Source organism: Tursiops truncatus, chromosome 6 (assembly GCF_011762595.2).
Source record: "Tursiops truncatus isolate mTurTru1 chromosome 6, mTurTru1.mat.Y, whole genome shotgun sequence".
Taxonomy (NCBI): Eukaryota; Metazoa; Chordata; class Mammalia; order Artiodactyla; family Delphinidae; genus Tursiops; species Tursiops truncatus.
This window is the reverse complement of record NC_047039.1, coordinates 2,815,856-3,392,571: the sequence shown is the minus strand read 5'-3', so window position 1 is coordinate 3,392,571 and position 576,716 is coordinate 2,815,856. Positions and strand designations below refer to the sequence as shown.

The 576,716-nt window shown below is 42.7% G+C and overlaps 4 protein-coding genes, 3 long non-coding RNA genes, 1 other non-coding gene and 1 pseudogene across 49 annotated transcripts in view; 5 read left to right on the top strand and 4 right to left on the bottom strand.

Moving 5' to 3' along the window:
- MFAP3L (microfibril associated protein 3 like) overlaps positions 1–69,332 on the top strand; it is a 79,553-nt gene extending 10,221 nt beyond the window's left edge. For 4 of the 11 annotated variants that reach the window (XM_073805737.1, XM_033857538.2, XM_033857537.2 and 1 more), the window contains 2 exons: positions 8,101–8,525; positions 27,814–33,501. In XM_073805737.1, coding sequence (XP_073661838.1) covers positions 8,234–8,525; positions 27,814–28,742 — 1,221 coding nt within the window. In that variant the 5' untranslated portion in view covers positions 8,101–8,233 and the 3' untranslated portion in view covers positions 28,743–33,501. Of the gene's footprint in view, positions 1–8,100; positions 11,829–27,813; positions 33,502–34,272; positions 34,319–34,415; positions 40,175–58,136 lie in introns of those variants that run through there. The other 7 variants (XM_073805739.1, XM_033857541.2, XR_004526860.2 and 4 more) reach the window with 6 other exon arrangements.
- LOC109549528 (uncharacterized) lies at positions 39,315–41,501 on the bottom strand. Its single transcript, XR_002175831.2, has 2 exons — positions 41,221–41,501; positions 39,315–39,596 (listed from the first exon to the last, which is right to left on the bottom strand). It is a non-coding gene; the product is annotated as an uncharacterized lncRNA (long non-coding RNA).
- Positions 69,333–120,037: 50,705 nt separating the features above from the next.
- LOC117312764 (uncharacterized) lies at positions 120,038–209,300 on the top strand. The gene is made up of 6 exons (XR_004527219.2): positions 120,038–120,663; positions 158,239–158,318; positions 158,908–159,076; positions 159,382–161,593; positions 164,476–164,619; positions 206,114–209,300. It is a non-coding gene; the product is annotated as an uncharacterized lncRNA (long non-coding RNA).
- Positions 154,886–156,257, bottom strand: LOC141278915 (bcl-2-like protein 13; annotated as a pseudogene).
- A 1,502-nt stretch (positions 209,301–210,802) lies between the features above and the next one.
- On the top strand, positions 210,803–210,905 carry LOC117312895 (U6 spliceosomal RNA). Its single transcript, XR_004527297.1, has one exon. It is a non-coding gene; the product is annotated as a U6 spliceosomal RNA (small nuclear RNA).
- Positions 210,906–225,736: 14,831 nt separating this feature from the next.
- On the top strand, positions 225,737–248,825 carry HPF1 (histone PARylation factor 1). Of its 2 annotated transcripts, XM_073805734.1 has the most exons (9): positions 225,802–225,864; positions 226,310–226,447; positions 228,895–229,054; positions 230,744–230,933; positions 232,039–232,137; positions 239,291–239,441; positions 243,695–243,782; positions 246,766–246,938; positions 248,583–248,825. In XM_073805734.1, the coding sequence occupies exons 1-9, from the start codon at positions 225,817–225,819 to the stop codon at positions 248,712–248,714; spliced, it is 1,179 nt and encodes a 392-aa protein (XP_073661835.1). In that variant the 5' UTR covers positions 225,802–225,816; the 3' UTR covers positions 248,715–248,825. The 2 variants fall into 2 exon arrangements, with proteins under 2 accessions (XP_033713423.1, XP_073661835.1); XM_033857532.2 differs by lacking the exon at positions 226,310–226,447 and having other exon boundaries at positions 225,737–225,864.
- Positions 227,340–230,748, bottom strand: LOC141278933 (uncharacterized). Its single transcript, XR_012332333.1, has 2 exons — positions 230,323–230,748; positions 227,340–230,199 (listed from the first exon to the last, which is right to left on the bottom strand). It is a non-coding gene; the product is annotated as an uncharacterized lncRNA (long non-coding RNA).
- A 4,102-nt stretch (positions 248,826–252,927) lies between the features above and the next one.
- CLCN3 (chloride voltage-gated channel 3) lies at positions 252,928–336,099 on the bottom strand. Of its 8 annotated transcripts, none has more exons than XM_019932345.3 (14): positions 335,686–336,098; positions 323,944–324,119; positions 284,736–284,893; positions 279,074–279,173; positions 277,589–277,776; positions 276,487–276,609; positions 275,117–275,323; positions 272,927–273,007; positions 271,449–271,994; positions 269,087–269,273; positions 266,207–266,605; positions 261,353–261,569; positions 257,184–257,259; positions 252,928–255,688 (listed from the first exon to the last, which is right to left on the bottom strand). In XM_019932345.3, the coding sequence occupies exons 2-14, from the start codon at positions 324,101–324,103 to the stop codon at positions 255,530–255,532; spliced, it is 2,601 nt and encodes an 866-aa protein (XP_019787904.1). In that variant the 5' UTR covers positions 324,104–324,119; positions 335,686–336,098; the 3' UTR covers positions 252,928–255,529. The 8 variants fall into 8 exon arrangements, with proteins under 8 accessions (XP_019787904.1, XP_019787905.1, XP_019787906.1 ...); XM_019932346.3 differs by having other exon boundaries at positions 335,900–336,098; XM_019932347.3 differs by lacking the exon at positions 335,686–336,098 and adding an exon at positions 320,634–320,739 and having other exon boundaries at positions 323,944–324,102.
- A 366-nt stretch (positions 336,100–336,465) lies between these two features.
- Positions 336,466–566,454, top strand: NEK1 (NIMA related kinase 1). 24 transcript variants are annotated; one of them, XM_033857519.2, is made up of 35 exons: positions 355,560–355,970; positions 372,501–372,649; positions 373,330–373,426; positions 379,138–379,235; positions 398,562–398,645; positions 401,079–401,146; positions 401,272–401,358; positions 403,337–403,391; positions 405,499–405,699; positions 410,202–410,262; positions 413,248–413,399; positions 425,418–425,477; positions 425,716–425,775; positions 425,870–425,917; positions 426,405–426,479; positions 431,999–432,162; positions 445,312–445,414; positions 482,408–482,491; positions 482,919–483,002; positions 483,420–483,497; positions 484,074–484,169; positions 500,292–500,423; positions 502,283–502,348; positions 502,432–502,660; positions 508,804–508,956; positions 526,127–526,195; positions 528,327–528,503; positions 530,703–530,823; positions 536,721–536,809; positions 537,905–538,137; positions 545,055–545,206; positions 548,139–548,347; positions 549,357–549,487; positions 549,661–549,793; positions 565,210–566,454. In XM_033857519.2, exons 2-35 carry the CDS (start codon positions 372,533–372,535, stop codon positions 565,221–565,223), a joined length of 3,780 nt encoding a protein of 1,259 aa, XP_033713410.1. In that variant the 5' UTR covers positions 355,560–355,970; positions 372,501–372,532; the 3' UTR covers positions 565,224–566,454. The 24 variants fall into 24 exon arrangements, 23 of the variants coding, with proteins under 23 accessions (XP_073661826.1, XP_073661832.1, XP_073661828.1 ...); XM_073805715.1 differs by lacking the exons at positions 355,560–355,970; positions 482,408–482,491; XM_073805716.1 differs by lacking the exons at positions 355,560–355,970; positions 484,074–484,169.
- The last annotated feature ends 10,262 nt before the right edge of the window (positions 566,455–576,716 follow it).

Genomic DNA, 576,716 nt, shown 5'->3' with positions numbered 1-576,716 from the left:
GTCCCTCCCCGCAGCCCCCAGCCACCCCATCCCGCCTGCGCATACAGGCGCCGCTAGGGACCTGAGCTGCTTCCCCTCTGTGTTGAGGTGAGGCATCTGGAGGGTGTGGATGGAGGTCTAAAGGCTTCAGGAGCTGGCGCCCTGTTGTACAGGATGGTGGGAACACTCAGGAAGGTGCATCCCCGGCAAAGGACAAGTCCCCACGTGCTGTGTGGTACCCAGGCCACTTCCTGGCCATCCACTAAGTCCTGGACAGCTGGCAACCTGGTGCTCTGCCCTGACTGTTCCCTGCAGGGGGACCTTGGTCTGGACACAGACACCTCCCTGTTCCTTCCCTCCACAGCTCAGCCACACCCCTGCTCGTTGCGGTACAGGATGGTGGATTTGGAGGAGAAATAATCAATCATCCCTTAGGGATGGCTTCTGTGGAAAAGGGCCCCCCTCAGTGCACACAGTGCCTCACCCTTGGCAGTTGGGAGGTGGTCTGTGTACAGGCAGGTGGGGTTGAGAAAGGGGCTTTCACTGCCACGGCCTTAAGTGTTTACGGCGTGTGCCAGAATCCGCGAGAAAATCTAAACTCGCAATCGCGTCGGGCCTAAACATCATATTTAGGAAGCAGGTTAAGAATATTGGTCTCTGATTTTGGCAGTCGGGGTGGGGGGGGCGCATTGCCCCTCTGTCCAGGCAGAACGCTGGCCTTGCGAGCAGGCAGCCGGGGGTCAGCGTGTCCATCCAACATCGCCCCAAGACGTCGAATCCTCTGGCCACTTTTCCAGGCCAGCCTGTTGATACGTCCAGGCTCCCATACGCCCACCAGCTCCTGTCTGGCTTCGCTCTGGACAGAGGAGCTTATGCATGAACTACATCAAGAGCGTCTCGGGAAACGGGCTTGCAATGAAATTACAACAAGAATTGAAGGTTGGCTGAAGTTGTGCTGTAGGTTAGCCCGTAAGAGAAATTAACTGCACTAGGGTGAAAATATGTATCTCGCTATATACACGTTCCAAAGAGTAGGGAGGATGTTTGGAAAGGACAGTTTTTTTAAGTGGAGTTGGGAGATGCTGGACAACCTATCTAGTGGTAGAGGCGGGCAGAGAAAGACAAGCAGCCCCAGGTGCTTGTGGACCAGCTTCAGGGCCCGTATAGGATCTGATCATCAGAGTTTCAAGGTAAGAGAAAAATGCCAACACAGCATCCTCACCTTTTATCTGCATCGTGATGTGTTTCAGGAACAGGTTTGGTAGCACAAAGGCACCGTCCACCAGTGTATGTGTCCCATCTGTATTCAGTTCCCAGGTTTGGCTTACTCCTTGGACCGTCAGATTCCTGAGGAAGTATCTCTCTGATCAATTAAGAATTTACATTAATTGGGCCCTAAAGTGTTTTAGCCTATTCATTTAGAATGACAATTAGAAGACGTTAACTACACCCTAAAACATCAATAAGCTCTTCTAAAAGATACGCTTGTGATTAGAATAGTCCTCTGTGCCTGTCTCAACTGCTAGAACAACGAAAAATCGCCTTTACGGAATGAGAGGTTTTAACGTGATATCAGGCCTGACATGGGCGTGACGTTGTATCCTGGTTTGAAGCCAATAAATTGTGTGACCTTAGGCCAGTTGCTTACCTTCTTTGGTCTCCCTTTCTCATCTTGTGTAAAAAAAAACGCCTTTGAGAAGAGATACCCAGGTTCTTCCAGATCTACTCCTCTTGTTCTGTGAACAAACCCATGTGATGGGACCATTTTTATCTCACCTGACAATAGTCATTGTCTGTAGAGGGAAGCCTTTAATACTCTTCTTTTTCTCTTTCTCCTTTTCTAACCATTATATTTATGAGAGCTTTATCTTACATGATTCTTACTTTTAACCAGAAAAACGTACCCTGTGGAAAAACTGTTGAAGCTCTAAGAAGGGTTTCTTCACACGATGCACCCATAGAAAATAACCTATTACTCAGATGGCATCTCTGGGCCTGTCATTCATTGTTAGGTCTGAAAGACAGTGATTTAAAACAGATCCGTTTTTGAAAAGTAGGTGCCTTTTGTGTATCGGAAAAATAGAGGCCTGAACATCAGTGTAGTTGGTAAAGTAGGAATGAGACCTTTTGTTCTCGCTCCTTCTGAATTGTGCAGTGAGCTTGCCGACCTTGTCTGGAGGTCACTCCCCCCGTTACCTGTGGGCGCGCCCCATCCTTGGTGTTACAGGCCCCCCCTTGTTATCCGGGCGCTCTGCCTTTCCAGCCCCCCGCCTTATGCACGTCACCAGTGATGCCTAATGCACACCTTTCCGCGAGTGTGTTGGGTCCTCTCTAATCACCGTTTCCTCTTATAGGGTCAGCTTCTGGCCCCGGCCCCCTTGGTGGACTCCTTTGTAATTAAACCGCTGGGTCACTTCTTGGAAGAAAGGTCTTCCTGGGCTCTCTGCCGCTTGGGTCTCCTGTCCTGTACCATGTGGATCCTTGACCCCTCTCTGATGGGGCGGTTGCCACACTGTCCTGTAATTATTGGTTGACTTTGTCCTCCTCCTTGACTCTTGGGTGACAGGGGTGAGGACCGTGTCTTCCCTGGGTGTTCCACACCCCGGCAGTGTGCCTCGCACAGGGAATCTTCTCAGTTACAGTGTAGTGGTTTGGATTGGTGCTCGGTGCTTCTGAACGTCACCTAAACAGGATGCTCTTCATGCTTTCATGTAACTATCACCATCTGAGTCAAGAGTTACCTTTGTGTGGTTAGAGACATCAGGAGTCCCTGCCCAGACAGATTCTAGGACACATGTCGGGAAGAAAGAAGGCCCAGATGAACCTCTTTCTGTAGCGCAACTTTGGACATTGAGATAGAACTTAGCTGATTTAGAGCTTAAATGATGTGATGCTGGGCTACAGTCACCGTGGCAGGAACGTGCTTCTTCCACAAAGCTCTTCATCTTTGACTTTGGATTCCCGTAGTCCATGTTCAGACATCACCTTAACTACCTAAAAACTCAAGTTAGGGGAGAAAGAATGGCCTGGTAGAATTTTGTCATTTTTCTTTAACATTGCCAAAGAAAATCTTTTTTAAACCATGTTTGTAAAACAGGTTAGCATAGGTAGTTTTCATTGATTATGATGCATGGGAAAGGAAGTTGCAGAAAGATATCTGTAAGTAGGGTGGCCGCAGCTGGCTACCCCTTTTGAACGTTAGCATCTACGATGTAATGAGCACATCAGGCCCTGTCCATTCCACCGGAAGTTGAGATTTCCCACCTCGCCTGATGAGTAGGGACCTATCAAGATTGTGTCTTATCTAAAAGGTGGCGCCTGTGCCCGTCACATCATTTACGCACAAATGAAAAATGGTGATAGCTCTTCGTAGATTTTGTGACAAAACCCCATTCTGTGAAGTATAAAATTATTCATCACAGTTGATGGGGAAATGCCAGCACGAATACTGCCAAGAAAAAACAATCCTGTACGTTCATGTAGTTCAAAACACCCTGAAACAAGAGGCCCTTTTCCTTCCAACTCCAGAAATTCATGGTCAGTAGTCATGTTTTATTATAGGTGCAGAGATAGCAAATAAGCCTCCACAAAGCATTTTATTAAAATGCTTTTAGATAAGATGCAATTGTTGGAAAGTAAGAAAGGGGTCAAGTTAAAGAAAGGACATTTGATGCTTGCTAAGCGTTTTCTCTTTTGTTTCATTCGTTTAAAAAAAAAAAAAAAAAAGTCAAGTATTCTGTGAACGTTTTCCCAAAGGCCCTGAGCAAACATGTGAACCTTAACAATTTGTCCATTGTGGCTGTCCCTAAACCCCGGTTTGGGAATCTGTGGCCTTCGTTGTTGTATTTTGAAGGACTGCGTTTTAAGCCGCCGGATTACAGTCCTCGTGGTTAATTCTACAGTGGCTGAAATGTCTTTCCCAGCGTGACAGTCTTATCAACTGAACTTGTCACGGTGCTGTCTGCAGAGTCCGACAGGCTGAACAAAGTACGTTTGTTTCCCCAGCGTTCAGAGGGACGCGATGTCTTTATGTCCTTCTTGCACCTCCCTCCCCTTGAGCAGGTGCCGGTGGATCCCACCCCAGCGTGGCCACAGGGCAGGTATGGGAGGGAAGCAGGACCGTGGGCGGCCGAGATGGAGGAAACTCTGCAGAACTGCGCCGAGTCCCTGCCCTCCACGCGTTCTCCTTGTTACCGAGCGGATGTTTCCCCAGCACGGAACTGGGAAAAGGCAAGGGCCTGGGTGGGAGGGGTGTCAGGAGGCTGGCACAAGCTGCATCTGCCCCGGGATGGGCGGTGGGACTCCTGGAGGTGGGGAGGGGAGCTGGGCTGGGCCTGGATGCGGCCAACAGCCACTCCCGGTCTCCCAGCACCTGCACAGTGCATTGAATTTACCTGTCTCTCTCCACAAGGGATTGTAAGCGGACACGGCCTGTGGCTTGTTGGGTTCCTAGCGCCCCCAACGCCCCCTGCCGCCCCCAAGCGCCTGGCGGTGTGCCCAACACATAATAAATACTTTTTTGAGAATCTGAACTGAAAGGACACGGCGTGAGACACGGTGAATTCTTTACCAAAGCCTGTTAATTCGTTAGTGCGCCTTTTCAAAAATGAGTGCTTTCTTTTCAAAAATGAGCGTTCACAGAGAGTTTTAGAGTACAAACGCTTGGCTTCCAAACAGCGCATAGGCGACGTGTTCTGCTTTCGAAGCACCCCAGTGACTTTTCAGATGGAAAAGGAGGGGAGGGATGAGTCAGCTCTCCAACGTGCCCTCAGCAGAGGGGAAGCCTCTCCCCTCACCTGGTCAGGCCTCTAAGCGAGCTCGTGCCATTTCAGAGCAGTCACTGTGTGTCCAGCCCAGAACACCCACTGACGTGATTAAAAGATGACAGCACAGCCGTCTCCCCTTCCCTTTGTCCTGGCTGGCACCGTGTGTTGGAAAGGAGAAACCATGTGGCCAGCCTTTGTTTGAAAGCAGCTCTGATTTACACACCTTAAAACCCACTGTGGGGCTTCCCTGGTGGCGCAGTGGTTGAGGGTCCGCCTGCCGATGCGGGGGGCACGGGTTCGTGCCCCAGTCTGGGAGGATCCCGCGTGCCGCGGAGCGGCTGGGCCCGTGAGCCGTGGCCGCTGGGCCTGCGCGTCCGGAGCCTGTGCTCCGCAGTGGGAGAGGCCACAGCAGTGAGAGGCCCGCGAACTGCAAAAAAAAAAAAAAAAAAAAAAAAAAACCCACTGTGATCTCCCATTTGCTGCATTCTCCCTAGTTGTGGGAAAAAAGGTCACAGTGTATTTACTGCACATATTTATGAGAACCTGTCTCGCTCACCGACTTGTTTCTGATCCTCCCTGAGGTCCTTGGTCGGGCGTCTGCCCCGGCCTCATGCCAGGGAGTGAGTGTCCCCAGGCGCTCTCTGCCCACAGAGCTCATGCTTCTCAGACCTGAGTCTCACCAAAGGAACCAGTGCCAGGAACCATTTGTCATGACTTCTGGTGGTGGGATGGTAGTCATAATGTATTCAGCAAAACCAAAAACAAGGTGTGATAACAACCTGAAATAAGAATAAACTCGAGAAGCGTAGTTTCAGTAAAGGACGCTTTATATGCTGTATTAGTAATTTTTATTTTTCAAGCTGAGCAATGCATGCTTGATGTATATTTGATCATGAATCCTTGTTAACAGTCCTTACGTGGTAAGTCCTGGGCCGGAAACACCCAGGCCGTCGGGGTGGTTGGATCCGGGTGGGATCCCAGTCGCTCTCAAACCTGAGGCCATGCTCTTAAGCGTTCTGTATGGCGCAGGTCAGCTTTCCTGCTAAAAGGAAACCACAAGATGAGCCCAAGTATAGAAAACCATTGACAGAGCCACGGCAGGGTGTCTGTCATGCTCCTCGGCCCTACAATTCCTACTGGGAAGTCATGTGTGTTGTGGGCCGCCTTGGACAGGAAGGCACCCGGCCCCGTGGGGTGTATGTGTGGAAGGCTGTAGCTCTAAGAAAACCCGTGTCTTTCCGACTGAAGAAGTCTGTGGTCTGAGGCTGCTTTATCACCCCTGGTACTTCTTCAGTGTTACTGTCCACACGATTGAAGTGATAATTTCTGCTTTTGCAGACAGATTCATTCGTTCAGCAATCCGTTGGGCATGTAAAGTGTCAGGGACAATTTCAGACTCTGTAGATACCAAGAAAGTTGAGGCAGACAGTACGGTCAGGGTGACATCGGACTCGGGGCAGGCATTGGCACTAGTGGGACAGCAGGAAGAGTTTAGTGATAGAGTCACTGTGTTTGAGACACAGTCCGCTGAGAGAGGATGGTCTTTTCTACAGGTGGTGCAGAAATGGCTGGATGTCCGTGTGGGGAGATCCCTCCCTCACGCCGTACACAGAAGTAACTGGAATGGGTCCGTGGCAAAACTGAAACTGGGAAGGGACACAAGGGAACTTTGGGTCGTGATGGAAACATTCTATATCTTGTTTATCGTGGTGGTTATATGAGTGTATAAATCTGTCAAAGCCTATTAAAATGCATACGTAAAATGGGCACTTTTTTAATTTGTAAATTATGCCACAGTAAAGTTGATCTTAAGAAAGACAAATCATATCCTGTCCCTTCCCTGCTTAACATTTTTCAATGAACGTCAGCTAAAATCCAGATTCCTTACTCTGTCCTCCAAAGCCCTAGGTGATCTGGGCCCATCTCGTAGCGCCCCGTTTCCTTTGGTTGTCGGCTCTTCCTGGAATGCTCTTCTCCGGGGTCTAGGCATGGTTGATTCCCAAAGAGCCCTCAGCTCTGGGGCCACCTCCTCAGTGAAGTTCTCCTGGATTGCCAGCTGTCACAGAGGACCTGGCTGGGGCTGGCGACCGTCCTCTTATTCTTGTGGTCACGTCATGGGTGTAGGATGCCCACCCAGTCCTGCTCCGGTCTCCAAGGAGTAGGAGCTGGGACGGCAAGCGATGGGTGGATCGCGGCTGGGCGCTGGCAGAGGGATTGTGGCGGGAGAGTGAGAGCTGAGGGTGCAGGGGGTGCAGTCCGTGTGCCCGGGTGTGGGCAGGGGGCGGAAAGGAAGTGAGCCAGCTGGGTGAGAGGGAGGACCTGAGGAGAGTAGGACGGCCAGGAAGCCCAGTGAGGGGACTGAGAAGGTGGGGTGCAGGGAAAGACGGGTATTGAGAACTTCAGAATGAACTGGAACTTCAGAATTTAGACTTTGGAGAGAAGAAGGGTCCTGGGTGTGGCCATGTGATTAGTGGATGAAATGGAGAGTAGAGGTGTAGGTGAAGGTTAGATCCTTGGGTGAAGAAGTGCAGCCACCCGTCATGTCACCCCCTGCATCCAGGGAGGCAGGTGAAGATGGAAAGCAAGGCATTCAGCGAGGGATGAGGGCAGGTGGCGCGGGTCGCCCGGAAGCTCCAGGAGCCGGGGCAGTTGCCTGAAAGGGGAAGGGGGTGTCTTGGTGGGGGTGAGGGGGACACCGCCCTGGTTCTGGGGGGCCCTTCCGATGTGGCAGAGCCCAGGTGCTCACTGCAGGAGCTGGAATTCATTTCGGCCAGCAGAGAGGTTAGGAGGGCCCAGGTGCACCACCAGTGTCCACGACAGGGACAGGTGAGGGATGGGAGGAGGCCTCGAGGTGCGGGATGAAAGAAGCAGGGGTCAGCTTTTTTTTTTTTTTTTTTTTTTGCGGTACGCGGGCCTCTCACTGTTGTGGCCTCTCTCGTTGTGGAGCGCAGGCTCCGGACACACAGGCTCAGCGGCCATGGCTCACGGGCCCAGCCGCTCCGCGGCACATGGAATCTTCCCAGACCGGGGCACGAACCCATGTCCCCTGCATCGGCAGGCTGACTCTCAACCACTGTGCCACCAGGGAAGCCCGGAGTCAGGTTTTGAGCCCCAGGAAGTCGTGTGGTACAAAGTTAACATGTTCCTGCTAAGAGTCATATGTTTCAGTAGCAAAAATAACAGACGTGTATCATCACGATTTCCATGAATATTTGGAACATCTTCTGAATTTGTGTGCTATTTAAAAATTACACAGATGTGTACTTTAGCTGGGTTTCTAACATTTTATAAATAATCCTTTTAAAGTATGGGCGCTAACATTTCCGTGGTTTTTTTTTGTTTGTTTTCTTTACAGAGGTTCTTAATCCAGAGCCAACTCCATGGACCCAGGCCGGGTTTGGCCCTTGGCCTGCTGTGAGCAGGGTGTTGTCTGCTAGAAGACTCCCCTGGCCCACCTGCTCTGGTGCCTTGCAGAGCAAGCGAAGAGGATGGACGGAGTGACGCGCCCTCTGCCTGTGTGCCTGCTGCCTTCTGCGTCCTTGTTAATCCTAGTGTCCACTCTGGCGACTGCTAAGAGTGTGGCCAACAGCACTTTAAATGGCACTGACACGGTCGTGGGCTCAGTGCCCGTGGTCATTGCCAGAACCGACCATATCATCGTCAAGGAAGGGAACAGTGCCTTGATCAACTGTAGCGTGTATGGCCTCCCTGAGCCCCAGCTCAAGTGGTATAACTCCGTGGGCAAGCTGCTGCATGAGGACAGCAAGGACCGAGGGGCAGGTAGGCTGTTCAGTCCCGTGTCAGAAACTACGGGGAGGGACTTGGGGGCCGGCACCCTCAGTGTCCGTTGTTCTTCTGCAGATCGTTTCAACATCTCCTTTTGTCTTATTCTTCTAAGGCAAGAGAGAGATATCCAAGAAGTAGATATCCTTAAGGGTTCAAAGCAGTAATGAATTCATTCTTCCACTCTTGACTCAGAAGACAAAACGCAAACAGCTTCTCCCCTCTAATGAAAGTATCACAGTAACGAAAATATTGTATGTATTGTTTGAGTCTTTTAAAAGGCCTCTTGGAATGTTGCAGTATAACGCGTACAGGATGTTGTAGGGGTGGATGTAAAGTGGATTTTCCTTAAGTATATGTTCTGTGTATATGGGAGTTTTAATTTGTCTCAAGGAACATAGCAGTTGTCTATCATTAAAGGTCAGTTTAATGCGTGCACTGTGGGTTTAAAGGTCACATCTTTTGAGAGCAGTCTCTGTGCAGCTTCTCACCAGCAGCCAGAGATCATGTGTGCTCCTGGGGACCCGGCTGAAGTTTCTAGACTGTTGGCCAGGGGGGGAGAAATAACCCGTGGCATAGGGGCAGTGCTTGGCTTCTCGTGAATGAGTTTCTGGCCAAAAGGTGCACATCCCCTTCCCACGTACCAGATCACTTCAGGAAGGACTGTGGCCGGAGCGGGGCACTGTGGGCCCTCAGCAGTCTACATGCTTCCTATCTCAGGTGTGAGAACCAAGCCTGATTGATTGACCTGAAGGCCCGGGATGTACTTTCTGAGCCTCTCCAGTAATGACCTGGCAGGTGGGGGTGAGGGTGAAAGGACCCGGATCTGACCTAGCAGCTGCTCCGTTTCTGCCGCCCTTTCCCTCGTGTACCTCCCAGCCCACAGCCCTCTAACCCCCAGAAGAGTCTCTGCCCCAGGAAGGCCTGCATTGCTAATCTCTTTTCCTCATTTTATCTTAATCGCTCTGAAAAAGAGCAGAGGCTGGGACTTCCCTGGCGGTCCAGCGGTTAAGACTTCGCCTTCCAATGCAGGGGGTGCGGGTTCGATCCCTGGTCGGGGAGCTTAGATCCCACATCCTGTGCGGCCAAAAAGTAAAAACGCAGAGCAGAAGCAATATTGTAACAAATTCAATAAAGGCTTTGAAAATGGTCCACATCAAAAAAATCTTAACAGAAAAAAAAGAAAGCCCAGAGGCTAACACTGCGTCTCCTTAGGTGCCAGGTGATGGGGTGTCTGACACGTCCAGGCTTCGGCTCCCAGTCATGCCCCGACATTCACTGCCTGTGCTGCTCCTTACACGGCCGTTCAAGGCCAGGCAGCATCATGCAGCTTCTCCCCTCTAGTGCAAGTATCATGGTCACGAAAATACCATGTGTACGTTTGCATGCTTCACCTGGCAGAGGGGAACTCCCTCCCCACCAAGTAAAACGATGGGACCGCAGAACTTTCCCATTAGAAGGGACCCTGGAGACAGTGCAGTCCCAACCCCTCTTTTATGTGACGTTTCCCCGGTCCTGTGGTCATTAAGTGGCTGTGACTGGACCGTCCGTGCTGACAGTGGGCAGATGGGACGGCGCAGCCCCTTCCTCCTACTGCAGGACAGGAGGAAGTGATGTCACACCTGTGCAGGGGCAGTGACCATGGCAACGTGTACACACTCAGGTCCCTGGACCCCACCGGGTCTTTCTGCTGGGCTGGCCTCGGGGAGGATTCTCGGGGGACCAGGGACTCCAGACCGAGCCTGCGGCTCCCGTGGGCCCGGAGCAGAGGTGGTCCCGGGTATAAAGAGCCAGGGTGGGGCTCTGAGCCCTGTATCCGGGAGAGGAGGGAAGCGTGGGAACAGAGTGGGGCTGGGGCCTGGACCTCAACCGTGGCTTTGTGAGGGCTGCCTTGGAGTCGTAGTGGCCCCGCCAGGGAGATTGCGCGAAGTCTTGATGGTAGGGGTCCAGCCTTGGCAAGCGGCCCCCGTATGTCGTTTCTCTCATTGGGAGGTTGGCAGAGCCGGGGTCCCCTGGGCTCACTTCTCTTCCGTCCTTGGGCGCCGGGAGAGGAAGGGGCAGACACCAGTGCCTCGGAGACAGAGCCTGGGTGCAGGGCGGGGCATCAGAAGCCTCTGGGCATGCTTGTGGCCAGTGGCTGTGCTGAGAAATCCGTTGGCTGTTCTCAAACCTCGTAAGGAAGACACACTGTGGAGTTTGTAAAAGAACTGGTGATCCTGGCCTTTGATGTTCCAGCTCAGCTTTGGTAGTCACCGTACATCGTAACAGGCATTTCAGGACACAAGTAACACGGAGCAATATTCAGAACAACCAGGCAAAACAGGGGAAACGGCAGAACGTTTATCCTCATCATAAAATACATGCATGGTGGTGCCACTCGAGGACCCGTGGTCTCTAAGTCTCCGTCTCTGACAGGAAGATGCCCGCGTGCTAACCAGGATGTAGATTTCCGTTTCTGGGCTGATTGGCTAGGAGTTTGAATGCAGCAGTGTTAGTAACAAGGAGGTGATTGATACAGCGTGGAAAATGGTGCTCCTACGTAGGAATGTTACCTGTGTACACAGTAGACCACTGCTGAAAGCAAACAAAATGAGTGTAATTCCCGTTAGCAACCACTCCCGTTGACTAAGCCCTCGTACCACGTTGCACACCTTGTTTCTGGTCCTTCCAGTGAGTGTGAGAGTTTGGTGGCCTTGGTGCTCACACATCCAGATGAGAAGCGGGTGCGTGGTGCCCACTGTGCCCAGCAGCACCTGCTCGTCCTCCCGATCTTGGAAGGCAAGGGGTGGTGAAAGCCTCTGACCAGACGGAGTGGATGAGAGGCTGATGGTCGCTGCACCAGCCCCGTCACCGTCACAAAGAAGCAGGGTTAGGACCCTGCCATGATCTGCGTACGAGGCGTGCACACACCCAGGTGTGTTCAGAGCCGTCTGGCGAGTTGCCCACCACGGGTGCTCTGTGATTCCAGGAGGAGTTTCGTTTCTTGTTGGTACTGAGAAAGTGAGACGGCTGTTCCCGGCGCCAGCCCCGCGGGCCCTAGAAGGGACGGGCTCTTTCCTGTCCCTGGCAGGGGCAGCAGCTGCTTTGCTTTGTGTCCCTCGTGTTGTCACTTCATTCCCACAGATGAGGAGAGGCTAATGTGTGAGCTATTTCCGGAGGAAGACTTTTTTTGGAGTTCACCGAAGGACACGTTTGGGGTGGTCCACCAACCATGTTACAGAAATAACCCACAAGTCCAATAACATGAGGAACCACAAATGGCCACAGAATGTCCTGTTTTCAGTTTTCCTTTTGCTGGAGGTAAGTAGGAATATATAGGTGCCAGAAAGTGGTTCCCTGTTATTTCAGGTACCAGTTACCCAGTGTATTTTTGCTGTAGCTCCGTACTCTGACTTTAAACCATTGAAACGCACGTTGGCACCTTTATCAGATGATAAATAAACATTTCAAGAAAGTCAGCTTTACAGAAATAGAGACACAGATATACAGGACAAACTTATGGTTACCAAGGGGGGAGGGGAGGGTGGGATGAACTGGGTGATTGGAATGGACATATACACACTACTACGTATAAAATAGGTAACTAATGAGAACCTGCTGTTTAGCACAAGGAACTCTCCTCAGTGCTCTGCGGTGACCTAAATGGGAAGGAAATCTAAAAAAGGGGATGTATGTATACATAAAGCTGATTCACTTTCCTGTACAGCAGAAACTAACACAACATTGCAAAGCAACTATACTCCAATAAAAATTTTTAAAAAATAAAAAAGTCAGCTTTGGAAAAGGCACAGGCCTTTGTAAACATGCCTGGTTCGTTAGCAATTAACTTGGAAATTCTTCCTTCAGGAGAGGTTTTAGACTTTTCCTGTGGATTTGTTTTCCATTCCCCTGTAGCATTCTGCCACCAAAAATAACTAAGAATTATCTCTGCAAATAAACATGCACAGCGTAAGGAAGCCGAGCCGAACTGTACAAAGTTCACAGTTGTCTCACAGCTACTCGACCTTTGTGGAATTTATTGTTATACATTTTGCTTTCGTTTACATGGCTCTAGTGTTTTTATCCTCTGCTTTGCAAATGTTTTTAGTAGCCCGTGAGATGCTTTCAACTCCTTCTGTCAGGGGGCCTCAACAAACTGTGCCAGCCACGTCTTGAGACCTGAGTGTATCACCCCCTGCAACATATCCAGGAGGGGGTCAGCGCCCACAGCACTAAGTGTACAGCATCCTTTGCCTCTCAGATGAAGCGTGGAGTAGTGCATTAACCTAGGGAAGTGTTATACCGAATTTCTCTTAAATATGTTCAGTATTTGAGATTTAAAAAATCAACTCCTCAAAAGGCATGAGACAAAATTTATGTAACTATAAATATATTACTGCAAATTCAGCAGAACAGCACAATGGCATCTCTTTGAGCAAGTTCCTCAACTTTTCGGAGCCAGTTTTCCTATCTGTAAAGCGGAGATAATCCTCTTTTACCGCCAGGCAGGGCTGTGCAATTTGTGTCGTGTATGAAATGTCAGTCCAGCACGTGGAACACACCAAGCCATCAGTAGACGGCAGCTGCCACCGTCATCGGTCACATCACCAGTGTCCTGTGTTGTCACAGGCAGGATCCCAAGTGCGTCTGTCTCTGCTTCGTAGTACGGTGTGTTTTGTAAAGAAAGGAAATAGTTTTCTGGGCAGTTTCTTATTCGCTCTCTCAAGTTCTCAACCTTTTAAAAAAACATTCAGTAAAGACCAAAAACATTTATATCCCTTAAGTGTTGTTTAGAAGCTCGAGTTAACGCTGGGACGGATGTGATGGCGAGAGTGGCGCCCCCCCCTCCACCAGCAACATCCCCCACCCCCCGACACATACCCTCCGCATGCAAGGGGCCCGCTGCTCTCCAACGCGCCCAAGCCTCGGAGCAGCGAGTGTGGATGTTACGGAGTATGGTATGCACAGGATGAACTTTCCCTTTGCCTAACCCACTGGTTCTCTCACCCAGAGGACGCCGGCCAAGTCTGGAGGTGTTTTTGGTTGTCATAGCCGGGGCAGGAGGGAAAGGACCGGGGAGATGTACTGCTGGCATCTAGAGGGTGGAAGCCAGGGATGCCCTCAGTATCCTGCAATGCACAGACAGACCCCTCCCAAGAATTATCTGATGCAAAATGCCAGCCCAAGAGAAGAAACCCTGGTCTCAACTAAAGAAGCAACCTCAGCCCGCTAAAGAATCATTCCAAAGTCGGTTAAGTCACTTGCGTGAACCCATAATGTATTTTTCCATAAAAGTGGTACTTCGGTTCATTTGCCAGATTGAGTCACGTCGAGGGCCAGCCTGGTAATGAGCCACCATTTATAGCGTTGTTTTTTAATGGGTTGTGCTCCCCCTTTGGGGTGTGAGCCCAGACTGCTTTAGTCTTAGCAGTGGGAAGACCCTTCCCCATCCCCCTCGGATGAGGATGTGAGGGCTGAGATGCTATTTCCATCCACCCAGTGCAGGGTGCTCTCAGAAGACCACCTACGCCCACTCTCAGAAGAGACTCCTGCCAGCCTGCACGGACTGACGTGCTTGGCACATTTTTAAAAATGGAGATTATCAGGCCAAATGAGCCGGAGGGTCAGATGTTTCCTTTGCCAGGAAATGAAAAGACGGGTTCTTTTCAGATATTATTTATGCCTTGAAGCAAAGCACAACTGCAGGCTTTGAACAGCCCGGGCCTCCCCCCAACCTTCCTGAGCTGAGAGCCGAGCTAATCCCTGATGATCCCAGGCCACCTCTGTCCCACGTGATGTAGGAAGCAGCTTGGTAGAGCTGCCCCAGGACCATGCGAAGAGCCCGCTTGGGAAGCTGGGGGTGGTGTCGCAGGAGCCCTTGCAGCTTGCAGTGTTTATAACATGGGCCTCTGCAGTGGCTTGGGGGAGCTATCATCTCCTGCAGAAGCCCCGTAACAGGTGCAGCCATGCGGGGCTCCATTTGTTCTCAGTTCTGTTTTGTAAAAAGGCTTGGATCCTTTCCCCTCATAGCTTCTATTTCACGTGTTAGAAAATAGACCCCATGCTTACAGACACATGCGCGTGTTTGGTTCTTATTTGAAGAGTGTGGATTCAGTGCGGCATCGCTCAAGTGAGTGTTGCACTTGCTTTCTGTTTGCATAAACGTTATTGGAACTCTCACCACCCAAAGAGTTTTAAGTTGGTTTCAGGAAGATAACCTCCTTGTTTTAGCAGACTGAACTCTCCTCCTTGAAAAGTTTAAGAGCTTCCGTGTCTAAATGGCATTGTGAACAGAGGCTTAATGTTCTCCTACCACCTATCGGGAATGCAGACGAACCACACATCAGCTTGTTGACACTTTCACAGAAAGACATCTTCAAGGAAAAAGAGAAATCCTTTTCTTCTCATAAATAATTTGAGGGAAATTCTAAGAGCTTTTCAGTGGGGCATGGTGTTAATTTTTAATGCTGAGCCATCCTCAGGACGGCTGGAAAGATTGGGGATTTCGGCAGACATGGGTTTGGAGGGAAGTTGTAGTTACAGCATCTTTGTGATTGTGCTGTCACCTTTCTCATGATGCTCGGGTTCCGGGAAGAGTTGGTGCTGCTGTTTCTGTCCAGCGGTCATTTGGTCGGAAGGTGTTGGCACCGGCATTCGTCCTGATCTGTCATGTCGAGTCACAGTAACCCGTGTGCCGTGGCCTTTCCTGGTGGCACGAGTTTTTTTGTTTTGGTTTGGTTTTTTTTGCGGTACGCAGGCCTCTCACTCTTGTGGCCTCTCCCGTTGCGGAGCACAGGCTCCGGACGCGCAGGCTCAGTGGCCGTGGCTCGCGGGCCCAGCCGCTCCGCGGCATGTGGGATCTTCCCAGACTGGGGCACGAACCCACGTCCCCTGCATCGGCAGGCGGGGAGTCTCAACCACTGCGCCACCAGGGAAGCCCGGTGGCACGGGTTTTAACTGTCACCACGCGACACCGCTGACCTGCTTCTCTAGTTGCTGGATGGTCCCCTGACCCAGTTCTGTCGACATGACCTCGTGCCATCCTCAGTGCCTCCCCCTCCCCGTGCCTGGGCCCCACAGTGACACAGTGATACGAGGTCAGCCGCCTTCCTGGCCTGCGACCCCGGTGACGGCTTCACCCAGAGGATGTAGGCCGTGAGGAAGGCTCTAGAACTGTGTCCCTGGGGAGAAAGATGCTGACAAGGAGATTTTTTTCACTACCTTGATTTTCTTACACTCGTTGATATTTTCCCAGTCAATCTAGGCCTGCCTGATTTGAAGCGTTTCAAGAATTCTAGAAGTGGGTCACAGGCTCCATTCATCTTGCACTTTGGTCGATGCGAAAACCCAGCCTTGCAGTGTGCCTTCCCATCCTCCCAGCAACACACTGTATAATCAGGGCCCCCTTCCCCTGGCGCTCTGCAAGGTGGAAAAGTCATCTGTTTTAAAAAATTACTTCAATCTATTTAAATTTAATTATGATTTAACCACAAGTGATTTTGTGCACTTTGACACTACTTGCATTCCTTTTTTCTGTGACTTCTCTGTCCGTCTCCTTTCCCTTTTTTTTTTCCTTTTGGGTTCTTTGTCTTGATTTATAGGAGTTCTTTATGTTTCATAGTTATTAAGCATTTGTCTGTCAAATATTCCAGAATTTTCTCCCACTCTTTCATTTGCTCTCAACTTTAGTGTAACAGATGTTACAGTGTAAAACGTTGAATTTGGGAGAAATCCGATCCCATCAGGGTTCTCTGTTAGAGTTTCTGGGATTCTTGAAATGTTGGAAAAGGCTTTCTGGTCCCAAGGTTAGAAAAATGTTTTCATATCTTTTATTAACTTTATAGTTTTAATTTTATGTTTAGAGTACTTGGAATTTATTTTTAGGTATCACATAAACTAGGAATTTAACTTCATTTTCTTTCAGATGAGTAGTCAGTGATCCCAGTATTCTTCCCCCCGATTTGAAATGACCTTTTCCTTCATTTAAAATTCCCACGCTTGCCAGCATCTTCATCTGGACTTTGAGGTTTCCTCTGCTGAGTGAACCAGGGGTCAGAGCAGGGGACGTGCAGGTGGCGCATCCCCTCTTGGTCTGTACAACGTCTGTCAGCTGCAGCAGTGCACACGGGCTCCCCTCTTTTGCTCACCTGCCCCCTCTGGCCTTGGAAGTGCTTCCTCTCCCTCCTACTCCTCTGCCTGCACCCCCGTGCCGCTCGGGACCACACCCCCGCCGAGCAGCATCCTTACCGTCCCCGCTACGCGCACAGGGCACGCGCCACGCGCCCCAGGTTGGCTGCGAGTCTGCAGCCCTCTCGGGGCCCGCTGGTTTCTGCAGCCGGGGGTCATGTCTTACTCATCTTTGTAGCTGCATCTTCTGGCAGGGAGCCTGGTGACAGACAATGTGTTCCGTAATGTTTGTTGACCGAATGCATGAACAAGATAAAAAATACCACTGTCCTTCTAACTTCATCACACAGCGCAGCACTCAGTGTGCTTCAGCTACAAGCGAACCTCTGTTAGCATTTGTCTTTGCAAAGGCGATGCCCCAGTTCACATGGGCCTCTCATGCCTGGAGTATCCGGGGAGACCGTGAAGGATTCCCGAGAGCCGCACGGCCCATCTCCTGGGGTGTCAGCCTCCAGCCGTGCATCAGGATCAGGACAGAGCGGGAGTATGGGATGGGGAAGGCCATCCCGAGGGGCAGCGGGGGAGCTCCCATCCGAGCACAGGACCGGAACTGGGGACTGCCCTCTCGAGTGTCAAGGAGGCGGTTTCTTGTTGTTGTTTTAAATTTTTATTTATTTATTTATTGGCTGTGTTGGGTCTTCGTTTCTGTGCGAGGGCTTTCTCTAGTTGCGGCGAGCGGGGGCCACTCTTCATCGCAGTGCACGGGCTTCTTACTGTCGTGGCCTCTCTTGATGCGGAGCACAGGCTCCAGACGCGCAGGCTCAGTAGTTGTGGCTCACAGGCCCAGTTGCTCCGCGGCATGTGGGATCCTCCCAGACCAGGGCTCGAACCCGTGTCCCCTGCATTAGCAGGAGGATTCTCAACCACTGCGCCACCAGGGAAGCCCTGTTGTTGTTTTTTTTAATTTTCTTTTTTATACAGCAGGTTCTTATTAGTTATCTATTTTAAACATATTAATGTATATATGTCAATCCCAATCTCCCAATTCATCCCACCACCACCACCCTCCCCCTGCCTTCCTCCCTTGGTGTCCATACATTTGTTCTCTACATCTGTGTCTATTTCTGCCTTGCAAACCAGTTCATCTGTACCATTTTTCGAGATTCCACATATATGCGTTAATATACAATATTTGTTTTTCTCTTTCTACTTATTTCACTTTGTATGACAGCCTCTAGGTCCATCCACAGCGCTACAAATGACCCAATTTCGTTCCTCTCTATGGCTGAGTAATATTCCGTTGTATATATATGTGCCACATCTTCTTTATCCATTCATCTGTCGAGGGACACTTAGGTTGCTTCCATGTCCTGTATTGTAAATAGTGCTGCAGTGAACACTGTGGTACATGAGTCTTTTTGAATTATGGTTTTCTCAGGATATATGCCCTGTAGTGGGATTGCTGGGTCGTATGGTAGTTCTATTTTTAGTTTTTTAAGGAACCTCCATACTGTTCTCCATAGTGGCTGTATCAATTTACATTCCCACCAACAGTGCAAGAGGTTTCCCTTTTCTCCACACCCTTTCCAGCATTTGTTGTTTGTAGATTTTCAGATGATGCCCATTCTAACCAGTGTGAGGTGATACCTCATTGTAGTTTTGATCTGCATTTCTCTAATAATTAGTGATGTTGAGCAGCTTTTCATGTGCTTCTTGGCCATCTGTATGTCTTTGGAGAAATCTCTATTTAGGTCTTCTGCCCATTTTTTGATTGGGTTGTTTGTTTTTTTAATATTGAGCTGCATGAGCTGTTTATATAGTTTGGAGATTAATCCTTTGTTGATTCGTTTGCAAATATTTTCTCCCATTCTGAGGGTTGTTTTTTCATCTTGTTTATGGTTTCCTTTGCTGTGCAAAGGCTTAATTTTAAGTTTCATTTGGTCCCATTTGTTTACTTTTGTTTTTATTTCCATTACTCTAGGAGGTGGGTCAAAAAAGATCTTGCTGTGATTTATGTCAAAGAGTGTTCTTCCTATGTTTTTCTCTAAGAGTTTTATAGTGTCCAGTCTTACATTTAGGTCTTTAATCCATTTTGAGTTTATTTTTGTGTGAGTGTTCTAAATATATTCTTCTACGTGTAGCTGTCCAATTTTCCCAGCCACTTATTGAAGGGACTGTCATTTCTCCATTGTATAGTCTTGCCTCCTTTATCAAAGATAAGGTGACCATAGGTGCATGGGGTTATCTCTGGGCTTTCTATTCTGTTCCATTGATCTGTATTTCTGTTTTTGTGCCAGTACCATACTGTCTTGATGACTGTAGCTTGTAGTATAGTGTGAAGTCCGGGAGCCTGATTCCTCCAGCTCCATTTTTTTCCCTCAAGATTGCTTTGGCTATTCGGGGACTTTTGTGTCTCCATACAAATTTTAAGATTTTTTGTTCTACTTATGTAAAAAATGCCATTGGTAATTTGATAGGGATTCCATTGAATCTGTAGATTGCTTTGGGTAGTATAGTTATTTTCACAATATTGATTCTTCTAATCCAAGAACATGGTATATCTCTCCATATGTTTTCTGTCATCTTTGATTTGTTTCTTCAGTGTCTTATAGTTTTCTGAGTACAGGTCTTTTACCTCCTTAGGTAGGTTTATTCCTAGGTTTTTTATTCTTTTTGTTGGAGTGGTGAAGGGGATTGTTTCCTTAATTTCCCTTTCTGATCTTTCATTGTTAGTGTATAGGAATGCAAGAGATTTCTGTGCATTAATTTTCTATCCTGCAACTTTACCAAGTTCATTTATTAGTTCTAGGAGTTTTCTGGTGGCATCTTTAAGATTCTCTGTGTATAATATGTCATCTACAAACAGTGACACTTTTACTTCTTCTTTTCCAATTTGTATTCCTTCTATTTCTTTTTCTTCTCTGATTGCCATGGCTAGGATTTCTAAACTATGTTGAATAATAGTGATGAAAGTGGACATCCTTGTCTTTTCTTGATCTTAGAGGAAATGCTTTCAGTTTTTCACCATTGAAATGATGTTGGCTGTGGATTTGTCCTATATGGCCTTTATTATGTTGAGGTAGGTGCCCTCTATGCCCACTTTCTGGAGAGGTTTTATCATAACTGGGTGTTAAATTTTGTTACAAGCTTGTTCTGCGTCTATTGAGATGGTCATATCGTTTTTCTTCTTCAATTTGTTAATATGGTGTATCACATTGATTGATTTACTCTGCTAATATTTTGTTGAGGATTTTTGCATCTATATTCCTCAGTGATATTGGTCTGTAATTTTCTTTTTTTGTAGTATCTTTGCCTAGTTTTGGTATCAGGGTGATGGTGGCCTCATAGAATGAGTTTGGGAGTGTTCTTTCCTCCCCAGTTTTTTGGAAGAGTTTGAGAAGAATGGGTGTTAGCTCTTCTCTAAATGTTTGATAGAATTCACCTGCAAAGCCATCTGGTCCTGGACTTTTGTTTGTTTTTTGATTTTTAATCACTTTCATTACTTGTGATTGGTCTGTTCATATTTTCTGTTTCTTCCTGGTTCAGTCTTGGAAGGTTATACCTTTCTAAGAATTTGTCCATTTCTTCCAGGTTGTCCATTTTATTGGCATAGAGTTGCCAATAAAATGGTGTCTGTTGTAACTTCTCCTTTTTCATTTCTAATTTTATTGATTTGAGTCCTCTCCCTCTTCTTCTTCATGAGTCTGGCTAATGGTTTATCAATTTTGTTTATCTTCTCAACGAACCAGCTTTTAGTTTTATTGCTCTTTGCTATTGTTTTCTTTGTTTCTGTTTCATTCATTTCTGCTCTGATCTTTATGATTTCTTTCCTTCTGCTAACTTTGGGTTTTGTTTGTTCTTCTTTCTCCATTTCCTTTAGGTGTAAGTTAGATTGTTTATTTGAGATGTTTGTTGTTTGTTGAGGTAGGCCTGTATAGCTATAAACTTCCCTCTTAGAACTGCTTTTGTGGCATCCCATACGTTTTGGGTTGTCGTGTCTCCATTGTCATTTGTTTCTAGGTATTTTTTGATTTCCTCTTTGATTTCTTCAGTGATCTCTTGGTTATCTAGTAATGTATTGTTTAGCCTCCATGTGTTTGTGTTTTTTACATTTTTTTTGACTGTAATTGATATCTAGTCTCATAGCATTGTGGTCAGAAAAGATGCTTGATATGATTTCAATTTTCTTAAAATTACTGAGGCTTGATTTGTGACCCAAGATGTGATCTGTCCTGGAGAATGTTCCATGCACACTTGAGAAGAAAGTGTAATCTGCTGTTTTTGGATGGAATGTCCTATAAATATCAATTAAATCTATTGGGTCTATTGTGTCATTTAAAGCTTGTGTTTCCTTATTAATTTTCTGTCTGGATAATCTGTCCTTCGGTGTAAGTGAGGTGTTAAAGTCCCCCACTATTATTGTATTACTGTTGATTTCCTCTTTTATAGCTGTTAGCAGTTGCTTTATGTATTAAGATGCTCATGTGTTGGGTGCATATATATTTATAATTGTTATGTCTTCTTGGATTGATCCCTTGATGATTATGTAGTGTGCTTCCTGTCACTTGTAACATTCTTTATTTTAAAGTCTATTTTGTCTGATATCAGTATTGCTACTCCAGCTTTCTTTTGATTCCCACTTGCATGGAATATCTTTTTCCTTCCTCTCACTTTCAGTCTGTATGTGTCCCTAGGTCTGAAGGGCGTCTTTTGTAGGCAGCATATATATGGGTCTTGTTTTTGTATCCATTCAGCAAGCCTGTGTCTTTTGGTTGGAGCATTTAATCCATTCATATTTAAGGTAATTATCAACATGTATTACCAAAACTATCGATATGTATGTTCTTATTACCATTCTCTTAATTGTTTTGGGTTTGTTTTTGTAGTTCCTTTTCTTCTCTTGTGTTTCCCACTTAGAGAAGTTCCTTTAGCATTTGTTGTAGAGCTGGTTTGGTGGTGCTGAATTCTCTTAGCTCTTGTTTGTCTGTAAAGCTTTTGATTTCTCCGTTTTATCTGAATGAGATGCTTGCTGGGTAGAGTAATCTTGGTTGTAGGTTCTTCCCTTTCATAACTTTAAATATATCATGCCCCTCCCTTCTGGCTTGTAGAGTTTCTGCTGAAATCAGCTGTTCACTGTATGGGAGTTCCCTTGTATGTTTTTTGTCGTTTTTCCCTTGTTGCTTTCAATAATTTTTCTTTGTCTTTAATTTTTGCCAATTTGATTACTGTGTGTCTTGGCGTGTTTCTCCTTGGGTTTATCCTGCATGGGGACTCTCTGCGCTTCCTGGACTTGGGTGACTATTTCCTTTCCCATGTTAGGGAAGTTTTCAACTATAATCTCTTCAAATACTTTCTTGGGTCCTCTCTCTCTCTTCTCCTTCTGGGACCCCTATAATGCGAATGTTGGTGCATTTAATGTTGTCCCAGAGGTCTCTTAACCTGTCGTCATTTCTTTTCATTCTTTTTTCTTTATTATGTTCCACGGCAGTGAATTCCACCATTATGTCTTCCAGGTCACTTATCCGTTCTTCTGCCTCAGTTATTCTGCTATTGATTCCTTCTAGTGTATTTTTCATTTCAGTTATTGTACTGTTCATCTCTACTTGTTTGTTCTCTAATTCTTCTAGGTCTTTGTTAAACATTTCTGGCATCTTCTCAATCTTTGCCTCCATTCTTTTTCGAGGTCCTGTATCATCTTCACTATCATTTTTCTGAATTCTTATTTTGGAAGGTTGCCTATCTCCACTTCATTTAGTTGTTTTTCTAGGGTTTGTCTCGTTCCTTCATCTGGTACATAGCCCTCTGCCTTTTCATCTTGTCTGACTTTCTGTGAATGTGGTTTTCATTCCACAGGCTGCAGGGTTGTAGTTCTTGCTTCTGCTGTCTGCCCTCTGGTGGTGAGGCTATCTGAGAGGCTTGTGCAAGTTTCCTGATGGGAGGAACTGGTGGTGGGTAGAGCTGGGTGTTGCTCTGGTGGGCACAGCTCAGTAAAACTTTAATCTGCTTGTCTGCTGTTGCGTGGGGCTGGGTTCCCTCCCTGTTGGTTGTTTGGCCCGTGGCAACCCAACACTGGAGCCTTTCCGGGCTCTTTGGTGGGGCTAATGGCAGACTCCGGGAGGGCTCACGCCAAGGAGTACTTCCCAGAACTTCTGCTGCCAGTGTCCTTGTCCCCACGGTGAGCCACAGCCACCCCCTGCCTCTGCAGGTGACCCTCCAACACTGGCAGGTAGGTCTGGTTTAGTCTCCTATGGGGCCACTCCTCCTTCCCCTGGGTCCCAGTGCGTACACTTTGTGTGTGCCCTCCAAGAGTGGAGTCTCTGTTTCTCCCAGTCCTGTCAGAGTCCTGCAATCAAATCCCACTAGCCGGGCTTCCCTGGTGGCGCAGTGGTTGAGAGTCCGCCTGCTGATGCAGGGGACGCGGGTTCGTGCCCCGGTCTGGGAAGATCCCACATGCCACGGAGCAGCTGGGCCCGTGAGCCATGGCTGCTGAGGCTGCGCGTCCGGAGCCTGTGCTCCGCAACGGGAGAGGCCACAACAGTGAGAGGCCCGTGTACCGCAAAAAAAAAAAAAAAAAAGAAAATCCCACTAGCCTTCAAAGTCTGATTCTCTAGGAATTCCTCCTCCCGTTCCTGGACCCCCAGCTTGGGAAGCCTGACGTGGGGCTCAGAACCTTCACTCCAGTGGGTGGACTTCTGTGGTATAAGTGTTCTCCAGTCTCTGAGTCACCCACCCAGCAGTTATGGGATTTGATTTTACTGTCATTGCACTCCTCCTACCGTCTCACTGTGGCTTCTCCTTTGTCTTTGGATGGTGGGTATCTTTCTTGGTGAGTTCCAGTGTCTTCCTGTCGATGATTGTTCCGCAGTTAGTTGTGATTCCGGTGCTCTCGCAAGAGGGAGTGAGATCACGTCCTTCTAGTCGGCCATCTTGAACCAGTCTGTCAGGGAAACGTTTGACACAGAATCTTTGGTATTAGAATCAGAAAGTGATGGCTCAACATCTGCCTTTAAAAAAAACAAAAAAATATCTGGTTAACTTATTTGGCTGCGCCGGGTCTTAGTTGTGGCATTGAGGTCTTCGCTGGGACATGCAGGATCTCTTACTTGCGGCATGCAGGATCTTTTAGTTGTGCATTTCCTCCAAAGTCATTTCCTCCAAAGTCATTGCCTGTTGAAGTGACTCAGCGTCAGCGGCTCACATTTTAGGTGTTTACTTTTGCTGAAATGATGCAGCTTAGTGAGAATTCAGCACATGGTTGTGACATCCCTGCTCAACTCCAGTTTAAAATCATCCCTGGAGCTGCAGCACCAAGCTTCCCCGCCCCAGGTGGCTGGGTCTTCGGGTCCCTGTGACAGTCACTGGGGCCCTTTTTATTCCCTCGACCTCCTGATGGCTGAAGTCAGACCTTCCAGGCTGGGTCTCAGGACAAGGTATTTACAGACTAAGGAGAAAGGCAACATGTGGCCCAGGAATGTTCTCGAAACGATCCTAGTGGGGCGGCTGCCTGTGATTCTCCATGAGCCTGGGCCCCTGCTGATGTGGTAGGACCCCCAGGGTGGGGTTCATAGTGTTCGGGGCTGCATACAGCAGGAGAACATGCAGAAATCTTTATTTCTCACTAATCGAAGGTCATGCTGAGGCTGAGAGGAAGTATTTAGAGTCTTAGTTCCTGGGAAGGAAGGAATGTATCAGCCTTTAGACAGGACATGATACAGACATACATCACCTTTGAGGCCAGAATCGTCTTTCATCGTGTGTGTGTGTGTGTGTGTGTGTGTGTGTGTGTGTGTGTGTTGGCTTCCCAAGACTCGCTTTGAGATCTGGCAAAACAAGGTTTAGTCCAGGTCACGCGTTCCCTTTACCTCGTCGTACCTGAGAAGCCTAAGCAGCATTACTATGACCTTAATCCATAAAGTAAATGTGACATGTGGTTTGTTTCGAGAGAAATACAGTGAAGGACTGAACCCTGAAGAGAGGGATGTCTTGGTGTCCTTGTCGTGGACTCGAAACAGGGACTTGCTGGCAGAGAGATGGGTCTCAGTTATTTAACTGTAGTGTCACAGCTCCTATTAGGGGTGATACCTGCCTGTTTCAGGATAATCATATGTGATTCATTGTTGTGGTTTATCGTTAGGCAAATATAGTCACTTCGCAGATTCATGGCTGGGCTTCGGGCTTCCGGAACAAACGAGGTTAATTACTGGATAAGGTATATGATAGATGTTCGTCCAAGGACCCACGGCCCTGGGCTGAGAAGCAGAATACGTGCCAAACTAATAAGTTATGCACTGTACATCTCACCGGTTTCCCCAGAACGAACTACAAGTGTCACCTAATTGTGTTTGATTCCAGACTGTGCCTGTTTTGACCGTCCGACAGGGAACTTCTGGAGTGTCTGAGTCGGTATCTGCTTTGAATCGCTTAGGTCCAGGATAGATAAATATACATCAATAGACGATTAAAAACATGCCTAGGGCTTCCCTGGTGGCGCAGTGGTTGAGAGTCCGCCTGCCGATGCAGGGGATGCAGGTTCGTGCCCCGGCCCGGGAAGATCCCACATGCCGCGGAGCGGCTGGGCCCGTGAGCCATGGCCGGTGAGCCTGCGCGTCCGGAGCCTGTGCTCCGCAACGGGAGAGGCCGCAACAGTGAGAGGCCCACGTACCACCAAAAAAAAAAAACATGCCTAAAGATAACTGTAAAATCCAAGTTCAGAAACCCTTTGAATAGTGAGTAGAGGAAATTGTTGGCATCTTGTAACTGGCCTGCATTTTTACACTTCACTTTTCTATCACAATTAGGTGCAGTTATCGCTGAGCGCCTTGCTTAGGTGTGGGGAGAGAGCTGTTTCTGTTCCCGTCAGGTGCCTGCCTTCTGAGTTCAGCACTCCTTTCTGCTCTTCCTCCACACCCCGGTTCCCCCTACCCTGTCCTTGAATTTGTAGATAATTCCTCTGTGTCCTTGAATTTGTAGATAATAATTCCTCCCCAGAGGGAGCGAGGGTGGGAGGTTAGGAGGTGGACAAATTGATCCTAACTGTTCCTCATACAAAGAACCTCACCTTCTCACCTGCTCCCTTCCTATTTCCTGTTGTTCTCCAACAATCAGTATGAGAAACTCCTATAGGTAGAGTCTGTAATTCTCTGGCACCCAGTACCTTCCACATCTATCATAAGCTTTCAGGCAACCGGAGTTGTTATTTTTTTCTGTGCCTGCCGTAGTGTGGTTTGATGAAACATGCCCATTTGAAGAACACAAACGGATCATTTCCCTTGCTCAGATTATTCTCTGTTTGGATAAATCTGCCACTGAAGTATCAAGTTTCATGTTCGGGAACGAACGGACAGGGTGGGAGGCTTGCCTCTGCCCATCTGGACGAGAGAAGGTTTCACAGGCCGGGCGCTAGGGTGGTCTGTTCATATACGTTCACAAGAGACGGAAATGCGCTAGATTTCCCAAACCAGTGTTTCCTACTCTCGGGAAAGTACACTGGCTGCATTATTAGAAGCAGGGTACTTGGGGACACCAGGACCCACTCTTCTCAGATGTTCCTTCAGGAAGCAGAGGAATGTGGCAGCATCTACAAGAGGCTTCCTGCCAGGCTCCCCAGACCAGCGGGAGGAGGGGCTGCAGGTCCCCGACGGCCCCCACGGCTCCGGCCAGCCTCCCGAAGGATGGTCCTTGGAGCAGAGGACCTGGAATAACGGGGGCCTCTGCTGTCTCATCCCACAGTCCCTGGAGACCCTGGTCGCTTTGGTGCTCACAAATTTCTTCTTTTTTTAAAAAATACAAAGTGATATGGGCTTCCCTGGTGGCGCAGTGGTTGAGAGTCCGCCTGCCGATGCAGGAGACGCGGGTTCGTGCCCCGGTCCGGGAGGATCCCACATGCCGCGGAGCGGCTGGGCCCGTGAGCCATGGCTGCTGAGCCTGCGCGTCCGGAGCCTGTGCTCCGCAACGGGAGAGGCCACAGCAGTGAGAGGCCCGCGTACCGCAAAAAATAAATAAATAAATAAATACAAATCGATAATACACCCTTAAAAGGAAACCACGCGCTAAGTTGCCGCATCTCTCAGTAGAGGCCTCTGGCTTGCTTGGGGACGCAAGTGCTTTTATGCAGAAAGATCTTCCTGCTACTCAGAACTCCCCCGAGGCCGGGCCGGGACCCTTCTCTCTCTACAGGACAGTCTAGGGAGGTGGAGGGTTTTCAGAAAGGCTCAGACCCAAGACCTGGAAGGCCAAGCTAGGATCACGTTTCCTGGGGTCCTCTGACCGCGGGTACACAGGCAGACTAAGGAGTAATCCCTAGCAAAGATTAATTCAGGTTAAGAACCTCATTCCCAGGGCAACGATCCTTTCCAGGCCAGAGGGGGGTAGAATTCTTATCTATTACAACGCTTTTCAGTGTGCGTTCTCCATTGTGTGAGGCCTGGTTTCAACCTGATGGGTCTGTGATTTATTTGCAAAGCGAAACCAAATTGTTGCTTATTCACACCCAGCCTCTGAATATCCACAGCATTAGCTTGTAACTTTAAGTGACGTAGTTCATTGTAGCTTCTCAAAATTAATTATTTATGTTTCCATCAACGGAGGTCATACCAGGACTACTTCAATCTCAAATATGAGAAACCCAGGTGAACAATTACAATTCAACTGATTTACTCCAGTTTTTATGTTGATCCTAAAGTACTTTATCTTCTGAAAAGTATTAAAACTCTCCAGTGAACATATATATTCTGTAGAGCCACGCTCACAGGCAGGCTAGAAAATCAGATGCTACATGAAGGAATTCTCTAGTAAGAGCAAGCATTTTCCATACTGTTTATTTTTCTAATTTTGCTCTAGGATGTGGAATCACACAGTATGATTTGGTATTAAGAGTACAGCCTCTTGGGCTCGAGTTCACGTCTAGCTCAACTGCTTCCAAACTGGCGCCCTGGGGAGGTGGCTTAGTGGACCTGTGCCTCAGTTTCCCCATCCTGTAAAATGGGCCAGTGCTGGTAGCTCCTCCCTGAGTTGTGAGGATTAGGCGAGCTAACACCGTCACCGTCTGGCGAGGTCGGCGTTCGCCGTGGGCGCTGTCGGCAGTGGCAGACATGGTGGTGGGAGATGTGCTCAGCGACGTGCGGGGCAGTGGCTGCAGGGAGTGGAGGGCCCGGCTGACTCTGTCCTCTTCCTCCTGCAGGAAAGTGGCAGATGCACGACGGCCTCCTGAACATCACCAAGGTGTCCTTCACGGACCGAGGTCGATACACATGTGTGGCAGCCAACGTCCACGGCACCGTGAACAACACGGTGACGCTGAGGGTGGTCTTCACGTCGGGGGACATGGGCGTGTACTACATGGTGGTGTGCCTGGTGGCCTTCACCGTGGTGCTGGCCCTCAACATCACCCGCCTCTGCATGATGAGTAGCCACCTGAAGAAGACCGAGAAGGCCATCAACGAGTTCTTCCGTACAGAGGGCGCCGAGAAGCTGCAGAAGGCCTTCGAGATCGCCAAGCGCATCCCCATCATCACGTCGGCCAAGACGTTGGAGCTGGCCAAGGTCACACAGTTCAAGACCATGGAGTTCGCCCGCTACATCGAAGAGCTGGCCCGCAGCGTGCCGCTGCCCCCGCTCATCATGAACTGCAGGACCATCGTGGAGGAGCTCATGGAGGTGGTAGGGCTGGAGGAGCAGGGCCAGAACTTCGTGCGCCACGCGCCTGAGGGCCAGGAGGCCACCAGCGGGGACGAGGTCTACACCATCCCCGACGCCCTGCAGCGGAGCGAGTCCCCCACCGCTGACTCAGACGCCTCGTCGCTGCACGAGCAGCCCCAGCAGATTGCCATCGAGGTGTCCGTGCACCCCCAGGCCCGGAGGGAGCCCACGGATGACCGGGACGGGGGGCCCCTCGAGGCCAGAGACGAGGAGGACACCGAGCCCTCGGCCGAGCACTCCCCCGAGTCCGCGGCGCCTTCCACCGAGGTCACGTCCGCGGCGCTGACCTCCGAGGAGCCCACGCCTGTCGAGGTACCGGACCGTGTCCTGCCCCCAGGTCTCCTGGAAGCCACAGAGCCGGCCGGGGCGTGCGACAGCAACGCCCGCGTCGTCTATGAAAGCCATGTCTAACAACGCCCCCCCGAGAAGCTATGCACACCCCGAGAATCAGGGCCGCCCCCCCCACCCCCAGGGCCAGACGCAGTCCGCCCTCGCCGCTAAGCCTTACCGGAGACGCCTGTCCCGTAGGTAGGAGCCAGGCCCCTTCAGAAGGGAGCGCCTGCGTGCATGCTGTGTGCCCGGACCGCGCCCCGCGAAGGAGGATGCAAGCAGCGGCAGGGTGCAGAGCCGGCGACCTGGGGCAGGTGTCTGTGCGCGCGGCATGAATCTCAGAGGCTCTTCTCTGCCGGATACCTTAATCACTGATGCCCTTTTGGTGTGAGAGACTCTGAGGTCAAGAGCCCTGTCCAATGCACACTGCAGCGCTTTTCCTTTAAAAAGTTATAGGTCTGCTACGAGAGCAACTGCACGTCCGTGGGTCTCTTGCACTTTCTTCTCAGTTTTAACCCCCCTTCACCGGTCCCCTATAACCGAGTCGTTGTGATACGGATGCTAATCGTTCCTTCTGGTTTCGTCCCCTTTGCCACTTTGTCCTTATTTCTCTCCCCCCACCCCCTCGAACCCCCCGCCAAGCTTTTACCTCAGAGGCTTTGGTGTCAGGGCTGATACCCACAAGTCATCTGTGATGTTCCAAAGCAGTTACCAGCCTCGTGATTTTTGTCATTTCCCAGGCCTGTCTCCATCCATTGCTTTGTTTGTTTGTTTGTTTCCAATGAAGCTACTGTTGTGAAACTGAGAAAGAAAAAAAAAAAAAAAACCTTGCCCAGGATAGCACTTTAATAGCCACATAAAAATGTGTTGCCTGTCCGATTCTGAGAGCCTCTAGGTGAGCTCAGCTGAGGTGGCAGGGAGACTGTAAACTTGAATTTACCCAAACTGTCCATGAAAGATGCTGTTTTTGCGTGTAAGTGACGTCATCCTCCAAACACGGCTGCTGCTTGATCTGGAACGCATGGTGCGTCCAGAGACAGAGGCATCTGAGGAATCCCTGTAGGTGTAGAATGTGGGCCGCCAGGGGCCGTCCGGTGACCCAAACACTTGGTTTGGGGCAGCAAGTGTGAGGGTCCGTGGGATCGCCTAGCCAGGCCCACTTCCCTGAACTGCAGGGCTAACTTGTCCGTCCTTGAAGGGGAGAGTGAAAGGTTCGGGTGATGGCCTCAAATTTCACGCCAGAATTCTTGAATTCATTTTGTCCCACAAGAAAGCAGTTGTATGTGCGGCAGAATGATGTTATTAGAAACGACAAAACTAGTCACCCAAAGGCTAGCGTCTCGTCTGATGGTGCCAGTAAGCACCGCAGGCTTTGGGCAGGTGGGGCCTCCGTTCCTTCCCTGGCAGAGGGACAGACCAGACGGGCTCGAGCTCCATCTAGATGGTCCCCTCTCCCACAGAATCACCTGGCCCTCCTCCACAATTACTCGAAAGATTTTTCACTTTCCTCTCTGGTTCCTCTAATCTTCTTTATGGTGAAAGTTAGTATTGATGCAAATCAAGAGGTTCGGTTTCAAAAACCAAAATCATTAGGGCAGCGTCTGCAGTTTAGACGTCATCGTGGAAGAATGAGAGGTATTAGTTCCTTTCCATTTATGAGCAGGGGAGCCATAACCTTGAAGTCGTCTTGAGGGTCGCGGCCACATCATGGTTTCCCTGGAGGTTCGCTGGGCCACACGGATCGTGAGGGCAGACCTGATGTTTAGTCCTCACTCTCGCTATCTGGATAAGTGACCTTCGACACCCCCCTGGGTTTAATCTTTCTCATCTGACAAACACGGAGGTGGGACTTGATGGGTCCCCAGATCCCATCCGGCTCAGACATTTTAGAGTTTTAGGGAAAGTTTGTGATGGCCCCCCTTGCAGGAGACAAGCGGTCTTGGGAGCAAACATGGGCACGTGAGGTTAGATACTCTTGCCGCCAACCTTCACGGCAAAAGCATCTGAATCTGTAGCTGAGGGCAGAGGGTTTGGCTTCAGGGGTTTCTCTATGTATAGATAACTGGTGTGACAGGTGGTCTGACAAGACTCAGTTGGATCAGAGTCCTCTTGGCCTCAAATGACCCATTGCCATCAGGTAGGAGTGTCTTGGGTGGTCACATAAAAAATGAGTCGTGAACGGTCCAGAGAAACCTTGACCTCCCACTTGCACTCTCTGGAGAAGGGTTTTCTGTATTGGGGTTGCAGAAGAGTTTTATCTCCACCTCTTAGAATTTTCCACTTGTCATGGAGGTCAGCGGATTCTTACCATGGATCTGTACGCCCAAAGCAACAGCAGGGAGCCACACTCATTTTGTGACACTGCGTGAACTTTTTCCCATTCTGTCCAGTTCTCCCTCCACCGAAACCCATGTGCACATTTCCATGTGGAAATTACAGGAAAAGGCATCTATCTCTCCCATCTAGGCACTGATTAGGGATAGAAAGTTAAAAACGGGCAGATTTTTTTATGGAGCAGGAGCAGAAACGTGTGACCAAAGAATGTTTTCAGGTTGGTTTTAGCTTCTTTAGACTGGCGAGATTATATAGATTTTTCAAAACCTTTCCCCTCTTTAAGGCATCAGAAAGCTCTTGATAGAGTAACAGCCAACCAAAGAGGAGGCTGGCTTACGACGAAGATTTCTCTGTCCAGAAAGGCTACACTCTTCCTGTTCGTCCTGTAGCTTCTTTACAGAATAGGAAAGCTCTCCTGCTAGAATATGGAACAGAGGTGATCTCGTGACTTTGGGCTGATTTTTCAAAGATAAACCGTTGAGCTTCATAGAAATCCATAAAAGTATGGCTGCTTGTGAGCGTGTGTGTGTGTGTGTGTGTGTGTGTGTGTGTGTGTATGCACACATGCATACGTCAGACTCATTTGGGCAGTTTTAACAGCTTAGCACTAAATCCCAAGCCATGTCCTTTGGGTCTTAGGTCATTATTCTCAAAAGTAAGCAGTTTCTGGTTTCTGAGTCATCTGGTCATATCTCTAGCGATTTTTTTTTCTTGAAGTTCTGAAAATGATTCAGATATGTGTGCATATTTAATTCACTTAGATGATCTGTAAACTTGGATGGTATTTATTCTAAATGGGAAAAAATTTTATACTGCAAATCTATGTAATTTATAATGGTTTTGTTTTATATATTATATTTTCATATTTTTAGGGCACATCTATTCTCATCTTTTTGTATATCATGCTTGACAAAAAGAACTAGTAATACTTGACTAAATCTCTAGGAACCAAATGTGACATCTATAATGTATAGAAATCGCTCGGAAAGTAACTGAATGTCCTTACCCATCCTGAGCACTATTGTGCTGTGTCATTACACCCGGAATGATGGCTGGTGAGCGTTTCTTTTTTCAAAACCAAGCCAAAAGGCCTGGCCTCCCACACAGTGGAGTCTGGAATCCTTCCCTTCTTTATCTTTTTCGTTGTGTGTTTCATTTTTAATTGTAGACATCCCGTGTTGTTCAGACTTCCTTTGAAGGGCAAATGTGAGATAAGAAAGCAACTTGATTGAAAGACTTGGCTGGAAGGATGGCTGTGTAACTTATTCACTGGGCTGGTAACATTTCTCATCTAATGGTTGGATTGTTCTTTATTGGTGATCTCAGAGCTGTTCAGCTGTTTAGCTCGTGAAGAAAATGTTAGGCAGACAGAATGTTTGCAAGATTTGGACAGACAGCCTCTAAATGTAGTGCAGCCAACACAGACCAGCTGAGCCTTAGAAACCCCGGTCCCAGCCAGTGGACGAGCCGTTTCAGAAGGCGGATCAGACTCCTGTGTGTGCAGGTTGAATTTCAGTGTTGTACCAGTGCTAAAACTCTTCAAGGGCAGCCCCTGTGGTTCTGTGAACAGGGGTTTCCTCCCAGTGTTTCACTGGGTAAGAAAACGGAGCATTTCCTTTATCTTTCAGATACTCTAATTTATACTCAGCGCAGTTCAGCGACTACTTCCCTGTACCTGTCTTCACGTACCCTTTTGGCAGTCCTTTTAGATCATAATCCTGGTTTCTGTTCTTGCTTTTTAAGCTAATTCATTGGTACTCTTTACATAGCCAGCAGATCTCATTGTATATTCACACACGTGTTTTGAGCACCTGTTACCTTCACGGTGTTAGTCGTTTTTACATTCACCTATTGATTTAAAAATCTTTTAGTAGATAACAGAGTTCATCTTCCTAATGACCCTTAGGGTTAAACCAGTGATTAACAAGGTTTGAATTAAACAAATCAGTGGTGGGGAAAAAATAGAAAAAAACAATTGCTTCTTATGCTTTCTGAAGGACTGAGTGTCTGTTAGACAAGAAAATGTTGTATGAGGGTGATAATGATCTTTCACTGAGATATTTTAGAAATGTCATTTTTAAGGGGACTAATGCTTAGAATACCACAGTCGAAACTGAAGCTCATAGAGAATGTAAAAACAGAAAGCAAATAGTTCTAAGAATATTCTGGCATAAATTATTTTTATTTAACGAGGAATTGAAACCTTCATTGTATCTCTCAGACACCCCAGCACCGCTCACAGAAGGTGCTGGCACTCAACGTTTGATGTGCTATTCCTCTGGTTCTGGAATTTCTTTGTTAAAGCCAGGAAATAAGATGGAAAAATGTATCTGCGTGGAAATGTCAAACTGTTGATTTGTGAGCTATAAATGTTCACCTTTTAAGAATAATTTAAAGGTGTAAACAAATGACTAATATTTAAATTGATACAGAAGCAAAAAAGCAAAAAAACATGTGAGCCATCCTGTATTTTGGTTGTTGCTTTAATAAAGGATTTGCACAGGTGTGCCGAGCGTGTCGTGTCCCAGCTCAAGGCTGTGTGAGTGTGGCCTGATTTACTCTTTCCAGTGGTAAGAAATCTGTAGTCAATCCTCACCCCTACCTTTTGCATCTGTGGCACATCTTGGGGAAAAGGGAAAAACGAAGTAATTGTTACGTGAATCTACAAACTTTATCCAAATTCAAAAATCCTAACTCTGGCCTGACAAACAGGATAGCCATTTATTTTTTATAAATGGCTATCTATACGAAGAAATAATTTTTAACATGTAACATCAAGCTTATTGTAGAAAATCCACAAAGACCAGGAAACTCCCCTACCCAGAACATTCCACGGGAGAAGGCATTAGTCATAGATCCAACACGAAACACCTAGACAGAACCCAGTCCAGACCAAATCCAAGAATATGCTAAGGAGGTGCCCTTTGAAAGCTTTGAAAGCTGGATTCCTCTCAGATAGATAGGATGAGGTCATGTAAACAAAACAAGAAAGGACAACACCAAATGGGAAAGAAAATCAGTGTTTTGCTGTAGATCTGGAGAGGGCAACAAAATTATTGAATGGGTTACCGGATAAACTGTGCATATAACTGAGATCCAGAGGTTCTGTCAAGCAAAAAAAAAGGTTTAAGAGAACTATGGTGGCATTCATGGAAAAATGAACAATTGTGCCACCAGGGAAGAGAAGATAGGAAAGTTTTGTCCTAACTGCGTAATTTTGACCGGTACCTATCTTCAGACCCAGAACAAACAGCTGCCATTTTTTTTTTTTTTACAGGTTTTGGAATAGTGCATTCTCATGGGCCTTAATCACAGGAGCCTAGGTAAGGCTTAATATTAATCTGAGTGATTTTCAAAGCGTGTAGTCACAGAGCTGGAAAACAAGTGTCAGGTTTTCTGATTTCCCTGTCTTTTCGGCAGAGTCCCTAACACGCAGGGGTTCCGCTCTGCTTGAACATCTCTGGTGTAGCAGAGCCCATGACCACGTTGAGGACATGCTCCGGTGTTGGTAGGTTTTAAGCGCTGAGTCAGAAATCTTAAAAGTGGTTCCACACTGGTCCTTGTTGAGCATCTGGAGCTGAAAGCGTGAGTTTGTCCTGCCACGATAAAATGTTCCTTTACTGTCAACCCCAGATGAAACTTATAAGTGTATTCACGTCAAAGAGACGATTACCAAAAAACGTGGGTGCTCCTGGCACCCACGACATGAATTACACGCCATGTGGCACAGACCCTTTTGAGTTGAAATGGTTTCTGCCAACGGTGTTGGAGGCAGAAGTAGGCGAATCAGGTGCTCCGCCAACCCCGGGGATGCCCTGATGCTACAGCTCATTAAGTAAAGGATGGTTCAACTGCCAGAAAAATGAAAGAACCAGGAAATTAAGTGCCTCAGTAGATTAGTATGTTTTGGCAGGACCATTAGAGATGACACACTGAAAGAAGTGTATGTGTGTGTTAAGTGGCTTATTGAGGTATTTTTCAATAATAGGTGAATCAGAGCCAGCACCAATTGCATTTAACTGTTGGGTAAAATAAAGACGCCAAGGGTAAAATAAGAATTTTCCTAAGATATTAACTCATATTAAATAAACTAAAAACTACAAATGAAGATTGATGCATAGCAGTATGAATTTTTCAAGAAGCGAATTTCTCACTGCCAATGGCGTAGGTTTTCTTATAAGGGACTCATGTTTTAAAGCTCATTATGGAATGGGAATTCACAGGAATCATGCAAAAAAAAATTACCTGGGCATAGAACTCTAGCTAGATTGAGGGTCTTTCTGTTGTTCAGTTTTCATGCTGTACAGCATCTGTTTCCTGAAAGTTTTCATGATTCGTAGGAAGCTCACATGCATTGGAGACCCTGACGGGATCGGCGTCTCTGATTTTTAGGTCTGACGGATTATTTCTTCTACTGTGGCATACTTCTTCCACCCAGCCGTTTGATGAGGTGAATAAAGTTGTCCCAAAACTTTAAAAATATTCCTAGTTCTAAACCTCAAGGTTTTTACATGAAGTAGGAAAGAAAGGACAAGTCTGTCTGAAGAAAAGAGGTAAACTTCTTCCATACCAGCTGTGCAGATAGCCCTCACTGTCAGATGATGTCTCCTGTCTTTCCTGCTAGCATTACCTCACCTGTTGGGCCAGTGGACCAAGCTATTATGCATGAAGTAAGATGCTTGATTACAGTTAGAGACTGAGAAAACTCATCCACCAGGTAGCAGACACTTGAACAGACAAGAGGTACATTTTAATATTGGCTCCACTTGAGATGATTCTAAAGCTGAAACATTACAGAAATTAAGACCTGGCACCATATTTGTAGAAATGTCTTCATCTCATGAAGAAGAAATTTTGAAAGTGTTAAGACCTCAGAAATTATAGAAAATTTAAATACATTTGTAGGAAAAAGAAAGATGACAGCTCATATGGGAAGTCTGGGATCCGTTTTTTTGTGTGTTCAGAATACAACTTCCTAACTTTTTGTCATTATAGTAGTTATTGAGATACATTAGTGATATTTCTGAAACCCTGCCAGATCCTGAAAAAAAAAAAAATTAACCCAAGTTTTTTTTAAAATATATGCAGATAAATAGTTAGATATCATCTAACTATTTTATGTTACCTTCTCTCATCCCATAATGGATTTGAGGTGACTGAGTTAAATATATTTTACTCTCTGTGCATCCTCTGACAATAGTAATTGCTGTGTTTCATACAAGTTCACTAACTCAATAACCAGACTACTTTATTAATCGGACATTTTATTCCCAATCATTTTGAACCCATGAGAGATTTTCAGTATGACTCTAAAAGAAGAACAGCTGGATGATCTAGAAATGCTTTTCTTTATCTGTAGCTAAAAATGGAAGGTTTTCTGCTGTAACACAAGAATAAGATGATTATGCCGTACTCACAAACAGACTGAATGTGTCCCCTCAAAAACTGTACATCGAAATCCTAAACCCCAATGTGATGGTATTGGGTGGTGGGGCCTCTGGAAGGTGATGGGGTCATGAGGGTGGAGCCCTTATGAACAGGGTTAGTGTCCTTATAAAAGAGGCCCAGAGCACTCCGAAGACACAGCGGGAAGATAGCCATCTCTGAACCAGGAAGCCGGCCTCACCAGGCCTTGAATCTTCCAGAGCCTTGATTATGGACTTCCCAGCCTCCAGAACTGTGAGAAATAAATGCTTTTTTTAAGATGCCAGTCTATGGTAATTAGACCTTTCATTTTGAGAGTTCTAGATTCCCACATGGTTGTAAGAAATACTACAGAGAGATCCCACGTACACTTAACCAGTTCCCCCGGTGATTATCTCTCACAAAAGCATTGCACACCATCGCAGCAGGGCATCAATACTGATAGAGTTCTCCAGTCTTAACCAGGTCACCCCAGTTTTCCACGCACTCATTTGTGTGTGAGCATTTAGTTCTGTGAAATGTTACCACACATGTAGGTCTGTGCATCCACCCCCACCAGCAAGGTGCAGAACATTCCATGAGTACAAAGACCCCTGAGTTGCCCTTTCACAAGCACACCTCCCTCCCTGCCACCCCAGAACATATATATATGTTTTTTTACATCGGTAAACTTAACTAGATAACGTAAGCTTCTCTGGAACCAACTGTAATAAGTATGTTTTACCAATAGAAATATATGGGAATTTGTCACTTTCTTGATGTCTGAATTCCTGTTGCTTTAAAAGGACTTGTACAATGAAGACAGACAGGTGTGGTTTCTGAAACACAAAGGGAAGACAGCCAGACATTTGAAATCCTTGAAAACCCTTCAGAAGGAGGAACGTGAGGCAGGTGTCTTGGAGGAGGAACTCTGGGATGCCCAGTTCACGCCTTGCACTCTGGAGCAGCCGGAAGATGCAGAGCACGGAACAAGGGCGTGGTTGCTCCATGCCTTGAAAAGTCTCCAAGAGAAAGTACTCCCTCCCAAATGTACAACGTCTAGGGACAGTCCAGAAGTTCCAAAACTAAGGCGCAGAGGGGTAAAGGCTCAGACAAGCTCTGTGATGCTGGGGATCTCGATAGCCTTGTTTTCCGCTCCCTTGGGTAAGACGGGAGGGGCAGGTTAGTGCCAGCCCCTAGGCCGCCATGAGGTACCTGTCACTTCTGACGTTATATTAAGAAAGCATCTCAAGTGTTGAACTTAAGACAGCCGGCCACAGTGGTGAGGAAAAGATCCTCTGCCCGACGCAGGAAGGCACAGGAGGCAGATTCCAGAACAGGGGCATCTGAGGAGTCTCGAAGAGTCCTCATTCGGAGCCGCTGGAAAGGCACCGTGAAAGAATCCTTCCAAGTAATATTGTTCTCTTACTGTGCAGATGCCCTGGACTCGTAATCACATTTGGCTTCCATCAGGCATTATGGGTACAGAGCGTGGGTTGGTTTGCTCCTATGACTCTAACAACCAGCTGAAATCTGAGTGCCCAGGACCCAGGAGTGTTGAGGAGGGTATGGGACTTCCAGGAGGCCAGCCCTGGCCGGAGGTCCTGAGCAGCCTGAAGCTGGACGCTGACCTCTTGGAAGCAGGAGAAAACTGAAAAACAACTCTCCTTCACGCTGTTAGCCAGGGGCAGCTGTGCCCAGATAAAAGTGAATTTTTAAAATATGGAAAATGGTAAATGCATTAGCTTGTGTGAATCAGTCATAAAAATTACAGAAAATTGGGCTTCCCTGGTGGCGCGGTGGTTGAGAGTCCGCCTGCCGATGCAGGGGACACGGGTTCGTGCCCCGGTCCGGGAGGATCCCACATGCCGCGGAGCGGCTGGGCCTGTGAGCCATGGCCGCTGAGCCTGCGCGTCCGGAGCCTGTGCTCCGCAACGGGAGAGGCCACAACAGTGAGAGGCCCGCGTACAGCAAAAAAAAAAAAAAAAAAATTACAGAAAATTATACTCATTACCTAATGTCCAGCCAAGAAACCCCTCCAGTTTTGGTCCTGGTTGTCTCCTCAGTGACACGAACCTCAACGACTGAAGCATTTTGTGCTAAGCTAATCAGTAGGGTCCTGTTACAAAACTCAGGTTATTAAACCATTACTAAGAAATGATTCCCAGTGATAGTGGAGGGCAGACTTTCCGTTAAGCAGCAACATTGAAGCCTCTTTCAAATATTTATTTTGAGTGTGCTACATTAGGATACTTTGTCTCCATCAAGTTCAAAAATGTGTCTCCATCAAGTTCAAGAATGTTTTTGTCATAATTGCCACGTCAGTAAAGTTGCTGTTCTGCATTTCCCACTCGAAACTCAGGACTAAGCCCGAGATGTGCACACCATGCTCTGACCATGAGGTTCAGGTTTATTCTGTACCAGCTAAGTTTTGCTCTGTTTCCTCTGCATAAGCAGTATTTCACAGCCTTACAAAATTGTATGTGCTCATTCATCAGCAGTGGGATGTAACATTTCCTGTCATTTTTCATATCAAAGAGTATTTAGGTAAAGCTGGGTAAACCCTTAAGTCTTTTTGTCGTTGTTGTTGAATTGTAATAGTTCTTTATTATATTCTAGATACAAGTCCCCTATCAGATATATGATTGCATAAACCCTTAAGTCTTTTCTTTGGTTTCCCCTTCATAACAAGACGCACCCTTCTTCTTCCCTGTCTTACCGGCAGGGTAACCTAACAGATGATCCCATGTTCTAAACAAAAAAGTCATTTTCCCAAGAGCATAAGAGAATCTACAGCTACCAGACCATGAGCTCTGTGCAGACAGCAATCATGTCTGTATCCCCACAATGCTTCCTACAGAAGCGTAAAGATTACTAGCCTTTAGTAAACGTTCATTAAATGAAAACAAATCTGTCTTCTAGCTAATTAGGATTTATTGATATTGGATTAAATGTCTTCATTCATAGGGCCCAGTGAAGGGTAAAAAGTACACTTTGAAGAATCTCTTGGCACCTAAAACCATACTTGAACAGACTTCCCCCGTCACAGGATGGGGTAGGTTTCTTTTTCAAGGAGTAGATTATAACTCTTCTCTTTTTGTCGAACTTTAACTTAATATATTTTTTTAAAGAGCCGTTTAAAAGTCTTCCGTCCACTCTGGTGGTGTCTTGGTGAGACAGCTTTCCACAATTAGAAACCTGCAGTGGATTCAACAGAAAGGAATAGTGACACTGGAATCACCTCTATGTCATTTCATGTCGTATTCTCTGAGGGCACTTTTCAGACCCTGGAGGGTCGAGCAGAATAAGAACCGCATCCTTTCTGCAGCTCAGATGCTGGTGAGGACGGTCCATGCATCCCAGGGACAGGTCAGTGCTTAACCACCCAGGCTGCCCTGGCCCCCTTCTAAGTTTCTTTTACCTCAAAAGAAACAACAAAGTTCTAGTGGAGAATCCCCTTCCTCGAGCCCAAGCTGCCCCTCTCCTTAAATCTTCACCAGGGCAGACCAGCCCCAGTGGAAAATGAACCCACACACAGCTGATGGGTTTAACTGTTCCTGAACAACCAGGGGTGTGTACCCCCCTGAATTGCTTTCAGGGCACAGCAGGGCAGCACTGCCCACGGGCCTCATTGTAGGAGCGGGAAAACCGGGCTCGTTAAGTGAGGGAATTATTTCAGGATTGAGGAGAGACAGGATGTGACATCATAGGCATGCCACCCCGACTCACGCGTGTGCTGCCGCTGAGCTGCGTGCTGTGGCGTTGCCCACGAGGGCTTCTTGGTGCAGCCGGTGCCCGGGGTTTGTGAAGGGCCGCCGCTCACCACCCTCCTGGGGAGATGAAGGGCCTCTGCAGCTGCAGCCTCGTCTCAAGGGGTCACCATCATTTCCTCCCCAGCTTCCCCTCCATCTTGGTCTTGTCGTGGGGCCTCAGCCCCCGGCAGGCAGGGACCACCTGTGTTTTCCTCCCGTCTTGAAGTCAGGTGCTTCCTGGGGAGGGGCTGGGCTCAGGCTCCCACAGAAGGCCCCAGCATGCAGCCCAGGAGGTGGAGGCTTCCACCGGCGCTCGTGTTTCCATCTTGGGGACCTCTGGTCCCCTTCAGCCACTCTTGGTCACCATATGCCACTACTAAGGCACATAGACACGTCCAAACAGCGACTGCTTTCAGTGCTGTGAGTTACCTCCCCCCGCCCCGGTGCTCACCAGGCTCTTTGAAAGATCAGCCTGCCTACTTGCTCAATTCCACCTTTCCTTCCAAACGTCACAGGGGAGCAGGCCAAGCTGCCCTCCACTAGGGCTGATTCCTCCTTACTCTCCTAGGCTGGGCCGCACAAACCCAGCCTCCCCTCTTCCCCAGCCTCCCTCCACTGACCAGCCCCAGCCCTGGCCCCGGCCCCGGCACCACCATCAGAGCATCATCGTCACTGTTCACCCTTGACCTCGGGAACTGTGCAGACCCTTCTGAGAGGCCTCGAGCTGTTGGGCCATGAACTGCTTCCCTGTATAACAAACTACTGAGGTGCCATGAGCCCGACTTTCCCATCACGCCGCACACGTGCACACACACACACACAAACACACGCGCCCCAGCACCCCCTGCAACCGGAGGCAGGCAAGGAGGAAGAAGAGCTTCTTCCAGGGCTGTGATCCCTCCTGGTCCCTCTCAGAAACAGTAACTATGGAAAATCAAGGGGATGCTCTTCCAATAGCAGAACCACATCAACACGTGGTACACACGCGGTCTTGCCATGGGGCGACTGAGATCTGAGCTATAAGAACCCCTGTCACCCCCTCCATGGCATCCACCTGGACAGAAACGCACCTGCCACCAGGTCATCCAGGTCTCTGTCTTGGTCCTAACGCCACCCTCCCATCCGAACGTTGAGTAACCATCCAGAGGCAGTAACGGGGGAACATTTCCACTGGGGTCCACGGAGGCCACTCTGTCCCACACCCCTGTGGAGCCTGGTTCCGTAATCGCTGCTGCTCAGACCGGAGAAGGGCCCAGACCCAGAGCTCCATCCACTGCCCCGGCATCCGGCAGGGTGACTGGGCGCCTACTTGCTTATGTAACATCAGCCGTGCCCAACCTCGCTGTAAATCCTCTTTCCTGGCATCTGCAGTCACAAGAGGCTAGACTCTAGGTATTAATTATAGGGTAGAAATCCTTCTGAACCCTTTGTGACTCACTTCTGTCTACTTTGCTTTGTGTCTCAGCTGCCCCTGATTTCTTTATCTCCACCCGATAAAGGACCTGTTCCATCCTGATATGGGTTAAAGGTGGGTCCAGTTGGTTTTTACTTTTGTACGAATATTGTGCAAATAAAATCTTAATTGCTCCTGTTAAATACGCAGGAATTCAGTTTTACCAGTGATCAAGTGTTTACTCCGTCACCTGTCCTTAAAGTGAGTCAGAACAAATCCTACTATGGTATCTAGTTACATCATCTTCTTACCCAACAAGCAGTAAGTTCATGGACATGAATAGGGTTTATTTACTCGACAGTTTTCCTGATCTGATAACCTCTGGGTCTACTTCTGTTTTACACTGTGTATTAAATTTAATCTAAATAGTAGGGGGAAAAAATAAGCATAAGAAAACGTGGAGGGTAAGCCTAGATGTGTCTCAGAATTCCCCCAGCATGAGTCTGTGGTGCGTTTCTTTTCTGCAGATTAGCTGAGTACAGGTTCCTGGGGTCCAGCAGGAAGTCCTGGTGTTAACTGCCCACTAGGTAACACGCACCTCATCGTCTCGTGGTGCCTACACATGAACAGTAGGACATCGCCTTGATCAGTAGAGAAGTCTGCCCAGCGAAGACATAGGCATTGGCTTGTTGAAAAGCATCCTTCATATTGATATTGGTACACATAATCTTTTGACTCGTTGAAAAGTGGTGTTTTTCAGTAAAGCAAAACAGTCCTTTTTTGTAAAGTTCAAGTGATAATCTTCAGATGAAAGGCCAAAAAGTGCTTATAAATTTGGGGGAATAATCCTGAAGCATGTATGTTATTCAAACTCTTTCAGATTAATATGAATCTTTCTGAAATAGAAAACAAAGGTATCTATCCTGTTTTGCAGTTAATATGATTCTGCATTCATCAACCCTTAACGGATTCTCCCTCATACAGTCGATTAGTGACCAGCTGAACCAAATAATGTCCCTTTATTTTTTTTGCAAAATTTTATTTCATTTTAATTAATCAGATGATGATAAGGTTTGGACACACAAAACAGGATTCAACAGAAAGCCAGTCCCTCTTTAGTAATTCAACTTTCTTTTAGTTTACAGAGCACACTCTCAAGTCCTGCCCTGTGAGCAATTCCAAGGTCAAGCAGGCACTTCCTAACTGCAGAGGTACCGAGAGAAAGCAGTTCTGTCAAACTGTGTGTTTACAGACAGGTATCTTTATTGGATGTTTGTAAGGGCCAAGGAAACACTAGACTCCAAGAGCATAAAAATGAACAAGACCTGGTTCCTGTCCTTAAAACTTTTTAGAAAGTACTTAAGGTATGTAGTAAATATCTACAGTAGATGATTTTTCCAAAAGTAATAAATGTTGGAGAAAAGGTGGCACACCCTCAGAGATTTTAGGGATTGAAAAGAGTAGCTCAAGATTAGATTGCAACATCATTGTGAAACACATGCCTCAGATGTTTGTCTTCTGCTACTGGTGATCATGGAGTGTGAAACTCCAGAGCAGCACGGATCTCATTACAAGAGGAAGAACTACCAACACCCCGTTCTTGGTAAAAACACTTACTTAATGTTAAAGAGAGGCCAGAATGAAGACAGGGTTTTTGCTCTGTGGATAAAACTGATTATGTACTGTGAAGCATAAATCCACTTAATCCAGCTCTCAAGAAATGCCTAGAACTGTGGTCAGGCATCTGAGATACCATTCCTTGTGCCTATAAGGACACACTACACCTGTGGGGAAGCAAGAATTTTATTATATTTTATTTGATCAGAATATTATAACTTGCAGAAAAAAAATCTAGTTGGTTCAGGTTTATGTTGTATTTTGAAAGTCTGTTCTTGTTCAAACAGACATAGCTCTATAGAAGCATCAGCTCTTGTATAAAATGCTCCAATTTGCACCTCTCTATCAAATCCATTAAAAGTGAATCTTGGGGCTTCCCTGGTGGCACAGTGGTTGTGAGTCCGCCTGCCGATGCAGGGGACACGGGTTCGTGCCCTGGTCTGGGAAGATCCCACATGCCGTGGAGTGGCTGGGCCCGTGAGCCATGACCGCTGAGCCTGTGCGTCCGGAGCCTGTGCTCCGCAACGGGAGAGGCCACAACAGTGAGAGTCCCACGTACCGCAAAAAAAAAAAAAGTAATAAATGCCCTCATGGATAGAGAACTGAAATCCTAGTAAAAGTCAAGGGAGGAATGCCATACTTTTGACTGGGAGAAATCAGGAGAACTCTGAATAAAAAAGTAATTTCAGGGGATCTCCCTGGTGGCGCAGTGGTTAAGAATCCACCTGCCAATGCAGGGGACACGGGTTCAAGCCCTAGTCGGGGAAGACCCCACACGCCGCGGAGCAACTAAGCCCGAGCTCCACAACTACTGAGCCTGCACTCTAGAGCCCATGAGCCACAACTACTGAGCCCACGTGCCGCAACTACTGAAGCCTGTGCGCCTAGAGCCCGTGCTCTGCAACAAGAGAAGCCACCGCAATGAGAAGCCCACGCACCACAACGAAGAGTAGCCCCCGCTTGCTGCAACTAGAGAAAAAGCCCGCACGCAGCAACAAAGGCCCAATGCAACCAAAACTAAATAAATAAAAATTAAATAGAAAAAAAATAGTAATTTCAGATCATCTGTGACGGGTAGTTGGGATTTCGGCAGATGGAGACGGACTGGATGTGAGGTGAAGGGTGACGGCAATAAAGGGCCCAGAGGGCCGTCTGTTGGGCTGGAGTGGGGAACGCGGGGCGCAGGGGAGAAGTGGGTTGAGGTCTCCTAAAGGCCAGTGTGCAGAGTGGACAGGACAGACCTCTGCTTTGGAAAGATGCTCGGGAGAGAGTGAAGCCCCTCGTGGGGGTTTCAGAGGCTCTTGATGAGGGTCTGAACCCAGTGAGTGGCAGGAACGGCAGGGTGATCTGCCTGGACCTGAGAGATGTTTCTGAGGGCCTCGTCGGGGGCTTGGGCCACAGTAGTTTCTGGAGTAAGAGGGTAGGAGAAGCAGAAATAAATTGGAGGTTTTAAGCCTGGATGGCTAAGAGAATCACATTGCCATCAGAGAAGCGGGGAGGAGAACGTAAGAAAAATCGAACACTTGGAACAGTTACACCCATTACTGCTGTGATGTTTGCAAGTCCTTTCCGGCTGCTTGAGATTGACAGATACGTGTCTATAAACACGTAGATGGACCACTGCTTTCTCTCGGTACCTCTGCAGTTAGGAAGTGCCTGCTTGTTCTTGGACCTGCGCACAGGGCAGGACTTGAGAGTGTGCAGTGGCGCTTTGTAAACTGAAAATACGATACAAACAACACTGAACAATAGAATCAGTGATTTGTCTTCTGTTGGAGGTGGAGACTCATCTATTTGACATATTGACGTATTCGTTACTAGAAAATCCTACTGTTGTTCCAAAGTCCCCAAGCCAGGGGTTTATAAAGACATGTTGAGCAAACAGCAGAGTCACATGGCTTAGTTAGGGTGCCTTGGGCTGCCAGGAAGGTAGAAAACACAATTCAAAGTGACTGAAGCAACGTTAGGATTTTTTTTTTTTTTTTTTTTTTTTTTGTACTCTCACATGATAAGAGCTCTGGCGGTGGAGGGTTTCTCAGGGTGATTAAATCATCAGCATAATTAAGTACTGAGGTTTTATCCAGCCTCCAACAGTTCCATTTCCCCTGGACCTTCACTGGCTTCCCTCATGGTCTCCAGGTGGAAAAGCAAGTACAGGCATCACCCTTCACACTCGGCATTCGGAAACAGAAAATACAAAAGGGCCATTTCTTCTTATTCTTGTTTGTTCGTTTTGTTTGTTTTAAGGAAGGGAAGTCTTTCTCAGAAGTACACCCAGCTGAGCTGGTCAGACATCTCTTTTTTTCCCTGGACTGAGTGAAATGCCTGTCCCTAAATCAGTCCCTGGCTTATATCAACCATGATGAACCCCCCGTGGACGGGGCCAGTCTCGCCTGAAATCTAACCACGTCAGCTATGAAGAGGGGTGAGGAGGCCTGAGCAAAACCAGGGTTATATTAGAAAGGAGGGCAGTAGAGGCCGATGGAGGCTGGGAGGCCTCAGTGGCATTCGCTGTAATGCCAGTGGTAGGAGGTGGAGAGGGAGAGGATGAACAGCTAGAGGGTGGATTTTCTTTTAACATTTTACATCAATGTATTGAGAAATTGAGAGCAACCTGCCCTTATTTTCTGCCACTCAGGGAAGTCTCGTAGCCATAGAAACGAGGACCACTTGGAATCAAGTTCTCCAGCCACAGCCATGGTTTGTCAGGGAATTCTACACCCTCAGGGAGCTGGCGCTCTTCTTAGGAGGATGTGGGACTCGGGCTGCCAGGCTGGCTGGGACGGGCAGCTCTGCAACAAGCACAGTCACCCAGCGCAGGGAAAGGGGTTCAGGTTCTAAATGCTCTCTTGGGAACAGAGAGAAGGCAGCCCGTGGGAACAGCGGACAGGCAGGCTTTGTCAGAAAAGTGGAGTCGTTGATTCTGTCACGAATGCCTAAATGGTCATTATGCTGTGGTTCAGAATAGAAGTGCCGCAGCCTCTGATGTTCTGTTTACACTCCCTTGATACAAGCATCGCGACACATCAGACTGTCTCGGGTTTGTTTAAACCCATCGTCCTCAAATTCATGAGAGTATTTGCACGTGAATCCAGCTTCCCTTTCTGTTTGTCGTGCCTCCGGGACTTTTCTTACCTGATGAGGGGGTGGCTGATACATGTGTGAGGTGTGGGTAGCATGAAGATTGCGTGCAGAACTGAACTCTTGGCGTCTTCATGTCAATCTGAAGATGTGTGCATTGGCCATCACCGGGCAGTATGAAAGCCTGAAAAATGCATGCCCAACTGTCCAAATCCAACTGCCTGGACACCTATTCTTAGGAGCAGGGTAATAGACCACCCTGTCTACACTCGCTGGGTCATAGAGAAACTACCACTACCAGGTTATCCAGGACACCCTGGCCCACTTGCTGGCTGGACTGTTCTCCATTCCTCTCTAGCCACGTTCTCATAAATCAACGTGAAGAATATATATCAATATACCGATATCAGAATACGATACTGCAGCACATAACAACGATGGTCATGATGACCACTGTTGTTCATTTAACAGATGTGGTTACTTGCCTACTCATATGTCTGCCATATTCTGGGTGTTGGAAACCAGCAGTGAACAGGCAGGGTCCCCACCCTTAGTTTTTTTTTTTTTTTTCAGATATATACCGAGGAGTGGAATTCCTGGGTCATACGGTAGTTCTATTTTTAATATTTCGAGAAACCTCCATACTGTTTTCCACAGTGGCTGCGCCAATTTACATTCCCTCCAAGAGTGTAGGGGGGTTCCCTGTTCTCCACATCCTTAACAACATTTGTTTATTTGTGTTCCTTTTGTTGATGGCCATTCTGACAGGTATGTGATGATACCTTGATGTGCATTTCCCTCATGATTAGCGATGTTGAGCATCTTTTCAGGTGCCTGTTGGCCATCTGTCTGTCTTCTTTGGAAAAATGTCTGTTCAGGTCTTCTGCCCATTTTTGGATTGGGTTGTTTTTTTTTTTTTTGATGTTGAGTTGTGTGAGCTGTTTATATATGTTGGATACTAACCCCTTATCAGTCATATCATTTGCAAATATTTTCTCCCACACGGTAGGTCTTTTCATTTTGTCGATAATTTCCTTTGCTGTGTAAAAGCTTTTAAGTTTCATGAGGTCCCCTTTGTTTATTTTTGCTTTTATTTCCTTTGCTTTAGGAGACAGATCCAAAAAAATATTGCTACGAGGTATGTCAAAGAGTTTTATGGTTTCCAGTCTTACGTTTAGGTCTAATTTTTTTAGTGTAGAGAGAGGGAATTTAATAAATAATGGCAGAGGGAGTATTTAGTAAGTGATGGTACCTTCCTTATACACTGACACTCTGCTGGAGTACATGGGGTGTTTATAACATTTCACTGACTTTCTACTGTACTTTATTTCCCCTTCAGTTTTATTGAGATATACTTGACATATAACAGTGTATTAGTTTAAGGTATGCAACATAAGTATTTTGTGTATGTATACATTGCAAAATGACCACCGCAGTAAGTTAATATCCATCACCTCGCCTAGTTACAAAGTTTTTTTGAGCGTGTGAGGGAACTTTTAAGATTTGTTCTCCTAGCAACTTTCATGTATGCAGTACAGTGTTAACTATAGTCACTGTGCTGTGCGTGACATCCCCAGGACTTATTTATTTTACAACTGGGAGTTTGTACACTTTGACCCCCTTCACCCATTTCTCTCACCCTCCACCCCCGCCTCTGGCAACCACCAATCTGTTCTGTTTCCATGAGTTTGTTTGTTTTAGATTCCACATATAAATGAGATCATACCATGTTCGTCTTTCTCTGTCTGACTTACTTCATTTAGCATAATCCCCTCAAGTTCCATCCACATTGTCACAAATGGCAAGATTTCCATCTTTCTTACGGCTGAACAATATTCTATTACACATACACACATATATGTGTGTGTGTATATATGTATAGTGATATAGGTACAGTATGTATATATGTATTACATATATATTTGTAGATAGAGATGTATAGATTGCTTTATCCATTCGTCAGTGGACACTTAGGTTGTTTCTATGTCTTGGCTACTGTGAATACCGCTGCAGTGAGTATGAGGGTACAGATATTTCTTCATGATAGTGATTTCATTTCCTTTGAATAAATACCCAGAAGTAGGATTGCTGGATCATATGGTAGTTTTATTTCAAAAGTTTTGAGGAGCCTCCGTACCATTTTCCATCGTTGTTGCACCAATTTATGTTCCCACCAGCGATGCACAAGGGATCCCTTTTCTTCACATCCTCACCAGCACTTGTTATTTTTAGTCATTTTGATAATGGCCATTCTGACAGGTATGAAGCAATATCTCAGTGTGGTTTTGATTTGCATTTCCCTGTTGATTAGTAATGTGGAGCATCTTTTTATGTGCCTGTTGGCCATTTGTATGTCTTTTTTCGGAAGGATGTCTATTCAGGTCCTTTGCCTATTTTTAAGCCAGATTTTTTTTCTATTGAGTCTTATGAATTCTTAAAATATTTTTTGATATTAACCCCTTATCCGATATATGATTTGCATATATTTTCTCCCATTCCATAGTTGCCTTTTCATTTTGTTGATGGTTTTCTTTGCTGTGCAGAAGATTTTTAGTTTGAAACAGTTCCACTTGTTTATGTTTTCCTTTTGTTGTCTTTGCTTTTGGTGTCAGATTCAAAAAATCATTGCCAAGACCAGCGTCTAGGAGCTTACTGCCTGTGTTTTCTAGGAGTTTTATGGTTTCAGGTCTTACATTCAAGTGTTTACTCCATTTTGAGTTGATTTTTGTGTGTGGCCTAAGACAGGGGTCCAGTTTCATTCTTTTGCATGTAGCTGTCCAGTTTTCCCACCGTTTTATATTCTTGGCTCTTTTGTTGTAAATTAATTGACCATATAGACATGGAAAAGACTTGAATTCTCTAAATCTAAAACTTTCCTATAACTGTTGTCATCCCTAAAATCGGCTCATAGACTTTGTAAACATAGAAGCTTGGGTCTGTACAAATTATATTCTTTTTTTTTCTTTCCTCTGATCTGCCATCTTGCTGCTCAAGAGAAAAACATTCCCAGATGTCCCAGCCAGATTTGAAAGCTCCATCCATCTTCAGTGTGTCAGCACACTGAGTTGAGCAAGCCACCTCCCTAGAGCTGTCAACAGACAATTCTTTTTCAGACTGGTAGGTCTTAGGACACTGAAACTGGTCATCAGTTGAAACAACAGAAAAAAGGGGCGGGGGGGAAGGAAATTAAGAATACATGCTGTAGAGTTTGACTGTTCTTAAAATCTGAAAGTTGAAGTTATCATATACAAAGGGCAACATTTTGTAGGGAGGCTCTGGTTTTTGAATCCCATCTATCTATAGATGTATTATTTATGAATAGCTTTCCACTGAGATGGCCCAAGTTTTGTCTGGAAATAGCATCTTGCCATTACCTTTTACTTCTCAGCTGTCTTAAGGATCAGTGAGCAAATATAACTGTCAAACATACAAGCTCCCCAGAGTATTGAGGTACATAATATTATCAGCCATGATTTTGGCCATTAACATAAAATTCTGGGGAACATGCTTTTTGTTTGTTTGTTTCTTTGTGTGTTTGTTTCCCAATGGCGTATAAAAATGAAATATCAGGGTAAAAATGTACTGATTCACCAGGTTGAAATCTCTCAGAAGATGAGACGTATTTCCAATGGTTTCCCACATAACTATTTTAGACCAAAATATTTCTCCAGATTGGACTTGTGCCTAATCATACAATCACATTGCTTCAACCACCCAGATGCTTATGGGCAAAAAATAATAACTCCACATTAAGTTATTATTAGCTTCTTCTGTCTGAATCATGGCTAAGTTCTCTTTGTCTTCAGAAGTGATATTGGCATAATCAAATTACAATCCATTTGAATATTTTCTTCCCAGCTTGTGCCCCTCTTAGCAGCTCTCAGTTAGAAAGCCTCTCATAAATGAACGAAGCATCCTTTCGTAAGCTTAGTCAGTTCACCCATAAAACTTGAAACTTTCAGGAAGTCTGACCTACTGTATATGTTATGGTAACAAGCTTTTTACTTAAAAAACATTGGTATTGGATATAGCTACTATTATTTTAGGTCTAGGGTTGTAACACTGAAGCTAGTCACCCTGGAGGATGAGAGATTCTGAAACAGTGAGAATTACCTGTTACACAAGGTATCTCAGTCAGGATGGTCAAGTCATTTGTGTACGTTGGCAGTGCCCTTTATCTTTAGAGCATGACGTACAGGGACCACCGTATAAAGGTGGAGTGTGTGTGCATATTTAATTGGAGTGATCATTTGGGACGTTTTCTTTCACTTGGTTTTAAATAAGCTTCCAGTCTTGAGGTAACAATTCTAAGCCACATAAAATCCTCTCTATTAGTGGACAGAACACAGATACGTTAATTTGAAATATAGTTTTTTCATTATTCAGAAGGTATGAATCGGGTCTTACTTTTAAAGGCAGAATTTGTGTTTTTCCAGACTAGCAGTTCAGGTTTAACATGAGTTACTGGCCTAATTAACTCTTTTGTGAAGTAGCTCTTTGAGGAAATTGGGCCAAATTAAACCCAATTAAACTGGGATCTTTGTTTTGTCAGTTTCCCTTCTTCCCAGAGTCCCCCCTACCCACCCCCCTTCCTGATGCCCCTGCTTTCAAGAGTCCTGTCTCAGCCCACACTTCTTCCAGGCCTTATGTCCATCCAGCTATTCAGTGAATCTCCAAGTTGAAGTTTGAATCTGATAACTGTTTAAACAACATCAAAGAAATATCACCAGTGGTGGGATTTCAGGCAGATGATAGGCAGTTGGACCCAGGCGGTGTGCTGGGAAAGAATCTGAAATGAGGTTTATGAATCCACCTGCCACCTCTTAGGTTCTAAGTGTCAGAGATGAAGGATGTTGAGGACACCCCATCACTCCTGTGTCTGCCTGCCACAAACTTTTCCAGACCAACCCCCAACCAATGCCCTTAAAATAGAAAGGCCAGAACTATTGGCTCACTCTGACCTAGCATTCTTGTGTCAATAAAATATTAACAACTATAAATAACTTAAAAGGCTGTGACTGGGAAAAATGGCAAAGCACAAGTTCATTCTTCAGTGACAGAGAAGAGTAACATTTTAAATCAGATTGAAGCACTGACAGTATTTAATAAAATGTTTCTAAGCAACAAGGTAGAAGAATCAAAGAGCTTCAATAGACCTAACATTCATAGAATAAAAAGGAATCCAAAAATAGTCTCACTTTCTTGTAAGCAATTCAGTCTGGAAGGTAAAACAAACTCGTTCCCAAAACTCAGCCTATTGAATAATCTTCTCTTTCTAAACATCCCATGTATGGTTTCAGCATGGAATAACCATGTTAGTAGCCAAGTTTTAATATGCATGAAAACCTTGGAGAGTAAATACTGGGGAACAGCAATGATTTAAATGCCCTGGGCATGAGATACACCCTCTTCAACCCTTGTTATCAAGATAACTTACAAATAAAAAGGGACACTCAGTACTCTCTCTTATGTGGACTTTAGGCCCATCTAAGTGGAAGTTTTGATATTCTGTTGCTAATGACACCCTCGCTTTGTCAGCAAGAAAGACTTTCTAAAGAAAATTTTCAATGTCTATAATAGACCCAAATAAGTACTTAGTAGATTCAAGTCTAGAAGAGAATATGACATCTTTTCATGTCATCTTAATGCCACAAAAGCAAGAATGCTTTAATACTTGTAGAGCCATTTTCCCACAACTGTGTCTTTGAAATGACAGCTTAGAAATCCACGTATCTTCTCATAGCTTCCCCAAGAGACGGCTACAGTGTGTGTGAATGTCTAGTCTGTGCAGAAGGCTTGTGGCATACAAATGGGTATTCTTGGCTCACTTTTACTCTGCACCAGAAAACATGTATAATGGGCTCAAGAAAGAGAAAAAGGAGGCTGCTTTTCTGGCTGTTGGTCTGGTTGACAAACTAACACTAGATGCTTTGATGTCTCTGTTTCTGCTGCCACTGGAGTTTGGTACAGGAAGTCAGGTAGGGGACCACGCAGGTCATTTCACTAGAGAGAAAGGCATTTAGTGAAATCCATCCATCCATCCTTCCATCCATCCATCCCTCCATCCATGCAGGAAGCATAGTTTTTAGAGTCATTTATTTAATTAACCACTTTTTAGAAAACTCGCCAAAAATATGTGTTTGGGGTTTTTTTATTTTGTTTTGTTTTTTCCTTTTGTGATTGGTTTATTTCACTTAGCCTATGTCTTCAAGTTTCATCCATGTTGCAGCATGTATCAGAATTTTCTTCCTTTCTAAGGCTGAATAATTGTGTAGACTTTTTTTTATTGAAGTATAATTGATTTACAATGTTTCAAATGTACAGCAAAGTGATTCAGTTATATATATTTATTCTTTTACAGATCCTTTTCCATTATAGGTTATTACGAGATATTGAACATAGTTCCTTGTGCTATGCAGTAGGTCCTTGTTGTTTATCTATTTTATATATAGTAGTGTGTATCTGTTAAACCCAAATTCCCAATTTATCCCCCCCTTCCCCTTTGGTAACCATAAGTTTGTTTTCCAAGTCTGTGAGTCTGTTTCTGTTTTATAAATAATTCATTCGTATTATTTTATAGATTCCACATGTAAGCAATACCATATATTTGTCTTTCTCTGTCTGACTTACTTCACTTAGTATGATAATCTCTAGGTTCATCCATGTTGCTGCAAATGGCATCATTTCATTCTTTTTTATGGCTGAGTAGTATTCCATTGTGTATGTATGTACCACATCTTCTTTATCCATTCATCTGTCAATGGACATTTAGGTTGTTTCCATGTCTTGGCTATTGTAAATAGTGCTGCTGTGAACCTTGGGGTGCATGTGTCTTTTTGAATTAGGGTTTTCTCTGGATACATGTCCAGCAGTGGGATTCTTGGATCATATGGTAGCTCTATTTTTAGTTTTTTAAGGAACCTCCATACTGTTCTCCATAGTGGCTGCACCAATTTACATTCCCACCAACAGTGCAAGAGGGTTCCCTTTTCTCCACACCCTCTCCAGCATTTATTGCTTGTAGACTTTTTGATGATGGCCATTCTGACTGGTGTGAGGTGGTACCTCATCGTAGTTTTGATCTGCATTTCTCTAATGATGAGTGATGTGGAGCATCTTTTCATGTGCCTCTTGGCCATCTGTATGTCTTCTTTGGAGAAATGGCTATTTAGACCTTCTGACCATTTTCTGATTGTGTTGTTTGTTTGTTTGTTTTGATATTGAGGTGTATAAGCCATTTGTGTATTTTACAAATTAATCCCTTGTCGGTCTCATCATTTGCAAATATTTTCTCCCAGTGTATAGGTGTCTTTTCATTTTGTTTATGGTTTCCTTTGCTGTGCAGCAAAACTACATATGCTGTGTGTCCACTGAAGCTCACCAGAGGTGACTCATGAGACTGAGGGCACACAGCTCTGGTCCCAGCCTCGTGATCACACACCTCCTGTCAAAACAAGCCTGACTTCCCTCCCAGGTCATGCCTTTAGACTCTGTACACAAATTCTAGAACTGTTGATTTGATCCTTTAAACTACCTTCAATTTCAAAATGATCCACTTCACCTGCCCTGGTCTTTTTGCATGAGGCTGTTTGGAGGACGTTTTTGTGCCAAGGGCTTGATATTATGGTTTTTGTTGTTTTTATTATTCCTACCACTTCCTAATATATCTCAGTGAACGTGGAAAGTCATCACAAAGTAAACGGTCTAAATTTTTTATAGAAGATGATGAGATTAGCACAATGTCCATTTAAAAGCGCTTCCCCAGAACCCGGAATTGAGCTGCCAGCTGCTCCCACCGTTTTCCTGGGTCACAGTGTACCTCCACCACTTTCTTAAGCATTGTGCATCTTAGGTTCTATACTAAGTACCTGAGGGATGATAACATCGTGGTGTTTTCATTCAGACCTTCTGCCCATGCGATGCTGTCTGTCCTGATGTCAGCATGTGCATCTAAATGGTACCACACGGCACAGCAAAGCATTAGGTCAACCACAGCTCAGGGCGGTAAAAACAGTGCTGAGTTGATGGGGAAATTAAACTGCCGTAATATATGGCATTTTATCTTTGCGAGTCAAACCACAGAATATGCTTGGCCTTGTTCTAGATTAGCCTTAAAACGTCCCATGTAGGTTAGGACCTCGCCTGGGAGACCCTGCCCCTGACCCCATGGGGTAGCCCCATTGCTGGTTTCTTCCAGAGTCTAGACTCTTACGTCGTCATTGGAGAGATCAGAAGAGGTGCTGGACCAGAAGGTGCTCTCTTCGGGCACGCGAGAGGGAACAGTGAAGAACGCTGAATAGGGAAGCAAGAGACTTGTCTATCTGGACCAGCCCAGAACCAGCCGTGTGAGCTGTGTGCGCACAGTTTAGATCACATTCCTTGCCGTTTCAGGTGGCCCTAAAGGGCTTCTGGTCTCCACACAGATCAGTCTCCCGGGGTGGCCTTCAGTTTCAGCCTCTGTTCTGCCCCCGCTGTCTGAGGGGTGGCCCCGTGCAGGGGTCAGGTGTCCAGACTCTGTGGTCAGGCTACCTGCTTTGAATCCTAGGTGTGCCCCTGGCCAGCTGAGCAGGTAACCCCACCTCTCTGGACCTCAGCTTCCCCATCTGTCAGCGAGGTAGTAACAGGAGTCGCCTTGTAGGGTGGTGGTTAGGATTGAGTGAGTGGAAACGGCCCTGTCCTTGGTGCCCACAGGGAGTACGTGCTAGATGTTTGCTAAAGAACAGCTGTCCCTTCACTTTCAAGCCTGACTTTAAACCCACGTGCTCCACGGCACTTTCCCGAGGCGATGCACCTGGTTTAAGGATCAGTGAGCAATGGTTGGGTTGAGTTAGCAGTTCCGACGCTTGATGTATCCAGAGAATGGGAGAGCAGTGAGACTGATTTTCCTCTGATGCTTGATCTGTTCGTGGTCCCCCGCTTGGATTCCTCCTTCTACCTCTGTGTCCCCATGGGTGTGTGAGCCTGGGATGCTGTTCTTGACACCCTCACCACTTCTCCTGGCAAACTTCCACTCCTCAGGATGCAGCCCAAACGTCACCTCTTCCATGAAGCCTTCCCTGACTCCCCAGCTAGGAAGGTGCTCTCTTCACAGCAGTTTTTTTTTGTTTGTTTTGTTTTTGCGGTACGCGGGCCTCTCACCGCCGCGGCCTCTCCCGTTGCGGGGCACAGGCTCCGGACGCGCAGGCTCAGCGGCCATGGCTCACGGGCCCAGCCGCTCCACGGCACGTGGGATCTTCCCGGACCGGGGCACGAACCCGTGTCCCCTGCATCGGCAGGCGGACTCTCAACCACTGCGCCACCAGGGAAGCCCCACAGCAGTTTTTATAAATGGCCACAGAATTCTTCGACATTCCCCGCACTGAGAGTTTGGGTCCACGTCCGTCCTCTTGCTTCTGGGCAGGCTTCATCCAACAGAGTCTGTGGCAGGAGAGACACTGGTGTCTTATGAGGCTGGGCCCTGAAAGACAATGTGGCTTCCACCCTGTTGGCTGGAACTCATCCCCTTGGAGCTGTGAGGAAGCCTAGCTCTTTGCAGAGGCCATGTGTACACACCCGGTGGGCAGACCTGGTCGTCCTGTTTCCAGGTGGGGCCCCTCCTCCATGCTCCGTGCCTCTCCAAATCCCTAACCCACCGAATCCGTGAGAATAATACGATGGTTGCCTTATGCCACTAAGTCCTGGGCTAATTTATTATCATCCAGCAAAAGGGACTGGAGCAACTTTCTGTGAGTCCCAAAGGCTTTGTATATTCCAATGTTACAGCACTCAACAGCCCTGCAGAACCCTCGTCACTGGATTGCAGGCTCCCCAAAGACTGGAACCCTGCTTTACTCATCTTTCTGTTCCTGGCACCAAGCACGGTGCCTGGAACTTGGGAGATACTCAAGATGCATGTTGAATAAACTGTTCCTTAGAGGGTACAGACGTCAAAAAAAGTTACATTAATTTGTAATCAAATTATTATATATAACTTATATTTATAATCACTGGAAGGTTTTACCTAGTGCCTGAAACTCTGAGTTCTCAAAAGCACACACACCGCATGCAGAGCTGTGTCTGCGCATCCGTGACACATGTGAACGTCACACACATCGTGAGTGTTGGTTCCCCTGGACTCCCCCCACCCCTGCCTTGCCAGCACCTGGGTATTTACTGGGCTTTTCTCTAACCTAGACCAGCTTAGAGAAACGCTTCCTCCTTCCTGCCTGAGCTCAAAGCCCTCCTTGAAGCCGTCACACTGAACTAGCCCAGAACACGGCCGAGAGCTGGCCGTGGCGTCTGACGTCACGTTCTCAGCAGACTCCTCCACGGTGGGCTGAGTACACACCCCTCCCGTAGCAGGGCTCACACAGCGTTCCGTCTTTCTGTGCAGTTTAGTAAGCCAAGAAAGTACAGAGCTTCTGTTGTCACTGCCACCTTCAGCTGACTATTTATAGACGCGTGTTCTGTGCTCTCATAGAAACGTAGAACATCCATGTATATTCACACCAAGTTTTTGTCGGGTTAGCAGCTGAGCTGGTTCGACTCTGCAGCTTAGAACTCCCGGTGCTGCGTCGGGAGCCGCTGTTCACTTGCTCCTCCGTGCTGTGCCCGGGAGGAATCCCTGCCAGCCCCGCTCAGTGCCAAGCAGGAGACTCGTGCCGGCTTCATTAATTTTGTTGGATTTGAGGTACATCTTTGATGCAGCATCTACTTGCAAACCAAGTTTGCCACTTCTCCAGTGTCTAATCCTGTGACTAGAATTGCAAGAAGCCAGGTGAGTCAACAAGCCTGTAAAGTGCTGAGATTAGACTGTGCGTGAAATTTACCCCAGACTGACAGCACTGACTCTGAGAAGGGGGCTGATGGGGGCAGGCCAGCCTGTGAGCCATGAAGAGTGCACGGTGGGGTTTTCTGGCGTGGGCGGCACCTGCGACAGCACAGATGGAAAGTGGTGGCCTCGGAGAGAGGACATAATGGCCTGTGGGCTCCGGCCTGAAAAGCGTCCGTATTCAAGGACCTGGTAAATTACATAAAGGAAAACCAAAGAGGGGTCAGGCATTTCCTGAGCACTGGTGAACTGTGTGCCAGGAAGATTTCCAGGTACTGTACTTGCTGGTCCATGTACTTTACACCATGCTGGTGACAAGTCACGTGATGCCTCTGAAGCTGATCCCTCCTCTGTGGCCATCCCGTCCCCTCCCCCCGCAAGGCTATTCCACCCACTCCCACCCCTCACTTTCCACAATCTACCCCCTTCACTGGGATCAGGGCTGTCTGTTGTGAACTCACTCCGCCTCCAAAGTTCTCATTATCAGTTTGTTGTTTTTCTTTACTGATTTCAGAAAAACTTTCCAAGACTCCATCTTTGATCCCAATTTTCCTCTCTCATACCTTCCAGTATTACCTCTGATTTGGCCCATTTCCTTCAGCCCGTAAATGTTCCTAAATCTCGGGCTATCTCCTGACTGCTCCCTCCTCCAGTGGTGGCCTTCCCTGTCCACTTTGAGAAGTGTTGACCGCTGACTGTGATGTTCAAGTCCCTCATGACCACATTCAGGTCCCTTTCAATGTGGTTGAAAGGATCTTCCACTCCGCTCCATTCGCACCAGAGATTCTAGATCTATCCGGTTACTCGTTGTTCTCTGCCCTCTTCCCCAATCCACCTGCATGTTCCCATATCTGTCTCTTTGGATATAAACATACACCCTGCCTGCTTCCTTCTCTGTCCCCTGAAATCCTACTTACACCTCCAAGGAAACCTGACATCGCACCCGCTCCGAGAATACTTACTCAATATCCGCCAGTAAAACGAAATTCTTCTCTTCCAGGGTATTAATCTCTTTCTGTGCGGTAGCAAACAACCCCCAAATCTCTGGCTTACAGTAAAGGCGTCTTACTCTTGTCACATTGCAGACTGTGCGTTCTCCCATTCTGGGACCTGGGCAGACTGGTGAAATCTCACAGTGACTCTGCACCTTCTGCTTGGAGGTGATACACAACTGGTTCTTGCACATGCCGTTGACCAAAGCACATTACGTGGCCAAGTCCAAAGTCTGAGGCGGTGGGGATATCTGGTCCTCTTCCAGGGACAGATGTAAGTAACTGCAGATGTTGTCTCTTGGTGCTGGGCTGGTACCTTTAAGATGACGTGAGGAGCCATATGCCTTGTATCCCTCTCACTTGGGGTAAGAACTAAGCTTTTTTCACATTTCTTATTTATTTTCTTTTAAACCAATTTTTTTAAAACAGCTTTATTATTGAATAAGCTTTTTTCTTTCTTTCTTTCTTAGCCATGCAGCATGTGGGATCTTAGTTACCTGACCAGGGATCAAACCCATGCCCTCTGCACTGGCAGCTCAGGTTCTTAACCACTGGACCACCAGGGAAGTCCCCACATTTTTTAAAATTCAGTTATAATTGACAGGTAGAACATTCGGGTATAATTCAGGTAGAACATTGTGTTAGTTTCAGGTGTACAGCCTAATGATTCGCTATTCATATACAGCGTGAAATGGTGGCCGCAGTTAAGTGTAGCTAACATCCATCATCTCACAGTTACAGAATTTGTTTCTTGTGATGAGAACCTTTAAGGTGTACTCTCTCAGCAACTTTCAAATATGCAGCACAGTTTATTAACTGTAGACACCATGCTGTGTATTACATCCCAGGACTTAGTTACTTTATAACTGGAAGTTTGTACCTTTTGACCCCCTCCACCCATTTCACCTACCCCTGCCTCTGGAGACCACCAGTCTCATTAAGAACTAGGTTTTCGGGCTTCTCTGGTGGTGCAGTGGTTAAGAATCCACCTGCCAATGCAGGGGGCATGGGTTCGATCCCTGGTCCGGGAAGATCCCACATACTGCAGAGTGACTAAGTCCATGTGCCACAACTACTGAGCCCACATGCCACAACTACTGAAGCCCACGCTCTTACAGCCCGTGTTCCACAACAAGAGAAGCCACCACAGGTATGATGAACTGGGAGATTGGGATTGACAAATACACACTAATATCTATAAAATGGATAACTAATCAGAACCTGCTGTATAAAAGATTAAAATTAAATTAAAAAAAAAAGAGAAGCCACTGCAATGAGAAGCCTGTGCACCACGACGAAGTGTAGCCCCTGCTCACCACAACTAAAGCCCACATGCAGCAACAAGGACCCAACACAGCCAAAAATAAAATTAAAATAAATAAAAAATAAATAAATTTATTTTTTAAAAAAGAAGTAGGTTTTCATCATCTGGTATCCTCCATGTGTGTCTTATATTTTGAGAAACTGGAGTATTTAGAGATTTTAAAATACTGTAAGTTGCTTAATGTAGGACATATTAGTTAATCTTTCAATGAAGCCCTTTCATGTTGGACAAGCAGTGCGTTTAATAAACGTTTATTATGTGTCAAGGAAAACCTCCTATTTCCCCAAGGAGAGCCCAAAGCAGCCACGTAGAGTCCAGCTCAGTAGCCTGACTGAGTCCTTAGTGAGGTTTTAACAGCCGCAGTCCAGGTTTTCAAGCAGAATGGGATTTCATACAGGATACTGGGCACCTCCAAAATCACAGCCAAGTGCAGGAGTAGCTGGAGAGCTGCTACCAGACTTACCTCCATAGGTGAGATTCAGAGACCAGAGGCTGATCCTGCTGTCACCTCCACTCCCAGCACAGACGCCTCCCATCCTCACTGGACTGAGGGCTACACACTGGGATGCTGAGTCCAGCCGTAAACCCCCGCGCCTCCCTGACCCAGCGCGGCAGCTGTCTCAGCAGCACAGAGAGGACCTCTGCTCCTCTTCACCTTCCACGATGGGTCTCACGCTGCAGTGTGTTCACATCCAGAACCCTAGCTGCAAGGGAGTCGGGAAAATTCTGGTTCTGGCTTTCCGGCTTTCTGGGGTTTAGAAAGGTGAACGCCAGGATGAGAGCACATGCTGAGGGCCTTCTACCAGGGGCAGCCCACTCACAAGGCTACCTGAGCCCTCTAGCCCAGCAGTTGTGGAACCTTCCATATGCCACCTGCACTCTACTATGGGGGATAGTGGCTCAAGATTTCATCATAGACATGGAGATGAACTCACAACATTGCTGTATGAAATCCATGGTTGTACTGAGACATAACATAGGTGGTAATCGATGTCGTTTATTAAATTGCAGTACTGCTAGGGCTGTGTAGGAACTCAGACTAATTTTTTTTTTTTTTTTTGCGGTACGCGGGCCTCTCATTGTTGTGGCCTCTCCCATTGCGGAGCACAGGCTCCGGACGTACAGGCTTAGCGGCCATGGCTCATGGGCCCAGCTGCTCTGCGGCATGTGGGATCTTCCCGGACCGGGGCACGAACCTGCGTCCCCTGCATCGTCAGGTGGACTCTCTACCACTGCGCCACCAGGGAAGCCCTCGGACTAATTTTTTTTTTTTTAAGAAGATGTTGAGGGTAGGAGTTTATTAATTTTTTTTTTTTTTTTTTTTTTTTTTTGCTGTGTTGGGTCTTCATTTCTGTGCGAGGGCTTTCTCTAGTTGTGGCAAGTGGGGGCCACTCTTCATCGCGGTGCGCAGGCCTCTCACTGTTGTGGCCTCTCCCGTTGCAGAGCACAGGCTCCAGATGCGCAGGCTCAGTAGTTGTGGCTCACGGGCCTAGTTGCTCCGCAGCATGTGGGATCCTCCCAGACCAGGGCTCGAACCCGTGTCCCCTGCATTAGCAGGCAGATTCTCAACCACTGTGCCACCAGGGAAGCCCCCTCGGACTAATTTTTGAGGCTAAAATAGGACTCTGAAAATAGCCTTGCTTTACTGTCATGCATCAGGGCTGAAGTGATGGTGGCAGACAAGTAGGTAAAGGGGGGCAGGAAGGCGAGAGATTGGGCGTCAACTGAGAAACATGAGAAGCTCCATCTGCTCCCAGAAGGGGTGAGGCTGAGTCTCGTTCGGCTGTGAGGGCACAGAATTCTATGCGGGAAGGTACTGGATTTCTCACACTTCTCTGAGGGATGCTACCCAGGTGAGAACTGGAGTTTGCAAGCTGACCAACGTCAGCAGGAAGCAGAATGGCAGGCCTTTCCTTTGGAACGTGCGTCCATAATTGCAGTTCACTTTAAAGATATTTTCATGCTGAAATACTAAGCCAATGTTGAAGGAACTTCTGCATCTCAAACGACTCATCCTGAGCACACAACCACCTTCACTGTTCCGTGTTCTCCTTGGGTCTTCAGTCCTGGGCTTCTGCCATGATCAGGCATGGTGCAGGGTTCTAGGACATAGGGGTGAGTGGGAAAGACACAGAACTTAGAACAGATTCTAGTGGCAGAGTGAGACCGTGAACAAGCAGTGAACAAATAAGAATCGGTGTGTCCAGGTGCTCTCAAGAAACAAAAGGGGGCAGAGGACCCCTTTATACTGGAAGGACTGGGATGGCCTCTCTGAGGGCAATTACAGCCCCAAGGTGTATATATGATTAACTATTGGGAATCCAAGTTTTCCACATTGAATTAAAAAATGCTCTGCATATTGCTTAGATTTATTTTTTTCCTTAAAATAGTATTAATAAAATATCCTCATTGCTTATGACTTTGGGCCTAAATCCAATTTCAGGTAACAGGCCAGGAACGATATCAATATATTTATACAATACTCTATTACAATTTGTCATACATTGAATTAACTCTTATTTTTATCTACTTAAAATAGGCATAGTTCAATGTAGGATTCATGTTATAAAAATAAAAACGTATGCAAAATAAGGTAACACTGTATACCACAAGATTTTCCTGGAAGGACATGATAGCTTTAGTGCAAAACCCCATGCCTGTCAGACCATGATAAAATACACTGTGCACTACAGTTCAACCATTAGAACATAGCAATTAGCACTCTTACTTTCCCCCATCTTTGACCCCTGTTGTGCTCCAGGTTTCTGTGGCTGCATGCCAACATGTACTGTCTTAATGGATAAACAAAATGTGGTATATCCATTCAAGGGCATACGCTTGCTGGGTTTCCTCCCTTCCTAGGGTTTAGCAGGGTTGGGTCTGCAGGAAGGCACTCAAGGTCACCACCCACCCCAGTGTGAGTGTACCCAAGGGTAACACTCCTGACAGCTCCCAATGTTTGGAATTGTCTTAACTCCAAGAGCCATTCATTGGTTCAACAAATATTTATTGAGAAATGACTGTGAACCAGGCCCCCTGAAAGATATTGCAGGTAGGATAACTAATAAGACAGAGGAGTGGTGGACACGAACGAGAAGGTTAATCCTATAGAAGGTGGTGCTGGGTTCATGTCCCATAACAGAGATTGAAGCCAGGATGAAGGAGGCTTCCTAGAGGTGCTATCAGCCTGTGAACTGATTCCTAAAGGGTGAGTTGGGATGAGCCAGGTGGAGAGGGAGGTGTAGACAAGGAGGCTGGAGGGTTACCCTGGGACCCGATAATGAAGGTGCTGAATTATCCTGCTAAGGGATTTGTTCTGTAACACACGTAATGTGAATCCCTGTGCCCAGCACAAATAATAAGTTCCTGGTAAATCTTATCCTTTATTATTTATTCTATGGGCCATAGGAAGTCAGTGAAGGATTTTAAATGGTGTGTGTATGTCCGGGTAGGGGCTACTGACATAATGAGATTTGCATTTTGCAAGGTCCCTTTGGCTACAAGGAAGAAAACAGATTGTAGAGGATCGATACTAGAAGTAGTGAGGCAGTGCAGGAGCCTGAGGGGGTGAACTGACCAAATGTGTTGGTAGCTGGGGTGGGAGAGTGGCCATAGTGAAGGGAGAAAAGTGGTCCAGTGTTACAGATGGGATGGGATGGGGTGAAGAAAAGGACATGTCAGGGATGACACTGGGTTTCCTAGTTGAGCAAAGCGTCTGTGTGGGTGCCCTTCCCCCACATAGGAAACATCGGGGAAGGGGAGGGAGAGAAAGGATGCTTTCCGTGTGTGAAATGTCCAGCTTTAGTGCCTGTGGGACGTGTGGGCTCCTGGGCTGAAACTAATGAGAAAATCTGTGCTGGAAATACACCTTTGGGAAGTTGGCAGCCTTTCGAGAGTAATTAAATCCACAGGAGGCGATGCAATGGCCCTGAGAGGAGGGAAGAGGGGCAGGCCTAAGGAGGAACCCTGAGGAGGAAGAGATCAGGGCTTCAGGGAAGCAGGAGAGGGTGTCTTACAGGAGCCAAGGGAGGGGGTATTTCATGGAGAGGGAACTTCACGTTTTGCTGGAAATTCAAATGAGATTAAGAATTAAGAATCAAAATTCTCTTTACATCATTCCCCTAGTCATTGAGCCTACTACTTGCCTTCCTGGGAATCTCTTGCCCTTTCTACTCTCTGTTCTTACCATTTTCTACTTGCTCTTGACCTCATTTGCCTCCTGAGGTGGCTTAAATCCCATAACCAGCCGTTTTAATAATGGCCCAACCACTGTTGGCCGACAGTTCTAAATCAGTGCGTGTTCACCTACACTGACCCTGTGTGCTGATCAAGATCCTTTGCTCTCCTTTTTCTCACTTCTGATCAACCTTGATGACATTCAGCACAGCACCTGTTTCAGATACTTTCTCCTTTCCTCAAAACATGAATCCCCACTCAACTCTCAGACCCAGTAAATAGCCTCACCTCCTGTCGGCCAGGAAGATGGAGGCCCACCACATGAGCTTTCTTGGAAACATCCCCCTTTACACTTTAAAACTTCTTTTATCTTCTCCAATTCCTTCCCTCTTCCTATAGATTCAAAAGAAAAGAAGTCCTCCTCTCCAAATCTAACTTATGTGGACCTTGGCCCCTGTCCACCAGTCACCCCTGGTCTGTCTCTAAAGATGGATTTTCGCTCTACACTGGCCACTGCCTTCCAGCCTAGAAGCAAATGCAAGTCTTTTGTGGCAGGGACAGTCCCTGGAATCCCCACCTCCTGGTGTTCAGGACCTTGTGTGCAGGTGTGACCTGTGACTTGCTTTGTAACAACTAGAATGCGGCAAAGGCGACAGGATGTACGTGATTGTGTGGCTGTGATTAAGGGACATTGTGCCTGTCTTGGGAGCACTCTCTCTCTTTCGGGCCTTGAGCCGCCACATTGGGAAGTCTGGGGTCGCAAGGAGCTCACAGTGGCCTCCAGCCAGTGGCCTTCAAAACTGTGCTCCTGGGGCTTCCCTGGTGGCGCTGTGGTTGAGAGTCCGCCTGCCGATGCAGGGGACACGGGTTCGTGCCCCGGTCCGGGAAGATCCCACATGCCGCGGAGCGGCTGGGCCCGTGAGCCATGGCCGCTGAGCCTGCGCGTCCGGAGCCTGTGCTCCGCAATGGGAGAGGCCACGGCAGTGAGAGGCCCGCGTACCCCCCAAAAAAACAAAACAAAAAAAACCTGTGCTCCTTGGTCCAACAGTCCACAAGGAATCAAAAGCTGCTCAAAGCCACAAAATCCTGGAAATAGATCCTCTCCCCCGCCCCGCCCCTCTGGAGCATCAGATGAGACCGCAGCCCCAACTGATACTTTGACCACAGCTCTGTGAGGCCGTGACGCAGAGCACCCAGCTCGGCCGAGCCTGGACTCTCGATCCGCAGAAACTGTGAGGTAACAAATGTCACTGTTGTAAGCTGTACATATGTGGTAATGCTGGTGACCAGCACTCCATGAGATGAGTAACCTGTACCCTACAAAGGCCCTTCCCTAAAACCTCTGGGCTCTGAAACAACCGCCCTTCACTGCAATAGCTCTTGAAAGGTAAGTAACCCACATTCCCAGCACCCACCCTCTGGGTGGTTTAAAACGGCCTCAAATCTTGGTCGTTCCTCCCCAGGGGAGGTGGAGTGTATTTCCCCATCCCCTTGAATCTGGGTCTGACGTGTGTCTTGCTTTTACTAACACAATATTGTTGAAATGATGTGTAACTTCAGAGATTTAAGAGATGTACAGCTTTGACTTTATGTACTTGGGACCCATCTTCCCGGAATCCTGCTGCCCCATGAGAAGCCCAGGTCTTGTGGAGAAACTACCTATGGGGAGGAAAACCAGGGTCCTAGGTCACCAGCCCCAGCTGAGCGCCCGCCAGCAGCCAGCACTAAGTGCCAGGGTGAGAGGGGCCATGTGGGAAAGTTCCTGCCCCATCGAGCCTCTCAGGGCCCCAGCCCCAGCCGACACACGCATGCAGCTGGAGAACCACCAGCGAGCGGGGCCTCATCAACCTACAGAAACGCAACGATGATGCTAATTTTTAAAACGCTGTAAGGTTGTTTGTTAATTAGCAGCAGATAACTGAAACACTCCCAATGCTAATCTTCACTCCTCTGGTGAAGCAGTTCCTTTAAGGATCAACAGTGACCTCAGCTGAAAATTCGGGGGCCTCCTCTTCGTCTTTTTCTTTCTGGACGGCTCCAAGGCATGTGGCGCTCCTGAAACTCCTGCTCTTGGTGCTTCCGTCTCCTTTCATTTCCATGGCCTCCCCTAGGGCTCAGCCTCTTCCCCTCATCCCCTGAATGTGGAGGTTCCCAAGGTGATGTGCTTGGACATTCTCTATAAACTCTCTTCTCAGTGGTTTCCTCCAATCTCATTGCTTTAAATGTCACCTGTGGGGCTTCCCTGGTGGCACAGTGGTTAAGAGTCCGCCTGCCAATGCAGGGGACACAGGTTCGAGCCCTGGTCCGGGAAGATCCCACATGCCACGGAGCAACTAAGCCCATGTGCCCCAACTACTGAACCTGCGCTCTAGGGCCCACGTGCCACAACTACTGAAGCCCGCGCACCTAGAGCCTGTGCTCTGGAACAAGAGAAGCCACCGCAATGAGAAGCCTGCGCACCACAATGAAGAGTAGCCCCCGCTCGCCGCAACTAGAGAAAGCCGGTGCGCAGCAACGAAGACCCAACGCAGCCAAAAATAAATAAAAATAAATTTAAAAAATAAAAATAAACGTCACCTCCATACAGATAATGTCCAAATCCTGGGAGAGGTATAATGATTAGAGTCTCCAAGTCTGGAAATGGGCCAGACAGGCCTTTAATCCTGCATCTGCCGGCGACATTGACGCCAACCATGAAAGTGGTTTAACCCCTCTAAACCTCCATTTTCTCCTGTCTTCAATCTGGATAATAATAGCATCTTGCTCATGGGGACATCACTCTAGCCTGCCCCAGCATGAGTACTCGGTAAAGCAGAGCTTTCCCATGCTTTACAGCTTTTCATTCCACTGCTTACGTAAGAAAAAATATTTGTACGCAAGCCAGGGTAAGTGGAGGTGACTGAGGTCAGAAAGAATTGGCCGCAGGGCTCTGGCCTCTCCAGCCCCTGCCCAGCCCCACCCTAGGGGCTGACGACTCTTCAGGCCCTCACCCCACTGCTGGCAAGCCAGTGGGAAGCGGGGCAGTAAATGGTAACAGTTTTTATCCTCATCTCTGGTCCTGACCTCTCTCCAGGGCTCCAGCGCCACCGTCACAATGCTGCCGGGTTCCACCCACGTCCTCTACCCCAAAGACCAGAGGGTGATTCTCAAAGCGAGGTCCCTGGTCAGCAGCCTCAGCCTTACTGGAGAACCTGTTAGACCTGCAAATTCTCAAGCCCCGGCTCAAACCTACCGAATCAGCACCTCTGGGGATGGGCCAGCGCTCGATCGGTATGTTAATGACCCCCCACCAGGTGATTCTGAGAACCAGCGACCAGTAGTGATTTTAGCTGAGTAGCTCTGCCTGCTCCGCCACCCCGCCCCTAGGTGTGTTCATTAGTCCCACTACCTCCCGGCTACCTGGGCTCAAAACCTCAGATCCATCCTTGATGCCTGCACCTACCAGCCGGCCCTGTCTAACCAGTCATCAGCCCGGACTTGCCCTCGTCACTCAAATCCTTCTCCTCTCTGTCCCCACCGCCATGCCGCCCGAGGAGGAGCTGGCCAGCCTCTGCCAAACCGAGTCACTCGAAATCCAATTTGACTGCAACCAATTTCACCAACAGCCAGTTAGGTTAAAGCAAGTTTAATTTAAAAATTAAATTAATTAAAATTGGATTCACATTTAAACAAATATTAATTAAACTGTAACTAAAATTTAATTCTGTAATTAAAGTGAATTTAAATTTATAATTTTAAAATATTAATGAAATAGAAATTTAATTTCATTTAAAAATTAATTTCATAGTCAAATCTGCCCATTATTTTCCTTGTGACCTGTACCACTTCTAAATTCACTCTGTCCTTACTCCCCCAGATGGTTGATAAATATCTAATTGTATTCTTCTAGTTGCTCTACCCTTTAATTTTCTTACATTCAACTTCCTAATTGTCTGGAGTTTGCTGTGATTCTTGGTGTAAAGTGAAGTTCACATCACCTGCGGGAGGGAAAAGGACTCCTCATTACGATGCTAAGTTCTGGGTCTCGTTCCCCCACAGGCCTCGCGTAAAGATCGAAGGCGATAACCAGGCATCTGGGTGGTTGTCCCACTTTCTACGTGGGATGGACTTTCTCTAGAGCTTCTCAGTAGTAGCTTGAAATGGGCTTATTTGCTAGAAACTGAGGCATACGTGTTCTTGGACAGGTTCCCCTGGAAATCCTTAAACGCTCAAGACTGCGTGCTGGGAAATACACCTTCTGGGTCCTTCCAGGGAGGGAGGAGATGGACAAATGTCACTCTAGACCGGAGATGGTAGGCCCGCCCTCTGCCTGGACAGATGCCTGGGGAGCAGGGTCTGGGGAGACACACGAGGGTCGGAAATCAGGGGCTGCCCCTCCCACTGCTGGTCCTGAGGGGAAGCATCACAGAGACAAGGAAGCCGGAGCCAGGAGGGACGTACGGGGCGGGTCCAGAACACACGGGCTGCGGCAGCCGCGGCAGGAGGCAGGGCCGCCTACTGAGAGCTCCGCTCCTGTGCAAGGAGGTAGGGTGCCCTCGTGCACCGGGAGAGCAAGGGCACCGAGGACAGAGCACTGGGCTGAGCCGGGGGCTGCCGTGGTGCCGGCGAAGAGGACCTGCTGAAGGGGCTTCTCAGGCTTGATGGAGTTGCAGCTAAGACCCAGAGCCGCCTCCGCTGTGCTCCAGGACCCTGGGGGCCGGGTCGGCAGGGGTACCCCCAGCAGCTGATGCACCAAGAGGAACCGGAAGTCCTCCCACTCCCAGCTTCATGGCAGCCGGCGGCCCTGGGGCCGGGCAAGACCAGAGGGCTAAGGAGGACAGCAAGAGGGGCCGGACTAGACACACCTCCCTCTGTGGACCCACGCCACACCCCAGATGCCACGCCCGGAGGACTAGGGGCAGGAGGGGGCAGCTGAGAGACTGACACTTCCCAAAGAGAAGGAGTCGCCTGGAAAAGACCCCTGAAATCTGTAGACACAGAGGACCCCCGACCGCCCAGCAGCACCCAGAGGGTCTGGGTGGACGAGGGGCAGGAAAAGAACTGCACATCTTTGCACATCTGAGCAGTGGACGCGTGTAAATCAGCAGCCCCGCTACCTGATCAAAGTAGAAGAGACATCTAGAAGCTTGTAGAAATGCAGAAAGGTCTGGAAATCTCCTACCATAAATGAACTGTTCGTTTTCCCCCATAAAATAGTGCCAACTGGCCTAAATTAATTTTCAACTTATTAAATAATGAATAAATAAAAATGCAAAGTATGACTAATGTATGAAAAATACTGGTTCAACAAAACCCATCTGTCCATAGGCCCATTTATAATAAAGGACACACTCTCGCCCTGCTGGCCCTCCCACCACCACCCCCAGCCCCGCCCACTTGATCCCCCCAGAGGGACCACTCTCCTGGGTTCTGCCCCATCATTCCCTCGTTTTTCTTAACAGTTTTACCACGTGTTTGTTTCTCTAAACAATATACATAGTTCAGCTTTGTAGGGCTTTCTTTTTTGTTTGTTTGTTTGTTTTTTTGCTGTACGCGGACCTCTCACTGCTGTGGCCTCTCCCGTTGTGGAGCACAGGCTCCGGATGTGCAGGCTCAGCGGCCATGGCTCACGGGCCCAGCCGCTCCGCGGCATGTAGGGATCTTCCCGGACCGGGGCACGAACCCGTGTCTCCTGCATCAGCAGGCGGACCCCCAACCACTACGCCACCAGGGAAGCCCTGTAGGGCTTTCTTAACTTGCTATAGGTAGCCTTTGCTGTATGTATTCTTTGGGGACATTTTTTTAATTGAAGTATAGCTGATTTACAATGTTGTGTTAGTTTCTGGTGTACAACAAAGTGATTCAGTTATACATACATAACATATATATATATATATATATATAAAACATATATATATTCTTTTTCAGATTCTTTTCCATTATAGGTTGATATTGAATATAGTTCCATATGCTATACAGTAGGTCCTTGTTTATCTGTTTTATATAGAGTAATGTGTATATGTTAATCCCAAACTCCTAGTTTATTCCCCCCCGCACCCCGCTATCCCCTTTGGTAACCATAAGTTTGTTTTCTGAGTCTGTTTCTCTTTTGTAAATAAGTTCATTTGTATCCTTGTTTTAGATTCCGCCTATAAGTGATATCATATGATCTATTTGTCTTTCTGAGTGAAGTTTGAGTCACTTTACTCAGTATGACAGTCTCTAGGTCCATCCACCTCATTACAAATAACTCAATTTCATTTCTTATTATGGCTGAGTAATATTCCATTGTATATAGGTACCACATCTTCTTTATCCATTCATCTGTTGATGGACACTTAGGTTGCTTCCATGTCCGGGCTATTGTAAATAGAGCTGCAATGAACATTGTGGTACATGACTCTTTCTGAATTATGGTTTTCTCAGGGTATATGCCCAGGCGTGGGATTGCTGGGTTGTATGGTAGTTCTATTTTTAGTTTTTTAAGGAACCTACATACTGTTCTCCATAGTGGCTGTATCAATTTACATTCCCACCAACAGTGTAGTTCCTTTAGGGACTTTTTTTCAGTAAGTATTTTGTTTCTCAGGTGCTTCAATGTGGTTATAAGTGTAGAGGAGAAAAGAGTTTTCCTCCACTGTCTCAGGGCCCCTGTCTGGGTCTGAAAATTACACCAACAAAGAGAGATTAGTAGGAGAAAAGCATGCAGATTTATTTAATATAAGTTTCACATGGGACTTCCATGGTGGTGCAGTGGTAAAGAATCCACCTGCCAATGCAGGGGACACGGGTTCGAGCCCTGGTCTGGGAAGATCCCACATGCCACACAGCAACTAAGCCCAAACGCCACAACTACTGAACCTGTGCTCTAGAGCCCGCAAGCCACACTACTGAGCCCACGAGCCACAACTACTGAGCCCATGAACCATAACTACTGAGCCCATGTGCCACAACTACTGAGCCCATGAACCACAACTACTGTGCCCATGAACCACAACTGCTGAGCCTGCATGCCACACCTACTGAGCCCACAAGCCAAGACTACTGAGCCCGTGAGGCACAACTACTGAGCCCATGAGCCATGACTACGGAGCCCACAAGCCACAACTACTGAGCCCACGAGCCACAACTACTGAGCCCATGCACCACGACTACTGAGCCCATGTGCCACGACTACTGAAGCTCGCGTGCCTAGAGCCCGTGCTCTGCAACAAGAGAAGCCACCACAGTGAGAAGCCTGCACACCGCAACAAAGACCCAACACAGCCAAAAATAAATAAATAAACAAAAAAATTTCACGTGACATGGGCGCCTCCATAAGGACACGAGAACCCAAAGAAACAGACCTGAGCACGTGATGCTGGGTGTGGTGCAGAGCGGGCAGTCGTGGAGGACGGCGGGGCTCGGGGAGGATGAGTGATGTAGTAACTGGGGGGGGTCAGCAAGGCCTGCTTGTCGGGACTCTTCTTGGTTCCCTCCGTGTGTGGAGATGCAGACATTCTTTTCCTCTGGGTGTGCAGAGGGCACCTCTCACCTGAGGGCTTTGTGACCCGCTTCAGGGGAGAGAGGTGGGGGAAGCTCAGAGGGACCTTCATGCTTCTGCCATTTTCTCAAACTCTAGTAGCTTAAAATATTCAATAGGCCGAGACACCGTGTTTGTGGTATCATGTCCCGAACCCCATCCCAGGTAACCGATTCATCCCTTGGCCTTTCAGGGCATGTCTGTGCCCCCAACTCACCCGCCCACATCTGAGCTGTTGCCACCCATGCTCCCCCGAGCATCCCTGTGTGGATCCCGGGGCCCACATCCCGGGGCTCCTCTAAGGTGTGCGCCTGGGAATGGGCATGGAAACTGGGTGGTCACACAGGGGCCCATTGCCTACGAGGACCTGCACTGCCTCAAAGCTCTGCTGTCTCCATCTGGCATTCTTCGTTTCTGCGAAGGGGCTCTGCATTTTCTTTTGCACCGGCTCCACTAAAATAGAGCTGGTCCTAGAGCTTGAGTGGGCGCTCTGGTCCCAGCATAAGCTTCCATGGACTGTCGTGCTATTGGCAGGAGGACAGCGAGAGGGTCCAGACACATGGATGTCCAGACCCACCCGAGGGTGAAAGTTCACGCTGCTCCACAGCCCTGCCCACACTTTTTGTCCAGCTTCTTACATTTTGTCACTCTGGTAGGTATGAAATGCCGTTCGTGCATTATTTTTTAATTACCCTTTTTATTTTGTGATCATTGTAGATTCACGTGCAGCTGTTAGAAACAACACAGAGAGACACCCTAAGCCCACCACCCAGTGCCCCCAATGGCAGTACCTGCAAAACGTCAGTGCAGTGTCACAGCCTGGACACGGGCACAGACACACCCACTGACGCCGCTGAGGTCACCTGTTCTCGGCTGTATGTATGTGCACTTCGTTCTGTGCGGTTTTATCACGCGTTGCTTTGTGTATCCACCACCACAGAAAGGATCCAGAACACTCCCCCACCATCACAGGGATCCCCTGTGTTGCCGAAAACAACCACACCCACTGATCTCCCACCGCATCCCTCACTCCTGACAGCCGAGCATCTATTATCCATTTCTACAATTCGTCTCATTTCACGAAGGCTGCAGATGGAATCATCCAATGTGCAACCCTTTGGGATTTCCTTTTTTCATTCAGCACAACACCCCTGAGATCCACCCTGGTTCTCTCATGGGTCACAGGTCATCCGTTTTATGGCTAAAAGAAGCAGTTCAAGGTCTGGATGGACCCGTTTCTTGGACCATTCACCAGTTTTAGGAGAATCTGGGTTGTGTCCAGTTTGGGGCTATTACAAATTCAGTTGCTATTGTATTGAGGTACAAACTTTTGTGTTAACTCTCATTGTACTTTTAAGATTAATTTCCCTGAAAACTCAAGTGAAACATTCTTCTCGTTTGTTTACAGGCAACTTAGGTTTTCTCTTCTCCGAAATGTCTTTTGACCATGGCTCTTTCTAGTTATTTATCTTTCTCGTTTTGACTCGTGGGAATTCTTTATAGATTCTGAATACTAATCTTTTGTCCATAATATATGTTATCAATATCTCCCCGTCTCCAGTTTGCCTTTTCCCTCTCAGGTGTCCTTAGATGAACATAAATTTTTAATCTTAATGTGGTCAGACTTATCGCTGTCACCCTTTTGTTTGTGCTTTTGTGTTCTGTTTAAGAAGTTATTCCTTACCCCGGGATCACAAAGAGAACCAGCACGGTCTCCTAAAGTTGTAGGGTTTTGCCTTTCACATTTAAATCCTTCATCCTCCTGGAGTTGGGTTAGTGTGAGAGATTTAGGCAGGGGTCCAATGGCGGTGTTTGAACACGAATGCCCAGTTGTCCTAAGACCATTTATTGAAAAGTCTGTTCTTTCCCCAGTGATCTGCAAAGCCACCTCTTTTGTGTATTGTGTCTATATATTCTCGAGTCTGTTTTTGGGTTCTCTCTACTCAGTAGCAGAAAACGAGCAAGTTCCGCTTGCGGGGAGTGGGGGAGATGGGGCAGGTTTATCCCTGGGACCCATGTGCCTTTTCAGGTCCTAGCCTGTGCCGGTGGTCAGTGTCTCTTTTGAGAAGCCCTGCCCTTCGAGGGCCTGGGCTTTGTCTGGTCTTTGATCCCTCAGGGGGCTCCGGAAGGTCCGCAAATGCCAGCTTCGGGGGATCCACCCCCCGCTCGGGCACCTGGCCACTCATTAGTCGGCCTTCTTGCCAGTTTAAGTTCTTATCAATTTTTTCCCTTCTTTACTGGGTGTTTTCACGGGGGCGTCACTCGGAGTATCTCGTGCGGCCAGGAAGGGAAACACAGGGGATTCACATCTCAGCCAAACTGGCAGCTCAGCTGACTCCAGGAGAACTGGAGTTGGGGCAAACGGGCTTCCAGCCCTTCTTCACTGCTTTGTGGCGCCCACTTCGGGTAGTTCGAAAGCCTCCAAACTCATCTCCCAGCTCGAATCTCTCACCAGCGCAACCCACGTCCCCCATGACTGCCAGAGTCACCCCTTCGGAGCAGATCCCTGACCAGGACACAGCGCCCTCCTCCACCCTGTCCTCCTTCGTGGCTGTTTGGCTCGAAAGGGTCTCGTCCGCCGCCTCTGAAAGCAGGGCCGAGGCCCCCAGCCCCGCCCTGGAACTCAGACTGCCCCGCCCCCGCACCACGTGCCCACTCTGAGCCGCGCCACGTGCCCACTCTGAGCCCCGCCCTGTGCACGTGTCACGTGCCACGGCAAGCAGGACTTTGCAGCTGTGATTGGAGGAACAAGCCTTTAATTAGGGAGAGTCTCCGGCATTATCAGGTGGGCCTTAATTACGCACATGCGCCTTTAAGAGCGGAGGACGTCCTTGAGCTGGAGGCGAGAGCAGAGAGGGAGAGCCGCGAAGTGTGAGAAGGGCGGGCCTGGAAGGTGAGGCCCAGGGCCCGAGGAGAGCGGGCAACCCCGGAGGCTGGGAGTGACCCTCGGCTGACAGCAGCGGCCGGGAAGCAGGGACCTCGGTCACAGGGACACCCGGACCTGAATTCTGCCCACGAAGGAGCCTGGAAGCAGGTCTCCTCAGAGCTCCCAGCAGAGCCCTGCCCGCCCCGCCTTGATTTTGGCCTTGGGAGACCCGGAGCTGAAAACCAGGCAAGGCCCCCAGACTTCCCACCTGAAAAACGGAGGTAAGAAATTTGCGTTGTTTATTTCAATAAAGCGTGTGGTGATTTGTGAGAATGGCAGTGGGAATGAATACATGCACCTCTGAGCGGGAAGGGCGCTGCGTCCCGTGCGTTCACATCACCTGTCTCAGGTACGGCTACCCAGCCTCTCCCAGCCTTTGTTCTGTTTTTCATTGGAAAGGAGTGTAGATCCCCGAGTGGCTTCCCTCACAGGCTTTCTGGGGTGATGCAGTATGATAAGTTCCACAAAATGCCCGCCTGTGCTAATGAACAGAGGTCCCCTCTTCGCACGTACCGCCCTCTCCCGCGGTCATACCTTCCTCTGGCCTCTGATGCTCTAACCTCTTCACACCGACCTGCTGCCTGTTCTCCAAGGCCCAGGTGGGCTGTCGCCTCTCACACACAAAGCGGGGATCCCCCTTCTACAAGTAAAGCCCTTCTCCTAAGAATTCGTGCAGTTTGCCATCTTTACTCCTACATCAGAACAAGATTACAGCGCAGGCCTCTTCTTTCCGTGGAATCTCAGGAAATAGCAGAAAGGAGATGCAGGACTTTTAAAAGCTCCCACCACCTCTCCTTTGTTTCATCATGGGGTTCAGGGAGCAGGTGTCAGGTGCCTCAGAGCAAGGCCTCTACCAGGTCTCTGAATCCCACCCACTGCCCCTCCGGACCAACTGTATATCAGGACTGTGAAGTGAGATGGACTGAACTGTGTTCCCCCAAATCCAAATGTTGAAGCCCTAACCTCCAGGACCTCAGAATGTGCCTGTATTTGAAGATAGGGCCTTTGAAGTGGTGATTAACTAAAATGGGGCCATTAGGTGGGCCCTGATCCAACCCGTGTCCTTATAAAAAAAAAAAAAGGGAAATTTGGAGACACAGAGAGATATGAGGGGTGGGAGCACCGAGGAAGGACCATGTCCTCACAGTGAGAGGGCAGCCATGGCCTCGGGAGGAACCAAACCTGCCGACACCTGGATCTTGGACTTGTAGCCTCCAGAACTGTGAGAGATAAAATTCTGTTGTTTAAGCCGCCCAGCCTGTGTTACGGCAGCCTTAGCAAACACATACAGGAAGAATAAAACCATGAGGAGACGCCTGATAGTAGTTGATTGTTCAGTAATCCACAAGGTGTACCTGGCTGTGTTCAGAGTTGACTTCAAGTTTAAAATTTTACTTTTTTGATTATAACAGTATATTATGAAAACAGATCTTCAAGGGCCACCGTAACATAATTTTAGGGCAATGCTCCGGGATAAAACAAGAATCAGCATAACCAGGGAGTGTTGGAATCTACGTCTCTTTACGGAAGTAACGACTATTGAATTCTGGTCCAAGGTGCAAGGGAGAGGACCAGCTTAAGGCCAGGTTATTCCATGATTGTCTAAGAAATCTCTGTCAGAACCAGATCACTGATCATTCAGTGATTCTCCTGTGACTGGCCATGTCTCGGAGGAGGCAGTGACTGCTCCTGTGTGAAAGACTCTGTTCTTCCAATAATGAAAGTTGCTGAGTAGCTGCTCTCTACCTATGCAGCTGGTGGGTCAAGAGCTCCCACCTGGTACCGGCCTCTGCCACGATGACAGTCATGCTTGCCGGTTCCATCCCAATTGCAGGCATTGCTGCCAGACATACGTTGATCATGCCTTGTTCATAGCTTGTGTATTTTTACACAGCTGTGATTAAACTGACAGAAATGTGTAAAGGCAGGAGGGAGAAAAAGAAGGAGCAGGGGCTCCACGTGGGACCACAGCTACGCTGTGGTTGTTTCGTCACAGGCACCGTGTTACTGAACTTGGGTTCAGCTGCTCTTGGCTCAAGAATCCAGTACTGAGAGTTCCTTGGGTAAAAGGAAAGGTAGTTGTGTTGAGGAAGCCGGCAGTCGTGGGGAGAGGGTGGACTCGTCCCAAAGAACCAACTCCCCCTTGCCGATCAAGAGCAAGAGCTCTTAAACAGGAGTTTCAGGGGTGCACATGCGGGGTGAGGGCTACGTGCAGAGCAGTACAGTCAGCTCTGACAGTCATCTTGAAATTGGTCATCGGTGGTCTGATCAGTATCATCTTGATTGTTTTAAGTACAGTTAATCTTCAGCTCCAGGGTCGGTGGGTTTGTTCCCATTTCCTTGAGGCCAGTTCTTGGACTTGTGTAAGATGGAGCATCTTATATCATGGCTACATTCTGGTCATCATGTAGTTAACTTCTTCCACCTGTTGGGGATTTCAGTATCTGCAAAACAGCTCAAAGAATAGGCTCAGACTAGTATCTTTAGTCCTTGAAGAGGAACTAAAGGTCCTTGACTTCGTTTAATGGCTAAACTATTATTATATGGTCTGTTTGACTCTTTTCCCTTGCTTTTTCATTTTCTCAATTCTCTGACTAAATTTGTTCTTTGGCTAAAGTTTTTCTACTGACAAGAGGCAGGTGAGGACATGGGGTGGGGGGAGGGGTCTGTCCCAGGAAGGCCCCATAGGGTTCTGCTCAGTTTCAACCTCACTGTCCTTTTATTTTTTTCCAGTTATGTGGTTCCTGATCATGTGGGCCTTCTATATCTGTATTGGTTTTTTTAATTGAAGTATAGTTCCTGGACAATATTGTGTAAGTTACAGGTGTACAATATAGTGATTTACAATTTTTAAAGGTTATACTCCATTTCTAGTTATTATAAAATATTGGCTGTATTCCCTGTGCTGTACAACATATCTTGGTGCTCATTTATTTTATACTTAATAGTTTGTACACCTCTCCTATCTTTTCCCTCCCCCATCCCATCCCCCACCCCACTGGTGACCACTGGTTTGTTCTGTGTGTCTTACCTCCCTGTCCTTCCCAAAACACTGTGGTACAGCCTCACATACATCCTGTGAGTAGCATCTTCTTTCTCTGTATCTTCCCACATCGCTAGCATCAAAGCATTTGCCTGAAATATGCAGTTTTTAAATTACACTTAGATCATTATTTTGAATGTATCCACGTACTGTTTACCTCCTTGGAGAGATTACAAGCTCCTGGGCACAGGAACTGGGATCTCTTCTTGGTACCAGCACAGTGCCTGGTACCAGGGAGGCAGGTAATAACTATTTAGTTAACAAATGAAACCCAGTTCCCAAGAAAAATACCACCAGAGCCTTAGGGAAGGAATGCCTTAATAAATCACCTTCCATCCCACTTATCTGTCTCCGAATTCTTTTAGACTCTAAATATTTGAGCGTTCTAAAATGCATGGTTTTAGCAGAATCTAATCAGTCTCTTTGGGGCTTTATCAGGGCAAAATCTGGCCACAGCCAATGCGTGTCCACCTCCCCCCACCCCCCGCCATCACCTTTTCTCTCCTTTATGCCCCTTCCTCCGCCTGCAAGCCCTTCCCCTCGTGTCCCTTTCCAGAGTCTCTGCTTCCTTCTTTGGCAAAGCTTAGCCCAAGGCTTGTGTTTCACACCGGTCTTGCCCTCTTTAAATCCCGTTGCATTATCGGCATCTAATTCCCGTGGTGTGGGTTCGTGTCACACCCACCCACGGGCCACGCAGCGTGACTGTGTGTCTTCGGCGGCCCCTGACCCATGTGCCTGCTCACCTCTGTGTCCTGGGAGAGGGAGACATGCTCACTCTCTGCCACCCGCCTTCTCGCTTCTTCCCGGGAGGCAGAGATGCCCCAGCACTTGGTCTCATGGCAGAACATCGTGGGACCCACGTTTGCTTTGGGGAGGATGACTTAAAAGTCACTTACTTATTCAGCCACTGTTTATCGAGAACACGTTGAACTAGATTTACAGACACTGCTTCACAGACACTGCTTGGGTCCCTGGAGACGTGGCCGTGAAGTGGCGTGGGGCGCCATCGCAGAGGGGGTGACAAGGACATCGACACACACATGAGAGCGTTTTAGATGAAAGAACGCTAAGGATGAGACAGAACAGAGTAGTGGGGCTACAGTGGGAAGGTGGCTTATTCAGTTTAAGGTGTCCGGAAAGGGCCCTCCAAGGAGGTAACAGTTTAGCCTAAAGACAGGGTTCAAGACAGGGAACCTGTTATGCAGAAAGCTGGAGATGAGGCCGGAGAGAGTGGGGGGTAGGTGGGGGGTGGTCAAGAGTGGGTGCAGGAAGCGGGGGAAGTGGAGAGCTGCCAGGCCCTGGGGGCCCCGGGGGTGGCTTGGCCTGGAGGTGGGCGTTTTATTCCAGACGCAGTGGGAGCCACTGGGGGATCGTGCTCAGGAGAGGAGGTGGACTGATGGGCATTTGGGCTTCGGTGCCGGATGGTGGTGCTGAGGCAGGGATGCAGCAGGGCCGTCGCTAGGACCGTGTCGCAGTGGCCCCTGCAGGAGGCAGGGGAGGGCTGGACTAAGGTCGTAGCCGTGAAAACAGCGGGAAGTGTGCAGCTTCCGAGGAGATTTTGGCGGTAAAAGCAACAGGACTCGCTGCTGGGTCAGACATTGTGGGTGGGAGGGAGGAAAAGGGAGGAATTTAGTGACTCATCGATTTTTGGCCCTAGCAACTGGTGCTGTTAACTGAGATGGGAAAGACGCAGGCTTAGAATGGGGGCTGGGTGCAGACCCCAGTCTTCAGCAGGTTAAGGTAACTCTTAGACATTCAGTCAAGCCCAGGAAGAAGGGTCACTTAAGGCCCCAGGACTCGGCTTGGGACCGGCCTTCACTCCTTTCCTTTTGCGTGGCTCCCTGAGCTGGCCGATCGGTGTCTCCCTGACGCGTGGAACGTTTCTGTGCCGTATCGCTATGCAGAGGTGGAGCGTGTGGGATTTCAGCTTTCAGGGTCATGGGGAAGTGAAAGCTCCACACTGGCCTCTGGCCTAAGCCCCATGCTTCTTCTTAGGAAGGTGGGCATCACATAATAAGGAATAGTGCTTCGATGAGGACCAAAAGAAGATGAGCCCAGGGTCCAGGTTTTCACCCTCCTGCCTCGGCTGTTTACCGTATAGTTTATTCTTTGTTTTGCACCCCTACCTGAATGTAACACACTATACAGAGAAGCTGGGAGATAGCCACTGGTCACACGATTCTCTCCTGAGGCTTGTCTTAATATTTTCTTGCTCTCTGAGCTAAGGACCCTGGCAGCTGCCGGTACTAAACTATTTCTGTGATTAGAATCTCTGAAGTTACCTGAATCCTTTGTACACATTGCTAGGAAACGTTTCCATTGGGTGAAACTATTCACGTTGGGGGGGGAATGGGTGGTATCACGCTTAGATCAGGCTCTAAACGTTTTTGCAAAAGTAAATAAATACACTCTTTCTTATTTATCGTTCCTGTGTGTGTGAATAGCTCCCATGAGAACCTCATAAGAGGAGGCATCCTCTGTCTAATTACCATCAAATAATATCCAGTTCCTAACGTCATCCTAGAAAAGAGCTGATACTACTTTCGTATAAAGATTGCACTGTATTCATTAACATACATCACAGCTAAACGCCAGCAGGAAACAAGGTATTAGAGCACGTGTATTCTGGAACTATTTGCCGAATAACCTTAAAGGAGCTTTATGGTTTATAAAAGGACCTAGCAGTTAATCTAGGTTGTGGAAAATGGGCACAAGCATAATTGTACTTGTGAGCTATCCTGACAGCCCTTTGTAAGGACGTCAACCACTAAGTCACTGAGGCTGTGGACAGAGACTGGAAAAGTCAAAAAAAAAAAAAAGGGCTTCCCTGGTAGCGCAGTGGTTGAGAGTCCGCCTGCCGAAGCAGGGGACACAGGTTCGTGCCCCGGTCCAGGAAGATCCCACATGCCGCGGAGCGCCCGGGCCCATGAGCCATGGCCGCTGAGCCTGCGCGTCCGGAGCCTGTGCTCCGCAACGGGAGAGGCCACAGCAGTGAGAGGCCCGCGTATCGAAAAAAGAAAGAAAAGTCAGACCAAGCCCGTGCAGTGGTTTCCCGGCCGTTGATGGGCATTACGTGTTGGCCCACAGTCTCACAGGCCCTATACATGTGTATCCCTAAGTACGCAGCCCATCACCATTTTGAATACCCACTCCAAGCAAAAGACCGTATTTAAAACACGTTGAAATTCTCTTCCTTTGTCTTTCCCTAGGCTCTAGGAGCTAAGGCCATATTTGAGGCAAAGCTACCAAATGATTTAATGCGATATTACCCAGAAAAAAAAATTAAACAAGGATCCCCATGTCCCTGTCATGGGAAATGGATCAAGAGGGAAGTCTTCCCCGAAGGAGATCCAGTCCTCCCTTGGCAAGAAGATTCCTGATCTTGTCCTCACATCAGAGGCTGTGCCTCAACTCTGCACTGGAGCTCAAGACACTGGAGATTTTTCTATTTAAAGCCCAGAGGGAAATCGAGTTGGCATGAATCCCTCCAGGAATAAGAAGCTGTCTTTCTGCTCAGTCCATCTTATCCAGGCCCCTTCCTGAGATCCCTCATAACACAAGGCAGCCCTTGTCTTAGGGCCGCTGGGCTGATACTCCAACCTGGTCCCCAGAGGCCCCACAAAGACCTGAGGGCTTTGCAAGCCTGGTCTCAGCAGCTTAACATCAAACCAGCGTGGTTTTGAACTGACTCTCCCCCTTCATGGGGATTTTTCTCCTTTCTCTGTTATCAGTCACTGGTCCAAGTGTTTTATTACTTACGGTGCGTTATTTCTCACTGAACAGGGCGTTTTCCCCTCAGTATTTAGATTACGGAGGACTTCACTCAACAGTGTCCAAGTTTAAGGTCACTGAAATGCTTCTCTCTGCAACTAACTTAATTTTTTAAAGAGAGAATTTCTTAGATCTCGTGCGACTTTCAAACTAAAGCCTGATTCAATGAAAGGAAGAGAGCTCAGAGCTTCCCCATGTTTGTGGTTTTAACGTTTACAACTCTGCTGAGCAGCATGGAAGGGTGGGTGTAACACAGAAAGCCAGCCTCGTGGCCCCTATTTCTCTCGGGCAGGAGGCTGTTTCAGGCGCTGTGTCTTCCACTCTCTTCTTTTCCACTATCTCAACTAAAAGTAACCCCTCGCAAGCTGGCCTCATCTTCAGGTGTTGCACAGTGTTGTCTTAGTGGGGTTTGTGTAGAAGGGTAATGATGCCTCGGCCATCAGCAGTGCTTCACGGCCGTTCATCATAACCCAGAATTTGCCAGTGATGATTTGCCACTCCAGACATAGGGACTTTCTATTTCCATCAAGAAAAAGAGTTTTTGAAAGTTCGCCCCTGACTTTGATGAAGCAGAGGTCTAAATGCCATCATAACAGAAATGCAGGCCGCATTTTTTAAAGCTACCCCAAGGGAAATAAAACAAACACACAGCAGCCACTATAAAATATCTCTGAGCGTTTAGGCTATAAATATTAATAGTATCTTCAACTTGCGAAAGCAGTTTACGGTTACAAAGAGGTTTGTCATTTATTCCCCACAACACCCAGGCGATAAAGGAAAAAAGCTATTATTATTTTTTTTCTATTTTCCAAATGGCACAACCAGGGTTCAGAGCCCCAAGGTCATAGGGCTGGTGAGTGGCCTGAGCTTGAAGCTGGGTCCAGCACATTCTCACCATATTGTCAATAACGTGCTCTTCTTCAAACATGAGGCCAAGGTCTTTGTGTTGCTTTTTCCAGTAATTGTGACGGGCAGACGTGCCATAAACCTTCTGTAGCCCAGTCAGCTTACGTCTAGGGATGCACATTGCTTAAAAGGCCAGTCCCAGCTGGGGGCTCCGGCTATCAATGTGGACTAGACTGTTTAATTTATTTGGCCTTTGTGAAGATCAAGATTGTGATTACGCTGGCGCCATGCTTTACCCGGAATATGTTTTCCAATTGCTAAAAAAAGAGCTGTACAGGTATACAATATCCACGCTCCTGCTATGACGCAGATTTTTAACAGAAACAAAAATATGAGCTGTGACCAGAATGGAGACACATGGCACTTCACAGATCACCGTACTTGTTGAACATTTGTGATGTTCTGGTGAGACTTGGGCCCTCGTGGCACTACACTCTCTTGTCACCAACCACAGTAGCCAAAGAAGTATTTGACAGCCACTCTGCCCATCCGAATAATCCACAGGGGAGGATGCAGTCATTGGAGCTGCTCTTCAAAGGATGGTGATTCAGGGAGTGGGGATGAGCTGTGCTCACCCAGATGACGAGGCAGGAATCACCTCCTGGACGGTGCTTCTACCGTCTTGCTGTGCGCTTGCATTCAGCAGACGGGACAAGCAGTTACCATCTGCACTGCATCTAACCTTCCCCTGTGGAATGTGGGGTCTACGTCATTTGGGTTTTCTTCCGCACTAGGGCTGTCCGTGAGGAGGAAATCTGTGGGTCCAAATGATATCCTTGATTCTCAGGTGTTCCTGGGTCCACCCTGCACACTCCCACAGCTCGTGACGGAGGTTCTAGTTCACAAGATGCCTGGAAAAGGAGACGGGAAGATTACTGGACATAACCCCTGAGTCTGGAACGAAGGCAGATTTCTCCCGTCTATTTTGATAACGACTCAATTTTTACAGTAGTGAGGATGGTAGGACCCAAGGTAGGGTGGAGTGGGGGGAGGGATGTTTCCACAGGGAGAGAAAGTTTACTTTTAGAAGACCTTGTCAAAATATATTCCTCTGAACTGGGCATGGGCTTCACACTGTCCCTCCCATGATGCCGGTGGACATCAGGAGGCCGGTCAGTGTTTCCACAGCCCCACACGTGAGGGTGTCCCTTCACTGTTTCCCCTAGAGCTCACAGAGCAAGGTGAGAGATTCCAGGGGTGGACACGCAGTTCCATCTTCCTGACGGCGCTGTAGTGGGAAGAAGAGAAGAGAGAATCGTGGAGGATGGGAGCATGTGGGGAAACGCTGAAAGCGTCGGGAGTGTTCTGAAGCAACTCAAAACCAAGGTCACACCTCCTGGTTCTGAATGTGGAAACAGGGATGAAACCATCACACCACAGCTGTCACCTTTCTCTCTTTTCCTTTTTTTTTTTTTTTTTGATTGGAGTATAGTTGCTTTACAATGTTGTGTTAGTTTCTGCTGTATAACCAAGTGAATCAGCTCTATGTAGACATATATCCCCTCCCTCTGGGACCTCCCTCCCATCCCCCCACCATCCACCCATCTAGGTCATCCCAGAGCACCGAGCTGAGCCCCTTGTGCTTTATAGCAGGTTCCCACTCGCTGTTTTACACATGGTAGTGTGTATATGTCAATCCTAGTCTCCCAGTTTATCCCGCCCTCCCCTTCCCCCTCTGCGTCCACACGTCCGATCTCTACGTCTGCGTCTCTATTCCTGCACTGCAAATATGTTCATCTGTATCATTTTTCTAGGTTCCACATACATGCATTAATTGATGACACTTGTTTTTTTCTTTCTGGCTTACGTCCTTCTGTGCTGATGCACTGAGCTGTCACTGTGTCCCCGCAAAGCACTGTGCATGAATCACTTCACTTCATCTGCACAAGATGCCTGCTAGGTGCCAGTGTATCCTCGCTTTCCCAAAGAGGGAAGTGTGTATAAGGAGGCTGAGGAACTCACCCAGGGTATTCTCTAGAAGGTTCAACAGACCAGTCTCCGTCCTGTACCTTCATGATTCTGGGTCTGCACGGCCCCCAGAGGATGTTTTGTGTGAGACCCTCCTGCTCTGTGGGGCTCCCGTAATTTGCCCAAAATACTGAGGCAGCTCCCCAGGTCTCAGCTCTTCTCAGGGACTCTGATGAAGGGCAGCCGGTGTCACAGAAAGAGGCCAAACTAAGGGTCAAAATCTTCTTTTCCATCACAGACACTTGGAAGACACAGGAGCCTGAGCTCATCTTTTGGCCTCAGATACAAACTGGGGATAGGTTTTCTCTTGCAACCTCAGGTGATTGTTGGAAAATGGGAAGGAGAGAATATCGTGTATGTGACCAAATCTGAACACTGTGAAGTACTAGCAAATGTACTGTTAGCGTGAGAATAGGAGTGGGCTTGGGGGGCTTAATCTACCTGGATCATCTTCCCCGTGACCCCTGTTGGGTGGCTGGTTTCTAGGTGTTTCAAGAGGTTTACAGGAAAGGTTGAGCAGGGAGCAAGCACACTTAGGTCGCTAGTGTACCCAACTCACTCATCCTCCTTCCTGTCCCTAATCTCTCCGGAATGAAATGGATTGAACATAGAAGTGCTGGCTGTGACAGCTTCCCACTTACCTCTCTGCTGATTTCTTTATCTGCCAAATAAGTGTGATCTGTGCTGTCTAGTACATGGCGCTGGCCAGAAGCTGCTGCTTCATCCTTCGGAGTGTCAGGCATTTAGGCATTTCAAGCAGTTGCACTGAAGAAAAAAGTATATGCATTAGCTTCTATTCCATTTTTAAATGCTGACACAAACATCTCCCAGGCATTAATAACTGAAAAAAACACACACAAAAACATCTCCTAGGACTCCAAGACCAAAAGTCAAAGTTTAAAGTTTTGCAAGACCGTTTTATCAGGTTTTTTCTCTGACAATCCGCCAAGACTTGAGAATGTCTAACTCCCCCTTGTCCCGCCCTCCTTTCTCTCTCTCCCTCATTCCTTCTGCCTCTTTTATTTTCTTTCTTTGTCTTTTTCTTTATGTTTTTTCTTTCTTCCTCCCTCCCTCCCTCCTTCCTTCTCTCTCTCTATTTTTTCATCTTAAAGCGCACTAGGTGTATTTATCTATTGCCCCTGCATCCAGAGTTGTCAAAAATTATTCTGGGTGCAATAACCCCACATTAGGAAGAATCTGGAAAACTGGAGAAAATGACAGCAAGGGGGGCCGCCTGTACCTCCACTGCTCCTGCCCAGTGGCCATCAGCACTCCCATCTAGCGCCCCCGAAGGTTTCTTACATAAATACTGGTTTCATTTTTACTATATTGGTATAATTATACTACATATGCAAATGTACTCCTTTTGTAGGAATAACATTTCTTTTCTTTTTTTTTGGCTGCGTTGGGTCTTCGTTGCGGTGCGCGGGCTTCTCATTGCAGTGGCTTCTCGTTGTGGAGCACGGGCTCTAGGTTCACGGGCTTCAGTAGTTGTGGCACGTGGGCTCAGTAGTTGTGGCTCGTGGCTCAGTAGTTGCGGCTCGCGGGCTCTAGAGCACAGGCTCAGTAGTTGTGGCACACAGGCCTTAGTTGCTCTGCAGCATGTGGGATCTTCCGAGACCAGGGTTCGAACCCGTGTCCCCTGCACTGGCAGGCAGATTCTTAACCACTGCGCCACCAAGGAAGTCCCAAGAATAACATGTCTATTTTTCACATTGACCAATATAAAATTAGTGCTTTAAATAGAGCACTTTTTCTTTTTTGGCTGCGCTGCGCGGCATGGGGGATCTTAGTTCCCCGACCAGGGATCGAACTCGCACCCCCTTCAGTGGAAGAGCAGAGTCTTAACCAGTGGACCGCCAGGGAAGCCCTAGAGCACTTATTTTTCACTCATTCTTTCTAAAAGCAGCCCTGCTGGGTGGGGGAGGAAAGAGGAAGCAGTGTCCCCTTTAAAGTGACATTAAGCCAGATGAGCTTGGTCAGAGAGTCTAAGGATGCCACGCCCTCAGATGAGCTTCTGCTGGGCCCAAGAAAGAAAGAGGAAAGTCTTAGGGAACTTGGGAGTGGTCAAGAGAAAGCCCACCCAGCTGCAAGAAAACACGAGGTGGGTCATAGACGAGGTAATGTTTATTCAGATTTCCGCCGGGTTAGTCTCAGCCCACAACTTTCTAACGCACATGTGGCCTACAATTCAATTTTAAGAATCGTTACATCTTTCCATGGATTTAACTTCCAGTCGAAAAGAGGGTAGTCCACTTCCCTGCCCCAAAGCACTTAAATAATTAAAGTTCTTTGGGTTGCAAATAACAGAACCCACTTCTGCTTAGCTTAAGGGGAAAAAAACAAACAAACCCAAGTGGGAGTTCTTGGGAAGATGCAGTAGCCCACAGAACCCTAGAAGTTCAAGTCCACGCCCCTCCTCTTAGAAAGCTGGCTCCACACGGCTCAGCCCTGAAAGCCCCCAGACTCCAGGCCACTCGGGCGCAAGCTTCAAATTTCCAGGTGAGAAATGAAGACAGTTCGCTTGGGGCCAAGCCTGTAGCTTCTGCCAGCCGGCTTAGGGCAGAAGCACGTGGGGCCACCAGGGATGCTGGACGGTCCCCAGGGTGAGCCCAAGGGATCAATGACTCTCCTTTCGGGGAAAGCACTCCGTCTTATCTTGAGCAGCACATTTTATTCTGGGAGCTTTTTACTAGACCTTTCTGGGAGGCTACCTATAAACGTGTTGGTAGGGGGATGGGTCCTGCTTTAATAGTACTGGGTGCAGATGCTGTTGGGGAAGAGGTTCGCGGAAGCCCCCCGAGTTCCAGAGGGAGAAGCCCCTCCTGTCACTCAGACTCGAATGCCAGCTGCCTCGCATTTGGCCGGTCAACAGCCATCCTTTCCCAAAGGCCACTGTAGTGAGAGCAGCATCAGCTTCTAGATAGTGCGGGGCTTGGCCAGCTGACAGCGTGAGGATGTCGGCTGCATCCTCAACGGTGCAGAGCTGAGGTTCGGCAGGCCTTGCCCCACAGAGTTCAAAGGCCCCCCATCAGTGCCATCTTCCCCAGGCATGTCCGCCCTCCAGACCCTGTCGGGTGGCTGCCCTGGGCTCCGACTACCGTGAAGTGGTCTTTGAATCTGATGCCCCCCAGTTATTGCCATGAAGACACATCAGTGCTAGGTCTCACCCATCTGTTTTCTGCTACTTTCAAACGTGTCGTTGTGATCAAGAAAATCATTCAAGATATCGCAACAGCTGTATATAAGTATATATAGTTCCTCAGTCAACAGACAATTCAAGTAATTGTTGCAGGTGGGGTTTCCCCCAAGTGTTTGCTGTTGGTGTGAAATAACAGGGAAAAGGAGGAGGGTCAGCAAAGGCCACAGCACCAGCTGGACAAGGGGACAGAGACCCACGCTGGGCCGTGGCGGAGGGTTCCCTTAGCAGCCCCCCGGCTCTGGCTTTAGTGAGGGGTCGTTTGAAGCCAACTCCAGAATTATTCTTTGTGTTCATTTCACCTTGTGACATATGACATTATGTCACATGAAAGCTATGTTCAAATTTGTGGTTTATTAAATATATATACATATATATTTACATAGGTAGTTTAACTTTATTAATTAAAATTCATTAGTATCTTAATAAATTTAATAAAGTTAAACTCAACAGGGGAAAAAAAGAGTGACCCATGCTCAAAAAAGTCAGGAATTCCTTTAGTCTGTCCCATTCCTGCGACAAACATCACCTCAGTGGTCCTTGTCATTTGCATAAGTTTTCTCTCTTTTTATTCTCTGTTACAGTCTCCCTTTGTTTCTCTGGTAGGAAGTGCTCAGTTGGTACTTGTTTCTGGGAGTTTAGATCTCCCTGGGGCAAAATGAGATTGTTAGTGGGAACCACTGCAGAAATGGTTCTGCCTTCCCAGGCTCTGCCGGGCCCTGCTTTGGGACCGTGCCTCCGAGCTGCTCTGCGCCAGCCACGCCCTGCTTACCATCCCACCAGACCCACTGGGAAACCTGGCTTCCTCCCCCGTCTCACAAGAGGAACTTAATTCTTCCAGTCTAGGACTAATAAAACAGTGCTTCTCCAAATCCAGCTGCGGGAAACATTTAAACCAGTAACTCATCTCTGTTTATAAAAAGTTCATCTGTAAGGAGATGTAGAGAACAAACGTATGGACACCAAAGGAGGAAAGCGGGAGGGGGCGGCGGTGGTGGTGGGATGAACTGGGAGATGGGGATTGACATGTATACACTGATCTATATAAAATTGTAACTAATAAGAACCTGCTGTATTAAAAAAAAAATAAAATGAAATTCAAAAAAATTTTTTTAACCTGTAAGGAAAGAAAAATCTAATAAGCCAAGACCTTCTGCTAACCACTTAACTTCAGATTTACCCAGACGCAAAGGAGATCATTAAATCTCCAATGAATTAGAGGTTCACCTGGTCTAAGGCACAGTGTTTAGCTCTGCAGGTCAATTTCAGCTTCGCCTTGCCTTCTGCTGAATGGGTGGTTTTCCTTGTAGTGAATGATGCTGACTTGAACTTTGATTTTGCCGCGTCATATTTTTTTCTAGCACATCTCCTGATGGCCAGGTCCTGATGGCCAGGTTCACATTTTACTTAAGTGCCCCAGTTGCTGAACCAAAAAGCTGGTACAGTTCTAAAAAAAATTTTTTTTTCCCAAATAAATGACTATGCAGAGTGATATTTACTTGGCACTGTGTGGAGCCTGGGGGGCAGGAGCAAGAGCCTGAGGCCAAGGTGGGAGCTTTGCCAACCGAGATACCAGCACCTCGACTGTGCTGTCCCGCAGCACAGGGATGTCAGGATTACATTTCAGGGACGGCTCCAGGCTCCAACAGCTGCAGGAGCACCTCGCTTCCTGTTTCCTAACTCCCGGCCTCGCTGTTAACGCCCTCATTTTCTTTTGTGCTCCAAGAGAGAGGCTGTAGCCTGGTGTGGGCATGGTGATCACCGGGCCAAAGTGGGACTGTGGGACAGACCGGTGGAGCTGTAGGTTCTGATTCCAGACAGTGAGTTCACTTCCCTTTCTTCTTCCCTTGCCATCACGCTGCACTCTCTGCAACTTCTCTCTCTCCTTCCTCCACCCTCATCTCCATCCCTGCCTCCACCCCTACCCCTATTCCCATCCCCGCCCCCTCCTAATGCAGTTCACACCAACAGGACTGCAGGACCTCAGGCTCCTTGGACCTCGAGAATGAGAATCGGAGTGAATAGCTAAGAGAGCCTTGAAGTACCACTCAGAGTAGGCAGATCTCTGTATGCAGCACCACCATTTCCCCACCAAAGAGAAGACAGAACAAATTCAAGAACATTCAGAAGGAAAATTAAGGGATTTTTGCTTTTTTTTTTTTTCCCCTTGGGTTGTGAATAGCGTCTTTAAATCACAACCTTCTTAGAGGCCTGATAGTTTAGGTCTAAACATCTTGCCTGTCCATTTGAAATATTAAGTCACCACACCAAAGACAATATAATTAGGACACATTGCGATAAATAATAATGATGATAACAATTAAGTTTCCCCATGTATTCATAGTACACGTAGTGTGTACTGTACAGGGTCCTCCCTGACCCTCTAGCACATCTGCTGTTTCTCCTGCTGCCTGGAGAGCAGACAAACGCTCTCCATCCTGTAACAAGGTTATGTGTGTTGGGGGAGGGGGATGAGAGATGGGGAGAAGTATACAGGGAAAAAGAAAGGGGCTGAGAAGCAGAGAGCTGTGTGCGTGCAAACATAAGCTGAGCTTCAGGAGGAAGAGCGAGACCACCTAGCCAGGTTCCCCCAACACCCTCTCTGGGGTGCCCCGGCGGACATACAGCTCCAAATGGTCTTGAATCGTGTCACTTCAGGGGTTCCCAGATTGTCCTCGTTCATCCAGAAAGGAAGAAAAGCCGACCAAAGAGTGAGAGAGGTCAGTGAGTGTCCTTCCAAGGAAGCTGAAAGAATACACTTCCATCCTGGCCTTCTTAACAGCGGGCTCAGGCAGGGCAGGTGGCGAGGACCTGACCAGAGTCACGGTGAGAGGCTGAGGGGGGGGCACATGACAACGGGGGTCCTCCAGACAGCACCTTGGTAACCAGTACGCCCTGCGGTTGCGTTTGTACCAAGTGTGAGCTTCAGGATCCAGATGCATGCTTTTAGTTCAAACTTCGGCACATCCTCAGCTTAGGAACCTGAGCAGTACATGATAGGAGGCATTTCTTTCCCCCATGGTTACTTTCTAGTCAGGGAACAGACTGACTGTTGGGTCATGACAGCTGTCCTCTACATTCCTGCGCCATTTGCATTAAATACACCCAAGCAGGAAGAAGTGCATCTTTGCATTTGCTGTTAAGTGTAATCAGAGACTCTCTTTCTGACCTTTCTGATTGCTATCATCAGCACAGTGATTACCTTAGAGGCTGTAATCACACGTGTGTGAAGTATAGACACGCGGGGGGTCAGAAGTAGGAGGGCAAGAAGTGCCTGCGAACACTTTACAGAAGCTGTAATGAACGTTGAAAATTAACTGATTTCTATAAGGGAACAACTTCGTAGACAATATCCTTCGCTCGATGGGTTCTGCAAAGAAGAAGTGTTAGAAAGTAAAAAGCCGTACCCACGACCTTGATGCTTGAAGTTCCACCATTAGAAATAATCTACATTATGTGGACTGAAGACTCATCTCCAGTCAAATTATAAATACCTTTGGATGAGGATGTGCCTGGAACCCTGGATTCAGTTACTGTGGAAGTAGCTCTGTGTGCATTTCTACCGGAAAACAGAGATGCTATGTTGCAATGTGGTTTTCTTCCTTTCTCTTCCTCATTTTCTTACATATGGCATTTCCCCCTTCAACCAGAAGATTCCATCTGCCTGCAGGAGAAGTAGAATTGTTACTGTGGAAATGCGAAGAGAAAGAAAGCTTTGGGCTTCCAGAATAGAATTTTTTTTTTTAATTTATTTATTTATTTATTTTTGGGTGTGTTGGGTCTTCGTTTCTGTGCGAGGGCTTTCTCTAGTTGCGGCAAGCGGGGGCCACCCACAGAAACACAATGGTCTTGAAAGCCGAACCGCAGGAGAGAGAAAAGGAATGTCAGCCTGGAGCACTTCCTTTACATCTCACAAATAAAGCTTGACGACTGACCATCAATTCACTCTAAGCCATTGGCAGGAAGCGCTTAGGGTGTGCTAAAGAAAGTTCCAGCTGGCAGGAAAAGTTTGCACTTCTGTCTTGTTTTACGATTGTGAGTTTATGAGGTAGGAGAGGCCTGAGGATGAATGACATGGCGTGCCGAGCACTGAGTACAGCTCCAGCAGGTGATAGGGACACTCACATGTTGGTAATAGACATTATTGCACCCACCATGTTACCGGCCACCCGTCCATCACCTTTCTTCCTGTCTGCTGCCCTCCTGCCGGGCTGTACATGGATTGAGGCCCGGATGCTGTTTTAGTTGTCATTGCATCCTCAGCTTCTGTCACAGAGCTTGATGCTTGAACACCTGCTGAGTGAATGAGCTTCTCGGCTTCTCGTAACAAAGAAGGAGGGCAATAAGAGGGGGCAGGTGCGACACCATCACGCAAGCACCGTCTGCGGTTATTTGTGGGAAAGGAACTGCAAATCTAAATTAATCATCTGAGCCTGAGATTAGATAGGGATGCAGATTTTTTTACTCTCAGGGTGATAAAGTAATCATAGGGGCCACCAAAAAAACGTGGAGACCTCTGTATCTCTAGTGAGCTCTTTGAGATGCGAAAACACCTGCCTGGATGGTTTAGACATCCCTTTGCCTGAAGACACAGGGCTGGGCCAGGTCATCTCTTCCTGTGCCTTCAGCTCTACTATCCTACGATTCTATTAACCAGTTACTATTTTCCTGTAATTTGCTCTTAGCACCTGACTGATAACATTACCGTTTCTTCCATATGTTGCAATGATGTGACATTAATCTAATAGCGCGTAACAGCTCTGCCTGCCCCCCACCCCCCAGCGTCACTTGCTCTGCGACCCTCAAGAATTATTCAAGGATACCTTCCCTCTTTCCTTTTCTCCAGCTAAACAAAGACCATCCTCAGGGCTTTAAAGTAGTACCTGTCGGAAGGGGGAAGGGTAAGCTGTGACAAGGTGAGAGAGTGGCATGGACATATACACACTACCAAACGTAAAATAGCTAGCTAGTGGGAAGCAGCTGCATAGCACAGGGAGATCAGCTCAGTGCTTTGTGCCCACCTAGAGGGGTGGGATAGGGAGGGTGGGAGGGAGGGAGATGCAAGAGGGAAGAGATGTGGGGATATATGTATACGTATAGCTGATTCACTTTGTTATAAAGCAGAAACTAACACACCACTGTAAAGCAATTATACTCCAATAAAGACGTTAAAAAGATAAATAAATAAATTAATTAAAATTTTAAAAAAAGTAGTACCTGTCATATCCTCAGTACTTCCTAGAAACCCACCTGGAATTTCAGGTCTTTCATTCGCCAGGGTTTACATTCCTCTTTCCTTCTTTTGTGCCATCCAAATTATGTTCTTTTTTTATGGTTATTATTATTATTATTATTATTTTGCGGTACGTGAGCCTCTCACTGTCGTGGCCCCTCCCATTGCGGAGCACAGGCTCCGGACGTGCAGGCTCAGCGGCCATGGCTCATGGGCCCAGCTGCACCGCAGCATGTGGGATCCTCCCGGACCGGGGCACGAACCCATGTCCCCTGCATCGGCAGGCGGACTCTCAACCACTGCGCCACCAGGGAAGCCCGGTTATTATTTTTTTTAATTTTTATTTTATTGGAGTATAGTTGATTTACAATGTTGTGTTAATTTCAGGTGTACAGCAAAGTGATTCGGTTATACATATACATATATTCACTCTTTTTCGGATTCTTTTCCCATATAGGTTATTACGGAATATTGAGTAGAGTTCCCTGTGCTATACAGTAGGTCCTTGTTGATTATGTATTTCATATATGGTAGTGTGTATATGTTAACACCAAACTCCTCATTTATCCTTCCTCCCTCCTTTCCCCCTGGTAACCATAAGTTTGTTCTCTAAGTCTGTGAGTCTGTTTCTGTTTTGTAAATAAGTTCATTTGTATCAGTTTTTTTGGTTCCACATATAAATGATATCATATGGTATTTGTCTTCCTCTCATCGACTTCACCCAGTGTGATAATCTCTAGGTCCATCCATGTTGCTGCAAATGGCATTATTTCATTCTTTTTTGTGGCTAAGTAATATTCCATTGTATATATATATACCACATCTTCTTTATCCATTCATCCATCAGTGGACATTTAGATTGCTTCTATGTCTTGGCTATTGTAAATAGTGCTGCAATAAACATTGGGGTGCATGTATCTTTTCAAATTAGAGTTTTCTCCAGATATGGGCCCAGGAGTGGGACTGCTGGATCATATGGCAGTTCTATTTTTAGTTTTTTAGGGAACCTCCATACTGCTCTTTCTGCCGTGAAGCTCTAAATCAGTTGCTAACCAGAGGACTGGATTGAGAATTTGAGCGTCGTCACATTCCGAATGTCTGAAGATGCCCAAACCTGGCTGTAAGCCTGGGTCCCTCTTTCCTCGGTGGAACAGGCCAGTGTCACCAGCCCCCAGGGACATACCAGAGAAGAGAACCTGCCGGGTCAGAGGATCCGGGTGGCTTGGTGTCTCCATCCCTCTCTGCCCCCCCCCCCCCAGTCTCATGTGACATAAAAGAGAGATTAGAACTGATTATTTAAAGGAAATTTACTGAGACGATAAATGTTACAGCTTCACAAAACAGCTGACTTGTCCCCGAGGAGAATTAAAATCCACGTGGCTCTTTGAAGCTTGAGCCAAAGGTAGCTCTTTCCCTGCCAACAGCTCACACAGCGTGCCACCGAGCCTCTGCCGGGCTTGCTTCTCTACACTTTAAGAATCGAGTACATGGGATTCAGTGACAGCATGTGCAGGGTGCCGTCTGTACCAGGCCCCCGAACCTGGAGTCGTCCCCGGCACCTGCAATGCTGCAGTTCAGCCGTCACACCAACACACAGTTCAATCCTGATAACCGCCTGGGGAGTATTCTCATCCCATTTACAGGTGATGAAACAGACTCATCAAGGAACAAAGAGTCACAGAGGATCAAGAACAGAGCTGGGTTTGAGACTTGGGTCTGGTACCAAAGGCCTCACCGCTGTTAGCGGCTCTGCTGCATGCTCTGGGGTCCAAAAGACCTGGTCTTTCAGGGTTCTGAAATGCAGTTAGAGAAAAGACAGATTCGTGTAAAATTAAATAGCAGTGTAATAATGGTTCAAGTGAAAAGAGAAAACGTGTCACGAGGCAGAGCATGATAAACTGCTAAATGAACCGTCAGGCCGTAATTGGTACCACCGTTTAGAGGTAAGGGACATCTATACATACTTACGAACTTTGGCAAACATACTCCACGTATTGGGACTTTCTAAATAAGTCCCTAACTGGGGGCAGGACAAAGGCAGAAAATAAGAGAAAACTAGGACCTGGTTTCTCCTGCAAAAAGGCCTTGTGGAAGAAAAGTTGGAAGACACACTTTAGGGAAGGAAAAAGGTAAAGGGTTCGTGGCAAAAATGTCAGGACTCTGTGAGAAGGATTTGATGCCATTAGGTTTCCTTTTTTCTTTTTTTTTTTTTACTGAAGTATAGCTAATTTACAAGGTTGTGTTAATTTCTGCTGTACAGCACAGTGACTCAGTTATACACGTATATACAATATTTTTAAAATATTCTTTCCCAGGACATTGAATATAGTTCCCTGCGCTGTACAGTAGCTATGCTGTACCTTCTTGTCCATCCATTCTATATATAATAGTTTGCATCCACTAACCCCAAATTCCCAGTCCATCCCTCTCCCACCTCCATAGAGAATTGGTTTCTTTTGAAAGTTTTCATTTCAGATTTAGCTTAAGGCCTGGGGAGCTCAGTATTTTAAAAGTGTGAAAGATATTATTTAAAGTGAAAATATGGTATATGCTTTGGGTTTTATTTTGTAACTTAATATAAAATTAGCTTAAAGAGCTGTGGTTTTTAAAAAGGACTTGAAGGAGTTTTTAAAGTTTAAGACTGATAAAAAAGAGTTGCACCAGCAAAATCTAAATAGTAGCTTCCAATTTAATTCGAAAACTGCTGGGCATGACAAAGCATTCTTTTTTTTAAATTAATTTTTATTGGAGTCTAGTTGCTTTACAATGTTGTGTTAGTTTCTGCTGTACCACAAAGTGAATCAGCCGTATGCGTACATACATCCCCTCTTTTTTAGATTTCCTGCCACAGCATTGAGTTCCCTGTGCTATACAGTAGGTTCTCATTGGTTATCTATTTTATATATAGTAGTGTGTATGTGTCAATCCCAATCTCCCAATTCATCCCACCCTCCCCTTCCCCGCTTGGTGACCATAAGTTTGTTTTCTACATCTGTGACTATTTCTGCATTGCAAAGAAGTTCATCTGTACCATTCAGTTAAAGCATTCTGTTCTTCCACTTTCCAGCGGGTGGGTAAAGGAGATCTAATTGCTACTGCAGTTTTCTCTTTTAAAGCACAGGCAGGTAGTAGCTGTGTGCACTTTGGACTAAGATCAAGTAAACTTAGGTTTAGAAGAAGCCTAGACACAGAATGCCACATTTAGACCTGGGCTCGGATTCCTTCCTAAGCCAGAACGGTGCTGCTGGCTTTGAACAGTTCCCCAAGTGGGTTATGAAGAAAAGCATGTTACAGTAAGTAGTAGCCAGAGCTATGAGAGCAGAAAAAGTATGCCCCTACACAGTAATATGACTAAAGAAGGACTAATGTTTTATAGAGCTTAGTATGCAAGCATTTTCATATGCATTTAATCTTCAAAACCACCTCTGGGATAAATATGACTATTAGCTCCAATTTATAGGTGAGAAATTAGCTCATAGAAGTTAAATGATTTATCTGGTAAATTGCAAACTCACCCAAACTCATGTGTCCTAATTCTTACGTCAAGAGCTGGCAACAAAGCATTGACAGTGACTCCCCCTGTCAGGAAGATACACACCCCTTCGTTTTTGTTGACTGCTGGGGGAAACATTGAACCCTTCTAAGCCATTGTGACTTCATTCTTCCAGACATGAAGGGTTCCAAATGGGACTGGATTCCGATGCACAGAAAGAGTCGAAAGGAACGAAATTAGGGACAAGCCAATAGCGGATAAAAGCACTGGTTTTGGAGTCAGAAGACAGCTGACCTTGACCTCCACCTGTCACTAGCAATGTGACCTTCAGGAAGTCGTTCAACCCCTCTGGGCCTCAATTTCCTCATTTGTGAAATAAGGGTAACAGGACCTAGGACGTAGCGTAGCTGTGATCATTAAAGGAGATACTGTACAGTAAGAGCATAGTTAATGTCTGGAGAATATAATATGTGCTCAATAAATGGAAAGTCTGCTGCCATCATTTATTCAAAAAATATTGAGTATGTTTCAGATGATGGGAATAAGGAAGGAGAGAATGTGGCTCCTGCCTTCCTATCTGCAAAAGAGTGAGCAATTAAGATCCCGCTGGATTATATCGCACACCCCTTGGAATGTACACAGTCCACCTTGGAGACATTGTTCAGCCCTAGAGTCAAACTTTTCTGTAAAGGGCCAGATAGTCAGAATTTAAGGTTTTGCAAACTCTGTTGCATGGTTGGTTTTGTTTTGTTTTGTTTTTGCTTTAAAAAGAAATGTAGACAACGCTTTAAAGATGTAAAGCAATTTTTAGGTCCAGAGCCATACAAGAACAGGGTTGGGACTGTAGTTTACCCATTTTGCTTTAGAACATAGACTGTTCTAGAATAGATGATTCCAGGCAATGAACGACTCAATAAACAAATACTGTAGTAGGTGCTATGAATGAAGTGAACTGTGGAATGCAGTAGGGGGAAAGGAGAAGAGGCCAGCTTTAGCTGAGATGGTCAGAGAGGGCGGCACTTCAGCTGAGACCTGTCAGGTAGGAAGGACAGAAGAAAACCTTTTTGGCGAAGGGAGGAACCTGTAGGTCCAAGGCCTGAGGTGGGAAGAGCTTGTGTTCCCGGACGGAATGGCAGTCGGAGGGGGCCTGGGGGTCAGGCGGGAGGCAGCCTGGAGACGTCTGAGGGTGATCTCCACACAGTGAAGCGTGGAAGGCAGAGTGGACTTAGAGAAGGTAGAATGAGCAGTGACATGTCTCTGGAATGTAGACAAAGTGAAATACTAACCAGAAGACTGTGGATCAAGGATTGGCTCCTAGGGCAAAACTAAAAGTTAAGGAGTAGACTGCTTCAATTATGTCCTTGAGCTGTTTAAGGCAATCATTAAACTCGTGAGTTCTTTACTGCTCTTTGAACCTGAAATAAAGCCATCTCTGAGGTTATGGTGTTCTGACTCTGATTAACGAAAATAACCAAGCTTAGAACAAAACCCTTAGAGTCCCACATACTCATTTTGTTTTTTTGTTTTTTTTCTGTTTATTCTTTTCAAATTAAAATTGTGTTAAAATGCCTTCCTTGGAAGACCACCTAAGAAGTAGACAACCCTGTTGCCCCAGAGAGGGAAAGTGGCGTCTGTAGCATGCTGCGGGGGGGGGGGGGTGGGGGGGGGGATATACCAGGTAACTTACTGGACCCCCCCCCCAGCATTTGAACCATGGGACTCTAGTGCCTATTCAAAAAGCAAATAAATAGAATTAAATTCAAATTAAAAAATTTAATCTGCACTAGTTGTGTACAGTCCCAGAAAAATGAAACAGTCCTCTAAAAATTCATTTGACTGGGAGAAACAGGCAACTTTGCCACTGCAGTGTTTTCAAGACATGACTGAGGTGACAGCTCTGCAAAGCGTATACATGTAACAACAACATGATACCTGGAAACGTACAAATTAAAAACATTTAGTCTAAGAGAGAAGGGAAGCACAGTATAGGTTGTGTTTTTAAAGCTAGATTGTACTTTGGAAAACAATTTGGCAGTTCTTCAGAAAGTTAAAGTTACCATACGAACCAGCAATTCTACACCTAGGTATCAACCCAAGAGAAATGAAAACCTACGTCCACATGAAAATGTGTACACGAGTGTTTATAGAAGCATTATTCATAAGAGCCAAAGAGTGGAAACAACCCAGTTGTCCCTCAATTAGATGTCCACCCATAGGTGAATGAAACGTGAAATATTCATGCCATGGAATATTCTTAGTCGATAGAATGAAGTACTGAGAAATGCTACAACGTGGATAAACCTTGAAAATATTTTGCTGAGTGAAAAAAGCTAGTGACGACAGACCACGTATTGTGTGGTGCCATTTATATGAAATGTCCAGAATAGGCAAATTCATAGAAACAGATAGTAGATGAGTGATGGCCACGGGCTGATGGAAGGATGGGGACTGAATGCAGTGAGTATTGAATTTCTTTTTTTTTTTTTTAAAGAAGATGTTGGGGGTAGGAGTTTATTAATTAATTAATTTATTTTTGTTGTGTTGGGTCTTCGTTTCTGTGCGAGGGCTTTCTCTAGTTGTGGCAAGCGGGGGCCACTCTTCCTCGCGGTGCGCGGGCCTCTCACTATCGCGGCCTCTCTTGTTGCGGAGCTCAGGCTCAGTAGTTGTGGCTCACGGGCCTAGTTGCTCCGCGGCATGTGGGATCCTCCCAGACCAGGGCTCGAACCCGTGTCCCCTGCACTAGCAGGCAGACTCTCAACCACTGCGCCACCAGGGAAGCCCCTGAATTTCTTTTAGAGCTAAAAATGTTCTAAAATTAAATTATGGTAATGGTTAAATAACCCTGTCAATATACTGAAAAAGATAGAATTTCACACCTTAAGTGGGTAAATTGTATGCTGTGGGAATCTCTATCTAAATAAAGCTGTTTTTCCAAGTCAACTTATAAAGGGCTACTCAACCACCATATTAAAACTAAAGGGGCAGGCTAACTGCCAATTAGAACTAACGAGGCCCACATATGAACACGTGGATTTATAAAAATGGAAACCAACAAGGCATTTTTTTGTTGCAAAAGTTTGGTTTGGATTTCTTACTTGTGCCAAAAGTAGGACCTCTATAGAGTGAGTGATTCTGGAACACAGCAAGTTGCCTGCAGCCACCTCTCTCCCCTAACTGCCCTTGGTTGCACAAGGCAGCCGGCTAAAGAGGTGAAAACATTACAAAACTATAAATAGGCCCGAAATCAATGAGAGTGGCCTTCAGAAAGCACTTTGATACACAGATACTCAACCTGTGTGCCAGGATTACGATTCCCTTCCGCCCACGAGAGAAAGAAACAGATCGTGAAACTGCAGAAAACCTGCAAATAGATGATGACCTGCTTGGGGAAAGCAGAGTTGGCAGTTACCATACGAACCAGCAGTTTTTAGCTGCCCTCCATTCCTGACAGACCTACTGACGAACGTGAGCAGTAGATTCCTTTGTGTTGTAAAAGAGTCCTGCTATTTCACTTTGGTCTTGTTTTTGCCACTTTTGTAAACTCCAGAACCGATATTAGAGAAGTTCAAATGGTAACTGGTAACAGCATACACTGATCATCGTGACCCTTATTCTTGCCATAAAAAAATAACTCCAGATGAGTGATCGCATATGGTCAGATTCAAATTCCCTCTGAGAAAATTCGGCGGCTACCAGGGCGCCATCTCTTCTCTCTGCTCTTCTAAAGATAAATTTTTAAAAACTGGACTCAGTCATAATGTCATAATTTTTTAAGAGCAGATGTTTTCAATCATAATTTGTTCAAAGTATTTTGCAAGCTTTTCAGAGGCAGAACTGCAAGCGAAAACAAATGCATGCGTTCAGTTCATATGAAGAGGTAGAGAAGTGTGAAATGGGGAGGAACTTGTTACAAATGTTGGGTGGAAATCACATGTTTACTAACATCACAAGCCTTTAAAAGGCCAGTGATGGTTTGCAGTAGGTCTCATAAAACGTGTCATTTATATGTTGAGTCTGGGCCTCTTTCCTGCACTCCAGACCCCCGTCTCCAATGCCTGTGTGACATCTGCACGTGAGGTCTGATCAACAGCTCACCTGCACGTTTCCGAAGCACAGCTCCTCACCTTTGCCCCCAGCCCCGCTCCTCCTGAAGTCTCCCCACCCCAGTTAAGGAAAACTCAGTTCTTCCAGTTGCTTAGGACAAAAGCCTTGGTGGCCATCTTCTCTCACACCCCACATCCAGTCTGTAGCAAATCCTTTCAGCTCTACTTTCAAAATACATACGGAATTGGACCACAAAATTTTCCCCATTTCTACTGCCACCTTCCTAATCCCAGCCACCAGCAAGACTTCCCCGATGTCTGCAGTAGTCTCCAACAGGCTTGCTTCTTGCTGGTAGGGCCACCACTGGCCCAGGCAGTGCCTTGGTGCAAATTAGAGAAAGACGCCCCTCTCCATACACTGATTTCCTTCTGCCAGAATGATGTAGAAATAAATGTGTAAAGCCACAGTGAGTGCTGTGTCACTGCCCACCCTTAGACGCGGAACACTGCAGTGCACAACCTGCATAACTGTACGAGATTCCTTGCTTCTTGGGCGATGATATTCTTATTTAACCTTGTTTATTGTCTGTTCCCTCTACAAATTCAGTCTTCATGACGGCAGGGAGTTTTGTATCTTGTTCCCCATGGTATTCCAGCACCTAAACAATGCCTGACACATGAGAACTAACCAATGACTGTTTAGCAAAAATATTCAGAGAACAAAAGGATCACAGCCCCAAAGCCCTGGGAGTGAGCTGCCAGCAGGACGACGAAAACGTCCTCCAGAAATCATTTGATTGAATGCACATTGCCAAGCACTGCTTATGAGAGAAGACTCTTGGAAAATTGGATTTCTTTGAGTTGTTAGTTCCTTGTAACAAACATTGCCATGAATAAATTCTTTATGCTTTTAGTCATTTGTAGGCCGCAATTGTAGGAAGCAAAGTATAATGGAAACAGATCTTGGCTGGGAGCTGGACAAATGGGCCTCATTATTTTGGGGGAAGTGTTGAATAAATGCTTTTAAATAGAAGTAGAGTTGATTTACAGTGTTGTGTTAGTTTCAGATATATGGCAAAGTGATTCAGTTATACAATATATTTTTTTCAGATTCTTTTCCATTATAGGTTCTTACAAGATATTGAATATTGTTCCCTGTGCTATACAATAAATCCTGTTGCTTATATATTTTATGTATAGAATTATGTGACTGTTAATCCCAAACTCCTAATTTATCCCTCCCCCCTGCCCCTGCTTTCCTCTTTGGTAACCATACGTTTCCTATGTCTGTGAGTCTCTTTCTGTCTTGTAAATAGATTCACTTGTATTATTTTTTTAGATTCCATATAAGTGATATCATATAATATTTGTCTTTTTCTGTCTGACTTACTTCACCTAGTATGATAATCTCTAAGTCCATCCATGTTGCTGCAAATGGCATTATTTCATTCTTTTTTATGGCTTAGTATTCTGTTGTGTATCTGTACCACATCTTCTTTATCCATGCATCAGTTGATGGGCACTTGGGTTGATTCCATGTCTTGGCTATTGTGAATAGTGCTGCAGTGAACGTTGGGGAGCATGTATCTTTTCAAATTAGAGTTTCACCTTTTCTGGATAAATACCCAGGAATGGAATTGCTGGATCATATGGTAGTTCTGTTTTTAGTTTTTTAAGGAACCTCCATGCTGTTTTCCATAGTGGCTGCACCAATTTACATTCCCACCAACAGTGTAGGAGGGTTCCCTTTTCTCCACACCCTCTCCAGCATTTATTCTTTGTAGACTTTTTTTTTGGCTGTGTTGGGTCTTCGTTGCTGCGCGTGGGCTTTCTCTAGTTGCGGTGAGCAGGGGCTACTCTTTGTTGCGGTGTGCAGGCTTCTCATTGCAGTGGCTTCTCTTGTTGCACAGCACGGGCTCTAGGCACAGGGGCTTCAGCAGTTGCAGCATGCGGGCTCAGCAGTTGTGGCTCACGGGTTCTAGAGCGCAGGCTCGGTAGTTGTGGCACATGGGCTTAGTTGCTCCGAGGCACATGGAATCTTCCCGGACCAGGGATTGAACCCGTGTTCCCTGCATTGGCAGACAGAATCTCAGCCATTGAGCCACCTGGGAAGCCCTGTAGACTTTTTAATGATGGCCATTCTAACCTGCGTGAGGTGGTACTGCATTGTACTTTTGATTTGCACTTCTCTAACAATTAGCGATGTTGAGCATCTTTCCATGTGCCTATTGGCCATCTGTATGTCTTCTTTGAAAAAGTGTCTATTTAGGTCTTCTGCCCATTTTTTGACTGGGTTGTTTGTTTTTTTGATATTGAGTTGTATGAGCTCTTTGTATATTCTGGAAATTAATCCCTTGTTGGTTCCATTGTTTGCAAACATTTTCTCCCATTCTGTAGGTTGTCTTTTCATTTTGTTTATGGTTTCCTTTGCTGTACAAAAGCATGTAAGTTTGATTAGGTCCCATTTGTTTATTTTTGCTTTTATTTTTATTGTCTTGGGAGACTGACCTAAGAAAAGATTGGTACAATTTATGTCAGAGAATGTTTGCTTCTGTTCTTTTCTAGGAAATTTATGGTGTCATGCCTTATATTTAAGTTTTTAAGTCATTTTGAGTTTATTTTTGTGCATGGTGTGAGGGTGTGTTCTAACTTCATTGATTTACATGTGGCTGTCCAACTTTTCCAACACCACTTGCTGCTGAAGAGACTGTCTTTTCTCCATTGTGTATTCTTGCCTCCTTTGTCAAAGATTAATTGACCATAGGTGTGTACGTTTATTTCTGGTCTCTCTATTCTGTTCCATTGATCCATATGTTCGCTTTTGTGCCAATACCATGCTGTTTTGATTACTGTAGCTTTGTGGTATTGTCTGAAGTCTGGGAGAGTTATGCCTCCATCTTTGTTCTTTTCCCTAAGGATTGCTGTGGCAATTCTGGGTCTTTGATGGTTCCATATAAATTTTAGGATTATTTGTTCTAGTTCTGTGAAAAATGTCATAGGTAATTTGATAGGGATCACATTAAATCTGTAGATTGCTTTGGGTAGTATGGCCATTTTAACAATATTACTTCCAATCCAAGAGTATGGGATATCTTTCCATTTCTTTGAATCATCTTCAGTTTCCTTTATCAGTGTTTTATAGTTCTCAGTATATAGGTCTTTTACCTCCTTGGTTAAGTTTATTCCTAGGTACTTTTTATGTGATTTTAAATCAGTTTTTTCTTTTTTACTTTCTCTTTCTGTTAGTGTAAAGATATGCAATAGATTTCTGTATATTAAGCTTGTATCCTACTACCTTGCTGAATTAATTTATTAATTCAAATAGTTTTTGTTTGAAGTCTTTAGAGTTTTCTATACAGAGTATCATGTCATCTGCATATAATGACAGTTTTACCTCTTCCCTTCCGATTTAGATACCTTTTACTTCTTTTTCTTGTCTGATTGGTGTGGCTAGGACTTCCAATACTGTGTTAAATAGAAGTGTTGAGAGTGGGCATCCTTGTCTTGTTCCAGAATTTCACGAGAAAGCTTTCAGCTTTTCACCATTGAATATTATGTTGGCTGTGGGTTTGTCATAAATGGCTTTTATTGTGTTGAGATATGTTCCCTCTATACCCACTTTGGTGAGAGTTTTTATAATGAATGGTTGTTGCATTTTATGAAATGCTTTTTTTGTATCTATTGAGATGACCATGTGGTTTTTGTCTTTTGTTGATGTGGTGTATCACATTGATTGATTTGCATATGTTGAACTGTCCTTACAATCCTGGAATGAATTCAGCTTGATCATGGTATATGATCCTTTTTATGTATCATTGGATTCAGTTTGCTAAAATTTTGTTGAGGATTTTTACATCTATATTCATCAAAGATATTGGCCTGCCATTTTCTTTTTTTGTAGTGTCTCTATCTGGTTTTGGTATCAGGGTGTTGGTGGCTTCATAGAATGATCTTGGGAGTCTTCCCTCCTCTTCAATCTTTTGGATTAGTTTGAGAAGGCTAGGAATAAGCTTTTCTTTGTATGTTTGGTATAATTCCCCAGTGAAGTCATCTGGTCCTGGACTTTTGTTTGCAGGGAGGTTTTATTATTATTATTATTATTATAGATTCTATTTCACTTCTATTGGTCAGTGTGTTCAAATTATCTGTTTCTTCTTGATTCTTCAGTTTTGGTGGGCTGTATGATTCTAGAAACTTGTTCATTCCTTCTAGATTGTACAATTTTTTTTAAACTTTATTCACAGATAATGTGTTAAAGAATGACATTCATTTTTAATTTTTTTTTATTTTTGGCTGCGTTGGGTTCTTGTTGCGTGTGGGCTTTCTTTTTAGTTGCAGTGAGCGGGGGCTACTCTTCATTGCCGTGCACAGGCCTCTCATTGCGGTGGCCTCTCTCGTCTTGGAGCACCGGCTCTAGGCGCGCGGGCTGTAGAGCGCAGGCTCAGCAGTTGTGGCACAGGGGCCCAGCTGCTCCGCAGCATGTGGGATCCTCCCGAACCAGGGCTTGAACCTGTGTCCCCTGAATTGGCAGGCGGATTCCCAAACACTGCGCCACCAGGGAAGCCCCCTAGATTGTACAATTTTTGACATATAACTGTTCAAATTATTTTCTGATGATTTTGTGTATTTCTGCAGTATTGGTTGATATTTCTCCTCTTTTATTTCTTATTTTGTTTATTTGGGTCCTCTCTCTTTTCTTCTTGGTGACCCTGGCTAGAGGTTTGTTGATTTCATTTATCCTTTCAAAGCTCTTGGTTTTATTGATCTTTTCTATTTTTCTTAATCTCTATTTATTTCCTCTCTGATCTTTATTATTTCCTTCCTTCTGCTGACTTTGGGTTTTATTTGTTCTTCTTTTTCCAGTTCTTTTAAGTGGTAGGTTAGGTTGTCTGTTTGAAATTTTTCTTGTTTCTTGAGAAAGGCCTGCATCACTATGAACTTCCCTCTTAGAACCACTTTTGCTGCATCCTGTAGATTTTGTATGGTTGTGTTTTCATTGTCGTTTTCTCACGGTATTTTCTGATGCCCTCTTGATTTTATCATTGACTATTGGTTTTTTAGTAGTATGTTGTTTAGTTTCCATGTAATTGTTTTTTCTCATTTTTCTTTCTGTGGTTGATTTCTGGTTTCATACTGTTATGATCAGAAAAGATGCTTGAAATAATTTCTATCCTTTTAAATTTGTTGAGACTTGCTTTGTGTCCTGGTATGTGGTCTATTGTATTTTGGGTTGTTTTGTTTTGTTTTGTTCTGTTGAATGTAGTGTCCTGAAGATATCAGTTAAGTCTAACTGTTCTATTGTGTCATTTAGGGTCTCTGTTGCCTTACTGATTTTCTGTCTGAAGGTCTGTCCATTGATGTAAGTGGGGTGTTAAAGTCTCCTACTATTATTGTATTCTTGCCAGTTTCTCCTTTTATATCTGTTAGTATTTGTTTTATATATTTAGGTGCTCCTATATTGGGTACATATATGTTAACAAGTGTAATGTCCTCTTCTTGTATTGATCCCTTTATCATTATGTCGTGTCTTTCTTTATGGACTTTGTTTTAAAGTCTATTTTGTGTGATATGAGTATTGCTACCCCTGCTATCTTGTCATTTTTATTTACATGAAATATCTTTTTCCATCCTCTCACTTTCAATCTATGTCTGTCTTTCACCGTAAGATGAGTCTCTTATAGGCAGCATATAGAAGTTTCTTGGTTTTTATCCAATCTGCCACTCTATGTCTTTTGATCAGAGCATTTAGTTCATTGACATTTGAAGTAATTATATATAAGCATGTATTTATTGCCATTTTAAACCTTATATTCCAGCTGATTTTGTGTTCCTTCTTCTTTTTGTTTTTCCTTTTGTGATTTGATAGTTTCTTTTGTATTATGCTTGAGTCTTTCTTTTTGGGTTTTATGAATCTATTGCATGTTTTTGATTTGTGGTTACCCTGTTTTTCAAGTCTGTTAACCCATAACTATATCTACTTGCTTTAGACTGATAGTCATATAAAAGTTCAAACACATTCTAAAAGATATGCTTTTTTTTACTTCCCTTCCCCACGTTTTGTGATTTTGATGTCCTGTTTAACATCTTCGTGTTTATCCTTTGCTGTTAATTATAGTTATAATTTCTTTTATAAAGTTTTTTTAATCTATGTACTGGCTTAAGTGATTTTCAATCCATTTATGTATTTACGCTTCCTATTGTGTTTTTCCCTTTGCTATAGATTCTTGCTTCTTTTCTATTCAGAGAAGACCGTTCAGTATTTCTTTTAGGACAGGTTAAGTATTGCTGTATTCTTTTAGTTTTCGCTTATCTGAGAAGTTCTTAGTCTCTCCTTCTATTCCAAATGATAATCTTGCTGGGTAGAGTATCCTAGGTTGCACATTTTCCCCTTTCAGGATTTTGAATATATGTTGCCACTCCCTTCTGGCCTACAAATTTTCTGTAGAGAAATCATATGATAGCCTTATGGGGTCCCCTTGTAACTGACTTTTTGTTTCTCTCTTTCTGCCTTTCGAATCCTCTCTTTAACTTTTGCCATTTTAATTATAATATGTCTTCTTTTGGGTCTGTTTGGCTTCATCTTGTTTGGGACTCTTTGTGCTTCCTGTACTTGGATATCTGTTTCCTTCTTTAGGCTTGGGAACTTTTCAGCCATAATTTCTTCAGACGCATTTTTGATCCCCTTTTCTCTTTCTTTTCCTTCTAGAATCCCTATTATGTATAGGTTGGCATACTTTATATTATCCCATAGATCTTGTATGTTGCTTTCATGTTTTTTCATTTGTCTTTCTGTCTGCTGTCTTTCTGTCTGATTGGGTGATTTCCATTATTCCATCTTCCAGGTCCGTAATTTGTTCTTCTGAATTATTTAGTCTGCTTTCAGTGCTTTTAGCTTGGTTTTTACCTCAGCAACTGAGCTGTCTAATTTTGATTGGGTCTTCTTTATACCTTCTAGTTCCTTGTTACAGTGATCTGCATTTCTATCAATAATCTTTCTTAATTTCTTTAGCATTTTTCGTACCTCCTTTTTAAACTCAGGGTCTGGTAGACTGGTGAGGTCTGTTTCATTGTTTGTTCTTTCAGGGGATTTCTCTTCTTATAACTGGGAGTAGTTCCTCTGCTTTTTCATTTTGCTTAAATTTCCCTGTCTCTAAATTTTGGAGAAACAATTCTGTGTCGTGGTCTCACAGGGCTGTTTTTATGTGGGAGTGTCCCTTTGTAAACTGTGTGAGTCCAGTATTTTCGGTGTGACGGCTGTATTTAGTCTGGATGCCAGCCACATCTTTTCTCAGAGTGTTCTGGTTGTTATCCCCTTGATAGGGGGTGTGATTGGTGTTGTGGTGACCAGAGCCTGCGCTGGATGTTGGGTGGGTCTTCCTTTTTGCTCTGTGGCTGTCACAGCCCTGTTAAGGGTGGGGTCTGCTCCCCAGTTGTTGGAGTAGAAGCCCTGAGGGTTAGGTTTGCTAAGGCTCTGTTGCCCCTAAGTGTGTGCTCTGTCCCCAAGGAGGTGAGTTCTGAAGCAAGTGAGGCAGCTGTGGTCACAGCAGACCTATGCACAGCCGATGTATGCATCCACGGTTCTGCCCAGAAGCAGCCCAAGTGATGCCCCTTTCTCCATTGTGTTCGTCTGAGGCCTAGAGCTAGGCTGGCACTGGAGGCCGGGGCATTGTGGCTGCAGGAATAAAGGTGGTTGTGCTGCTGCATGAGACCTGGGCTGCCTCTGTGGGAGGGCTCTCCCAGGACCTGTCCACCCCAGATCCCACTCCAAGCTGCAGTGTGATGTGGGCAGGACTGGAGTGCTCCCACTGGGAAAAGAACAGCTGTGAACCCCTCCCCAGGGGCAGTCTGCCAGGCATGTGCGATGCTGTGACACCGCCTGACACACGGTGTGCACACCCACAAAGTCAGGGCCCCGTTACTAGTCAGAGTTCTCCAAAGAAACAACCAAGAGGATGTGTGTATGGAGAGAGATTTATTTTAAGCAACTGATGGTCGGAGTGGACAAGTAGGAAATTTGCAGAGTAGGTCAGAAGACAGAGACTCGAGGAAGCGTTGGTATTGCAGCTCCAGTCTGAAGGCACTATCCCTCTTCCTCAGAAGACCTGAGTCTTTTCTCTTAAGGCCTTCAACTGATTAGACAAAGCCCACCCATGTTATGGAGGATAATCTGCTTTATTCAAAGTCTACTGATTTAGATGTTAATTCATTTTAAAAAATACCTTCACAGTGACATCCAGACTGCCATTTGACCAAATATCTGGGTACTGTGACCTAGTCAAGTTGGCACATAAAATTTACCTCATAGCCTCCAAGTCTGGCATGAGGAAAAGCATGGAGGCCTGAAAGAACGTGCTGAGTTGGATGGAAATCCCATGTGCCATATGGAGAGGAGAAGGGAAAGAGGAGGGTACACAGATGGGGCCTTTGCCACCTCTTCTCTGACCTTGAGAAGGGTCATTGTGCCAAACTACGGCCCTTAATAAAACATTACTGAAAGTTTGGAAATTAAGGAAGAAAACAAGTGTAATAAACAGATTTATTTAGCACTGCTAAGAGAAAGGATTGATCTTAGAGCCCAGAAGCCCAACCCAACCCTTAAATCCCTACTGAGTTCTCAGGCTAGTTCACCCTCCACCAGAGGAATACTCCCAAGCCCCACATAGCAGGCAAGGTCCAACTCTGTGAGCACCCCCAAATATAAAATTTTTCTCTAGCAATTCAAATGCCTATGTTTGGATTATCTCCCCAGAACAATTGACAGGAGAAAGAGTCAACCCCTCCGAATAGAACCCCACCTTTTATTCTCAAAAGTGTGTAATAAGATGGATCAAATAAGACTCAAAACGTGTCCACAGGATACTTCTTAATATCCGAGTGATTGTTTTTTAAGTACCACCAACGTAGGACACCAGCATCCCATCCAAGCTGCACTGTACTTTTCGAGTCCTGCCTCCAAAGTGGCTTAAACAGATTAAAGCAGTATATTTCTCCAGCTGTGATCAAGCTGCAGGTGTCACCTCTCATGTACAAACACTTAGGAAAAGAATCCATCGGATACCCAGACTGGTGGAGGGAAGGGTGTCTTGAACTCTGCAGGGGCCCTGCCCTGATCATGTAACAGAGAACGTACCATAGAACGTAGTGCTTACAAGTGTGGGCTTCGGAGTTATTCCACTTGGACTGAAATCCCAGTTACGTGACCTTGGGCACATTATTGAGCCTCTCTGTGTCTCTATTTCATCAATAGTAAGGGACTGTAAGAGAGTTATGAGTATTAAATCAATTAATGAAAAAAGCTTAGAAGAGTATCTGGCGCACAGGAGTTGGCTCAGTCAATTTTAGTTATTAAGTATTACATTATTAAATAGGCCATTTAACAGCTCACTCTGCAGCATTTTCTCTTGGGGTGTCTCATCAGTGTCATCCACAAGAATAATATTGAAGTCCTCATTACTTCTCCTGTTACTTCTGCATAACTAAAGGTCACTGTCATAATGGTCTCTCCAAACAAAGGGGATTTCCCAAAGATAAACTCCAGTCTCTATTCCTAGAAAATGGAAACAAGCAAACAAACAAAAAACACCACACGACAGAAGCTGCTGGTAACCCTCCCAGTTAACACTTCCCAAATTCAAGCAAAGTGTTAAAGACCGGTCCTCACTGAGCACCTCATTGAGGAAACTGGACGTCAGTCTGATGGCGATGAGGGAGCCGGTGCGGAGTTTTCAGTGCCGTGTGAGTCGATCCAGCTCGTGTTTGTGAGGATCACTCCGGCAGAATGTGGAAGACAGAGGGGAGGGCTGTTGAGAAAGAGGTCCAAGCACAAGGCCGTGGCAATGACCAGACAGGAAATAAGAACAAACCCAGGGCAATGGCCGTTGCAGTCGTGCCAAAAGACCTTCAACGGCCATCACACCTCCACAATACTACATTCAATAGTTATCTGCTTTTTAGTTTACTCTCATGACGTTTGAGTTGTATCGAGTCAGGAAGGGGTGTTCATTGCATGGGCTTAAACTCTTGGCTTCCAGATCTCGAAAAGGATGAGCAAACGTCGTCTATTAATTTATCTTGTGTTTCGTGCTCCTGAATTGCCTTGACTTTCCACAGTGAGGATTGCCCCAGAATGCGGTTTACCGTTTAAACTTGAAAACTATTACGTCATGGCACCTTCCTTTGTCTGAAAACACCCAGGACCTGGGCCTGAGGTTCTGCCTGAGGCCAAAAACCTCCATCAAAAAGAACTGTCGTTGCTGGGTCCGCGGACACCCATCTTTTTCTTCTGGGGGCACCAGCCATCTGCCTACAGCTGTCTTATATTGCAAAACAGAATCCAATTGCCAAGTCTTTCTTTTATCCTTCTTTCCCGAAAACAGGTACAAAATCAAAGAATTCTCTTTTTCGGTAATTTGCTGCATTAGCGTCATTTCTTTTGGGGGCCGTTTAAATGATTTTTAATGCATAACTTCATTAGCTATAATCTTATTCCTATAGAACAAATTACAGGAGAAGAGCAGTGGCTTCTCACCCAAAGTCACGGGCCAGTCAGCCTCCAGCCCGCCCTTCTACAAACCAACAGCCCAGCAGTGAGAAATAAGTAAAAGAAGTAAAAATTATAATCATAAATGCCTGAAAAACACTATACTTTTATGCTCAGACACTTTTAGCAAATACTGTTCTCGTTGATGTTTCATAAACCATGAAACTCCATATACAATATTTCTCTAGTTTCATGAAATTTTGTAGCTCAGTTATTTCTAAAGCAGTGTTTTCTACAGCAAGCCTGCCCCTCTTTCCCTTGTTTCTCCCAAGACCATATCTCCAAGCTCTTCTTTTAATTTCTTATGATAAAACAAAGTAGTAATTCTTGTGACTAATGTTCCAAGATATAAACTCTCAAATAAACAAACACAAACAATGCAACACTGCATGATAGAAAACCTTTTTCAGGAACAAAATATTAATCTTACCTGGCACATCCTCGTGTGTTTGGGGCCATCAATTTTGCTTTATTCATCCGTTAGCTTTTCTTTGTGAGTCTCTTTTTTTTTTAAACAGACACATGGTACTTTAAATAAATAAACCAGGTCTCCACGACCACGATTCCAAGGATTGTCTGTCTCTTTAGAAAAAGTACACTAAGATTGATCTGGTTCTTTCTATTCTTAGCTTGCTTTCTTTTACAGTTCCCAGCTGTCACCATCCTCCAGCACAACCAAGAATCAAATAAAGCAGAAATAAGTACGTGTTTCAAGGACATTTACCAGGGAAGGGTCTGTTCTCAGAAGGACAGAGTGGACCACAGATCCAGCATCCCCAGGGCCAACTAGAGAGGAGCACACAAGCACACTCACTCACGTGTTCTCACCAAACACGAAACAAAAGAAAGCAAGGCCAAACGTCTCCCCTCCCCTGGGAAAGAGACCATGTGTTATTTTTAAGAAAAACTGAAGCTTGTGGCTTTTTCTCCTTTGAGCTTTTCCCTAAGACTGGCCTTTCCATCCTACTTGTAAATAGGAACTTCACCTTGCCCCGCACTCCTGGCTCAAGACAAGTCACAGAACAGGATTTCATCTAGAAAACCCCTCAGGGCACTTAGATAGCAAAGCGCAGATTATTTGAAATTCCAGCCATCATCTTGGGGGCCTGTGCTGTGTGCCAGGCGCTGTGCTTGGGGCTAGCGTTTGCTGTACCCTCACCACAGTCTCTTGAGGAAGGTGTGACCCACACGGTTTACGGGAGACAAAAAAGGCCCCGCCGGGGTTAAGTCATCTGCCAGAGAGAACGTGGCCCATCGGAAGCCAGGCCTGGATGCAGGCCGTGCCCGTGTCACAGACATTTGATGAGAGGCGGGCGTGAGTCACGCCCCGTCCTGGGCCCCGGGCATAGGAAGGAGATAGCAGACAATCAAGTGTGTGTGTGCCTGTGTAGACAGGTGGGTGTCAACGGAGACGTGTAGTCGGAGAGCGAGGACATCACAAAGGAAGTAAAGAGACGAGACGGAGAGGACAGAGTGACAGGGGAAGGGCTGCGGCTCCGAGGAGGGGCCACCACCCCCAGAGCAGGCAGCCTGCCCAGGACCTGCTCCTCGACGGTCCTGGGACCAAACTGCCTGGCCTGTCGCCCAGACCGAAGCCCTACAGCTGCGGGTGCGTCACTGCCGCCCCTCCCCCCCGCACCGTGACAGGGTGAGCCTGTGTCCCCTCTGCTGAGGGCGGCTCCCTGTGTCCTCCCCGTATGGTGACAAGGACGAGCACGGGCGGCCCCAGCCCCAGGCGCCCATTCCTCCGCTAATGTGACATCCCCACACACTCTGCACCTTGATGGTTGTGCCGTGGAGGGAGATTAATCCAGATTCCCAGCCCAGCCACTTGTCCAGGATGCAGGGCCAACGGCAGCCCCTCTTCTGCTCCAGAGGCTTCCAGGAGCTCGGCCAGCAGCCAAGCAGGTGAAGTCCCCACGTCTGAGCTTCAGACTGTGACTTGGTTCAGGGACTGTCCATCAGGAGGGCGTCACAACATTTTGTTTATTCCTAAATATTATGTAACTTGAGGGCGTGTTTTGTGTTCACCCGGAGAAAATAGGCTTTAAAAGGCTGAAAACAGTGGAATAGAGGTCGTCAGCAAGACCTGCGGGAGTGCTGGGTAAAGTGAAGTAGTGACTCTAAGAGGGGGTCCCAGATGATGAGACGGGGTGTCATCACGCCTGTCTGCAGAGGACACAAGGGCAGCAGTGTCCACACACCGCGCCCCTCCCACCTCCCCCCCCCCCCACCCCGCCGCTGTGGGATCACAGGGCAGCCTGGCTCCCCCAGCCCGTGGTCCCTCTGCTGCCTCCCTGACACCATGGTTACATCTCTGTTCCGCAGGTACTGCCCGGGCCAGGACCGCTGGATGCTCCCATGAGGTTACATTCAGCCTCTTCTCTTTACTAAGAACTAATGCTAAGGGCAACACAGTCTAGACCCCTGGCCTTTATAGTCGTCCTTCAGACTACACAGCACAGTGCAGGCCTCAGGGGTACGGGCCCCTTCATCTCCTCACCTGTGCGCCTGTGTGTGTGATATGTGACGCACATATGTAACATACCAGTCACATGTGTGTGTTAGGTATATGCAAATATCTACATCAGTGTATCTTATATTCAGCAGCTACTCATATTTCCATCAGCATAAGACTTTTTTTCATTACAGCTAAAATCCCGTCATCTTTTTTTTTTCTTTTTAATTACTTTTATTTATTTACTTTTGGCTGCGTTGGGTATTCGTTGCTGCGTGTAGGCTTCCTCTAGTTGTGGCGAGCGGGGGCTACTCATTGTTGCGGTGCACAGGCTTCTCATTGCGGTGGCTTCTCTTGTTGCGGAGCACAGGCTCTAGGCACGCAGGCTTCAGTAATTGTGGCTCACGGGCTCTGGAGCAGAGGCTCAGTAGTTGTGGCACGTGGGCTCAGTAGTTGTGGCTCGTGGGCTCTAGAGCCCAGGCTCAGTAGTTGTGGCGCATAGGCTTAGTTGCACCGCGGCATGTGGGATCTTCCCGGACAAGGGCTCGAACCTGCGTCCCCTGCATCGGCAGGCGGACCCTCAACCACTGTACCACCAGGGAAGCCCTTCCTGTCATCTTCTGACATGGTCATTATCCCCACAGATTTTGTGCCTTGATTTTTTTCATCGTGGAGCAAGATTGATTCAGATTTGCGGCCCCAGCCAAGCCTTCTGGGACAAAGGATAGTGAAAGGGCAGTTCCTAGGCCACTGTCTCTCTAGGGTGGCAGGGTGTCTTCGGGACATTGACCCCCCACTTTTTTGTTAAGTAGAAAAGGATAGCTTTATTGCTGTGCCAGGCAAAGGGGGTCACAGCAGGCTCCTGCCTCAAAAAACTGTGTCCCAACTCAGAAGGATTTGATGAGGAGTTTTATAAAAATGGTTCAAGGGGGCTTCCCTGGTGGTGCAGTGGTTGAGAGTCTGCCTGCTGATGCAGGGGACACGGGTTCGTGCCCTGGTCCGGGAAGATCCCACGTGCCGCAGAGCGGCTGGGCCCGTGAGCCATGGCCGCTGAGCCTGCGCGTCCGGAGCCTGTGCTCCGCAGTGGGAGAGGCCACAACAGTGAGAGGCCTGCGTACCGCAAAAAAACAAAAAACAAAAAAGGTTCAAGGGTGGGGCTGCTGATGAGATTAGGGTGCAGTGCAGGGTCTCAGGTGGTCTCCTAATCTTGACGGGCTTCTCTGGGCCCTGTAATCTCGCCTCAGGCGGTTTCTGGGCTGCCGCTCCCTTGATTAGCAACTGTTCGAATCCTCCCTCCCTCCAGGGAAGGTCATGGAGGCTGGAGTCTTGCCTGGCGCTTGGAGAGACTTGTTGTAGCCAGTTGTTTTCAAACTATCGATACTGAAAGCTCAGCTTCTCTGTATACCGGTTCCGAATCAAACCTCAGAGACAGAGTTTTGGGTGAAGTAGAAAAGGAATAGCTTTATGACTTTGCCAGGCAAAGGGGGAACACAGTAGGCTAGCGCCTCAAGAACTGTGCCCCCCTCCCTGGGGCGCAGGGAGAGGTCTTAGGTTGGGGGCTCGTGGTCAGGGGCATCCGGTAAGGATCTAGGCGGGAACAGTCTTGCATTCTTCTGATGGGTTGGTGGTGAGGTAAGTGGGAGTCGGCATCATAAACGTTCAGGTCCAACTGGTCTGGGGTCTGCGTGTTTGTGAGCAGCATGCCATCGTTAATACTTAACTTCTCCCACCTGGAAGGGGGTTTCGACCTCTGCAAAATAGCTCAAAGATATTGTTGTAGGTATTGTTGATGGGGAAACGGGACCTTGCCCCAAGGCTGCTCTTGACTGTTTCTCCCTGGTCTCCCTTCCCTAATTAACAGCTGCTTGGATCTGCCCATAGGAACTCAGGGAAGGTCATGGAGGCTGAATGAAGGCTGTTTCCTGTAATTAAAGAAATGGGGGACACGGAAAGGCTTTGTGCCTTTAAACGGGGACGTTTTTACCCTTCAGCTGTTGGGTGTGAAACAGATACACACACTCCCCCCTCTCCCAGAACAGGTGAAGGCATTTCACCGGCAAGGTCCAGGCAGCTTTGGCTGAGTCTCCCAGCCCTTCTACATTCCTCCTCCTCTTCTTCCTCCTGGCAGGGAATTCCTAGCCGGGATTGTTCTCCACACGCACGCCTACACATACGTATCGAGGGACCCACCATGTCCCCGTGCTTCCTGCCCTGTGCCCATCAAGGGCATTTACCAAAGGTGTGGTCCCAGACTCGGAATTGCTTGCCTTCTTGGTGGAAAACAAAAGCGAAAAAGAAACAAACACAGCATCTGCAGTAGTGACACAAAGGCGTCCAAAAGTGGGTTGGAAGACTTTGTGGAAGGTAGAGACCCAGGCTGACCAGGGACAGCAGATGTGTCTGAGTGCAGGTGTGGCTTGGAGACCATCCCCAAGGAGGCAAGCATTGAGGGGTCAGGGAACAGGAGTCTGAGGGCATCAGAGGTCACAGCACCCGCAGCCGTGGGTGCATCTGTCCAATTGCTAATGACTGAATATTATTTTCCACGCCCCTTGATCAAGAGCAGATCGATGGTAGAACATAACGCAGAATAACTCATAGCCTCTCAGGGAGGAGCTGGAATAATGTAACAGAGGGAGAGATCTCAGGCCAGTCCTGTCATTCTCCCAAAGGAAAAACCCAGAAACTCCTCCAAGTGAGAGACGGATGGCACCAGAAGGATTTTTTTTTGGGGGGGGGGGCTACGCGGGCCTCTCACTGTTGTGGCCTCTCCCGTTGCGGAGCACAGGCTCCGGACACGCAGGCTCAGCGGCCATGGCTCACGGGCCCAGCCGCTCCGCGGCATGTGGGATCCTCCCGGACCGGGGCACGAACCCTTGTCCCCTGCATCGGCAGGCGGACTCTCAGCCACTGCGCCACCAGGGAAGCCCCAGAAGGATGTTTTGACTGGCTTCTCCCCGTCCAGTCCGTGCTTGTGCGAGTCCCTCGTGCACAAGAGGAAGTTCTCTAGATGCTGCTCCGTGTTCCTCTCCCCGCGGTACCGACCTTCCCTGGAGAGCATGTTCGCTCTGAGCCTGCTCCTGCTCTCTGCCTTTCCGTACCTACTATTCCTGAAACGTTTCCATGAGCACAGGTAAACTCCGAATCCCAAGGCTAAAAACGAGCCTCACTGCAAGAGCCTGGCTGTCCCGGGGGGATTCGCAGCCAGGACACGCGGGCTGAGCCCGAGGACTCTGCGGTCTTGCCCAAAACCTACATCTTCTCCCCCCACAACGACCTGCTGTGCTTCTCTGGGCTCCATGACTCACGGCCCCTGCACACGTATAGATGGAATTTGTTCATCTGTAAGGGATATTTGGGGACAGGGGAGAGATCTGGAAGCCCCAGACCATAAAGAACCTCTAAAGTGGTTCAGTTATCTGGTGGAGAGAGCAGTTGCCCCTCAGATATTTGATTCTAGGTTTGGCTGATGGCCGCACCACCCTGACTTTAGCCCCTTTGCTTTGCTGGTAAATGATGCTGGATCAGCCTGGCTGGTGGCCTCCCTCGCTGGCTTGGCCGAGAGCGAAGGAATTATGCTTGACAGGTAATTAAGAAAACTGATAGGAAATAGCATCTGGGCTCTTTGAAGGTGAACTGCAGTTTGTAAGAGATAATCTAAATCTAATTTCCGGAAACCCCAGATGGCAAAGCTCTGGGCAGCATTGCCTCCGTACGAGGCTTGTATTAAATTAATCTTTCTTTACATCTTACCGTTCTTTACATTTTAACTTTAACGTGCAAGGGAGGGCTGAAAACTTTGCATGGCCTGAAAGTGAGATTCCGCAGTTCCCAGGCCACTGCTGAACGTAAGAGGGGAAACGCTGATGGGGGATCAGAGCTCCGGGCTGGAGTGGAACCCAGACTGACCAGCGCCCAGGAACGAGTGTGGCCTCGTGGTGCTGAGGAGGGAAGGGGGTGTTTTATGCATCCAGTGCTGTCGGGCAGAGGCAAGGTACCGCATTCTCCTGCGTGTGGAGAGAGACCCTTCTGCAAGGTTTGGGCTCTGTATGAGTACAGGGACCATCGGGCTCAGATCTGCTGGAAAGGCATCGACTTCACATCTCCCCCTGGGTCCAGGCTACGGTGGGGGAAGGACACTCACTGGTAACCAGCCTCCCCCTCTCCCAGGCACAACCCAGATCTCCTTCCTGTGACACCTACTCTCCATCCATAGCAATGGCTTTTTGCCTCAAGCAGTGGCCGGGAGAGACTCATAGTTGAGGCTCTTGGGCACCCAGGACAGAGGTCCGTTGTGCTCTGCCTTCCTAGGTGCAGGTCTGCAAAGCCAGGAGAGGAGAATTACCTCTCCCGTTCTTCCCAAGACCTTTGGATGCTATTTCCTAGCAAATAAGGAAGAACAAAAAAATTAACCCCTCATCCTTTCTTCTGTCCATTCCAGGAATTTCATGCTAAGACCAATAAATCAACATTGTGCGCCTAACCTAGGAAAAATTGCCTTTTGTAGCCAAGAGGACAGTTGCACGTTACAAAGGGCATGCGTTACGAAATCAAATTTTTCTTCCTTGTGACAGCCTTGGGGGAGAGCCAGCTGTCAGCAGGATTGTGGAGGTGGCCTTGCAAATTGCCACGTGAGCCTCAGTCTTTGGGAGCAGCACGTAGGGCCGTGGGTCTCCACTGTAATGCTCCTGGCACTGGGGGTCATCCACTGTCATTTCCTTAAGAAGATAAAGGAGTCGGGGTGCTGTGCTCAGGCCAGGCCCATCGCACAGCCATGCTCAGGTGCCTCCAGGGACTACCCGCCCAATTCCTAGGTCCTCACAGACAAGCAAGTAGGTCTGCAGGGACCAGATGCACTTCCTCTCTCTCCCCACCTCCCGCCTCATGGAAGGTCTGCACCAACTTCCCTGCACTTCTGACGGCCGCGCCCAGATGCTCCTTATAAACAGGGAGTATGTGGGGTCTCCTTACCCCAGAACGTGACGGCACATCACCTGTGGTTGCACCATCCAAGCAGCCTTTCTTTGAGTAGAGGAGCTCCTCGGGGTTTTTTGAAGTATAGTTGATTTTACAATGTTGTGTTACTTTCTGCTGTACAACAAAGTGATTCAGTTATACACCTATTTTTTTTAACACCTTTATTGGAGTGTAATTGCTTTACAATGTTGTGTTAGTTTCTGCTGTATAACAGAGTGAATCAGCTCTGCAGATACATATATCCCCATATCCCCTCCCTTTTGCGTCTCATATATGTACATTTTTTATATTCTTTTCCATTATGGTTTGTCACAAGGTATTGAATAGAGTTCCCTGTGCTCTACAGTAGGACCTTGTTGTTTATCCATCCTATGTATACTAGTTTGCATCTGCTAACCCCAGACCCCCAGTCCATCCCTCCCCCATCCCCCAACCCCCTCCCCCTTGGCAACCACCAGTCTGTTCTCTATGGAGGAGCCCCTAGTTTTAGAGCCTCCGTTAGAACTCAGAGCCCCAGGAATGGTGGCGTCTTAAATTATTATCAGCTATTACATTACATGGCAGTTACTACATCAGCAGGGAAGGAAAATCAGCAGAGAGTAAGGGACTAGACAATGGGGAAGGTGTTGAGAGAGAAGAAAGGGACTTGGGGGAGAGGGAGGCTCCTGGAAGAAGGCAGAGGCCCTGACGCAGGGCGTGAGACACTTGTCTTACAGAATCCTTGTGAAGAAAGAACGGGACATTTAAGCAGTTTGAATTGCACAGTGCTGTATTTGTATTGCTTTAATGATGTCTGATTCTGAGACTGGCCCTTGCTGTGACTCTTAGAATTATCTTACCTGTCCTGGGTTGTCAGCCTTTAACTCTTTGGAGGAAAGATGCCGTGTAAATCGAAGGATTTGTGGTTTATACAAATATATCATTATAGTACACAATCTTTTTTTAAATAAATTTATTTATTTATTTATTTTTGGCTGCATTGGGTCTTCGTTGCTGCGTGCGGGCTTTCTCTAGTTGCAGCGAGCAGGGGCTACTCTTCGTTGCGGTGCGCGGGCTTCTCATTGCAGTGGCTTCTCTTGTGGTGCACGGGCTCTAGGAGCGCGGGCTTTAGTAGCTGTGGCACGTGGGCTTCAGTAGTTGTGGCTCACGGGCTTAGTTGCTCCATGGCATGTGGGATCTTCCCGGACCAGGGCTCGAACCTGCGTCCCCTGCATTGGCAGACGGATTCCCAGCCAGTGCGCCACCAGGGAAGTCCCAGTACACAATCTTTCAGACTAAATTTTAATCTAACTTATTAACAAGGGATATGTGATATGAAACATTTTACTTTTTCTCATCTAGATATTATCTTTTTCTAAATGAATGGCTGCAAAAGTGGCAGATTGTCGTATTTAGGGTATTTTCACCAACCATTAGTAAGGTGTCTGGACCACCCCAGTCCAGTGGATGGTGACTTTCTTCCTGCACAGTCATGCATCTGCATGGTGGTGGTGGATCCCTGGCTTCTGATCGTAGGCAATGGCCCTCAGCCTGATTTCTGTACCCGGAGGCTGGCTGCTGCAAACCGCCTCTCCGCACCGCACGCTGGGTCTGCTTGTGTGATTCTGATTTTCCCATCAGCCATCAGTGACTCCAGACACCACAAACATTTCCCCTTCCCTGGCATTTCTCCCCAAGTCTCTCCTTTATGAAACTCTTTCTCCGTATTGCTTTTATAACTAAGAGAGCAGGAGCTTTTGATTCGGACAAAACTGGGTTTGAATCCCAGCGGATTCACAGGTTACGTCTATGACTTCAGGCGAATCACTTGACTCCTCTGAGTCTCGGTGTTTTCATCTCTACAAGGGGTTGCTGAGACGAGATAAGAAAAAGAACAAGCTCGGCCCCGGGTAACGTGTCTGGTCAACGGAAGACACCCCATCCACTTCCATCCTCCCGTTTCCTCTGCTGCAGCCAGGAACGTTCCCGGTTGCCCCCGTGTTCAGGGCTCCCACCTGCCTCTTCAAGTCCATTCCAAGCAGGTGGAGGGAAAAGAAATACGTCTGTGTTTCTTCAGGACTCCACGTGGTGTCTTACGTGTGGTGAAGGACCAACAACTGGCCTTTGTTCTTCTTAATGATGACAAGTCACACCCTGGCCTTTCTGTCCATGCTTCTCTAAAAGTAGTCTCTTCCTCCCTATCTGTTCCCCAGAAACACCACACAGAGTGAGAGCTGGACCAGTGAGAGGCATGGCACAGAACGGAGTTCAACTCAGGTCTGAGAAATGACGGCGCTTTAACAAAGGACCACCTTTAGGGGTGTGGGCAGCGAAGGGGGCACCAGCAGGGCGTCTTGGGGGGGGGATGGGTCACAGCAGGAAGCCCCTGCCACCCCCTGCCTGGGGCTGAGAGGATGGGGCGAGTGGGGAGCGGGGGCTGTGATCGTGGGGGGAACGTGGCCGCTGCCGCAGCCTGGAGGCTAACGCACAGCGGTGAGGGTTCCGGGGGCTACATCCCCCCGCACCTCTCTCCTCCCTGCTTTGATCTTTTGTCGGCGTCTCCCATTGGCTGAATCTGTTCAGAGGCCGAGACAGAGGAGGCCGGTGATGGTGCCAGGGGTCCACCCCCAGGGTCTGAAACAAACCTAGGATGGAACAGACAGAGAGTAGCCAGTACACGGCCACCCTCCATTTGTGAGTCCCAGGGTCTCGAAGTTGTCATTTTGCCTCATGTCACAAAATAGAAGGTAGGATTTCAGAAGCCGGTCAGGTTGACATCCAGCATTGGGACAAACCAGCGCCAGGTACCTCTTGGCAGGCTGCACCTTCTGTGAAATTCCACCGAAAACCATCACCAAGCCTGAGCAAACCCCACCTGAGGGCCGTCCACAAAGTATTCCTCAAGGTTGTTAAGGTCGTGAGGGACAGAGTGACAGCGGAACTGCTCCAGATGAAAGAGACTAAGACATGAAATCCAAATGCCGTGCCATCCTGCATGGACCCGGGTCAGAACTTCTGTTCCTTTTACTCGAAAGGACATTAGTCAGACTCTTGACAAAATTCGAGTAAGATCTGTAGATGAGGTATGTATCATGGTTAATTTTCCTGGTGTTGAAAATTGTTCTGATTATGTAAGAAAGAGTCCTTTTCTTGTTTGAAGGAAATATGATGCTACAGTATTTCATGGTAAAAGGCACATCTTCCACATACTCGCAAATGGTTCAGAAAAAAAGTCTGGTGTGTGTGTGTGTACATGTGTGTGTACTTGTAGAGAGATGGAGGGAATGAGTGAGCAAGAAAATAGGGGAAAATGTAAAAAAAAATGGAAGGTTTTGTTAAAGGGTGTTCAGAAGTTCTGTTCTGTCAACTTTTCTGTAAGTGCAGTTACCTTTTAAGAGAGAGAAGAGCCAGCCAGTGTCCGAGGACGAGGACGGTGCAAACGGGAACTGCTCATTTGCATGGTGGGGACGGGGCCCCCAGGGTTTCACCAGGGCCTCCTTGGATGCAGGCGCCCCCCGTTCTTCCTGGATACCCAGCGACTTCTCCTCTAGTGAGAGAACTCCTGTAGGGATTTCTAGTCCATTCATTAGAATTTGTTCTGTTTTTATTTTTAATGACCTGGTCTCACTGTTTCAACATTGGAAGCTGCCTCTAATTCTTCTTGGAAGTGTACATTACAACTTCAAAACAGGAAGAAGCCAAGTACATCAGAAAGTCACGCTGTGTCTGTGTTAGAGGGCTTGGCATGGAATCACAGAATTTTCTGCCACTGATGTGAGGAAGTGAGTGATGAGCGTAATACTTATGCCAGCCTTGAAATTGGATTCTTTTTCTCCTCCACACTAGAACTGCTAATATAACATTGGCTTTCTGGGGGAATGGCAGCAGTTGGCTTATTTCCCCACTGCCCCATCCCATCCCCCGAGCAACTGTTTGAAAAGACTCTGATTACATATACGGTCCGCACATACTTCTTGGATGTCTTAGAGAAAACCGATAACTACAGTGGCTTCGGTGTGGGAAATGCACAGATACACCATTACAACTTCAAGGAAAGTTAGAAAAGTATTCCAGCTTTTAAAAAATTCTGTTAGTAATTAGGGTGATTGGTTTGTTTTGCTGGTCATTATTTTTTGTTTGGGGAGTTTGGGCTGTTGGGGAAATGCCCATATTCCGCCTGCTATCTGCTTTAGCCCAACTGATGTTACTGCAGGACTCAAGAAAAATGAACAAATTCTGTGATGTCACAACATAGGATTAAAAAAGGACATAGTAGTACCAAGTATCAACATGATTGATTTTAAGATTTAGACCACCAGGCAAGTACTATTAGCTGAAATGTCTTTTTTTTTTTTTTTTTTTTTACAGTGCCAGAATTTCAGTGTGTCTTTTTTGTTTGTTTGGGTTTTTTTTGGCTGTGTTGGGTCTTCATTGCTGCGTGCAGGCTTTTTCTCTAGTTGCGGCGAGCGGGGGCTACTCTTCGTTGCGGTGCGCGGGCTTCTCATTGCGGTGGCTTCTCTTGTTGCGGGGCATGGGCTCTAGGCACGTGGGCTTTAGTAGTTGTGACACGTGGGCTCAGTAGTTATGGCTCGCGGGCTCTAGAGTGCAGGCTCAGTAGTTGTGGCCCATGGGTTTAGTTGCCCCGTGGCATCTTCCCAGACCAGGGATCGGACCTGTGTCCCCTGCATTGACGGGAGGATTCTTAACCACTGCACCACCAGGGAAGCCCCTCAGTGTGTCATTAATTCAACAAGTGTGTCTTAAGTATGTGCTTTGTGTCTAGCATGAGGGGGAAACACAGTCAAATAAGACAGACTCTGACTTAATGTTGCCTCATGGTCCATGACTTCCTTTGCCAACAAAATTGATGGGCAATGTAAATACAAGACTATATGTCGGCAGGTGTAAGTTTCTAGAAAACTAGAACTTAATCCGAGAACTATACTTAAAAAAATTTTTCAGGACACTCACTGGGCAGGTGGCTGGGGTAGGGCTGGGGAGTGCATTCAAAGCCCAAAGAGCTAAAATCTCTGAATCAACAGTGTTCATCCCACATACAGTTCCTTCTTATGACAGCTTATTTTTGCAAAGAAATATCATTTTGTTAAGCTGCAGTTGAGTGCCAAAAGCTCATTTTTGACTGTACATCTGGTTTGGTATCACAAACTGAACAGAAGAAGAACAAGAATAAATCCAATGAATGTTCTCCGTGCTAACATAGCTGCCTCATACCACCTTCGAGTTTACTGAAAATAAAATGCTGCAAGACTCTGACGGTAATCTCAAAAGAAGTGTCCCAGGCATGTTTGTGACAACAGCCCAGCATCATCAGCATAAGGTCATAGGTTCCCAAGGTGAGCACTTGAATGATCAGCACTGGTCTGGATGGATGGATAAAACCTGATGTCACTTTTTAAAATAACAACCTCATTGGGAATGTAAACTGGTACAGCCACTGTGGAGAACAGTATGGAGGTTCCTCAAAAAACTAAAAATAGAACTACTATATGATCCAGCCGTCCCACTCATGGGCACATATCTGGAGAAAACACTAATTCAAAAAGATACATGCACCCCTATGTTCATTGCAGCACTATTTACAGTAGCCAAGACATGGACGCAACCTAATTGTCCATCAACGGATGAATGGATAAAGAAGATGTGGTCCATATATATAATGGAATATTACTCAGCCATTAAAAGAATAAAATAATGCCATTTGCAGCAACATGGGTGGACTTGGCGATTTTCCTGATAATCTCTTACTTCACCTAAATGCAGCACAGAAAGAGAAAGACAAATATCATATGACATCACTTATTTGTGGAATCTAAAATATGATACAAATGAACTTATGTACAAAATAGAAACAGATTCACAGACATAGAGAACAGACTTGTGGTTGCCAAGGGGGGGTGGTGGAAGAGGGATGGATTGGGAGTTTGGGGTTCACAGATGCAAACTATTATATGTAGGATGGATAAACAAGGTCCTACTGTAGAGCACAGGGAACTATATTCAATATCCTGGGGTAAACCATAATGGAAAAGAATATAAAAAAGAATGTATGTGTGTATATATATGTGTGTGTGTGTGTGTGTGTGTGTGTGTGTAATGGAATCACTTCGCTATATAGCAGAAATTTAACACAACACTGTAAATCAGCTATACTTCAATAAAAAATGTAAAATAGCCTCATAACTTTATAATGTCCCTTTGTACATGGATTTGAAGGCCTATAGCAGTAGAATGCAATTAACTGTTACTATTACTAATACAGTAATTTGATGGATGAAATTAATAAATTCAGTTTTATTAATTCATTGAAATACTGTCATAGGAAATAGTTTATAACATGGTAAAATGCTTGTGATAGAGTGTTATACAGGGGAGAGTCTCCGACATGGGCCTGATGTTTCCTACCTCCTGCAAGTATTCATCCTCTCGTAGGGTCGTCTCTCACACTGTACCAGCGCTAGCCTTACGGCCAGTAGAATACAGCACAAACGATGGTATGGCACTCCCAAGATTAGGTCCTAAAAGACTGCAGCTTCTGTCTTGGCTCTCCCTCCCTCCCTCCTCTGTCTCTGTCTCTGTTTCTCTCTCTTCTCCTCCCTCCCTCCATCTCTCCTCTGTCTCTGTCTCTGTCTCTCTCTCCCCCTCCCTCCCTCCCTCCTCTGTCTCTGTCTCTCTGTCTCCCTCCTTCCCTCCCTCCTCTGTCTCTGTCTCTCTGTCTCCCTCTCTCCCTCCCTCCCTCCTGTCTCTGTCTCTGTCTCCCCCTCCCTCCCTCCTTCCTCTGTCTCTGTCTCTCTCCCTCCCTCCCTCTCTCCTCTGTCTCTGTCTCTGTCTCTGTCTCTCCTTCCCTCCCTCCTCTGTCTCTGTCTCTCTGTCTCCCTCCCTCCTGTCTCTGTCTCTGTCTCTCTCTCCCCCTCCCTCCCTCCTTCCTCTGTCTCTCTCCCTCTCCCTCCCTCCCTCCCTCCCTCCTCTGTTTCAGTCTCTCCTCCCCCACTCCCTCGGGAAGCCAGTTTCCTCACAATGTGAGCAGCTCTGTGCCTCTGGGGACAGCTGGTGAGGAACTGAAGCCTCCTGGCAACAGCTCCGGGAATGAGGTTGAAGCCCCTTACCCAACCCCGTCAGGTGGCTGCAGCTTGGCCACAACCCCCTAATAACTCTGATCCAGACCCACTCATCCCAGAGTCTTGACCCTCAGACATTGTGTGAGATGGTGAGTGTTTATTGTTTTAGACAGTTGAGTTTCAGGTTAACTTGTTACATACAAAAGACAATTAATACTGCCAAATGAAAACCAAAAATATATGATAGGAAATATGCCAAAATGTTAATAGCCATGATCACCGACTGATTAGTTACGAGTAATTTTCATTTTTTATTAGACTTTCTGTATCTTTTCTTGATTTTCAGTATTTATTATATATTACTTTTCTTAAAGCAGAAAAAAAAAACCAAAAAGGGAATGTTTTTTAATTTGGGATTTTTTTAAAAAATATTTATTTATTTATCTTTGGCTGCATCGGGTCTTAGTTGTGGCGCGCTGGATCTTTCGTTGCAGTGCGTGGCCTTCTCTCTAGTTGTGGCAGGCGGGCTCCAGAGCACATGGGCTCTGTAGTTGCAGCGCACGCAGGCTTCGTTGCCCCGCCGGCATGTGGGATCTTAGTTCCCCGACCAGGGATCAAACCTGCCGCCCCTGCATTGGAAGGCGGATTCTTAACCACTGGACCTCCAGGGAAGTCCCTGTGCTTTGTTTTAATACAAAGCACAATTTTAAACAAATTTTCTTTCATTTCACTACCATGTGTGGGCCACAGGATTGCAGGAATGATGACTAGCACAGATACAGAAAGAGGGATGGCAATGCCAGGCAGTATAATTTGACCAAGAGTTTGAATAAAGTACCAAACGGAGATTAACAACCCAGCTGATTCTGGCCAGTAAAGCCGCATGCTACCATACCAGTCAGTACTTTGAAAAAGCCTTTTAATTTTGACAGAATTTCATACTGAGGGAAAAGCTGCAGAAATAATACGAAAATATCTGTATAACATCATCCCTAGATACCAGCATTCTCTAATTATGAACATTGTGTCAGATGTGCTTTATTAGTATTCATAAGTAGATGAGAGACAGAGAAAGATAGATAGATAGATGATAGATGGATAGACAGATAGATGATAAGGTGATAGACACTGTGTGAATCTCCTCTTCGTAGCACTTACCACTGTTGTAATTACATTTATTTGTATAATTATTTGATTAATTTTTGTCTTTCCAAGTAGAATATAATTCCCATGATTTTTTTCTTCATTATCTTTTTAAATTGCAGTCTAGTTGATTTACAGTGTTATGCCCCAATCTCTGCTTTATAGCAGAGTGACTCAGTTATACACATATATACATTCTTTTTTTATATTCTTTTCCATATGGTTTATCCCAGGAGATTGGATATAGTTCCCTGTGCCGTACAGTAGGACCTTGTAGTTTATTCATTCTACATATAATAGTTTGCATCTACCAGCCCCAAACTCCCAGTCCATCCCTCTCCCTCCCCCTCCCAATGAGTTTTTTATTTGCCATTTTATGCTGGTGGTTAACACTGGCTCATAGAAATGCTCAACGTTTTGTTTTAGAAATGAAGAAATGAATAAATGAGAGGGATGACAGATAAGGAGATAGACCTGGCCTCAAATCTTAGTTCTAATAAAAGTTGTATGTATTTTATTTGAGCCCATCAGCGGGGTAAGGCAGTAAGATTCAAGATGGAATGCAGAAGTAAAGTCCACCAGTTGTTTGAGGGCCGTAAGAAACAGGGCAGAGGGTTGAGCCCAGACATAGCAGCAAAGCAAGAGATGCAGCAACGCTCCCCCGCTTGGAGCAGGTCACTTAAATTCTACATATCCGTCAGAATGGGCTGGGTTTTGCTGCACTGACAGACTGTCCCAAATCTCAGTGTCTTAGACAAGAAAGATGTATTTCCAGTTCCCAGTTCCTGATCAACACACGATTCTTGGGTCTCAGCTGGGTACTCCACACCACCCTCATCCCAGGACCCTGGCACCCACGATCAGAATTGCTGGTAATCACTCCAGAAGGAAAGGGAGCTCTGGAGGGCGTTTCACCTCACTGATAAAATGCTCTGGCTGAACCGTGACATGGGTCATTGTCATTTCTGCTCACAACTGATTGTCCACAAGTAGTCACATAGGTCCACACCGTCACAAGGGCGCCAGGAAGTAGGATTCGACCACATGCCCAGAGAACAAGAACTGGGAATATTGGGGGAATAGCACGAATGACTGCTAACTTTGATGCAGCTCCGACATTTCCTGCCCACCCAGCAATCTCTGCGACAAATGGGTTTTATGCAGTGGACTGATGACAACTGATGAGAATTTTACAGAAACTCAGCCTAAAGTCATTGCCTCTATTTATCCAAAAGCACAAGAGTTTTCCTCTCTTCCTTCAGTTTCTTCAGCGACATTCCTAGTCATTCCAGAAAGCTTTAAGAACAAAAAACTAGAGCGTAACTAATAATTTGTTTGAATCCTTTTTAGTATTTAGTTATATTCACCCATACATGTGTTCAACATTTATAGCACTCCTGTTGTGTACTAACAGAATAACTCATTCTCATTGCAAAACAGGAGTCATAACAGCTTGTCATTTCAACTCTGGTCCTTTAAGCAAGGTAAAGGTGCGGTAAAGCAAAAACGGCAATGTGGGAATCCAGGTTTCTAGTCTTAACCACATGTTCCAGATAAAAGAGCTGAAGAAAATGGCCTAAATATTAATATCAGATTTCCGCGTGTAACTTGCATTGCCAAAGTCTGATTATGTTGGTCAAACCAAATCATTTGAAACTAAATCTCTAACAAAAACAGATCTGTTTACAATACAATCTTGATATTTATTGAATCATATTTGAAGAAACAACAAAAGCAACATTCAGTACTCTTTGGCAGTGACTAGGCAGTAAACAGAAATAAGAATTGGATCATATTTCAGATAATTTAAATGATGTGAAACAGAGGGTAGGAGTGACCGAATACACCAGACATTTCGTGAACTTTACTAAATCAAGTGCATAATTAAGCTCTCCCGCATGCCAGAATTCCCTTAACCTCTGGGTATTAATTTGCCCTCTTGCAAGTATGTGAGTGTGTGCGGTGTGTGTGTGGTGTATGTGTGTGTGCTGTGTGCATGTGTGGTGTGTGCGTGGTGTATGTGTGTGCGGTGTGTGTGTGGTGTGTGTACGTGCTGTGTGTATGCGTGTGGTGTGTGTGTGTGGTATATGCGTGTGTGTGCGGTGTGCGTGTGTGGTGTGTGTGTGAGTGGTGTGTGTGTGGTGTGTTATGTGTGGTATAGATGGTGTGTGTGGTGTGTGTGGTGTGTGGTGTGTGTGTGTGGTGTGTGTGTGTGTGTGGTGTGTGAGTGTGGTGTGTGTGTGTGGTGTATAGTGTGAGTGTATGTGTGTTGTGTGTGGTGTGTGAGTGGTGTGTGGTGTGTGAGTGTGGTGTGTAGTGTGTGTGGTGTGTGGTGTGTAGTGTGTGTGTGGTGTGTGTGATGTGTGTGTGGTGTGTGTGTGTGGTGTAGTGTGTGTGTGCTGTTTGGTGTGTAGTGTGTGTGGTGTGTAGTATGTGTGTGCTGTGTTTGGTGTGTAGTGTGTGTGGTGTGTGTGGTTTGTAGTGTGTGGTGTGTAGTGTATGTGTGGTGTGCGTGCGTGGTGTGTATGTGTGTAGTGTGTGTGTGTTTTGTGTGTGGTGTGTAGTGTGTGTCTGTGTGGTGTGTTGGAGGCAGTTTTAGGGAGCTGGAAAATTAAATAGAGGAAAGAGAATTGATAATTGGAACATCTTTTGGAAATACTGGAAAGAGGAAAAGCAGCTTTTGCTGTTTCATATTTTTCTCCATTCACTCAGCTCCTCCTACATGCTGGGCACTGTTAAACAGTCAAAGACATGCAATGAATAGGGACTTCCCTGGTGGTCCAGTGGGTAAGTCTCTGCACTCCCAATGCACGGGGCCCAGGTTCCATCCCTGGTGGGGGAACTAAATCCCACATGCACTCAGCAACTAAGAAGTCCGCATGCCGCAACTAAGATCCTGCATGCAGCAACTAAGACCCAGTGCAGCCTAAATAAATCTTAAAAATATTGTTTTTAAAAAGAAATAATGAATAAAATGGGAAGGGTCTCTGCCCTCATGGAGTTTATAGGCTGGTGAAAAGGGGAAAGCAATCAGCACCATATAAATAAATACGGGCATATCAGAGGAGGATAAACACTTTGAAGAAAGTACAACAGGATCGCTTCTTCACATCCCTCAAGTTTGCTTTCAAGATGATATCAGCTTTATCTTAAGGCTGGCTCGTGGAGTACGTGTGTTTTGCCCACATCCTTTCAAGATAGTGAGCTTGGATTGTTTTTGGGAGAGCAAGGGAGCTTTTCAGATGTTCTCCCAAACAGTTCTTTGTGTCCCATAGGTCCTAACCAAGCTCTGTGTCCATCCATTAAAACTATGTTGTGAACATGGAAGCAACCCAAGTGCCCATTAACAGATGATTGGATTAAGAAGATGTGGTATATATACACAGTGGAATATTAGTAAAAACTAGTGAATGAAATTCTGCCATTTGCAGCAACGTGGATGGACCTAGAGAATATTATGCTTAGTAAAAGAGGTCAGACAGACAAATACTGTGTGATATCACTTATATGTGCAATCCAAAAGAGAAAAAAAAAAGATTGTATATGCAAAACAAACAGACGCACAGATATAGAACACAAACTTGTGGTTACCAAAGGGGAGTGGGGAGTGGGGAGAGACAAATTAGGGGTATGGGATTAACAGGTACAAACTACTGTGTACAAAATAAATAAACAACAAGGACATACTGTATAGCACGGGGAATTATAGCCATTATCATAAAATAACTTAAAATGGAATTATATAATGCAAGAATACTGAATCACTATGCTATACACCTAAAAGTAAAATAATATTGTAAATCCACTTTACTTGAATTAAAAAAAAATGTGAAGAGGAAATACAACAGGATCAAGAATGTGGTCAAGGGACTTCCCTGGTGGTGCAGTGGTTAAGAGTCCGCCTGCCAGTGCAGGGGACACGTGTTCGAGTCCTGGTCCGGGAACATCCCACATGCTGCAGAGCAACTAAGCCCGTGAGCCACGACTACTGAGCCTGCGCTCTAGAGCCCACGAGCCACAACTACTGAAGCCCGCATGCCTAGAGCCCATGCTCCACAACAAGAGAAGCCCACGCACCGCAATGAAGAGTAGCCCCCGCTCTCCACAGCTAGAGAAATCCCGCATGCAGCAACGAAGACCCAACACAGCCAATAAATAAATAAATAAAATTTTAAAAAAGCAAAAAAAAAAGAATGTGATCAAGATTGCCTAGGGTTAACAGGACTCAAGATGGCAGATTGGGAAGACCCTGAGCTCACCTTCTCCAATGGACACACCACAATCATGACCACACATGGAACAACTCCCCCTGAGAACGACCTGAAGACGGGCAGCACAGCTCTTCTACCATCAAGGATGTAAAGGAAAAACCACACGCAGACGGGTAGGCGGGGCAGAGACGTGATCGATTCAGGACCCACACCCCCTGTGGGTGACCCACAGTGAGAGGGGACATCACAACTTGGATTCCTCCTTAAGGAGTGAGGGGTTTGAGCCCCACGTGGGCACGCCAGCCCAGGGGACCTGCACTGGGAAAATAAACCCTCATAACAGGCTTAGAAAACCAAATATGTGTCAGTTAAAGGCCTATGTTAAACATGCAAAGTCAGCTATGTTTATAGGATATGCCTAAAGCAAATGAGACAGACATATTAATGTAGGGGAACAGATTAAAGTATACCAAACCAACGCGAGGAGAAAACAAAACCGACAGCGTCAATATCAAAGTGGACTTCAAGAAAAAATTAATTAGATTAAAGGATGGTTATTGGTAAGAGTTTACAACCAACCCACAAAGTAACATATCCTAAACACATTTGCACCAAGTGACAATTGCACTGAACGGAAAAGCTGGTGGGATGCTAAATGTGACATATCCACCATCATATTTGGAGATTTTAACACGCCTCTCTTAGAATTTGAATGAGCATTCAGAAAAGAAACAAACACACAATAAGGAAACAATGATACGAACAATTTAGCTGTCATTTTTTACCTCAAACTGTACATGAAAATTTTCATCAGCAAACATACTTTTTCTCAATTAATTATGTAACATAAAAATTAACTTTATATTAAGCCACGAAGGTAATCACAAAATTATAAAAGAAAAATAATATCATACCATAAGGAAATGAAGTAGAAATAAACATAGGATCATGAGCCACTAGAAAATGTAGATATTAAAATGTATTATAAATCTAGGGAGTGTAAAAGTGTTTGGTATTTGCAATGACCCTAAAGATTGATAGACCAGAAAGTCGAGACATAGATCAAAATAAAAATGGGAAGAAAAAGTAGTATTTCAAATCAGTTGAGGTAAAAAGATTCGTTAAATCATGTTTTACATATTGTTGTAGCCATCTCAGGGAAATAACTGGATTTCTTTCTCATCCTTCAAAATAAATTCCAAACAGACCATCAAGTCAAACATCAAAAAATGAAATGATAAAAGAGGAAAAATATGGGGGTTTTAAAAATAATCAGAATGAAGGAGTCCTTCCTAAGCAAAACATAAAACACAGAAGAGATAAAATAGATTGATAAAATTGATTTAAAATTGTAAATTTCCATAGAACAAAAGCAATAAACAAATCAAGGTAAAATTTAAAACTGGGGGAAATATTTGTAACACTTATAATGAAGACTTAATTTCATTAATATGTGAAAAGTTCTTAAAAATCTATGACTATGATGACCAAACTAACGAAAAATGTTAGATTAAGGACGAAATCAGCTCACAAAGAAATAAATACTATTGCAAAGATGCTCACAATCACCTACAATTATAAACCAAAAAGAGCAGAATCTAAAATAGACCAACAGAACAGACAATCCTTAATAATTCTGACCTTCTAAAACACAAATTCGTAACAGAAAAGTTTTTTTTTAATTTTCCAATTGTCTTTATGATCTCAATACCAAAATCTGACAGATGGCTCAAAAAAAAAAAAAAAACAAAGCACATATCAGTCTCACTTATGAGTATAAATATAAGAATACTAACAAAATCAGAAGTATACTTTTAAAAACACACTAACACCAATTAGGATTCATTTCAGAAATGAAATAATGGTTTCATGTTAGGAAATCCACAAAGTTCATGATAAAAGTCACAATCCAAGCGTATATACTGAAAAGAGATTTGATATGATTTAAAAATATATTCATTACTAATTTAAAAAAATTCTTAATAATTTAAGAGTGAGAGGCACCCTATCTTGGTCAGTGGAGCAAATGTCATAACGAATAGTGAGACACAAAAATGATTTTCTTCCAAAGCAGGAGCAAAACAAGGAGGTTCTTTGTCAGCCTCTGCCTGTTAATTCTGTTATCTGGAGTCTTTGTAAGTTTGTTTCTGTTGTTGATTGTTTCTGTGGGTTCTTGTTCATGGAGTGTTATCACTTGGGGGCCTTTTCCTGATGGTATGCTGGCTCTTTTACTTGAAAAACTATTTGTAGAAATTGAGACCAAAATGATGTGATCTTCTTCCAAAGAGAATTTTTAAAGAATTGCTTTTGCCAAGCACCTGGGGTGCCAGCAGTCTGGGTCACCTCAACCCACATAAGGGCTTAGAATTTTGCTGGCCACCAAGATGGCTGGAATCTGGGTCAGAATCCACGCGAGGACAGGATTCTGCCAGATTGTCTTTACAGGCCGGTGTTTGGAAGAGCCAGCCAGGCCCCAGTGAAGGCTGGTTTGCTAGGCCCACACCCTTGGCAGGGCCTGGATTACAACCTCTGCCCCAGGGGGGCTGGGAACACAGCTCAGCTCTTCCTGTCTCTTCCTGATCTCCAAACGCTCCCAGAGCAAAAGTGGACCCGAACACTTGGCTCCGACTCTGGGTTCTTTTCCTCTAAGGCCTTGCCATCTTCTAAGCAGTTTGAAGAGATTAGGAAAAATGTTCTTACGTTTTGCACAGTTTGGGGGGGGTGGGGTGGGGTGGCGTCCAGAAAGAGGGTCAGTCTAAAACATCTAGAAGCAGAAGTCTTTTTCTGGGGGGGAGGGGTGTGGGTATTATTCTAAGGCCAGAGCTTTTTCTGAACTAAAGTAATCAATATATCTAATAGTGTTGCCCCTTGGGTCATTCTATTAGGAATAGTGGTTAGTAGTCATTTTTTTCCAGTTTTATTGAGATACAACTGAGATACAGCCCTGTGTAAGTTTAAGATGTACAGCATAATAGCTTAGATATTGTGAAATGATTACCCGAGTAAGTTTAGCTAACACCTGTCATCTCATATAGATACCAAAAAAAAAAAGTTTTTTCCTTTGTGATAAGAACTCTTAAGATCTATTCTCTTAACAAATATACCTCCACGGCAGTGTTAACTAGAGTCATCGTGCTGTACATTACATCCCCAGGACATATTTATCTTATGACTGGAAGTCTGTATCTTTTGACCACCTTCCTCCAATCCAGCCCCCGCCCCAACACCAGCCTGCCAACACACACACCCTCCACCTCTGGTAACCACAAATCTGATCCCCTTTTCTATGAGTTTGGGTTTGTTGTTTGTTTGGTACGCGGGCCTCTCACTGTTGTGGCCCCTCCCGTTGCGGAGCACAGGCTCCGGACACACAGGCTCAGCGGCCATGGCTCACGGGCCCAGCCGCTCCGCGGCATGTGGGATCTTCCCGGACCGGGGCACGAACCCGCGTCCCCTGGATCGGCAGGCGGACTCAACCACTGCGCCACCAGGGAAGCGCATGTTGTTTGTTTTTTAGATCCCACACATAAGTGAGTTCATAGAGTATTTGACTTTCTCTGACTTCTTCACTTAGCATCATGCCCTCAAGGTCCATAGAAGCAAAAGTCTTACATCCTTTAAGATTTTTCTGGAAGTTCTGACCAATAAAATAAGACAACAAAAGACTGTAGAAAATGAAAATATTATTCGTGTTTGAAAAACAAAACAAAAAATCTATTAAGCATAACAAAAGCACAGAGGTACAAGATACAAGAAAAATATTTTTTAGGGACTTTCCTGGTGATGCAGTGGTTAAGAATCCATCTGCCAATTCAGGGGACACAGTTTCGATCCCTGGTCTGGGAAGATCCCACATGCTGCGGAGCAACTAAGCCCGTGCGCCACAACTACTGAGCCTGTGCTCTAGAGTCCGGGAGCCACAACTACTGAGCCTGTGCTCTAGAGCCCGCGAGCCACAACTACTGAGCCCTTGTGCCACAACTACTGAAGCCTGCTCACCTAGAGCCCACGCTCCTTAACAAGAGAAGCCACTGCAATGAGAAGCCTGCACACCACAACGAAGAGTAGCCCCCGCTCGCCACAACTAGAGAAAAGCCTGTGCATAGCAATGAAGACCCAACACAGCCATAAATAAATAAATAAATAAATTTTTTTAAAAAAAGAAAACTTTTTTAAATCACTCATTTGTCTATTGAAAATCAATGGACAGAAAATAAGATGAAAACTCTGGAACAAAAAAATCACTAATACAAATGCTATGGTGTTTTTTGTGTCAGCTTGGCTAAATTAATATCCCCAGTATTGAAGCAAATACTAATCTAGGTGTTACTTTGAAGGCATTTTGTAAACATAACTAAAATCCATACTCAGTTGACTTTTAAATAAGGGAGATTATTTTAGGTAATCTGGGTGGGCCTCATTCACTCTGTTTAAGTCCTTAAGAGCAGCACTGAGGTTTCCCAGAAGGAGGAGGAGAAATTCCAGCTGCGTCCCAGCTGTGGACAGCCGTTTCATGCCCAAGGTCTTCTGCCTACCCTTCTCGATGGCCTTACAGATTTGGACTGGCCTCCACAATCCTGTTAACCAATTTTTTACAACAAATCTTTTAACATATACCTCCTACTGGGGTCTTTCTGAAGAAAAATGTCAAATATGGCTGAAGGACATACAAGTAGAAAAGAGACTTCTGTGCTGAAAATTCAAAATACTCCAAGAAATGAATGCAATTAACAATAAAATCCTAGCAAGACTTTTTTTTTTTTGGTGCATTCAACAAGTTTCTGCTAAATAAAAAAGAAGAATCAGGGTGATGGGAGAGAAATTAACCTATCAAATAGTAAAGCATGCCATAAAGCTACAATAAGTTTAAAAGTGTGAAGCTACCAGAAGAAGGAGCAAGGAGGCCAAAGAAACAGAATAAGGAGCTCAGAAACAGACACATGTGTAAATGGGAATTCAGCACACGAAAAGTGTGATATTCAAATCAGTATAGGGAAGAAGGGTACACCAGTTACCTTTTATTGAGAAACACACCATCCAAAAATGCAGTAAATTAAAAGAAGAACCATTTATTTATTTCATGGTTTGGTGGTTTGGCAGTTTGGGCTGGAGTGAGCTGGGTAATTCTTGGGTCTGGGTGCTCCGGGGTGTGCGGTCAGCTGGTGGCTTGACTGGAGCTGAAGGCTTTAATGGTCTCGCTCAGATAACTCAGGAGTCACTGGGAGGAACAGGGGGACTGGGCCACACATCTCACTATCCAACAAGCTCCCTGGGCCTGTTTATGCAGCACAGAGTTCCAGGAGCAGCAGGGGGTGAGCCTCAATTCCCAGGCACTTTTCAACTCTCTGCTCGCATCATGTTTGCTACCAACCCATTGGACAAAGCAAGTCAGATGCCCAAGCAGAGTCAGCAGAGGAGGACATTTGCAAAGAGCTTGGATGCAGGGAGCAGGGAGCTCGTTGGGGCCATTACTGCAGTCGATCCACCATGATGAATTATTCAATAAACGAAGCTGGGGAAACTAAACCATCTGGAGGGAAAGTAGGCTAGATTTTCCTATATGACATCAAGATAAATTCCAGATATGTTAAAAATTAAATGTAAAAATTGCCATAATTTAATAACAATGTTAACAAATGGCAATGTGGAGAAAATATTTGCAACATCTATGGCAATGATTTAAGATCCATAATATACAAAGAGATCTTAGAAATAAATAAGAAAAATGTAAACACCTCCATTAAAGCAGTGGAGAAAAATATAGACAATTCATAGAAGAACTACAAATGGACATTACTCAAAAGAACATACACCCAACATTGGTAATAATCAAAGAAATACAAATGAAAACAAAACTGAGGTATCAATTTTTGCCATTTGGAAAAAATTTAATGGTTAATTAAATTGCTAAAGAGTGTGTGGGAATAGATATCCTTACATAATGTTAGTTAGAATAAAAATTGGCACAGAATTTCTAGAGGGTTGGTTAGCACTACATAGCAAACTTGTTAATTTGCATAGCATTTGATCCATAAATTCAATTTCTGGGAATTTATCCAAAGGATAAGGGCAAAAGAAGTAGATAAAATATATGTATATAAATTAATATTGATGACACCCTTTTTGAAAAAAGCCGAAAATTAGAAACAACCAACTTTTCTGTCAATAGGAATAAATCATGATGTGTACATGCAGTGGAATACTATGCAGAATTCAAATGCATAAAATAGATCTTTATTGCTACAGAAAGATGTCTGTGACAGATTATTGAAAAAATATATGTAAATTAAAGAAAATATGACCCCATTTATGTGTACGATTTTGTCATTTGCATAAAAAATTATAGAAGAATATCAGATGTCAGGGTTGGGTTTTTTTTTTTTTTCACTTTCTCCATTCTGCACACAATTTTTTTACAGTAATAAGCTGGCAACCAAATTTTCTTTTCTTTTGCAATGAAATTAGTAATATTCTGCTTTAAAAATATCACCTCAAAGGATTCTTAGACAAGAAATGTTTTTATGCTACAGCATTCTGGTGAGTTTAAACATTGTAGTTGGGACTTCCCTGGTGGCACAGTAGTTGGGAATCTGCCTGCCAATGCAGGGGACACGAGTTCAAGCCCTGGTCTGGGAAGATCCCACGTGCTACAGAGCAACTAAGCCCGTGCGCCACAACTACTGAGCCCGTGTGCCACAACTACTGAAGCCCGTGCACCTAGAGCCCGTGATCCACAACAAGAGAAGCCACTGCAATGAGAAGCTCGTGCACCGCAACGAAGAGTAGTTCCCGCTCACCGCAACTAGAGAAAGCCTGTGCACAGCAAGGAAGACCCAACGCAGGAATAAATAAATTTATTTTTAAAAAAAAACATTGTAGTTAAAAGTTTGTGAGCTCTGAAGATACAAAATACAATCATGGATTAATGCAACATGCTGCTGCTGGTAATACGGAAGAAGATGAATGTTTTGTTTGCAGGTCTCAAAGAAGAGACATCCTTAAAAGAAAGAAATGTAACGCCGTGTATGAGCTGAAGTCCCATTAGAGATCTTTGGCCCCTACAGTGGGAGTCATAAGAGGGCCTGAAATGAAACGGAAAAGGTTAAGATTAAGGGAGCGAGGAAGGGACCTCAGAAACCCGTCTTCCAGTGAATCTATGTTCTGTAAATCTCTGTGTCATCTTTGAGCCTCAGATGTCTCTCCATCTCTGTATAATTTAAGCCAATGAAGAGGTACACACGTGAGCTAAGCAAAAATCTATGGTCCTAACTAATTCCTCAGAGCCATTCTGCCCTTGCATTAACACCAGCGCTGACTTGAGCATTCGATTTGGTGGAACAACTCTCTCTCTCCAGGAACTCACAGGCCGGTGAGGGTTTTAGCAAGAACCACATTTCTCTAATTGCTCAGCCACAGACCCATGCTGACTGGATTGTTAATTCATCACTTTGGAGATAACTGTCACGAGGAAATAAAAACCTCATAAGTCAAGTTAACAAAGGGCCAAACACAAGGACATTTATTAAATATGAGAAGGATTTAGACATGAGGAGAGTGTGCTGCTTGGCAGACAGAATGAGCTGATCATGACCCAAATTGGCCGTTTCAGTTTTGAAAATGGGTTTGAATTCCTGCGCTCCTGTCTCACCATTTATCAAGTGAGGACGCCGCTCATCGAAGCACTACCCCCCTTTGCGGCTTTCACAGAGGAGATGTGTCATGCGAAAAGCACAGCCGTGGGAATCTGAGTCCGCATCCCAATATCCTCTTCTGAAACGCAGGCAGAGTATTATTCACTTGATAGGATGACGTGAGGACCTAGTGAGACAATGCATGGATGGAGTCTGGAATGTTATAAATACCTGGTCACTGTGTTCCTTTCCTTTCCTTTTCCTCTGTCCATTCTCACTGACTTGCTAGGTGTTCCAGGGTCTTCCCTAGCTGTTCTGTCCTCCCCATCCTGCAAAGCCCTGCACCAAGTGGCTTTTCCTTTTCAATGAACGTCTGCTCCACGTGAGTCACGTGCATGCGTGGAGGATGCATGCTCTTAACAAGTATGTGGTGAGCTCCTGCACTGCTGCAGGCGTGGCCTTCTCTCTTCGGCCGGATCAGCAGTTTCCCGTGCTCTGGGGCATTACCCTAAACTTCTCTGTCGCCCTACAGCACCTAGCATTCAGTAACGTCTAATAAGGAAGTATGAATGGGATTGCATTGCTTGACTGACTCAGATTTTATATAAGGTACCCAAAATGTTTGGGTAAATATTTGAAAAGTGATTCGGCACATCAGTGATGCCAGTGTCAATCACAAGCACCAGGGCTACATGGACGGTTTGTGAAAGAAGGAAGAAGCCAGTTTTCAATCTGGTCTCATGAAATGATACCCATTTCATGATCTTCCAACGCTCTCTTTTTTTTCCCAGTGTAATTAAATGTTTCTCAAAAAAAATCTCCTTTGTGTTTCTGAGGTTTGAAATCCAGTTCCTTGAGGTTTACACAAAAGCACCATATAGTAATTCTTCTTTCAGGTGAAGTGTTGGATAAATGTTTTTGTGTAATTGAAGAACCAGTATATCTGGTTTTGAACATATATTGTGAACTTTGATGCAAAATAATATATAAATGGTTGACTTAATGGTTGAATATATTTTATAAACTTTAACCTAAAAAGTAAATGTGAGTTTTAAAATCTATTGGTTGGCTAAAAAGTTTGGGTTTTTCCGTAACATCTTACAGAAAAACCCGAACAAAATTTTTGGCCAACCCAATATTTTCAGGTGTTATGATTTTGCAAATTTTGTTTATTAACCGAAAAGCTTTGTGTTTTCCACTAACCTGATGAAAAAGGCAAAAAAGCAATCCTGGCATTGTACTAACATTTAATAATCATTATATAACAGGTATATTTCATGGAGAAACAGGTCTTGTCCCTTGGCAATTTTTAAATTTACTCTTCAATCCCTAGATATTTAATTTCCAGTTTTCCATGTTCTGTTCACACATGAATGATTAAGAATGAACACCACCAAAGGCCACTTCAGAACATTTAATGGTGCCTAGCCCTTAGGTAGCAGGATACAGAGGGATGAGCTTCCAGCCAACCCAAATAAGTAATCGAGTGACTTTCTGTGAAGTGAGGGGAATGATTTCTGAAAGCAAGATCTGGGGAGATGGACACCAGCAAATCCCTGTTGGGGAACAAAGAGCTGAGACCAAGTTGGAGAGGAAGAATAACTAGGAAAAGTAGTGCAGTGATTCAAACCCAGGTGCCATTAGTCATTTCAGTTTTTTTTTTTTTTCGGTACGCGGGCCTTTCACTGTTGTGGCCTCTCCCGTTGCGGAGCACAGGCTCACGGGCCCAGCCGCTCCGCGGCATGTGGGATCTTCCCGGACCGGGGCACGAACCCGTGTCCCCTGCCTCGGCAGGTGGGCTCTCAACCACCGTGCCACCAGGGAAGCCCCCATTTCAGTATTTTTAAAGTTTATTTATTTTACTGAAGTATGGTTGATTTACAATGTTGTGTTAATTTCTGCTGTACAGCAAAATGACTCAGTTCTATATATTCCTTTTTGTATTCTTTTCCATTATGGCTTATCCCAGGATAGTGAATATAGTTCCCTGTGCTACCATTCTATATATACTAGTTTGCATCTGCTAACCCCAAACTCCCAGCCCACCCCTTCCCCCGCCCCCCTTCTCCTTGACAACCACAAGTCTGTTTTCTATGTTTGTGAGTCTGTTTCTGTTTCATAGGTAAGTTAATTTGTGTCATATTTTAGATTCCACATATAAGTGATATCACATGGTATTTGTCTTTGTCTTTCTGACTTACTTCACTCAGTATGATCATCTCTAGGTCCATCCGTGTTGCTGTAAATGGCATCATTACATTCTTTTTTACGGCTGAGTAGTATTCCATTGTATATATGGACCACATCTTCTTTATCCATTCCTCTGTCGATGAACACTTAGGTTGCATCCATGTCTTGGCTATTGTGAATTGTGCTGCTATGCATATAGGGGTGTGTGTATCATTGAATTATAGTTTTATCTGGATATATGCCCAGTAGTGGGATTGCTGGATCATAAGGCCACTCTATTTTTAGTTTTTTGAGGAACCTCCATACTGTTCTCCATAGTGGCTGCACCAGTTTACATTCTCACCAACAGTGTAGGAGGGTTCCCTTTTCTCTACACCCCCTCCAACATTTGTTAGTTGTAGACTTTTTAAGGATGGCCATTCTGACCGGTGTGAGGTAGTACCTCATTGCAGTTTGGGGTTTTTTAAAATAAATTTATTTATTTATTTATTTACTTATTTTTGACTGCGTTGGGTCTTCATCGCTGCACGCAGGCTTTCTCTAGTTGCGGTGAGCAGGGGCTACTCTTCGTTGCAGTGCGTGGGCTTCTCATTGTGGTGGCTTCTCTTGTTGCGGAGCACGGGCTCTAGGCATACAGGCTTCAGTAGTTGTGGCACATGGGCTCAGTAGTTGTGGCTCATGGGCTCTAGAGCGCAGGCTCAGTAGTTGTGGCACACAAGCTTAGTTGCTCTGCGGCATGTAGGATCTTCCCGGACCGGGGCTTGAACCTGTGTGCCCTGCATCGGCAGGCGATTCTTAACCACTGCGCCACCAGGCAAGTCCCCCTCATTGTAGTTTTAATTTGCCTTTCTCTAATGATTCGCAATGTTGAGCATCTTTTCCTGTGCCTGTTGGCCATCTGTATGTCTTCTTTGGAGAAATGTCTTCTTAGGTCTTCTGCCCATTTTTTGATTAGATTGTTTTTGTTGTTGTTCTTAAGTTTTATGAGCTGTGTGTTTATTTTGAAAATTAAGCGCTTGTCACTTGCATTATTTGCAAATATTTTCTCCCATTCTGTAGGTTGTCTTTTAATTTTGTTTATGGTTTCCTTTGCTGTGCAAAAGTTTGTAAGTTTGATTAAGTCTCATTTGTTTATTTTTGCTTTTATTTTTTTATTTTTGATATGTACAACACTGCTATATTTAAAATAGATAACCAACAAGGACCTACTGTGTAGCATGAGGAGCTCTGCTCAGTACTCTGTAATAACCTGAATGGGAAAAGAATTTGAAAAAGAAGATACATGTATATGTATAACTGAATCACTTTGCTGTATACCTGAAACTAACACAACATTGTTAATCACCTCTACTCCAATATAAAATAAAAATTAAAAAAATAATATGTACAGTCAAGCCCCATTAATATTAATACAAATATCTTAGCATACATTTGTATTCTTATTATATATAATATTTGAATGAATGCATGGAAATTTTTCAAAATATATTTGTTATTGACGTATAAGTGAGATATAACATTGTGCTAGTTTAAGGTATACAATTTGTTGATTTGATACTTTTATATGTTGCAACATGATTACCACCATAGCTTTAGCTAACACCTCTACCACGTCACATCACTTCTTTTTTGTGGTGAGAACATTTAAGGTCTACTCTCTTGGCAACTTTGAAAGTATATATGCAGTGTTGTTGACTATAATCACAAGACTGAGCATTAGATCTCCAGAACTTACTCATCTTTCAATTGCGAGTTTATAACCTTTGACCAACATCTCTCCAATTCCTCTACCCCCAGCTCCTGGTATCTACCATTCTACTCTGTTTCTACAAGTTCACCTTTTTTAGATTCTCACATATAAGTGAGATTATACAGTGTTTTTCTTTCTCTCTCTGACTTATTTCACTTAGCATAATACCCTCAAGGTCTGTCCATGTTGTTGCAAATGGCAGGATTTCCTTCTTTTTCGTGGCTGAATAATATTCCATCCCTATATATATATCACGGTATCATTGTCCATTCATCAATTGAGGGTCATTTGGGTTGCTTCCATGTCTTGGCTATTGTGGATAATGCTGCAATAAACATGGGAGCGCAGATATCTTTTTTTTCTTCTTCTTTGGTCGAGCTGTGCAGCTTGCAGGGTCTCAGTTCTCTGACTGTGTATGAAACCCAGGCCATGGCAGTGAAAGCCTGGAATTCTAACCACTAGGCCACCAGGGAACTCCCAGATACCTTTTTTTTTTAACAGCAGGTTCTTATTAGTTATCTATTTTATACATATTACTGTATATATGTCAATCCCAATCTCCCAATTCATCCCACCACCACCACCCCGCCATGTTTCCCCCTTGATGTCAATATTTTAGTCCTCCACTTTTCTGTTTCCTGCCTTGCAAACCAGTTCATCTGTACCATTTTTCTAGGTTCCACATATATGCGTTAACATACGATATTTGTTTTTCTCTTTCTGACTTGCTTCACTCTGTATGACAGTCTCTAGATCCGTCCATGTCTCTACAAATGACCTAATTTCATTCCTTTTTATGGCTGAGTAATATTCCGTTGTATATATGTACCACATTTTCTTCATCCATTCGTCCGTCAATGGGCATTTAGGTTGCTTCCATGTCCTGGCTATTGTAAATAGTGCTGCAATGAACATTGGCGTGAATGTGTCTTTTTGAATTATGATTTTCTCTGGGTATATGCCCAGTAGTGGGATTGCTGGATCATATGGTCATTCTATTTTTAGTTTTATAAGGAACGTCCATAGTGTTCTCCATAGTGGGTGTATCAATTTACATTCCCACCAACAGTGCGAGAAGGTTCCCTTTTCTCCACACCCTCTCCAGCATTTGTTGTTTGTAGATTTTCTGATGATGCCCATTCTAACTGGTGTGAGATGATACCTCATTGTAGTTTTGATTTGCATTTCTCTAATAATTAGTGATGTTGAGCATCCTTTCATGTGCCTCTTGACCATCTGTATGTCTTCTTTGGAGAAATGTCTATGTAGGTCTTCTGCCCATTTTGGGATTGGGTTGTTTGTTTGTTTTTTTAATATTGAGCTGCATGAGCTGTTTATATATTTTGAGATTAATTCTTTGTCCGTTGATTCGTTTGCAGATATTTTCTCCCCTTCTGAGGGTTGCCTTTTCATCTTGTTTGTAGTTTCCTTTGCTGTGCAAAAGATTTTAAGTTTCATTAGGTCCCATTTGTTTATTGTTGTTTTTATTTCCATTTCTCTAGGAGATGGATCAAAAAAGATCTTGCTGTGATTTATGTCAAAGAGTATTCTTCCTATGTTTTCCTCTAAGAGTTTTATAGTGTCCAGTCTTACATTTAGTTTTCTAATCTATTTTGAGTTTATTTTTGTGTATGGTTTTAGGGAGTGTTCTAATTTCATTCTTTTACATGTAGCTGTCCAGTTTTCCCAGCACCACTTATTGAAGAGGCTGTCTTTTATCTATTGTATATTCTTGCATCTGTTGTCATAGATTAGTTGACCATCGGTGCATGGGCTTATCCCTGGGCTTTCTATCCTGTTCCATTGAGCTATATTTCTGTTTTTGTGCCAGTACCATACTGTCTTGATTACTGTAGCTTTGTAGTATAGTCTGAAGCCAGGGAGTTGGATTCCTCCAGCTCCGTTTTTTTCTCTCAAGACCGCTTTGGCTATTCGGGGTCTATTGTGTCTCCATACAAATTTTAAGATTTTTTGTTCGAGTCCTGTATAAATGCCATTGGTAATTTTATAGGGATTGCATTGAATCTGTAGATTGCTTTGGATAGTATAGTCATTTTCACAATATTGATTCTTCCAATCCGAGGACATGGTATATCTCTCCATCTGTTTGTATCATCTTTAATTTCCTTCATCGGTGTCATATAGTTTTCTGCATACAGGTCTTTTGTCTCCCTAGGTAGTTTTATTCCTAGGTATTTTATTCTTTTTCTTGCAGTGGTAAATGGGAGTGTTTCTTTAATTTCTCTTCCAGATTTCTCATCATTATTGTATAGGAATACAAGAGATTTCTGTGCATTAATTTTATATCCTGCAACTTTACCAAATTCATTGATTAGCTCTAGTAGTTTTCTGGTGGCATCTTTAGGATTCTCTATGTATAGTATCATGTCATCTGCAAACAGTGACAGTTTTACTGCTTCTTTTCCAATTTGTATTCCTTTTATTTCTTTTTCTATTCTGATTGTTGTGGCTAGGACTTCCAAAACTATGTTGAAAAATAGTGGCGAGAGTGGACATCCTTGTATTGTTCCTGATCTTAGAGGAAATGCTTTCAGTTTTTCACCATCAAGAATGATGTTTGCTGTGGGTTTGTCGTATATGGCCTTCATTATGTTGAGGCAGGTTCCCTCTATGCCCCCTTTCTGGAGAGTTTTTATCATAAATGGGTGTTGAATTTTGTCAAAAGCTATTTCTGCGTCTATTGAGATGATCATATGGTTTTTATTCTTTAATTTGTTAATATGGTGTATCACATTGATTGATTTGCGTATATTGAAGAATCCTTGTGTCCCTGGGATAAATCCCACTTGATCATGGTATATGATCCTTTAAATGTGTTGTTGGATTCTGTTTGCTAGTATTTTCTTGAGAATTTTTGCATCTATATTCATCAGTGATACTGGTCTGTAGTTTTCTTTTTTTGTAGTATCTTTTTCTGGTTTTGGTATTAGGGTGATGGTAGCATCACAGAATGAGTTTGGGTGTGTTCCTTCCTCTGCAATTTTTTGGAAGAGTTTGAGAAGGATGGGTATTAGCTCTTCTCTAAATGTTTGATAGAATTCACCTGTGAAGCCATCTGTTCCTGGACTTTTGTTTGTTGGAATATTTTTAATCACTTTCATTACTTATGATTGGTCTGTTCATATTTTCTATTTCTTCCTGGTTCAGTCTTGGAAGGTTATAGCTTTCTAAGAATTTGTCCATTTCTTCCAGGTTGTTCATTTTATTGGCATAGAGTTGCTTGTAGTAGTCTCTTAGGATGCTTTGTATTTCTGTGGTGTCTGTTGTAACTTCTCCTTTTTCATTTCTAATTTTATTGATTTGAGTCTTCTCCCTCTTTTTCTTGATGAGTCTGGCTAATGGTTTATCAATTTTATTTATCTTCTCAAAGAACCAGCTTTTAGTTTTATTGATCTTTGCTATTGTTTTCTTTGTTTTTGTTTCATTTATTTCTGCTCTGATCTTTATGATTTCTTTCCTTTTACGAACTTTCGGTTTTGTTTGTTCTTCTTTCTCTCTTTCCTTTAGGTGTAAGGTTAGATTGTTTATTTGAGATGTTTCTTGTTTCTTGAGGTAGTTTGTATTGCTATAACCTTCCCTCTTAGAACTGTTTTTGCAGCATCCCGTAGGTTTTGGATCGTCGTGTTTTCATTGTCATTTGTCTCTAGGTATTTTTTGATTTCCTCTTTGATTTCTTCAGTGATCTCTTGGTTATTTAGTAACGTATTGTTTAGCTTCTGTGTGTTTGTGTTTTTTACATTTTTTCCCTGTAAATGATACCTAATCTCAGCGTCGTGGTCCGAAAAGATGCTTGATATGATTTCAATTTTCTTAAATTTACTGAGGCTTGATTTGTGACCGAAGATGTGATCTGTCCTGGAGAATGTTCCGTGCGCACTTGAGAAGAAAGTGTAATCTGCTGTTTTTGGATGGAATGTCCTATAAATATCAATTAAACCTATCTGGTCTGTTGTGTTATTTAAAGCTTGTGTTTCCTTTTTAATTTTCTGTCTGGATAATCTGTCTATTGGTGAAAGTGAGGTGTTAAAGTCCCTCACTATTATTGTGTTACTGTCAGTTTCCTCTTTTATAGCTGTTAACAATTGCTTTATGTATTAAGGTGCTCCTATGTTGGGTGCATATATGTTTATAATTGTTATATCTTCTTGGATTGATCCCTTGATCACTATTTAGTGTCCTTCCTTGTCACTTGTAGCATTCTTTATTTTAAAGTCTATTTTATCTGATATGAGTATTGCTACTCCAGCTTTCTTTGGATTTCCATTTCCATGGAATATCTTTTTCCATCCCCTAACTTTCAGTCTATATGTGTCCCTAGGTCTGAAGTGGGTCTTTTGTAGACAGCATATATATGGGTCTTGTTTTTGTATCCATTCAGCGAGCCTGTGTCTTTTGGTTGTAGCGTTTAATCCATTCACGTTTAAGGTAATTATCGATAAGTATGTTCCTATTACCATTTTATTATTGTTTTGGGTTTGTTTTTGTAGGTCCTTTTCTTCTCTTGTGTTTCCCACTTAGAGAAGTTCCTTTAGCATTTGTTTTAGAGCTGGTTTGGTGGTGCTGAATCCTCTTAGCTTTTGCTTGTCTGTAAAGCTTTTGATTTCTCCATCGAATCTGAATGAGATCCTTGCCGGGTAGAGTAATGTTGGCTGTAGGTTCTTCTTTTTCATCACTTTAAGTATGTCATGCCACTCCCTTCTGGCTTGTAGAGTTTCAGCTGAGAAATCAGCTCTTAACCTTATGGGAGTTCCCTTGTATATTATTTGTCATTTTTCACTCGCTGCTTTCAATAATTCTTCTTTGTCTTTAATTTTTGCCAATTTGATTACTGTGTGTCTCAGCATGTTTCTCCTTGGGTTTATCCTGCCTGGGACTCTGTGGCTTGGGTGGCTATTTCCTTTCCCATGTTAGGGACGTTTTCAACTATAATCTCTTCAAATATTTTCTCTGGTCCTTTCTCTCTCTCTTCTCCTTCTGGGACCCCTATAATGCGAATTTTGGTGTATTTAATGTTGTCCCAGAGGTCTCTTAGGCTGTCTTCATTTCTTTTCATTGTTTTTTCTTTATTCTGTTCCATAGCAGTGAATTCCACCATTCTGTCTTCCAGGTCACGTGTCCGTTCTTCTGCCCCAGTTATTCTGCTATTGATTCCTTCTAGTGTATTTTTCATTTTAGTTATTGTATTGTTCATCTCTATTTGTTTGTTCTTTAATTCTTCTAGATGTTTGTTAAACATTTCTGGCATCTTCTCAATCTTTGCCTCCATTCTTTTTCCGAGGTCCTGCCTCATCTTCACTGTCATTATTCTGAATTCCTTTTCTGGAAGGTTGCCTATCTCCGCTCATTTAGTTGTTTTTCTGGGATTTTATCTTGTTCCTTCATCTGGTACATAGCCCTCTGCCTTTTCATCTTGTCTGTCTTCCTGTGAATGTGGTTTTTGTTCCACAGGCTGTAGGACTGTAGTTCTTCTTGCCTCTGCTGTCTGCCCTCTGGTGGATGAGGCTATCTAGGAGGCTTGTGCAAGCTTCCTGGTGGGTGGGACTGGTGGTAGGTAGAGGTGGGTGTTGCTCTGGTGGGCAGAGCTCAGTAAAACTTTAATCCACTTGTCTGCTGATGGGTGGGGCTGGGTTCCCTCCCTGTTGGTTGTTTGGCCTGAGGCGACCCAACACTGGAGCCTACCTGGGCTCTTTGGTGGGGCTAATGGCAGACTCTGGGAGGGCTCTGGCCAAGGAGTACTTCCCAGAACTTCTGCTGCCAGTGTCCTTGTCCTCACAGTGAGACACAGCCACCACCACCCCCTCCCTCTGCAGGAGACCCTCCAACACTAGCAGGGATGTCTGGTTCAGTCTCCTTTGGGGTCACTGGTCCTTCCCCTGGGTCCTGATGTGCACACTACTTTGTGTGTGCCCTCCAAGAGTGGAGTCTCTGTTTCCCCCAGTCCTGTCAAAGTCCTGCAGTCAGATCCCACTAGACTTCAAAGTCTGTTTCTCTAGGAATTCCTCCTCCCGTTGCCGGGCCTCCAGGTTGGGAAGCCTGACATGGGGCTCAGAACCTTCACTCCAGTGGGTGGACTTCTGTGGTATAAGTGTTCTCCAGTCTGTGAGTCACCCAGGCAGCAGTTATGGGGTTTGATTCTATTGTGATTGTGCCCCTCCTCCCCTCTCAGTGTGGCTTCTCCTTTGTCTCTGGATGTGGGGTATCCTCCTTGGTGAGTGCCAGTGTCTTCCTGTCGATGACGGCTAAGCAGTTAGTTGTAATTCCAGTGCTCTTGCAAGAGGGAGTGAGAGCACGTCCTTCTACTCCGCCATCTTGAACCAGTCTCCTCAGTGTGATGCCAGTGTGGTGTGGTAGATTTAAAAGGGTTTAGCTGCAATCTATTTTTATTTTTTGATGGCCAATTCATTACCATCCTCAGGACAAATAAAATAAGGAGTTTTCCCTTAAGTTTGGGGAGTTTTTTGGATTTTGTTTGTGCTATGAGGAAAGGCCAAATATTGAATAATTGGTTGCAAACTAAAAATCTACTATGTAGGGCTTCCCTGGTGGTGCAGTGGTTGAGAGTCCGCCTGCCGATGCAGGCAACGCGGGTTCGTGCCCCGGTCCGGGAAGATCCCACATGCCGCGGAGCGGCTGGGCCCGTGAGCCATGGCCGCTGAGCCTGCGCGTCCGGAGCCTGTGCTCCGCAACGGGAGAGGCCACAACAGTGAGAGGCCAGCGTACTGCAGAAAAAAAAACAAAAAAATCTACTATGTAGACGTAGAGAATAAATGGCTCTATATCCCACAAAATCTTGAATCTGGGAGACACGCACACGTATGTGTGTGTGCATATATGTGTGTACAAAGAGCACAGAACGTGTGCTGTAAAAATCTGCAGTCTTGTACCATGGGCAGGTCTCGATTCCACAGTTAAAAAACTAATGTAAAAGTTTGTGATACAGCATTGTAAAGCAATTATACTCCAGTAAAGATGTTTATAAAAAAAGAAAAATTTGTGAGAATTCGAGCAGATCCAACAGAAACAAACCTCAAATTGCTCAATAAACCGAAAGCATTTGAGTTTCCCACATAAAAAAGAAACCTATCTAAAAATGGGCCAAACATTAAAAAAATCACAAACCTCACACAGAAGCAGTCTGCTGTAAGGAAGAGTCCGCATATGAGACCATGTGAAAACTGACACCTCCAGAAGCCAACCCCTTAGAGCAGCCAGAGAGGCTGTGCAATTAGTATGTCTAAAGTTCCTGAAGGACCGTAACAGTTAACGTTTATTTAATGCTTGATTTGTAAAAGTATAATTGCCGACATCAATGGAGAGCTTAAATGACTCAGATAGACTTACAGAAATTAACGAGAATTCAGCACAAAACAATGAAGTTATAAAAGGTATGAAAAAGTTTAATAGAGTATGGAACTTAAAAGATATATATATATACATGTACATGGAGAGAGAGAGAGAGAGCTCTTTTTAATTTTGAGTTTCAGAAGAAAAAGGTCTCCAAATTGAGGAAAGACATAAGTCCTCAGATATAAAGGGCTCTCTGAGTACAATGTAAGTAAATAAAAGACAAATGGAAGTGAAACTACAGCACATCATGGATCAAGAGAAAACCTTAAAAGTAACAAAACAAAGCAAAAAACCAGATCACCTGCAAAGGTGTGACAGTTGCCATCAGCAACATGCATGATATCTCCAAAGTCCTAATGCTCTGGACCCAGATAAGACATCATTCAAGCGTCAGAGTGCGTAATAAACCTTTTCAGAGAAACAAAGTCAAAGAACAACAGATCCTTACAGAAAGAATTGAAAGACAAAGAAAACCGAACCAAGAAGGAAGGAATGAGGGGAAGGGAAGTGAGTGAGGAAGGTGGTGAACATAAAGTAAATGAGGGTAAGGATTTTCTTTAAAAAAAAAAAATGGAAAGGACAGTTAAAAGGAGATGCACCTAAAATGCTGGGCACGAAAAATGTGAAAAACAGCACAGGGAAAGTAGAATTAAAACTTCATAAGTTTTCAAGAATGGTAGAGACATCACTTTGGACTTTGATATGTCAATTATGCATGTTAAAAATGTAAAGGATACCATAAAAAATAGAATGTACAAAATCAGAACTTAATAGGGAAAAGAAAGAATAAAGAGAAGTCAGGAAAGAAGCAGGAAGAAGCTGCCCAAAAGAAAAAGGAGTGGCAAAATGAAAACACAGTAGTAGCACAACTAAAACCAGATGCAGCAGTGTCGTATATGGACATGATGGATAAATGAAGCAGTCCGAAGTCAGAACTTTTTATATGGATTTTTTTAATCAGCTATATGCTAAAAGACACAAGTTAGAAACATATGAGCCCAGAATGGTCAAGGACAAACTGATGGAGAAAGATACACTAGGCTTCTCCACGAAATCAGCCAAGCTAAAGGCTGCAGGTACCGCTGGTGCTCAGGACAGACAGAGCACAAGGACAGGGGCAGGGACTGTCTTGGACACCCAGGCTGGGTCATCTGATCAAGGACGTGATGATCAAGTTCCCGGAGGAGATCCCTCTCGTTTCCTTCCTTGACTTCTTCTGGGCCCATTTCTTGAGGATGAGGCACTAAGGGTCGCACTCTTCCAGAGAAATGAAAGAGGTGACCAAAAACGACCTCTGAGTTACCCTGGGCTGCTGGGAACCAGATGGCACGTTGGTCAAGATTTGAACGCTCACAGGAAGTGGCAACTGCCGTTCCTGTGTCATCACCTGGGCCAGACATCCCTGACCTCTTGGAGGCAAGACTGCTGGGGAAGCAGCCCTCTCCCTCCTGGCAAGGGGGTTGGGCGCCGCGCCTCTGTGCCTGTGCCTCCCACCCCTCCCCCGGAGCGCAGGGTCCCCATCCCTCTGCTCAGCTGTTCAGTGGTATGCTGCCCACCTGGGTGCCTCGGCTGAAGCTGCCTGATGCCATCTCCAAAGCACTGCTCTCTCGCTCTGACTCAGTGTCCCCACTGGGAATCTCCTGATCCTTCAAGGTCCACATCTGATCTCACTGCAGAGCACTCAGGACTCTGCTGTGGCCACCACAGTGGTTTCATACCAGCAAAAACAAAGTGAATTAAACCTAAGGAGAAAAAACTAGCTATACCAAGCAAATGTTAAACAACATAGACTTTTAGACTAAAAAAAAAAATTAGTAGAAAAGAAGAGATTAATAACCTAATGATTAGAAAGGAAAAGTTCACCAGGAAGATGGAATCCTGGACCTGTGTACCTCTAAGACGTAGGTTCAAATTTTTCAAAGCAAAGATTGACAGGTTTACAAAGAGAAACTGACAAATCCATAGTCGCATAGAAATTTTATACAGCCCTCTCAGCAACAGATAACATAAGCGATCAGTAAAGTATCTGACAGATAAGAACCGCAAAACATTCCGCTAACAACTCCCAAATAATCCCCTGTGGAGAGCAGACTACGTTCTGCCTTACGAAGAGGTTTCCTGGGAGAAAACTAAAAAACCACGGGATTCCACAGGGACCAGCCAATGAGGCCAGTTTCCCTTGTGCCTGAGAAAAAGGCAGGACTAGAAACAACCTAGGGGCTTAGGAAACTACGGTGGAGGGAGAGCCCAGAGCCCAGGCTGATGCTGTGAAGAACAGCGACCACAGCACTTCCGAAGGGGGCTATCGAGAGGGTGGCCCAGACTTCAGGGAACGAAGCCTCCAGACCCTCAGTGGAGCACACAGCTCAGGGGAAGGCAGTGGGCCTCCAGCTGCCCGGTCATGTCTGCTATAAGTTTGATTAGAAAGGCTATACTGGGTGATCCGGACGGTCGGGCCAAGCTCTGCTTGGTCATCTGGGCAGAGCAACCTTTGCAGATCGGACTGAAGGTTCTTCCTGGGAACGAGAGACTTGTACCAGGTGGCGATTTGAGTTCTCAGCACACACTGGCCTCCCTCTTTCCTTTCACCCCCAGCCAAACCCCTCGAATGCCTCCCTTTATAACCAGGAAGTGGCTGATAGGCTGTAGAACGGGCTCTAAAGAGATGCTGAAATAATTAACTCAGCTGGGTTCACTCTGCAGTTAAGCATCCCCAGGCCGCAGGGAGGTACATACCGCAGGATTTCAGAGGGAAGGTAGGGAGGACTGCGGTTTGGAGGCCCTCCCCCTCTACACACGCACTGTGTGTCTCCAAAGTCGGGTTGCAGGAAATGAGGGCAGAGAGATTAAACAACTGGTTTGGCCAGGGAACTGCACAGTGGAGATGAGAACTCCAGGCTCCCCAAGCCACTGCCGCTGTGTCACGCTGCTGCCTTACTTCCTGTTTTTCCACTCAAGCTAATCATGGCATGAGATATTTGAAAACCAGTTACCGGGCTGAAGACTGCAGTATTCAGGTGGTGAAGGGCGTTATTTACAAAGAGCCAGGAGAACGCGGTCTATCCGTGAAACATCCATCCCCTGCATGTAAAAGAGATGCGAACTACAGCTATCGGGGTGAATATCCTACTTTGTGTTGCGTTTGGCTGACAGTTTGATCACAGCTAGACCTGTTTGGAGTGAGGGATGCTAAAGCTCTCTTTGTTTCTTGGTGTTAACTTTTCAACAAAACTCACCACTTAAAATAGCAAGAAATGAATCAATCCATCAGTCAACCAATCCAGAACCTATATGTTTTTGCCCCCGTCTTAAAATATGTATTTATTTATAATTTGAACAGCCTGCAGTGGAAATAAGGTGCTTTCTAAGAACTAAAGCATTTTATTCTTCTTGTAAATAGCTAAGCTAGAAACATTCGTTACAGCAAATGGCTTGTCCTGCCATGTACTCATTCGTCATGTGTTCTTTTGTGATGTTGGTTCATTTTTTTTTTATGCTCTACAGCAGGGATTGGTAAACTTTCTCTGTCAAGGGCCAGAGAGAACATACTTTCAGCTTTATGATCCAGGCTCTCCCTGTGCGATGACTCACCTCTGCCTCTATAACAAGAGGGCAGCCCTGGGAGGGAGGTAAGCAAGGGAGAGCAGCTGGACTTGGCCCCAGGCTGCAGGTGCTAGGTCCCTGCTGGGCAGCGAAAACCGTGCTGTGTGGCCAGCAGAGTTTGCGGGCGAAATGTCCAGCCTATACTTGGTGCAACTAAACATCCTTCATCTGTGCTCTTCATAACCTAACGTACTTGGATGCCTGTCTCACCAAGGAGAGGATAAGCCTGTTGGATGACGGGACAGTACCTCATGATCGGATATTCTCCCGAACTTCACACCAGAAAACATGTCCCAGAGGAAAGAGCGTGGGTTTGACTTTATCCCTTCCCCCATGCCCACCCCTTTGGTAACCACAAGTTTGTTTTCTTTGTCTGTGAGTCTGTTTCTGTTTTGTAAATAAGTTCACTTGTATCATTTTTTTTTACATTCCACGGATAAGTGATAACATATGATGTTGGCTTTCTCTGTCTGACTTACTTCACTCAGTATGATCATCTCTAGGTCAATCCATGTTGCTGCAAATGGCATTCTTTCATCCTTTTTTATGGCTGAGCAATATTCCATTGTATATATGTACCACATCTTCTTCATCCATTCCTCTGTCGATGGACATTTATGTTGATTTACATTCACGTTGTTGTATTGAATACAACAGATCTTTAGAATGTTTTCATCTGGCAAGACTAAAACCCTGCCACCATTAAACAATACCCCCTTACCCTCCTCCAGCACCATTCTTCCTGTCCTTATGAATTTGACTTACCTAGGTAAGTGGACTCATACAGTATTTGTTTTATTGTGGCTGGCTTATTTCAATTTGCATGATGTCCACAAGGTTCATCCTTTTTGCAGCATGTGACAAGGTTTCTTTCTTTTTTAAGGCCAGATAATATTCCTTTGTATGTAGAGACCACGTTTTGTTTATCCATTCTTCTATCCCATTCATCCATCCACGGACACTTAGGTTGCTTTCACCTTTTGGCCATTGTAAATGATGCTGCTATAAACACGGGTGTACAAATATCTCTTCAAGACTGTGCTTTCAATTCTTTTGGGTATATACTCAGAAGCAGAACTGCTGAATTATATGATCATTCTGGTTTTTTTTGTTGTTGTTGTTTTTTGGTGATCGGGATAGGTAAAGTAATTTTATTACAAATTTCAGGGTTTAAAAAGTAACCTGTTACATTTACTAGGATAATCTGAGATGACCTGTCTCAAGCACATGTGTCCCGTCAGTGACACTGACCTCAGGCATGAAGAGATGCCCTCCCCCGTGAGGCATGCGGTCAGTGGATGAGGCTACGCTGAGTCTCCACGGGCACATGCTGACCGTGATCATCATGGTTTGTCACTCTGGCATTTGGGCTGTGATGAGCTCAGTGTAAGCTTCGGTTATGGAATTCTGAAAGCCAAGCTAGAGAACCTCAAGGGCAGCCTCTCTTTCCTGCTTTTTACTTCAATGATGTTTAGGAGGCTTCGTGTACTGAATGAGAGATGATTCACTGGCCTGTAAGCCCACGTGTGGAAACCGTTATCACCTGGCAAGAGACCGCCGAGGAGCGGCCTGACTGGGAAGAAGGCTGAGGCCAGAACCTGCGAATCACCCTAGTCCAGGTCACGGACAGCGATGCCCAGCAAGAGAGACGCTGCCGGCTGGCGAGTCCCCGTCGGCTCAAGGGTGCCCACAGACAAAAGGGCTGCGAGCAACCTCGATAGGCCAGCTAAGCCACCCTCCAGCTTCCAAACGCGGAGACAAACTTGCCCCGCGGTCACGGGCAGGGGCCCCGGGTCTCTTCCGTCTTGTACGTTTAAAGACTAAAGGCAGCATCTTTACAAGGGGAACTGCGGGAAGCATTGGGAGAGCCCTCTCCACAGGGCCTCGGGGCACCCTGGGGCGAGGCGGCTGAGACCCGGCAGAGCACCTGGGCTGCGGGACTGAGGGTGGGAAGAACAGAGGAGCTGAGAGACCCCAGGCAGGAGCGCGCCAGCAGCCGAGGGGCCCACAGCCACGCCCTCCTGCCTGGGGTCTGCCCCCCAGGCCCCCCCACGGGGACCCTCTCGCTCTGAGACTGTGGCTCTCACGGGACGACGTTGTCCCCGGGGGACGTTTGGCAACACGGGGAGACACGTGGGGTGGGACTGTCACCACTGGGGAAGGCGCTACGGGGCTGGTGGGCGGAGGCTGTGCACCCTACAGGGCACAGGCGCCCAGGCCCGGGGCCTCCAATCAGACCACCGCGCGCAGCCTCCAGCTCAAGCCCTAACACGTGGGTCGGCCCCCTGCCCTGCGGACCCAAGTCCTCCTGACCCCGGAGTGTCCAAGGGATGTCCAGCCAGCTCCTGGTCGCTCCAGTCCGGTCGACACGACTAAAACCTTACGCCTTTTTGTCTTCTCTCTCCGAAAAATCTACTTCCTTCTCAGAGCCAGTGCCACCCCAACTGCCACCTCCAGGATGGCAACGGCAGCTGCCCCTCCGCCGAGCGGGAGGGACTTGCCCTCGGGCGGCGGGCCAGCTTTGTCGTGGCCACCGGACAGGGTCCCGCCCGCGGGCCACCTGCTCTCCGCCCGCCCGGCGGGGCTGCTGGGGGCTCCACCGGGGGCTCTGCTCCCGTTCGGCAGCTTCGGACGCGGCCTCTTCTGCCTCTTTTTCAGCAAGTTCCGTGGACAGAGATGTCGTGGGGCCGGCTGTCTGGCCGGCCGACCCCTCGGGGCCAGTCTTCCCGGCCGCCGCCTCCGCGCCCTCAGGAACCCCTGCTTCTCCACGTGCGCGAGGTCCAAGGTGGAGGATTTGCTCGCTCTTCTCTCCGGTCCCGTTGCTGTCCAAGCTCTCGATTTCTTCGGGTCCACTGCGACCTGCTGCCAGGACTCGGGATCCGGGGATGCCCACCGGTGGGCTCTAGGTGCGCCAGCTCTGGCTGCTGGACGGCGACACGGGGAAGCCCTCGGCCCGCCAGGGCGCCCTCGCGGGCGTCGGAGCCTCAGCGGGGCTGGCGAACGTGGAGCCGCCCCTGGGCTGGACGTGGATGTCGTTGCTGTCCCCCGTGGCGCCGCGGGGCACTGCTCGTCTTCCTCCGCGGACTCCAGGTTAAAGGAGATTAAAGGCAGTGCCCTAGCCACCCTGCTGCCTGATGCACTCGGCGGCGTGGTCCTCCGGGAGAGTTGCACCAAACTGCAGCGATGCGCTGCAAGGCTCCTGAGCTCACCTTGTCAACCCCGAGAGTATTGATCGTAGCAAAACCGGAGGCACCAACGTCTTATTCCGGCCGCTGGCGTGAACTGCGGTCTCCAGTGTACATTCCCGACGTGCCTGGTACGCCCCTGGCCTGTGTGCTCCCTGCAGCTCTGCTTGCCTGCAGCGGTCCCTTCACTTCCTTTCCTGAACTGTCTGCCGCGGCTGTGCGCCGCGGAGTCCTCACGGGGGTCTGTCTACCAGGCTGAAGAGCTTTAGCATCCGGCGGAGGGGCGTCTGCAAGGCCCCGCGCAGAGGCGCCCTCGGCTCCTGCGACACCTTCTGCCCAGGTGGGCCAAGCGGTCCTCTGCGGAACTGTCGGGGTTTGTGGGGCTGAACACGGGCTAAGAGTGCCGGGTGAAGCCTGTGCTGGCGAAGGCTTCAGAAATTTCTTCGTCCAGGGATTTTAGCTCTTCAATTTCAGTTTTACCTTTTAATAAAATGTCTTGATCCAGAGATTGTGAAGCCATATCTTGTCGAACCCGTTGGCGTGAGGAAAGATGTTGCTCCCGCAGCTCCTCCTGAGAGAGGACTCCCACGTAGCTGAGGACGACACACCTTGTTTCCTAGTGAGCCCTCAGAGGCACATGGGAGAGGACGCCATGAGGTCGGCTGGCAGAGCTCCGGAACGGTCTGCTTGCAGATGTGTAAAACCTGGCCCGGGCCCCTGCCCCCGAAGAGGTGAAAGGCGCAGCGGCGGCAGATGACTCTTTTTAATTTCTTTTTAAGGCGCCACCCTGCTGTTTTCCACAGCAGCTGCACCGCTTCGTACTCCTACCAGCAGCGTGCGGTGGTGCCTGTGTCGCCACATCCTCCCCAGCACTTGCTGTTTTCTGGGCGTTTGTTTTGTTTTTGTTTTTTGACAGCACCTTCCTAGTGGGTATGGGGTGGTATCCCACTGTGGTTTTGATTTGCATTTTCCTAATGAATAGTGATGTTGAGCATCTTTCCATGTTCTTGTTGGGAGTAGCACAGATCCTATTTAAGCTCGTTTGTTTGATTATAACCTTTTAACTATTTGGACATTCAGCACATGGGCCTCCAACTGAAATCTTGCCTTGAACCCTGCAAACGTTAGGGGCAGACCTGAGTCCAACCCATCCCAAAGCCTTTTACCACCTAGTTAGGTATGGATTGACCCTTTAAAATATTGAGGACAGCAGCATTAGACAGAGACCACTGATTCTATTAAAGAATTTTGTTTTAGCTGAAGAAGAGAAAACTAAGAAGGGTCTGCCTTATCCAGCACCTTGTGTAAGGCGTGCAGGTCCCACACCTCCAAGCGCAGTGCCTAAACCAGCAGGTCAGCATCCCCTAGGGAGTGGTAGACACACAGATGCTCTAGCCCCACTCCAGGTAGACTAACCGTGAGCTGTCCGAGCTTTGACGTTTGAGACGCACTGCTCTGTGTGTGTTCATGAGGGTACCAGGAAGACTAGAAACAAACAACTTGAGCAACACCATCAGTGACCTTACTGAGCACTCACTGTGCACCAAGAACTGCACGATGCTTTTCATGTATTATCATAACAGGTAAACACTTTACAGAAAACTGAGGCTTAGAAATGTTACTTGCCCCACGTCGTGGCTAGTAAGCAGTGGAGCCAGGATTTAAACCCAGGCAGTCTGAAAATAGAATCTGATGAACTTCACATACCATTTCATCTCGTAAAGGAACCAGAGGATTAAAGGGAACAGATAAATAATGACGGAATAAATAAATGAACCGTCATAAATGGAAATCTTAAGTTCAGGAGTTAATCGCTGCGGGCTGGCGTGGCTTTTTCCCCAGTTCTGAAGCTTCCTCCTAAGTGGAGAACAGAGGGGACCCCTGGTCTGTGGTGGAGCCCAGGCACTTCCGAGGCCCTGGACCTCCAGCGCCCACCCCCCTCCAGAGAGCTCGGGCTCAGCAGCGCCCCCTGCAGGAAGGTTCGGAGGCAGGTCAGGCTGCCTGGCCGGTCTGTCCCTGTGGGTTCGGGGTTCCGAAGCCCACTCTTCACAGACAGACCAGCTGATGTTTGGAGCTCCCGCCTGCCTTACTCTTCCTCACATTCCTCTGTCGTTTCAGGACTTGGTCTGAGAAGGGAGGGTGCATTTTTTCAGGCTCCCTCACACTTCAGCATGCACCATTTAAATCATTTGTTTATTTTAAATAATATTTTTTATTTGTTGGTATCTGCTTCTGCTCATTTTCAAAAAGGACTTCCCCAACAGAAAAAAGAATTTAAGTTTTGCAGCAAATATAGGTACATATAATATTTATGTTAATATTTATTTTTAATACATGTTTAAATAATATTGATCCTGTAATATTTTATTTTAAATAATAGTTCAAATAAGTCAATGTTTAATGTAACATAAATACTTACGTAATATAATCTAAAGAGTTTCACGAAATTTCAAAATATTAAAGCTCGCTAAACCAGTGACTCAACTGTGTTTCTCCACAAGGCTCTTCCAAGGACGATGCTCAAGAAAGGATACCAGCGTCCGGTCACAGGGCCAGGTCCCCCGGCTCCCTTCAGCTTAAGGTAAGTTGCCACACGTGATGGTAACTCATATCTACTCCCATCCACACGAGAGATTTGGGTGCTTTTGAAGATGATGTAACAGGTACCGCCTGTCATTTTTGTGTGTAAATTACCTATGGGACATGGGCTTGAAGGGCTGATACAAACTTAAAACCAGTTTATTTGTGCTGTACCTGCTTAGCAATCCAGTGATGGGGGAGGCTTGTTCCATGGTCATGACTGCAGCTCTCAGGGTGTCTCAAGTGTATGGAACCAGAGGTTCCAGCCCCAGCGTTTGACGGTGGGAAGCAAGCAAGCAGTGATGAAGACAGCATTCCAGGCTTTCTTTGTTTGCTTACTGACCATTGAGATGAAAGGGCATGACGGAGCTAGTATTTCTTCCAACTGAAGTGAGCACAAGCCAGGTGCCTTTCAATACCTGAAGCGCTGGGAGGGTGTCAGTTTGGTTGGAACAATGGTCATCAAACCCTGAGGGTCCCAGAGCCGAGAGCAGAGGTCACACTGCCAAGAAGGTAACGTTGAAAGGAAGGCGTTGAAAGGATCGGTGAGAACACCCTGCATGGCTTTATTTTTCTCCCGGGTGTTACAGAGGCGAGAAAGTTGGGTCTGAGAGAACGGAACGTCCTGGTGCCCATGGAGGCTGCGATGTGCTGTGTAGCATCAGAGACACAATCTCACTGCAGTCTTGAGATGTCAGGGGAGAAACTTCATTTGATCCTGCTAAGCTTACAGAGTACAGATGGAGAGAAAGACTCAAAGTAAGCAATGAACAGGAAGGGGGAAAGCCTCCGAAGGATCCTTCCTTATAGATAATCAAGTTGGGGGAGCGGGGGATACCTCCCACTGTAGCTGAATTCCCTGGACACACTTAGTCCCAGACCACTCAGAATGCTCTGGGCCACAGTCCCTTTCAGACAAGCCATTTCTCACAATGGCTGAGAAAGACAGACTAATCCCCATATTCGCCGGGGTGGAGGTAACGAGCAAGGTCAGTCGGCCTGAGGGAGGATACATCAAATGCAAATGGTTTTCGGAATAGCCGTGCCCTGTTCCCTTTGTCCAGCTTCAGGCTGACAGCGTCCAGTCGACTTCCAGTCATTGTTCCATCTGCGAGCGTTGCTTCTGGCAGAGACCTGTTCCCCGGCAACAGTGCTTCCTGCTTACCGAGCACCCTGGCACTTCTCGCCACCTTGTTTCAGCTTCATCACACTCTGCAAGGTAGGTTTTGTGTCCATTCAAGAAATGAAGGCAGTGAGCCCCTGAGAGCTTTGGAAAGTGACGGCAGACACAGGAGAAGAGCCCAGGTCGAAGCCCAAGGCTGTTGATGCCAAAGCTCGTGCACCTTCACCTCCTGCTCTGCTGTCTGTCACAGGGCGAGGCGGACCTCGGACAGGACGTGTGACCCAGGTGAGTGCCTATCAGCTACCCATGAATCCTTCAAAAGAGAATTTCAGTCTCAAATTATGAAAATTGTGTGAGGAACACCTGAGTAGACGGCGTCTGTGAAATGTATATAACTTGGGGAGAACAAAGACGAAGGAACGGGTTTTCTCGTCTTGAGCAGAATCAGGCCAATAACTTGATTTCCTTCCCAGAGGGTTTCCATCACTTCCCTCGCCCAGAGCAGAGCCATCTCCCACCCTCTGGCCGCAGAAGGGTCCCCAGCTCAGGTCAGCCAGCTGCCTTGATAGAACCTGCTCTACTGAGTTTCTGCTGGTCCTCAGTTTCCCCAGAATTTCCATTCCTAAAGGGCTTTGGGGCAGCAGTCTTATCTGAAAGAGGCCGCTGAAACTCCAGTGTTACAGCATTTTGCATAAAATGGAGGAAGCGTGATCGTCTACATCAAAGGAGGGTGGGAGCCCCAGACCTCCCCACTGGAGGCCTCTGCTGTCACCTCTGCTCCCCTTCCTCTGCCCACTGCTCTGTGTCCTCCCTGGGGGCCCCTGTTCCTCTTGTCCAGCTGTTTACGCTCTCAGACTTAAGAAGTCAAAGGAAAATGAGGTCAGAGTTCACGAGCACCTCCAGGGTCCACCGCGGCCCCAGCTCTGTTTTTTTTTTCTGGAAAACAGATGGCTCAGCCGGTGGTGATGGACAAAACCTCAAAGAAGGGGTCTGCGTTGCCTGTGCGTCTCCACCCACTCTGCAGGGGGGTCTTAAGTTTCAATCATTGCTGATCTACATGATTTTATTATCAGGTTGTCGTGGACACAGGCTAAGGGCACTCAGACTGTGCTCCCGGCTCCCCCCGGCGGCCGCCTCCTGTCCCCTTTGGCTCGTGCAGGAGGAGGGGAGAGGCTGGTCCAGAACCCCCTGCACCACCGCCACTGTGACAGGGCTGAGCCGCCACCTCCTAGCAGCCCTGCAGCCTCGGACAAGCACTGAGCCTCCAGGCCTCGGTGACCCTGGCGTCAGGGGGGGCATTCATCTCAGAGATGGGAGTTGTGAGGAATCCTGCAAGGTGCTCAGCTCAGCACGGGCTCCATCTGTGACCGTCTCCTGTTTCTCCCAAACGGCCATGTTCGAATGTCTCTGCTGCCAAGAGGCCTGAGAGTCATGGTGTCCGGATTTAATACACGCTGACACCATCTGGGAAAGGGTTAAAGCCTGAGCTTGTTTCCGCAGCTGACCTCTGCCGGGACCCCGCAGAGATGCAGGCTCCTGGGGGCCAGCCTCACGCAGATGAACATCTTCAGTTCCATCCGCATCATTCAGTTCCATCCGCATCATCCAGCCCCATGCAGGCCCTTCTCCCACCTGCTTGACCCTGACGTCCCTCTGTGCGAGGGCGAAGTTCTTCATCCTTTAATTGGAGATCATGCTTCAATCGTAAAGTTTCCCTCTCTGCGCCCCCCCTCTGCCCTCTGCCCTCTGCCCCAGCACTGCGAACCCAGATGGCCATTTCCTTTTTCCTAAAACGAGCCTCATGCCCACTGTTGTAAGTGCGGGGCAGGTAGAAGGCTCGGGGTGGGGCTGTGTGCTGAGCATCCTTATCTCAGTGTTTAGACACAGCTGGCAGATCCCTGTTCCCTGTTGCCCCTTCTAAGAGAGAGCAGGGGAGGGTCCTTCTCTCGCCTTGGCCCAGGTAACCCCACTGGCACATGAGCAATGAGCATGACCCCACAGGAACAGAAGCAAGGGGACCAGCCATGCCTGGTCCTACGAGGAAGCTCGGAAGAGAGGCTGACAATTGTGTACAGGCGGTACAAGGACGAAAATGCTGTCTCCGTGGAAGGTCCCAGATTTTCTCCAGGCCAAGCCTGAAGGTCTCTTTGTTAGTGAGTCCATAGTGATCAAAGCAGAGATTAAAGGCAGAAGGACCCTGAGGCTGGCTCCACGGAGTGAGCAGGGGGCCCCAGGCCGGGGAGGGTGGGGACACAGCACTGGGCTCCAGTCAGAGGGGCAGACACGCCCATTCCCGGTGAGCGCAGCAATCTGCGCGGGTTCCAGGCCCCTCCTCTCTCTGAACCTCTAGCAGGTCGCCTTGGTAGGGTGCGAAGAATCTCGGTTTCCCCCGCAAAAGCCAGGGGAGTTGGGGATGGAGGTGAGCAGTTTAAAGACATTCAGGAACCAGAACAACCGGGGGAATATTATGTATTTTTCTGGACAGCTTTTAAAGAGGGTTTCACCTCGTGGTAAAACTGCAGACGCCATCTGGACAGGCAATGAGCCTGAAACGCAGTGGAGGGGATTTGGTTCTGCACCTTCACACGGGGCAGAGCTCCTTGTGTCCACTTTTTTTTTGGGCGGGGGGCGGCGGGAGGGCTGTGAAGAAATGCATGCTGCACAGATAAAGGAATGTCCGGCATTAAATAACAGGAGAAAGTGATGATTCTGGAGCCCTTGCAGGTACAGTACAAATTTGATCACCAGGCCCTGGGGCAGAGCGGCCTCTAATTTTAGCCGCTGCCACTTGTTCCTTCTCTGCCCCCACCCCACGACCCCTGCCCCAACTTTCCCCACAGTGAAGATTGCAAGGAACAGCTGTTTTGGGTTTAGAAACCCTCTATCCTGCTTATCAGATCTACTTTGCCATTGGTTAAGACTAATACATGCGATGTCAAGGTTTATCTTTTAATAAAAAGTACAGTTAAATTCATTTTTTCTTCCAATTTTAATAAGATCCTTTGAGATGACTTTTGTTTGGTAAAACCACATTGGGAATCACTGACAGAGTGTGTGTTTGTTGACTTCTTTTCTAAGTTTCTTCTTCTGGAGAAAGTTTGTTTCAGAGGATCATGGATATAGTTCTGCAATCCCTCATCCACAATTGGAAAACCCAAACAGCTCTGAAAACAGGAAGTGTTTGGTAACACAGTTGGCAGCAAAGCCTGACCTGACCTGAATGCTTTCAAAGTCAAAACCTGACCTGAGTTGCATGAGCCTGTTTTAGTTTATCCCACAAGTGGTGTAAATGCAAAGACGCTTTTCTGGAGAAACATTAAGGTGCTTTATTCCACAGTGTTGCCCTAGACCCCGTTTTTACATGCTATATGGTATATTACTGTCCTAAAATCTGAAAGAAATCTGAATTCTGAAACACGGCTGGCCTCACGAGTTTCAGATTAGGAATTGTGGTTCCGTAGACATTTGTTAAATAAATGACCGAGCGTCCTAAGGGCTTCACGAGGGCATGTTTATTCTGCTCACCCAGGCCAGCTCTGCAGCGATGGCTCTAGCCTTTCTGTCACCTCATCAGACCTGCTTCTGTGGGCCTGAGGTGCCCACAGCTTCCTCTGTTTCCTTTGTGGTGTGAGGGGATGAGTGGAGGTTTCACCACATCACCTGCTCGACCACTTGCCCCTCCCTTCAACCACCAAGTATGTGTTGAGTGTCGCCAGCATGCGCTGTGTGAGCACAGAAAGGCAAAGAAGAGTGAGACTCAGGCTCTGACCTCTCACAACTCCTGTTCGTACAGAGAACAGATCGGTGGTTGCCAGAGGTTGGGAGGGGCATGGGCAGTGCAGAAGGGGGTGAAGGGGGTCAAAAGGGACGCACTTGCAGTTATACAATAACTAAGTCCTGGGAAGTACAGCATGTGACTACTGTTAATAATACTGTGTTGCATATTTGAGAGTTGCTGAGAGTAGACTGTAAAGGTTCTCATCACAAGAAAAAAAATATTATAACTGTGGATGCTGATGGATGATAACTTACTGTGGTGACCGTGTAGCAATATATACAAATAGCAAATCACTGTGTCATACACCTGAAACTAATATAATGTTATATGTCCATTATACCTCAATAAAAATAAAATTTTAAAAGAAAGTAAAAACCATGAATAAAATAAAAATAACTCCTATTTGTAATTTAATGTGATGAAAGCAGAATGTTAGAAATCTAAACTATCTTCTCTTGTATAAAATGGTCATTCCTTCGTTCCAGCACATTTATTAAATTCTCCACTCGGCCAGGCACAAGAAGAGGACAGACCTCGTTGGGGCACTAAGTCTAGTGGGAGCCTGATGCCCGAGGAGCGTTTACCCCTCGGCAGCCATCCTCACGCAGTGGGGAGAAAATGCCCGTCTCTGGCCAGAGAGCTTCGCCAAAGGCGGTGCTCTCTGAGCAGACAGGGTGCTTACTTAGGAGAGAACCAGGGCGAGGATATCTAAGGAGAAGGCAGAACCCGTGCAAAGGCACTCAGACTGGACATCATTGGCGCGTGGGGCAAGAGTCCATTGGGAACGTCTGCAGGTCAAGATGCACGTGGAGAAAAAGAACATTTTAAAAGTTTTAAAATGGTACAGATGAACCGGTTTGCAGGGCAGATATAGAGACACAGGTGTAGAGAACAAACGTATGGACACCAAGGGGGGAAAGCGGGGGGAGGGTGGTGGTGGTGGGATGAATTGGGAGATTGGGATTGACATATATACACCAATATGTATAAAACGGATAACTAATAAGAACCTGCTGTATAAAAAATAAATAAAATTAAATTAAAAAAAAAAAAGTCGAGGAGGGTCAGGTCGTGAAAGGGCCGTGCTCCCAGCCCGGAGCACAGGCCGCTGCCTCCAGGCAATGAAGGATAGCTGACTGGCCAATGGACCATGATCCCTCCTCATGTGTAAATAGTTTGGAGGAGAACAAGGTGCGGAATTTGTTTCCAACAAGATGCCCTTTGAATCTGCAAATAAGGAACAAGTGTGTCCTGCAGGGCCGGCCCTATGCGAAAGCGTGAAGGAAGCCCCATGGACGGTCACCACCCTCCTGCCGCTAAACTCCCCACATCGCACCCCCCGTGGAGACCCTCGCGACACTGCGATGCCCAGACTGGCCACGGCTGCACTGAGAAAAACCGGTACACGTTTCTTTTAAATAGAAGGATGATGTCGTAGTCATTTCCTCTTAAAGTATTTGTTGCCACAGGGGAAGAATAGGTAACTTGTGCAACAGAAGCACCATTTTCTCCTTCCTTTTGCCTGAGTACCTGTGCTACATTTCACCTACTCTGAAAGGAAAGGGGCATCCCAAGAACAGCAGTTACTATGGGCTGTTCACATGCAGCCCCTGGGGCCGGCATGATGTGGCGGACATTTTTTGTGAATTCTGGTTTAATTAGTAAAATCTAAAGGCAGTAAGGCCATGATTCTAACAATTGCCTGCCCATTCCTTTATATAAACATGGAACAAATGAGTGTTTGCTAATTCTTAATTTTATTTGGGGGGATTTCTTTAATTGAAATATAGTTGATGTACAATATTATACAAGTTTCAGGTGTACAATATAGTGATTCACAATTTTTAAAGATTATACTCCATTTACAGTTATTATAAAATATTGGCTATAGTCCCTGGACTGTACAATATATCCTCGTAGCTTATTTATTTATTTATTTATTATTATTAATTTTTTTTGCGGTACACGGGCCTCTCACTATTGGGGCCTCTCCCGTCGCGGAGCACAGGCTCCGGACGCGCAGGCTCAGCGGCCATGGCTCAGCGGCCAAGGCTCATGGGCCCAGCCGCTCCGTGGCATGTGGGACCTTCCCGGACCGGGGCACAAACCCGTGTCCCCTGCATCGGCAGGCGGACTCTCAACCACTGCGCCACCAGGGAAGCCCGCTTATTTATTTTATACATAATAGTTTGTGTCTGTTAATCCCCTAACACCAGCTTGCCCCTCCCCGCTTCCCTCTCCCCACTGGTAATCACTAGTTTTCTATATCTGCGTCTGTTTCTTTTTTGTTATATTGACTAGTTTGTTGTATTTTTTAGATTCCACATATAAGTGATGTCACACAGTATTTGTTTTTCTCTGACTTATTTCACTTAGCATAATGCCCTCCAAGTCCATTCATGTTGTTGAAAATGGCAAAATTTCACACTTTTTAATGGCTGAGCGATATTCTATTGTTTATATACACCATATCTTCTTTATCCATTTGTCTGTTGATGGGCACTTGGGTTGCTTTCATATCTTGGCAATTACAAATAACGCTGCTGTGAACATTGGGGTCCATGTATCTTTTCGCTTAAGTGTTTCTGGTTTTTTTCAGACGTATACCCAGGAATGGAATTGCTGGGTCATATGGTAGTTCGATTTTTAGTTTTTTGAGGAAACTCCATACTGTTTTCCACAGTGGCTGCACCAATGTATACTCCCACCAACAGTGCAGGAGGGTTCCCTTTTTTCCACACCCTCTCCGACCTTTGTTACTTGTGTTCTTTTTGATAATAGTCATTCTGACAGGTGTGAGGTGAGATCTCACTGTGGTTTTAATTTGCATTTCTCTGATGACTGACGATGTTGAACATATTTTCGTGTGCGAGTATTTAACTCTTGAGTAAAGCTTGGAAGCACTGAGGGGAAGGAGATGTATATTTACATCCTTTGACTGGACAGGATTTTAAATGAGATTAAGAAATAATCTTACTCCTTGGCCTGAAAACTCTCTCTAGCCTGTTATCGGCTTCAAAAGTTGGGATGTGATTGACAGAACCCTTCACATCGCTCGGTGTGGCTATGGTCACATGGGCATCATAATAAACGAGGTGAGGGTACTGACATGACTTGATCTGAGATGCTCTTATGAACTCCTTCATCTGTGTGCCGTTTGGCTCCACTGAAAATTGAGTTATAATGTTGCCTTCTTCAGGTGTCCTCTTGAAATGTAGATACCTTGGAATGAGTCCTACGTGAAGCCTCATCCAGAGAGGTTAAGTAAGTGGCTCAGAGTCACACAGCTAGCTTGGAAAAACCCAGAATCTAAACCTTGATTTCTGATTGGTCATTCATCTGCACACTTGCTGTTGCCTGATTACCATCTCATCTCTCTGTCTGCCTTCACGCACAGTTGAGATCATATGGCTCACAACCAAAAAATTGACTCTCTGGTCCTCTATAGAAAAGGTTTGCCAACCTCTGGTTTAGATGATTGTTGTACATGTGCAGGAATTTGAAATATAGCACATATATTTTATATCTGGTACAGAAATAGACCTAGGTTGGGACCCATCCTGCCAGAGGAAGGGACGCCTGGACCACTAGCCTTGGATTCACCAGGTGGTGTGGTGGACATGGAGAAACACACCAGGTCATCACTCACACCCGTGAGCCTCTGCCTTTCACCACGTATACCTGGTGAGTCTCCAGAGCAGCCAGGAGGCACTAGGAAGGCATCAAGTGTAAATAAATAAATGGGAATTTAAAAGTAATCTCAAAGGACAGCCTCCTCAGTAAGCGGTGCTGGGAAAACCGGACAGCTACATGGAAAAGCATGAAATTAAACACTCCCGAACACCATACACAAAAATAAACTCAAAATGGATTAGAAACCTAAAGGTAAGGCCAGACACTATCAAACTCTTAGAGGAAAACATAGACAGAACACTCTATGACATAAATCACAGCAAGATCCTTTTGACCCACCTCTTAGAGAAATGGAAATAAAAACAAAAATAAACAAATGGGACCTAATGAAACTTCAAAGCTTTTGCACAGCAAAGGAAACCATAAACAAGATGAAAAGACAACCCTCCGAATGGGAGAAAATATTTTCAAATGAAGCAACTGACAAAGGATTAATCTCCAAAATTTATAAGCAGCTCATGCAGCTTAATAACAAAAAACCAAACAACCCAATCCAAAAACGGGCAGAAGACCTAAATAGACATTTCTCCAAAGAAGACATACAGATTGCCAACAAACACATGAAAGGATGCTCAACACTACTCATCATTAGAGAAATGCAAATCAAAACTACAATGAGGTGTCACCTCACACCGGTCAGAATGGGCATCATCAGAAAATCTACAAACAATAAATGCTGGAGAGGGTATGGAGAAAAGGGAACTCTCTTGCACTGTTCGTGGGAATGTAAATTGATACAGTCACTATGGAGAACAGTATGGAGGTTCCTTAAAAATACTACAAATAGAACTACCATATGACCCAGCAATCCCGCTACTGGGCATATACCCTGAGAAAACCATAATTCAAAAAGTGTCATGTACCACAATGTTTATTGCAGCTCTATTTACAATAGCCAGGACATGGAAGTAACGTACGTGTCCATCGACAGATGACTGGATAAAGAAGATGTGGCACATATATACAATGGAATATTACTCAGCCATAAAAAGAAATGAAATTGAGTTATTTGTAGTGAGGTGGAGGGACCTAGAGTCTGTCATACAGAGGGAAGTAAGTCAGAAAGAGAACAACAAATACCGTATGGTAACACATATATATGGAATCGGAAAAAAAAAATGGTTCTGAAGAACCTAGGGGCAGGACAGGAATAAAGACGCAGACGTAGAGAATGGACTTGAGGACACGGGGAGGGGGCAAGGGGAAGCTGGGATGAAGTGAGAGTGTAGCACTGACATTATATACACTACCAAGTGTAAAATAGGTAGCAAGTGGGAAGCAGCCGCATAGCACAGGGAGATCAGCTCGGTGCTTTGTGACCACCTAGAGGGGTTGGTTAGGGAGGGTGGGAGGGAGACGCAAGAAGGAGGGGATATGGGGATATACGTATATGTATAGCTGATGCACTTTGTTATAAGTCAGAAACTAACACACCATTATAAAGCAATTATACTCCAATAAAGATGTTAAAAAAATAATTTTTAAAAATCTCAGTGGAGAGATAAATTAGGAGTTTGGGATTAACATATACAGACTACAATACATACAACGGATAAACAACAAGGACCTACTGTATAGCACAGGGAACTATATTCAATATCTTGTAATAGCCTATGATTGACTCTGCAAACGAGTACATATATATACATATATGTTTATATATATGTATATTCACTTTGCTATACACCTGAGACTAACACAGCATTGTAAATTAACTACAATTTTACAAAATCATTAAAAATTAAAAAAAATTTTTTAAATAAAAGTAAACTTGGAAACAGTAAGCTGTTACAGATCTGACAGGGTGTTTCCCACAACAGGCTGTGTGGCCTGTGAGAATTAAGGGGCCGACGGGGCAGATGCAAAGAACGTGCAGCTAAGTTGTTTGCACTGTTAAGTCCTCTGTGTGATCCACGTTCAGAGAGATGCTTTCTTTTAAAATAGACATATAATCAAGTGCACAGCTTTTAAGTAGGCACATCAGTGAATTTTTATCATGTGTATGGCTGAGTAACCAGTACCGAGATCAAGGTGTCAAACTTCCCTGCACCCAGAGGCCCCCCTCTGAGCTCCGATTCAGTCGGTGACCCCCTAAAGAGACCAAATATTCTGATGTCTGTCATCATAAATTAGTCATGCCTGGTTCTGGAGCATCAGATGAGCGGAATCGAACAGTGTATGCCCTTGGTGTGGGGCTCCTCTGGCTACGGACAGACCACACGAGTTCAGGATGGGCCGTTCCTGCCCTGGGCTGCAACAACCCAAGGACAGAATAGACGCTGAGGCAACCGCCCCACGCTGCCTACCTAGCCTGGCACGTGGGTACAGGTGGGATCTCACCAGTGCTCTCGAGCCCCTGCAAAAACCAGGTGCGTCTGTTTTCAAAAGGCAAATATTGTTTGCTCCCTAATCGCTGAAGGCCATAGGGGAGAGCCCCTCCCTGAAATCAACACCGGCCTCAGCCTTGCCCGCTTAGCATAAACACTGCACCCTCCTCGCTCTGCCCTCTGGGACCCCTCAGATTTGCTGAAGGCCAACACCTCAGCTTCAGCCCTAGGGAGCCACCTCTGCCTCTAGAGAAACAGGGTCACAGTTTAGAAGCAGCTCCCTGCCTGTGGACAGAGCAGACAGAGAGCGTCTGCACTTGGCACAGAATCCCCAGCACTGATGGCACTGCCACGCCAGACACCACACCCCACGTGGTGGCTTGCCCTGGCTCATGTCATGAGGCTCGGGCCACTGGCGCAGAGATGCTCGGGACTCCCCTCCACGATGAGTCCTGATCCAATTGGGAAACAAGACAAAAGAGTCAGTAAGACACAATCTCTCAGGTCTTACTGATCAAGCCTCGGCTGGTGGACAGATTACATCTGCAGCAAATGGACGTCCTAGGACCAAACCCTAGAAGGAATCAGGCGGCCCTGCACCCGAGGCTTGTCCTGACGGCGTGGAGCAGCTGAGGGGACCGTTGGCTGTCCCCGAAGCAGGCAAGTGGAGGGAGGGGTTACAGGTGCCCAGCGTCTCTGCCTAAGCGCACTAAACAGATTAAATCCTTCTCTCCCGGGGAGAGTGAACGAGAGGCTGCGGAGAAGCCAGTTCTATACTGAGTGGATCTTTCTCCACGTCGAAGGGAACATCAGAAAACAGAAATAAGTGTTCCTTCAACAGAATATAGACTGTGGAACTATCAGTGACTGTTTGTTAAAAATATTAAACCACACTTAAAACATGGAGTAAATATTCACCAGAATATTTTATTAACTAATTGAAAACCCCTTTCACTGACCGTAAAAGATAAGAAGATTGTAATTTTTGCAAGTGCCTTTCAATGTCAGAACAAGAAAATGGCTTACAAATAGGGTATCTGTATTTTATTTTTTTATTGAAGTATGGTTGATTTTACAGTGTTGTGCTAATCTCTGCTGTACAGCAAAGTGACTCAGTTATACACATAGATACATTCTCTTTTAGATTCTTTTCTATTATGGTTTATCCCAGGATATTGAATATAGTCTCCTGTGCTCTGCAGCAGGACCTTGTTGTTTATCCATCCTGTATATAATAGTTTTGCAACTACTAACCCCAAATACCCAGTCCTTCCCTCTCCTTCCCTTCCCCCTCCTTGGCAACCACAAGTCTGTTCTCTGTGTCTTTGAGTCCATTTCTGTTTTGTAAGTCCATTTGTGCCATATTTTAGATTCCACACTATATGTGATATCACATGGTATTCATCTTTCTCTGTCTGGCTTACTTCACTTAGTAGGATAATCTCTAGGTCCATCCATGTTGCTGCAAATGGCAATATTTCGTTCTTTTTTATGGCTGTGTAATATTCCATTGTATATATGGACCACATCTTTATCCATTCATCTGTTGATGCACATTTAGGTTGTTTCCATGTCTTGGCTATTGTAAATAGTGCTGCTGTGAACACTGGGGTGCATGTATCTTTTTGAATTACAGTTTTGTCCGGGTATAAGCGCATCTATATTTTAAACAGGATATACCCATATTCTGGGTCCACTTTAAAAATAAGACGTTTCCTTATAAGAACTACTACGAAACACGAGGTAGAGACCTCATCACAGCTAGGATCCAGAGACTCAAACTTTACTATTTAAATCTTTTCATTACCAACTATTGTCTTACATTTGGATATTTTCATGATCAGTTATCCTGGGCCAGAAATAAAGCAGCTCTGTGCGATCACATAGCCTTGGGAGCAGCGCTGCTGCAGGAAGCCTGCGCTCCCTGTCAGGGGCTCACCTGAACACGCGTAATTACCTGGTCCCCAAGACATGACATCACATCTGTGATGCTCTCGATTCAAATGATGTTTATAAGCATGAATTACCTCCATTCAGGAGCAGTCTCAAAAAGCGGCCTTTAAGAACACAGAAGGGGGAAAAAGCACCAAAGTATCTAAATGATGGATGAAATATACTGTTTTTCAGGACTGAAAACTGGAAAATTGCTTTCCACATGTGAGCTACGACATAAAACAATGATATAATGATCATATTTTAAGCTTCACAGCTGGGTTAGCAAAGTCAACCAAATCTTGCACATTATAAAATGCACTTTCTCAACTAAGAACAAAGATACAAATAGCCGTTTTGATGATGTTTCGTTCCTCCACGGTGGTCCTAGAATCATAATACGTGGTAAAGCCCATCACCAGTAAAGAAACAGAGGCGGCTCTCCCCTCTGCTTAGTAAACCCTGGAAGCTTCCCCGGGGCCAACATGTTTCTCACCTGCCGTCAGTTCTATGGAAACGCTCGAAGTCAGCGAGCCGCCCCTCTAGCTGGCTAAGGACTTAAATCTGGATCCTGGGAGAGTGACCAAATAACCGTGACGCCTTTCTTGTGCTCTACCCACTGTTGTCTCTAGAGTGCCCTTGGTTTAATTCACAGAAACGTTCTTGAGGGGGGGGGGGGGGTAGACAGTACAGTGGTTCAGAATCTAAGAACTCTAAAGCCAATTTATCCAGGTTCATACCTGGCTTTACTCACAATATGTCTCAGAAGGTTATTAATAACTGATCTTTGCTGCAGTTGTTTTTTTGTTTTTTTGTTTTTAATCTGTAGCGGGCAGGTGATACCAACTGCATTAGAGCTCTTGTAAGAATTAAGTAGGATACACATTAATTGCACAGAATGGCATCAAGCCCATAGCAATTGCCAGTGATCGTTCCTATAAAAGGCATCCATGCATCCTCACCCATGAAGGCAGTTTCAATGTATTCACTCTAGAGAATTCCAAGTCCTGGTTATGATTTCAGACTTTGTTAATGGTAACTCTGCAGTGTAGAATTTTAATCATAATTCAGTCATCCCTCAATTACTCTCATTAATGGACAGGAGCATTGGTCTAAACACACATGTACTCTCAGACACACACACACTCACACTCACACACACAGACTCATGCACGCCCTTCTTCATCATGGGAGTGCCATAGCCTGAATGTTTGTCTCCTCAAAATCCATATGTGGGGGCTTCCCTGGTGGCGCAGCGGTTGAGAGTCCGCCTGCCGATGCAGGGGACACGGGTTCGTGCCCCGGTCCGGGAAGATCCCACATGCCGCGGAGCGGCTGGGGCCGTGAGCCATGGCCGCTGAGCCTGCACGTCCGGAGCCTGTGCTCCGCAACGGGAGAGGCCACGACAGTGAGAGGCCCGCACAGTGGAAAAAAAAAAAAAAAAATCCATGTGTGGAAGCCTAATCCCTAATGTGGCGGCATTTGTCAGTGGAGCCTTTCGGGGGCCGTGAGTGGCGCGCTCATGGATGGGATCAGCAGTCACAGGAAGGCTGGTACAAATCTGCTGGCACCTCGGCCTTGCACTTCCAGCCTCCAGACTGAGCAATAGACTCCTGTTGTTTCTAAGCCACCCTGTCTGTGGTGGGCTGTTACAGCAGCCCGAACAGACTAAGGCAGGGAGGGAGTGAGAGAAACCTGAGGTTACTCTCTGCTTTACTCAGATAACCCCTCACTGGCTCATGCAATCACTGAAAACACTGTAGAAACAGGGCAAATTTCTCCCTTCAGGGTCTTTAAACATCAGACTGGAACCTTCAGTCTGAGATGGGGTAGGTGCAGTCAGTCCTGCATGACGTCAGGGACGTGCAATAGATTTCCTAACCCTACACTTGCTTCCCTTCTTCTGGTTCACTTTAGCTCTACTGTTAATTTTTTTTTTTTTCGGAAGTGCTGACTTTTAATTTTTTATTTTTATACCATTTTTAAAGGTAACTTTATATTTACAGTTATTACAAAATATTCCCTGTGTTGTATAATATATCCTTGAGCCCATCTTACACCCAATAGTCTATACTCTTAATTCCCTCCCCTACATTGCCCTTCTCCCTTTCCTTCTCTCCACTGGTAACTGCTAGTTCATTCTCTATATCTGTGAGTCTGGTTTTTTTTTGTTATATTCACCAGTTTGTTGTATTTTTAGATTCCACATATAAGTGATATCATACAGTATTTATCTTTGTCTGACTTACTTCACTTAACGTAATCCCCTCCAGGCCCATCCATGTTGCTGCAAATGGCATTATTTCATTCTTCTTTATTTATGGCTGAGTAATATTTCATTGCTGCCATGTCTTGGCTGCTGTGATCATTGGGGTGCACGTGTCTTTTTGAGTTAGTGTTTTTGTCTTTTTTGGATGTATACCCAGGAGTGGAATTGTAGGATTCTATGGTAGCTCAGGTTTTTGTGGGGTTTTTTTGAGCGACCTCCATGCTGTTCTCCGCAGTGACTGCACCAGTTTCCATTCCCACCAGCAGTGCACTAGGATTTCTTCCTACACCCTCTCCAGCCCTTATTTATAGACGTTTTGGTGACACCTGCTGTTACTTACAACACATTTATGTTACTCTTACTGCTCTTTCTCTTTAATGTTTCAAAAAATAAAATAAACCTGTTCTTGGCCCAAGTTGAAGAGATAAAATGAATTTTCTGTAGTAGCTACAATTTCCAAAATACTGTTGAGCATATAATAAGGAACAATTAAATTACCATAAATGCCTGAGCAAAAAACATTTTCCCAAGATCAATTTAAGTATCTAATGCAGTGGAAATTAAGAGGTTTGCTAACTGTCCAAGTTATTGGTTGGTTGCTCAGTTCAAATGCCATCTTTTTTTCTTAAATCAGGAGAAGCCTTTTATTTGTAACATTGTCTCTTTGATCAGTATTTCTTGTCCTTTCCCTTGTTTTCATCTTGTAAATTACTCTTGCCAGCATCATTCAGTCTGTTTTCAGGCCACAGATTATATAATAGCGAAAAATATATTTCAGATAAGAATCTATTAATATTGCATCTGAGAGCAAGAACCAGTTTTTTCTCTGTACCTCTTTTGAATTGCCCAGAATTGCTGAAGACTGTCTATCAAACCTAAATGTTTGACATCTCTGCTCCTTAGAATTATTCTTAAAATGAGCCTTAAGTCTGCAGGCTTCAAAAACATTTCTTTATGTGTCTTCCTTCCAAGGCTGTTGGAATCATAAGACCTCCCATTCTTAAGTGGGAGGTTGGCAGCAGGCTTACTGGAGTAGCTTTATCTTGGTTTATCTGACAAATGCAGCATTTTGCTGCTCTCAAGGATCTGACAACTCAAGAAAATGGAGCACCCGAACACCTGGATATGTGACAATCATCTAGGAAAAGAAAATGGAACGGTCAATGTGCTGTTTATAAGACGCTGACTTTGAATACTGTATTTTTTTTTTTTTTTTTGGCGGTACGCGGGCCTCTCACTGTTGTGGCCTCTCCCGTTGCGGAGCACAGGCTCCGGACACGCAGGCTCAGCGGCCATGGCTCATGGGCCCAGCCGCTCCGCGGCATGTGGGATCTTCCCAGACCGGGGCATGAACCCGTGTCCCCTGCATCGGCAGGCGGACTCTCAACCACTGCGCCATCAGGGAAGCCCCCGAATACTGTATTTTTAACTATCGTCCCATAAAGATAAAGCTTTAACACTAAAGATTTAACTCTCCATTTACAGACTGCCTCTCTCCCCAGCCATGTCAGACGAGTGAAATATTCATTTAATCCACTGAACAGTATGTGAGGGCTTCCTGTGTGCCCGGCAGTGCGCCGAGCCCTAAAGCGGTAGCCGTGAGCCAGATTGTCAGAGTGCCCCGTGCACCTGGGAGGACGCCGCATTCAATAAGCCACAGCTGTGATGCCGCTGTGCACAGCCGGGAGGACGCAGGAGCCTAATCCCAGGTCTGCCAGCCGCCACCTGTCCCCTGCACTTGCTAAAGCAACATGTTAACCTTTCTCCGCAGCATCCCCATTACCACTGCTGCCTGAAGAACTGCCCTTGTCATTCCTCGCGATTGGATCCTCTCAAATCCATCCTCCAGCTGTGCTAGAGAGAGATTTCTGAAATGCACATATGCTGTGACTCCCTTGCTGCTCGTACGTCAGGAAACAAAGTAGGGGGTGTTTTCCCACGTCATTTCTTGGACCTGCACTTCCACTTCCTTAGCTCCGACCCCGTTCAATTCTAGGAGGCATGAAAGTCCATGGTCAGGAGGCTGCCACACACCAGCTGTGTGTGCCTGAGGGCCGTGTCCCCGTCTCTCTGGCCCCAGGGTCCTCATCCGTGGCACAAAGTCATACGATTAAGCCACCTTCAAATCCCTTCAGCTTTGCGACTTGTCGGGCAGAACCACTGAGGCAGAGTGAGGAGGGCCTGACCTTGCCGAGAGTTCTGGCTCTGCCGCCTAACTAGCTGTTCGGCCTTGTGCTGGTTACTGAACCTCTCTGTGCTGTAGGTTTCATCACGAATGATCCGGTGGCTTCATAGACGCATATGGTACAAAACGTGGAGCCGTGTAACAGAGGTCTGCACGTGTAGGATGTGGCCACGTGACAGCGCCATCCCAGCTGGGTTCTGTGGAAGGTGAAGTCAGTGAGATGGTCATCATTATGGACACTCTGATTGCTCGTGTGGGTCCTAAGATCGATTTTCTGCTCTGTGAATTATCTGAGGAATTCAGGGCGTTTATGTTCCTACCGCACGATTAAGCATCCATCACCGACGGAAATACTAAGTTAGTAACCTAGTGTGGAAAACAGGAAATTCTGTGAAAACGTTTAGACTTATTTGGGGGGCCTCTCACTCATTTCCTAAATCTGATAAAATCATTCTTGAATTACCTGTTATTTGAGGTTCTCCATGCCTTTATCCCTTTATTTTGTTGTAAGCAATTAAATGTTTTCTTAATTTCTTTATATTGGACTATAGTGGATTTACAATGTTGTGTTAGTTTCAGGTGTACAGCAAAGTGATTTAGTTATACATACACATGTATCCTTTTTCAGATTCTTTTCCCATATAAGTTATCACAGAGTGTTGAGTAGAGTTCCCTGTGCTGTACAGTAGGTCCTTGTTGATTATCTGTTTTATATGTAGTAGTGTGTATATGTTAATCCCAAACTCCTAACTTATCCCTCACCTCCCCCCACTTTGGTAACCATAAGTTTGTTTTCTAAGTCTGTGAGTCCGTTTCTGTTTTATAAATAAGTTCATTTGTATCATTGTCTTAGATTCCACATATAAGTGCTATCATACGATATTTGTGTTTCTCTGTCTGACTTGCTTCACTTAGCACGATCATCTCTAGGTCCCCCCATGTTGCTGCAAATGGCATTATTTCATTCTTTTCTGTGGCTGAGTAGTATTCCATTGTATATATGAACCACATCTTCTTTACCCATTCCTCTGTTGGTGGACAGATTGTTGTCTGTCCATGTCAGACAGATGATAGGTTGCTTCCATGTCTTGGCTATTGTAAATAGTGCTGCCGTGAACATTGGGGTGCGTGTATCTTTTCGAATGTAAGCAATTAAATGTTGACAGTCTTGTCTAGTTAGCAAAGTGACATATTAGGAATGATTCATTCTTCAAGCATTTCTTGTGGGAGCCATGCCAGACACTGGGCTTATAAAACAAATGAAACCATACCACCCTGAAAGAGTTCACAGCCTGGAATGCTGGTGGTTCTGGCCTATAATTATGAAAAGCAAAATTCTTTCTTTCAAAGACTTGAAAACAGTATTAAAAATGGACAGCACAGGGCTTCCCTGGTGGCACAGTGGTTGGGGGTCCACCTGCCGATGCAGGGGACGCGGGTTTGTGCCCCGGTCCGGGAAGATCCCACATGCCGCGGAGCGGCTGGGCCCGTGAGCCATGGCCGCTGAGCCTGCGCGTCCCGAGCCTGTGCTCCGCAGCAGGAGAGGCCCCAGCAGTGAGAGGCCCGCGTACCGCCAAAAAATAATAATAATAATAATAATTGACAGCACAATTTTTTTTAATCTATGAGAGAGATGCACAAAGTAGCTTGAACTACATGGTATCAAATCCCTTCCGACTCTAAATTCTAATTTTGTGATCCACCCTACCGACCAAAGGCCGAAAAATAACCTCAAAACCTGGAGCAGGATAAACTGATCTTAAAAGCTTCTCACAGGCTTTCCTGAAAGAAAAGGGGGAGAAATACATTTCATTAGCGCTTCTGAGAGAAGAGGGAGAGAAAGAGATGATAAACGTACAACAGGCCTCCAAGTGGAAACGGCCTTCATTTGGAGGGTTCCGTTGATTGACCGACATTTGAGGGATTAAAGGGGTCCCTCAACCCCTTTCTCCTTGATCTGTTTGTGAGTCACAGTTGGCAGGGTCTTCTTGAATAGCAAGCTTGTTGGTTCTTCTTAAAACTCCCAGGGTCAACACTCTAAGAGGAGGTCATTTTTTTTTTAATGTGAGTTCTGTAAATTTACCCTATTATTACCAGTTAGCATCAATTAAATAAGGCTGTTAAGGACTCTGCTTCATGCTAGAAAGGTAACCCAAAAGGAACTAACCATTCTTCTGAGCATCAATTAAATAAGGCTGTTAAGGACTCTGCTTCATGCTAGAAAGGTAACCCAAAAGGAACTAACCATTCTTCTGAGCATCAATTAAATAAGGCTGTTAAGGACTCTGCTTCATGCTAGAAAGGTAACCCAGAAGGAACTAACCATTCTTCTGAGCATCAATTAAATAAGGCTGTTAAGGACTCTGCTTCATGCTAGAAAGGTAACCCAGAAGGAACTAACCATTCTTCTGAGCATCAATTAAATAAGGCTGTTAAGGACTCTGCTTCATGCTAGAAAGGTAACCCAGAAGGAACTAACCATTCTTCTGAGCAATAATATATATGTATTTATAGCTATACTTGCATATATTCTTTGCTATCATTATATGCTGTTTACTCATAAATTACACATAGAAGTTCTACAAATATCAGCTGGGCTTGAATTCTATAAATGTTCCTGAAACACTCTAGCAGCCTGTATATTTATTACGATTGCATAGGTTAGAAAACTGAGGGCTGAAAGGCTGGGAGGCTTGTGCAAGGTCACCCATCGTAGAGAGACACGTCTCAAAACACAGGTCTGCCTTTTCCACACTACCCACCTGCCCCTCCCATGGAGGTACAGATGGCAAAATGTCTCTTTCCTTCCATCAGCCTAAAGAGCCAGGCCCTAGTACAAAGGTCATGCTCAGAGTGGGCAGATCATTCATTCCTTCATTCATTCATTTATTGAACAAATAGTTTTGATGAGCTCCCACCATGAGTCAGGCACTACTCCAGGCTCTGGGTATAAACGGTGAATGACAGAGAACTCACCCTCTGGAGCTCACAATTCAGTGGGGATTGTTAGGCATAAAACAAATAAATGGGGGACTTCCTTGGTGGTCCAGCGGTTAAGACTTCGCCTTCCAATGCAGGGGGTGTGGGTTCGATCCCTGGTTGGGGAGCTGAGATCCCACATGCCTCGCAGCCAAAAAACCAAAACATAAAACAGAAACAGTATTGTAACAAATTCAATAAAGACTTTAAAAATGGTCCACATCAACAACAACAAAATCTTTAAAAAAGAAAAAACAAATAAATGAACACATGATTTCAATTCGTGGTAAATATCTTGAAGAAAACAAAGAAAGATATGATTGGAATTACTTAGGTTGGTCAGGAAAGGCCTTTCTGAGCAGGCACCATTTGAGCCAAGACCTAAGTAATAAGAATCAGACCTAAATCATAATATGCAAACACTTGAAGATGTGAGGGAGGGAAACGGCCAGTATAGAAACCCCAGACTGGACATGGCCTGGTGTGACCCACGAGGCAGGAGAGCCAGAGGGGGCAGAGGCAGGAGATGCAGTTGCAGAGGCGGGCAGGGCTGCCGTGACTCCCCCAGGCCACCATGGTCAGGAGAGCTTTAAGTAGCAGAGGGAGGGCCACGGTCTGACTTACACTTTTAAAAGATCTCTCCACTCCGTAGAGCTCTGTAGAAGCTGCGTTGCAGGGACAAGAGTGAAAACATGGCAGCAGTTCATAGTTGGGTGCAAACACCTAAGCAGTTGCTAATAGCCGTACAGATGTGAGATATATTTTGAAAGTAGAACTCATAGAACTTGATGCTGGATTGATTGCGGGGAGTGAGGGAAGGAAGGAAACCAAGGATCCCTCCCTGGTTTGGGGCTGGAGTAATTGGCTGAACGGCAGTGCCATCTGCTGAAATGGGATGGGCTGGGGGAAATCGGAGATTCTGTGGGGAGTTTGAAAGGCATGTGCCTTATCCAAGTGGACGTGTTAAGTAGACAGCTGGGTATCCTTGTCTAAAGCCCAGTGAAAAAGTTTATGTCAACAGGTATTAGTTTGGGAGTCATTGGAATATTAACTATTAAGGGGTTTTAAACCCACAAGCTTTGGGGGAAGTGTGTATGTAGAGAAGAGATGAGAAGCCCAGCCCGGAGATCCCCACTTTGTAGGTCTACCAGCTGCCTTGAGGCATGGCCTCTTCATTCCTGATTTATAAGCTGCACTTCACCTCTGACAGCCACGGAGCGGGCCATTTGTCATTTGATATAGAGGCATGTTTTCCGCATCTCAATCCAATACTGTACAACATATAATTTATTACAGTTGCGATGCTTCTGTGTTTCCAGCATTTCCCGTTCTTTAAAAATTCTATAATGTCATATTAGTTGAGGAGAAGACGCATAGCGAAGTTGATTTCTCTTCGTTTGCTCTTTTCAAGTCTGTCAGTTTATCATGTTTTACTAGATGCGGTAGTTCTATGTTGTGACCAAGTCTCCTGGCCAGGTGCCAGCCCTTCTCACCTCTTTCCCCACATTCAGATGCAGTCGTGAAAAAGCGTGTTGTTATTGGGGCAATGAAATAAATTAGACTTATAATGACGACAGCATTTTCTTGGAAAGGCAGTTGTAGTCCATAGGAAACAGAAGGTACATTCACCACATGCCGAGAATTTTGAAATTCTCGACAGGAGCAGGCAGAGGATTTTATACCCTGGACCACTCTGTCTGCCAGAGGTCACCTCCTTGATCCTGCCCTTCCGGGTGCGGGTTAGCGGGCGCTAATCAGGGAGGGGCATTGGCACCTGGAGGAGGTGTTCCCGGCACAGGATGCAGCGTGTGCAAAGACCCGGCGGTGAGAGCACCAGGGTGGCTGAGAGATCTGAGATCTGCCCCATTTCACTGCCTGGGCAGCCAGATGGCAACACAAAGCGAGGCTCTGGAAGTATCAGGGGCTGGATGGTGAAGGGCCTTGCGGGCCGCGCTGAGGAGTTTGGGTTTCATTCTGAGGCTTCAGTAAGATTCTGAACCACGGAAGGAACTTAACCGTATCGTGTGGTAGAAAGATGCCTCTGGCAGCAGATTGGGGGATAGCAGAAGGGGAGCGAGGATGACGAGTAGCGGTGAGTTCAAAGGGGACGTGGCTGAGTTAAGCAGAGGAGATGACAGACGGCCTACCTGTCTCCACGTGGCTGCTTGGGGAGAGGGGTTCACAGGGCTCCGAGCTCAGCCAAAAGGGTGTACGTGTGGTACTGTTCGGGGTGGAAGGGATACGTGAGCTCCCAACTGGGAATGCGGGTTTCTAGATGCAGGTGTCCAGTAAGAAGTAGTGCACAGGATCGTGGAGTTGAGGAGATAGTCTGTCCTAAAAAAATACAGTACGTGTGGGAGCCATTGTCACGTGGAAGGGAGCTGATAGGTCACCAAGAGCACAGTGTTAAGTCTGGGCTCAGCAAACTTGGACTCTCGGATCAAATCTCGCCCACTGCCCGTTTTTCTGAATAAAGTTGTACGGGGACCAGCCACGCCCGTTGTTTACATAGCGTCTGCCGCGGCTGCTTTCACACGACAGCAGCAAGGTTGAATTGTTACAGTAGAGACCGTATGTCCACAAAGCCTAAAATATTTACCATCTGGCTGTTTACAGAAACAATTGCCAACCTTTAGTGTGGAGTAATAAAAAAAAAAGGACTAAAGTCTATACCTGGGAAAACATCCACAGTTAAATGGGAGTCAGGGAAAGAAGAATCTTCGAAGGATGCCGAGAATTGGAGGGTTAAACAGGGACTTCCCTGGCGGTCCAGTCGTTAAGACTCTGCGCTTCCACTGCAGGGGTTAAGGGTTCGATCCCTGGTGTGGGAACTGAGATCCCATATGCCGCGTGGCACGGCCAAAAAAAAAAAAAAAAAGAAAACGGAAAAGAGTGGATTCAAGAGAGAATGAAGATAGAGTCAGCATGTCCAGTATTGTCAGAGGTTTTTAAATAACGTCTGTGGAGTTTAACCAAAAAGAGGACTGTATACCCTTTTACCGCGTGTACCCCGCTACCACTGCCAGCACCACCTTTGTTGCGAACTCCAGCCTAGACCCTGCTGATATCTTTGACTCACTTACACCATCAGCTGTTCCCTTTCGTCCTTTCTCTTTTTATAAACAGCCGTGAATTCACTCCGTCTATCCCTTCTCCATTCCTACGCCACTGCTCTATTCCACTCCAGTTACCCAGTCCTCTGGATCCCGCATCTGCACCATTTTACTGCCTTCCTTGGTTTTTTCCTCTAGTCCCTCTTACTTATTTTTAAATGACTTTATGTTACTCTGTCCTTTACGTCTTTTTGAGTTTCCTCAAAAAAGATGATTATCCCTCAAGAGGCTTTAGTAATCATCTTGCCGGTGGGGTCCTCCTCGATTAGTTGGGGCAGGCTAATCACTGTTTAAACAAATCCACCCCGAGTTCTCAAGGCTCAGCACAAGAGAGGTTTGTTTTTCAGTCATACCAGCTGTCCAAGGCGGATGTCCTTCGGGTGCCCTTTCTTCTGCTCCCCACAGACACACAAATCCTCCCAAAACACGACTTCCCTGACCCAGTGCCGCCTCGCTTCCTGTTCCTGAATGTGCCAGCACATCTTGCCCAGGGCCTTTGTGCTGGCTGGTCCCTCAGCCTGGAAAGTCCTTCCCCTGGAGCACACGGTGTGCTCCTTCCAAAGGTAAGGGAAGCTTCAAGTCCTCACCCAAATATCATCTTCTCAGGGAAGACTCCCCAGTCGCTGCATTTAACACTGTAAAGCTCTCCCTTCACCTCCCACCACGCTTTGTGGCTTTCTTTTCTCACGGCTCCGTCTCTGCCTAAAGTGCTGCGTGTTCGTTTCACTGTGGCTTCCCCTCTGTGTCCATGAGAACCTAAGGCCCATGAAGCAGGGGTTTTTGCCGCTCTGTCTGCTGCTCTTTTCCCAGATCCTAGAACAGTACAGGGCACATAACAAGCAGTAAAAATCTGTTGCTGAAGGAAAGAATCTCAATACACCAAGGGGTGTAAACTTGCAAAGGCTGATGTCAGCTTAAATCAGAAGTAGGGCCATGGGAAAAGAATAGGCGAGAACCACCCAAGAAGGGCAGCTGTGAGAGCAACCAGGGGGTCAGTTCCGCGGAGAGGGGAAGAGTCCTGCAGAGCCTGGACAGAAGGAGAGCCGGGAGGTGGGACCTCGTCCCTCACAGAGGGCAGAGCCCAGCTTTACCCAAAGCTTGGATCAGCTCAACCGAAACCCCCTAACAGTCAAAGATGACTGAGACAAAACAGAATGTGACCTCTCACTTTATTTGCTTTTAATTTAAAAAAAATTTTTACTTTATATTGGCCTGTAGTTGACTTACAATGTTGTGTTAGTTTCAGGCATACAGCAAAGTGATTCAGGTGTACATATACATATATCTATTCTTTTTCAGATTCTTTTCCCATTTAGGATATTACAGAATATCCTCAATAATATCCTAATAATAGTAGAGTTCCCTGTGCTCTACAGTAGGTCCTTGTTGATTATCTATTTTATATATTGTAGTGTGTACATGTCAATCCCAGACTCCTAACTTATCCCTTACCCACCCCCGCCTTTCCCTTTGGCAACCATAAGTTTGTTTTTGAAGTCTGTGAGTCTGTTTCTGTTTTGTAAATAAATTCACTTGTATCCTTTTTTAAAATTCCACATATAAGGGGTATCATGTGATATTTATCTTTCTCTGTCTGACTTACTTCACTTAGTATGATAATCTCTAGGTCCATCCATGTTGCTGCAAATAGCATTATTTCATTCTTTTTTATGGCTGAGTAATATCCCATTGTGTGTGTGTGTGTGTGTGTGTGTGTGTGTATGTGTGTGTGTGTGTGTGTGTATACCACATCTTCTTTATCCATTCATCTGTCGATGGACACTTAGGTTGCTTCCATGTCTTGGTTATTGTGAATAGTGCTGCAGTGAACATTGGGGTGCATGTATCTTTTCAAATTAGGTTTTCTCCAGATATATGCCCAGGAGTGGGATTGCTGGATCATATGGTAACTCTGTTTTTAGTTTTTTAAGGAACCTCCATACTATTTTCCATAGTGGCTGCACCACTTTACATTCCCACCAGCAGTCTTAGAGGGTTCCTTTTTCTCCACACCTGTTATTTGTAGACTTTTTAATGCTGACCATCCTGACTGGTGTGAGGTGATACCTCATTGTAGTTTTGACCTGCATTTCTCTAATAATTAGTGATGTTGAGCATCTTTTCATGTGCCTCTTGGCCATCTATATATCTTCTTTGGAGAAATGTCTATTTAGGTCTTCTGCCCATTTTTTGATTGGGTTGTTTGTTGTTTTTTCTTGAGCTGCAGGAGCTGTTTGTATATTTTGGAGATTAATCCCTTGTCGGTTGCTTTGTTTGCAAATATTTTCTCCCATTCTGTGGGTTGTCTTTTTGTTTTGTTTATGGTTTCCTGTGCTGTGCAAAAGATTTTAAGTTTAATTAGGTCCTTTTTGTTTATTTGTTTATTTTTGTTTTTATTTTCATCACTCTAGGAGGTGGACCCAAAAAGATATTGCTGTGATTTATGTCACAGAGTGTCTGCCTATGTTTTCCTCCAAGAGTTTTATAGTATCCGGTCTTATATTTAGGTCTTTAATCCATTTTTAGTTTATTTTTGGGTATGGTGTTAGATAATGTTCTAATTTCATTCTTTTACATGTAACTGTCCAGTTTTCCCAGCGCCACTTACTGAAGAGACTGTCTTTTCTCCATTGTATATTCTTGCCTCCTTTGTCATAGATTAATTGACCATAGGTGTGTGGATTTATCTCTGGATTTTCTAACCTGTTGCATTGATCTATGTCTATCTTTGTGCCAGACTGTTCTGATTACAGCATCGGGGATGAAGACATTTTCCTCTAGGTTCTTCTGCAAATTAAGTTGACATGAGACAGACAAACAGGAGAAAATCACACAAAAGTTTAATAACATGTATACATGGGAGAGACCCAGGAAAACTGAGTCACTCGTCAAAATGGCCCAAGCCCTCACTTAAATACCATCTTTAGCTAAAGACAAAAAAGGATGCTGGGGGTGGTGGTTTGGACCACAAAGGGGAGGAAGGCAATTCACATGGAGACAGAAAAGCAAATGTTTGGTAAACAAATGTCTGCTGGGCCAGACAGCGACAGCAAGACAGAGAGGATTCTTATCTCTGGGCCCTGCAGAGCCCACGTTCTTTGCAGATATTTCTGGTGATGGTTCTATTCCAGAAACAGGCCCTGTAGCTAAATTCTTTTAGGCCATTCAGAGGGAGGTAAGAAGAAAAACTTCCCGAGTCTTCTATTTCTTGAAACTAATCAGCCTAATTCAATCCTCATGCCAAAGATCATTTTGGGGTGGCAAATTCTGCTCCCCTGCATGGAGAAATTCTCACAACATAAAATTATAAATTTAAAAACTAGCTTCCTGGTTAAGAATCTGGGTTTTGGAGCAAAACCAACATGGATTTAAAATCTTCTTTCTGCAGCACACAGGCTGTGTGACCTTAGGCAAGTCACTTAACCTCTAAGGCTCAGTTTCCTCATCTGTAAACCTAGGATAATAATACTGATTCTCAAGATGATTGTAAATATAAAGAAGATTGTGATTGTAAAGCACTTAACACAGTATTTGACACATAGAAAGGCACTTAATCATAGCACCTGTTATTGTAAGAAAATATTACTTGCTTTTCTTTACTTCTTTGCACTTAGTACGTTTAAGTATTTCTCCAGTTTTCTACCTGGAAGGGCCTGTATTCTTTTTATGAGAAAAAAAAACCCATTATTTCAGAAGACAGTAAATATTTTTGCTCAAGTCTGTGGAGGTAATAGAGATTTTACTAAGACTCTAGGAACCTCTTAAGAATTTCATTTTGTGTGTAGTCTACTATTGGGGCTCAGGGCAGGCGGCCCCAAAATTTGCATCAATGATATATTGATTATTTTGAATTAAGGTTACTTAAGAAACAGTCAACACAAGAGGGATGCTCTGAGCCTCCTGTCCATCTCCCTGAAAGCAGGAAATAAACCTCCCCTGTGAAAGGTGTACCCCTGCATCTGGAGGTAGAAGGATGCCCTTATTGCCAGGGATAAGGGATTTGGGGCAAGAAGCCTGTATCAAAAAACCCTGTGAATTCTTTAATTGGCTACCCCCATCCTAAAATCTGTTTAGATTCTTCACGAATTGAGCTTCCAAAACCTAGGTTGCTTTCTTCTGTCGTGTCATTTCCTCACAAATGTGTTTCTTTGCTTAAAAGCACTAAAGCTGCCTGCTTTGGCCACTTCTTAGGTCCCATTTCTATGGGACCTCCATGCACACGAATTAAAATTTGTTTCTTTTTCTCCTGTTAATCTTTGTGCCAGTTTTACTGTTAGTTCAGCCACAAGAACTCAGGAGAGGTGCGGGGGAAATTTCCATTCCAGTCAAGTGGATTTCAGCTGTTTAACAGTCCTTGTTAAATCATGATCTAGAAGGGTGACGCCCCTAGGTTTACCCCAATATGGAGCCAATTTTAGATAATCAACAATCAGTAGATAAGGGAGATAAAAACGTTGTCTTTAAGATACCCAAGAAAGATTTACAAGAAATCCTTGGAAAACAAGAGAGACAGGAGTGCAGTACAAAGCCCCTCACCTCATCTCATTCTTTCATAATCTCACCAGTCCAGGAGAGAAACAGGAAGGACTTGATGTGAATAGAAAATAATCACTTGCCACCCGTTAAACATACATCCTAACAGGGGTGGAGAATGGAGTCAGAGCTGGCTAACGATGAAATATTCTGTGATGCTGACATCTGAGGTTAAGACAGAAATAAACCTCCCAGAGTGATCCCGGATTCTATCATTCCGTATTTCCAAGTTACATCTGTATTTAGTGAGAAAACTTTAACTCAAGTCGGAACGACGTTCCCCAGGACAGGGGCGATAGGTAAGCAGTCCTCCCTTTCCTTGACAGAAACACGTGTCCAGACAGCCATAAATATATGCCAAGCACTTGAAGGACCCAGCCGAGCTTGGAAACAAGGAAAGGAAAGTAGGAATCACAGCTCTGGACTTGGGCACGCAGGGTTTGAATAGGTGTGAGTAAGGAGCAACTAGAGCTGACCAGCTTTGGCAAGGACGTACATGGCTCTCAGAAGTTTGGGAGTTGGACGTGCCTTCTCTCTTGATGTTTCAGCTGGTGGCCACCTGTCCTGGTCCACCTGAGTTTAGAACGTGTATTTTCCTCCAAGCTGGTTCCTCTACCAGCATCCTCTGGTTGTCCTTGAACAAAAGCCTGATGTTGTCACAAGTTCTGGGTAGATGTACAGAGAACTCAGTTTTCTCTTCATCTTAGAGATGGGATCACTCAGGCTATTTCCCCAGAAGCTATTTATCCAATAGCTCTGAGCAGTAGCAAAGCCAAACCAAAGGTTTATATGCCTTGTAAGGCAGGCTTAATGGGGAAAAAGGGGTCAGATCTAGTCAGGAATATGTGGATTTCCCCAGACACTCCAAAGGGAAAGTTAGATTGGTTTTTTGAGCAGTTATTGCTAAAATAGTTTTTTCCGTTGCATTCGCTTACATGTCAAACATTAGTGGTTAATAGTGACCCAGTGAACTTTACTTTCTGCTGCTAAAACTCTTTCAATTCTACAGACTTCCAGCACTTAGACTGGGAATTAAATATGTTTCAGTGAAACCAAATAATATCCACAAAATTTAAGCCAATTTAAAAAAAATAAATTTATTTATTTATTTTTGGCTTCGTTGGGTCTTCATTGCTGGGCGCAGGCTTCTCATTATGGTGGCTTCTTTTTTTGTGGAGCACAGGCTCTAGGCATGCATGCTTCAGTAGCTGTGGCACGCGGGCTCAGTAGTTGTGGCTCGTGCTGTCTAGAGCACAGGCTCAGTCGTTGTGGCGTACCAGCTCAGTTGCTCCATGGCACACGGGATCTTCCCAGACCAGGGCTTGAACCCGTGTCCCCTGCATTGGCTGGCGGATTCCTAACCACTGCACCACCAGGGAAGTCCCTAAACCAATTTAATTCGAAGTGTGACCCAGAGAAAAGAGTGCTCTAGTATTCCCTAAGGTCTGATACAGATATGGATAAAAAATCATTTCAAGAACCTCCTTTTCTATAAAGCAGCCACACTCAAACCCAGATACCATGAGCAGAAGTGTTAAATAAAATCTGGGCCGTGAGAGAGAAATAAAATGTGGCAATCCTGTGAAATCCGAGGTAACTAGAGTCTAGCAAATACATGGATCTAGTTATCAATTGATTCATTTCTACCTTGAACTGAATTGTCCCAAAATACAGTATTTGCCAGAGTATGGGAGGTGGTTTCTTTTTAATTTTTTTAAATATTGCAAAACATGTAAAATAAAAGTCACTATCTTAACCATATTTCAGTGTTCAGTGGTGCTAACTGTAGTCACATTGTTGTACTGCAGACCTCCAGAACTTTTCCCTCTTGCAAAACTGAAACTCTGTACCCGTTAAACAGCAACTCCCCACGCCGCTCCCACTATCCCTGGCAACCTCCATCCTGCCTTCTGTTTCTTTGAGATTGACCACATTAAATCCCTCATATAAGTGGAATCATACAGCACTTGTCTTTTTGGAACTGGTTTATTGCACTTAGCATCATGTCCTCAAGGTTCATCCACAGTGTAGCACATGTCAGAATTTCCTGTTTTATAAGGCTGAATAATATTCAGTTGTGTGTGTAAATACCACATTTTCTTTTTTTAATAATTTTTAAAAATTATTTCTTTCTTTGGCTGTGCCAGGACTTAGTTGCGGCACACGGGATCTTCGTTGCCACATGCAGGATCTTTAGTTGTGGCTTGCAGGCTCTTAGTTGCATCATGCGGGCTCTTAGTTGTGGCATGCAGGATCTAGTTCCCTGACCAGGGGTCGAACCCAGGCCCCCTGCATTGGGAGCACGGAGTCCTGGCCACTGGACTACCAGGGAAGTTCCCACATTTTCTTTATTCGTTCATCCTTGATGGACATTTAAGTTGTTTTCATAGCTTGGCTATTGTAAATAAGGCTGCAAGGAACATGGGAGTGCTAAGATCCCTTCAGAATTCTGCTTTCAATTCTTTTGGATAAATACCCAAAAGTAGGATTGATGGATCATATGGTAGTTTTATTTTTAATCTTCTGAGGAACCTCAGACTCCAAACCCATAGGGCATGGGTTTTTCAACACACTTTTCCTCAATAACCCCTCTGAAAAGTTTAGATACTACAACTTACTTTCCATTCAGTGAAAGAGATAGACAGGAGGAATTAGACCCAATACTGAAAGGAAACATGGTAAAGGAACCAAGAAGTTATTCCGGGACTGTGACCTTCAGATTCCTAGACCCACTCCCAGACACTCTGATTCATAATATTTATGATTCTGGTCAGAGCCAGGTTTGGGAGCCATTGATTTAGGGCAAAACTAGGGTAGCAGGGCTTCCCTGGTGGCACAGTGGTTGAGAGTCTGCCTGCCGATGCAGGGGACACGGGTTCGTGCCCCGGTCCGGAAAGATCCCATATGCCGTGGAGCGGCTGGGCCCGTGAGCCATGGCCGCTGGGCCTGCGCGTCCAGAGCCTGTGCTCCGCAACGGGAGAGGCCACAACAGTGAGAGGCCCGCGTACCGCAAAAAAACCCAAAAAACAAAAAAAACTAGGATAGCTGTCACAGTGGACGGTGTCCCAGATCCAACAGGCACAGGTCAGACAGGGCAGAGGTTAGGCCAGGCCAGGTCAGCCTCGGTCAGACCAGGCCAACAGGACAGAACTTGGTTCAGGCAGTAGGCATTGCCTCCTTTCTGACTAATTGTCGAGCGCTGGGCAAGCAGGGCAGCAAAAGGACTACGGAGGTTCAGGTCTACAGGATCAGCACCCTGGACAGCTCCCTGCTGGCAAAACTCATCCAAGCAATCCCGAATGTCTTTCACTCTCCAAGACCCGAGTTTCTTAAGCAGGTCCACCCACAGGAGGCTGGTTTTTGGTAAGAGTCTCACACCTGTGCCAGATATAGGTCCTGTAGTGTGCGAGAACCATGCTTACTCCCTCCACCACCTTTGCCCAACTTTTGGTCTCTCTCTCAAATGGGAAGGACTCAGGATTCCAGAGGGCAGCCATGGCCCTGGGGATGACACAGTTTGGTCTCAGCGGCAAAGTACACGGGAAATTTATCTTCCTAGGCCTGGATCTTTCCCAGGTGAACGCCAGGTCCTGCCAGATTTTTCCGCCAATGACTTTCACACTGTCGTTAATACCAAAACACAGCTGTTAAATGAAGGATCATTATGGATAAATTGACACCTGGACACTTTGAGGATAGCAGTTGATCATGTCCAGTGACAACTTCATTTCAAGGCAGGCGTCCAACTAAATGAAAGAGATCCTGGTATTGAAAAGACTCAATGAAACGCAAAGGCTATTTTCACCATCTTTCCACCAAAAAAAGTTACTGTTCTACAGGGGCATTGATAGAGAAGTCCAAAAGATTAGCAAAGATTTTCTAAACAAATGTGTTATCTCCGAATCCAAAGCCTCAAATGCAAGTGTATTACAGAGCAGAGATATTCCCAATGACAATCCAAACATGTCCTTTATGTCATTCATGTTCTTCTAACAGACTCTAACCCAACCTGCAGACAGCAGGCTCTGTAATGCAGATTGTATGCTGAGTCCTGGAATAGGATCGTTAGTACTCAGCACTGACAAAGCCGGGAGCTCTTGAGAAATCTCTCAGGCATTAATTGCTGCGTGGAATTTAGCTCAGAGACCGTGAATTGATCTCTTTAAGGATGCTTAATTTAAATCGGGTGGTAATTTGCCCAGATGGCTACAATGTAAAAAGTTCTCACAAATGCATGAGAGAAAATGCATTTCTGGCACCTCTAACAAAACACGTAATGAAGAAGCAGACCTTCAGAAGCAGATGGTCCCTTGGTCTGTGCTTCACATTGTAACCCCTTTGAAACAAAACCCCGGAAAGTCCAATCAGCCTTGGGTTTTGCCCCACATGGAACAAACTTAAAGGGCGAAAACAGTAATCTTTTGCTTCTGGGTGTTTTTCTCTTCACAGTGATTCTGAGTCACTGTCACCTGGTGTGAAATTCGGTGAAATTGGGTAATCACACTAGAAGATGTATAAAACCACCGCCACCCTGCCCCCAAAAGATGTATGTGCCAGAAGTGACAGGAAACACGAAACTGACAGATGCCCAGGAGAACTGTGTACAGCTCTGCTACTCATGCTGTTGGGGGTTAGGGGAGGAAAGGACTTGGGTTTTCTGTAAAGGATTAATTTGGAAACATCAGCCTTTTGTCATCATAACTGACACCTTCTATTATATGCATCGACATTGGTTTACTTTGAACCACATCAGGCCCCTTGGCTTGTTTATTGTTCAGATGCAGAATTCTAGCCCAATTTTATAATGAATAACTTTCCAATTATTTCCACGTCTTAATGACTACTTGATTATAAGGGGTTTCTTTTTTAGCTTTTGTTAAGGTTGCAAGCCTGTTTCCAAGGTAGCTAGTTGAATCTGATCACCATGTCCAAATCGCTTCCACAAATGCACTTGTTATAACTTTGGGCTGGTTTTACGTGCAGCTCAACTCACAGCAGCGCTTCTCGAAGACTATCCTCGAACACCTGCATCACGTCACCCAGGATGCACATTACACGTGCAGACTCCTGGCCGCTGCCCCAAATGTATGACATCAGTGTTTCTGAGAGTGGAGTCAGGGAAGCTGCTTGTTCGGGAAGCTCCCGAGGTAACCCTGTGCACAGGGAGATTTGAGACCCATGGATTCGCAGGCTGGAATCAATCTGTACCCCTTCCCATTTCACCACTCGACTCATTCGATAGTCAGCTTATGGTTGCCTTGGATTTTCAATTATTTGCTCAACAAATGTTCATTGCACAAGTGTTATGAACAAGGCACTTGACTGGGCATCGGAGAAACACAAGAACACAAGCCAGAAATGTTCCCTGGAAGCACAGGGGCCAATTCCATCAGAGAAGACAATCAACAAATAATTTCATAAGTAATTGTTCAACTACAATTTTGACAGGTGCTACTAAGGGGAAATGGAAGATGTTTATACCAAGAGGGAGTTCAGGGAGGGCGCCTCTGGGAATGGATGCTCAGACAGGGATCGGAGACCTAGGTGGGGAAGAAGGGTCCAGAGAGAGCATTCCAGGCAGAGGGAGCTTGAGCCGAGGCTCTAAGGAAGGAAAACCATGGCGAAGCAGTAGGAGGGTAGCTGCCAGAGTGTGCAAGGGCCAGACCATGCCGGCCTTTTCAGTCCTGTTGAGGATTCTGGATTTTATCCTGAGCACAGAAAGGATCCGCTCAAGAATTTTAAATACACCTGCTTGTCAGTGAGCTCTGCAGCGGTGTAGATGAAGGGGTGAAAGCAAGGGCAGCCAGAACACAGTGAAAGCTTGGGGAGAGCTCTGCCCAGTGACAGTGGGGCAGAGATAGGAACTGTGCATTAGAAATACGGGGCTGGCCAAAAAAGTTCGTTCGGGATTTTCCGTAAGATGTTACGGAAAAACCGGAATGAACTTTTTGGCCAACCCAGTAAAACTTACAAGGGAAGATGTTAAATTGCATCTAATCAAGGCAGTGCCCTGGAACATTTAAGGATGTTAAAATCTTGACAATCTACTTTTATTGATTTAAAAAATAGCCCTCACAACATATAATTTCCTTTTATCCTCAGTGACAGTCATTCATGAGAACAAAAATAAAAACGTCAGTGGACCCCAATGCCACCGGACATTATGTGGTTTGTGGCTGCAGACTCGTGGCTCTCAGAGAACTTGGATTTGGTTGGTGCCCTCTCTCTGGCGGGAAGCACCACCCCTGTAAACATGCAGGCTGCGATCATGGTGGCTTTGAGGAACACGGCACTCAGATCCTGGAGCCTGTTATTCTACAAAGTAAACACAGGTTTAAGTCAAAAGGCAATGTGTATAGTATCATGTCATCTGCAAACAGTGACAGCTTGACTTCTTCTTTTCCGATTTGGATTCCTTTTATTTCCTTTTCTTCTCTGATTGCTGTGGATAAAACTTCCAAAACTATGTTGAATAAGAGTGGTGAGAGTGGGCAACCTTGTCTTGTTCCTGATCTTAGTGGAAATGCTTTCAGTTTTTCACCATTGAGGACAATGTTGCTGTGGGTTTGTCATATATGGCCTTTATTATGTTGAGGAATGTTCCCTCTATGCCTACTTTCTGCAGAGTTTTTATCATAAATGGTGTTGAATTTTGTCGAAAGCTTTCTCTGCATCTATTGAGATGATCATATGATTTTTCTCCTTCAATTTTTTAATATGGTGTATCACGTTGATTTGCGTATATTGAAGAATCCTTGCATTCCTGGAATAAACCTCACTTGATCATAGTGTATGATCCTTTTAATGTGCTGTTGGATTCTGTTTGCTAGTATTTTGTTGAGGATTTTTGCATCTATGTTCATCAGTGATATTGGCCTGTAGTTTTCTTTCTTTGTGACATCCTTGTCTGGATTTGGTATCAGGGTGATGGTGGCCTCGTAGAATGAGTTTGGGAGTGTTCCTCCCTCTGCTATATTTTGGAAGACTTTGAGAAGGATAGGTGTTAGCTCTTCTCTAAATGTTTGATAGAATTCGCCTGTGAAGCCATCTGGTCCTGGGCTTTTGTTTGTTGGAAGATTTTTAATCACAGTTTCAATTTCAGTGCTTGTGATTGGTCTGTTCATATTTTCTATTTCTTCCTGATTCAGTCTTGGAAGGTTGTGCTTTTCTAAGAATTTGCCCATTTCTTCCAGGTTGTCCATTTTATTGGCATAGAGTTGCTTGTAGTAATCTCTCATGATCTTTTGTATTTCTGCAGTGTCAGTTGTTACTTCTCCTTTTTCATTTCTAATTCTATTGATTTGAGTCTTCTCCCTTTTTTTATTGATGAGTCTGGCTAATGGTTTATCAATTTTGTTTATCTTCTCAAAGAACCAGCTTTTAGTTTTATTGATCTTTGCTATCGTTTCCTTCATTTCTTTTTCATTTATTTCTGATCTGATCTTTATGATTTCTTTCCTTCTGCTAACTTTGGGGGTTTTTTGTTCTTCTTTCTCTAATTGCTTTAGGTGCAAGGTTAGGTTGTTTATTTGAGATGTTTCCTGTTTCTTAAGGTAGGATTGTATTGCTCTAAACTTCCCTGTTAGAACTGCGTTTGCTGCATCCCATGGGTTTTGGGTCGTCGTGTCTCCATTGTCATGCTACCAGAAAACTACTAGAGCTAATCAATGAATTTGGTAAAGTAGCAGGATACAAAATTAATGCACAGAAATCTCTGGCATTCCTATACACTAATGATGAAAAATCTGAAAGTGAAATGAAGAAAACACTCCCATTTACCATTGCAACAAAAAGAATAAAGTATCTAGGAATAAACCTACCTAAGGAGACAAAAGACCTGTATGCAGAAAATTATAGGACACTGATGAAAGAAATTAAAGATGATACAAATAGATGGAGAGATATACCATGTTCTTGGATTGGAAGAATCAACATTGTGAAAATGACTCTACTACCCAAAGCAATCTACAGATTCAGTGCAATCCCTACAAACTACCACTGGTATTTTTCAGAGAACTAGAACAAAAAATTTCACAATTTGTATGGAAACACAAAAGACCCCGAATAGCCAAAGCAATCTTGAGAACGAAAAACGGAGCTGGAGGAATCAGGCTCCCTGACTTAAGACTATACTACAAAGCTACAGTAATCAAGACAGTATGGTACTGGCACAAAAACAGAAAGATAGATCAATGGAACAGGATAGAAACCCCAGAGATAAACCCATGCACATATGGTCACCTTATCTTTGATAAAGGAGGCAAGAATGTACAGTGGAGAAAGGACAGCCTCTTCAATAAGTGGTACCGGGAAAACTGGACAGGTACATGTAAAAGTATGAGATTAGAACACTCCCTAACACCATACACAAAAATAAGCTCAAAATGGATTAAATACCTAAATGTAAGGCCAGAAACTCTCAAACTCTTAGAGGAAAACATAGGCAGAACACTCTATGACATAAATCACAGCAAGATCCTTTTTGGCCCACCTCCTAGAGAAATGGAAATAAAAACAAAAATAAACAAATGGGACCTAATGAAGCTTCAAAGCTTTTGCACAGCAAAGGAAACCATAAACAAGACCAAAAGACAACCCTCCGAATGGGAGAAAATATTTGCAAATGAAGCAACTGACAAAGGATTAATCTCCAAAATTTACAAGCAGCTCATGCAGCTCAATAACAAAATAAACAGATAACCCAATCCAATAATGGGCAGAAGACCTAAATAGACATTTCTCCAAAGAAGATATACAGACTGCCAACAAACACATGAAAGAATGCTCAACATCATTAATCATTAGAGAAATGCAAATCAAAACTACAATGAGATATCATCTCACACCAGTCAGAATGGCCATCATCAAAAAATCTAGACACAGTAAATGCTGGAGAGGGTGTGGAGAAAAGGGAACACTCTTGCACTGCTGATGGGAATGTGAATTGGTACAGCTACTATGGAGAACAGTATGGAGATTCCTTAAAAAAACTACAAATAGAACTACCATACAACCCAGCAATCCCACTACTGGTCATATACCCTGAGAAAACCATAATTCAAAAAGAGTCATGTACGAAAATGTTCATTGCAGCTCTATTTACAATAGCCAGGACATGGAAGCAACCTAAGCGTCCATCATCGGATGAATGGGTAAAGAAGATGTGACACATATATACAATGGAATATTACTCAGCCATAAAAAGAAATGAAATTGAGTTATTTGTAGTGAAGTGGATGGACCTAGAGTCTGTCAATACAGAGTGAAGTAAGTCAGAAAGAGAAAGACAAATACTGTATGCTAGCACATATATATGGAATCTAAGAAAAAAAATGTCATGAAGAACCTAGGGGTAAGACGGGAATAAAGACACAGACCTACTAGAGAATGGACTTGAGGATATGGGGAGGGGGAAGGGTAAGCTGGGACAAAGCGAGAGCGTGGCATGGGCATATATACACTACCAAACATAAGGTAGATAGCTAGTGGGAAGCAGCCGCATAGCACAGGGAGATCAGCTCGGTGCTCTGTGACCACCTAGAGGGGTAGTATAGGGAGGGTGGGAGGGAGGGAGACGCAAGACAGAAGAGATATGGGAACATATGTATATGTATAACTGATTCACTTTGTTATAAAGCAGAAACTAACACACCATTGTAAAGCAATTATATTCCAGTAAAGATGTAAAAAAAAAAAAGGCAATGTGTTATTTTAATGCCAACCGCTATTTTAGTCAAAGACACAGAGTGAAGTTAGGGTAACTGGAAAGAGGCTTCAAAGGAAAAAGAAGGAAATCATTTTGGAACTTCTCCTCTGTAACAGGGTCAGCCCCCCTTCTGATCCTGAGCTGCAATGAACAGCAAAGCCCTTTACTCCCGTCCTCCACGCACTGATAACGTGGGTTGAACCTTTGATTTGGAGTATATGCTGCAGTAGCTATACTTTGAAAACATGGCCAGCTATTACAGAGATCCTCTACTGAGAGAAAAGTATTTATAACAACCAGACTTCACAAACAAACTTCATTTAAGTCACCACTAAGTCAAAATCTATGAGATCCAATCTGATCTGAGATTTACATTTAACATGATTATAATCAAAAAGATTATTATGCAAATTTCTAACATAAACAAGATTGGAAGAAGAATTTGTAAAAAAAAAATCTTTAAATATAAAAAAAACCAATATACTCTCATAGGTGTCATCTGTTTAATACATGAGGGCCAGCGCAATCTTTAATAAAGTTCCCAAACATTTGAGAATGTATAGCAAGTTTTTTTCTGATAGCCATAGTTAGATCATTAATTCTGATTAAATATATATTAAATAATATATAATTATATAGTGCTATATAATTATTTGTACATTAATTTTTACATGCAGACTTGCCATATGTACTACAAAGAATTTACCAGTTCTTGAAAAATTGGATAACTAAAAATATTATTTCCAGAAAACTGAACATAATTAACCTGCTTTTTCATATTTATTTATGTTTTCAATGTACCTACAGTAAAATGTCTCACGTCCAGTTCTCTGAGCTATGTAACTTACGCAGAGATTCTTCTAACCACCACAGGCAGGAAACAGCATGACTCCATCACCCCAAGGAATTCCTTCATGTTGACCCTTTGACGTCAGACCCTCTCCCCACCCCAAGCCCTGGGGACCACTGGTCTGGTCTCTACCTCTGCTGTCCTGGCTTTTTCAGAATGTCATGTAAATGGGTTCACACAGTGTGTCATCTTTTGACTCCGGCTTCCGTCACTTAGCACACTTCCTGTGAGATGCATCCGCGTTGCTGCCTGTCTTCTTCTGATGATTCTCTAAGTAGTGCTTTACAGCCCTCATACCACCGATACAACAATATTCATGTAGAAAGTGCAGCCGTAAAAGAAGAAGGAAATAATGCCATTTACAGCAATACGGATGGTCCTAGAGATGATCATACTAAGTGAAGCCAGTCAAAGACAAATACCATATCACTTATATCACTTACATGTGGAATCTAAGAAAATGATACAAATGAACTGATTTATAAAACAGAAACAGACTCACAGACGTAGAAAACAAATTTATGGTCACCAAAGGGGAAAGGGGTAGGAATAAAATAGGAGTTTGGGATTAACATATACACACTACTCCATATAAAATAGATGAACAAGGTCCTACTGCATAGCACAGAGAACTATATTCAATTTATTGATTGATTGATTGGCGGCTCAGCTTGCGGGATCTTAGTTCCCCGGCCAGGGATCAAACCAGTGCCCCTGCAATGGAAGCGCAAACAGGACCGCCAGAGAAGTCCCTTCAATATCGTATAATAATCTATCATGGAAAAGAATCTGAAAAAGAATACATATATATATATATATGTATGTATGTATAACGGAGTCACTTTGCTGTACACCTGAAATGGATACAACATTATAAATCAACTATACTTCAATTTTTTAAATTTTTAAAATAAAAATTAAAAAATAAATGAAAGTGCAGGAGATACGGTGCCGCCAGTTCAGCAGCACAGCTGAGGGATCCTCGGTGTGAACACGATCTCTGGGGCAACCAGCAGGTTTGCAGTTTGTTTCTTTCTAACAAAAGTGCCCGGTAGGAAAACCACAGTCGTTATTTGACCTATGGCTCCTCTGCCGAGCCATGGTCAAGGCTTCCCCGTTGCCCATCGACTGACACCCAAACTCCTCCTCAAACAGAATTCTCTCATTTTCTCGGTCTTATGTCCACCAGTTCCCTAAAATAATCTACTTTTCAGCCAAACTGGGCTGTTCATTCTTCCCTGATTCTTCTACACTTCTCAGCCTTGGAACATCCTGCCTCTTCATGCTTCAAGGACCAATTTCAGTGCCTTTTTTTACACACCATCTTTCCTAATTCCTCCCTTTCTTCCCTCAAGGCTGCCCCAAAGTGGACTTAATCTCCAGTTCACGTGGCATGTTTGGAACCTCTCTCAGGGCACTGTTCACACCCGGTCCCACCCCCTCCTCCCCTCCCCCTCTGCTGCTCTCCTGCCCCTACTGGGTCATCTGCTCCATCAGGGAAAGCTGTGTCTTTCTCATCTCTGGGAAACAGCACCCAGCATGGCATCGTCGACTATTATTAAGGTGACACTGAAGGGTCCTATTACAAAATAACTGCTTGGCCGTGGAAGACAGGAGAGAGAAAAGGGCAGACATCTGAAAATTGTCAGGAAAAGAAAAACTGAGAATTGTGACTCTAATGCCACTGGAAAAAATACTTTGCAGCATGTTCCTGGTAAAAGCATTATGACAGCAATTTCTGGATGAAAATTTTAAACTGGTAAAAAAGTGTAGGCCACTGGTGTTTTGTGTTTGTTTGTTTGTTTGGGGTTTTTTTGCGGTACACAGGCCTCTCACTGTTGTGGCCTCTCCCATTGTGGAGCACAGGCTCCGGACGCGCAGGCTCAGCGGCCATGGCTCACGGGCCCAGCCGCTCCGTGGCATGTGGGATCTTCCCGGACCGGGGCACGAACCCGCGTCCCCTGCATCGGCAGGCGGACTCTCAACTGCTGCGCCACCAGGGAAGCCCAGGCCACTGGTGTTTTATCTTCTATTAAATAGGAGGCTATATGTTTAAGACTCCTGGTCTCCTTAGGAGCCACACATGCCCGCCTCGTGAGACAAAAGAGTGTTCCTCACTGGAGGGACTCACAGAAGCTGGTTCTCCCAAGGATCAGAAAAGTGGGCTACACTTTCGCTTCTAAAACACCAAGTGAGCTGGTTGCCTATAACAGAGCGAGTCATGGCTCTCCCTCAGGTGGTTTATAAATACTAGATGGGCAGGAATCACATCTTAGGCTTTTTGTAACCTTGTATGGTGGCCACTGAAACGCTCCCGGTCCCAAGGTCCTCCTGGACGCCCATCCCCCATGGGTGCACACTCATACACGCCGCACACCCTGACTCCTAAAATGTTTGGGCATTTGAAGTGCAGTCCCAACCATTTCCACTTCCTGGGGTGACACCCAGCTCCTCGGGGCTGTGTCCTCCCTCCCTTCCGACAGGTGCAAGTGCTTAGCGGATATCAGCTGGCACCTGTGAGAATGGCAACAGTCATCTTACAAAATCGACGGCAGCCAGGGAGACGAGGGGACAGGGTCCTAGCTCCAGATCCGTCACTACCCGGACCCACGGCCTTGTGGAAGTCACCAGCCTGCCCGGGGCTCTGGTTTCCTTGCCTGTAAACTGACAGATGGTGTCAGGTGTGTTAGATCCATGCCTTATCCTGGCTCTCACCTTGGGGCTCTCTCAGGGTCTGAGGGGCAGGTGCTTTCATGTTTGGGCTTGACCTTCATCCCCGTCTTGCTTCCTCTCTAGACAAAGCGGAGCCCAAACATGAGGTGCTCGGCTGTCTTTTCCCCTCTCTGGCCTTTCCTGGAAATAGGAGCGCAGGAGGGCTCCAGTCTGACCGCCCCGCCGAGCCATCTTTAGAGTAAATGATAGATGGAAAGAAGAGTCTGTTTCTTTTTGTCCTGTTTTCAGTGACTTCCAAGTTAGAAAAATTGATGATAGGATGAGAGCCTCATCCATATTGAAGACACATAGCGCTCAGGAGCTGCAGATTCCAGTGTTCACAGACCCTCAGTATCTCAGCTGTTAATAGATAATAAAAATGGTCAGAGCTTGAATTTATATTCAGCAGTCCCTCTGACATGTCTGGGGCTCTACATGGATCACCATTCCCCCTTGTCCTCAAGTCTGTCCTTGGGGGTGAATGAGCCTGCTGGGAGGAGCCATTAACTCCCGAAGGTGCCTCTGGGGATCGCTGAGCCAGCTGCCGTGCTCCTGCCCCCTCCCCCCATCACCTGGGAGTCCGGGAGAGCTTTCTAGAGAGTGGGGTGGCAGGGGGCACACTGGGATGTGACCAGTCAGTGGCCCATAGACGGCCAGGGGCTACCCTGCACGCCCCACAAGCTCTCAAGCCACCACCCAAGGACTGGGTACCACTTTCCCATGTACCACTGAGTGGCTGAACTAAGCCAACACTTACTGTCCCTGGACTCAGAATCCCTGAGAAGTGTATAAGCTTAACCAGATGCATATATAGTCATCCACACACGAGAGATCTACCCTCAGTGGTTACAGGACAAAGGCTGTGTCTTCAGACCTCTAGGATCCTTTAAAAGAGAGGAAAGATAGGGTTCTGATGACATAGAAACCTTCACAAAAGAAGTTTAAATGTTTTGGTGCCAAGTGCTTTCAACACACTATCTTGTCTAGTTCTCTTAACAGTGACCTCAGTACTTCAAGGAGTTGGTCCTGTCCACGTTTTCGACCATCTCTAAAAGTCATAGGAATAATAACAGCTAACATTTGTTGAGTAGCACCTCGATTACTAAGTGCTTTGATGCATTAGTTCGTTTCATCCTGACAACAGAACTCTGAGGTCGGGGATTCTATTATTGGCCCCATTTTACAGATAGGAAAACTAAGCACAGAGAAGCCAAGTAGTTTGCTGAAGTCCACACAGCTGGCAAGGCATCCCAGCGCTCTGGTTCCAGGGCCTGTCCTCAACCACGAAGCTCCAGGATCAGTGAGAGGCAGGGAGAAGGGCTGCCAGACTTGGCAAATGCACGCACAAGACACCCAGTTCAATGTGAATTTCAGACGAACAACGAATTATTGTAAGTGCAAGTATCTCCCTTGTAATACTTGGGATATACTTTTATGAAAAGAATTATTTGTTGTTTATCCAAAATTCAAATTGGATTGAACAGCCTCTATTTTTTTTTTTTAATTTTTTTGGCTGTGCCACATGGCATGTGGGATCTTAGTTCCCCCACCAGGGATCGAACCTGCGTCCCCTGCATTGGAAGCACAGAGTCTTACCCAATGGACCGCCAGGGAAGTCCTGAACAGCCTATGCTTAAACGGGCGACCCTGTGGGGAAGGGATACCTGAGGGTTGAGCCTCAGCCTGTCTAATTCCAGAGAACCTTTTCAAATATGCTGCCATATTTGAATACATGCTTCTAAGGGCAGAATCATGTCCCAGTCCTGATGCTGGACTTTGGTCAACCGCTGGAACGAAAAGGCAAGCGGGCTTGACCCTGCATTAACAACAGAAGACAGGCATCCCAAGGCACTGTGATTGTCAGTCCTTCTTAAAATTCATTCAAACTCTGTGCCTGGTTCATAAAAACTTGAGTAAAGATGTGAGGAGACGTTTTAAAAAAAGAAAGGATAAGAAATGGGTCATTTATTTTTATATTCAGGAATGCCATTTTCTCCTAGGTACTCTGATAAGAAAAGCCAGCAATGTTCTCCAAGTACTTAAAGGAGGCCAGCTAGGAGTAGGGTTGAGAGCAGGGTCAGGAGAAAATGCAGGCAGACAGTAGACAGTAGCAAGAGGTCTTTCCCCCTCCCTCACCACCATTCCCACCCCGAGCCAGGAAGATGATCTTTCTGTGTCTGCTCGCAGCACATGTCTGAGTGTTTACTCAGAACACATGCTCAGGCTCTAGACAACTACAGGAAAAGTGTAGGAATTTTTAAAAGTCATGTGCTTAGAGCATTTTCGATGACCTCTCTCGAACATGAAATGGTGTGTGTTCATCATGATTCAGATGAATTTGTCTGTGTTCCCACAAGGCTTGACATCACCCAGGTGAGTCAGCAGAAAACCAGCATCTTTACCACATTTACTATTTGCTGACAATCACCCCAGAAATAGCTGCCCTTGAGACACTATAAAAGCTTTCCTCTCTCCCTCTTAGGGCAAAACATTTTAGGGGAAGAAGAGAATCCTGGCCAAATCCTGGTGTTCTCAATAGGGTAACAATGGACATTCTTGGCCCGTTATAAGGAAGAAGCACATTACCCAGGGCCCAGTGATCTTAACCACACTCAGACTGGCCAGTTGAATAGAATTCCATTCAAGGGCCTCCCCCTGGAGGGGGTTTCAAATCGTGGCTCCCTGACTCAATACAATACAAGACACTCGGGCTTTCTCTCTGAGCCTCAGTTTTCCCATCCCCAAACTGAAACATAACCGTGGCTTCCACACGTCGCTTCCACACGTGCAGGACAGACGGGCTGGCCCATGTGAAGTTCCCAGCACAGAGCCTGGACCGCATGACACTCCCCATGTGTTATCCGCACGGGTCATTTGACTGCATCAAAGCCCCCGCGTGCCCTCTCACTGGCTTCTCAGAAAAGCCTCCTTCTGCCGCTGGGTCAGGCCCTTTCAGCTCAACCATGTCCTCGGGGTGACGGGAGGGCTGGCAGGCGGAGCTACTATAAATTAACTCGTGGTAGGTAAACACATCTGCGATTAGACTCAGTGTCCTTAATGAATTCTCAAGCCATAGGCTCTACATTTCTTTTAAAAATCTGATGATTGGCACCGATATTTAGATATTTGAAATCTTATAGGCTAATTAGTGAAAGAAACAGTAACTTTTTTTAATGAAGTTGATTTACAATGTTGTGTTAGTTTCAGGTGTACAGCAAAGTGATTCAGTTATACATACATACACATTCTTTTTCATATTCTTTCCCATTATGGTTTACCCCAGGGTATTGAATAGAGTTCCCTGTGCTCTACAGTAGGACCTTGTTGTTTATCCATCCTATATATACTAGTTTGCATCTGCTAACCCCAAACTCCCACTCCATCCCTCCCCCAACCCCCTCCCCCTTGGCAACCACAAGTCTGTTCTCTATGTCTGTGAGTCTGTCTCGAAACAGTAACTTTTTAAAGGAAGCTTACTTCGTCCCTGAGGCTGTTTTAGAGAAAAAGGATTTAGAAAAAAAAGATTCATTTCAAAAGGAATTTTCATCTCTTTGTCCGTTCGCTGAATACTTACACTTCCTCGCACTAGTTAAATTAGACTTAGATTTTAAGGGAAAAACAATTCTCTGCCTTTCATAACACTATTTAAAATGCAAATTACTTTGCAGACAAAAAGAATTGGAATTTTTGTAGCTTAAAAAATACTTGGAATTCCGGAGTCAACATCATATAAATAGGTGTCCATCTGGCCAACCTTATGATTGCCAATTTCTTCTCTTTCAATTTTTTTCTTTCTGTTTAACAGGAATTTAAACAGCTCCCTCTTGTGGCCTAAAAAGCCATTGTCAACTCAGAGTTTGGTCAGCTTCGTAGGTCATTTTATTCACTGCACGTTTTCTTAATAAATTATATATTTGCTACAGTGGTGGGCAGGCAGCCAGGGGCTGGGATGGGTGTTGTTGCCTGTGGCTGCAGCGTGTGTGGATGGAATCAGCGTTCCAGTTCCAGGCTGGGACTCCGGCATCGCGTTCTCGCTGCTTCTAATTCAGGGGCTGTGCTTCTCGAGAATGCTTTGGGCAGAGCAGCTCACGAAGGGGATTGTTGCCTTCAGGCACCGACTGAGCTGCACGGTGCTCAGAATTCCTGATGCCCAATCTACCCATTTTCAGCTGCAAAGCTTCAGATCATAAAGGTTTAAAGGGAAGTCCCCTGAGTACATTTTCTGGTACACGCTGTGATGTCCCTGAAACTTTAATCAGTTGTTCATTCCAAAAATATTTGGGGTTGGGGGCGCGGGCTGCCTGCCGGGCACTGTACCAGATGCTGAGATGCAGTAAGCAAACCAGACACGGCCCAGTGATGCCACAGCCTAGTGAGACGACGAATCGTTGTTTAACGTGGGGCATGGCCATCACTGTCCATGTAAACGACCTATTCAGTGTAGACGGGGCGTCAGGGAAGGCGGTGTCTCTGAGAAATGGCTGAGTAGGAATCTGCCAGATGAAGAAGGAAAAATAACAGGTGCCCACGTGGAGAAGCGGGTGGAGCTTGGCTCCTGAGAGACTGGGAGCGCGTGATGGGGGGGCAGTATCAGGCCGAAGCCAGGTGCTTTGTGACCATGGGTGGACACATTCTCAGCTGAGAATGATTCCCAGAGGGACTTGCAGGAGGCTGAGAGTGGCCAGCACTCCTGGGGGCGAGGGGGGAGATGGGGCAGCATCCTGATGTACTGTGGTCTCTTTGAAAGGCCATGCTGGCTGCCTGAGCAGACAGGACAGGAGGGGAGTGGGGATGGAAGTGAGGACACTCCCCAAGGACCATGCAACATCCAGGCAGGATGGCCGGGGCCTGGGTGGTGTGTGCGGAGAGGGCAGGGGGCGCAGGTTTTAGATCTACTTGAAGATCACATCGATAGGATTTGATGATGAAACCAAAGAAGGTGCGGAGGGGAGGTTTAAAATGACCCACACACAGCAAAGACAGGGAATCACCCACAACTATGCACCACAGAAATAGGGATGAACCTCACACCCAAGGTTGAATGAAAGAGCCCGAAGACAAGCAGACACAGAAGACACCTCCAGGCAGCTCCCACCTCCTCCTGTCTCTGAAGCTGCTGGGTGCCCTGCACCACCTGTCTGGTGGCATCTTACAACCCTAAGGTCATCTGCCTTCCAAAATCACACCCAGGAGAACCCACATGGAAAAATCAAAGCCCAAGGTTTGAACAGTAAGAGACGACAGACCCGTGAAGAGATTTCTGTGGAACTCCTTGGAGGTTCCAGGAGCTATTCAGATCAGGACACAAATGGAACATCCTTTCTGAGCATTATATTCAATGCAGCATAATCTGAACGTTCTGACTACAGATTGAGGGAAGTGAAAACCAGAATTCATACATTCTTCTGTAAAGATTGACATGCTCGGTGTGAATATAAGATAGGAGACCCTCCGTGTGCCATGCAAACGGCGAGAAATATTACTTTAAATTTGCTGCTTGTTCTATGCCCTTTGTATCACACATCTTTTAGCTGCTGGTATTGGAATCAAAATAGATTTTCTGGCCCCAAAGTAGAAAGTTTCTCCTAGTCAGGAAAACAAGTGCCAGCCTTTTGGATTGCCTGAAAGCTAGAATTAGTTTGAATAAGGAGCCTAAGTCTTTCAGCTGAGGAAGCGTCTTTGAATGTGGGAGGTCGTCTGAGGACAGCATCCGAGAATTTCCTCTACAAGTATCTGGCAAGAAGCTGGGAGAAAACCAACAGGAAACAAAGTCTGACCCAGGGAGCTGGTGTGCACTGTGGTGGCTAAATTTGGTGATTCCCTTTGTCGACGAAAAATCAAATAACAATCAAGCTAAGAAGAAAGAAAAGAGAATTTTATTCGAGCCAAACTGAGGATTATAACCTGGGAAACAGATTCTCAGAAGCTCTGAGAACTGCTCCATTGATCAGGAATTAAAGATGCAGTTTTATACATTTTTGAGACAAAGAAATTATGTATCATGTTGACAGGTTAGCATTGTATCCATAGTTCAATCAACAAAGGTTTTTTTTCCTTTTTTTCAATTATGCATGTACAGACAAGCCTTTGGTCAATGCCGCCCCTGGTACCCTTGTATGAGATGAAAAAGAAACACAGTAATCATAGAATTACAATATTACAGTGCTGGCCGCTGAAGAAAGGGGCCAACTTTTCCCCACAGGTCGATTTCATCCTCCTGCTTTGAGGAGGTCTGGTTAATGTATAATGGAGATGCACATCGCAGTTTGGGAAAAGCCTGCCCACAGGGGGCATGTCAATTGTCTTCTTTTTTCTTCTTTCTGTCTTAGTTTGATTGTCCTGCCACAGAATATCAATGGTTTTCCTCATCACCTTCGAAGGTAAACGAGAGGGTAGTGTTTAAGCAGAATTGTTTTATTTGTTCTGACAGTTCCCACGCTGAGTCATGAACTTTATCACCTCAGTCCCACAAAGGCGAAAAACGATCTTTGTTAGGGCAGGAGAGCAATGGTCCTCCGTCTGCCTTAGATGCGGTGTCACATTGACCATTTTCAGATTTTGATGCCTTTGTTTCATTCTTCAATATTTATTCTCAGGGAAAAGAGAAAAGCAAGACTGTAAATCCTCAAAGAGCAGACCGGAAGACTTCACAAGTCGGAGAGAGAAAACCATGCCATGACCCCATTTTACTACAGAGCATGAACCACCACGGGCTTGAAACTGCACCTGCTGGCTTTACAGCGGGAAGCAGCAAAGTGGATTGGAGAAGCAGTGGACACTGGCGGCCACCGTAATCCCCCCGCCTGCGGCTGAAGCCACCTGCACTCCCCTCCCCCATCTCCCCCCCCAGGAGTGCTGGCCACTCTCAGCCTCCTGCAAGTCCTTCTGGGAATCATTCTCAGCTGAGAAAGGCCAGCTCACTCGCTCCCTGAGGTCAGCCTGCGCCGAGACTGGTCAAGGTGGGGTGTAAAAGTTCACACGCACACGCACACAGACACACCCCGCGAAATTCGGGAAACTTTAAAAGGCGTCCGTGTCAGTGCTCCTGACGGGGTCAGCCGACGCCTTCGGCAAGACTTCGCTAGAGTCCCCCTTCACCTTTGCTCGATCATGCTTCCCTTCCTTCTGCAGACAGGCGTAAACCCGGATGAAGGTTCTACCGGCTGAACACCGCCTGCAACGTCGCAGCGACCGACCCGGCATGTTAATTCGTTTCTTTGTTTTCCTAGATCTAGGGGTGAAGGTTGGGGGTTCTGGGGTCTGACTCCTAATCATCTTTCATCTTTTTTTTTCCCTGGGGAATTTGAAGGGCTGTCAGGACAAGAGGTTCCATTTCGGAAAACATTCAGAATCCACTTCATGTGACTACGAACCAAGGCAGTCCTCAGTGTACCGATTAATCTCTGTAGCCACAAGCAATTGAGGCGTAAGATACCGCCCGCCCCCTGGAGCTCTCTCTTCCTCTCAGGACAAGAAATTTCTAGCTCTCCTCCTTCCCCCATGATTGGCCAACCCCTTTATTCTCCTTTATTAAAGAAGAGTATGTGGGACTTCCCGGGTGGCGCAGTGGTTAAGAATCCGCCTGCCGATGCAGGGGACACAGGTTTGAGCCCTGGTCCGGGATGATCCCATATGCCTCAGAGCAACTAAGCCCGTGCACCACAACTACTGAGCCTGAACACCTAGAGGCCAAGCTCTGCAACAAGAGAAGCCACCGCAACGAGAAGCCCGCGCACCGCCACGAAGAGCAGCCCCTGCTCGCTGCAACTAGAGAAAGCCCGCATGCAGCAACGAAGACCCAACGCAGCCAAAAATAAATAAAAAATTTTATAAATAAATAAATAAAACTAAAAAATGAAGAGTACGCTACCCAAAGGTATGCAGACATCAGTGAAAACATCGGGATACAGAGCTGTTCACACTTCTCCTTCTTCAGCATTTTCACAATGATAAGAATAAAAGATCTGTGGAAAGCATTTCCTTAATTAACAGCCATACATTGAACACCTCCTGTGCACTCCTGTGGTTTAGAGTTCGGGAAAGAAAAGAGACAGTCTGTCCCTCAGGAGTTTAACATCTGGTGCAGAGAATCTCAACCCTATCAAACCCAGCACTCCTTCTTAAAACAAATATTTTGTAATGCCACCATCACGATTCTGATACAAAATCCATAAGTAGTTTACCTACAGATTCAAAAACCCATTATAATGCCCTAATTGTAAAGTATAACATACATTTATAATATAAATTATAAACTATGTATTTTAGTTATAAACAAAAAGAAAGTTGTAATCTTCTTAATGTAGTTCAGTGTGTAGCTACTACAGAAATACGCAGTTGCTGTGCCTTAAAATAGCACCTGCCAATCATTGTGATAATCAGGACTTCCAGAAATTTTCTAAAATGCTACCAAGAGCTGTTCTGGCTTCCCTAAAAATCACTAATCATTTAAGAGCAGAAAAGGAAACTGTTTGCTACATATTTAAAAGGTGGTATCTACTTCTAATATTTCAAGAATCATGCTTGAGCTTATGTATTTTTATTCTAATTAGAACAAGACTAGACAAGAACAGCATTTTCAGGTAACACCCTGTTAAGGGCTCAGTGTGTCCCCACAAAATCCGTATGTTGATGCCTTAACTGCTGTAGCTCAGAATGTGACTGTGTTTGGAGACGGTGCCTTTAAAGAGGTAATTAAGTTAAAGTGAGGTCATATTACAGCTAGTGTCCTTACAAGAAGAAGATTAGGGCACAGAAAACATGGCAGAAGGACAGCCATGTGCGGACACGGTGAGAAGGCAGCCGTCTGCAAGCCAAGGAGAGAGGCTTCCAAAGAAACTCAACTGCCGACAGCTTGGTCTTGGACTTCAGCCTCCAGAATTGGAGACAGTACATTTCCGTCATTTAAGCCACTCAGCCTGGGGGATTTTGTTATGGCAGCCCTAGCAAACAAATCCACACCCCTAGGTGGGACTTGGGAGGGGACAGCAGCCCTGGGTGCCCTGCCCAGAACTGGTACAAGGAAGCAGGAAGAAAAGGAGGATGAAGAGGGAGCCCTTGAGCAGAAGCAACAGAGCAGCAGGGCTGAATAGCTTTTGTGTTGAAAGAACTGCATTGCCTGCTCGCTTAATTTAGCATTGTGTGCAGCATTTGGGAGAAGAGAGACGCGATCCTCACAGAGAAGTCTGTTAACAATCATCTCTCTGTCAACGCAGTGAAAGAGAGCAGTTGTGAGCAAAAACCCAATTCTCAATTGCATTCTCAAAATGTGGTGTATGCAGAAATGCATAAGGGCAGTTGTGCAAGTAAGTGTCTCATATGTGCATGGGTAGCAAAAGTTTGCTCCAACAAAATGGGGACAAAATGACTCTTGTTGAATAAATTAATGAGGATCCATCTGTAAAGACCTGTTTCTCATTTCTGCGTTCTGTTCTACCACACGTTCATCTCCATGCGCATGTCTGATGGTACTCAGACCCACTAGATTGCCGCTGCATCCTGTGTCTGTTCACCGTCCCTGCCGAGTCACAACAGAGCTGAGTTTACAAATGAAAAGAATTTTTTTCTTACAGTCAGCTTTCCTGTGAATCCTCACGCCTTGTTTTAGTATTACTGACACGGCAGCAATGTCTTGCCTGATGTGTAGAAAGTCCACACCAGCCACCTTGCAAGAGAAGGTGTGGAGAAGTAAGGGGAACGAAGCGGATGGGACACATCCCTCCTCATGGGGGAAATAGGACACAAACAGGAAGAGCGTGGATGCCACGTGAGCTGTACAGAGGAAATGTCTTCTCCCTGGCACTAATTTGTTTATATTTAGTAAGGCTTTACTATGTTGTGGACTTTGCTAAAATACTGCAGAAATACCAAAGAATTGTACAAGGACTCTTGTCCCCAAGAAATGATCATCTACCTGGAAAGACAGCACGAGCATAGAAAGCAGTCATCTAGAGGGCGGTTAGGGGCTGAAGTCTGAGACCCTGAGCGGGACCTGCCCTGCCTGGGGCACCCGAGGTCAGTCCTCAAGCCCGAGCCAGCTCCTTCTTTCAGTAAGAACACAGGACAGGAGCACACCCAGGTCCCTTCGTACCTACAGAGCATTGAGGTGACGCCTGTCAGAGTAAATTACATCATCAGCCAGCACAGAGCATCACTATTGCTCCGGTATTATCTCGGCCTCGTTAACGGTATTTGTGTCTGTGTATTTTATTAATTGTCTTTTATTAATGAGTAATATTGTAGGGGGGGCCAGTGGGAAGATTGAGGCAGCTTCCACGGGAAAGACCCCCCAAGCCGTGAGTAGAGGCAATGGGTAAATAGCTTCCCAGCCTGGTTTCCGGTTCCCATAGACACGACCAAAACTATGTTTAAAACGCAAATGTTTAGGGGAAAACGGCATGGTTTAGGAAGGAGGGGAAGCTAAGAAAGCAAGAAAAGAGGAGTCTCCAAGAGTCGATCGATTTCACGAGATCTCTTCTACTGGGGTAACTGGAGCCTCCCAAGGGCTGCCAGCCGTGCATCTGTATGGGCCATACAAGTTACAGATCAGGGTGAACTGCTCCCAGCCTGCTCTTGTAAGCCGTGTGCCTCCGCGTGCAGCCCTCCATTCACACTCCGCGGCCCTCGCCGGCAGCATCGGGGCTGCGCCCTCGTGGAGTCTGCACTGTCTCCCAAGGAGGGAACCCTGGGGCCTTTACAGCTTGGGGTCTGCACTGCACCACAGTAAGTCGCGTTGCTCCAGGTAACAGGCAGACAGATCTTTTCCCTCTCTGGGTCACACTTTTTCGGCTGAGGATAAACACAGGGCTGCCGTGCCCCGGTGTCGCGCCGTCCTCTCTCTGCCAGCTCGGCAGGCGTCCAGCACGCAGGGCTGGAGAGACACAGCCACATTAACAGCTGGCACAGCACGTGATCCCTGCCACACTCTGCTTGAAGTGGGCTACACAGGTCAACTTAAACCCCCCCTGAGAGGCATGCAACTGCCAACACCCCCAGTGGTAAAAGGAGGTGGAGCGGCTTGTCTGAGACTGGCACCAGCCACTAGGCAGTAGAGCTGGGGGACCTGACCCCAGGCAGGTCCTCTGGCCGCAGAATCTGCACCTGATCCATCAAGCTGCCCTCATCCTTCCATCCTTCCCTGAGGCTCCGCAGACACCACTCTCCTCCAGACATATCCCCGATGAGAATACACTTCTTGGGAGTTGGCTCAAGCTGGGGCCCCTGCCGCACTAGCATCTTGCAAAGTTTCTTTCTCCCATCACAGTTTAAAAGCAGGTCTCCTGTGCGCGCTTCAGCAACACTTATACTAAAATGGAGATGATACAGAGAAGATTAGCATGGCCCTTGCGCAAAGATGACGCACAGATTTATGGAGCATGGCATATTTTTGTTCTGACGTTTTCTTAGGTCAGTCTCCCAAGGCAATAGAAATAAAAACAAAAAATAAACAAATGGGACCTAATCAAACTTACAAGCTTTTGCACAGGAAAGGAAACCATAAAAAAAAAATGAAAAGACAACCTACGGAATGGGAGAAAGTATTTGCAAAAGATGCGACCAACAAGGGCTTAATCTCCAAAATATACAAACAGTTCGTACAACTCAACAGCAAAAAAAACAAAGAGCCCTATCCAAAAATGGGCAGAAGACCTTAATAGACATTTCTCCAAAGAAAACGTACAGATGGCCAGTAGGCACATGAAAAGATGCTCAGCAACACTGATTATTAGAGAAATTCAAATCAAAACTACAATGAGGTATCACCTCACACCAGTCAGAATGGTCATCAGTAGAGAGTCTACAAATAACAGAATGCTGGAGGGGGTCTAGAGAAAAGGGAACCCTCCTGCAGTGTTGGTGGGAATGTAAGTTGGTGCAGCCACTATGGAGAACAGTATGGAGGTTCCTTAAAAAACTCAAACTAGAACTCCCATATGAGCCAGCAATCCCACTCCTGGGCATATACCAGGGGAAAACTATAATTCAAGAAGATACATCACCCCTATGTTCATAGCTGCACTATTTACAATAGTGAAGACGCGGAAGCAACATCAGTGTCTATCAGCAGATGAGTGGGTAAAGAAGATGGCGATATATATATATAGAGAGAGAGAGAGAGAGAGAGAGAGCGAGAGAGAGAGAGAGATACACTCATACAATGCAGTATTACTCAGCCATAAAAAAGAATGAAATCATTCCATTTGCAGCACCATGGATGAAACTAGAGGTTATCATACTAAGTGAAGTAAGTCAGAAAGAGAAAGACAAATGCCATATATCATTTGTATGTGGAGTCTAAAATATGGCACAAATGAACCTATCTACAAAACAGAAACAGACTCACAGGCATAGAGAACAGACTTGTGGTTGCCAAGAGGGAGGGGGGAGGGGGAGGGATGGACTGGGAGTTTGGGGTTAGTAGATGCAAACTATTACATTTAGAGTGGATAAACCACAAGGTCCTAATGTAGAACACGGAACTATAGTCAGTATCCTATGATAAACCATGATGGAAATAGAACTACAGTCAATATCCTATGATAAACCATAAAGGAGAATATGAAAAAAAGAACATATATATGTGTATAACTGAGTCACTTTGCTGTACAGCAGAGATAGCATTGTAAATCAACTATACTGCAATTAAAAAAAGAGAGAGAGGGGCTTCCCTGGTGGCGCAGTGGTTAAGAATCCACCTGCCAATGCAGGGGACACGGGTTTGAGCCCTGGTCTGGGAAGATCCCACGCGCCACAGAGCAACTAAGCCCGTGCACCACAGCTACTGAGCCTGCATTCTAGAGCCCACGAACCACAACTACGGAGCCCGTGTGCCACAACTACTGAAGCCCGCACGCCTAGAGCCCCTGCTCCACAACAAGAGAAGCCACCACAATGAGAGGCCCACACACCGCAACCAAGAGTAGTCCCGGCTCGCCGCAACTAGAGAAAGGTCGTGCACAACAACGAAGACCCAACACAGCCAAAAAAAAAGAATCCGCCTGCCATTGCAGAGGACACGGTTTCGAGCCCTGGTCTGGGAAGATCCCACATGCCGCGGAGCAACTAAGCCTGTGCACCACAACTACTGAAGCCTGCACGCCTAGAGCCCGTGAGCCACAACAAGAGAAGCCACCACTTGCCACAGCTAGAGAAAACCCACGCGCAGCAACCAAGACCCGACGCAGCCAAAAATGAATAAATAAATTTTTATAAAAAGAGAGAGAGAGAAAAAAAAAACAGGTCTCTCAAGCTCCAGTGCCGTGCATTCAGCCATTAGCTCCCACTAATAGCTTCAGCTTGCTTTATATGTCGTACTTTCAGCTGTTCTCTTAGCAGTGATAAATTATCACTGAAGGACAGGAGAGTCTGGAAAGGGGGACACTACTCAGAAGTTACAAATTCAGGGCTCTAAAGTGGGAAGTCATGGGTGACAGTGTGGACTGGAGAGGCAATGACAAGGCAGAGATGAGAAAGAAGCTCAGGACTTCCCTGGCGGTCCAGTGGTTAGGCCTCCGCACTTTCACTGCAGAGGGCCTGGGTTCAATCCCTGTTCGGGGAACTAAGATCCTACAAGCCAAGTGGTACAGCCAAAACAAAAAAGAAAAGGAAGCTGGACAAATAACAAATGTTAATGAGGATATGAGGAAAAGGGAACCCTCCTGCACTGTTGGGGGGGAATGTAAGTTGGTGCAGCCACTGTGGAGAACAGTATGGAGGTTTCTCAAAAAACTAAAAATAGAACGATGACCCAGCAATTCATTCCTGAGGATATATCCAAAAAAAACAAAAACACTGATCCAAAAAGATACATGCACCCCAATGTTCATAGCAGAATTTACAATAGCCAAGACATGGAAGCAACCTAAATGTTCACTGACAGATGAATGGATAAAGAAGATATGGTACATTTATATGGTGGAATATTACTCAGCCATGAAAAAGAATGAAATTTTGCCCTTTTGCAGCAACATGGATGGACTTGGAAGGCGTTATGCTATGTGAAATAAGTCAGACAGAGAAAGACAAACATTGTATATCATTTATATGTGGAATGTAAAAAAAAATACAACAAACTAATGAATATAACAAAAAGACGTACTCACAGATATTGAGAACAAACTAGTGGTTACCACTGAGGAGAGAGAAGCGGGGAGGGGCAACATAGGGGTACGAGACTAAGAGGTGCTAACTATTTGGTATAAAATAAGCTACAAGGACATAATTGTACAGCCCAGGGACTATAGCCAATATTTTATAATAACTATAAATGGAGTATAACCTATAAAAATTGTTAATCACTATATTGTACACCTGTAACATATTCAGTATAATATTGTACATCAACTATACTTCAATAAAAAAAAAAAGAAATGGAAGCTGGAGAGATGACAAAACAACCATCCTCAACTTAGTTTCTACCTTTGGCCACTGAACTAGTGTTTGCTATGATGCTCCAGTGAAACCTGGGTTCTGTAATTATTACTCCAAATCCCTAGGCATTAAAGGAAAACAGTCTGCCTAGTTCCTATCTCTGCCAGCCCTCAAAATGTACCTTTTCCTCCCCAAGCCAATATCAACGGCACCTAATTGAGAGTTCACAATTTCACGTGGAATAATTTGTGAGTGCTGGGTCTCAAGTGGATATCAGGTGCAGCTAACACGCATAATAAAATCTCAAGGGCTTGCCAACTAGAGGTGTAACCTATAAACTGGTTCTAATAGCAGTTCATTCTGTGACAGACACTGCATGATGAAAGCATCCCACAGAATAAAAGAGCTTCTGTTTGCACAGAATACCATGGCAACTGGCAATTGCATCCCGATAGAAACATTAGGGTAAAAGCAATCTAACAGAGATTTGGAAGAATCAGAACTTCCCTGAGAGCCTGGTCAGTTGGAGGGTTTGCTCCTGGCTTGACCTGTGAGGCCCAAGAAGCAAAAGCTGGGCAGTGACTTGGGGAGGGAGCTCACGGGAGATGGCAGGAGGTTGTCACCTGGGGGAGAGAAAAGTAAAAGCCCAGGGTCTCGGAAACCACCACGTCCTCTGCAGCAGTCAAGGCAGCTGGAGAGATGGAGGTGGTAATAGCCGTGAGACCGTGGGTAAGGGGATGGTCTTCCCTCTCATTCCCCGCCCTGCAAACGCTTCTATCTCTCGCTGCTGTTCCATTGGCCAAGGCCACACTGAGTCAGCTCGTGAACCTGGTACCTTGCAGCAGGCCTCCTGGTGTGAAACCCCACCTGACCATTCAGATCCACTCTCTGGGCAGGCTCTTCCTCTTGCATTTGGACAAAAATTCTTACAGTCACCCTCAGATATCCAAAAGCCTCCAGCAATGTTAAGTCATTAAAAATTTGTTTCGATTCAGTGACGACTATATCCAGTCCGGTGCAATGAGTTAAAATTTCAATCTTCGTTCAGAGTTAACGTCTTCTCTCTCAGCTAAGGTCTGACACGGCCAAGTGAACCTGGGGCTTCTCTCTCCTTGGCCTCTCATTCCCACACCTGGGCACCCACGCACTCAGGTGCCTCTGAGTCCCCAGGAGCTGAATCCCAGCCCCAGTTGTCCAGATCTGTGAGTAATGGATTAAGATCGCTACTGGTTTCTGACCACCTACACCTTGGATTGACTCGACAAATTCATTAAAATATCCATTTGACTTTTTGACTTAATAAAAATTGACAGGATAACACTGTGCTAGATACTGCATAAGACACTCCCTGCCCTCCGGAAACTTTGCCTCTAGTTCTGATGAGAAAACACGTACACAGATAACTAGACCGCAAGGCCGCGTAGACTATGGCCCTATTGGTCATGAGCACGGTAAGTGCTACAAGAAATTAGCAAAGGAAACTATCCTTTCCAACATGGCTCATCGGAGAAGACTTTGTGAGGGGGTGGGATGTGAATTTGAGATGTGAATGCTGTGTAATAATAATAGCTCAATATGGTGTTTTGCATGGATATTACCCCTTAATCCCTTCAACAACCTTGTGAAGGGGGTACTATTATTATCTGTAGTTACCGCTGAGAAAATTAAAGCCTGGTGATATCAAGTAATTTGTCTAAGTTCTCATAGCTGGGAAGTGAAGGATCAGAGATTCGAACCAACATTGTCCATTTCTGAAGCCTGGAGAGAACTTTCCAAAATGGGAGATGGAGGTGGAATAACAGACAAAGGAACAAAGTGAGGAAAGGAGAACGATGGCTCAGGTGTGGCTAATCTGATACTTGACCAAAGGAGTCACCTCAGCAGGAGCGACGAAGATAGTCTCGGGGTTAAACAGGGCAGTGGACTCCACCATCTCCACTCTAAGAGCAGCCTTTAAGAACCCTAGGGCTTCCCTGGTGGTGCAGTGGTTAAGAATCTGCCTGCCAACGCAGGCGACACGGGTTCGATTCCAGGTCCGGGAAGATCCCACATGCCATGGAGCAACTAAGCCCATGCACCACAACTACTGAACCTGCAAGCCACAACTACTGAAGCCCGTGTGCCTAGAGCCCATGCTCTGCAACAAGAGAAGCCACCGCAATGAGAAGCCCGCACACCACAACGAAAAGTATCCCCCGCTTGCAGCAACTAGAGAAAGCCCGCTCTCAGCAAGGAAGACCCAACGCAGCCATAAATAAGTATAAGTAAATTTTTTTCAAACTGTATTAAAAAAAAAACACCTCTAACTGAAGAGCGTGTCTGGAAGATATGTGTCCCATTTGCGAGCTCCCAGCGCCCCTGGTGCTGGCTACATGACAGGTTTTTCCTGAGCTCCTGCCTGGGTTTACTTCTTTATTTCCTATGGCAGCAGGATTTGATCTGACAGCCCTGTACAGCAGGGTCTGTATCTGCACAGTCCTGTGTTCATGCACCTGGGCAGCTCATGCTGGTTCCTCTCCTTTTCCTCAACCCAGATAAATAAAAATGCCAATCAGAAGTGTCCAGTAGGGGCTTCCCTGGTGGCGCAGCGGTTGAGAGTCTGCCTGCCGATGCAGGGGACACGGGTTCGTGCCCCGGTCCGGGAAGATCCCACATGCCGCGGAGCGGCTGGGCCCGTGAGCCATGGCCGCTGAGCCCGTGCGTCCGGAGCCTGTGCTCCGCAACGGAAGAGGCCACAACAGTGAGAGGCCCGCATACCGTAAAAAAAAAAAAAAAGTGTCCAGTAGGGCAGGCTGCTTTGGTTTAATCTTCTGGTGTGTTTAGAGGGTAGGTTCGGGGTGGGGAGACATGAGCGATACAGGAAAGAGACTCAGACTAGGGAATTCAACAGCAGGATGATCTAGAGGGTGGATCCGTCAAAACTAAGAAAAATCAATTCATCTGCCCAAAGGCAGTCACGATTTTCAGTGAGTTCTCAGTAGCCACAAAATGCCTTTTTAATTTTTTTTAAAAAAAGTATGTATTACCTATTGTTATGTTTGGTGATTATAGAGTTATTTCATTGTGAAATGATGAGACTAGTGATTTTTCTTTCAAAATCAGCAGCTCACACGCTGCTCCTTCATCCCCTACGGGACCATCTCTCCCCTGGTCTGGGCTCATGTGCTTTAATCCACAAACACAGTCACATTTGTCACCAAGAGTTTGCATTTACCAGACTCCCTAGCTACTACTTTTTTCACCAAATTAAAAAGAGACAAATAAAATGGTAAGTGCAGCCCTTGAGAGCTACAGGAGAGTGAGCTAGAACTTCAAAACTGGGGGTGTCCCGGTTACTGCTGGGTCTGCCCCTGTGTTGTAATGCCTATAAGGGTTCCTGTCAATGAGGTCCAGGAGGAAATTCCAAAAGCATCAGGCAATACAATAATTTATACTTTCCATGTGGTTTTCCCCGTTTCTCAGAAGAGGTATGGTCTCAGGTTTTGGATTCTCTTTTCTGGCATGTTTTTTTGATATAGTAACGTTTGAAACCTTGCTTTTCATCTCCAAGAAGAGCAGCAAATGTGCATAAAATGCCTCTCTAGGAGTTGCAGAGTGGTGTGCTGATAAGCTCTGTAGTAAAGAATTGCACTCAATTTTGTTCCTCCTGGAGGTCCCGATAATTTTCTTCTGGTAATAGCTATTGTCATCTTGTAGAACATGCTAGGAAGCACTGTGAAAGTGAAGGTATGCAGCATCTGGACCATCAGACTGGATTATAATAAAAGTCTTTTCATTGGACAGGAAGAAAAGTAATGGATAGTGCATAACAATAAGTGTTTTTCTCATGCGACACCTGTAAATGAACTGCATATCCTGTTGCTATGAATTTTAAGATGCCTGAGATAAAAATAAAATAAACCAGAGCTTATCAATTCAAGTCTCATTTTCATGCTATTTCCCACAGAAATACACTCTAGGCTTCCAGAAGAATCTCTGGACTTTTCAAATGAACATTCTGAATGTAGCCGAGCTCCATGCCCTGGCTCCTTATTTCACCTGTATAAATAGGTATGACCCACTGAAAACTGCAGAGATGCAGTTATGTGCCAGGAAAGTACAATTGCAGACGTTTTTTTCCCTGGAAACTGGGATGGAGCCCTCCAGTGGCTAATTTAATCAAGCAATGATTCCTACCTAAGCAGAAAAGCGTGCAAAGAAGCAGCTGCACTGCAGCTGTAGTCATGACAAGGTGCTCTGAGTCTAAGAGACCTACGAATAAACAGCCCTGTGACAAGTACGCATTTCCCTGGGAAGAGGACATAAAGCCTGAGGACAGAAGGAACAGAGTTTACCTCCTTCTTTGTGGGTGGCCTCTGAAGCCATTCTCGTCAATTTCATGGTGGTGATTTACAAAAGGGAAAGGCCTGGAGTTCGGTGCCGCGTCAACAGTGAGAGAATATTTGTGGCTAAAAAGAGGAAAACCACCTATTTCCGTGACTCAGATGTCCCAAATGTTAAGCGAAAAAGAATTTTCCATTTATCCAGAAATAATTTATCTGGCAGGTGCTATAGGTTGACGGATTATGTGCCCACAAATTCATATGTTAAAAATCTAACACCCATTGTGATGCTGTGAGGAGGTGGAGCCTTTGGGAGGTCATGAGGTCATGAGGGCAGAGCCCTTAGGAGGGAATTAGTGCCCTTATGAAAGCGACCCCACAGAGCTCCCTCGCCCCTACTGCCGATGCGAGTACAGGTACAGTGAAAAGACAGCCGTCAGCTAGGAGGAAGGTCCTCAGCAGACACGGAATCTACCAGTGCCGTGATCTCGGGCTCACAGCCTCCAGAACTACAGGAATAAATGTCTGTTGTGTATAAACCACCAGTTCGTGGGCTTTTGTTATAGCAGCCCTAACCGACTAAGGCAGACGGTTGGTACCGAGAGTAGGATGCCGCTGTACCAAATCCATAAGAATGTGGAAGACGCTTGGGAATGGGGTAATGGTGAGAGGCTGGAAAAGCTTTGAGGTTCCTGCTGGAAGAAGCCCAGTTGCCATGAACAGACCACGAAGGGCGATTCTGGTCAGAGACCAGAAAGAAAGGAATAGACTTCTAGAGAAGGCCTCAGTTTTTTAGAGAATAAGGAATCCTGAACAGAGTTTTGGTGGGAATATGGACAAGGAAGCCCATTCTGATGAGATCACAGATAGAAATGACAGATGACTGAGGGATGGAGGAGAGGCCAACCTTGTTACAAAGTAGCAACGAGCTTAGAGGAATTATGCTCACCTAGGAGGCTTTTGTGGAAGGTACGGCTTTCGAGGGGTGAAACTGGATATTTGGCTGAGAAAATTTCAAAGTGTCAGAGAAATTGCCCCATGCCTCTTGACTGCTTATAATAAAATGCAAGGAGAGGGCTTCCCTGGTGGCGCAGTGGTTGAGAGTCCGCCTGCCGATGCAGGGGACACGGGTTCGTGCCCCGGTCCGGGAAGATCCCACATGCTGCGGAGCGCCTGGGCCTGTGAGCCATGGCCACTGAGCCTGCGCGTCCGGAGCCTGTGCTCCGCAACGGGAGAGGCCGCAACAGTGAGAGGCCCGCGTACCGCAAAAAAAAAAAAAAAAAAAAAAAAAAAAAAAAGCAAGGGGAGAGACATGCCAAAGATGGAATTGTTGATCAATTATTGTGAGAATCAGGCCTGCCCCTCCCATCACAGGCCCTGAGAGCAAGGGCCTGGGGTCCACCGATTTCCAAGGAGGGGCTCTGCCCCACCCCCTGCACTCCATCGCCCCCCTGGTGGAGCAAAGCTATGGGGACATAGCTGCCTCCTCCCAGACTTCAAAGGATGCCTCCAAGAGCCTCAGGTCCAGGCAGAGAACCGAGGGGGGAGTGGGGCTGCTGCTGAGAGCCCCCGCTAGGGCCACACCAGCAGGACAGCAGAGGGGAGCCAGTGGACTCAGCTGTGGTGTGGTGAGTTCCCGTGGAGAGAGCCGCATGCCTGGGCTCCCACCCAGCAAAGTCCCCGGGGCAGGCCCTGTAGAGCCCTGCAAAGGCGGGCTCCAGAATCCCTGTGTCTGGAAGGCAGAACCTCGTGAGATGGGCCAGAGGCCAGAACACTGAGCCCAAGGTTATCCCTGAACCTTGAGGTGTGACCCACCCTTGCCCTGTTGCATTTTGGAGGTGCTGGGCGCTCTGTCTTTCCTATGTCTGTACTATGCCTGCCTCACCACTGTGGTTTGGAACCAGAGATTCACAGCTGGAGAGGAATTGGAGTCTCCCCCACATCTGCTTTCGATGGTATTTAGAGGAGACTTTGGACTGAGACTTTTGAGTTGATGACATACCAGAAGGACATGAACTTGCTGAGGGGATAAAGGCAAAACAAACCAAGACAGCGGGCCTCGGTTTATCCAAGATACAGCTCAAAACCAGAAAGTAGTAACAGGAAAAAAAATACTGTTCTGAACTTGACCTGTTGAACGCCACTCCTCATCAAGGAACAGAAAGGGCCCTCGCTGTCCTGCCTGCCAAGAAGCGCCGGAGGGTCTGCTCACGCATCCGCGGCAGAACGCGAAGACCACTTCCCGCCTGACTTTTCATATTCCCCCATCTTGGCTCTTCCCAAGGATGCTTTCTCTTCTCTCTGGTCTCAGAGCGTCCATGGATCACCCTGATAACCAATACGTTCCTGGTTCAATCCAGTCTGTGGACCCTCTTCCCCAAAACTGTCCTTGGGGGCAGTGGCTGTCCACACTCCCTAAACGTGTGTGAGCTGCACAACCTTGAAATCTCACCTCCTTCCCTAACGGAAGTGCTCCTGATAAGTCTGTGTGGGGTGGACTGCCCCCGGCTCTAAGTAGGATGGTACCCAGCGCCTAGGTCATTTGGGGGTCATCTGGATGTACTTAGGAAATCACAGAAACCAATTCTCAGTGTCTTACACATGAGTGACCCCTAATATTTGTTAAATGATGGCCTGGATGGATAGATGAATGGTTGAAAGTGTGGTTGTGTGAGACATCAATTCCATTCCTAATTTTTAGGTAATGCATTTTTCATGTTCATTGTGACACATATATATGGCTTCTACAGTTAAAATGAAAGAAAAGGAGCACTTGGTGTCCTCTCTGTGTGATCGTCTTTTATGTGGATACCTATGTTGGGGAGGATAAAGCTAGCTACTGTAACAAGTGACTACCAACGTTTCCATGAGTTAATGTAATAAACGTTTATTTCTTGCTCATGAAACAGTCCAGTCAATTCAGCTGTGCTTAGCTGGCAGTGGCTTTCCTCCCATGATGACTGAGGCATCCAGGTTCTTCTACCTTGCGGCTCTGCCATCCCCTGGGGCCACAGGGCCCTCTTCAGCCACCCAGAAGGGGAACAGTAAGTGGAGAAGGCACACATGCTTCCTGAGAAAACCTGGCCTGGACGTGACACGCATCTCTCCTGCCCACAGTGCATCAGTAACACTGCGTCACTGGACACACTGGGATGCAGGGTGGACTGGGAAATAGTCCCTGGCTGGACCACCGCCTCCCTCCTAGTACAAACTCACGCTAAGAAAAGGTGAGAGGGCTTCCTTGGTGGAGCAGTGGTTAAGAATCCGCCTGCCAGTGCAGGGGACACGGGTTCGAGCCCTGGTCCGGGAAGATCCCACATGCCGCGGAGCAACTAAGCCCGTGCGCCACAACTGCTGAGCCCGTGTGCCACAGCTACTGAAGCCTGTGCGCCTAGAGCCTATGCTCCGCAACAAGAGAAGCCACTGCAGTGAGAAGCCTGCACACCGTAACCAAGAGTAGCCCCTGCTCACCACAACTAGAGAAAGCCCGCGTGCAGTAACGAAGACCCAACACAGCCAAAAATAAATAAATTTATGTTTAAAAAAAAGCACAAACTTTTAGTCAATAGCTAGCATCTTTGCTGTTTAACTTCAAAAGAAATACGAAACAATTAGCAAAATTTTTGTTTGTTTGTTTTTGTTTTGCGGTACACGGGCCTCTCACTGTTGTGGCCTCTCCCGTTGCGGAGCACAGACGCGGAGGCTCAGCGGCCATGGCTCACGGGCCCAGCCGCTCCGCGGCATGTGGGATCTTCGCGGACCGGGGCACGAACCCACGTCCCCTGCATCGGCAGGCGGACTCCCAACCGCGGCGCCACCAGGGAAGCCCAGCAAAGATTATTTTTAACGAGAATTCCCAATGCTGTTTTGAAAAGAGCACTGTGACACACTACTTCTAAATGACAAAACGTTTTTTGCTCTAATTTCAAACTGCTTTATTTAGAAAGCAATTTGCAGTATGTGTTATGACTCTAAGTTTTTCACGTCTTGGGATCTAGCGATCCTTCTGAGGATCCACATTAAGGTAACCTTCCAAAATGTAAGATGTTGAACGTAGAGTTATGCATAGCAACAAAACGTTAGGAAAAATAGTGAAAACTTATTACTAAGAGAAAAGTTCATTATCTTATTAAACATTTGTCCAATGGCATATCTGTGTAGCCATTGAAATATTTATGAAGTATTCATGTTTTTTATGAAGCTTTATTTTTTTAGAGCAAGTTATAAAATTTTAAGAGCAGTATTATCTCAATTATTTAAAAAAAGAAACAAATAAGGAAGTACTGACTATACTAAATGTTTAGCTGAGGCTCCTTCTAGGTGGTGGGATATGATCATTTCTGTATTTTTCCATACTCTTCAGACTTTCTAAAATTAATGTATATTACAACTTTATATTCAGAAATTAAAAAATAAAATTGGAGGGTAAGGAGAATGACCTCATCCAAGACAGATATTACTCAGCAGAATTTGGTTGCATCCTTCCAGTAACTGCTCCCCGAGCTCCCATCTCCTGTCTGCTTGGCTGTTTTCCTCATTCTTGGTCTTGGCTACTGCCTACCCCACCCCCACCCCCAGAACATCACCAGGTGAAGTCCTTGTTTCAGCTGAGCTTGGTCCCCTAATCAAGTACTAATCAATACTGCCCTTTGCTGCTGTGTCATTTGTCATTTCCTGGTAATAACACTACTTGCTCAGAATTCTAGGTCTGATCAACTCTGTGATCCTCTAAGAATAAAATGATTAGAGCAGTTCTTTGAAGGAGGCTGATCTGGAGCAAGACATCTGGAAGACTGGAGTGTGATAAAGACGACCTGATGCTTCTACCTCTTTACGTGGATACAGGATTTTCCATGTCTCCAGGACTCGTCAGTGGCCTGTGAGCTCCTGGAACACACCACCTGCATCGTCTTGGCTTTTCCAGTGCCTAACACAGTTCTGATCCATAACCGGCACTGAATAAATGTTTCGAATGAGTAAATGACTAAACAGATGGAAGGAAGGGTAACTGTTCAATGGTGGTCATGGCTGTTTGCTAATGGAGATCTGCCAGTCAATTAATATTTATCGAGAGCCCATGATGTGCCACTTGGTACTTGGAGCTAGATTCCATGAAATTGTAGTAGAAAAAAAGTGGATTGGTGCATCAGCTGGACCTGTAATCCAGTGTAAATGTGAAGGCTCAGGCATCTGTGAAGCCTTTTAAAGAGGCGTTTGGATCATCCTCCTAGTGCTAACTAAAGGATAAATGGTCCCGGGGCTACTGATCTGGAATAAGCATAGCTGGACAGACCAGGCAGAGTTTAGTCACTGTTCAGTTGGTAGTCTGCCAGGGTGCAGTGGTCACAGGGTCAGACCAGGCTGAGTTTAGTCACTGTTCATTTGGTAGTTTGCCAGGGTCCAGTGGTCACAGACAGGGTCAGCATGCAGTATCAAAGATTAACTCAAGGACTTCCCTGGTGGTCCAGCGGTTAAGAATCCACCTGCCAATGCAGGGGGCACAGGTTCGAGCCCTGGTCTGGGAAGATCCCACATGCCGCGGGGCAACTAAGCCCGTGCGCCCCAACTACTGAGTCTGTGTGCCTGGAGCCCGTGCTCCGCAACAAGAGAAGCCACTGCAATGAGAAGCCCACGCACCACAACCAAGAGTAGCCCCTGCTCACCGTAACTAGAGAAAGCCCACACGCAGCAACGAAGACCCAGCGCAGCCAAAAACAAAACAAAACACACACACACAACAACAACAACAACAAACTGAAGTGGATTGCATCAAGGATTTTACATTAAAAAAAAGATGAGGGGGCTTCCGTGGTGGCGCAGTGGTTGGGAGTCCGCCTGCCGATGCAGGGGACACAGGTTCGTGCCCCGGTCCGGGAAGATCCCACATGCCGCGGAGCGGCTGGGCCCGTGAGCCATGGCCGCTGAGCCTGCGCATCCGGAGCCTGTGCTCTGCAACGGGAGAGGCCACAACAGTGAGAAGCCCGCGTACCGCAAAAGAAAAAAAAAAAGAGATGAATTCGACAGCTCATCTGCAGTCCATCAGTGTAGCAACCACCTGGGACCAGCTCTGTCTGAAGCTGCCTCTGACTTTTGATCTGGCAACTTAGACAAAAATGGACCCCTCCCACCTCTCCCTGTCCTCTGGGTTTAACACAATCACCTGGGTTTCCCTAATTAGGTCCCTCACGATCAACAGTCCCTACAAGAAGTCCTTTCTGCCAGGACAGGCTAGGAACCTGAATGCCCTAGGGGCTCTGGGCCTTATCAATGCCAGTGCTACCCTCCAGGGGTGGGCAGTGCCTTGTCAGGGGCGCATTCCTGATTGGTAGTGTTAATGGTTCCCACATCCAGAGCCTCATACTGCTTCAGTACGAGTCTGGTTTCACCCGAGGACCTGGAATTCCAAGTGCATCCAGTCTTGTCTTTTATTTGCAGCAGCTCTCATAACAAATGCAGAAAGAGGTGTTTATTCCAGAGGCCAGATGTGACATCTATTGTCTTGAAAGCATTAAAAAGATTGGAAATAAATATTCCTTTTAAAATCTTATCTTGGATCAGGAGCTTAAAGTTAGCTGAATCCTAGAATCAATCACTCTTAAGGAATACAGAGGAATTCTGATTCCATTTTCATTGTCTTTTATTAATCCATGTTTCACTAACAGTCTAACCCTAAATAGTAATCCCAGTGACTTTTAGCTCTAAAAAACATATTCGTTTGGTAGCTACTATTTTTGCAGCGTGTGTTTTCTCAGTCTGTACTGTGATTAGCATCCTTTTCAATTTTAGCATTTTATTGGGTCTGAGAGCCTTCAACTATGCGATCTTAAACATTTCACTGATTTTACTTGTCAATTCCCGTTTTCATACAGAGAATTTTCCTTCAAAAGTCCACCAGCACCATCACCAACAAAAATATCTGTTTTAAAGTATGTTGGTGATAATTGTGTTAACCCAAATTTGGCAAAAAAAAAAAAAAAATCCAAACAATTACTATCTTTTCCCCCAGCAAGGTCAACAATCTTATACAAATCTATGGACACACTGTAGCTTAATTCTAGGCAGACTTCAGTTTGTCTTACTGATAAACTTTTATTAACAAAAAAGAATACCTTTCAAAGATACAGATCTCAAGAGGATCTTATTTAAGACCGACTCAGTTAAGTAAAACAAAAGCGTGGGTGGACAGAAATTGTGTGATTTCAAACCACTGAAGATGAATCAGGGCTGGGCAAGAAAAACGCGGTAGGGGAGGGACAGACAGAGGAATCTTTTAAACGAATGCAGACGAAGGAGCACCGGCCTTGCCCCAGTGAAGGCCTGGGGAGGAAGAAGACCTCCGCAGTGTCCGAGTCTGGGCCGGGGTCCATCTGCCCCCGGAGAAGCTCAGGTGGGTCAGCTCGCGGGACGCGCACGCGCGTACAAAGGGCAACCTGCCCAGCTGGCCGGGTGGGCGGGGCCTCGGCCGCGCGCTCGCTTGTGGGGGCGGGGCCTTCCCTATATTTGTGTGCGCCGCGGCGCGGAGAGGTGATTGGTCGCCCTTGAACCGGAAGCAGTCGGCGGCGTACGAGTTCTCGGCGGGACGGGCTTCATCCTGCAGCGGCTACAGGATGGTGGGCGGCGGCGGGAAGCGCAGGCCCGGCGGGGAAGGGCCGCAGGTACCGCGCTGAGGTCCAAGGGCGGCCGCGGGTCCGAGGGTGGCGCGGCGCGTTTGACCCCAGCCGCAGCGGAGAGCGGCGCCTCGCGTCCCTGCGTCCCCCGGGGGCGGGCCCGGGGCGGGTTACAGCCCGGGGTTCCCCCGGGGCCGGGTTGGCGCAGTCAGAGGCCCTCCCCCGGGGAGCGGGTTGACTCAGCCCGGTCCCCCCACAGCACGCTCCCCCAACCCTCTGGTCCGGCCGGCCCCGCCGAGTGTAGAAAGAGCTGCTGACGCCCCGGAAGGAGGGCGTCCCCGAAGGCGGGAAATGCGGCGGAGGGGTGGCCGGGCGCAGCGCCGAGCTCGGCCGCGGGGAGGCCGGGGTGGGGACGGGGGGGCGCTGACCACGGAGGGGCGTCGGCTCAGGCTTTCCTGCGGCCTCACACGTTCTGTCACCACTGCAAGAGCAGCAGGGAGTCAAGCAGGAAAGAAGTAGAGGTTTCCAAAACTCCCTCTGGCTGCGCTGTCAGCTGGATGGGGTGAGACGGTGCAGGAGGGCCGCGTTCTGGGCGTTCATTACTCCGGTCCCGCTCTCCAGGAACAGAAGGGTAAAGGATAAGGGCAGCCCCTGAAGGGCACAGCCGTCCTAAACTCGAGTTATTAGGGATTTGGGGATGCAGCCAGCGTGTGAGCTCAGGCAGAGCTGAAAACACCCTTTTCTCCCTTTGAAAGGGCAGTGAACTTCTTTGACAGAGTGTTAGTCTTAGAAATAAAGCATCAAAAATTACGATTCGTCTACAGAGACTATGGCCAACGGTAATAGCCAGCATTTATGTATTCTGTGCTAGCACTGTTTGTGTATTTTTACAAATAATTTATTCCTTTTAACAACCCTGTGATAGAGGTACTACATAGCCCTTTTTTTGTAGATGAGAGAACGGCACAGAGAGGTTAGGTAACTTGCCCAGGGTGACAGAGCTGGAAATGGGGAAAAGTCAGGAATCAACCAGGGCAGCCTAACCATTATGCAACACTGCCTTTCAGCGAGGTAGATTTAAGGCTCTTCTTTCTAACATCTTAAGTTTGAGCCAGTCTTTGGAAGTCTCAGCAAAGGCGGGCATACACACAGAGGGGAGGCTGGGTCAGGACTTGACATGTTTCTGCTGTTGTGTGTTTGCAGTTGAAGAGACAGCTTGAAGTGGTTGGATCTGCTGGGGGCCGGCCCACCTGGGGTTAAATGCCTGTTCTCCCACTTTCTAGTTAGGGACTCGGGGAAGTCACCTAACGTCAGTTTCCTTGTCTGTAGAATGTGGATAACAGAATCTAGCTCATAAGGAATTTCTGAGGACTAAATGAGTTAATCCATAGAAGGAGTTTAGCACAGTGGCTGGGCACCATAGTAAGTGCATAACAGGTAGTTATTACTGACTGTTTTTACTGTTACATTTCTTACTGTTTGCTATTATCACCATCAATTTTTGGATCCCTATTTGAACAGCCTTCTTGTTCAGTTTAATTTTTTATGACCTCATATAGACATGTTATAATCCTTGGCGTGATACACTGTTATTCTTGGTCATGGTCCTGTTTTACCTTATTCGTTTAATAATACAACAAACACCTGTGAGGCCGTTGCCCAGGCCAAGCACTGAAAGGCTGACCATCTTCATGTTGCTCACCTGTCCTGTCTGCCTAACTCCTTCCTGTCGACCCCATTCGGTGTAGCTGCGATCCTGGACTGTTTGTTTTCCTCTGTCTTCTTTTTATGGCTTTATCACCCATGAGTTGATGCCTGAACAGTATTTTTTGAACTTCATAAAAAGGCTATCATGCTGCATATAATCTTCAGGGACGTTTTTCTTTATTCAGCATTATATTATCAAGATTGATCCATGCTGTGTGTGGCTCTCTTTCCTTTTCACTAAGCGTAATATTCCATTGTTTGAAAGTCCTGTAACCATTCTCCTGTCAATAGGCATTTTCATTTGTCCTGTCTTCCACTCGTAAAACAATGCCATCAAGAACATTCTTGTATATGTCATCTGGTACATAAATACACTTTGCAGACTCTGAAGGATACCCAAAATAACATCAGTAAACTTGAGCCTGCTGGAAGAATGTGAATATGAGAAACATGAGGTTAGAATTTCTCGGTCGTGACCCCTGTGGACGTCTGGGCCAGATAGGTGTTTGTTAAGGGGCCTCTCCTATGCACTGGAGGATGTTTAGTAGCATCCCTGGCCTCTACCCACTGAACGCCAGCAGCACACACACCCCCCCCAAGTTTGTACAACCGAAAAGGTCTCCAGATACTGCTAAACGTGTCCCCTTGGGGGCAGAATACCTCGGGGTTGGGCAGCACTGATGTACTGATCGCTGGAAAGGAAGGACAGGAAGGAAAGGATCCAGGTTCCCAGAAAGAACAACACGCACGGCTGCTCCCAAGACTGAAGATGCGTACCCTCCAACCAAGCATTTTATTTTTGTGGGAATAGGTCACAGGTGTAATAAGCGTTCTAAAGCCTAGCATACTTACAGAATGAACCTATACTGCGGAGCTGCTGGAGCTGAGTTTTATAACCTAGTCTGGCCTTAAACGACCTTTTCTGAAATCATTGTTTTAACTGGTAAATCCCTTGCATCCAGTTATTTCTGGCAATTTGTTTCTGGTGTGGTCACTGAGTCTGTTTAAATGAAAGGCACGATGACACCCTGTTTACCAGAACAGGGCAAAACCTGCCATTTTCTTATTCCTCTTTTTCCTGCTGTTTACCTTTTATACTTTTTGGTTTTTTGTTTTCTGAATTTCCATTATCTTAGGGAAATATGTTTAAAAAGTTGCTGTGTGTGTCCCTCTTGACATCTATATATTATAAACTGTTCTTTCCTTTTTTTCCTCACCCAAAAGAATCCCCAGATTTTACTCAAATACCATTTATAGAGTTTTAAAGGAAACTCATAGAGTTGGGGTGAACAAAAATGAGCAATATTATTAAGCAGTCCAAGTTGCTGAAATTACTTTGGGAGAAACAAAGTTGTGTGTGCGGATTTTCAGTGTGAAAAAGCAGTCGCCGTGAAGAAGGGTAAATGCTGTGAAGCTGACGTGCCCAGTGACCTTCGAAAAGAAGTAGAAAGTCATTACAGGCTTTCTCTGCCTGAAGATTTCTATCACTTCTGGAGGTTCTGTGAAGGACTTGATCCTGAACAGCCAGCTGGTGAGTTGCTCCAGAATCTTCCTCTGGCTTCTGCCAGTGGAAAAGACAGTAGGAAACTGGACCCAGGATCTAAACAGTTCATGGAAAAGGAACTTTTCCAAAGATGTTTCAAATGAGAGAAATAAAATGTCATACTAGCAAAGGTACATCATTCCACAACATGCTTTGATGAGAGTTTGCAAGAAAACAAGCACATACTTCTGTGTGTTCCAGGACTTTTAGTATGACTTAGCAGTGCTGCCCCTAGGGACTTGTCTTAAGGGTTAGGTGAACCCAAACTATGTTAAATGATACTGAAACAAAAAGCAGAAAATGCCTTAAATGCTCATCACTTACCCATCTTTCAGTGGACATACATAGTTTTAAAAGAATCAGGCAGATTTTTAAGCGATGATAAACTATCATGCCTGGAATATTTCAAAAGAAAAAAGAGTAGCATATGCTGCCGTTAGTATTTTTAGGTCAAGAATACACACACACACACACACACACACACACATCCCTACATACTTCCTATGTGCGTATACTATCTCTGAAAAGGTACACTAAAAACTGATAATGTAACAGTTACTTTGCATTGTTACCCTTTGGTACTGTTTAAATGTCTTCACATGAGGTGGGGGGAAGCAGTCCCAGAGACTGCTGACGAAAATGTATACTGGGAGATAACTGAATTTTGGCAGTGTATCAAAACACTGCAATCATGCAGCACCTTCTCAAAAAGTACTCATGGATGTGTACAAACATGTGTTAGCAAAGATATTCACTGAAGCATTGTTTAGAATAAAAAAGAAACAGTAAATGCCTAGCAATGGTAGACATATTAAAGAAACATTTAATAGTATAAGAAACTATTCAGAAGATTTAAATGAGGACAGGATGACGAACAAAAAAACACTACAAAACAGCATGATCTCCATTTAAAACATGTATATATTTATATCTGTTCGTAGAGGGGGGGAAATTAAACTGTCCCCATGCTTTTTTTTCACATTGTTACCTCTTCCAAGAATTTCCTTCCTCTCTCCATCCTCACCTCCTTGCATATCCAGGTCCTGCCTGAAGTGCTTGCCTCGCTCTTAGAGAAGCACGAAGGCCCATCTGATGCTGTAAACGTGTACATTTGAACAGACTTGATGGCTGATCTGTGGATGGAAAAAGAAGGTGGGCTCATCCAGGATTAGGGTGAGCCAGATGGATGGTCAAGGAGGCAATGAGTCGAGAGTGATAATTAGCTGAGGTGGAGGGAAGGGGAAGGAAATACTTACATTAAACACATTTTTAGTTAAATTATTCGTCCTCATGTGCTGTCTGTTGCCTCTCCCTTGGTCTGGATGTGCTACAAGTATTTGAGACCGACAGCAACACAGTAATGAGACAAGGTAAAGGTTTGCAGTGCATAGGAACACAAAGCAGTCTTGTTTTGGCCAAAATAAGAAACAGCAGGAATGTTTGAAATGTCATCAGTGGTAAAGTTAAGAGGAAATCCTAGCCACATCTTCATTGCTCTGATTTCTTTTCCATTGAGTATTTACAACTAACATCTTCACATGTAACTAAAGACTTTTTTCTTTTCCTTTAGAAGCTCTTTTTTAAGACAACTGCTTAGAAATATTTTCTGAATGAAAGGCAGTATTTCCTGTCTGCCTCCAGAAAGGCACTGTCTAAATAAACATATTTAATTTATAGATTCACTTTCTGCAAGCCTTGGACTTCGATTAGTGGGTCCTTATGATATCCTTGCCGGAAGACATAAAATGAAGAAAAAGTCAGCAAGCCTGAACTTTAACCTTCACTGGAGATTTTACTATGATCCTCCTGAGTTCCAGACCATTATTATTGGAGATCGTAAAACTGAGTTCCACATGGGCTATTTCAGGTAAAGGGGCTTTTCTTCTCCTAAAATACAGCTACTGTCCCTGTAATGAGCGTAAGCAGATGTTCACTGGCCTCACCCAAGGTGAAGGACATGTACCCTCTCCTGGTGGGTACACAGGCTGTCTGCCGTTCTAACCTACTAACCTACCCTGGGACGGGTGAGCTCGTTAGGCTGAACCTCTCCAGCTTTTCCTCTGTAGTTATAAACTTTTTTTTTCCTTTTGAGTTCAGAAAAGCTCTTTTAGCCTAGGAAAGGTAATTTAGAGCAGCTGCTGTGACTTAAGCTGGCCCTGTGCTTCCAGGGGCCATAGAATTAAGAACGCGGTTTGGAGGCAGGCTGGTCCTCCTACTTACTACCTGGCTCACCCTGTGCCAGTGACTTGCTGTGACTCAGTTTCCTGTCCTGTGATCATCAGACACGCCCAACGGGAATGCTCGGAGGGTTAAATGATACATGCGGGAAGCTTAGACTCTTAGAAGTCGCGCTGTGGGTGGGGGGTGGCTCCTCCACTTGGAGTGGCGCTGGCGCTGACAGCGAGGCGGGGAGAAGAGGACGTGGAGAAGGTGTGCAGGGGTGCCAGGGAGCCGTGGGCGCGCGGGGCTGGGAGCTGGGGCGCCGGGGTCTGCTGGCTTCCTGCTGCCTCACCAGGACCTCGGCCGAGTCGCTTCGTCTCCATCGGTTCCCTCAGGCGTAGAGTAAAGGGATTTGGTTATAGATGTGAACCGGCTCCTTACGCTGCCAATGTTTTATGATCCTTTCTGTCCTGTTTCTTTTGGTTTTTCCACCTTTCTTTTTTTCACGGACTGTTAAACTGGGGTAGAGATGATTGTGTATAATTTCACCTCCTTTTAACAAGCTTTATTCTTTCCTTCTTTGTACTCACGTATAAAAGTAACTAGGTCCTAAGAATCTTAATTTTAGGTTCTGTTATATAAATAAGATTTGTTATAGATATTCGTAAGAAAACTAGAGCTTAAACCTGGCAAATTCATTGGCAGTTTTTGAAACATGCAGATATAATTTGTTGTTTATAGACCTAAAATTCTACTTTGCTGATAATACAAATTATGGGCAGCTAAATTTGTAATATCTTTTGCTTAAACAGGGATTCTCCTGATGAACTTCCTGTATTTGTCGCTACAAATGAAGCAAAGAAAAATTGTATAATTGTTCAAAATGGAGATAATGTGTTTGCTGCAGTCAAGTAAGAAAATGTTTTATTTCAGTATGTCTCCTATTTATATTGGTTTACAATTTTTGTACTGTATCAGTCCATCTCTGAGGGGAAATGAGGTAACCAAAAATTTTTAGATACCTGGAGATCATTTACATGACTTTTGCAGGCATCTTATCCACACTTCAACTTTTCGCCAAACAACAGACCTCTTTTATAACTAATCATTTAATGAAAATATTACTTAATCTTGACCTTGTTTGTCCCGTGGCAAACTCAAAAGATTTTTTAGGCATCTTAGGTCAAACAGTCTTGAAGAGTTCGTTCCGAGAACCTGTGGTATGTGGTTGAGACGGAAGGTTGAGTGCAGTGAAGCCACTGTCAGGGCACATCGCAGGGAGCCGGAGCGCCAGCTGCGGCCACACGAGTGCTCCGGGACCGCGTGGTCTGGCAGAACCTGCGCCGGTGAGAGTGGGCCCCTGCCCGCCTCCCCTCCACCCGGGAGGCTAAGACCTCTGCGTGCAGGTAGGGCCGGAGCTGGACCTCCACCCCCCGAGGTCAGGGCCCCGCGTCTGCAGCCGGGTGGGGCATCAGCCCTGTCCGGAACGCGAGCTGAAGCGCAGGGCAGGTGGTGCGGCAGCGCCGGGGTGGCTCAGAGCCCAGCCAGGGAGCCGCCCACGGTGCACAGACACAGACACCATCCGGAGCTGCCACAGCAGGTGGGCCGTGGACACTCTAATAAAATGAAGAAAGCACCTTCACCACCTTGAGCAAAATAAGTAGACCATGTTTTGTGTGATCTCTTTACCCTACTTCTTCTTTTTTTTAATTACTTGATTTATTTATTTGTTTTTGGCTGCGTTGGGTCTTCTTGCTGCACGCAGGCTTTCTCTAGTTGTGTCAAGCGGGGGCTACTCTTCACTGCGGTGGCTTCTCTTGTTGTGGAGCACGGGCTCTAGGTGTGCAGGCTCAGTAGTTGTGGCATGCAGGCTCAGTAGTTGTGGCTCGCGGGCTCTAGAGCGCAGGCTCAGTAGTTGTGGCATGTGGACTTTAGTAGTTGTGCCATGCGGGCTTCAGTAGTTGTGGCTCACAGACTCTAGAGCACAGGTTCAGTAGTTGTGGCACACGGGCTCTAGAGTGCAGGCTCATTAGTTGTGGCGTGTGGGATTCAGTAGTTGTGGTGTGTGGGCTTCAGTAGTTGTGGCTCACAGACTCTAGAGCACAGGTTCAGTAGTTGTGGCACACGGGCTCTAGAGCGCAGGCTCATTAGTTGTGGCCTGTGGGATTCAGTAGTTGTGACATGTGGGCTTCAGTAGTTGTGGCACGTGGGCTTCAGTAGTTGTGGCATGCGGGCTTACGTAGTTGTGGCTTGTGGGCTCTACAGCACAGGCTCAGTAGTTGTGGCGTGCAGCCTTCAGTAGTTGTGGCTCGTGGGCTCTAGAGTGCCGGCTCAGTAGTTGTGGCGTGTGGACTTTAGTAGTTGTGGCACGCGGGCTCAGTAGTTGTGGTATGTGGGCTTCAGTAGTTGTGGCACACGGGCTTCAGTAGTTGTGGCGCATGGGCTCTAGAGCTCAGGCTCATTAGTTGTGGCGTGTGGACTTTAGTAGTTGTGGCACGCGGGCTCAGTAGTTGTGGTATGTGGGCTTCAGTAGTTGTGGCACACGGGCTTCAGTAGTTGTGGCGCATGGGCTCTAGAGCTCAGGCTCATTAGTTGTGGCATGTGGGCTTCAGTAGTTGTGGCACATGGGCTTCAGTAGTTGTGGCACGCAGGCTTAAGTAGTTGTGGCATGCGGGCTTAAGTAGTTGTGGCGTGCGGGCTTCAGTAGTTGTGGCTCATGGGCTTTAGAGTGCAAGCTCAGTAGTTGTGGCATGCAGGCTTCAGTAGTTGCAGCCCGCGGGCTCTGGAGCACAGGCTCAGTAGTTGCGGCGTGCGGGCTTCAGTAGTTGTGGCTCTTGGGCACTAGAGCGCCGGCTCAGTAGTTTTGGCGTGTGAACTTCAGTAGTTGTGGCATGCGGGCTTCAGTAGTTGTGGCTCTCAGGCTCTACAGCGCAGGCTCAGTAGTTGTGGCTCATGGGCTTAGTTGCTCCACGGCGTGTGGGATCTTCCCGGACCAGGGCTTGAACCCGTGTCCCCTGCACTGGCAGGTGGATTCTTAACCACTGTGCCACCAGGGAAGTCCCTACCCTACTTTTTAAAAGACTTTCATTCCCTGTGATTTAATAGCACAAATTTGCAGTAAACAGAAAACTAGGTCGATCAGTGCACCTGCTGGGCTGCTGTGTGCATACTGGTGTATCTAAAGGGCATGGGAGATGTCCCAGAAAGGCTCTTTTTTCTTTTCTGATAACTCTGAAATTTATAGAAGACGTTGCTTGCTGTTTATAGTTCTCTACACCCTTCAGATTTATTGTTGAATTTAAATTGGTCCTGTCTTTATTGGAAACAACTGTAGTTATTTCCTTATTGTCTGTCTCTTGCACTAACGTGTAAGTTCATGAGGGCAGAGGCTTTTTCTTGTGCACAGCACTTGCTTTGTAGATGCTCGGTGAATCATTCCACAAACACTCTGACAGCAAAAACAACTAAGTTTTCATTAATCCTAGTGGTCTTACAAAAAAAAAGAAGAAAGATACAGTTGTTATCGAAAATAATGCAAGATCATTCTGGTATTTTTTTAGCTTACTGGAGAACACAGAAAAGGAAATAGAAAACAAAAATACATTGGTGATAGATTTATAACTTAGGTGAAGACCAGCAAGTGAGTATATTTGAGTACCTAATGCTATTTCACACAAAAAATGTTTTGCACCTTCAATAATTTATCTCAAATATAAAGGTAAAAAGGTTATTATACTTTTCAAGTGTTACAGTATATATAGTATTCTTTTTTGAGACTTTACTTAAATCAGCTAATCAAAACAATTTCTATATCAGCCTCAGTAATGTCTTTTAAGGTAGACCGTTTGTTATACACAAATTATTTTTATGCCCAGGGAAACTAGTTCTCTTTGTGTAATATTTAATAGTAGCCAAAGAAATGCAAATTCAGCTAACAAAGATGAGTAAAGATTAAAGAATGGTAATACCCAAGGATGGTTAGGGTATAAGAAACCTTTCTGACATGTGTTAATTGGTAAGACGTTTGTGGAAAGCAGTTGGAATAAGGTTGTTTAAATATTTTTTCAAAGATTACTTAACAGATAATGAACATTGCCAGCTAATATGCTATACCTTAAATCGGTGATTCCATTTTTAGCTATTTATCTGAAGAAATTTTGGATGGGTGCACATAAATATCTGTGTATATTTCAGATTATTTATAAAAAGGAAAAATTAGAAAAAACATACATATCCAGCAGTTAGAGAAAATTAGGTAACTAAATAGAAAATGTCCACAAAGTGTAACACCAGGATATTGATCTGTTGTTTTGGGAAGGAGCTGATACATTATGTGAAGAGGTCAAATAACAGAACAGTGTGGAACGGTTCCCTTTTCACAGCTTCTAATGCACACGGAGAGAAATCTAGATAGATTGAAAGTTTTAAAATACTTATCTTTGGACAACAAAATTAGGAATGATTTTCTTTTTATTCTGTTCTTTTCCCTAAAATAATTGTAGCAATAGTTTGGACCTCATATACCTCCTAAAAGGTCAGGGGTCCCTGGGGTCCACAGACCACTATTTGACCACTGCTGTTTAGTTAATGGTTTCAAACCTGACTACACACGGATGCCTCCCGGGCTTGTGGTTAAGAGCTTCACCTCAGCTTCATTCACTTCAGCATGTCTAGAGCAGGACTCGGGAACGTTCTTTAAAAATACATGTTCCAGGGGCTTCCCTGGTGGTACAGTGGTTGAGAGTCCGCCTGCCGATGCAGGGGACACGGGTTTGTGCCCCGGTCCGGGAAGATCCTACATGCCGTGGAGTGGCTGGGCCCGTGAGCCATGGCCGCTGAGCCTGCGCGTCTGGAACCTGTGCTCCGCAATGGGAGAGGCCACAACAGTGAGAGGCCCGCGTACCGGGGAAAAAAAAAAAAAAAAAAGTTCCAGGTGTATCTAAGTGTAGATATACTTAGAGATCTTAAACCTGTATGTCTATAATTTTAATTCTTAAGTTTAAAAAATTCATTTCAAGTGAATGTTTTAAGTGAATGAACATTCATTTTAACGAACATTTAATGAACGCTTCCTTTGTACGGGCCTATAGACCATTTAAAACACTTGGTGCGTAGTACAAGAGTACGTGTAGGCAAGGTATCAGCTCTTGGGTCGAGACGTGCTGCTAAATAGGCTCTTTTCCTCTTGTCTGCACCCCCAGTATTCTCTGCCACCCTACGTTGCTGTACTGGGTGCTTTCAACCAGGAACCCAGGAGGTTCTGACGTGTAGTCACGTTTAAAACCATTAACTTAACAGCAGCTATCAAACAGTGGGGTGTGGCCCCCAGGGGTGCCTGCCCACTTCCCAGGAGGCCTGTGAGCTGCAAACTCTGGGTGATGACAGGGTGTCGTTCTCACACCAACAGCACAAAGGTGGAGGCGGGTAAGCCCTGCTGGAGCCTCAACGGGGTCGGGGCAGTGGACCTGGTGGGCAGCGGACCGTGGGTTATCACGGCTGGGATGTGACGCGGGTGTCCCTACGGAGGTCCGTGATGACACAGTAAAGGCGGATCAGATCCCTGCCGCTGGGCACGTGTCTTCTTAACGTCCTGCGTGACGGGAGGCACTTCGGCACACTTAGGTGTTAGGGTTTGTCTCGAGGAAAAAGGTCTTGTGAGGCTGAGTTGTGAGCTCAGCTTTTTTCACTTTGCTGAAGAGAGGGACTGGCAGACACTGGTTACTCTGACATGAGTGTTTGGCCGGCGTTGTCTCAAACGAACCGATGAAAACAACGGACTGTGTTTGTCGCCAGTGTTAAAACTTAAGATTTCAAAAGCAAACATTAGAATTGGGGAGAGTTGTAACCACCCTCGTGAGCTTGACAGCTTCTCACTTCCTGAAGACTTCGCTAACGAGGTTGGTAGTACTATTAATGAATGTGGTTTTTTCATATTGTGATAGAATGGAGTAAATCAAATACAGTGAAAAGGGTCACTCTTTGGGAGATCTGCATAACTTAGTGAACCAGTGTTTTCTGCATGACCACTGCAGGACTCACTCAAGGTTCACAGTCTCCCATTAGGTTTAATGGGACAGCACAGAAAGTTCTGGCTGTTTCCATGTGCACATTGCAGCAGAGTATTGCAGCAGAGTATTAGGTTTGAAGCTGAGAGACAAAAGCTTAATAAACTGGAATGGAAGTGGTCCTATAATGTGATAAGGATGAGAAGACCAGTACTGAGGGCCGTCAGGAGAGGTGGACGTCCTCTGAGAGGGTGTTTCCCGTGGGCCTGATGAAGGCGAGAGCCTCCCGGGAGGAAGGGTGCTGTGGACAGAGAACAGCAGCCCCGGGGCCCTGGCGTCGCTGGTGTGCTTTGTATGGTTGTTGTAGATAGAGCCTCTTGATACGCGGCTGGTGAAGTTGAAGGTGAGATTTACTGTGATGCTGTGCTGTAATCATGAGACCGTGATTTTGGTGGTCTTGGCTTCTGTGGCACTTTAATCCACGCACACTAATTCTGTCAGCTTGGGTAAGTTGATTATCCTCTGTGCCTTAGTTTCCTGATCTGTAAAATGGGGATCAGAATAGCACCCGCAGCGCCCATCCCATAGCAAACTGCTGGATGTTAGTGGTGGGCAGGAGCGGGTTTCCTCCTGGGAGCCTGGTAGTGGCTGCAGGAAGGGGACCAACTGTGTCCAGCTGGGCACTGTTTCCAGCTCTTCCTTTCACTCTTGCTCTGATGGCAAAAGTCTTTTTTTTTTTTTTAATTTTTATTGGAGTATAGTTGATTTACAATGTTGTGTTAGTTTCAGGTGTACAGCAAAGCGAATCAGTTATACATATATCCCCTCCTTTTCAGATTCTTTTCCCATATAGGCCATTACAGAGTACAGAGTAGAGTTCCCTGTGCTGTACAGTAGGGCCTTATTAGTTATCTATTTTGTATATGGTAGTGTGTGTATATGCCAGTCCAAATTTCCCAATTTATCCCTCCCTCTTACCCCCTGGTAACCGTAAGTTTGTTTTCTACATCTGTAACTATTTCTGTTTTGTAGATAGGTTCATTTGTACCCTTTTTTTTAGATTCCACATATAAGTGATATCATATGATATTTGTCTTTCTCTATCTGACTTAGTTCACTCAGTATGACAATCTCTAGGTCCATCCATGTGCTGCAAATGGCATTATTTTGTTCTTTTATAGCTGAGTAATATTCTTTATCCATTCCTGTGTCAGTGGACGTTTAGGTTGCTTCCATGTCCTGGCTATTGTAAATAGTGCTGCAGTGAACATAAGGGTGCATGTATCTTTTTGAATTAGGGTTTTCTCCAGACATATGCCCAGGAGTGGGATCTGGTAAACCTAATTTTAGTTTTTAAAGGAACCTCCATGCTGTTTAACATAGTGGCTGTACCAGTTTGCATTCCCACCAGCAGTGTAAGAGGGTTCCCTTTTCTCCACACCCTCTGCAGCATTCTTAACATAAAATTATTTCCGTAACTGGCAATAATATATTGTACTATTCACATACCTTTAAAAAATATTTTGAATTGTGCTTTCGTATCAGCTTATAGAATAGTTTTGCTTTCCTTTTATATTTTTTAAATTTATCTTAATGCAGATTTGAACGTAACATTGAAAAGAATCTCTGATGCTTAAGTATTCTAAACGTCCTCTGGCTCTTTAAGAGTAGAAAATCCTTTTTGGTGTCTCCACACTCTTCTCTCCTGTTACGTCGGCCTTCTCTAAGGCGGTACGCCGCCGATCTCAGCATCAAGCGACGCGACGGGAACTTGGCTTAACCTCATTCTGCTAATACCCTGTGTCTTTGTTGTAGACATTACAGAGATAATACAGACAAATCTTGTTTGCTGTTTCTGTGACTGGCAGCTGTTTATTAATAGTGCTTTTCTCTTGCTTGAAGAACCTGTTCGGGATTCTGGGGGGCTCTGGTGGTGGTTCTGCAGTCTTTCCCTTGCATGGAGTTTGATGTCTGTAACTCGGCTCCCCGTAACTTCCCAAGGTCTGTGTGCTTAGCACAATGGCCTGCATACTAATGAGGGCTTTTACTTCTTTTTCAGATTATTTTTGATGAAAAAACTTAAAGAAGTAACAGATAAAAAGAAAACTAGTCTCTTGAAAACCATAGATGAGAAACTCACAGAAGCAGCCAGAGAACTGGGGTTCTCACTGGAACAGAGAACCGTGAAGATGAAACAGAGAGATAAGAAAGTATGGTTTACGTCTGTTAGTCTCTGACTCTCCTGCTGTTTTAATAGGGGGTTTCCTCTCTTGATTGCTTGCCACCTGCACCTTCTCTCCATCCCTCGCTGCCCTGTCCTGGGGAGAGCTGGACGCTGCCCTCGCGGGGCTCCCTCGGAGGCTGTCCAGGGTCTGGCCTGGGAGGTCCTGCAGGTTGTTGGCCAGGCTGGGTCGCGTGACGCAGTGCCCTTGCGGCGGGTGCAGAACTCAGCCAGGCCTTCTCACTCGTTAATCTTGATTTACCAGTTTCCTGTAGAAGAGTGAAAGCGGCTTTGTACATAATATTTGCTTAAATTTCTTTCTTTAATGGCTAAGGTCTGTTGATTTCGTGCCAAGAGTTTTGGGGGTAGATGTGTAAAGGTCTGCCTTACAGTGCCTTATAGTTATAGCCCCTCAGGCAGTGGGCGTTTGAGAGCGGTGTGTACTGAGGTGTGTAAATCTCTAGGAAATGGTGCATGAGGAGGCCCCTCTCCTTTGCCTATGGAGCCCACCAACCAACGCTTCCCTTGGCACCTGCAGTGTGAGTGGTTTTGTAAACAGCAAATACTTCTTGGGTTTTGGATCCTTTGGGTTTTTCACTTACAGTTGTCAGAGTGAGTTAACAGAGAAGCCAGAAGAATTCTTGCCTGGGGTAAATGAGAATTGTGTAGGACTCTGTCCTAATCACCCTGAGGAAGGAGGGCGTTCATCACTGGAGTCAGGGCAGCCAGCCTCTCAGCAGTGTCTCCTGTGTGTGGCTGCTTCATCTGCGTGTTCTATGCCAAATAAAGTACTCGTTAACCCAGAATAAACTAGTGCTGGCTTACTTAGTTATTGAAAATCCTACTTCAGTGCTTTTTCTGACCTTGACACGGCTGCAGGGGTGATGTTCTGATAAGTTATAGTCACTGAATCGCAGTCTTATCAACTCTTTCTTTAGTCCTTGAGGTCGGAAGCAGTTTCTAAAAATGTTCATTTGAATGAAACTCCTTGCAATGGGGCATTTTTCAGTTGCTCTAAGATTTCATATTGCCATTTCACCTTTCTAGTTTTCATAGGGAGCCTCTCGCACCTTACAGGGTAGGAAGGGGAGCATTTCTCACCCCGTTGTGACGTATCCTAATTTGTCTTGACTAACGACTAAGCTGCTGCGAGCAGACAGCTGCCAGCAGCACATTCTGTCATCAGCAGTAATTTCAGATGAGATTTCATTCATTCTTCCCCATAACTATAAATTAGATAGGAGTCTAATGTAATCTGAGTCTTAATCTAAATTTATTAGATTAAGTTTCATAGGAATGTTTGTCCTGGCCCCCTTCCCCCATGAGGTTTCTTTTTAGTATTTCTTCTTACAAAGATAGCTGGTAAACACAAATTCAAAGAAAAAAAGAACTTCTAAGACAACCATGATTTTATCTTCCCAAAGACAACATGTGGTGATAATGCTTCCAGATCCTTTTCTATTATAAGTTTATTCTTTTATTGTTACTGTGAGATCTTCATGGAATAAATATTTTTCTAGTCCACTAGCATGTGAGTTGGTGACTCGGGCCTTCTGTGTGGAGGTAGCACGTGCATCCCAGGGTAATGGAGCACTCCATGGCACGCTAGCAATCTGTGTTTATACCAGCCGTGCCTTGTAGTGCTTTGGCCGGAGGTCCTTGTGAGCTGCTCATTCCACCCCTACCACCGACAGGCAAGCACAGTAGGTTTGCAGAGGCTGTGCTCCTTGTGCAGAATTTTACATGACAGATCTGAGACCTAAACTCACATCTTTCATAGCTAGCATTCCTTTCACCCTATCTGACTAACTGGCTGTGTGCCACTTTACCTCTTCCAGTACCTAGATGTCACTTCTAAAATCGACATTGAGTTAATGTCGCTGTAAAATGAGGGTCCGTCATTCTGTCCACCTCTAGTTCTGATGCCTCACAACATCACCCACCCTTGTGCAGGGTTTTCCTAAACTGGTAATCTGATTCTTCGTAATAAAATCAGGATTTTGATGCTTTACTAGTAACTGATACCTCTTTATGGACAATTAGTACAGTTTCTCATCAGTGAAAATACGTACATAGTGTGGCTTTTTGTTGGGTGTCAGCCTGAGTCGGGCAGAAGACAGTCGTGCCATCACTGTGGCCTTTTGCGTTCAGCGTCAGCACTGCTTTGTGAACACACTGTGGTCGTCACTCCATGTGCTGCACGGCACGTCTGCCACACAAGGGCGCTGCGCTTATGTTCAGAGTTTAGGGTGCTGAAAACTCCACTCATGCAGACAGCCTGCCATAAATAACGGTTCGCACCTTTACTTGCACACTTACCTGATTATTTCCTTAGAAGAAATTCCTAGATGTAGTATTGCCGGGTCCAAAGTGGTTTTTAAAAAAAATTAATACAGGTATAAAAAAAATTAAGTGTGTGTGTGTTTTCTCTGTTTGCAGAACTCCCCCCCCCCCAGGAGTTGGACTCCTTTGCACCCCACCTGCAGGGGCTGTGCGCCCCTCTCCCTGGGTCCTCGCCGGTGCTGGTCTTACCAATCCCTTTGGTCTTTCCGTCCTGAAAAGTACAAAATGATCTACCATTGTTTCCATCAGCATTTCTTTGATTGTAAAGGACATTAAATCGTTTTCATTTCTCCACTGGCCATTTATATTTCTTCTGTGAACTGCTTGAACTTTGCCCGTTTTTCCATCAGGTTAGAATTACTTGTGTTTTCATTTGGGTGTTAAGTCTTTTCCATTATTTGTAAGACTTGCTTTATAAAGACATTCATCTTTATTAACTTTATTGTTATATGTATATATTGCAGATGTTTTTCATCATTTGTGTTAATTTTGTTCTTGGTTTTTACTTGATTTGTTAATTTTTTTAATCTTTGGCTGCATTGGGTCTTTGTTGCTGTGCACGGGCTTTCTCTAGTTGTGGCGAACAGGGGCTACTCTTCGTTGTGGTGTGCGGGCTTCTCGTTGTGGTGGCTTCTCTTGTTGCGGAGCACAGGCTCTAGGCACGCGGGCTTCAGTAGTTGCAGCACGTGAGCTCAGGAGTTGTGGCTCACGGGCTCTAGAGCGCAGGCTCAGTAGTTGTGGTGCACAGGCTTAGTTGCTCTGCGGCATGTGGGATCTTCCCAGACCAGGGCTTGAACCCGTGTCCCCTGCATTGGGAGGTGGATTCTTAACCACTGCACCACCAGGGAAGTCTAATTTTTTTTTTTTAATGTAGTCAAGTCTATAAGTCTTTTCCTTCTCCAACCCAAAATCATATAAAATGTTTGCCTTTTCTTCTAGTAGTTTTATGGGTTTTACATTTAATTCTAAAATCCAACTGCAAGTTATTTTGGTATCAGGAGTAAGATACAACGTAACTGTGACTTCATTTGTTTTTTCCCAAGGGGTGAGCAGTTGTCTTGGGACTTGTTTGGAATAACCTGTCCCCTGGGTTGCTTAATGAAGGACAGTGAAAGCAGCGAGAGGGTGGAGAGCTGGTACAGAGACTTGGGGGCGAGGACCTTAAAACTGAGAGCGTCCTTCCCTCAGGAATGTCACTGGACTGCACAGAGATACTGGAAGCAGATGTTTTGTTCAGCAAAGACCTAAGAATGCCACTAGTGTAAGAGAAATATGCAGACTGGAAGGGTTATGATGGGGGTTGTGTTTGGACCCCTGTTTGTCTTTGAAAATTAACACTTAAGAAAAGCTCACCGGTTTATGTTATTTGCCTCCACGAAGGGCACCACAACACTAGAAACTGCCCTACTTTGGGGAAGTTTGCTGACGAGCCTGAATTTTCCAGGTAGAAATGGGGGACCTGAATTTAACAAGATGGAAAGGAGTTCTGCCTTCCACGTCTTCCTGCGACAAAAACCATTCCTTCTCCTTCAGGGCCCAGTCCCTCAGGCTTTCTGCCTAGAGGATCCCATGGCCGTGGATGGAACTGACACCGCGCCCTGCTTCCTGTAGTGGGACGCACGGCGCAGACTTCAGACAGCTGACACAGTTAATGAAAGCCGGCTGTTTCACTGTCGTACTTACTTCAAGTGCTTGACTTCTAGCTAATTTTAAAGGAAAGAAATATTAAACTTGTGCCCTGGGGTCCAAATTTACTGAAATAAAAGGGCCATTCAATGTTGCGTTTTGGCAGAAGTCTTGCGGGTTTGTGAGTGTGCTTTGTTTTGGGGTTTTTTTCCCCCCTGTTGTTTTCGTCTATTTACAGTGACTAAATTTTGTTTTTTTTTTCCTTTTTTTTAGGTCGTGACAAAGACCTTTCATGGGGCAGGCTTGGTTGTCCCAGTAGATAAAAATGATGTGGGATACAGAGAGCTCCCTGAAACGGATGGTAACGTATTTCTCACATGAACATGTGTATGTGCGTTAATGTATATGGAGAAAGGTTTCCTTATGTTGAGAAGTAGGTCAGGACATGTGCCATTTGGGGAACAGTCACCTCCCCTTAGTGAAGAAGGGCTCAGGCTCTGTGGTCAGTGAAGCCTGAACTGAAGCTGGGTTTGCCGCTGTGTAGCCTTAGCCAAGTTATTGAACTACCCTGAACCGTGGTCTTCTTCATCCGCCATACGGGTAGTAGTGGTGAATACCATCCGTAGGGGTGTTTGGGGTGTAACCGAGCACGTAAGTGCTTAGCACACTGCTTGCCTGATAGCGCTCAGAACAGTATTTTTACAAGTTTAAAGAATGTGAACCTCTGGTCTAGGTGACTTTTTCTGAACTATTTCAGAGCCTTTGACATTGTAGCCATCAACGTACAATATAGTAATTAGTGGGACAGCACGCGTTTGTTTAGTGCTTTGTGACCAGTCTTGCATCTGTATGTAAGTCTGATTAGCTTTTAGAAGCCAGTGCTGAGTTACTTCATCTGTAAGTATAAAAACGACACAAAATCTAATTATTGCCATGTTGAAAACAGAGGATGAAAATCGCTTCCCAGCTCCCCCTGCCCAACCCCCTTTACTTGAGCACCCCCGAGGGCACCACCTTCTCGTCACCCTGCTCCCTTGGGGGCAGCGGGGCGAGGGGCACTCAGAGAGAGGGAATTAGAGGCGCCCCTGCGCAGCACGTAAAATGCAGGCCCTCGCTTGTTCAGAACAGAGCTGTGGCCTCAGCTGCCCTCCGCCTGGAGGACTCCCAGGGAAAAGCACTGCATGTGGGCCCCGCGGTGGAGGGGCTGAACTTGTGGTCTGGTTTGGTGTTAACTCACTTCCATGTAAAAACTGCAGCAGCGTTAAGTTTTTCCTACATTGACCATGTGTAGAAATGATGCTGTTTCGGATATGTTGGGCTAAATTAGATAGCTTAAAATTACTTTCACATTTCTGTTTTGGTATGATGCCAAGGTGGGTTACACGCGCAGCCTGCTGCACACGCGCTGCACACGCGGGACCTTCCTGGACCTCCTCCCTGAGGCCGGAGGGGAGAGGGGCTGTGTCCCGGGGGCGGGGGTCAAACCCTGGTCTTCGCCGCCTCCCTGTGAGCCAGTCCACCCCGAGCTTTAGCAGCAGCTTTACTGTCCTGTTGGGGAGACTGAGGGCATTTGTTACAGCGATCGCGCTGGGTGTTCAATTGCGGGGCCCTGGAGTAAACCGTTACCTCCCCTGGTTGGGGTTCTGGGTTTTATGTCCAGGGTCACTTTTATCTACTTGTACTTTTTTCTAACGTTCTAGCATTAGATCCTTCCGTGGTTTATTTATTTTTGAATGAGAAGTGGTAGCAGACATAGTTAAGGATCTAGTGTCTCGCTGTTTTGTTTGCCAGGAGGTGTAAGTGGCTGGCGGTCTGTGGACGGGTGACAGCGCTCAGCGGGTCACAGTGAAGTCTGCTCCTGACCAGTTTCCCCCGAGGCTCTCGACACATAACGCTGTAACGTGGCCCGGGGGATACCATTTATTGAGCACTGGATCGTGTCGTGGTTGACGCTGTCGGGGGATGTGTACGCAGTGTTAACTCAGTCCTCACCCAGGCCTTTACGCGGCTCTTATTCTCACGTCCGGGAGGTGGGGACCTGAGACGTGGCTCTGAGTGTCGCGTGATCGCCGAGCTGGCGGCCTGACTTCCCTGCGCTGCAGCCTGTGGCTCCGCGCCATGAGCGGGGGGGCGGTGGCAGCGGGGAGCAGAGCAGCAGCAGGCACTGGAGCGTGGTGACAGTGGAGGCTGCTCGCACAGTCTCGCAGTTTGGGTTCCGTGAGGCGACGCGCTGCAGAATGTTGCCGGTGGAAGAACATGTCTGTCCTCCAGTAAACGTGTCACTGCTGTCTGTCCACTGCAGTACTGCCTGCCACGGGGCGGGGGCAGAACGCAGCCCGTGCCGGGTGTGTGCCGGGGGCGCGCGTTCCGAGGTCAAGCCCTGGCAGACGCTCACCGCTGTCGTCAGCCTGGGTTTGTGGTTAGTGTCAGTAGAGTGTGTAACATCAGCCCCCCGTGCGTGAGACGCAACACCGTGAGTTCCAGGTGTGACTGTTCATGTCGTGGCCGAACCTCGTCCCTGCCAGCGCGGCAGCCCCGTGTCCAGGAACATGTCTGTTGCTCCGAGTGAGTGGCAGCTCGTCCGCGTTATCGGATTTTCCCAGTTTGTCAGAAAGGAAGTCTAACTAGGCATCGTTCGGTGCCTTTCTTCTCACGTGCCTCGTGGGAGCTCACGCACCCTGGCCTCCGAAAGCAGGGAGAAAAACGTTGAAAGTCCAGGTAGAAATGTTAAACCACTCGTTTTTATTTAGATAAATGTTAGTTTTCTCTGTTCTCACCTCAGATTACACTTTGGCCGTAGCTGCACTTCCCCCACTTTGGTAAAAGTACTGGTAAAGGTTTAATTCTACAATGATTTCTTGTCTCTCGTATGTCTTTTTCTGGGTTTTTTTTTTTTTTTTTTTTAAAGTAAGGTAGGAGGGGGCAAAAAGAGCAGACTTTACTGTCTGTCTGGATTTTTTTTAATCCCTCGGTCTCCATATAGTTTTTGTTTTTTCCAACCATTTAAAAATGGAAGAACACTCTTAGCTTGAGGGCAGTTAAAAACAGGTGGGTCAGGTTTGGCCATAGTCTGTGGAACCTGGAGTAGCCCAGGGAAAATCTCTGGAAGCTGGTGTGATTCCTGATTACAGCTAGGTCCCACTGTGCTAATACAAGAAGTCTTTTTCGTTAAGTAAGCCATTTTTATGCTTAATCTTAAGTAGAAAAACCATAAAATGGCCGTTGTAAAATACAGTGCCAACCAAAGAGGCATCCATTGCACTAGGACAGAGTCATGAGGAAACATCCAGGTTACCGTCTGCACCGTGGTGGTTACAGGTAACCTTGTGTCCTTGATCTTTCAGCCAGTCTCAGGAGAATCTGCAAGACGATTGTGGAGGCCCCCAGTGATGCTGAGAGACTCAAAGCTTTTGCTCCTGTTCAGGAAATGATGACTTACGTGCAGTTTGCTAATGATGAGTGCGATTATGGCATGGGGCTGGAGCTGGGGATGGACCTCTTCTGCCACGGTTCCCACGTGAGTGAGCACACCCTGCCCTCCCTCCCCACCCTGCATCCCCTCCACCCCCCCCCACACACACACACTCCGGCTCATTGCTGTCCGCAAGTCCAGCACGCAGGGTATGGATTCAGCTTGAATTTCAAAATGAACATTTTGAAATGATTTTTAAGCAGATAAAGTGAGCATATTTTTTATTTGAAGTTCACCTTGTACTCTGGCCGAGGTGAATGACCCGGATGTTGTGCCCAAGTGACTTCCTAGCTACTTACTAGTACGGCTGTGCCCTTCGCTAGGGTGTGGACACACCTTCCCGGCTCCGCCTCATTTTCCGTGGGGGGTTTGTTCTTGTGCTTGAATTCCGGGATGAAGAGTAAATGCTGTCTGTAAATATGCTGGAAATTCTTTACCATAGAGGAGGTGCTGTTTTACCATGAACTCCCTGCTCATCACGTAGGAGAAACGTACAAGGCAGCTGCAGGAGGCCGCTGAGCCACGGCTGGGGGTCGGGCAGGCGGGAGGAGTGGTGGCCCCGGCCTGAGTCCCGTCTCCCCGGGAGTAGCCGTGTGAGCGTGGGCCGTACTCCCTGCACCTCCGCGCCACCTGGGGCCCTCCCAGGCCATCTGCCCGCTGTGGAGACCACCTAATTCTCCCTTCACCTACCATGTCACCTGTGGCACAGAAAGAGCCCCAGGTGCTCAGGGCCACACAGGCAGGCAGCTCCCGCGTCAGCCTCTACCCCAGAAGGTGACTGCGCAGGCTGTGAAGTGCAGGGTCACCTGGGGACGCCGCGGGGCTGGAGCGTCAGGGTGCCCCGGGGGCTTGTTCCGCACAGGCTGGCGCGCCCCCGACCCCCCAGTCCCCCTGGGCCTCACCGAGTTCCCTTCCCGCTGGGGCCTGAGCATTGGCGTTTCTGATCGACAGTTACTGGGTCAGGCTGACGCCACTGTGGGGGAGTCTGTTTTGGGGACTCCGTCTTTCTCGTGTAGGGCTGTTTGTTAGCAGTAAAAATAATCAGAGTGGTTAACAGCCAGAGAGGGTCAGTGACCGATCAGAATAGCGCTTGAGCAGCTTCACAGAAACTCGGTTGTCTTGAGAATCCAGCAGCATCGGAGAAGGGACGGTGAAGCAGGCAGCAGGCGCCAACGGTGGCTGCCCTCCCTTGTCCTCGGAGCGCGTCTGGGCCCTTGACAGAGGCAGCGACTTCAGGGGTGGAGGCTGACATGGGGCGAGAAAGAACTGAAGACACGAGGGAGCCTTCAGTGCGATGTGAAAACTCACGTTCGGCTCCTTGTTCCGACGGCGCCAGCTAACGGAAATGATGATTGAAGTCTTATGTGGTGGGGACACGCCGACGAGAAGGAAAAGGCATTTGAGCGTACTGGGGGCAAAAGGGGGTGAATAAACCGTATCTGAGGGAATAAGGACGCTTACAGTTTTTACTTGGTTTTCTTCTGAGTTTCCTTCAAGAAGTGCCCTTCGTCCTGAAGAGCTGCACGACTGCCCCAGGGACGTCGCCAGGCGCTGTGTCAGAACTCACTGTTGTCATGCAGACGCTGGCTGAAACCCAGCGTGCGGGGAGTGGGCTTCGTTAACAACTGCTTTTTCCACTGTATTACCTGCTGCGTCCTCTGGCTAATGTCATCTTCTTTTGTTTTTCAGTATTTTCATAAAGTCGCTGGCCAGCTTTTACCTCTTGCGTATAATCTGTTGAAGAGGAATCTCTTTGCAGAAATTATTGAAGCTCACCTGGCGAACAGAAGCAGAGAGGACGTGGACCAGCTTGCAGCATGAGTGGGAGGTGCCTCTCGGGCATACAGTATTTCAGAGCTTCAGTATGAAACAAGATGTTTGTTTTTAAGGAGTACAGAAAATAAATGGACGGAAACATTTGCTAAAAACTTTTCTGAAGCTCTCGTGGCTGGTTTTTTCTTTCACGTGCAGTCAGATCGTCTGCATGGTGATGCCCTCATCACGTGTGAAGAGGGGATGCACCTGCCGTGGTCCTCGCCGATGTCGTCATAGGATGTCACGCCTGACACCTGTGGACGAGCACGCGGTCCTCCCCTCCCAGGAGTGAGTCCTGCTTCAGCGTTTAACACGTAGGCAGCGAGGAATGTGTTTCTGGGACTTGAGTTGACGAGAGCGGCAGCTGTAAGCACTGGGCTTCTGGGCAGCAGGGAGGGCACAGGGGAGCAGACTCAGGACCCACCCCGGATCCTCCACAGCTGCATCTGAACAGCAGCTGCAGGCACTCCGGGCCTCGCCCCACGAGCGTCCACTCGCTCCGTTAGGTCCATTCCTTGTAGCAGCGCTCCTCGGGCTGTCTGTACCTGCCAATCGACACAGCATTAGGGTGTCGACACAGTATGCAGTCAGTGTACCATTCAAGTTTTCCATTGGGTTTCCAGTACAGTCTGGGTAGTTGTGTTTGACCAGCTTCAGATCCTTCTTCAACCTGACAGAACGTCCTTCACCTTAAAACCTCAGAGCTCACAGTGAAACACAAAATAATAGCAAACTGTGGATTGGGCCAAAGGGCCCCTTAGTGAGGTTTCCCTCGTGAGGTTCAAGGTGGGAAAGCCCGCAGATCACCTGGCTCACCCCCCATCTTGCAGGACTGACTGGACCTGCCCACAGAACTCTCCAAAGTTAACTGGGTCAGCCGCCTCCTTAGAACCCACCTGAGACCCGGACTCTTTGTGGCAGAAGGGTGAGGAGACGGGCAGGAGTTTGACGGGGGCAGGACTCCCTCCCTGGTGAGGCTGTGGGCTTTCAGGTCCCTCAGTAGCGCCAACCCTTGAACATAAGCGTATCTGTTAACCACCGTGGCCCACACTCAGCGCCAGGGGAACCCACGCTAGCACGGTCTGGGGAACTGCTTGGTGAGATGCCCAGAAGTTGGGAAGCCCTCTGCTGCAGCCCACGTGCGGCAGCCGTCCTCCTCCCCATGGCCGTGCTGCCGCTGTGCGCAGTTAAGACTCAGCTGATGGCGCCTCTCCCTCCCTTTCAGTCCCTTTCAGGAACGTCCTCATCCTGACAGCAGGTCTCCCGTTCTAAGAACGGACAGAGTTCCGTTACGTGAGGCCCTGCCTGCAGCTACCTGGGCCCATCTGAACACTGAGCTGCTGTATGTTAAAACGTGACAGTAACAATTAGCTCACACGTACTTTGATTCGGAAAAAAACAGATCACGTTTGGTCTTAAATAACCTTTTAAGAAGCTCTTGAGCTTTTTCCCACAGATTTCTTTACTTTCTAGGGTGCCTGTCAGTACTGTGGCAGTATTTAAAAATAGTTAACACATTTATCTAAAATACTGATTATGAAACTCAAGCGTCTTTCATTAAAACCGTTTGCTCAGCTAGAAATCCTAGGTTCCCTTAATTTTGCTATTTGTTGATCCAACAATCCCAAATGTGAGTTTTTTAAATTTGCCTTCTTGTGATCAGTAATGAGGATTTCAACAGGATTTCCTACCAAGGAATAAATGAAAGGGGACAGAAAAATTCAGCTTCTCATCCACACCTTACACAAACCTGAGTGCAAATCTTCAGAAAGCTGGGTATACTGGAGCCAAGACAGGATTTGGACAGGAGTGCCAAGAACGTGGCAGTTACAATTTGGATGCTGTAGCTGTGAGCAGAGCTTCCTGAGGACAAGAGTCTTGTGAAATAGAGACATTTCCAGTCTCAAAGCCCAGCGGTTGTGTCCGAGGGCTGGCAGCGCGTTTCAGGAGGGACTGGCCTTCCAAGGACCGAGCCTTGGCCATTCAAGAACAAGCTCCTCCCGCCAGCCCGACACCAAGCACTCCTTTCTTACCTTTTTCCTGCACTAAAGGCACAGTCCTTTGAAACCTCGTTTACTAGATATTTTTATCTCCTCTTCATTGGCTATTGTGGCCTCCAAATGCCACCTGCCTTCCTGTTCATTTTAAGTACCTGGGCTCTTTCACGAGTAAAGCACCTTGACCCAATCAGAATTTAACAAAATCATTACCTAGCTCAAATTTAGCTAAGCTCACACCTGGAGCGTGAAAATTTTTTTCTGTGTAACCTCTAACACGTAGAATGATTCACCCAAGAAAATAAGCGGAAGCAGTAAACCTCACCAGAGACCGTGATCTCAACTGTCTCCACAAGGGCACATCCCCCCGCACCAGCTCAAAGCACCCGCTCAAGGCCGCCTGTCCAACCTGCTCCCCGTCCCCTGGAGTCCCTCCTGCTACTCAAGCCCCCCCTCCCCTCTCAGAACAGTGAGTCTCCCTCAAACATCCCCATTGCTTAAAAGAAGCAAAATCCAACTGAGTAAACGCCGAAGACCTTGCTGGCTGTGTTCAGCGATTCATCCCATCCAGCGAGCAGGAGGGGGTCCGAGGGGCTGTGCAAAACGGGCGGCCCTCCTGGGCCCAAGGGGAGACGGTGCCCTGTTGGAGCTCAGGTGACCTACCTGCGGGGGACAGAGGAGCCCGTGGCGGATGACCTCACTGGTGCTGACCAGGCACCTCCAGGCTGCCGGGGACTGGACCTGCCCTTAGCTGAGGGACTGAGCCGTGGTTTGGTGACGTGGGCTTGGTACAGGGCCTCCGTCGGGGCCCGCGGTGTCCTTATAACACCACGAACAACAGCACAAGCCATAGTATCCCGCAGCTTACAACACAGCACCGTCCATCACACACCGCTCTTCCGAAAGCGGTCCCGGATGCCTTCAGCGCCTTCCCATCTCTGCAGACCTCCCTCCAGTCACACTGCGGCCGCCCGATCCCGCTGAACCTGCCCCGGCCAAAGTCATCAGTGATGTCCGCGGGGCCGACTCGTCCTCACTGACTTCACCTGTCGGCGACCGTGACTCACGCGCCCGGGCGGCCCACCTCTCCCACGAGGGGCCTCTGCACCCGGCCTCATGCTGCCCTGACCGCTCGACCCCACGGTGGCCTCCCACAAGGAGGCTCAGGTCAGGCCTGCGTTGCGAACAGAACACGGACCTCAGACACACAACCGCCCACCGGACGCCCTCGCCCAACCCAGCCGGTGCTCCGAGCTCCCTGGCCCAAAGCCCGGGAGACCTGACGGCCGGCACCCCGCTCCAGCCCTGCACGTCCCGAGGGTCCGCACGCCCCGACCCGCAGGCCGAGCCTCAGGAGCGGACCCCCCCCTCGCCCCGCCCCGCCCCGCCCCATGGTCTGGACCCAACGCCTGCCCCGCCCACCCTGCTGCTCCCGCCCCGCCCCGCCCCCAGCCCCGTCCCACACCTCTGGACGCGTGCTCAGCGTGGCTCCTCCCCCAGGGGGGAACTGCGTCAGCCTGCCGCCCCCACGGCGCGCTCACGAGCAACCCTGCCCCTCGGACACGACCAGCATCCCCGCCCCCCGTGGCTCGTGTCCCCCCGACCCTCCGAGCCGGGGGATTTCTGCCCGAGTCACTGGCCGGGACAGCGCGCGGTCTCCGGATCGCGTAAACACACGTGCTCAGCAACCACCACAGCGCACCCTGACACGTGTCAGCATCTGACACCCGCGTGCCCGGAGGCCTCGGGAGCAGGGAGCAGCGCTGAGCACACAGTCGGTGCTTAACACGTGTCGAGTGAACAGCACGCGAGAGCGATGACACAAGGCCCACCGGGCGCGTGGGGACCGGGCTCCTCCCGCCGGACACCTCGGAGGCCTTTCCACAGCGCACCTGTCACCACCTCTTCGCAGGCAGCTCTGTCAGCAAACCTCCACACTCTTTCTTAAAAGCACACGGTGCCGCTGACTCACGCGTCTCCTTTCAGGGGTGTGACAGCAAACCGAGCCATCTCTCTGCAGGCCCGCAGACGCCGCCGACCCCATCGCTGGTACGTCCACCCGCTGTTACCCCAGCGTCTGTCCCCCTGTCGCTCCTGCTTGCAAAGGACAGCACCGGCCCTGTAACGCGAGAGACGCGGGACGACCCTCCCCCACCTTCGAGGCTGCACCACGGCTGTGACCGCGGGGGACGGTGACAGAGGGAATCAAAGGCCAAACCACACACTGTCATACAGATTTTAATAGAGTTTCTGATTGACTCATCACAGTAACCATTTTTACTGTAATGATATGCAGCTTTACTACGTAAGTATAAATAAAAACAGATAAATACAGCTCTAGGCAACATCACAGATTAACAAACTAAGCATTCTTCATGAGCCAAAACTGAAAACAATGCTGAATAAGAAGAGATGCTGACACCCTTGCCCATTCTCATCATACCTTCTCTAAAAGGGTACTCAAATGAGGCGCTCCACCCACATCGGTCAATCTGTTCGCCAATGAGCCAGGCACATCCATCTCATGGTCTCCAGTGTTCCCTCCTTTGGCTGAAAAGCAGACACACCCCAACGTACCAAAAGGAAAAGTGCAACAGAGTGACGCAGACAACCAAGAGCACACTGGAGACACCCCACCCACCCACCCCCGGTCTCAGCAGGGCGGACACACCGAGAAGAAAATCAACATCCACCCGAGATGTCAGTCTCTGAAGCAGGACCTGAAATCGGAAAGGAAACGTGGGAGACAAAATCCACGCCACGTGTGACTTCGCGAGGCCGCGCCTCTCGGGGGCAAATGCACGGATGACAGGTCGAGGGGAGACGCACAGGACCATCATTCAGGAAGGACTGCCCTCCAGACACCAGGAAGAAAGCCTGGAGGCGGCCAAGGGGGGAGGAACGGGGACAAAACACTAACTGCAGGCAGACAGCAAAACTCAGAAGGTCTCACGAAATTCCTAACATTTTGCTCAACTCTCAACTGTCACTCTAATCTGGCCTCATGATCTTATAAACCTTGCAGACCGTAAAGATCTTCCGTGATCTCACAGATCTTACAGATATATTAAGAACCAGGAAGTGAAGAACCACTGCTAAAATGTAAAAACAGCTCATTGCCAGTTATGTTTCAGAAAATGTGCCCGTAAAAATTCATTTTTGCCTCCAAATATACATAATCCAGAATTTTTAGGCCAGTGCTTCAAGTAAACTGCCTTTGCCAATAGTGAATTAAGACCACGATTAAGTCAGATAGTTCCAAAACCCACAATTCCAAACACATCCCAGTATATTTTCAACTCATCCTGCAAAAAAGTGCAGTGTGGATTCAAAACGTCACTGGACACCTGGACGCGACCTATGCAAAGATTCACAGGTTCTGTTCAGATTAACGTTTTAACTGCCACCTCTGCAATTCTACTGTTTTCATTTCATTTTTCTTTTAAAGGTTAACAGTGTTTAACTTTTGGTTTTAATCTGCAAAATAATATGTAGTGTTTCAGCTTCCAGTTAATGAGTCAAAATGGACAGGTCAGAAGACAACCCAGGGGATGGCAGTGAAAGATCAGAAAAGGTTTCCGTACACATCTCATCGCAGAGAAATAACCATAACCACATCTTAAACCCTTGTTCCCACTGTAAACTTTGTTCGTATCTCCATATTTCTAAGTCTGAATTAGTCTACAAAAATCACATTAAAAAGGTAAAATTACTTAAGTGCGATATTAACTGATCTGTATTTTATAAATTTGAATCCATAAAAATATAAATAAGAATGGTAAATTTTTAAGAAAGAAATATACATTTAGTGCAAGTTATGAATTACATTTCTTCTTCAGCGTCAGCAGTAAAACACCTTGAGGAAAGAAAAGAAAAAGACTGATCTAATTTCAAGAAAAAGAAAATTCCAGTGTTTAAACATGCAACTCATACCAGGTGCAGCTAAACAGAATTCTTCCTTCTCGTCACTGTCAAAGAAGCAGCATCTTGTCTCCTTACGCTCAACAGTACTTGTGTATTATAGGAGTTTTAGAAACAAAATCTGCATACGACCAGGTCACATTATCCATAAAGTCAGAGAGGGGCGGAAAAAAAAGCAAAAAAGAAAACGGTTTACCCTCACAAGTCAAGTTCACCGTTGTTGGTTCTGAACCACACGGGACCCGAGCGAGAGCTCATTTCTCCTCCGTGGAGGTCCTCCCGGTGCCATGGGCCCCTGTCGGCGCACACGTGACTGCACCCAGCATCTCGTGATGGGGCAAACTACAGGGTTAAGGGCACAAGAAACACTCCCTTCTTCTGTGTGAAACCTCAGTACAACCTCAGTACATCTCAATATGAGAAAGGACTGCTTCCAAAGGGCACACCAACTTACAAAGGCTTTGTTAGAGCGCGAGAGAGAAGGGGCGGTGGGGAGAGGGAGAAGCTCGTCCGGAATGTAGAAAGGTGATGCTTTAACTGTACACTTCATGAGTTAAACAGAAAAGTTTTGATTAAAAAAGGGCAAGACCTTGCAGTCTTAGAGATGGCTCGATTCAGAGGGATCCCTCCCGAAACAGGCACGTCTCTGCGGTGCTGGAGAGCAGGCTGGGGGCCGGGGTCAGGCTCGGCCGCCCTCCCCGTGGAGGGAGGCCCACGCCACACCCTGGGCTGAGCGCATCCAGCGCAGACAGCACACCACGTGGCCCCCTGGTGGGATGGGAGATACTCACTCGCCTCCTTCTCTCTCTCCTTTCCCTCCCCAAACAACTCCTCCATTCCACCAGCAGTACTGCAAACCATGTTGCAGCAGCCCAGCTTTTCTACTTCCTTTTTTGAAGGGGGTTAAAGCGTGGTGCTGCTCAGCAGGCGGGCCTCCTCCCCGGCCTCCTCTCCCTCTGACGTCACGGGGCTCAGTTGAACATTATGGACGCGGGGTCTTGGTTTGCCGTCTGGGCCATATGACGGAGGATATCTTTTTTTGTGATGATACCAAGGAGGCGTCTGAAAAGGATAAACAGAAGGTTGCCGTTAAAATTAAAAGGAAAAGAAAAGAGGAGCTAAATCCATAGCTAAACCCTTTTTGTTGACAGGAGTAGAGCAAAAGCAAGCAGCCTGATTCTGTATTTTCTAAAAGCATTTTACTGGTAAAGATAATTAAATACCCAGCACCCATCCTTGGATATAGCGAGTACGACGTCACTAACAGCTCGGTGTCCTTTCCCCGAGACTGAGGACTGGGCCCCCCTGAAGCACAGCCACTCTGAGTAACGTGTGCCAGCGAGAAAGGGACAAAGACGGGAGGATGTAGGACAGGAAAGGATGCTGACCCCACCTGAGAAGGAAAATTTGTTCCCACCGCATCAAGAAAGAAGTGTCTGGTGACCAAATCCCCTCAATGTTCCGCTTTTTTTAAAGCCAAAATGAACTAACTTTAAAAAAATAACTTAAGGATTGCCCAGTTGTATGCAGAATCTACACGAAAGCACATACAATTGAGATAAAATGCATATAAAATGGCCAACACAGAATTTCAATCCCGAACTTCAGAATCCCAAGAATCAATCTCTGAGACAACCCGAATTTCTAGTACGGTCGTCAATGTCTTCCTTTTTTGATTTTGGTCAAAAAAGTTAAGATACAGTGCTTTTATGAAAGTCTGAGTTGTTAATGCTTACACTGAAAGATAGGTGAAAACGTCAAGAAGGAGTCCTAAAAGATGATTACAGATGAAGCAGAAAGCAGAACGGATGGGTAGCTACTTACTATTCTGGTTAGTAGCTTTTTTTAAAAAGGATGCATGAAACACTTGTGAAGGGTTAGCGCACAACAGGGGTGCCTGATCGGTGCTGGACTGGGACAGGCCTCACGGAGGGATGGCAACTGCAGGGCGAGGCAGTTCCAGGCAGTAACTGCCAAAGCCAGGCCACTTACAGATGATTCAAAATCATCTCCAGTCATGACCCCACTGGGACAGAGAGCCAGTTAGAACCACCGCACATGGCTCTCAAAGCTGCTGACAGCGTTCTAGAAACAGCCTGCGAAGGGCACCGGGGCCCACGCCCCAGGATTCTGCGGGTACGGCAGAGAACGGAGGCCCGTGACAACCACGTCTGAGCCAGAGTCCCCACAAGACGGCCAAAGACCAGGGAACAAGACAGAGACGGGGTGGGGCTGGGGGACACTGTAAGCAGAGCGGGCTGTCCTCAAGGGCACGTATTTGCCGCAAGAACGTCCAAGAGGGTTCACTCGTCCGCCGACCACACTGCCTACGGCCCCAAATCAAGGAAAGACCCTGACGGGAGGCGGGACCCGCTCGCCTTCCCTATGGTGGGGCCTGGACACGCCCCCAGCCTCGCGGACAGACCGCGGGCGTGCGGGGGCGGGAGGGTCACAGGCCCCAGGTTCCCGCCTCGGCCCCGGCGGTCTGGCGGCGTGTGCCCGGTCACGTCACAGCACGCCCCCCACCCCCAGGTCTGGGGAGCAGCCGCGTGATCACCAGGGGCTCGGCGCGCCGCGTCAGCTCCTCCAGGTGCGCTACCATGTTCTTCTTGGTGATGATCCCCAAGACGCTCCTGCAACAGACCACGTGATGCTAATGACTGCGGGAGAACTTGGGCGGGAGGAGCTTCCAATCATGACAGAGAATGCGAGAAAAAATTAAAACATGAACCGTAAGAATGCTTTCATGAGCTTTAGGAAAACAAACACAAAAATGATCTGAAATCCCAGGTCCCACGGCATGAATTCTACTGACTTTCCAAAGTGACAAGATCCTATTTGAAACACTGGTGGGTGGTTATCCTTTTTAAATTAAAAATCAAAAGCACACAATGACGATGACTACAAAAAAGTACAAAGAAACAACATCTATCACAGCCACGAAACTCTGAAATGGAGTTGCATTTGCAGCGTTCTTCCCACAGAGGAGAGTGCTTCTCTCATTTCTGCAATGTCGCCCGCGGCCCTCCTCGCTGGGCCCACCCCGCCGGGGAAAAGGCAGAGGCGGCCCGGGCTCCTCAGGCTCTGGCCTCCTTAAGAAACCCCGTGACTATTACTTGGAATTAAAATGAAAGAAAACGCACACTAAACAAAGCTGACTAATACATGCGCTCCCCGATTTTCAGGACCTGCCGAATTCTGCTTCTTAAAATAAGCTTAATAAAAATGATTTTTTGATTTTATACATTTTTCTCTAAATAATGATTATTTCTCGGTTAATATCATTATTATAACATCAAGCAAGATGATGAACAAATTCTCATGAGGGTACTTGAAAATAATTCAACTGCTTTTTAGTCATTAAAACAAAATTCTGGTAACTGGCTTTAAAATGGAAGTGAATGACTTCAACCACCATGTATGGCAATACAGACAGCGAATGTCAAGAACCCTAAAACGCTTTAATCTTTGAATTCTGAAAGCCCAACCAGCGTGCCCTTCAGGGTGACTGGACGTCCCTGTGCTCCGGTTAAGTCAGCTCTGTATGGCGCTGCCTCAGACCGTCCTGACTTCCTGGAGAAGTCACAGGGGACCTCGTTCCGTCAAAGGCTCTGGTCCCCCACCGACGTCAGTTATAAAGCAGTCACTAGGGGGTGCTGGGGCGGGGCGGCAAACGGAGGGTAGGGAATGGGAAAGCCAGAAACAGGTTCTTTGCTAATTTTTCTCATTATGTTTTAAAATAACGTACTTTTCCTTAAGAACAAAGACAAACTAACTGAAAAACTAACAAACTAACTCAGAGAGCATGGGAGCCAGTTTCCCTCCAAAAGGCTCAAAAAATGCACTACATAAAATAAACACTGACTCAGTAGATGTTCTTCTCTGACTAAATGTCTGAGGTAAAACAGACAAAAACCATCACTTCACTTGCATTTATAGCTGGAATCAAGACATGTGAGCATCCTGACAATTCAGTAAAAGAATCGCAGTTTAGTTCTTACTCATTCTTTTCTACCCAGTTACATGCAATGATTAATTTCAGTTACTGTGTGAGTAACCTCTGCCAAACCGCAAGGTACACAGGGAGGACAGTCACGAGTTTATTAAAGACACAATGGCAAATTTATAGACGTCTAAAGTAATCTTCGTATTTACCAAGTAACAGCCCTAAAAAGGAGGAAATACACATATTTTCTTTCTTTAGTTACTGGAGAAAAGAGATTTGAGAGTAATAAGGGCAAATTCAGTGCTGCTTTATTACTTTCAGAAGTGCAAGGAAAATCAATGCAAAATGTGATTCACGTAGGAAACAATTTTCTGTTCCCTGGAGGTGGTGGTGGGAGGCGAACAATGACGTCAGAGTAAACAGGGCATGACCCAGCATCTTCCCAAAGTATCTATACTGGTTTCCAAGAAACACGAGTTCCAGGAGTTCCTCTGCTCCCGTTTTCCTCCCCTAAAGGGTGCATGTTTGGAAAACCAAGTTTGCTGTTCACCCCCCTCTGAGAAGCCCCACAGTAAAGAACCTCAACTGTATTTAATCCAACACTTTACAAACGCATATGGTCACGGACCTCTTTTTTGAGCCATTCATCCTGCTGGTTCCACCAAGACTAAAAGATTTTGAGAAATTCTGCTAATCAGAATACAAAACGTGGGGAATCTTCAACGCTGACAGACACCCGCCTAGTCTCACTTTCTCCTTGCATCTCAGGGTCTAGGTTCCTCAGGTCTTCTTCCCCCCAAAATACGTAGTTATTTTCCTCCTCGAAGGACCCAGTATGAACTGTAACATACTGACCGTTAGACTCTCCACTAAAATGCAGAAGAGATGAGCTCTCTTCTTCTTTTATCTACCAATCTATTTTCCTTGAAGGACAGAAGTAAGGAAAATATAATCAAGGCCAATAAACATAAAAAGCCACCTCCCACCCCACGCTTTCTTACAAACAGGCAGGATCAGGTAAGATCTTCATCAGCTGTCCCCCCACCCCTTCACTCCTTTCCAGCATCTGTGCTGCTGAGAACCTGAACTCCGTCAGCAGAGTGCACGACGGGCATGAACCCACACAGCCTGTGACATGCTCCACCGGGACTGGAGAAGGACATCCACACTTGTTATGACACAGGAGGACAAGCCACGCCAGGCACAGAGAGCAACACAGAGCAGGTCAACGTTTAATAAGCCAACTCACTCAGCTAGGCTTCCAAGTGAGCCATTCGTTACCAAAAGGACCCCAAACCTTCATGATAAGGTACTCCATTTAGCTTTTTAAACAATGAAGTCTGGTACCATTACTCTTTAAATCAAACATTAAACAGAAGAAAGTAGTTATTTTACAACATACATCTCTTCTCCCATCAGTATCTGTGGCATTTGATCGTCAGCCTCCCTGCCCTTGATCAAGAGCTGCATCCCTCAAATGATTTATTTCCTCTTACCTAGACTTAATCTTAGCTGGTCGGCACAGTGGAAACACCAATCATGGATCGAGTTCTCTAGCTTTCTGTTTCTATTCCTAACCCAATACAGGCTAATATACTGTCCAAGAAAACAGTAGTTTAAGAAATCACAAAGAAAGAAGACAGACTCTATGGGTCAACCACCACGTAAAGCAGCAAGAGGCTGGGCTTCCGAGCTGGAAGGCTACCTGACCCCTGAGCTACGCCGTGCTGACCACGTGCCTGGACACACCTCCCCAGCCTTGACGACCACCTCTGTGCAGGGGGCCACAGAGGTCAACGAGAAACTCGAAGGAGGTGTCCCATCGGGAGGTGTTCGCTTTCCCTCCTTTCTCTACAGAGGGGTGGTGTGTTTTGTCCCTACGGGATCGTTTGTTAAACCGCTGGGTCCTCTAAGTGTGCGGTGTTTCCAGGAGCCTCACGCGGCGCAGGGGAATCATCCCATCTACACACAGTCCAGCCTTGCTGTCATCAGCCTGCAGGTAAAACACTGTGCCTGAGGATTCCAAGTGGGAAGAGCCACACGGTAGGGATCAAGGGGCCCGGAGAGAAAGGGCAGGAGGCAGATGCCAGCCCAGGAGCAGGGGAGCAACGCCGGGCTGAGGCCGGTGCGCTGAGGCGGGCCCGCAGTGCGTCTCCACGCTGCCTGACACCCGCCAGGCCATACCTCCCCACACTCCTACCGTGGGGAAACACGGCCAGTCTACGTGCAAAGGACAGAGAAATCAATTTATACATTTTAAGTGCACTGGTGTTGATCGGCCAGCACCTTATTCAAAAGATTTGTGGATGGAAACCACAGAAAAGCAGAGACAAAGCGTCTGCAAAAGGTTTTCACCTAATTCACAAACCTCGTTTAATTATATATGATTTCCCTCATTACACGATAAAGCAAAGAGTAAACAGCAAAACATTTAGAAAGCTATTATTGTACTGGAGATGAATACTCTAACCATGGCATACTTACAAAAAGAGAACAGAGTGCCGCGGTGCTGCAGGCCGCGGGCTCCGCCGCCCTCTAAGACGGGAAACACCCTCAGCTGGGCCCCGCCCACCCCGCACCATGACGCCCCGGCTCCCTGCAGCTCCGAAGTACTCCTGAGAAATGTCACTTCCTGTTTTGGCAAAGACCTGGCACTTGACACTCTGCTCGCCGTTGCTAAGTGGGACTCCGAGGACCCCCTCCCGGGGAGGGCGATGGGGCTGACCGGGCTCCCCCAGAGCGTCCCGCAGGCTGGCGGCGGCCGGGCCGAGCACACTCACCCGTTGTGCGTGACCAGGCACTGCCGCAGGCCCAGCTTCCGGAAGATGTCCACCACGATCTCCATGGGCGTGTGGTCCGTGACCGTGAATGGGCTCATGTCAAGGATGCTGCGGAGCTTCAGTGGCCGGGGACTCTCTGCTGGGAGGGACGGGGTGTGCTGTGCGAAGCACACGCGGGAACTGCCCACTATCCCTTCCTGTTTTTTTCTGGCACTCTCTGAAGAGACAGAGAAGACCAAAAATTAAAAATTGATACGTTTTCTTTTGTTTGTTTTGTTTTCAGGACAACCTGCTTATTCAGAGATTTAAAACAGTAAGTATACGTATCCTTTCGGTCCCCTCTTTCTTTTACCATCTTCCTCACCAAGAAAAAAATGGACTGCAAAGCCATTTAGCAATTTCTTAAATTAGACAGAATTAGGATCCACCAATAACAAATCATCTTCATGCAAATAAAATGCTTGTGGTATAATTATATCATGGTATAATTTTCTTTGCTGTGGTCTAACTTTGGGGGACAAGGAAGCATACTGGGAATACGGGCTTTTAAAGGCACACAAGTAACGAGAGCACCACTGACTACAGGAACGCACCCCCAAGAGGCCTGCCTGTGCCGTGGGCCACTCCTCCTGCCTTGGAGGCGGGACCACAGAGAATCTCCTCCTTGCCTGGACGGTGTTGTCTATCCTACCCCTGTGAACCAGCTAGTTCTTCCTCTTTTCTGATGTTCAAGCTTAATTTTCTAGGTGCGTCATGAGGTGGGTTGAAAGTACAGTTACACACGTAACGGACACCGACCGACTTTCGAGGTTTATCTGCACAGGCTCCGTTCATTCCCGCTCTCCGGGGCTCCGCCTCAAGTGCTTCTGTCCTTTGCCTACTTCCTCTCTGCCACCTCTCAAACTGTGAGACAACAGGTGGCCAGGACGCAGAAAACGGCAGAGGAGAGACCGTGGGGAGGAGAAGGAAACCCGCGAAAGGGAGAGAACACACAAGCAAAATGAAAGAGCTTACGCTCCTCGTTAGTATGAATCCAAAGCTGTGTGTACAAATATCCTATTTGTCATACTGAACACATTCTGAACATGAGTTTTGCCACAAAAATATGTAAGCCAAAATAACAAGCACCAGCCCTACACGAGCAGTGAGCCCAGCTCATAAACACACAGCGCAACGCCTTCTCCTTCCGCCCAGCAAGGCCCTGCTTCACTGTGCTGTCACGGTCAGTGACGTTCTAGCGCTAGGAAGCACCTCGGAAGCATGAGAAGGGCACGGAGAAGAAGAAAGCCCACCAGCAACTGACAGAAATGACTTCTGAAAAACGCTCGTTAAGCTGCTTTCAGGCTAATGGCTTGTGAATGGAGGAACGGAGGTGCTGTTAGCATGGAGGACAGTTGCTCTGTGAAACCTGGGAGTGACAGGTTCCAAAAACATCCCTCAGGGATCTTTCACTTGTATTAATTTCATTTGTATTAATTTCATAAACCAAAAGAGTCTCTATACTCATAAAATGGTGTTTCAACTACCTGAGCAGGTACAAAGCTAATTTTAACTCCTACAAAGAGATAAACAAAAGGCTGGTCCATGTACTGCAGTTCGGATTATTGAGTAAACGCTGTTTCACAGTCTAAGGCTGATGATAATACTGCCATGGGGCAAACCTTCAGCAGATCCTCTCTCCCAGGTGCACAAGCTAAAGCTTTACTCTGAACAGAAGCTCCTGAGGGGGCAGGAGAAAAGTACAACGAGGGGAGCAGCCTAACTGTCACTGCGCCATGTACCTTTCTAATCGTGTTCAATATGTCAATGGTATTCGAGTTCTCATGCATTAAGAATCTCCCTGTAAAACTCACAGCTCCTAGCACATCATCAGAAAGGAGCAAGTACGCTTTTATACCTTAAGGTGGAAAACAGGAAAGATGATTCAATTCACACTATAAATGTAGTATTAAATATATGCTTCATTGTAAACAAATCTATAAAAAAGCATTCAGCCTCACTTTTACATCTGGACAAAAAAAATGCAGGAGGAATGTCTCTCCATTTGGACTAAACTTTAACACAGTAAACTGTCATCTACTCCTGGTGAGAGTCCATGGCAGAACCACGACTTCGTGCAATCTGAAAATACCTTACAAAATTACAAATGCACTACTCTCTGGTCCAGCGATTCCATTTCTAGTACTTCCCTACATCTGCATAGGCAAAACGTCAAGTACACAAGGTTATCAGATATGTGAGGTGGCAATTTTTATCACAGCAAGGCTGAAAACATCTTAAATGTCCATCAGCGGGAAGCGGATTTAAAAAATGATGATGTATTCCACAGTACATCCACTCAGTGGAGTACTGTGTAGCTGTTAAAAATAAAATGATTTGGAAAGATGTCCAAGAAAACATTGTTTAGTGAAAAAAACAAGACACAGAACAGCACGTATTGGGTAGCATGTTATGACTTGTTTTATAAAAAAGGAGAAAACGTATACACTTACTTACACAGGCAGAGAATGATACCTACAGAAAACGTAAGAAGCCAAGGAGACAGTTGCCTACGGAGCTAAACTGGGGATTACGAGGTCATGGGTGAGAGATTTTTCATTATATACCTTTTTTCTTCTTTCTCTGTATGGCAATTCATCACTATAAACTTTTAATCTTCTCAAATTTGAACTATGTGAATGTACTATCTACATACAAACTAAAAAAAGGGACTTCCTTGGTGGCGCAGTGGTTAAGAACCCGCCTGCCGATGCAGGGGACACGGGTTCGAGCCCTGGTCCGGGAAGATCCCACATGCCGCAGAGCAACTAAGCCCGTGCGCCACAACTACTGAGCCTGTGCTCTAGAGCCTGTGAGCCACAACTACTGAGCCTGTGTGCCACAACTATGGAGCCCGCACGCCCTAGAGCCCGTGCTCTGCAACAAGAGAAGCCACTGCAATGAGAAGCCCCCGCTCACCGCAACTAGAGAAAGCCCATGCACAGCAACAGAGACCCAACGCAGCCAAAAATAAAATAAAAAAAGATTTTTAACGATATAACATAAAATTTAATGCCGAGTTTATAAATAAATTTGGAGAAAACTGCTCTTTTAAAATCTTGAGTTTTCCACCCCCAGACATAGTATATAGTTCACAATTTATTCAAGCATTCCTTTCGGTCCTTTGATAAACTATTTTATATAAATATCTATAAACTACATATTATATACAAAACTCTAGTGTATAGGTCTATTTCTCCCATTCAAAAACTAAAATTTACCAAAATATATGTTGGCAAATATTTAAGCTGTGTTAAAGAAAATCATGCTGTGACTAACCCTTCTGATGACATGAGTTGCTATTTCACACATCTAAAGTACCCCTATTTCCCTTAAACTGACATTATCTGCTATCCCCAATGTTCTATTTCTCAAGACAGTTATAAAATCAACTTTTAAAAATATGTCCACAGAATCAATGGGAATATAAATAATTCTTAACTTTACCACTTTATCTTTTAAAAACCTGGGCTTTTTTTCCTTTAAATTTCTACATAAATTCCAAAATTCTGACCCTTTTCTTTTTTGCTTACTATTACAACGTAATGAACAAAATGTGGACAGCGAAACTCTTCTCCGACTGTAGGTCGGCGGTGGAGATGGCTCAGAGGCTAAAACACTTGAACACCGCCACATCTAACACACACTCCGCCCATTCGGACAACTACCAGTCTATTAGCTCAGGGGAATGCTAGGCTTTGAGCAAGTCTCCCAAAGCTGCAGCCTTTTCCTTAGCTGAACTGGATATTCTGCATAGGCTCTTTTCTTTTCTTTCTTTCTTCTTTTTGCTTGAATAGCTCTTGTAAACTGAGAGCTTCCAGTTTGCCTTGAGATATGCTGCCCATCTACACCATCTAGGCTTCCTTCTTCAAATGGCTCAAGAACTGAAATATTTTACAACCCTTTGGCCACAGAGGTAAGTTGGAGGGAGGTGACGGGCTCACAGGAATGACCTTTGGGGACAGGCTGAACGCTCTACATTTTCAGCTCCGAGTCCTCTACTGAACACCAGGAGTATCAAGGCAATGGCTGGACAAAAATACCCTCTATCACAGGGGTCCCCAACCCCTGGGCCACGGACCGGTACCGGCGCGTGGCCTGTTAGCAACCAAGCCGCGCGGCAGGAGGTGAGCGATGGGCGAGCCAGCGAAGCTTCATCGGCCACTCCCCATTGCTCGCATCACTGCCTGAGCCATCCTCCACCCCTACCCACCCGCCCCGTCCATGGAGGAACCGTCTTCCATGAAACCGGTCCCTGGTGCCAAAAAGGTGGGGACCGTTGCTTTAAACTATATATTACAAGTTAATACTGTAAATCTACATACAAAAATTGAAAAAGCAAAACCCTATGGATCTGACATGAGACAGACCAAAGATGATGGAGTTTTCAGTAACTTGCATTCAAACAAGCCAACTTTATTAACTACAAGAAGGTATTTAGCTGTATGCCTCGGCAGTTACTAAGGCCTTACATAACATGCTATTATGAATACTGTCAAGTTAACAAGACTTATCTGAGTGAGAAAAGAAAGAGCCGGACTCCAGTCCCTGATAACAATGCCAAATCAAAAGATAAAACAGTATTTAGCTGGAAAACATCCCACGGAAGGGTAAATTCCTTTCCTAAAGAACCTAAGATATTACGAGACATAAAATACACTGCTTGTCCCCACAAACCCAACCAATTAAATTTTATAGCTTTCCTTTCTTTCAGAAATCTATTACATATTTATACTCGTCCACCTAGGTATCTAGATACCAACAGACAGAGCCGTAGATAGACGTATATGTGTGTGTAGTTCTTTAAAAGGGTACCTATTGCAATTGTCAGGTCTCTTCTGAGGGCAAATCCCACTAATCTCTGAGACTCTTTGGACATTATGACAGGAAAGCCGTTGTAGCTGGTCTCGTTAATCATGTTTTCTATGTCATCCACGGTCATGTTGTCCTGGGTCAGGACGGCCAGTGGAGGGTCACTCCTCCGAGGTCTCATGACATCGGCAGCCAGGGTGGTATGAGTGAATTCTTCTTTTGCATCCAAGAAAGGGTATCCATTTAGCCGGATGTGAGCTTCATAAATGCCTTCCCTCCCAAAGGCATCTCCAACCCATTTACTGGTCATTACTGCGGCCATCAGGGGAACAATATACTCCAAGCCTCCAGTGAGCTCAAAAACAATGACCACCAGGGACACAGTCATCCTTGTCACACCACCTGAAAAAATAAGACCACAGGTCAGGAAGGGCAGGGTCCTCATCAATCCACGGTGGTAGAATTTTTGCACTAGGCAGGCGGTCACAAATTGTAAACAGAACTTAGTGAAAAGGATCATCGCTATTTCAATAAGATCTAGAGAAACCAATCTTCTTTGTTCATAACACAGAAGACTATTAAAATAACATTTTAAAACTGGTTTACTTCAGACAAAAAAATCACAGCTGACCAACTAATACAGTTTGCCATTTTGGTTTACTGCTATCACAAAGACATAATTTCACCGCGATAAAAGCTTACAAATAATTCTTAAAGAACTTGGTGAAGCACATCATAGCTAATTTGCTTACTACCAATTTACAAATTAAACTCGTGGGTAGAATATTAAATTAATACATTTCTCCCCTCTAAATCTCTTCAAAATGAATAAAACACTCTGACGCCTTGCGGTTTCTGTTAACAGTGTAATGCCCCCGCTTAGAAAACTCACCTGAACTATTCCGGGTACCTACCAGATCACCACTGTGAACTCTGCTCTCTGCTGAGGCCTCCCTGACCCAGGCCCCTCCACCCACGCTGTGTCTGTCGCATGTCTCTGGCTACCCACACCTTATCTTCCGGCTACGCTGGTCTCATTTCCAACTGTGAAGACTCTGGGGGACCCACTGTCGCAGAAACCACCACACACTCAAAGCCAAACCCCTCTTCTCCCCCAGAGAGTTCCCATCCCGGCCCCCAACTCCAAGACCAGACAACACACTCCTCCTGACAACCCAGTGGCCACTCTCGGTTCATCCCTTTACTCTATCCCAACATCTAGACTCTCACCTAGTCCTAGCTGATGTGCTCTGCAAACATCTGTCTAGGAGCCCCTTTCTCAGTATTCTATTACCCACTTAGACCCTCAAGTCTCGGCTCCTGAATGTGAGCACTGTTTCATCTAACCTCCCTGACTGCGGGCCCCATTACCTTCCATCCACATTATAAGCCACGTCCCCAGGTTAATCTTCCCTAAGTGCTACTTTCACCATGTTGCTCCTTTGCTCAAAAACCTACCAGGGCATGTCAGTTGATACTGTGCGAAGCTAAAGCTCTTCCTTTTTGTGTTTTAACCTAACAATAGAAGGGAGAAAGAACCTACTATATATTAGGTATCTACACCATGCCAGGCATGCCCTAGGTGGTTTACAGAGGCTTTTATTTTTTTAACCAAGCACGTATTTTACCAGGCACTGTGCAAACAGCTTTATATGCATTTTATTTTACATAATCCTCAAATACAACTGTAGGAAATAAGTAGTTATTATTTCCATTTTAAAGATAAGAAAGATAAAAATCAAGCCGTAAAGGAATTTTCCCAACATCATCCCACTAAAAATGGCAAAGCCACAACCCTGCCACGGACCTGACCGATTCCAAATAGAAATTCATCCTGACATAAGTCACTGCCTCCTTCTCACCAATCCACCTTTCTTTCCCAAGGTGCCCAAAATGCACTCTCTACTCCAACACTGCCAGGCTCTCCAAAGGCCCCCGCGTGCCGAGTTCACCCGTCCCGACCCCGCTGCCTGCACACCACTCTCCTCTTCAACAAAGGCAGCTCCTTCCAACCCTGCTCCTCTTCCAGAGCCCCTGCCGCCACCCTCCCTCTGGATCCCCGCAGGGCCCATGACGACGCTCCTGCGCTGGGGCCCATCGCCCCGTGCGGTGCTCCTCCGTTTAACCAGCGCAGGCCTTGTCCCCCGACCCGCGTCTCGCGAGGGGAGGGCCCACGCTCACATTTCTTTCTGTACCGCTCGCCGCGCGGCGCTCATCACAAAGTGGATGCCTGCTTGCTGCTCTGCAGAAAACGATTCTTTCATTTAATATTACACTTTGGAAGATCAATAACTACACAATTCTGGCTCACTGAACAAAACTGAGTCAAAATACCAATTATAATTAAATATTATAACCAAAGTTTAGTGAAATTTTAAATATAAAATAAAATAATGATTTTTCATGTCCAAGAGGACAACTCTTAAGAATGTAATGCAGACATTTTGTTTTTCTTTGCCTTAGAACACTAGTTAGCTTTCTCCTTCGGCTGTAAATGCATCTTAAAGGACCTTCTACTAAGGCTGACGGGGAACCTCTGCAGAGGCGGAGTAAAGGTACCCCGAAGCTCTGCTGAGTGCTAACCCAGGAACCACGCTAGAGGGGCTGCAGGTAAGGCAAGCACCCTGACAACGAAAAAACAAACACCTCCTTGGCCAGGATTCAAATCAAGCCTCTGTTGTAATGAGATGTTTTCTGCCCTACAGCATCACGCGATATTAAAAAGATGTTAACTGCTCCTACGGCTTTGCATTAACAAGTGTGCAGGGGCTGGCGAGATGAAAACCAGTGCCGCACAGGCCACGTGCCTCCCCGTGCCCTCCTCCCCCACCCCGCTCCTCTCTCAGCCACAGACACACGCGCGCACGCGCGGGGCCCCGTTACCTAAGCACGCGGCCGCGCCGACCATGGCGTAAAGGCCGGGGGTGATGCAGTCGGCCCCGACCTCACACCACTCCTTGAAGATGAACCAGTCGTGGTGATAGTAGGCCAGCTGCTCCACTGCGATGCCCACGATGCGGCCGGCGATCGCGCCGATGGCCATGCTGGGGATGAACAAGCCGGACGGGACCTGCAACGGGGCAAGCGCTCGGTGAGGCACGTCCTCCGCGCGCCTGCTCCAGACCTACGGTCTAAGCCTTGAGGCACAACGCAAAATCCTGGTGCAAAGGGAACTACAGCAAACCCTTGTTCTAACTGTAAGGGCAACAATCCCACCAGCTCAGTTACAAAGTAACAACCCACACTCCCCAGCCCAAAGAGAAGGTGACCCAAGAGTTATTTCTCCTTTAGCTCAGGGGTCTCTTCATGCCAGTCCCTTACATACACACATACGTGAAATGATTAAAAGGCGCACAGTTTTCTGGATTCAATTTAGTGAGGAAACCAGGAACAGTACAGACCAACTATTTAACCAATATTAAAAGACCAACAGCTCCAACCTGCCGGGCACGAAACGAGCCCAGCACAGAGCAATACGTGTTGACGACTGTGTCAGGTCATGAAAAGAATATGCACGTAGAAGGGATCAAAACAGACGTTTCACTCTCCCACCAGGTATGCCCTCAGCCAGAGTGGAGGGCAACGTGGGCCCTGGCGGCCTGCCCGCTGCCTCTGGCTTCCGCGGGAGAAAGCTGGATTTACAGAGCAAACTCCCTGCAGAAGTGGGGGCTTTAGTGGCTCTTCTAACTTGATTCACCATGAAAAAAGGGGAAACTTCAGGGCTTTTCTATCACTTAACCCTTACGCCCAGCGGACTAAGGCAGAGCACAACAGAAGAGAGAGACGGTGGTTCAAAGGCTGCTGCCGCTGCAGTCTGCTGAGCTGCAGCTGTCCTCCCGTGGCTCACAGTGCTGTGTCACTAGTGAATGGTAGCAGCTGCATCAGCCGCAGGGGCCGGCCTTTAAAGAACAAGGGTCCGAAGGACAGACATCTGATTCCCACACACATCACTGATGATCATAAGAATTACATCTCTGGCAAATGACTAACTGATGAATGTTATTCTCACTTTCATAAATTCAAAAGAAGCAATGTCCCAGGGCACAAGGCCTAGCTGCCTGAAACCCCGGGTGGAAAGCCCTGGTGCCCCCAGGCCTAGTGACTGAGCTCTGAGCCCACAGGGCCCTCTCCAGCCAACATCCCACAGCGATACAGGAGGCAGAGCCAGGGCTCCCCACAAACACCCACACCCTAATTCCTGGGAATTGTCTGCTGCAGGGTTGTTTAATCAGCTGACCTGAAAACAGGAGATTACCCCGAAGATATGGGTGGGCCTGAAGTAATCACAAAGGCTTTTTAAATGTGAAAGAAGGCTTTAGAAGAGTTCAGAATGCTGAGATAAAGCAAAAACTCGACCAGCCGTGGCTCTGAGGATGAAGGAAGGGGGCCAGGAACCAAGGCACGTGGAGGCTGGAAAAGGCAAGAAGACAGACTCTCCCCCAGAACCTCCGTAAATCCCTGTTTGCACCTTCACTTTAGCCCAGGGAGATCCAATTTGGATTTCTGAAGTCCAGAACTGTAATAAATGTACGTGATTTAGTGGTAATTTGTCACAGCAGCAACAGGAAGCTACTAAAAATGGTTTTAAAACATGATGATCAATTCTCTGACACCCCTTCCCACTCTGAGGTACAGTGTGTGTGCCCTCCCTGAACCCGGGGCCTCTGTGACCGCACAGAGAAACAGGACTTAACAGGAGGTGTGCTGCAGGACATCCTTGCCTAGGTTAGAAACGGTCCTCTTGGAACCATGCTCTGGGGACCCTGAACTGCCACCATGTGAGGAATCTACCCACCCTGAGGCTGCCACGAGGGAAAAACCAGAGACAGACAGGCAGTGCAGGAGGCCAGCTGTCTGAACCTGCTCAGCCCAGGTACCTGACACACGAATGGCTTTGAAATGACCAGCCGAGCCGTGTCTTGATGACAACCGTGGAACTGACCACGAACACAATATGCCCAGCTGAGACCTTCCCATCCTACTGACCCAACATCAAGGGCACAGTAAGCGGTTCTCTTAAGCTGCTGGGTTTGGGGTAAGTTGTTAACCCAGCAAGAGATACCACGCTCAACAATATCTCCTAAAAAACTCTTCTTTTCGTTACTAAAAATTGAACCCAAAAGATAACTCTTTCAGCCTACATTTACGAAGCAACCATCTTCAGATAAAACTTTCACTTCTCATTCCACATACAAGTGCTGAACACGCCAAGACTACTTACATATCACCTCACAGGAGCACCTACCTTGATACCAAAAGTGAACACTGTCATTATGATTTTAAATATGAGTGCCAAGCATAACTGCCATATAGCTGAATATACTCCAAGGCCTGCTGGACGATCAGGAATGTCATCAACGATTTTACTGGCGTTCATGTCATTTCTGTAGTCACAGAGAGAAGAGGATTCCAGGGGGCCGCAGTCTGTGAAGAGCTCTTTAATCAGTTCGCTGGTGTTGAGCCTCGTGTAGGGATTAGGGAAGGCTGCCACGGCAGTGATGGCTGCAACAATGATGACCTCGAGAACAGGATACTTTCCAAACTTGGTGGATTTGCGTCGGCGGCACCAGGCAATATTTGCCCTAATGAAGAAGGCTCCCCATAGCCCTCCAAATACCCCGAGGAGAATAAAAGGAAACAGTTCGAAAAGGTACCACGGTGTATGATACTCCACATAAAAAAGGACCAGACGGCTATTACCAAACGGATTGATGGATCTCAAAACAAATGCAGCCACTAAAGCAGCAAAAAATGATCTCCATAAAGTTTTTAGAGGAAAATAATAGCTAACCTAAAAAAAAAGGAAAAGAAAAATTAATGCTGTAATTTTATAAGATAGTTCTGATATGTTATAACTTGAACGGTAAATATCAACACTCTAAATTTTGCTGCAGCTAGAATGTACATATAATGGATTTTACCGTGATAAGAAAAATACCACTATTTAGTAACGTTGGCTATCACATCATTACTAATTCACAGTATCAACTGATTATAAATGTCTACTAATTATTTAAGATACCTAGCCTTGTGTTATTTTTAAAATGAGCTTCAATGCCAATTCAATCATGGTAGTTAAGAATAAATGTACCACCACCAACTCCTGTTAGTTCATAAAGAAGTATTTAATTTCCCTCTTAGATATTAAAGCAAAAAGAAGAACATAAACAACTGGGAGAGAAAAGTAAATTTTAAACATTTCTAAGTCACATTTTTGTGTCAATGTGTAAAAACTCTTAAGCACCAGTGAGAACACAAAAACAAAATATTCCACTGAAGCGACTAGGATTATTTCCTTAAACATCAATAACTGCCACAGAAATAATCACACAAGAAAAACTTAAAAAGATGACTTAGAAACTGATTAAAAACCTTTAAATAAAAACAAATTATAGAATTTAGCCAAGAAGGATGGTTTCCAATATTTTCTATTTGTGCTTACTCTTAATTATGTTCAACAAAGTTAAATTTTAAATAATCACTAACATTTTATATATGAATAATATTTTGAAAGACTTTTCTCAATAAAGAACATACATATTACTTTTCATGACTTTTTAATGTAAGAAAGAGTGAAAAATAACTATGAAAATAAATTTGAAAACTTAAAAGCAAATTCTGTATCTATTACACTAGCTATAAAACTGAAAAGTGTGCCAAAATACATGTGCAATGGTAATTAAACATAATTTTAATTGCTGGTGGTGGTTGTTTTTAACCTACCTCTTCCAGGCTGAAAAGAACTCCTCCGATTGGTGCACCAAAAGCTACAGAAACACCTGCAGCTGAGGCAGCTGATAGCACCTACAAAGAGGATGCGGGTTATTTCACATGTTCTTATAAACTCAAATATACCAAACACAAATTCTTCATGTTACTCAAATTTTCGAAATGCCCTTCTGAATTTAACTCGCATGTCTCCCTCTCTCCAAGCAAAGACAAACATTTCTTCTAAAAAGATTTTCTTCTCTTCTGCTTTAATTGAAAGGTCACTCTTATATTCAATATCCAGTCAAAACACATTTGTATGAGATACACCAACGTAATAAGCAGGATGTAAAGAAAAGGCAATGACCACAGACAACCTTCGAGATGTGTGCTTGAGGACACGAGTGGAGAGACCAGTGGAGACAGTTGTTTGTTTGTTTTTAAACAGGATATTATTTCTTCAGATTTTGGAGCTCACTGCTGCATCATTAATAATTACTCTAGCCCACATCCTAGTGAAATGTCCAGGGAACTTAAAACCTATCGAGCTCCCTACAGGTTCAGTTCCCTAAGTCCTCTGAAGAGTCCGCTACTGCCCCCTTGGGAGTCTCAGGTGAGGGTACAAACCATGGCCACCCGAGGGCGCACGCCCAGCACAGGTCACAGCAAGGAGGAAACAGCACTCACGGTCCTCCCTCCAGTCCCCAGGCGGCCACTGAACGCTGCCCACCTCCCACCAGGGCGAAGCCAAACACACATATCAAGTCACTGGGCATCTACTGGTAATCAAGTACTTTTCTAAGTCTTTATTCCTTTTACTACTTTACTCCAGTAAATATCTGAGGCTACCAAAGCATTTCCTCAAATGGTGAATTCTGACATCTCTGAAAGAGAAATTTGAAATAATAAAAATTAAATTGTAAGTGTTAAGAGCACGAACTCCATAGTCAGGCTCCACAGTCAGTAGTTGGTAAATTAAAAATGAACAAATTCTTGTTTTAATTAAATTGTACCCGGCTTTAGAAGGCAGACTGCTTATTTGGGGGAGGAGGGAGAGCAAATCTAACTTACTATTTTGTGTTTTTTTCCACCAACAGGATTGCAGACAACAGACTTAACTGAATTCTCTGATTCTCTGTTTAATATAATAGAATTTTACAATCAAGCTAGCACCCACATACTTAAAAGTCACAGATGTTTTCGTCTGTTTCATAAATATCTAAGAATCACTTAATTTAAACATGTCAAGGAAGTGGTCAAGGGAAGAAGAACAAAATACGAAGCCTAAATGCTTTCAACTAACGTGTGAACTCTAGTCATTTACGCGCCAAGGTGTCAGAATCAAGTTAATGTCATAAACATTACTAATCTTCACAGTGTGCACATTAAAATCTGGGTGAATTTAATTTCTATAGTATTTTCTAATAAATAAATTTTTGTACTTATAATGAATAAATAAAAATTAAAATCGTACTCCACAAATGTCAAGGTACAATAGCAAGTAAAGGAACTGCACTGGGTAGACAAATGCAGTTGAGACTGGGGAAACAGGAAGGGACTGGGCTCCCAAAGTCTAGAGCTAATAAGAAGGTCCCAGGAGCCCACTTTTCTTCTAGAAAATATCCACACCAACCTAGAAACCTCAGGGGAACTCTATGATATATCAAGTTTAAAGGTCTCCTAGAAGATCTCAGGCAAGACGAAGTCCTGTATCCCCTTAACGTGAATCTCTGATGTAACCTCAGGAGGTTAAAGACCCTTCGAGCTTCCCTAAGGTGCCAGAGAGCTCTGTGAGATGACACACCTCTCCCACTGGGCATCAGAAACCTCCTCCAGAGGAAAACAGCTGGTGAGATGGCCCACCCCAGGAGAAACACTGATCCGGAGAAACAGGAGTAAAACAATGTTACATTTGGGAAACACTCCGGAGGAGGAGAGGTGTCAGGCAAAGCAAAAACAAATGCAAATCTTTGTGAAATGCAGCTGAAACCAACGACACCAGGCCATCTAAACCTCCCTGAAATACAGGAGTGAGCCGCACTGGGGATGGACTCCAGACAGATTCTGGAGATCATTCAGAACACATTAAAATTGTAATCTGAATACAGAATGTATCCAATGTGATCCTTACACTAGGAGATTCTTCACTGATTAAGTCTATGGAACAGATGTTCGTCTGTCAAATAAACAACAGAAGACGCTTACCTCTCTTTTCTTGGCTTCATTTGTGCTGTACTTGGGAAAGAGGTAGGAAAAGATATTTCCACAGCAACAGGCAACGTGTACCAAGGGCCCTTCTTTCCCTAAACTCAAACCTGATGCCACAGCCAGTACTAATGTGATGGTTTTAATCATTAAAGTCCATTTTCCCAAGTAGCCTCTGATGATGAATCCACTCAAAATAGTTTTAATCTACAAAGGAAAGATCAAGGCAGCTTAATTTCCTGTAAGAAACATGAGACCTTAACTAATAGATTACTCTCTTGTTTTACTCACCCTGCAAATTTTGGTGGACAATGGAAAGATTCACAATTCATTTTCTGAAAGCTTGAACTGTTACGCTCTATGTAATAAATCTGTAACGTATTCTAATTCTCTTCCCCAGCAAGGATAGAAGGCAACCCTATCTCATGAACAAAACTAAAATACCAGGCCATGTTAAGGGGCTACAGACTTCAATGCAAGGGGTATAATTACATAACCAGCAAATGGTAAAGTGGGATATTTCTGTTACAGACATATAATAAAGTTAGATACATTTCAGACATTCTGTGTCAGAAATAAAGATATCTTGCCTTTAAAGATATTGTGCCTTCTCAGAGTACTGTAATAATGTGTAATATTTTCCTATATATTAAGAAGGATGAGTGACAACTGCTGAATACTACACAGCATTGCTCCTTATTAAAGATATTCTTAATTAATACAGCTTTAAAATCACTAAAATTGTTTTTAAAAGCAATGCACTAGAAAGAGCTAGTAACTTATTTGAGACAGAAAAATAAAAAGGGAAAAGAAAAGAAATAAGTTCACATCATGTTCAATCCTAAGTATATTCTTCTTTAAGTCACTGTTGATAAAAAATAAAACCCAGAAGTCTGTACTATGGACCCACTATGATCAAATATTTATTTTAAAGTACAAAAGGGTTATAAATGTTAACTGCCAAATTCAAGGATTATTAACTTATCTAATTAAAAGATAGTTATAAAAAGAAAATGAACGTAATCAAATCCAGTTCATATGAGCAAAACATCAACTAAGTCACCAAAGAACTTGAGGCTGCAAGATACTTTCCAGGTTCTTGATGTTTAGCTCAGGGCTGATATTCGTTTAGTCATGTGCGAAATTAGTGGTGAGGAAAAAAAATCAACCTCCACAGCAAACAATGAAATGAGTATGGGGAAGAATTTCTTTCAACGATGTCTACTATCAGCTGACATTTAAAAAATTTTCTTTTTCATATTACAGACAAACCACTTCCCCAGAAAAACCACTACTTTTCCCCCCTACAGGCAAAAAGATAAGTATCACAACTGCAAAATGTTGATGACACTAAACACTGCATGGCTTACCTCTGGAATCCCAGAGCCACAGGCATACGGAGCAAACACCTTCACCAGGGAAACGGCAAGAAAGGCGAAACTCAAGGCCCAGAAGATGTACATTATGTAGTTCATGATGTACGAACCAGGACCCTAAGAAACAAACAGTTCAATAGCATGAACTTAATTTACGGGCGTCACTAATTCAAGTGCTTGCCACCTAAGCAGCTTGGGTAAAACTTGTAGAAGGCTCCTGGTTTGCTGCCACAATAATAAAAGCTGTACATGAACGAAATATTTAAGTAGAGTCTAAAAACATATTTGTATACGTACCAAGGAGACCATCTATTTAATATTTTTCCTAGCTTCATCCTGATCCTCAAAGTCTTGTTGCCAAGAATCTCGGCTGCACTTCAATCTCCGCCAACCCACAAACCACTTTTTGGAAACAGTTGGTGAAGACAAAACTACCTTCACACTCAGATTTCATTTTGCTGCGATTCTCCTGAAGATTAAGTGAGGAACAGCATACTGCCCATCTCACCAGCAGATATATTATTTTTAGTGCTAAAATTCAGCTATGACAAAATTTAAAAAACATATCCATATCTTACCATGTAACCATGTATATATATATAAAATATAATATTCTAACTTCTGAAATGTTCTTTATAGAACATCAACAATAGTAAAATACTCATTTAAAAACTGTCATGCCACAAAGAAAAATCTCGGCATTTTTGCAAGATCTCTCCAGTTAGAAGGCTTATTTTCACTAACATTTTTCATAATTCATACTTCCCAAACCATTGTGATGTACTATGTTAATCGGCACTTTGTGGTTACACAGCTCCTACTGCACTTCTTTTCTACAATAAGAAATACATTTTACGTCATAACCCAGCAGATTTGTATGTGGCTATGCAGTTAATAGAAGAGCCTCTTGAAACAGTACCTACATTTTACTCACGGCAACGTATTCTCATATTTTCCATTCTATCCTATTACATTTCTTTATTTTCCTTTAATGCAGCTGCAGTCATCTAACGTGATTAATTCTATAATTAAATGAATTGGAGACTCATTTCACGGTATCAATTATTAATTCACTTTGAGACAAAGCAAGACTCACCTCCGCTTGCCCTATGATTAATTCCGCCCAGGTTTTCCACTGTGGACATTTATCCCTCTCCTCAAATGTGGTTTCATTAGACCCCCAGCAACACTGTTCATGGTTGTACCACAGTGCACTAAGGCAGATGCCCTCTTTGAGGTCAGTCATCCAGTCGGCGGCGATGTCTATTAAACCAGCCAATGCCCCTGGAAAAAATGTTGGAGGTGGTGAAAACAGGCAGTCCATTTCTGGGGAGCCCAGAACTATCAGGTTAAAAGGGTCAAGGAAAGCTGGGGACTCCCTACAAATAAAGGGTCATAAAGAGAATACTACACAAATTTAAGATTTCAAATCGTATTAGAAATAAGTTTCTATTACTTTTTAAAAAGTGTAAATAGCTATTCTTTAAAATAAAACTGTTATTCTTTGCTTGAAATTAAAACTACTTACATCATTAAAATTCACTGTGATTTTTAAAATGTGTTGGAATCTTCCAAAGACAACCACCTGGCAGGAGGGGCTCATCTCAGGTTGTGAAGTCATAGTTTTTACTAGTGTCTTTTAATCTGAAACCTAATCCATAGATTTACAAAGGATCTCAAGCTCATTAAAATGGAATATCCGTTAGAATTAGTGAAACTCATGGCATTAATGAATTACTGTGACAGACTATCAGGTTTGTTTCTTTTTTTCTTTTAAGAGAAAATCAAATATACCAAGATCATCTTACTGACAGAGTACAGAGAATACACAAACTTATGGTCAAAATCTAGGTCCTTCTCATATAAAAAGATCAATGGGTCACATAAACAGTGGGCAGCCAATAAGGGGTATCAGATTGCCTCTACTCTCTACACAAATTTTAACTTTCCCTTGTGTTCTTGGGGACAGAATCTTCCACAGTGGAAGCTGAAAGTAAAACAGCCCTTCGTGTTTGTTTTCACATCTTCAACTGCTATTAAAGTCTCACCCAGAGGGCCTCTGGGCGCGGTGCAGCCCACACGGAGCTTAAGTGTGGGCTCTGACTGTGCCCTGCCGACTCTCTAGCTACATGACCTCGGTCAACTCGCTTAAGCTCTCTGTGCTTAGTCCCCTCAGCTGTTAAGACTCAGACCATAGGACTGCCATGAGGTTTACACACACGTAAAGCTTTTGGAACAGTGTATGACACACAGGAAGCACTCAATAAATATTAGCTATTTACTGTGATGTTAACATTAAAATATACTTCACTGATCATCTGGTCCAAACCATGTGTTTTACAGATAAAGAAACAGAGCGAGAAAGGTCACCCCAATTGGATAGACACATACGCTGACAGAGCCAAGGCTAGAACTCTGCGCCTCCTGCCTCCTAGTCTTATATTTAAGAAGATTTTTGGGAAGGAAAGAAACAAATGCTTCTAAAAATCGAAAAGTACCTGAGAAAAAACTGCAAGAAGGAGGGGAGAACTGTTTATTATCCTGTTAACCAAAAAAGGGTTACATTAAAAATTTTCTTTACCTGATGCCAATCCTGTTAGTGTTACTACTAGCCATCCTGACCACGCATCATACAAACTTTTTGTCATTTCCCATGCTGATTCTTTCTTTTTGCTGTTGATCTGAAATTAGAAATGTTTATGCTTCATTTTTCAAACTACGAGCAGAAGCCAGAGTTCTAGAATCTAACAATTTTCTCAGTTACTATACATGGAACAGTACTTTCTAAACTAAATAATGGGATAAGTGAGTTTGGGGCAGAATCAGGAGGTCAGACACCTGTGACCCAGATGACAAGCATTTACCCAGAAATCTGTATTTTTAACAAGAACCACAGGATGAGAGCAAAGGGGTCCACAAACCACATAAAGTCTGACACAGACTGTGTTAAACTGAATCAATCTTAGCTGGTATACATCTTTTATATTAACAGAAACAAGACATTATAGCTTGAAATGTCTGCCATTCCCTGCTCGTTCTCTGCTTCTAGCAGTTAGGTGGAACATAATGGTCTTTAAAAGGTAAGGTCAGTGAGTAACAGTACTATGCCCATAAATGCAGTACAAAGCAGTCACGTGAATCAAGGGGCTGCCAAAATGTGCAGGCCTGTAATATGCGAGAAAGGAGCACTCCAATCCCAGGGGAAGGGCCCCGTCACTGTGGAAGGCAGAAACGTCCTCTACCAATACAGAGCAGGAGGTAAGAGTCGCGGGACGGCAACAGATTTGACTTCCAGATCTCACTCTAAGACACAAGAGGGCAAGTCTCTCCTCTCTTCCCAAGAAACGATCCCTAACTTGCCCAAACCTCTTCTGTCCTACTATCACGGCTGCTTTACAAAGCCACATTCTCGGGCCAGGACTTCAGTGCTCCTTCATCCCACGGGAGGGCTACAGCCGGAATTCAATGATCTGGCCTATTTCAAACATTTGCTCTATTTCAAGCCACAAGGCTCCATTCAAAAGACTCAGTAAGTTCTAAATTGAATGCGGCAATTTTATTCCTTCTATATTATAAGCAACCAATCACAGATATTAACCATTCTTTAGAATTGAAGGTAGGTCATTCCTTTCAAAAACAATAAACCTCATGTTGCTTCTTCCTCTAAGTAAGAATAACTGTAATGTTTAATGAGATATAACATTAAGTAAACATTTGAAAATCATCTAAATGTTCATCAATATAGTACTGGTTAAATAAACTGCAGTACATCTATGTCATGAAAAACTCTGTAGCCATTAAAAAAGAATGAGATAAATGCAGTATCATTTGGGGGAGAAAAGCAAGGTATAAGTGTGTATAGGATGCTACCATTTATCTAAGAAAAATAAATAAATATATATGCTTGCATTTTAAAAAATAAAGGGACAAAACATAACATTGAAAGTGTGAATCATTACCTGTAAGAGGAGGAAGGCAATAAGTTGGGAGGCGCAGGGACTATAAAAGAAAGTAATTTGTATGTGGAACCCTAGTGGGTTAAACACTAAGGACAAAAAGTATCGTAAAAAAAGAAAACACTAAAACTCTTCAGTAAGCATGTTGCTGGCGAGAGTGTTGGTAGCGTTATTCTGAAATAACACATCTGCTGTGTGTGTGTTGTGAGGAGAAACAATGCATGTGACGCTGAGATTCTAGGCTTGGCTGAAAGGAGATACAGGCTTAAGGACTACAAGTCAAATGAAAGCCCTACAGCATTTAATTTAAATTAGAAGGTTCCTCTAAACTTAAGAGGCTAGAAACAATGGCCAGCCTGCAAGCAGTAAGAGCCTCCAGCGCTCAGGATGCCTGTGTACCATTTTCCTTCAAAGGAACCAGAGCTCCTTGGAGAGGTCCAGGTTCGGTGCAGGAAACGTGTAACATGAGCCAGGATTAACTTGTCTTCCCAGAATACATCAAAGTCTACTAAGCACGGGCCAAAGGACTCACACACCAACCTAAATAGGCTGCCACTGGTCAGAAATGGAATAACATGGGCATCAATAAGGATAATAATTGTGATGATTAAAACACATCAAATATGTTTAGGCCCATGAAGATACAGAAACAGCAACCAAACAAGCAAACCAAAACCTCACTGGTCAACTCTGAGGATGCTAGGGAGCCATGAGGTGTCAAACCTCCTCCCTTCTCTGAACAACCCGAACTTGAGGGAATCCAGGTAACTGGTGTGGGAAGGTTCTCTTTATAGAAAAAGTCAAGCTAATAAATAAAAACGGAATGAGAATTAGATTGCTACCATCCTGCGAAATACTGACATAAATATTTGAAATGATATAATGCTGAATTTGCTTCAAAATAAGCTGGGGGCGGGGGCAGCTTCCCTAGTGGTGCAGTGGTTGAGAGTCTGCCTGCCGATGCAGGGGACACGGGTTCGTGCTCCCGTACGGGAAGATCCCACATGCCACAGAGCGGCTGGGCCCATGAGCCGTGGCCGCTGAGCCTGCGCGTCCAGAGCCCGTGCTCCGCAACGGAGTGGCCACAACAGTCAGAGGCCCGTGTACCGCAAAAAAATAAAAATAAGCTGGGGTAGGAGGGCTACAAGGATAATTAAAAGTTTAGGGGAAAAAGGAATTAGATAGCTATACGCACTAATATAGAAACTTTTTTTTTTTAATTTGATGCTTTAAGAACAACAGTAAGAACATCTACATGTGGAACTTCCCAGCTTTAACAGAGTTTTATGCTTATATAAGCATATATTAAAGCACTGAAAATGATATTTGACTTACTTAGAAAGAGATGATTGATGTGAATAGCTAGGACACTCACTGACTACTTCACTTATTGTTATATTATTTGAAATGTTTTCAAGGACCATGGACTACTTTCATAACCAGAGAAAAAAAGGGATGTGTTGTGGTTTTAGTTTCAGTTTTCTCTATAATTTTATAAACACGGTATCTATGGACCCTTTCCTACCCCTCACTTGAGAACACACTTAAACCCTCCCTGAATATGTCAGTGACTCTGTAAAGTAATATAATTCCAAGTATAACTGTGTTTACCTAACAATCACACAAGGTATGGAATTTATAGTGTGTGTGATTTAGGCACACTGGATTAAAACAGTGGTTCTCGGGGGCTTCCCTGGTGGTGCAGTAGTTAAGAATCCACCTGCCAATGCAAGGGACATGGGTTCGAGCCCTGGCCAGGGAAGATCCCATGTGCCGCGGAGCAACTAAGCCCGTGCACCACAACTACTGAGCCTGTGCTCTAGAGCCTGTGAGCCACAACTACTGAGCCCACGTGCCACAACTACTGAAGCCTGAGCACCTAGAGCCCATGCTCCGCAACAAGAGAAGCCACCGCAATGAGAAGCCCGCGCACCTCAACGAAGAGTAGCCCCCGCTCACCGCAACTAGAGAAAGCCTGCGCGCAGCAACAAAGACCCAGCACAGCCAAAAATTAAAATTAAAATTAAAAAAAAATTTAAAAAAAATTAAAAAAAAAAAAAACAGTGGTTCTCATGGTGTGGCCCAGACACCCTGTGTGTCCCTGAGACCTTTTCTCAGGGGTCTTCATGGTCAAAGCTATTTTCATAGTAATATTAAAACACGATGTGCCTTTTTCACCATGTTGATGCTTTCACTGACAACGCAAAAACGATAACATAACTGCTGGGTCCTCAGCAGAGTCAAGGCGGTGGCATCCAAACACCCTGGCAGTCATCACATTCTTCACTGCCACTTAGAGCTAAAAGGTAAGTTAAGTGCCAGTTTCACTTTGAAATGTCTTTGAGGAAGCAGTAAAAAGTATTGCGCCCAGTCTACTGAGGCTTCCTAACATTGCGTGTGATGACTGAAGTATACACACAGCACTTCCGATGCACACTGAAGCCAGAGGCGAGGCCTTGAGGAAAAGCACCTGTGCGATCTACTTGAGCTGCAAAACAAACCACTTCCATGGAACACCCATATTACTTGAAAGAAAACCACCAAGCCATGGTTTTTCAGACTTGGAAATTTGACAGGTATTTTTCTCAAAAATGAACCAAGTAAGCCTGTCATTTCAAGTAAAATGTGTATTCGTTTCCAGTGATAGAATTTGAGCTTTCAAGTAAAAATGAATGTTAGAAAACTTGTAGCCATCACTATAAGAATGACAGATCCCAGTCCTTAAAGACGTTTCTGAGGAGATCAGGGTTGATATTAACAAATGTGCCTTTTTTGATATTGTATAATGATATGGTGTAATGAAAGTGTCAACTATTGAAAGAACTGCATGAATCAATGATTCACTATTTTTCTCTTTCTTTCTTATTTTTTTTTTTACTATTTTTCAAAGGATCATGGCATAATATTACAAAATCATCCATTCGAAGTTCAACAGGAACCAAGAGATTTTAATGTAATAGGAGACAAAAAGTTCATTGATACAGTTTCAGATTACACAGTGCATCTAACCTTTAAGAAACTACCACTTGTCACTGTCACTGTCATGCAGTATCAAAGAATATCCACAATGATCTGAAAAGGTTATTAAAATACTCCTGGCTTTTCCAACTACACATCTGTGTGAGGCTGGATTTTCTTCACGTACTTCAATCAAAACATATCACAACAGATTGCAGCAGCAGATATGAGAAACCAGCAGTTTTCAGTAAACCAGACAACAATGAATGAATGATTTATAAAGATGTAATACAATGTCACTCTCTCATTAAATATTTTTTATTTTGGAAAATAGTTATTTTTCATAAAAATATGTTTTTTATGTTAACATGTAATGGGTTTGTTATTGTTACTTTTAAATGAATTAATATTTTTGAAATTTCTCAGTTTTAGTATCTAATACGGTATTACCTCTTATTTTCAGTTACACTCCATTTATAATGTTCCCAGAAAAGGTAAATATTGACTGATGAATCTCAGAAGCAGTACTTTTCATAAACAATATAATCTAAGTCCAACTTTAGGTTTAATACACATATATACATTATTATGAAAGGTAATACCTAATTTGTACAAGCCATTATTTCATTTACAAGTAACTTTCAGAGCTCAAATTTGCAAACGGCCTTTTAGAATTTGGAATTTTATTTTCAAGAGATTTTTTTTTCTCTTTTAAAATTATTTTTGGATTACACTGTATCAGTAAGGCACAATTGACAACAAAAAAGTTAACATAAGTTGTAGTTTTTAGCAAAAGCCATTCTTTTTTTGATTAGTGATTCATTACAACGTTCAATATGCCCTATACTGGACTCAATTTGAGAAACATCTCAGAATTTAAAACCAGGAAAGGAGATAAAAGAAAACAGCAAAACCCCGGGAAACTATCTCCCCAGTAAGCTGCTTCTTTTTCCAACAACTGAAATTATGTAATACGTCTCCTCTTTTGCCGTAGCTGCTGTGCTGCTCAAAGTCAGATATCATGCTGACTGCTACATCTTGAACTTGGCTTCATCCTCCCTCAATTCACATGCCGCGTTTTCCCTTTCCTTCCTGCTTTGTCTTACTATACTTCTTTGATTTTAAGCTACTTCAAATCCTTTCCAGAAAGACATGGGATATAAATAAACGTTTAAAAAGTTACATAGAGAAAAAACATATTACTTATAAAATGTAGGCATTTACTTGAATGTACTTTTAATGTATAACATATTTTGGCAGGCCAAGATCACATATTAGTAAATGATCTGATTGTGCACTGTCATTTTAAAGATTACTGAAAACACTCACCCGTCTATGCCTTTCCCTGTCTTTACATCTCTCCCGCACCCAATCGATGGTGTGGAAATCGTCATAGGTACCCACACCGGGGATGGGTTCATCCAGAAGGTCCAGCAGGTGGGTGGAACTGCTGATGCTGCCTCCGTTTGTCATTGTGTAATGAGTTCCTACAAAGCAAAAAGGGGACAATGAGTGCGTTCTGTGAGACACAATGGTGAACTATGCTGCCTCCTCAGCAGTTCATTAGGGATTCATAAAGAAATAGTTATCACTCGAAATAATTACACTAAAACAGAGGCAGGAAAGCATTAGAAAAATTCATCTGAGACTTGGAAATAGGCAAAAAGACTATGGCATGTCCTTTCCAACTCACACACGATCCCCTAAACCAGCTTTGTCATCAAGCTGGTTCCCTCATTAGAGTTAAATAAATACTTGACAAGTGTCCACTATGTAACAGACTTGAAGGTACAAGGAAGGAGACAAAGACAATTCACAAAAAATAAAAACTGGCTATTAAATTTGAAAAGAAGTTCAATCTAACACAGAAAAAGAAATGCAGATAAAACCTACAATAGCATTTTCCTCTATCAGATTGGTAAAGATTAAAAAAGCTGGCTAACGCACTGAGTTGGCAAAGTTATGGGGAAAAGAGGTCCTGCCACAAAAGCATTAGTTTCAGTATAAACTTGTATAACCTCTTTGGGCAGGCAAAGCTACACAGACAATCTCCAACCCAGCGGCCATATATCTAGGAATTCTTCCTGCACTTATCCTTGTACAAGTCCATAAATCATGCAAAGTGTGGGGAGAACATCTTACTAGTGCTCCAGAAAGTAGGCAAAAACAAATGCCAGATGCTTATGATCTAAAAGAGGGGTCAGCAAAAGAGCCAGAGAGTATATCTTTTAGGCTTTGGAGGCCGTATAGTCAGAACTACTCAACTTTGCCACGGTAGCACAAAAGAAGGCATAGACAATATATAAATGAATGAATATGGCTGTGTTTCAATAATAGTTTATTTACAGGTGAAGAGCGAGATCTGACCCCTGACCCTATTTTCAAGTGCAGATCAGCATGTTTAATTTGAAAATCATTTAGTAAAATTTATTTTGGTTTAAAAGTTACGCTTACATGTATATTTAAATACAGAGAAAACAGTATGAAAAGATATGAAACAACATGTTAATAATGGTTACCTCTGACAAGTAGATTTGTTAGAAAAAGCAGAGAATGAACTTTGTCTGCATAACCCTTGTAGGTATATAAATATACCTATCAATATCAATGAAAATTACTTTTCTAAATAAACACACACACGATTAATAGGGATGTGAACGGGACTGAGAATAAAGGAATCCTAATGGATCTAACAATTAGGTAAGTGAAAAGAGCAACAAACTGCTACCAAAAGGCCCAGATGCTAGCCTCAGACAGCTAAGTCACTCTGGACAACTCATCTTCAAATATTAAGCATCTAAATGATATATGTTATATATCATTTTGTTATACCTTATAACAAAGACGTATAAGCAAAGAAGCATTTGGAATTTTTCTAAAGCCCTAAAAATTTAGAAAAGCTGGTACATAATTTCAAACAGGTGATCTTAGCATAAGTGATTACAGATTACATCTTCAAATTATGTAGCAGTAATATAGATTTTATGCCAAAAATAATCATCTAAAAGTGTATCATTTTAATAAAAATGTACTAACTGATATAGAATAAGGAGTGGCACTATACTAATGTTTAAACAAACACTATAAAAAGAAACCCAAGAAAGCAGTTTATTTTATTCTGTGGCTTTTAAGGAATGGAGCAAAATTTCCAGACCACTCTTGCAGTCTGATGGTTTAAACTGACTTGTTCTCTTTCGTTTACAAAGAAACTATCATAAATGTTAAGTCATTCACCAAAGGATCACGTGGCAAAGCCAGAATCTGAACTTCCCCCTCGCTATAAACAACGCCTAGTTTAGAGCACGAGGGGGTCTTGAAGCAGTGGGGCGGTGGGAGGGAGAGACACACACAGCCACCATGCTGAGACAGAGACTCATTTTGTTACTGTTCAGACAGAAACCGAACGGACGTCACTGTGGGTTGCAAGCTCTGTTTCTTGATCATTCAAAGAGGCAGTATTAGGAACAAGCATTAAGACAAAAAGGGTTAGTATTTCAAACAATGTAATAAGTACTTAATATTGTGCTAATAAACTTAATGTCTCTTTACTTCTACCAGATAGAACAGAGTTCTCTCTTACCTCCCCATTTAATACATTTGTGCTTGCCTTGGAAAGGTGTAAAACTTCTAAAAGGAGAGGAGTGTACTGATTTCAGTGTTTTGGCAGAAGCCCTCCGGGAATAAATAATTCACCGTTTTGGCTGAGGGTTTAAAGGCCCAAGTCCTGCAATGGCCCATGCTTGCTTACATAAAACATCTGCTCTAAACCTTCCTCTTCAGCCTTTACATACACACTAGCTCTTTCTTCCTCCCTCTATCCTGACTTTATTTACTAATTTCCACTTTGTGAAAGCTGACTGAAAGGCCACAAATTTTCTTAAGAAAAAGCGACAGGAGAGTAAAAATAATAAGAGCATGTATAATATCTTGATGAATTTCAGAAATCTGACTCCGCTTTCTGTACGATAATACTAAAATTGGTCACTGTGAGGATGGATTTTGGAGGGAAGCACCAAAGCCTGTACACCATTTAGGAAGACTTCTGGGGGGCTCTGCCCAAAACGCATAATCAGCACTACAAATCCAAGCTGAGGGAAATTCTGCAAGATAAATGGTTTGCATTCTTCAACAATGTCAAAGTCACGAAAGACAAAGCATGACTGAGGAGCGGCTCTAGATTAAAGGAGACCAAAGAGACAGCCACAGAACATGACCTGTGCGCTGGACGAGCACAGCAGGTCTGGGACAGACATGTTTGCGCTTCTGTATTAAAGGACACAGGGCAACAAGCAGCATATCTGAAAACAGCCTGTAGCTCTAATAACAGTACTGTATCAATGTCAATTTTCTGAGTTTGAAAACTGTACTTAGCTATACATAAGCTATATACCCTTCCATAAGGAAATACACACTGAAGTATTTAGAGGTTAAAGCGTATCACGTCTGCATCTTACCCTTATAGAGTTCAGGAAAAAATTACATGGTAATTATATGCACCACATACATATAAATAGCCGTATAGATTATGGATTACACAAAAAACAGTAGATATAACAGCAAGAGAAAGAACAAGACACAGGATGAACAAATGTGGTAAAATGTTAACATTTCAGGAACCTGGGTGAAGGGTATATGGGATTCTCCGCACTATTTTTCAACATCTCTAAGTGTGAAATTAAAAGAAAAAAAATTTTTAAGTCTACTGTGATATATTTTGCAAACTTGAAACTTTTCCCCTATTTGCCCTTATCTGGGTAGAGTTGAAGAGACATGAACTACTGATCTTTATTATTATCTTCTATGAAAAATCAAAAGCAAAATTTCTATAGCACCTAACAAGCATGCACACAATATGTCACCAGCCCCAGGATGAGAATTCCCAACCGTCTGCACCATGCGGGTACTAAGCAAACACAGAGTGTATCCCTCCAACAGGCTTCTGAGCTAGGGAGGGGCAGGGAGAGACCACTATGCCTAATGTCGGAGGCAGCACCACACACACATCCACAGAAGCCCTGTGTCTTGCCTCAGTGACTTTCAAATCATTAGTCTGGAGGAACTACCCTGACATCTAACTTACATAACTACACAGTAATTCAAAAGTCCTGAAAGTCAGATATAAAGCATTCAACTTTTTAAACCAGAGGACCCTGTGCACCAATGATCTATGTTTTGGGACTTTTATGTGTGTCCCTTGGAATTTCTGGGGCTGCCACTGCACATTTTAGGGTAGGAATTAGCCAGAGCAGTTTGTGTCCCCAACAGACTATTTGAAGTCAGTCTGTCCTCTCATGCCTATTTGCTTCTACCTGACACAGCAATGCTGTTTGAAAAAAGTGGAGTATGGGAGAAATGCTGATTGGTCTTGGTTTTGGGGGAGCCCAAAGAAACAGAGATTCACTGTTTCGCCTCTAAATTATTCCGAAAAGAGGTTTGAGTCCTTCTTGTGACTCTTGCTATCAAATCGGCTTAGAAAGTAACCAAGATGGATTTTGCTAAGAAAGTAAAATAACACCTTTTTGCTAGTTGATTACAATATTTCTCTGGCTCTGATAAATATAATTAAAAGGAATCTCCCAGAAGAAAAAGGCAGACATTTCTTTTTTTTCTTTTTTTGGCTGTGCCATGTGGCATGCGGGTTCTTAGTTTCCCCACCAGGGATAGAACCCATGCCCCCTGCAGTGGAAGCACGGAATCTTAAACACTGGACCACCAGGGAAGTCCAAAAACGCAGACATTTCAATCTGGCTTTAACCTCTCTCCTTTCATCCTGTTTCTTACTGGGTTATTATTAACAAATGAAAGATATATCATATTGAATGCAAAATCAATTAACATATTTTTTATGTTTAAAGTCTGCTTTGGACTTCTCTGGTGGCGCAGGGTTAAGAATCCGCCTGCCAAAGCAGGGGACACAGGTTCGAGCCCTGGTCCGGGAGGATCCCACATGCCGCGGAGCAACTAAGCCCGTGCACCACAACTACAGAGCCTGTGCTCTAGAACCCACGAGCCACAACTACTGAGCCCACATGCCACAACTACTGCAGCCCGCACGCCTAGAGCCCGTGCTCCGCAACAAGAGAAGCCACTGCAATGAGAAGCCCACGCATCACAACGAAGAGTAGCCCCTGCTCGCCGCAACTAGAGAAAGCCCGCGCGCAGCAAAGAAGACCCAACGCAGCCAAAAATAAATACATAAATAAATTTATTTTTTTAAAAAGTCTGCTTTACTATTGCTAAATAAAATTCAAGAATCAGCTGACTATTAAAAAAAAGGATTCACACTTTTACGTTAGTATGTGTGTGACATCGTTACATGCATTTTCTTTTATAGTTTGTTCTGCCAAACGTGGAAATCTGAATAGTACAAAGAAGGAGAAAAGGAAAGACTTTCTGTCCTATTCTAAACTGGGTAGGGAACATTCATTTCTAACAGGATCACAGAAATGCCTATATATCCCACAGTACGAGTAATTTTAAAGGTATTATGTTTCCTAACAATAACAATGGTTTTTAAATGTTCCTAATTATCATTTCTTTGTGTATAGTTCACTGCAACCTAGATTCGTTTAAAGTTTAACTTTCATATGATAAAATGAGATGAACACAAATAAATTATATTTGTGTGTTAATAAAATTCTTAGAAGCAACTGTGTAAGTTATCCAGCTTCCCCTCTCCACTTCACCTTATGCATGAATGTAGCACATACCTTGCAGGTAATGCCACAAGCACAAATTAAAGTTCTCTCATATGTGGGACTTCCCTGGTGGTCCAGCAGTTAAGACTCCGTGCTCCCGGACTTCCCTGGTGGTGCAGTGGTTGAGAATCCGCCTGCCAATGCAGGGGACACGGGTTCGACCCCTGCTCCTGGAGGATCCCACATGCCGCAGAGCAGCTAAGCCCGTGCTCCACAACTACTGAGCCTGTGCTCTAGAGCCCGCGAGCCACAACTACTGAGCCCATGTGCCACAAGTACTGAAGCCCGGGTGCCTAGAGCCCGTGCTCCACAACAAGAGAAGCCACTGCAATGAGAAGCCTGTGCACCACAACAAAGAGTAGCCCCCACTCGCCGCAACTAGAGAAAGCCCATGCGCAGCAGTGAAAACCCAATGCAGCCAAAAATAAATAAAATAAAATAATATATTAAAAAAAAATTAAAAAACTCCGTGCTCCCAATGCAGGGGGCCTGGGTTCGATCCCTGCTCATGGAACTAAGATCCCACATGCCACAACTACTGAGCCTGCACGCCGCAACGAAGAGCCCACGTGCTGCAATGAAGATCCAGTGCGGCCACAATAAATAAATAAATAATAAATTTTAAAGTTCTCTCATATGTTAAGCGCATCTCTCTTTCTTTCCTAAAATATTATTTTAAGGGTTGGCTAATTAGGAAATTATAACATGACTTTCCTAAAGCTGTTCTCTGTCCAGAAGACAAAGAGGTCGACAGGATGAAATAAAGGGGTGAGGCCGCACTTCCCCGACAAGGCCTCTCTTTGCCTCAGTGAAAACTCTTGTTATAGGTGCATGAACACAAAATGACATGATTTACTTGGACCTCCCATTTCTCAAAGCATGTGCAGCTCTCACTGATCTATCTGTGGAGACAGTAGCAGAGACGTACCAGGACACCTTTTGGAAATACTACTCATCAGGTTCCTTATCCGACACGATCTCCTCGTCCTCTCCACAGGTGTTCCCCACCAATTCAGGAAACACCCACCACCACAGGGAAAGAAACACACAGCAGAACACAGAAAACAACATTCAGCACTGTGGCTTCTTTCACTGTGGGAAAAAAAGTTAAGAACAAGAAAAAGATTAAAAATTTAAAAATTAATTGGAAAAGAGGATGACTAGGTACATGTATGTTCATTGTATATACTGTTTTTAATGCAAACTAACCTAAATGATACAGTACATCACAACAGTTATAGTAGTCTGAAGTCCTTTGAAAATGATATGCATATGCGTTTAATGACATGAGATGGTTTTTAGAAAGTATGTTGAGTAATGAAAATATGCTAAAAGCTTATAAATAAATGTGGCTAACTAGATCTTATCTTTTTTTCTTGTATAAAATGTTAAAAGCTGAAACCAGTTGCCAGTTTAACTATTTTAAACTCTCTTGTTTACTCAATTCCCTCTCCTTGCTTCTCCCACAAACCTTATGTAACTGTGTAGAATTGCTTCTTCATCTGTTCTTTTTTCAACCCAAGGCTTATTGCAGAAACTCTCTTTTTTACTTAAAACATTTTGAAACCCAGAAACCCACTGCTTACAACTCAAAGGTATTGGCTTTTAAGACTTTGCCTTTTACGTGGGTTTCAAAAGCCTGAGTTGGAAACTCAGCCCCTGCTCGCTGCAACTCGAGAGAGCCCACACACAGCAACGAAGACCCAGTGCAGCCAATAAATAAATAAATAAGTAAATATATTAAAAAAGGAAATACCATTAAAAAATAAAATAAAATGTATGCCCAATGACCAACCTTTCCATAAAATGGACTTCATATAATTTAAATATCACCAACAATATTTCATAGTTCAAATATCACTAACACTAAAATATCAATACCTCAGCAAGTAGGAAAATTTATCCAATCAATGAGCTGTAACTGGTTTGCAGCTTTCTTGCAAAAATAACTTTATTAATAAGAGGACTTTTTGCCTTGTTTATTTTTTCCCCAGACACAAAAGCATACCTATGTAAACACAACTTTATTATTTATTAACATCTATAATCTAAACAAAGAGTTTTTAAATTATCTGTCGGAAAATTTTAATTTATGTTATTTATTTTGTTTTGGTTTTGGGTTTTGTATTGAAGTATAGTTGATTTACAATGTTACATTAGTTTCAGGTGTACAGCAAAGTGATTCAGTTATACATATATATCTATTCTTTTTCAGATTCTTTTCCCTTATAGGTTATTACAAAATATTGAGTAGACTTCTCTGTGCTATACAGTAGGTCCTTGTTGGTTATCTATTTTATATATAGTAGTGTGTATATGTTAATCCCAAACTCCTCATTTATTCCCCCTGCTTTCCCCCCTTTGGTAACCATAAGTTTGTTTTCTGTGTCTGTGGGTATATTTCTATTTTGTATATAAGTTCATTTGTATCACATTTTTTTTTAGATTCCACATATAAGCAATATCATGTATTTGTCTTTGTCCAGTATGCTTCACTTAATATGATAATCTCTAGATCCATCCATGTTGCTGAAAATGGCATTATTTCATTTTTTATGGCTGAGTAATATTCCATTGTATATATATACCACATCTTCATTATCCATTCATCCGTCAATGGACATTTAGGTTGCTTCCATGTCTTGGCTATTGTAAATAGTGCTGCTATGAACACTGGGGTGCATGTATCTTTTCAAATTATGGTTTTCTCCAAATATATGTCCAGGAATGGGATTGCAGGATCATATGGTAGCTCTATTTTTAGTTTTTTAAGGACCCTCCATACTGTTCTCCATAGTGGCTGCACCAATTTACATTCCCACCAACAGTGTAGGAGGGTTCCTTTTTCTCCACACCCTCTCCGGAATTTATTATTTGTAGATGTTTTAATGATGGCCATTCTGAGCATTGTGAGGTGATACGTCACCGTAGATTTGATTTGCATTTCTTTAATAATTAGCGATACAGAGCATCTTTTCATGTGCTTTTTGTCTATCTGTATGTCTTCCTTGGAGAAATGTCTGCCTATTTTCTGAATAGGTTGTGGGTTTTTTTGATATTGAACTGTATTAGCTGTTTGTATATTTTGGAGATTAATCCCTTGTCAGTCACATTGTTTGCAAATATTTTCTCCCATTCTGTAGGTTTCCTTTTCATTTTGTTTATGGTTTCCTTGGCTGTGCTAAAGCTTTTAAGTTTAATTAGGTCCCATTTGTTTATTTTTATTTCCATTGCTCTAGGAGACGGATCCAAAAAGATACTGTTATGATGTATGTCAGAGTGTTCTGCCTAAGTTTTCCTCTAGAAGTTTTAGAGTATTTGGTCTTACATTTAGGTCTTTAATCCATTTTGAGTTTACTTTTGTGTATGGTGTTACAGAATGTTCTAATTTCATTTTTTTACATGTAGCTGTCCAGTTTTCCCAGCACAACTTACTGAAGAGACTGTCTTTTCTCCACTGTATATTCTTGCATCCTTTGTTGTTGATTAATTGACCATAAGTGCATGGGTTTATTTCTGGGCTTTCCATCCTGTTCCACTGATCTATATGTCTGTTTTTCTACCAGGACCATACTGTTCTGATTACTGTAGCTTTGTAGTATGGTTTGAACTCAGGGAGCCTGATTCCTCCAGCTCCATCTTTCTTTCTAAAGATTGCTTTGGCTATTCGGGGGTCTTCTGTACTTCCATACAAATTTTAACATTGGTAATTTGATAGGGATTGCACTGAATCTGTAGATTACCTTGGGTAGTATAGTCATTTTGACAATACTGATTCATCCAGTCCAAGAACATGGTGTATTTTTCCATCTGTTTATGTTGTCTTCAGTTTCTTTCACCAGCCTCTTACAGTTTTCAGAGCACAGGTCTTTTGCCTCCCTAGATAAGTTTACTCCGAGGTATTTTATTCTTTTTGATGCGATGGTAAATGGGACTGTTTCCTTAATTTCTCTTTCTGATCTTTTGTTGTTAGTGTACAGAAATGCAACAGATTTCTGCGTATTAATTTTACATCCTGCAACTTTACCGAATTCTTTAATGAGCTCTAGTAGTTTTCTGGTTATATTATTATTTAAAGAAATATTTTCATCAATGGGAAAAGAATAGTCTCTTCAACAAACGATGCTGGGACAATGGGCTAGCTATATGTAAAAGAATGAAGTTGGACCCTACCTACCTCACACCATACATGAAAATTAACTCAAAATGGATCACAGACCCAAATGTAAGGGCTAAAATTATTAAACTCTTAAAAGGAAACAGAGGAGTAAATCCTTTTGACCTTGGGTGAGGCAATGGTTTTGCAGATAAAACACCAAAGCACAGGTGGCAAAAGAAAAAACAGATAAACCAGACTACATCAGAATTAAGATAATCGCTCCCACCTAGAGGCCAGACATTGTGTGTAATACTAACAATAAAAGAACTAACATGTATTGAGTGCTTACTGTGTGCTAGACATTGTTCTCAGCACTTTACATATATTAGCTCATTTAATCCTCACAACCACCCCAGGAGATAGGTATTACGATCTCCATTTTACAAATTAGAAAAGGCAGGCACAGAGAGTTAAGAGATATGCCCAGGGCCACATAGTAAGTAGTGGAACATGGATTCAAACTCAAGTAGTTTGATTCCAAAGGCATTTCTTACCACTCTGAGTACTGCCTAAAAATAGCTTCACGGTTTGTTTGCTTGTTGCTCTGCAAGTAGGTTAAGACTGTTGATGCTGCCTTCTCCCAAAACACCTACACACATGCACTGAGCGCTCATACAATTAACACAACTCGACCCTTCACCATCACCAGCCCTTTCTGCCTTTGGCCCCAGACCACAAGTCTGCTGCACAAGTTGTCACTGGCACTGCTTTGGTACCAGCACTCACATCCCTGTGCTTCAGCAGAGGTCAGTGACAATTACACATCCCATTCTCATCCTCAGGTTGTTCCAAACTCATCTCAGGCGCAGGAAGCAGAGCCAACTGCCCCTCCAGGGGTTTACTTAGAAACTGGTTTTCAAACTTTTTTTAACGGTGGCCCACAGCAAGAAATATTTCTCACTGACACAGTATACACATATGCACCTAAGTAAAACCAAAGTCTAGCATATTTACTATTTGGCATATACTCTGGTATTTTTACTTTCTGTTTCCTTCCTTCCTCTTTTTTTTCTTTTTTTAAATATTCGTCACAACCCAACATGCTGAAACCTGTAATTTGACAAACAATGAACTAGAGAAATACAGACATTAATGAAATTGTCTGCTTTCCCACAAATAAAAACCTTTATATTCCCACCCACTAGTCCTCAATATATATTTGCTGAACTGAGCTACAAAAAAATAGTACTTAATTGTTACACCTTAGAGTGAACTAATTTATTAGTAAATTTCACCATCACACTTCTTCCGCAGTCTAAGTCTTTTCTCAAAGGGGAATATCCAAATAATAGCTCTACATGCAAAAGTAGGTATATATTTGTTTACTAAGACTATTGCTTATTACCGCTGGGGTCAATCTCAAAAGATTTGAGAGCAGTGATCCCTGCCATTTAAGCTCATAGGCAGATTACTGTGCTATCACACACACATAAAACATATATGCCTTTATTTTAAATTATGGAATAAGGCAGGCAGAAATCTAAAATTCTGCATATTCCCTGACAGCCCAGTTTCAGCTGTGTATTACGAGCAGGAAGTCTAGTCCCCAGTGGATTTTCTCCTCCCTCTGTGACCCTATTGATAAGAAATGGTCACCCTGGTGAGGGAGGGGAAAGTGAGTGTTGTAAGTTGATAGTGGAAGTCCCAGAATGTCAGCAGATTTCCAAATGGAAGATTAAAAGTGTAACAGCACAGTGCTGGTACTTAGGAGGTGGTCAACGGGACATCTGCTGGATAAATTAATATGATAAATAAAGTATTTACTCTTTAAATTTGTTCTGCCATTCACAGTCATACTTAACTGCCACCTATTTAAACGGCAAAGCCTTGCAAATTAAAACCAAATGGCAAAGAAGCTGACAGAAGATACAGGACCAGTAAGTAGCAATGCTAAATTACCCAATTCACTGTTTCCTTCTCTGTTCTATTGACAGCCCAAAATAAAAAGCCACATTCTTAGGTAGGGATGATAAAGTGGGTATTAAGACATCTGTATAACTGGAAACAAGTACCATGTTCATTTATTATCTCTGCACATAAGATGATCTGTAGATTACATGAAAAAAAAGATTCATGGAATTTGCTCTCTTAAACGGGTGGAGGGAATAAATTGACAAACTAAAGCAAATCCATCTTTGATCTAGTTAAGGTTGTAAAGAACTACCAAAAACTATGAATTAAACATCTGTTTATTAAAAAACAAAAACAAAACTCTAAAATACAATTTAAGCCACCAGTCTCCTGTGGCCTCGTGTCAGCACGAAACAGAGACCTCAATGCTGGGAAAACAGCCAAAATCACAAACCTAATCTACGTGGCAAGAGACCTGCTCACGTTTTGATATCTTGAAACACAAAGCATTTTTAACTTACAACAAGCCATGAGATGGTATAAAATTAACCATACTAAAAGTGTCAGCTAATTTTAGAAAACAGAGCTAGAGGTAGTAATATGAAACACATTTAACTGAAGATTTTAAATTCATATACTGTGGGCAAAATAAATCTAAAGATAGGCTTTGTTTTATAGTATTATTTTAGAATACAAAGACTTTTTGACATCAGATGAATTAATTTGTAAGAAGAGATTTAATTTTCTAGTTGGCTAGAAGATTAAAGGTAAGAGAAGTACAATAACGACTCGAATCCTAAAATAATTTTACAAAGAATCTACAGAATGCCCCTGTGGCAATAAGAATCTAACACCTGGATTTTCAAATAACGTGCAAAAAATGCTAACTACTGATACTTTCAGGAGGGAATAAAAATGAACAAATTCATCTATTATAATAGGAAGAAAAAAGCTTTACTTAAATATATGTCTGAGCTAATGGATGTCAACAAATGATTTCAGGTAGAAGCTTTAAAAAACAAAACAAAAAAACCCTTGGGAATTCCCTGGTGGTCCAGTGGTTAGGACTCAGCGCTTTCACTGCTCTGGGCCCGGGTTCATTCCCTGGTCAGAGAACTAAGAACCCGCAAGCTGCTCGGCGCAGCAAAAAAATTTTTTAAATAAATTTAAAAAAAAAAACACCTCAAACTTTATTTCAGAAGGAAAGCCACACCTCTTGTGGTCTAAGACCAGTGTTAGTCTAGCATTCAAGTTCCTCTGGGATCTGGCACTCTTCTACCTTCCTAAAGGACCCCTTTAGCCGACCCAGTGACACAACAAAACTAATCAGGGAAAAACATACTAGGCACTTGGTCCCATCAGAGCACTTACTAGCCTATCCTCCCCACCAGGAACGCGTATCAAATCCCCTGTGGACGTGGAAACTCGGCCGACTTTGATAACACTTCTCAAAAGAAGACTGGTCTCCACCCCCCCCACCCCCCCAAAACAGACTCACAGAACATGCAGTCTGTACCATTCACGAGAAATTAGCTTCCTTGGGGTTTTGTTTGTTTGTCTGTAAACCTGGGAAGCCTTCTTACGCTCCTACCAGACTGCACATACCAAGTTATCACAGGGACATACACAGTGCAAAGCAGTGTGGCTCCACGATCAGACTATGAGTCTCATCATCTGCACCGAATCCTGACTTTTCTTGAACATTTCTTTTTTTTTTTTTTTTTTGCGGTACGCGGGCCTCTCACTGCTGTGGCCTCTCCCGTTGCGGAGCACAGGCTCCGGACGCGCAGGCTCAGCGGCCATGGCTCACGGGCCCAGCCGCTCCGCGGCATGTGGGATCCTCCCAGACCGGGGCACAAACCCGTATCCCCTGCATTGGCAGGCGGACCCCCAACCACTGCGCCACCAGGGAAGCCCCTTGAACATTTCTTTACCTCAGTTTTGTCAACAGGAAAATGGAGATTATAACCGTTCCTACTTCACAGTCTGTGACAGGGGTTAAAATAATTTGTTACACATCAATGAGCTGACACACGTAAAGCACTTATTAGAACAGTGTATAGGTATTAGCTTTTATTAATATCACCATTACTACTCCCACCAGTTCTCCACAGCACCTGAGAGTGCCTTACACACACAAGAGAGCTCAACACAAACTTCAAAGGAAACAATATTCAAATAATGCTAAAAGTCCCAAAGATCAAATGCACTATAAGGGCCTGTTAGGATAAAAAAGAATTCAACCTCCAAACTACCTAAACTTCATGAACAAATAAGGAAAAAAGTTAAAGTATAAAACTAATAATGCAAATAAACCAAAGGTTTTCTTCCCCCCACCCCCCGATGAAAATGGAAGAGATATTTTATGAAAGAACTTAATAGTGTCTGACAGGAAATTTACTCCCAAAGATAACTATTCTAAAATGACATATTAATTTCTAATCCATCAACAATATATTAACTAATTCTATTTTTTTTAATAAATTTACTTATTTTATTTATTTATTTTTGGCTGTACTGGGTCTCCATTGCTGCGTGCAGGCTTTCTCTAGTTGCGGTGAGCAGAGGCTGCTCTTCGTTGCGGTGCACGGGCTTCTCATTGTGGTGGCTTCTCTTGTTGTGCAGCACGGACTCTAGGCATGCGGGCTTCAGCAGTTGTGGCTTGCGGGCTCTAGAGCGCAGGCTCAGTAATTGTGGCACACGGGCTTAGTTGCTCCATGGCATGTGGGATCTTCCCGGACCAGGGTTCGAACCCGTGTCCCCTGCATTGGCAGGTGGATTCTTAACCATTGTGCCACCAGGGAAGCCTTAATTCTCTTTTTAATCTACATCCATTTCTAGTCTCTGTATTACTCACTTAAGTGGGAACTGTCATATTTACCGTCTTGCCTGGACAAGGAGCATTAAATCTAATTTATCCACAAAGGTAATTCCTAACCCTAGCACTCAGGGATTCAGTAAACAGTCTATTTCCTTCACTGATATGCTTTACAATTTTATACTTGGGTTATCTGCCTCTTCGCTCTTTTCCAGCCCCAAGAGATATTTCTAGTCATTGCAATTGTGTCCTTACAGGGAAGCTGATTCTTTTTCTTGATTCATGTTAACTGCTTGTCTCCACATCTCCAGTTCCTTTGTTTTGACCCATGGCCAGAAAAGGTCATAAATTATGGAAAACAAATAACCTCTTACCCACAGATGCTAGGATGCTACAGAACGGTCAAGTGAGCCTAATAACCAACTGACCTGTACTACAAAGACAAAACGGCTTAGGTTGGCTGAGGACGGTCTTGTCAAGGGATAAGGAACCCGTCTGAGCTGCCAAGAGTGGGACTGACTTAGACCTTCAGCAAGGTTCCTAAAGGACTATTTGTGAAAATATAATAGAAGCCAAAAGCTTCTAGTTTAGTAATAATCATACCAGGAACCATGCCTACTCGCACATAAGCTTTGGCTTACTTCTTATTACTTGCACACCTTATACAGAGGTGGGGTCCATATGCCAAGTCATGTAAAAGATTGCCACGTCTAACACTGGGAATTTCAATTTCCCAACCCCAGGTCTTCTGGTTTGTTATAAATCAACAAACGGAGGTCGAAACAGCTCAAAGAAAACACAGTTTAATTACTGATTAGCAAATACTGTGACATCTGAACAGTCACCATTCATTCAGGTTGCTTCCTGTTTAAAGAAATCCCTACCAGAAAAGGCATGATGGGAACACAGAAAAAAAGGAAAGCACAGGAACACATTAGAGCTGGAAAAACAAACAAACCCAACAATTCTAGGTGTTAAGATTATGAGAAAATTTAATTTTCTTCTTCCCCAAATGTTCTAAAATAATTTATATATACATATATATGTATATTTTACTAAAAAGGTAATTAAGAGAAAGCACAATATATAACATAATCTTCATATAGTTTTTCTCAAAATCTGAAAAGCACGCTTTTGCCAACAACAGAATACTATGGGATATATAATGTTACAACTGTTCAGAGCCTAAAATATTGTCTAGAAGACACAAGTCAACCGATAAGTATTTGTTGAATATATTACCATTTTTCATCCTAATGGAACTTAATACTAAAGAAAGCTGTTATCAGAATACAAACTACGTTTTAAATAAGAGGCTAAATATGCTCAGGAAAATCATGACTTCGCTGCTTACAAAAGGAGTTCATAATATCATGCAGGAAATTCAAACTAATGTGGCTCGTAAATGAAGTCATCTAGCTAAGAGATTTTTCTTGAGGTTCAGTTTTTTTTTCTAGAACTGCCAGTCTATTTTCAGAATAATCAGTTTAAGAAAAATGAAAAAAGGGCAGTTCAATTAACATGTAACCATTTCTGGCAGTGCCTGCCGAAAGACTTACATGAATGCTGGGCGCTTTTCTGGCTTTTACAAACTACTGACTCTTATTTTTTCTGATGTGTAAAAATGATCCCATATGTTTTTATCATATAAATTTTTACCAGATACCTGTGGAAGACAATGTAGTTAATCAGCTGAATGCATGCTAAATAAAAATATTCATATAAAACAGTGTTCCTCTCTACTGCCATTTGAAAGTGTTCTAAAAGGCAGGTAAGAGCTTCTCCTAGGAATTGACGTTAGGGTGCAGGGGCTCCACGGTAACCGGCAGCAGCTGAAATCCAATGGCACGGGGACACGCGCCGGATTTCGCGGTGTGAAGTAAGGTGGAGAAGCGCCACTACCCGCGCCACCCAGCAGGACTGGGGCGCGCTGTGACGGCGGCCGCGATGCGCACGCAGGGAACAGCCGGACCGGGACCCTCCAAGGCCCTCGAACCCTCGGCCCGGGAGCAGCCCCGCCGCCCGCCCGCATTACCTCGCCTGTGCAGCTCCCGCAGGGGGATGCAGTCTCCTCCCCCGTCGTAGGGCAGGTAGGGGTCGGAGGCGGCGTCCATGGCCGAGGTCCGCAGGAAACAGCGGAGGGAAAGCTCGCGAGCTCACCGCCCGCGCGCGCCCCGCAGCCCCGCCGCAGCAGGCTGGGCAGCCGCCATGCCCGACCGGTCGGCGCGCGCAGCCCCGCGGGCTGACGTCACCAAGGTGCCACGGTTGCTAGAGCGACGGGCTCGCCTCCCCATCAAGCAGGCCCTGCTACGTGTGACGGTGACTAAGCCCGGGGGTGACAGACCAAACAGCTTCCACAGCAAGGGGGCAACCACAGGACGGCGACAGAAACCGTACTTCTCGGTTTCCAACACAGAGCTGTAAACGGAAATTCTGCGTGTCCAAAACGCATGAACCTTTTCACTCCTAATGGAGATACATGCGAGCGACACTAATAAGGCCGTGTGATTTTACAGTAAAAATACACTAATTTGTAGGTGGTAACGTCACGTGAATCATAAAGACCTAGAACATACCTAAGGCTTCAGGAAACTTAGGTTTAAAAGCCTATTCCTAATTATCTAAAATGTGCTACTGTGGATTCAAAATTTCAGTAACTGGATCGGTACTAATCCCCTTCAGCAGCCTCTTATTTCCTTCCTTCAAGGAACTGGCTAGTAAGGCATTCCAGGTTTGAGGAGAAAGAAACGTAACATCCTAAGTAAATAACTTGGCTAGTTGTGAAACTGCAAAAAGAGATGTATGTACTGGGTGGGAGATTTCCTTTCTCCTGACTTCTTTTCCTACCTCACAAAGATTTTTGTTGTGCTAAAAAATAAATAAAATAAAAAGGCTTTTAGTGAAATATGTCTCAAAGTGCACTCTGTCTCTTTGCTAGACATTTTATGAAATTCAGAAATAAAGGAACTCTTTGTTTCAAACTGTCATTCCAACCAAAAGAAAAAAAAAAGCTGATGCTCATTTAAGCTGAGTTCAAACTTTTACAGCTGGCTCTCAGGTGATTACACTAGGAGATTCTCCTTCTGAAATAGCTATGGCAGGACGATGCCACTAATCAAAAATATGCTATTCATTAGAAGCAGTTCCACAGGACTCAGAGGCTTTGTAAAATTTGTTTTCCTAAGTACTGAATGAGCCAACCCTAAGGTCTACTCCAATTCAATGATTTTATATGAGAATTGGGGGCGAGAGAAGGAAGAGAGGACTCAGATGCAGTAAAGAGAGAAATTCTATTTGTGTAGTACATCTTAGTTATTTGGGAACTTTTTAAAACTTAGATTAAACAAAGTTTTTATATTTCAAAAAGTTTGAACCTCAGAAAGACATACTTTCTTATAAAATCCCACCTGGGATTTGGGAGAAAAGGTTCTGGGAAAGGAATATAGACTAGTTACTGCCATAGGACAATTCCATCTAATTCTGATTCTGGCTATTAACATTTATGAAATGACCATGGGTGGCTTTCCCCTTCTATTTTCTGTATTTTTCCAATTTTCTTGGAAATGATTTTTTTCCTTTTTCTGCATGGAGAAAGGCGTCAGAGCCCAGCAACTCCACCCTCCCCGCCATCCCCCCCGCCCTGGCACGACCCTGTCCCATCCGAGCCCCCAACCACCCGAAATGATTTTTTGTTGTTGTTGTTGTTGTTGGTACGCGGGCCTCTCACTGCTGAGGCCTCTCCCGCTGCGGAGCACAGGCTCTGGACTTGCAGGCTCAGCGGCCATGGCTCACGGGGCCCAGCCGCTCCGCAGCATGTGGGATCTTCCCGGACCGGGGCTCGAACCCGTGTTCCCTGCATCGGCAGGCGGACTCCCAACCACTGCGCCACCAGGGAAACCCCGAAATGATTTTTTTAAACAAGGAAAGCGAACTTTTAAACAAAGAGCTAACTTTGCTAAATTAACTAAGTATAAATTTGGTCCTTTTTGGTACTTTGGTGTGTTAAGTTCTACTAGTATAAGACTTTTAAAAAATATATGCTATATGGCATTTATAAATAATTTAGTTTTTATACTACTTACATCCTACCATGCCTTTTTTTTTTTTTTTTTTTTTGCGGTACGTGGGCCTCTCACTGTTGTGGCCTCTCCCGTTGCAGAGCACAGGCTCCGGACGCGCAGGCTCAGTGGCCATGGCTCACGGGCCCAGCCGATCCGCAGCATGTGCAAACTTCCCGGACCGGGGCACGAACCCGTGTCCCCTGCATCGGCAGGCGGACTCTCAACCACTGCGCCACCAGGCAAGCCCTCTACCGTGCCTTTTTATAAAATGAAAAGCTATCTACAAGTTTTCTTGGTAATTTGTAGGCACTCTCTTAACCTGTTTTTCCTGATTTACAACTTGGTCATACAGGAAAAATGAAAATGATAGCTAGCTAACACTAACTAGAAGGGGAAGAATACCTCCCCTATAAAATACATTGACAGTGTTGCATAGATAAAAGTTTTGTAGCATAAGTAAAAAGTTTTGAATATTTTTAAAGAACAAAACATTTGTATATGTATGCATGTATATATAATATGTTGTGTATCTGTATAGAGTTAAGTTTCAAATGAGATATACCAAACTTAACAATTATCACTGAGGAAGGAATGAGGTGGAAGTGGGGAGGATGATGGTACATTCAGTTTTCACTTTATATAAAGTTCTACATTGTTTAAAAATTTTAAACAATTACTTAATTTTGAAATAAATGATTACTTTTGTAATGATAAATCTGAAAATTAAAAAAATTGCAGAAATGAACACATTTCTCATGCTTATGGGGTCCATGGCTGCCACTTTCTCCTAAAGTAAAAGAATTATTATTCAGGCTAAGGTGCTTTCCAATTACACTTTAGAAAGGGAAGAGGTAAACTGGAAGGTGTGGCCGAAGAGGACTTCGACACAGATTAAGTATTATCAGACTAAGAAGCTGAATTACATTTAAAGAGAGCAGAAGACACATTCAAGAACTCCTAGGCACGGCTGTGGTGCAGGGCAGGGGAATGCTCATGTCACCTACAAATTGGCACTTGCCATCTACCTCTACAAGGATCAAATCCTGAGCCGCTGTGGCTGCTGACCTTCCGCACCCCCTGAGAGGAGTTCAGGGTGGAGAGCACGAAGGAGGCAGGCACTCTGGACTCTGGGGAAAACAGGCAGAACAGGTCTTCAGATAGATATTTTTAGGAAAAGATTTTATGAGCCCAATTCTTGCATCTCCTCGTATCTAGAAAAGCACTAAAATCTTTCTTGGTGACGTCTGCTCCTCGTGACTAGCAGAAACCTTCTGCAAAATATACATGCTTGACTGCATGTACTCCCCGTTCGCCACAATCACATATATACTGACCTTAACCCCAGCCTCTTTGGAGCACTTTCTCAGAGCTCTCTGAAATGCTGTCTCCCGGGCTATAGTCCTCATTTTGCCCCAAATAAAACTTAACTCACAACTCTCACACTGCGGTTTTTTTTTTTTTTTTTTAGTCCACACATGGGACAGAACCTCTGCATAAAAAAGGACTTAGAATTTCAAAAGGGGGAGGTACTTCTACTTCCAAATACACCCTCCATTCTAACCTCAAACTGATGTGGGATTCTGGAGGTGTGACAATCAGGGAGGCACAGGGCATGATTATATGATTACAACCATGCACTATAACTACACATACATAACTATAGGTAATGTTCAACCTTCAAGTCCCTCTGAACCCACATGATCCAAGAAATCTACAACATTAGAAGTGCTTAAAAAATAAAAAACAAAAATGTTTTTTATCTTTAGATCTAACTACCAATTTACAGGAAATACAGGAAACAGAGAAACATGTTATATGACAGCTCAGGAACACAATCAGGAAAACTCAAAATGGGAAACAAATGACCTGATTTGTTCGTTTCTTCAACAAATACACAGTAAGAAAAAAAAAAAAGGGAAGGGGAGCCCTATAGAATTTTTTTTAAGGATTTAAAAGATATATCAACCAGTTTCAATGTACAATTTTTTATGAAACAATTGGGGAAATGTGAAATAGACAAGATCATTGATTACAAGGAATTATTTATTTTTTAGATGTAATAGCCTTTAAAAGAATTATTATCTTTTAGACATACATAATGCAATATATATAGAAAAACAGCAACCCAGAGCTGAAGAGTAGTTAAAACAGACCCCAATGCAGAACTTGGCTCAATGTTCTTTGGGTTAGGATTTGCATGCTTTTTTTTTTTTTTTTTTTTTTTAATTCCTTTAAAAAAAAGACTTGCAGGGCTTCCCTGGTGGCGTAGTGGTTGAGAGTCCGCCTGCCGATGCAGGGGACACAGGTTCATGCCCGGGTCTGGGAAGATCCCACATGCTGTGGAGCGGCTGGGCCCGTGAGCCATGGCCACTGAGCCTGCGCTCCGCAATGGGAGACGTCACAACAGTGAGAGGCCCGCGAACCGCAGGAAAAAAAAAAAAAAAAAAAAACAGGAACTAACACAATACTGTAAATCAACTATACCTCAATTTAAAAACAAAACAAAACCCCAACAGGAGTTTCTGTGACAAACTCAGCTAAAATTTACATGGAAATGAAAAGGCCCAGGAATAATTAAGACACTCTTAAAGATAAGGTGAGAGGACTTGCTTTACCAGACACTGAGACTGTTTATAAAGGTAGAGTGATTAAAACAGAGTGCTTTTGACATAAAGCTAGAAAAATAACCAACAGTACAGAATAGGGAGTCTAGAAATAGACCCTCCTTTACATATGACCCTTGATATATATCAGAGGTGGCTCTATAAAAGAGTGGGTAAGAAAATGGTTTTTTTAGTAAGTAGCATTGGTACCACAGGCTACCTCCATGAAAAAAAAAAAATTAAATACACCCTTATCCATACACACCCACAAAAATCACTCAGATGGTTATAGACTTGAATGTGAGAGGCAAATAAAGCTCTTACAAAATAATAGGGAAAAGTATCTTCATGACCTCAGGGTAGGGAAATTTTTCTAATGACAAAAAGTATTAGCCGTAACACAAAAGATTATGATACAGGACCACATTACAATTAAGAACATCTGTTCATGTCTGTCCATTAGGAGAATGTTATAGACTGAATGTTTGTATCCCACAAAAATTTATTTATTTTTTGCGGTACACGGGCCTCTCACTGCTGTGGCCTCTCCTGTTGCGGAGCACAGGCTCTGGACGCGCGGGCTCAGCGGCCATGGCTCACGGGCCCAGCTGCTCCGCGGCATGTGGGATCTTCCCTGACCGGGGCACGAACCCGTGTCCCCTGCATCGGCAGGTGGACTTTCAACAAATGCGCCACCAGGGAAGCCCCCACCAAAATTTATATATTGAAAACTAAAAATTTTATATATTGAATCCCCAATGTAGTGGTATTTGGAGGTGACTGGATCATGAGGGTGGAGCCCTCGTGAATAGGGTTAGTGCCCTTATAACAGAAACCCCAAAGAGCTCCCTAGAGGACAAAGAAAAAGATAGCAGACTATGAACCAGAAGCAGCTCCTTCTCACCAGACATGGAGTCAGCCAGTGCCTCAATCTTAGACTCCCGGCCTCTAGAACTGTGAGAAATCAATGTCTGTTGTTGAAGCTACCCAGTCTGTGGTATTTTTGTTATAGCAGCCCAAACAGACCAAGACAGACAGTGAAATACCACCCACAGAATAAAAGATATTTATAACACATTTAACAAAAAGCTTGTTTATAGGAAATAAATAACTTTTACATACCTCTAAGACAGATATGGCAATAGAAAAATCAACAAATGACTTGAATAGGTACTTCAAAAATTTTTTCAAATGGCTCATCAGCATGACAAGATGCTGAATCTCTTTGGCTACCAAGGAAATGCAAATTAAAACCACAATCAGAATCCATAACCTAGCCAGCAGATGGACAAACTTAAAAGTTGGACATCAAGTGATCGGTGAATGTGGAGCCAGGGAAGCTCTCATACATGCTTACCTGAGTGTAAAGTAGAACACCACCACGGAGAACATAGCCTACAACCCAACAAGTTCACACCCAGACCAATGAAATTTGTGCACATACCCACTAGGATACATGGATAGTATTCAAAATAGCACTGTCTGTACCCACCAAAAGCTGTTAAGAACTCAAAGATCCATCAGTAGTAAAATGAGTAGGTATACTGTGGTGTATTTATAAAAAAGAATGATATAGTCTAGAGCAACATCATAAACGCTACTACTTGCAGCAAAGAAGATTCTTCAAAATCATGCTGCATAAAAGCAAGAAACAGGGCTTCCCTGGTGGCGCAGTGGTTAAGAATGTGCCTGCCAATGCAGGGGACATGGGTTCGAGCCCTGGTCCAGGAAGATCCCACATGCCGCAGAGCAACTAAGCCCATACACCACAACTACTGAGCCTGCGCTCTAGAGCCTACGAGCCACGACTACTGAGCCCATGTGCCGCAACTACTGAAGTCCACACGCCTAGAGCACCGCAATGAGAAGCCCGCACACCGCAACGAAGAGTAGTCCCCACTCGCCGCAACTAGAGAAAGCCCGAGCGCAGCAACGAAGATCCAACACAGCCAAAAATAAATAAATTAATTTTTTAAAAAAAGCAAGGAAAAAAAAATTTACTGTATGATTCCATTTATTTAACCCTCAAAAACAGGGCAAAGCTAAATTATAATCCAATTGATGCATACTTAGATGCTCAAACCATAAAGTAAAGTTAAAAAAAGTGACTAGACAAAGAGAAAACAGTATTTATCTCTAGGGAAAGGGAAGGGGTTGTCATCAGCAAGCTTCTGGAGTACAGTAATCCTTTATTTTCTTAACCTGAGTGGGTTGCAAAGGTGCTTGCCTTGTAATAATTCATTAAGCTGCAGAAGTATGCTTTACGCATTTTTCTGATGTGTGTTATACCTCACAATTCAAAAGTCTGAAAAGTTAGAAATTTATCCTAAATATCTCTAATTCTACTAACATTTAGTGTGGATTTATTATTCTTTTTTTCTTCCCTATCCTAAACCCCTCTAGTCAAATCTTATTTACAGTGTCAATCAGTTACAGATAACAGGTTCGTAAGTATCTACACTGACTTTCACTTGTTCTAAGCACAGATTCTTCCAAAGAACTTCCTCTAAATGATAGTGGTTTAGAACTGTTTAAACAGGTCCACAGACTCCCTATGATTTTATGTATTTACTTCAGCTGATGATTTTATAGACTTAGTTCATAACTCCTGAAGCCTTTTTCAACTGAAATTTTTAACTGGAACCACAACACAAAACGGGATTTAACCGACTATTTTCTCAATTCTCCCAAGAACAGTTCATAAGTAATGCTCTACGTGCACAGGAACAAAGTCAATTCATTACATCATGACATTAGGGTAAGAGGGGTAGAGTGCATGTACCAAACAATTATTCATTGACCGAGTAATTTTAGTTACCTTTCTATGGACTTCTTTTTGTGGAGCAAGACAACCATTACAGGTGACATTTGAGGTACAAATCCTCAGGCTCTATATATGAAAATCAAAACTAAGCTCACTTCTTTCCAATGACATTCCTTAGGATATCCAACCAGTATTTGATCAGCTTTCCATTGGTATTTTCGGCTAATTTCACCAAGACACCACTTTACAATACCAAGTTCTTTTTCCTAGTTCATTAGTAACATCTTGAATTACAGCACTTCATAAACTTAGTATGGGTCAGTTCTCCCTAAATGTGTGACCTAAACCTTATCCAAGCACACAAATTTGCAAAGTCCCCTACTCCACACGTATTAAGTAGGAAATACAGGTGCAGAAAATGTTTACAAGGTAGTTGTCAACAGAATGTGAAGGGTGTCATATGTATTAAGAACATTGCTCAGAATAAGTATCAGATGAACCCTAGAATTATTTGCTCATTTCTAAAAATAATTCTGAGTAGACTGTTTGAAAGAGTTTTGACCTTCTGCTGACAGATAACCATTAAATGGTAGTGGCAGTGTTTAATTAATTTGATTTTAAGAATTTCTAAAAAACCCTTTACTGAGGATTCACGATGTAACCATTTCATGTTTTTTAAAGGGTTGAATTTATGTTGCCAAATTCAACTTTAGGGCCAAATGCCTCACTCACTAGAACCATGCCACCAATGTCATAGGTAGATGCCCGATGAAACTAAAATCAACTTGTCACCTACTGATGACATCATGAACAAACGTAACCTCTGAAGACCTGTAGCAAAGTCAGATTATCCTAACTCAGAATCCATTTCTTGTATTTCTGAGCTATACCACAACTTTACACTATCAGTAATTTGGTTTTGCTTACAAATCTCCATGCAAGGAACTGAGCTCACTAAAAGATTCCTCTTGGCTTACTTTATTAATGTTTTCTACCTGCAGCTGACATCAAAGAACTTCATTATTCTTATTCACAGGAAGCGACCAGCTCCAACTGTCTTAGCAGCATTTAGAGTCTTTAGCAACAATCCTACCATCCGTTTGCAAACCACTGTATTCACTACACATAAACAGATATTAATAAATGCCTTCCTCCCAGTAATTTTTGCTAGGAATTTAGAATACATTCATGTATTCAAATATTATGCAACCATTAAAAATTATTAAGGTAAGCTTTTGTACATAAGGCAATGCTTTTAATATTAACTGAGAAAGGTCCCGCCTCATACATGGCATTACCAGCTTCATGCGCTAGGAATACAGAACACTTAACTCTCCTTTCACCCCCAAAACCACATCCAAACAATCAGCATGTCTGCCTGATTTCACCTCAGAAGCTATACTGAATCCGTCTGCTCTGCATCTGTCACTCTGCCCGTCAGAGAACCATCACCTCCCTTTGACCTACCACACTTACCTCCCTGCTCTCACTACCTTCCAACCCACCTGCTCACACGGCAGCCGAATAATCTTCTAAAATTACTAACATATTACTCCCCCATCACTCTTTAGGAAAAAGTGCCCAAACCTTAAAATGCAGGATTTCAACCTCGCTTAACTACCTCTTCAGCCTCAGCCCCTCCCGCCTCTAGCTCCTAACTCCTTCCTCCCTGAGGGTCCCCCGCCTGTACCTGCACCTGTACCTGAACTCCCAGGGCCCCCACTCCACCCTCCCTCACCTGCCCAACCCCTCATTTTTCAGTTCTCGACTCCAATGGTGCATCTTAGATTCCCCCCACACACATGTCCTCACGCCCGTACTGCTTCTTTACAGCATTTCCCACAACACCACCGTAACTGGTTCTTGTGGGATTATCATTTATTTTAACGCCGCTCGCTCTCTCTCAGTAGAGCACAGACTCCATGAGAGAGACGTCATTCTTGTTTGCTGCTCTATCCCGAGCTCCTGGCATGGTGCCTGGCCCATAAAGGAGGCTAAGAATTATTTGCTGAATGGATTATACATAGAATTAAGTCTAGAGAAAAGATACGAAAACAATCAGCTATCCATGGGTAGTAGGGTTACAAGTGATCTCAATTTACTACCTTTTCTCATTCACATCTTCTGCAATAAGCACATTTGCTTTTATTATTTACAAGTTAATTCTTTCCTACACATATTTTACAATAAACGTTACTTTGGACTCATTTTAGATTTATAAAAAAAAGTTGCAAAGATTGCACAAAGAGGTCCCGAATCCCTCTCGCTCAGTTTCCCAGGCTGTTAACATCTTATGTGTCCAGGGCACATTTTGCTCAGCTAAGCAACTGACATTGGTACATTACCACTAAGTCAAGCCCAGACATCCTCTGGCTCACCAGCTTCTCTGTTACTGTCCTGTCTCTATTCCAGGGTCCCATCCAGGGCACCACATTGCATTTAGTCAATGCATCTCCCTCCACTCCTCTGGTCTTGACAGTTTCTCAGTCTTTCCTTGTTTTTCATAACCCTGTCCTGCAAAACATGCCCTCAGTCTAGCTTTGTCTATTGTTTCTCTTGTGCTTAGACTGGGGTTATGGGTCTTTCGAAAGAATATCACAAAGGCAAGTGCCCTTCTCGTCACGTACTGGGAGTATGTGACATCCATATGGCCTCAGTGCTGGTGGGAACATCCAGTACTCGGTTATCATTTTCCCCTCCTCCATTCTTTGGAAGTAAGTCACTAAGTCTAGCCCATCCTCAAAGGAGGAGGTAGGAGTTAAGCTCCTCCTCCATGAGGGTAGAATAGCTACATAAATTATTTGTAATTCTACATGGGAGACTTGTCTTTTCCCCCCCATTTATTTATTTGTATATGTATTCATTTATATTTATCTTACACTTTGGTTATAATCCAATTCTACCTTATTGGTTTTTGCTCAAATGGTTCCAGGTTTGGTCACTAGGTACTCTCTCAGGTTGGTTCCAGTGTTCCTTTGACACGCCTTCATCTTTCTGTTTTTGAGCACTTCCTTCCTCTGGTACTACACATACCCTGGGCTCATCTTGTATTTTCCCTGCCCCAGGTCTAGAATCAGCATTTCTCCAAGGCAAGCCAAGTCATCACTAAGCCCTGAAGTTAACCATATAAGATTATTGTGAACCCAGGATAATCTATGTGAATGTCATGATGTAATCTGTTTAATGGCTACACTAAGTATAAGTAAGTTTAACCTTTGAGCACTCAAACCAAAATTGCCACAAAGGACTCTCAGGTATAACAGCAACATTTGCACCATTTCTTTTACTATATTCTTCTATTTTGTTTTCAAAACTAATCTGAGTTGGGTGGGTAGAATAGATTTGATATTTTGTCTTCATTTTTCAGATAAGAAAAATGAGAAACAGAAGTGATGACAGTGACGACCATCAGGGAGCTAGATGTAACACAGACAGTATATTCCATCCTGTGCCTTTTCCCTCCTGGATGACGATGACACTGCCACTTTGGGCCCCTGTGCAATACAGCTGTAACAACATGGGTGAATAACAGTTCCTACCACTCCACTGAATATCCTACTGGCTTCATAGATGTCCAGTTAAACCAAAACTTTTCTCAATACACCAATATTCGTTCAATAAATAAAAAGGAAAACAGACTCCTAAACACTATAAAATAAGACTAGCTAATATGTTAAACAGATGAATATTTTATAAAGTAGCAAACTTTTAACAAGCTTCTACTGGATGTATGCCAATATATCAAACACGGTAAGAAGGGAGGATGAAATAAACAACATCCGTGGCTGTCCACAGTTCACTAATATCCCAGCCCCACAAAATTCAGAAATAAGGAAAATAAGATTGCTCATCAAGGGTTCAGATATGTCATCAGTACGTAATGGATCGGCTCTAAACAGAACAATGCAGACAGAAAAATTAATGGCTTATAGGCCAACACAAATTAGTAGGATAATTAGACAGAAAGATAGTGGGCTTAGTCTAGGAGGAAGGCAAGCTACAACCAAAACAAATAAGAAAAGTCAGGAAAGCAAACCTACAACAGAAGCAACACAGTTCACAACACAGGAGAGGCCCCTAAGCCAAACCTGAGAAGTCAGGGAAGGCCTTCTAGGGGCGTGAGGTGTAACCTGAGAAGCAAAGCACAGTACTAACTGCTATTACAGGCAGAGGAAACATGTTCAAAGACCTGGAGATATGCCGGCCAGGCACAAGCCCCAACCTGACATTTACAACGCCCAGCACAAGAGAACCAAAGAAGGCCCATTTGCCACATGGCTAAATTTTAAGTTATAAAGCAAGTTAAACTATTCATGAAATATGTTCTATCTTCCTACATTGACAAATACACCTTATAGTGAGTTGGAACTTCTGGCTCAGTTTTATAAATCTGAAGACAAATTGGTGACAATCTGGAAAACACTGCAAAGCATTTAAAAAAAAAAAAATCCACCACCCAGGGGAAAAAATCATTATTTTGGTGTATCTCCCTCCAAATTTGTGCGGGGTATGTGTGTGTATATAGTATTTTAAGAGAACTGGGATCACATTATACAAACAGATTTTACCCTTTTTATATAAGCCCTTCCATTCTTATAGCTTATAATACAACACAGCAAGTCACCTTATTCAGTCACCCAATGTGCATTTTGCAGCGGGCTTATCTTAAGTCAGAATTCTCACAGTATGGTCACGTGTGCCCCACAGACCCCCCCCCCCCGGAGATGCCCAGGATCTTTTGCAGGGGGTCTGTGGGGTTAAAACATTTTCATAATAACACATTTGTGTATGACTGAAATGATACATTTGCACCAGTTTCCTATCGCTACTGTAACAGACTGCCACAAACTGAGTGGTCTGAAACAATACAAACGTGCTCTCTTCCACATGCTGAGGTCAGGCGTGTACAATCAAGGTGTCTGCCGGGATGCGCTCCTTCTGGAGGCTCCGGGGGAGACTTCTCCCCTTGCCCTTTTCAGCTTCCTTCTCCAGTTGGGCCGCGGCCCCCTTCCTCTTAGTACCCCAGCCTCGGGTCTCGGACTCAGCCTCCTGCCTCCGCCTTGCAAGGAGCTAGCCAGATAATCCAAGAGAAATCGCTCCATCTCAAGACTCCTCACTTACTCAAAACTGCAAAGTCCTTCTGCCATGTAAAGTAACCTGATGACAGGCCCCAGGGATCTCGGAGTGGGGGTGGGAGGGTTAGTGAGCCTCCACAACAGCATCTGTCTTTTTCACTCTACAGTATTTATGGTACATGAGTAATAGCAGGTACACGGCTGGCACCTAGCACAAAGCCAAGCAGGGGCACCGAGATGGACGAGCAGGCACTGTACTCTGTGCCACCACATCACCACCAGAGAACAAAGGCCTGTTTCCCTTCCACATGTCCTTCATAAAACAGTAAAGGTTATTCGCTTTACGAAATAGCAACTCTTGAGTATACACCCTTTTAATGGGAAGAATACACAAAGTCTTTTTTGTGTATACCGTGGAACAATGGCTCCTTCTTGAGGAAAAGCAAAAATTAAAGTTTGGAAAACTTGTATTCACCAGTGTGAGCCTGACAGCTGCCCAGCACTTAAAGACTTCTGATGGGATTGTGGGATTGGTGGCAACAAAATGTGACTTGTTGGTTTTCTGTAATAAAATGTGTGAACATTAGCAAGATCTGCATAAATCTGAATTATGGGCTGAACCGTGTCCTGCCAAACGCATATGATAAAAGCCCTCGCCGCCAGCACCTCAGAATGTGACCAGACTTGGAGGTAAGGCCTTTAAAAAGGTAACTGAGGCTCAGTAAGGTCACTGGGGCAAGGCCTCATGCAGTAGGACTAGTACCCTCAAGGAAGAAGCAATCAGGACACAGATATACACAGACCATGTGAGGACGCAGGGAGAAGACTGCCATTTACAAGCGAAGGAGAGAGGCCTCAGAAGAAACGAACAACCAAAACCTCCATCTTGGACCTTCAGCCTCCAGAACTGTGAGGAAATTAATTTCGGTCGTTTAAGCCACCCAGTCTGTGGTACTTTGCTACCGCAACCCTAGCAAACTGATAAATCACTGCCTCAATTTCCAAATGACTAATGCATATTATAAAAGCATGCATGGGTAATAGATCCATTCAAAAGCACAAGATAGGCCAATGGATTTTAATGTAATGCAACACAGAAAGTTCATTAGTATGGGTTCACTTACCACACTGCAATTAACCTTTAAGAAATTACCCTCTGCCGAGTTTGGGTGTAGTATCAAAGAAGGATATCCACAATGATCTGCAAAGGCTATGAAATTATTTCTTCTTTAATATATATTTGTATAAGGCCAAATTTTCTTACATATTTCTCATAGGTTTCAACTGAACAACACATTACACGAAGTTGAATGAGGAAGCAGATCTAAGAATCTAGATGTTTCCTATTAAGCTAGACATTTGAGATAGTTACAAAAACGTGAAACGTTGCTCTTCTCACTCAATTTATTTTTACTTTGGAAAACAGTTATTTTTTTCATAAAAAGTGTTATTAATGTTATAACTAGTTGTTATTTTTAAGTGAATTAATAAAGGATTGAAATTTAATTTTTAATACGGTAAATATGGATAGCTATAACCTACATTTAAAAAAAAAAACAAGCTTGTTAGGGTCCTCAATAATCTTTTAAGAATAGAAAGGGATCTTGAGAACAAAAAGGTCTGAGAACTATTGCCTTAAAAGGTATACTTAAATATTAGTTAAAACCAGGCATTTTGTGAATACATTTTTTTTTTAATGTCTGTGGTAGCTACTCCCTTTAAAATCTATCATAGCTGCAATCATCATGATCTTGTCACATGGAACATAAGTTTTGGACCTTCTGTTAATCATTTACCTATGACTTCCAGTAGGAACAAAATTATTTTCAAAACAAAGACCCCCAACCCTGCCCACTCTTCATTAAGAGGCCTTCTAGCGGCTTCTATTCAGTCTTAGGTTTTGTTAGGCTTTTCAACTTCTTAAGGAAAACGAGCTGAATGTAAGTAAATAGCTCCGTTATAATTCCGAAATATAATTCTAAAATCACTGCTATCTAATATATATCAAACCTTCAGCAAAAAAAAAATCGATAATAATATACCTTGATGACTTCTGAAACTCTTCATACTGTCCATCTATTCCAAGATACTCTAAGATACACCTATGGATCCTGCCAGATCATCATAAATAATCAATGCCTGTACCATATAATACAGTACCCTTGTGGAATTAGGTCTTGTGATTCAAGTCAGCAATACTGATGGATGTTATCACAAAAGCCCTGTGAAAATCACTGCTGTTTACTCCAAGCAAAGTCTTGAAAACTCAGTCTAGTACATAGATAGGAACCACTTCATAATGTTTAACTAAACAGGTTCCCTCATTTCACTTGCTGCTACAAAGCTTAGAGCCAAATTCCTAGTCTCCCCTCAGAAAGTAAGTAGTATATCGCTAATGTTTTCATTGGCCTCATTCATCTCTACATTTTATGTCATTTCAACCTGTTTTCCTTTTGCTTCAGGCTTCTCAAATACTTATGTTAATTACTGAATTTTGTGTACCTTTATACGCTGCTTTACGTCCTTTCTTTCAAATGAAGTAAAGCATTAGTATATTACTCACTGTAAATACATTCGCACTTTTACCTAACAAGATGTAAGATCCTGGTTAATATGAATCCACTTCTAAGAAACAGCTCAGTTTCCTGGGGCTGACACCATGCTTCTGTGTCTAGCAGGACAAAGGACTGGACCCTGCACTGGCAGGTTTGGCCAAATCCTAAGAGGTATCCTGTAGATGGTCAGCCAGCTTCTGGCATGGTCCCTCTGCATCCACTTCGCCAGGCCTTTCCTGCTGAAATTTCTAGTAGAGACACTTCTGACAAACACACCACCCAGAGGGTATGTGACAAATAAAATCACAACATTTTGAATAAAGCTAAATCTAACAGTAGATATGCAAATGAAAATGCTGGAATCTCTTGTAACAGCTCAGAAGGTTAAGTTAAGTGTTTTTTTTTTGTTTGTTTTGTTTTTTGCAGTACGCGGGGCTCTCACCGTTGTGGCCTCTCCCGTTGTGGAGCACAGGCTCCGGACGTGCAGGCTCAGCGGCCATGGCTCACGGGCCCAGCCGCTCCGCGGCACGTGGGATCTTCCCTGACCGGGGCACGAACCCGTGTCCCCTGCATCGGCAGGCGGACTCTCAACCACTGCGCCACCAGGGAAGCCCCCAGGTAAGTTAAGTTTGAGCAGAGGTGGAAGGGTCACAAGACCTAGAACAGAACGACCCACCTCTCAGCCCATGCAGCTCTACGTGGTTTCTGAGTTCTGAGGCTCAGGATGTGATACATATGTGAAACAGAATACAACCATCTGTGTGATGTCTCTGCATTCCATTCCCAGTGATTATATGTCCCAAGGTCTTGGAAATAAAAATAACACCTGACATTTGAATTTAGTATTTCCGAGTTGGTTTAAGGTTCTCTATAGACAGGAAACAGAAGCAATCAGGAGCAAGCCCTCTGGATGCTACCGTTCCTTGCCCACTTCCTCTCTCGGTTTGTGACACTACCATCCACACACAATCTAGAGAGCTGGGAGTGACTCCTGATACAGCAAGTAAGCCATACTATTCACAATTCACGCGTGACGAAGCGGGATAGAAGAATCTAAATGTTAAACTCATTACCGTCATTAACACGAATTAACCGTTGAGAGTTAATTTGCTGAACAGTGGCCGACTCTAGTTTTTACCCCGTCAGCCAGTTCTCTTACTCCCAGTGAGAGCCGTACATTTAAGAATAACACTTCAGTTGTACAGAGGAACGCGCGTGTGTTTCATCTTCAGTGACGCAAGAACCTTATGGTTCTCTTTAATGAATACAACTCTGACAACAACACCTTGGCACTCTCTTCCTGCTACTTGTAATGAAAAATTTTGCATTTTCCAAAGAATCTGAATTTTAGACTAAAGTGACTCACTCAATATACTTAATATAAATACATATCAAGTGTAATTTTTCAGCTTTTCACTAGCTTAGATTTTCGACACTACTAATTAGTCATCATTACTAAGGATAACTTCTATTTTTTAGTCACAGTGTGTTCTGGATTATTTAGGATTCACTCTGAGCAGACAAGGCTGATTTCATTTTTGAGATTTGGGTCCATCTCTTTGCTTTCAAAACAAGGGCTAGCTATGTAACAAATAAGTAACTCAATTATCCAGTGGAGTCAGGGGAGTCCAAAGTGGTTTATCTCTACAACCTAAATCCTAATCCAGAGTCGTATTTTAGTTTTAGAACTATATCTCTTTTTAATACTACCAGCAATGTTCCTGACATCTCACTTGAACGCTAAATTAAAAGAAAATTGTTCAAGTTGGGGGAACAAAGTCTAATACACCTAAAGGGGAAGGAACACAGGAGAAAAGAGTACCACTGCTAGTTACAGAGGAAAAAACTCAGGCAAAGTGACTTGCAAGGGTTACAGAGCGAGTAACTGGCAGAGCCAAGATGTAAGTTCAGGTCTACAACTTGAAAGTCAATGAACATAAGATTTCTACTCAACACATATGCCAAACACTACCAGTTCTTTCCAGTGATTAATTATTCTTTGGTATTCTAGAGAGATATTGAGTCAAAAGAATATTTAAGACTCAACTGGGGCTTCCCTGGTGGCACAGTGGTTGAGAGTCCGCCTGCCGATGCAGGGGACACGAGTTCGTGCCCCGGTCCGGGAAGATCCCACATGCCGCGGAGCAGCTGGGCCCGTGAGCCATGGCCGCTGAGCCTGTGCATCCGGAGCCTGTGCTCTGCAATGGGAGAGGCCACAACAGTGAGGGACCCGCATAATATATACACACACACACACACACACACAAAGACTCAACTGCTTGTCCATTGTCTATTTCCATGCTCCACACACAGAGCAGACACAGAGATGAGCTCTCTTCTTGGGCACCTGCCTTGACCCGGGCAGGGAGGTCTCGCTGAGGCCCGCACTTCTACCGCAGGACTGTCGTCTCCCAGCTACTGTAAACAGAACCACTTCGGCTCTGCTGAAAGAAAGGGTATCACCATCCTACCAAGGACATTCGCTGTCTCACAACCTAATATCTTTTCCTACCGCTGGGCCTTCATGCATTATCTCCCTTTCCAGAACACTCCACAATTCTAAACAGGTATTGAAATAATATCCTCTTTTCGAGATGTAAAATTTATAATCTGTACCACCCAATTGGACACTTAGATAGTTGTCGTCAACCACTGTTCCACAACTTGTACCTTCAACCAGGCTAACTCAGAGGACAGACTCTGTATGAGAAACATTAATGGTTGCTTACCCTATGGTCATTCCAACTTCTCCCTTGTTAACAGAACCTTAATTTTGTTTGGTTGGTAATGTGCCTAACTGCAAGGAACAAATCATGATTGTTCTAACCAGTCAAAAAGCCTCCTAGTCAGTGATCAGTCTAGGTGTGGTCATGTAACCCACTTCTGGCCAGTGACGTACGAGTGTGTTCTGTGTTCTAGAAAATTGTCCTCCCTGATAGAGAAAAAAAAAAAAAGAACAAAAAAAGACCCTTTCTTCCCCCCTTGCCCCTTCCTTCCTACGTGACACTGTGTCCTATGGAAAACCATGAGTGAAGACATCACCAACACTGGACGGCAGTGTGGAAAGATAGAAAGAGCGAGGTCCTCCTGTGTCTTTCTACTGCCCTGCATTACTTCTCTGTTTCACACACAGGGCCAAGGAGCTACTTAAACACAGAAAAGTGGGTATGCTGTTAAATTTCACCTGATTTTTCAAATTATGAATACATGTGTTTAGCTGGTTTATAACTTGTAATTAAAATTAGGAAAAACTCCATCAATGATGAGGTGAGCCAATGATTAATAACAGCAAAATACTGCTGCTGCTGTTTTTAAATCAAAGAACATTTAACAAAATAGCCGGAGAAGATACAAGGCGTGAGAACCTGAAGTGCCAACACTGAGAGAAGAAGTGAAACAGGTAAACCTAACAGCCTTGGTCACTGTTTGCCCTGAGTCGCTTCCTGGTTCAGAGCAGCACCGTGACTGAGAGGCCCAGCTGGGAGCTTTCGCCAGTCTCACGGGGCCACGGAGACAAAACCACCAAGGCAAGTGGACTTGAACGGGCCAATATCCTGGAGAAAAGAGAACAGTTCATGCTATGATGCTTTTCCCTAAAAATATCTACAATTCCTAAACTTCGTGAGCAGGAGGTTGAGAAACCAAGCACACGGCAGTGGTTAAGAGACTAAAATGATAAGCACAGCTGTCATCAGTTTCAAAATGCCAGAGAGACAGAAACTGAATTTAAGGGCCCAAAAAAGAGAAAGTCTTCGTAAACACACTTTAGTAGGCTTTCTACTAAAATCCTCAAGGGGCTGTGCCCTAAAAATAAAGTCAGCCCAAAATAGACTAACCCTCATAAAGTCTGAAACCAGGCTGAAAATTCTCTCCATCTTTGATGGGATCATTGTAATTGGATCCTAGACTACCTGCCTGCCAAAAAAAACTAAATACACTACGGTGAAGATATCATCCAGAGCACCTATAATTATTTGTACACAATGTCCAGCAGTCTGTAAAAAAATTACAAAGCCCATCCAGCCACAGTCAGGGCCAAAAGACTGAAAACCAAGAGGAAAAAGGGGCAAAAGATACAGACCCACAGGTGATCCATACATTAGAAGACACAGACTTTAAACAAGTGATTAATAGGGAAAAACACACACACACACAAACACTGAATTTCTCCCAGAATACAGAAGTCTACTTAAAAATAATCAAATGGAGGGACTTCCTTGGTGGTCCAGCGTCAAAGAATCTGCCTTCCAATGCAGGGGCCACGGGTTCAATCCCTGGCCAGGGAGCTAAGATCCCACATGCCATGGGGCAACTAAGCCCACGTGCCACAACTACTGAGCTTGCATGCCTCAACAAGAGAGCCTGTGTGCCGCAAACTACAGAACCCACGCACCCTGGAGCCTGCGCGCCACAACGAGAGAGAAGCCTGCGCACCACAGCTAGAGAGAAGCCCATGCGCCACAACGAAGAGCCCGCACCACAACGAAAGATCCTGCGTGCCTCAACGAAGACCCTGCGTGCCGCAACTAAGACCCGATGCAGCCAAAAAAATAAAGAAAAAAAATAATCAAATGGAAATTTTATGACTGATAAATAACTGAAATTCAAAACTTGATAGAAAACAATGAGATAGCACTACACACCTGTTGCAACAAATCCAGAGCACTGAGAACACCAAATGCGGACAAGGATGTGGAGCACTGGAACGCTCATTCGTTGCCGGGGGGAATGCAAAATGGCACGGCCACTCTGGAAGACAGTTTGGCAGCTTCTCACAAAACTAAACATAGTATTTGATCGAGCTATCATGTTCCTTGGTATTTACCCTAATGAGTTGGAATATCCAAATGAAAAAAGGAAAATACAGAAAAGAGCATAAGAGACACAAGGATCTCAGTGAAAAGATGTAACACATGTGAATGGAGTCCTAAAAGAGGGGTCGGGCAGAGGTGGGGAGCAGGGGAGAGGGCAGAAACAGTATTTGAGGACACACTGGTCAAAATTATCCAAAGATGAAATAAAAAATAAATAAATAAATCAAGTCACAATTCAGGAGTTCTAGTAACCCCAGCCAGAATAAATACAAAGAAAACCAGTTAGGCACACTATGGTTAAGCTTCTGAAAAACCAAAGACAAGGAAAAAAGCCTTAAAAGAAGCCAGAGTAGGGGAAAATACCACTGATAGCTGACTTTTCAGCAGAAGGCAAATGACACCAAAATTACATCTTTAAAGTGTTCAAAGAAGATAACTGTAGATCTGGAATACAGCTGCAAAAATACCCTTCAAAAACAAAGGTGAAACAAAGGCTTGTAACTGTGTGAATTTATTGCTAGTAGATTATAATTAAAAGAAATACTAATGAGAGTTCTTCAGGCGGAAAGATAACTATCCCAGACAGAAACATGAAAATGCAGGACAGAATGAAGAGCAATGGAAAAAGTAAAGCCACAAAATCTAAATAGGCATTGACACAAGATGACAATAATAATGTCTCATGCAGTTTAAAATATATAAAGAATTAACAGAGAGGACAACAATGGCACAAAAAGCAGGAGGGGGGATAAAAAGAGGTAAAGTATTGTAAGGCCCTTACATTTCCCATAAAGTGGTAAAAGTAGTAATTTATAGTAGAACTAATAAGAGTGCATGTTATAATCTCTAGAGTAACCCACCAAACAGAATAAAAGAGAATGCATAACTAACAAGGTACTGGGGGGAAGAGAAAGAAAGAAAAGAAAAAAAGACAGCTGTGACAAATAGAACATAAATATAGTAGATTTGAACTTAAATATATCAGTGGTTACCTTAAATGTAAATGGACTACATTTACATAAAACCAATGTGAAAAACAAAAACTCATATATATGCTGGGTTTTGGTACAAAGATAGCCAAGTATTTCAATGTAACCGAGTAAAAAGTCAAGAAACAGACCTACAGAAATACATCCACTTGACAGATGACAAAGATGCCAGTGCAGTACTCTGGAGAATGGAAGGTTTTTTCAATATATGAGCCAACTAGTTATCCATATGGGAAAAAAATGAACCTGAACACTTAACTCACATCACATATAAAAATTAATTGCAGGTAGATTATAAATCTAAATGTGAAAGACAAAAAATAAAACTTCTAGGAGAAAACGAGAGAATATCTTCTTGACCTTGAGGTATGGGAAGCTATCTTAAACAGAACACAAAAAGTATAAAAAATAAAGGAAAAGATTAACTGCTTTTCATTAAAATTGACGACACCTTCATCAAAAGATTCCATTAAGAGTGAGAAGGGGGCTCCCCTGGTGGTTGAGAGTGGTTGAGAGTCCACCTGCCGATGCAGGGGACACGGGTTCATGCCCCGGTCCGGCAAGATCCCACATGCTGCCAAGCGGCTAAAAAAAGAGTGAAAAGGCATACCACAGAGCAAGAGAAGACATTTGCAATACATAAACCTAAGGAAGGACTCAATCGGAATGCATAAAGAACTCTTATAAAATAGGTAAAAAGATTGAACAGGCACTTCAAAAGAGGCTATCTAAAAAGCCAATCAACATACCACAGGCATTTAAACTCACAGGTCATTAGGCAAATGTAAATTAAAACCAAAATATGAGATTACTGCACCCACAATTAGAATAGCTAAAATTTTAAAAACTGATAACATCAAGTATTGGTGAAGGTGTGAAGCAACCAAAACTCACACACAGCTGACAGAATGTACAGGTTACAACCTGAGATGAGATTCTGAGGTATAAATCCTACAGAATTGTGTAAATGATATGCACTAAAATATATGTATATGAAAATTCTCAGCACCATTATTATTAATAGCCAAAATCTAAAAAATATATATTTTAATTAAAAAACCTAAATACCCTTTAAAAATATATGATGGGTAGAACAGATAAACTGCAGCATATTTACACAATGGCATACTACATGGCAATGAAAATAAATTTAACTACTGCTATATAAAGAAAACAGATGAATCAAGACATAAGTAAATGACACCAGACTCAAAAGAATATATATAGTATAAATCCATTTATATAAAGTTTAAATACCTGCAAAAGTAGTCTGTGGTGATAGAAATCAAAATAATAGTTACCTTTGAAACTGGAAGGGGGAACAAGGGAGGATTCTGGGGGAACCAGTCATGTTTTATTTCTTGATTGAGGTATATAAGTGGGTTCACTTTGTAGAAATTCATTACTTTCCACGCTTGTGATATGATGATTGTTGTGATGGTTAATTTTATGTGTCAACTTGACTGGACTTCAGGATGCCCAGATAGCTGGCAGAACATCATTTCTGGGTGTGTCCGTGAGGGTCTTTCCAGAAGAGATAAGCAGTTGAATCGGTAGACTAAAAACTTTGCTCTCTGCTTGATTTGGGATATCTTTCTTCTGCCCTGGGGCATCAGCACTCCTGTGTCTGGGCCTTCGCACTCAGACTGGGATTACGCCACTGGCTGCCCTGGTTCTCAGGCCTTTGGGTCTGGACTGGAACTACACCACCAGCTCTCCCGGGTCCCCAGTTTGCAGATGGCAGACGGTGGGACTTAGCCTTCACAATCACATGAGCCAATCTTTCATAATAAATCTCTTTCTACATGCCTCTCTCTCTCTGTGTATCCCATCAGTTCTGTTCTTCTGACAGCTCCAATTACAGCTGTATACCTCTCTGTACTACGTATACTAAAATTTTAAAGTGTACCTATATACAAGGCTTTCTTTTGGGGTAATGAAAACTAGACACAAATGGTAGTTGCATAACACTGTAAAGGTACTAAATGCCACTGAACTGTACACTCTTAAAATGGTTAAGTTTATGTTACATGAAATACCACAGTGAAAAAGAAAAATAACCCCAAAACTTGACCTCAATAAAACAATGTATATATTTATTAGCAGACATTCATGACTATAAATACTAAGAGTTGTAATGCCAAACTTACCAACTGCTGTGTCACCATCTAACAAGTTGTCATCTTCAGAAGTCTGAAAGTCCATAATCACACCTGCTCCGTCTAAAAGCTCCTCGTCACTACTCGCACTTGTTATACTGTTGTAGCTGTTTCTATAGTAGCCTCTATGAAACAGCTGCTCAGACTCCATTTAGCTGTCTGCTTATCTGAAAAAACAAAGGGGGAAAAATGGCTTTAACATTTTCCCAACATATAATAAAAATCATCTACTTAGGGCTCCCCTGGTGGCGCAGTGGTTGAGAGTCCACCTGCCGATGCAGGGGACACGGGTTTGTGCCCGGGTCCGGTAAGATCCCACATGCCGCGGAGCAGCTGGGCCCGTGAGCTATGGCCGCTGAGCCTGCGCGTCCGGAGCCTGTGCTCCGCAACGGGAGAAGCCACAACAGCGAGAGGCTCGCATACCGAAAAAAAAAAAAAAACATCTACTTTAATAAGTCGAAGGAAACTTCTGATCTCTGTATTAAAAATATATATATACTAACTTGATTCACTGTAACAATAGCTAACTCTATTGTGTTAAGTCTTTGGGGATCATTTAATAATTCTATTCTCACCAAGAAGCTGTAAAAAGGAATGAAGAATTTCTTCAGGTAGTGGTATAAAACAATCTCCAAGATCAATCGTTAAGTTAAAAGACAAAGTACAGAGAAGGGTTTATAGTACACTACAATATATGTGGGGGGTCCCCCGAAAAAGGGGGGCTGTGGTAGAGGATGAAATACAGTACACAACTGGTTGTGTATGTACAGTCCATCTCCGGAGGGAGTTCCAAGAAAGCTCCCCACAGGGAAAAGGAACAGTGACTGAAGTACCAGGTCTGAGAGGGAAACTGTATGCCCCTTTTGAATACCTTACCAGATGCAAATACTAATTTTAAAATACTGTCATTTACACATTTTTAAAATTTCATTCTCCTTTCATCATTTTAAAATTTATTTATTTATTTATTTATTTTTGGCTGCGTTGGGTCTTAGTTGCTGCACACAGGCTTTCTCTCGTTGTGGTGAACGGGGGCTACTCTTCATTGCAGTGCACGGGCTTCTCATTGCCGTGGCTTCTCTTGTTGCGGAGCACGGGCTCTAAGCGCACAGGCTTCAGTAGTTGTGGCGCACGGGCTCCGTAGTTGTGGTGCATGGGCTTAGTTGCACCGCGGCATGTGGGATCCTTCCGGACCAGGGCTCGAACCCGTGTCCCCTGCGTTGGCAGGCAGATTCATTACCACTGCGCCACCAGGGAAGTCCCCATTTAAAATTTAAACCTTCAGAGCCCATGGTCAAATATCAGCCATGAAAAGTATAATAGGTCACGATTTCTATTTTTTCCCAGCAGATAACAAGTAAGCACACGTTTCACTGTTCTTACTCCATACTTTAAAAACAATGTAACTCCTAAATAGTTTGATGTTTTAAATGCATCCACCTACTTGCTCAACACCCAAATGACAGTTCAACATTAGTGAGCTAGACACCAGCAACAGGCTTGAGAGGTTCGTGTGTGGGACTTGAAAGGTGAAGCCGTAGGAGCGGTCCACCCAGTAAGCCTAGTAAAGCAAGACTTCTTAGCTTTGTCATGATGAGTACACATAGAAAGTAAAGGATGAATGGAGTGACGCGCACTCCAATTCGAGTGCTGAATTCTAGCACTGAAGATTTGAAGGGGTTTAAGATAATCTCTTGTCCTCAGTAAATGTTCCTTCGGCACATGGAAAAACAACCTCAAAGAGCTGCAACGATTAAAAATTATTTGTAGTTAAAAAAAATTTATTTGTAAAGCTTTTACACTTTTTAGAAAAATAAAATACTGATAACTACTTTTAAAAGGTATACTATATAAATTCCCTAACTTAAAGACCACCTGAGAGAAGGTGAAGCTTGAGAGCTCTAGTCTCAGCATCTGGCACAGTGACTGGAACATAATATACAGATAATAGTGGTCAAAATGCCAGACTGTTTTCTCAATCAACCAGGTGAAAAAAGAGAAATGAATTCAGTCTTCAATAAACAAATCCTCTCTACAACAGTGTTAATCTGGTCTTGGGAGAATAACCAAAACCTAGCACCTAAGTTACAAAGAAAACATTAAGTATTTACCACTTTGCAATTTTATTAATGTTTTATGATTACCTCCACCAAAGACAGCCTATTATACTGAGACTTGTTAGAATATACTAATTAAAACAAGAGTTTTGGGCTTCCCTGGTGGCGCAGTGGTTGAGAGTCCACCTGCCAATGCAGGGGACACAGGTTCGTGCCCTGGTCCGGGAGGATCCCACATGCTGCAGAGCGGCTGGGCCCGTGGGCCATGGCCACTGGGCCTGCACGTCCGGAGCCTGTGTTCTGCAACGGGAGAGGCCTCAACAGTGAGAGGCCCGCGTACCGCAAAAAAAAAAAAAAAAAAGTTTTATTTTAAGGTAAATGTTAAAATAGAATAGTATGAAAATAACTGTTTATGCTAAGAACTCTGCAGTATCCATAGAGGTGATCAAATTCAATATTGTGCCTCTTGACTAAATAACTAAAAGGCTTTTAAAAGAAAATAAGGATTAATAGTTCAAGAGTCATTTTAATTTTGATTAGCAAAGCACATATGCTAAGATTTTGCAAAGGACACAAACATTCTATTCTTCACTTCTTTACACGACGGTCACACTAGAAGCGCTATACATGTGATAACATACGTCAATGAGCGTTAATTCGCTAGAGGCTATAGAACACTGAGAAATCGCTCTAAAATAAAACTGTCTGTGTCCTAGGCCCTCAATCAGCAAGTTCCAACATAGCTCCTACATTTTATCCCTGAAAGTCCTCAAAAACCACTAGTGATGACTGCTAACTTAACCCTTTCAAAATGTCTAAAAACTTCATATCACGAACACCTCTGAGACATCTAGACTCCATACCTTTCCTTATAACAAGAGCAACCAACTCTGTTCCAAAGGTTTATTAAACTCAGGCCTGCATGGGTTCCTATTTCTATAAATTCAATAACTTAAAAAGAACTATTCTTATTAACCCAGAAACCTGTAGAGCTGACCTGTGTGATCAGCAGCCACTAGTCCTGAAACACGGCTCTAAGGAGAAATACCTACTGCACTTGTAGGACTTCATGACAAAAAAGAATGTCAAGTATTTCATTAAAAATTTCATATTGATTCCATGCTGAAATAACACTTTAGATATACTGGGTTTAATAAAATATATTATTAAAATTAATCTCACCATTTCCTTTTTACCTTTTTAATGTGTATACTAAGAAATTGAAAATTTCACGTCTCTTGAATTTGCAGCACAACTGTTTTTATTGCACAGCACTGCTATAAAATAGTCAAGATTCTACGGTAGCATAAAAGAAATACACAGAAGGAATCTGGACACCAGTGTTAAATCACTCTAGGTTTCAAACTCGATTCCCAGGCTTGACTACAAAAGGCTATTTAAACCATAATACAGCAGCTGAAATTTGGCATATAAAAAATGAAAACAATACTACAAAGTCATTTTTTTCCTTTTAAATTGTCAAAAATATACTTAAAACCATTACAAAACATTATAATAGACACAGCGGCTTGCAAATACATTCTTGCAGAGCTAGGAAAAGTAGAGCTAACCCATGAAAATCTCTAGGGAGAAGGCCTGGTGCACTGCAGTGCACCCAAATGATCTATGTACAGTCACCCTGACCTCTGTCATCTGATCACACCACAGCCAGCATGGTCTTTTCTAAAAGCAGGTCTGATGGGTCATCTCTGCACATGCCATGGATTTAGGTCTTAATCACTTCTCACCATGCTTAGCAGACAAACTCTTCCACACAGCGCACAAAGCCCATGCAGCCTGGCCTCTGCTGCCTCTCCCGGGGCGAACATCTCCCTCTCAGCCCCACCAGGCCGGCCCCAGCCCCTGCCCTAGGCTTAGCTGCTCCCTGAGCCGGGAACAGACCCTCACCTCCTCATCTAGGTAATGCTCCGAGGCATTCTTCAGCTCTCACCTCAAGCATCCCTTTATTCAGTTAACAAACTCTCAAGCAAGGACTTCCCTGGTGGTGCAGTGGTTAAGAATCCACCTGCCAATGCAGGGGACACGGGTCCGTGCCCTGGTCCAGGAAGATCCCACATGCCACAGAGCAACTAAGCCTGTGAGCCACAGCTACCGAGCCTGCGCTCTAGAGCCCACATGCCACAACTACTGAAGCCTGCGCACCTAGACCCTGTGCTCCGCAACAAGAGAAGCCACCGCAATGAGAAGCCCGTGCACCACAACCAAGAGTAGCCCCTGCTCGCCACAACTAGAGAAAGGCCGCGTGCAGCAACGAAGACCCAACGCAGCCAAAAATAAAAATTAATTAATTAATTTAAAGAAACCCTCTCAAGCAGAGTTTACTATATGTCAGGCACCATCCTAGGCACATTACAAGTTAACTCATTTAAGATTGGTACTAAATACAACCAAAACCCTAAATCTTAGGTGCTGTTATCATCCTCATTTAACAGATGAGGAAACTGAGGCACAAAGAGTTGCAGTAACTGGCCCAAAGTCATGCAGCTGTAAGGAAAGCCTTCCTAACCTACCTCCTACCTGGGCCAGGCTTCCCTGACCAGGTCAAATTCTCACTGTGAGTTCTCACACCTCTCCTTGACAGCACTTAGCCCAGGTGTAACGTCACCCCGATTCACGTGATAAGTCCTCCCTCCGGAGGGTGGCATGAGGCCTGGCTGTGCCCATCTGTACTCAACTCTGCAATGCTTAGCACAGTACCACACACCTACGAGGGGTTCACCTTTTTAAATTAAACTTTTTATTTCGAGATATTGTGATTTCACATGTGGTTGTAAATAATACAGAGAGCTCCTATATACCCTTTACTCAGTTTCTTCCAATGGTAACTTCTTGCACAATCATGATATTGACACTGACTGACACAGAACCTTCCATCACAAGGACCCCTCGTGCTGCCCTTTACAGCCTCACCCACTCTCTTCCAGTCCCCCACCCCTTCCTTAACCCCTGGCAACCCATAATCTGCTTTCTATTTCTAAAACTCTTCCACTTCAACAACGTTGTATAAATGGAATCGTACAGTTGACCATTTCGGGGATTAGCTCTCTGCACTCAGCAAGACTCTCTGGAGAGCCATCCAGGGGTTGTGTGTCAACAGTTCTTCCCTCTTCGTTGCTAAATAGTGCTCCACGATATGGACACACCACATGTTTGTTTAACCATTCACCCGTGGAAGAATTATCTGCCTCTTTTCTAGGTTTGGGCTATTATAAACAAAGCTGCTATAAATATTCACGTACAGATTTTTTGTGAACTTAAGGCTTCATTTCTCTGGGATAAAAGCCAAGGAGTGCAACAGCTGGGCTATATGGTAACTGCATGGCTGGCTTTTAAAGAAACTGCCAGTTTAACATCCCAACTTTACAGCCCTACCAACAATGTATGGGTGAGCCTGTTTCTCCACATCCTTACCAGCACTTGGTGGTGTCGGTTTTTTTCTTTCTTTCTTTTTTTTAGCCATTCCGATAGGTGTGTAGTGGTATCTCACTGTTCTTTTCATTTGTATTTCCCTAATGGCTGATGACGTTGAACATATTCTTATGTGCTTACTTGCTACCTGCATGTCCTCCTCAGTGAAATGAGTGTTCATATCTTTTGCCGATCTTCTAACTGGATTGTTTTACTGCCCAGTTTCATATTTTAGAATATATATTCTAGATACTAGTCCTTTGTCAGATATGTTGCTTGCAAATATTTTCTCCCACTCTTTAGCTTGGTTTTCTTCCTTTTGATAGGGTCTATCACAGAGCAAAAGTAATTCTGATGAAGTTCAACTTGTCAGTATTTCCCTTAAGGAGCGTGCTTTTGGCGTCAACTCTAGGAAATTTACCTACCAAAGATTTCCTCCTAAATTTTTTCCTAAAATTTTTATAGCCTTACATATTACATTTATGTCTGTGGTCCATGTTGAGTGAATCTTTGTATAAGTTGTAAGACACAGGTTGAAGTTTGTTTTTGTTTTTGGACGTATGGATATCCAACTGCTCCAATGCCATTTGCCAAAAAAGTTATCTTCCTGGGCTTCCCTGGTGGCGCAGTGGTTGAGAGTCCACCTGCCAATGCAGGGGACACGGGTTCGTGCCCTGGTCCAGGAAGATCCCACATGCCACAGAGCGGCTGGGCCCGTGAGCCATGGCTGCTGAGCCTGCGCGTCCGGAGCCTGTGCTCCGCAGCAGGAGAGGCCACAATAGTGAGAGTCCTGTGTACCACCAAAAAAAAAAAAAGTTATCTTCCTTCCACTGAATTGTTTGGGGGTCTCTGTCAAAAATTAGTGGGGCATATTTGTGTGAGTCTATTTCAGACTTCTCTGTTCTGTTTCATTGATCTGTGTGTCTATACCTAGAGCAGTAAGGACAGTATTGACTACTGGAGCTCTTGAAATTGGATAGATTGATTTCTCACACTTGGTTCTTATTTTTCAAAATTGTTTTGGTTATTCTAGTTCCTTTGCCTTTCCATATAAATTTTGGAATAGCCTGGTCTATATCTACAGAACCTTGCTGGATCAATTAATGTCTATAGTATGAATGAATAGCAAATGCCTAACGGATGACGGATACATCTGTACTTGGACGTTGCATGGGAACTTGAATTCAACAAGACCTAAGCCAAATACTTATTTGCCCCAAACTTGCTCGTCCTCCCCCTCTCCCTATCTCAGTTTACAGGATCACCATCTACCTAGTAGCCAAAGTCAGTTTGGAGAGTCACTGATTAATGCATTTAACAACCATCTGCTGAGCGCCCAGCATGTGCTGGGGTGATGAGTAAGAAATGGTCCCTATTCCCAAGGCAGTGAACGTGAAAGACAGACAAACAATGACATATGGTGTGAGAAGCGCCAGAGGAGAAGTATGCTCAAGGTACATGATGACACTGAGCAGGAACAAGCTGCTGCCTGGGAAAGTCTGCAAACACTGAAAGAGGAAATGAGTACTGAAGGATTAGGACGCATCAACTAGGCCAACTATGAGGTGCCAAATCAATAAAGGAAAAGAAAAAAGTACATGCAAAAACACAGCAGCATAATAAGACCTGCTCGGGTAGCTTATGGAAGAGGCAGGGGCTGGAGAGTAGCCGAGGAGGTGGACGGACGCCAGAGAAAGGCAGGCGCTCCTAGGTCCTGCTGAGGAACTTACTCGTGACAACACGTGAGAAACCATTAAGAGGTTTAAAAGAGAAATCACCTGATCAGATACAAACTTTAACAAGCAACAGCAGCAGCAGCGTGGAAGGCAGAGGAGAAGGGCAAGAGTGACCCGGGGAGGACTCCAGGAGACCTTGAAGAGCCCTGGACACAGCACAGTGAGGTCACCACCGAACTGAGTCATGGCCACATGAAGAAGTAGGAACGGCTGCGAGGGACATTTAAGAGGCCACGGTAGCTAACAAAACGCGAGGAACGTGAAGGAGAAATCTAAGGTATCTGCTCGGTTTCTGACTTGATTGATTCAAAACAGCTGGAAGAAACAAAGTGCAATCTCCAGCAGCTTGTAGGACTCAGAACCAGAGCGTTCTTTCCAACAGCAGGATTACACACCCAGGCTTTAGTCCTATTCCAGGCCAGACTGCAGTGAGGGGATGGCGACCCTGAGCGCACCAGTCTAGCCCCTGAACTGCAGACACTGAGCGGTTCAGCACCAGAACTGGGGGGTGGGGAGCAGAACGAGGGAGACCTGGAACCCAGAGCCTGAGGGAGGCACGCTGCTTCTTCATAGCTTCCAACAAGGTTTTGCCCTCTCATCAAGGGGACTGGGTAGGCCTGAGGACCATGGCTAAGTTGCAAAGGTGTGTCAGTCAGCTATCTGACAGAACAGCAGGCACAATCAACCCCAGAGAAAGAAGAAAAGAAAATCCCAAATGTCAGCAGCCAGAGATGAACAAAAGTCTCAAGAGCAGGGCTTCCCTGGTGGCACAGTGGTTAGGAATCTGCCTGCCAATGCAGGGGACACGGGTTCGAGCCCTGGTCCGGGAAGATCCCACATGCCGCAGAGCAACTAAGCCCGTGAACCACAACTACTGAGCCTGTGCTCTAGAACCCGTGAGCAACAACTACTGAGCCCACGTGCCACAACTACTGAAGCCCAAGTGCCTAGAGCCCATGCTCCGCAACAAGAGAAGCCACCGCAATAAGAAGCCCGCGTGTTGCAACGAAGACCCAACACAGCCAAAAATTTAAAAACAAACAAACAAAGTCTCAACAGCAATAACCGCAGGGAGGTGGAACTCTGACTGATATAGCCACTTGGAAGTAAGGAGCTTCCTCACGTAAATATTTCAAGAACTAGGTGTGCGAAAGACTTGTCAAAGATTAAAACGTGACAATGAATTTCAACACAATCATTTACACATTTACTAAAGTTTGTAAAATGGCCACTCGTGTACCAGAAACTGTAAAAAAAAATACAGACAAAATTTTTATTTATTAATGGCATCATATCTGTACAGGCCTTACAGCTTTCAATAAACTTCAGCATAAATTACATAATATACTGTCCTCAAAAGGGATATAGTAATTTTTTCCTATAAATTACTATATATCCATATAATGACAGGCAACGCATGACAGATGTCACAGAAGACACTGAAATTGTTACAAGAGCTCGGGGAAAAGACTGCATCCATCTGTAATTGATGATGCGAAGACTTCTTTGGAAGAGACACACTTGAATTGGACCTTAAAAGGTAAGTGGGAGGGATTCTTTAGCAGTCCAGTGGTTAGGACTCGTGCTTTCACTGCCAGGGGTCCAGGCTCAAACTCTGGGAGGAGAATTAAGATCCTGCAAGCACGTGGTGTGGCCAAAAAAAAGGTAAGTGGGATTTTATGGGGCAGAGGTGGGAGAAGAGGTTAGTTCATTGAAGCAACAGTGAAGCATTGGCGTGAATCAAGCCATGGAGCCAAGAAGGTGACAAAGACATTTGGCGATGAGTGAGTGTGTGCAGAGAACAGAAGTCCAATGCAAGGTTTCGTGGTCAGATAAGTCTGGGTAATAAAACATACCCTGTGTAGAATTGTAATGGTTAACAGAATAAGAAAGGTTCTTGAGAAAACCTGTAGTAAACATTAACTTCATAAACAAAATTTATTAAAAGTTTCTCAAATTTATTTTACCAGGGAATGACCCCTCTACCCATTATAACATCATGAAACTTAGATCAGAACATCACCATATTAAAAAAGAATTTACCCTAATACAAATTGTCAGTACTTACAAGACATGACAGTAATGAAACGCATTTCTCCCCAAAGTAATATTTCCTGGTATTTTATCCTACTGTCCATTAAGTTAGCTGCATGTCCAAATCACTGCACCTTAGATATTTCTCTTCAAAAAAGTATTAAATGGATAACCTGCTAAAGAAAGTGGCTTTCTATTCTGAAGAAAATTTCCCAGATTCATAAATATTTTTAGATCCAGTCAAAAGATAACTGCTAGATGATTTTAAAAGGAAAAACACACACACAAATATAAAAGTCAGACTATAACAAGTAAAAAGGTAAACAATCCAACAAAAAGATGCTGTGGAGGACTTAGACTTTGAAAACTAAATAATTTCCATGACTTTACAAGACAGAAACTGTTCAACTACTTCCCATGAGGGCAAGAAATGTATTTACCTGACATGGTTCCAATCAAAGTTGCAGATCAAATCTCTCTATATTTCAGCAATGCAAATGGGCATTTTCCCCACGTGGGTTCATCTTTTATTTTATATTTAACCTTATACTTAACCGAAGAACACTGATCTTTAAGAATCAAAATGTATCATAGCTACAATGTTTATATACACATGTGAAAGTGCATAATTAAAAAACACAAGAAGAGTTTATTAGAGTAGTGGCATGAGGATTAAAAAAAAAGATTTTCCAGAGTTTCTGTAATTTTACATTATTTTTATAACTGAAGAATAAATGGACCTGTGCTGCCATCTCTCTCACCCCATCTTTTCTTCCAGCATTTTGTTGAGTCTCGCTCTCAATGAAGTGCAGCCAGTGAGAGCAAGAGCTCTGAAATCACATTGCCAGGCTTCAGTCTCAGTTCTGACACTGACTGTGACCTTGGGCAAATTAATTAAATCCTCTATGCCTCAGTTTCCACAGCTCTATAACGGGAAAAATCAAAGTACCTACTTCAAGGGGTTGGAGAATTGAGATAATCCACAAAACCACTTAGGAAAGATCCTGAACCATAGAATTCACTCAATAAATATTAACACATCATATTTTAGATCCCTGCTGAAAGGTATGACTGGAAACTAAGATGAAAGCTCTACAAAGCAGTGATAGTGGCCAAACCTCACAGGATACTGCTTTGATATCTGACCCACCACAGAGATCAAATCTGGCTTCCTGAGCCATCTGAAAATTATTACCAACATGTCACAACAGGAAATGGAAAGCCTATCACCAACATGACCTGGAAAACAGCCAATTCACTGACATAAAATCCTAACCTCAGCAAATCCTTCCCCTAAACTGTATATATCCAAAACCAGGTTAAATATTGGCATTCCTAATGAGCTATGTATGATTGAAAACACATGCTAAAACACAAGTTCCAACTAAAGTTGTAGGTACTATACATTCATATTGATCTCTTAAAATAATGTGACCTGTTTTTCAAACAAAGATTCAGTCTTTGAAGAGTGTGGGGAGTTAGGTGTGGGAGAGCTGCAATCGGCCTTGGGTTCTTCCAACAGTGGCTGTTCCTATTAACCAGAGGTCATAAAAGCTGGCTTAACCTGAGTAAATAACTGCAGGGCACACACCTGGTTTTTAAGCCACAGTCTGTAACAAGAAAATCAGCAACAGCACCTTTTAGGATGAAATCAACAACCTATACACGAGCATTTTAACTTCTCTGTGTACTCCCGTGCTACACAGACAGTATTTTGCAGTGACTCACAGAAGCAAGTAAAATTGACTGACATCAGTTAAATTATTTCCATGCCGACCTCATCAAGAAAAGATTCTTCTAAATTAACTCTTGAGAGATGAAAAGTAAAGCATTTCTGGAAAGATTCAACAAAGACAAACCACAGTGATGCTGCTGTAACTGAACTGCATGCTGTAAACTCAAAAAAGTTTATAGTTTGCAGAACTGAACTTTTGAATTACCAAAGAGAAAAAATGGTACCAGTCACTGTTGATTCATTTCTTATTAAAAAAAAAAAAGAATTTTCTTCCAAAGGAAACACAAATCTTGGTCTCTAATATGCATAACGTATGTGTAATTATCTTCTAGGTGCTCCGGTTTTGAAATGCTATACAAATAAAGCACATTATATACAATATCGATTTCTGAGTCTAAGGTGGTTTCCGGTCCAAGTAAGTCTAAGAACAAAACACAAATGTTACATATACACACAAACTATGTCTTGATATACACATAAATCTAAAGAAAGAGACACTGAACTTTATAGTTGGGCAAATTTCGCAAAAGTAAAACCCACAATTAATCTCTTCCTGGCACCTACGTCCATTCTGCTCACAGGTCTTTCGGCGGTTCCCGAAGGAAGCAGGTGAAAGCTCAGAGAACGGCCGCGGGCCACACCTGCTGCTGGCGGGGTCAGCGTCCCAGGACGGAGAGGCTAGCGGCCCGCCCTGCCCCGCGGAAGCCACGGCCCCGGACCCCCTGCCGCCGCCGCAACTCACCTCGCCGCTCAGAGGCAGACAGCAGCCCCGGGGCCGCGTCCTGCGCCGCCGGCGGGCTCCGCATCTGAGGGCGGCCGGCGCGGCCAGCCCCACCGCGACCGCAACCCACGGGCTCAGCCGGGAGGGAGCCGCATCAAGTAGCAGCCGCCGGCTCCGGGGCCCTGGACTCGACCCGCTGCTGCCCCGAATCAAACACGACCGCCTCCGAGCTCACCTCCCTCTGGAGGGACCGCAGCTGCAGCCATGCTCCAACTCGGGGAGGAACTGGAGCGGCCGGCCACCAGCACCCCTCCTCGGCGCTCGGCCCGACTCCGGCCGCCGGCGACGGGCCCGCAGGAAGGACTGCGGCTCGGGACCGTCCCGCCCGACCCACCGACCCCAGGAAGCCGACAGGAGCGGCGCTAGCAGGGCCGACAGGTGCGTCGGCGCCTGACGTCACCGCGTAGCCGTGAACGGCCGGTCGGAGCCGCGTAGACGCCCATTGGGCCGTGTGGGAACAGGGGGCGGGACGCGTGGAGGCAGTAGGCGGGACCTTTTGGAGCAGGGGCGGGGCTTGTGGAGGATGGGGAGGGACTTGTGGCGGCAGGGGGCGGGCCGCGTAGGAGCGGTAGGCGGGCCGTGTGTGGGTAGTGGGAGGGCCGTGCGATGCAGTGGGCGGGGCCGTGGCTCCTTGGGGCGGGGCCGACTAGGGGCGCGACCTTTCCCAGCTGGTGGGTCACGCCCCTCGCGCTGTGGGGGGGGGGGGGTCCTCGTCTTGGTGACCTCGCGAGAGGACTGAGGTGGCACCGGGCCGCTCTCCCCGAAGGGCACTGCGCGCAGTCCGGCGGATCTCAGGTTCGCGTTCGGCGCCGGCGGGACCTCGGCGTCCAGCAGCGCGGAGACTGGGCTACCGTGGCGGGAGCGTTGATTCCGTGGGCAGCCGGTCTGTCTGAGCTTACGCGCGGACCCGGCTCCGCGCCGGCACCCGGTTAGCCTTTATGAATTGTCAAAAATAATGCTTGTTAATTGACTATTTTGGAGAAAACGTGTAACCTGAGGACTCGAATGGCAGAGCTGAGTTGATTTCCTTTTGGCAGACAGCTGTGGAACTCCTCAGGCGCGCCAGTGCGGAATCCCAGAGCAGGGAGGGCCGCACAAGGACAGTCCAGGACGCGGCTCTGCGGCGTGGGGACGTCCTGAATCCCACAGGTGACCTCTGACCTGGGGGGGGGCGGGGAGGAGATGTCCAACAGCACCTGGTGGCAAGGAAAGGAAGAAGTGTAAAGGCGAATGGTGCCCTGCTGTTACTGGAATGTAGGTGGAAGGGGGATGAGGAGGTGGGTTGTTGATGCAGTTGTATGGAAGAGTTTGTGTTTTATCCCAGATAACTGGGAGTTGTTGAAACGGTTGTGGTTGTTGTTGTTTGAGTAGTTTTTCCTGCACAATTTTTATTATGAAAATTTTCAAACCCAAAATACCTGAGAGTATGAAATGAGTTTATTGCATACTCAAATATGGTTTTTCATTTCTTTAAGGTATATGATAAACACTCTAAAATTTTCGGTCTTAAAAGTCTAAAGTCGGGCTTCCCTGGTGGCACAGTGGTTAAGAACCCGCCTGCCAATGCAGGGGACACGGGTTCGAGCCCTGGTCTGGGAAGATCCCACATGCCGCGGAGCAACTAAGCCCGTGTGCCACAACTACTGAGCCCATGTGCCACAACTACTGAGTCCGCGTGCCTAGAGCCCGTGCTCCGGAACAAGAGAAGCCACCACAACGAAGAGTAGCCCCCGCTCACCGCAAATAGAGAAAGCCCACGCACAGCAATGAAGACCCAATGCAGCCAAAGATAAATAAATGAATAAGATTTTTTTTTTAAGTCTAACATCAACTTACAGTAGCTGCATGTAACATGGAAGTGTTTTAATCATGGGCATGACGGGATCAGTCATCTAGATGCAAAAATCCTGCTGTATTAGCTTCATCTGTATTCGGGTGTAATTTTTTACCCTGAAACTTGTGACAGTCGGAGGCAGACATTATGAAACTCTCCCCAAAGATACTTCAACATGCATCTCAAGAATAACACCTCTCCAACACGATCAAATATCACAGCTAGGAAGTTAACAATAAATCCCTCATATCGTCTGATAACCAGGCTATATTTAAATTTTGCCAGTTGTCAACAACAACGAAACATCTTTTGCAGACTTTTTTTTCAAACCAGGATCCAGACAAGTGTCTTTTTTTTTTTTTTTTTTTGGCGGTACGCGGGCCTTTCACTGTTGCGGCCTCTCCCATTGCGGAGCATAGGCTCCAGACGCGCAGGCTCAGCGGCCATGGCTCATGGGCCCAGCCGCTCCGCGGCATGTGGGATCTTCCCGGACCAGGGCACGAACCCGTATCCTCTGCATTGGCAGGCAGACTCTCAACCACTGCGCCACCAAGGAAGCCCCAGACAAGTTTTAAACGTTGCATTTTGGTTATGTTTCTTACATCTCTTTTATTCTTCAACAGCCCCTCCAATTTTTCATAGCACTGATGTTTTAAAGAGACAAGTTGCCTTGTAGAGTGTTGCACGTTGAACCGTTGTCTTTTAATCGTAAGAGTAATCATGGCTTGTGTAGATTGACTGTGTCCCCAAAGAACCCCCTCCCTCCCCTACCCCATGCTTTATTTGGAAGTAGGGTCTTACAGATGTGACCAAGGAAAGTTATTAGGATGGGCCCTAATTCAACAGGACTGGTGTCCTCAGAAGAGAAGAGACACAAAGACAGACATACAGGAAGATGGCATGTGAAAATGGAGGCAGAGACTGGAATGATGCTGTTCAGAGCTAAGGAGTGCCGGGGGCACCAGAAGCTGGAAGAAGTAAGGAAGGATTCTCCCCGAGAGCCCTTCAGGAGAGCAGAACCCTGTTGACACCTTGATTTCAGACTTCTGGCCTCCAGAACTGTGTGAGAATAAATTTCTATTGTTTTAAGACCACCAGTTTGTGGTACTTTGTATGAAAATATGAAATGCAAGTTGATGTCATCCTGTACAACCTGACCAACCTTAGTGCCGCTCGCCACAAAAAGATACTATTAAGTATGTCTTGGATATCTTTCCAGGGACTTTTTAGGCATGTACAAACATATTACGTACGTAAAATGATGGAGGAAACTTTATTCACCAGTAGCCCTGTTAAGAGCCTGGCTTGGCTTGGCCAAACCTTCTGGTAAGTGTTTAGGGTAGGAGACCCTAGATAGGTCTCAGCTGGTTCCTAGAGTCCAGGGAAGCACGTGGAGGGAGAGGAGGCTGTTTTCCTTTGGAGAGGGGAAAGGAGCCCTGTCGACCGGGAGAAGGTGGGGTAAGTGCTGAAGGAGAGTTTGCTGTCGAGTGTTGCACAGCAGGGTGTGCAAGAGAAGCTTCTTTGCCTCCCTACCAAATTGTATCAAACTCTGTATCACACACTAATGCCTTTGATTATGTACACTTTGGGGGCCCTCCAGTAAAACACAAGAGAGTAATGAATATCTGATCTAAATATGTATTTTTTGTATCTTTGAGGCACATAGCACTCTATAAGCATTAATATCAACATTCTAGATTCAACTCATCCTTTTTGATAGCTGCATACAACATATCACATAAAAGGTCTTTAAGTAGGGTCCGGTGACATGATTCTACTTGTTGTTGTAGGACTGAGGCCGCTGTTTTGTTGCTTTCTTGCCAGCTGTTAACTGGAGATCACTCTAAGCTCCCAGAGGTCGGTCTCAAGTCCCAACCAAATGGCTCTCACAACGTAGTGACTTACCTCTTCAAAGCCAGCAGAATTTCTCTTCCTTTCCCTTGAATTAGACTTCTTTGAAGGGCAGGAGGGGTTATGTAATTAGGTCAAGCCCACCCATCATAATTTCATTTTTTTATGAACTCAAGGTCAGTTGACTAATAACGTTATCATGGAAGTGAAATCCACCGTATTTACAGACCAGCCCACACTCAAGGAGCAGCAGTTACACCAGGCACGTACACCAGGGCCTGGGAATCTCGGGGCCACATCAGAATTCTGCCCGCAGCAGCCCCCGCTCCAGCCCCTAATGATTCACAGGTAAAGTGCATTCAGTCCTTCCCAACGTTCGCAAGGGCCTCGTGCCAGTACAGCATCTGCGTGAAGTCCAGGGTCTCATCTAAATCTAAATCTCATCTGTTCAGTGTCCAAAAGCTCTTCCAAGTCAGGTGAAGATGGGGCCCCTGGGTGTAATCCACGAATTCCTCTTCGTCTGTGGACCAGTGACACTAAAGAACCAAGTTACCTGCTCCCAACACTCTCGAAATACAGGGCTGGGACAGGCAGAGGAGCAGTGGCCGGCCTTCCAGCCCCCAGGGAGAGGAAGGAAGATGGGGGCCTGTTCTCAACACACAGCCGCCTTCCACGGTGGCGAGGGTGCCCCTCTCTGCCCTGAGTGCAGTAGCTGGATTTGGGGTGGTTTTGTGTTTTTGAGAAAAGGAAAACCCCTTTGTGTTGCCCTCAGCCAAGAGGATTTTGCGCCTTAATAGGCTAGAGCATCAGCTTTTCCAGATCCTGTATCTGCCTCACGGGCTGACAGCCTCTTCACTTCCTGACTCAGCACCGGCACCAGCTCACAAAGCAGGTTTTTCTCACTGTGACTTTATTTCATAACCGTTACCTTTGCCCTTCCCTGTCGCTAGGCCTCGCATAAAATTATAGGAGTTTACACAGCAGATTTCCTTAACTCCAAATCTCAGGCTAGGCCATTTAAACAAACAGGCAGAACACACCCAAAGTTCTTGCTATCTAAGCCCAGAACCATGAGGCCTAGTTACCCAACGCGTGTGGTAGTCAGAGGGCCACTCAGGTGACCTTTGTAGGATCAAGAAATTCAGCTTCTTGCAATTAAAATAAGCTGTGCCCCAGAATATTACAAAAATTGTGTGTCTGGTTTATTTGGAAAGCCTAAAGATTCAAAAGTCTTCTAAGGACATATCTTAGGACCTGCCAAAATTAGGGATCCTTTCCCTTGTTACCAGGAAAGTGTCCTCTCCCTTGTATACTTCTGAGTGCAAAGAGTTGAAAATTGTAGGACATCAGGCAAAAGACTTTTCACTCCTTTTAAATTATTTTTAATATACAGGGCCGAGTAATACCCAGAGATTACTCCTTTTTCACTCCTTTTAAATTATTTCACTCCTTTTAAATTATTTTTAATATACAGGGCCGAGTAATACCCAGAGATTACCTGCTTGATGTTGTGTGGGAGGTTACCTCCGTGCAATGGTACCCTCCAAATACACGAGCAGACAAGTTTTCCCAGAGGTCAGGGAAAGAAAGCCAACACACCTTGAGAAGCCAGGGAGAAAGAAAGTCAACACAGTTAGATAGGGTGCAAGGCGGGTGGAAAGATTAAAACCTGTGGTCATGCAATGTACATACGTCCTGCCTCTTTTTGGTACGTCAGCCTCCTGTGGATGGTGGGGTAAGTAGAACCAGAGGTGAGGTTTGAGCGAGGGTGCAGAAATGGAAGGTGCCTAAGCCAACGACACACTCTGGCTCTGTCAGAGAGATGTAGAGCGAGAGGGCCTGGCCACAGCCCCAGGTTGCCTGTTAACCTGCTGAGCACTTTTTGGGCAGGACACGTAGGACACAGTAAGAGCGTCACCTCTGGGTGGCAGGATTAAGACCCATGAACGTTGGGTGTCTCGCGGACATTTAGTGTGCCGTGAAGATACGGTGCTTGATGCACATTCGATGCCTCTTGTATGTTGAGTGCCTCACGAACATGTGGCGTCTCTTGGGCTTTCCAGCCTTTTCAATCTCTGTTCACAAGTATCAGTATATGCCCTACTGACCTCATCTGTCCACCATGTCTCACAGCTGAGTAACTTACTTCTCTGTGCTTAACACATGAGCTTTTTCTATCCTATTTATTTCTTTTCTCCCAGGACAGAATTCAGTTTTCTCAGACAACACAGTCCTGGGCTTCAGAGCGGGTACGGTGCCCAGCTGGTGATGGGGGTGCCCACAATGCAGTCAGACTTCTCGGGACTCTTTCATTGCTGGTATCATGGTAGAATTCACGGAACCATGCTCATACCCAAGCCCAGTTTTCTCTTATTTTACTTGGGACCCTGTTGGACAAGTTTCTTAGGTTCTTTCTTAGAAAAATGTTGAAAAGGAAGTGAAAACTTTTCTAAACTAAGTGGAATTTTTCACAAGAGATTTACAGACATTCTCTGTTTTCTTCTCTCGCTGAAGATATGTAGCCTAAATTGGGGGAGAGGTGCCTAGCTTTGAGAACAGACAATAGTCGCAGTCACAGTATTGTGCTATAACGTCCAACATGAGGAACTGTAGTTAACACTAGAGTTAACTGTGTGGTATATTTGAAAATTGTTCAGAGACCAGGTACGAAGAGTTCTCATCACAAGGGGAAGAAACATGTTTTTCCGTTTTTTGGTATCTACATGAGGTGATGGATGTTAACTAAGCATTGTGGTCATTGTTTCACCATATATGTGAGTCAAATCATGATGCTGTACCCCTTGAACGTATGCAGTGCTGTACATCAACTGTATTTCAATAAAACTGGAAAAACCCAAACCAAACCAATGACTAAAAATAAATAAAAAGCTGTCAGCACACAGGAAGTAGTTGGAGGCACAGCAAACTATGTAATGTGAATAAAGACAGGCTCCTGTACTTTAAGTCATAGTTTCTGGTTGGAACTGAGCTGAAGCACTAATAACAACAACTCTACCAGGACTCGTACTAGCTTTACTCCTCCTCCAGCAACCAGCCAACAAAACCTTGAAACTCTCAAGGAAAGTGAAAAAGAAGAATAACGCACAGTGCTAAGAGTGTGCTTATTCCAACCATTTCTGGTTCCCCGGGAGATCCAGAGAACAGATGGTAGACATCGCCAGTGAGTGCATGTGGTGGCACTCATTCCTTTCTGCCAGCATTTCTGTCTCTCTGGAAGTGGCAGCTTGTAATGTGCTATTTTATAGACTTAGCAAAAGGAGTGAAAAAGAGCACTTTTTCACAGAAATCTGGAATCAGATTTCAGTTTCTCCTAGATTCTTGTTCTCTGGCCTCAGTCAAGTTGCTCTAAGTTTTCCCTGAAATAGAAAAACCTGGAGATATGATTATTTCCCATAACAACTTTAGAAATACGTTAAAAAACAGGTCCGCAGGGCTTCCCTGGTGGCACAGTGGTTGAGGGTCCGCCTGCCGATGCAGGGGACACGGGTTCGTGCCCCGGTCCGGGAAGATCCCACATGCCACGGAGCGGCTGGGCACGTGAGCCATGGCCGCTGAGCCTGTGCGTCCCGGAGCCTGTGCTCCTCAGCAGCAGAGGCCACAACAGTGAGAGGCCCGCATACTGCAAAAAAACAAACAAACAAACAAAAAAAACAGGTCCGCAGAAAATCAGAGATATGAACAAAGCCACGGAGATCTGCTTCATGTATTTGTGAGCTGTTTCAGAAAAAGAACGTTGATTCTATCACTTAGTTTCATGCACACTGTCAAGAGGAAGGGAAAGGGATTGAGAAGTTCTATTAGGAAAATAGGGATGCGGTTCTAGTCTAGAATTTCTTCCTGATTTCACCAGCATCAGGGAAGTAGTTGAAAATGACCTTTTCTTGTCCTTTGCCTTTTTCCTTAAGGGAGAACACGAAATTATATTGAATAGATTTGCAGTCTTGATAATATTTTTTAAACATCTTTATTGCAGTATAGTTGCTTTACAATATTGTGTTAGTTTCTGCTTTATAACAAAGTGAATCAGCTATACGTATACATATATCCCCATATCTCCTTCCTCTTGCATCTGCCTGCCACCCTCCCTATCCCACCCCTCTAGGTGGTCACAAAGCACCCAGCTGATCTCCCTGTGCTATGGGGCTGTTTCCCCCTAGCTATCTATTTTACATTTGGTAGTGTATATATGTCCATGCTGCTCTCTCATTTTGTCACAGCTTCCCCTTCCCCTTCCCCATGTCCTCAAGTCCATTCTCTACGTCTGCGTCTTTATTGCTATCCTGCCACTAGGTTCTTCAGAACCTTTTTTTTTTTTTTTAGATTCCAAATATAGGTGTTAGCATACAGTATTTCTTTTTCTCTTTCTGACTTACTTCACTCTGTATGACAGACTCTAGGTCCATCCACCTCACTACAAATAACTCGATTTCATTTCTTTTTACGGCTGAATAATATTCCATTGTATACATGTGCCACATCTTCTTTATCCATTCATCCGATGATGGACGCTTAGGTTGCTTCCATCTCCTGGCTATTGTAAATAGAGCTGCAATGAACATTGTGGCACATGACTCTTTTTGAATTATGGTTTTCTCAGGGTATATGACCAGTAGTGGGATGGCTGGGTCGTATGGTAGTTATATTTCTAGTTTTTTAGGAACTTCCATGCTGTTCTCCATAGTGGCTGTTTCAATTTACATTCCCACCGACAGTGCAAGAGGGTTCCCTTTTCTCCACACCCTCTCCAGCATTTATTGTTTGTAGATTTTTTGATGATGGCCGTTCTGACTGGTGTGAGGTAATACTTCATTGTAGTTTCGATTTGCATTTCTCTAATGATTAGCGATGTTGAGCATCCTTTCATGTGTTTGTTGGCAATGTGCATATCTTCTTTGGAGAAATGTCTATTTAGGTCTTCTGCCCATTTTTGGATTGGGTTGTTTGTTTATTTGATATTGAGCTGCATGAGCTACTTGTATATTTTGGAGATTAATCCTTTGTCAGTTGCTTCGTTTGCAAATATTTTCTCCCATTCTGAGGGTAATCTTTTCGTCTTGTTTATGGTTTCCTTTGCTGTGCAAAAGCCTTTAAGTTTCATTAGGTCCCATTTGTTTATTTTTGTTTTTATTTCCATTTCTCTAGATGGTGGGTCAAAAAGGATCTTACTGTGATTTATGTCTTAGAGTGCTCTGCCTGTGTTTTCCTCTAAGAGTTTCATAGTGTCTGACCTTACATTTAGCTCTTTAATTCATTTTGAGTTTATTTTTGTGTATGGTGTTAGGGAGTGTTCTAAATGCATTCTTTTACATGTAGCTGTCCAATATTCCCAGCACCACTTATTGAGGGCTGTCTTTTCTCCATTGTATATTCTTGCCTCCTTTATCAAAGATAAGGTGACCATATGTGTGTGGGTTTATCTCTGGGCTTTCTATCCTGTTCCATTGATCTATGTTTCTGTTTTTGTGCCAGTACCATACTGTCTTGATTCCTGTAGCTTTGTAGTATAGTCTGAAGTCAGGGAGCCTGATTCCTCCAGCTCCGTTTTTCTTTCTCAATATTGCTTTGGCTATTCGGGGTCTTTTGTGTTTCCATACAAATTGTGAAATTTTTTGTTCTACTTCTGTGAAAAACGCCATTGGTAGTTTGATAGAGATTGCACTGAATCTGTAGATTGCTTTGGGTAGTATAGTCATTTTCACAATGTTGACTCTTCCAATCCAAGAACATGGTATATCTCTCCATCTGTTTGTATCATCTTTAATTTTTTTCATCAGTGTCTTATAGTTTTCTGCATACAGGTCTTTTGTCTTCTTAGGTAGGTTTATTCCTAGGTATTTTATTCTTTTTGTAGCAAAGGTAAATAGAAGTGTTTCCTTAATTTCTCTTTCAGATTTTTCATCATTAATGTATGGGAATTCAAGAGATTTCTGTGCATTAATTTTGTATCCTGCTACTTTAACTCATTGATCAGCCCTAGCAGTTTTCTGGTAGCATCTTTAGGATTCTCTACATATAGTATCATGTCATCTGCAAACAGTGACAGCTTTACTTCTTTTTTTTTGATTTGGATTCTTTTTATTTCTTTTTCTTCTCTGATTGCTGTGGCTAAAACTTCCAAAACTATGTTGAATAAGAGTGGTGAGAGTGGGCAACCTTGTCTTGTTCCCTATATTAGAGGAAATGGCTTCAGTTTTTCACCACTGAGAATGATGTCGGCTGTGGGTTTGTTATATATGGCCTTTATTATGTTGAAGTAAGTTCCCTCTGTGCCTACTTTCTGCAGGGTTTTTATCATAAATGGGTACTGAATTTTATCAAAAGCTTTTTCTGCATCTATTGAGATGATCATATGGTTTTTATCCTTCAGTTTGTTAATATGGTGTATCACATTGATTGATTTGCATATATTGAAGAATCATTGCATTCCTGGGATGAACCCCACTTGATCATTGTGTATGACACTTTTAATATGCTGTTGGCTTCTGTTTGCTAGGATTTTGTTGAAGATTTTTGCATCTATGTTCATCAGTGATATTGGCCTGTAGCTTTCCTTTTTTGTGACATCTTTGTTTGGTTTTGGAATCAGGGTGATGGTGGCCTCGTAGAATGAGTTTGGGAGTATTCTTCCCTCTGCTATATTTTGGAAGAGTTTGAGAAGGATAGGTGTTTGCTCTTCTCTAAATTTTATAGAATTCACCTGTGAAGCCATTTGGTCCTGGGCTTTTGTTTGTTGGAAGATTTTTAATCACAGTTTCAATTTCAGTGCTTGTGATTGGTCTGTTTATATTTTCTATGTCTTCCTGGTTCAGTCTCAGAAAGTTGTGCTTTTCTAAGAATTTGTCCATTTCTTCCAGGTTGTCCATTTTATTGGCATAAAGTTGCTTGTAGTAATCGCTAATGATCCTTTGTATTTCTGCATTGTCAGTTGTTTCTTCACATTATTCATTTCTAATTCTGTTGATTTGAGTCTTTTCCCTTTTTTTCTTGATGAGTCTGTCTAATAGTTTATCAATTTTATCTTCTCAAAGAACCAGTTTTATTGATCTTTGCTATTGATTCCTTCATTTCTTTTTCATTTTTTTCTAATCTGATCTTTCTGATTTCTTTTCTTGTGCTAACTTTGGGGTTTTTTGTTCTTCTTTCTCTCATTGCTTTAGGTGTAAGGTTAGGTTGTGTATTTGTGTTTTCTTGTTTTCTTGTTTCTTATTGTATTGCTATAAACTTCCCTTTTGGAACTGCTTTTGCTGCATCCCATAGGTTTTGGGTCATCATGTTTTCATTGTGATTTGTTTCTAGGTACTTTTTGATTTCCTCTTTGATTTCTTCAGTGATTTCTTGGTTATTTAGTAGTATATTGTTTGGCCTCCATGTGTTAGTATTTTTTTTACAGTTTTTTCCCTGTAATTGATATCTCGTCTCATAGTGTTGTGGTCAGAAAAGATACTTGATACAATTTCAATTTTCTTAAATTTATCAAAGCTTGATTTGTGACCCAAGATATGATCTATCCTGGAGAATGTTCCATGAGCACTTGAGAAGAAAGTGTATTCTGTTGTTTTTGGATGGACTGTCCTGTAAATATCAATTAAGTCCATCTTTTTTAATGTGTCATTTATTTATTTTCATTTTGGATGATCTGTCCATTGGTGAAAGTGGGTGTTAAAATCCCCTACTGTGATTGTGTTACTGTTGATTTCTCCTTTTATGGCTGTTAACATTTGCCTTATGTATTGAGGTGCTTCTATGTTGGATGTATAAATAGTTACAATTGTTATATCTTCTTCTTGGATTGATCCCTTGATCATTATGTAGTGTCCTTCTTTGTCTCTTGTAATAGTCTTTATTTTAAGGTCTATTTTGTCTGATGTGAGAATTGCTACTCCAGCTTCCTTTCAATTTCCATTTGCATAGAATATCTTATTCCATCCCCTCACTTTTAGTCTGTATGTGTCCCTGGGTCTGAAGTGGGTCTCTTGTAGACAGCATATATATGGGTATTGTTTTTGTATCCATTCAGCAAGCCTGTGTCTTTTGGTTGGAGCATCTAATCCATTCATGTTTAAGGTAATTATCGATATGTATGTTCCTATGACCATTTTCTTAATTGTTTTGGGTTTGTTATTGTAGGTCTTTTCCTTCTCTTGTGTCTCCTGCCTAGAGAAGTTCTTTTTGCATTTGTTGTAATGCTAGTGTGGTGGTGCTGAATTCTCTTAGCTTTTGCTTGTTTGTAAAGGTTTTAATTTCTCTGTCGAATCTGAATGAGATCCTTGCTGGGTAGAGTAATCTTGGTTGTAGGTTTTTCCCTTTCATCACTTTACATATATCCTGCCAGTCCCTTCTGGCTTGCAGAGTTTCTGCTGAAAGATCAGCTGTTAACCTTATGGGGATTCCCTTGTATGTTATTTCCTGCTTTTAATATTTTTTCTTTGTATTTAATTTTTGATAGTTTGGCATGTTTGTCCTTGGATTTATCCTGTATGGGACTTTGTATGCTTCCTGGACTTGATTGACTCTTTCCTTTCCCATATTAGGGAAGTTTTCAACTGTAATCTCTTTAAATATTTTCTCAGTCCCTTTCTTTTTCTCTTCTTCTTCTGGGACCCCTATCATTCAAATGTTGGTGTGTTTAATATTGTCCCAGAGGTCTCTGAGACTGTCCTCAATTCTTTTCATTCTTTTTCTTTATTCTGCCCTGTGGTAGTTATTTCCACTATTTTATCTTCCAGGTCACTTATCGGTTCTTCTGCCTCAGTTATTCTGCTATTGATTCCTTTTAGAGAATTTTTCATTTCATTTATTGTGGTGTTCATCTTTGTTTGTTTGCTCTTTAGTTCTTCTATGTCCTTGTTAAATGTTTCTTGTATTTTCTCCATTCTATTTCCAACATTTTGGATCCTCTTTTTTGTCATTACTCTGAATTATTTTTCAGGTAGACTGCCTATTTCCTCTTCATTTGTTTGGTCTGGGGTGTTTTTACTTTGCTCCTTCATCTGCTGCATATTTCTCTGTCTTCTCATTTTGCTTAACTTTCTGTGTTTGGGGTCTCTTTTTTGCAGGCTGCATGTTCGTAGTTCCCTTTGTTTTTGGTGTTTGCCCCCAGTGGGTAAGGTTGATTCAGTGGGTTGTTTAGGCTTCCTGGTAGAGGGGACTAGTGCCTGTGTTCTGGTGGATGAGGCTGGATCTTGTCTTTTTGGTGGGCAGGACTGCATCTGGTGGTGTGTTTTGGGGTGTCTGTGAACTTATTATGATTTTAGGCAGCTTCTCTGCTAATGGGTGGCGTTGTGTTCCTGTCTTGCTAGTTGTTTGGCATGGGGTATCCAGCACTGGAGCTTGTTGGTCATTGAGTGGAGCTGCGTGTTAGCATTGAGACGCAGATCTCTGGGAGAGCTCTCCCTGATTGATAATACCTGGGGCCAAGGGGTCTCTGGTGGTATAGGAGTATCCATAGACCTCAACCATCATGCCAATCTTTCCACTTGGATTCCACTCCAGGGGCACAACGCGAATGAACCAGATTCCCACAGAGTGCAGTAACTTGTGGTGGCATTCATGTTTCCTGCAAAGGTTCATCTCAGTAACGGCTCCACCATGTGAAGATTCCCTCAAGATAGTCAGTCTCGGTCAGACAGGCTAGAACCTCCTTGATTACATTTTGAAGGCTTTGACAGCGCTGAGAATCTTCCAGTTTCATGATTCTCTCCTATAGATTCCCTATCTAAGCCTCCCTGGAATTTGATATACTCTGAGCTATTCATCCAAGCCCGTCCCCAGTTCAGTCTCATGGTGAGACTCCTGTGTCAGGCTCTACCCAGCTCAGGGCTCAGTGTTTTGCTTTATTCTTCCTGGAAATAAATTGTGATCTTCCTCCTCCGACAGAGCTCCTCCTTCTCATGTGAGCTCTTATGGTGACCCAGCCCAGAAAGCCTGAAATTTAAGACCTGACTAGATAATGTTTTATCTTTGCATATCAAGCTAGACCTACCAGATTAAGATCCAGAAATGCACCAGGCTGCTGCAGTTTCCATCCAAGCTCCCTGCAGCTACTGGTTAGTTTAAACTGTACATCTAGCATAAGGCCAGAGTAGGCTTTCAGGAGTGTGGCTTAAAACTAAAAGATCTCCTCTTAGAATATAAAAAGATGGAGTGCACAGACACTGAGTTGTTTTCCTCTTGCATTTGAATATTACATATTTTCAAGAGGTCTGGATTTTAGAGCATGTGTTTCCTCCTATTTAAGGTCTTAGGTCTTTCTCTTCCCCAATCACAAAAGATGACTTGTGTGTCAGGATAGTTTGATCACATACATAAAGCTACACAAACACATGGCCTTTTTATAACTTCACAGAGGGAAAACACTCAGTGTAAGTGGACTGCCAACCACCTGCTCTAATTTGTTATCCTCCAGTTTGTCTCATTGCTGCCTGCTTTCTGGAAAGAACAAACCACAATACCCAGCCCTGAATATGTCTGTTCCCATCACCCAGCATGGCACTCAATTTACTGTGAATGAATGACAGGGTATATTTCTGAAAAACCTCAGTAGAAGAGCACTTTAGTAATAGTCCCTTTCTGCTTGCCATGTTATACACTGCTATGAATAAAGGTTTAAGGAATTTTCTTTTTTTTTTCCTACCAGAAAAGAGGTCCACAAGTATAATTTTATAACCATATTTAGGATAGAAGTCTGTTTAATTATCATAATTTAAAAAATTAATTTAGGAATTCCCTGGCAGTCCAGAGGATAGGACTCGCTCGGTGTGTCCACTTGCTGTGGCCCCAGTTCAGTGCCTGGTCGGGGAACTAAGATCTCACAAGCTATGCAGTGAGGCCTGAAAAAAAAATTATTTTAGTGTTGGCATTTCTTTTTTCTTTCAAATGGAAATATGGTTGAAACCAAGCAGGGTCCTGTGGGGTCTTCCCTGGGGACAGACCCCTCTCTCCCCGCCATGTCCCCTGCCTGTTGTTTTTAGAAAAGCTTTAGCCTCTTAGGCCTTCTCCAGGTTCCAAAGAGCAAATTTAATCAGAAAATTGAGAAAATACATAAACAAAGGAAAATTATCAAGCAAGATGGAATAATAAGAGTGTAGCCATAAAACAAATTCAAGGACATTTATTTCCTCCTCAAGGGCTGTAGATAATATCCTGAGCCATATCCTTGAGTTGTTCTGCAGATACTGAAGCCCCCACCAGGTGGAAGAAGTTAACTGCATGCTGACCACCAGCACATAGACCCCAGACTGCTTGGAGCCAGAAAACTGGTAATTGAGTTTCCTGGAATATCACCCTGTCAGCTCATCATCAACCAATCAGAGAATTGTACACTAGCTGATCATGCACTCTGTGACCCTCTCCTTCCCCAGTCTTTCAAAACCCTTCTGTGAAAGTCATCAGGGAATTCGGGTGTTTTGAGCATGAGCTGCCCATTCTCCTTGCTTGGTACCTTGTAATGAACACTGCACTTTCCTTCCTCACAACCTGCTGTCAGTAGATTGGCTTTACTGAGCAAGGGAGAGTGGACCCAAGTTTGGTTTGGTAACATTGTTTACAGAATTTCTTGATTACTAAAACAAACTTATTCTTTAAAAAAATATATATATATACATATATATGTACATATATATGTATATATATACGTATATATATATACATATATATGTACATATATATGTATATATATATATACACACACACACATATATTTATTTATTTAGCTGCACTGCATCTTAGTTGTGGCACACGGGATCTTCATTGCCCTGTGCAGGATCTTTATTTGCGACACGTGGGATCTTTTAGTTGCAGCATGTGAACTCTTAGTTGCAGCATGTGAACTCTTAGTTGTGGCATGTGGGATCTAGTTCCCTGACCAGGGATCAAACTGGGGCCCCCTGCATTGGAAGGGTGGAGTCTTAGCCACTGGGCCACCAGGGAAGTCCCAAAACAAACTTATTCTTTTTAAAATGGACACATTGAGTAAGAAACTAATAGGTAAATGGAAGAGAAATCCATAAATAGACACAGGTATAAATAGGAAATGTAGTGTATGGTAAAGTTTACATTTCAAATCAGTCGAAAAGGAAATCACATTTAACAAATGATTTTGGCATAACTAGCTTTCCTCCAAAAGAAAACCAAGTTATTCTCCCTATGTTACTTATATATAAAAATAAATTTCAGGTGCATTTAATTCATTAGACAATTAAAATCCAAGAACATTGAGATTATTTAGATAATTCTGGGGTGAAGGAACATTTGCTTGGCAAGATGAGGAACCTAAGTGACAAAGAAAAAGACCGATAAATTTGACCACAAACAAATTGACAAATTTCTGTATGGTCAAAGATGCCATAAAACATATCAGCAACTCTAGCCAGGGCCACAGGGAGCAAAAGCACCACCCAGCAGACCCCTGCTTGACTTCCTGGCCTCAGAAGTGTGAGAAATAATAAATCGTTGTTGTTTTAGGCCACTAAGTTTTAGGGTGGTTTGTTACACAGAAATATATAACCAAAGCACAGGAGTACCTATTCAAGTGAAAAAAGAAAAAAAAAAAAGCATGCTTTTTGACCCAGCAAACCCTCTTTTCAGAATCTATCTTTCAGAAATAATAATACCAGTGGAGACCATCTCTATGTCTGTTGAGTGGGATCTAATGAAATAGATTTCAGTACATTTATCTCATGGAGTATTGATTAATTGATCTCTGCAGAAATGTTCATGATTTACTCTTAAAAAAAATTCAGGTGGCAAAATAATGTATATACTATAATCTCATTTTAAAAGATTAAAACTAATATATATGAATATAAGCTCATGTATGTTTTTATGAGCTTAGAGAAAAATGTATATTATATATGTGAAACTGTTAACAGTGGTTTCCTGGGGGAGTGAGCACAGGGTGAGCTCTGGAAACAGACTGCATACAGACCTTATGTATGCATGTTTGTGTTATTGGGTTTTTGCAAGGAACAGACTTCTGTTTGAAAGAAAAATCCAATAAAATACTTAAATAAAAAGAATCAAAGGAACCTAAGCACACTCTTGTTGTAAAAAGAAAAAATATTACCAAAGTATATAAACTAGAAAGAGAAATAATCAGGTAATCCTTTTAACTCAGGTTGTGAAACTGAGTCCCCTGAAAACCAAGTTCCCTTACCGAGTTTATGATTCATCTCTCCATCCAAAATTTTATTCCTTTTCTTGTCCCCTCTGACCTCAATCCTATGCTCACTGAACACTCATCAACCAGAATCAGATGACTAAAATTGTTGTTAACATTGTTAAAGTACTAAAATTGCTATTATAGATATTATTAACACATAAATGCAGGTTGTTTCTCCAGGGCAAGATGAGCTCACAGACCCCCCAGCCATGGAACACCTGGCCAGATAATCATAATCCAGAGACATCTTGACTCCTGATTTTCGATTAAGAAATGTGACAAGACAATGATTAACCCCAGCTTCTGTTTTTCCCCTTTAAAACAAACAAACAAACAAACACACACACACAACTCATAGACCAAGGGGGAGTGGATCTGCGGATTGTCTCCCACCCCCTTGCTTGGATCTCTGCAATAAACCCTTACTTTGCTGCAAACTCCTTCTATCGCTGTGGGAGTTTGGCTTTCTATGCCTTGGGCACTGGCCCTTTGCTCTGTTACAGTTAAGAGTAAACTGCATTATTTACTCAACAGTATGTCAGGGGCATCTTTCTGTGTCAGTACCAATAGATCCCAATAACCCTTTTTAATGTTTTCAGAATACTTCATTGTTTGGACATATTGGAATGTATTCAGTCAATTCCTTATTGTTAGACATTTACATTGTTTTTAGTTTTTCTGATTATAAACAATGATGGTTACCTTGTGTGTGTGTGTGTGTGTGTATATATATATATATATATATATATATATATATATATTTGCCCTCTTGTCTTAGAAGTGAACTTGCTGTCAAGGATATGCATATAGCTGGCATGCCTTCTGCAAAGACTAGAGCAGTTTATGTTCCCACCAACAGTTTATGACAGGAGCCTAAAGAAGGATCTGACTAATCATTCTTCATGAAAGCAGCAAAGAGTTTACTTAGATTAGCAATTGGCAATGTTTTCATGTTGCTTTGCTGTACAAAGGGATGTGGGTAGAACTGGCGTTCTTGTGCATTCAGACACCAAAATTCCTACTGACTGGGGGTGGGAGGGGTCACAGAAGGTTAGCCTAGGAGTCGGGAAATGAGGAAACAAATCTTTTGCTTGGAGATTGAAGAGAGGAGATATACCAAAGCAGACTGCCCCAGCTTGCCAGGTTGGATGACTTGCAGTGCCATCTTCTGGCAAAGAAGCCAAAAACGTTCAATTTCCACGCCAGCAATAAAGTACTTCTTATAAAGCAGGACTAAACCAGACTGGCAGGAGAACCCGAGAGGTTTTAGGCGCTGGTGTGTTTGGGAGGGCATGAGGGGGAAGGAAGCAGACTTCTTTGAAGCCAAGGTCTGAATCATTTACATCTGAGGCCTCTGGCAGAATCTGTGGTGTCTCTGCCCTGCTACACACAACACATACAAACAGGTACTACAACCTGGGGAGGAACTAAGGTGGCTAGACCACTGTCCTCCTTCAGCTTCAAGTTTGGATTCTCCAGTATCTCGGCTTTACTCTAGGGAAGGCAATTTAGCTGAAGGACTACACCGCACCTGATCCCTTATTACACAAAGTCCGTCTCTATCTGCAGCCTGCAAGCCTGCAATGAAGAAAGGTACTCAGACCACTAACCCTTTCAATATACCAGCGAGTAATGCGTACACCCGTTAGATGTAAAGGTGTAGAACCATATTTTGTTTATTTGTTTTGTTTTTGTTTTAATTTTTTCTCTTTAAACCAAGTTATACTAAAAAAAAATTTCAAGACTTAAAAATACTTTCTTGCTTTAATCATCCAGAATATACTAGGAATAGGCTTGCTTTTAAAAAACATTCTGTTTATTTATTTATTTATTTATTGAGGTGCAGTCAATGTACAATATTACTTAAGTTTCAGGTGTACAACACAGTGATTCAATATTTTTACAGGTTATACTTCATTTACAGTTATTACAAAATAATGGCTATATTTCCCTGTGCTGTATAATATATCCTTTATCATTTATTTTATACATAGTAGTTGTACCTCAATCCCATACCCCCATCGTGCTCCTCCCTCCTTCCCTCTCCCCACTGGTAACTACTAGTTTGCTTTCTGTATCTGTGAGTCTGTTTCCTTTTTGCTGTTTTTTGTTTGTTTGTTTCGTTTTTTAAAGTATTTCTTAGAGGGCTTCCCTGTTGGGCAGTGGTTGAGGATCCACTTGCCAATGCAGGGGACACAGGTTCGAGCCCTGGTCCGGGAAGATCCCACATGCTGCGGAGCAACTAAGCCCGTGCGCCACAACTACTGAGCCTATGCTGTAGAGCCCGCGAGCCACAACTACTGAGCCTGTGCTCTAGAGCCTGCAAGCCACAACTACTGAGCCCGTGTGTCACAACTGCTGAGCCCTTGTGTCACAACTGCGGAGGCCCATGCACCACAACGAGAGGGGTCAACACAATGAGAAGCCCCGTGCACTGCAATGAAGAGTACCTCCTGCTCGCCACAATTTGAGAAAGCCTGCGTGCAGCAATGAAGACCCAACGCAGCCGAAAATAATAAATTTATAAAGGAAGAAAAAAAATATTTGTTGGATTATAGCTGACTTTTTGTTACATTCACTAGTTTATACTATTTTTTAGATTCCACATGTAAGTGATATCATACAGTATTTGACTTATTTCACTTGTCTTGATTTTTAAAGCAAATTTAGTTTAAAAATATGGCATCCCTAAGAAATGGCCCTCAAGTTTTAAAACAAAATCCCTTTTGCGGTATGTGCGGGACGAATTTATCACAGGCTTTACTCCACACCAGCTTCAGCGGGTTCTGTCGGCCGCCGGGCCTCGCTCCTGTGAGTGAGGGACGCTCTGGTCTCCCTTTCCTCCTCTCTTCTCCTCCCGCACCTAGAGAACCCGCCTCCGCCCCCGCCCCTGCCCTTCCCGGCCACCCCCGCTCCGCGCCGGCTTCGGCGCGCTGACGTCACACGCCCGCGCCAGGGACGCCCCACCCTCTGCCCTGGCTCCGGCATTTGGGGCGCCGCTTGTGGAGTCCTGAGCCTGAACCCGGAGCGCATCTCCGCGTTGCCGGGTAGCCAGCGCCCGCGTGGCGAGGCTGGGGGACGAACCGGCAGGGAGCACCCAGCCCCAATGCGCCCGGCCCGCGAGGCCGCCGGCAGCCGCCTCTGAGAAGTTGGGGGGCGGCGCCCGGGGAACACCCCACGCCGCCGCAGCCGTTGCAGGGGGCTCGGAAACCGGTTTGTTTCGTCCGGTGGCGCAGACCCGTGTCCCGGGGCGTTGGCCGGAGTGGCGCGGGCTGCGGCCCAATGCCCTTTCTGGACCGCGGGGGGGTGCCTCGGGCTAGCTGAGCCCCGCGGGAAGGCGGCGACCCCCGGACGGTGCCCGCCCACGGCCTGGGTCCTGAGGTGAGCTGCACTCGGGGCGGCGTGACGTGCGCGATGGTGGGGTCGCTCGGGAAACGGGAGAGCTTGCCTCGACTTCCGATGTAGAGGCTGCGGGGTCCTCCCTGAAGTGCGCGGAAAATAGCACCAGTAGCCGCACCTCGTCAAGATGGGAGTTCTCCAAGGAACCGTGTGTGTTACTCAGTACCCTTTGGACATTATTTAAAAAGCGATAGTGATCATGGAATTAAAATAAGAATAGAAGCGTTGGTATGAGTAAGAAGTCATTTACGTTGCTTATATCTTGTCTGCGATCTTTACGTATACCTTTTAACTAGAAAATGAGTAGCAGTTAACTGGCTGGCCCATAATCTTATATTTCAGTTTCCATAGTTTGATTCAACAATTTCTTCATGGAAGGCATTGAAAGTTCTAGGACTTGTAGAGTTCATCACAACTCTTTTTTTTTTTGGGCAGCCCTGATTTTTGTTCTCTAATGTAAGATCCGCCCCCCCAGAAGCAGAAATTTTTGTATTGCCAGGGTAAGTTACATCAGAAATAATTATGAAGGATTAAAAGTAATATCCAGTATATGCTAATAATGGCCTTTTCTTATGATGCAGCAGTATTGCAGAGATGATGGAGGGAAGCCAGATAAGGAGAGAAGTAGTTCTTTGTTTCTGCTTTAGATTTGTCTGAAATTAGAGCATCTGCAGATCTGTTTTAACGTTGCCCGCTTGTTTTTGGTGAGAGGTAAGGAGCCTGTTTTGTGGGAAAACAGGTTTTTGCACGTTAAGAGTCACCACTGGGAGTTTAGTAAAGGTTATGGAACTTGGCCACAGGAGTTCTTTTGAGGTCATTTTAATAATGCATTGACGTTGTACTCCAAGTATATTTTCCTCTGTCTGGCTTGAATATATCCATTTCATGGATGTAAACTCTTTATTTACATGTTGGTACTTTCACTAGGGAAGCTGTTAATTGTTGTCTGAAGAGTCTTACAGAGAGGAATAGACTTGCAGAGAAGAACAACAAATATTTTGAAAAAACTCTGTATTAGGAATCCCGCTTTTGCTTTCTCCTTTTTTGAATTATGCGAAGTAAGACAGGGCCTTTCCTCATTGAGGAGTTAAACCGAGCCTCTCCCATAACCCAAAATGGTATTCATTATTTGGGGAGAACTATATGTGTAGATCCTGGTTGCAGACAGTACCCTGAGGGCTTCCTGAAATCTGTTGACACTTCTTTACCAGTGTTTCCCTTCAGGACAACTTGCTTGTGCATCAAATAGCTGAAGCAGCTGCAGAGGCTTAATGTTCCAGATTGGTGGGAATACAGCTTTTCATTCATATACCCTGACATTTTTCTCATTCGGTGCACAAAATTTTATTATGTCAAACATTTATTTGTGGCTTAAAGGTGTTCTTAGTAAAAAGTGAGGAAAGATGTCTAACTTGACTAGAGGCTAAGATATTTTTTCTGGAGCATAGTTGACATACTTGAAAAGAGTGATGCCGTATAGAGAAATTTGATGGACATTTACGTATTTTATCGTCTGAAATTTGTGTTGGTGTAAAGCAAAGAAAATGGATTTAATTTTTTTCCATATGGCTACCTAGTTGTCTAAAAACTATTTTATTTCAAAATCCATCTTTTCCTTACTGATTTAAAATGTCACGATGGTCATCTACCAAATTAAAAAAATTTTTTTTGTATATTTCTGGACTTTCTATGATTTACCTGTCTAGTTCGTAATTATTACTGCTTTATAATGTGTCTTGATAGCAAGTAGAACAACTCTTCCTTCATTGCTTTTTTTTTTCAGTATCTCTGGCTATTCTTTCTTCTTTTTTTCACATTAACTTTAAAAATCAGCTCGTCTGATCACCCTCACCCCCAGAGTTTGTGTTTTTACTAGGGAAGCATTAAATTTAGAGATTAAGAATTAAAATCTTTCGAATATTGAAACTTCCTTTCCTTTTCTTCCTTCCTTCCTTCTGGGCATGTCTTTTTGTTTTTTCTTCATTTTTTCTCTCTGTTCTTTTGTTGAATATATTCTGCTGGTTTATTTTCCAGATTACTAATCCTGCTGTATGCTGCCTGCTGTAAAACCCATGCAATGAGTTCTTAATTCCAGATATTTTATATTTTAGTTCTAGAAGTTCATTTGGTTTTTAAAAATAAATTTCAGTTCTTTGTTGAAGTTCTCCATCTTTTAAAAAATCACTTTTGTCCATCGTTTCCTCTTATTTTCTTGAACTTATTAATCAAGGTTATTTGAAGTCCCCTGCTGATAGCTCCGTATTTGAGTCGTTAGTGAGTCTGTTTCTGTCGTTAGGACTAGTCTGATTTAGTCTTGCCCTGTATCTGCACAATTTAGGAGTGGGCTGACTGACAGGAGAGGAATTTACGTGCACATTTTTGGCCTCCTGTTCCTTCTCCTCCTCCCCAGGATTTTGGCAGCCCTAAACTCTGACCTCTCTATCCTCAGCCCATAAGACTGCTGCTTTCTACTCAAGCTCCATTCTGCTGTGCCACAGTTTGGAAAATGTCTTCAGGGAAAAGGCTGGGGTAATGTGGGACTCACTAGGATATTCCCACCTCTCAGTGAATTTCTTTCTGTTCTTTTATATATTTTACTCACGGTTCGTGATTGTTTTTGGAGGCAGGGTGGTCTGGTACAAGCGCACCATCATGGTCTGGAACAGTCTCACCGTTCATCATGTCAGCTTTCATTCAGTCTCCCAGACGGTATTTCCATTCTCAGCTGTGATGGGTGTTCCTAATCTGGAGACATCTCTCGCCTGCTGCCAAGATGGGAGGGGTGGTCGCCTGACTGGGAGAGGGGATGGAGGAGCTGTGTGTCTGACAGCTTCTTACAAAGTCTCCGCCAGTTATTGAGCTAGTCTGTAGTGGAAGTGACTTCCTCCCCACTCGTGGCTGAGAACACAGCTTTCTCTAGTTTCCTGAGTCAGTTGCTGCTTGCTCTTGTGTTTGTCAGCTTCCAGAATTTTATTGCCATTGCTGTCTCTCCTCTTCTGCCTTTCTGATCCTTTCAAGCTGTGTTAGCTGGGTTTAGGGAAGAAGCAGAGGTAAATATGTACGTTCAGTCTGGTATCTTAAATTGTAAGTTGCAGTTTATTTTTTGACTTTTTAAAGATTTAGGCTAAAGATTTGGGGCATCTTTTGATTTTTCTGAACGAAAGGCTTTGGCCATCTCTCTGCCATTCCTACTCTCTGTGGCTAATAGTGCAATTTTAAATTGTTGAAGTTTTCTACTTTCTGACCTACTTTAAAATTTTTTTCTCCTTGAGTCACAGACTTAGAATTCGTAGGGCTCTTAAGATAGTATTATATTTAAATCTTTAGTGTTTTTAGATGAAGAAACTAAGACCCAGGGAAGTTGGGTGGTTTGCTTTTGGTCACGTAACTTTTCTCTTCTGAATCCATTGCTTTGTTTGTTATATCACAAGACTCTTGGAAATCTTAAATATCAAAAAAAATCTCTAATTTTATACTTTGAATATCTTCAGTATCACATATGTATTACAGGGATTAAATTGATGTAATTGTTAGAGACCTTAAGATACTGTCAAGTTGGTATGCGATTTCCCTCTTACTTTGGAAGCTGAAGCATAGAAAGGACAAATATTTATTTATAATTTGGGTTAATTACAGTAATGAAATTAGAACAGGATCCGTGTGCTTCTTCAGTTACATGATACGACTATTTTGGATGAGTACATTTTGTTGTTACCTTTTATTTCCTTTGGTTTAAAAATCTTCTAGAGTTGTTATTCAGCTGAGAAGTCTCCTGACCAGGAAGTAAGTACCCCAGTTACATATGCTTTAAGACGCTGAAATTACCTATCTTGCCGTGTTTTCCCCTTCACTTCGTCTGGCGTCCGATACTAGCCAAGTGTAGACTCTGCAGAATAGGAGGGGTTGTTGGTTGCTCTGAAACTCACCTACCATGCCTTTCATTGTCCAGAAAGCTGTCTGCACTGGACGTTATTTGGTGGCAGTGAGAGCCGTCTTTCTTCATTTCCGGGGCAGCAGATCTCCTCCACCTTCCTGAGGTGCTAGAACACACTGTAGTCCTGTGGTGGGCAGCGGACTGCAGTGCTAGGACCCTCGGAGCCTCCATCTTGTTAGTGCGGTCCCGCGAAAGGAATTGGCAACTCCATTTTGGGGGAGGGCCAAATGGACTAACTGTGGTTTTTTTCTTGGCAAAAGTCACAGAGTAATGATGGTTGTGAAGTAGTCTCATTGTACGCTTACTATTTAATGTAATTTTTTTTTTTTTTTTTTTGTGGTACGCGGACCTCTCACTGCTGCGGCCTCTCCCATTGCGGAGCGCAGGCTCAGCGGCCATGGCTCACGGGCCCAGCCGCTCCGTGGCATGTGGGATCCCCCCAGACCGGGGCACGAACCCATGTCCCCTGCATCAGCAGGCGGACTCTCAACCACTGCGCCGCCAGGGAAGCCCTATTTAATGTAATTTGATTTATGAAATTTAGTTTTCTAAGGTGAGTTTATATTTTTTCTAAGCAGCATAGTAATGTGATATCATGTCCTGGAGAAATCATTAAATTCTGGCTGGTGCTCAGAGAGCTATTATATTATGCCGGTTGACCAAACTTGGACTTGAAAATATATTTGGAGTGACTTTTCTTCTTTAACTCACTAGCGATGCTGTAGTGCTGTCATAATAGTTAATTTCTTGTTTCTCTTACAGCTGCTAAAAAACATGTCATTTCTTACAGAAAGTTTGAAGTAGAAAAGTTTCCTGAGGTAGAAGAAGGCTCTTTCCCACAAATTTCTATTAAGCATGATTATTCCATTGATTTACCACAGGCAAAGTTGTGGCCTTTGAGTCTTAGAAGCCCAGGGTACGAATTTTGTCATTTAAGGAGACTGGATCAATATATTAGAGGCAAAATAAAATTAAATTTAGTATTAATAGGTGAAATGAGAACATGAATTTGTTCACTTACAATGAGAGATATGGTAAACTGTCATAGAAATGGTAATATAGTCTTCATGACAAGCTCATTTTCTCCTAGAAGGGAATCATACATAGAAAGCCTGCTTGCTATGGAGGAATGGAAATAGAAAAGAGCAAGTTATGTGAATCACTATTTTTCAAATTATTTATTTATACTTTATTTTTTATCGAAGTATAGTTGACTTACAATATTATATTAGTTTCAGGTGTGCAATATAAAGATTCAATTTTTTTATACATTACAAAGTGGTCACCATAAGTCTAGTTACAATCTGTCACCATATAAAGTTATTACAGTGCTATTGACTGTATTCCCTATGTTGTACATTACATCTTCATGACTTATTTGTTTTGTAACTGGAAGTTTGTACCTCTTAGTCTCCCTAACCTATTTCACTCATCCCCCACCCCCACCCCTCTAGCAACCACCAGTTTGTTCCCTGTATCTATGAATCTGTTTCTCTTTCGTTACATTTCTTCATTTGTTTTCTTTTATATATTTCATGTATAGGTGAAATCATACAGTATTTGTCCTTCTCTATCTGACTTTCTTCACTTAACGTAATGTCCATGTTACTGCAAATAGCAGATTTCATTCTCTCTCTTTTTTTTTTTTTTTGGCTATGCCACGCGGCTTGCAAAATCTTCCCCAACCAGAGATTGAACCCGGGCCCCGGCAGTGAAAGCGCTAAGCCCTAACCACTGGACCACCAAGGAATCACCTCATTCTTTTTCATGACTGAGTAATGGTCCATTGTATATATATATATATATATATATATATATACCAAGTCTTCTTTATCCATTCATCTGTTGATGGACAATTCGGGTGCTTCCATGTCTTGGCTGTTTTAAATAATGCTGCATTGGGGTGCACATATCTTTTTGAATTAGTGTTTTTGGTTTCTTCAGACAATGCCCGGAAGTGGCATTGCTGAATTATGTGGTAGTTCTATTTTTAATTATTTGAGGAACCTTCATACTGTTTTCCAGAGTATCTGCAGCAACTTACATTTCCACTGAGAGTGCACAAAGATTCCCTTTTCACTACATCCTCTCCAACACCTTTTTTTGGTTGTCTTTTTGATAATAGCCATTCTGACAGGAGTGACGTGATATCTCACTGTGGTTTTGATTTGCATTTCCCTGATGATTAGTGAAGTTGGGTATCTTTTCACGTGTGTGTTGGCCATCTGTAGGTCTTCTTTGGAAAAATGTCTATTAAGAGTCAACCCACTTTTTAATGGTTTTTTGTTTTTTGGATGTTGAGTTGTATGAGTTCTCTGTATATTTTGGATATTAACTCCTTATAAAGTATAATGTTTGCAAATATCTTCTCCCATTCAGTAGACTGCCTTATTGTTTTGTGGATAGTTTCCTTTGCTGTGCAAGTTTTTTAGTTTGATGTAGTTCCAAATGTTTATTTTTGCTTCCATTTTCCTTGCCTGAGGAGAGGTATCTAAAAAAATAGTGCTAAGATTTCAAAGAGTATATTGCATATGTTTTCTTCTAGGAGTTTTATGGTTTGAGGTCTTACATTTAAGTCTTTAATTCATTTTGAGTTTATTTTTGTATATGGTATGAGAAAGTAGTCCAGTTTGATTCTTTTGCATGTGGCTGTCGAGTTTTCCCAACAACCTTTATTGAAGAGGCTGACTTTTCCCTGTTGTATATTTTTGCCTCCTTTGTCTTAGATTAATTTGCCCATATTAGTGTGGATGTATTTCTGGGCTCTCTATTCTCTTCAGTTGATCTGTGTGTCCGTTTTTGTGCCAGTACCGTACGTACTGTTTTGATTACTGTGGCTTTGTAGTATAGTTTGAAATCGGGGAGTGTGATACCTCCAACGTTGTTCTTCTTTTTCAAGATTGTTTTGGCTATTTTGAACCTTTTATATTTCCATACATATTTTAGAATTATTTGTTCTAGTTCTTTGAAAAATGCCATTGGTATTTTGATAGGGATTGTATTGAATCTATAGATTCCCTTGGGGAGGATGGTCATTTTTACAATATTGAGTCTTCCAATCCATGTGCACAGTATATCTTTCCATTTGTTTGTGTCATCTTCAGTTTCTTTCATCATTGTCATAGTTTTCTAAATACAGGTCTTTTACTGATACCTCCTTAGTCATATTTATTCCTAGGTATTTTATTCTTTTTGCCACAGTTGTAAATGAGATTTTTTCCTTAATTTCTCTGATAGTTCATTGTTAGTGTATAGAAATGCAACAGATTTCCGTATATTAATTTTGTATCCTGCACCTTTACTCAATTCATTTATTAGTTTTAATAGCTTTTTGGTGGTATCTGTAGGATTTTCTATATATCAGTTATTTCTAGTATCATGTCATATGCAAACAGTGATAGTTTTACTTCTTCCTTTCCAACTTGGATTCCTTTTATTTCTTCTTCTTGTATGATTGCTTTGGCTAGCAAAGCTACCAGTTGCTTTGATTTGACTTCCAATACTATGTCGAATAAAAATGGCAATATTTGGCATCCTTGTCTTGTTCCTGATCATAAAGAAAATCCTTTCAGCTTTTCACCGTTGAGTATGCTGTTGGCTGTAGGTTCATATATGACTTTTATTATGTTGAGGTATGTTCCCTCTGTACCCATTTTGCTGAGAGTTTTTATAGATGGTTGTTGAATCCTGTCAAAAGCTTTTTCTTCATCTACTGCGATGATCCTATGGTTTTTATTCTTCAGGTTTTTTTCATATGGTGTATCACATTGGTTGATAGGCAGATATCTCACCAGCCTTGCATCCCTGAGTTAAATCCCACCTGATCATGGTATATGATTCTTTTAATGTATTGTTGAATTTGGTTTGCTTATATTTTGTTGAGGATTTTTGCATCTGTGTTCATCAGTGATATTGACTCTTAAAGTGATATTTTCCTTTTTTTGTGGTATCTTTGTCTGGTTTTGGTATCAGGTGATGTTGGCTTTGTAGAATGAGTTCATAAGTGTTCCTTCCTCTTCAGTTTTCTTTGACTAGCTTGAGGATAGGTGTTAACTCTTCCTTAAGTGTTTTGTAGAATTCACCTTTGAAGCTGCCTGGTTGTGGACTTCTGTTTGTTGGGAGTTTTTTGATTAGTGATTCAATTTAATTATTGGTGAGCAGTCTTTTCATACTTTTTTTCCTTCCTGTTTCAGTCTTGGGAGGTTGTATGTTTCTAGAAATTTATCCATTTCTTTTAGGTTGTCTATTTTATTGGTATAAAATTATGTATAGTAATCACTTATGATCTTTTGTATTTCTGTGGTATCATTGTAACTTCTCTTTCATTTCAGATTTTATATATTCTTCTCTCTATTCATAAGTCTGGCTAGAGGTTTAGCAATTTTCTTTATTTTTTCAAAGATCCAACTCTTAGTTTTATTTATCTTTTCTATTTTTTTTAGTCTCTATTTCATTTATTTCTGCTGTGAACTCTGTTTTTTCCTTTTACTAACTTTGGGTTTTGTTCTTTTCGTAGTTCCTTTTGGTGAAAGGTTAGATGGTTTATTTGAGATTTCTTGTTTCCTGAGATAGTCTTGTATTGCTATAAACTTCCCTCTTAGAACTGCTTTTGCTGTGTCTCATGGATTTTGGATCATTGTGTTTTTGTTTTCATTTGTCTCCAGGTATTTTTTGATTTCATGTTCAATTTCTTTAGTGATGTATTTGTTTAGTAACATACCTGCATTTTTTATTTTTTGCAGTTTTTTTCTTGTAATTGATTTCTAATCTCTGTTGTGATCAGAAAAGATGATTGATATGATTTCCCTCTTCTTAAATTTATTGAGACTTGTTTTGTGGCCTAGCATATGATGTATTTTGGAGAATGTTCCATGTGTGCTTGAAGAATGTGTGTTCTGCTTTTGGATAGAACGTTCTGTATATATCTCTTAAGTCCATGTGAACTAATGTGTCATTTAAGGCCATTGTTTCCTTATTGATTTTCTGTCTGGGTAATCTGTCCATTGATGTACGTGGGGTGTTAAATTTGCCTACTGTTATTGTGTTTCTTTCAGTTTCTTCCTTTATGTTTGTTAATATTTGCTTTAGGTATTTAGGTGCTCCTGTGTTGGGTGCATATATATTGACAATTGTTATATCTTCTTGTTAGATTGATCCCTTTATCGTTGTCTATTGTTATTCTTTGTCTCTTGTTACAGTCTTTGTTTTAGAGTCTGTTGTCTGCTATAAGTATTGCTACCCCAGCTTTCTTTCCGTTTCCCTTTGCATAGAATACCTTTTTTCACCCTTTCACTTTCAGTCTGTGTGTGTCTTAGGTCTGAAGTGAGTCTCTTGTAAGGCAGCATACATGCTGTGTCTTTTGATTGGAGCATTTAGTCCGTTTACATTTACAGTAATTATTGATAGGTGTGTACTTATTGCTCTTTTGTTAATTGTTTTCTCATTCTTTTTTAAGTTTTTTTTTTTCATTTGCTCTCTTCCCTTGTGATTTGATGGCTATCTCTTTTTTTTTTTTTTTTTTTTGGCTGCGCAATGTGCCTTGTGCAATCTTACTTCCCTGACCAGGGATCAAACCTGGGCCCATGGCAGTGAAGGTGCCGAGTCCTGACCACTGGACTGCCAGGGAATTCCCTTGATGGCTATCTTTAGTGTTATGTTTGGATGCCTTTCTCTTTTTTGTATATCTATCTATTATAAGCTTGGTTTGTGGTTACCATGAAGTTCATATATAACAACCCCCTTCCCTCCCTAACCCTCTCTCCCCACTGTCTCTCTCTCTCCCTTTCCCTCTCCCTCTCTGTCTCCCTCCCTCCTTCCCTTTTGTCTCTCTCTCTCCGTCTCTCTTTCTCTCTCTCTCTCTCTCTATATATATATACACACACACACACACACACATATGTGTGTGTGTGTATGTACTATGATTATTTTAAGTTGATGAGCTCTTAAATCCTAATGCATTCTAACAATTTTGTGTTTTTTCTCCCTACCCCGCAAATTGAATGTTTTGTCTTCATTTTTTTTGCATCTTTTTGTTTATGTATCCCTTAACTACTTATTGTGGATATAGATGATTTTACTTTTCTTTTTTAACCTTCCTGCTAGTTTTATAAGTGGTTTATCTACTACATTTACAGTATGTTTGCCTTTACCAATAAGATTTTTCCTTTTGTAATTTTCATATTTCTAGTTATGGTCTTTTCTTTTCCACTTAGAGAAGTCTTTGTACATTTCTTGTAAAACCAGTTTAGTGGTGCTGAACTCTTTTCACTTTTCTGTAAAACTTTTTATCTCTCCTTCAGATCTGAATGATAGCCTTGCCAGGTAGAGTATTTTGGGTTATAGGCTTCTCCCTTTCATCATTTTCAATGTATTATGCTACTCCCTTCTGGCCTGCAAAGATCAGCTGATGATCTTTTGGAAGTTCTGTTGTACATAACTAGTTGCCTTTCTTTTTTTTTTTTTTTTAAGATTTTTTTAATATGGACCATTTTTTAAAGTCTTTATTGAATTTGTTACAACATTGCTTCTGTTGTATGTTTTGGTTTATTTGGCTGCAAGGCATGTGGGATCTTAACTCCCTGACCAGAGATCGAACCTGCACCCTCTGCATTGGAAGGCGAAGTCTTAACCACTGGACAACCAGGGAAGTCCCATAACTAGTTGCTTTTCTTTTGCTGCTTTTTTTTAAAAAAATTATTTATTTTTGGCTGTGTTGGGTCTTCGTTGCTGTGCACAGGTTTTTTCTAGTTGCGGCGAGTGGGGGCCACTCTTCTTTGCAGTGCGTGGACCTCTATTTGCGATGGTTTCTCCTGTCATGGAGCATTGGGCTCCAGGGGCACGAGCTTCAGTAGTTGTGGCTCATGGGCTCTAGAGCACAGGCTCAGTAGTTGTGGCACACGGGCCCAGTCACTCTGCAGCATGTGGGATCCTCCTGGACCAGGGCTCGAACCCATGTCCCCTGCATTGGTGGGCAGACTGTTAACCACTGCTCCACCAGGGAAGCTTTCTTTTGCTGTTTTTAAGGTTCTGTCTTAATCTTTAATTTTTGCCATTTTCATTTTAATGTTTCTTGCTGTGGACCTCTTTGGTTTTATCTTGTTGGGGACTCTCTGTACTTCTTGGACCCTGGATATGTTTTCTTTCCCAGGTTAGGGAAATGTTCAGCTGTTATTTCTTCAAATAAGTTCTCTTCCCCTTTCTCTGTCTCTTCTCCTCCTGGGACCCCTTATCATGCTAATGTTACACATTGGATGTTGTCTTAGCGGTTTCTTAAACTATCTTCATTTTTAAAAATTAGTTTTTCTTTTTTCTCTTCAGCTGGGTGATTTCAACTACTCTGTCTTCCAGTTTGTTGCTCTGTTCCTCTGTATCATCTAATCTACTGTTTATTCCTTTTAGTGTATTTTTTATTTCAGTGATTGTATTCTTCATATTTGTTGGGTTTTTTCCTTATGTTTTTTAACTCCTTGTCACACTTCTAAGAGTGTTCATCCATTTTTCTCCTGAATTTATTGAGCATCTGTATGATCATGACCTTGAACTCTTTATTGGGTAGATTGCTTATCTCCATTTTGCTTAGTCCTTCTGGGGTTTTGTCTTGTTTCTTCCTATGGTATGTATTCCTCTGTCTCCTCATTTTACTGAATTAATTATCTATCTTTATTTCTATGAATTAGGTAGGTCGGTTGTGTTTCCCAATCTTGGACAAGTGGCTTTGTGTAGGAGTTGTCCTGTGGGGCCCAGTGGCACACTCCTCTTTGGTCACAAGAGCTATGTGCTCTAGGAGTGTCCCTTATGTGGGCCCTTCTTTTTTGGTGGGGCTGCCCTGTGGCCCAGTTGATTGTCAGGTCCTGCCTCCTGTGGTGGCTGCCACTGGTGGGTGGGGCTGGGTACTAGCGTAGCTGACTACAGGTCCCCAGGGGGTGGCCTCCAGGGCTGTTGCCATCTGGTTAGTGGTTGGGTAAGCTCCTGTTGCTAATAGGCTAGAGGGAGGACTCCAAGCTGGCTTTTGTACCATCAGTGTCTTTGTGGAAGAACAGACTTCCAAAAATGGCTGCTGCGAGCGCCTGTGTCCCCAGGGGAGTCCCAGTGGCCCTCCTGCTTCTCCAGGGTGCTCTGCAAGATTAGCAGGTGGGTTTGATACAAGCTTCTTTCAAATTATTGCTTCTCAGAGCTGTGTCTCAGAATGGCTGAGATTTTGTGTGCGCCCTCTAAGAGTAGAGTCTTTTTTTTCTACAGCACTCTGCCTCTCTTGTATGCAAGCTCTGCTGGCCTTCAAAGCCAGGTATTCTGGGGGCTCATCAACCTGGTGCAGGAGCCCTGGGCTGGGGAGCCTCATATGGGGCTTGAACCCCTTGCTTCTCGGGGAGAACTTCTGCATTTGTGATTATTCTCCTATTTGTGGGTCACCTACCCGTGGCTGTGCGTCTTGTCTATACCGGGTCTCCACCACTCCTACCCATCCCATTGTGGTTCCTTCTTTGTATCTTCAGTTGCAGAAAATCTTTTCTGCTGTTCTTCCGGTTGTTCTTATAGGTAGCTGCTCTTTAAATAGTTGTACTTTTGGTGTGTTTGTGGGAGGAGGTGAGCTCAGGGTCTTCTTACTCTGCCATCTTGGCCACACCCCCTTAAATTAAATATTTATTATTTTTAGATTAACAAAGTGAATTCATGTATCTTCACAGTATGTGTGATCTTGCCAATAAGCAGTGCTAGAGGTTGTTTTGGGGACACTTTTTCTCTCCTTTCCTCTCCCTCCATCTGTCCTCCTCCCCTTCCCTTCACTTTTTTAAGCTTTCACTACCTAACCTATTGTACTCTTGCTTCTGTCTCCACCACTCTCCTGAAGTTACTCTTGCTGAAGTTAACAACCTTAATCAAGTATCTTACGGTATTTGGTACAGTAAGTTTCTAAGTGTGATACTGATGGCAGAAATATAAGGAAAACATTAATAAATTTGTTCACATCAAAATAAACTTTTGTATTTCAATAAAATTGAAGACAAATGGCATATAAGCAAAAAAAATTCATACCTGAGAAGGGCTAACATCGTCATTAAAGAAGCTTTTACAAACTAATGAAAAGAAGATGAACTTGAAGATGGTGGAGTAGAGGGATGTGGAATTCACCTCCTCCCATAAGTACATCAGAAATACATCTATGGGACTTCCCTGGTGGTGCAGAGGTTAAGAATCTGCCTGCCAATGCAGGGGCCACGGGTTTGAGCCCTGGTCCGGGAAGATCCCACATGCTGCGGAGCAACTAAGCCCATGCACCACAACTACTGAGCCTGTGTTCTAGAGCCTGTGAGCCACAACTACTGAGTCCGCTCGCCTAGAGCCCGTGCTCTGCAACAGGAGAAGCCACCGCAATGAGAGCCCATGCACCACAATGAAAAGTAGCCCTCGCTCGCCGCAACTAGAGAAAGCCTGCGCGCAGCAACAAAGACCCAACACAGCCAAAAATAAATAATACATTTTAAAAAATACATCTGTATGTGAAACTATTCTCATGGAATACCTACTGAAAGCTGGCAGAAAATCTCATACAACCAAAGCTGCAGTAAAGATCCCCAAGTAATTAAATAGGACAAAGGGAAAAGGGAGACAAGGAATTGGGATGGGACCTGCCCCCTGGAAGGGAGCTGTGAAAGAGGAAATGTTCCCTCGCTCTGGGAACCTCCTTTACCGGCTGGGAGGTTCGGTGGGACAGATAGGGAGCTTCAGAGGCTTGAGAGGACAGTGTGGAAGCCGGCCTGCTGTCCTACAGGGTAGAGAGAGTGCAGCACAGACCGTCTTGGCCATGCCGCTGCACTTTCCAGCCTGTGATGCGCCTGCTGGTGTGTGCAGCAACTGGGTGCTGCAACTCAGGCTTCAGCAGACAGACCCGGGAAGGGACTCAGGTTGGGTGCATGGAGACAGCCCGAGGGGCCTGGAGTGTGGCACAGGACACAACTGGGGGTGCGCACAGCAGGAGCGTGGGCCCGCCGTCAGAGCCTGTTGTCAGTGCATAAAGGGAGGGGTGTGGGCCGCCTTAGCAGCCCATTATCAGCATGCTCACAGCGGGCATGGCTCTGGCTGCCGTGGACTTTGTGCAGTTTGTGGGCGTGCACACAGAGGTGGGGCTGAAATCAGAGCCAGTCACCGGTCCTCCCACAGCGGGTCCCAGGCTGTGGCTGTGGCGGGCTCTCGTGGTGGTGCGTGGGTTTTGGGGCAACTCATGCATGCCTGAGGGACGTCCACGGCGGCCCTGAGGTGGCCCCTGAAGGCAGCACTAGCACTAGTTCACTAACAGTGAAGTCTGTGCGTGTGCACACGGGTGGCATCACAGAGTTGCATGTCCTGGTGGATAGCTCCTGGGGAGGAGCACACACTGGCTCCTGTCTCCCAGTGCTCCAGGCCCTCACTCCTCGTATTGCAGCTTGTAACTGGATCTGGGGGCTTCACCTGTGACAGCTGAGGAGCAGACCCTGTCCCCGACAGGGCTGTGACAACTACAGGGCAGAGAAGAGGCCCCACGCAGTATCCACTGCAGGCTCTGGTCACCACAACACCAGACACACCCCTTAGCAAGGGGACAAGGGCCAGCACACCCTGAGGAAAGACGTGGCAAGCATCCACACTAAAAACAGCCTTCACACCAAAAATATCAGACTCACACAGTCTACACAGGGACACTCCCACATAAAAACAGCCCTGTGAGACCACGATAGATAACTGTTTCTCTTAAATTCTTAGAGTCAGAGAAATTTAACTAAAATGAAAAAGCAGAGGAACTACTCCCAAGTAAAAGAACAAGAGAAATCCCCTGCAGGAACAATGAAACAGACCTCTCCAGTCTACCAGACCCTGATGCAGCAGAGGAGGTAATAAAAATGCTGAAGGAGTTAAGAAAGATTATTGATAGAAATGCAGATCACTGTAACAAGCAACTAGAAACTATAAAGAGGATGCAACGTTTATAGCAGCACTGTTTATAATAGCCAAGACATGGAAGTAACCTAAATGTCCATCGACAGAGGAATGGATAAAGAAGATGTGGTACATATATACAATAGAATATTACTCAGCCATAAAAAGAATGAAATATGCCATTTGCAGCAACATGGATGGACCTAGAGATTATCATACTAAGTAAAGTAAGACAGAGACAAATATCATAAGATATCACTTATGTGAAATCTAAAAAATGATACAAACGAACTTAGTGACAAAACAGAAATAGACTCACAGACATAGAAAACAAAATTGTGGTTACCAAAGGGGAAACGGGTGGCAGGGACAAATTAAGAGTTTGGGATTAGTAGATACAAGCTACTGGAAACAAAATAGATAAACAACAAGAACCTACTGTATAGCACAGGGAACTATATTCCTAATCTTGTAACCACCTACAATGGAAGAGAATCTGAAAATATGTATACATGTATCTGGAATACTTTGTTGTGCACCTGAAATTTACACAGTATTGTAATCAACTATACTTCAATTAAAAAACAATAAAGAAGACTATCCCAGTAGAAAATGGACAAAGAACCTGAATGAATAGTTCAAAAGAGAAGAAATGCAACAGTTCAGAAACGTGGAAGAATTTTTCAGATTCATTGGTAAGCAAAGGAGCTTACAAAAAAAAGTGAGACACTGCTTCCCCCCATCCAACATAACGAATAACAGTAAGAACAGATTGTGACACAGTGCTCACTGTGTGTAGGTCACTGTTCTCTAGACATTAATGAAATTGACTAATCCTCCCAGCAGCTCTATAAGCAGGTCCTGTTGTTGGCCACATTGTACAGATGAACAAACTGTGCCACTTAAAGATAAGTAACTTGTCCAAGGTCAAATAGCAAATAAGTGCTAAAGCCAGGATTTAAACCCAGGCTCTCTGACTCTAAGGTTTTAGTGCTCTTTGACTACTACCCTTTATTGCCTCTGAAATATTTTAATAAATAATAACCACTGTTAAAAGAGTACGTAGGAACGGGCATTTTTATTCACTGCTGGTCAGAATGCAAGCAAGCTAGTAGGCGTTTCTGTAAGACAAGCAGTGTGTTTGAAAGCTTTAACATGTGCATATTCTTTGAACTCACAGTGTATACTACGGAAATCTTTATAATGAGTACATAAAAATGTATGTACAGAAATTTAATCTGAAGTTCTTTTATAATAGCAAACACTGTAAACAGCCTAAATGTCTAATAAGAGAGGATGAGGTAAATAACTTTGGGAAGTAGTCTTGCTAAGCTTGTGTTCTTATTGCAGGTAGTAAAGTAATGCTGCTAATTAATTAGTTCATGTAGGAAAAGGTTTGCTTCATCCTCCCTTAAGTATGTACAGTATTTGACTTTCCAAAGTATTCTTATAAGATTGAAATGTCACTGGTTTTCTCTTTTTAGCTATCTCTAGGTTGCATGACTAAAATTGAGTTAAAGTTTATTTAACCTTCAGTAAAGATTTTATATATCTTTTTTTTAAGTAAGCAAATCACTGAGGAATAGAATTTGAAGTAAATATTATAATTGTTATAGATGACGTGCTTTATTTCTATTAACTGTTACTCTTTTTTTTTTAATATCTAGTCTATCTGTTAAGATGCCTTAGAAAAAGAACCATGGAGAAGTATGTTAGAGTACAGAAGATTGGAGAAGGTTCATTCGGAAAAGCCATTCTTGTTAAATCTATAGAAGATGGCAGACAGTATGTTATCAAAGAAATTAACATCTCAAGCGTAAGTATATTTTTTGTTTGGTCATCCAATTAGAAGTCTGGTTACAGGAGAGAATAAAAAAATATATGGCAATGCATGACCTAAAGTGAAAGACTGCCGTAATTGCAGAGAGAACCACTAATTTCAAAAGAGTCTGTAAATCCTTTCAGATTTTTTTCTGTGATGTGTGCTCATGTTTATGTGTTTAAAAAAGATACCTCACCTACTGTTCTGCGACTTAATCTGGTTTGAACATCTTAAAATGTTTTTGTTGTATTTGTGCCTTCAACTTATTCTTTTTAACTTCTAGCTATATTTTAGTATTTGGGCTGTGCTTCATTGGTAGCATTATTATTTTTTAAAAAATATTTATTTATTTATTTGGTTGTGCTGGGTCTTAGTTGCGGCAGGCGGGCTCCTTAGTTGCAGCTTGCGGGCTCCTTAGTTGTGGCTTACTGGCTCCTTGTGGCTTGCGGGCTCCTTAGTTGTGGCTTGCAGACTCCTTAGTTGCGGCAGGCATGTGGCATCTAGCTCCCTGACCAGGGTTTGAACCCAGGCCCCCTGCATTGGGAGAGCGGAGTCTTATCCACTGCACCACAAGGGAAGTCCCGGTAGCGTTATTTTTAACCACTCTCTTTTTGATGGACTATTATGTTGTTTATTTACTTAATTTACTGTTTTCTTTCTTCCTTCTATTTAAGATGTCCAGTAAAGAAAGGGAAGAATCAAGGAGAGAAGTTGCAGTGCTGGCAAACATGAAGCATCCAAACATTGTCCAGTATAGAGAATCATTTGAAGGTCAGATAGATTTTGCAAGAGCGCTCAAAAGAACTCCTAAGCCTTATGACAACTGTTGTATACTTCCCTTTTAAGGATCTTTTTGTGAATTATTCTCAGGAAGAAAAGTATATCATTTCTGCTTCAATACACATGCATTTTAGACATAGGAGGAACAGTCATTTATACCTTTTTAAACTAAACTTCTTTTAAGTGCTACCACCACTGCCACTGAGAAAATGTTCCGATTTTAGAAAGTATCCTGCTTGAGAGTGTTCTCAGGTTCTTAAAGTATTATAAAGTATTGCTGTTTTGGAAATATCTACCATCATATTTGGTAATGCCGGAACTAAGATAAGACAAAGCTTCTCTAAAGGCAGGAAAAGGTGGTTTATTGAAGTCATTCCTATTATCATAAATCTCTGTCAGTTGCAAAATAGAAAGATAATCTAGATTGAAAGTAAAAGATAGTTTAAATGACCATTTCAGGGTCGCATTACATACCAGCTTCAGCAGCTGAATTAAAGTGTCCTTGTTCCCAAATAAACTTGGTATCTAGTAAAGTAGAACATACTTTTAAAAGTATATGGATCATTAACACCTTATGCCATAAAGTACTCAGTTTATTTATTTTATGATGGCAGTGAAATGAGGCTTTATAGCTCATGTGAAAGAGTACAATGTTAACCATCTCTTCTTTCTCAGGACCTTGAATTTCCTTTACTTATCTTTCCCTTAGCATCTGTCTTTTAGTTTCTTCTTTCATCAAGATTTTACTATTTCAAGGTAAAAGGTTTGAATGTATGTCAACACATGTTCTATCAGACGTTTTGTATTTATGTTGAATGCTTCACCTAGAAACATCTGCATGATTCAAAAGGAATAGCACGTTCTTTAAATAAGGTTATATTGTTACTGGCGTTTAGTTTTAAAGGAGTAAATGCTCATGGTAAACGTATTCAGGAGTGCAGACATGCATGAACCCCAAGCTCTCTGTTCCTCCCACTCATTCTCATTCCCTAGGGGTAAGCAGTGTGAATAATTCCACATTGATTCCTTCCTGTATTTTCTGTGACCGTGTGGAACAAGCATATGTGTGTAGCCTTTGACGTTTAAAAACAAGTGGGATCGTAAATATGTATGTCTGCATCTAGTTCTTTTCACTTTGTCTCTCGTGGGTATCTTTCCATGTCACTGTGTATTGATGCACCCCATTCTTTACAACTTTCTTGTAACATCTGCAGTGTTTTCCATCGGATGCACTTTATGGCTGTATCACACTTTGTTTAGCCTCTTTTCTGTTATGGATACTTAGGTTGTATTTAGTGTTTCACTGTTACAGGTAGTGTTGCACTGGACGTCCTTGTACAGGTGTCTGTGTACTGTGGCAGTCTTTTAGGAGTGGAGTCCTTAGACTAAAGGGCATGAGAGTTCCTTTTTCTCACAAGCTCTCCAGCCCTGGCCTATAAGTTCATTCTCAGATTTATAAGATGTAGTTTCGTCTGGTGATTCTATACATTTGGTGTAGAATTTGGTCCCTGTTTCTGCCTCACCTGAGCCATCTTCTCATTTTAATCATGTAGCTCTTTGGACCTCTTAGTTTCTCATAGAGCTTTTGGGAGCTCTGAAACACAAATATTTAATTTTTCTCTAAAATGATTAAAAATAACTTACATATGTGAACATTTTAAATCTCTCAATTTTTAAAAATAAGCAAGTTGGTTAAAAAAGTGAAAATTTTGATGTTATTTTGAACGTCTGCCATGAAAGGTGAGGAAATTAGTGTCTTTACAGTTCCTCCCCACTGATTTTCGTTCATCTTGACAGGGTAAAAATATTTAATAATTATCATTTGTTCTGAAATTATATTTCTTAGAGTTGTTTGGCCTTGATTCTATATTTAGACAGATTCAATTCTTATTGTTAGTTCTTTTATAACTTAGATACCCCTTTCCAGAGATACTTGAATTTATCTCCAACTTTTCTGGATTTCATCAATTTTTTTTCATGACGAGCTTATGGATGCTGTATTCCCTCAATGCAGTTACTGTTTGCATTTCTGAGAGTGTCTAACTGATGCTTTTATACGTGAATAAGTATCTTTGATGACCCCTTGTCCCTTACAATCACATTATATCTTCTGGCATTGCATGTTTCTGTAGAAAAGTTTGAGGTCAGCATAAAGCTTCTCCTCTTGAAGGTAATTTACTTTATCTTTCCTCGATGCTCGAAGGATTCTTTCTTTAGAATTGAAATTCACCAGAATATGGCTTAGTATTAATAATTCTGATTCTGTCTCTCTTGGAACATTTTGTACCCTTTCTGCCTGCAGATTCTGGTTTTTCTTTGTTTCAGGAAAGTTTTCATTTCACTGTTTTTAGAGAATCCATATATATCTTAAGATAAGGAAAAATATTCCAAAATTTGTTTGTCATAAAGTTGTCTTAGCTTACAGATGAATTCTTTCTTATAAAGTCTCTTGTGTTACAGGATGTGTTCTCAAATTTTAAAATACATTAAATAACAAAGTGGTTTTGGGGAAGAAAACTTCACTGAGTTAGTTTTGAGTGCTTATAGAGGTCCTCAGGCGGAATCAGTTTTAAAAAGAGGCATCAAAGAAATTTAATACTGATGTCATAATTGCAGATACTATTGTAAGCCTTCTAAAGTCACTTAAAAGGCAGTATGGTTATGTTGTGGCAATCATGCATATGAACTCTCTAGGATGATTTTTTTAAAGTCCCAATCTTATGTGTATGGGAATTAGGACGTAGAAAAAATTCCACTGACAACATAAACAGATTTTAAAAGTGCTCTCTTTCAGTTAACTTAAAAGGAAATGAAGATCATGTGTATCGAGAAAACATAGGTGAATCAATAAAAGACATTTATACTGATGACACATGTGAAAAATTTGGATAAAATTGTTTTGTAAAACTGGAGAGTGGGGAGAAAACAGTATTTTCAGGTATATGAATGTATAATTAGATTATATTAAATATTATAATTAGACATTTTTGTCTATATTCCTAACATTTTAAAATTTTTAAAAATTTGATCTTATCATTGAGAAAGTGTTGTGTCACTGTATATTGGGGTATCTGTGTTATATACAGTTTTGTTTTCTCTAATGTTATTCATATATTGCTCTCTGTTTTTAGTTGTCTCTAGCTATCACCTTCTAATTGCTTTCATTCTTTTGTTTGTATTTTCCTACAGTCTGTGTTTTTTTGACCTCATAAGTTTGTTTTACTTCTTACTGTTGCAAAAGTAGCTTTTATATCTTTTATGGAAGCTTTTCAGCCTCACTTATGGCGCTTGTGTTGGCATTCACCTTGTTCCCCATTGGTGTTGCCAAAATCTAACTTCTCTATGTAGTTGAAGAAAGCTTTTCTTTGAGGCTAAATTTGGATTGCTTTTTGCTGCAGGTAACAGAAAATCTGGCCAGTATTGGCTTAAGTGAGAAAGATATTTAATGATCTCACCTAACAGGAAGTCTGAAAGATGAGCTGTCCTGTGTATAGGGTGTATATGGCAGCTTAGGCCCTGTCTGATTTCTACTCTGACATCCTTAATAGGCACGTTTTTAAGCCTAATGCTGTCTCCTTGTCCTGAGAAGACGCTTTGCAACTCCAGGCAGCGGCTGCATCCAAAAGATGCCAGAAGAAGGGGCAAGGGCAGCACCAGTAGCTTGCTCTTGTCTGTCCTGTGACCAGACGAACCAGTGCTTTCTCAGAAGCCACTGTTCAGATTTCCTCTTAGATCTTAGTGACCGATATGGGGTCAGTGACCCCCTCTAACTGTAGGGGAGACTGGGAATTAGGGAACCTGGGATTTTTTTCAGCTTCTCAAGTGAGAGGCGATGAAGGGAGAAAAGTGTTAGAATTACAGGGTTAGCCTGCTAGCAGTGCATTCTTCTCTGAGAGGTCGTGGTTCGTGTCCTCTCTTAAACTCTCGGTCGTTTTCTAACATGCCTTGAGGCTTTGTCACTCGCCTTACAGTCTTTTTGCTTCAATTTCAAGCAGTTTCTAGGTGGTCATTATGTTGGGTTTTTTTGGAGGGTGTTTCTTCAGTACTGTGTGAGCCCATTGGTGATAGGGGTGGTGTCTTATATTTCTGTATCCCTGGCATCTTGTGCAAAGTGCCTGGAACATAGTTGGCACTCAGATGCTTGAATGATCGAAGGAATACAAAACAGATTAGTATTTCCCTCATGCAGAAAAGACTTTTCTTTTAACCTTACATTTTAACTAGTACTTATCCCAAAATAAATGATAAATGTTTAAACAGCAAAAAATATAGCAGAGCTCAGATATTTTTCTTCAGGATTGCTTCTCCATTTCCTTTCTCAGGTCCTGTTTAACCTTCTCTGTCTCCCTGTCTGTGTGTCTGTTTCTGTCTCTCACACACAGACACACACACCTTTTTAAAAAAAACCTTGTAATGGTTTTATTTAATTTTTGCTACATGCAGATGGTACAGAATTCAAAGGTTACATAACAGTAAAAAATTTGCCTTCTGTTTCTAGTTTTGAGTCACCTGTTTTTCCCTCCTGGAGGTACCCACTGTTTTACCACTATCTTGAGTTTCCCTCCAGAAATGTTCTAAGCATTAATAAGCATACATAAATCATAGCACACGGCACTTTTTTTTTGTCTTTTTGTTTCTCATGCTATGTAAATGGTGACATTCTATACATATTTTTCATTAAGTAGTAGATTGTACGGTTTTCTGGGGTTTTTTTTTCACACAGTGATTTCTCACATGTATATTTGGATGATCTTTTCGTATCAATTGTAAAGAGTTACACAGATTCTTAATCAGCTCATTCATGTAGCTTCCCAACCCTGGGCACATTGGAAGCAGTGTATACAAGGTGAATGTGAGCACCGCGAGTAACAAGACCACCATCCAAGGTGCCGGGAGCAAGGCCATCAGCACAAGGCAGCAAGAGAAGTGAACTCTGGGAAGGCTGTTCCTTGAGCTGTAATAGGTGATCTTGGCCGCTCTTCCTTACCTGGGAAGAAGTGGTGTGGTCTTAGTCCTATGGAAGAGTGAGGGTGGAGAGAAGGATTAGAAGTGTTCTTCTCATCCTGTCTACCACAGGAAGGGTCATGGAAGTCTTTTATCCTGTGGACTGAGGCATACAGGTGATTAGGGAAGTGCCCCATCTTCATGTTCGTTCACAGATTATGTATCACTACAAAGAGAGCTCCAGGAGAGTAGAGACTGTCTCACTGTTGAGTCCTGACAGTTCATCGCAGCATCTGTTATTGTGTTTGTTTAACAGGCAATTAAGTGGATGAAATAAAGCTGGAAAGTAATGGTCAGCTAAAAACCAAGGTTACCCATCTCTGACAAATGATTGGAAAAATGTGATTTTTATAGTTGACGTTTAAGGAAATATATCTATTAAATGAAATCAACTATATCTGTCTGTATTTTGTCCATATTGCAGAGATGTTTATGTCAGTGTGGATAATGGGATGATATATTCTTGGCAGAAAAGTCATTAATGATGGAGTTGCCTGTTAACCCAAGTTACCGCACAGTCTGTACGTCCAGTAAACCTTGACTTTGCACTTCAAGTCTTCTGGCTGTGGTTCTGTTTTTAGTTTAGTGGAACGTATTTAATTAATTGCTGCTTTTTAGTAAACCTTTAGGTACCTTTAATGTAGCTATGCTTTTGATGTACATTTTAAAAAATGGACTGTAACGTTTATATTTTTTAGAAAATGGCTCTCTCTACATAGTGATGGATTACTGTGAAGGAGGGGATCTGTTTAAACGAATAAATGCCCAGAAAGGCATTTTGTTTCAAGAGGACCAGGTGAGTTAGCACGTGCGAGACTGGCTCTTACTCCGTAAGTGTTGTTGAGAATTCATTCAGCGCTTGTTTGTTTGTACTACTAGTATTAACTGGACGCCTACTCCAGCTCTCGTGACCTCCGTCCTGAGTTCAGGTCCCGTCTCGTTTCCGTCTGTGGCGATGCTGCTGTGTGTGTCGTATATGTTGTGTCCTGTGTGTGTGTGTGTGTGTGTGTGTGTGTGTAACTATATTTTTATGCAGGTAGCTGATTGATTACTCTGTATGCTGTCAGTTGGCTTACTGCCACCTTATCTTAGAATGTGGCTTTGTCGGTAACTCCAGCTCTAGAAGCCTTGTCCTGCAACTGCGTGAAATCCAGTCTTCGTTTTGAGTTCAAGGATCTCTAAAATATGAGCTATTCTACGTACGCAGTCTTGTTTCCTGTTCCCTAGGGTGCACCCTTTTTCATGGATGTACCAGATATTTGTCGCACATTCATTTTGTGGTTGGCACTGGGACACAGGTTTATACCTCTCATTCTTCCTGTGTATTTATTCTGATTATTTATTTTATTTTGGTAGTACCTTCTCCTCCACATCCCTGACTCTCTGTTACTAACATTTTACCATTTTTAAAAAAACTCAGCTCAAGTCCCAGCCTCTTTAGATTTTCCATAGGTACTCTGATTTTCCATGATCTTTTCTTTCTCTGAATTCCTGTTGCGTTTCTCATTATCACCCATCCTTAATTTTAATTGCAGGCTATTACGTAGGAGAATGGAGGGAGCTGTATGCTAGGAGTGTTGCATTTGCTGTCTCTTTTAATTCTTAAATCCCCCTGTGAGTTAGCGTACTGTAGTTTTCTCTATTTAATAGGTAAGAAATCTAAGGTTAAGTAGCTTGCCCAAAGTCACAGTTGGTGTTTGAACCTACCCCTATCTAACAGCAGAGTTTATAAAATGTTCTTTTTACAAACTTAAATTATAAAATTATTCAGAGGTTTGGAGATGGAAAGCCGTCTTCCCCTGCTGTTCTGTCCCTGAGATTACCACTGCTTTTGGTTTGGTGTGCTTTCTTTTTCATATTGAACATACACATGTATACACTGAGACATGTGTATTCAGAAATGGGATAGTATACATACCATGCTCTGTCTTGCTTTTGTCGCTTAAAAATTATCTTGATTACGTTGACATGTCGGTCCATATAGATCAGTCGTATAAGGTTTTGTTTTGTTTTTTCGGGCATGCCGTATGCAGGATTTTCGTTCCCCAGCCTAGGATCAAACCCTTGCCCGCCTGCAGTGGAAGCTCGGAGTCCTAACCACTGGACCGCCAGGGAAGTCCCGAGATCAGTTGCATTAGTTTTAAGAGGTGCATTATATTTCATTCCAGCAAAGCCCTTGCTTTGTTTTTTTTCACTTCATACTCATTTCTGCTCCACTCCCCTCTGTCCTTAGGCAGCCCTTCCAATGTCTTTAATCAATATCTCTGTCTATGTCTGCAAAATAGCCATCATTGTTTTGTATACATGTATTTTTAAATGTGTACCTGTTGTATTATATCTCATTCAGTTTTACTTTTCCCCTAAGGACTTTCTGATCCCTCCGCTTTGCTGTCTGTACATCTGTTGTTTCTAGCTCCGACCTAATAGTCCATGGGATTCCTCCCAGTCTACACTCACCTTCAGTGCATCGTGCACCCTTGTTAATGTACTCTGAATAATGTCACATTAGAGTTGTTTCTCCAAGCAGGTTGTAATTTACTGTAGAGCGGAGGCCCCAGTCTGCTTATGTCAAGGTACTGAGGAAGGCTGCGTCTGTGGTAGTGCCGCCTTGGCACAATTCATCAGCTGATTGATAACGTCATACAGATGGGGACTTTGAGGGTCTTGGCAGCAACTTGGAGATATGGTAAGATGAGAGCTTGAGTTAAAAGTACTGTCGAGTAGGGTAGTATCGTATTCCTCAAGCTTTCCTTACCTCACGTTCCACAATTAAGCCTACTAGGCAGAGCCCAAAACTTGGAGTGAGAAGACTTGGGTTTGAGTGCTTGTCCTACCTATCAGCTTGGTAATTACGTTTACAAGTTACTTAACTGCTTTGTGGCTTTACATCCTCACTCAGTAGTAGGGATATTCCTACCAGGTAGCTGACGGTACTGTTGTGGTGAAGGTCAGATAGTAATGTTTGTTTGTGTACAAGGTGCTATTTTTTTATTACAGTTTTATCTGATATATTCCATTGCTTGTGCTTATTTTTATTCTTTTGTCTCTTTTGGACTTTAAAATGCTTGCTGTTAAATTCCGTAACATTATACTGTAAAGTACATTGATAATCTATTGGTTGAGTTTAGTTTAGTTTTTTTTATTAATTAATTAATTTATTTATTTTTGGTCTTCGTTGCTACGTGTGGGCTTTCTCTAGTTGTGGCGAGCGGGGGCTACTCTTCGTTGTGGTGCGCAGGCTTCTCATTGCTGTGGCTTCTCTTCTTGCGGAGCACAGGCTCTAGGTGCATGGGCTTCAGTAGTTGTGGCACGTGGGCTCAGTAGTTGTGGCTCGCCGGCTCTGGAGCACAGGCTCAGTAGTTGTGGCGCACGGGCTTAGTTGCTCCACGGCATGTGGGGTCTTCCTGGACCAGGGCTCGAACCTATGTCGCCTGCATTGGCAGGTGGATTCTTAACCACTGCGCCACCAGGGAAGCCCTATGGATTTGGTTTTTCTGTTGGATAAATATTCTTAGTACATAACGATATATATGTGTGTGTGTGTACATATATTTTTCTTGTAATCCTAGAAATTATGGAGATTTACTCTAGTTTTTTCATCCATCTGAGATTATTCCATATAAACAATAAAAATTTGGCAAGTCTTTCTTTTAAGTTAATAGCATTTTTTCCTACCCTTCAAAATGACAAGTTTTGTTAGCCTATTTAAAATGGTAATTACTTACACAAAAACAACCTGCTACTCTCTGAGCTTTGAAGCAGGAAAACAGAGGTCAGAGGCCATTTTTGCTGTAGGCTGTAGGTTGAAATCAGTCTGAGATGGTTTTGTTCCATCTCTAGAATGGGAGTGGGCGCAGAGACGCGTGAGACAAGGAAATTCTCCAACTGCTCAAGCCATTCTCTTCAGTGATACTTCCTTGTTTGCATCTTTACTAGAAAAAAACCTCGTCAAGTTAGGAAGCAGGCTAAGTCTGTGACTTTTAATCAGTAGTAAACAATGATATGAAGTAAGTACATTCTGCTGAACAATCCTTGAATGGCCTTTCCCCACGTAGATATTAAAAAGATGTGCCACTGACTATTTTTGGCTTATTTCTAAGTGTTGGGTAAATTTTCTGATAGTCTCGTCTCCTGGTAATTTACAAATGTATGTTCTTTTAAAAGAAAGTCTGGTCTGGTAGGGCTAGCCCTAATATTTAGGTGCAGTCAGAGTGTTAATTAGGCATACAGACTTCCTTGAGTTTGCTCTGAAAATCCAGAGCCTCATAGAATTGAGCAACTATGTAGCTCCTAAGGCCACAGAATTGATTTCTGTCCAGAAGTTTTCATAAGGAATCTTAGATTGGACTTTTTGAAATATGATTTGTTCTTCTATCCCAAGGCCAGTAAACCAAGCCCAGTATATTTTCCACCGAATTTCACCTGCAGTACCTATAAATTTGGGTGATTTTCTTTCTTCTTGAGGGTTTTCAGATTTGCCAAGGTTTTTGGCTACTACTAAATGACCTTGCCACCTGTGATGCTGAGACCTTGTAAGTCAGGCACTAGGCCAGTACCCTGGTGGCACAATGTAGGAATTGGCTCTGTGTGTATTTGTGGGCAGCAGGCTTGTCATAACTGATTGAATGAAATTCATCCTCACATAAGACAGTCCAAGTATGGCTTTGGTTGCACAGTTGATTTGTGTAGTTACATTCTGGTAAAAAGGAGTGTACATTCTTATTGAACCAATGAAAATTACAATATTCCTGAAAAGTAAAACTCAGTAAAACTATTTCTAAATTCTGGATGGGTCAGTGAGAAGCAGATAATCATTTCAAGATGTTATATTTCAGTCTAGAAAAGCATAATTTACTAAATTGAGGGTAGAGATAGATTAAGAAGAGAAAGAAGAGAACTTCGTATGTTCATTAAGTATAGAAGGATGGAACGTTAAAAATATATGTATAATACCAGTTGTATTTCAAACAAATACACATAATTAAATTTCATTTAATTCAGTTCATTCAGTCCTAGTAATTCTTATCATGCTGGGTTTTGGGTGAGTCTGCTTTTATGATGTGTATCAGCTTCTGGACTGAAAAAGCCTTAGGAATATTGACTCAGTCCATTGTTCAACGTTAGCAGTGTCAGCTCAGAAGCCTGTACTCAAGAGTGTGTTTTCTGAGGTGTCAGTAGTTTAGTGTTCCTAGTACAGTCTTTTCCAGGAGCCTTCTGGTCATCAAGAAGCAAAGGCCTGTTTGATAATGAGACTAAAAGGCTGTAGTTAATTTCTTATAGTGACCAGTAATAGAATACAGTTCTCCATAGGGGTATTTGTTACTGGCTTGTTGAATATTTTCCCTAAGGGTAAAAACGGACAGCAAAGTCATTGACAAATCTCTGGGACCTCCATAAAGCATGCATTTTCTGAAATATTTATATTAATAATATATATATATATTTTTTTGCTGTACGCGGGCCTCTCACTGTTGTGGCCTCTCCTGTTGCGGAGCACAGGCTCCGGACGCACAGGCTCAGCGGCCATGGCTCACCGGCCCAGCCACTCCATGGCATGTGGGATCTTCCCAGACCGGGGCACGAACCCGTGTCCCCTGCATCGGCAGGCGGACTCTCAACCACTGCGCCACCAGGGAAGCCCAATAATATTTTATGTATACAAACTTAACCTAGAAAATGCTGAGCATCTTTGTTGATTTGGTAAGTCTTTCCATGCAGCTCTTACAAAAATGTTGAGCTAACTAATACATATGGTGAGAGGTAGCCTAGAATTTTTATTTTATTTTTTCTAAATTTGGGATCTAATCTTGGGAAGGAAAGATTACAGAGTTGTCAGAGATTTGGTCACTTGATTAAGAGACGGTTTTGGGTACCTGAAAAGCAATATTTGGTTACCTATTTAATCAAAGAGATAAAGTATTTTAAAATAAATACAGATGGAGAAGATTCTGGGAAGATAGTAGAGTAGGAAACACTAGGAATCTGTCTCCCCACCTGTACAACAATACAGTGACAGAATCTATCTGATGTAACTATTTTGGGTCTCTGGAATCTCTCGAATCTTTGCAACTTCCAGGGGAAGGCTTGGATAGTAAATTGTGGTTAATTTCAGTCAATTTCACCTCTTAGGTAGCAGGGGCTACTCATCCCCCACATCCCAGCACTGAGACATCCAGCTGTGCACGCATCCCAGAAGCAGCTTGCGTGCACCTTGTGGGAACCAGGGTGGGCAGACAGGTCCCTGTCCTCCACGTATCAGGGATCTGTGCTCTGATTGTTGATGGCTACTTCAGATCTGGGGGGAAAGAGGTGGGCAGCCATTGTTATGGTTCCTCCCCAATTTGTTGCAAGCCTCTCCCCTTCTGGCTGAAGTGACTTCCGGAGGATTTAAAGGGCCAGCAGCTCTTTTCCCCCCTGCTACATTTCTCTCTTTTCACCTTTGGGGAGACAGACATTAAAACTTAAGGCATTCAAAGCAACCATGGATCTGAGGGAAATTAAAAAGTCACCATGGGGCTCCCCTGGTGGCGCAGCAGTTGAGAATCTGCCTGCTAATGCAGGGGACATGGGTTTGAGCCCTGGTCTGGGATGATCCCACATGCTGCGGAGCAACTGGGCCCGTGAGCCACAACTACTGAGCCTGCGCGTCTGGAGCCTGTGCTCCGCAGCAAGAGAGGCCGTGATAGTGAGAGGCCTGCGCACCACGATGAAGAGTGACCCCCGCTTGCCACAACTAGAGAAAGCCCTTACGTAGAAATGAAGACCCAACACAGCAAAAATAAATAAATAAATTCCTACCCCCAACATCTTAAAAAAAAAAAAAGTCACCATGCATATCCAGAGAAACATGCAGACTCAGAAAAGACCTGAGAGGATTTTAAGTTTGTGCCTCACACTGATCTTGGCTCAGAGACAACGTACAACAATCAACAAAAACAAAAAAAACAGCAAATGTTGGGGAAGGAGAAGAATCTGATTTCCAGAGGTACCGCATTTTTAGATTCAAATGACTACTTTCCACCAAAAAAAAAAAAGAAGAAACAGGAAGGTATAGCTCATTCATAGGAAAAAAATAAAATAAACTAACAGGAACTGTCCCTGAAAAAGATCTGATGGCAGATATACTAGACAAAGAGTTGAAAACAACTGTCTTAAAGAGGCTCAAAGCTAAAAGAAGACATGGAGAAAGTAAAACAAAACTATACGAACAAAACAGAAATATCAATAAGGAGATAGAAAATCTAAAAAGAAACCAAAAAAGAAAGTCTGGAGCTGGAAAATACAATAACTAAAATGAAAAATTCATTAGAGAGATTCAAAGGCAGATTTGAACCTTTCCTGAAGAAGAAGACTCAGTGAACTGGAAGCTAGGACAATGGAAATTATTGAGTCTGAGTAACAGAAAGATAAAAGATTGAAGAAAAATGAACAGAGCTTAAGGGACCTGTGGGACATTGTCACACAGACCAACATGTGCATCATAGGAAGGAGAAGAGGGAGAGAGGGACGGACAGCGTATTTGAAGAGTTAATGGCTGAAAACATCCCAAATTTGATGAAAGACATGTATATAAACGTCTAAGAAACTTAATGAACTCCAAGTAGGATGAACTCAAGGAGACCCACACCCAGACACACCATAACCTAACTGTTGAAAGCCAGAGAATCTTGAAATCAGCAAGAGGGATGTGGCTTATCACATACAAGGAATTGTTAGTAAGATTTCCGACAGATTTCTCAGTGGAAACTTTACAGGCCAGGAGAAACTGGGCTGATATATTCAAAGTGCTAAAAGAAAAAATGCTATCAACCAGGAATCCTATATCTGGCAAAATTGTCCTTCAGAAATGAGAGTCATTTCCAGATAAACAAAAGCTGAAGCTATTTGTTACTACTAGAGTTGCACTGAAAGAAGTGCTACATGGAGTCTTGCAGATTGAAAGGAAGGGACACTAGACAGTGGCTTGAAGCCATGTGGAGAAATGGAGAGCTCAGTAAAGGTAAATACACGGGCAGTTATAAAAGCTAGAATTGTTACAGCAGTGGTTTGTGACTCCCCCTTTTCTACATGATTTGAGACTAATAAATTTTTTAAAAAGCAATTACTAGTCTAAAAGCTGGTATCATTGTAACTGGTTTGTAACTCCCCATTTTGTTTTTCTACATGATTTAAGAGACTAATGCACTTTAAAAAAATTATTAGTTTTACATTTTGAAACATACAAACAATGATATTATTGTGCAAAGATGTAATTTGGTGACATCAGCAACTGAAAGAATTAGGACAGAGATGTAAAGGAGCAGTATTTTTTTTCTTTTTTTAATTTATTTAATTTATTTATTTTTGGCTGCATTGGGTCTTCATTGCTGCGCGCGGGCTCTCTCTAGTTGCAGCGAGGGGGGGCTGCTCTTCCTTGCAGTGTGTGGGCTTCTCATTTCAGTGGCTTCTCTTGTTGCGGAGCATGGGCTCTAGGCACGTGGGCTTCAGTAGTTGTAGCACGCGGACTCAGTAGTTGTGGCTTGAGGGCTCTAGAGCGCAGACTCAGTAGTTGTGGTGCACGGGCTTAGTTGGTCCGTGGCATGTGGGATCTTCCCTTACCACGGCTCGAACCTGTGTTCCCTGCATTGGCCGGCAGATTCTTAACCACTGCGCCACCAGGGAAGCCCAGGAGCAGAGTTTTTATATGTTATTGGAGTTAAGCTGGTAGAAGTCCAAATTAGAGTATTGTAATTTTATGGTATCGAAAGTAATCCCCTTGTTAACACAGAGAAAATAGGTATACACTTTTTGGGTGGACTAAAAAGTGCCTTCAGTTTTTAAGTCAAAATAAAAGACCCATTTTTCATTTTCACCAAGAACTTTATTGAATAACGTATATACCATTTTGTTCCACTACCTTCTGCCATTTTTCAGGCAACTTAATAATTCCATCTTCCCAAAACTTTTTATCTTTTTGAGCAAAGAACTGTTCCAGGTGCCTTTTACAGTCTTCCAGGGAATTGAAATTTTTTCATTAAGAGAATTTTGTAAAGACCAAAGTAAATGGAAATCCGAAGGTGCAAGGTCTGGTGAATACAGCAGATGAATCAGAACTTCCCAGCCAAGCTGTACAGTTTTTGCCTGGTCATCAAAGAAACATGTAATCTTGCGTTATCCTGATGGAAGATTATGCGTTTTCTGTTGACTAATTCTGGACTCCTTTCGTCGAGTGCTGCTTTCAGTTGGTCTAAGTGGGAGCAGTACTTGTTGGAATTAATCATTTGGTTTTTTGGAAGGAGCTCATAATAGACAACTCCCTTCCAATCCTACCATATAAACAATATCACCTTCTTTGGATGAAGACCAGCCTTTGGTGTGGTTGTTGGTGGTTTATTTTGTTTGCCCCACTATCTCTTCTGTTCCACATTATTCGCAGTATCCTCTTTTCATTGCCTGTCACAATTTGTTTTAAAAAACGGAACGTTTTCATTACATTTAAGTAGTGAAGAATTGCCTGCGGAAATACAGTTAAGGTTTTTTCGCTTATCTTACGTGGAACCCAAACATCAAAGCGTTTCACATAACCAAGCTGGTGCAAATGATTTTCAGCACTTGATTTGGATATTCTGAGTATGTCAGCTACCTCCCAGGTGGTGTAATGTTGATTGTTCTCAATTAACGTCTCGATTTGATCGCTATCAACTTCATATGGTCTACCCGACAGTGGAGCATCGTCCAGCGAGAAGTCTCCATCATGAAACTGTGCAAACTGCTTTTGACATGTCAGAGCACCTTCTCCATACACTGCACAAATCTTTTTTTGCATTTCGGTTGTGTTTTTACCTTCCTGAAATGATAAAACATAATATGCTGAAAATGTTGCTTTTTCTCTTCCATCTTCAATATTAAAATGGCTACACAAAAATTCACCAATTTTGATGTCTTTTTTAATTTTAATTTTATTTTAGCTGCATTGGGTCTTGGGTCTTCGTTGCTGCGCACGGGCTTTCTCTAGTTGTGGCGAGCAGGGGTCTACTCTTCGTCGTGGTGCGTGGGCTTCTCATTGCAATGGCTTCTTGTTGCAGAGCATGGGCTCTAGGTGCACAGGCTTCATTAGTTGCAGTATGCGGGCTCAGTAGTTGTGGCTCATGGGCTCTAGAGCGCAAGCTCAGTAGTTGTGGTGCACGGGCTTAGTTGCTCTGAGGTGTGTGGGATCTTCCCGGACCAGGGATCGAACCCGTGTCCCCTGCATTGCAGGCGGATTCTTAACCACTGCGCCACCAGGGAAGTCCCTGATGTCTTTTTTTAAATGCATGCTGATATGACAGCTGTCACATACAATCTAACAAAATTGTTTCAAATGAAGTTAAAGACAGCTAAGTGCTACTAGAGCCATCTTACAGAAAAAAACCGAACGAACCTTTTGGCCCACCCAATATATAAAATGAAATGAGAGGGGCTTTCCTGGTGGCACCATGGTTAAGAATCTGCCTGCTGTGCAGGGGACATGGGTTCGAGCCCTGAGCCAGGAAGATCCCACATGCTGCATGGCAGCTAAGCCCGTGTGCCACAACTACTGAGCCTGCGCTCTAGAGCCCACAAGCCACAACTACTGAGCCTGCGCGCCACAACTACTGAAGCCCGCGTGCCTAGAGCCCCGTGCTCTGGAACAAGAGAAGCCACCGCAATGAGAAGCCTGTGCACCGCAACAAAGAGTAACTCCTGCTTGCTGCAACTAGAGAAAGCCGGTGCACGGCAACAAAGAGCCAACACAGCCAAAGATAAATAAATCAATAAATTTTTTTTAAAAAGTAAATGAGAGATGAATTTAAATGTTTCACAATACAAATGTCAACTAAGCACAAAGAAGACAGTAATGCAGGAAATAGGGACAAAAGAACCACAAGGCATATAGAAAACAAATAGCAAAGTGACAGAAGTAACCCTCCATATCAGTCATCCTTATAAAAGGAAGGGAATTCTGACATATACTACAGTGGATTGACCTTGAGAACATTATGTTAAGTGAAATAAGCCAGTCACAAAAAGATGAATACTGCATGATTCCATGTGTATGACATACTTAGAGTACTCAAAATCATAGAGACAGAAAGTAGAATAGTGATGTTTAGGGAAGAGGGAAAGAGGGGAGTGTGGAGAACTGTTTAACATTTAATGTTTCAGTTTTACAAGATGAAAAGAGTTGTACAGGTGGTGATAGTTGTACAACAATATGAATGTATTTAATACCACTGAAGTATGCACTTAAAAATGGTTAAGGTGGTAAATTTTGTGTTCTGTGTATTTTACTACAATTAAAAATCTTTTTAAATATACATGAAGGTAATACAATTGTAAGGATCCTTAGCACTCTCATAGGTGAGGAACCTTTCTTCAAAAACAGAAATGGTAAAGTCAGTAGAAAGCAGAGAAAACTATTCTGGTGGACCTGGGATATCTGCTTTCTGGGCAAATTACACGGAAGTTAAATAGTAAGTAAGCTCTGATAACCTCTTACAGGTGCTCTAAGATCAATTTACGGTTCTATTAGAGAGAAAGCCAAGTTCCGTTTTTCCACTAATATAATATTTGGCAGTAAAAGTTTCTCAAAAATTTTTTTACAATGAATAAACATCTTAAAACAGCATACTTTAGTAAATTTTAACACATTTCGTTGCACAAAGAAACCTGAGTTTTGGAGCAGAGAAGGTGGATTGTGGAATTGTTTTAGTGCTCTAAGGCAGTCTATAGTAATGGAAATAACACGTACACGTAAAACTGTAATTCAGACAAGTGTATGATAATTACCATGTGTTTAGTTGGGCTGGCTCAGCATTTTATACCATTGGAATTTGGCAAATAGGGACAAATAGGGACATTCTCTTTTGAGCAAGAGAATGCCATGATCCCAACATTATTTTGTAAATATTAATGTGAGCTAATGTGTACAAGGAAGTGAAGAGGAGGAGCAGTTAGAAGCAGGCCTGTAATTTAATGGCCTTCCCTCCCTCCAGCCTTGATGTAAGACAGGCTGAACTAGACGGACAGAGGGAGCACAGACTTGTGCTGTGCCCTCCTCCTCCTCACAACTTCCCTCTGGAACCTTGTGTTCTGTCAGGTTTTGCTTTATCGCCTCCAGGCTGAGTTGGCTGTTGTCCTCTGTGCTGTCAACACTCAGAGCATCACCTCTGCTCTACTTACTCATCTCCCTCCTGGTCTCTGATGCGGGTTAGCAAACTCGGCCCACGTCTTTGTTTGTAAATAAAGTTTTATGTAAACAGTTCATGCTTATTTGTTTGCATGTAATCTCTGGCTGCATTTATACTACAGTGGCAAATTTGACTTGGGACAGAGACCATAGGATCTGCAAAACCTAAAATATTTACCCTCTGGCCCTTTACAGAATAAATTTGCTGACTCCTGGTCTGTGAGCTCTTTATTAACTTTTTTGGCCAGTTCCAGCCCATGTCAGGTACCTTGTTGGTGCTGAATACATTTTTGTCAAATTATAAAGGAGTACAGGTATGGGAAATATGGTAATGAAAAACATTAATCTGTAAAACGAGGCATTGGTGGTTTCTAGCATGTGTCCCAGGTGCTCCAGGTAGACTGTATAACAATAAGACTCAGCTGAGCTGAATTTTCATTTTCTTTTTATACTTTTCCTGACCCCTCCCTGCTGCAGTTAATTGCTTTCTCAGTGCACATTGCTGTTATAAGACTTGTGCATTTTATTAGGTATTTGTCTAAAAGTATATTTCTAGCACTGTATGAACGAACTCGGAGAACTATATTTTTCTACTTACAGCGCCTTATGTGAATATGGAAAGGAACTTAAAATTTGTGTAGTCCTCAGTAAATATCTACTGAACTGAACCAAGAGGGTTGTTTTTTAAAAAAACATGGGCTTCCCTGGTGGCGCAGTGGTTGAGAGTCCGCCTGCCGATGCAGGGGACACGGGTTCGTGCCCCGGTCCAGGAAGATCCCACATGCCGCGGAGCGGCTAGGCCCATGAGCCATGGCCGCTGAGCCTGCGCGTCCAGAGCCTGTTGCTCCACAACGGGAGAGGTCACAACAGTGAGAGGCCCACGTACCACAAAAAAAAAGGGGGAGGGGAGTGGGGGTTCTCCCCACTCCCCTCTTTCCCTCGTCCCTAGACATCACTATTCTGTTTTATTAATTTTTTAAAAAATTAATTTAAAAATTAATTTTACGTTACATTTTTTGTTTTGTTTCTTCGTTTTTGAATTTTATTTTATTTACTTTTTTATACAGTAGGTTCTTATTAGTCATCAATTTTATACACATCAGTGTATACGTGTCAGTCCCAATTCATCACACCACCATCCCCACCCCCCCCGCGGCTTTCCCCCCTTGGTGTCCATACGTCTGTTCTCTACATCTGTGTCTCAACTTCTGCCCTGCAAACTGGTTCATCTGTACCATTTTTCTAGGTTCCACATACATGCGTTAATATACGATATTTTCTTTTCTCTTTCTGACTTACTTCACTCTGTATGACAGTCTCTAGATCCATCCACATCTCAACAAATGACCCAATTTCGTTCCTTTTTATGGCTGAGTAATATTCCATTGTGTTTATGTACCACATCTTCTTTATCCATTTGTCTGTCGATGGGCATTTAGGTTGCTTCCATGGCCTGGCTGTTGTAAATAGTGCTGCAGTGAACATTGGGGTGCATGTGTCTTTTTGAATTATGGTTTTCTCTGGGCATATGCCCAGTAGTGGGATTGCTGCATCATAAGGTAATTCTATTTTTAGTTTTTTAAGGAACATCCATACTGTTTTCCATAGTGGCTGTATCAATTTACATTCCCACCAACAGTGCAAGAGGGTTCCCTTTTCTCCAACCCTGTCCATCATTTATTGTTTATAGATTTTTCTGATGATGCCCATTCTAACTGGTGTGAAGTGATACCTCATTGTAGTTTTGATCTGCATTTCTCTAATAATTGGTGATGTTGAGCCGCTTTTCATTTGCTTCTTGGCCATCTGTATGTCTGCTTTGGAGAAATGTCTATTTAGGTCTTCTGCCCATTTTTGGATTGGGTTGTTTGTTTCTTTAATATTGAGCTGCATGAACTGTTTATATATTTTGGAGATTAATCCTTTGTCCGTTGACTCATTTGCAAATATTTTCTCCCATTCTGAGGGTTGTCTTTTCATCTTGTTTATGGTTTCCTTTGCTGTGCAAAAGCTTTTAAGTTTCATTAGGTCCCATTTGTTTACTTTTGTTTTTATTTCCATTACTCAACGAGGTGGATCAAAAAAGATCTTGCTGTGATTTATGTCAAAGCGTGTTCTTCCTATGTTTTCCTCTAAGAGTTTTATACTGTCCGGTCTTACATTTAGGTCCCTAATCCATTTTGAGTTTATTTTTGTGTTTGGTGTTAGGGAGTATTCTAATTTCATTCTTTTACATGTAGCTGTCCAGTTTTCCCAGCACCACTTATTGAAGAAACTTTGCCTCCTTTGTCATAGATTAGTTGACCATAGGTGTGTGGGTTTATCTCTGGGCTTTCTATCTTCTTCCATTGATCTATGTTTCTGTTTTTGTGCTAGTACCATATTGTCTTCATTACTGTAGCTTTGTAGTATACTCTGAAGTCAGGGAGTCTGATTCCTCCCACTCCATTTTTTTCACTCAAGATTGCTTTTGCTCTGTGGGGTCTTCTGTGTCTCCATACAAATTTTAAGATTTTTTGTTCTAGTTCTGTAAAAAATGCCATTGGTAATTTGATAGGGATTGCATTGAATCTGTAGATTGCTTTGGGTAGTATAGTCATTTTCACAATATTGATTCTTCCAATCCAAGAACATGGTATATCTCTCCATCCGTTGGTATCATCTTTAATTTTTTTCATCAGTGTCTTGTAGTTTTCTGCATACAGGTCTTTTGTCTCCCTAGGTAGTTTTATTCCTAGGTATTTTATTCTTTTTCTTGCAGTGGTAAATGGGAGTGTTTCCTTAATTTCTCTTTCAGATTTTTCATCATTAGTGTACAGCAGTGCAAGAGATTTCTGTGCATTAATTTTGTATCCTGCAACTTTACCAAATTCATTGATTAGCTCTAGTAGTTCTCTGGTGGCAGTCTTAGGATTCTCTATGTATAGTATCATGTCATCTGCAAACAGTGACAGTTTTACTTCTTCTTTTCCAATTTGTATTCCTTCTATTTCTTTTTCTTCTCTGATTGCCGTGGCTAGGACTTCCAAAACTATGTTGAATCATAGTGGTGAGAGTGGACATCCTTGTATTTTTCCTGATCTTAGAGGAAATGCTTTCAGTTTTTCACCATTGAGAATGATGTTTGCTGTGGGTTTGTCATATATGGCCTTTATTATGTTGAGGTAGGTTCCCTCTATGCCCACTTTCTGGAGAGTTTTTATCATAAATGGGTGTTGAATTTTGTCAAAAACTTTTTCTGCATCTATTGAGATGATCATATGGTTTTTATTCTTCAATTTATTAATACAGTATATCACATTGATTCATTTACGTATATTGAAGAATCCTTGCATCCCTGGGATAAATCCCACTTGATCATGGTGTATGATCCTTTTAATGTGTTGTTGGAATCTGTTTGCTAGTATTTTGTTGAGGATTTTTGCATCTATATTCATCAGTGATATTGGGCTGTAATTTTCTTTTTTTGTAGTATCTTTGCCTGGTTTTGGTATCAGGGTGATGGTGGCCTCATAGAATGAGTTTGGGAGTGTTCCTTCCTCTGCAGTTTTTTGGAAGAGTTTGAGAAGGATGGGTGTTAACTCTTCCCTAAATGTTTGATAGAATTCACCTGTGAAGCCATCTGGTCCTGGACTTTTGTTTGTTGGAAGATTTTTAATCACAGTTTCAATTTCATTACCTGTGATTGGTCTGTTCATATTTTCTATTTCTTCCTGGTTCAGTCTTGGAAGGTTATAGCTTTCTAAGAATTTGTCCATTTCTTCCAGGTTGTCCATTTTATTGGCATAGAGTTGCTTGTAGTAGTCTCTTAGGATGCTTTGTATTTCTACGATGTATGTTGTAACTTCTCCTTTTTCATTTCTAATTTTATTGATTTGAGTCTTCTCCCTCTTTTTCTTGATGAGTCTGGCTAATGGTTTATCAATTTTGTTTATCTTCTCTAAGAACCAGCTTTTAGTTTTATTGATCTTTGCTATTGTTTTCTTTGTTTCTATTTCGTTTATTTCTGATTTGATCTTTACAATTTCTTTCCTTCTGCTAACTTTGGGTTTTGCTTGTTCTTCTTTCTCTAGGTTCATTAGGTGTAAGGTTAGCTTGTTTATTTGAGATTTTTCTTGTTTCTTGAGATAGGCTTATATAGCTATAAACTTCCCCCTTAGAACTGCTTTTGCTGCATCCCATAGGTTTTGGATCATTGTGTTTTCATTGTCATTTGTCTGTAGTTATTTTTTGATTTCCTCTTTGATTTCTTCAGTGATCTCTTGGTTATTTAGTAACGTATTGTTTAGCCTCTATGTGCTTGTGTTTTTTACGTTTTTTTTCCCCTGTGATTCATTTCTAATCTCATAGCACTGTGGTCAGAAAAGATGCTTGATATGATTTCAGTTTTCTTAAATTTACTGAGGCTTGATTTGTGGCCCAAGGTATGGTCTATTCTGGAGAATGTTCCGTGCGCACTTGAGAAGAAAGTGTAATCTGCTGTTTTTTGATGGAATGTCCTATAAATATCAATTAAATCCATCTGGTCTATTGTGTCATTTAAAGCTTCTGTTTCTTTATTTATTTTCATTTTGGATTATCTGTCCATTGGTGTAAGTGAGGTGTTAAAGTCCCCCACTATTATTGTGTTACTGTCGATTTCCTCTTTTATAGCTGTTAGCAGTTGCCTTATGTATTGAGGTGCTCTTGTATTGGGTGCATATATATTTGTAATTCTTATATCTTCTTCTTGGATTGATCCCTTGATCACTATGTAGTGCCCTTCCTTGTCTCTTGTAACATTCTTTATTTTAAAGTCTATTTTATCTGACATGAGTATTGCTACTCCAGCTTTCTTTTGATTTCCATTTGCATGGAATATCTTTTTCCATCCCCTCACTTTCAGTCTGTATGTGTCCCTTGGTCTGAAGTGGGTCTCCTGTAGACAGCATATATATGGGCCTTGTTTTTGTATCCATTCAGCAAGCCTGTGTTTTTTGGTTGGAACATTTAATCCATTCACGTTTAAGGTAATTATCATATGTATGTTCCTATGACCATTTTCTTAATTATTTTGGGTTTGTTTTTGTAGTTCCTTTTCTTCTCTTGTGTTTCCCACTTAGAGAAATTCCTTGAGCATTTGTAGAGCTGGTTTGGTGGTGCTGAATTCTGTTAGCTTTTGCTTGTCTGTAAAGCTTTTGATATCTCCATCAAATCTGAATGAGATCCTTGCCGGGTAGAGTAATCTTGGTTGTAAGTTCTTCCCTTTCATCACTTTAAGTATATCATGACACTCCCTTCTGGCTTGTAGAGCTTCTGCTGAAAAATCAGCTGTTAACCTATGGGAGTTCCCTTATGTGTTATTTTTCTTTTTTTCCTTGCTGCTTTCAATAATTTTTCTTTGTCTTTAATTTTTGCCAATTTGATTACTATGTGTCTCGGCGTGTTTCTCCTTGGGTTTATCCTGCCCGGGACTCTCTGCGCTTCCTGGACTTGGGTGGCTATTTCCTTTCCCATGATAGGGAAATTTTCGACTATAATCTCTTCATATATTTTCTTGGGTCCTTTGTCTCTCTCTTCTCCTCCTGGGAACCCTGTAATGCGAATGTTGTTGCGTTTAATGTTGTCCCAGAGGTCTCTTAGGCTGTCTTCATTCTTTTTTCTTTATTCTCTTCCGCAGTAGTGAATTCCACCGTTCTGTCTTCCAGGTAGCTTATCCGTTCTTCTGCCTCTGTTATTCTGCTATTGGTCCCTTCTAGTGTAGTTTTCATTTCAGTTATTGTATTGTTCATCTCTGTTTGTTTGTTCTTTAATTCTTCGTTAAACATGTCTTGCATCTTCTCAATCTTTGCCTCCATTCTTTTTCCGAGGTCCTGGATCATCTTCACTATCATTATTCTGAATTCTTTTTCTGGAAGGTTGCCTATCTCCACCTCATTTAGTTGTTTTTCTGGGGTTTTATCTTGTTCCTTCATCTGGTACATAGCCCTCTGCCTTTTCATCTTGTCTGACTTTCTGTGAATGTGGTTTTTGTTCCACAGGCTGCAGGATTGTAGTTCTTCTTGCTTCTCAAGTTAATCTCTTTTAAGGCTAAATGCACATATGCCAGCATTAGCAGCCTGAATCTTATAATGCCTCTTTGTTCTGTAAAAGAAACTAGCATTCAGAGCCTGGCAGGATGGTTCTCTGGGACATTAGTCTGCCATCTTCTTGGACTCTCTGCTCACTGAATAAAGTTGTTATCCTTTGTCTCCCAATTCATTGGCCTGCTAGGGTTGGACGGTCTCCTGCAGAAGTGGGCGGTGGCTGTGGCTCACCATGGGGCTAAGGACACTGGCAGCAGAAGTTCTGGGAAGTACTCCTTGGCATGAGCCCTCCCAGAGTCTCTAATTTTAGGTTACTTTAATGTAACATTTGTTCTTTAAAAAAAATACTGAATATGTAAGAATAAAAAGTAAAGCCTGCTACTTGCCTTTCATTCATTCTTCTGAAAATATACTTCCCTGAAGAAGAAGACACTGTTAACTGGGTAGCTGACCTTCTGCGCATCCTCCCTACACACAGCACACAGTTGTAAACAATTGTACAGAGTTCTGGTACGTTACAGACAGAAAGAGACTTAAAAAAAGGAGTGCGCTCTGCATACTGTGCTGTGACTTTCTTCTTTTCCCTTCACAGTGTATGTACATAGAAGTACTTCCTTCTTCCCAGTGGCTGCATAGAATTCTAGTGATTCCAATTGTGATATTTTCCCAGGCTCTTGATGATGTTTAGGTGGAGCAACAATGCTGGAGTACACATCCTTGTACATATTCTTTTGTATTTGTGACATTTTATCTTTAGGATAAATTTGAAATTTCAGCTGCTCTTTCAAATGGTATGTGAATTTAAAATTTTTACCAAGTAACTGTAATTAACTTTCTCACAAACAGGGTATGCAAAGACTTATTTCCTCACATCCTGGCCAACATTGTTTATCACTTCATCTTTGTCAGGTTACAGTGGTATCTTGTTTAATTGCTATTTTCTTAATTTGGAGGGAAGTTAGTATTTGGTTTATGTGTTGATTGGCTTATGTTTCCTCTGTCATTTGCCTTTCCCGTCTTCTGTCCACTTCTTATTTTGGCTGCCATGTTTTTCTCAGTGATGTCGAAGAGCTGTTGTGTATTAGAGGATTAGCAATCTATCAGTTATGTTGTAGGTATTTTCTCAAATTATTATTAAATTGAATTGTATATTTTGCCATTCAGGTGTTTTAAAATTTATATAGGGAACTTTTCTTGTGACTTGTGGGTTTGGTATCATGTTTTGGAAGTCCTGCGTCAGTCAGAGAGTATAGAAAATTAACCTATGTTTTCTTCCTCTCTTTAAACTTTAATTTTTTCATGTTTAAAAATGCCGTCTACTTGGAATATTTTTGGTGTTAGGAGTGAGGTAGAAATCCAGCCTTTTTACTTTCAAGTGGCTAACTCCAGAGTGTGTGTTTTTATGTGATGAATGGGGGACGAGAAAAAAGTCAGAGATGTCTTCCAAATTTCCAGCCTAATATTTTTCGTCTTACGATTCTTACTTACGTATATAGAAAAAAAGATATATTTAACAACAAAGAAAAGTCACCGTCATACTATGCTAAAATATAAAGTAATTCCATTTTTCACTTTTCTCTGGAAATTTCTTTCCATATTAATTCTGATTTATAGGAGATGCTTCAGTAGCAGTGTCTTACATTTAAACTTACCATGTGTGCTTCACATAATGTGTCAGTTGGCTCGAATATCTACCTAATGTTGGTGACATTAATTACAGTACAGTGAAGTGAAACATTATAGCCTGATTATTTTAAGGATTTAGTTCCCCTCATCCCTGAATACTTCTGAAGCATTTTAATGATCAAGGAAAGACTACTGTGAAATGTAAATTTTAAAAGAAATGACAGATCTTATTTTTACCCCCTAGATTTTGGACTGGTTTGTACAGATATGTTTGGCCCTGAAACATGTACATGATAGAAAAATTCTTCATCGAGACATAAAATCACAGGTAAGTTTATTATGTCACTACTAACTTCTCAGTGGATGTGGACATGGGGCCAGCATTGTCTTGGGCTAGAATGTTTGAGCTTGGTGCAGTCTGCGTCCGACTGTCTTCTCCCTTCACGGTCCCCGCTCCACTGTAACCCTGAATATCACACAGGCTTCGTGTGTTAGGTCTTTGCCTGCTTTTCATGTCCTACTCTTTCATTATGATGGAAGAAATCCAAAACAATGGTTATGTGGAAGGGATTTGTTTTTTGTGTTTTTTGAGATTTTGCATGTTTGAAGATTCTCCTACTTTACTTTTTTTAATTTTTGAAAAAATTTATTTACTTTTTATTTATTTATTTTTGGCTACATTGGGTCTTTGCTTTGCGCAGGCTTTCTATAGTTGCGGTGAGCGGGGGCTACTCTTTGTTGCGGTGTGTGGGCTTCTCATTGTGGTGGCTTCTCTTGTGGAACATGGGCTCTAGGTGCGCGGGCTCAGTAGTTATGGCTCGCGGGTTCTAGAGCACAGGCTCAGTAGTTGTGGTGCATGGGCTTAGTTGCTCCACAGCATGTGGGATCTTCCCAGACCAGGGTTTGAACCTGTGTCCCCTGCCTTGGCAGGTGGATTCTTAACCACTGCGCCACAAGGGAAGTCCAAGATTCTCTAACTTTGATGAGAATTTGGTTATCAACTTCTGGTTAGAAATTGTTTTCTTACAGAATTTTTAAGATGTTGCCCATTTGTCTTTTGGCTTCTTGTGTTGCAGTTTAGGAATTTGCAATCTCTTGCCCTTGTTTCTTCTCTCTGACCCATTTAAGATATTCTCTCTGTCCCATGGTTCTGAAATTTCATAGTTTGTGAATTGGTGAGGCTCACTTTTACTCATTATGCTGTATACTTTTGAGAATGTATATTTCTTCTAGAAATGTTGTAGAAAATGTTTAGTTATATTTTTTCAAATATTATTTCTCTTTTTGCTACTTTCACAGTTGTCTCCTGGATTTTTTTCTAGACACACGTTGGAGCTTCTTAATTTGTCCCTTCAAGTGTCTTATTTGTTCTTTCACATTTTGTGTCTCTCTCAGTTGTATTCTACATGAATTTTTCGACCTATCTTCTAGTTAACTAAATCCCTTTGAAATTTTGTGTAAACTAGTGCTTTTCTTATCTGTTGACTTTATTATGACTTTTTTTCTCTCCAAGGTTTCTAAATGGTTTTTCATATAGATCTGTTCTTACTGTAATTGGGTTTTATTTCATAATGTCTTGTTCTTTTCAAATGCATATTTATTTCTTCATTTATTTCTTCGCAAGTTTCTAAATATATTTACTTCAAAGTTTTTATTGGATTGCTTTATAAAACTAATTCTGTCTGTAGTGAATTCTGGTTCTGGTTATTTTATTGGTTGTTTTTCTTTGCAGTAGCTTTCTTCACATGTGTTGGATTCTTTTGTGGGAGATACTTTGTCCCCACAGCTCACTCATCTTTGCATCGAGGTTTCTTTCACGTTTGCCTCACTTGGGCTCACGCCCTTCCCAGAGTGGGTAGTACAGAGGGGCTTTGTTTCCTGATGTCAGGGCCGTGTGTCTGTCTTCTTACGTCCTTAGGCCTGCAGCTGCTTATGTAGCCTTGTAGCCCCAGGATGAGTAGTGGGAAGGAGAGGGACTATGGTGGGGCTCCCTACCCCATCTTTCCTGTCTCCCGACCCTCAGCCTCCTAATCCCATTTCAGACCATTTTACTCCATTCTACTCAACCCTGCCTTGTGCCGTCTTTGGCTGTGAGCATGTGCTTGGTTCACGTCTGACTGATAACGGAGTTTAATTCATGTAATCCCACAAACTCCTGGCTCCGCAGTTTGATGATAGAGCATTGGAAACCGGTGGTATGCTTTCTGTCTCTGTGGATTTGCCTATTCTGGACATTTGATACAAATGGATCATATAATATATGACTGTGCCTATTTTAAAATTGGGTTGTCTTTGGTTATTACTGAGTTGTAAGAGTTCTTTATGCTGGATGCAGATTCTTTGTCAGATACGTGATTTGCAAATATTTTCCCCAATTCTGTGGGTTGTCTGTTTACTTTCTTGATGGTGTCCTTTGCACAAAAGTTTTTAATTTAATGAAATCCAATTTATCTGTATTTTCTTTTTTTGCTTGTGCTTTTGGTGTCATATCTAAGAAATCATTGCGTAACCCAGTGGCATGGAGATTTACTCCTGTATTTTCCTCTAGGAGTTTTATAGTTCTCACATTTAGGTCTAGAATCCATTCTGAGTTAATTTTTGCTTATGGTGTGAGATAGGGGTCTACATTCATTCTTTCGCATGTGGATATCCACTTGTCCCAGCATTATTTTTTAAGTGGATTCATTTTTATGACAGAAGTCGTAGACTAAGAACTGGACTGTAGCAATATTTCTGGCTTTTTTTTTCATCTCTTTTACAGAACATATTTTTAACCAAAGATGGGACGATACAACTTGGAGATTTTGGAATTGCTAGAGTTCTTAATAGGTAACATACAGTTTTAAACTTTGGTTTGCTATAATGTCTTCAGTGAAATTTTAATCCCTGGTGATGTATGTGTGGTAATGTCTTTAAATGTCTTAAGCTTCTCCAGTAACTCTCTTTTGTTCTAGTACTGTGGAGCTGGTTCGGACTTGCATAGGGACCCCATACTACTTGTCACCCGAAATCTGTGAAAACAAACCATATAATAATAAAAGGTATTTAAAATGATATTCATTATGTGTTTATTTCCTTTACATCTTTCTCTGTTGTACTGTCTTTATTAAACTTCAGAATATTATTCAAAATCGGTAATGCACATATGTGGACATATATATACATATGTATATACACTTTTTTAGTATATAATGAGGGGAATTATAAAGCAGCTATTTCACTATCTTGCTGAAGGAACTATAGAATCACTTTATTATTTAAGCTATAATGGGAAATAGAGTGCTTTCTTTGTCTTTCTGTTTGTAATAGTCACTTACTGAATTATCATAGTTAATATTTATTGAACACTTACTATATGCCAGGCACTGTTTTAAATGCATTTTATGCATTAACTCTTTTTATCTTCACGATAACCTTGTGAGTTGTAGGTATTATTCATTCCTCCTTTCCTTATAAAGAAACCAAATGCAGAAAGAGGTAAAGTAACTTCAAAGTCCCAGGCATCTGGCTCCGAAGCACGAATTCCTAATCACTGGGCCGTATTATGGCTAACAGATTGACCAGTATGTGTGTTGGGAAGAGGAATTCTGCCACTGAATTCCAGTTACCCTTTATTTTCTCTCATACTCACTAATTTAAAAATGCCAACCAAGAAGCATTGGTCTTAATTTTGAAAGCACCCTTAGAAGCTGAAAGGAAGAAAGTGGTAGCTGGCAATAATGCATGTGTTCATGGGTGCTATCCCCCTGCCCCCCCCCCCCTTTTTTTTTGAGGATAGAGAGGAAGCTGTGTTTCAGACCCGAGCAGAAGGTCTGAGAACGTCATCCGAGGAATGTATTTAAGATCAGTTTAAATTACAATGATCAGTCAAGTCCATGCAGTGTATTATTAGTAGATATTCTAAAAGAAAATAGTATTTTCTTTGAGCTAAAGTAATTTTACATTTTAATGCTGTTTCTGTGTCTTGTGGATAACTCAACTGTGAAAATATTAGTCTTTAAATTTGAAATGGATTTGATCATCCCTTGGAGAATTTTATGTAAAATTGGTTTTGTGGGAAAAATGCTTTAAAAATGTAATGCATGAACATCATCAATTATATTTTGAAATTCATATTTTCCCAAATGTATTTTAAAGTATTTTATTGATAAGATCATTAGTTTAATGTTTTTGTTTATAGCTTTTAGTTTGTAACATGTACAAGTTACTAAAAGCTTAATTACATTTACATTTTTTTCTTAGTTGAATCTTAAAATTAAACAAATTTTGGAGGTTACAGGTTTATATTTGTAGATTTTTGTGAGAGTTTGGGTAAAGATAACTTTAGGATTTCGATAATGGGCTTTATTCTTTTTCAATAAGTTCAACTTCCAGGAGCAGTGGTTTTGTTTTTCTTTTTTTTGACTTCCAAGGACCACTGTAGCTCTAAATTATGGGGTTTTTTCCTTTTAAAAATAGAAGTAGTCTTTTAGTTACAGAACTATCTGTTTAAGATTAAAGAGCGGAAGAGAGTGTGGATAAAGAAGATAGTGTAACTAAGTCTTTAAATTAGGGGAAAATAAATTAATGTATTTACATATGTTAGTTGGCTGTCAGAGATTTGTTTCAGATTTAATTTTAGTAAATTAATATTTTCTTCATTAAAACAGTATTTTGCTTTTATAGTATTTAAGAAATTGTGGTATTTTGCAAATAATTGAACAAAACATTTTGATTTATGCAAAATAAAAAAACTAAATGAAGCATCCATGAAATTTACTGATTTTTGTCCTTTTAAATATTAGATTTCTTTAATGAAACTTTTAAAGTAATTACTTGGGCAACTGTTATTTTTCTAATCTGGGATAGCTGCTTTTGTCATTTGGTTATGGTTGTAATTTTAAGTTTGAAAGGTCATGTTTTATGGAACACATATTTTTGCAAAGCATTTTTATGCTGCTTTTGTCTCCTTTAAGTTAAAAAACCTTTTAAAGTAAATTCTGATATTTAGAGAAGATCTCTTATTTTTCTCTTTTCTAGTGACATTTGGGCTCTGGGGTGTGTCCTTTATGAGATGTGCACGCTTAAACATGCAGTAAGTAGAAGTTTCTGAGATACTTTAAAAATTTTGTCAAAAAGTACGTATAATGTTTCTGATTTTAAAAAATCATATGCCATCTTTCAGATGACCCTCTTGTGCTAGAAATTCTTCTCTGTCGGTTTATAAATTTCTTTTCTGAGGTATAAATTTAAATCAATTTTCCCTTAATATGTATGCATATATTACATATACATATTATATATGTTATTATAATACATATATCATACTTTATTCCAGAAAATTATTTCTAAAGACACATTTGCTGTCTTTTTAATGTTAAACTCACGTATGAATTTGATATTTCAGCTTAACAAACTTTATTAATTTCATTTTAGCAGTTTTTCTCAAAGCATCCAAATTATTTGAGTTTGGAATTGAAATTATCTAAAGAACATATCTCAGCATATTCGTTGAGGGGGGATTTTATCAATTTAAATAATGTTTAATTCGGAGTATTTAAAAATTTCACTGTTGAGATTCTTTTGAGATAACACATAATTCACCAAAAAGGGGGAGTTCTTGTCCAAAATAGGTTGAATTTTAATCACTTTCCTTTTAAAAATCTTTTTAAAATGCTTCCCCCACTGATTAAGCAATAATATATTTTCATTACAGAAAACTTAAGGGAAGAGATTAAAATATAAGTAAGTGAATAAATATCAAAAGCAATTCTTCCAGCCAATAATGATTACTTGTAATATTTTGTTTCCTTCTAGACTTATAGAATAATTTATAAAATGAGTTTTTGGTTTTTTTCCCTCAAGATTTTGGTTATATGGTATAAGCAGTTTTATAGTTTGTTTTTATTGCCTGATATTATTTGGGGAGTATTTTTCTTTGTTGTGATTATTCATAGTTGCATACTCTTCTACTGTATTCCCTTAAGATTTTATTTTTCTGAAGGAAAAAAACAGACTGCCAAAGTGATATGGCCTGGTGGATATTAGATCTGTACTTTAAGGAATTGGTCAGTTTTTCTGTGACACACAGTCATGTAGGTCTAAATCTACACATTTTTAGAAAGTCTTTTCATTTACAATACATTGTTCTGTCACCATTGTTTCTGTATTTTGGAATTGTTTTCCCTTAAGTGGACACATAAAATTAAGTACTTCATTAACCTTTATTTATGAAGAGCTTATCAGTTGAGAGAGAAATAAAACTTCATTGTAATGAAAGAATAGAGTAATAACCTATTTCTGCATTTAGGATTCCTTCTTAGATATATACGTATTTCTAGATGATGGAATTGTACTCAAATCTTAGTAAACAATATCATATTTTAAATGCTAGAATTCCACATTTAACAGAACTCTTTTATACTTGGATATAATCACCAGTGCCTAACTTATAGCATGTTTTGTTTTCTTAACGTGTGCATTAAGAACATATTGATAGTGTACAACTGTTCTATACTATTTTAGCTGAGATGTCAAAAGCTTAATTTTACTTTCAAAATGAAATCATCTTTAGATTTTAAACTGCCCCACCTCTTTTCCTCCCCACTTCAGTTAGAGTTTATATTGTGTTTAATCCTAAAATATATATTCCCATTGATAAGGCTTATATTCCCCTTTGGAATATTTGCCACATCGCTGATCGCATGGCTTTTGGGAGCATCACACACTTAAAAGTAATAATGAGCAGTGTATAAAAGGAACTTAATCAGTACCTTTATTTATTATATTTTTACCAAATAGTTTTAGTTCTGTAGTTAATTTCTTGTTCTAGTTGCTATAGCAGGGGCACAGGAAGGCAGGTGTTAAATGAAGACTACCAGGTTTGCTTGTTTTACCATCTTGATTACTGTTACATTTTTATAAACTCTTTAATTGATACCTATATCCCATCTTTTAGTTTTTTGAATAAGTAAAAGTTAATCTTATAGCGAGTTGTACCATTTTATGAGGACTGATACTCTCTTTCAAATGTGTTTGTAAATAACCAAGTGAACCTTGCTCTAGAGAGCATGTACTGATTAAAACTGGGAAGAGGGTTGCAATTCTGTTCTATATTGATAGGAAAAGTACTGTTTCTCATTGTTGAAACTGACATTTTCGACTTCTGTTTCATATATGTTAATTTATTTTCTGGATTTTAGTTTGAAGCTGGCAATATGAAAAACCTGGTACTGAAGATCATATCTGGATCTTTTCCACCCGTGTCTTTGCATTATTCTTATGATCTCCGCAGTTTGCTCTCTCAACTATTTAAAAGAAATCCTAGGGATAGACCATCAGTCAACTCCATATTGGAGAAAGGTTTTATAGCCAAACGCATTGAAAAGTTTCTCTCCCCTCAGGTATGTTTTTTTATTTTATAATTAAATTGAACAGTAGGGTTATGGTGCTTGGCTGGGACGTGGCCTCCTCTTTGGAGGAGAGCACATCGCAGCTGTGGGGGAATGCTTGCCTTTACATTGGCGTCAGCTTACTTTCTGTTCTCACATAGCTCTTCCCCTTGCTGTCTGCTTTTGAGCTGTGCATCTATAGGAGGGAAAACATACCTTCTGTGTTTCCTCTTAACACTTACTGCTGAACTTCTGAACTTCTCATCACCAAATGTGTGGCAGTTTTTACATACCAAGCAGAATTCATTCCAGCCCTGACCCTGTGTACCTGGAGATCACATCAGATCCCACAGGTTAAGGGCTCCGTCTCTCCCACAAGACCACCCCCACTTCAGAAGCTAGTTTAAGTCACAGGTTGCCACCTGTGCTTCTGAGCGACTTATAAATCAGAGGTTCCCATTACCCCTTCCTCTGGTTTGATTAACATGCTTGCTGGAGCGGCTCACAGAACTCAGAGAAACATTTACTTACGTTCACCAGTTTATTATAAAGCATAGGATAAGGGATACAGATGAACAGCCAGGTGAGGAGGTGCGTATGGCGAGGTCCGGAAGGGTCCCGAGTGTAGGAACTGGGGTCCCTCTTTGAATGTTCACCGACTCAGAGGCTCTCTGAACCCTGTCCTTTTGGTTTTTATGGAGGCTTCATTAGTAGGCATGATCAGTTAAATCATTGGCTCTTGGTGATTGGCTCCAGCCCCTTTCCTCTCCTGGGTAGGGGAGGGGAGCGGCATTGAAAGTTTTAACCCTCTAGTCAGGTGGTTGGTTTCCCTGGCAACCAGCCTCCGCCCTTAGGTGCTTTCCAGATATCATGTCATTAACATAAATTCAGGTGTGTTTGAAAGGGGCTTGTTCTGAACAACAACAGACACTTTTGTACTCTTCCCGCTGAGGGAATAACAGGGATTTGAGGGCTGTGTGCCAAGAACTGAGCGAAGACCCAAGTATACGTTCCCTAACGTCGTCGCCTCAGTACAGTTACTCCTCTGTCTCTTGTGTTCCTCTCGTTTGTTTTTCCAGTTTATTTTATTGTGGTAAAATAGACAACATAAAATTTATCACTGTGACGAGTTTTGAGTACGCAGTTCAGTAGTATTAACTACATTCGTAATGCTGTACAGCAATCACCACATCCGTCTAACTCTTTTCATCTTGGAAAACAGACTCTATACCCATTAACCAGGAACTCCGCTTCCTCTCTCCCCAGCCCTGACACCCGTCTTTCTGTACTCTCTGTCGTCTCTGGTTTCTGACAGTAAGATTATTGAACACTTCTGTGCTTCCCTTTCCTCACCTGTGAACAATGGGATTGTAAATGTACCTACATCATGAGGTGGTTGTGAGAATCAAAAGTGACACTGCATGTGAAGTGCCTGATGTCTCATACTTAATAAGTACTCAGAATACTCAATATATATTAAATATTATCCGTATATCACTTTATTGTGCTAATATAAATATGTTATCTTTATAATTCATATGATTGTAATTGTTTTTTCTCTAACAGAAAATGATTGGAAACCGCTGATGTGTGGGCATTTATATGTATGTGTAATAGATTATTGACTCATGATTCCTCCTCTAGTACTCGCATATAGGTGCATAATAAATATTTGTTGTGTTGAATTTTATTTTGACAGGATTTATCAAAAATCTATATCAAGTCAATTAGTGTAAGTTATTGATATAAATATGATCACCTGAAAGTGGAATTATTTTACGTAGTTTGTGTGGCCTTTGTTGATTTAAATGATCAACAGTGATCATTTATACTCTTGTATAAATCAGATATCTAGCAAAATCATAGTTTCATTACTTTTATATGTTCATGAGATGAGAGGGAAGTGTCGTATATCCTCTGGCTTTTAACAGAACATCCGTATGAACAAACAATCTTTAGAAAACAGAGATGTGGATTTAACTGTTAACATCCAGGAAAACACATTAGTAAGCAAGAAAGCCAATTAAAATTTGGCGGTTAAAGGCCACTTATATAGGACATAGCTACAGTCTCTGAAGTGTGGGTGTCTTACAAGACTCCTTTGTTATAAATAACATTTTCAAGGACAGATTTATGGTGCAGCGTACTATTGTTTTTTGGCAACTACTGGAGAAGAAAGAATGACTGCATTTAATCTCGCTGTTTCTTCCCCCCCGCCCACCCCCCCCCCCCCCCCCCCCCCCCCCCCCCGCATACCAGCAGTTAGGACGTGCAGTCCCAAGGCTGAAGCACTGGAATTCAATTAGCCAGCTACAAAAGAGATATTCAAGCCTGATATACACAAAGCCTGTAACATCTAAAGACAAAAGGGCAGATTATGGCCGTTAACAGAGTGTTTGACACACATGCTTACTAAATACATAGTACCCCGTTGCTGTTTATGCACCACTTAGATTTCACTCTTCACGAAAAACTTTCGTTCTTATGATTTTTCTGCTATATATCACTTGTTCAGTACTTTAACGACAAAGTTTATGATACTTTTTTTAAGGCTTTAACTTTGAAACAATATGAACTTTTACTGTAGCATATGAACTATTATTATCACTATAATATTCTGTACTGTGTTTAAATTTCTAGTCCCTGAATTCTCTCAGTGCCATCAGCCAGGATCTGTGGGGCATAGTTCTCAGTCCAGCACATCCTGGAGATGTCTTCTTGGATGTGGCTTGATAGATCGTGGACAAGCTCTGGTCCATTAGGAATGTAGGTGCCGTCCTGTAGTGCTTTCTGTGAGGCTGAAGATGTTTTGTATCTGCATGTGCAACCTCATAGCCACCAGCTTAAAATGTGGCTAGTGTGGCTGAAGAGCTGAACTTTAAATTTTATTTATTTTAAATTTTAATCCAAATAGCTACATGTTGGTAGTGGCAACTATATTGGACGCCACAACATAGGAATTCCAGAATCTTCTTGGATTCCACATGTCCCATCTCTCAGTTCACATGTGCATTCACACAGGGGAAAAGACAGACTCACACTCAGATTTAGGGCAAGGTGGAGATCATAAAGCATGTCTTCCATGAAAAAGAAAGGAAAAAAAAGCGCACATGTTCAGAAGAGAAAGCACACTCACACAATTGGCTCTCAGTTGCCTGTGAAGCAGGCTTTTCATGCAGTGGTTCTCAAACTTTAGCATACATAAAAATTACCTGGAGGACACTGCTGAATCCCACCTCTATTTCTATTTCAGTAAATCTGAGATGGAGCCTGAGAATTGGCATATTTTATAAGTTCCTGGTGATGCTGATTCACTGTTATTATGAGGCTTTGAGAACTGCTCCTATAGGGATCCCTGATGGGAAAGGCGACCATCTTAGCTTCTGGCTTTTTGCCTGTTGGAGTTTCTGATCCCTTCCACTGTGGGCAATCTTCCCTTCACCACCCCTCTGTTCTCTCGAAGAAAGAGAAAATTCACTTGCCTTTCCCTTCTTTGCCCAGTAAGAAAAAAAGCAGGCCTAAATCAACTTAGCAATTATATTGTTGCTAACATAGTTTTACCTTTAAAGAGGGAAAAAATATAGTGAGTAGGGAGAGAAAGTTACTTGCAGGAAATACTAATGACTTCTGCTTTTCAAAATAAGTAGTGGAGTGTTGTAGTAATAGTAAAAAGAGATAACTTTTAAGTTATGTAAGAATATTCAAATAGGGGAGGGGGAAGGGTAAGCTGTGACAAAGTGAGAGAGTGGCATGGACATATATACACTACCAAACGTAAAATAGATAGCTAGTGGGAAGCAGCCGCATAGCACAGGGAGATCAGCTCAGTGCTTTGTGACCACCTAGACGGGTGGGATAGGGAGGGTGCGAGGGAGGGAGACGCAAGAGGGAAGAGATATGGGAACATATGTATATGTATAACTGATTCACTTTGTTATAAAGCAGAAACTAACACACCATTGTAAAGCAATTATACTCCAATAAAGATGTAAAAAAAAAGAATATTCAAATATTTATCCAGTAATATGTTTACAATTATATATTGATAAGATCGAAAACTCATTGGAGATGCTGAGAATATTCAGAGTAAAGTTGAAATAACCGAGAGGTTAATCCAGGGGAGGGATAATGAAGTGATTCTTCAGCAGTTTTGAAGTAGATGAGGGAGACGGATGCACCTCGATACAGAGGTTATTCCAGATGGAGGGCAGTGTTGTTAAATCGCCGAAACGCAGAACAGGCAAGGCAATGTGCAGGGGCCTGGGGGGTGCGTTTTGTTAATTCGAGAAGAGAGCTTGTCCAGAGAAATAATAAAAAGATATTGGTAAGACTGGGGAGAAGGTAGCGTGAGAGGAATTTGTTGAATGGGTAACTTGGATTTTAGTACAGTTTATTTGGCAGCATAATTGTGACTGAAAAAGGGAAAAAATGTGTTCTGATTAATGGCTAGGTTTTTTTTTAAAGTTGGTAATTTAACATTTTTTCTAACGATTTCCCCCATCTTTCAATTTAAGCTTATTGCAGAAGAATTTTGTCTAAAAACATTTTCCAGGTTTGGAGCACAGCCTATACCAGGTAAATGAAATTTAATATGAATCCTTTCCCCTGTTTGCCATAAACAGTATACTAATTATGCTAGAGGTATTTGTAGATGTGGTAAGTTGGGGTAATCCAGAGGAAATGTATCTTTAAATGTTTTATGTTATATGGCAATATACAACACTTTCTGATGAATTCATAACAAAATTTCCCTTATTATCTGCCTTATTTAAATGAATTCTATTTTGAAATCTGTCATATTCAAATGTTCAGCTCATATTCTGAGAACATTGTTACAAAATGTTATTAAATGCCCTAGTTAACTGCAAATCTTTATGTAAAATAATTTTCTTTGAGAAATACTTAATATTTATGTAAAATAATTTTCTTTGAGAAATATTTAGTATTCTAGAATACTTTAAATGTAAATCAGTGTGAAGTCAGGCACCTTAGTAAGGATAGATTTTCTTTTAAATATGGCCAGCAGCGGTGGAATATTTGTAGGGCTGTGAGTGTGGTTCTATATTATGTTTATGTATGTAAGTGTATCTCTGTGAGAGGGAAATTACATTTTTTCTGCATGGAATGATTTCAGAATGGGTTTCTAAAATCAGTGGAAGTCATTTAAGATTTGAAGATTGTGTTGTTTTTCAAACATAATGCTTTGCATGTTCTACTCCATTTTGAGTATGAACACATTAATAAAAATAAATCCTGTATCATAAAAGCGAGTCCATATCAGCTGGATGTGGTGTGACTGTGTTCTCAGGGAGGCCAGCTGGGTTTAGCTCTTCTTAAACACCCTGGGGCTCATCCTCTGCGCCGGCCGAGAGGGCAGTCCTGGGAGATCAGATCCACTTGGAACCAAGTTCATGAGACAGACCCAGGGCAGGGTCAGTGTGTCCCTCCTGGCGAGGAGTCACACCTTCTTCAAAAGCCTCCTTGTCACACAGGCAGGAAGGAATCCCTGTGTCAGCACTTTCTTCCCAGTGGGCGAGCCTCCTGGGAAGCACAGCACAGGAGCTCTGCTCTACTCTGGTGTGAGGAGCTGGATGGAGGAGATGTGTAATGGCGAGGCACTACCTTGTGGGTCCCCTCCCCGTGGGCAGGAAGCTTCCTCCCACTGGGAGCCTCGCCTCTGAGATGAGACCCCTCGGCAGCCAGACGAGTAATCCTCCCTCTTCTCTGGGGAGTGTTTGTGCTTTACTGCCTCTTGCCCCTTTTCTGGTACACACAGTATTTCTTTTTTTTTTTTTACATAGTATTTCTTTGGTTATGTTAATGTAAGTAGCCAGGTTGCAGCGGTGTGACTTTGTATATCTGTCTTCTGATTGGAACTTACAGTTGAATTTTCAAAGGGGAAATTTTTTTTCTCACATTTCCTAGTTCCTGTTCTGATACAGTTGGAGTATGTGTTTGGAAAAACTTACTGTACCACATTGTATCTCACACATTAGTTGTGAATCTCTAAACTGCCAATCAAATGGCTTATATTATTTTTATTTTTGTAAGAGTTTACTAAATTATATGAACAGTATGTGTTCATTATAAAAATTAAAAAGAAGAAAATAGAAATTACCCTAATGTTAACACAGACTTATATTTGGTGTATTTTTTTCTGTGATAGGAGATGCATAATGATTGAAAATTGGGGTTGTGTTATATAAACAAAGGTTCGTTTCTTTTAATTCACAGTATTATATGTTGATCATTTTCTCATACAATTAAATATTCTTTGAAGAACAGAGTTTAATGGTAGTATTTCCTCATGAACTCCCAGGTAATTTTTTTCTCCATTACCCTCTTAAAGAAGAAGCGTGCTTGTTGGCAGAGGTTGATCACGTGGCTCTAGGACATGGTACACCCCTGGGGTGGAGGGCAGGCTGAGTGAGGAGTGGGGCAGAGTAGGGGGAGGGGGTCATGGAGGAAGGGGCTCCAGGAAGGCTTCGAGCAGAGGAGACTCTTTAACCTCCTTTAGTATCTTTGATGGCCATGTGGTGTAGACTTTCTTTTTCATTACTTTAGTCTATTTTTCTTGAATTTATCATTGTTCTAAGACTGAATCTTGTCTGAGCTTCAATAAAAGTTTAATACGTAATGCTGCAGGGTTTATCCTTGTGTATAAATTTTTGTGTTTCTCTGATTATTTCTTTAAAATCACTTCATAAACGTTGTTCTTTTTTTTTTTTTCTTTTGGCCACACTGCGCGGCTTGTGGGATCTTAGTTCCCCAGCCAAGGATTAAACCCGCGCCCTTGGCAGTGAAAGCGTGGAATCCTAACCACTGGACCACCAGGGGATTCCCATAAACATTGTTCTTGATATAGATTGCTCTGTGGAAAGTTTGACCAGTTTGTATTCCTACCAGCAGTGCATAAACATACTCATTTCATGGGACCCTTAGCTGTAGAGATTCTTTTAAGTACCTGTTCTTCAATGGGTCTGTAGGTATAGGCATTACGTAGACTAGATATGAAGCAAATATTAAAGTGCTCATAGTGATGGAATTAATGTTTAACAGTTGCTCTTGAGGTTTTTTTTTTTTTTTTTTTTTTTTTTTTGCTCTTGAGGTTTATATTCTGATTTCAAAAGTAATTTCTAAGACACGGAATGTTCTTTTTAAAGTTTATTTTTAACAGCTGTAATGAGATATAATCCACATACCATTCAATTCGCCCATTTAAAGTCAACAGGTCAGTGTTTTTTTGTATATTCACAGATACGTGCAGTCATCATCCACAGTCAGTTTTAGGGACGTGCTTGTTCTGTGTGAGAAATTTCAACATGTGAGAAATTTCAAAAAGTTAGCTTCTTGCTTCTTTCAAAGAGTGGCTTTAGTGTGGAATAGCCCTAATGGAGGCATTGCCGTGTGGTAAGGAGGGAGTGAGACGTTTAATGAAAAGTCTCAGATTCAATGATCTCAGTGACTGTGAACATGAACAAGGCCATCTTGAAGAATTTTGAAATTAGGGTTTCCTATTAAGAACTCTGAAAATAATTTTTTCTATTTTTTTTCATGTAGCTAAAAGACCAGGTTCAGGACAAAGCTTGGCTTCTGTTGTGTCTGCTCAGAAAATTACAAAGCCTGCTGCTAAATATGGAGTCCCTTTAACGTATAAGAAATATGGAGATAAAAAATTACATGAAAAGAAACCACTCCAAAAACATAAACAGGTATGATGATCATGCTACAAACTGTGTATTAATAACATGCTCAGTTTGACCTTATTTTATTGTAGCTCAATTCAGTTAATCTTGATTTTCATAGGATTGTTTTTATTAAGTTACTAAAGAACATTGTTCTCTGCTTCACCAGTCTTCTAAAACTTGGGAGACTTACAGAAGTCATAAAGAAACATTAGTTAAGTAAAGTAGCTAGTGCAGTAAAAAGAAAGTAACATTATAAATGAAATCATTTTTGAATAACCTAAGCAGAGCCATTTGTCTTTGTGCCTAAACTAAGTAAATACCTGTGATAAACATCATAAAAATCTGGGGAAATTTTGAATTTAAGAATTCACGATGAGATAAATAAAATCATAGAGCTGGAGGAATATGATCATATAGTCTGTCATATTTCAGATGAAAATTAAGGCCTGTAGCATTTAGGGGTTGTGTCTAAGGACACAGAGTATTAGTTGCAGGAATCTGATACTTTTCTTCACGTCACTAGCTGTGTTCTCTGGTATATGGAACCTGTTGGTTTGCACTGCGTATGCACATGCATACATACACGTACACACACATGTAGTTACAAAGGTGTGTGTAATGCTGTAAGACAGACCTCCTAGTAGGGGTGGTCCGTCTCTTTGGGTAGAAGCTATGATAAAGTAGTTCAGCATGATCCCTGTAAAGCAGCCTTCAAATAAGTTGTGTAGGTCAGCATCCAGTCAGGAGACAGAACACATAATAATTTGATAGGGGCAAGTTTGGTGTAAGTAATTACAATCTGTTTTTAGGTAATTGACTTCTGAGGGCTAAAGAGAGCTCTAAAGAATACAGGCCTAGCAGACAGACGCTGAAAGCAGGCACTGCTCCTGGTGCAGAGGCAGGGCCCATAGGAGAGACAGAGGCCAGAGTATCACCCCGCCTGCCCTTAGAGCCGAGACTCAGAGCCTGCTGGGTGTGGATGGAGGTGACCCCTGGGTAGTGGAGTTCGCTGAGGTGCCAGGGCCGAGGCTGGCAGATGCGAGACTCTCCATTGTGGAGCTGATCAGACTCCTGGAACCTTCATAGGGTGAACCGTGCTGAGAGGCCCATGGAGGAGCCTGCTGGGCACTGCTGGGCCCTTTGGGCTGGGCTGCCCGGCTGGGGCACCGGGTGCGGCGGGCAGCTGGCCTCGAGGCTGCCGCTGAAACTCGCAGAGAGGCTGCTGGGGGTACTCTGCCTGCAGGGGTGGTGTCACCGCCTGTCCTGCACCCACAGGGACAAGAGGAAGAGAAGCCCTTTCCTTGTGCAGCGTCCCTCTCTCCAACATGGTCTGCGGACAAAGCTTACATCCTGATGCAAGCCTGAGGTTTGCCCTGTCCAGCTCCAGGGTCACGAGCAGGACGGTGAAGGGTGAACTGCGAGCTGAGGGGCATTGTGACAGCTGGCACACCACGTTTGTGTTTCTGTTTTTTGGTACCATGTTTATTCAGGCCTAAGTGGAGCAATTCCATCATAGCCTTTAGCCCTCTTTTCTTTAGTCACCACAAGACACCCAGCGCCCCCGCGTGCCCTCATTCCGTAGCCTCTCAGCTCCCTAAGGCTCTGGCCCTCCCCCGATCCCACCCCCGAACCCTTCCACAGAGCCTTGGAGAGCACATCATCAGCAAAATCCCCTGTGTTCTAACCTTGTCAAGAGTGTCTTCACCTCTTTTGCTCTAAAACCTGGCTTGCCCTGAACACACTGTCATGCGTCTCTCTTGGGGACCGTTTTCCCTCTGGTCCCTCAGTCCTGCTGGGCCTAGAGGTGGGACGATGGAGGCGTGGTCCTCGCTTGTCATTGCCAGACTCTCCCCTGCTCCCTAAGCCACTCCGCCAGGCTTTGTGTCAGCTGCTGCGCCTCCGTGAGGGTCATCCTAGACACTTCCCTGCACTGTCATGATTCTTGTTGACTTCAGTATCTGAGAAGATGACCCTTGCAGTAGTGCACGGCCTTGTTTTCCTGATGGTTCTCTTTCATCGGTGATCGTGTCTCCTGCCTCACCTTGGAACTCTCCCTTGTAGTCATGCCATCACATTTGTCATCAATAATAGCATCTATTTCGTAGTCTCAGTTACAAGTACCCCACTCTCTGACCACTTCCTGTGTTTTCAGCTCATTCCCTGAGGACTGTGCCACCAAAACTTCTTTGTTCTGTTGGATCCGTGGATCTTAGCTAGTTTTTTCATTGTCCATCCCTTCTTCATTTTTATTTTCTTTCTCCGGCTTTAATTTCATGTTCTCTCGTTGTAATAGTTTCCAGAACCTCGACTGTCTTGCCCCAGTGGAATGCGGTGGGGAAAACAGGCAGCTGTTCTAACTGGTCTCGCTTTAAATTTAAACCCCCAGCATCAGGCAGGCACTGCCGCCACCACGCTGTTATGTTTCCACAGTCCAGTTCCCTTCCCACTTTGCAGGATGGTTATCTCCTGCTTTCTCCTTGCTCTTCACCTCAGGGTATGGCCTTGCTTCCTATTTCACTGAGAAAGCAGAAGCAAGTGGAAGGAAATTGCCCACACTCAGCAGCCCTCTTGCCAATCAGTCCTACGTGTTTGTAAATATCCTGCCTTTCTTCCTGTTACTTTGCTGATCTATTTGTGTTTTGATCCAGAGGCGACCCAGCTGTTTGTGGACCATCTGTTGTTAGTATTTCTGCGTACTATAGGACTTCACCCTCTCTTCGGTATCATATTTTTCCTCTCTTCCGAATCACTCCTGTTAGCAAACAGACATGTTATATCTTCAGTCTTCTTAACAAAATCCTCCCTCCCATGTCTCCCTGGATCCAGCCCTTTCCCTGCATCTGTGCTCCTTTAATGGCACAACTTCCCCCAGCCTTGTCTGTACGTCTTCGCTTCCTTGCTTCCCCTTTCCTCTTGCTTTGTCACCGCTGTTAGGACGCGACTCCTGGCGAGGACCGCAGGGAGCCCAGTTGGGTATGTCCAGGGGTCAGGTGTCTTGTTCCTCTGCCTCAGTTTTGGACTCACTGATTACCTGCTCTTCCTTTAACGTTCTCTTCACGTGAGTCCAGATACCACACTCTGCTGACTGTCCTCCTCCCTGCCTGCCTGCTCCTCTTGCCGTGGCGCAAGCTCCTGCTGTCGCTGACCCCTGACGCTCCAGTGCTTCAGGACGCCAGCCGGGGACACCTCCTCCCCGGACCATCCTCGCGCTCTGACAGCACCTGTAAACCGACACATCTGCATCTCGAGCCTGGACTCCTTTCCTGAACTCCAGAGCTGTGCTGTCCTCGCATTTCTAACCGGGTGTCTGATGGGCATCCCAGCGTGAGGCTGTGTAAGTCTGAACGCCAGGTCCCGTGCCGTCCCCAGGCTCATCGTTCTTGTCTTGCCTCACGCTCCTGAAGTCCGCTGACGCCCCGTCACCGTCACATCCTGTCCACCGCCTGCAGAACCTGTCCTGTTCGCAGTCTGACTGCTGCTCGCCACTCTGTCAAACACTGGTCCAGGCCACCTCGCCCTCCCCGGCCTGACCTCACTGCTCGCAGACCGGCGTCCTGCGTCTGTCCGCACACGGCAGCCTCAGTGCTGCTCCGGTGGTGAAGGGTAATTGTCGCCCTTTCCTGCTCAAGAGGTGCCAGCAGCCTTTCCTCCCGCTCCGAGAAGGTGCCCTTGTTACCTCCGCGAGTCTCATCTCTGCTCCCTCCTTGCTAGTCTCCATCCAGCAGCGCTCATGAAACCTTGCTGTCCTCGGACATGCCGAGCACTTATCTGCGGAAGAGCACTTGCACTTGCTCCTCTCTTCTCCTGGAGGACTCTCTCTCTCTTGCATGGTTTTCCTCCTTCCTTCCTTCCTGGCTGTGCTCGCAACTCTATGGATAGAACTGCCATCCAGCCTTCTGGCCCACCCCCGCAGCTCCGTCTGCTTTTTCCTCCGCTGTTTTTCCTGCATGTGCTTGTTTCCAGCCTCCTCCGTGGAGGTGTGAAACTGTGAGAGCAGGGGTGATGTTGTTCACTGGTGCCTGAACCAGTGGGGCCCCCAGTAAACACTGACTGGATAAGTGAGTGATGAGTGGATTAGAGAGCACTAACAGAGTTTCAAGTCACTCAAGTGTTAATTCTTTAAAAGAATGAATAACACCCAAAAGTTGTTAGTAAAACTGTGCAAAGGCCATTTTGTTACCGTTGTTAGCACATTGATAACTATTAGAAAAACAGAACCAAGAGAGAAAAAATGATAATGACCAACTCCTGAGCACACTGGGATGTGTCTGTACTCCATAAGGTCACAGGAGGAAAAAAATAGACTCAATAGCTATTTTCTTCAGTTAGGAAGACGAGTAGTCTGCTAAGATTATTATCGATAGCTGTACTGAAGAGACTAAAAATTAATACGATCCCTTTAACTTTCTCTTGTAACCCAAATACATACATGGGTGGACTTGTAGAAGGTCATTTGCCTTAATCTCTGGGCCAAGTGTTCACCTGACCAAGTGGAGAGATCAGAGCGCTTGGTGAGGCTGGGCTGAAGATGTAGCAGGTGGTCCTCACCCTTGGGCGGGATCGTAGCCAAGTGTTTATTCTTTCACATGGCTGGTCGAATCAAACAGTATGTTGCTGTTCTTAATGTTTCCCTCATTTTCAGTTAGCATTTATTCAGTATGCAAGAACAGCATGCTGTGGTATTTTCAGATTCCAGTTAATAATATCCTGAATAGCAGATACCATCCCATCAAATAGTTAGTGACGGGTACATGATTCAGGTGATAGTTATAAGAGTTTTGGAGTTCAGGCAAGGTTGTTGCCCTTAAAGTTTTTAGGCATTTGGCATGATTTTCTAGACCAGACCAATGAGAACTAAGTAATAATTAGCACATGAAATAATCATGCAGCTTATTTAAACAACGTTTCACGACATTTCTTTGCACGACAGTGTGAATGTACTTAATGCCACAGAATTGTACACTAAAAAATGGTTAAAATGGTAAATTTTTTTTAGTTGAAGTATAGTTGATCTATCATATTGTGTTAGTTTCAGGTGTACAGCATTCTAGTGATTCAGTTTATTGTTGGGGGCAGATTATATTCCATTATAGGTTATTACAAGATATTGGGTATTAATTTCCTATGCTATACAGTAAATCCATGGTGCTTATCTGTTTTATGTATAGTAGTTTTTATTTGTTAATCCCGTACTCCTAATTTGTCCCTCTCCCTTTTGGTAACCATGAGTTTGTTTTCTGTGTCTGTGAGTCTATTTCTGTTTTACATATACATTCATTTGTATTATATTTTAGATTCCACATATAAGTGATATTGTATAGTATTTGTCTTTGTCTGACTTATTTCACTTAGCATAATAATCTCTAGGTCCATCCATGTTGCTGCAAATGGCAACTTTCATTCTTTTTTATGGCTGAGTAGTATTCCATGGTATATATGTACCACATCTTCTTAAGCCAGTCGTCTGTTGATGGGCCCTTGGGTTGTTTCCATGTCTTGGCTATTGTGAATACTGCTGCAGTGAACATTGGGGTGCATGTTTCTTTTCAAATTAGATTTTTTGGTTTTTCTGGATATATACCCAGGAGTGGGGTTGCTGGATCATATGGTAGCTTTATTTTTAGTTTTTTAAGGAACTTCCATACTGTTTTCTAAAATGGTAAATTTTATATGTGTTTTACCATGATGAAAACAAATTAGAAAAAATTTCAGGTAAATAAAAACTAAAAAATAAAAGAAACGACAGATGCGTGAAGTTTTTCAAACCTAACAATGAAGGGCTTCCCTGGTGGCGCAGTGGTTGAGAGTCCACCTGCCGATGCAGGGGACGCGGGTTCGTACCGCGGTCCGGGAGGATCCCACATGCCGCGGAGTGGCTGGGCCCGTGAGCCATGGCCGCTGGGCCTGCGCGTCCGGAGCCTGTGCTCCGCAGCGGGAGAGGCCACAGCGGTGAGAGGCCTGCGTACTGCAAAAAAACCCTAACAATGAAAAGAATTAAAGGAAAGAAACTAAATGTCTAAATTATTTTAAATGTGATTTTTTAAAATAAGTTGCTTTTTTTGGTTTTTATATGACTCATATTTTTTATTTATTTTTATTATTATTATTTTTTGCGGTACGCAGGCCTCTCACCGTTGTGGCCTCTCCCGTTGTGGAGCACAGGCTCTGGATGCGCAGGCTCAGAGGCCATGGCTCACAGGCCCAGCCGCTCCGCGGCATGTGGGATCTTCCCGGACCAGGGCACGAACCCGTGTCCCCTGCATCGACAGGCGGACTCTCAATCACTGCGCCACCAGGGAAGCCCTCATATATTTTTTTAAAAGACTTATTTTGTCCCCAGAAAATCTAAAGCATCTTTTAGATTCAAATTCATAATGACTCTTAGAATTTTAAATTTAACTTTCTATCAAGCTTGAAAAGGAGAAGTTTATAAGGAAAACCATAACCCCTTAGATAGTGCCTGTCTCTTTTTTAAAAATAATTTTTGGCTGCACTGGGTCTTAGTTGCTCTGCGGGCTTTCTCTAGTTGCGGTGAGCGGGGGCTACTCTTCGTTGTGGTGCGTGGGCTTTTCACTGCAGTGGCTTCTCTTGTTGCAGAGCACGGGCTCTAGGCGCACAGGCTTCAGTAGTTGTGGTGCACGGGCTCAGTAGTTGTGGCTCACAGGCTCTAGAGCGCAGGCCCAGTAGTTGTGGTACATGGGCTCAGAAGTTGTGGCTTGTGGGCTGTAGAGAGCAGGCTCAGTAGTTGTGGCTCACGGGCTTAGTTGCTCCGCAGCATGTGGGATCTGCCCAGACCAGGGATTGAACCCGTATCCCCTGCATTGGCAGGCAGATTCTTAACCAGTGCACCACCAGGGAAGTCCTGTCTGGCTCTTTTTAACTGCAGAAAATTAAGCTAATACACATTAAGTTTTTATTACTCAGCATATCTTAAAAATATCTGCATGTCATAAAAACTTTCTTTGCTCCAGTTCCTATTAATAATCATAGCTGTTTTCTAAAAGGCTTCAGTTAAAACAGAGGAGTGGTTATGAAGCCACCAGAGGGAGCTCCGTGAGTATGTTTCAGTATTTTGGGTCTGACTTGAGCAAAGAAACAAAACAACACTTTTCATTTAATATGGATGTTTTATGTAACCATATTTTTCTCTTCTGTGTAGAAATAGTGTTCTGAAAAATACTTGTGTGATGTCAGAGGAACAGCTTGGCATTTTTATTTCACAAATATTTGTATATCTTATATGTGAGGCTGCAATCTGGAGGACCAAAACATGAATATAACTCTTGCTTTCATGTGACTTACCCAAGGGTACGTAGGTGTCTTAGTTAAACATTCTCTTGTTGCGCACAGTTGTGTAATCTGGTGTAAAGCTGGTCATGTATCGTGAGATGCTGTATCACTCATGTTAATACTTTTAAGTTGTTGGGTGTCGTGGTTCACAAATGTGGAGACCAGTGCTAGACCTGCTACGTAAGGGTTCACCTGTGGAACTTGTTAAAATGTAGAACACAGGGCTCTGTGTCCAGAAATTATAATTCAGCAACTCTTAGGGATATATGTTTTTTGAAAATAGCTTTATCAAGATATAACTCACATACTGTACAACTCATCCATTTGAAGTTTGGAATTAAATGGTTTCCAATGAATTTGCAAGAGTTGTGCAACCATCCCCACAATCGACTTTAGAACATTTTCCTTGCCTCCCCACAACATCCTTTTCTCATTAGCATTCCCTCCGCATTCTTCCCCAACCCTTAGCCCTGGGCAACTGCTAATCTACTTTTGTCTCTGTGTAGGTTTGCTTGTTCTGGACATTTCATGTAACTGGAGTCATACAATACCAGGTCTTTTGTGACTGGCTTCTTTTGCTTAGTATAGTGTTTTCAAGGTTGTAGCATGTATCCATGTTGTAGCATGTATCAGTACTTCATTGCTGTTTATTGCCAAGTAATACTCCTTTGTATGGAAGGAATATGTATTTTTACAAAGCTCCTGGGTAGCATTCCCCACTAGTTTAAATTCTATATATATATAAAGCATACTTTGAAATGTTAACTTTGTGATTGTAATGCCATAAAAAAACATTATATACAGCTGTTTTTTCCTTGTACTTCAGTAATAGTGCCCCCAGAACACTCTCGACTATTTTAAAAGAGGGGGTTGCTATCTATTAGTGGTAGCAAAACCATCTAGTGGGTGAAGAACATGGACTTTTTTTTTTAAGTAATAGAATGGAAAGTAACAGACTCAGCTACACATAGTAAAAGTATTTTATGGAACTTGGGGTGTGTGTGTGTGTGTGTGTGTGTGTGTGTGTGTATGTGTATGTGTATCTTAATTGGGCCTGGATGTGAAATATATTTCTTTTTTTTTTTTTTTTTTTGCGGTACGCGGGCCTCTCACTGTTGTGGCCTCTCCTGTTGCGGAGCACAGGCTCCGGACGCGCAGGCTCAGCGGCCATGGCTCACGGGCCCAGCCGCTCCGCGGCACGTGGGATCTTCCCGGACCGGGGCACGAACCCGTGTCCCCTGCATCGGCAGGCGGACTCTCAACCACTGCGCCACCAGGGAAGCCCTGAAATATATTTCTTACAGTGGGTTGCTTTTACAAAAAGTTTGAAAGCTACTGTTCTTCAAATATTTCAGTATTATTGTCATCTCATTAACCCTAGTGTCTTTCCTGGGGCGAGGTGGTGAGATACATGGTTCAGCTTAAGTGAAGGTTGAATTGAAATAACCAGCCACCATTAGGTTAGGAGTTAGGATCTAATAATACAGTGAGGAGGAGATGGGACGGTTCCGGGAACCTACTGCTTGGGTCATTTTGTCAGGGAGTAAACTTGCCATTTAGTTAGTCATGGTGTGAGGTTTTGTTTTTTTTGGGGGGGGGGGCTGCACCGCGCGGCTTGCGAGGTGTTAGTTCCCCGACCAGGGATCAATCCCACGCCCCCTGCAGTGGAAGTGCCGAGTCTTAACCACTGGACTGCCAGGGAAGTCCCTGGTATGAGACTTAATACCACTTATCACATTGATGATGTAGCTTTGAGTTTAAAACATACTGTGTCAATAAAATGGATTTCGTTTATAATGGTCATTTAATTAAAATGCCAAAACACAGTATAAGAGAATCATTATTCTCATTTTAACAGTTTATCAACCCATTTGATGATGTTACATATTGTACATATTATCATTTTATTGTGCTCCGATTAAATAATGTATTCATTAAAATAAGTTAGTTGCATTTCCTAAGGAAGAAATTATGTTTAAATTATGTCTCATGTTGCTTTCTAAAGTAAGCAGAAACTTTAAATATCTTTTTGAATTTTTTTTTTTTAGTGAAAGGAAACTCTTGGTGCCTTTCTAGTTCTTTTTTATGTGTTGTGAGCTATATAATATCTTAACAGTAATATATTTCTGGAATTAATTATATTAATTTCATATTGATTGTGGGTCATATTTATGTTGTAATATTCTGAATTCACATTTAGAATTTTAGTGCTTATCCATTATGGTCATTTTACAAAATTTAGGAAGTAGAAGCAATAAGTGGTATATGAGAGTAATTTCATAACATTGACTTTTGCCAAAATACAGCTGCTATTGAAATGGAATTGTTAGTGGAGACACTTTAATGATATAATCAAATGCTGAATTATTTTACTAATAATGTAAATGACCACTGAAATAATTTTTTTAAAGTAGCATTTGCTTTCCTTTGAGTTGAAGCCCAACATTGGTAAATAATTTTGTACAGTGTGTCTTTTTATATTCATTTTTTCCTAAGGTAGCTGAAAAATTTAAAATTGGTTCATGATAAATGACTAGAGTTTCCTGTAAATACTTTTAATCTTTTTTGGTACATAGAATTGTATTTTGAACAGTTTGAAACACTGATCATACAGTAGGCTTAACATTGCTCACAAAATTGAGTAGCTAGCCCAAGATAAAAAAAGAAAGAAATCGATGGGTCAATTATACTTATGAGCACACATGCAGAAATCCTAAAAGAAGTTTTTCAAAAACTCAAACCATTTATCAAAAGAATGATTTAAGAATTATTAAATAGGATACATTTTGGGATGCAAGGATGGTTCAACAGTAGGAAACTGGTTAATTTCACTTCATTAGTAAGTTGAGAAAATCATACATAAATGATCTCAGTAGATACTGAAAGTTAAGTAGAATTTAACAGTTTAAACAAAAAAAAACTTCTTTGGTTGTATACATTAAACATGTACAACTTTTTGTATGTCCATCGTACCTCAATAAAATGGTTTTTAAAAATGATACAGTGGCCTCCCTGGTGGCGCAGTGGTTAAGAATCCACCTCTCAATGCAGGGGACACAGGTTCCAGCCCTGGTCCAGGAAGATCCCACATGCTGCGGAGCAGCTAAACCCATGCACCACAACTACTGAGCCCACATGCCACAATTACTGAAGCCCGTGTGCCTAGAGCCCGTGCTTCACAAGAGGAGAAGCCACCTCAAGGAGAAGCCTGCGCACCGCAACAAGGAGTAGCTCCCGCTCGCCGCAACTAAAGAAAGCCCGCGCGCAGCAACGAAGACCCAATGCAGCCAAAAATAAATAAATAAATAAATTTAAAAAATCCAAATTTCTTTCATTCAAGAAATAGAGGGGAAAGTTCTTAACATGACACAGTTATATATACTAGAAACCCATGTCAGGCATTATACATAATACGGAAAAATTGGAAGCATTTACATTAAAGTTAGGAGCAAAAACAAGGATGTTTGCAATGATTGCTATTATTTAATGTTATTCCAGAAGCCTAGCTAATGTAATTAAAAAGAGAAAGAAATAAACATAAATACCGGGAGAGAAGAGGAAACAGACATTTACACATGATATGATTCCCTATGTAGAAAATCCTAGTGAAGCAGCAGAACATTACTAATGAATTCAGTAAAGTGGCCTGATAGAAGTTCAGCATGCAGAAATGAATAATCAGAAAAGGAAATGGAGAGACATAGTGACAGACTCCCTCAAATACTTTATTTTATTTTTTATTTATTTTTATACAGCAGGTTCTTATTAGTTATCTGTTTTATACATATTAGTGTATATATGTCAATCCCAGTCTCCCAATTCTCAAATACTTTAGACCTGCTGAGAAAAGTGCGAGATAACTATGCAAGAAAGGAATCAACATCAATGGAGTATTACTTAATGAAGAAAACAAATGCAGATACAGATAATAACATGGACAATTCTGAAAACAATGTTGAGCAACAGAAGTGAGATACAAAGGAATATATATTGTGTAATTCCATTAATATACAACTCAGAACACAGAAAATTAACTGTATTGCTTAGGAAGGCATACATAATTGGCAAAGCCATAAAGACAAGCAAGATAGTGATTAGTAAAGTCAGGATGGTGGCTACCTCTCTGGTGGAGGGCTTCTGCTTGTTGGCAGTATTCTGTGCCTTGACTTGGGTGGTAGTTACTGGCTATTTCCTTTATTTTTGCTAACCTCTGTGTGTGTCCTTTATCTACTTTTTTATAGGTGACTTTATTTTTATTTATTAAAAAAATTTATTTATTTATTTTTGGCTGCATTGGGTCTTCATTGCTGTGTGTGGGCTTTAATTGCTGCACGTGGGCTTTCTCTAATCACTGCGAGCAGGGGTACTCTTTGTTGCGGTGTGCAGGCTTCTCATTGCGGTGGCTTCTCTTGTTGCGGAGCACAGGCTCTAGGCGCGTCAGCTTCAGTAGTTGTAGCACGCGGGCTCAGTAGTTGTGGCTCGCCAGCTCTAGAGCACAGGCTCAGTAGTTGTGGTGCACAGACTTAGTTGCTCCGCGGCATGTGGGACCTTCCTGGACCAGGGATCGAACCCACGTCCCCTGCATTGGCAGGCAGATTCTTAACCACTGCACCACCAGGGAAGCCCCAGGGATAATATATTTTGAAAGACAGTTATGGCAGTATTGGCTTTACATTTTTTCCTGTTTTAAATTTCCATACATTTGAATTTTTCAAAATCATTATCTAATTTGTAGTTTTACTTTTTGTCCAGGCCCATCAAAGTCCAGTGAAGAAAGTGAATCCTGGAGAAGAAAGGAGGAAACTGTTTGAGGTATAAAGACATCTGTCTGCTTATTTTAAAGCTTTGTAAAAATAATTATAAAAGAAGAAACAAATCTTATAAAACCTCCAAACCTTTCCTCCTTATTTCTTTCAAACAAATGCTACTAACTTATTTCTGTTTTTTAACCTCCCTGGGCATATGTCTACCATTGGTATGCTAGCTTTACTGATGAAACTAGAAGAAGTAATATTTATTATTGATAAAAAATGTTCTTTTTTTATTTAAGGAACCAGTAAGGAAGAGAAGGTTGGAATTGAATGAAAAAGAAAAGAAACAAAAGGATCAGGTAGTTATTTCGCTCTTACTTTTTTCCCCTGCCAAGTTGGAGAGGATAATAGTTTCAAGAGTTCTAAAAAGTTTGTCTTTAAAACTTGTTACAGATTAGTTTAATGAAGGCTGAACAGATGAAAAGGCAAGAAAAGGAAAGGGTAAGAGGATGGTCCATTTCCCCGTTGTGCTTCACTGCCTCCTACACATGCGCCTTTTTTTTTTTTTTTCCTGGCTGCGTTGGGTCCCGTTGCTGCACGCCGGTCCTCTCTAGTTGCGGTGAGTGGGGGCCACGGCTCGCTGCAGTGCACTTGCTTCTCATCGTGGTGGCCTCTCTTGCTGCGGAGCACGGGCTCTAGGCCTGCGGGCTCAGTAGTTGTGGCTCGCGGGCTCTAGAGCGCAGGATCAGTTGCTGTGGCACATGGGCTCAGCCGCTCTGCGGCACGTGGGATCCTCCCAGACCAGGGATCAAGCCCGCGTCCCCTGCATCGGCAGGAGGACTCCCAACCACTGCGCCACCAGGGAAGTCCCCCCCGCCCTTTTTTTTTTTAAAGGGATAAACTGATTCCATTTTATTTCTAAATGTATTTCATGTACTTTATACTAAATATTTGAAATGGTGTTTTGTTTGTTTCTTTTCCCCAAAAGTTGGAGAAAATAAATAGGGCCAGGGAACAAGGATGGAGAAACGTGCTGAGTGCTGGTGGAAGTGGTGAAATGAAGGTAGGCCTTTGGTGCCAGTGCACTTACACTACTGCTTTTTCTCCAGTTTCCTCCTGCTCTTGAAAAGGTATACAATTGGCTTTTTGGGGGGATACACTTACTTTTTACTAGAGTTCTTCAGCATCTATTATGACTCCTTAGTCTTCCTGCACATATTTGGTATGTAATTTGTACTGATAACTAATATGTGACACTGTTAAAGTTGCATAAAAAGTTTGCTGTGAAGGCTGTGGTACACCATTCCTGCCTGAGGCATCTTTTTAAAATCAAATACAGTTTGTCTCCACTCTGCCTAAAGTCCTCCTCTAGCTTCACGCAGACCTGAAGATTCCGTTTTCAGAAGACCCGTACTAAGCGGGGCCCTGACAGTCTCTCCGCACTCATCCTGGTCGTGCCATGCGCTCTAGTCATGCTGAGCTAAGGACCGTACTGCAGTTTCCCCACTGTGTGTGGCCTGCTGGAGCTACGTCCTGACACCTGTATTAGTCTTTACCTGAAAGCACCCTCCGTCCCTCCTCACTCTCACTCCTACCTCCAGCCATTTACCTAGGTAACCAGTGACCTAACCAGCCATTTACCTAGCTAGGTTAAGTTAGACATTTTCTTTGGGCAGATCCACACTGTACAACCTTGGGCAAGTTACTTAACTTTCCTGAGCCTTAATTTCTTCATTTAAAAGAAGAAAGAAAGAAAGAGAGGAAGGGAGGGAAAGAAAGAGAAAGAAAGAAAGAAAGAGAAGGAAGACAAGGAAGGAAGGAAAGAAAAGAAAGAAAAAGAGAAAAGGAAGGAAAGAAAGAAAGAAAGGAAAGAAAGAAAAAGAAAAGAAAGAGAAAAAGAAGGGAGGGAGGGAGGAAGGAAGGAGGAAGGAATTTCAAGAGCAGTGCCTGAGCTTGGCCTGCAAGGACTCACCTGTTAAGCTCCTTTTCCTTTCCTTGCTCTGCCAGTCTGAATCTTGCGTTTCTTCTTTCGCCCTCATAACAACCTTTACATGCCGAATTCTAAGGTGGTCCCAAAATTCCTGACTCCAGGGGTCAGGCCTGATGTTATCCCTCCACTGGAGCATGGGGGAACCTGTGAACAGGGTGTGTCGCAGCCCCTTAGTTAGGCTGTGTTGTATGGCCCTGCTGATGGGGTAGCCACTCCTGTGGTCACGTCACTATTTTATAAGCCTCCCTCATAGCAGCCTGGAAGGGAGAAGGTCAGAGAGACAGCTTCTGCTGGCCTGGGAAAAAGCACGTGTTCACGTGGCAGGGAAGCACAGGTGTCCTGTGGGAGCTGATAGTGGTCTCTGACCAACAGCTAGCAAGAATGTAGTGACCTTAGCCGTGACAGCCACAAGGGAGTGAATTCTGCCAGGAACCAGTGAGCTTGGAAGAGGATCCTGAGCCTCAGATGAGGGTGGCAGCCCTGGCTGACACCTTGATTTCTGCCTGGTGAGACCCCCAGCAGAGGACCCTGCTAACCATGCCCAGACTCCTGAGACCACAAATGGGTCTGTCTTAAGCTGCTGAGTTTGTAGTACTTTATGACACAGCAATAAAAAATGAATACATACTATTATTCCTCTGTACTATCAGTTTTAATTTGTATAATCCAATCAGCTGTTACTTAAGGTCTTTAAACTGTGAATTCGCCTGACCTTGCTCAGTAAACTTGGTATTTAGGTGCCCAGTAGATATTTGTTAAGTTGAAATGATTACCATTCTTACTTGTTTCTTTTTCCCTGAAAGATATGATTTGAATAAAAATTTATCTGTTTATGTAGATATACATGTTCTGCCCTGGCTTTCTTGGTTTGTATTTCAGTGTCTTGAGATGACACATTTTTCATATTACATATCAATAACCCAGTAGGAGTCACTTTTTCTAGTTCTGTATTAATATAGACTTATACAGTTTTTAGTAATACAGTTTTATCTTTAAAATTGTACTTTACTATTTTTGTACTGTACTATCCAATTTACTATGAAATTGAACTTTTAACCTCCTGAGTGATAAGGAATGACTCAGACAGAATTTGGCCCATTCTAAAATAACTAACCCCATATCTTATATGATTAGAAAGTAAAATCTTACCAAAGTGCAGGCCCTCAGATCTTGTCAAGCATTTTGTATCAGTCCATGATTGGTGTTGAGAATTTGATTATTTTTTCTTCTCCCTTTGCGTATATCTTCTTTATGCAGTGAAGCACCTTTTTTCCCTATGATGTCTAAAGCCATATTTAATCCTAAAGTCCAGTTTTACCAATGTTTGATTATAGTTTCTCAACAGCGTGAGATACTATGTGCTTAATAGGTTTCTGCTTCGCTTCATAAACTTCTATACTGCTTTCTGTGAGGGTTAATAAAACAATTTATTTTCCATGACGTAAAGCAAAGTCTATGTTAGTTTCTGTACTTATTCCCTGTGAGGTTTGAAATATTTAACTTCTTCAGCTGTTTGATTTCTGTACAGTTGATAAGGACCTGGAAGCTCAGTAAAAATGTGAATCAAATTAAGGAGATTCCCCAAAATAAAGATAAAACAAAAACTAAACATTAAGGGAAATATTTCAAAGTTAATATTCTATTATTATATACCTCTAAATACCAAGACATTATGCACAGTATAAATAACCTTCTGTCCTTGATTACTTAGTATCTGCAAAATCTGGGACTTTTTGCTTTGTCCATTTTTTCTTTTTGATTCTTCTGATAGGTTTTTTTTTTCTTTTTTTAAATTGTAGTTGATTTTCAATGCTTTATCCATTTTTGATATATGTCTTATGAAAGTGCGTTTTTAGAAAAATTATGAAATGTTCCACATATATAGTTTGATTATATAGATAACCATTATATATAAGAGTGTATCTGTTGTTTGACAATATATTGGAATGCTGCTCAGCATTGAAAAGGAATAGCCTATTAATACATGCAACAGCATGGGTCAATCAACAGCATACTGAGTGAAAGAAGCCAGGCACAAGAGTACATGTTGTATGAATCCATTTGTATGAAATGATAAGAAAAGGCAAATCCAATTTCTGTGACAGAGAGCAGATCAGTGTTTGCTAGAAGGAGGGAGGGGGTGTTGGCTGCAAAGGAACATGAGGGACCTTTTGGGGTGATGGATGTGGTTTCGATTGTGGTAGTGGTTCCAAGAGTGTCTGTATGTGTCAGAACATCAACCTGCGCTTATAATTGGTGAATAAAGTCATGTTTAAAAGATCCTGTTGTTTCAGTATTCTAGTACAGTGTTTTCAGCATTATTTTGAGTATAGGTATCTTCAGAGATATGTACATACATTTGATTTTGCTAGAGAGAAACCTAGAACACTCAACCTTAAGTTGATATTAGCACCAGACTAAACTCGAGGAACCAGGCTCGTAGGAGGTATGACCACCTTTTACCAGAATTGTGGTTCTGATAATCTTGCCCTGAGATGCACATTTTGAAAATGTATATGAAAATCACCTTGATGGAGTTTCCTGCCGATTGAAGTATCTTCCCTATTTCTAGCAACTTTCATCTCTTGCTATTCAAGCATCTTGAATCAGTTTTCTATTTTTATCTTGAGCTGACTTTTTTTAAAATCAGGCTTTCTTATAATACTGTACACAATTCTTGCGTCAAGATGTTAACACAAGTTTTACCTCACTGGGTACACTGAAATGCCTTTTATTTGGTTCTCGTATTTTCCTTAGCCAGACTTCTTCCTCAGGATGTCGTCACCTGGAAGCTCTTCTCCCTTTCCGGGCAGTGTTCTGGCTTCTGCTCTCATCTGCGTTTGAGTGCTGCCCCTCCACTTGAGTCATGTCACTTTGTCTTCGTTTTGGTGCTGCTGGCCTCTGCCTCTGAGGTTCCTATTTCCTCTTTGCAGTGCAGTTCTTGCCCCCTGACCTCTGTAACATTCTACACTTACTCAACTCTCATCCTGACATCTCTGTTTTCTGTGAGTTTTTCATGCGCTTGGGTGCGTGTGTTCTGAGGCTGCGTCCTATGCCTTTGCCTTCATCCTTTGTTATTTCCGCAGAGAACCCACAGCTCCCTTCACCGTTGACTTCTTCTCTGATTGCCTTTCTTTGCTCGCAGGCTTCTTGGCTTGGTGTCAGTGCAGCAAGCCTTCTAATTAGTTCCTCTACTTTGTTCTCTCTCTTATTCTTGCTTATCATGTGTAATTTGACTTACTGACCTTTTTTTTTAAACTTTATTTGTTTATTTTTGGCTGCATTGGGTCTTCGTTGCTTCACACGGGGTTTCTCTAGTTGTGGTGAGCGGGGGCTACTCTTTGTTGTGGTGCATGAGCTTCTCATTGCGATGGCTTCTCGTTGCAGAGCACGGGCTCTAGGCGCACAGGCTACAGTAGTTGTGGCACGTGGGCTCGGTAGTCGTGGCTCGCAGGCTCTAGAGCGCAGGCTCAGTAGTTGTGGCGCACAGGCCTAGTTGCTCCGTGGCACATGGGATCTTCCTGGACCAGGGCTCGAACCCTTGTCCGCTGCATTGGCAGGCGGATTTTTAACCACTGCACCACCAGGGAAGTCCCACCAACCTTCTAAGAAACTGTTTTAGTGCACTTTCCTGCTAGAAAATGTATGCGTGCTTTCTGTTGTTTATTCTATGAACTCGCACAGCTGAGGGTAGTTACCTGTGATGACCTTTTAGGACCAAATAACACTTCCTATCTGCCTTCTTTCTAGTTAACTTCTTATGTCTTCCTGCATCCTTTTTCCCCGTACTGCCAACACCTAAACATACACCTCCAGTGCTTATTTTTACTTTAAGTTTTACTTTAATACCATGGTTCATATTTAATCATTTACTCTTTCTTTGTTACATTGCTTTCAAGGCTGCGTTGAATAATATTTTTCTCCAGTGATTTTTTTTTGGAATTTTTATTTCTCATAATTTTTTTTTTCTATTTTGTAAATTTGCTCAGTATTTACTACTTTACAGTGTGCCTGTGGCCACTCATTTACTACAGGAAATGAAATGTTTTTCAAGCTTTACACTTTGTTTCCCAGTTTGTTTGTCAACTGCTTAAGGATTGGTATGTTGTTTTGTTTCTTTTATTTACACCTAGAGTATGTTTCAGTGGTGTTTATATCCTCATTGCTTGTTGAATTGGATTTGGGGTATGTTAAATGCCATATGTTTTCGTTAGATATAATTTTGAGTGTTACAAAAGCAGGCTCTGTTTTATTTATAAGCTATACATATTTAAACTTAATAGGATGGGATCACATAAAATGTATACTAGAAACTTGTTTCAAAACTTGTTCATTAAGACCAGGTTTTTTCATAGTTACATAAATTTAGTGATAGTTTATATTTTAGTTACATTGAATTAAGCTTTATTGTTAGTAACAAAGTATACTAGTTTTTGATTGTTAATGGTTATAATATAGTAGGAAAACATGTTAAATTAGGTCATTGCTTTCTAAGAGTCAAGTGTTGAAATTTACTTTTTTCTTTTGAGGGTACTACAGACCTTTTGGGTCTTGTGAGACAAGCATGTGAGAGCTCTTTGTTTGATTCCTAGGCTCCCCTTTTTGGCAGTGGAGGGGCTGTGGCTCCATCATCTTTTTCTTCTCGCGGACAGTATGAACATTACCATGCCATTTTTGATCAAATGCAGCAACAAAGAGCAGAAGATAATGAAGCTAAGTGGAAAGGAGAAAGACACGGCCGAAGGCTTCCAGAAAGGTATGGCATGTTCTGCAGAAGTTGCTTGTGCTTTGCTTTAGAGAAAGTAATGGAAGTCATCATGCGTATTTATTGGCAGAGGAATCCCACCTGGAGTACATCCAGGATTTCCCAAGGGGGCTGCAGGTCATCACCATTCCCCTGATGCCGATGCTCTTAGAAAAACTTGGAAAAGATTGAAGGCCGTGTCTAAACAAGCCAATATAAACAGGTTGGACCGTGATGATCCATAAATTCACCCTTGCTTGTAAATTTGTCTTAGGCCATGTACAGCCTAATACCTACACCTTCTGGGTGTTTTTTCCATTATACATAGAATATTTTTTGCCTTCTGGATGCAGTCATTTTCTTATGTGCAAATTTGGCCCTTGATTACATGTGGAAAACATGTAGCTCTTCAGCCTGATTTTTGTAGCTTATATATGTTATAGGCTGCACATACTATTTAAAGGAACATGTGATAACTTTGAAGCAACATATGGTTGTAATAACTTTATCCACTTGCTTTAAATAAATCAGAATATATTTAAAATGGAATTACATTCTATGCAGAAATCCAAGACATGCCTTTGGGTCTTCCTTTTCCTCATTACTTAGAACCCCACTTTTCTCTTTGTCTTTCTCTGCATGTTCATCTCTGATTGATGGCTCACTATGATCCTGTTCATTGGGTTTTTTCTTTTCTTCCATTAATTAATTTAATATGGTTGCAGTCAATAGTTTTAACTTGCATCGTTCCTTTTTTTAAAGTATGCATATGTGTTTTTTTAGATCTTCCCATTTCTTCCATAAAAACGTTCCAGTTAAGAGCAGATACCATTTTGTGAAAATTTAATTTGTCATTTTACAGAGAATACTTTTGAGTGTGATAAAACTCTTTATGGCTCTCCCAATTATAAAAGATTATTAAAAGGTAGCTGAGCAGAGGTAAATAATTGAGGGGAATACAAATTAACATTACGAATTATGTACAGTAGCCTGAAGTGTTAAGCTAATTGTAAATACTTCCCATTTTTGAGAAAAGAGGGCTACAGACTTCCACATATGCATGTTTTTTATGAAATGGTAAAGAAGATTTTTGTGTGGGGTTTTATCCTCTGGTATTATTGACCTTTCTACTATATAATTTGTATGGCTTTTTATTTTTTGCGGTACCTGGACCTCTCACTGTTGTGGCCTCTCCCGTTGCGGAGCACACGCTCCAGACGCGCAGGCTCAGCGGCCATGGCTCACGGGCCCAGCCGCTCCGCGGCATGTGGGATCCTCCCGGACCAGGGCACGAACCCGTGTCCCCTGCCTTGGCAGGCGGACTCTCAACCACTGCGCCACCAGGGAAGCCCCTTTTTTTGTTTAATTTTAATCAGATCTCTTAAAATAAATGTGTATAGTATAAAGAAAATAGGGAAAACTATGTTATGCTTCTTCACGCTGTTCATCTTCCATAAGGTTTCTTGGTTCTTCACAGTTGGAGTGATGAGTAATGGACTAGTTTGGTCCATTTGCATCAGGCTCCTGTATAACCTTGAAATGTTCACATACATTTACACTTGTTTCATATTGTCTTCAATGACTGTGTATCTCAGTTACTTCTTCCACTAGAACACAACTTCCATTCAGTCTTTGTTTGAGCATCAGATATAGTTTCAATATTTTAATTTTCAGCTTTTCAACCATTTGTGATTGTGAGATCGTTCATCATTTCCTTTCTGCTGACTTTGGGGGGCTTAGCAGTACTCAAACATATAGTATACCTTTTCTTATGTTGCTTTGAACTTGTTATTATTGATGATAGATATTATTTATTGCATACTTATTATGTACCAAGTTATATTATCACAGCATCCCTTTGAATTAGATATCACGCTTTTAATAAGATGAAGAAATTAGGACCTGCAGAGATTTAACACCTGTATATGGTCAGGCCACTAGTAAGTGGCGGAGGTAGGATTTAAACTAACTCCGTCTGAGTGTAGAGTTCAGCTCCTCGAGCACAGTTTTAAGGACTTCTCAGCTTCTTGAGATACTACTAGTGAACAGGCAGAACAGTTATTGGTTTAGTTGCTTATAAAATTTTAAAATATTGGGTACTTTAAAGATTAAACATGATACCAAATACTGAATGAGCTTTCATATATATTCATTGAATTTATTTTGGTTTTATGTGAGGACGTAGAAAATGGAAGAATTGGTAGCAAACTGGAGATCATCAAGTATCATATAATTTTCAAAAGGCAGATTCTAAAAACTAGAGTAGTTTTTTTCATGTTCATCCCAGGCAAGATTAAAAGTAGAGCCTGCAAACATCTTAAAAGGAAGCAGTCGGGCTTCCCTGGTGATGCAGTGGTTGAGAGTCCGCCTGCCGATGCAGGGGACACGGGTTCATGCCCCGGTCTGGGAAGATCCCGCATGCCACGGAGCGGCTGGGCCTGTGAGCCATGGCCACTGAGCCTGCACATCCGGAGCCTGTGCTCTGCAACGAAAGAGACCACAACAGTGAGAGGCCCGCGTACCGCAAAAAAAAAAAAAAAGAAAAGACAAAAGGAAGCAGTCATCACTGCAATGCAGCATAAATTCACAGAGAATGGATTTTGTCAGATACAGCCTTTATTTCTTTTTAGGGTTGTAGGCTAGAGCTATAGTTCTCAACCTGTGTGCTGAGGCAAGTTGGAGCCTCACAGTGCCTTGGATATTTTACAGTTGTGAGGGAAACGTAACTACATCTGTTGGACAAAGTGTAGACCATACTGTTAAGCAGTTTTGACCTAACTGTTTAATGAATGGGACCGCTAGGTATTTCTTTTGGCCTTAGAGGCATTGTGAAAAAATTACTTAGATACCTAGTAGGGTATATAAACTTCAGCAGGATACCGTTGCCAGGGTGTCTCAGTGTAGACATGGTAAAGAAATATAAATAAAAATTGTTAGGTGGATTAGTCATTGGTTAAAGAATTATATTCAGAGGATGCTGGTTAATATTTTGATGTCCAAATTAAAATTGTTTTAGAAGCGCGTCCTCCTGTAACTAATCTCCATTTTTAAAGAGGACATAGAAAAAACATTCAAAGGATATAGTCATATTTCCAGAAGACATAAAGTGGGAAGAAATAGTAGATATGTTGTATGATTGATCAGGAAACAAAATAATCTCAGTAGACCATAGCTACAACTAACTTGATTTAGAGAAAACTTAATGGGAATTTGATGTAGTTTTGAGTCTGAAAAGTTATCTGACCAAATAAATATACCCTTGGAAAAGGTTTGTAAATAGCATACACTAAAAAGTTGAACTAATGACCTTTCATTGCCTCTTGGATCAAATTGCAGCCCCTAAGTGGCCTGCAGGGTCTCTTGGAGGCCTGTGTACGTCCTTGGCCTTATCTTCTGCTCTTTCTTTCCAGCGTTCTGGGAGTGCAGACTTAAAAGACATGTTTTTCCTCATCCTTGTTTCTGTGTACCTGCTGCTCCCTCTGCCCAAATTTTTGCCTGGTTAATTCCTACTTACTATTCTGGCGTTGGTTTAGGTTGACAGGTACTTACTAGGTCTATAAAATGAAAAATAAAATAAAATTGGAGACCTGATTGAGGATTCCAACTTTTAATTTGCCAAGTAAGCTCATTTAAAAAAAAAATTTCTCAGCCCTAATTCCATCCTTTGGTAAAAGAATGAACATTTTAATATGAAAAAAGTAGGGTGACACAATCTTAGCATGCAGATTATCCTTTGGGATTAAATAAATTTGGATTTGTGAAAATTGTATTAGTCGTTTCTTTATGTTGTTGACAACTGTTGAAAACTCAGTGATGAGTGACCACCGGTTAGGGGACGTACCCAGGCTGATCACCATGCTCTTCCGAGCCTCAGCTAGCTGTGGTCTGGGCTGCTCTCACATCCCGCCGTAGGTCTCCTCGTGAGGCTTGAGCTGTGAGCCGGAGAGCCCCCTGGGTTGCTGCTTGGATGGCTCCTCAGGGAGCTGCTCGGGCACCCCCATCACTGTCGCCATCACCACCACTGTGCCTCTACCGCTGTCCTCATCTTAGGGCTTTTACGTGTAACGTTAGTATAACCAGGTTTCACACAACTCTGCCTTGGTCAGCAAGCCATTTTGTCTCGTGAGGGCAACTTTACAGCTCTTTCTTCTTTCAATATGTTCGTTTTACAGTTCAATATTAAGAAGTCAAATTTATTTATTTTATTTTCAGATCCTGCTAAGGTATACACTCCAGTAGGTTAAATTAGGGAAAGAAGCAAGTTAAAACACGTTGATAAATCAGCCAGTTTAAACATATTTGAAGGATTTGCTTCTCCTGCAAACTCCTTGTGAATGAAAAAGAAAAATAATAAAAAGCTTTCAAACTAGTATAATTATATATTGCTATAAGAATAAAAATGCCCTTACCTTTTATAACTAGTAATCATTGGTAAGAGAAGAATTCAACTATTGTGTGTGTGATATGCTCCTAACTTCATACTTACTAATACCCACTGTCTCATATTTACATATGTATTGTAATCCTTTTCCACTGTCATAGATCAATAACTTTTCCTACTCTGTCACACTTAAAGTGTTGTCTTTTTTTTAACATTTTAAAATTTATTGGTATGAAGTATTCCATACTGAAAGCAACAAACGAACAGAAGTCTGTTTCTCCAACTGTGTGAACACACAAGTGCCATTAACAATGAAGCAAGCTGTATATCCAGCCTGGAGAATTCAGTGGGTCTGCCTTCTCAATCAGTACTTTCATTTTAATGTCATTCATATCCAGGAATTACCAATGCACCTTGGTACAAGGACTCATTTGTTTGCAATCTGGTGTGATATGAAATTATTCTAAGACAGACTATCTTTTAATATTTGGTACACATTTTTAAAAAAATTTTTATTTATTTATTTTAACATCTTTATTGGAGTATAATTGCTTTACATTGTTATGTTAGTTGCTGCTGTATAACAAAGTGAGTCAGCTATAGGTATACATATATCCCCATATCCCCTCCCTCTTGCGTCTCCCTCCCACCCTCCTTATCCCACCCCTCTAGGTGGTCACAAAGCACCGAGCTGATGTGCTATGTGGCTGCTTCCCACTAGCTGTCTATTTTACATTTGGTAGTGTGTATATGCCCATGCCACTCTCTCAATTCATCCCAGCTTACTCTTCCCCCTCCCTGTATCCTCCAGTCCATTCTCTACGTCTGCATCTTTATTCCCGTCCTGCCTGTAGGTTCTTCAGAACCATTTTCTTTTAAAGATTCCATGTATATGTGTGAGCATACGGTATTTGTTTTTCTCTTTTTGACCCACTTCCTAGAGAAATGGATATAAAGACAAAAATAAATAAATGGGACCTAATGAAACTTAAAACCTTTTGCACAGCAAAGGAAACCATAAACAAGACAAAAAGACAACCCTCAGAATGGGAGAAAATATTTGCAAACGAAACAACTGACAAAGAATTAATCTCCAAAATATACAAGCAGCTCATGCAGCTCAATATCAAAAAAGCAAACAACCCAATCCAAAAATGGGCACAAGACCTAAATAGACATTCCTCCAAAGAAGACATACAGATTGCCAACAAACACATGAAAGGATGCTCAACATCACTAATCATTAGAGAAATGCAAATCAAAACTACAATGCGGTATCACCTCACACCAGTCAGAATGGCCATCATCAAAAAATCTACAAACAACAAATGCTGGAGAGAGTGTGGAGAAAAGGGAACCCTCTTGCACTGTTGGTGGGAATGTAAATTGATACAGCCGCTATGGAGAACAGTAGGGAGGTTCCTTAAAAAACTAAAAATAGACCTACCATATGACCCAGCAATCCCAGTACTGGGCATATACCCTGAGAAAACCGTAATTCAAAAAGAATCATGTACCACAATGTTCATTAAGTGTCATCTTTGCATGCCAGTGTTTTGCTTTATTCAAAGGCATTTATTTATTTTACTTCCTTTAATCCTCAAGTTCCATTTTAATGCTATTTCCTTTGCTGAAGTCAAGAAAGCTCACATATTTCCTGATTTTAAAATAGTGGCAGCCGGCCATCCTGTCGTCCCCCTTTCACTTAGGATTCTCAGCCAAATGTTCAGACCTCTTTTTTCTCTCCCTTTCGCTCAAGGAAAAAGAAAACCTGAAGGAAAATCGAAAGTGGCTTTTTGGTCTTGTTTTTCTGCTTACCAAGGTGATATAGATTAGCTTTAGAAATATTGGAAGGTATCAGTAGGTGTTAGAAACAGGAGAAGAAATCACTGCTCATCCTGCAAGGCAGTCACTATGAAGACTGTGGTCTATTTTTGCATCTTTTGTTCATATTTCTTTTTCTATAGTTAGAGGAGATCAAATCATGCACAAAGTTTTATCTGCTGGGGTTTCTTTTTTTTTTTTTTTGGTATCTGTTTTTATTTAACATTTTTACCATAAAAATTTTCCCATGCAAAAAATTGTTTTCATGGGACTTTTGATGTCTGTATTCGATTCCAGTGCTGTTAACTATAGTTTATATAGCAAATCCTCTAATATAATACATTGTAATTTTTCACTTTTTTGAACACTTTGTGTTTTGAACATATTTTTTATTTCTCATTATTTCTGTAAAATACAATCTTAGAAGGGTAATTCCTGGATTAAAGGAGTTGCTCTGTTATGTTCTTTATGAAGGCTCTAGAAAGAAATATTACTAAATTTATTGAATTTATGAAATTAAATTTATTTAACTAAATACTACTAATTTTCTTTCTACAAAAGCTGTGCAAATTTGTGCTCAGTCTAACAGTATATGATTGTGCCCATTTTATTACCCCCTGACTAGTACCAGTTACTCTTAGGAGCTAAAGAAGTTTTTGAAAAATATAAAATTTTAAATTAAAGTAATGGAGGAAATGAAGTTTTCACTATATTCACTACTGGTCACACAACAGAATATTGACAAAGCATGTGCCCATGAAGATGGTGATGATGAGGATGATGATAGTGACATAAACATAGGAGCTGCTGCTGGGTTGCGTACTCTGTACCAAGACCACCGCGCAGGGATTTACATGCCTCGCCAGTTCCCGCTACCTGTGGATTGTGTGCTTGTGGATTTGCCTGCTTGCTAAAATTTATGTGTAGACGCACATCAGTACTCCAAGTCCCTTCACGATCATTCCTGGGCATGTGCAGAGCTCCAGGGACTTTGAGTTGCCCAGTGCGCAAGTCCCAGCTGAGCGGGAGCAAGGCCAGCTCTGCTTTCCTGTTTCAGCGCTCATGAACAAATGTACTTTCATAGTCTGCTCAGCTGCATTTTCTGCATTTTGGGGCATTTTGCTGGTGATTTCATTGCTTAAAATGGCCCTCACGCCTTGTGCTGAAGTGCTGTCTGGTGTTCGTAAGTGCAAGAAGGCTGTGATGTTCCCTTATGGAGGAAATATTTGTATCAGAGAAGCTTCATTCAAGTGTGAGATACAGTGTTGTTGGCCGAGAGTTCAGTGTTAATGAATGGACCGTGTAATAAGGTGTCTTTAAACAGAAACACACATATAACAAGGTTGTATATTAATCCATTGGCGAAAATGTTGTAGCAAGAGGCTGTCAGGAGCCTAACTCTGTAATTCTCCTCGGGGTAATCATTCAGTATGTGCTAATTCATATTCACGGTGACTTTATACAACATAAGTACCAGGAATAATGAGAGTTGATTATTATTAGCTCATCTAGTCATCACCAGTGCTACAAGGCACATATTATTGTTCCTAGTTTTATAGATTAAGAAATTGATATATGATAAATGACTGTATAAATAACTAATTTCTTGAAGGCCACATAACTGTTTATTAGTAAAACCGGGAGTTGAAGTTGGACAGTTTGGTGCCAAAGTTCACTCACTTAACTTTTGTTCCATATTGACTTTACTAAGGCTTGAAACATTTTATGAGGAAAATTAGAGAAGCTGGGAAAATTTCGCTACCTTTAAAGAAAGCATGCTTAAAGGAGCAAGTTCAGAAGAATTGGATGGCTTGTCTTGTAGAAGAGGAATTAGATTTCTTTGTATTTCCACATTGTAGAAGTACTGTGATTAGAAGTAAAGAGGCAGATTTCCATCCATTATGAGGTGTGTTTAGTGGATGGGCTGTTGTGGGATTTAATCAGTGCTCTCAAACTGAAAGTATTACACTAGGGGTTTGAATGACCATGTGTCAGGGATATTTAGATAGGAATATGAGAATACTTTATTCAGCAAGAAGTTGGATTAGTTAATATTCAGGGTCTCCTCCAATTTGAATATTATCATTTTTTAAAAAATTTTAACATCTTTATTGGAGTATAATTGCTTTACAATGTTGTGTTAGTTTCTGCTGTAAAACAAAGTGAATCAGCTATACATATGCATATATCCCCATATCTCCTCCCTCTTTTGTCTCCCTCCCCCCTCCCCATCCCACCCCTCTAGCTGGTCACAAAGCACTGAGCTGATCTCCCTGCGCTATGCAGCTGCTTCCCTATTCTTTTGTTGAACTTTTTAGTACCGTTGGCATTATAGAGCATTTTCTCCACACTGTCATAACTTCTTGTTTTTATAATTTGTTTGTTATTGTCATATGTAATCAGTTCATTTCCCTGATTCAAACTGAATCAGCAAACTGAAATCTATAGTCATCTAAGAGTGCTTCAGGTTATCTTTTCCTCATATTTTAGATAACCCATATTTGCTTCTTCCTTTTTCATGGTGTTATTTTTCTTCTTCCCTTTTTATCGGTAACTCTGGCTCCGACTTTGCTTTTTATATCCATGTCTTGATAATACACCTCAATTAGCATTTTTTTTTGAAGACTAACTTTTTGCAGCAGTTTAGCTTCACCACAAAACTGAGGGAGGCGGTACAGAGATTTCCCACATGCTGTCCCTGTACCCGTTGTCAGTGTCCCCCACCAGAGTGGTACGTTTGTTACAGCGGGTGAGCTTATATTCAGTTAGCTTTTAACGTTAGAACCTCAATCACGTGAGACCATCTTATGAAACCATTGCGTGCCTCTAATCATTTGTATTTTATTGAGCTTTTACTTTTCCAAGTCTTTTCCTCTGTATTGCTTAATTTGAGTAAAGCTGACAACAATTCCGTTCCCTCAGGTAGACATTATGCTGCTTAAACAGAGGAGGAAGCTTAGTGAATACACCCACGACATCCTTTTTTCATTTCATTAACCCTGTACCACCCCAACTCTTCTACCTTAAACCATATTGACTCATTTTTCATTTCTCGGATTATTTCTGCTACCTAGATTGCTGCCATTTTTATGTTTTCACCTCTTAAACAAATCCATTTTTAGTCATCTTTCAAAATTTTTAATTTCCCTTAGTAAAAGTTTTGAGCCATGGATATGAGGTATCTTACCCAGATCTTTCCATTTATTCATGCATTTGTATAAAAAAAAGAAAATAATTTCCTTTTTTCTCTTGTCAGGATGAAAAAGAGTTTGTCTCATTATTTCTTTTTTACCCATTTTAATGTCTCTGTATTTCACTTTCCAGATTCCTAATTTCTTACTGTATATTTGTGGCTTATATAGTATTTATATTAATCATTCCTTTACTATTAATCTAGATTAATGTTCTACTAATTTTAAGTGGCATAAGTTTGGAACTCAAAAGATATGGTCTATTTAATTTGTTTATAAAAGAGTATACACATATAAATTCTTTTATTTATTTATTTTTGGCTGTGTTGGGTCTTTGTTGCTGTATGTGGGCTTTCTGTAGTTGTTGGGTCTTTGTTGCTGTATGCGGGCTTTCTGTAGTTGTTGGGTCTTTGTTGCTGTATGCGGGCTTTCTGTAGTTGTGGCGAGCGGGGGCTACTCTTCATTGCATTGCACGGGCTTCTCATTGCAGTGGATTCTCTTGTTGCGGAGCACAGGCTCTAGGTGCATGGGCTTCAGTAGTTGTGGCACTCAGGCTCAGTAGTTGTGGCTCACGGGCTCTAGAGCACAGGCTCAGTAGTTGTGGTGCATGGGCTGAGTTGCTCCACAGCATGTGGGATCTTCCGGACCACGGATTGAACCCGTGTCCCCTGCATTGGCAGGCAGATTCTCAACGACTGAGCCACTGGGGAAGTCCCACATATAAATTCTTAATAACATTTAATGAAGAGAATGACTATTAAATGACTACTAAGTTAATTGACTATTTCCTCTATCCCTATGAGCCTTGCACATGTATATAGTTTGTGCTCACAACTCAGTACAGTTTTACTACTGAAAGGGGAATAAGAATATGAGAATGGGTTCTTCTTTTTGGTATGTATTAAGTAGTAAACAGAAATGCATGTGAAAAATGAAAACAGTATAGGTTTTTAAATATTATAATGAATCATAGAATCAATTAAACTAGTTTTGTCCTTTATTCTTTTAATAAGGTATATTACTCTGATTGATTTTTATATGTTGCACCAACCTTGCATTCCTGGAATTCTGTTTTATACATCTTATATCTTTAAAGACAGATGTAATATTGGTAAATAGTTGACACTCGATAAGTATTTGTTTAATAAATGAGAAGATAAAAGAAATAATGGTAAGCAAAAATCACTACAGGTTTTAAGTTTGTGATTGAAAGCAACCAGTTATATATACTTGCTTATTTAAACCAGCTTAGGAAAAAACTATTCAGTAAAGCAAAACTTATAGATTACATAAATAAATAGAATGGATAGTACTATATTTACATAAATGCTGTGAACATTCTTTAAATCAAAGCTGTTACGTGTATGATCAGGTTCTTAGTAAAATATTTCTTTGTAGCTGAATTATTTGATTTAGTGAATCAAATCAATCAGTGAATATGAATTAACATATGCTGAGTTGGAGCCCCAGACTGACAAACATTGGAGATACTCAGTATCTTAGAATGGGAAATCAAGCATAAAAACTTCGTAGAAGTTTTACTTTTATAAAGGTTAGAAAAGGAAGTCAGTGCAGTCAGGATACAAAGCAGAGATTTTATCTAATTGTATATGGTGGTGTAAGCGTCCAGGACTCCTCAAAAGAGCCTTATCAGTAGATGTACAGTTTCAGATGACATATCTGAGCGTCATACTCTCTGAAAGTTTATCTGTCGTCTTTAGGCCCAGCCTTATATAAATGGGGCTATAGCAGACCAGAATAACAGCCTTGCCTATATATTGAGCTGGTCAAAATGTTTGTTCAGGTTTTTCTGTAACATACAGAAAAATGAACGTTTTGGCCAACCCAGTATATGAAGGAGATTTTCCTAGCCTCAGCAACCAGAGAAGAAAAAGAAACGAAAGGAATCCAAATTGGAAGAAGAGAACTAAAACTGTCACTGTTTACAGATGACATGATACTGTCCATAGAAAATCCTAAAGACGGTACCAAAAAACTACTAGAGCTCATCAAAGAATTTGGTAAAGCTACAGGTTACAAAATTAATACACTGGAAAGGCTCTGAACCAGCTATAGAGATTATCTAATCCTAGAAAATTCCAATGATGGAGTTTCACAAGAATATCTTTTAAGCACTATGAAAGTTAAATGAATCTTAGGCCACTGTCTTCCATAGCTTTATGGTAAATCAGATTTTCAATTTCTACCATTTAATTTCATATTTAAGATTCTTACATGTCTCAGTACAGTTGACCCTTGAACAATATGGGGGTCAATCTGCATATACTTATAGTCAGCCCTCCATATCTGAGGTTCCTCTGCATCCATGGATTCAACCAACCATGAACACGTAGTGCTGTAGTATTTACTGTTGAAAAATATCCGCATTAAGTGGACCCACACAGTTCAAACCTGTGTTGTTCAAGGGTCAACTGTAATTTTTAACAAAACATGTAAAAGAAATGACTGTTTGGGGTATGAAAATCAGAAGTGTTTAAATCTACTGGAAGAGAGAAGGCATTATTTCATATCTTTTTCTGAACATAACTTAGTTATGGTCCGTCACAGAGGCTGTAGGAATTTTGTGTGCCTTCGTAGCCAATATCTGAGAAGTGCAGTCAATAACTTTCTCATCTTTCTTCCTTACTCACAAAATTACTGCAGTTGATACTATGCAATGAGTTCTCTGTTTACGGGGGGTGGGTTTTGTTTATTTTTGTATCTTTCCTAGTACACGGTAACAGACACAATATATATTATGAATTTATTTATTTATTTTTGGCTGCATTGGGTCTTTGTTGCTGCGTGGGCTTTCTCTAGTTGCGGTGAGCAGGGGCTACTCTTCGTTGTGGTGTGTAGGCTTCTCATTGCAGTGGCTTCTCTTGTTGCGGAGCACAGGGCTCTAGGCACGTGGGCTTTAGTAGTTGTGACACGTGGGCTCAGTAGTTATGGCTCACGGGCTCTAGAGCGCAGGCTCAGTAGTTGTGGCGCGTGGGCTTAGTTGCTCCATGGCATGGGGGATCTTCCCAGACCAGAGATCAAACCTGTGTCCACTGCATTGGCAGGCGGATTCTTAACCACTGCTCCACTGGTTAGGGAAGTCCCACACAATATATATTAGATGTTCAAAATGTCATTGATATTTTTTAGTTGTCGTCTAAGGCCAACATGTTTACATTCTCTCATAGTTGTTACAGGAGGATACAGAAACTTAACTGGAAAAGATGGAAACAAATAAGTGTGCTTTTAGTTTTCTCCCCTAATCTATCCATTTTTCTCTTTAATAGTTGTGATATTCAAGGAATTCAGATTTTACTTTTTACTGCAATTTTGAAAATTCACACAAACTCTTCCTTATTTTTGATGAGCTTTGAAGTTGCTACACTGCTGCTTTAATCTTACTTCCATACTGATTGATATCTTTGATGCAGAGTTCTGAAATAAGCTTACCTACTTGGAAACTATTGAGATTTTTCTGTAGGTATAGTCTAAAATCATTTTATGTGTCTATAAGTAGAATAGATTAAATGAACATAGCAGTGGAAATTTTACCTCTATTTAAAATAATAATGTCTCCAATTTAAGTGGTAGATTCTAATATATGTGTAGCAATTTCTTCATTACAGAGGAAGATTTTACTTCATATCAGCCTTCATATTTTGCAAATATCTCTAAAGAAAATATGTAGAATAAGTGTAAATTTAAACTTTTTGAAATATTTAATGTTCAGAATTTCTAACTTTGCTATTTGTCCAAATTCCTCAGGCAGAAGGGGCAGCTGGCTGTGGAAAGAGCAAAGCAGGTAGAAGAGTTTCTACAGCGAAGACGGGAAGCGAGGCAGAACAAGGCTCGGGCTGAGGGGCATATGGTAGGATTTTGTTTTTGAGATTTTTGAACATGTTAGTATTCAAAGTGAAGGTCTGGAACAAGGTAGGTATAAACGCCAAGAGTCGTAATCCTTTATAAACATTTCCTCTGAACATTTGCAGAGCATTTAACTTCTCTTCAGCTATTTCTTTTATGCTAAGCGTGAAATTCTGTTGTTCCTTGGTTAATTGAGAGTAAGTTCGTAGCTGTATCCTTCCTTTTAAAAGAGTTGAAGTAGGTATAGCAACCCAGATATTTATATTAAATAAATAAGTTCTTACATTACTTTTTTCTTCCATTATGCTTCTGGTTTTAAATACTTTTAAGTAGCAAAGAATTGTAGAAGAAAAATGGAAAATAAACATTTGGGTAAATATACATGTAACTGTGCATTTACTCAAAAGTAAATTAGGAACAAAAGTATTTTAAAGCCTCTAATTATTCCAGTTAGCTGAATTAAGTCATGTACCTAAGAAAATATTAATAGTTTTAGATCATCGTTTCAGTAGTTAATAGTTTTGACTTGCAGAGGTGCACAAATGCCTTTTCACCTTCTGTCCACAGAACACATGGTGATTGTCTGTCAGCTCGGCACCCGTGAAGCATCATGCTCACGTAGGAAATAGGTCAATTGTATGGCAGTATGTTTTCTTTAGACTTAGATTTACTGTAAGTCCATAAGTGATATCTTTATGAGTTAATTAATATAATTATTCCAATTTAGGATTTTTTTTCTTTGAAATAATATCACAGAAAAATAGTTAAATTTTTTAATGGTTACCCTGTGTATGTGTAACACCCATGAGCTTGTTTTTCTAATACCTGGAATTAATCTGTATTTGTATCCTCTCTATAGACAGAGGAGAACCTCCTTTGTTTTCCCTTGCCCTATTTCTCCCATGTTAGTAGCATCTGGAATTTTAGTTACAGATTTTAAAAACAGTTATTAGACTTACCAAGATTTACACATTTCTTTCCTCAGCACAGTTCCTTATATACTACTGTCCTCCCTCAGTTTGTCTTCATGATGGAGACTATCTTCTCGTAACCTTTTGGAGAGAAACTGTCAAAGATTTGTTGGGAAGGTCCTTATTTTGTCTTCACACTTAAATGTTAATTTGTAGTGGTGGTCTGCTGGTAAATTTGCTTAGCATTTATATGTCTGAAAAAGCATTTTGTCTTCTTTTTTGAAAAATATTTTTGCTGGATGTAGTCTTATAGGTTGAGAGTTCTTTTTCTTTCAGTTCTTTAAAGGTGTTTCTCCACTTACATCCTGGCACGCTGGTTCTGACCAGAGGTCTGCTGTCATTCTTAAATTTTCCTCTGCGTGTAATGTGTCTTTTCTCTCTGACGGCTTTTAACATTTCCTCCTTATCACTGGAAGTGGATTGATTTAGATGTATCTTGGTGTAGTTTTCTTCATTTTTATTTTGTTGGGGGTTCATTGAGCTTCTTGGATCAGTGGATTTATTGTTTTTATCAAATTTGGAAAAATTCAGCCATTATTTCTTCAAAATCTTTTTCTGTTCTCCTCTCCTTTTTCCTCTGGGTGCTCAGTAGCCATACGTCAGCTTGCTGATGCTCTGTTCATTTCTTTTTGGTCCTTTTCCTGTGTTTGGTTTTGGGTAGCTTCTGTTACTGTATCTTCAAGTTCATTACTCTTTTTGTCTGCTTTGTGTAATCTGCTCTGCTCTTAATCCCATCCAGACACTGTATATTTTTCATTTCAGATACTGTATTTTTTAATCTCTTAAAATTTATTTGGGTCATTTTTATACTTTCCATGTCTGTCTTTATAATACTTACACTTTTCTCTACCTTCTTGAACATATGGAATATGATTAGAGTCGCCTTTTTAATGACCTTGTCACTAATTCTATTATCTGTGTCATTCCTGAGTCTGTTTGTTGACTGATTTTCTCTTCATTTGGGTAATCTTTTCCTGCTTCTTTACCTACCTGGTAATTTGTGGTTGGATGCCTGGCATTGTGTATTTTATCTTGGATTTTTTGTATTTAAATACAAATGAATAAATTTATTCTGCGATGCAGTTATGTTACTTGAAAATAGTTTGAGTCTTTCAAGGTTGATTCTCAGCTTTGCTAGGCAGGTGGAGAACAGCCTTTCGTCTAGAACGCACTTGGCGCCACCGCTCAGGCAGTACTCTTTTTTTTGTTGTTTTTTACTTTTACTTGCATTTACTTTTTGCAGCATTTATTCCGGGGCCATAAGTTTTTGTTTTTTCAATTTCTTCGGGGATATCTTTTTCTTCTGGGCAACCTCCTCTTCTGCTTTAGGAACAATCTGGTTTTTTTCAGTGAGGATCATCTTAGTGTGGCAGGGAGAGCTCATGTATAGGTTGATCCAACCATGAGCTCTGTAAGTCCTGCGCCGCGTCTTTGGGGCTTTGTTCGCCTGGATATGCTCAATGACCAGAGAATCTACATCTAAGCCCTTAAGTTCAGCATTACTCTCTGCATTTTTGAGCATGTGCAGTAAAAATTCAGCACTCTTTTTGGGCCACCGACCCTGCGTGCAGCCCCACTGTTTGGCCTGGGCACACCTACCAACTCCACCATTGTAACGACGGGATGGCACACACTGCTTCTTTAAAGTGACGTCCTTCAGATACTTGGTGGCTTTTCGGATATGCATACCCTTAATGGCCTGGGCCGTTTCACAAGTGTTCTTAAAGTGAACACGAAGATTTGAACCTCTCGACTTGCATGATTTTGTGGGGTTTTCTGGGTCAAGTGAATAGCGAACCATTTTTAGAGGTCACCTCAGGCTGCTTACCGGAAAAGCGAGGCAGTACTCTTGACGCTCTGATGATGGATTGGTGGTACTCCAATGCTCTGTTGATTTGGAGGCCTTTCTAGTCTGGCTGTTGGAAGTGTGATGTGTTCCCAGCCCTCAGTGAGCCTGAGGGATTGGTGATGTCATGGTAACCGTCCCTCAGCAGGAGACTCAGGGGAAACCTCTGTGGATTCCAGGACTCTCTGGGCAGCTCTCTCTTCCTTGGTATCCCTTCCTGCAAATGGTACTGCTCTTCAGCCTCCCAAGCTCTGGCTGCTGTTTCCCTGACTCAGGACACCCTCTCCCTGTGCTGCAGCCTGGAGACTGGGCAGTTGCTGAGCTTACCTCACTTGTTACCCTTCTCACAAGGATCACTGTCTTGTGCTGCCTGTTTGCCAGTGTTGGAAAATCATTGTTTCATCTACTTTGTCCAGACTTGTAGTTGCTGAAGGTGGGAGGGTAGGTCTGGTCCCTGTTACTCCACCACAGCTGCAAGTGGAAGTCTTGGCTGGTAGTTTGCTCCCCACCCCACCTTGAAGCTGCTGCCTCATCATGGTCTCATTGTCGCTCTCAAGTCTTGTGACATGGTTTTCCTTCACGTTCCTCTGTAAGGGGTTTTTCCTCTCTGAAAGCTTTTGGCACCGTTTTTCTGCCTTCCGTGTTCTGAAATACCGCTTGAGTGTTCTCGGTATTTTTAATTGACCTGTCATGACTCTAACCAGATGCCTTCAGTCTGAGCACTCACCTTCGGTTCTGGGACATTCTTAACTGACGCTTCTTCACATATTGCTGCTTCTCCTTTTTCTCCTTAAGAGAACTCCGTTAAATGGATAGATTGGAACCTCTGCATCAAATGTCTTTTTTTCTGTACTTTTATTTCATCTTTTTTATCCCTTTGTCCCTTCTTACTGTTTTGGAAGGATTCCTGGGCCCGAATTTCAGCTCGTAACATGTTCTTTTGTTTTGTCTACTCCGCTCTTCAGCCCATCCAGTGATGTTTTCTCTTAAGTTTAGAAACTTGTATTCTCATGTCCATGAATCTTCTTAGTTTTCATTGAAAGCTCTGTGATCTTGTGCTCATTTCTCTAATGATACTTTATCATTATCATAAAGGTTATCATAAGGTCTTGTTCTTAGTGCACTCTTGGCCGTGTCACCTCGGTGTCTTCAGTTTTTTTTTCAGCAAGTCTGCTCCCTGTTTCATGGTACTGGCATCCCTCATACATTTAGTGTTCTTGCTGGTGTGTTCATGTTTGGGGGTGTCTATTTTACCCTTCGTTGCCTCTGTTTGGGTGGCCCCCTGGCGGGATGGGCACGTGTTGCTGACCTCTCCTCTGTTCAGTTTTTCATCACAGTAGAGGATGGGTGGGACACATTGCTGTTTGGCCAGGCAAATACATGGCAGCTTACTTTCTGGGCATTGGAGACCCCACCTTTCTGGGTGTCACTGGTCACCTGGAGCACCGGCCTGGCCTTTCAGTCCGGGCTCTCTCATCACTCGTGTCTGAAGGGAGCTGCTCACGGAGATGGACAGTGTGCTGGGTGACCTCTTCTTTAAGCGCCATTGCTGCTGTTCCCCTCGTGCCCCGGCTGCCAGCTCATCGCAGAGCAGCCTCCTGTTGCTCACACCTGCTGCCGAGGCCTCTTCCCTACAGGCTGTGCTCATGACGCTTCTCATCTTAAACCCACGTGTGTATTTTCCTTACCTCTGGGCTCCTTCTGTTCTTGGGACTACCCAGAGTTTCACTTGTTTGGGAGTGCTGGTATGCATTCACTGAACAACTTCTCAAGTGTAGAATTTTGGAAGAAGGGGAGGCCATGGTCTCACTGCAATCAGATATTAGTATTTTCATTTTGTTGTTTTATCATTTTTAAAAGATGTGCTTTAGAAATCAGTGCATTTTTGACGGTGATTTTTATATGACTTTCCAAGATGCGTTTTGTTAACCTGTATAGAGTTTCTTCATTCCCTAGATGACTATATGTATACGTGAAACTTTACTTTAGAAAAATGTGGCTAAAAAGTGAAGAATTTTTACTTTTCAGTATGTTTGGGTGGATGCATCGTATATTACTTTCTTTATTCACTAATACAACAACAAGGCAGTGTGTTAAACACTTTGGGGGTAATAGGTTAATTAATTGATTAAAGATGGCTTAATTAAATCTTACTCAGATATAGTTTCTCTCTGGAATAACTTAGAGTCTGGTGTTAGACAAGAATATATATTCTGGAAGCGTGAGGTAAAGAATAGAGGTGAAAGCTGAGGTTAGCTGTGGGGATTTTAAGATTTTAAGTTCATACAATTTTAAGTTCTAAATTGGAACTTTCTTATGATGAGGTAGAGGGGTTGTTTAAAATAGGCCTCTTCTTTTCCATGCTGTATAACACAAATTACCATAATGTAGTGGCTTAAAGCAACACAAATTTATGACCTACAGTTTCTCCGGGCCAGGACTCTGGCACGTTGGAACAGTTCTCTGCTCCTGGTCTCCTGAGGCTGAGGTGGATGTGTCAACAGCTGTGTCCTCAGCTGGAGGCTCAGCCACCTTCACCGACCCCTCAGGGTGCTGGTAGGACTTCCCTCCCTGCTGCTGTGGAACTCAGGCCTCGCTGTCTGAGAGCTTTGACTGGGACCATGTGGCCCCTTCATCTCAGCGTCAAAGAACTCCCTGTGCATCAACCCCCCACCTGCTGCTTCTACAACCAGCCAGGAAAACTGCATTTAATGGTCAGCTCACTGGTTTAACGTCCCTCATCCCATTTATCGTGACCTAATCCCGGGGGTACAACCCATCAGACTTGCACACCTGGGGAGTGGGTGTGGGTATCAGGAAGCCTTGGGGGTCTTCTCCAGGTTCTGCCCGTCACAGTCCCTTTGCCTGTGACTTAGAGGCCGCGTCTGGGGATATAGACAAGGCGAGGGGGCGGAGCTGTCTCGAGCCCGTGCTTGGTGGTGGAGCACGCAGCCCAGGCGTCCACACAGAGCCTTGTAAGAAGTCACCTGTATTAACATGAAGTTTAAATACAGTGAAATTCACCAGTGTTGGGAGTGTATCTGGATGAGTGTTGACAGGTGTATGTAGTCATGTAACCACTGCCACAACCACAGGACAGCACCATTCCATCATTTCTTAAAAGGTTGCTTCTCTTGCCACCAGAGAAAAAACTGTCGGTATGTGAGATGATGGATGATAACCAGACCTACCGTAGTGATCCTTTCTCAGTATATGCGTGTATCAAGTCATTATGTTGTACACCTTAAACTAACGGTGTTGTAAGTCAGTCGTGTCTCAGTAAAACTGGAGGAAGAAGTTTCCTTGTGCCCCATGACAGTCAATCTTCTACCAGCTGTAGGCAACCACCGGTCTGCTTTCTGTCACTGTGGTCTTGTTTCTTCTAGAATTTCATGTAAAATTATTATACAGTATATAGAGTTTTGAGGCTGGTGTGTATCAGTAGTTCTTTTTTATTCCTGAGTCATATTCCATCGTATGGATGTACCACAGTTTGTTTGTTCAGTCCTCAGTTGATGGGCATTTTTGTAGTTTCTAAAAGAGATGCTTTTAAAGCTCATGGGAGTAGCCGATCATTAATTTCCCTCAATTATATGCTCCCCATGCTGCCACAGAGCCCTTCTTTCTGAGTGGGCATATCCCTCTTTATTACCTGTAACTCAGTCGGTGACTGTTTTTTCTCTCAGACTTCTGAACACTGCTGGAGAAAGTTAAAGCTGTGATGACTAGTGTCAGATGGGTTTATGGCCTCTGGTTTCAGCAGAGCTTCAGTCCTTCTTGGCTGTCCTCTGAATCTCCGTGGTCAGCAGCCTCTCCTGTTGCCCACAGTGGGGACTTTCCTCCATGGTTTCATCCTTCTTCCCTTTCTGTGAAGATAATCATTACATCACCAAGAAAATTGGGCTTAAAAATCCCACATTTCGTCACATTTTCTGCCTCCATACTTATAAACTTATGCATAATTGTGCCCAATCTATCCTTGTTTTCTCCAGTCTCAGAGAAGGATATAACTTCCTCTGTTCAAAAGTAATCTTCCTGTTCCATCCTGTTTGATGATTATAATGCTGGTAATTGTTCACATTGGTCGTTTACTGGGTGCTGATGTGTCAGGCTTAGTTCTAAGCTCTATACCTGTACTCACTCACTTGTCACAGCAGTGCTCTGAGGCAGGTTCTGTCGTCTTCCCATGTTACATCTCACTGAGGCAGAGGTGGAGAAGCTAAAGCGATAGCTTGAGCTTTACAGCAACCAAACGATAGATTACATCCTGTTTAAATCCCTGCAGTCTGACTTGAGAGCCCACGCTTTCATGGCCTTATTTTCTGGGCCATGCTGTCTGTTTCCTCAAGGGGCCTCCTTACTCTATCACTTGCTTCCTCTCTTTTCTGAACTTCCCGTCTTTCCTGGCATAGCCCATAAATATATTCATGTTTCTCACGTTCTCGGCTCCTTCCTCCTCTTCATGGCCAGACACCTCAAATGAATGAAGCTCTGTTCTCTGTCGTTGCTTACCCGCTATTCATAATCCTGTTGAAACAGAAGTCACCGATGTCCATCCTGCCAAATATAATCGAGTATTTTAAATCTTTATCTTACTTGACCTTTCTGTGACATTTGATCTCATGAGTTACTTCTTCAAAATTTCTTCCTTGCCTTCCGTGACACCAAATTCTCTTTGTTTATCCCTTAGTTTTCTGATTATTATTTCTTAATATCTTCTATAGGATTCTCTTCTTCCGTAGTTTCTAAGGCTGATATTTCCTGGGATTCTGTCCTTGGTTATTTTTCACTGTAAGTTAATACCCTGGGGTGATCTCACTTACTATTCTACAAGGGACTGGTGACCTCAAAATCTCTGTCAGTTATGCAGACTACCCTCCTAACTTCCATCCTGTCTAGCTGCCTTCTGGACATCATTTCCTAGCGGTCACATTGGTACCTTATTTTTAAATTTTCCTTTTATTATGTAAATCATCATACAATAACATTAACTTTATTTTTCTTCTCCAGTTCTATGAATTTTAACACAAGTATAAATTCACGTACCCACCACCACAGTCAGGATACAGAACCATTCCATCACCCCAAAACTCTCTCGTGCTCTCTCTCAACATAGTCATGCTGTCCCCTCACCCCTAATACCCTGAAAGCCACTGTCTATTCTCCATTACTATGGTTTTGTCTTTTCAAGAATGTCTTATATGGTATTTGTGTGTGGTATATATAATAGTATGTAACCTTTAGCGGTTGGCTTCTTTCATTCACCTTAATGCTGTTCATCCAAGTTGTTGCATGTACCAGTAACTTTTTGTTTTTTGTTGTTGAGTGGTATTCCATTGTATGGATGTGCTACAGTTCATTTATTCATTCACCCACCGAGGGACATTTGGGTTGTTTCTAGTTTTTGTTAATTAATAATCAGTGCTGCTTTGATCATTCATTTACAGGTGTTTGGAGAAGAGTAAGTTTTTGTTTCTCTAGGGTAAATTCCCAAGAGTGGCTTTTCTGGATCAGGTGGTAAGTGTAGACTTGAGTTCTCAAAAGTCAGCCATTTGGCAGAGCACTCGCACCTTTTTGCCTTAGCATCAGTGATCAAGAGCACCCGTTGCCCCACATCCTCATCAGCATTCGGTATTGTCGCTCTCTTTTACTTTGGCCATCTAATCTATGTATAGGGGTATCTCATTGTGGTTTGATTTGCATTTCGCTAAATGTTAATGATGTTGAATCCCTTTTCATTGCTTATTTGTGATCCTTATAATCCTCTTTAGGGAACCGTGTGTCTGAGTAATTTGTCCATATTAATTGTGTTGTGTTGTTACTGTTTTGCTTTGAGAGTTCTTTATATTCTGGACAAATCTTTTATTGGGTAAGTGATTTGCCAATATTTTCTCCTAGGTGTCAGTTTGGCTTATCATTCTCTTAACAATATTTTTCACAGAGCGCAAGGTGTTAACTTTGATAAAGTGTACGTTTTCAGGTTTCTTGTTTACGGATCATGCTTTTGCTCTATCGTGTCTAAAAACTCTGCCTATCCAATAGTCATGAAAATTTGCTCCTATTTTTCAAAAAATTTTTATAGTTTTACTTTTAACCTTTAGACCTATGATCCATGAAAGAATATGTTTTTAGTGTGGTAAAATACACAAAACATAAAATTTTCTGTCTTAACCATTTAAAAATACACAATTCAGTAGCATAAGGTACATTCACAGTGTTATCTTCCTTCTGCTTGATTTCTGTTTATTTTGCTCTTTTCTGGTCTTTTAAGGTTGAAGCTTAGATAGCTGAGGGTGAGACCTTTTTTCTTGTCTAATATTGGTATTGCATGCTGTAAATTTCCCTCTAAGCACTGCTTTAGTTGCACCCCACAAATTTTTCTGTGTTCTATTTTCATTTTAATTCAGTTCAAACTTTATTGTAATTTCCCCTTGAAACATCCTCTTTGGCCCATGGATTACTTAGAAATGGGTTAATTTCCAACTGTTTGGACATTTTCCTACTTTTTTCTGTTACTGTTTTCTGGTTTTATTTTATGATCAGAGAACATACTTTGTAGGACTTCATTCAGTCATTTTACATTTGTTAGCATTTGTACTTTGATCTAGAATATGATCTATCTTCGTGAATGTTCCCCTGCTGTGGTTCGGTGGAGTGCTATATGTTTCAATTAGATCCAGTGAGTTGATGGTGCTTTTTAGTACTTGATCCATGCTGACATTATGCCAACATTGTTTGATACTGAGATAGGAGAGTGGAAGCCTTCAGATATAATTGTAGATTTATCTGTTTCTCCTTTTAGTTTGGTCAGTTTTTCCTTTCTTTCTTTTTTTTTTTTTTTTAGAGAGCATACACATTTAGAATCATTGGGGTTTTAGAGTGAATTGTCCTTTCTTACCAAAATGTAATGTCTTTTTGTTTCTCATATTACTGGAGGGGTTCATTTTTGTTTTTCTTTCGCTGTGTAACAAATTAGCACAAGTTAGTGGCTTTTAACAACACGTATTTGTTATCTCATTTTCAACTGCATGAAGGGTCGGTGCCCCAAACCCCTTGTTGTTCCCAGGTCAGCTGTAAACGCTATTTTACTGTTTCAATTTGGAATGTAGAAATTTTTCCATCATGTAGGTACCCTTACCCTCTCCCCTTTATGCCACACTTGTCTTATATATTACGTTTACATAAATTTAAAGCCTCATTAGGCCGTGTTATAAATTTTTCTTACAACTTCAAACATGTTTAAGAAGGCAATAGGACAGGAATACTTTCTAATATTTACACAAATATTTACCATTTTTCTAGCTATTCACTCATTCCTAATGATCCAAGTTTCTTATATAATTTCTCTCTGCCTGAAGAAATTCCTTATGCAGTTCTTTTTTTTTTTTCTTTAACATCTTTATTGGAGTATAATTGCTTTACAGTGGTGTGTTAGGGTCTGCTTTATAACAAAGTGAATCAGTTATACATATACATATGGTCCCATATCTCCTCCCTCTTGCATCTCCTTCCCTCCCACCCTCCCTATCCCACCCATCCAGGTGGTCACAAAGCACCGAACTGATCTCCCTATGCTATGCGGCTGTTTCCCACTAGCTATCTACCTTACGTTTGGTAGTGTATATATGTCCATGCCACTCTCTCGCTTTGTCACAGCTTACCCTTCCCCCTCCCCATATCCTCAAGTCCATTCTCTAGTAGGTCTGTGTCTTTCTTCTCGTCTTACCCCTAGGTTCTTCAAGACATTTATGTTTTCTTATATTCCATATATATGTGTTACCTTACGGTATTTTGTCTTTCTCTTTCTGACTTACTTCAGTCTGTATGACAGACTCTAGGTCCATCCACCTCACTACAAATAACTCAATTTCGTTTCTTTTTATGGCTGAGAAATATTCCATTGTATATATGTGCCACATCTTCTTTATCCATTCATCCAATGATGGACACTTAGGTTGTTTCCATCTCCTGGCTATTGTAAATAGAGCTGCGATGAACATTTAGGTACATGACTCTTTTTGAATTATGGTTTTCTCAAGGTATATGCCTAGTAATGGTATTGCTGGGTCATATGGTAGTTCTATTTGTAGTTTTTTAAGGAACCTCCATACTGTTCTCCATAGTGGCTGTACCAATTCACATTCCCACCCGCAGTGCAAGAGTGTTCCCTTTTCTCCACACCCTCTCCAGCATTTATTGTTTCTAGATTTTATGATGATGGCCGTTCTGACCGCTGTGAGATGATATCACATTGTAGTTTTGATTTGCATTTCTATAATGATTAATGATGTTGAGCATTCTTTCATGTGTTTGTTGGCAATCTGTATATCTTCTTTGGAGAAATGTCTATTTAGGTATTCTGCCCATTTTTGGATTGGGTTGTCTGTTTTTTTGTTATTGAGCTGCATGAGCTGCTTATAAATTTTGGAGATTAATCCTTTGTCAGTTGATTCATTTGCAAATATTGTCTCCCATTCTGAGGGTTGTCTTTTGGTCTTGTTTATGGTTTCCTTTGCTGTGCAAAAGCTTTGAAGTTTCATTAGGTCCCATTTGTTTATTTTTGTTTTTTATTTCCATTTCTCTAGGAGGTGGGTCAAAAAGGATCTTGCTGTGATTTATGTCTTAGAGTGCTCTGTCTATGTTTTCCTCTAAGAGTTTGATAGTTTCTGGCCTTACATTTAGGTCTTTAATCTATTTTGAGCTTATTTTTGTGTATGGTGTTAGGGAGTGTTCTAATCTCATACTTTTACATGGACCTGTCCAGTTTTCCCAGCACCACTTATTGAAGAGGCTCTGCTTTCTCCACTGTACATTCCTGCTTCCTTTATCAAAGATACGGTGACCATATGTGCATGGGTTTATCTCTGGGCTTTCTATCCTGGTCCATTGATCTATATTTCTGTTTTTGTGCCAGTACCATACTGTCTTGATTACTGTAGCTTTGTAGTATAGTCAGAAGTCAGGGAGCCTGAATCCTCTAGCTCCGTTTTTTGTTCTCAAGATTGCTTTGGCTGTTCGGGGTCTTTTGTGTTTCCATACAAATTGTGAAATTTTTTGTTCTAGTTCTATGAAAAATGCCAGTGGTACTTTGATAGGGATTGCATTGAATCTATAGATTGCTTTGTGTAGTAGAGTCATTTTCACAATGTTGATTCTTCCAATCCAAGAACATGGTATATCTCTCCATCTATTTGTATCATCTTTAATTTCTTTCATCAGCGTCTTATAATTTTCTGCATACAGGTCTTTTGTCTCCGTAGGTAGGTTTATTCCTAGATATTTTACTCTTTTTGTCGCAATGGTAAATGGGAGTGTTTTCTTGATTTCACTTTCAGATTTTTCATCATTAGTGTATAGGAATGCCAGAGATTTCTGTGCATTAATTTTGTATCCTGCTACTTTACCAAATTCATTGATTAGCTCTAGTAGTTTTCTGGTAGCATCTTTAGGATTCTCTATGTATAGTATCATGTCATCTACAAACAGTGACAGGTTTACTTCTTCTTTTCCGATTTGGATTCCTTTATTTCCTTTTCTTCTCTGATTGCTGTGGCTAAAACTTCCAAAACTATGTTGAATAAGAGTGGTGAGAGTGGGCAACCTTGTCTTGTTCCTGATCTTAGTGGAAATGCTTTCAGTTTTTCACCATTGAGGATGATGTTGGTTGTGGGTTTGTCATATATGGCAAAGGAATATATGTTGAGGAAAGTTCCCTCTATGCCTACTTTCTGCAGGGTTTTTATCATAAATGGGTGTTGAATTTTGTCGAAAGCTTTCTCTGCATCTGTTGAGATGATCATGTGGTTTTTCTCCTTCAGTTTGTTAATATGGTGTATCACGTTGATTGATTTGCGTATATTGAAGAATCCTTGCATTCCTGGAATAATCCCACTTGATCATGGTGTATGATCCTTTTAATGTGCTGTTGGGTTCTGTTTGCTAGGATTTCGTTGAGGATTTTTGCATCTATGTTCATCAGTGATATTGGCCTGTAGTTTTCTTTCTTTGTGACATCCTTGTCTGGTTTTCGTATCAGGGTGATGGTGGCCTCGTAGAATGAGTTTGGGAGTGTTCCTCCCTCTGCTATATTTTGGAAGACTTTGAGAAGGATAGGTGTTAGCCCTTCTCTAAATGTTTGATAGAATTCGCGTGTGAAGCCATCTGGTCCTGGGCTTTTGTTTGTTGGAAGATTTTTAATCACAGTTTCAATTTCAGTGCTTGTGATTGGTCTGTTCATATTTTCTATTTCTTCCTGATTCAGTCTCGGCAGGTTGTGCATTTCTAAGAATTTGTCCATGTCTTCCAGGTTGTCCATTTTATTGGCATAGAGTTGCTTGTAGTAATCTCTCATGATCTTTAGTATTTCTGCAGTGTCAGTTGTTACTTCTCCTTTTTCATTTCTAATCTATTGATTTGAGTCTTCTCCCTTTTTCTCTTGATGAGTCTGGCTAATGGTTTATCAATTTTGTTTATCTTCTCAAAGAAGCAGCTTTTAGTTTTATTGATCTTTGTTATCGTTTCCTTCATTTCTTTTTCATTTATTTCTGCTCTGATCTTTATGATTTCTTTCCTTCTGCTAACTTTGGGGGTTTTTTGTTCTTCTTTCTCTAATTGCTTTAGGTGCAAGGTTAGGTTGTTTGTTCGAGATGTTTCTTGTTTCTTAAGCTAGGATTGTATTGCTATAAACTTCCCTATTAGAACTACTTTTGCTGCATCCCATAGGTTTTGGGTCGTCGTGTCTCCATTGTGATTTGTTTCCAGGTATTTTTTTATTTCCTCTTTGATTTCCTCAGTGATCACTTCGTTTTTAAGTAGTGTATTGTTTAGCCTCCATGTGTTTGTATTTTTTTACAGATCTTTTCCTGTAATTGATATCTAGTCTCATAGCGTTTTGGTCGGAAAAGATACTTGATACAATTTCAATTTTCTTAAATTTACCAAGGCTTGATTTGTGATCCAAGATATGATCTATCCTGGAGAATGTTCCATGAGCACTTGAGAAAAATGTGTATGCTTTTGTTTTTGGATGGAATGTCCTATAAATATCAATTAAGTCCATCTTGTTTAATGTATCATTTAAAGCTTGTGTTTCCTTATTTATTTTCCTTTTCGATGATCTGTCCATTGGTGAAAGTGGGGTTTTAAAGTCCCATACTATGAATGTGTTACTGTCGATTTCCCCTTTTATGGCTGTTAGCATTTGCCTTATGTATTGAGGTGGTCCTGTGTTGGGTGCATAAATATTTATAATTGTTATATCTTCTTCTTGGATCGATCCCTTGATCATTATGTAGTGTCCTTCTTTGTCTCTTCTAATAGTCTTTAAAGTCTATTTTGTCTGATATGAGAATTGCTATTCCAGCTTTCTTTAGTTCTTTTAGGAATATCTTTTTTCATCCCCTCGCTTTCAGTCTTTATGTGTCTTTAAGTCTGAGGTGGGTCTCTTGTAGACAGCATATATTTGGGTCTTGTTTTTGTATCCATTCAGCCAGTCTGTGTCTTTTGGTGGGAGCCTTTAATCCATTTACATTTAAGGTAATTATCGATATGTATGTTCCTATTTCCATTTTCTTAATTGTTTTCAGTTTGTTATTGTAGGTCTTTTCCTTCTCTTGTGTTTCTTGCCTAGAGAAGTTCCTTTCGCATTTGTTGTAAAGCTGGTTTGGTGGTGCTGAACTCTCTCAGAGTTTGCTTTTGTGTAAAGGTTTTAATTTCTCCATCAAATCTGAATGAGATCCTTGCTGGGTAGAGCAAGGGAGGGAAGCACTGCCTCCGCCGCCGCCCGTGCTTCCCTCTCAGTGGCAACAGAGACCAGCACCATGCGGCACGCACACAGCCGATCGATCGCGCACCCACTCGCAGAAAGACTGGCAGTTCTTTTAGGTTAGGTCTGTTGGCTATAAATCCTCTTAGTTTTATTTCATCTTTATTTCTAAACAGTATTTTCGATGGATGTAGTATTTTGGGTTGACAGTTCTTTTCTATTTTCATTTAAAAAGTTACTTCACTGCTTTTTGTCCTCCATAGTTTTTGAAGAGAAATCCTCACCTTTTTTTCTCCTGCAGGTATGTCTTATTTTTCTCTGGAAGCTTCCAGATTCTTTCTTTGTCCGTAGTTTCCAGCAGTGTGATTAAGTTGTCTCTGGGCATGGATTTCTTTAGGTTTATTCTGTTGGTGGTTTGCTAAGTTTCTTGGACTTGTAGATTTATACCTTATGCCATTTTTGAGCCATGATTTCTTTAAATATTTTTTTCAGCTCTGTGCTCTTTCTCTTCTCTGGTTCTGTGATGACATGAATGTTAGACCTTTTGTTCTTGTTCCACAGGTTTGTGAAGCTCTGTTTAGTTTTTTACAGTTTTTTTCTCTGTTGTTCAGATTGGTTAATTTCTGTTGTTTTCAGGTTCACTTCCTCTTTCCCCTTTCATCTTTATTCTGCTTATTTGGTCCAGCCAGGGAGGGTTTTATTTTGGTAATTTTATTTTTTCATTTCTTGTGTTTCCATTTGGTTTTTCCTTGTTTCTTTTCTTTCCCTGCTAGTATTTTCTATGTTAACCTTTTTTCACCACTTGGTTGCTGTTCAAATACTTTTCAAATAGTTTCTTTGAAGTTTCTGTCCCATAATTATATCATCTCTTTCATCTAATCATTATCTGTCTATTGTATATTCCCAGGTAGGTTGAGATTTTTGTCGTTTTTCATGTGCTGATTAATTTTGAGTTGCACCCTGGACATTTAGAATATTACATTATTAGACTTTGGATTTTGTTTAAATTTTATGGCGGCTGTTGATTTTATTTGTTTTAGCAGGCAGTTGACCTGTCGGGGTCAGGCTTCAAATTCCTGTTTTCCTTTTGTCCCTCGTGTGCACTGTGCAGTATTGTTTGCCCGGCATTTGGGTGGAAGTCTTTCGGCCAGCCAGCCCTGTGCTCATGCAGAGCAGGGTCTTGTCCGCACACAGATGCAGGCAACCCCAGGACTTTATAACAACTCTGGGGCAATTTTCCGGAGCCCCACGGTGTGCCATTGGTCTGATGCCCGCGTTTTCCCTGGGCTCACCTCTCAGTCTGAGGCCTCGCATACCTAGGGCTCCCTCACTCCTAGAGTGAAGCAGTGGGAGGACAGACAGACAGACAGAGGCAGAGAGAGAAAGAGAGAGGCCACAGACTTTGCTCTTTTTTTTTTTTTTTTTTGCAGTACGTGGGCCTCTCACTGTTGTGGCCTCTTCCGTTGTGGAGCACAGGCTCCGGACGCGCAGGCTCAGCAGCAATGGCTCACAGGCCCAGCCGCTCTGCAGCATGTGGGATCTTCCTGGACCGGGGCACGAACTTGTGTCCCCTGTATCGGCAAGCGGACTCTCAACCACTGCACCACCAGGGAAGCCCTGCTCTGGCTTTTGGAGTATCATCGTCACAGGAGACAAAGGGTCCCTCCCTCACCATTGTAGTTCCCAGAAGCTCCTCTTGCTGTCTCGGTTGCCACCACAGCAGTGAGCTTTCCTGGGGGCTGCAGCACAAGAAGAAAAGGAGACAGAAAGAAAAAAACTGGAACATTTCCTACTTTCTCCTTAAGTTTTCCCTCCCCACTCCGGAACTGGAAGAGATAACCAGAGTTACTGCTGTTGTTACCAGAGTGCTCAGTTTCGGGGTTTTCGCCAAGTTAGGTTTAGGTCATAAGACCGCAGTTTTAAAAATGTGGTACCCTCATCGTGCATTTACAGGTACTCTGAGCTCTGGCATTCTCAACTCTCCCTGCCTCTGTTTACTTTTCAGGGACCCCAGATGTGCCTGCACTTTATCATGTGTTCTTTGGGAAAGGGGTTTGTGTGCTTCCATCTTACCCGGGACTAGAGCTTTCTGTACTTCATTCTTTTATTTCCAAAACCAAATTCACTTCATTGTCTTCAGACCCATGGCCTTTCCTGTAGTACCCATCCTGCTGCAGAGAATCACCATCAAATATGGCTTGACTTTTGGGTTCTGGTTTGAAAGCCATCTCATAGCATCTTCTCTTTGTCACGTCCCACCCAACTCATAGCCAGTCAGCGACCAGATTGCGTTTTCTGCCTTCTGAATATCCCGTAGCCACCTCCTCCCCTATGTTTTTGTTATTTTTGCCCTTGTTCATTGAGATCCTTACGTCTTGTTAGTCTTTTCTTCTCACCGCTTCTAACTGAGGATCCTTCTAATGCATCTTTGGCTTGGGCTGCCAAGGTGATCTTTCTGAAGCCACATGGAACACATTGCCCATATGCTTGGAATTACTCAGTTGTTGTTTGTTGTTTAGAGGTTAAATTAAACCTGGTAGCTTAGCACAAGGGGTCTACCCTTTGTCTTTCTTACTGCTCTTGATTTTCCCGTTCCCTTCTTCATCCCTTCAGCTTCGACCATACCAGACTACGTGCAGTTCCCAGAAAACGCTGTTTCTAGTTTCTACTGAGATTCCATCTGCCTTATCTTCGTGAGAGAGTTCACGGTACCTTTCTGTTGCCTTGTTGGCTTGGGAACTGTGGCCGAAGCTGTGGGAGAGATTCAGGGGGAAGGTAGACATGTTTTTACTGCCACTGCATTTGTTTCCTGCTGAGGAGGAGACGATGATTAACTCTAGAAATAATTACTGTTAATTTGCACAGCATCTTAGGTAGTTTACTTAAAGCTTTCTGATTTTGCCAGCCTCGTGTATCTTCAAAGAGTAGACATTCCGTTATTGCCATGGGAAAACGATTGATTCTGTGCCACAGGTCTGTACTGCACGTTTATGCTGCACAGGCTGGAGCAGGGAGATGTGGCTGCTCTGAGAGTTTATCAGCTCTAATGAATCATCCGGGGAACCTCAGGGAGGAGAGGCCTCAGGGAGAGCCTTGCAGTCTCCTCTGAAAACAGCCAGGAGCCTGGGAACCGTCGCTCACTCAGCGTGAGGTGCTGAATCATTCAGCCCTGTGTCTCATGTAGGAGACCCTCCTTAGCCCATTAGCATTCATGTCGGGTAAAGCCACTTAAAGTAAATCCAGCTAAAACAGAGACCCACATTTTGTAGTAAAGAGTGGAAAAAGGGTTTGATTGGGATTTTACCTTGAAAAATGAAATTTTAAAATTATTTTGTCTTACATTTGTCAGAATTTTGGATATACTTCCAAGTCCATATTGATTCTGAAAGTAACTAACTTGAGGATTATAATTTTTCTGTTAGAATTGTATAATGAATACAGTGTGTATTTTATCAAATCTAAGATACAACTGTAAGGCATATTGTTATTTTATATATGACTAAAAGGGAAAAAATCTTGCCAGTTTAACTTGATACAATGCTTTTTATCACTTAACCTTTTTATTTTATACTTGTTGAAATAAGTCTTTTGGATTTTTTTTATTATGTTATTCTTGAGCATCCATACAAAGGAAAATATGAGTGAAATAAATCAGTAAAGGTATTCATTCCTAAATCTACTTTCATACTTTGACTTTCTAATCATTCGTTTTTAAAATTAGGGTCATTGACGTTCATGTTTTCTCAAATAATATTATCCTCTATGCCACCAAGTGCACTGAGATTTCAGCGATTCTTAAAAGAGAACCCCAATTTTCTCTCAGGGAGTCAACACCAGTCTGCAGGCTTTGGTGCTGGTGCTTTCTTGCTCTTATCAGAGGGAATCAATGGAAGGTTTTCAACAACTGCTAGGCTCCTGTTTCCTCTTGAACAAGCCAGTACGTGATTTTTTTAATTTAAAACTGAGGAGTTGAGGTTTTCCAGTTATGACACCAAGAAATAAAAAATTGACAAAGCTCATACATTCTCAGGCAGTAACATCTATGTTGTAACTGCTGCCCGGCCCACAGTTTATAAGATTATAACAGATCATAGAGATGCTATTGATTGTAAGATGCACCCCATTTCAGAGATGTTAAAATGTGAACAATGTTCATATTAGAATTGATGAAAGATGGTATACCCTTCACTTCAAAATTTTTGTACATTTCAGTTTTTATAACTATATTATAAAAGATGACTGTTTCTTGCGAAAATGGCTGAGATTTTGGCAGTTTTCCAAAGATCATTTCTGAAATTTCTTTTTATGCGTTTTTTTGTTTGGTTTTTTTTTTGCTGTACACGGGCCTCTCACCATTGTCGCCTCTTCCGTTGTGGAGCACACACTCCAGACACACAGGCCCAGCGGCCATGGCTCACGGGCCCAGCCGCTCTGTGGCATGTGGGATCCTCCCAGACCGGGGCACAAACCCGCGTCCCCTGCACTGGCAGGCGGACTCTCAACCACTGCACCACCAGGGAAGCCCTGAATTTTTTAATACGAATAATATTTTGCAGGGAAGCCCTGAATTTTTTAATACCAATAATATTTTGAAGGACCAACATCATCATTCTGTACACTTTTTAAAAATTCACTTAATTTATCTAATCCTGTTGTATTTGTAGACGGTTTTGCATGTGATTTGAAAATTTTTCCAGTATCATTGTTATCATCTTCATGAAACCCTTCATCTTTGGCAAGATTAATAATTTTCTTTGTCAGACAGTTTGCATTAGACATGCACTATGTTGTCAGATATTTACAACATTCCACAATCAGGGAGAGATGGATCAACAGAGACCTTGATGTGATGAATGAGGAGAAACTGGTGTTTCTTGGGGACTACTTTTATAGTGGTCATTAATGCTTATTTTTGGACTCTGACAGCATTCAGCATTGTAAATACTGAGGTATTTATATAAGAACTGTACCTATAGCACAGGACTGTGATGGATATTTATGGTAATAACCCTGACTCTTCAAGAAAAATATATTAACACCAGTGATTTAAGGCAGCACATAATAAACATTTTTCCACTGATAAATAGTAATACTCATGATTTGTTTGTATAGTTTGAAAATGTATGTATGTTACACTGTGGTGTATCCTTATAACCAGTCATAAAATATCCATTTTGCTGATGAAGAGGAGTCTTAAAGACATTGTGACAGATACATATCTTAAACCTAATATGTGTTTTCTAATACTTACAGTCTCATTATAAATAATCAAACCTAAACAGTTAAGAATAAGTTCTGAGTCTTAAAGGTTAATCCTCTGGAATTGGGAAACTGCTGTAGTTAAATTATTTGATCAGTAAATTTTATTAACTGCTTTGGGAAACCATAATGATTACAACATTGTTTCTGTGGCAAAATGAAATCCAAGTCCCTGACCTATGAATAAGCATTTGGGACGTAAATAATTTTTGGGTTGAATTGTAATTTAAAGTAATCATGGATTTCAGAGTAATTTCATATGCTTGTATGTGAATTCAAAATTTTCCCTGTTCAGGTAATTTGAAATTTAAAAAAAATGCAGGTTAAGGAAACTCTTAACAAGTAACACTTCAGGCCAGGTGGTTTGTTTGTTTGTTTTTCTCTGAGCAGTATTTATAAAAATTAACTAAAGTTACTTAGAATCTAATCCTGACAGTAATTCTCTGCAGTGAGGATTTTTATTCCAGGGTCACAGGTTGTGAAACTGACTCAGTCATTAGTAGTTTGGCCGAGATCACTTGGTATGTCCAGAGGCAGCATACAAGCCCAGTGTGTCTGACTTTCGAGATCATTCTTCTAGCTATTTTGCTTTGCTGTTTGTTCGTTTTTAAATCCCATATTAGTATTTGCTTTACTTTAGGTAAAACTTGTGGATTTGATGATTTTGTAGTGCAGGGATAGACAGACCTTTTGTGTAAAAGGGCAGATAGTCAGTGTTTTAGGCTTTGCAGCCCATAGACTGTCCTGAGTAACTACTCAACTCTGCCGTGGCAGTGAAAGCCGAAGCAAATGGGCGGGGCTGTGCTGGTAAAACCTTACCTAGGAGACCTTCAAGATGGCAGAGCAGTGAGCCGTGGAGATCACCTTCCTCCCCACAGATACATCAGAAATACGTCTACACGTGGAACAGCTCCTACAGAACACCTACTGAATGCTGGCAGAAGACCTTAGACCTCCCAAAAGGCAAGAAACTCCCCCATGTACCTGGGTAGGGCAAAAGAAGAAAGAAAAAACAGAGACAAAAGAATAGGGACAGGATCTGCACCAGTGGGAGGGAGCAGTGAAGGAGGAAAGGTTTCCACACACCAGTAAGCCCCTTCACTGGTGGAGACAAGGAGGATGGAGGGGAAGCTTCAGAGCCACGGAGGAGAGCGCAGCAACAGGGGTACGGAGGGCAAAGTGGACAGATGCCCACACAGAGGATCGCTGCCGACCAGCGCTCACCAGCCCGAGAGGCTTGTCTACTCATCCGCCAGGGCAGGCAGGGGCTGGGAGCTGAGACTTGGGCTTCGGAGGTCAGATCCCAGGGAGAGGACTGGGGTTGGCTGTGTGAAGACAGCCTGAAGGGGACTAGTGTGCCACAGCTAGCCATGAGGGAGTCCAGGGAAAAGTCTGGACCTGCCTAAGAGGCAAGAGACCATTGTTGCGGGGTGTGTGAGGAGAGGGCATTCAGAGCACTGCCTAAATGAGCTCCAGGCTGTAAGCCACGGCTATCAGCACATACCCCAGAGACGGGCATGAGATGCTAAGGCTGCTGCTGCAGCAACCAACAAGCTTGTGTGCGAGCACAGGTCACTCTCCAGACCTCCCCTCCTGGGAGCCTGTGCAGCCCACCACTGCCAGGGTCCTGTGATCCAGGGACAACTTCCCTGGGAGAACACACGGAGTGCCTCAGGCTGGTGCAACGTCACGCCAGCCTCTGCTGCCCCAGACTTGCCCCACATTCCGTACCCCTCCCTCCCCACTGCCTGAGTGAGCCAGAGCCCCTAATCAGCGGTTCCTTTAACCCAGTCCTGTCTGAGCAAAGAACAGATGCCCTCAGGCGACCTACGCGCAGAGGCGGGGCCAAATCCAAAGCTGAACCCCAGGAGCTGTGCGAACAAACAAGAGAAGGGAAATCTCTCCCAGCAGCCTCAGGAGCAGTGGATTAAATCTCCACAATCAACTTGATGTACCCTGCATCTGCGAAATACCTGAATAGACAACGAATCATCCCAAATTGAGGAGATGGACTTTCAGAGCCATGATGTATATATTTTTTTCCTTTTCTCTTTTTGTAAGTGTGTATGTGTATGCTTCAGTGTGTGATTTTCTCTTTATAGCTTTGCTTTTACCATTTGTCCTAGGGTCCTGTCTGTCCGTATTTTTGGTTTGTTTGTTTCTTAGTATAGTTTTTAACGCTTGCTATCATTGGTGTATTTGTTTTTTGGTTTGGTTGCTCTCTTATTTCTTTTTTTTTATTACTTTTTAATTTTTTTAAATTTTTTATTTTAATAACTTTATTTTTTCATTGTTTCTCCCTCTCTCCCTCTCTCCCTCTCTCCCTCTCTCCCTCTCTCCCTCTCTCCCTCTCTCCCTCTCTCCCTCTCTCCCTCTCTCCCTCTCTCCCTCTCTCCCTCTCTCCCTCTCTCCCTCTCTCCCTCTCTCCCTCTCTCCCCCTCTCCCTCTCCCTCTCCCTCCCTCCCTCCCTTATCTTCTGGGCTGTGTGGCTTGACAGGGTTTTGGTGCTCCGGCCGGGTGTAAGGTCTGTGCCTCTGTGGTGGGAGAGCCAAGTTCAGGACATTGGTCCACCAGAGACCTCCCAGCTCCACATAACAAACGGTGAAAGCTCTCCCAGAGATTTCCATCTCAGTGCTAAGCCCCAGCTCCACTAAATACCAGCCAACTACAGGGCTGGACGCCCTAAGCCAAACAATTAGCAAGACAGGAACACAATCCCACCCATTAGCAGAGAGTCTGCCTAAAATCATAATAAACTCAGAGACACCCCAGAACACACCACTGGATACAGACCTGCCCACCAGAAAGACAAGATCCAGCCTCATCCACCAGGACACAGACACTAGTCCCCTCCAAAGAAGCCTACACAACCAACTGAAACAACTGTAGCCACTGGGGGCAGACACCAAAAACCACAGGAACTATGAACCTGCAGCTTGCGAAAAGGAGACCCCAAACACAGTAAGTCAAACAAAATGAGAAGACAGAGAAGCACACAACAGATGAAGGAGCAAGGTAAAAACCCACCAGACCAACAAATGAAGAGGAAATAGGCAGTCTACCTGAAAAAGTATTCAGAGTAATGGTGGTAAAGATAACCCAAAATCTTGGAAATAGAATGGAGGAAATACAAGAAACTTTTAACAAGGACCTAGAAGAACTAAAGAGTAAACAAACAATGATGAACAGCACAATAAATGAAATTTAGAATTCTCTAGAAGGAATCAATAGCTGAATAACTGAGGCAGAAAAACAGATAAGTGACCTGGAAGATAAAATAGTGGAAATAACTACTGCAAAGCAGAATAAAGAAAAAAGAATGAAAAGAATTGAGGCCACTCTCAGAGACCTCTGGGACAATATTAAATGTACCACTATTTGAATTATAGGGGTCCCAGAAGAAGAAGAGAAAGAAAGGGACTGAGAAAATATTTGAAGAGGTTATAGTTGAAAACTTCCCTAATATGGGAAAGGAAATAGTTAATGAAGTCCAGGCAGGGCAGAGAGTCCAATACAGGATAAATCCAAGGAGAAACACGCCAAGACACATGTTAATCAAACTATCAAAAATTAAATACAAAGAAAAAATATTAGAAGCAGCAAGAGAAAACAACAAATAACATACAAGCGAATTCCCATAAGGTTAACGGCTGATCTTTCAGCAAAAACTCGGCAAGCCAGAAGGGAGTGGCAAGACATACTTAAAGTGATGAAAGGGAAAAACCTACAACCAAGATGACTCTACCCAGGAAGGATCTCATTCAGATTCAACAGAGAAATTAAAACCTTTACAGAGAAGCAAAACCTAAGAGAATTCAGCACCACCACACCAGCTTTACAACAAATGCTAAAGGAAGTTCTCTAGGCAGGAGACACAAGAGAAGGAAAAGTCCTACAATAACAAACCCAAAACAATTAAGAAAATGGCAATAGGAATGCACATATCGATACTTACCTTAAATGTAAATGGGTTAAATGCTCCAACCAAAAGACATCGACTGGCTGAATATATACAAAAATAAGACCCATATATATGCTGTCTACAAAAGACCCAGTTCAGTCCTAGGGGCACATACAGACTAAAAGTGAAGGGAAGGAAAAGATATTCCATGCAAATTGGTAACTAAAAGAAAGCTGGAGTAGCAATTCTCATATCAGACAAAATAGACTTTAAAATAAACACTATTACAAGAGACAAAGAAGGACACTATATGATGGTCAAGGGATCAATCCAAGAAGAAGATATAACAATTGTAAATATTTATGCACCCAACATAGGAGCACCTCAGTGTGTAAGGCAAATGCTACCAGCCTAAAAGGAGAAATCGACAGTAACACAATCACAATAGGGGACTTTAACACCCCACTTTCACCAAGGGACAGATCATCCAAAATGAAAATAAATAAGGAAACACAAGCTTTAAATGATACATTAAACAAGATGGACTTAATTGATATTTATAGGACATTCCATCCAAGAACAACAGAATACACATTCTTCTCAAGTGCTCATGGAACATTCTCCAGGATAGATCATATCTTGGGTCACAAATCAAGCCTTGATAAATTTTAGAAAATTGAAATCATATCAAGTATGTTTTCTGCCCACAGTACTATGAGACTAGATATCAGTTACAGGGGAAAATCTGTAAAAAATACAAACACATGGAGGCTAAACAATACACTACTTAATAACCAAGAGATCACTGAAGAAAACAAAGAGGAAATCAAAAAATACCTAGAGACAAATGACAATGAAAACATGATGACCCAAAACCTATGGGATGCAGCTAAAGCAGTTCTAAGAGGGAAGTTTATAGTAATACAATCCTACCTCAAGAAACAAGAAACATCTCAAATAAACAACCTAACCTTACACCTAGAGCAATTAGAGAAAGAACAAAAAAAAAAAACCAAAGTTAGCAGAAGGAAAGAAATCATAAAGATCAGCTCAGAAATAAATGGAAAAGAAATGAAGGAAACAATAACAAAGGTCAATAAAACTAAAAGCTGGTTCTTTGAGGAGAAAACAAAATTGATAAACCATTAGCCACACTCATCAACAAAAAAAGGAAGACTCATCAATACACTTAGAAATGGAAAAGGAGAAGTAACACCTAACACTGCAGAAATACAGAGGATCATGAGAGATTACTACAAGCAACTCTGTGCCAATAAAATGGACGATGTGGAAGAAATGGACAAATTCTTAGGAAAGCACAACCTTCCAAGACTGAACCAGAAAGAAATAGAAAATATAATCAGACCAATCCCAAGCACTGAAATTGAGACTGTGATTAAAAATCTTCCAAAAAACAAAAGCGCAGGACTCGATGGCTTCACAGGTAAATTTATCAAGCATTTAGAGAAGAGGTAACACCTGTCCTTCTCAAACTCTTCCCAAATATAGCAGAGGGAGGAACACTCCCAAACTCATTCTACAAGGCCACCATCACCCTGATACCAAAACCAGACAGTGGTGTCACAGAGAAAGAAAACCACGGGCCAGTATCACTGATGAACATAGTGATATAGATGCAAAAATCCTCAACAAAATACTAGCAAGCAGAATCCAACAGCACATTAAAAGGATCATACACCATAATCAAGTGGGGTTTATCCCAAATATGCAAGGATTCTTCAATGTAAGCAAATCAATTAATGTGATACACCATATTAACAAACTGAAGAATAAAAACCGTATGATCATCTCAGTAGATGCAGAAAAAGCTTTTGACAAAATTCAACACCCATTTATGAAACAACCCTCCAGAAAGTTGGCCTAGAGGGAACTTATCTCATCATAATAAAGGCCATATATTACAAACCCACAGGCAACATTGTTCTCAATGGTGAAAAACTGAAACCATTTCCACTAAGATCAGGAACAAGACAAGGTTGTCCATTCTCACCACTGTTATTCAACATAGTTTTGTAAGTTTTAGCCATAGCAGTCAAAGAAGAAAAAGAAATAAAAGGAATCCAAATCGGAAAAGAAGTAAAGCTGTCAGTGTTTCAGATCACATAGTACTATATGTAGAGAATCCTAAAGATGCTACCAGAAAACTACTAGAGCCAATCAATGAATTTGGTAAAGTAGTAAGATACAAAATGCACAGATTTCTTGCATTCCTCTACACTAATAATGAAAAATCAGAAAGAGAAATTAAGGAAACACTCCCATTTACCACTGCAACAAAAAGAATAAAATACGTAGGAATAAACCTACCTAACTAAGGAGACAAAAGACCTATATGCAGGAAATTTTCAGGCACTGATGAAAGAAGTTAAAGGTGATACAAACAGATGGTGAGATATACCATGTTCTTGGATTGGAAGAATAAACATTGTGAAAATACCTCTACTACCCAGTGCAGCCTACAGATTCAGTGCAATCCCAATCAAACTACCAGTGGCATTTTTCACAGAACTAGAAGAAAAATATTCACAATTTGTATGGAAACACAAAAGACCCCGAATAGCCAAAGCAATCTTGAGAAAGGAAAACGGAGCTGGAGGAATCAGGCTGCCTGACTTCAGACTCTAGTACAAAGCTACAGTAATCAAGACAGTGCGGTCCTGGCACAAAACCAGAAAGATAGATCAATGGAACAGGATAGAAAGCCCAGAGATGAATCCACACACGTAGGGTCACCTTATTTTTGATAAAGTAGGCAAGAATATACAATGGAGAAAAGACAGCCTCTTCAATAAATGGTGCTGGGAAAACTGGACAGCTACATGTAAAAGAATCAAAGTAGAACACTCCCTAACACCATACGCAAAAATTAACTCAAAATGGATAAAAACCTAAATGTAAGGCCAGACGCTATAAAACTCTTGGAGGAAAACATAGGCAGAACACTGTGTGACATAAATTACAGCAAGATCCTTTTTGACTCATCTCCTTGAGAAATGATAATATAAACAAATGGGACTTAATGAAACTTAAAAGCTTTTGCACACCAAAGGAAATCATAAACAAGACGAAAAGACAACCCTCAGGATGGAGAAAATATTTGCAAGTGAAGCAACTGACAAAGGATTAATTTCCAAATTTTACAAGCAGGTCATGCAGCTCAATATCAAAAAAACAACCCAATCCAAAAATGTGCAGAAGACCTAAATAGACATTTCTCCAAAGAAGATATACAGATTGCCAACAAACACATGAAAGGATGCTCAACATCATTAATCGTTAGAGAAATGTAATCCAAAGTATAATGAGGTATCACCTCACCCTGGTCAGAATGGCCATCGTCCAAAAATCTACAAACAATAAATGCTGGAGAGGGTGTGGAGGAAAGGGAACCCTCTTGCACTGTTGGTGGGAATGTAAACTGATACAGCCACTATGGAGAACAGTATGAAGGTTCCTTAGAAAATGAAAAATAGAAATACCATATGAGCCAGAAATCCCACTACTGGGCATATACCCTGAGAAAACCATAATTCAAAAGGAGTCATGTACCACAATGTTCACTGCAGCGCTATTTACAATAGCCAGAGCATGGAATGAACCTCTATTTACAATACCAAAGCATGGAATGAACCTAAGTGTCCATTGTCAGATGAATGGATAAAGAAGATATGGCACATATATATAATGCAATATTACTCAGCCATAAAAAGAAACGAAATTGAGTTATTTGTAGTGAGGTGGATGGACCTAGAGTCTGTCATACCGAGTGAAGTAATTCAGAAAGAGAAAAACAAATACCATATGCTAACACATATATATGGAATCTAAAAAAAGAAAAAAAGGTTCTGTAGAACCTACGGAAAGGACTGGAATAAAGACGCAGACATAGAGAATGGACTTGAGGACACCATGGGGCGGGGAGGGGAATCTGGGACGAAGTGAGAGAGTGCCTTGGACTTATATATACTAGCAAATGTAAAACAGATAGCTAGTTGGAAGCAGCCGCATAGCACAGGGAGATCAGCTCGGTGCTTTGTGGCCACCTAGAGGGGTGAGATAGGGAGGGTGGTCGGAGACACAAGAGGGAGGAGATCTGGAGATATATGTACATGTGTAGCTGATTGACTTTTTATAAAGCAGAAACTAACCATTGTAAAGCAGTTACACGCCGATAAAGATGTTTTATAAAACCAAACAAACACCTTATCTACACCGTCAGGCAGCTGGCCAGGTTTGACCTGAGGATTGTAGTTTGCTGACTCTTGTAGAGTTCTTCAACACTAAGTTGTTCATTTTGAGAAGATTGTTTTTTCACTTCTTTTAAAAAAATGATTCCCTTATTGTCCTTGTAAAACATAATTTTTGGTACATAAAAAAGCATATATGTAATATATATGTGTAAACTATCAAGCAAAATAACCCAGCAGGTAGAACACTAAGTTCTATCTGTGTACTATTCCCTAATCTAGGGATTGGCGGGTGTTTTTCTGTAAAGGGCCAGATTGTAAATATCTTAGCGTTTTCAAACCATAAGATCTCTGTCATAACTACTAACTATGCATTGTAGCAAAGTAGTAACGATAGACACTGTGTAAATGAGTGAGCACGGCTGACTTTCAGTAAAACTTACTTAGGGACTGAAATCTGGATTTCATATAATTTTTATGTGGTCATGAAATACTCGCTTCATTTTTTTGACCATTTAAAAATGTGCAAAACCATTCTTAGCTTATGAAACATAAAAAACAGGTGGCAGGCTGAATTTGGCCCCTGAACCATAGTTTGTCAACCCCTGTCTTGACTGTGCCTCTGTCTTCTCCCAGAGGTGACCATTATCTTGAATTTTGGATATATCATTCCTATGGATTTTTTTTAAATGCTTTTTCCTCTTACATATATGTGTCTGAATGATGTCTTGTTCTGTTTTGCCTATTTTTGAGCATTATAAAAATTACATCATACTGTATATAGATTAGGACTTGCCTTTTTTCATTCGTCATTATTTTTCTAAGATTCATTTACATAGTTGGGTTTAGCTGTATAATATTCTGTTGTATGAATATACTGCAGTTAATTCACCTGACAGTAGGTATTTAGGTTGAATCTAGTTTTTGCTTTGAACTAGTTTCTGTTCCTGGTACACATATACAAGAATTTCCTTGGTTATCTGTTTTCTTCTGTTGAATGATTTAACAGAACACTTATGAATTTTATAAAAAATGATGAAACAGTATTATTTACCTTGAGAAATGTTATTGTCTTACTTCCTCATCTTAAATCATTCTTTATTTATTTACATTAATGGAAAAATGCCTTTAAAATGTGCAGTGAAGTGTTAAATATTTAATTCATTTTTTCACTCATTTTTTTAGTATTACACAAACATTTATTGACTAATATATTAGGTTCTGTGCCAGCAAGAGAACTTAAACAGTAAAGGAGATAGACAATTAAACCAAAAATTAAGTAATAAATGACAGCTGTTTATTGAAAGCTTACTATGCTAGACATTATGTTAAACAATTTATGTGCATTATCTCTGTATTAGTCTACTAGAGCTGCTGTAACAGAATTCCACAATCTGAATGTCTTACACAACAGAAATTTATTACCTCACAGTCTGGAGGGTAGAAGTCAGAGAACAGCATGTCAGCAGGGTTTGTTCCTTCTGAGGGTTGTGAGAAGAATCCGCTCCCTGTCCTCTGGTGGTTGCCTGGCTATCTTTAGCATTCCTTGACATGTAGAGTCATCACCCCAGCCTCTCCCTTCATTTTACATGGTGTTTTACCTGTACAGGTGTGTGTCTCCAAATTTCCCCTTTTTTCTAAGGACACCAGTTATACTAGATTGGAGCCCACCCTCATGATCTCTTTTAACTTGATAAAGATGTTGTCTCCAACTAAGGTCACATTCTGAGGTACTAGAGGTTAGAACTTAAGCATATGAATTCTGGGGGAATACAGTTCAACCCAGAAAGCTCTCTATTAGTCTTTACAGCAATCCCAGGTAACTCTGTGGAACCTTAATATACAGTTGAATCTTGAACAGTGCGGGGATGAGGGCATCAACCCGCCTTGCTGTTGAAAATCTGTATATAACTTAAGCCTACCCTCCACCTACCCTCCATATACATGGTTCCTCCAAGTCATGTCTGCAGCTCTGCATCCATGGATTCAACAACCGCAGATTGTGTAGGATTGTAGTATGTTTACTATTGAAAAACATCTGAGTATAAGTGGGTCTCACAGTTCAAATCCGTATTATTTAAGGGTCAACTGTACTGGTCTTATCGTAGAGCGTATTGCAGTGCAGAAACCCTAGCTGCTAAAAAATGACTTCTGCATTGTACCAGGACAAGATGGCATAGACTCAGTTTTCCCTGCTCTTCCCGCCTAAATACAGTTAAATACTCTGGAAGTAACATCTCCTGTATATCATGGACTGAGTGTTGGACATGCCTGAAATCCAGATCCACCATTGACATAGACAAAAATACAAAGAAACCAAACAAACAAAAAAAAAACCAGAAAATCCTCTCAGTTGCCAACGTACTAGGAAAGAACCCCAATATGTGCCACAGGGGGGTCCTGGTGAGTGATTTAAACTGTGGTCAGCAGTGAAGCCCCAGGGTGTCCCTACCCCATCCCACAACTGGAGCATCAGCAGGTGACTTGGAGGGCAGTTTGACCCACCAGTGGCAACAAAGCCCTGGACCGTCCTGGTCTACTCAACAACTGGTACATGGGCAGGTGATCCATCTATCCATAGCAGAAGTTGCTACAAAGCTGTGTCCCCATTCTGTCCACCTAATGACAAGGAGGCCAGGCCCAGGGGCATCTGCCCCTCACCCCCACCCTCAGGAGATCTTCAGTAACAGCAGGTGACCCAGGGAAGCAACTTCATCCTCATAGAATAACAGCAGAACGGACTGAGCAGGACCTCCATCAGCACCAGAACAACAAAGCAGACCAGATTAACATTACAAGAGTTCAGAAGGCCAAACTGTCATTGGAGTGAAGCCCCACAACAGTAGGCCAGGACCTAAGTGGCCTGCTCAAACAGAACATGTAAATAGGATCAAGAGTCTTCTAACATAATACCTAAAATATTCAGGATACAATAAAAAAATCACTTGTCATACCAGGAACCAGGAAAACCACAACTTGACATTGAGCTGACCTAGGGCCAGTGGAATACTGGAACTATCTGACAAAGATTTTCAAGCTGCTTTAAACAAATACTTCAACAAGCAATTAGGAATTCTTTGGAATGAAAAAAGGAGAAAATCTCAGTGAAGGATTAGTAGTTATAAAAAGAACCAATTGGCAGTTATATAATTGAAAAATATAATAACCAAAATTTAAAATTCACTGGGTAGAATCAGTAGTAGAGTGGAGCTGATGGAGATATAATCACTGAACTTGAAGGCAGATCAGTTGAATTTACTCAATCTGATTAACAGAAAAAAGACTGAAAAAAGTTATCAGAGTCTTAAGGATTTGTGGGACAATAATAAAAGATTTAACATTTGTATCATTGGAGCCCAAAGGATAATAGAAAGAGCATGGGAGTGTAAAAAGTATTTGAAGAAATAATAGCTGAAAACTTTCCACATTTGGTGAAAGACAAATTTAAAGCTTCAAGAAGCTGAGAAAACCCTGAAATAGGATACACTTAAAGAAATCTTCACTTAGGAATATTAAACTTCTGAAAGTAAAAGACAAAGAAAACAAATCTTAAAATAGCCAGAGAGAAATGACACATTAGATATGAAGGACTACCAATTGGAACAACACCAAATTTCTCATCTGAAACCGTGGAGGCCAGAAAGAAGTGGCATAAAAATTTTCAAGTGCTGAAAGAAAAGAACTGTCAACCCTGAATCCTATATTTGATGAAACCATCCTTCAGGAATGAAGGGGAAATAAAGACATTCTCAAACGAAATAAGCTAAAAGAATTTATTGTTAACGTAGCAAACAGAATTACTAGGGAGAAAGAGAGACATTACATAATAACAAAAGAATCAGTCCAATAAGAAGTTATCGCAGTCCTTAATGGGTGTATACCAAACAACCAAACTTCAAAATATATAAAACTAATAGAGCTGAAAGGAGAAATAAACAAATCCACAAGTATAGTTGGGGACTTGAATACAGTGATTGATAGAACTGCTAGTCAGAAATGAGCAAGGGTATAGAATAGCTAAACACCACCACAGGCCACCAAGATCTAATTTACATCCTATCCAACAATAGCAGAATACATTATTTTTTCAAGTGCCCACGGACCATTCACCAAGATAGACCATATGCTGGATCATAAAACAAATCTTAACTAATTTAGAAGAATTAAAGTTATATGACATATATTCTTTGAACATAATGGAATCAAACTAGAAATCAGTAATAGATGACAAGAAAATCTACAAACACTTGAAAGTTAAAAATACTTCTAAATAATACAGAGACAAAGAGGAAATCTAAAAGGAAAGTTAAAAATACAAAGAATGAATGAAAATACACACATCACATATCAAAATAAGTGAGATGCAGCTAAAGCACTGCTGTGAGGGAAATTTATAGCACTAAAGGCTTACATTAGAAAAGAAAAGTCTCAAATCCGTAGTCTAAGTTCCTATCTGAAGATGCTAGAAAAAGAAGAGCAAGATAGACCCAAAGCAAGCAGGATGAGGGAAATCATTAAGAGTAGAAGTCAGTGAAATTGAAAACAGGAACACTTCTGAGAAATGTAATGAAACAAAAAATTGGTTCTTAGAAAAAAAATGAATGAAATTGATAAATCTCTAGCAAGATTGATAAAAATAAAGAGATGACACAAATCACCAATATCAGGAATGAAACAGGATATCACTACAGATCTTATAGTGAGTAAAAAGATGACAACTTTACACTCATAAGTTAAACAACCTAGAAGAAATGCACCAACTATTTGAAAACCACGAACTACCAGAACTTAGCCAAATTGAAATAGATATCTTCTATAGTCCTGTAACTATTTTTAAAATTGAACTTTTGATTAAAAACTGAAAAGGAATAAATCTCCAGGCCTTAGTGGTTTCACTGGAGAATTTTACCAAACACAGAAAGCATTAACATCAATTTGATAAAATGATACCGTCTCTTTCAGGCTGTCAGAACAGAAGGAACACTTCCCAACTCATTTTGAGGCCTGTATTACCGTGATACCAAAACTGTACAAATACAGCACAAAAAAGAAAACCACAGACTAATATCTCATTGACTTAAATGCAAAAATTCTCAACAAATTTTAGCAAATTGAATCCAACCACAACCAAGTGGGATTTAGTCTGGAAACCCAAGTCTGTTTCAGTATTAGAAAATCAATGAGGGGCTTCCCTGGTGGCGCAGTGGTTGAGAGTCCGCCTGCCAATGCAGGGGCTACGGGTTCGTGCCCCGGTTTGGGAAGATCCCACATGCCGCGGAGCGGCTGGGCCCGTGAGCCATGGCCACTGAGCCTGCGCATCCGGAGCCTGTGCTCCACAATGGGAGAGGCCACAACAGTGAGAGGCCCGCGTACCACAAAAAAAAAAAAAAAAAAAAATTCAGTGAGATCCACCATATCAACAGGTTAAAGAAGAAAAATCATGTGATCATAACAATGGATGCAGAAAATGTTTTGACAGAATTCAACATCATAATAAATAAAAACTATCAGTAAGTAGAAAGCAGGGGGAATGTCCTCCACCTCATTATAGTCATCTATAAACAAACTTACACCTAACTTAATACTTACAGGTAGAGGACTGAATGCTCTCCCTCTACAGTCTGGAAAAGGACAAGGAAGTTAGCTCTCACCACTGTTAATCAACATACTGCTGGCAGTTTTGGTTACTGCAGTAAGGAAAGAAAAAGAAAGAAAAGACATACAAATTTGAAAAGAAGGAATGAAACTATTGCTATTTCCAGTTGACATGATTATCTGCATAGAATATCTGAAGGACTCAACCAAAACACTCCTAGAACTAAAAAATGAATTTATTATTGTTATAAAAGTATAAGATCACTTCACAAAAATCAACTGATTTCTATACATTGACAATGAACAAGTGGAAACATATTTAAAAAAACGCAATACCATTTACAATTGCTCCAAAAAAAATGAACAAAAGTATAGTAAAGCATGCAGGATTTGTGCAATTAAAATGACAAAATCTTGATGAAATTGAAGATTTAAATATTTGGAGAATCATACCATGTTCATTAATTGGAAGACTCAAGGTAATGAAAATGGCAAGTATTCTTAAATTGTTTTACTAATAATTGTAATTCTTAGTAAACCCTCAGAAACATTTTTTTATAGACAAACTTATTTTTAAAATTTATATAGACAGAGAAAGGCCTTAAAATAGCCAAACAATTCTGAAGAAGACTGAAGTGGGAAGAATGACTCTTCCTGGTGTCACAGCTTGCTTGTAGCTGCAGTGGTCGAAGCAGTATAGTGCTAGTGGAAGGACAGGCACATAGGTCAGTGGAACAGTGTGAGGAACCCAGAAGTAAATTCACACCAATATGCCCTGCTAATTCTTGACAAAGAAGCAAGAGCAGTTCAGTGGGGGAGGGATTGCTTTTTCAGCATTAGTGCTGGAGAAATTGGACATCCACCTGTAGGCAAAAATATGAACCTTGACCTAAACCTCACACGTAATATAAGTAACTCAATACAGATCATGCACTCTAATGTAAAACATAAAATTGTAAAACTTAGAGAAAAAGAAGAAAATTTCAAGACCTAGGACTAGACGAAGAGTGCTTAGACTTAACACCAAAAGCACAATCCATAAAAGAAAAACTTGATAAATTGGACTTCATGAGAATTTAAAACTTTTGCTCTGCAAAAGACTCTGTTAAGAGGAAAAATATACAAGTTACAGATTGGCGGAAAATATTTGTAAACCCCATGTTTAACAAACGACTTGTATCTAGAACATATAAAAACCCACCAAAACTCAACATTAAAAATATGAAGAGTCCAGTTAGAAAATGGGCAAAAGACAATCTAAACATTTCATTGAAGAGGACGAATGGCAGACACAGATGGCAGATAAACACATGAAAAGATGTTCAACATCATTAGCCATCTGGGGAATGCAAATTAAAACCACAGTAGTATATCACTACCCATCCATCAGAATGGCTCAAATAAAAATTGTGATAAAACCAAATGCTGGCGAGGATGTGGAAAAAGTGGGTGACCGTAACATTGCTAGTAGGGATGTTAAATGATACAGCCACTTTGCAAAACTGTTTGGCAGTCCCTTTTAAAACTACAAATGGATGTGTCACACCAAGAGCAGGTAATGCTGCGCTCTTGGGCATTTGTCCCAGAGAAGACAAAACTTATTTTCACTAAGAAACTTATTACATGCATGTTCTTAGCAACTTTGTTCTTGTGGGTTTTTTTGTTTTGTTTTGTGGTACGCGGGCCTCTCACCGCTGTGGCCTCTCCCGTTGCAGAGCACAGGCTCCGGACGCGCAGGCTCAGTGGCCATGGCTTACGGGCCCAGCCGCTCTGCGGCATGTGGGATCCTCCCGGACCGGGGCATGAACCCGCGTTCCCTGCATCGGCAGGCGGACTCTCAACCACTGCGCCACCAGGGAAGCCCAGCAACTTTGTTCTTAATAGCCAAAACTGTGAAACCCCAGTGTCCTTCATAGGGTGAATGAATGAACAAATTATGGTACTTCCATACTATAGTCTGCTGCTCAGCACTGAGATGGAACAGGCCATTCAGTCATGCGTCCAGTGTCTTGGATGGACTCCAGGGAAGTAATACCAAGTGAAAACAGTCAACCTCAGAAGGATGCATACTGTGTGATTCCATACATATATATAGAACTTGTGAAATATAATTGTAGGCGTGGGGAACAGATTGGTAGTTGACGGGCAGAGATGGGAGCAGTGAATGTGGCTATCAAGTGACATAGTAATGGTACAGTTAAGTATCTTGATTTGATGGTGGTCACATAAGGCTATGCGTGTGATAAAATTGTACTGATGGAGATACAGAAACGTGAGCACTTGTAACTGGTGAAATGTCTGGTTCGTGCAGTGCCAGCTTCCCAGTGTGTATAGGTACCACAGTTATGCAGGACGATACAGTTGGGAGAGGGTGGGTGAAGGATACATGGGACCTCCCTGTACATTACTTCTCACCTTTCTGTTGTTATCTATAATATTTCAAACTAAAATGGTTAAATTCCTACATAGGCATAGAAGGAAGTCTGGAGGAGAACACTGAAACTGTAAGTTTCTCAGATGGTAGAATTACGAATGATTTGTATTTTCTTTGTTTCATACGTTTTCAACAGTGAACATATATGATTTTTATGAGAGAAAAAAATACTGACATAAGCTAAATGGATTCAATGAAAACTAATTTCCAATGGAAATGTTCATTGCAAAATTTGCTCAAAAGAGTCCATTTGAATTACGAACTTGGAGGGCATTGGTAGCCTTGCAAGATTTTCAGAGTCACAGTGGGATCAGAACACAGAGTGTAGAAGATTTAAAAATAAATGGGAAGCAGGTAAAAGCAGGGAAATATAAAAAGTACGCATCGGCAATCCGACAGAAAGACGTGAGAAGGGGAAGTGGGACGAGGATTTTTCAGTTGGGAGGCTCTTGATCCACAGCTGGTGCCGCAGGAAGAGAAAGTGGGTAATTATGAGTAATTTCTAATGAGAAGATCATTCCATGCTTATGATAAACCATGTTAGTTGGCGTGTGGTTGGGCGGGTCATTTGCAGTCCAGGACCAGGGCGTGCCCGGGTGCAGGGAGTTGGCGCTCATGTTATTCCCTGTCGTGTGCGTGTGTGTGTGTGCACGTGTGTGTTTACTGTGTAAGCGAACATGTAGCAATGATGGGCCTTTGTAGAGGAAGATTTTGATTTGGGGTTTAGCTAACCTCCAAAGCAGTTTTAAAAAACATGTTGACTTAAATGGCTAATAAAAAGGTAGCTGGTCTCTATTTGAATAATTACATTTGGGGTTTAATTGCTTCCTTCTGTTCTCACTGAATGTGTTGGTTAAATCGCCAAAGGAGAATGCCAGCGTCTTTAATCAGTTTATCAGCTAATCGTTTAGACTTGATCAGTATTTGCCACCAGAAGTAGTGGCGCCGGGCGGTCCCTAGGTAAGATGCTGCTGTAGCCTTAGTCGTTCTTTAACCTTAGTACATTAAATGATGCACAGGGCACCCTGCACAACCTGGCAGCTCTGTGCGAAGGCAGGCGCAGCTCTTCACGAGGAGGGAAGCCGAGAAGCAAAGAGGAAGAGGTACGCCTCCTGCATGCTCGCTGCCTCACGCCGTCACTTTGAGTTGATTGCCTTCCTTTCCTGCATGGTTTAAATTCCTAACAATGACTGGACGATCTTTAGGTCTGTAGGGACCTGTTAATATATTTTGACTGACATACTGTGTCATAATTTTGCCCCATAACTGTTATTCAGAATTCTGAGTTCAATTTCTTTTCTTTTGATAAAATTAAAAATTTGTTATTGTGTTGTTTTTCTTTTCAGAAACAAATTGATCTAGATTAAACACTTGAAAGCTAATATTACATTGCCATTAACCAGATTTCAGAACCTTTATTTCTTATATTCACATTAACACTTTTCTTTAAATAAAAAAACATTTTAGCAATGAAAACGGTAGTGTTTTTTTTTTTTTAATTAAAATGTTGCGTTTTTTTTCTCTTCGTAGGTTTATCTGGCAAGGCTGAGACAAATAAGACTGCAGAATTTCAATGAGCGCCAACAGATTAGAGCGAAGCTTCGTGGTGAAAAGGCAGGTTGAAAATCTTTTTCAAAAAGTAATTGAATGACATTATAATACACTGAGATTATGTGCCACTAACACAAAATAAAGTCTGATGAAGACAGTGAAGGTCAAAGACCAGAAAACTATACATAGTGTTGCAGTATATCTTATTTATATGACTTAAAATTGATAAGACCTTTTGTTCCGGGGGGATTCTGAGAGGAAAGTGTGAGTGGTACCCATGGACATATAAAATGGTACGTTTTATATCTTTCTGTTCTGTCTTTTTTCTCAGTGTCCATAGGAGTTGACGGTTGTGGAGCGTTCAGTTGCAGCCATGAACGACTTGCCATTTTTCATTTTTAGATGTTAGTTTATTCATGTGAAGTCTACAGTGAGTTTGCGGTTCTGTCCTAAGTGGTCTGCTCACTACTTATTTTGTAGAAAGAAGCTGACAGCTCCAAAGGACAGGAAGGAAGTGAGGAGTCTGACGTGAGGCGTAAGAAAGTGGAAGTGCTGAAGGTATGTACTGGAAGTGATACAGGTTTTCCTAGAGGAAATGGAAACCCGAGATAGAAAGTTGTGTTCTTAAGTCTTTCGTAGTAAACCAACTTATTCTCTTGCCTTAACTTTTCTTTCCCTTTTATCCCTCACTTTTCCATTTCTGAAAAATAACATATTGCTCTCTTCATGTCATATTTATGGAGAGCAATTTGATGAAGCAGCATAAATACATGAAACTATCACACAAGTAACCTTAAGAAGAGAAAATGGTAACCCTAAAAGTGAAAAACATATTCTCTGTTTCTGTGAAGACAAGTTTGTGCATGATAGTCATAGTTGTAAATTTTTAAATTTTTATTTCCATTTGACTGTACCTGCATCTATTTTCATTCCAGAAGTACTTACTGAGCAGCTGCTGTGTGTTGGCAGCCCGTGTAGGTGCTGGGCATGCAGCTTAGGTTTGTGTTCTGCAACCACACACACCCACTTCTTTTTTGGCCAGTAAGGAAATATTTTTATAGACCTGGACAAACAAACAGGCAAACCTGCGCCTTTCTTTCTGGCACTAGCTGTGCTGATTGTCTTCATTTCCAGGCCCAGGTGAGCGCCCGCGCGGCTGTGCTGAAGGAGCAGCTAGAACGTAGGAGGAAGGAGGCGTACGAGAGAGAGAAGAAGCTGTGGGAGGAGAATGTGAGCCTTGCCCCTGTCGTCCTGCCGGGCTCCTGCCCGCCCGCTTTCACTGGGTGCTGCGCCAGCCTTATGGTTCTGTGGTCCTATTTTCTCCCTCTCGTTCATTTCCCCTACATCTCTCTGTCTCTGTCATCATTTAAGGATGATCCATATGGAAGTTATTTTGGGGTTTGATTTGAGGTGAGAACCCAATGTGTTTTATTTAGTCTTTTTTATTGCCAAGTAGCTAATCAAAGTCCCAGCATCACTTAGTGCCTGCAACGTTTCTTCTGCCCCTGATCTGCAATGCTGCCTGTGAGAGACTAGACGCCCGTGTGTCCTGGAGGATGATTCCACGTCTGTTCCCCAGGGCCCCGTTGTGCCTGTAATTATGGGTTTAGAATATATTTAATTCTTGGAAAGGTTCTTCCCTCATTTCCCCTTCACTCTTCTTTTTCATTTGTTTTCCTTACTTACTTGCTCTCTTTTTCTCTAAGAGGTACAGTTTAGAGTAATATTTTTTATTTTTTCTTTTCTTAAATCCTGTTGGGATTTTGATCATACTACCTTAAACCTACAAATTAACTTAAGAAGAACTGACGTGTTTATAATAGTCTTTATCCAGAAGCGTGTTAAATATTTACGTTTACTTGTATCTTTTATATCTCTTACATAATTTTGATCATTTTTAACTCATACTTGTTATATTTCTTATAAAGCTCATTTCTTGATGGTTTATAATTCCATTTCTGCTTTTAAACGTTTGGTTTTTTTCTAACAGAATAGTGCTGATATTTGGAGAAATTGTTGGATTTTGCTTATCTCTTATGCAGTGAGTGTGCCTGTTCTACCAATGTTGAGGGGTTTCAGCATGCAACAATATCACTGACAGGCAGTCATGATATACATCATAACAATAATTGCTACAGTTCATAATTGTTTATTGTATGCAAGGCAAATTATAACCACTGCCCATGGGTCGCTTTGCTTACTCTTTACGACTTTACAAAGCAGATAAAGAAAGATAAAACAATTAGATGAGGTCACATTTTCAGGAAGTATGGAATTGGGATAGGAACCTGTGCCTGTCAGGTATCAAAGTCTTAGTATTCATAGGCAGTACGCCTAACTCCCCTGCTTTCTTTGAGTTTTGCCTTTTATTACCACTTTATTCTTTCTGCATCGGCCAGAACTTCTAGGACAGAGTTAAATAGTAATAGGGATAATACTTTTGTTCCTGTCTTTAATGGAAATACTTTAGTCATTTCTCTGTTATGTATGGTAAAATAGTAAGGAATATAATTTTACGTCTGGGTTTTACAGTTTTTATCAGACTTGTGTTTTGGCGTTTTATCAGATGTCTTTTGTGTTATCTCTTAACATGATTGTGTTTCTTCTGAATCCACCCGTTGATGTCATATACAGGGAGATTCTCGTACCATATTCCTAAAGAAAAAGAACCATTTAGCTATGAAGCATGAGTGAAAGGGACAGAACTCCAGAAATCAGAATAAGTCTAAGGGTGTTTTGATAGTTCCCTTTCGTTTTCTCCTCCCAGCAATTTTAATTTCTCACCCTCTGCTAGTTACTGTTTTTCTCTGTAGTTTCTGGAGTCCAACAGTGGACAACTCTCGTCTTGTTTGCCACATCATGAACAAGTCTTGACTACGAGACAATAACTGTCACAGGGTATCTCATCTTCCTCCCAGATCATAATTACTATTATCTGGTACTTATCTTCTGGCCTACTGGTCCCAGTCTTCCCTGGCTTCAGATTGTTATGCTGTTTAAATCATGTTTTAATTCTAGTGCTTTTACTTTCCCCCTTTTTTTTTTTGAATTTCATTTTTTTAACTTTTTTATATAGCAGGTTCTTACTAGTTATCCATTTTATACATATTAGTGTATATATGTCAATCGCAATCTCCCAATTCATCCCAACACCACCCCAGCCACTTTCCCCCCCTTAGTGTCCATACATTTGTTCTCTACATCTGTGCCTCTATTTCTGCCCTGCAGACCAGTTCCTCTGTACCATTTTTCTAGGTTCCCCGTATATGCGTTAATATACCATATTTGTTTTTCTCTTTCTGACTTACTTCACTCCATATGACAGTCTCTAGGTGCATCCACGTCTGTACAAATGACCCAGTTTCGTTCCTTTTTTATGGCTGAGGAATGTTCCATTGTATATATGTACCACATCTTCTTTATCCATTTGTCTGTCAGTGGGCATTTAGGTTGCTTCCATGACCTGGCCATTGTAAATAGTGCTGCAATGAACATTGGTGTGCATGTGTCTTTTTGAATTATGGTTTTCTCTGGGTATATGCCCAGTAGTGGGATTGCTGGATCATATGGTAATTCTATTTTTAGTTTTTTAAGGAACCTTCATACTGTTCTCCATAGTGGCTGTATCAGTTTACATTCCCACCAACAGTGCAAGAGGGTTTCCTTTTCTCCAACCCTCTCCATCATTTATTGTTTATAGATTTTCTGATGATGCCCGTTCTAACTGGTGTGAGGTGATACCTCATTGTGGTTTTGATTTACATTTCTCTAATAATTAGTGATGTTGTGCAGCTTTTCATTTGCTTCTTGGCCATCTGTATGTCTTCCTTGGAGAAATGTCTATTGGTCTTCTGCCCATTTGTGGATTGGGTTGTTTGTTTTTTTTTAATATTGAACTTCATGAGCTGTTTGTATATTTTGGAGATAAATCCTTTGTCTGTTGATTGGTTTGCAAATATTTTCTCCCATTCTGAGGGTTGTCTTTTTGTCTTGTTTCTACTTTGCTTTGCAAAAGCTTTTAAGTTTCATTAGGTCCCATTTGTTTATTTTTGTTTTTATTTCCATTACTCTACGAGGTGGATCAAAAAAGATCTTGCTGTGATTTATGTCAAAGCGTGTTCTTCCTATGTTTTCCTCTGAGAGTTTTATACTGTCCAGCCTAACATTTAGATCTCTAATCCATCTTGGTTTTATTTTTATGCATGGTATTAAGGAGTGTTCTAATTTCATTCTTTTACATGTAGCTGTCCAGTTTTCCCAGAATCACTTATTGAGGAGGCTGTCTTTTCTCCTTTGTATATACGTGCCTCCTTTGTCATAGACTAGTTGACCATAGGTGTGTGGGTTTATTTCTGGACTTTCTATCCTGTTCCATTGATCTATATTTCTCTTTTTGTGCCAGTACCATATTGTCTTGATTACTGTAGCTTTGTAGTATAGTCTGAAGTCAGGGAGTCTGATTCTTCCAGCTCTGTTTATTTCCCCTCAAGACTGCTTTGGCTATTCGGGGCCTTTTGTGTCTCCATACAAATTTTAAGATTTTTTGTTCTAGTTCTGTAAAAAATGCCATTGGTAATTTGATAGGGATTACATTGAATCTGTAGATTGCTTTGGGTAGTAGTATAGTCATTTTAACAATATTGATTCTTCCAATCCAAGAAAATGGTATATCTCTCCACCTATTTGTATCATCTTTCATTTCTTTCACCAGTGTCTTATAGTTTTCTGCATACAGGTCTTTTGTCTCCCTAGGTAGGTTTATTCCTAGGTATTTTATTCTTTTTGTTGCAGTGGGAAATGGGAAGGTTTCCTTAATTTCTCTTTCAGATTTTTCATTATTAGTGTATAGGAATGCAAGAGATTTCTGTGCATTAATTTTGTATCCTGAAACTTTACCAAATTCATTGATTAGCTCTAGTAGTTTTCTGGTAGCATCTTTAGGATTCTCTATGTATAGTATCATGTCATCTGCCAACAGTGACAGTTTTACTTCTTCTTTTCCAATTTGTATTTCTTCTATTTTATTTTATTTCTTTTTCTTCTCTGATTGCCATGGCTAGCACTTCCAAAACTATGTTGAATCATAGTGGCGAGAGTGGACATCCTTGTCTTGTTCCTGATCTTAGAGGAAATGCTTTCAGTTTTTCATCACTGAGAATGATGTTGGCTGTGGGTTTGTCATATATGGCCTTCATTATGTTGAGATAGGTTCCCTCTTTGCCCACTTTCTGGAGATTTTTTATCATAAATGGGTGTTGAATTTTGTCAAAAGCTTTTTCTGCATCTATTTAGATGATCATATAGTTTTTATTCTTCAATTTGTTAATATGGTGTATCACATTGATTGATTTGCGTATATTGAAGAATCCTTGCATCCCTGGGATAAATCCCACTTGATCATGGTGTATGATCCTTTTAATATGTTGTTGGATTCTGTTTGCTAGTATTTTGTTGAGCATTTTTGCATCTGTAATCACCAGTGATATTGGTGTGAAATATTCCTTTTTTGTAGTCTTTGTCTGGTTTTTGTATCACGGTGATGGTGGCCTCGTAGAATGAGTTTGGGAGTGTTCCTTCCTCTGCAATTTTCTGGAAGAGTTTGAGAAGGATGGGTGTTAGGTCTTCTCTAAATGTTTGCTAGAATTCACCTGTGAAACCATCTGGTCCTGGACTTTTGTTTGTTGGATTTTTTTTTTTTTTTCGGTACATTGGCCTCTCTCTGTTGTGGCCTCTCCCGTTGCGGAGCACAGGCTCCGGACGCACAGGCTCAGCGGCCACGGCTCACAGGCCCAGCCACTCCGCAGCATGTGAGATCCTCCTGGAACGGGGAACGAACCCGTGTGCTCTGCATCGGCAGGCGGAATCCCAACCCCTGTGCCACCAGGGAAGCCCTGTTGGAAGATTTTTAATCACAGTCTCAATTTCAGTGCTTGTGATTGGTCTGTTCATATTTTCTATTTCTCCCTGGTTCAGTCTCCGAAGGTTGTGCTTTTCTAAGAATTTGTCCATTTCTTCCAGGTTGTCCATTTTATTGGCATAGAGTTGCTTGTAGTAATCTCTCATGATCTTTTGTATTTCTGTGGTGTCAGTTGTTACTTCTCCTTTTTCATTTCTAATTCTATTGATTTGAGTCTTCTCCCTTTTTTTCTTGATGAGTCTGGCTAATGGTTTATCAATTTTGTGTATCATCTCAAAGAACCAGCTTTTAGTTTTATTGATCTTTGCTATTGTTTCCTTCATTTCTTTTTCATTTATTTCTGCTCTGATCTTTATGCTTTCTTTCCTTCTGCTAACTTTGGGTTTTGTTTGTTCTTCTTTCTCTAGTTCCTTTAGGTGTAAGGTTATAGATTGAGATTTTTTTTGTTTCTTGAGGCAGGCTTGTATTGCTATAAACTTCCCTCTTAGAACTGCTTTTGCTGTGTCCCATAGGTTTTGAATTGTCGTGTTTTCGTTGTCATTTGTCTCTAGTTATTTTTTGATTTCCTCTTTGATTTCTTCAGTGATCTCTTGGTTATTTAGTAACGTATTGTTTAGCCTCCATGTGTTTGTGTTTTTTACGTTTTTTTCCCTGTAATTGATTTCTAATCTCATAGCGTTGTGTTCAGAAAAGATACTTGATATGATTTCAGTTTTCTTAAATTTACTGAGGCTTGATTTGTGACCAAAGATGTGATCTATCCTGGAGAATGTTCCATGTGCACTTGAGAAGAAAATGTAATCTGCTGTTTTTGGATGGAATGTCCTATAAGTATCAATAAAACCTATCTGGTCTATTGTGTCATTTAAAGCTGTGTTTCCTTATTAATTTTCTGTCTGGATGATCTGTCCATTGGTGTAAGTGAAGTGTTAAAGTCCCCCACTACTATTGTGTTACTGTTGAGTTCCTCTTTTATAGTTGTTAGCAGTTGCCTTATTTATTGAGGTGCTCCTGTGTTGGGTGTGTATATATTTCTAAGTGTTATATCTACTTGGATTGATCCCTTGATCACTATGTAGTGTCCTTCCTTGTCTCTTTTAACATTCTTTATTTTAAAGTCTGTTTTGTCTGATGTGAGAATCGCTACTCCAGCTTTCTTTTGATTTCCATTTGCATGGAATATCTTTTTCCATCCCCTCACTTTCAGTCTGTATGTGTCCCTAGGTCTGAAGTGGGTCTCTTGCTGATGGCATATAGATGGGTCTTATTTTTGTATCCATTCAGCGAGCCTTGTCTTTTGGTTGGAGTATTTAATCCATTTACGTTTAAGGTACTTATTGATATGTATGTTCCTATTACCATTTTCATAATTGTTATGTTTTGGTTTTTTTTTGCAGTACGCGGGCCTCTCACTGTGTGGCCTCTCCCATGGCGGAGCACAGGCTCTGGACGCGCAGGCTCAGCGGCCATGGCTCACGGGCCCAGCCGCTCTGCGGCATGTGGGATCTTCCCCGGACCGGGGCACGAACCCATGTCCCCTGCATTGGCAGGCGGACTCTTAACCAGTGCGCCACCAGGGAAGCCCATGGGTTTGTTTTTGTGGGTCCTTTTCTTCTCTTATGTTTCCCACTTAGAGAAATTCCTTTAGCATTTGTTGTAGGGCTGGTTTGGTGGTGCTGAATTCTCATAGCTTTTGCTTGTCTATAAAGCTTTTGATTTCTCCATCAAATCTGAATGAGATCTTTGCTGGATAGAGTAATCTTGGTTGTAGATTCTTCCCTTTCATCACTTTAAATATATCGTGCCACTCCCTTCTGGTTTGTAGAGTTTCTGCTGAGAAATCAGCTGTTAACCTTATGGAAGTTCCTTGTATGTTATTTGTCATTTTTCCCTTGTTGCTTTCAGTAATTTTTCTTTGTTTTTAATTTTTGTCAGTTTGATCACTGTGTGTCTCAGCGTGTTTCTCCTTGGGTTTATCCTACCTGGCATTCTCCGTTCTTTCTGGACTTGGGTGGCTATTTCATTTCCTATGTTATGGTGTGAGTATGAAATAATTGCTGTGCTAACTTATTGCCTCTTCTGCAAGAGAATGTTGTAGCAACCACATTTGTCAGAAGTAGAAATATCTCATCTTCATAGTCAGAGCTAGTAATTTGTCCTCTTAGCCAAATCCTTGCAAAGTTACCTGATGTGGAAAAGAGGGTGAGCTTAGCTTTGGTGGCCTCTGTATAGTGGCATGCGGAACAGTCTACTTTTGTTCTCTTGGGCCCAGGAAACAGAAACATTTCGTCCTTTGCTGATTTGCACAGTGGGGCAGTTTCTATCAGGGTGACTCATTATGAAACTGCCTGTGTATCCTTTTTAATCAGCTTTCCTTGGGTTGAGCCTGCTGCTGTCATCCTTGTGTTCAGCTGCAGGATCGCAGTTGCAAGCTTTAAGGGCCATCGCTCCCTTCTAGTTTATAGTTTAGTCTTTAGTAATCCATTCTGGCCGTCTGCATAGCACATGAAGGTGATTGTGAGAGGAAGGTAGCCATTAAATACAGTGAGGAGCTTATGCTTAGTGCAGATTAGCCTTATTTTAAGAATGTGATCTGTTATGCAGAGCTGCACGGGGCTTCTGAGTATTTGATGACAGCAGCCTGCGTGGTGACACCCTGGAGTCTTAGAGGTGCGTCAGTGCTCCACGTCTGTCCCCTCGGTGTGCCTGCAGAGGCCCTCACTGTGCTGCCTGTATATACACCTTGTATGGTTCCGTACACAAGGCGGAGCAGATGGCTGTGTCATCGTTCCTGTTGTGGTTGGCACGTGGGACCCTGGAAGAGCACCTTGATCACTGGGAGATGTTTCCTTTTCTCCCAGTCACATAGGCACCGCTCAGGTTCGTGATTTAGAACGTCACACTTCTAACAGCTCAAGTTAGTATATCTCAGAGAACGCAAGCATGAGGTTTGTCATTATATTTCTTTCCCAAAATCTGCCCTTGGTGGGTTGAAACATAGCCCACAAGCATGTTTAAACGTGGTCTTGAGCACATCTTGTAGGATGGTTTTCTAAAGCGCAGTTTCCCAAGCAGGCTTCCTTTCCATCACTTGTTCCTCACTGTGCTGCCCGTTGGGTGAGGTCGTGACCCCGTCATCTAAGCTGTCACATCCTGGTGCCCAGTCTACACACTTCTTCGCATCAATTCAGGCGGCATGTTGGTGAATGTCTGCTCCTTGGTTAGGTCAGAGACTGTGTTTTGAATATGATGACTTCCTCTTTTATTGCATTTCACTCTTCGTTGTGTATTTCATGTCTGTGTTTGTCCCATTCTTCGGACACAGGCCTATAAGCTTCCCCCAGGGTGGACACACTGCCCTCATCTTGGCTACCTCAGAATCTTCTCTCCTTAGTCTTGCCATCTAATCTCATCCATCTAAATAGACACATCCTGAGGTCACTTTGGAATCATGCTCTCTGAGCCAAGTCTCACTGGATATTAACAGAGTTCCAGAGGTCTCTGAAATATATGTTTGACATCAAAGGATTCAAGAACATCAAAGAGAATCAGGATTCCACTTACGCCGAGGAATCCTCTGATGATCTTCCTGACATCAGGCTGGCTTTCCCCAAGCAGCAGGAGCAGAGTGTCCTCAGTTGGTGGAGGAGGGGAAGGGGAGCACCTCTGGAAGCACTGTTAGGTGTTATGTTCCAGCAAGTGTACTTTACAGACTGTGTCCAGTGGTGGCTTGGCTTTGAGCAGGTGCTCTGCATTCTTATCATAAGACCTTTATTGCTGGGCAGCTGCACACGTGCACAGGAGCAATTCTGACTCCTCAGATGGCAGCTGGAGCCCAGCCTCTTCTGCCAGAGGCTGCCCTAGACCTCATACACCCACCAGTACACTTGCACGAGCAACCACATGCTTATAGTACAGTCCAGGAAAAGCTCCCGTAGAAGTCTTGGCTCTCTAAGCCATGTAAAACCAGTGTAAATTTTTTTAAATTTTAATGGTAGATCTGTCTTAGATAGTTCTAAAGCGCACACAAATGACAGATATTATGGCTATATTCCTGATAGATAATACTAGTTCCTAGTGCAGCACAACTTTGTATTTCCTCATGTTTTTTCACAAAGGGTTTTACGGTGGCGACATTAATTAAACTGTGGCAGTGAGCCTGGCTTTTGAGGTGCAACAGGCAAGCAGCCCCCTTTTGTTTGGGAGAATTATTTCATTGTGTGCACTTTTGGAAAGACCGTTGAACAAGGTGCCCTGGCTTCTCCCAGCTGCGGCACAGGCCGGTGATCTAAGGTGGACCAGCTGGACCTTCTCCAGGGCGTGAAGTTTGAGCAGGTTAGAAGTTGGAGTTGATTTAATGAAGCGAGAGAACCTGGTGAAGGCAGGAGTGAGCTTCTGCTGCCAGATCCATGCAGCTACCCCGGCTCCTGTTCTCTTCTCGTGGAGGGCTTCCCTTTGCTTTGTGATCCGCCTACAGCTCTCTTCTCTCTTCTCCCCGCTCCCCTCCTCTCTTCCAACTCCATCCCCCGCATCTCCTTCCCCCAGAGTTAGTTTCTGTTGCTTTCAGCCAAAGAACCTTAACAGATTGATTGTGTATCGTGCTCTGCATGGGACCTGGCGAATAGCAGCAGCAGTGAGTTCACCAGGAATTCTGTGGCTCGTGCTGTGCAGAGCTGTGCTGGAGTGGTGAGGACAGCGGCAGGCTGGGAGTCAGGAGACCTGGGTCTAGTCTCAGCTCTGCCAGTTAGTTAGCCTGTTTGGGGGACTGCCTCAATGTTTGGGGGCCTTGATTGCCTCATCCATCTCTAATGTTGTTGTGTCTCAATGTTGCCTTGAAAAATAACCTTCACAGTGTAAGTACTTAGGTCCAGTTTAATCTACAAGAGTGGATAAAAGTTATTTTACCAAGTAATTGTTTGAACAGGAAGTCTAATTTAGCACAAGCTAGATGTATTATAGGTACTTATGTGTCCGTTCCTACTCTAACTCAGGAGTGGCTAACATGGTATTTCAGGTTGGGCTTAGCATTATTCCACTCCCGGAAATGTGCATTAAAGGTTTGATTGTATGTATGTTGATACATTTTTACCCAGTAAGACCACCTATCTTTAATTGGATTCTTAAGAGTATCCTTGATCTAACAAACGGTAAAAATCACTGCCTTAATTATTCGGATTCTTTGGCATGTATACCCAATTTTATAAATTTTTCTTTTTGGCACACTTAGTGGTAAAAATTGTAGTACTAAATAGGACTTTAGAATGGAGAAAGATTTTCATGTGTGATGATAGAGGTTTTCCACCCAAATAACAATGTTGCTTTTCCCAGGCAGCGTATATGCTCATATTGTAAGTAAAACATACAAGGAAGATAGGTTCAGTTTTTTTAAATGGTAGCAATGTATTTAGTAATCTAAAATTCAGTGAAAAATAGAATTAGGGAAATTCAGAGACTATATTTTGAGTACGAGTTTCTTTTGAATTGCGTTGAACCCTTTCTTGTGTATTTCATTTGTGTTCTGTCTTTGTCGTGTTCTCTAGAGCTGCCACATAGGCCTACAAAGCCTCCCCTAGGGTGGACGCACTTACCCTTCTGGCTACCTTGGCATGTTCCTATTCTCAGACATGCTTACAAATGTATTATAGTAGTGCTAGTTCAGAAAAAAAATTCAGATACAAACACTTACATGTTTGGTACTTCAAAGACAAGGCTTTGAGAAGTTAAATATGAATTTGCTAACATTTGGCCAAGATGTATCTTTAGGCTACATAAAATTATGTGTGAACTTGCTCTGTACTCAAAATATTAAATCAGGGCATTTAATAAAATTTTTCTAATATACATTAAAATCTTACTAGTCATTCAGCATATAGAGATGAAATAGTATTTATATTTATACTTCAATAGTAGCTAAACTTATAATTCCATGTATTTATAGACCTGGCCTCAGTATTTGGTGAAATTTTTAGTTTTGTCATTAGGTGGCATTGCTGGTTAATTTTTCAGCAAATAGTAAAACTAACAGATAAAATAGAAGGAGTTTTACAGTGATAATTAAAAATCTTGTGGAAATATAAGCAGTATGAAAAAGTCTTGAATTTATTAACCTGATAAAATAAACGGTGATAAAATAGCTAGGGGAAAAAAAATCTTCTAAAGCAATTTGTTTCTTAAACCTGACTTATGAAACTTTCAAGTCAGTGTTGACTTGTGCATTAGTGTCCTAATGCAATTTTGTTTTTTAAACTTTGAATTTTGAAGAACTGTTACAATAAAGTAGTATTCTAGACATAACCAGGTGATCAATTTGTAACAAAATTGGGTTATTTGTTTTTTGTTTTATGGTTTTTTCTTCTATGAAACTTTGTTTTGTTTTCTTAATTAATTTTTGTGTTGTTTTACCATATTCAGTCATCTTTCTGAATTAAGGGCTCAATCTAATGTTTTCTCTTTTGACAAATTTAAAGATACATTATTATCTTCTATCTCAAGGTCTGGTTAATACTGAATAGCATTAACGTTTCTGGCTAAAAATAATATATCCATGATGTTTACACAGAAGGCCCAAGTTCTCCTGCGCTAGTAAGTTACTGATGTGTGTTACCTTGGCTTATAAAGGTGTTACCACGTCTCGGTAGTTACCCTGAATTACGCTTAATTTTTCAATAACTGAATTAGTTTTGTTATAAAGTATTTCTAAGAGTCAGTTGGGTGTTCTGTTTGTTTTTGTTCTTTGCTTTAGATTTCATATATCTTTCTTTGCTTGTTTGTTATCTCAGGTTCTTTTGCTATGTTTAGCTTAGCTGACCCGGGGAGAGACTAGTACATGTTTGATTATAGAACGTAAGCGTTTCCTGAAGGCTGCAGACGATCCTTCTTATAAAGGTGCCAATGACTTTCTTACACAGTGAATCAGATGTCTTAGAGACTCTGTCTGTACCAGTCGTTAGCCATATGTATGGCAGCAAGACAGATTTTAATATACTACAGAGTAGAATTTTAATAGTCATGTGTGAAACTTTTTCTTCATTAAATTGCCTTTTGTTGATTAAAAGAAAAGACTTCCTTTCAAAGATGAGTAACGTGCAGAGAATTTAACAGAGATAGTCCTGCTGGACTGAATTTGATTGTCATTGGTCTCAGGCCCTGTTTAACTCATAGCACTTTATCAATAAGCAGATTTTTTTTCTGTTACTTGAGGTTTCTCTTAAGGTTGAGACTAATATAGGAATGACTCTAATATATTTTACAACTTAAGACTATAAGGTCAAAATAAAGGGTTTTCAATCCCTTTATATGTGACTTTTGCCATTAACTAAGGACAAATTTGCTAAGTATTCCATAGAGGTTTTTAAATTCTTCTTAGGTCACATATCTCCAGTTTCAGAGAGTTGTGCCAGTGTCTTGTTTAAATTGTATAAGAATTATGTGTGTGTGTGTGGATAAACATTAAAAAGAACTATAGATAAATGAAGTGCAATTAGCCAGAGCAGGGGTATATGGGTGAATTTTATTTTCTTTTATTAAGAGTTTCCTTAATGTTCTTATTCTAGGCAGCTGACCAGTGATTTTGGGAATGACTTTTGAGATAGTCTCTGTAAGCATCAATGAAAATTGTATCGGAGGCTGAGAAGGGAGGTTGGTGCTATTCTTGCTTCAGTGAAATTGGCTAAATTCATATTATCACTCTTGTTTATTCATACAATTAAATTACTCTTGATCACTTTTTTATCTTAGATTTTTAAAAATTTGTAATGTAAGGTATTTGTGTTTCAGGTTTCTGCTTCATACTGACTTCTATAAAACCTTTGCATACGGTGCTAACACTTTCATTTCTGATTCTGCACTGATAGGAGGGTTTTGTTCTGTGCTGTGCTCTAGAGATCAGAAACTTGCTTTGTGTAAACTTCTTCATCTCGTCAGGGACTGAAACCGGATTCTGAGTGTTTAAGGCAAATAACCCTATTTAATGGAAACTAAATAAGTGTTTGCTGAACTATAATAACTACTACTATTTATTAGGCACACAGCTGTGCACTTTACACATTTAATCCAGTGAGTACCGCATTCCCATCTTAGAGAGGTTTGGGGTCCAGAGAGGCTAAGAAACACTGAGGGCAGGTGGGCCAGAGCTGTGGGCCCCTCCTGCCTGTGTGCACTCGCGGGGCTGTGTGCGGGGCTGCCCGACCTCACACTCTTTCCCTGGGCTGGAGTTCCTTCTTCCCCAGAGCACTGAGCACACATCTGCCCACTTTATTTCACTGCAGCATGCTGATTGATTTATCTGTTCCCTGTTCTCTTCTAGTTTATAATCCTTTCAGAGAAAGCACTTTGTCATCATTTTGGTGTTTCCTCCTTTTTTGAAAATTGCTTACTGCAATTAGTTCTGGTCTATTATATACCGGGTTTTTTCCTAACTTGATTGAGCTGTAACCCTCAAATAATTCTCAGATTCTCCAATCAGTAATTACTGATTTAAATAAAATGGCAGATTAATTTGTTTCCTTCAAAGTAATCATCTAGGGAAGTAACATACTTTCTTAAAAGTGCTGCTATTTGATCAGAGCCAATTGACGTATGCTTATATTTCCTCAGAATCTATGGTAATAAGACAATCAAAGTTTTAACACATTTCTATATAATTTTTCAGGTAGATAATACTCAGTTTTGTGAGCTCTAGATTTTTTTTAAGTTATTTATAATAACATTAAATATCAGTATACTTCAACAGTGCTGAACTGTGGGATTAAAGCAATGTTTCCATCTTCCTCTTCTTGTTTTAATAAGGACTTTATTTTCTTTGGAGCATTTTTAGGTTCACCGCAGAATTGAAAGGACAGTGCAGAGATTTCCCATATACCCCCTTGTCCCCCACATGCATACAGCCTCCCCCATTATCAACATCCCCCACTAGATGGTACATTTGTTACAGTGGATGGACCTGCATGGACACATCCTCACCGAAAGTTCATAGTTTACAGTATGGTTCATTGTTAGTGTTGTGCCTTCTGTGGTTTGGAGAAATGTATAATGACATGTATCCATCATTATAGCATCATATATGGTGTCTTCAGGCCCTGCAAGCCCTCTGTGCTCTGCCTGCTCATCCCTCCCACCCACCCCCACTCCCTCACCAGCCCCTGCGACCACTGATCTCTTTACTGTCTCTGTAGTTTTGCCTTTTTCAGAATGTCATATGGCTAGAAACTTAAAGGAGGTAGCCTTTCAGACTGACTTCTCTCACTCAGGAATATGCATTTAGGGTTCCTCCTTGTGTTTGCATGGCTAGATACCTCATTTCTTTTTAGCACTGAATACTCTTCCATGTATGTACTGGTTTTTTAATCCATTCATCTTGGTTGCTTCCAAGTTTTGGCAATTACAAATAAAACTGCTGTAAACATCTGTGTTCAGGTTTCTGTGTAGACATAAGATTCCAACTCATCCTGAGTATATGCCAGGGAGCCCAATTGTGATTGTATGGAGTAAGAGTATACTTAGTTGTGTAAGAAACCACCAAACTGTCTTCCAAAGTGGCTGTGCCATTTTGCGTTCCCACCCATGTGGACTGAGAGTTCCTGTTGCTCCACATCGTTCAGCAGCATTTGTTGTTGTCACTGCTGTGGGTTTTAGCCACCACAGTAGGTGTGCAGTGGTGTTACCTTGTTTTAATTTGCAGTTCCCTAATGTCATATGATGTGGAGCATCTTTTCATAGGCTTCATTGCCTTCTGTATCTTCTTTGGTAAGGTGTCTGTTCAGATCTTTTGCCCTCCTTTTTTTTTAATTTATTTAATTTATTTATGTTCGGCTGCATTGGGTCTTCGTTGCTGCGCGGGGGCTTTCTCTAGTTGTGGCGAGCGGGGGCTACTCTTCGTTGTGGTGCGCAGGCTTCTCATTGCGGTGGCTTCTCTTGTTGTGGAGCATGGGCTCTAGGTGCTTGGGCTTCAGTAGTTGTGGCATGTGGGCTCAGTAGTTGTTTGCTCATTTTTTAATTGGGTTTTCATATTTTTGAGTTTTAAGAGTTTTTTGTGTATTTTGATTAACAGTCCTTTGTTTTTATTTCGTTTGTAAATATGTTCTCCCAGTCTGTGGCTTGTCTTCTCATTCTTTTGACAATGTCTTTCACAGAGCAGAAGTTTTTAATATTGATGAAACCAGCTTATTAATTCTCTTTCATGGTTGTGCCTTTGGTGTTATATCTAAAAAGTCATTGCCAAACCCAGGGTCACCTGGATTTTCTCCTATGTTATCTTTTAGGAGTTTTATAGTTTTGAGTTTTACATGTAGGTCTGTAATCAATTGTGAGTTAAGATCTGTGAAGGGTGTAAGGTTGTTTGTTTGCCTGTGGGGGTCCAGTTATTCCAGCACCACTTGTTGCTAAGAAGACTGTCCTTTCTCCACTGAATTGCCTTCGCTCCTTTGTTAAATGTTAGTTGACTCTATTTCTGGGCTCTGTTCTGTTCAGTTGATTTGTTTGCTCTACTTTCATTAGTATCACACTATCTTGATTAGTGTAGTTTCTAGTAAGTCTTGAAGTCAGGTAGTATCATTCCTCCAACTTAGTTCTTCTCCTTCAATACTGTGTTAGCTATTTCCATCTCCTTTTGAGCAAAACAGATATTGGTGTAAAATGAAAGTACAGAAAAGTAAATATTAGAATTGGATTACTGTCTTATGCTTAGAAGATGCTCAATAAATATTGTGTTTGAAATATTGGTATTTACTCAACAGAAATTCTTGTTTACTGGTTTGAAGAAGAGATAGAAGTTGGGAGTGACTTGCTGCCATGTTCCTGTGAGCATACTGCGAAATGCCATTTCCTTATATTTACTGAAAGTTCAGGACATCATTTCACATTGTTTACAGAGTCTAAATGTCAAGATAAAAGCAAAAACATATATGAATATAACAAATGGTATTTTTAGTGAAGTAAATCTTATTACCTGTAATTTTCAATTCTTCCTTTCTTATTTATGTTGACATTTTTATAATCAGGGCTCTCATGTTGGGTAATTGATATTCAGACTTTAAGACTGTGCCAAACTTGTAGAATTTGCAGAAGCATTTCTTTTTGAAGTATAAGATTAGTAAATAATCTCTTTTTTTCACCAAATTTTATAATGGATTAAAATTAGAGTAAGAGGACTAATGTTTAATCTTTTAGAAGGCTGTTTGTGAAACATTGTTAATGCAATGGAAAGGAGTTATTTAGTACCACATGGTGCATGATTAGGTTTACATGTGAGGCCAGAGATGTTTCTCTGTGTCCGCTGATCTTTCCCCAGCACCTAGTACATTGCCTTTTGCACAAAAAAACTTGAGGAATGAAGAAAACTCCTTGTGGTTAGAGTATGTAGACAGTGACCTTATATACACCATTTACCTCTTCATGCAAATATGAATTCCCCAATGTACTTACATTCTTTGTTACAGTTGGTGGCCAAAGGAATAAAGAACTCTGATGTGTCTCCACCTTCAGGACAGCAGGAAACAAGTGGCTCTCCATCAAAGCAACAGATGAGACCTGTTATTTCTGTGACTTCTGCTTTGAAAGAAGTGGGTATGGTAAGTTTCATAAAATCTAGAACTCCTCAAAGTCAAAAGATTATTAAAAGGATTAAATTTAATGAAATTACATTAATTCCTAATATCCCATTAAGTTTTTCTAGGGAAAAAATTACTTCTTAAGATTTTCATGTGTGGTTTACTCTGAATATTGGAGGCTCACTGGTCTTAGGTTTTATATCTAAGACCACCTGGTAGGTAAGAATATATTGAAATGATTCTCTTTTTTACTTTAAAAGACTGTTGGACAAAAAAACATATAGAAATGTATGAAAAACAATGCAGAAAATGTTTTTATACCCTAGCACTCACAATTAGCCAAGGTTCACTTTTTAAACAAATAATGTCTCTCTGGTACTTAATTAACTCTTGGAATAGTGTCCAGGACGTGTACATGTATTTAAAACTTTTTGGCATAGCAAATGTTAGAGGACTCAGCATAATTGCACTTAATTCATCAATCATTTCTTTAACCTTCTACTTTTGAATCTCTGTCATGTCATATGGATAGTAAAACAGAGAACTGTGGGCAAGTAACAAGTTTAAACTTGGAAGTATGTTTTGGGCATCTCTCTGAAATGTGAAAAACTCTGTTCTGAGGTTCAGGGAAAGGGGCTCATGGTGTGGAATTTCAGCCTAGAGCTCCGTAGGCAGAGGGAAGAGTCCGAGTCATATTACACCTTACCCTGATTCTGTCCTTTCCTGGTCATTGAAGTCTGCGCCTTTTATTTGTTGAATTTCGCGAAATTTTTGCAGACAGCACTGACGTTATTGGCACACCAGTCTTTTACAGCCTTTGTGTTTATCTTGAAAATAAGATTGAGTGGGAAATACCAGCCTTGGTCACCCTCAAGGACTTGATATAGGAAGCCACTGTTGCTCAAGCAGGTGTAGTCTCTCTTCTCTCTGGTAACGAGCGTGTGCTGCGTTGTTCACTCCAACTTCAGATGCCCCTGTGCGGGCCCTTCCTGGTCCTCAATCTCACATCCCACGTAGCTGCTCACCTCTCTGGTCGTAGCGACTGCTAATGCCTGCCACTTTACTGGGTAAAATGCTCTTTGTCTGTTTTACATGTATTACTTTAAAACTGACCACTATTTAATAATATTTGAGGTAATCCATGTAACTAAATGGTTTTTCTTTATGTGTCTTCTTGCTAAATATCGCTTCCTTAAAACTATGAGAACCGCTTTTCCTTGCCCTGAGTCTTCCAGATACCTTTGCTTTCGCAGTTTTCATAACTACTAATTTCTTCTTTTCATATATTTACAAATTCTAGATCGTCTAGATTACTCTGATTATACTAATCATAAAACAAAATTTATTTTATCCTTATTACCAAGGACTCAGAACTCTTTATTTTTACTCTTTGCTTTGGGAGAAAAGCCAGTTCTCAATTATGTTTAGTAAGTAGTATGGCTTAATAAGAATGTATGTACCTGAAACATAAAGACAGCTTCAAAATAACACAGCCTGTCTTGAATTATTCATCCATCAGAACTTCCCTAGCTCTGAGTATGTGAATTAATTTTTAAAATTTCTACAGTAAATGTAAAATTACCAAGAATCAGGTGCCAAAGAGGAAGAGAATATAGTTAAATATGTGATCAAGCAATCCAAAAATACGACAAATAATTGAGAATTGGCTCTTCTAGTATATATTACATCTATTAAATGATAATATGTAACTATTTCTCATTGCTGATAATGAAGAAAGCTGTGTTAACATTTTACAGGAATAAAAAGATTGACAAGGAGCATGAAATGTTAATGAAAACAAAAAGTAAAAATATCAAAAATTTTAAGGTGGACTTTTAAAATAACATTATTTCTTACTCTGTCACTGTCTGTGTTTAAAGGACAGAAGTTTGACTGATGCCCAAGAAACCTCAGAAGAAATGCAAAAGACTAACAGTGCTATTTCAGTAGGTACAATTTTCAAATTTTCTCTCTCAATCATTTTACTTAATCGTATACCTATTAAAATACAACATTTTAACTGTTTCAGAGTAAGCGCGAAATACTACGTAGATTAAATCAAAATCTTAAAGCTCAAGAAGATGAAAACGGAAAGCAGAGTCACTCTGAAATCGGTGCAATAATTGTTCACGAAGACGCCAAAGAGCAGGAAAAAGAAAAATCGGTTTCATCGGATCGCAAGAAATGGGAGGCTGGAGGCCACCTGGTGATTCCTGTGGATGAATTGGCACTGGACACGTCCTTCTCTGTGACTGAAAGTGCGTATGAGCGTGCTCGTGTCCTGCCTGGTGCGGCCCGGCATGCTTAGAGGGGCTGAGAGAGGCTGGGAGGGTTTCTGTAATAGGTGAAACGTGGAGAAGACGATTCAGCTTTCACATGGCAAGGGTTTTCCACAACAGTCTGTAGTGTGAGAGCGGGAACTAGCGGCGCACGTTTAAATTGTGTTACTGTACTTTAGGCCTTTCTCCCACGTTAGAGTCACCTGTTAGCAGGGGTAGTTCTTGGTGAGAATCAGAGTAGTGAACTTCAGCAAAGACCCAGAAGGTCCTGTCGGCATTGAGCAGGGGTGTCGAGAGGGTCTCACGCAGTGATCCCTTTGCGCAGTGATGATTCCTGAGCCGCTGCCCTTTTCTCGCGTTGTTCCTGGCGCTGGAGGTGCAGCAGGGAACCAACAGACACACGTGCTCGCAGGGGGTTCACTTTCTAAAGGGCCGGTCTGTCCAAGCTAAGTAAGTACAGTTCTACGTGAGTTTTCTGATGGACCACTTCGGTAGAATTCTTTCTTGTGTTGGAGAACAGTCCACAGGCTCCACAGCAAGCAGTTCTGTGTTGAGTCCCACTACCCGCCACACACACTCCTGAGCAGTGAGGACACCACAGTGGGTGAGACGGAGCTCCTCCCTGAGAGCAGAGCGCGTGTCAGGGCATTGGTCAGTCGCCAGGAGGTGGTTTCTGGATGGCGTGGCGTGCTGAGGGCTGAGACGCATGAGCTGCCCTGAGCCCAGGACACTGGGGAGAGCCTGGGACCCTGGGGAGCCGATGCAGCTAGCGCGGATGTGAAGGTGAGAATCCCTGAAGCCTCCGGTGAGCGGGCCCAGAGCACGGAGAAGCCGCAGCTGGAGCGGACCATGCCTGCAGAGGGCTGTGTCCACGGCCAGGTAGGAAATAGCTTAGGTTTCGCAGGCCGCGGAGACTGTGCTGCCGCTTCTCCACTCCGACACCGCTGCGCAGGAGCAGCAGCAGGCACTGTGCAGAGGCACTCGTCGGGCTGTGTTTCCAGGATGGTTTTTTTTTAGGGACACTGTGATTTCATAAAATTGTCTTTATATCTTCTTTCTTCTCTCCAACTTCCTCTTCTCCTTTGCTGTCTAGAGTGTTCATGATTGCTTCCTGGGGCGTTTTTATAACAACTATCGTAGAATCCTTGTCAGATCACTCTCGCATCTGTGTTACATTGCTGTCGGCTGCTAGCAGCCACCTCCCAAGAGAGTTAGGATTTTCCTGGTTCTTCTTACGCTGAGTAATTTTGACTTATACCCTAGACACTCTGAATATTCTCTCACAAGGCTCTGGGTCTTGTTTACATCTGATGGAGAACATTGAGAGTTTTGCAGTCGGCCCAGTTAGAGTCAGGTCCTGAGTTCCCATCTGCCTTCTGTGGCCTGTGCTTTCAGTATCGGCTCCTTTTTCAGAGTCTGGCAGTGCTGCTTTGACTTGTCCGGCTGTGTACCACGTGGTGACTGGTCTGGGACCTGGGTGTTCCTCGGTCTGCTGGCTCAGTTTTCAGTCTCTGATACACAACACAGGATCAGATCCACGTGTGCACAGGAGGTGAGCTCAGGTAATAGCAGTCAACTTCAGGAGGTTGCCTTCTGGAGTTCCTTTGTCTGCACTGTCTCCCCGGTGTTTTCTGTCTCTGGTCCTCTGGTCAGAAAGCTGAGGCTCTGGTTATCTCACTCTGCCCTGTGCTTGGAGCAGGGTGGCCAAGAGCCGGAGGAAACAGCCCTGCTGTCTGGGTACCACGTCTCCACCAAACAGGACGGAAGCGTCCTCTCCCCAGCTTTACGGGCTCTGGGTTCTGATTACCCGTGGCAGCGCGTCGGGGCTGGAAAGGAGGCAGCGGAGGGAAGAGCGAGAGATCTCACCCTCTCTCTCTCTCCAGGCGTCAGGGTTCCCCGGCGCGGCCCTTGAGACAGAGTGGAAGGCCCCTCCTAGAGCTTCCTCTGTCCGCAGCCCAGTGCCCTCCCTTGGGTTCCTGACTGGGGAAAACGGGAGGGGGGTGGAGTGTACCACGTGCTGGGGGCGCTTTGAGGTTCTGTCTTCTTCGCCCCTCCAGCTGCTGGCTGCTGCTCAGCGTCCCGTGCAGCTGCTCCTGTGCGGGTCCTGGTCCTGAGAACTGTGTCAGTGGGGGCACGGCTGACGCGTGCTTAGTACTCCCATCTTCCCAGGAGTCAGAACTCCTGTTATCCTTTAGACGTGTAAATACTAGGAAAAAAAGCGTTTATTGTACTTATCCATGTAGTTACCGTTTCTGCTGTTCTTAATTTCTTTGTTTAGATTTATGTATCCATGGTATCACCTTCCTTCTTTTAACATTGCTTGCAATGCAGGTGATAGATTCTTTCAACTTTTGTATATTGAAGAGTATTTTTACTTAATTTTATACCTTATTTTTAAATTAATATAGATTTAATTATATTATTTTATAAGGTTTAAATTTTTTCAAATTTAAAAATTGTGTACCTTAACTTTTAAAAGATGTCTTCTCTGGGTATAGAGTTCTAGGTTGGCAGTGTCATTTTTGAGTGCTTTAACGATGTTGCTCTATCGTCCTTTTAATCGCGTTGTTCCCGACAAGAAATCAGATTTACCTTTGTTCCTCTCTCCATAACATGCTGTTGTTCTCTGACTGCTTTTAAGACTTGTGTCTATCACTGGTTTTGAGCAGTTTGACTGTGAAGTGCCTTACCACAGTTTTCTTCATGTTTCTTTTCCTTGGGGTTCACTGAGCATCTTGGGTCTGTGGTTTATCATTTTCATCAGATTGGAAACATCTTTTCCAATATTTCTTCAGGTATTTTCCTGTGCTGCCTCCCAGTCCTCTGGGGGCTGCAGCCTCACGTGTATCAAGTCGTCCCATAGTTCACTGATGTGCTTTTCATTGTTTAAGATTCTGTTGTTTCCTGTGCCTTTCGTTCTGGATAGTTTCAAACTCACTTACTTTTTTCTGCATTGCCTAATCTAGTATTAATCCCATCCAATGTATTTTTCATCTCAGATATTGTGGGTTTCATCTCTAGAAGTTCGATTTGGGTTTAAGTGTCTGCCATGTCTGTACTAAACGTTTTGATCATATGGAATACAGTTATAAAAACTTTATTAGTGTGCTTGTGTGAGAATACTAATGTCTGTCTCCATTCTGAGTCCATTTTCATTGGTTAATTTTTCTCCTTATTGTGGGTCACATTCTTCTGCTTCTTTGCATGATTGGCAATTTTTGATTGGATGCCAGACATTGTGAATTTTACCTTGATGGGTGCCAGGTTTTTTTGTGTTTCTGTAATTATTCTGGAGCTTTGTTCTGGAATGCAGTTAAGTTAGTTGGGCTCAGTTTGATTCGTTTATGTCTGTTTTTAAGATTTGTTAGGTGAGATCAGGGCCACATTTAACTCGAGTGCAAATTCTTCCTAGCACAGAGGGAAAGCCCTCTGAGTGTCCAGTCACCACTAATTATGACATTTTCCAGTCTGGCTGCTGGGAACAAGCAGTGTTTCACGTCCTGTATTCCCTGTAGTCTCTCGGGTGGTTCTTTTCCTACCTGAGGTCGTTTCTTCACACATTGCTCCCTTCAGTGCTCTGCTGAATACTCAAGGCTACCTTCTGGAAGTCTCTGGACTTCTTTTTCTTCTGCCTTAGTCTCCCAAGGGTCAGTCCCAGCTCTGTCGCCAGAACTCAGGGAGTCTGCTGGGCTCTGCCTGGGTCCCCCCCCTGAGCTGCAGCTGGAAACTCCCAAGGCAGCAGGAGGGGCCGTCATAGGAGTTGTCTTGTTTGTTTCTCTTCTCCCAGGATCCATGTTCTTACCTCTTCTTATCTTACTGCTTGTCCAGTGTCTTGAGACTGATGTGTTATATATTTTGTCCAGTTGTTTTGGTTATCCAGGCAATAGCATAACTCTGGTCACCCTGTTCTATCTTACTGGGAGTGGACGTACTTGAGACCAGTTTTTAGAGGCTGTTGCACTCATCTAGACAAAAACTGAAGACCTTAACTGAGAGATAATAAAAGCGGACATATGTAAGAGACTCTCGAGGACAGACTTGTAAGGGCTTCAAGGGAAACTCTTCTACAGGTTTGTCAGGGCAAGAACTTTGATAAGCAGATGAGGAAGCATCAGAGTTAGGAAAACTGAGAGTGTGGTATAGATTTACAAGAAAAAGAGACAGCAGCAAGACAAGGGCTAGAATATCTGCACTGAGTTTGTCGGTAGAGGCATGGTGACCTTGATGAAAGCAGCGTTGCTACAGGGCTAGGGGCAGAAACAGAATCCAGGGATTAAGGAGCGCATGGCAACTGAGGAAGGAGCCTCTTCCAGAAGCTAAGCTGTGAGGAGAAGAGAGATGAGGGTGGTGCCGGGTGGTGGAACCTTAAGGAAAAGAGCCTTGAGGATAAAAGTGCATCCCCGCACCCATTTTAGTACCTGCCTGACCTTGGTCACAGTGCACGTTGGAACCCAGCGTCCCTTCCGGTGCCTGCGCCGGTGCCCCGTGGCCCCCCTGCCTCTCGCTCTGTCCCTTCTGCCTTTGTGAGGCTCCCTTCCTGCCGCTGGCACTCAGCTGCTCTTTGTACTTCACAGCCCTCCTCCCCTCTCCTCTTTCCCAAGCCCTTTGCACGGCGGCCTCCGTTACTTCATTCGGACCCATTTCTGAAGCCCTCCTTGTAGCAGAGCTCTTCACAGTATTGTCTGTGTACAGCTGGTGCTGGCTCCACACTTTTCCCCCAACCCTTCACCCCTTTTCCCACCCACCTCCTTTAGATTGCTTTGGCACCTTTATCCAACACCGTGTGGCTGTAAGTTATGGGTTGGTTCCGGGTTCTTTACCCTTCTTAACTATCCTTTTAAAAATTGTTCCTTTTTGGTAATCATTTTCCCTGAACAAAACTGAAATCACCTGCTAATCTGCAGATATTTACTTTCATGGACTAGTACACAAAAATTTGTATTAACATGTATTTGGTCACCTTTGAAAGTTTATATGACTTACACTCTGTAATAATATCCTGTCTGTTACTGCTAGGTGCCTATATGCTTCATGTATTATTATCAAATGTTCTAAAGACTCAAACTTCAGTAGGTCCTTTTCTGGCTTTTGCTTTGCTAAATTTTAGTAAAAAGGTTTACCCCAAACTATTATTGTCAAAAAGAAAGTGTCAGTGGCCTACATACGATAAATAAGGTAAAACAAATTTTCTTAGAAATACTTTTCTCTACTTTTAATCCATATGCACATTTATTTTAGGATTTTTTTTTCTCTTCAGTGAAATTTATAGAAGCAAAATATTAATTTATATTTTATCTATTTATGTACTACCCCAAGTTATTCTTAATTATCTTAGGTTTAAAAAAATTTTTTTTCTCAAATAAAAACTTTACAGAAACATTTACGTTTTTTTCCATTTTTATATTCCCTAAAACTAGAGTTTAATTCATAAGTGTTTTAAAAGGCAACTTTAGATATATTTATTAGTAGTAGTATTAGTTGCTTTTGTTTTTTTTTTCTATCATTTATTATTCATTCCCTGAAAGTCCTTTTTCTGGGTTTTGTTTTGTTTTTTTATGTTGATGACTATTTATTATTTTTTTAATTTAATTTTTATTTTATATTGGAATATAGTTGATTTACAGTGTTCTATTAGTTTCAGGTGTACAGCAAAGTGAATCAGTTGTACATATGCTTATATCCACTTTTTTTAAGATTCTTTTCCTATATGGGTCTTTACAGAGTATTGAGTAGAGTTCCCTGTGCTGTACAGTAGGCCCTTGTTGTTTACCTATTTTATGTATAGTAGTGTGTTTATGTTACTCCCAAACTACTAATATATCCCTCCCCCCCACCTTTCCCTTTTGGTAACCATAAGTTTGTTTTTGAAGTCTGTAAGTCTGTTTCTGTTTTGTAAATAAGTTCATTTGTACCATTGTTTTAGGTTCCACATGTAAGTGATATCATGTGATATTTGTCTTTCTCTGTCTGACTTCACTTAGTTCGATAATCTCTAGGTCCATTTTTAAGCACCATCGTTATATTCTCTATGTGATGTAACCTTTTTTTCCTGTGAAGCACTCAGTTGGATAGAAGATCTTAAATCTGCCTTAAGATATTTTTTTTTTATCTTTTTCTTCTAGAACGTACAGTGGGAGAGGTTATTAAATTAGATCCTGGCGGATCTCCAAGAAAAGTCTGGGGGAAAAGTCCTATAGATTCTGTTCTAAAGGTACTTGGAGAAGCTGAACTACAACTTCAGACAGAACTACTGGAAAATACAACTATTAGAAGTGGTAAGCAGAGAAACTAGTTGTTTTTCTATACTAGAAATAATATTAAAAATGGAATTGTATTTTTAAAGATGTGTCTATTTTAAATGAATTGTTTGTAATAGACTACCTTTTGTTATAATAATTTTCTAGTTAGCTGGAGAATGGTTGCATTTTCTGGGGAGTTGTCTCAAATGGTAGTCTTGAGTTTTGATCTGAAGTAACCTGGGTGGGATCTAAAAATAAAGGAAGAGGAAATGTATATGGGAGAGGGGGAGCCGGAAAAATAGAGCAGTCAGAATGCTGTTTGACATGAAGAAAGATGGAGTAGCAGTGCGTTGAGATGAGTGGTGTATGTTTAATGGGGATTCAGGAGTCGAGTGGACTGAAGGACTAAAAGATATTGTCGTAGGTACGGCAGGCCTTATGCTAGGCCTGGGGGGATGAGTTGCTGTGAGGCAAGAGGAACACGCTTGTGGTCCATGAGTGTGGTGGGTCTCAGTGTTACAGCTACGCAGAGGAGAGTGCTCCTGTTATCAAACAAGTGTGTTAGGAGTTAACAGCTTATTCAAACCAAGAGGGAGTCGAAGGTGGAAGTTGTGTCAAGGCTTGAATGTGTGTGTATTTCACTTCTCTGTGGGTTTATGCTCACTCCCACCCTCACTTTCTTTTTATCTGCCTCTCCTTAAAGCTTGGAGTGAAACTTATATCCAAAACTGACAGAAGAATAACCTGGGAGGTGAAGCTACTCACATTGTGTAAAGAGGAATTAGCCAGATGCTGACAATTAGCTATGGAAATGAACCTACATACTTATTACAGAAGTAGCAGAAGTAGGTTGTTCTTTCCTTATTAAGAGTGAGCCTTCCAGCCACTAATCATTATAGCATTTCTTTAATATTAAAGGGAAAAAAACCAATTTGAACAAAGTATATAAAATCATTTGTTTGAAAAAAGGGCAAGTACATGAGTGTGTATATTTGTAATCAGTTTGTTCACACTCTTGGGTCTGGAAGTTGTGCTGTTGATGCCAAATAACAATCACAACCAAAAATACAATAGTAGTAACAAATTCCTACACCTCAGTCTGAGCCTGTTCTCAAATGCTCCAGGCGTTATTTAGAAAGAAGTACCTCCAGGCTAAAACATTTCAAAAATAATAAAAATTTCAGATTATTTGGTAGTCTGAAAGTCCTAAATATGTTCAGTCCCATTAGAACTATTACATTTAAATTCAGATTCCTCTTATGTAAAATTTTTATTGCTTAAATAAATGTAATAATGGTCTATGGTAAGAGTTAGGCAGTGTGAAAGCAAGACTTTCCTTCTCCATATAAATAGTCCATCTACATAGAATTGGAACTGAGTTTTTTTTTATGATTTGTCTTTTTAAAAAATCATATTTACCAACTACTGAATACTTATTACCTGTGCATACTATTATGTGTTTGGTGGTAAAGCTACAAAGCGTAAAAGATGGTCGTTGCTCTCAGAAGGCAGACACAAATCATAACAAATAAAGGGTAATGTTTCATGAAAAGGGCAAGAATAGAAGTACCCACAAAATTAAGAGGTAGTGCAGAGATGTTTATGTAATTGACTTTATCAGTGAGAGTGGAAGGCTTCCAGGCGCTGTCATCTGCCGTCTTTAAAATTTTTCTTCTAACTACATTTACCTACAAGAACATGCTCTGTGCTGAAATTTTAAGACAGAGAAGTTGCACTTGTTAGCATCACGGAGATCACATGTGGCAGAGTGTGTGTCAGAGGTGTCGCCTATGAGACGGTGTGGGCCCACAGCTGAGGAGGCTCTGGGTTATCAGTACTGTCCTGTGTCATTGATGGTGCTGGGCTTTTTGGGTCAGGGAAAGCCACAGAGAGAGCAGGTGCTTTTGAGCTGGGCCAAAGATACAAAAGAGCCCACTGGGTAGTTAGGGGAGAGGACGAAATTCTAGGCAATTTGCAAAGATGCAAAGGTTTTAACGTGTGTGAGAGCCATCTTCATGTCGTGGAAAGAAAGTTCTGGTTTCATCACTTGCCAGCAACCATGGGGCAAATTCCTCTGACTTTGACTTCCAGGTGCTCGGTGTGTAGAGTGGAAACACTGCCATTCAGGACTGTTTTGTGGATTAAATGACAAACAGGATGGACTTGTGTTGTCTTTAGTCTTCCAATCCTTATGTCAATGTCTCTTTCATCATTTTGATTGTTGAAGCTCTTTTGTGATAGATTCCTTGGGAGGAGCTCATGTGAACAATGCAGCCAAAGATTTTGCATGTTCATAAGTTTGTGTGAAGACTTTCTTCTTGAAGGTAGGTTTGGCTAAATGTAAATCCTTGACTTACATTTCCTTTCCTTGAATGTCTTTACTGGATAACAGTATAGTATTGTGACATAAGGCATAGCTGTCAGGAAGTCTGGTGACAATCTTACTTTCTTTTCCTTTTAAATGACTTGGTCTTTTTGTTTGGATACTCAACGGATATCTTTTTCCTTAAAATCCAACTTCTTAAAATATATTTTGTTGTTGGTTTTTTGTTTTTGTTTTTTTAGTACATGGTTGGTTTCTTTTCATAGATTTTTGTTTTAGAGTATTTTGGGGTTCACAGCAAAATTCAGCAGCAAGTACAGAGAGTTCCCATATACCCCCTTCTTCCACATATGCAGAGCCTCCCTAACCATCACTCCCCACCAAGAGTGGTGCATGTGTTACACTTGATGAATCGACACCGACACATTATTATCACCCTACTCCATAGTGTACCTTAGGGGTTTAGTCTTGCTGTTGTACTTTCTGTGGAGTTTGACAAATATTTACTGACCTTTATCCGCCGTTTCAGTATCATACAGAATAGTTTCCTGCCCTAAAAAATCCCTGTGTTCTACCTGACTATCCCTTCCTTCTCCCAACCTCCTAGCAACCATTGATCATTATACTGTCTCCATAGTTCTGCCTTTTCCAGAATGTCATATGGTTGGAATCACACAGTGTGTAGCCTTTTCAGACTGACTTCTGTCACTTAGCAGTATGCATTTAAGTTTTCTCCATGCCTTTTCCTGGCTTGACAGCTCATTTCTTTTTAGTGCTGAATAATATTCCATTGTATAGATATACCACAGTTTGTCAATAAAGGTTATTTAATAGGTTGTTCACCTATTGAAGAATATCTCGGTTGTTTCCAGGTTTTGGCAATTATGAATAAAACTGCTGTAAACATCTGTGTTCAGGTTTCTGTGTAGACATAAGATTCCAACTCATCCTGAGTATATGCCAGGGAGCCCAATTGTGATTGTATGGAGTAAGAGTATATTTAGTTGTGTAAGAAACCACCAAACTGTCTTCCAAAGTGGCTGTGCCATTTTGCGTTCCCACCCATGTGGACTGAGAGTTCCTGTTGCTCCACATCGTTCAGCAGCATTTGTTGTTGTCACTGCTGTGGGTTTTAGCCACCATTGTAGGTGTGCAGTGGTGTTACCTTGTTTTAATTTGCAGTTCCCTTATGGCATACGATGTGGAACATTTTTTCATAGGCTTCATTGCCTTTTGTGTCTTCTTTGGTAAGGTGTCTGTTCAGATCTTTGGTGCATTTTTTAATTCGGTTTGTTTTTGTTTGGGTTTGATTTTTTAAATTCTTTTTGGTAACTAAGGTGATGGATTTTTTTTAATATAAATTTATTTATGTACTTATTTATTTTTGGCTCTGTTGGGTCTTTGTTGCTGCATGCAGGCTTTCTCTTGTTGTGGCGAGTGGGGGCTACCCTTCATTGTGGTGGGTGGGCTTCTCATTGCAGTGGCTTCTCTTGTTGCAGAGCTTGGGCTCTAGGCATGTGGGCTTCAGTAGTTGTGGCTCACAGGCTCTAGAGCACAGGCTCAGCAGTTGTGGCGCACGGGCTTAGTTGCTCCGTGGCATGTGGGATCCTCCTGGACCAGGGCTCAAACCTATGTCCCCTGCACTGGCAGGTGGATTCCCAACCACTGCACCACCAGGGAAGTCCTGGGTTGTTTTCTTATTTTTGTTCTGAGAGTTTTTTATGTATTTTGATTAACAGTCCTTTGTTTTTATTTCATTTGTAAATACATTCTCCCAGTCTGTGGCTTGTCTTCTCATTCTTCTGACAATGTCTTTCACAGCAAAAGTTTTTTAAGATAAATGAAATTAGCTTATTAAATGTCTTTCATGGATTATGCCTTTGGTGTTGTATCTAAAAAGTCATTGCCAAACCCAAGGTCACCTGGATTTTCTCCTCTGTTATCTTCTAGGAGTTTTATAGTTTTGAGTTTTACATTTAGGTCTGTAATCAATTGTGAGTTAATATTTGTGAAAAGTGTAAAGTTGTTTATTTGCCTGTGGATGTCCAGCTGTTTCAGCACCGTTTGTTGCTAAGAAGACTGTCCTTTCTCCTTTGAATTGCCTTTGCTCCTTTGTTAAATGTTAGTTGACTGTACTTCTGGGCTCTCTGCTTGTTCCATTGATTTGTTTGCTGTTCTTTCATTAGTATCACACTATCTTGATTACTGTAGCTTTTAGCAAGTCTTGAAGTTGGGAAGTGTTACTTCTCCAGCTTTGTTTTTCTCCTTCAATGCTGTGTTGACTAATCTGGATTTTTGCATCTTTATGTAAACTTCAGAATCAGTTTGTCGATATCCACATAATAACTTGCTGGGATTTTAATTGGAATTGCATTGAATCCATGTATCAAGTCAGGAAGAACTGGCATCTTGACAGTATTGAGTCTTCCTATCCATGAACATGGAATATGTCTTCATTTGCTTAGTTATTCTTTGATCTTTTTCATTAGAGTTTTGTAGTTTTCTTCATCATGGTATGTTTTTTAATATGTAGTTTCCAGTCTTTTTTAGGAAAGTATTCTTGAATTATAGTTTTTTGAGTTCTTTATTCTGTTCCTTAAGTCTACTTCAGGGACTTCTAGGTATATTTTGGATTTTTTTTTTTTTTTTTTTTGGGGTACGCGGGCCTCTCACTGTTGTGGCCTCTCCCGTTGCAGAGCACAGGCTCCGGACGCGCAGGCTCAGCGGCCATGGCTCACGGGCCCAGCCGCTCCACGGCTCGTGGGATCTTCCCGGACCAGGGCACAAACTCGTGTCCCCTGCATCGGCAGGCAGACTCTCAACCACTGTGCCACCAGGGAAGCTCCTCTTGAATCCTTTTTGTCAATTATTTTCTTTAATTAAAATTTTTTTCTCCTATTTACCTTACATATCTCTTAAGAAATTGTGTGTTTTGCTTATATGATCTTGTGTTTTTTCTAGAATCTTTATTTTTCAGGTTTTTTTCCTTCTTTTCTAATCTTTCCTGAGCTCTATCAACTGCCTCATTTCAGATTCTTTTCTCACTGTAATTGTATTATATTGCAATTTATATTTTTTTGTTGTTCTCTTATATCTTCTACCATGTTCCTCGTTTTTCTAGTTGATTTTTGAGTAGTAGGTTATAATTTTAATTTGTTTCATGGATTTTTATTATCTCTGGCCCACAGAGGACACTTGGCATTGTCTGGAGACTTTTTGGTTGTCACTGATAAGGTTACTACAGGTATCTAGAGGCCACACAGAGTGCATATTGTAACAGGTGTTCGCCCAAAACAAAGAATTATCTGACCCAATAGTGCCAAAGTTGGGAAACACATCTATGAGGACATTATTCTACTTCTTCCTTTTTTTAAAAAAAAATAATTAATTAATTTGGTTGCACGGGCTCTTAGTTGCGGCAGGCTGGCTCCTTAGTTGTAGCTCCAGGGCTCCTTAGTTGCGGCATGCGAACTCTTAGTTGCGGCATGCATGTGGGATCTAGTTCCCTGACCAGGGATCGAACCCTGGTCCCCTGCATTGGGAGCACAGAGCCTTATCCACTGTGCCACCAGAGAAGTCCTCCTATTCTACTTCTTATTCTTTTTTTTTTCTGACAGTAACTTTGTATAGAATTTAACAGTGATCCTTTTATGTTACTTATTTTCATGTGAAATTAGATTTGCTAAAATTTTAGGAAGGAAGAGTGGGTAAAAGTAGCCTTTCTAACTTCATAACTTGAGCTTCCTCTTCTGTTATTTTTATGACATGTTTAAAAACCATGGCCTCGTAGAGTCTGAACTCTTCTGTCTTTGCTCCTTTCCCCCTCTTTTCTCTGTCCTTTGTTTCTGCACAGATCAATTTGAATTTTCTTTCCAGCGATTTCTCCTCAATGTGGGGCTTTGATCTCGAAGGGAGCTTCAGGTGGTTAGTTTCGAGAATTCTTAGGAGCAGACTGCCCCACACTTTTTGACTTCCCCATTGGTCCTTCCTTTTAAATGAAAATTGGAATGTGTAAAAACACTTCCTGTTTTGGCTACTCTCCTTAAATTGGCCCATTGTGCTTGCCTGTGAATACTTGCTGGCTTTGGGGGGTTCTCCTGATCTGGGGTCTATCGGGTGCCCCATTGTTTCCCTCTGCTTTCATTTGCACAGATGCTATTGCCACCTGAGTCTGGAGCTGACTGTGATTTGTCCCTGTTCACATGTGTTTTGGGGGTTGTGAGGTCACCTAGATTTGCTTTAGATGTTATTTGTGGGTGTTTGGTTCTCTTGGTTTTGTCTGATTTGTGGAGGTTCAGGGAAATTTAAAAAAAAACAAAACAAAAAAAACTATGTTCTTTGCTATCTTGCCAGAATTTCTCTATTTGGCTTTAAATATATATATATATATATATATATATATATATATATATTTTTTTTTTTTTTTTACATCTTTATTGGAGTATAATTGCTTTACAATGGTGTGCTAGTTTCTGCTTTGTAACAAAGTGAATCAGTTATACATATACATATGTTCCCATATCTCTTTGGCTTTAAATATTTAAGCCATGGAGGATGTTCTCTAAAACTTTTTGTTGAATTTGACTATTCTTCCCTTCTTAACATGTAACACCTATACTCTCTACCCAAGAAAATAATTCATGAGGGAAGTTTGCCTATAATTTTCCTTTTTTGTAAAGTGCTTATAGTGGTTTGGAATTAAGGTTTTCCTGACTTATGAAACAAGGTGGGAAATGTCGACTGAAAAAAAAAAAAAAAACCGAAAAGTTGAGAATTATGTTTTATTTGGTGAACCAAACTGAGGACTTAAACCCAGGACACAGCATCTCAGACAGCTCCGAGGGGCTGCTCCAAAGAGGTAATGGAGGAACTAGGATATATAGGGGGTTTTGCAACAAACACCAGGTAGTCAGAACTTCAAAAGATTGCTGTTAATTCAAGAAAACCAGACATCTCAAGTTAAGGAATTAATAAGCACTCTTCTATGTATGGGAGGATGCAAGAGTCTGGGCTCACTGAAATAATTATTTTTGATATTTTCCTTTAGATATGCACCTCAGCTGTGTGGGGCCAGAATCCTGTGTTTTCTCATGCTGAGTCCCCTCAGGGTGCACCATTGGGGAGGGGGGCGGAGGGGGATGGGGAGTGGCTGCAGCAGTGACTTTTTGATGGGGGGAGTATCCTGTTTCTATCCTGAGTCTCCTCAGGGCTCACCTTTGGGGCAGCTGTAATGTGATGGCTACTTTGTTTATCGATATGGCAGGCAGCATTTATTATTGACAGAAACATTCCCATTTTGACTATATTCTGGAAAACTTTGTGAAAGATTAGTATTATTTTTTCCTTAAGTATTTGGAAGAATTCACCTGTGAAGCCATCTGGACTTGGTGTTTTCTCTGTGGGAAGATTTAAATCATAAACTTAATTTATGTTGTGATTTATTTTGTGTCGGTGGACCATTTTCAAGTGTTTTGCATTTAATTTCCTAACATTTGGGGGTTTTTCTAGTCATCTTTCTGTTGTTGCTTTGTAGCCTGTGTTGTGGTTACAGAACATCATAGTGTACATGATTTCAGTCCTTTGAAATGTTTGGTACTTGCTTTCTTGCCCAACTTATGGTCTATTTTGTAAATGTTTCATATGCATTTGCAAGGAATATGTATTTCACAGTTACTGTATTTATGTATGTATTGGGTTGGCCAAAAATTGCCTTTGGTTTGTACATAAAAATGAAAGACACATTTTTCATTTTCGCCAAGAGTTTTATTGAACAACCTATTCACCCTTTTGTTCCATTACCTTCTGCCGTTTTTCAGGCAACTTCATAATTCCATGTTCCCCAAACTTTTTATCTGTTTGAGCAAAGGACTGTTCCAGGTGCCTTTTACAGTTTTCCAGGGAATTGAAATTTTTTTCATTATGAGAATTCTGTAAAGACCGAAATAAATGGAAATCCGAAGGTGCAGTGCCTGGTGAATATGGTGGATGAATGAGAACTTCCCAGCCACGCTGTACAGTTTTTGCCTGGTCATCAAAGAAACATACGGTCTTGCGTTATCCTGATGGAAGATTGTGTGTTTTCTGTTGATGAATTCTGGGCGCTTTTTGCTGAGTGCTGCTTTCAGTTGGTCTAATTGGGAGCAGTACTTGTTGGAATTATTCATTTGGTTTTCTGGAAGGATCTCATAATAGAGGACTCCCTTCCAATCCCACCGTATACACAACATCAACTTCTTTGGATGAAGACCAGCCTTTGGTGTGGTTGGTGGTGGTTCATTTCACTTGCCCCACGATCTCTTCTGTTCCACATTATTGTACAGTATCCACTTGTCATTGCCCGTCACAATTTGTTTTAAAAACGGAACATTTTCATTACGTTTAAGTAGAGAATCACATGCGGAAGTATGGTCAAGAAGGCTTTTTTTAGCTTAACTTACATGGAACCCAAACATCAAAGCAGTTCACATAACCAAGCTGGTGCAAATGATTTTCAGTGCTTGATTTGTATATTTTGAGTATGTCTGCTATCTCCCACATGGTATAACGTTGATTGTTCTCAGTTAATGTCTGGATTTGATCGCTGTCAACTTCAACTGGGCTACCCGACCGTGGAGCACGGTCCAGCGAGAAATCTCCAGGACGAAACTTCTCAAACCACTTTTGACACATTCGATCAGTCACAGCACCTTCTCCATACACTGCACAAATCTTTTTTTGCATTTCAGTTGAGTTTTTACCTTTCTTGAGATAATAAAGCCTAACATGCTGAAAATGTTGCTTTTTTTCCTTCCATCTTGAATATTAAAATTGCTACACAAAAATTCACCAATTTGTTAAGTCTATTTTTATTTTTTATTTTATTTATTTATTTTTTTGCTTGAGTAATGCTTGTGGAGTTGAATTTTTTTAACATCTTTATTGGAGTATAATTGCTTTACAATGTTGTGTTAGTTTCTGCTGTATAACAAAGTAAATCAGCTATATGTATACATATATCCCCATATCCCCTCCCTCATGAGCCTCTCTCCCATCCTCCCTATCCCACCCCTCTAGGTGGACACAAAGCACTGAGCTGATCTCCCTATGCTATGCAGCTGCTTCCCACTAGCTATCTATTTTACATTTGGTAGTGTATATATGTTCATGCCACTCTCTCACTTTGTCCCAGCTTACCCTTCCCCCTCCCCGTATCCTCAAGTCCACTCTCTACATCTGCGTCTTTATTCCTGTCCTGCCCCTAGGTTCTTTTTTTTTTTTTTTTTTTTTTTTTAGATTCCATATATATGTGTTAGCATACGGTATTTGTTTTTCTCTTTCTGACTTACTTTACTCTGTATGACAGACTCTAGGTCCATCCACCTCACTACAAATAACTCAATTTTGTTTTTGTTTCTTTTCATGGCTGAGTAATATTCCATTGTATATATGTGCCACATCTTCTTTATCCATTCATCTGTCGATGTAGGTCCTTTTTTTAAAATGCACGCTGATGTGATAGCTGTCACATGCAATCTAACAAAATTGTTTCGAATGAAGTTAAAGACAATTAAGTGCTACTAGAGCCATCTTACGGGAAAAAAATGAACGACCCTTTTGGCCCACCCAATATATTCTGTGTTGTTTAATCATGATGTTTAAATCTCCTGTATTTTTAACTGATTATTTGTCTGCTTGTTGTATCAGGTACTGAGTGAAGAGCATTAATATCTCCATGTGTATGTGTGGATTTTTTCATTTTCTCCTTTTAAGTCTATCAATTTTTGATATTTATGCTTTGAAGCTAAGTTATTTAGTGCATAGCAACTTAAGTTGTTGCCTTAAAGTATTTAGATCATAGCATTGGTCAGTTTGTGCATCTTCCTGCTGCCCTGACCATTTATTGTTATGACATGTCCATTTTTATCTCTAGTAACATTACTTCCTTTAAAGGCTGCTTTAGGTCCTATTATAGAGCTACACCAGCAAGCATTCTTTTGGTTAATGTTTCCTTAGTATATCTTTTTCTGTGGCCTTTTCTTTCATTTTCTCTGACTTTTTATGTTTAAATGTGTCTCTTCTCTGAAATCTAGCCCCACAGTCTTTGTCTTTTTTTCAGAGAGTTTAATTTATTTACATATAATGTAATTACTGATTTACTTTGACTTAGCCTGTGTATATATTTGTCCCTATATGGTTCTTTTTGTTTGTTTTTTTGCGGTATGCAGGCCTCTCACCGCTGTGGCCTCTCCCGTTGCGGAGCACAGGCTCCGGACGCGCAGGCTCAGCGGCCATGGCTCACGGGACCAGCCGCTCCGCGGCATGTGGGATCCTCCCGGACTGGGGCACGAACTCGTGTCCCCTGCATCGGCAGGCGGACTCTCAACCACTGCGCCACCAGGGAAGCCCCCTGTATGTTTTTTATTTGTCCCATCTGTTCTTTGTTTCTTTCTTTTTTTTTTTTTTTTTTTTTTTTTTGGTACGCGGGCCTCTCACTGTTGTGGCCTCTCCCATTGCGGAGCACAGGCTCCGGACGCACAGGCTCAGCGGCCATGGCTCACGGGCCCAGCCGCTCCGCGGCATGTGGGATCTTCCCGGACTGGAGCAGGAACCCGTGTCCCCAGCCTCAGCAGGCGGACTCTCAACCACTGCGCCACCAGGGAAGTGCTGTTCTGCTTTTTTACATTTTCTCCTTTTTGCTTCAGTCTGTTTAAATCTGTTGAACCCTTTAGCATTTCACTGATTCTGTCTTCTGGTCTCTCTAACCTGTTAAACAAATCCAGTGGGTTCCTAATATGATACTGTGTTTTTCAGTTCTAGGATGTCCATTTCATATTTTTTATAGATTACAGTTTTCTGTTGAAAGTATTTATGGATTTGTCCATTTGGCCCATCTCTATTTTCTTGACCATATTAATCACTTATTTTAAGGTTCCTCCTTGAGAAATCTCATAACTGAGTCATCTAGATCTGTTTCTGTTGTTAGCTAGATCTGTTCTATTTCTGTTGTCTCTTTTTCTTGGTTTTCAGTCATTTTTTCCTGTTTCTTTGTTATAAACCATGCTTTATATCATAGAGCAATGAACTTTTTCTATAAATTGTTAGATTGTAAATATTCTAGGGTTTGTGAGCCCATATATACATATTCTTCTTCTTTTAAAAATTTTCTACAGCCCTTAAAAATGTAAAAGTTTTTCATAACTTGTGGGCTATACAAAACCACAGTGCAGGTTAGAATTTTTGTACCTGAGTTTTACAGTATTTGATTGGATGCCAGACATTGTGAAGGAAAAATTTAATAGCCTCTGGGTAATGTTATCTTTCTTCAAAGAAGATTAAGTTTTCTTCTTAAAACTAAATAATGCCAGGAGATTACCTTGATACTGTTGAAGTTAGTTGTGGCCTGTTTGTTTCCAGGTGGTAGCTCTTGTTCCTACGCCTTGATCTGCCTGAGACCTCCTCTCAGTGCTGATGGTGTTTGTTCACCATGCCCTCCGCATTCCTGGGACCCGATCTCTACTCTCCCTCCCAGCACCATCCAGATGCTCATCTTTGCCCAGCACGTCACCCTCCTGGCTGCTGATTTGTGCTGGTTTTCCCAGAGTGTTGCTTGTGAATGAATGCATAGTTTAGGAGTTAGCCGAAAATAGAGGGGATTTTTTTGTTGTGCTGAAGGGAACTTATTGGTGATTTTTTTTCTTTGCGTTCTGGGTCACTTTGTAGCCGCACACTTATTATCCCAGTAAGAGTTGCCTTCTGCCTGTGCTGGACTTAGGAAGTGCACGCAGGGAAGCTGGGATGGAGTGGAGCTCATCCTAGTGTTTGCTGCTGTCAGTCGTGGCCCAGTGCGCCCTGCCTGCATCACTTACTCGCCAGTGCTTCCAAATAGTTTTTTCAATATTTTTTGTTGTTGTTCATCATTTATATTTATTTTCAGTGAGCAATTAATCCAATATGAGTTACATTGTCATGGCCAGGAAAACAAGTCCCTACATTTTTTTAAACTAACTTTTTTTTCCCTTGACTATAATAGTATATTTTCATTGTAAAACATTAGAAAATACCAAAAACTGTGCTGTAGAAAATTGAAATTACCTAGAACCTTGCTACCTAGAGATTATGTTCCTGTTAATCACATAAATTTTGTTTTTATTTAAAAATCTAGTTCTCTTGTTATAAAAGTAATCTGTATACATAATTAAAAATGCCAAGTAGCTCTGGAAGTCTTTTACGAAAAACTGCAGTTCTTAGACCTCACTCATCACCTTATTTTCTGCTTCCCAAAGTCAGCCACGTACAGTTCTTTTAACTATTTGTTTTCTTATTTATCAACATAATTATAAATCATATACCTATACTATTACTTCTTGATTTTTAAAAGTGTTTATTATTATCTTAGTTTTAGACATTATCTGTGAACTTCCTACTTTGGAAGATAAGAATTTAGCTGCCTTTCCTCCATCTGTTTTTTTTCCCCCTGATCTCACCATATACAACTGTACTTCCTATCCCCAGATCCTCCAAATATACTTGTAATTTTAGTGAAATCATTGTACAGTGTTGGTATTACCTTGACCATGTATATTCTAATCAAAGCTGTGGTAATTGTACCATGACTACTTTTCTTTCTTGCACAATATTTTATTTTCCCTTTAGTGAATAATTGCTTTGTTTTTCACAAACTTATTTCTAGTTTGTTGCCAGACTCTTCCCTAGATATGTTTATCTCTTCTCAGATCGTCCATATACATTAGGTATTATATGGGTCTAATCTTCGAACCATTTCTTTGGAATCGCCTCTGACCTGCTCCAAACCAGACGAGTTTTTCCTTTGACCTGCTGGAAAGATGTCATCCTGGCCTGTCCCCTAACCTGATGTTAGATCTCTTATTGTCTGGAGTCCATGGCTTCTTTTTTCTTGATATATTCCCCCATTTTACTGGCATCTATGGGACAAGGGGTGTGTGTGTGTGTGTGTGTGTGTGTGTGTGTGTGTGTGTGTGTGTGTGTGTGTGTTAGAAATCGCTGCTGTCCTGCGGTGTCCAATCTTCCCTCCTTCTTTATTAGTACTAGCATCTCCCCATGCCCCCACGCCCACTTTGGATTTGGGTTGGCACATGACTGCCTAGGCAGAGTCATCATTTCCCAGCTTCCTTTTGCAGCTGGGTGTGGCCGTGGGAATAGGTTGTATCCAGAGTAAAATAGCCGTTCATATGGCTTTTAATTCTTTTTCCAGCTTTATTGAGTTATTATTGACAAATTTTAAAAATTATATATATGTAAGGTTTACAAAATGGTGTTTTGTCATAAGTATACCTCGTGTAATGATCACCACGATCAAACCAATGAACACGCCCATCATCTCACATAGTTAGCATTTTGTGTGTGTGATGCGAACACTTAAGATTTACTTTCTTACCAAATTTCAAGTGGACTATACATTATTGGCAATGGTAATTAACCATGCTGTGTATTCGATCTCTAGAAGTTTATGCATCTTATGACTGAAGGTTTGTACCCTTTGCCAACATCTCTGCATTTTTCCCACCTCCCAGCCCCTGGCAACCACCATTCTACTGTCTGTTTCTGAGTTCGACTTTTTTAGATTCCAGTCATAAGTAACATCATGCAGTGTTTGTCTTTTTGTGTCTGACTTATTTCACTTAGAATAGTATCTTCCAAGGATTTCCTTCATGCTTAAGGCTGAGTAATATTCCACTGTGTGTGTGTGTGTGTGTATATATATATATATATATACCACAATTTCTTTATTCATTCATTGACACTTAGGTTGTTTCCATGTTTTGGCTACTGTGAATAATGCTGCAGTCAACATAGGAGTACAGATACCTCGTCAAGATACTGATTTAATTTCCTTTGGATAAATACTCAGAAGTGGAATTGCTGGATCATATGGTAGTTCTATTTTGAGTTTTTTGAAGAACCTCAGTACTGTTCCCCATAGTGGCTGCACCAATTTACATTCCCACTAACAGTGCACAAGGGTTTCCTTTTCTCCACATTCTCATCAGTATTTGTCATCTCTTCTCTTTTTGATAATAGCTGTATTAACAAGAGTGAGATGATCTCTCACTGTGGTTTTGATTTGCATTTCCCTGATTATTAGTGATATAAGCCACCTTTTCATATATCTGTTAGCCATTTATATGTCTTCTTTTGAGAAATGTCTATTGAGTTCCTTTGCCGATTTTTAAATTGCTGTCATTAATTAATAATGGCAAAAAATATTTAATTTGTCCATCTTTTTGCTTTTGAGTTGTTTGAGTTACTTAAATATTTTAGGTGTTAATCTGTTATCAGGTATATAATTTGCAAATATTTTCTCCCATTCCGTAGGTTACCTCTTTATTTTGTTGATTTTTTCCTTTGCTGTGCACAAGCTTTTACTCATGTAGACCCACTGTTTTGTTTTTGTTTGTGCTTTGGTGTCATATCCAAAAATTTCTTACTAAGATGCATATGCTCTTTTTTGAAGTGCCTATTCAAATGTCTTGCCTATTTTTCCATTATGTTGGTTTCCCTTTGGTTTTCAGGAGTTCTTTGTATATTCTGGATAGAAGCCTTTTGTTAGTTACATGTGTTCTAAATATATTTTGTCTTTTAGTGGCTTGTCCTTTTAAACTTGTCCTTAGAAATGCAAACTGTAAACCAAAGGACTGAATAAATTGGACTATAATAAAATTAACAACTCCTCTTCAAAAAATGCCATTTAGTAGAATGTTGAATAGAAGGGTCATGTTCTTGATTCAAGGGAGTAAGTGTATCATGTTAACTCAAGTCTTTTTTGAAAATACCCATTTTCAGATTAATGAATTCCTTTCTAGTCTTACTTTAAAAAGTCAATTAAATTTTATCTCACCCTTTTTCTGACTTAATTAAGATGATTGTATGATTTTTCTCCTTGATTATATTAATGTAACAAATAACATTGATTGATTTTCAAATATTAAGCAGGACTTGTCAATATTATCACTTTTTTTTCATTGTTACCAGTCTTACAAGTTAAGATTCCATTTGTGATTTTCTGATTGTGAGTGAATTTCATCATGTCACAGTCTTTTGGCCATTTTGCTTTGCTTCTCTGTAAATTGTGTGTATATTCTTTGCCTTTTTTATATTACATTTCCAATTTTTTTTCTTGTGAATTTTTAATCTGGTATAAATAACCTTTATCTAGTATATCATCACAGTTTTTTTCCACCCTCTGCTATTTCACTTATTTTTATGCTATTTTTGGCCATACAGAGTTTTTTTTTTCTTTTTTTAAAATTTCCATGCAAGTATATCTTTTATTTATATCTTCTGAATTTCCTTTATTGGGTGAAAAATTTGGCAAATCTTTGGATTAGATAGATAGATAACAGGCATGTGTACACATTTGCATGCATGTACGTATATAATCTTTAACCTAGTTGGAATTCTAAAATATTTTCCTTGGTTGTTTTTATTTTACTTTTTTTATAGTAGTATTTTTTAAAATAATTAAGTTATTTATTTATTTAATTTTGGCTGTGTTGGGTCTTTGTTGCTGTGCGCAGGCTTTCTCTAGCTGCGGCGAGCATGGGCTACTGTTCATTGCAGTGTGCGGGCTTCTCATTGTGGTGGCTTCTCTTGCTGTGGAGCATGGGCTCTAGGTGCATGGGCTTCAGTAGTTGTAGCATGCGGGCTCAGTAGATGTGGCTCGCGGGCTCCAGAGCGCAGACTCAGTAGTTGTGGCGCACGGACTTAGTTGCTCTGCAGCATGTGGGATCTTCCCGGACCAGGGCTCGAACCCACATCCCCTGCATTGGCAGGTGGACTCTTAACCACTGTGCCACCAGGGAAGTCCCGTCCTTGGTTGTTTTTAGACAATTGTTATTTCAAAGGAATTTTAAGTTCACTTTATCTAATTGAGTTTTATGATTAGAATTGTATTACATTTGTATATTGATTTTTGGAATTTTTTTTCTTTAAATTTTTGGCTGCACCCCGCGGCATGTGGAATCCCCGACCAGGGATCGAACCCACACCGCCTGCATTGGAAGGCGGAGTCTTAACCACTGGACCACCAGGGAAGTCCCCATGATTTTTGGAATTTTTTTTATTTCAAGAATTTAAATATGTCTTTCTTTTTGCACCAGTCTTGTTCTGTGTTTTTCAGTAACATTTTGTTTTGTTCGTTTAAGTTCTAAAACCTTTTTTGGTAAATTTATTTTTATACAATGGGTATATTTTTGTCTTTATTATAATATAGATGATGTATTTTTTCCATTTCCCTAGGTTGTTATTTCTCGTTAAAATAAAGCTATTCTTTCTGTTACCCAGCTATGTAAAATTTTATAGCCAGACTCCTTACTGAATTATTTCATTAAATCTATTAAGGTTTTTTTTGACATCGTAAATCTTATAAATGTGCAGATTATCTCATCAGTAATAAGAAATAGGGTTTTTTGTCCAGTATTTATTTGATTATTCCCTTTCCTTCTCACTGCATTGTTAGACCCTCCAGAGCAATCTTCAGTAATCATAGCGCTATCTGGCATCCTTGTTCCTGGTTTTAATAGACACTATTTTATAGCAGAACACTTAGACTGAATGAGCAGAGCACAGATGTGACCTCTGCCACTGTCACATTGTCGATGAGGCTTGGTGAAGGGAAGATGTTCCAGAACATGGGCAGCACTGTAGTTCTGTTCTCATTGACCAGGAAGAAGTAAGAAGTAAAGCAGCTCACAAGCACCTGTACACAACTGTTTTTCCTAAGGAGTTAACTGAACCAGGCAGTGCCTGCTAGCCCAGTGTTATAGAAGGACATGGGCAACACCAAGGCCCCACCTGACTTCAGTGATGATGAATTGAAGTTGGGACCAGGCAGCAAGGCTCTGTGTTTTTCTCCAACTGTTCCAGCCACATGTGTTCAGACACGACAGGCAGAAGATGGAATTGATGTGGAGTTGGGGTTTTGCCGTGAATACCGTGAGTTGAGGATGTATGGAAGAGAATGTTTTTAATGATGGGCTGTAGATGGATTTTAATGGGGACGATGGGGAGAGAAGCCATGGTAGGATCAGTGCATTTTAGGTCCTGGTCGGGTAACATTCTTTAGAGTTGGGGTAGTAGAGGGAGGTGAGTGGAAACACAGGATGTTGGGAATTAGAAGGTGGGGTATTTAACAGTGAACTTTTTGAGGAGCTGTACTGAATGACAGGATCTCCAAGATGTGAGCATTGGAGTGACCGAGGGAGGGAGAAGAAAACGTCATGGACATGTACTGACCAGCCCAGATAGATACAGGAAGGCTTATTGGTGCAGACAGAAGTCCAGCAGATTAGCTAAGACAGAATGGGTGTTAGGGGGGCTCCCAGTAGTGAGCTGGAAAGGAGCTTCTCCAGGGAATGGACGGGACTGCCCTGGGCATCTTCCAGGTAACTGCAGTCATCTTTCTGAGCTGAATCCATCCTCTCCTGGTGTCAGTTTAAAGTATGGGAAGTCTCTGAGCAATTACCAGAAACACAAAAACACTTAGTTCATAATTTTAAAAATATCATTTGGACATAAATATATCATTCTGACATTTATATATACATGTAAAAGTTTCATCTAAAGGAAAAGGCAAGTAAGCCACCTTAGAAATGTATGTTAGCCACCTTAGAAATTTATTTTTGTTTATTTGTTTATTTGTTTTACCACTTGGTTTTTTTAGCTTTATTGACTATTACCAAGTTTCAGTGTTTCAAATAATTACTGCAACTGGGACATTAAAAATACAAACGAACATGCCAAAATAATTGTATTCTGAATGTTATGTATAATATTATATATTTTATATTATATAAAGGGTTTTATACATAAAGGTAAGATTTGATTTATGATTATTGAAAATTCAAAAATATGTTTGAACAAAACATTCCTATGCATACATACACAATAACTCAACTGGGATAATCAAAACCATACATGAGTGTGGTTATTAAAAAATAAAATTACATTCATACAACAATGGTAGAAATTGAAATCTTTTTATTAATTTGAGAGTATTATTACAACATCACACACATATGAATGATGTAACCTAATTCCGTATATTTAAGAATCTTTATGCTTGACACTGAAATATGTCTCTATCCCATGGGAAATTTTTGATTTAAAATTTTTTTATTTTAAGGGATTTTTATAATTCATAATCATTAACATCTCTATCCATGGGCATAATGCAGACCCAATCCCAGCAAATAGAAAAGTCATGCGGGTCAACCATATCACATGTGTATTTCACCATAGTTTTAGAAAAATATCCTTTTCAATTGTACAGTTTGGTCATGCTTCATAGTCATGCTTGTCATCAGTGATTACAGATGAGGCACAGAGCTTAGAGGGGAATATATATTGCTGTAGAGAACTAGGTACTAGAGCAGCGGTATCACTGGGTGCTCATGTGGAGACCACCACCCAGACATGCTAAATTAGCTATTAACCTAGGTGTCAGACTTTCAAAAAAGTTAGTGCACTGATGTGTACTAACTTGCTTATTTTTATTTTTTTTTTTTGTTTTTTGTGGGGTTTTTTTTGCGGTACACGGGCCTCTCACCGCTGTGGCCTCTCCTGTTGCGGAGCACAGGCTCCGGACGCGCAGGCTCAGCGGCCATGGCTCACGGGCCCAGCCACTCCGTGGCATGTGGGATCTTCCCGGACCGGGGCATGAACCCGTGTCCCCTGCATCGGCAGGCGGACTCTCAACCACTGCGCCACCAGGGAAACCCCTAACTTGCTTTAATGCTGAAATGTCTAAGTCCAGAATACTTGTCAAGTGAGTTTTAGTACTATCTCACTTTTAAATTTAATGAGAGCTGTGATTTTAAGTAAAGGCAAACATTTTTCTAACTGATCTGAAAAGCCTGAAAAACAATGTCTTTATAACAAAAATGCCTTTCCAGTTTGAATTGTGTGCCTATCATGTGCCTTAATCATTTATTAATTTCTAGTACATTACAGAACTTACCCAGTAATTACCTGCTGTAATAATGAACTTTGTTCTAAGTGCTGTTACAGACAAAATTCAAGTCACTTTGAGAATGTAGCATGATTTTTCATCTTTTTGTTGTTTCAGAGATTTCTCCTCAAGGGGAGGAGTGCAAACCCTTAATTACTGGAGAAGAAAAAATAAAATGTATTTCACCTGAAATGAATCCATCAGCTACTGTTGATTCTTCTGTTGAGACAGACAGTCCAAACTTTAGTGAGCCATCTCCACAGATGGCATTGAAACCAGAAGGAAATTTGGATGGTATGTTTTAATGGGGCAAAATGAGATTGATTTGATTTAATAAGACTTTAATGTCTTCTTTATAAACAGATCTTCAAAATATGTATATATGTTTGGGTGATTCATCTCAAATTAAGTTCACTCGTTTTTCTAGTAACTGGTCTTTTTTTTTTTATCGCCACATAGCAAATCACCCCAAAACCTCGTGTTAAAAGAACAGCCATTTCACTCTGTCTCCTGATTTTGTGTGTTGGGAATTGAGTCAATGTCTGGCTCAGCCATGTGCTTTTCTAATCCATGTGCTCTTGTCTCTGTGATCATCTGGTCTCATGGGTCCGAGAGGGCTTAGCTGGTGTCCTGACAGGTACAGCTCAGAGGCTGGGCCCGGCTCGCCCCTTCCGCTTCATGCAGTCTCCAGGCCTTTCTATGCACTCTTTCCAGCAGGGTGGTCTGACGTCTCACAGGGCTTCCAGATCCCCAGGTGGAAGCCGCTTGTACTTGTAGAAGCCGCTTGTTCTTGTAGAAGCTTTGTCATGGCAGCACCCCACCTTCAGATATGAAATTCTGTGTTACTTATCTAGTGCTACAAAGCAGATTGCTCCCCGAACTTAGTGACTTAAAAGAACTGTTTTATCTCACACTTTTGTGCATAAGGAATTGGGAAGGTTCTCCTCCTCCTTGTGGCATCAGCTGGCATCGCTCAGTGGTGTTGAGCTGTCAGCTGCACCTCCTTGGAGGGTGGGAGATGGTGTCACTCCCACTTGTGGCATCTCGGCAGCGCTTGGCTGGGCCTGTTCCACTGCGTCCCGCCCCTTAGCTTAGTGTCAGGGCCTTGCCATGTGGTCTTTGCAGGATCGTTAAAGTTCTTTCATTGTGGCTTAGGCTTCCAGATTCCAAGGTGGAAGCTGCCAGTTCTCTTCAAGGCTGGACGTGGAACTGGCTTACAAGACGCCAGCTGTACTCAGCTGGTCCAGGCGATCTCACTGCCGGGGCAAACTCAAGGAGAGGGGCAAAAGAGTCCCTTCTAGATGAGAGGAACGCTGGACACCTTGCTTCATGTGTGGTTGTCTTTAATTCACCATAGTAATTTAATAGTTACGTAAATAGTCTTATTCATTAGAATCATAGTTAACATGTACCTTACGCCTTTTCTTAAAAAGAAACAAAGAAAAACCCTGTTAGGCATATAATAGAGGCTGTATAGCCTAATACAAGAGTTGACAACTTCTTCTAAGAGAGTCACATAGTAAATACTTTCGACTTTATGGGCAGTACATTGACAAATCTAGTTTGTAGAATGAGTCATATTGATAGGGCTTAAGGTGTTAGAGAACAAATACTCATTTAAAAAAAATTTTAAGGATCCCCCCTCCCCCAATTGCTTACCTCGTATGCATGACCAAAAAATCATTTGAGTGAAAGATAAGAACTTTAAAGATTGGTACAGTACCAATCATCTTTCTAAACTGGACAGCTGATTGGAAACTTTTAAAATACAGAAGGAAAGAGTATCTGGATTTGAGGGAAAAAAGCAGTGGTCATGGTGGCTGAAATAAGAACTGGAGAAGAAAAAGAAAAGTTAACAAATGAAGACAGAAACCATTTCTCATTACTATTTACTTCTAGGAGCTATCACCCAGTTGAAAAATGAGCCACTGCCAGAAAACAGAGGTAGTACCCTGGTTGTTAATTGTCTGAGAGTCTAGGGAAATAGATTTAGTGCACTCCAATTATGTTCTCAATATCATTGTAAAAGTCCAGGTAATGGGGTGTTTGGTGTTTTTTTGTTTGTTTTTTTTGATGATTGAACTTTCCCATCAGTAACTAATCAATAATATCTTCTCCCCTTCCATATTTCTAACCACAGATAGTGTTGTTCTTTAAACTAGTTTTTATACCTTCAAGAAAGCAATTTACATATTACTGAAATTTTAATGAAGAGAAAATTTTTTATAATAATCAAAATACAGTGTACTGTATTTCTTTGGGGTATTTTTATTGCAGTGAAAATGCACAAGGAAAAGTCTGTTATTTCAGAAACAACTAGAGAGTCAACACAGTAAGATTAAAGATCTATAGATAAAATATTAAATTTTTCATTGTAATTACTATTAATACTTTAGCCTAAAACTAGGTATGATAATTTATAGGAGGTTTATTCCATTTTCTCTAAATGGATTTTGCTTTGAGACCTCTTTCTTGTTATGTTTCGCCGTGCAGAGCCTGATGACTTGGAAGCAGAATTTCTACAGGAGCCAAGTAGAGCAGACGGGGACGGTGGCTTGCAATGCCCTGTACTCGACGTGTGGGTTAGTGAGATTAAAGAAGCAAAGGAGGCTGAGTACGTTACCTCTTTCTTACATTTCAAAACCTGGTCCCTTTTTGTAATACCTCTTAAAGAAATAGTGTAATAACCCAATATTATATTAAATCGTATTATAATACCTTATAAAAATAGTTTAGGGCTTCCCTGGTGGCACAGTGGTTGAGAGTCCGCCTGCCGATGCAGGGGACACGGGTTCGTGTCCCGGTCCAGGAAGATCCCACATGCCGCGGAGCGGCTGGGCCCGTGAGCCATGGCCGCTGCCCCTGCGCGTCTGGAGCCTGTGCTCCGCAACGGGAGAGGCTACAGCAGTGAGAGGCCCGCGTACTGAAAAAAAAAAAAAAAAAAAAAATAGTTTAATTTGGGAATAGATATTACATTCATGTGGTTCAGAAATCCGCAAGTGTATAAAGATAAACAATGAAAAGTCTCTTTCCCACTTCTATCCCCATCCAGCAAATTCCCACTCTCTCCTCTTTCCAGACATGTTTAATAGTAATGAATATTAACATAAACAGAAGCAGAAGTGAATATACAGTCTCCCTCGCTTTTAAATACAGTTGTTAGTATAATGTACACATTTTTTATTTTAGTCAGTAACCTGGGAATTTTTTCATACTAACACACAGAGAGCTTCCTCTTTTTTTGTTATTTCATGGCTATGTAGTAGTCCATTGTATGAATATACTATAACTCTGATTAGTCTCCTACAGTAGTTGATACTACAAATGATGCTCTAGTGGATAACCTAAATAATAAGGGTATTTTACATGTATATAAGTACAGTCATCCCCCCTTATTCAACAGGGTTTCGCTCTTCATGGTTTCAGTTACCTGCCATCAACCACAGTCTGAAAATATGAAATGGAAAACTCCAGAAATACACATTCATAAGTTTTAAATTGTGTGTGAACCATCCCTTCATTCAGCCTGTCCATCAGCCTGTCCACATGTGTGTGCTACCTGCGTGTCAGTCACTTAGTAGCCGTCTAGGTTATTAGATCTGCTGTCTGGGTGTCCCAGTGCTCGTGTTCATGTGACCGTTATTTTGCTTAATAACAGCCCGAAAGCACAAGAGTAGTGATGCTAGCAGTTCGGATGTGCCAAAGAGAAGCCACAAGATGCTTCCTTTAAGTGAAAGGTGAAAGTTCTCAACCTAACAGAAAGAAAAAAATCGTATACCTGAGGTTGCTAAGGTCTATGTTAAGAATGAAACTTCTATGAAGTTGTGAAGATGGAAAAGGAAATCTGTGCTAGTTTTGCTGTCGAACCTCAAACTGCAAAAGTTACACCTACAGGACTTCCCTGGTGGCGCAGTGGTTGGGAGTCCGCCTGCCGATGCAGGAGATACGGGTTTGTGCCCGGGTCCGGGAGGATCCCACGTGCCGCGGAGCGGCTGGGCCCGTGAGCCATGGCCGCTGAGCCTGCGCGTCCGGAGCCTGTGCTCTGCAACGGGAGAGGCCACAACAGTGAGAGGCCCGCGTACCGGGAAAAAAAAAAAAAAAAAAAGTTACACCTACAGGGTGTGATAGGTGCTTAGTTAAGATGAAAAGGAATTAAATTTGTGGGTAAAAGGCATGAACGGAAAACATAGTTTGGTTCTGTCCATGTTTCAGGCATCCACTGGGGGTCCTGAACTATATCCCCCTGTGGGTAAGGGGGGACTACTGTGTATCTGGAGGATAGAGACAAAGAAGTATGATTTTATAAATGCAATTATTATTCTCCCCAGGGATTGTACTAGTTTATGCACTCAGAAAGAATGTATGAAACCTCCTGTTTTCCCCACAGCCTTTCCAAGCTTTTATTACCAAAGTTTTTGATTTTTGCCAATCTGATAGGTAAAAAGTAGTATCTCAGTTTGGGGTCTTAGTTTATCTCTTTTTATTAGTAGAGTTGAGCACATCTTTTCAGATGTTTAAGTCGCATTTGTATTTCCTTTTCTGTGAATTCCCTGTTTACATCTTTGACCCATTTTTAAAATTTGGTTGGTCTTTGATAAATTTAAGAACTCCTTAAATATTTGCCTTGGTTATTTTGTGAATTGTAACTATTTTTTCACTGTTGGTCACTTACGTTTTATTTTTTTGCCATGCAGAAGTTTTTTGGTTGCTTGTTTTTACGTTGTCATGTTTACCTGGATTTTGATAATTATTCAGAGAAACTTGGTTTTCTCTAAGGTTTTGAAAGAGTATTTCAGTCTTTTCTTCTGGTAATTTCATGTAGGCACTTCTTACATTTACCTCTTTGATCTATTTGGAATTTATCCTGGTGTCCATGGACTCGGTTTTTCTTCCAGATGGCTACACAGTTGTCGTAACTCCATTTATTAAAGAGCCCACCTTTCCTGCACAGATTTAAAATGCCACTTTTAATATGTACTGAATTTTCTTAATTATTTGGGTTCATGCATATACTTTATTTTCCTGTTCCATTGATCTTTGTTCAGTGTGCTGGTACACACTGTTTTAATTAAAATGTAAAAGATATTTTAAGATCATGTAAGGCTTATTCACTTTCATCGCTCTTCTTGCCTGTATAACTTTTCATCTGAATTTAGAATTTATTAAATTTAGCCCACCTTCCCTCACATAAAAAAAAATCAGTTTATATTTTATCGGGATGCTATCATTAATTAATGCAGGGACATGAACATGCTGTGTGTGTTCTTCCTGTCCAAGAAGAACAGAATAGGCCTTGTTTTATGATCAACTTGGGAGTTTTCTTTATCTAGGCTTTGTGCTTTTATGGGTAAGCTTATTCCTAGCTTTATTATCTTTTGTTTGGTGTTGTAAATGGTGCCTATTCCTCTGTGAGATCTTGTAACTAGAAGGTTGTATATATGAAAGCTGTGGATTTCTTTATATTGATTTTGTACCCCACCATCTTACTGGTATCTACTATCGTTCATGATTTTCAGTTGAATCTTTTGTATTTTTCAGATATACAGTCATATCATATGAAAATAATGATGGCTTTATGTCTTTCCAGTTTTTTTGTTTGTTTGTTTGTTTTGCGGTACGCAGGCCTCTCACTGTCATGGCCTCTCCCGTTGCGGAGCACAGGCTCCGGACGCGCAGGTTCAGCGGCCATGGCTCACGGGCCCAGCCGTTCCGCAGCATGTGGGATCTTCCCAGACCGGGGCACGAACCCGTGTCCCCTGCATCGGCAGGCAGACTTTGAACTACTGCGCCACCAGGGAAGCCCTTTCCAGTATTTTTTAACACTCGTTTCTTTCTCTCCAGTTGCATTGCTTAGTATACCTTTTATACAGTGTTAAATATTGGAAATAGGGCTATCTTTGTCTTGTTCTTAATTTCAGTGAAATGATTCTAATGTTAACCCACGTTAGGCATGACTATAATTTCTAGCTCAGAGCAGTATTTACTCGTATTTTACTGGCTAAAAAAGTCAGGAGTGTATTTTGTCAAATGACCTTTCGGTATCTATGGATTTTGATAATTATGGAACCATTGGAACCATTCATATAGAATCATTCATATAATTGTTTTCCTTTATCTATTGGTATAATGAATTATATTAATAGGTTACCTAATATTGAACTATCCTGCATACCTTAGTAAACTCTACTTGGCCATGATGTGCTACTATTTTAATGTACTTCTGTTTGCTAATGCTTCATTTTAGGATTTTTGCATTAGTACTCTGGACAGTCATCTGTAGTTCCCTTTCGTCATGGGAAATCACTGTTGTATTTTGGTGTTCTTTTTATCTTCCTTCTTAAAAAGTAATTGGAAGTTCCTTCCTTTGCTGTGCTTGTAACAAGGATTGTCAAATGTTTTCTGTAAAGGGCCAGATTGTAAACTTTTTTGGCCGTGTAGACCATATGGTCTGTGATGCAGTTGTTCAATTCTGCCTTTGTTCTGCAAAAGCAGCCATAGGTAACACATAAACAGGTGAGCATGGCTGCTCCAGTGCAACTTTATCTGTGAAAACAAGAGGTGGGCTGGACTTGGACATGGATGCAAAGCTGTACAAGCATGTTTATTGCAAGAGAGTCATAGGAAATCATTTGAAATAGTCTAAATAATCATTAATATGGAAGTACCTAAAATACTGTTCTCAATATACTGCATAGTGGGTATGCAGCACTGAAATAAAATGGAGCTCTATGTATTAATGTGGAAATATGTCAAAATATTGAATGATTAACAGAATAAAATTATATTGAATAAAAAACATTTCCATATATTAGAGTAATGCTATGATAATCCTATTAAAATTATTATATATCCTTAAGTGAATATACATGTATGTAAATTTAAGGGAAAAGTATGGTAAGATGTACACAAAACTGATAACAGTAAAGGCAACTGGGAATTGAGTGGTTAGGGGACTCCTAAAAGAATCACTTTTTTTTAATTAAGGTAAAATTTATCATTTTAATCATTTTAAAGTATACAATTTGCCACTATATGGTTCCAGAACATTCTCTCAACCCCAAAGGAACGCCTGTGCCCATAAGCAGCCACTCCCCATGTTCCCCTCCCCCAGCCCCTGGCACCACTGATCTGCTTCTGTCTCTGTGGATTTGCCTATTCTGGATTTGACATTTCCTGTGGAACCGTACAGTGTGTGGCTTTTTGCATCTGGCTTCTTTTACTTATCATACTGTTTGCAAAGCTTATCTGTGTTTTAGGATGTATCAGTTCTTCATTCCTTTTTATAGCTGGATAATATTCCGTTATATGAATATACCCTATATGTTTATCCATTGAGCAGTTGACGACATTCAGCAGATGATGGTGGGTCATTTCCAGAGTTACTTCTGCCTTTTGGTTCTTTTGAATAGTACTGCTATGAACATGGTGTACAATTCTACGTTTGCACACCTGTATTCAGTTCTTTTGAGTATATATATTTAAGAGTGGAATTGCCACAGCATATGGTAATTTTATGTTTCACTTTTTGAGAAACCAAGGAACATTACATTTCAAATGAAGAAATGTATTACTTGTATGATTAAAAATAAAGAAAAACTTTTAGAAATAAAAATAGAAAATTGCTCAAAATTTAAAACTGAAAAATCATTTAAATTTGAAATGGACTAAAAAGTACTAGCAAAATTAAAACTGCCTTATAAACGAAAACCCCAGAAATAAATTACTGGCAACTTTTGCAATATATTTTTCTAGTTTTTACATTTTTGTTAAAAAATGAATACATCCATTTAGTTCCCAGCATGTATTGAGATAAAAATTGTGAGTCCTTCTTTACATAAATCAGTTCATTCCCTTTAAGGGTTAAAACGTTTTTGTGCATATTATTCTATTCCTTTTACTGTGCTACCCAGCATTTTTTCAGATCCTAACACCATTTAATATAAATTGGTCTGAAAATTGCTTACTTAATAATATATCTTGACTATCATTCCATATCTGGTTATACAGATCTCTACTTCATTTTTTAAATAGCTGTATAATATTTCATAGTGTATATCATCATTGTTTTCTATTCTCTGTTATTAAGGGGCATTTTGATTGCTTACAGAAGTGGTTCTCAAACATTGCAACATTTTAAAACAACTGTCTCAGCCTTATCCCCCAAAGTTCCTGACTCACAGGACTAGGGCAGGGCCTGAGAATTTGCATTTCACACAGGTCTCCATGTGTTGCTGACGTCTAGGGGCTGCACTTTGGGAACCACTGGGATGAGAATGTTGAGCCTGGTTGTTGTGAATAAGTGTGACTGGTGAAGATTTGAACAGCTGAAACGTAGGATTGTGCTTATGAGAGACAGTGTGTGTGTAAGTGAGAAGAGTATTCAGAAGAGGGATCACAGGGCTCTAGTGAACTTGTGTTCCACTCTTTTTGTTTCTCCCACTCTTTTGTATTTGAGAGTGTTTTATTTCTAGTAAACCATGTTTTCGTAACTGGTGTTTCTATTTGTGGCAGGTTGGAAGATAGGATCACCATTCAGCAAAATGAAGTTTCTGAAGATGGAGCCCCGAGGAGCATGGATCCCCTTGGTGAAGTTCATGTAGGTGAGCATCACTGTATTGGCCTGATTACTTTCCGGAAGGTCGTTAGCACTAACCTGTTCTATTTGGACTATATATTAATAGAGAGCATTGCTAACCACTAACCTGAATTATCTAAAAAATATAATAGGCATAGAGCACTGGACTCCACATTTATTTTTTTATTATTTTTTTTGAAGTATAGTCGATTTACAATATTGTGTTAGTTTCAGGCGCACAGCATAGTGATTCATTTTCTTAATTTGCAGATTAGATTCCATTATAGGTTATTACAAGATATTGGGTATTGTACCCTGTACTATATTTGTTGGTTATCTATTTTATGCACAGTAGTGTGTATCTGTTAACCCCATACTCCTAATTTGTCCTTCCCACTCCCTCTCCCTTTCGGTAAACACAAGGTTGTTTTCTATGTCTGTGAATTTGTTTCTGTTTTGTACATAGCTTCATTTGTATTATTTTTTATATTCCACATATAAGTTATATCGTACAGTATTTGTCTTTCTCTGCCTGACTTATTTCACTAAGCATTATTTTCTCCAGGTCCATGTTGCTGCAAATGGCGGAATTTCATTCTTTTTATTGGCTGCTGGACTCTGCATTTATAAGCCTGTATTGTTTGGCAATGTGGGCAGTGTAACTTTTTGGTCAGTTGTCTTACTGAATGTTCAAAACAAAAAGAGTTGCTTGCCAAAGCTAAGCCAGTATCTCAGGACATTAAATAAGTGGTCGTCTTATTTCTAATAGTATTAATTAAAATATAAGAAGTACAATTTTTTAATATCTAACCTATAGGAACAAAGATAACCTGGAGCTGTTGAGTGTTTAAACAGTACTTTTTCACATGTCCTTGCATTTGTGTCACATTTTTGAACTTCTGTTATAATGGAAGAATTTAACAAATTAAATCTCCTTTCTGAAAATAAAACATACCCGGTTAAAGATTATTTATAAGGTAATAAAGTCACATATATATTTGATTTTGTTTTTCATGGAGTTTTTTGCTATGATTCATGTTAAATAGTATACTTTTCCAGTATCACTTAGCACATTGAGTACTGTATAGACTTGTCATGTAATCTTTCCTTTATTCCACAGAACCTGGAGTGGATGGTTCTCCACACTCTGAGTGTGATGTAGATGAATCTATGCAACCAGAACCATTTTTCCATAAACACTTGAAAGCAGCCTCTCAAGTCCAGTCAGTCCTCTGTTCACCAGAAGAATCCTCTCCACTTCGATCTCACTCTGGTTCACCACGAAGAAATAAAAAACAGAATTCCTTGCTGATTGGACTTTCAACTGGTCTATTTGATGCAAACAACCCAAAGGCAAGTATGCTCCTCAGATGGAAAACGTTATCCATTTGAAAACATGGCACATTTACTATTTTTCTTTGATAAGCTATAATATTGAGTTTTAATCCCTTAAAAACACAAACACATACACACAAAAACACACTCATCAAAATAAACAGAAACAAGAAAACCCCTCCATCTTCTCTCCAATTCTGAAAAGAAATTGCCACTGAGAGTACAGCTAGGACAAAGGCTGCCTCGTTGGCTCCATGTGCAGGGTCTCTTCATAGGGTCTACTTTTATTTGAGCAGAACATCCCTCTTACACCCTCTTATTCTGTCCCCCTTTCCCATTCCCAACCCAAATTCCATTTTTAGTATTAGACTAAGCTTGAGCATTATGTCTTAAAGGGATAGAAGTGCTGTGTTGCCTAATTTATGCCTAGAAGGATTAGTAGGTGTGCATCTGCACTTTCTGGTAAAAGTTTTCCAGACCTCTTATCTGTTCTCACTCTCTGTTTTAAAAATAGGTAACCAATTTTTTTCTTATTAAGAGATTAGAACATATAGAAAATTTAGAAATGTAAGTAATCACGTATCATTTTGTTATATTACTTTTCATATATGTAATTTTTATATATATGTAACTTTTTAACAAAATAGGATATTCTGCATACTTTTTGTAACCTGCTTTTCTATTTAGTACATACTATAAAATTATTACAAATGTTATTTTTACAAAAACAGCATTTTGTCATATTGTCAAATATTCTCTCATATCCTTCTGAATGGCAACAAATTCCATTGTTCTGCTATATCATGCTTTCTTTAATCTGTTTTTATTGTTGGGCCTTTAGATTTCAGTTTTTTTTGTTGTTATAACCACATTCATCTGTATCTTTGTTCATATTCACAATTATTTCCATAAAATAAATTTCTGTAAGTGTAATTCAAAAGAGTATATTGTATAATGTCTGATTTTCCTTCAAGAAACATGGTATAGTGCTATAAATAGTATGTGAGAGTTCATACTCTAAATAATACCAACTATTATCATTTACTTAAAAATTGTGTGTTTAATGAATGAGTAATGGTATCAACTCTTTAAAGTTTATATTTCTGTTTTTACCAGTGGGTTGAACATTTTTCATATATTTAACTCTGCATATGAATGAATTACCTGAATTCTCTTGTCCTTAACTGTTTTTAAAATATTTTTTAAATGAAAAATGATTTTCAGTTTAATTTTCCAGATGGATATGTTTTTACTTTGTGGAGTATTTTCTTATGATTTTCTTAAATGTAGAGACGGCTAAATTCTCTCACTTATCTGATAGCATTCAGATTTTCAAAGGTGTAAACTTAGTGAATCCTTGGTGGGCAGAAAAGGATCACCGTATGATTCATGTACTTACTTTTGTCGTGAAGGTGTATAGCTTTCTTTATCCCAAAGCTTTTTAATAACTTACTGCTGTCTATAAAAGTTAATGGACTTTTAACTGAATAATACATTTGATTACTTGATTTCCTTTCATGACCTTAGTTCAGCCTTAGTAGTTCTGTAGAAGTACTTACTCTGGACTTACTCACAGCAAAGCAGATTTCATGTAGAGGGAGGGGACAAGAAAAATCTCTGGAAAATCAAAGCAGTCTATAGCCATTTAAGGCAAGGACAGAAAGTCATGCCTGCCTGTCCCGTAAATTTCTGAGATCATGAGAGTTCATCACTGTGCCAAAATAGTAAATAATCAGTGTTCATAATGGTGGCTTTGAATCATGAAGAAAAGGTGAAAACTATTTATAAGCGTTTATATAATCCGTTTACTAAAATGGGATAATTTAACCTCCTACAGAGATTTTTGTTAAAAGATTTTTGTTTTTTTAAATGCTAAGTCATACTACTTTTGTCTCTTTTTTTATTAAAGGAAATCCTTCTTGAGCTTTGGATCCTAACCTCCCTCACCTTCTTAAAGAAGGCACTCCTTTACTTTTGCCCTCCAGCCTGCGTCATGAACGTCTTTCTCTGTGATGGGTTATTCCCACAGGACACCTGCTCTAACAGGTCCCACCATAAATGGCAAACTTCCCGTAAGCACACATCCTCCCCTGCTCCCACTGCACTTCTGTTTGTTGTATTTTTGCAGTGTCCCCACCACTCACTTCCCAGTACATTCCACTGTGGTTGTCAGCCCACTTCTCCACTGAAGCTTCTCTTGCCAAAATCACCAGTTACCAGTACATTATCAAGTTCCCTGTACCTTTTTCTCTCACCTTTCTTGACTTTTGTTTCAACAGAGTTGATATACACCTTCTTTTATAATCATTTTATCTGTAGGCATCCTGCGTATCATACTTTCCTGGTTTTCCTCTGCATTCATTGTCCCTTTCCGGTTTCCTTTGCTGCAGCCACTCCTACTAAAAGATCTCCTTAAAAGAGTATAGATTCTTCTGTCGTTGGGTGAATTGTTCTGTAAATGTCAAGATTAAGTCCAGTGGTGTTGTTCATGTTTTCTTTATCTTGACTGATTTTTTTTGGTCTATATTAACTATTAGTTGCTGAGAAAAGAAGATGGAAAATTTTAACTATACTTGCATAACTATCTATTTCTCCTTTCAGTTCTGTCAACTTTTGCTCCATGTATTTTGAAGCTCTGTTATTGACTGAATAAGAATTTAGTATTGTTCTGTCTTCTGGGTGAATTGATACATTTATTGTTATGAAGTGTCACTCTGGAATAGTGTTGTTCAAGTCTTCTGTATCCTTTTTCTTTTGTTTCTACTTGTTTATCAATTACTGGGAAAGCACTGTTGACATTTCCAGTCAATTGAACATAAATTAATAATATTTATGTCTTCTTTATAAATTGACCCCTTTATCATTATGAAATGACTCACTTTATCCCTGATCCTATCACCTTGTTCTGAAATCTACTTTGCCTGGTTTTAACATAGCCATTCTAGCTTTCTTATGCTTAGCGTTTATATGGTATATATTTTTACATCCTTTACTTTTTTTTTAAATTAATTTATTTACTTTTGGCTGCATTGGGTCTTCGTTGCTGCACATGGGCTTTCTCTAGTTGCGGTGAGTGGGGGCTACTCTCCATTGTGTTGTGCGGGCTTCTCATTGCAGTGGCTTTTCTTGTTGCAGAGCATGGGCTCTAGGCGTGTGAGCTTCAGTAGTTGTGGCATGTGGGCTCAGTAGTTGTGGCTCACAGGCTCTAGAGCATAGGCTCAGTAGTTGTAGCGCACGGGCTTAGTTGCTCCGCGGCATGTGGGATCTTCCCAGACCAGGGTTCAAACCTGTGTTTCCTGCATTGGCAGGCAGATTCTTAACCACTGCACCACCAGGGAAGTCCCTACATCCTTTACCTTTTTTTTTTTTTTTTTTTTTTTGCGGTACGCGGGCCTCTCACTGTTGTGGCCTCTCCTGCTGCGGAGCACAGGCTCCGGATGTGCAGGCTCAGCGGCCATGGCTCACAGGCCCAGCCGCTCCGTGGCATGTGGGATCCTCCCAGACCGGGGCACAAACCCATGTCCCCTGCATCGGCAGGCAGACTCTCAACCACTGCGCCACCAGGGAAGCCCCATTTCTTTATTAAGAAATCATACTTATTTCATATAGACTTCTTGTAGTTGTCATAAAGTTGAGTCTTGCTTTTTAACACTCTGACAGTCTTTTAATTAAAGTGGTTAGACCATTTATATTTAGTGTAATTTTCAATATATTATCATGATGATTGAGTTTAAACTTATCATTTTGCTATTTGTTTTCTATTTGTCTCATTACTTCTTTCATTCCTTTTTTACTTTTATTCTCCCTTTTGGATTGAGTATTTTTAGTATTTTATTTAATCTCTACTATTTGCTTATAAAGTAGACTTTAAAAAATATTTAATGGTCATTCTCAGTTTTCAGTATAAATCTTTAGTTTATCCTGGTCTGCCTTCAAATATTGTACCGTGTCACGAATAACATCAGAGCCTTAAAACAGTACATTTCCATTCCCCTACTCTTGCCTATCCTTTGTGGAATTGTTGCCATGTGTTTTATTTCTGCATGTATTATAAATTCCACAATACATTTCTATTACTTTTGCTTTCAACATTCAATTATCTTTCACAGAAAGTAAAAATTGAGAAAGCAAGTCTTTTATATTTACATATTAACCATTTCTAACATTCTTCATCCCTTTGTGTAGAATTCGGATTTTTATCTGGTATTATTTTTCTACCACTTTAAGAACTTCTCTAACACTTCTTGTGTCCCTGTTGGTGATGATTTTTTTTAGCTTTTGTTTATTTAAAAACATTTTAATTTCACTTTCACTTTGAAAGGGTATTTCTACTAGATCTAGACTTACATTGTCTTCTGGGCTGCACTGTTTCTGACAAGAAACACCATAAATACAGTGGCAGCTTTCATAAGGCAGTTGTAACAGAGTGACTTAACAGAATTGAGAGTATAACACATAAATGAAGATTATTGAAGGTAAATTTGCAATAGGTCAGGATGAAATAGTGTAAAGCTGAGACCTTCTAGTGATCTCATGTGGGGTGTAGAGTGGAAGACTGATCTCTATGAAAACGGGAGAATTTATTGTTATAGCAAATGCAGAGTGGGGGAAAGTAAATATTAATGTACAATTCACAAATAACACAAGTGCCTTAAATGTCTTCTTTTGATTTGCTAAAATATCAATTCTTAGAAAATGTCCGTAATTTTTGCCTTTGGTAAGTGTTCATAATTTTTTAATGTTTTAAGTCCATTTTTAACCTTGTTTATGGGTTGAAGTGAGCAAGTATTTGTACAAGCTATTTTGAGGGTGTAGTGTTACCGTTGAATTGCAGTAAGCAGAAGCTAAACAAATGTGCTCATCATAAACTATTTTATAGTACAGCCAGAGGATTACTAACACATAATTTTATATTAAAAATACTACAGATGAAAAACTGAGTTGATGGAATTAAGTAGAATTTCATGTGAAGTTCTATTAGTGCAGCTACTACTAAATTCATTCATTCTTTATGTGGTTGTCTTCATTTTTGAGAAAAAATAGAACCAACAGTGAGAGATCTAAAGGAACTGCATTTTTTTAAATGTTTTAAGGTTTTCTAAAACACTGGTTTCCTGTTTGATTTATAATGGTACCAAATGCTAGCTGCATAAATGATCATACTACAAAAAATTTTGGAAAAAATGAGTCTGACTATAAAGGAAGTAAGATCTCAGGCAACATGTTCTGGATTAATAACTATTTTCAGGAGGATTTCTTTCTATTAATGTCAGAACTATAGAATATTATTTAAACAATATGAAAGAAATCTAGTAGACTCAGAATTACAGAACTGGAAGTGTTCTTACATAAAATTCTTCTTATGAAGATGAATATCCTGTCTAAAACTTTAGCAGTCTGTCAGGGAAGACTATGAACATTAGGATTTTAGATATAGGACCTTCGGGAACTGTTGGATTGATGGGTGTGTAAACCCATTCCCAGAGGTACAGACCACTTGAAATTTCTTTCTAACCCTATTATTTTATGTTTGGTGATGAAGTTTATTTTAATTAATGACAGGAATAAACTAGAAATTGAGATGATTTTACCAGGGCTAAAATTTATCTCAGCCTAAAAAATATTGCATCCTTTTGTGCAGTCCCCTTGTATTTAGGTATATAATGCGTATATGCTATTTATTTTTATCGATTAGCATGTATCTGGGTAAACTGTTAGTGGCTGCATATTTTGCATACCCCGGGTTTATAATATATGTGGCTCAAACCATTAAAGTAACAAACAAGTCAAGCGTAAATTCTGCTGACAGTACCATTGTTAAGTGCTTTAACCAGGCAGTGTATCTGCGCCATCTTGTAGCGCATCACCATTTTTTTTCTCTTGAGTGCTGTGATATGTAAATTACGTTCAAATAATAGAAGTCTATTCCTTTTTATTCTCACTACCAGATTGTACCAATAAAATTGGCCAAGTATATACATTTTCATTAATGTGCCAAACATTGTGTGTTCTGCACAGTCTCCCATCTGGTGCTGGGCTCCTATCGGGGCCTTAGGAGTCACGTTTCAGATCTTACCGACCCCTTTAGGGTTGACCAGCCCTGAGACTGACTTCTGCAGATGTGTGTGCCGTAGCCCTGTCTGTCCGTCACGTTCCGACTGTGGAAAGGGTGCTGGACAGAGGCTGTTCCTGTTTTCCTGGTCTTATCCAACGCGGTTCACGTTTCAGGCACCTCCTCCGTGTTGTGCTGTCTCATCTCGGTGTGCTGGGCTCTTCCTCACCCTGCTGCTCCAGGTGCTGTCAGTGTGAACTTGGAGGTGCCTATCTTCCCAGCCGTCCTTTCTGGTGGGAAAGGCGCTCGCTGCTCGCAGTCCCTGCTTGCAGTCCGCTGCTCAGGGAGCCCCCAGTGGGCTCTTCTTTGCACTAACTGGAGGCCCTGCCTTAAGCTGTTGGCCACCCAGCATCTGTTAGGGCAAAGGGACACTAAGGGCCACCAGTTGTGTGGGGTGCTGCTTAGCCAAGCTTGGGCAAAAGTACCCGGAGCGCGTTGGACGTTGAGAAGTGAGAGGAAGACTCAGGAGGGGTGCTGTGGCCGAGGGGTGGCAGGGCTTGACCCAGCTCCATCCAGCTCCAGCTCCCTCCATGTGCACACCCCAGATAGACACCCTCCCTACCTTTTAAAGTCCACTTCACATTGAAACCCAAGCAGAACTCTCAAGCTTACTTTCATCACTGAAAAAACCCTGAGCTGAAGTTCAAGAGAAGTAGGTTCTCAGCTTAGGCAAGTCGCCCCTGAAGCTTCTAGCTTTAAATGGATGATCGATGTGTATATATAAATAACAAAATTATTATTAGCTCCAATTTTCTAATTTTTTCTCTCGTTTTAATCTTCTCACTGTCTCACTCCTAATAAGATATCGGTTGCCTTTTTATAGATGTTGAGGACATGTTCACTTCCAGACCTCTCAAAGCTGTTCAGAACACTGATGGATGTCCCCATTGTTGGAGATGGACGTCAGGACAATCTTGAAATGGATGAAATGGAAGATGAGCATGTTAAGGAAGGACCTTCCGACTCTGAGGACATGTGAGCATGATGACATTCGTAGATACCGACACTAACAGGATTTCTGAATTTACACATGTTCTAGAGATGGAGCCTCACCCACAGTTTTCAAACATGATCTGTAGCTGACCTTGCACTACTCCTTTAACTTTTTACAGTGTATTTTAAAGTACAGTCAAGGAAACTTTGATATGTGTGTCTGCCTCTAAATACTGTAACTTAATGTCACTTGAGGAATGTAAGGACAGGGCCACCATTGTGTTCTCTGTCTTACTGGCCACTGAGCGCCCGTCACAACGCTTGATGTGGCTGGTGCGTAATTGAGTGAACCTCAGCAGGATAATGACTGTTTGGTAGTTTGATGCCACATGGTACAGGGATTGCAGTGGGGAACTGAAGGACTCACTACTCTACTCTTGCCCAGGAAGATGCCAGAAAGCTCCCCATCTGTCTCCTGCCGCCTGTGATTTCAAAACCATGGCAGTGGGCAGTTAGCAAAATTTAACAACACTCCTGAAAGAGGAAAATTTAACAACACTCCTGAAAGAGCTGGGAACTGGCAGCTCCTTAGACAGTAATGCCCCTTCACCTTCCTTGATATCAGTCAGCCTTCTCAGCCCATCTGACAAATGTTACAGCGTTTTGGGGGAAATAAAACCAGAGTGTTCAAGAAGTGTATTCAAGTCACCGGGAAAATAGGTTGCAAAATGCTACAATTTTTATGATTTATTTTTTGATTTGTTTGAATTTAAGTTTCTCCTTTTTACCTCTGCCTTTCAGTAGAAACAATGTGTGTTTTGATCTAATTGAAAACATGATATCAGTCTCATGATTTTTCTCCCTTTAATTCTTGAGCTGAGCACTGCATCTGGTGCATTTTATTTTCTGTTTTTGTTTTTCTTAAGGCTTGCCCTTTCTTTTTAAATTTCTAGCCAAACTTTATCTTTCAAAGGTTGACTTTTGAATTCTCTGGCTGTCCAGTGGTTAGGACTCCATGCTTTCACTGCCGAGGGCCCGGGTTCAACCCCTGGTCGGGGAACTAAGATCCCACAAGCCACGCAGTGTGGCCAAAAAAATAAATAAAGGTTGACTTTTTTTTTCCCCCATAGAGTTCTGTAGATTTTTGCTGGTGCCCTCAAAATTTGGAGGAAAAGTTACCTTTTTATCCTTGCTTCTTCTGCTTGGCTGTGGTCATTAAGCACTTTACGTTGTATTTTTATTAAGCCTGTTGGATAACAGGACAACATTTCAGCACCTCTGTGGTTGACAAAATCCTTGGTAACAGTTTTTTCCTCAGAGTTTTTATAAGTCATCAGTTTTTATCTGAGTGAATATAGCTTATTTGTGGCTTATATTCTTTTAATTACTAGTTGATGACAGAATTTTATTTTAAAATTTAAGTTAGAAGGTTTTAATGTTATTTTTAAAATTTGAAAAGTAAGGTTTTTTTCAAGTAAGTTACTCCATATGCATATAGGGAAATTTCACTTGACATTTTTCTTTGGAAAATATGCATGTTTTTGATCCAAACTTTATTTATGGTCATATAATAAAACCTACTAAAAAGAAAATTCAGGAGCAGGTTTTAAAGTACCTGAGTCAATTTTCTGAGTGCTCATGTCATAAAAAATGTTAATCCTCTTACACTTTTCTTACATTGGCATAGTTAGCAGCCCACTTGCTTTAATACCATCTGTGGTGGAAACTAATTCCTCTACAGGAAGATTTTACCAACAGGTTAATGCCTAGTCACATAGCAATGGTACCTAGCAGATGTGCGTGGTATGTAAGTCTGGTAATTAAATATTAAGCTAAATGCTCCTAGAAGGATGATCCAAAAGATTAGACACTGTCCTTCTCATTCTAATTAGATGATGTTTGCTTTTCTTTAAGTGCTGCAAAGTCAAAGTGTAGGAGTTTGTACACATACGTACAAAATGAAGATATTTCTACATTAAAAATTATTTTTCTGTTAATGAAAATTTTGTATGAGGTCTCACATAATAATATTTATGTTTTAGTTCTGCAGTAAGTATTTGTTTATTCAATTAGAGTCTAAACTTTAAGAAAGGGCTTCATCAGCCCTGTGTTCTGCTTAATACTGCTTTTCCACTATTGAAATCCTCACTGTGGGTCCCTAATCTTTCAGAGGACTTTACGTATCTAAAACTCGAATGAACTCGTAGTCTACAAGTTCTTCCATTTGCGTGCCCCAGGGAGAAAGAAGCAGCTCCTGGGGGAATGGAGCTGCGTGCTGAGTGTGCTTCCTGGGTCTTGTAGGCGTGGTCAGAAGGCCTAAATCTCAGTCTCGTTTTTGTCATTTATTGACCACGTGGCCTTGACAAGTCACTTGAGCACCTTGATTCATAGTTTCCGTGTTTCTAAAGTGAGTTTTGTATGGATAAAATTTAAATAGTAGGATAAACAGCTTTAATAACTAAGGTATTATATAAGTGTAAGATATTACTTGCATAAATCAGTTCATTTCAGCATCTGTAATTGCACAAAAGTAGAATTAATACTCTGGGCAGTGCCTGGAGGGCAAGACCCCCGCAGTGAGGCTAGTGCCCAGCTGTCGCACATCCACACCGAGATTTTGCTGAACCTTCAAAACTACATGAAAGAAAAATATTTAGTCTGGCTCTTCAATATTGAAGCATTCTTTCAAAACTTAAGGAATTAATAATGTTGATAGTTACATGATTCTCTCTGACAAATCAGGACCATTTTATACAAGTCATCTTCGGGCATACGTATTCCAGATGTGTCATGTGCTTTATTTATCAATTGTGTGAATCCTTATTTCCTTTGTTAAAAACTGTGTGTTTTTTCAGATTTCTTTTTACCCACAACGAATACTTTTAAGTAGAAAGGAGCGCATGTATATGGAGTTGAAGTAAAATTTCAGAAAGGTAAAGGTTTGGTAATGTTCCATTTAATTTTTAATTCTCAGTGTGTTTGAAGAGACTGACACAGACTTACAAGAGCTTCAGGCCTCCATGGAGCAGCTGCTGCGGGAGCAGCCTGGGGAGGACTACAGCGAGGAGGAGGGGTTGGGCCTGAAGACCAGCGACGCGGAGCAGGCCGCCAACGGCACGGACGCGGGCGATGAGGACGACAGCCCTAGCAGCGAGAGCGCTCTCAACGAGGAGTGGCACTCGGGTGCGTGGTGGCCCACACTGCAAGCAGCGTGTCTCTTTCTGGCCTCCAACACGAGCCCCTTCCAGCCTTAAGTGAGGCTGAAGCCTGTTCTGTGTCGCTGACTTGCGTCCACTCTCTCTTCTCACACAGTCTGCATACATAGTTGTCCCATTTCTTTTCCACTAAAGTATGGAAATGCTTCTTGAAGCATTTTTATCCTGTTATCCTCCACTTCGTGACTTATTTTCCTAGTAATAAAGATAGTAACTTAGTTTTCTTAGCCCTTTATGTTTTACAAAGGGCTTCCACGTACAGTGCTTAACCAGCAGGGTTAAACTGAAAGAGTTTTTAAAACCTTGACACTTCTTTTTTTTTTTTTTTGGTTTGGAAGCAGCTCCTTGTTCATATCATTGACCCTAAGATGCATAGAAAATTTGTGTGTTTAAATAACGATTTATTTGAGAAGAAGAGGTAATGTGAAAAAGAGTGATTCTGCATTCATTTTTCCTTTACTAGAATTTTTCAGATTACCTTGGGCATGTACATGACATAAAACATATAAAGCATTTATAATACTTTTTAAGTGCCTTCCAAGTTTTATGATATACATCTTAGGTCATCTATGTGCTTGTTCATGTTTTGCCCTATGTTTAATATCAAGTTTTTAAAAATAGAGTGGGTTGCCTCAGTGCAGAACATACGGGTATGCTTTTTCCTTTTTTTTTTTTTTTTTAGCTAAATTCAGTGACATCTCTTGGAATAGTTTTTATTCTAACCTGACTCACTGTTTATGTCTATAAAAGAAAAGATTTCTAAAGTAACATTCCTATTAAGACAAATTTATATATACATACATTGATTACCTATATATATGACAAGTATTATAATGACAGAAACTTTATATTGAATGTACAAGTAGTCTACCAATGACAGTATTCACGTGTCACAGGATTTTAATCAGTTATGGTAAGAATTATTTCATTCAGTCTTTTACATCATAAAATGTCTTCTTTTTTATTTATGTTTTTAGATAACAGTGATGGTGAGATAACTAGTGAATGTGAATACGACAGTGTCTTTAATCATTTAGAGGAACTAAGGCTTCACCTAGAGCAGGAAATAGGCTTCGAAAAGTTCTTTGAGGTTTACGAGAAAGTAAAAGTGAGTAAAATGTCACTTAAAGCATTTAATTTTGAAATATGCTCTGTTTGAATTACTAGTGAAATGTCAGTGATTTTTATTGGTCATTAGACCCATTATAAATAATAAACAAAGTCTCCAATTAGAGGAGGTTAACATTCAAATATTAATTTATATTTGGAAATTTGGTATAGGCTGTTCATGAAGATGAAGATGAAAATATTGAGATTTGTTCAACAGTGGTTCAGAATCTTTTGGGAAATGAACATCAGCATCTTTATTCCAAGATTCTTCATTTAGTTATGGCAGATGGAGCCTATCAAGAAGGTAAGATTTCCTCACGTCCTTATATTTTAAATAAATGTGCAAAAAATAAAATGACAAATGTAAATTGATGACGTTATATCACATGCATTTTGGTGAAATCTATATTGGAATTATATGTAGTACTTTGAAGCAATTAACTGTGTCCTTTTTGACTGTTTCTGGCATGAGCTTTTATTGGCTCAAGTTTTTTAAGTCAATATTTTAATTTAATTTGCAAGTAACATTTTGAATGAGATTTTTTAAAAGCCTCCTTATTGGACAGCTCTAGAAATTAGAATACTTTTTTATTAAGGAGGCAGAATTAAAATTTTAGACACATACGTAAAATTTCTCCTAACTAGAGCCAAATGTAATCTCTTCTGTTGAGAGTAAGTAGAGTTCATCTACAGTGATTTGAGGGTAAACCATTTTTATATTTGGAAAATATTTACCAATAGAATTACTCAGAATGTGTTAGGACTTTATTAAAAGTTATTAAAGTTAAAAATGTTTTTCCCCTTAAATTGGTCAAGAGCACTAAGCATGGAACCTAGAGACCAGAGTTACATTCCCGACTCTGACAAGCTGGTCATGACACAAGGTGACTTATTTTGTCTCGAGTTTGTTTCCTTTGCTATCAGATGGAGCATGACCTCCAACCTCATGCACTGTGGTGGATTTTCAGAGTGTTTATGGAGCCCCCGTGGGCCTGGCACTCCATTTCTGTGGCCACTGAAGGGCATGGTCTGTGCTTACATGTTGTGTACAGTTTCCTTGGGAGATAAGACAGGTAGATAGGAAAGAAAGTGTAAAACTATACATAGAAGTGCTCATTCTGAAATGTTTTCAGTGCAGTAGGAATTAGAGAAGGGAGATCAAACTGGGAAAAATGGAAAGAAACATAGAAGGTGTGACTTGTAGGGAAAAGAACAAACCAGCGATTTATGTGTGTTAGGGTTAGACTGACTGTATTAGGAGCTTCCTGTTGAGAATTAGTCTTTGTGATTGACCCTGTGAAATGTGTAAGGAACTGGAGGAAACCAGTGAAGGTTTCTGAAGTGAAAGGACTGACATAGTGGAAGAGGCAGCGGGAGCACCTGATGGAAACGGTAGGGGCAGTTGGCGTGCGTTGGTGAGGACCCGGACTTCGTGTTCAGAGGGGTGTTCAGTTCAGGTATTTCAGAGCCAGGGTTTTATTAAAATATTTGTCATTTTGACTCATGAAAAATTAAGTCTGCTAAAATCACAGCTCAAGAATGCTTTTTATTTTGGGAGAAACTTTATGGTTATGTAGACTTATTTACATTAACTGTAAGCTCAACAAAAACTGTTTGAGTTGCTTTAATGGAAGTAAAATTCTTGATAAAATTCTAATAGTTATCGTTAAATTGAAACTAGAAAATCTTCAGGTAGAGTAAGTACTCTTTTTTTAAAATTTTATTTATTTATTTATTTTTGACTGCGTTGGGTCTTTGTTGCTGTGCGTGGGCTTTCTCTAGTTGCGGCAAGCAGGGGCCGCTCTTTGTTGCGGCGTGCGGACTTCTCATTTTGGTGGCTTCTCTTGTTGCGGAGCACAGGCTCTAGGCGCGCAGGCCTCAGTAGCTGTGGCACACGGGCTCAGTAGTTGTGGCTCACAGGCTCTAGAGTGCAGGCTCAGTAGTTGTGGCACACGGGCTTAGTTGCTCCGCGGCATGTGGGATCTTCCTGGACCAGAGCTCGAACCCGTGTCCCCTGCACTGGCAGGAGGATTCTTAACCACTGTGCCACCAGGGAAGCCCAGTAAGTACTCTTATAGCTTCAGACCCCACTGCATTTTCATTACTTTTCTTCTTAAGCTAACAGAATAACTGCCAAGGAGTAGTTCAGGCCATTAGCAGCAAGGAACAGATTGAACGTAAACCAGTCCTTTTTATAAGCCAGCAGATAGTGTTGCCTGCGTGCTTCACTACGTAGTAATTCAGATTATCAGAAATAGGCGCAAACAGAATCACGTTTTATGCTTATGGTGGTTGCTATGAAACCTATCAGTAGAAATTTAAGGAAGCTCTTCTTTATTAAAAAAAAAAATGTCAAAGGACAATAAAATAATTCCACTTTGGGGAAAAAATATAAGAACGTACTTATCCAAATAAATGTTTAGTGTCTTCAAAGCAGAGATACAGACTTATTCTAATGAAGGTATTCCATTACACAAAATATCTTGAAACTTCTCTTTCAGAAATTCCCTGACAGCTTATATACCAGATTCTTTTGATTGTCTTTCTTGATACAAGTCTATTCTGAGAGCATTTAATTTTTTTCCAAAAGCTTAAAGTTACTTGCAACCAAGTTTAGTGAATGAAGTGGGTAATCAAGATAAATGATATGTAATCTTTTTCAGTAACTTACCATGCAGTAATGAACCTAATTTGTATAATTAGTTTGTAAACTGATTTGGAATATTTTGAACAAGAATTCATTTCTAGGGCTTCCCTGGTGGCACAGTGGTTGAGAGTCCGCCTGCCGATGCAGGGAACACGGGTTCATGCCCCGGTCCGGGAGGATCCCACATGCCGCGGAGCGGCTGGGCCCGTGAGCCATGGCTGCTGAGCCTGCGCGTCTGGAGCCTGTGCTCCGCAACGGGAGAGGCCACAGCAGTGAGAGGCCCGCATACCGCAAAAAAAAAAAAAAAAAAAAAAGCATTTCTAAAAATATTTGTCAAAAATTAATACTATTACTTTAAAGGTATGATGTGTAGACTAAAGTCAAGGATTTAAAGTGTTGATGCGTAATTTTGGCAGTATAAATTTTTATAAGATTTATTTATATTCCATCTCGTTCCCCCAAAAAAGGTTTAACTACATGATATATAGTGCAATGTATATATATGTATGTGTGTGTGTTTATACACACATACACACAGATCAAACTGAAATTAAGTTAAAAACAAGTGTTTGGGAAAGTCAACATTATCAGGCAAATGAATACCTCAGGCAAATGAGTGCAAGCAATATAATATTAAGCCAAGTTGAAGTAGGAACAGAAAGTTCATGGTCAAAGGGTCTCTACAATTTGGGAAAATAATTCACAAATTTGGTGCTGAGATTTGTAGCAAAGCAGGAAACCTAACTAATCACTTGAGACGAAATATGTCCGTTACTCAGAGGACAGCTCTTTTTGGTATTGAAACAAAGGAAAAATGTCCAGTGATTCTTCTAAAAAGGGGACTATGATAAAGTGTTCCTCAAACTCGGGTAGCATGTAGAGTCCCCTAAAGGGGAAGATACTTTTTCAGACTCCAAGAATCTAAGTCCATAGACCTCAGTGAAAAACTGAAGTCTTAGTGTTTGCAAATGTCTTTCAGTTGTGTTTATTACTATAAAACATGGGGGTTTTTAATATATATATAAAATATTTTTATCAAAATGAATATATAAAATATAAACATTATCTGGAACTTGTATATTCCTGATTTACTTAAAATCTTGGACACCATTCTATAAAACAGCCCTGTTATGGCCTGAAAACATTCTCAGTAACTTTTACAATATTTGGATTTCGTAGGACACTTTCTCATAATATGGCATGTGGAAGTTAATGGCATGAGGCCAGAAAAATGATTGTATTTGAGTGAATCTGTGGAGAGTATCAGACTAGTTCTGTTCATACTCAGACTGCATCCTTCAGGCAGTTCTCACAAGTATCGTTTCAAGATGCTTTCCATTAGTAGTCAGCAACAGTGTGCTTGGGAGTTAGCGTTGCTTGACAGGTATTTGGAAAACTTGCCCCTTCCTTGGAGAAAAAGCACAGTCAGCTGAGCCATGAGGTAGAATTGACACCGTCCTGTGACAGCTGAGTGGTTTCAGAAGGACACATGCCTACACAGAAGGCCATTCCCCTGCAAAACACCACCAATCATGCCGGCTAATGCACTCCTCAAGAAGCAGTACCAGGTTTACTCTACCACACAAATGAAAGGGCACGAGGACCCCGAGTTCTGGATCATAAAGCCTGCAGTAATTCCTTTAGCCTGGAAAAAAAGGTAAAGCAGCTAAGCATATCAACTCACTAAGCTGGTTGTAAAATGTATATTGAATTCTCTAAATCAGCCATCCCCAACTTTTATGGCGCCAGGGACCGGTTTCGTGGAAGACAGTTTTTCCGCAGAGTGGGGAGTGGGGTGGGAATTGTTTGGGGATGAAACAAGCGCGTTACATTTATTGTGCACTTTATTATTATTACATTGTAATATATAATGAAATAATTATACAACTCACCATAATGCAGAATCAGTGGGAGCCCTGAGCTTGTTTTCCTGCAACTAGATGGTCCCATGTGGGGGTGACGGGAGACAGTGACACCCAAAGTGTGTTGCTTATGTCTGGTCTACCCCGTTAGATGCAGCTTAATTGTCACTTGCCACTCACTGATAGGGTTTTGGTGTGAGTCTGCAAGCAAGGGATTTTTGTTGTGGTGGTGGTGGTGGTGGTACGCGGGCCTCTCACTGTTGTGGCCTCTCCCGTTGCGGAGCACAGGCTCCGGACGCGCAGGCTCAGCGGCCATGACTCACAGGCCTAGCCGCTGCGCGGCATGTGGGATCTTCCCGGACCGGGGCACGAACCCGTGTTCCCTGCATCGGCAGGCGGACTCTCAACCACTGCACCACCAGGGAAGCCCTGTTTCTTATATATTTTATACAGAGTAGCTTGTATCTCTTAATCCCATGCCCCTAATTTGCCCCTCCCCCCTTCCCTTTCCCCTTTGGTAGCCACTAGTTTGTTTATTGTATCTGTGAGTCTGTTTCTTTTTTGCATGAATATTCATTTGTATTATTTTTAAAGATTCCAAAATAAGTGGTATCATGGACTATTAGACTTTCTCTGTGTGACTGCTTTCACTAAGCATATTCTCTAGGTCCATCCGCATTGCTGCAAATGGCAGGATTTCATTCTTTTTTATGGCTGAGTAATATTCCATTGTATATATGTACCACAACTTCTTTATCCATTCATATGTTGATGGACGTTTAGTTTGCTTCCATATCTTGGCTATTGTAGATAACGGTGCTATGAACTTTGGGGTGCATGTATCTTTTTTGAATCAGTGTTTCTGTTTTCAGGATATATACCCAAGAATAGAATACTGGATCATATGGTAGTTCTATTTTTAGTTTTTTCCATAATGACTGCACCAATTTACATTCCCACCAACAGTGTACAAGGGTTCCGTTTTCTTCACATTCTCTCCAACATTTGTTATTTGTAGGCTTTTTGGTGATGGCAGGTGATGAGGTGATATCTCGTTTTGATTTGCATTTCTCTAGTAATTAGTGACGTTGGACATCTTTTCATGTGTGTTAGGCATCTGTATGTCTTTGGAAATGTCTAGTCAGGACTTCTGACCATTTATTTATTTATTTATTTTGCGGTACGCTGGCCTCTCACTGCTGTGGCCTCTCCCGTTGCGGAGCAGAGGCTCTGGACGTGCAGGCTCAGTGGCCACGGCTCACGGGCCCAGCTGCTTCGTGGCATGTGGGATCCTCCCAGACCGGGGCATGAACCCGTGTCCCCTGCATCGGCAGGCGGACTCTCAACCACTGCGCCACCAGGGAAACCCCTTCCCATTTATTTATTTATTTGTTTGTTTTTTAATTTATGGCTGTGTCGTGTCTTAGTTGTGGCACACGGGAGTCTTCGTTGAGGTGTGTGGGATCTTCCATTGCATCACAGGCTCTTTGTTGTGGCTTGCAGGCTTCTCTCTAGTTGTGGCACGCAGACTCCAGAGCGCACGGGCTCTGTAGTTTGCGGCACGTGGGCTCTCTCATTGGGGCACACAAGCAGAGTACGTGTGGTGCGCAGGCTTAGTTGCCCCATGGCATGTGGGATCTTAGTTCCCTGACCAGGTGTCAAACCCACGTCCCCTGCATTGGAAGGCAAATTCTTTACCACTGGACTACCAGGGAACTCCCTCTTCTGCCCATTTTTGGTTAGGTTGATTTTTGGTTTTGGGTTTGGGTTTGTTTTATATTGAGTTGTATGAGCTGTTTATATACTTTGGATATTAATCCTTTGTTAGTCTATCATTTGCAATCTTTTCTCCCATTCCAAAGGTTGTGTTTTTGTTTTGCTGATGGTTTCCTTTGCTGTGCAAAAAGCTTTTAAGTTTAATTAGGTCCATTTGTTTATTTTTGCTTTTATTTCTTTTGCCTTAGGAGATGGATCCAAAAAAATATTGCTATGATTTATGTCAGGAGTGCTCTATGTTCTCTTCTATGAGTCTTATGGTTTCAGGTTTAACATTTAGGTTTTTAATCCATTTTGAGTTTATTTTTGTATATGGTGTGAGGAAATATTCTAATCTCATTCTTTTACATGCATCTGTCCAGTTTTCCCAGCACTACTCCTTGAAGAGAATGTCTTTCTCCATTATATGTTCTTACCTCCTTTGTCATAGATTAATTGACCATAGGTGTGTGGGTTTGTTTTTGGACTCTCTATTCTGTTCCATTGATCTATATGTCTCCTTGAAGAGAATGTCTTTCTCCATTATATGTTCTTACCTCCTTTGTCATAGATTAATTGACCATAGGTGTGTGGGTTTGTTTTTGGACTCTCTATTCTGTTCCATTGATCTATATGTCTGTTTGGACTCTCTATTCTGTTCCATTGATCTATATGTCAAAGAATCACAAAAAAGAAAATATTTTTAATCTTATAGTATAGTACCTTGAAAAGTACAGTAGTCCAGTACAACAGCTGGCATCTGGGGCTGGCATCGAGTGAATAGGCAAGAAGAGCTACTAACTGGAGGAGGGAGAGGAGGTGGGAGATGGCAGAGCTGAAAGATCGTCAGCAATAGGAGACAGAGGGCGAGCTGCAGTTTCATTCATGCCTGACGTTGATGGCACAGGTTCTGCTTCCTTGCTGGATTCAGTTCTATCTACCCTCTTGAAAAAACAATCCAATGATGTCTGTGTAGTAGCTCTTTTTTTCTCATCATAGATGACATGGTATCACTGGATTGCATTCTGAATGGCTGCTGCAACCTTCGTGTACCATTCTGTGTTTGGGTTCTGAGCCTCAGAGACTAACAGTGCTTCCTCAAATAAAGAGAATCCCCTTGCCATTTCCTGCATCGTGAATCTCTTCGGTTCTTCAGTTACTTCTTCTTCCTCTTGTAGCTCCACTCTCTCAATTATTTTCACTTTTCTTTCCATTGTTATCACTTGGCACTTCTTAGCCATACCAGCTACACACCGCTGCCTTTACGTGTGCTTCCTGGGCTTGAAATAAAGATACTGTATTACTGTACTCTGTACAGTACTGTACGGTAGCGTACACAAGAGCACAACCACTTATAGAGGGTGCATACATGTGACAGTGTACACCAGACATGTGAACTAACTTATGTGATTGGACATGAGAACACATGTTTGCATCTTTGAAAGTTTGCAACTTAAAAGATTTATATGTAGGGGACTTACTGTAGTCTGAAGTCTGGGAGGGAGATAGCCTCCAGCTTTGTTTTTTTTTTTTCCTCAAGATTGCTTTGGCAATTCAGGGTCTTTTGTGGTTCCATATGAATTTTTGGATCATTTGTTCTAGTTCTAGGGAAAATGTCATGGGTATTTTGATAGAGATTGCATTAAATCTGTAGCCTGCTTTGGCTAGTATGCCATTTAACAATATTAATTCTTCCAGTCCAAGAGCACAGGATATCTTTCTATTTCTTTGTATTATCTTCAGTTTCCTTCATAACTGTTTTACAGTTTTCAGTGTATAGGTCGTTCACCTCCTTGGTTAAGTTTATTCCTGTGTATTTTATTCTCTTTGATGTGATTTTAAACAGGATTTTTTTTTTCTCTTTCTGATGATTTATTATTGATGTTTAGAAAAGCAACAGATTTCTATATGTTCATCTTGTATCCTGCAACTTTGCTGAATTCATTTATTAGTTCTAATAGTTTTGGGAGGGAGACTAGTGTTTTCTTATATAAAGTATCATGTCATCTGCAAGAAGTGATAGTTTTACTTCTTCCCTTCCAATTTGGATGCCTTTTTATGTCTTTTTCTTGTCTGATTGCTGTGGCTAGGGCTTCTAACACTATGTAAATAGAAGTGGCAAGAGTGGGCATCCTTGTCTAGTTCCTGAATATAGAGGAAAAGTTTTCAGCTTTTCACTGTTGAGTGTGATATTAGCTGTGGGTTTGTCATAAATGGCCCTTATCATGTTGAGATGAGTTCCCTTTATACATAACTTGATGGAAATTTTTATCATGAATGGATGTTGAATTTTCTTAAATGCTTTCTGCACCTATTGAGATGATCATGTGATTTTTTTATGCTTCCCTTTGTTAATGTGTTGCTGGCACATTCGTAGATTTGCAAATGTTGAACCATCCTTGCATCCTGAGAATAAATCCAACATGATCCTGGTGTATGTTCCTTTCTATATATTTTTGGATTTGGTTTGCTAATATTTTGTTGAGGAGTTTTTTTTGTTTGTTTGTTTGTTTTTTTTGTGGTACGCAGGCCTCTCACTGTTGTGGCCTCTCCCGTTGCGGAGCACAGGCTCCGGACACGCAGGCTCAGCGACCATGGCTCATGGGCCCATCCACTCTGCGGCATGTGGGGTCTTCCCAGACCAGGGCACGAACCCTTGTCCCCTGCATCGGCAGGTGGACTCTCAACCACTGCACCACCAGGGAAGCCCTGTTGAGGAGTTTTGCATCTATATTCATCAAAGAGATTGGCCTGTAACTTTCTTTTCTTGTAGTGCCTTTGTCTGGTTTTGGTATCAGGGTAGTGGTGGCCTCGTAGAATAAATTTGGGAGCATCCCATCCTCTTTAATTTTTTGGAATAGTTTGTGAAGGATAGCTATTATTTCTTTATATGTTTAGTAGAATTTCCCTGTGAAGCCCTCTGGTCCTGGACTTTTGTTGGCTGGGAGGTTTTCTTTATTACAAATTCAGTTTCACTACTAGTGATTGATCTGTTCAGATTGCTTCTTCTTGATTCAGTCTTGGCAGGTTGTGTGTTGCTAGAAATTTGTCCATTTCTTCTGTTCAATTTGTTGGCATATAACTTCGTAGTAGTATGATTTTTTTGTTACCTCTGTGGTATTGGTTGTTATTTCTTCACTTTCATTTTTTTTATTTGGGTCCTCTTTTTTTTCTTTTTGAGCCTCGCTAAAGGTTTATCAACTTTGTTTATCAAAAAGAGTTATCAAAAATCAACTCTTAGTTTCATTAGTCTTTTCTATCTTTTTTTTTTTGGTCTGTATTTTATTTATTTTCTTTATATATTTTCCTACCTTTTGCTGACTTTGGGCTTTGTTTGTACTTCTTTTTCTAATTCCTTTAGGTGGTAGGTTAGGTTTTGTTTTTGAAGTTTTTCCTATTTCTTGAGGAAGACCTGTATGCCTATGAACTTTCCTCTTAGAACTGCTTTTGCTGCATCCATAAGGTTTGGGAATGTTGTGTTTTTATTTTCATTTGTCTTGAGGTGTTTTTTGATTTCCCCTTTGATTTCTTCATCGACCCATTGGGTTTTTAGTAGCATGTTGTTTGGTCTCCATGTGTTTGTTCTTTTCCCTGTTTTCTTTCTGTAATTGATATATGGCTTGATATAATTTCTATCCTCGTAAATTTGTTGAGACTTGTTTTGGGGCCTAGCATGTGATCTATCCTGGAGAATGTTCCATGAGCACTTGAAAAGAATATGTACTCTGCCGTTTTTGGATGTAAAGTCCTATAGAGATGTGTTAAGACCAACTAGTCTATTGAGCTATTTAAGACCACTGTTGCCTATTGATTTTCTGTCTGGATGATCTGTCCATTGATGTAAGTGGGGTGTTAAAGTCCCCTACTATTATTGTAGTGTTGTCAGTTTCTCCCTTTATGTCTGTTAGTTTTTGCTTTATATATTTAGGTGCTCCTATATTGGGTGCGTGTATGTTAAGTAATGTAATATTCTCTTCTTGTATTGATCCATTTATTGTTATAATATCTTTCTTTATGGCCTTTGTTTTAAAGTCTATTTTTGTCTGATATATGTATTGCTACCCCCACTTTCTTGTCATTTCCATTTGCATGAAATATCTTTTTCCATCCCCTCACTTTCAATCTGTGTTTGCTTTTAGCCCTGAAGTGTCTCTCTTGTAGGCAACATACTGAAGGGGCTTGGTTTTGGGGTTTTTTAAAAAATCTAATCAGCTACCCTATGTCTTTTGATGACAGCATTTAATCCATTGATATTTAAAGTACTTAACTGATAGGTATGTACTTACTGTTTTCTTTTTTCTGGCTGTTGTAATTCTTCTTTGTTTTCTGGGTGTTGTAGTTCTTACTGTTTTCTGGCTGTTGTAGTTCTTCTCTGTTAATTTCTTCTCTTATGATTTGATGATTTTCTTTAGTGGTATGCTGTGTTTTTTTCTTTTTGATTTTTGTGTATCTATTGTAGGGCTTGATTTGTGGTTACCACGGGATTCATATATGTTGGCATGTTGACCCATAATTTTATCTACGTGTTTTAAACTGCTAGTCATTTAGGTTCAAAGGTATTCCAAAAGAGCTACATTTTTTACTCCATCTCCCACATTTTGTGTTTTTTATGTCGTATGTTACATATTCTTGCTTATCCCTTAACTGTTCATTGTAATTATAGTTGCTTTTAACTTTTTTTTGTCTTTCAACCTATGTACTGGCTTAAGTGGTTGATCTTCAATCCTTACTATATACTTGCCTTTCCTAGTCGTATTTTCCCTTTCTTATAGGTTTTTACTTCTTTTCCATTTAGAGGACACAGTTCACCATTCTTTTTAGAGTCAGTTTAGTATTGCTGTATTCGTTTAATTTTTGTTTGTTGGAGAAATTCTTTCTCTCTCCTTCTGTTCTAAATGATAATCTTTCTGAGTGGAGTGTCCTGGGTTGCAAGTTTTTCCCTTTCAGGACTTTGAATATATATTGCCACTCCCTTCTGGCCTGCAAAGTTTCTGCAGAGAAATCAGCTGATAGCCTTATGGGGGTTCCCTTTTATATAACTCTTTGTTTTTCTCTTGCTGCCTTTAGAATCCTCTCTTTATCTTTAACTTTTGCCATTTTCATTATGGTAGGTCTTTGTGTGGGTCCATTTGGGTTCATCTCGTTTGGAACCCTCTGTGCTTCCTGTACCTGGATATCTATATTCTTCTACAGGTTTGGGAATTTTTCAGCCATAATTTCCTCACATACATTTTTGATCCCCTTCTCTCTCTCTTCTCCTTCTGGGACTCCTATAATGTGAATGTTGGAACACCTAATGCTATCTCAAATATCTCTTAAACAAACTTTTTTAAATGAAAGCAATTTTTCTTTCTCTTGTTCTGATTGGGTGGTTTCCATTGTTCAGTTATATCTTCCAGATCACTTGTGCAGTCTTCTGTATCACTTAGTGATTCATTTCCTTATAGTGTGTTTTTATTTCACCTGTTGTATTATTCATTTCTGATTGGCCTTTTTCTATATTTTCTAGTTCTTCATTAAAATGTTCAGTGTTTAGATCAATTCTTTTCCCTAATTCAGTTAACATTTTCTTTACTAATGTTTTGAATTTTTTATCTGGAAAATTATTTATTTCTATTTCATTATTTATCCAGAGTTTTCTCTTACTCTTTGAATTGAGAGCAGTTCCTCTGCCTTTTCTTTCTTTTTTTTTTCCTATTTTTAAATATTTTATTGACTGTAGTTGATTTACATTGTTGTTTTAATTTCTGCTGTACAGCAAAGTGATTCAGATATATATATATACACACACATTATTTTTTTATATTCTTTTCCATTATGGTTTATCCCTGGATATTGAATATAGTTCCCTGTGCTGTACAGTAGGACCTTGTTGTTTATCCATTCTATATATAATAGTTTGCATCTGCTAACCCCAAATTCCTAATCCATCCCTCCTCACCACCCCACCTTGGCAACCACATGGCTGTACTCTCTGTCTGTGAGTCTGTTTCTGTTTCATGGATAAGTTCATGTGTGTCATATTTTAGATTCCACATATAAGTGATATCATATGGTACCACTTGAGTAAGTGCCAACAGTGGCACCTGCTGCCCCACCCGGCTCTGCCTCAGGCCTGGGTCACCTCTGTGTCCCAAGGTTCAGTCTCTTCCCCAGTCCTGGCTACCCCAGTTCCAGTGCTACGCTGTGGCTTGGAGTGGATGGGGCTGGAGAATTGGCTCTGCTTGGGCTGGGGTTGTGTGATGAGGTGGTCCCGGGAAGAACCTCAGCTGTTAGAGCGCACCTCTCTCTGCACTGCCTCTGGGGCCAACACTCGAGCTCCTCACAACTGGACTCCAGACTTCTCCAGTCCTTGTATTTGTCACAGCATCTTCCAGCCAGCCAACAAGGCTTGTGTCCTCTGTCTAGGACCCCAGGACTGGGATGCCCAGTCTGTGGCTCGACCCGCTCACTCCCCAAGGCAAGTGTCCATCGCTGCAGTCTCCCTTTTCCTCTGAGTCCCCTCCCAGGGGCACAGGTCATGACCTGACCTCTCTTCTTCCCATCATACCAGATTCTCTGAGAATCTTTCTTACAGCCTTGGTTGTACAGCAATCCAGCTAGTTTCCAGTTTGTTTTCAGTGAGAATTGTTCCACATGTCGATGTATTTTTAATGTGTTCCTGGTGCGGGTGATGGTGAGCTCCACATCCTCTTACTCTGCCATCTTGATCTCTCCCTTTAGAGTCCTCCTTATTCGAAATTCTTATACTGCATATCTAGCTGTCTTTCCCCAGACTGTCGTCTTTTAGGCCACATCTTAGGAGATAACAGTAAAACCATGTCATCTGCATATGGTGCTTAGACACTTTTATTTTCTGTGTTGGTGGGACGTAATGAGGGAGGGGATGAATAATGATATGTAGTACACCCAATAGTGGTATCAGGGGCATTAAGTTAGAAGTTAAAAAGATTTTCTACAACACATTTCTGTTTTATTTAATCAGAAATTATGTGAGTCCTCAAAAGACAGCCTGAACTATTCAACTCCCCCAGCTGTTACAGTGCAGGTTTGGTAAGCACCCACAGTATGCAACTCCCCTGTCATAGTGCAGGTGTGGTAAGCGCCTACAGTATACAACACCCCTGACTGTGACAGTACAGGTTTGGTAAGCACCTACAGTATACAACACCCCCATACTGTCACAGTGCAGCTTTGGTAACTGCCTATAGTATACAACACCCCCATACTGTCACAGTGCAGGTTTGGTAAGCACCTACAGTACACAACACCCCCTTACTGTCACAGTGCAGGTTTGGTAAGCGCCTACAGTATACAACACCCCCATACTGTCACAGTGCAGGTTTGGTAACCACCTATAGTATACAACACCCCGATACTGTCACAGTGCAGGTTTGGTAACTGCCTACAGTATACAACACCCCCATACTGTCACAGTGCAGGTTTGGTAACCACCTATAGTATACAACACCACCATACTGTCACAGTGCAGGTTTGGTAAGCACCTACAGTATACAACTCCCCTGTCACTGTGCAGATGTGGTAAGAACCCACTGTATACAACTCCCTCATATTGTCACATTGCAGATTTGCTAAGTGCCTACAGGTGTAGCAATTGGTAAAATAAATGCCACTTAGTCTTTAGCTAGGTACTAGCTAGTCTAGAGTCAGAGATCAAATAGAGATAGTACAATGTGTGAACTGCTTTATATTATTCCTAAAAAATTTATTCTTTAAGGAGAGGAGGAGCCAAGTGTAGACAGTCATAGAATGGCAAAGGCCAGCAGGTCCTCGTTTAGAACATTGATCTTAGCAGTCCAAACTTGTAAACGGCTAAGAAGGAAACAAAGACCTTCCTTCTACATTTATTTTAGATAGATTATTGTGCTATTTATGTGATGAGATTCTGTACACCAGTTATAGTGAAGGAATGAAATTTTCATCTATCACTTGGATAAGCCCCACCAATATGATGAGTTGAATAAGTAGTACATGATACCATTTATATAATGTTTAAAAGCAATTTTATTTAAATGTGCATATATGTAATAAAAATAAAAAGCCATGGGAAGGAAGGGGACACATCAATTTCAGGATACTGTTAACACCCCTCAGCAGGAGGAGAAGGCAATAAGATGGGAAAAGGGTGCTCTCTCTCTTTAATGTGTTTTTCTTGAATCAGTTCTCCAAACCAGTGTGGCCAAAAGTTAACTTTTACTAATTCTAGATATTAGGTACCTGTGTGTTCATTAGTTTATTCTCTGTACTTTTCTGTTTGAATCTGTACTTTTCTGTTTGAAACAGTTTGTCATTGTAAAAAAAATAAGTAAATTATAGTACACAGCAATAAGTGTAACACTGAAAGCAATAAAATATGTTGTGTAAAGTGATGGTCCAGCTATATTGGAAGAAATAAAGTGTCAGGATAATTCTTCCCAGGGGAGAGGACGTCAGAGCTGGATTTTGACAGATAAGTGGGGATTTATCCCCCAAGGCATATGTCTCCTTGTACATAGAGGGGTGCCAGCTGTTGTACTACAGGAACTGTAAGCTCTTCAGTGTTACTAGAGCATTTATTATGGGGACAGCTGGGGAAGATGGGCAATGGAAGTAGACAAGGCTAGAAGTACTTAAAAGACCAGATCCTGAAGGGCATTGCAGTCCACATAAGGAGCACAGGTTCTGTCCTGAGCCTGTGGGGAGCTCGTGAGGGGTTTCAAGCAGTGCAGTGATTAGAGATGACACTTCGATTTTAACGGAAGAGCTTTCTGGAGTGTGAAGATAGTGACTGTTATGTAAGGTTAAATTAAGCAGTCTGTTTAATTCATTCCACAGTGTTTTTTTTAGACTAATGAAAATTGGAGATAACTAGAATGTCTATAAATACAAATGGTTAATTTAAATATACCATATCTGTAAAGAAAATACTACACAGCCATTGAAACTGACATGGAATATATCTATGATTTATTCATTTTCAACATTTTATTGTAAAATTTTTATCATATGAAAATGTTGAAAAAACTTCAGTTACCACCCATATGCCCACCATCTAGATTCTTCCATTAACATTTTATAATCTTGCTTTATCACTTATTTGTCCATCTTTCCATCCATTATGTGTTTCAAAGGGAAAAACTCAAGTCTCAGAACTGCATCTTGTTGTAATTTTTTAAAACATATTTGTGTATGCATAAGTAAGCAATCTGGGAAGATTTATATAAAACTGTTAGCTTTGGTTATCTTTGGCTGTTAGGTAATTTTTGCTTCCCACTTAATTCTTTATTGTACTGTCTGAATATTTTACATTGAGTTTGTGATATTGTAATAAAAACTACATTTAAAACTACAGTAAGGCTCTTTTCCTTTAGTGTGACAGAGAATGAGTTTTTTACTAAGTAAATACATAGAGCTTGATTTGCAATGAATGAATTAAATTTTTTTCTTTTTGTACAGATAATGATGAATAATGCTCAGAACGTTTAATCCTCAACGGAATGAAAGCATTTAAATTTTGGCTCATCAGAATAACAAGCTTCAGTGGGAAATATAGCGATTTTTTATAAATGAAATATTAGATTTAAAATGAGCATGCTGATTACATGAAAATGATGGAGAAACATGCCATTTTTCAATTAAGATTCTAGTTTTTTATCTATTTTATTTTGTTTATTGAGTTCTATAGTTATCTCCTACAGAATATACACTTTATTAAATGTTCCAACCAAAGTGTAAAACACAGTGATCCAGACTGGACTCAATGGCTTTGAAGAAGATGTACCATGCAGCAAGGTAATTTTTACTTTCAGCAAATGTCTTTAAGTTGAAAGAGTAACTTCTGTTGTGAAAGACCTGCCTTTGCTTTTTCAATTATGCATTTAAGCATGACCCTTTTTTCTGTCTACTTGTTTTCATGGCCAGCAATTCTAGATTAAATAACCTTGTCAAGGGCTCTATTTAAATCTTAACATTTCGAAGATGGAACTTTTAGCCTTAAAGTTTATATTCTCAGTCCTTTTTCAACCAGTGTGTCTCCTGAACTAGCTGAATGGAAACAGGCTATAAAAACAGTCTTAGAAGTCATTGAAAAATTTGATTACGAAAGAATAGCAAAAATATATTTCCTGATATTGAAAAAGTTAATTACTTTTCTTTCTTTTTGAGGACCAGAACAAGGAAGACTATATCTAAAAATTAGTCTGTGAATTTTAACATTGATCTAGCATATAACATAAAGTTGCCCTTTTGATTTTCAGCTTCCTCTCATGCATGTGCTTTTTAATTGAGATTCAAAAGGAGAAATGAATCATTTTTATTTTGACAGTGTGACAGTTTTGGTAACTAGTATTCCAAAGGGGGGAAATGTTTACCTCTTTCAATACCATTAGGAGAAGATTTTGTTAGGTCATTAAGACAATGGTCACACAGCTTCAATTGCAGTATGCCAGGTGTTACATCATTAGAGATGTCTGAAGTCCAGATGCTTTTAGTAATAAAAGCAGAATTTTGGAAACTCTGAGAACAAAGAAGCCTTATTGTCATTATCTGTAATTTGAACAGAAGAATCTTATGTTGCAGCACTATCAGTAGTATGCTGAATTAATTATGTATATTATTTCTAACATCCAAAGCTAAATACTTGATTTTTATATGTTTGTTTATTTTATGATATTGCTATTAAATTTTTACTCTCTACCTGAAGTACACTATTGGTTGTCTTTTATTTAATAACACTGTTATTAATAGAATGCTTTTACAGAGAGCTGAGAATACTTTGGATTATTTTACCTGAACATTTTAATTTTTTTTTCAATAGAAGAATATTTGAATTCTGTAATTTAATTCTCTACAGTCTTAAATGATGATAATGATTTGTGGGAGTGAGTATTTTTAAATTCTTAACCTAGAAATGCAAGTAGGAGTATAACACAGTAGAAAGAGTTGTTTAGCCATATTTCAAAAGATGTCATCTATACAAGAACAGGAGTGACAAATAGGATATGTGCCATCTTCAGTCAATTGGTAGTGAGTGGCTCTGGGGTGTTATTATGGAAAGGTTGTCTGCCAGTGGTAAAGAGGGTTTTTATTGTTCAGTAAGGTCTATTGTAGGTGTTGGAGGAGGAACGTGGAAGTATCTATAGATTCATAGAATATTAGAGCGAGCAAGGGCTATCAGGATAATTTAGTGTTATCTACATTTCTCAGGTGAGGGCACTGAGTTGTCACATGAGTGCATTCACTTGTGTAGATGGCCAGGGTCAAACCAGTTCCTGGCCTTACCCTGTGCTATGACTTCCACATTCTTTTAAAATTTATCTCCTCTAGAGAGTGAAAAGGAATAGATTTAATAGGAAAAGGTACATTTAGCATTAATGCGTTAAGAATTCTGCAGAGATGTTCTGTTTCTGGGAGTAGCACACTGTTCTAATTTACCTCGCTATTGAAAACAACTTGTAAATGTTAAATAAAGTTGGCTTTTTATCCATAAATTAGCACGTATTCTACCCTTTATCACTTCATTGATGGATCTTTCAAGATTGCTTGTGTATGTGTGTGTTTAATATATACCTGAAAACAGAAGAGGTAAGAAGATGAATTGCAAGGCCATCACTTTGGAGAAAGCCTCAACCCAGAGATGACTGGAATATTGGAGAATAAATACGCACTTTTGACTGGAGAATATGTCCAGTGCCTCTCACTTGGGTAGAATGGGCTCACGGAGCAAAGGTGCAAAAGGTAAGGCCAAGCATCCACCACACTGGAGAATCATGTAGGAAACCCTTTGTCAAGGTAACACTCCAGAAGGCTACATCCTCACAATCAAGGAGAACCCCAAACTCAGGGACTGTCAGAAGAGAAGAGGACCAAAAATCCCCTGGAGGTTGTAGCCACAAACCAGCCACCAACTGGTTTTGTATCTTGAGGAACAAAACCTGGGTGGGTCGGGGAATTTAGACTCAAACATAATTTAAGGTGGTTCCCAATTGGTAGTGCCCCGTGAACGCAGAAGAAGCCATTCCAGTGCCTCTCTGAAGGAAGGCACATTTCTTTCGTGTCTTGAAAAGCACCATAAATAACATTTTAAGAGCAATGATAAACACAGAGTTAAAAATATAATAGTACACAAGAAATCAAGACAATGTAAGTGGGAAATATCAGGAACAGAATATGCACAGACTTCAGATTTGGAATTATAAGAGATGTGTTATAAAGCAACTATATTTACTGTGTTTAAAGCTAAAAAGTGATGTAGATTTGAAGAACCAAATACAATTCATTTACATGAAAAATGCAATAACCAACATTTAAAAACGAAGTGGACATACTTGGCAGCACACTGTATGTGGCAGGGAAGAGAATTTAACAAACTGGAAGAAATCCGTAATAAGCACACAGAAAAAGATGGAAAGTATACAGAAGGAAAGAGATTCAGTGGGAACGTCTAATGTATGTTTGATTGGAGTCCTAGAAAAAAAGAAAGGGGTAAAGTTATTCATAGATATAAAGGCTTAGAATTTTTCCAAACTGTTGGAAGACACCAGTCCACAGATTGCAGATGCATAGTGAATTTCAAGCAGGATGAAGTAAGAGAAAAGCATGCTTGGTGTCTGCAAAGTAAAACTGTGTAAAATCAAAGACAAAAAAACATCTTAAAAGAAGTTGAAGATAAAAAAGGCATACTACTTTCAAAGGAATGTTAAAGACTGACAGTTGGTGTTTCAGCAGTAATAGTGAAACACTGAAATGGTATCTGTAATGGACTGAAAGAAAATAATTGTCATTCCAAATTACATACGTAGTAAAATTGTCTCATGGGTGGATAAAAATGAATCCTGACTCCCACTGCTGGCCATGAAGAAGTAAAAGAGAGGGGATTTACCTTCCCACCTTTAACAACTCAAACACTGGACAAAATACATGAAGCAATGCTTCTCAGACAATGGGAGACAGACAACAAAGGGAAACATATGCGATAAACCATGTGATTGCCCAAGTTTACTGCATAGAAATAGCATGGACGTCAGGGGACCCATAAAAAACCCAGGGTTCATCCTAAACTGAGGATATAGAAGTTAGAATTTAGAGAGGTGAAAGCAGCCATAATTTGCACTGCAGAGTTCCAGAAAGCAGAGAGCTGCACAGAGGGCTAGAAAATCTCCAAATATTTGGAAAGTAAATACATTACTTTTTTTTTTAATTGAAGTATTTTTGATTTTCAATATTGTGTTAATTTCTGGTGTACAGCAAAATGATTTAGATATGTTTCAGGGATGGAAAAAGATATTTCATGCAAATGGAAGTGACAAGAAAGTGGGGTAGCAATACTCATATCAGACAAAATGGACTTTAAAACAAAGGCCAGGGCTTCCCTGGTGGCACAGTGGTTGAGAGTCCGCCTACTGCTGCAGGGGACACAGGTTCGTTCCCCCGTCCAGGAAGATCCCACATGCCATGGAGCGGCTGGGCCCGTGAGCCATGGCCGCTGAGCCTGCGCGTCCAGAGCCTGTGCCCCGCAACGGGAGAGGCCACAACAGTGAGAGGCCCGCGTAACGCAAAAAAATAAGTAAATAAAACAAAGGCCATAAAGATAAAGGACACTACATAGTGTTAAATGGATAGATACAAGAAGAGAATATTACATTTATTAACATACATGCACGCAATATAGGAGAGGCTAAAAATATAAATACAAACATACATAAAGGGAGAAATTGACAGGAATACAAAAGTAGTATTAATAGTAGGAGACGTTAACACCCCCACTGACATCAGTGGACAGAGCTTCCAGACAGAAAATCAGTTAGGCAACAGAGATCCTAAATGAAACAATGGAACACTTAGACTTAATTGATATTTTTCAAGACATTACATCCATAAACAGAATACACATTCTTTTCAAGTGCACATGGAATATTCTCTAGGATAGATCACATACTAGGACACAAAACAAGCCTCAACAAATTTAAGAGGATAGAAATCATTTCAATAATCTATTTTGACCAAAACAGCATGAAACTAGAAATCAAACACAGAAGGAGAAACAAGAAAAAAACAACTACATGGAGAGTAAACAACATACTAATAAAAAACCCGATGGGTCAGTGATGAAATCAAAGAGGAAACTTTAAAATACCTTGAGACAATGATAACACAACTATACAAAAATCTATGGGATGCAGCAAAAAACAGTCCTAAGAGGGAAGTTCATAGCAATAGACGCCTTCCTCAAAAACAGGAAAAATTCTAAATAAACAACCTAACCTACCACTTAAAAGAAAAATAACAAATGAAACCTAAACTCGTAGAAAGAGGGAAATAATAAAAATCAGAGAGGAAATAAAATAGAGATAAAAGAAACAACTGAAAAAAATCAATAAAACCAAGAGCTGGTTTTTTGAAAGGATAAACAAAATCAACAAACCTCTGGCCAGGCTCACCAAAAAGAAAAGAGAGAGGATCCAAATAAAATAAGTGAAATAGAAGAAATAATAACTGATACCACAGAGATGCAAAAAATCATAAGAGAATACTACAAATAGTTATATGCCAACAAATTGGACAACCTAGAAGAAATGGACTAATTTCTAGAAACATACAACCTAAGACCAAATCAAGAAGAAAGAGACAGTTTGAACAGATGGATCACTGGTAGTAAAACTGAATTTATAATTTAAAAAACTGCCAGCAAATAAAGTCCAGAACCAGGCAGCTTCCCAGGGAATTCTGGCGCACATATAAAGACGATCTAATACCTATCCTTTTCAAACTATTCCAGAAAGTTGAAGAGGACAGGACACTCCCAAATTCTTCTACAAAGCCACCATTATCTAGATACCAAACCAGAGAAAGACACTCCAAGTGAAGAAAATTACAGGCCAATCTCTGATGAATATACATGCAAAAATCCTCAACAAAATATTAGCTAACCAAATCCAAAAATATATAAGAAGGATCATACACCATGGTGAAGTTGGATTTATTCCAGGGATGCAAGGATGGTTCAACATTTGCAAATCAACAAACGTGATAGCACCACATTAACAAAGGGAAGTAGCCTGGCTCTTTGGTGGGGCTAATGGTGGAGTCTGGGAGGGCTCATGCCAAGGAGTACTTCCCAGAACTTCTGCCAGTGTCCTTGTACCCGCAGTGAACCACAACCACCCCCCACCTCTGCAGGAGGCCCTCCAACACATGCAGCCGTGTGGCTGACAGGGTCTTGGTGCTCCGGCCGGGTGTCAGGCCTGTGCCTCTGAGGTGGGAGAGCCAAGATCAGGATATTGGTCCACCAGCGACCTCCTGGCTCCACGTAGTATCGAACAGCGAAGTTCTCCTAAAGATCTCCATCTCAATTCTAAGACCCAGCTCCACTCCACGACCAGCAAGCTACAGTGCTTAACACCCTATGCCAAACAACTAGCAAGACAGGATACAACCCCACCCATCAGTGGAGAGGCTGCCTAAATCATAAAAAGTTCACAGACACCCCAAAACACACCACCAGATGCGGTCCTGCTCACCAGAAAGACAAGATCCTGCCTCATCCACCAGAACACAGGCACCAGTCCCCTCCACCAGTAACTGTAGACAACCCACTGAACAAACCTTAGCCACTGGGGGCAGACACCAAAAACAAAGGAAACTACGAACCTGCAGCCTGTGAAAAGGAGACCCCAAACAGTAAGTTAAGCAGAATGAGAAGACAGAGAAATACGCAGCAGATGAAGGAGCAAGGTAAAAACCCACCAGACCAAACAAATGAAGAGGAAATAGGCAGTCTACCTGAAAAAGAATTCACAATAATGATAGTAAAGATGATCCAAAATCTTGGAAATAGACTGGAGAAAATACAAGAAATGTTTCACAAGGACCTAGAAGAACTAAAGAGCAAACAAACAATGATGGACAACACAATAAATGGAATTTTAAAATTCTGTAGAAGGAAGCAATAGCAGAATAACTGAGGCAGAAGAACGGAAAAGTGACCTGGAAGATAAAATACTGGAAATAACTATCGCAGAACAAAATAAAGAAAAAAGAATGAAAAGAATTGAGGACAGCCCCAGAGACCTCTGGAACAACGTTAAACACACTAACATTCGAATTATAGGGGTCCCAGAAGAAGAAGAGGAAAACAAAGGGACTGAGAAAATATTTGAAGAGATTATAGTTGAACACTTCCCTAATATGGGAAGGAAATAGACCATCAAGTCCAGGAAGTACAGACAGTCCGAAACAGGATAAATCCAAGGAGAAAGATGCCAAGACACATATTAATCAAACTACCAAAAATTAAAAGCAAAAAATATTAAAAGCAGCAAGGGAAAAGCAACAAATTACATACAAGGGAATACCCATGAGGTTAACAGCTGATCTTTCAGCAGAAACTCTGCAAGGAAGAATGGAGTAGCAGGACATGTTTGTGATGACATAAAGTGATGAAAGGGAAAAACCTACAACCAAGATTACCAAGCAAGGATCTCAATTCAGATTCGAAAGAGAAATTAAAAACTTTACAGACAACCAAAAGCTAAGAGAATTCAGCACCACCAAACCAGCCTTACAGCAAATGCTAAAGGAACTTCTCTAGGCAGGAAACACAAGAGAAGGAAAAGACCTACAATAACAAACCCAAAACAATTAAGAAAATGGTAACAGGAACACACATATCGATAACTACCTTGAATGTAAATGGATTAAATGCTCCAACCAAAAGACTTAGAATGCCTGAATGGATACAAAAACAAGACCCGTCTACATGCTGTCTACAATAGACCTATTTCAGACCCAGCGCCACATACATACACTGAAAGTGAGGCGATGGAAAAAGATATTCCATGCAAATGGAAATCAAAAGAAAGCTCGAGTAGCAATTCTCATATCAGACAAAATAGACATTAAAACAAAGACTATTACAAGAGACAAAGAAGGACACTACATAATGATCAAGGGATCAATCCAAGAAGAAGATATAATAATTGTAAATATTTATGCACCCAGCATAGGAGCACCTCAGTACATAAGGCAAATGCTAACAGCCATAAAAGGGGAAATTGAGAATAACAAATCATAGCAGGGGACTTTAACACCCCAATTTCACCAATGAACAGATCATCCGAAATGAAAATAAATAAGGAAACACAAGCTTTAATTGATACATTAAACAAGATTGACTTAATTGATATTTACAGGACATTCCATTCAAAAACAACAGAATACACTTTCTTCTCAAGTGCTCCTGGAACATTCTCCAGGATAGATCATATTTTGGGTCACAAATCAAGCCTTGGTAAATTTAAGAAAATTGAAATCGTATCAAGTATCTTTTCCGGCCACAGTGCTATGAGACTATAGATATCAATCACAGGAAAAAATCTGTAAAAAACACAAGCACATGGAGGCTAAACAATACACTACTGAATAACCAAGAGATCACTGAAGAAATCAAAGAGGAAGTCAAAAAATACCTAGAAACAAATGACAATGAAAACATGATGACCCAAAAACTATGGGATGCAGCAAAAGCAGTTCTAAGAGGGAAGTTTATAGCAATACAATTCTACCTCAAGAAACAAGAAACATCTCAAATAAACAACCTAACCTTACACCTAAAGCAGTTAGAGAAAGAAGAATGAAAAAGCCCCAAAGTTAGCAGAAGGAAGAAATCATAAAGATCAGATCAGAAATAAATGAAAAAGTAATGAAGGAAACAACAGCAAAGATCAATAAAACTAAAAGCTGGTTCTTTGAGAAGATAAACAAAATAGATAAACCACTAGCCAGACTCATCAAGAAAAAAAGGGAGAAGACTCAAATCAATAGAATTAGAAATGAAAAAGGAGAAGTAACAACAGACACTGCAGAAATAAAAAACATCATGAGAGATTACTACAAGCAACTCTATGCCAATAAAATGGACAACCTGGAAGAAATGGACAAATTCTTAGAAAAGTACAACCTTCCAAGACTGAACCAGGAAGAAATAGAAAATATGAACAGACCAATCACAAGCACTGAAATTGAAACTGTGATTAAAAATCTTCCAACAACCAAAAGCCAGATGGCATCACAGGCGAATTCTGTCAAACATTTAGAGAAGAGCTAACACCTGTCCTTCTCAACCTCTTCCAAAATATAGCAGAGGGAGGAACACTCCCAAACTCATTCTGTGAGGCCACCATCACTCTGATACCAAAACCAGACAAAGATGTCACAAAGAAAGACCACTACAGGCCAATATCACTGACGAACATAGATGCAAAAATCCTCAACAAAATACTAGCAAACAGAACCCAACAGCACATTAAAAGGATCATACACCATGATAAAGTGGGGTTTATCCCGAGAATGCAAGGATTCTTCAGTATACGCATATCAGTCAATGTGATAAACAGTATTAACGAACTGAAGGAGGAAAACCATATGATCATCTCAATAGATGCAGAAAAAGCTTTCAACAAAATTGAACACCCATTTATGATAAAAAAAAAAAAACCCTCCAGAAACTAGGCATAGAGGAAACTTACCTCAATATAATAAAGGCCATATATGACAAACCCACAGCCAACATCGTTCTCAATGGTGAAAAACCATTTCCTTTAAGATCAGGAACAAGACATGGTTGTACACTCTAACCACTGTTTTTCAACACAGTTTTGGAAGTTTTAGACATAAAAATCAGAGAAGAAAAAGAAATAAAAGGAATCCAAATCAGAAAAGTAGAAGTAAAGCTGTCTTGTTTGCACATGACGTGACACTATACATAGAGAATCCTACAGAAGCTACCAGAAAACTAATAGACCTAATCAATGAATTTGGTAAAATAGCAGGATACAAAATTAATGGACAGAAATCTTTTGCACTCCTATTCACTAATGATGAAAAATCTGAAAGAAAAATTAAGGAAACACTCCCACTTACCATTGCAACAAAAGGAATAAAATACCTAAGAATAAACCTACCTAAGGAGACAAAAGACAGGTATGCAGAAAAGTATAAGACACTGATGAAAGATGATTCAAACAGATGGAGAGATATACCATGTTCCTGGATTGGAAGAATTAACATTGTGAAAATGACTCTACTACCCAAAGCAATCTACAGATTCAATGCAATCCCTATCAAACTACCAATGGCATTTTTCACAGAACTAGAACAAAAAATTCACAGTTTGTATGGAAACACAGAAGACCCCACATAGCCAAAGCAATCTTGAGAAAGAAAAATGGAGCTGAAGGAATCAGGCTCCCAGACTTCAGACTATACTACAAAGCTACACTAATCAAGACAGTATGGTACTGCCACAAAGAGAGACATACAGATCAATGGAATAGGATAGAAAGTCCAGAGATAAACCCACTCATGTATGGTCACCTTTTTTTTTGATAAAGGAGGCAAGAATAAACAGTGGAGAAAAGACACCTCTTCAGTAAGTGGTGCTGGGAATACTGGACAGCTACATGTAAAAGAATGAAATTAGAACGCTTCCTAACACCATACACAAAAATAAATTCATAGTGGATTAATGACCTAAATGTAAGGCTATACAGTATAAAACTCTTAGAGGAAAACATAGGCAGAACACTCTATGACATAAATTACAGCAAGATCCTTTTTGACCCACGTCCTAGAGTGATGCAAATAAAAATAAACAAGTGGGAACTAATGAAACTTAAAACCTTTTGCACAGCAAAGAAAACCATAAACAAGGCCAAAAGACAACCCTCAGAATGGGAGAAAATATTTGCAAACAAAGCAACTGACAAAGGATTATTCTCTAGAATTTACAAGCAACTCAATATCGAAAAGCAAACAACCCAATCCAAAAATGGGCAGAAGACCTAAATACACATTTCTCCAAAGAAGATATGCACATTGCCAAGAAACACATGAAAGGATGCTCAACATCACTAATCATTAGAGAAATGCAGATCAAAACTACAATGAGGTATCACCTCACACCAGTCAGAATGGCCATCATCAAAAAAATCTACAAACAATAAATGCTGGAGAGGATGTGGAGGTAAGGGAACCCTGTTAGTGGGAATGTAAATTGATACAGCCACCATGGAGAACAGTATGGAAGGTCCTTAAAAAACTAAAAGTAGAACTACCCAGCCATCCCACTACTGGACATATACCCTGAGAAAACCATAATTCAAAAAAGTCATGTACCACAATGTTCATTGCAGCTCTATTTACAATAGCCAGGACATGGAAGCAACCTAAGTATCCATTGACAGATGAATGGATAAAGATGATGTGGCACATATACACAATGGAATATTGCTCAGCCATAAAAAGAAACGAAACTGAGTTATTTATAGTGTGGTGGATGGACCTAGAGTCTGTCATACAGAGTGAAGTAAGTCAGAAAGAGGAAAACAAATACCATATGCTAACACATATATATGGAATCTACAAAAGAAAAAAAAAGGTTCTGATGAACCTAGGGGTAGGACAGGAACAAAGACACAGACGTAGAGAATGTACTTGAGGACACGGGGAAGGGGAAGTGTAACCTGGGATGAAGTGAGAGAGTGGCACTGACATATATATATTACCAAATGTAAAATAGCTAGTGGGAAGCAGTCGCATAGCACAGGGAGATCAGCTCAGTGCTTTGTGACCACCTAGAGGAGTGGGATAGGGAGTGTGGTTGGGAGGGAGATGCCAGCGGGAGGAGATACGGTGGTATATGTATAGCTTATTCACTTTTTTATAAAAGCAGAAACTAACACACCATTTTAAAGCAGTTATACTCCAATAAAGATGTTAAAAAAGAAGCATAAAAAAATCACTTGATCTCAGTAGGTGTAGACAGTATTTGACAAAATTCAACATCAAGATTAAAAAAAATTCTCAGTAAAGTGGATATAGAGGGGACGTATCTCATCATAGTAAGGGCTATTTATGACAAACCCACAGCTAACATCATACTCAACAGTGTGAAGCTGAAAGCCTTT

What these genes read in the sequence shown, in the direction of transcription:
- CLCN3 (XM_019932345.3), bottom strand. Translation starts at nt 324,103, where the DNA reads ATGGAGTCTGAGCAGCTGTTTCATAGAGGCTACTATAGAAACAGCTAC. An exon ending in ACAGGGAAAGGCATAGACGG is followed by an intron (nt 279,174 to 284,735) that starts GTGAGTGTTTTC and finishes TTCTAATTTCAG; the next exon opens with ATCAACAGCAAAAAGAAAGA. An exon ending in TAATCATAGGGCAAGCGGAG is followed by an intron (nt 276,610 to 277,588) that starts GTGAGTCTTGCT and finishes TTTGTTTCTTAG; the next exon opens with GGTCCTGGTTCGTACATCAT.
- NEK1 (XM_033857519.2), top strand. Translation starts at nt 372,533, where the DNA reads ATGGAGAAGTATGTTAGAGTACAGAAGATTGGAGAAGGTTCATTCGGA. An exon ending in ACCAGAAGGAAATTTGGATG is followed by an intron (nt 528,504 to 530,702) that starts GTATGTTTTAAT and finishes TTCGCCGTGCAG; the next exon opens with AGCCTGATGACTTGGAAGCA. An exon ending in CCTTGGTGAAGTTCATGTAG is followed by an intron (nt 536,810 to 537,904) that starts GTGAGCATCACT and finishes TTTATTCCACAG; the next exon opens with AACCTGGAGTGGATGGTTCT.
- HPF1 (XM_073805734.1), top strand. Translation starts at nt 225,817, where the DNA reads ATGGTGGGCGGCGGCGGGAAGCGCAGGCCCGGCGGGGAAGGGCCGCAG. An exon ending in CGCTCTCCAGGAACAGAAGG is followed by an intron (nt 226,448 to 228,894) that starts GTAAAGGATAAG and finishes GCGGATTTTCAG; the next exon opens with TGTGAAAAAGCAGTCGCCGT. An exon ending in TGATCCTGAACAGCCAGCTG is followed by an intron (nt 229,055 to 230,743) that starts GTGAGTTGCTCC and finishes TTTAATTTATAG; the next exon opens with ATTCACTTTCTGCAAGCCTT.